The following is a 574,119-nucleotide window of genomic DNA, read 5'->3' as shown; positions in this document are numbered from 1 at the left end:
GGACTTGTGACTTCAAGGGAAGGTGTGAAAGGTAGGCTGCAGTTAATTTCAGTCAGTTTCAGTTCTTAGGTAGGTAGTGGCTATCCCCAAACATCCTGGGTCCCATACAAGGAAGCTGTGCACACATTTCTGGAGCAGCCTGCCTCAACTTGTGGGAACCAGAATGGGCAATGAAAACTTTGTGCTCCAAATAATGGGTATTCTGTGTTCTAATCACTAACTGCTGCTTCTGATCATGAGGTGCAGGAGGTGGGAAGCCATTGTTCCAGCTCCCACTGCAATCGTCACAAACCTCCTCCTCCAAATGACAGCACCTACAGGGGATTTGAAAGGACCGGCACCTATTTCTCTCTCTCTCTCTCTGGCCAAGTTGCATGGCTTGCAGGATCTTAGTTCCCAGTCCAGATATGGAACCTGTGCCCCTTGCCGTGGAAGCACAGAGTCTTAGCCAGTGGAGCGCCAGGGAAGTCCCTGGCATCTGTGTTTTTCTCCCTTCATTTTTCCCTTTTTCACCTTTTGTGAACTAGTATAGTTAAAAGCTTCCCAGATGGTTCAGTGGGTAAAGCATCTGCCTGCAGTGCAGGAGACACAGGAGAAGAGGGTTCAATCCCTGGATCAGGAAGATACCCTAGAGGAGGAAATGGCAACCTGCTCCAGTATTCTTGCCTGGAGAATCCCACGGACAGAGGAGCCTGGTCTGCTACAGTCCTCTGCGCGCGCGCGTGCGCGCACGCGCACACACACACACACACACACACACACACACATACACACACACACTCACATACTCCAGAGCAACCATATATATGGAAAATTTAGAAAGTCACCACACATACCTAAGAAAAGATCCAGACTCGTAAAATATCTGGGAAACCTTAAGCTTACCTCTCAGGCTGATGCTGTCACAGAGACAACATACACCAATTTAAATAAACTATAAACAAAATCAGTAAACCCCGAGGAAGAGGAAGAATTTTATTTCCAGAGTTCCTACATCATAAGATTCAAATGTCCTGTTTTCAACAACAAAAAAATCATGAGTCATAAAATGACAGGGATGTTATGACCCATTCAAAGGGGGAAAAAAAATAAACATAAATGTCTAAGAAAGACGAGATGATGAATTTCCTACACAAAGAATTTAAAACAACTATCTGTCTTAAAGATGCTCAAAGAGCTAAAAGAAGATGTTGACAAAGTCACAAAACTGATGTTTGAACAACATGGTAATTTTGATAAAGACAGAAAACCTAAAACTAAACTAAAAAATTCTGGAGCTTAAAAATATAATAACTAAAATAAAACTGACTAGAGGGATTCAAAAGCAGATTTGAGTAGGCAGAAGAATCAGCTAATTTGAAGACAGGACAATTGAAATTGTCAAATTGAGGAACAAGAAGAAAAAAAGATTGAAGAAAACTGAAATGAACACTGAAAGGACCTGTGGGACAATATCAAGCAGATCGACATATGCATTGTGGGAGAGAGAAAGGAGCAGAGAGACTGCTTGAAAAAATAATGGGTGAAAACATCTCAAATGTGGTGAAAGGCATGCATATAGCCCTCCAAAGAGCTCAGTGGACTTCAAGTAGGATAAAATCAATCAAGGAAATCCTCACTGAGACACATTATAATCAAACTGTCTAAAGACAAAGAGAATCTTGAGAGCAGTAAGAAAGTAACGTATCACATATCAGGGATCACAGATAAGACTATGAACAGATTTCTCATTAGAAAACTTGGATGCCAAAAGACAAAGGTTGATATATTCAAAATGCTGAAAAAACTGTCTAACCAAAAATCTTATAACTGGCAAAACTGTCCTTCAAATATGAAGGAGATATTAAGTTATTCCCAGATAAATGCTGGAAGAGTTTATTACCATTAGAGCATCTTTTGTTCTAATGAGGTGACTCTTGGTGACCTTCTGGATAGGGGCTGGTCACCAGAAAGACCAAGCCATCACTAGAGGCTTGGAATTTTGGGCCGTATCCCTCATTCTCCAGAGACAAGAGAGGGCCTAGAAAGTGAATTAATAATTGGTGATGTCTACATGATCAAGTCTCCATAAAAGTCCCCAAAGTACAGAGCTCTGGGAGCTTTTGGGTTGTTGAACATATGGAGGTGCTCGGAGGGTGGTGTACCTAAGAGAGGGAAGGGAAGCTCTGTGCCCCTTTCCCATACCTCACCCTCTATGTAGCTCTTGACCTGGCTGTTCAATTATATTCTTTAAGATATCATTTTGTAATAAATCGCAATAATAAATAAACTTTTCCTGGGTTCTGTGAGCTGCTCTAGAAAATTATCAGATCTCAGGAGGAGGTCATAGAAACGGGTCCCAATTTACAGACAGTTGGTCAGAAGCCAAGGTGACAACCTGGACTTGCAAATCTGTTGGTGTCTGAATCCTGGGCCAAGGACTTCCCTGGCTGTCCCTTGGCTAAGATTCAGTGCTTCCAAAGCAGATGGCCTGGGCTCCATCCCGGGTGAGGAAACGAGATGCCACATGCCTCAAGAGTTCCCATGCCACAACTCAGGTCCCACATGCTGCGACTAGAGGATCTTGTATGCCTCAGCTAAAAATCCTGCATGCCACAACTAAGACCCAGCACAGCCAAATAAATAAAAATTATTCCCTGGTGGCTCAGTGGTAAAAAAAATCCGGCTGCCAATGCAGGAGACGTGGGATCTATCTGCGGGCTGAGAAGATCCCACATGCCATGGCGTAACTCAGCCTGTACACCACAGCTACCGAGCCTGTGTCCTAGAGTCCAGGAGCTGCAACTGCTGAGCCCATGTGTCACAACTACTGAAGCCTGAGCTCCATAGAGCCTGTGCTCCACAACAAGAGAGTCCACTGCAATGAGAAGCCTTCAAACTGCAACTAGAGAAAAATCCACACAGCAACAAAGACCCAGCACAGCCAAAAATAACATAAATAATTTTTTTAATTTAAAAATAAATATTAAAAAAAAGAGGAAATAAAGGGTAGGGGACTGTCTGTGGGATTAAGCCCTTAACCTGCAAGACTGGGCACTAATTCCAGGCAGTTAGTTTCTTGTTGCAGAAAACCCACATATCTGATGTCATAAGTGTTGTGAGAGTGAGAATGAAGGAAAACAGTTTTCTTAGGTACCAATGCATAAAAAATGTACTAGTTTGTATTTTTGTACTCAAAACATAAAGATGTAACTTTGTGACATTAAGAACTGAACTGAAATGGGGACAGGACTGGATGGAGCTTTTATTTTAATCACATTAAAGTAGTATCAATTCAAATTAGTATAATTAAGGGATGTCAAATTTAATCCATATAGTGGACACAAAGAAAATAGTTGTATGATATATACAAAAGGAAATGAGAAGGGAATTAACGTTTCACTACAAAAAAAATTCAACTAAACACAAAAGATATAATACAGGAAGCAAGGGGCAAGAAAGCTAACTGCATACTGAAAACAAAGCAAAATGACAGAAGTCCCTCCCTATCATTAATTACTTTAAATATAAACAGTTTAAACTCTCCAATCAAGACAGAGGTTGGAAGAATGGATTCAAATAAACATGGTCTAATTATATGTTGTTTACAAGAGACTACTTTAGATCCAGAGACAAAAATAGGCTGAAAGTGAAAAGATGGGAAAAGATATTCCATGGAAATAGTAAACAAAAGAGTTGGCATGGCTACACGAGTGGCTACAAACACAATAGACTTTAAAACAAAAACAGTTTCAAGAGACAAAGGATATTATATACCAGTATATTAATAAAGGTTCAACATAGCAAAAAGATGCATAATTATAAAGATTTACACCTAATAATAGGTCAAAATATCTGAAACCAAAACTGACAGAGTTGAAAGGACAAATAAACAGTTCTAAGTAACAGTCGGAGATGTCAATATCTCACTCTAAATAATAAATAGAACAACCAGACAGAAGATGAGCAGGGAAACAGAAGTTGAACAAAACATGAACCAACTAGATACGACAAACATACACAGAACACTCTACTCAACAAGATACACATTCTTCTCAAATGCACATGGTACATTCGTCTTCAGAATAGATCATATGTCAGGTCACAAATTAAGGCTCAAGAGATTTTAAAAGACAGGAATCAACAGTAACAAGAATGCTGGAAAATATCCAAATTTATGGAATTAAACAACATACTCTTAAAAAACCAATAGGTCAAAAGAGAAATCAGAAGGGAAATTAGAAAATACTCGGACAAACAAAAATGAAAACAACACTAAAAAACTTGCAAGGTACAGCAAAAGCAGTGCTAAGAGGGAATTTATAACCATAAATGCTTATAATTTAAAAAGATCTCAAACCAACAACCTAGCTAGAAAAAGGACAAATTAACTCAAAGTTAGCAGGAAAGAAATATTAGAGAAATATTACTGAAACCAAAAGTTGGCTTTTGGGAAAGATTAACAAAATCCCAAACCCTTAGCTAGACTGATCAAGAAAAAGAGAAGACTCAAATTACTGATGGCAGAAATGAAAGTGAAGACATTACTACGACTTATATAGAAATGAAAATATTAAGAATAGAGTACTATGAACAGCTGCATGCCAACGAATTGGATAATCTAAATGAAATGGATAAAATCATAGAAAAACCATACCAACACCAAATTATGAAAAAATAGAAAATCTGAATACCCCCACACCTAGTAAATCAGTAACCAAAAGCTTCCAGGACGAAGAAAGATCCTGAACCTGACGGCTTCATGCTGAATCCTACACTAAACATTTAAAGAAAAATGTCAATGCTTCTCAAATTCTAACAAAAAATTGCAAAGGGGACTTCCCTGGTGGTCCAGTGGCTAGGAATCCACCATACAATGCAGGGGATCCGGGTTCAGTCCCTGGTTGGGGAATTAAGATTCTACACTCTGCAGGGCAACTAAGCCTACGTGCTGCCAACTATGAGCCCACGCTCCACAACTAGAGATCCTGCATGATGCAACGAAGATCCCAAGTGCCACTAAGACACTTAGTGCAGCTAAACACTTTTTTTTTTTAACTGAAAAAAAGGGAGACTACTTCTTAATCCAATCTATGAGCTAAGCATTACCCTGATACCAAAGCTAGACAAAGATATTACAAGTAAGAAAAAACTATAAACCAGCATTTTTATGAATATAGGTACACAAATCAAAAAAAAACACAAAAAAGGCAAAACCTATTTTTGGCATTAAGGATAGACCAACAGAAAGGAAGAAAGCCAAGAAATAAATCTTTACATATATAGTCAAATGATTGTCAAAAGATGACAAGACCATTCAATAGGGGAAAGGACAATCTTTTCAATAAATAGTGCTGGTATAATTGGATATCCACATGCAAAAAAATGAAGTTACACCCTTACCTAACACCATACACATGGGTTTCCCTGGTGGTGAATGCAGTGGATGAGAATCTGCCTGCCAAGGCAGGGGACGCAGTTTTGGTCCCTGGTCTGGGAAGAGTCCACATACCTCAGAACAACTAAGCCCATGCACCTCAACTACTGAAGCCCCAGTGTGGAGCCCACAGGCCACAACTACTGAAGCTTGTATGCTCCAGGGTCCACAAGCCACAGCTAATGAGCCCCCGTACTGCAGCTACTGACGTCAGAAGGCCTAGAGCCTGTGCTCCACCACCAGAGAAGCGATCAAAGCTGGAGAGGAGCCCCTGCTCTCTGCACCCAGAGAAAGCCTACATGCAGCAGTGAAGACCCCACACAGCCAAAAAGAAATAAATCATATAAATTAATAAATATAGCAGTGTGTACATGCTGATCTCAGGCAAGGGTTTAAAAAAAAAAACATACAACATTAACTCAAAATGGATTAAAAAAAATCTAAATGTAAGAGCCAAACTATAAAACTCTTGGGGAAAAAACAGAAAAATTTCATGATATAGGATTGGCAATAATTTCTAAGAGATGATACTGAAGGCACTGGTAACAAAAGAAAATATGGACAAAATGGACTTCATCAAAGTTTAAAACCTCTGTGCATCATAAGACACTATCAAAAGAGCCTAAAGGCAACCCGTTCGAAAGCAAGGACTGGAATAGATATGTAACACACATTCAGAGCAGCATCATTCACAATAGACAAAATGTGGAGGCAAGCCAAGTGTCCATCAACAGATAAATAAAATACGATATATATATATACAGTAGAAGAGCATTCAGTCTTAAAATGGAAGGAAATTCTGACACAGGCTTCAACATTAAGACATTAAGCCAAGTGAAATAAGCCAGTCAAAAAACAATGTATGATTCCATTCATGAGATACTTAAGGAAGTCAAATTCAAGGAGACAGAAAGCAGTAATGTGAATGTGTTTGATCCCACTGAACTATATAAACATAACTGCATATAATGATATTTTTATGTTATACAGATTTTACCATAATTTTTTAAACGTTTAAGAAGGGGCACAGAAGGGGTTCCCACTGGCCACATTCGTAACAATTTGAGATGCAAAAAGAACAATCGTTAATGTTAATAGATTAAATCTATGAAAATTCATGAACCAAAAGTGACAATGGGTCAGCTATTACCCCAGCTCTGAACATTGTGAATTGAAGTGAAAAATTAAGCATTTATTCTGTCTGATAGGAAACTATTACTTCAAATTCACCAAATGATTCCAGTTGTTTAAGAAAAATCCTACTTTACAGAAGAGTACAAACTAATACAGAAGGAACGGAGGCATTGGAAAATCAATTTATAACCTCTAAGGGAACTTTTGGTTAAGGAAAAATTAGTATTTGTCTAAATGAAAGGGAATGATAAGTTGGGAGGGGGACATTTGGATGGATCGAAGGTAAAATTACAGATTACTTTCTGACAATAAAGCTGAAATATAAGTTCAAATAGATCAATGAGGCTTTTCTCTCCCCCAAATTCAAGGGCCACACCTAATGTTACCAAAGGTGGGAGCCAGATGTATCTCCAGATACTACCTTGGAGACATCCTTACCCCAAATCAGGAATCCAATGAGCTTTAAGATCTTTAGAAGGAATACAATATATAAGCATTTAGACCAAGCTAAATCATAATGATGAAAGTGAAAGAGGAGAGTGAAAAAGCTGGCTTCAAGCTCAAAATTCAGAAAACGAAGATCATGGCATCTGGTCCCATCACTTCATGGGAAATAGATGGGGAAATAGTAGAAACAGTGTCAGACTTTATTTTGGGGGGCTCCAAAATCACTGCAGATGCTGACTGCAGCCATGAAATTAAAAGACGCTTACTCCTTGGAAGGAAAGTTATGACCAACCTAGATAGCATATTCAAAAGCAGAGACATTACTTTGCCAACAAAGGTCCATCTAGTCAAGGCTATGGGTTTTCCAGTGGTCATGTATGGATGTGAGAGTTGGACTATAAAGAAAGCTGAGCATCGAAGAATTGATGCTTTTGAACTGTGGTGTTGGAGAAGACTCTTGAGGGTCCCTTGGACTGCAAGGAGATCCAACCAGTCCATTCTAAAGGAAATCAGTCCTGAATATTCAGGACTAATATTGGAAGGACTGATGTCAAAGCTGAAACTCCAGTACTTTGGTCACCTGATGCGAAGAACCGACTCATTTGAAAAGACCCTGATGCTGGGAAAGATTGAAGGTGGGAGGAGATGGGGACGACAGAGGATGAGATGGTTGGATGACTCAATGGACATGAGTTTGAGTAAACTCCGGGAGTTGGTGATGGACAGGGAGGCCTGGTGTGCTGTAGTCCATGGGGTCGCAAAGAGTCAGACACAACTGAATGACTGAACTGAACTGAAATCATACCACAAGAAAGCAATCTGATAAGTCTACAAGGAGGAATAGCCTACAAGGCAAAAGTTCATATAATGAAAAATGAAAGGTCAGTAAAGGAAAAAGAAAACTCTTCTAATTTCAAAGAGACTTAAAGTGGATTTTGGTTTGGACACACTAACTGGAAAGGACATTTTAGGAGCAACTAGGGAATTTGAGTAAGAATTACATCTATGTAAACAAGTTGCTACTATATAGCACAGGGAACTATATATAATATCCTTTGATAAACCATAAGGGAAAAGAATATATAAGTGTGTATGATTGAATCACTTTGCTGAACAGCAGAAATTAACATGACATTGTAGATCAACTGTATTTCAAAACAATTTTTTCTTAATTTTGAAAGAACTACATCTAAGATGATATTTAGAAATTATCATTCATTAACTCTGAAGATGTGATAATGTGTTCTGACTATGGAAGAAAAGAAATCGCCATCCTATCGTTTTATCAAAACTCCATCCATTTAATTCACCCCTTACACTCAGTAACTAACATAAAGTAGGCACATAATAGGCGTGTGCCTATTAAATACCCATCCAGAGATCTACTGGATGGGTATTTCTGGAGTACACAGCCACTTTTCCCTCCCTTTTCCTTTCCTGATTCTTCACAGGCAAACTTCTTTGGGGATGTCTACAACACTTTACCACTATCTTAATTTACTATTCCTCCAAGTTCAGTCTGGCTCCCATTTCTCCACAGAAACAGCTTTCATAAAGGTCGCTGATGATCTCCATGTTATCAAGTCCAGACACGTGTCAGAGTCCTCCCCTGCTTGACCTTTCACGAGTTTCTGAGACTACTGGCCATTGTTCTCTTTCTTTTTAAAAATTTTTATTGGAGTATAGTTGATTTACAATGTTGTATTATTTTCTGCTGTATAGCAAAGTGAATCTGTTATACCTATATATATACATATACCTGGAGAAGGAAATGGCAACCCACTCCAGTGTTCTTGCCTGGAGAATCCCAGGGACAGAGGAGCCTGGTGGGCTGCTGTCTATGGGGTCGCACAGAGTCAGACACGACTGAAGCGACTTAGAAGCAGCAGCAGCACACATATACCCACTCTTTTTTCGATTCTTCTCCCATAAAAAGGATAATGGCCATTGTTTCCTTAAATGGCCCCTTCCCCCTGGCCTCTGGAACACAGGGACACACTGGCCAGGCTTTTCTTCTTCCCTTCACTGGGGCCTTCCTCCTCAGTCCCCTTTTGCATTATGCTACTCTCTGGGCAACCTTTCTCATGTTAATACATCCACTTCTGTTTATAGTCAATTATTCTTAAATCAATAGCTCCAGGGCAGACCTGTTCAGAATCTTCCAGATGCTTAACGCTCAGTCAATTTGGATAGCCCAAAGGCACTTAGTTTTTGGACTAAATCCAAAACCCAGATCAGCTTTATCCACTCACCCACCCCGCAACCTACCCCCAGGAGAAAAAAACTATTATTCCTGTTCGTTATCATCTTTTGCTCCCAGAAAATGTCGCCAATCCAAGTTAATTACCAATTCTTGTGATTTCTACCTCCAAAATGACTCCAAGATCGACTCCATTTTCTCCACTCTCACCTTTCTTGTTCAGCCACAACTTTGATTGGATTATCATGATAGCTTCTAAATATTGCCTTGAATTCTGCCCACACCCACCAGGACATAAATCACGTGTCATTTATTCAGTTAATAGTCTCAGCATTGGGTGCTGGGATTAAAGAGATTCCAGGTAACTTCTGATAGAGACTTTTGAGTACTCAGGGAAGAAGACAAAGTTGTAAAGTCATGTAAAGTCAACAGGAAGCAGATAGGGAGGAAAAAATTACTAATTGGCAGGCCTTTGAAAGATACTCGGAGTACAATGTAGGTTTACCGTCATATATTTTACCATTTACTAATCAGTATTTTTTTAAAAAGATAAATCTAATTGTGATTGATCATACTTAAACTCTTCAATGGCTTTCCCCTGCTCTTGGAACAACCAACTCAAGCCCAGCAGGACTTAGGTGGTTCCAGAGTCCCTGCCTCCCCTCCCCTTGACCACTCTCCCGTCACTCTCTCAGCCTCGGTCTCTTCCTGCATCTTCACTACCTCCAAGGTGGAGGCATTCTGTCTCCGGGCTCGGGATCCGCCAACCCTTCACCTAACCATTTCTCTCCCGTTCCAGAATGAATACTCAGCTGTCTCCTCCACATCCTAAATCAGATCACACACCTCTGCTCTGTTACTGTGGCCCCTATATTTCTTCTTTACAGTTATTTCTACACTTCCAATCATCCGGCTACTTATTAACAAAACGATCGATGAAATATCTGATGGTAAACTCACCATCCTATTCCCAGTGTCTGTCAAAGGCCTGCCAATTAGTAATGTTTTCCTGTCTGTCTGCTTCCGCCAACTTTCTTTGTCTTCTTTTCAGAGTACTCAGAAAAGTCTCTATCAGAAGTTACCTGAAATCTTTACTCCCAGCGCCCAACCCTAAGACTACTAACTGAACAAACGACACATGACTAAGGTTCTCTTCCTCGCATCCCTTCCCTTCCCAACCTATTCCTCGGACCCCTAATCCTCCAGATTTCTGCTTCCCTCGACTACCCCAACCTCCATGCCCTCAGCCCCACGCGGTGTCCTGGGGTGACGCCCTGACTCACCTCTGTGAACTGGTGGGAAGCCACATGCCACTGGTTCAGGCCCTCGGCCCCCTGCTCCATCTGAACTTGGGACGGGTTGCACATTGACACTGCGCTCCGGTCCAGACCCACACCCGAGCAGAGCTGAGGCTCGCGGCGCGTCGCAGGTACTGCCACGCCACAATCACCGCGCTCAGCTTCTACTTCTCTCCGCGCGGGGGGGCGGAGCCAAGGGCCGCACCCACCGACCCACCCGGCAGCCGCTGCCCCACCCTGGCGCGCTTCAGCCTCGCGCTGCCTGCCCCAAGGCAGCAGGGTCACTAACAGGGGACCTCAGGCCTTTCATTACTTGTGGCTCACGACTCCACCACCCTACCTACCCCACCCGCCTTTCTGAGCATTTTCCTTTGGCCTAAGTGAGGGTGGGGACCCCGAGGTTTCAGACTTCGGCCAGGCCATGTGGACATTATGGAGGGACGAGAGAAGGAGGCTGGAGGGATCAGCAGGCCGGGGTGTAGGGCGCCTGCAGACAGGAGAACTTCCAGCACCACCCCACCAGCTCGGGGTTCTTGCCGTAGCCTCCGCTATAGGCCAGGTACCGATGTCCTTGAGTGTACCAGCTGAAGACTGGGAGCTCTGGGAAACAAAGCCTTTTCTTCCTATGGTACTTCGGGACTACCCACTGTGTGTTGGGCGCTATCTTTGGAACTAGGGATACAATGACAAACGAGACAGAACCAAGTCCTTGCGCTCAGGGACTTTTCATCCTAAATGGGCAGACAGGAAAAAAATATAATAAACATAATTTTAGATGGGGGTGAGCACTGTGGAGAAAACAAAGCAGGACAAGTGAGCTGTTCTCAGATGAGCTGAGAACCAAGTGCCCGAAAGGAACCAGACACAGGAAGATTGGAGGAAGGTGGAAGAAGCAAGAACTTGGTGAGCCAGTGGGGCAGGGGGTGCCAGGCGACCTCAGTGATGTGAATAAAGGGGGAGGATGGGGTGACATGAGAGCAGGGATAAGCAGGGCCTTGGAGACTGTGGAAAGTAGTTTGGGTTTTATTCTAGGGGTGAAAAATCCACTGAAGTGTTTTTAAGCAAGAAATTGGTATGATCTAAGTTTTTAAAATAATTATTTTAAAATTAATTTTAAAATAACAGGGGCCTACTGTATAACACGGGGAACTATATTTAGTATCTTGCCATAACCTATCATGGGAAAGAATCTGAGTCACTTTGCGGTACACTTGAAACTAACACAACATTGTAAATTAACTATACCTTGATAAAAAGAAAATAATCCTTCCATTCCTTTGAGGCTTATGGACAAGAGAGAAGCAGGGATACCAGTTAAAAAGCTAAAGGAGGTCTCCAAGAAAGAGAAGTCACTGTTCAGTGGTCGGCAGGGGTGGGGGCGCTGGTGATGGTCATTAAAGAATATTTTAGAATTTTTAAACGTGGGACTTGGGAGTGGGTTTGAATGGTAAAGGACTGGGAGGAAAAGAAGAATTAAAGGTGACCCTTAGATTACTGGGGAAGCAACCAAGTGCTGACTGCACCATTTGGTAATACTGAAAGATAGGAATTTGGGAAGATATAGAGGCTGCTGAGACAAGAATCCCACTTTAAACATGTTGACTTTGAGATGACTTTCCTGGTGACCCAGAGGTAAACAACCCACCTGCCAGTGCAGGAGACACAGATTCGATCCCTGGGTCGGGAAGATTCCCTGAAGAAAAATATGGCAACCCACTCCAGTATTCTTGCCTGGGAAATCCCCTGGACTGAGGAGCCAGGTGGGCTACATACAGCCCATGGGGCTGAAAAGAGTCAGACATGACTTAGCAACTAAAACAAACAACAAACAAATATGTTCAGAGAGAGATCAGGGGTGTAAATGTAAATTTAGGTGTTGTCAGCATAGAGATGGTGGTTTTAAGGTCATAAGAATGGATGATATCAACTAGGAAGGTAACAGGACAGAACCCAAGTTCCCCCTACATTTAAGATCAGGTATAACAGTGAGGTCATCCAAAGACATTGGGAAATAACCACCAGACAGAGGAAAAGTCAGGAAATTATATTTCAAGGAGCCCAAGAGAGGGAATTCCCTGGCAGTCCATTGATTAGGACTCTGGGCTTCCATGGTAGGGGGCCCAGATTCCACAAGCCATGTGGCAGGAGAAAAAAAAAAAATCCAGGAAAACATGTATGTAAAAGAGGAAATGTTAAACTACATCAAATGTTGCTCAGAACCAGGTAAGAGCCTATGAGATCTGACAAGGTGGGAGCCTTGGTGACTTTGACTGTGACTTTGGCAGTTACAGAGGAGATGAAAGCCAGACTGGAGTGTGTAAGGAGGGAACAGGTGCTGATAAGGTAGACACACTCCTTTTCCAAGGAGTCTGAAACTGACATTTAAGCAGAGAGAGGGTTCAATTATAGGGGTGACAATAATAAGGGAAGAATAGACAGGACCCAAGGTACAAATAGACAGGAGAGCTTTTGGTGAGAGCAGGGACTTCTGCTCTGTTGTAACAGGTGAGATAATAAGTCTTAAGAATCAGTGTCTTCACTAAGCAGGGTGTGACTGAGAGCAGGCCTTTGAGAAGTAGTGCTCCAGTGCTTCCGTAACTAACACCTGCTCAGGTATCAGCTCTGATATCACCTCTTTATGGGCCTTCTCGAACTCCCATTTGATGCCTCTTCCAGTTACCTTACACCTAGTGTTTCTTCTAACATGGCACTTAGAAAATATTTGTGGAATGAAGCATATTTGACAGAGTCGGTCATTTTTTAACACCACAGTCCTCTATGAGTGAGTGAAGTCGCTCAGTCGTGTCCGACTCTTTGTGACCCCGTGGACTGTAGCCCACCAGACTCCTCCGCCCATGGGATTCTTCAGGCAAGAATACTGGAGTGGGTTGCCATTTCCTTCTCCGGGGATCTTCCCGACCCAGGGATCGAACCCAGGTCTCCTGCATTGCAGGCAAACGCTTTAACCTCTGAGCCATCAGGGAAAATTATTTTCATAAATCAAATGTATTAATTAATTTCATGTCAATTTCACATCACTCTGGCTTTGAGATTTGGGATCTCTGACTTAATCTTCCTGATTCTCACTATTAGCAACCAGTACTTGAGAGGATTAGCTCTGTGATTCATGAACAATCCGTTCATGTCTTTATTTCATCAGCCCCCCTTCCCCCAGGGCAAGGCATAACAGGACAGAGACAACCCACCCTTCAGTCTTTTAATATAGAACATATTTTTGTTGTGGACATCTGGAAAACCAGGACTGGAGAGGAAGAGATTATCCTGGGGTCCTGCTTCCTGCCCCCACCTAAAACTACACTCATGGTCTGCTGACTGTCCTAGAGAAATATGCCTCAGGCCAGGGAATGACTCAGGGGCAGGCATGCCGCCCTATTACCCCTCAGCCTGGGTCATTCTGGACTCCGGTCTTAGGTCAGTGACCTATCGCTTCACCCTCTCTACCCCACCATCCAAGGTAGCTCTGATTCCTGTAAGTATTCCAAACACACAGAAAAGCATGGTACCAAGCACTGGGCATTGTTATATCATTACACTTTCATCCTTATCTCTCTCAGGGCTTCTGTGGTGGCTTAGCCCACCTGCAGTTCAGGAGACCCAGGTTCGATCCCTTGTTCAGGAAGATCCCCTAGAGAAGGAAGTGGCAACCCACTACAGTATTCTTGCCTGGGAAATCCCATGGACAGAGGAGCCTGGTGGGCTACAGTCCATGAGGTTGCAAGACACGACTGAGCAACTGGACCACACCACCACTTCTTTCATCATTCAGAGAGGATTATCACATCCATTTATACATACTGAGGCTCAGAGAAGAGCAGTCCTTCAAATCATAGGAAGGTAATTCCAAAAGCCATATGCTACTTAATGTCTCCAGAGAAACACGCTCTGGTCTGCTGACTGTCCTAGAGAAATATGCCTCAGGCCAGGGAATGACTCAGGGGCAGGCATGCCGCCCTATTACCCCTCAGCCTGGGTCATTCTGGACTCCGGTCTTAGGTCAGTGACCTATCGCTTCACCCTCTCTACCCCACCATCCAAGGTAGCTCTGATTCCTGTAAGTATTCCAAACACACAGAAAAGCATGGTACCAAGCATGTTTGGTACCAGTGTCCAGAGCGTGTTTCTCTGGCAAGAGTATCCTTCCTGCGCGTCATTAGAGCATCTGCAATCTGACTAACTCCTATCTGTCTTGCACCTCCTATAAGGTAGTCTTCCCTGATACCTAGACTGGGTTACCTGCCTTCTCTGGGCTCCCATTGCCTTGGGTTAGCCACATCTTGGTGCAAATAACTAATTGCTTTTTTGTTGATGATGTGGTTATTATTTATTTGCTTAAGAGTCTTTCTTTTCTGCCTTCCCCCCTCTCACTGTGAGGCCCACATATACATCCTCCATTCTGTTTGCTCTCTCTCTCCTCTGTTCTACTCAGAGTGTGGTCCATGGATGACACCAGTTTGCAAACTTAACCAGTCTGCAATGAGATAGGTACAGGAATCGAGAGAAACATCTATGAACTTTTATAGTAATTTGGCAAGTAATTTCTGTTGATTGAATCTAGTAATGAAAAACTGGGACTTGTATGTTTTATGTCCTTTCATTTTTCTAGTAATTGACTTTCATTGTATTCTATAAAAGAATCCATTCTTTTAAAAAATATTCATTTATTTATTTGGCTGTATCAGGTCTTAGTGGGGGCACACGGGATCTTTGTTGCATCATCACGGGGATCTTTCGCTGTGGCTCAGGGACTCTCTAGTTGTGGCATGTGGGTTAGTTGCTCTGAGGCATGTGACATCTTAGTTCTCCAGGGATCAAACCTGAGTCTGCTACATTGCAAGGTGGATTCTTAACCACAGGACCACCAAGGAAGTCCCAAAAGAATCCATTCTTGACTGGTTGGAAAAAGAAAGAAGAAAAGAAATGGTCCTTCACTAGGATAGTTTGAGAAGCACTGGCTTTTGTTTCCCAGAAGCCAGGACAGATTCTAGTATAAAAAGACACTGAATAAATGCAAAAGTGAATAAAAAGTGAATTCAGTTGGCAAATGTGTCTATCCTAAGGTAATAAAATAGACAGAACTCAGTGCTGTGTTAGGTTAATGCTGGGGAAGAGAAGCGAGCCCAAGGAAACTCCCAGGTGTTTACCTTGAGTTCTGGGAGCTTGCTTATGCCATTCCCTAAGGTATAGGGAACATTGGAAGGGGAACAGATTCAGGGCATGCTACAGATGATGAGTTCATTTTTGAACAGGTTCACTTTGAGGTTACCTATCAGATTGCGAGGTTTCCCTTGTAGCTCAGCTGATAAAGGATCTGCCTGTAATGCAGGAGACCCTGGTTTGATTCCTGGGTTGGGAAAGATCCCCTGGAGAAAGAATAGGCTACCCATTCCAGTATTCATGGGCTTCCTTGTGGCTCAGACAATAAGGAATCTGCCTGCAATGCGGGAGACCTGGGTTCAATCCCTGGGTTGGGAAGATCCCCTGGAGGAGGGCATAGCAACTCACTCAGTATTCTTGCCTGGAGAATCTCCATGGACAGAGGAGCCTGGCGGGCTACAGTCCATGGCGTTGCAAAGAATTGGAGCAACTAAGCAACTAAGCACAGCACAGCACATGAGATAGCAAAATAGGGATATTCCAGAGGCAGATAGATATATGGGTTAGATGCTTGGGAAGTAAAGTCTAGACTGGAGGTGTAGATGAGAGTTGAAACCATTTAGGATGTATGAGACCACCTGGGACAGACTAGCTATCATACTTTCCTGCTGCCTCAATAGCCCCACAGTCTGTGAGCCACCTGCCCGGGAGAAAAGGTGCATGATATGAGGAGGCTGGTCCCTGCCACAAGTTCCCCTTCTTGTCCTATCCTGACTGTGACCTAGTGGCATCAAGCACACCAGTGAAATCCCTTCATTCCTTTTGCTGTGTACATAACCCTGATCCTCAGGGAGGAACTTGCCCACCGTCTTCAGTCTCTCCCAGCTTGGTTGAGCAGGCTCCCTTAGTGATCCTCCCACATAAGCCCCCTGTATGGCATGCCTGCCTCTCTCTTCTACAGCTTGTGAGTATGGTAAATCTCTTTCACTTTCATATGCCTCGATATGGTGTTATTCCATATCCATACTGATCATTAAAAAAAAATTAAGAACATAGTTATTTCTTAAACATACTTATGAATCCCATTCTGCTCTCTTTTTTTCATGAATGGGACTAGTGCCCTTATGAAAGGGACCCCAAAGAGCTCTGTCCCTCTCTTTCTGGCATGTAAGGATATAATGAGAAGACGGCAGTCTGCAGCACAGAAGAGGGCCCTCAGGAGAACCTGACCATGCTGGCACCCTGATGTTGGACTTCCGCCCTTCAGAACTGTGGAAAACAAATCCCCATTATTTATAATCCACCCAGTCTATGGTACTGTGTTATAGCAGAACAATGAACTGCGCTACATTTGGAGTTATCTTCTCTACTGGCCAAATATCATTTACACCTTTATGAGGCAAAATCTACAAGTCAACTTGTAACTTCAGTGAATCTAGGCTGTAATTAGTAGTAATAGCAAGTCAAAGGTACATCCCCTAGAGAATTAACTAATAAATCCTATTGGACTATAGTATAACATTGAAAGAACTCAAAAGAGTTACGCTATCATCATGGCAGAATAAGAGCTTTCTACCATCTTCCTCCCAAAGAGCAACAATTTAGGCAATTTGAGATTGAACAAAGATGATAAGAGGACCAGTTTTGCTTTACTTCCCCCAGAGAGGCACAGCTCAGTGCTAAGAGGGACCATTTTGGCCCATGATTCCTCCCATGGAGGAAAGTGAGCTTGTGAGTGAATGCCCAGCATCCGCAGTTGTGCAGGTCACTGCCTAAGACTCCCACTTCTTTGTTGCTCCATCCCAAAACCTGAGGTGTGCTGCACAACAGAAAGGTAGGGAGCAGCAGATAGAGCCCACACAGGGCTTCCAAGGGACACAGATCCTAGTAACTGTGCCACAAACTCCATCAGGAGATCTGTGCATGGGCCACTGGAGATGCTTCACCTTCAAATCCCCCCAGCTGCCCTGCATCACCCCCAGAACTCCATATGCCACACACCCCCACCTCAAGACTGGCTCCCTATCAGTGCTCCCAGCAGCGGTGAGAATGAACTTTTGCAGTTGGTTAGCAAGCACACCAACTTCTGCTTCATTGACTAAGCTAAAGCCTTTGATTGTGGATCACAACAAACCATGGAAAATTCTTAAAGAGATGGGAATACCAGAACACCTTACCTGCCTCCTGTGAAATCTGTATGCAGGTCAAGAAGCAACAGTTAGAACCAGACATGAAACAATGAACTGGTTCCAAACTGGGAAAGGAGTATGTCAAGCCTGCATATTGTCACCTTGCTTTTTTAACTTATATGCAGAGTACATCATGCAAAATGCAGGGCTGGATGAAGCACAAGCTGGAATCAAGATTGCTAGGAGAAGTATCAATAACCTCAGATATGCAGATGACACCACCCTTATGGCAATGAAGAGGAACTATCCTAAAGGAAATCAGTCCTGAATATTCATTGGAAGGACTGATGCTGAAGCTGAAACTCCAGTACTTTGGCCACCTGATGCAAAGAACAGACTCATTGGAAAAGACTCTGATGCTGGGAAAGATTGAAGGCAGGAGGAGAAGGGGCCAACAGAGGATAAGATTGTTGAATGGCATCATTAACTCGATGGACATGAGTTTGAGCAAGCTCTGGGAGTTGGTGATGGACAAGGAAGCCTGGCATGCTGCAGTCCATGGGGTCACAGAGTCGGACACAACTGAGCGACAGAACTGAACTGAAGAGGAACTACAGAGCCTCTTGATGAGAGTGAAAGACGAGAGTGAAAAAGTTGGCTTAAAACTCACCATTCAGAAAACCAAGATCATAGCATCGGTCCCATCACTTCATGGCAAATAGATGGGGAAACAATGGAAACAGCAACAGACTTTATTTTCTTGTGCTCCAAAATCACTGCAGATGGTGACTGCAGCCATGAAATTAAAAGATGCTTGTTCCTTGGAAGAAAAGCTGTGGCAAACCTGACAGCATATTAAAAAATAGAGACATTACTTTGCCAACAAAGGTCCGTATAGCCAAAGCTCTGGTTTTTCCAATAGTCATGTATGAATGTGAGAATTGAACCATAATGAAGGCTGAGCACCAAAGAATTGATGCTTTTGAGCTGTGGTGCTGGAGAAGAACTTTGAGAGTCCCTTGGACAGCAAGGAGATCAAACCAATCAGTCCTAAAGGAAATCAGTTCTGAATATTGGAAAGACTGATGCCAAAGCTGAAGCTCCAACACTTTGGCTACCTGATGGGAAGAGCTGACTCTTCCCATTGGAAAAGATCCTGATGCTGGGAAAGATTAAAGGCAGGAGGAGAGCGGGACAAGAAAGGATGAGATGGTTGGAGGGTATCACCGACTCGATGGACATGAGTTTGAGCAAGCTCCGGGAAACGGTGAAGGACAGGAAAGCCTGGTGTGCTGCAGTCCATAGGGTCTCAAAGAGTCAGACATGACTGAACAACTTAGCAACAACAAAGCAAGCGCACCGGGAAAGCCAGTCCAATTCTGTAGGCCTGAGGAAAATCACAAACTTAAGCATTCAGTACCATTACTGAGAAAGTATGCAAGCTTAAGGATTCTACCACAAGAGGGGACAAGTATGGACCAGTGTACCCTTAGAAAAGGTCCGAGAAAGCCCCAGAATGCCTAGCAGGGGTGACAGAAAATATTTCCACCCCAAAGCCAGTCATTAAGAATGAAATCGGTGATTGCCACTTCAAGTGGGAAGAGAGCAATGCACAGCTTCAAGTTATGCAAACAATCAAGGAAACATGACACCACAAAAAATAATAATAATTTTTTAGTAACCAACCTCAGAGAAATTAATATCTACAATTTGTCCAATAAGGAATTCAAAATAGCTGTTTTAAGGAAACTTGGTGAGCTATAAGTAAATATCAAAAAAGACAATTCAATGGAACCAGGAAACCAATACATGAACAAAATAATTCAGTAGAATCATTGCATATTGAAATATTGAAAAATAGTTCAATAGAGAGATAAGAACTTAAAAAAAAGTACCAAACAAATTCTGGAGGTAAAGAATACAATAAATGAAATGGAAAATGCAATAAATAGAGAGCATAAACAGCAGACAGGATACAGCAAAAGAACCTGTAAAGTAGAGGACAAGATATTTGAAATTATCCAGCTAGAGGAGAACAAAGAACATTCTTGAACATTCTTACCGAATAAGAACAGAGTGAAGAAAGCCTACATGAATTATATGACACAATATGTCATCTGTGCAAACAATGCAGCAAGACTCGTGCACACGAACCTTCAAGCTGAGAGCTTTCGAAGATGCACATGTGCGTTCTATCACCATCAGGCTTGAGTGAAATTGCAACCTGCCCTCTTTCTCCTATTGCTGACAGTCCGTTAGCTCTACCATCTCCTACCTCTTCTCCTCCAATCACTCAAAGCCAGCCCCTGGTGCCAGCTGTTGTACTGTACTACTGTACTTTTCAAGGTACTATACTGTAAGATTTAATATATTTTCTTTATTTTTGTGTTTATTTTTATATATTACTTGTTTACTTTTATATATTACTATGTTGTTTTTATATATTATTTTGTATATTATTATTATCATATGCTCTATATATAATATTCTGAAGAGTATTATACATCTATTAAAGTGCAGTACTATATGTCAGTTGTGTTAGCTGGATACCTAGGCTAACTTTGTTGGACTTATAAGCAAACTGAACTTATGAACATGCTCTCAGAGAGGAACTCATTCATATGTAGGGGACCTACTATATTTGCATTATGAGAGTCCCAGAAAGAGAAAAGAATGAGAAAAGGGCTGAATGCTTATTTAAAGGAGCTGAGAAATTCCCAAATCTGGAAGGAGATATGGACATCTAGATACATGAAGCTCATAGATCCCCATATAGATTCAACTCAGAGAAGACCTCACTGAGGCACGTTATAATAAAACTGTCAAAAAACAAAAACAAAGAGAGAATTCTGAAAGCAGAAAAAAAAATTATTTAACTCATCTCATGCAAGTGAACCCCCATAAGGCTATCAGTAAAGTTCTCAGCAGAAAACTTGCAAAAAAGATCATAGAATGATATGTACAAAGTGCTAAAAGAAAAAAAAAAAACTTTCCACCTAAGAACAATAATAAAAAAAAACTGCTCAGCTAAGAATACTTTAGCGGGCAAACTTGTCTTATAGAAATGAAAGTGAGATAAAGACTTTCCCAGACAAACAAAAGCTAGTTCACACCAGTAGACCTACTTGTTCTAAGAACGGGGAGTTCTTCAATGGAATGAAAGGACAGTAATTAGTAACATGAAAACATTGAAAAGTACAAAGCTCACTGATGGAGGTAAGTATATAGTCAAATTCAGAATACTCTACTACTGTGATACGGTAAAGTGTTTTCCATTTAACTCTAGTGTAAAGGTTAAAGAACAAAAGTGTTAAATATAACTATAGTTATAATAGTTTAACAAATATACAATATAAAAAGATGTAAATTGTGACATTAAAATCATAAAATTGGGGAGCAATAAAAAAGTAGAGGTTTTGTATGTGATCAGTTATAAGCTTAAATAAAATTGCTATATTAATAACTATATGTTGTTTTATGTAAGCCTCATGGTAGTCACAAAATAAAAACCCATAATAGATAAAAAGAAAGGAATTGAGGCATGCCACTATGGAAAATCATCAAACGCAAAGGAAAACAACAGGAAAAAAAGAAAGATGGAACTGTAAAACATCCAGAAAGCAATGAACAAGACGGCACTGGTGAGTCTTTATCAATAATTACCTTGAACGTAAGTGTATTCAGTTCTCCAAGCAAAAGACAGAGGGGCTGGATGGATGAAAAAACAAGACCCAACTATAAGCTGCCTAAAAGAGACTCACTTCAGCTTTACAGACACACATAGGCTGAAAGTAAAAAGATGAAAAAATATATCCCATGCAAATGGAAACCAGAAGGAGAGCAGGTGAGCTAAACTCTATCAGAAAAATAGGCAAAGTAAAAAACGTTATGAGACAAAGAGGACACTATCTAATGATAAAAGGATCAATGAAGCAAGAGGGTAAATGATTGTAAATAAATGCACCCAATAAGAGCACCTAAATATATTAGGCAAATTAACAGATATTTAATTTAATAAAGGTAATAATATGCAACAATACAATAATAGTAGGAGGCAGTTCCCCATTCTCAACAATGGATAAATCACCAGGCTGAAAATCAACAGGGAAACATTGGACTTGAACCACACTTTTGAACAAAAAGAACTGATATATTACATTCTATGCAACAAAACAGAATACACATTCTTCTCAAGCACACACTGAACCTCCTCCAGAATAGATCATATATCAAGTCACAAACAGGTCTTAGCAAAGTTAAATAGACTGAGGTCATACCAAGTATCTTTTCCAACCATAATAGTATGAAACTAGGAGTCAGTCACAGGAGGAAGACTGAAGATTTCACAAATATATGGAAATTAACACACTTCTGAACGATCAATGAGTCAAGGAAGAAATCAAAAGCAATGCCACCAAAAATCTGTTAGTATAAAATAATTCAGTAATGTTGCAGAATACAAACTTGACATATAAAAATCAGGTGAGTTTCCATACACTAACAGCAAATTATCAGACAGAGAAATTAAGAAAACAACCCCATTTAAAATAGCACCAAAAACAATAAAATAATAAATTTAATTAAGGGGGAAAAAGACTTGGATAATGAAAATTATAAGACATTGATGGAAGAAATTGAAGACACAAATAAAGAGAACAATATTTTGTGTTCATAGATTGGAAAAATTAATAGTGTTAGAATGTTTATACTACCTAAAGCCATCTATAAAGTCAATGCAATCCCTACTAAAATTCCAATGGCATTTTTCACAGAATAAAAAAAACAATCCTGAAATTCATACAGAACCACAAAAGACCCCCAAATAAACAGGCAATCCTGAGATTCTCTATGACCCACCTCCCAGAATACTGGAAATAAAAGCAAAAATAAACAAATGGGACCTAATTAAAATTAAAAGCTTCTGCACAACAAAGGAAACTATAAGCAAAGTGAAAAGGCAGCCTTCAGAATGGGAGAAAATCATAGCAAATGAAGCAACTGACAAACAACTAATCTCAAAAATATACAAGCAACTCCTGCAGCTCAATTCCAGAAAAATAAATGACCCAATCAAAACATGGGCCAAAGAACTAAATAGACATTTCTCCAAAGACATACGGATGGCTAACAAACACATGAAAAGATGCTCAACATCATTCATTATCAGAGAAATACAAATCAAAACCACAATGAGGTATCATTTCACGCCAGTCAGAATGGCTGCGATCCAAAAGTCTACAAGCAATAAATGCTGGAGAGGGTGTGGAGAAAAGGGAACCCTCTTACACTTTTGGTGGGAATGCAAACTAGTCCAGCCACTATGGAAAACAGTGTGGAGATTCCTTAAAAAACTGGAAATAGAACTGCCTTATGACCCAGCAATCCCACTGCTGGGCATACACACCGAGGAAACCAGAACTGAAAGAGACACGTGTACCCCAATGTTCATCGCAGCACTGTTTATAATAGCCAGGACATGGAAGCAACCTAGATGTCCATCAGCAGACTAATGGATAAGAAAACTGTGGTACATATATACCATGGAGTATTACTCAGCCATTAAAAAGAATACATTTGAATCAGTTCTAATGAGGTGGATGAAACTGGAGCCTATTATTCAGAGTGAAGTAAGCCAGAAAGAAAAACACCAATACAGTATACTAACACATATATATGGAATTTAGAAAGATGGTAATGATAACCCTACATGCAAGACAGCAAAAGAGACACAGATGTATAGAACAGTCTTTTGGACTCTGTGGGAGAGGGAGAGGGTGGGACGATTTGGGAGAATGGCTTTGAAACATGTATAATATCATATAAGAAATGAATCGCCAGTCTAGGTTCGATGCAGGGTGCAGGATGCTTGGGGCTGGTGCATGGGGATGACCCGGAGGGATGATGTTGGGCGAGGTGGGGGAGGTGGGAGGGGGGTTCGGGATTGGGAACACGTGTACACCTGTGGCAGATTCATGTTGATGTGTGGCAAAACCAATACAATATTGTAAAGTAAAACATAATAATAATAAAAGAAAAAAAAAACAAGCAATCCTGAGAAAGAAGAACAAAGTTGGAGGCAAAATACTTTCCAATTTCAAACTTTATTACAAAGCTATATTATCAAGATAGTATGGCACTAGCATAAAAATAGACACATAGACAAATAGAACTGAATCAAGAGCCCAGAAATAAACCTACATGTATAGGTCAATTGATCTTTGACAAGGGCAACAAGAACACACAATAGGCAAGGGGAAGTCTCTTTAATAGAGTGTTAAGAAAACTGGATATCTACATGTAAAAGAGTGAAACTGGACCCCTCTCTTATACCGCTCACAAAAATTAACTTAAAGTGAATTCAAGACTTAAATGTAAGGAATTCCCTGGTGGTCCAGTGGTTAAGAATCTGCTTGTCATTGCAGGAGACACAGGTTCGATCCCTGGTCCGGGAAGATTGCACGTGCCTCAGGGCAACTAAGCCAGTGCTCCACTACCAGGCTTGCACTCAAGAGGCCATGCTCTATAAGAAGAGAAGCCACTGCAAGGTGAACCCCACACTCAGCTAGAGAGTAGCCCCCTCTTATCACAGCTAGAGAAATGCAAACACAGCAATGAAGATCCAGTGCAGCCGAAAATAAATAAATAAAATTTAAAAATTTATTGAAAAAGAAAAACAGACTTAAAGTAAGACCTGAAATTGTCAATCACCTAGAAGAATACGTAGGGGAAAACTCCTTGCCATTGGTCTACATAACATTTTAAAATATGACAACAAAACCAAAAATAAGCAGTTGAGACTTTTTTTTTAACTGAAAAGCTTCTACGAAATGAAAAGGCAACCTATGAATCAGGAGGAAATACTTGTAAACCATCTATGATCGATAAAGGATTAATATCCAAACATAAAGAATTCATACAACTCAACAGCAAAAATGAGTGGAAGACTCAAATAGACAGTTTTCCAAAGAACACATACAAAAGGGCAACAGGTATATGAAAAGATGCTTCACGTCACTAATCATCAGGGAAATGAAAATCAGAACCCCAATGAGACATCACTTCACACCTGTCAGAATGGCTACCACCATCAAGACAAAAGATAGCAGGTGTTGATGAGAATGTGGAGACAAGGGAATCCTTGTGCACTGTTGGAGAGACTGTAAATTGGTACAGCCTACTATGGAAAACAGTATGGAGCTACCATATTACTAAAAGGTCCTTTCCTGGGTATATATCTGAAGGAAACGAAGTCAGTTTCTTAAAGAGATACCTGCTTCCCATGTTCATCGCAACATTATTCACAATAACCAAGACAAGGAAGCCACTTTATGGAAACCATAAAAACGAAGGCAATCCTGCCACTTGCAACAACATGGAAGGGCCTTGAGGGTATTTCTACTAAGTGAAACAAATCAGACAAAGACAAATACTCTAAGATCTCACTTATGTGTGAAATCTAAAAAAGCTGAATTCATAGAAACAAATAGAATGGCAGTTGAAGGCAAAAGGAGGAGGCAGCAGAGGATAAGATGGCTAGATAGCATCACTGTCTCAATGGACAAGAATTTGAGTAAACTCTGGGAGATAGTGGAGGACAGAAGAACCTGGAGGGCTACAGTCCATGAGGTCGCAGAGTCAGACACAACTTGGCAATTCAACAGTAACAGGTTTCCAAGAGCTAGTGTGGGGAGAAATGGAGAGAAGTTGGTCAAAAGTACGAAGTTTCAATTATAAGATGAAAAAGTTCTAGGGATCCAATGTACAGTGTGGTAAATATACTTAACAGTACAACATTAATACTTGGAAGTTTCTAAGAGATTAAATCTTATTGTTTTCCCTGTATACAAACACACACAGAGGCAAATATGTGAGGTGATGGAGATGTTAACATATCTTATTGTGGTAATCATTTCGTAATATTCCACAATGTGCACCAAGTCACTGGGCTGTGCATACCTAAAACTTAAGCAATGTTATATGTCAATTACATCTTAACTTGGGGTAAATGAAAAAAGAAAAGAAATAATGATAAAGGCATAAATAATAATTAAGGCAGAAATAATGAAACAGAAAACAAGCATAAAATAAAGAAAAGCAACAAGGTCAAATTGATGTTTTGCAGTGATTAATAACACTGACAAACCCTTAGAAAAAAACCAATCAAGGAAAGATAACTGAAAGTGTTATTTTATACACACAACAAAAATTTAAGGAAATGTGAAAGAACTGTAGAAGAATTGTAAAAGTTACCTTTAAATGATTAACAATACTTTCTGGATATAAAAATAGAATAATATGAAATATTAGAATTGTATGAATTTGTACGAAAATTTGTATTAAATTTTTGGTCTCAGGCCAAACTCCAGGGAGAGAGCACAGCCCCACCCATCAGCAGAAAATTGGATTAAAGATTTACTGAGCATGGCCTGGCCCACCTGAGCAAGACCTAGTTTTACCCACAGCCAGTCCTTCTCATCAGGAAGCTTCCACAAGCCTCTTATCCTCATCCATCAAAGGGCAGACAGAATGAAAAGCACAGTCACAGAAGACTACCCAAACTGATCACATGGATCACAACTGTGTCCAACTCAGTGAAACTGTGAGCCATGCTGTGTCAGGTCACCCAATACAGATGGATCACGGTGGAGAGTTCTGACAAAACCTAGTCCAACGGAGAAGGAAGTGGCAAACCACTGCAGCATTCTTACCCTGAGAACCCCATCAACAGTATGAACAGGCAAAAAGATAGGACACTGAAAGATGAACTCCCCAGGTCAGTAGGTGTGAATGGAGAAATAGCTCCAGAAGGAAAGAAGAGGCTGAACCAAAGTGGAAACAGCGCCCAGTTGTGGATGTATCTGGTGGTGAGAGTAAAGTCCGATGCTCCATTCCACTGGAACCTGGAATGTTAGGTCCATGAATGAAGGTGAATTGGAAGTGATCAAATAGGAGATGGCAAGAGTGAACATCAACATTTTAGGAATCAGCAAACTAAAATGGACTGGAATGGGCAAAGTTAACTCAGATGACCATTTACTACTGTGGGTGAGACTCCCTTAGAAGAAATGGAGTAGCCCTCATAATCAACAAGAGTCTGAAATGCAGTACTTGGGTGCAATCTCAAAAACGACAGAATGGTCTCAGTTCATTTCCAAGGCAAACCATTCAATATCACAGTAATCCAAGTCCATGCCCCAGTCACTAATGCTGGAGAAGCCGAATGGTTCTATGAAGACCTACAAGATGTAGAACTAACACCAAAAAGAGATGTCCTTTTCATCATAGGGGACTGGAATGCAAAAGAGGGAAGTCAAGAGATACCTGGAGTAACAGGCAGGTTTGGCCTTGGGGTATAAAATGAAGCAGGGCAATGACTAAGAGAGTTTTGCCAAGAGAATGCACTGGTCATAGCAAATATTCTCTTCCAACAACAGAAGAGACAACTCTGCACATGGACATCACCAGATGATCAATACAGGAATCAGATTGATTATATTCTTTGCAGCTAAAGATGGAGAAGCTCCATACAGTCACCAAAAATAAGACCAGAAGCTGACTGTGGCTCAGATCATCAGCTCCTTATTGCAAAATTCAGACTTAAATTGAAGAAAGTAGGGAAAACCACTAGACCATTCAGCTATGACCTAAATCAAATCCCTTATGATTATACAGTAAAATGACAAATAGATTCAAGGGATTAGGTCCTACAGACGGAGAGCCTGAAGAACTATGGACAAAGGTTCATGACATCGTACAGGAAGTGGTGATCAAAACCATCCCCAAGCAAAAGAAATGCAAAAAGGCAAAATGACTGTCTGAGGAGGTCTTACAAATAGCTGAGAAAAGAGGAGAAGTGAAAGACAAAGGAGAAAAGGAAAGATATACCCATCTGAATGCAGAGTTCCAAAGAATAGCAAGGAGAGATAAGAAAGCCTTCCTCTGTGATCAATGCAAAGAAATAGAGGAAAACAATAGAATGGGAAAGACTGGAGATCTCTTCAAGAAAACTAGAGATATCAAGGGAACATTTCATGCAAACATGGGCACAATAAAGGACAGAAACGGTATGGACCTAACAGAAACAGAAGATATTAAGAAGAGGTGGCAAGAATACTAGAACTACACAAAAAAGATCTTAATGACCGAGATTACCATGATGGCATGATCACTCACCTAGAGCCAGACATCTTGGAGAGTGAAGTCAAGTGGGCCTTAGGAAGCATCACTACGAACAAAGCTAATGGAGGTGATGGAATTCCAGCTGAGTTATTTCAAATCCTAAAAGATGATGCTGTTAAAGTGCTGGACTCAATATGCCAGCAAATTTGGAAAACTCAGCAGTGGCCACAGGACTGGAAAAGGGCAATTTTTATTTAAATCCCAAGAAGGGCAATGCCAAAGAATGCTCAAACTACTGCACACTGCGCTCATCTCACACGCCAGCAAAGAAATGCTCAAAATTCTCCAAGCTAAGCTTCAGCAGTGCATGAACCGAGAACTTCCAGATATTCAAACTGGATTTAGAAAAGGCAGAGGAACAAGAGATCAAATTTCCAGCATCTGTTGGATCATCAAAAAAGCAAGACAATTCCAGGAAAACATCTACTTCTGCTTCATTGACTATGCCGAAGCTTTGACTGTGTGAAGTGAAGTGAAGTAGCTCAGTCGTGTCTGACTCTTTGCGACCCCATGGACTGTAGCCTACCAGGCTCTTCCCTCCATGGGATTCTCAATTGTGGAAAATTCAGGAGATGGGAATACCAGACCACCTTATCTGCCTCCTGTGAAACCATATGCAGGTCAAGAAGCAACAGTTAGAACCAGACATGGAACAACGGACTGGTTCCAAATTGGGAAAGAAGTGCATCAAGGCTGTATATTGTCACCCTGTTTATTTAACTTATATACAGAGTGCATCATGCAAAATGCTGGGCTGGATAAAGCACCAGATTGCTGGGAGAAACAGCAATAACCTCAGATATGCAGATAACACCACCCTTATCGCAGAAAACCAAGAACTAAAGAGCCTCTTGGTGAAGGTAAAAGAAGAGAGTGAAAAAGCTGACTAAAGCTCAACATTCAAAAAATCAAGATCATGGCATGTGGTCCCATCACTTCATGGCAAATAGATGGGAAAACAATGGAAACAGTGACAGAGATTATTTTCTTGGGGTCCAAAATCACTGCAGATGGTGATTGCAGCCATGAAATTAAAAAGACGCTTGCTCCTTGGAAGAAAAACTATGACAAACCTAGACAGTGTATTAAAAAGCAGAGACATCAGTTTGCCAACAAAGGTCTGTCTAGTCAAGGCTATGGTTTTTCCAGTAGTTATGCATGGATGTGAGAGTTGGACCATAAAGAAGCTGAACTCTGAAGAACTGATGCTTTTGAACTGTGGTGTTGGAGAAGACTCTTGAGAGTCCTTTGGACTGCAAGGAGATCAAATCAGTCAATCCTAAAGGAAATCAGTCCTGAATATTCACTGTAAGGACTGATGCTGAAGCTTAAGCTCCAAAACTTTGGCTACCTGATACGAAGAGCCGACTCATTAGAAAAGAGTTGAACACAACCGAATATAAACATGATGGACATATGTTGAACATATGAATATAAACTAATAGAAATTATTTCTTTGAAGAATCAAATAATCAGCGTATGAAATAAAAGTTTAAGGAAGAACTGGGCTTTTTGACATTATATCTTTAATGAATATAGTATTAACTTTCAAAAACTGAAAAAAGTAAAGTGCATGGTTACATAAGATGTGAGATTCTGAGTGACAGGTATATATGGGAACACTCTGTACTATCATTGAAACTGTTCTGAAAATTGAAAGTTATTTCAAAATAAGTTTTTTTAAAACTTCAAAAGAAGGAACATGTAGCGATCTTTTTGCCTTATTACAAGTTTTATACAATTTTTCTTAATAGTCCCCTGTTATGATCATAAGTATTCTACCAAAGATTATTCTTGATCACAAAGTAAGCCTGGCCTCACGTTGTTTGGACTGATTCATGTACATCAAGCAGTAAGTCTTCTCACAGCCTGGTCAGCAGAGCTCGAGCAACATGGTGCTGAGCAGGCACTAAAGCCAGAGATGTAAGCTTTGTCCAGAGATTTCATGAGGAATCTAGGATTAAACTTTTAAAGACTTTCATTATTTGCCCTTCAATCTTATGACTAGGAATACACGCCGCCCCCCCCAAATTATTTCCACCATATTTTACCTGTAGTACTATAAAGACAGTGAGTCCTTTCTCCTTAAGATGCCCCAAATCAGCTGAGGTTTGGCTTACCAAACCATAGGAAGGGCCTTCCTTCCTTCCTATCTGAAGGGCTGCAATGCTATAAACAATAGAACATATAAGATGCCATTTCAGGTTCCTGGGAAAGCTTTGTGGGATTTGATTCCACATGTGAATTGAAACCTTTGCTCGTTAATCAGGTTTGTAGGATTGAATGAGATATATTCTTGAAGATGATGTTGCAGGAATGGGTGTGAGTGCACAACAGATTTTTCCAATTTTATACTGGTATAAAGAAGGACGGATACTCATTATTGAACTCATGCTGGTATCACTGTCATACAATGTTTAAGATGAAAAACTGGATTTGTACCCCAATGTTCACAGCAGCAATATTCACAATATCCCAAAGATGAAACAACCCAAGTGTCCATCAACAGATAAATGGATATCCAGTGAGATCTATCAAACAATGGAATATTATTCAGCCATAAAAAGTGAAATCCTGACACGTGCTACAACATGACTAAACCTTGGAAACATAAACAGAAGAACCAGGGCACAAAAGGACAAGTATTGAATGATGCTACTTATATGAACTATCTAGAATAGGCAAATTCAAACAGACAGAGAGTAGACTAGAGGTTACCTGAGCTGGAGCATGGGTTGGATGGGGGAGTTACTGTTAAGTGATTACAAAGATTCTGTTTGGGGTCATGAAAAATTTTGGAAATAATTAATGCTGATAATCAAACAACATTGTGAAGGCAATTAATGCCACTGAATTATACATTTTAAAATGTCTAAAGTGGCAATTTTCATGTTACATATATTTTATAATTTTTTTCAGGTAAATCAAGGAAATTTTTAAAATATTTTTTATTGAGTAACTGGTTTATAACATACAAGCTTCATGTGTACAATATTATACTTCTACTTCTATATACACTGCATTATACTCACCACCAAAAATTTAGTTCTCATCAGTCACCGTAGAGCTGATCCCCTTTACCCATTGCTCCCTCCCTCCTGTCCCTACCCCTACTCTCTGTTGAAATCACTCTTCTGTTCTCTGTATCAGCATGTTTGTTTTTGCTTGGTTTGGTCTATTCATTTATTTGGAGCATGTTTGCTTTTTATATTTCACAAATGAGTGCAGTCTAATGGTATTTGTTATTCTCTGTCTGGCTTATTTTGTTTAGAATAATACCTTAAGATATATCCATGTTGTCACAAATGGCAAAATTTCCTATTTTTATGACTGAGTAATATTCTATTGTATATAGTTACTGTATCTTTTTATACATTCATCTGTTGATGGACACTTAAATTGTTTTCAGGTCTTGGTTTTTGTGAAAAATGTTGCAATGAACACAGGAGTGCATATATCTTTTCAAATTAGCATTTTTGTATTCTTTTACTGGAATTAAAAAAATTAATATTGCAATATACCCAAACCATAAACCATTAAATCATACACATTAAGTGTGTTAGTTGTATGGTATCAACAAAGCTGTTTTGAAAAAAGAAAGATTAAGACAAACATAAAATTTAATGGGTTTAATTAAACTGAAGTATAATTCTGACAAATTTTTTGATAGCAACAGTAATTAGGTTCTGTAATGTTGTTGTTTAGTCACTAAGTTGTATCTGACTCTTTGTGACCCTGTGGAATGCAGCATGCCAGGCTCCTCTGTCCTCCACTATCTCCCAGTTTGCTCAAATTCATGTTCATTGAGTTGGTGATGCTCCCTTGGAATTTCTAAGTGACTGAGAGTAATAAATATGTTTTTCCTTATGTCAATGAAGTGACTTTTGGACTGTTTTTGATCACCTAAAGATGGGAGCTGGTCACCAGAGGAACCAACTGTATGACTGGAGGGTTGGGAATTTTCAATCCCAATCTGATTTCTGGGAAAGGGTGAGGAGCTGGAGGCTGAACTGATTGGCAATGACCAATGATGTAATCAATCACACATGCTGAGTTGTTTCAGTCATGTCCGATCCTTTGTGACCACGTGGACTGTAGCTCACCAGGCTCCTCTGTCCATGGGATTCTCCAGGCCAGAATACAAGAGTGGGTTGCCATTTCCTCCTCCAAGGGATCTTCCCGACCCAGAGATGGAACTCGAGTCTCTTATGTCTCCTGCATTGGCAAGCGAGTTCTTTCCCACTAGTGCCACCTGGGAATGGTGGCACTATGTAATGCCTATGTAATAAAGTGTCCATAAAAACCCAACAGGATTTTGGGTTCAAAGAGCTTCTAGGCCCCATGGAGTTTCTGGGAAAGCAGAGCACCCAGAGAGGAAATGGCAGCTCCAAGCCCTTACCCCATGCGTTACCCTATGTGTCTGTTCCATCTGGCTGTCCCTGAGTTATAGCCTTTTGTAATAAACCAGACTAATAGAGTTTTGCCAAGAAAATGCACTGGTCATAGCAAACACCCTCTTCCAACAACACAAGAGAAGACTCTACACATGGACATCACCAGATGGTCAACACCGAAATCAGATTGATTATATTCTTTGCAGCCAAAGATGGAGAAGCTCTATACAGTCAACAAAAACAACACCAGGAGTTGACTGTGGCTCCGATCATGAACTCCTTATTACCAAATTCAGACTCAAATTGAAGAAAGCAGGGAAAACCGCTAGACCATTCAGGTATGACCTAAATCAAATCCCTTATGATTATACAGTGGAAGTGAGAAATAGATTTAAGGGACTAGATCTGATAGATAGAGTGCCTGATGAACTATCAAATGAGGTTCGTGACATTGTACAGGAGACAGGGATCAAGACCATCCCCATGGAAAAGAAATGCAAAAAAGCAAAATGGCTGTCTGGGGAGGCCTTACAAATACCTGTGAAAAGGAGAGAGGTGAAGAGCAAAGGAGAAAAGAGAAGATATAAGCATCTGAATGCAGAGTTCCAAAGAATAGCAAGAAGAGATAAGAAAGCCTTCTTCAGCGATCAATGTAAAGAAATAGAGGAAAACAACAGAATGGGAAAGACTAGAGATCTCTTCAAGAAAATTAGAGATACCAAGGGAACATTTCATGCAAAGATGGGCTCAATAAAGGACAGAAATGGTATGGACCTAACAGAAGCAGAAGATATTAAGAAGAGGAGGCAAGAATACATGGAAGAACTGTACAAAAAAGATCTTCACGACTCAGATAATCATGATGATGTGATCACTAATCTAGAGCCAGACATCTTGGAATGTGAAGTCAAGAGGGCCTTAGAAAGCATCGCTATGAACAAAGCTAGTAGAGGTGATGGAATTCCAGTTGAGCTGTTTCAAATCCTAAAAGATGATGCTGTGAAAGTGCTGCACTCAATATGCCAGCAAATTTGGAAAATGCAGCAGTGGCCACGGACTGGAAAAGGTCAGTTTTCATTCCAATCCCAAAGAAAGGCAATGCCAAAGAATGCTCAAACTACCACACAATTGCACTCATCTCACATGCTAGTAAAGTAATGCTCAAAATTCTCCAAGCCAGGCTTCAGCAATACATGAACCGTGAACTTCCAGATGTTCAAGCTGGTTTTAGAAAAGGCAGAGGAACCAGAGATCAAATTGCCAACATCTGCTGGATCATGGAAAAAGCAAGAGAGTTCCAGAAAAACATCTATTTCTGCCTTATTGACTATGCCAAAGCTTTTGACTGTGTGGATCACAATAAACTGTGGAAAATTCTGAGAGAGATGGGAATCCCAGACCACCTGACCTGCCTCTTGAGAAATCTGTATGCAGGTCAGGAAGCAACAGTTAGAACTGGACATGGAACAACAGACTGGTTCCAAATAGGAAAAGGAATCCATCAAGGCTGTATATTGTCACCCTGCTTATTTAACTTCTATGCAGAGTACATCATGAGAAATGCTGGACTGAAAGAAACACAAGCTGGAATACAGATTGCGGGGAGAAATATCAATAACCTCAGATATGCAGATGACACCACCCTTATGGCAGAAAGTGAAGAGGAGCTAAAAAGCTTCTTGATGAAAGTGAAAGAGGAGAGTGAAAAAGTTGGCTTAAAGCTCCACATTCAGAAAACGAAGATCATGGCATCCGGTCCCATCACTTCATGGCAAATAGATGGGGAAACAGTAGAAACAGTGTCAGACTTTATTCTTGGGGGCTCCAAAATCACTGCAGATGGTGACTGCAGCCATGAAATTAAAAGACACTTACTTCTTGGAAAAAAAGTTATGACCAACCTAGATGATAGTATATTCAAAAGCAGAGACATTACTTTGCCGACTAAGGTCCGTCTAGTCAAGGCTATGGTTTTTCCGGTGGTCACATATGGATGTGAGAGTTGGACTGTGAAGAAAGCTGAGCACCGAAGAATTGATGCTTTTGAACTGTGGTGTTGGAGAAGACTCTTGAGAGTCCCTTGGACAGCAAGGAGATCCAACCAGTCCTTTCTGAAGGAGATCAACCCTCGGATTTCCTTGGAAGGAATGATGCTAAAGCTGAAGTTCCAATACTGTGGCCACCTCATGTGAAGAGTTGACTCATTGGAAAAGACTCTGATGCTGGGAGAGATTGGGGGCAGGAGGAGAAGGGGGTGACCGAGGATGAGATGGCTGGATGGCATCACGGACTCGATGGACATGAGTCTGAGTGAACTCCGGGAGTTGGTGATGGACAGGGAGGCCTGGCGTTCAGCGATTAATGGGGTCGCAAAGAGTCGGACACGACTGAGCGACTGAACTGAACTGAACTGAACTGAATAAGCCAGTAATCCAGTGAATAAAATGTCTCTCTCAATTCTGTGAGCCTCTATAGCAAACTAATCAAACTCAAGGAAAGAGTGGATTGTAAGAATCTCCAAAATGTAGCCAGTTAGTCAGAAGCACAGATACCAGCCTTTAGAGAAGGGCGTGGTGGGGGAGGTTGTAGGTCTGAACCTTTACTCTGTGGGATCCCATGCTGTCTCCGAGTACATAGTGTCAGAATTGAGCTGAATTATGGGACACCCAGCATTACTCATTATTGTGGGAAATACACACACACACACATACACACACACACACACACACACACACAGTCGGGTCCAACCTATAAGTTTTGATAAAATATTTGTCCGTGATAGACAGTTCTCAATGATCTTGCTCTCTGAAGCAGAACCTAGTCACTTCCGTAAAAGTTATAATAAAGGTGATTGAAACTATACCAGGAGCAATAGTGTTAGAGTACTATATTGAGTATTAGAATGTTTGTGTCAACCTTTCTCTTCATAAGAAAACAAAAGTAAACTGAAAATATCAAATAAAATATGTGTTTGTATTTGGAAAATCTGGAAAACAACATGCTTGTATTTTAGACAAAATTTTCAGGTCAGTCTGACTTGTCCAAGGATGAAAGCTTACTCGATTACATGAACTTGGGTTTTGTATAAAATTGCCTCTGAGTCAGTCATTTCTATGAGGAAGTGTTTTTGTTTTGTTTTCTTTAACCCTTTTAAAGTATTAGAAGCTCAGTTTCTTTGTGTTTTGGGAATTTGGGCAATATTGGATTTATGTAAGCTCTTGTTAGTCCCTATAAACCAATCAGAACAAATCTCCTTTAATTTGAAAGTTTTTATAATCTAATTTGTTAACACCCTTAGGGGGTAGGAAAATATTCCAAGCTGGAATAATGAGATTTCAGGCTTTTCTCAAAGAAGTAAAAAAAAAAAATAGTAAAGAGAAAAAAAACCTCTAAAAACAAAACAAAAAGTCTTTTCTCGTGTATAGGCCTACAGGCAGTCTTTCATTTTACACTTTGCAGCTTCAGTTTTACAACTTCAGCAGAATAGTAGTACAACTAGTCATTCACAAAACTCAGTCCAGATCTCAAAGGGCTCTTCTCCTTTCCATTAGGCACAAAATATTTTAAAGTGACTTATCTCACAAATAAACAATCAGACAAACAAAAGGCACTAACAAACCAAACAATCTCTATCATATCTCACCCAACAGAGAGACTTCATCATCCCCTGGCAGAGATTACCAAATGTCAATCATAAAACTAGACTCCTGACCTTTGCTGCTAACCCTGGGAGAAATTCATCACCCCGGCACAATTAAATTTTGTTGTTGTTGTTGGTGGTGGTGGTTTTTTGTTTTTATTTTGCTGCTCCATGGCTTGTAGGATCTCGGTTCCCCCACCAGGGATTGAACCTGGGCCCTCGGTAGTGACAGAACAGACTCCTAACCACTGGATAGCCGGGGAATTTCCTGATTAACTTCTAGTATTAACAGATTGTCAGGAATGCAATTCAGCCTGGCCTAGCGGTCTGGTGCCCTCCCTTCATGGACCAGCTATGGAAAGGGGCACAGCTCAAAAGACAAGGTAGACAAATCACAGACAGGCTTGACCAGAAACCAAAGCAAAGAATCAAAAGGAAAAACGAAGAAGCATTGCCAGCAAAAGTAATGTTCTAGGCTTCCCCCATAGTTCAGTTGGTAAAGAATCTGCCTGCAATGCAGGAGACCTGGGTCGAGAAGATCCCCTGAAGAAGGAAATGGCAACCCACTCCAGTTTTCTTGCCTGGAGAATCCCATGGACAGAGGAGCCTGGCGGGCTACAGTCCAAGGTGTCGAAAAGTCTGACATGACTGAGCAACTAACACTTTCACTTTTCTACTTCGAATTCCTTGTATCACAGCATGACCTGTGGGAGAGAGGGGAAGGGAATGGGAAAGAGGTTCAGATTAAATTGCACTTGAGATCTCTTACTCCATACACATCTTTCTCTTTTGCCTCTTTTGTTCTCTGACATGTCTCTTTGCATCTTCACAGCTCTTTGAGGATGCCTTGCCTCTCCTCTACTCCCTCCAACTTCCTATTCTGGTCCCTGCTGCTGCTAAGTCACTTCAGTCGTGTCCAACTCTGTGCGACCCTATAGACGGCAGCCCACCAGGCTACCCGTCCCTGGGATTGTCCAGGCAAGAACACTGGAGTGAGCTGCCATTTCCCTCTCCAATGCATGAAAGTAAAAAGTGAAAGTGAAGTCGCTCAGTCATGTCTGACTCTTCGCGACCCCATGAACTGCAGCCTACCAGGCTCCTCCGTCCATGGGATTTTCCAGGCAAGAGTACCCTGCCCTAAATACACCATGAACAGTGGAGTTCTATCTGAAATCTAACTTGAGTGATTACTTTTGAAGTTTCTCACCTGGAAACTGAGGAGGAAATTTTATATGGATGGATCATCAATTCTCATAATCCCCCAACATTCCATCAAACTTTTAGATTTCTTCAAGAATCTTCCTCTATTTGCATCTTGGAGGAAGAGATGATGGAAAGGAAATATAAAAGAATAGGGACAATGGACTTCCCTGGTGATACAGTGGAAAAGAATCTGCCTGCCAATGCAGGGGACACAGATTTGATCCCCGGCTGGGGAATACTACTCATGCCGTGGAACTAAACCTATGGGCCACGACTGCTGAGCCCATGCACCTAGAGCCTGGGCTCCACAACAAAAGAAGCCACCACAATGTATTGCAATGACGAGTTGCCCCTGCTCGCTGCAACTAAAGAAAGCCCGTAAGCAGCAACAAAGACCCAGCACAATCAAAAATAAGTAAATAAATTTATAAATTATTTTTTAAAAAAGAATATAGGGATGGGGTGCATTGGAGATAAAATGGAGATGGCAATGAAGACAGATTCACCATCACCAAGGATGGGTAGTGGAAGAGGGTAGAAATGAACCCTGGAAGAAGCAGGAACTGATGATAAAGTTGAATGAAACTGAAGAAAAAATTAAGATGGAGATGGAATGGAGACCAGATAGAGACAGGGATGGGATAGAATCTGAGGATTTGATCATGGATTGGAATGAGAATAAAGATGGAAAGAAGGATCTGCAGGGATTGGGAATGGAGCTGAGGAGAGGAGTACAGAGATGGGGATGAGTGGAGGTAGAATGGGAGTGGAGACAGGAATAGGATGGAATCATGAAACTTCACTTGGCATCTCCAGCGCCTTCAGCTTTCTGCGCCTTGTCTGTTTTGGCAGCTCCATTTTTTGCAGGGTTATTCCCATCCTTGCTAGCATCACTCCTTTTCCCTTTGGGTGCCTTCCCTCTCTTCTTTGCAAGTGCCTTTTTAGGCTTGGGCTCTGACTTTGGAGGAGCAGGTTTAGCGACAACCTCGCAGATCTTCTCTGTGGTTTGTCCTTCACCTCTGCTTTATTTCCTCCAGCATCCCCTTCAGTCTTTCTCTTGGGCATAATGGCAGAGGGACTTAGGTGCTGGACACACAGGGATGCTGTTGTGCACAGGTTTGGTTTAGTCCACGGATCACTCTTCCCTCTTCTTCATTGTTCCAGTCATTGATAATTCTTATCCAATGACATTCCCACAAGTATTTTACAATATGCTTGTCATGTTGGCATTTTCTTTGGGATTTCATTGAATCTATAAATCTATTTGAAGAGACTAAATACACTCTTCCAATCCATAAACATGTCTTTCTGTCTCTCTAGATCTTCTGTAATGCTCACTTCGGCAGCACATAAACTATTTTTATCTTCTGTAATGTCTATCACTAGAGTTTTACCATTTTCCCTGAAGAGGTCTTATTTATACATATTTTGGTAGACATATTCCTAGGACTTGATTTTTTTAATACCGTTGTGAGTTTTTTATTTCAATTTTTGTTTTCTTACAGGAATATATAAATAAAATTGATTTTGTTAATGCTGGTTTTATATCTAGCAACTGTGCTGTTTTATTTATTTAATCTTTACATTATTTAAGGTTTTTAAATACCTAAAATCATAGAGTCTTCAAATAATGTCAATTTTATTTCTTCCTTTCCAGTCCTTTATCTTTCATTTTTCCCTTTTCATACATCACGGACTATGACCTCAAGGGCAGTGCTGAATAGAAGCGATGATTGCAGGCATTCATGTCTTGTTCCAATCTCAAAAGGAAAGCTTTGTTGCTTGCTACAGGGTTTTTGTAAACAGCTTTTATCAGGCTAAGGAAATGTCATTCTATTCTTAGTTTGTTAGGAGTGTTCATGGATAGATATTAAATGTTATCAAGTGCTTTTTCTATGTCTATTGAAACTGTCATATGATTTTTCTTATAATTTGTGAATGTGGTGAATAAACTTATTGATATTTTGAATGTTCAAACTAAAGGTATTTATTAGCTGGATTTACATATCTGAAATTCTGTCTTGGTTACTTCCACACATTTCAGATTAATTTTCTTTTTTTTTAATGTTCATGTTAGAAGAGGGACTCTCTTACATTCAACACCAAAATCTGTTTTCTGAAACCTCTGGCCAATCTTCTGCTGCTGCTGCTGCCAAGTCGCTTCAGTTGTGTCCGACTCTGTGCGACCCATAGACGGCAGCCTGCCAGGCTCCCCCATCCCTGGGATTCTCCAGGCAAGAACACTGGAGTGGGTTGCGATTTCCTTCTCCAATGCATGAAAGTGAAAAGTGAAGGTGAAGTCACTCAGTTGTGTCCGACTGTTCGCGACCTCATGGACTGCAGCCTACCAGGTTCCTCTGCCCATGGGGTTTTCCAGGCAAGAGTACTGGAGTGGGTTGCCATTTCCTTCTCCTCCAGTTACCTAAACAAAAGGGTATGGGTCAACACTCTAGTACTTTGACAATTAAATTCACTTAAGCTGTTCCCTTTAAAAGTATGCAATAAAATTGCAAATCAAAAGAGAAAACTGGAACCGTTTACAGTTTGGATGGATATAGAGCTTATTTCACCCTGATTCAATACCTTTTAAAACATACTTGGCAGAATTTCTGTAAATCTCAGCAACTTAATTCCACTTAACTAAAATTTCACAGGAAAATCCAATCTTTGTGCATAAATGGTAATCTTACCTTTTCTTTATTGGTTAGCACTTTTAAATTTTCTAAAAGAATAATTATTCATAATTTCTAGCAAGTACCATAGCTTTTCCCTCTCTCATTAAAAATAAATCTCAATTGCTCATTGTTTGTTCAGTTTAAGTAAACAGAATTTTTGAAAGCAGAGATGAAACCTTCTGGCTGTTTAGGTGAGTTGGCAGAGATCCTGACCCCTCATTCTTATCCAGAAACCACACCCAGCAGCTGTTACATAGCCACTGAAACAGCCGGTATCTCTTGAGCCTTGGAAAGACTTTGTATATCTCAAAAGCTTTGACTCTGTGAAGGGATAAAGAAAATGTGGTATATAGCTGAACTATTGCTCAGCTTTAAAAAGGAAGGAAAAGGGTGGGGGAATTCGATGAAGGTGGTCAAAATGTACAAATCCTAGTCATAAGATGAATGAGTACTGGGCGTGTAGGGGAGAGCACGGTGACTGTAGTTAACACTGCTGTATGGCGTATTTGAAGGTTGCTAAGAGACAAGAACTTCTCAAGGGGAAAAAAATATTTTCTTAAACTATCTGAGGCAGTGAAACTTACTAAACTTACTGTGGTAATCATTTCACAGTACATGTATGTGAACTTACTATGCTGTATACCTTTAACTTATTCAGTGCTATACATCCATTATATCTCAATAAAGGGGGGAAATTAAACTAAATTTTAAAATTAAATTAAATTTTGGGCTTCCTTCATAGCTCAGTTGGTAAAGAATCCACTTGCTATGCAGGAGACTCTGGTTCGATTCCTGGGTTGGGAAGATCCACTGGAGAATGGATAGGCGACCCACTCCAGTATTCTTGGGTTTCCCTTGTGGCTCAGCTTAATGTTAAAGAATCCACCTGCAATGAGAGACACTTGGGTAGATCCCTGGGTTGGGAAGATCCCCTGAAGAAGGGAAATGCTACCCACTCCAGTATTCTGGCCTGGAAAATTCCATGGACTATACAGTCCATGGGGTCTCGAAGAGTTGGACACAACTGAACAACTTTCACTTCACTTCACAGAGTAGTCAAAACCATAGAAACAAAAAATAGAATGGTGGTTCTGTTCAGGGGCTGGGTGGGAAGAGGAAACCGGGAGTTGCTTTATGAGTATAGAGTTTCCGTTTTGCAAGTTTTGAGATTGGTTGCACAACAATATGAATATACTTAACACTACTTGAACTGTACACTTAAAAATAATGAGACGGGACTGTGAGGAAAGCTGAGTGCCGAAGAATTGATGCCTCTGAATTGTGGTGTTGGAGAAGACTCCTGAGAGTCCCTTAGACTGCAAGGCGATCCAACCAGTCCATTCTGAAGGAGATCAGCCCTGGGATTTCTTTAGAAGGACTGATGCTAAAGCTGAAACTCCAGTACTTTGGCCACCTCATGCGAAGAGTTGACTCACTGGGAAAGACTCTGATGCTGGGAGGGACTGGGGGCAGGAGGAGAAGGGGACGACAGAGGATGAGATGGCTGGATGGCACCACGGACTCGATGGACATGAGTCTGAGTGAACTCCGGGAGATGGTGATGGACAGGGAGGCCTGGCGTGCTGCGATTCATGGGGTCACAAAGAGTCGGACACAACTGAGCGACTGAACTGAACTGAACTGAAACTTTATGTTATGCTTTATCCTAATTAAAAATTTTAAAAAGTGTAGAGTCTATATCTGTATCAATGTATCTGGCTGTTAGTTAACAAAACAGATTTCTTTTTTCCTTTGAGGCATCATCAGTATTTTGTTTTTAAAAGATGCTCATTAATTTTTAAATAATGCCTGCTACGCTTACAGCTTAGTGCTGTAACAGCACAGGAAATCCATTAGGGGTAGAAGTTTCACTACTGAAGAGGAGGATATGAGCTCTTTGCCGGGAGTAAGCTTGAAAAGATTTTTTGGAGCAGTTGGAGCTGTTTCTTTAAGAGCTGAATTGGGAGGTCATGATCCATATTCAAAGTCTTTTCCTGCCTGTATCCACATCTCAGCTACCTCAGCCCAGACAGCCCCTTTAATTATATTTGGGGTGAAATCCTTATGGCCTGGAGTGTTCACAATGTAATAATTTGGTTTCCTACTTTGTAAAATGTGTGTCTATCATGACCTTCTTTTCCTTATCTTTGCTGGTGCCGTCAGAGACTGTATGTTTGTGAATATGGATTTGCCAGTCTTTTTAGAGTGCTATCTATACCTATGTATAGGTCTTTTGTCTATATTACCCAAATGGCTCATCAATGACATCACCAAACCAATGACCACCAGGCTGAGCTGCTGACCCTCTACATTTTCTCCCTGTTCTGCAGTAACAAACAACACACAGATCTCAGTGGTTTGAGTATGATTGTTGTGTTGTCCTTATGACTAACTAGGGCTTCTTAGGTGGTTCAAGTGGTAAAGAATTTACCTCCCAATGCAGGAAACACAGGTTCGATCCCTAGGTAAGGAAGATCCCCAGAAGGAGAAAATTGGCAATCCACTCCAGTATTCTTACCCGGAAAATCCCATGGACAGAGGAGCCCAGGGGCTACGGTCTATGAGGTTGCAAAGAGTCAGACACTTTGCAACTGAGTACATGTGCAGGAATTAGCTAATCAAGGTTATGCACTTTGGGGCGGGAAAATCAAGTAAACGATGTGCTCGGCTCAGTGCATCATGGGTGTTAGTTGCTCAGTCGTGTCCGACTCGTTACAATCCCACAGACTGTAGCCCCTATGTTCCTCTGTTCGTGAAATTTTCCAGGCAAGAATACTGGAGTGGGTTGCTATTTCCTTCTCTAGGTCAGTGCATATATCAGAAGACATATGACATCTGTTGTCCTTTTTTTTGTTGTTGATGATAGTAACTTTCACAACAAACCTCTTCACTGTAAAGATAAAAAAATAAAAAATGTAATTTTGTTGGTATGCTAAAAATATTTTTATTGATATACTAAGAAAGGAGAGAAAATGAAATCATATTAAACACTCAAAAAAACAGAAAAGGCAGAGAAAGAGTGGAAGTCAAAAACAGGAACTAAGAACAAGGACAGCAAATAGAAAATAGTCACAAGTATGGTAGAAATTAATCTAACTATATCAATAATCATTTTAAATTTCAGTGGTCTAAATACACCAATTAAGAGACAGAGATTGTCAACACCAATAAAAGAATGCAAATATATATTTCTGCAAGAGACTCAGTTTAGTTTTTCTCGGTATATAATACTTTCATTTTTGCAAGAGAGGAGTATGAAGACACTTGAAAGAGATTAGAAGTTATGCTCTATACTCCCACTTGATGCTCCCACTGAATGGGATTAAGAAAGCTACTCTAGGTTAAAAGGTGTAGAGCAAGATATACCATGCTAACACTAATCAAAAGAAAGTTGGAGTAGGGATTCCTCTGGTGGTCCAGTGGTTAAGACTGCATTCTCCCAATGCAGAGAACTCAGGTTAGATCCCTGGTCAGGGAACTAAGTTCCCCCAGGCCTTGTGGCACAACCAAACAAACAAACAAAAAAAAGTTAAAACAAAAAAAAGCTGAAGTAGCTGCATTAATTTACAACATAGCAGACTTTGGAGCAAGAAAATTATCAGGCATAAAGAAAGGCATTACATAATGATCAAAGGGTCAGTTCCTCATGAAGTCGTAACAATCCTTCATGTGTATATACCTACCAACAGAGCATCAAAATACATGAGTCAAAAACTGATAGAACTACAATGCTTGAAATAAATGAATCTACTTTTCTCATTGGAGACTTCAATACTTCTCTATTAGAAATGGATACATTCAGCAGACATGAATAAGGACACAGGTAAACTCTACAGCACCGTCAATCAACTGCATATAATTGACATCTACAGGCTATTTCATCCAACAATAACACAAAACACAATTTTCTTAAGTTCACATGGAACAAGACAGACCACACTCCGGACCATAAAACATACCTTAACAAATGCAAGTGATGAGAAATCATACAATATCTGCTCTCAGACAATAATGGATTTAAATTAGAAATCAATACAGAAGGATAGCTGGAAAATTCCAAAATACCTGAAGGCTAAAGTTACTATTTTTCCTTTCACAATCTACCAGTACTTTGTGGGGAGAATATTTAAGACTATGCTAATTTCCCTTGTTAATTTTAGTGTTTTTTGAGGATTCTTCCCTGAATCAATTATTATTATTATGGTTGCCAGATAGTAATTCCTAACTACCTCATCCTTCTACATTTATTAATTGGCGTTCTACTGTAAGAAATAGTTTTTTCTTCTTCCTTGTTTATTTATTTATGTATAACAGTATCAACTCTTGGATTCTTATTTTACTCAATGCATTCTAATCCATACTCTCACTTATTCTGATGCTTGAATTGTCCCATTTTTGGCCAGATGGAGCCACTTTAATCTACGTCCTGTGTCCTTTTGACATACACCAACATTCTTTAAGTACTTTCTTAATTCCTGCTGCAACAAGATTGTCTAAGCTCATGTGTATTTTCCCAAGTTCAGCCTACAAGCATTTTTCGTGGTTTTTTTTTTTTTTTTTTAGTGTGGATTTAAAAACCAAGATCTAGGCACCAGAAGAGCTCACTGTTACAAAAGTGTTACCCTTAGTGGACCAAGCTAGGAAATGTGTATATACATACACAAACTAAATTTATTTCAACACTTCCAACTTTAATTCAATAGCACAGGGTTCATTCTAACCTTTCCTCTTTTCACAGTTGTAACTTCCTTCTTCAACAGCAAGAAACTTGGCATATGTATTCAATCCTGGAATACACAGAAAAAGACGTTTCAAAATTTCTAGCCCATACCATTGCAAAAAACAAACCAGGTCTCAGTATTAAACAGAACTTCATATTTCTGTTTTCCTTTGACTGAAGAATGTGTACACAAAATTCTGTGTTCAAAAGCTATCTGAATTAGCTCTTTTTTCCTTCTTCCGTGTTTTTTTTTTTTTCATTTTAAACATATTTGGTTTCATTTATTTCTTTGTATTCCATTGTAGGCTTCACCTCTCTTTTCGGTTTTTTTATTTGTTTTTGTTTTTAGTATGTAAAACAGTAGCATGATTCCAAAACTCAGAGCTGTAAGAACATATGTACTCAGCAAAGCATCCCTCCCCTTTCCCATTCTCTGTACCTTAATTCCATCCCCACATTCTTTCCACCCCATTCCTCCCACCCAGTGTGGGTCACCAGTCTCATTAATTTCTGCTCTCACCATTCTACGCTTCTTTGCACAAATAAACAGAAACATGCATATTTTCTTATTTTCATTCTTTCTTACACAAAAGGTAGTATTACTGTAGACACTCTTTTACATGTTTCTTTTTTCATTTAACAATACATTCTGGAAATTATTCTGTATATGTTCATCTAGATTCTTGCTTACAGTTGCCTAGGATTTGTGTGTGTCAGTCACTGTCCTATGCATTCAGGTTGCTTCCAATATTTTGCAGTGTCAAGCACTGCGGCATGAAAAAACTTGTCCATATTTTCATATTGTTAGACACATATCTTCTATAAGTGAGACAGATGAATCAGGAGATAAACACATATGCAGTTTTGATAGATATCACTAAATTCTCTTCCATAAGGTTGTGCCAATTTGCATTCCCATCAGCAGTGTATAAGACTATCTGTTTCCCCACAGTCTCACCAATGGAAATGTTTCATGATTTTTAGTTTTTAACCAGTTTGATGAGTGAGAAATGGTATCTCAGAGAAGATTTACTTTGCATTTTCTGTTATTATGAGTAAAGTTGAACATCTTTTCATATGTTTAAGGGCATTTTAATATTTCTGTGAATTGTCTTTTAGGTCTTTTGCTCATATTTCTAACAGGCTTTGGTCTTATTTCCTTCAATTCTTTTTCAGAAAAAAATGTATATATTTATTTAAAGGATGTTAATAATAACTATCATTTAAAGCAATAATACTTCTATAATTCATTTTCATTTAATTTTAGATGAAAGTATATATAATTTCAAATTTAGTTAATTGTTCTTATAAAATTAAAACAGCAATTTCTAAATTAAATCTATCAAACATTTCATTCTCTTTTTACTTTTATTTTTTTTAACTTTTGGCCATGCCCTGCAGTTTGAAGGGTCTTATTTCCCCAACCAGGGATCAAACCTGCACCCCTGGCAGTGAAAGTGAAGAGTCTTAACCATTGGACAACCAGAGAATTCCCTCAAATATTTCATTATTAAAAAACAATTTTAGGATGGTTGGTGGAAAATGGTTGGAAGGAGCGACCGCTGAAAAACTCATTCAGTGCCGTGACAGTTCTTGAGCACAAACTAGTCATTCCTTCAAATAACAGCATATATATACATGTATATGTCTATATATTAGAGAGAAAGAAATGCCAAAAAGCAAAAGAAAAAAGAAAACACAAACATGCACACACACTGCCTTAAGAGCAATTTTCTGTTCTTCATTTAGATTATAAAAGGCATCAAAAGAAAACATAAATTTAACCAATTTTGTTGGTTAACATCTTTTATGTTTTCTTTAAAACTTGACTGGCTAAATTATCCCAATAATGTGAATGCCCTACTGTCAATCTTGGGCAGGCTATGGTTTTTAAGCATTTTGATACTTCAGCAAAGAATAGTACAAATGATTTAATACAAGGACTTGCACATGGCTGCTAAAGCAACTGGAAATTTTTTTTTAATTTATTTACTTTTTAATTGAAAGATAATTGCTTTATGTGATAACATGATTTTTGCTTATTTTTTTAAAGAATTATGTTTGGCACCCACAGGTAAAACTATGAGTACCTCAATAATGTACTAGAGTTGCTTGGTATTAATTTCATTTACATGTGGTACTTCAATACCACTAGATGCTCTGACATTTAATTTAAAATTCTGATTTATCTATCACAAGTAAAATTCAGAGATGGTTTGCTCAAGCTACTCATTTATGCCCATATATTTTTTTAAGACAGCAAATAATTTCATTTTTCCTCAATAAGTTTAACTTCCTTCACTTTGAGATTGTTACAGGGAAGACTATTTTGAGATTTCTGAAAACAACTGCAGATTTATTAAGGAGTGGCAGCAAACATGTCAAGTATATGCCATCTTGCTGGAGACTAAAAAGGCTAATGTTTCAGTTTCATTCTTACCATCTCTACACTGATTTCTTATATCTGCCTGCTAATTGTGTATCCTGCTATCTTATTTAATTCTTTTACTAAATGAGTTGGTTTTATTTATTATCCAGGGGTTTTCAGGAATACTATCATATCATCTAAAAATAAAATTAGTTCTACATTTTTTCTCAATTTTTATACCTTTAATTGATTTCTCTTGTCTTATTGCAAAGGTTTATGCCTTTGGTATTAGCCAATGTTAATAGTAATGAGGAAAATAATCTTCTTTGCCTGTTCCTGAACTTAGTGGAAGTGTCTTTGGTGTTTCTGCCTTAAGTAAGATGCTGATTTTAGAATTAAGGTACATACAATTTATCATGTTAAGAAAGCATTAGAATCAGATCAAGATGGTAGAGTAGGAAGACATGGAGCTCACCTTCCCTCACAAACACATCAAAAATACATCTTCACATGAAGCAAGTCTCTTAGAGAACTAACCAGAAACTGGCAGAAGAACTCCTATACAACCAAAGCTGCAAGAAAGATTTCCATGTAACCAGGTAGGACAGGAAAAAGGCATACGGTTGGGACCTCCAACTTTGAGAGAAATCAAAAGAAGGTCCGCACAGGTGGACCCTCACCCTGGAATCAGGGCACGCCAGTCCTGGTGTCCTATACAAAGGAGGCAAGCCCCCTTGGTTGTTGGGAGAACCACTGGGACAGATGAAAGGGTGGAGAATCCTATACTCTACCCACAAAGAGCGCGCAGGTGCTGGCTTGCTAACAAACAGGGCAGAGAGAGTTTTACACTGGCAGCTGCCTTGCCACACTCCCCAATCTGAGTAGGGCAAAAACCCAGGTCCTACTCACTCCACACCACAGTTAGGTGCAAGATCTGGGCAGACTTGGCCCTGGGGAAATATTTGGTCTAGTACACAGAGACCACCCCCAATGGCCCTGGGATGTGGCCCAGGCAGGAAAGCAGTAGCCATTGTCAGGGCTTACTCAAGCAGTGCTAGGAACAAGCACACTAGGTCCCTGTTCCTAACCCTGTTCCCAGCTAAACAAACAGCCTGCCATGCCATGCCACAGTTTGGCACTGGACCTGGGGCAGACAGATCCTGGAAGAAGACTGCCACAGAGGCAGCCCAGATCTCTTGTAGCAAGACAACAATGCAAATTCCTACAGACACAATGCCCCAACCTAGCCTCAGCCCCAGCCTAGCGAGTACTCTGACCCCTCCCTCTCCATGCCACAGCCTTCCACTAGATCTGGGACGATACAACAGCTGAAGAGACTCAAACTTGAGCTGTGTCTGAGCAGAGCTTCAGACACCTACACAAGTAACACGTCAGTTCTCTGTGAGCACACGAGCCTCATGTCTTTAATACTCCTCTCTTTGGGGGCAGAGCATGCCCTCAAGGAGAATGGAACCTTATTGAGTCCAATCCTCAGGGCTTCTACTTCAACAGCTGGGGAGTAGACTACACCCTTTTCAGTATGGCAGCAGCCATGGAGCAGAGAAGTCCTGCCTCACACTCCTTACAGGCTTTAGACCCTCCAACACCAACCACAGCCCCTATCAAGGTGATGGTGGCCAGCCACCCTGAGAAAAGATGTGGCTAGTGTCCATATCAAAACCAGCCCTGGCACCAAAGACACTGGAAGCACGCAGCCTACATAGGGATGCTCCCGCATAAAAATAGTCTTCAAGACCACAATAGATGATCCAGCAAGATTATCATTTAGAATGGGCAAGAGAAAGAATTTCTCAGACAAGCAAAAAATAATTTAGCAATACTAAACCTACCCTAAAAGAAATACTGCAGGATCTTCTCTAAATGAAAATGATGCGAGACTCTGTATGAAAGGGAAGGCAAATATATAAAAGAATTGAAGATCACTTAAACAAGTCAGTACACAGTTCAAAAAATAATCCAAAAATTGTAAAAATGATTATAACTATAATAAACAGTAAAAATATAAACTTGAAGATATAAAATAGGACATCAAAATTAAAAAATGTGGGGAGGGGAATAAACAGGTAGATCTTTTAGAATGTGTTTGAACTTGAACAACTATCAGCTTAAAGCAAGTAGATAGTTACGGGTCAACATATTTGAAGTCCATGGTAGCCACAAATAAAAAACATACGAAAGATTCACAAGAACCAAAAAGAAAAGAACTCAAGCATATTACAGAAGAAAATCATCAAACTACAAAAGGAAAAGCGAAATGAAGAAATTAACAAAGAACTACAAAACAATGGAAAATAAGGATTAAAATGGCAAGAAGTACATACCTATCAATAATTACTTTTAAGTGTCAATTATCTAAACGCTCTGATCAAAAGACAGAGTGACTGACCGAATTAAAAAAAAAATTAGATCAAGAACTTACAATATTCTGCTTACTTGAGACTCACTTCATAGCAAAATACACACACAGACTGAAAGTTAAAGGATGGAAAAGGTATTTCATGCAAATGGAAATGATAAGAAAGTAAGGATAGCATTACCCATATGAGACAAAATAATCGTTAAAGCAAAGGCCACAAAGAAAGGATCATGTATATAAGGATAAAGGGGTCAATACAAGAGGATATTACAAACCCTTTGACTGTGTGGATCACAATAAACTGTGGAAAATTCTGAAAGAGATGGGAATACCAGACTACCTGACCTGCCGCTTGAGAAATCTGTATGCAGGTCAGGAAGCAACAGTTAGAACTGGACATGGAACAACAGACTGGTTCCAAATAGGGAAAGAAGTACGTCAAAGCTGTATATTGTCACCCTGCTTATTTAACTTCTATGCAGAGTACATCATGAGAAACCCTGGACAGGAAGAAACACAAGCTGGAATCAAGATTGCCAGAAGAAATATCAATAACCTCAGATAGGCAGATGACACCACCCTCATGCCAGAAAGTGAAGAGGAACTAAAAAGCCTCTTGATGAAAGTGAAAGAGGAGAGTGAAAAAGTTGGCTTAAAGCTCAACATTCAGAAAACAAAGATCATGGCATCCGGTCCCATCACTCCATGGGAAATAGATGGGGAAACAGTGGAAACAGTGTCAGACTTTATTTTTGGGGGTTCGAAAATCACTGCAGATGGTGACTGCAGCCATGAAATTAAAAGATGCTTACTCCTTGGAAGAAAAGTTATGACCAACCTACATAGCATATTCAAAAGCAGAGACATTACTTTGCCAACTAAGGTCCATCTAGTCAAGGCTATGGTTTTTCCTGTGGTCATGTGTGGATGTGAGAGTTGGACTGTGAAGAAGGCTGAGCGCTGAAGAATTGATGGTTTTGAACTGCAGTGTTGGAGAAGACTCTTGAGAGTCCCTTGGACTGCAAGGAGATCCAATCAGTCCATTCTGAAGGAGATCAGCCCTGGGATTTCTTTGGAAGGAATGATGCTAAAGCTGAAACTCCAGTACTTTGGCCACCTCATGAGAAGAGTTGACTCATTGGAGAAGACTTTGATGCTGGGAGGGATTGGGGGCAGGATGATAAGGGGACGACCGAGGATGAGATGGCTGGATGGCATCACGAACTCGATGGACGCGACTCTAAGTGAACTCTGGGAGTTGGTGATGGAACAGAGAGGCCTGGTGTGCTGCAATTTATGGGATCGCAAAGAGTCGGACACAACTGAGCGACTGAACTGAACTGAACATATACACACCCGACATATGAGCACCTAAATATATAAAACATCACTAACAGACATAAATGGAGAAACTGATACTAAATCAATAATAGTACGAGACTTTAACAAGCCACTGACATCAATGGATAGATCATCAAAACAGAATATCGATAAGACAACAAAGGTCCTAAATGATGCGATGGACTAGCTGGACTTAATTGTTATGTACAGGACACTATAACCAAAACGAAAAACATAGGGCACATTCTATTCAAGTGCACATCAAACATTCTGTAGGATAGATCATCCCATACTAAGTCACAAAACAAGTATCAATAAATTTAAGAGGCTAGAAATCATTTCAAGCATATTTTCTGACCACAGTGGTTTGAAACTGGAAACCAACCACAGGGGGAAAAATGGGGAAAGAATGAATACATGGAGACTAAATAACATGCTACTAAAAAACCAGTGGGTCAATGATAAAATCAAAGAAGAAATAAAACTACCTCAAAGACAAAAATGAAAACACAAACTTACAAACACAAACCCCATTTACAACAAATGCAGTTTGCAATGCAATTTTGCTGCAGCTAAAGCAGTTCTAAGAGGTAAGGTCGTAGCAATACAGGCCTTTCTCAAGAAACGAGAAAAATCTCAAACAAACAACCTAAGTTACCACATAAAGAATTAGAAAAAAAAGAAGCAAAAAGTCCAAAGCCAGAGAAAGAAGGAAATTAGCAAGTAATGGCAACCCACTCCAGTGTTTTTGCCTGGAGAGTCCCAGGGACGGGGAAGCCTGGTGGGCTGCCGTCTATGGGGTCGCACAGAGTCGGACACCACTGAAATGACTTAGCAGAGAGGAAATGATTAAAATAGAGATTAAAAAACAATAGAAAAGATCAATAAAACCAACAGTTGATTTTTTAAAAAGATAAAATTGACAAACCTCTAATCAGACTCACCAAGAAGAAAAGAGAGGACTCATATAAACAAATTAAGAAATGAGAGACTTCCCTGGCAGTCCAGTGGTTACGATTCCCCATTCTCAATGCAGGGGACATGAGTTTGATCCTTGGTCAGGGAACTAAGATCCCATATGCCTCATTATGCAACCAAAACAGAAATTAAAGAAGAGAGATAAAAACTGATATCAGAGAATTAAAAAAATAAACAGACAAAAGAATACAACGAATAGCTGCTGCTGCTAAGTCGCGTCAGTCGTGTCCGACTCTGTGTGACCCCATAGACGGCAGCACACCAGGCTCCCCCATCCCTCGGATTCTCCAGGCAAGAACACTGGAGTGGGTTGCCATTTCCTTCTCCAAGGCATGAAAGTGAAAAGTGAAAGTGAAGTCGCTCAATCGTGTCCGACTCTTAGCGACCCCATGGACTGCAGCCCACCAGGCTCCTCCACCCATGGGATTTTCCAGCAGCTACTTGTCAACAAATTGGACAACCTAGAAGAAATAGACAAGTTTCTAGAAACATATAACCTGCTAAAAGTGAGTTAAGAAGAGACGGATAATTTGAACAGACCAACTACTAGAAGTGAAATAGAATCTGTAATTAAAAAAAAAGAAGAAGAAGAAAGAAAGAAAAGTAAACAAACAAAAACAGCAAACAGAATTCCAGGACCAGAAAGTTTCACTGGGGAAATTCTACCAAACATATAAAGAAAAACTGACAGCTATCCTTCTCAAACTATTCTAAGAAATTGAAGTGAAGACACTCTCAAATTCATTTTATGGAAGTCACCATTACCCTGATACTAAACTCAGACAAAGACATTACCCTAAAAAAGAAATCACAGGTCAATATCTTTGATCAACATAGATACAAAAATCTCCAACATAATATTAGCAAACCAAATCCAATAGTGAAAAAAAGGACCATTTACCATGATCCGGTTGAATTCAGTACAAAGCCACAAAGATGGCTCAGTATACACAAATCACTGTGATATGCCATATTAACCAAAGGAAAGACAAAAACCACATGATCATTCAGTAGATACAGAAAAAGCATTTGACAAAATTCCATATACGTTCATGATAAAAACTCTCACCAAAGAGGGTTTGGGGGAATATATCTCAACATAACAGAGTTCATTTAAAACAAACCCACAGCCACCATAATAGTGAAAAGCTGAAAGACTTCCTGCTAAACTCAGGAACAAGACAATAATTTCTCTCTCCCCACTCCATTTTAACACAGAATTAGAAATCCTAGCCACAGCAATCAGACAAGAAAAGGGAATAAAATATACTCAGATTGGACAGAAAGAGATAAAAACTGTCACTATTTGCAGATAACATAATATACTATACAGAGAATCCTAAAGTCTCTACACAAAAACCATTAGAACTAATAAATGATTTCAGCAGGGTAACAGGATAGTTGATTAATATACAGACATCTATTTCATTTTTATTCACTAATAACAAAATACCAGAAAAAAGTAAAAAAGCAATCCCATTTAAAACTGCATCTAAAAAAATACCTAGGAATAAGCTTATCCAAGGAGATGAAAGATCTATGTGTTTAAAACTATAAAACATTGATAAAGAAAACTGAAGATGATTCAAAGAAAAGGAAATATATTCCATGCTCTTGGATTAGAGGAATTAATATTGTTAAAATGGCCATACTGCCCAAAGCAATCTACAGATTTAATACAATCCTTATCAAAATACCCATGACATTTTCCAAAGAACTAGAACAAATAATCTTAAAATTTATCTGGAACTACAAAAGAAAAAAATGGCCAAAGAAATCCTGAGAAAAAAAGAACAAAACTGGAGGTATAACACTTCCAGACTTCAAACTATACTACAAATACACAATAATCAAAACAGCATGTGTTGGTGCAAAAGCAGACACATAAATCAATGGATCAGAATAGAGAGCTCATGAATAAACCCATATGCCCATGGTCAAGCAATCTACATATAAAACAGTGAAAATAGAACATTTCTGATCACTATATAAAAAATTAAACTGAAAATGATTTAAAGACCTAAATGTAAGATATACCATAAAACTTCTTGAAGAGAACATAGGCAAAAACACTCTCTGACATAACTTGTTTCTTAGATCAACCATTCTTAGCAATGGGTTCTTAGATCAGTCTCCCAAGGAAAAAGAAATAAAAGCAAAAATAAACAAATGGTACTAATCAAATTTAAAAGCTTTCGCACAGCAAAAGAAACCATCAACAAAACAAAAAGACAGGGACTTCCTGGCAGTCCAGTGATTAAGATTTCACCTTCAGGGCAGGGGGTGCAGGTTCAATCTCTGGTTGAGGAGCTAAGATCCCACATGCCTTGTGGCCAAAAAAACCAAAGCATAAAACAGAAGCAATATTGCAACAAATTCAATAAAGACCTTAAAAATAGTCCACAATAAAAAAACCACAGATTAAAAATATAAGAAAAAATGAAAAGACAAACTACAGAATGGGAGAAAATATTTGCAAACAACACAACCAGCAAAGCGTTAATATAAAAAATATAGAAACAGCTCACACAACTCAATATTGAGAAAACAAACAACTCAATCAAAAACACGGGCAGAAGACCTAAACAAACACTTTTCCAAAGAAGACAAACAGATGGCTAACAGGCAGATGAAAAGATACTCAAAATATCTAATAACTAGAGAAATGAAAATTAAAATCACAATAAGGTATCACCTCACACTGGTCAAAATTGTTAGTATCAAAGTTTAGTTCAGTTGCTCAGTCGTGTCTGACTCTGCGACCCTATGAATTGCAGCACGCCAGGCCTCCCTGTCCATCACCAACTCCCAGAGTTCACTCAGGCTCACGTCCCTCGAGTCAGTGATGCCATCCAGCCATCTCATCCTCGGTCGTCCCCTTATCATCCTGCCCCCAATCCCTCCCAGCATCAGAGTCTTTTCCAATGAGTCAACTCTTCGCATGAGGTGGCCAAAGTACTGGAGTTTCAGCTTCAGCATCATTCCTTCCAAAGAAAGCCCAGGGCTGATCTCCTTCAGAATGGATTGGTTGGATCTCCTTGCAGTCCAAGGGGCTCTCAAGAGTCTTCTCCAACACCACAGTTCAAAAGCATCAATTCTTCGGCGCTCAGCCTTCTTCACAGTCCAACTCTCACATCCATAGGTGACCACAGGAAAAACCATAGCCTTGACTAGACGGACCTTAGTCGGCAAAGTAATGTCTCTGCTTTTGAATATGCTATCTAGGTTGGTCATAACTTTTCTTCCAAGGAGTAGGCGTCTTTTAATTTCATGGCTGCAATCACCATCTGCAGTGATTTTGGAGCCCCCCAAAATAAAGTCTGACACTGTTTCCATTGTTTCCCATCTATTTCCCATGGAGTGATGGGACCGGATGCCATGATCTTCGTTTTCTGAATGCTGAGCTTTAAGCCAACTTTTTCACTCTCCTCTTTCACTTTCATCAAGAGGCTTTTTAGTTCCTCTTCACTTTCTGGCATGAGGGTGGTGTCATCTGCCTATCTGAGGTTATTGATATTTCTTCTGGCAATCTTGATTCCAGCTTGTGTTCCTTCCAGTCCAGCGTTTCTCATGATGTACTCTGCATAGAAGTTAAATAAGCAGGGTGGCAATACACAGCCTTGACGGACTCCTTTCCCTATTTGGAACCAGTCTGTTGTTCCATGTCCTGTTCTAACTGTTGCTTCCTGACCTGCATACAGATTTCTCCAGAGGCAGGTCAGGTGGTCTGGTATTCCCATCTCTCTCAGAAATTTCCAGTTTGAGATCCACACAGTCAAAGGCTTTGGCATAGTCAATAAAGCAGAAATAGATGTTTTTCTGGAACTCTCTTGCTTTTTCCATGATCCAGTGGATGTTGGCAATTTGATCTCTGGTTCCTCTGCCTTTTCTAAATCCAGCTTGAACATCAGGAAGTTCATGGTTCACATATTGCTGAAGCCTGGCTTGGAGAATTTTGAGCATTACTCTACTAGCATGTGAGATGACTGCAATTGTGTGGTAGTTTGAGCATTCTTTGGCATTGCCCTTCTTTGGAATTGGAATGAAAAGTAACCTTTTCCAGCCCTGTGGCCACTGCTGCGTTTTCCAAATTTGCTGGCATATTGAGTGCAGCACTTTCACAGCATCATCTTTCAGGATTTGAAATAGCTCAACTGGAATGCTATTACCTCCTCGAGCTTTGTTCGTAGTGATGATTTCTAAGGCCCACTTGACTTCACATTCCAGGATGTCTGGCTCTAGATGAGTGATCACACCATCGTGATTATCTGGGTTGTGAAGATCTTTTTTGTACAGTTCTTCCGTGTATTCTGGCCACCTCTTCTTAATATCTTCTGCTTCTGTTAGGTCCAGACCATTTCTGTCCTTTATCGAGCCCATCGTTGCATGAAATGTTCCCTTGGTATCTCTCATTTTCTTGAAGAGATCTCTAGTCTTTCCCATTCTGTTGTTTTCCTCTATTTCTTTACATTGATCGCTGAAGAAGGCTTTCTTATCTCTTCTTGCTATTCTTTGGAACTCTGCATTCAGATGCTTATATCTTTACTTTCCTCCGTTGCTTTTCACTTCTCTTCTTTTCACAGCTATTTGTAAGGTCTCCCCAGACAGCCATTTTGCTTTTTTGCATTTCTTTTCCATGGGGATGGTCTTGATCCCTGTCTCCTGTACAATATCACGAACCTCATTCCATAGTTCATCAGGCACTCTATCTATCAGACCTAGTCCCTTAAATCTATTTCTCACCTCCACTGTATAATCATAAGGGATTTGATTTAGATCATACCTGAATGGTCTAGTGGCTTTCCCTACTTTCTTCAATTTGAGACTGAGTTTGGCAATAAGGAGTTCATGATCTGAGCCACAGTCAGCTCCTGGTGTTGTTTTTGTTGACTGTATAGAGCTTCTCCATCTTTGGCTGCAAAGAATATAATCAATTTGATTTCGGTGTTGACCATCTGGTGATGTCCATGTGTAGAGTCTTCTCTTGTGTTGTTGGAAGAGGGTGTTTGCTATGACCAGTGCATTTTCTTGGCAAAACTCTATTAGTCTTTGCCCTGCTTCATTCCTCATTCCAAGGCCAAATTTGCCCGTTACTCCAGGTGTTTCTTGACTTCCTACTTTTGCATTCCAGTCCCCTATAATGAAAAGGACATCTTTTTTGGGTGTTAGTTCTAAAAGGTCTTGTAGGTCTTCATAAAACCATTCAACTTCAGCTTCTTCAGTGTTACTGGTTGGGGCATAGACTTGGATTACTGTGATATTGAGTGGTTTGCCTTGGAGACGAACAGAGGTCATTCTGTCGTTTTTGAGATTGCATCCAAGTACTGCATTTTGGACTCTTTAGTTGACCATGATCGCTATTCCATTTCTTCTGAGGGATTCCTGCCTGCAGTAGTAGATATAATGATCATCTGAGTGAAATTCACCCATTCTAGTCCATTTTAGTTCGCTGATTCATAGAATGTCAACGTTCACTCTTGGCATCTCTTGTTTGACCACTTCCAATTTGCCTTGATTCATGGACCTGACATTCCAGGTTCCTAAGCAATACTGCTCTTTAAAGCATTGGACCTTGCTTCTATCACCAGTCCCATCCACAACTGGGTATTGTTTTTGCTTTGGCTCCATCCCTTCATTCTTTCTGGAGTTATTTCTCCACTGATCTCCAGTAGCATATTGGGCACCTACTGACCTGAGGAGTTCTTCTTTTAGTATCCTATCATTTTGCCTTTTCATACTGTTAATGGGGTTCTCAAGGCAAGAATACTGAAGTGGTTTGCCATTGCCTTCTCCAGTGGACCACATTCAGTTAGACCTCTCCACCATGACCCGCCTGTCTTGGGTTGCCCCGCGGGCATGGCTTAGTTTCATTGAGTTAGCCAAGGCTGTGGTTCTAGTGTGATTAGATTGACTAGTTTTCTGTGAGTATGGTTTCAGTATCCAAAAGTATCAAAAAGTCTACAAATAATAAATGCTTGAGAAGGTGCAGAGAAAAGGGAACTCTTCTACACCACAGAGGGAACGTAAAGTGGCACAGTCACAATGGAAAACAGTATGAAGTTTTCTTTAAAAAACCAAAATAGGCTTCCCTGGTGGTCCAGGTCCTCAAAATCTTTCAGGTAGCTACAAAGTCAAAACTAGTTCCATAACACTACAAATATGTTATTTGCCTCTTTCACTCTGATTATCTTACTAGTGTGTGGAGTTTTCTAGATGCTACAGGATGTGCTATTGCAACAAATTGAATGCAGATATACATATAAGAGAATCAGTTGTCTTTTCTTAAGCCAGACATTAAAGAGAATTTTTTAATGTAAAAATAATGTCGCTCTTCTCATGAACTTTTTGTTTCAAGAAATATAGTTGTTTTTCATAAAAATATTAAATTGTTGCTTTTAAATAAATTTCTAAAATATTTTTTATTCTCAGTTTTAATATCAAATATAGTAAACAGTGGTAGATATAACCTACAAGTACAAAAGGTCTTCAAGGCACTCAAATGTTAAAAGTGTAACAAAGTCCTGAGACCAAAAAATCTGAGAACAGATACTTGAATGTGGGTGGGTGTGTTTGATGGTAGTTTTTATTCTGCAATTTTTTTGGTTCTGTTTTGCGTTGCATGGCTCAACATTTTTCTCTTTTGATTATTTTCCTCTTTACCATCTAAACTCCAAAGGGTGCCTTCTCCCTTCCTTTTTTGCATTCTATTCCCCTGGAAGAATTGCTTTTCTGAGATTGCCTCCCTAGTCCTGAAATGCCCTTTTATATCCCTTCTCATGGTTGGTGCTCTGATCCACCAGGATTCTTTTTCAGTATTTTTCCCCATAGTAGCAATTTTAGATCAATCTTTGACCTGCTGTTAGCTGTTCCGTCTTCTCTTCTGCAGTTTTTCCTGGGCTGCCCTTGCTCTCCCCAAAGATTTGCAATAGAATCATGAAAGACCTCACTGGGACTTAGTTTTGCTTTTCTACTTACAGGTAATTTGAAGTTTGGGCATTCTCTGTCATCTAGCTATGCTAAAAGTGTAGATTTTGTCTGTTTTATTTTTTTTCTATATCAGGAGTCAAGAAACTTTTTCTTAAAGTTCCAGATACTAAATATTTCAAGCTTGCAAGCTATACTATCTCTATAACAACTGCAACCCTGCCATTGTAGCATGATGGCAGCCATAAAGACAATGCCTAAATGAAAGGGTGTAACTGTGTTCCAATAAATATTTATTTACAAAGACAGTTGTCCATCCCTTAGGACATCATGTGCTGACTCTTCTATACTGCTATTTGGAATGTAAAGAGATTCATACTTAGGCAGCAACTAATCCTTTGCAGGGCTTCCTCAGTGGCTCAGCAGTAAAGAATCTGCCTGCAATGTAGGAGACACAGGAGAGGAGGGTTCAATCCCTGGGTCAGATAGATCCCCTGAAAGAGGGCATGGCTATCCACTCCAGTATTCTTACCTGGATAATCTCATGGAGAAAGGAGTCTAGCGGGCTACAGTCCATAGAGGGGCAAAGAGTTGGGCACGACTGAAGTTACTGAGCATGTGTGTGTGTATGCCTTATCCTTTGCAACCCAGGTGCTCACCCTGATTCGCGGGGGTTCTTCATATATGCAACATAAAATATGAGTCTCTTTGTGGTGGACACAGAGATGCACTACCTAGATGCCCCTTCAGACAGAACTTGTTTTGCAGCTACAGGGAGTGTATTAAGCAGACAACTTCCAGCTGTCAGCTGTTTCAAGGTCTGCCACATCTGCAAGTGACTGCCTGCCCAAGGTCGGTCACATAACAGTGCAATCCGTCTCTGGTGACTGAGGCAGGCTGTGGGGTCTAAAGACCCAACTATCTTGACATAATACTGAACACTTTGACATGCAGTATTTGCTCCAGAGCTCCCTGACAGCTTTGTAGGACCTGTATCATAGTTTAAGTTCTTCCTTTGCCCAATCCTGCCTCCTCCCACTTCCTTTCAACAAGTGTTGATCTCTAAAAAATTTCTTGACCTCAAATTCTATTTCAACATCTGCTCCTGGAAAACTCAATCTGTGACATCCTTGTTGGTTATATGGATTGCAAATATCTTCCTCTGTGACTTATGATTGGTTATGCTACATCTTCCCCCAATAAAGTCCCACTTTACTTCTATCATCTATTTACCTTGAGCTGTTCTCTCTCCTACCTTAAAGGTTTAACACCTGGCTTGCTGTCTCTCTCTGCAATGCTGCTGCTGTGATAATCCTAATTTCAGTATGAACAAGATGGTCCTTCTAATGCCTTAGCCTCTCAGTTCCTTTGCATCCTTTCTACCTGTGGTCTTTTTACTCATCTGCCTCTACCTCAACCATTCATTCCCACTGTCACACCCTAGATCTTGTCATCACAAATGACTGCAACTCCTCTATAATCCCTGTTTCTTAGTCCCCTCTCATACTTTCTAATGCTTCAATTCCAGTTATCCTTCGTCTTACCATTATTTATAATCCATTAATCTTAGCACCTTTTCACTGTCCTAGATCCTCTCAAATCATTCCTTCTGTTATGGAGTAATTGCATTTCTCCAAAATCATAAGTTTGTGATTCCCTGGTGGTCCAGTGATTAAGATAGAATGCTTTCCCTGATGTAAGCCAAGGTGTGATCCCCAGCTGGGAAACTGAGATCCCACAAGCCACCTGGTGTGGCAAATAAAACAAACAAACAAGCAAACAAAATTAAAATGTTTAAGCCCCAACCTCCAATGTGACTGAATTTGTTGATAGGGCCTTTAAGGAGATAATAAAGATTAAATGAGATCATAAGTCAATAAGGGCTTCCTTTCCAAAGTATACAAATAGCCCTTATAGCTCAACAACAACAACAACAAAAAAAAACAAACAACCCAACCAAAAAATGGGCAGAAGACCTAAATAAATATTTCTCCAAAGAAGACACACAGATGGTTAATATGCACATGAAAAGATACTAAACATCACTAATTATTAGAGAAACATAAATCAAAACTACCATGATGTACCACCTCACACTGGTCAGAATGGCCATCAGTAATGAGTCTACAAATAACAAATGCAGAAGAGAGTGTGAAGAAAAAGGAACCCTCCTACACTGTTGGTAGGAATGTAAGTAGGTGCTGCTACTGTGGAGAATAGTATGGAGGTTCCTCAAAAAACTAGAGTTGTCATATGATCCAGCAATCCCACTCCTGGGCATATATCTGGACTATAATTAAAAAAATATTTTTGCACATCTGTGTTCATAGCAGCGTTATTTACAATAACAAAGACATGGAAGAGCTTCCCTTATGGCTCAGCTGGTAATCTCTCACACTCTAGTAAAGTAATGCTTAATATTCTCCAAGCCATGCTTCAACAGAACCATGAACTTCCAGATGTTCAAGCTGGATTTAGAAAAGGCAGAGGAACCAGAGATCAAATTGCCAACATCTGCTGGATCATCGAAAAAGCAAGAGAGTTTCAGAAAAATATCACTTCTGTTTTATTGACTATGCCAAAGCCTTTGACTGTGTGGACCACAACAAATTATGGAAAATTCTGAAAGAGATGGGAATCCCAGACCACCTGACCTGCCTCTTGAGAAATCTGTATGCAGGTCAGGAAGCAACAGTTAGAACTGGACATGGGACAACAGACTGGTTCCAAATAGGAAAAGGAGTACGTCAAGGCTGTATATTGTCACCCTGCTTATTTAACTTCTATGCAGAGTACAGCATGAGAAATGCTGAGCTGGATGAAGCACAAACTGGAATCAAGATTGCCAGGAGAAATGTCAATAACCTCAGATATGCAGGTGACACCACCTTTATGGCAGAAAGTGAAGAACTAAAGAGCTTCTTGATGAAAGTGAAAGAGGAGAGTGAAAAAGTTGGCTTAAAGCTCAACATTCAGAAAACGAAGATCATGGCATCCGGTCCCATCACTTCATGGGAAATAGATGGGGAAACAATGGAAACAGTGACAGACTTTATTTTGGGGGCTCCAAAATCACTGCAGATGGTGACTGCAGCCACGAAGTTAAAAGACGCTTGCTCCTTGAAAGAAAAGAAGTTATGACCAATGTAGACAGCATATTAAAAAGCAGAGACATTACTTTGCCAACAAAGGTCAACCATAGTCAAGGCTATGGTTTTTCCAGTAGTCATGTATGGATGTGACAGTTGGACTGTAAAGAAAATAGTGCCAAAAAATTGATGCTTTTGAACTGTGATGTTGGAGAAGACTCTTGAGAGTCCTTTGGACTGCAAGGAGATCCAACCAGTCCATCCTAAAGGAAATCAGTCCTGAATATTCATTGGAAGGACTGATGCTGAAGTTGAAACTCCAGTACTTTGGCCACCTGATGCGAAGAACCGACTCATTTGAAAAGACCCTGATGCTGGGAAAGATTGAAGTTAGGAGGAGAAAAGGATGACAGAGGCTGAGATGGTTGGATGGCATCACTGATGCAACGGACTTGAGTTTGAGTAAACTCCAGGAATTGGTGAGGGACAGGGAGGACTGGTGTGCTGCAGTCCATGGGGTCACAAAGAGTTGGACACAATTGAGTGACTGAACTGAACTGAACTGAAGACATGGAAACAAACTGATGTCCATAAACAAATGAATGGATAAAGAAGATATCATACATATATACAATGGAATATTACTCAGCCATAAAAAGGAATGAAATTATGCCATTTGGAGCTGTATCATTGGACCTAGAGATTGTTATACTAAGTGAAATAAGTCAGAAAAACAAAGGCAAATACCATATGATATTGCTTATATATGGAATCTAAAATATGGCACAAATCAACTTATTTACGAAACAGAAACAGACAGACATAGAACAGATTTGTGGTTGCCAGGTGGGGGACAGTGGAGGCTGGATTAGGAGTTTGGGACTAGCAGATGAAAACTATGGTATATAGAATGGATAAGCAACAAAGTCCTTCTGTAGAGCACGGGGAACTATATTCAACATCCTGTAATAAATCACGGTGGAAAGGGACACGAAAATATATAAAACTGAATCGCTTTGCCATATGCCGAAAACTAACACAATATTGTGAAGCAACTATACTTCAGTTTTTAAACATGAAATCATGAGGTTGGTGTCTTTATCAGAAAAGGAAGAGAAACCAGACATCTCTTTCTCTGTCCACAAGCATAAGGAAGAGCCATGTGAGGACACAAGAAAGACAGCAACCGCCTAAAAGCCAAGAGGAGAGGCTTCACCGGAAACCAAACTCACCCACACCTTGATCCTGATGGTTTAGCCTCCAGAACTGAGAGAAAATAAAAGTCTGTTGTGTAAGCCACTCAGTCTGCGGTATCTTGTTATGGCAACTTGAGCTAAGACACTTCATTGTGCTGCGTGTTCAGTCACTTAGTTGTGTCCAACTCTTTGTGACCCCATGGACTGTAGTCCACCCGGCTCCTCTGTCCATGGGATTTCCCAGGCAAGAACTCTGTAGTGGGTTGCCATTTCCTTCTCCAGGGAATCTTCCCTACCCAGGGATTGAACCCGCATTCCCTGCATTGGCAGGTGGATTCTTTACCACTGAGCCACCAGGGCCAAGACACTTCCTTACCTGGTTTAAATTCCATGACCAATCAAAATCAACCATTGCAAACACCCTTAACTCCCTTGATCAGATCTCAATTTGTGTTCTTTTCTTCTTGTTGTTGTTCAGACTCCCAATGGAGTCCAACTCTTTGCAACCCCATGGACTGCAGCACACCAGGCCTCCCTGTCCCTCACCATCTCCCAGAGTTTGCCCAAGTTCATGTTCATTGCATCAGTGATGCCATCCAGCCATCTCATCCTCTGACACCCTCTTCTCCTTCTGCCCTCAATCTTTCCCAGCATCAGGGACTTTTCCAATGAGTCAATGTTTGCATCAGATGACCAAAATAGTGGAGCTTCAGCTTCAGCATCAGTCCTTCCAGTGAATATTCAGGATTGATCACCCTTAAAATTGACTGATTTGATCTCCTTGCTGTCCAAGGGACTTTTAGGAGTCTCCTTCAGCATCATAATTTGAAGGCCTCAATTCTTCGGCACTCCATCTTCTTTATGGTCCAGCTCTCACAACCGTACATGACCACTGGAAAGACCATAGCCTTGACTACATACACCTTTGTTGGCAGAGTAATGTCCCTGCCAACATTACTGTCTAGGTTTGTCATCTCTTTCCTGCCAAGAAGCAATTGTCTTCTGATTTCATGGCTGCAGTCACCATCCTCGGTGATTTTGGAGCCTAATAAGAGGAAACATGTCACTGCTTCAACCTTTTCCCCTTATTTGCCAAGCAGTAACGGTGCAAAGAGTCGGACACGACTGAGCAACTGAACTGAACTGAACTGAATGGGGCTGAACGCCATGATCTTAGTTTTTTTTAATATTTAGTCTTAAGACAGCTTTTTCACTCTCTTTCTTCACTCTAATCAACAGGCTCTTTAGTTCCTCTTTGCTTTCTTCCATTAGAGTGGTATCATCCACGTATCTGCATTCTTTGCTTAGCAAAACCCAAATATTGATGAAATCCAATTCTCCCAGCTACTCCATGTCTGCACCAGTGCTGCCAAATATGGCTGAATAAAAGCAGTTATGTTGACTAGACTATTTTAAATTCATGACCACTTCCCTCCAGTGGGCACTTAACTTCCTAGCAATTATTCTACATTTTTCTAGTCCATTAACTCTCTCAGTTAATTATTTCACATCCTTTCCTCCCTCTTCATAGAGGTTCCTTCTCACTCCCTGCTGATAACCTTGCTTCTTATTTCACTAATAGCGGCCAGCTAGAGAGAATTTCAATAGCTCCCGCTACCAAATCCACCAATCACAGCATCTCTCCACAGGCCTCGGCTTCTCTCCTAGGCTGTCCGCCCCCTCATTTTGCTCCCGCAATTTCCTTAGTTCTCTTACAGCAGCATAGGTAGTTTCTGTCCAGTGGATAATCATCACCAGCATAGATCTATTAATATATGATCTCCCAACCCCCCAAAACCAGAAAACAAAAAGGCAAAGACTTTCTTTACCTGTGTCCCCTCCCAGCTATTGTACTGTTTCTCTGCTCCCTCTTAAAACAAAATCCCTCACAATAAGAATCTGCACTTGCCATCTCCAGTTTCTCTCCATCTGAAGTCATTTTCATGAGGTTCTCGACCCTGTTGCTCCTTGAGAGCTGGCCCACTCTCTGCCTTCATCTTACCCAACTGCCAGCAGCACTTGACAGACTTGGTCACCCTCTCATCCTTGAAAGCATTTTTTTTTCCAGAGGGCTTCCAGAGCAACATAAATCTCCTGTTAATCCTTCTACCTCAGTGAAATTTTTACCGGTTCCTCCTCATTTCCCAGATCTCCAATAGCAGGCATGCACCCGACCATTTCTCTCTTTTCAAGTGGAACTTAGGTATATAGTACTTACTACTCATAATCTTGGAGTGTTCCATCCCTCGGACAGTCACATGGCTTGCTTTTACTTCCTTCTGGCTTTATTCAAAGGTCCCCTTCCAGGGAAGCCTTACCCTGGCCACCGTATCTAAGACTGCAGTCCTCTTATCATTGACCACATAGGTATTCTCTATCCCCTTTCCTTGCTGTTTTTTTCTCAGTAGCACTAAATACTGTCTAACATAATATACATTTTACTTCTGTATCTTGTTTCTGTCTTCTCATTAGAATGTGATCTCTGTAAGGGAAGGAATCTTTGCCTTTTTTGATGACCAGTTTATCCCCAGCACATAGTACAGTATCCGGGATATAGCAGGTACCCAGTACACATTCATTGACTGAACAAATAGTAACATCACTATGGCTTCACACAGTGGAATATTCAGTTCAATTCAGTTGCTCAGTCATGTCCAACTCTTTGCGACCCCATGAATTGTATCACTCCAGGCCTCCCAGTCCATCACCAGCTCCCGGAGTCTACCCAAACTCATGTCCATCGAGTCGATGATGCCATCCAACCATCTCATCCTCTGTCATCCCCATCTCCTCCTACCCTCAATCTTTCCCAGCATCAGGGTCTTTTTAAATGAGTCAGCTTTCCCATGGGATGTCCAAAGTATTGGAGATTCAGCTTCAGGATCAGTCCTCCCAGTGAACACCCAGGACTGGTCTCCTTTAGGATGGACTGTTGGATCACCTTGCAGTCCAAGACCTCTCAAGAGTCTTCTCCAACATCACAGTTCAAAAGCATCAATTCTTCTGCACTCAGCTTTCTTTATAGTCCAACATGACTACTGGAAAAACCAAAGCCTTGGCTAGGTGGACCTTTGTTGCCAAAGTAATGTCTCTGCTTTTTAATATGCTGTCTAGGTTGGTCATAACTTTCCTTCCAAGGAGCAAGTGTCTTTTAATTTCATGGCTGCAATCACCATCTGTAGTGATTTGGGAGCCCCGAAAAATGAAGTTTTTCACTGTTTCCACTGTTTCCTTATCTATTTGCCATGAAGTGATGGGACCGGATGCCATGATCTTCGTTTTCTAAATGTTGAGCTTTAAGCCAACTTTTTACTCTCCTCTTTCACTTTCATCAGAGGCTCTTTAGTTCTTCTTCACTTTCTGCCATTATTCAGCCATAAAGAAGAATGAAATAATGCGATTTGCAGCAACATGGAGAGACCTAGAGATTATTGTACTCAGTGAAGTAAGTCAGAAAGATAAATATCATATTGCTTATATGTGGAATCCAAAATACGACACAAATCAACTTGTCTGTGAAACAGAAACAGACTCACAGACATAGAGAAGAGACTTGTGGTTGCCTAGTGAGGGATGGGGAAGGGATGGATTGGGAATTTGAGATTCGAAGATGCAAACTATTATACAGAATGGATAGATAATAAAGTCCTACTATGTAGCATAGGGAACTATATTCACTACCATTATTATTCAACAATGGGAAAGAATATGAAAAAGAATATATATATACATAAATATATATCAAAGAAATTAGCACATTGTAAATCAAGGATAATTCAATAAAATAAAATAAAAAATTGTAGCTGCACTGGGTCTTCACTGGAGATCATGACCTTCTCTTGTTGCAGTGCAAGGGCTTAGTTGCCCTGTGGCATGCAAAATCCTAGTTCCCTGATGAGGGATCAAACCCAGGTCCCCTGCATTGGAAGGCAGACTCTTAGCCACTGGACCACCAAGGAAGCCCCTAAAATAAAATTTAAAAATACAAACAGTAACATCAACTTCCCATAAACATGAGTGACTCATCCTCTACCACAAAGACGTGTAAATATTTAGGGTTTTTTTTGCCCAGGCAGAGAAATGACGTTTATTCGATTATGAGCTTGGTAATTCATGTGTGTTTAGAACAAAGAGAAATTAGCAATGAGCGAAGGCTAACACAGTCACCATTCATCAAAGGCTCCTAAAGAACTTCACTCTCAGGTTTAGGGAACATTCTCTCTCAATAGTGCTCAGGGTCCTCAGATTGCAGGTCAAATAGTAAAGGAAATGTGTGAAGCCTACAAACACTAGTGCTCTCACTGTTTATATCACCCACAATTAGTTCAGAATGGTAGGAAGCCAAAAGGGGATTTTAGAAAGTAAATTGGCCAAGAAGTACAGACCCAAATCATTAGCTGTCCTGCCCATAATTTCCAAGACAATGAGATCTATAGCCAACAGAAGGACTGGGTAGACTCCGGAAATTCCTGGCCATTCTCTGGGAAAATATTCAAGTGTTAAATGGTAGTTAGCTACTTAATCACAAAACATTATTGAAGTGTTTTGAAGCTTTCTAACCACAGCAACAAGAAGCCTAAACAACCACTCTGCTAAAACTGAGCTACTAACTGAAGATTGCACATATGTTGAGATTAATCAGAAGAAAGAAGCATCACTTGAGCTTCCGTGGAGGGGCACATGCCAGCTTGTACTTACTACCTGTGTTCCCTGGTCTTTTTTAGCTTTCCACCTCAAGAAAATGTGTGCCCCGAGGGCATGGTAGCTTCTGTACCAATTTCATTGACTTTTAACCTTAAGAATAATTTGGTGGATGTTTTATATTGGCTCATTAGCTGCCCTCTGGATGCTTAGCGATACTTAATCAATCACAAGAGGCTGGAAGTGGGCCAGTCTGTGAACAACATAAGAGGGTGCAACTTTAAAGAGAAGAACTCTGTCACTAACCTCTCTTCTAGAAGGAAAAAACTTAGGAAAATTACCTAGCTTCTTCTATTAAACCAAAAAAAAAAAAAAAAAAAAAGCCTTACTCTTACTTCAAAATTCAAAGACACAGTGAGTGTGCCAAATCCCTCTCCTCTGGCAAACAGACCGAATGGTGAGGTGGGCTCCACCATGCAGTCACCAAGGTAGTCACCAAGCAATTAAAAAGGAAGTCTGCCACATGAGGAAGTAAACCACTGTGAGCTAGAATCAATAACAACAAGATTTAGTTCAACATTTAAAAAGCAATCGATGTGATTCACTATAGATGAAAGAAGAGAATGTAAGATCTATAAGATCATCTCATAAAAAGTAGCAAAAAGCTTTTGATTAAAATGAGATCTTTTTGAAGAAAATGAAAACGGTGAAGGGAGGCATGCTTTACTAGATAATAAAATTTATTATGAAATATGATAATTGAGACATGGAGGTATATGTTGTAAGAGTTCTATAGTTTAGTTTTTACATTTAAGAATATAGTCCATTTTGAGTTAATTTTGTGTATGAGGTGTGAAAAAGGGCTTCCCTGGTGGTTCAGCTGGTAAGGAATCCACCTGCAATGTGGGAGACCTGGGTTTGATCCCTGGGGAAAAAAAAGTTCAAATTCATTCTCTCGCTTATATTCAGTTTTCCTAGTACCATTTGTTAGGGAGATCTTTTCTGCACAGAATTGTCTTGACATTTTATCAAAATTCAATTGCATGTAAATGCAAGAGATTTCTCCTGAGATCGCAGCTCTTCCAATGATCTGTATGTCTATCCTTACTCCTGCATCATACTATCTTGATTATTGTCATTTTCCACTAACTTTTGAAATTGCAACATATGAATCTTCTTTCAAGATTGTTTTTGTTAGTCTGGAGTCCTTAAATTTCCACATGTAGATTAAGATCAGCTTGTCAGTTTCTGCAAAGAAGCTAGCTGAGATTTTGGCAGGAATTACATTGAATATATAGATCAGTTTGGGTAGTCTTGCTATCTTAACAGTATTAAGTTTATTGAACCACAACTATTGAGCATGTACTCTGGAGGTCAGGAGACACGATACTGAGCACATGCATCCTACAACCCATGCCTCCCGACAGGAGGGGCCACCGCAATGAGCCACCTATGCACGGCAACTAGAGAGTAGCTCCTACTCACTGCAACTAGATAAAAGCCCTTGCAACAAACAAGACCCAGCACAGCCAAAAATAAATATATAAAATTATTTTTAAAGTTGTTCAACTTCATTAGTAATCAGTAAGATGTAAACTAAAAGCACAACGAGGGGCTTCCCCGGTGGCTCAGAGGTGAAGAATCTGCCTGCTATGCAGGAGACACGGATCGATCCCTGGTTGGGGAAGACACCACGTGCTGTAGAGTGGCTAAGCCCATGTGCCACAACTACTGAGCCTGTGCTCTAGAGCAGGAGGAACTGTAAGTACTGAGTCCACATGCTGCAACTATTGAAGCCCAGCTCTGCATCAAGAGAAGCCACTGCAATGAGAAGCCACACACAGCAACTGGAGAACAGCCTCCACTCTGCAACTAGAGAAAAGTCATGTGCAAGAGATTTTATTGGGAAAGGGCACCCGGGAGGAGAGCAGTAGGGTAAGGGAACTCAGGAGGACTGCTCTGAGTATGGTTTTATGGTGATGGGATTAGTTTCCGGATGGTCTTTGGCCAATCATTCTAATTCAGAGTCTTTCCTGGTGGTGCACGCATCACTCAACCAAGATGAATGCTAGCGAGAGGGATTCTGGGAAGTGGACGGACACGCGGTGTCTCATTTCAACCTTTCCCTAACTCTTCCGGTGGTGGTGGTTTATTAGTTCCACATTCCTTATCAGGATCTCCTGTCATAAAACAACTCATGCAAATGGTTACTATGGTGCCTGGCCAGGGCGGGCGGTTTCAATCAGTGTGCTTCCCCTAACACATGCAGCAATGAAGACCCACCACAGCCGCACCCCCCCAAAAAAGTTGTTTTTTAATTAATAATAAAATAGTGTAAAATGTGTCAATTTCAAGGATCTTCGTTAATATGGACCTTGAACAAGACATAATTCTTGGAGGTGATTGTTAAATCAGTGATGCTCACCCGAATGTTGCATAGAAGACAAAGTGACTTGGGCCAAGGTCTCTACATCTCTGGTCTCAGTGATAATATATCCCCACTTGAGAAATCTTTATTAGAGCCTGATTTAAATAAACATTTTTACAAGTCAAATTTATATACAACATGAACAGTAGCAAATTCAACCATGGTTTTTTTGTTTTGTTTTGTTTTGTTTTGTTTTTTACAAAATCACATGTCTCTTAGCTTTATTCTAACCAAAAAAAAAAAAAAAAAGGAGATTGTGCCCTCATTGGTAAAGAATACTATTATACATTCAGAAAATTCCAAAGAAAAGTTATCAAACACCAGATTGAGCACTAAGCCCTATGATCTTTAGTTAGCATCTTACATTACTTTGCCAACTAAGGTCCATCTAGTCAAGGCTATGGTTTTTCCAGTAGTCATGTATGGATGTGAGAGTTGGACTGTGAAGAAGGCTGAGCACCGAACAATTGATGCTTTTGAACTGTGGTATTGGAGAAGACTCTTGAGAGTCCCTTGGACTGCAAGGAGATCCAACCAGTCCATTCTGAAGGAGATCAACCCTGGGATTTCTTTGGAAGGAATGATGCTAAAGCTGAAGCTCCAGTACTTTGGCCACCTCATGCGAAGAGTTGACTCATTGGAAAAGACTCTGATGCTGGGAGGGATTGGGGGCAGGAGAAAGGGACGACAGAGGATGAGAATGCTGGATGGCATCACTGACTCGATGGACGTGAGTCTGAGTGAACTCCGGGAGATGGTGATGGACAGGGAGGCCTGGCTTGCTGCGATTCACGGGGTCGCAAAGAGTCGGACATGACTGAGCGACTGAACTGAACTGAAGATAGCTAAGAATAAAATAAAATTACATAAGAATTCATAGTTACATTAGAAATAGTAGTTTCATTAATATGTATCAATAACTAATTATATATTAAGTATATGAAGATATAATAAATAGTATAATATCTATAAATTGTATAATTATTCCATTGATTAGAACGTATATACATTTTTGTCTAGCCTTGACTAGATGGGAATTCTAGGTCACAGATCGGTATAGGAGGAAAAATTTATAAAGAGAAGATAAAAATCTCAAGGGCATGAGAAATGTTTTACTTATTCAGGTCCTGGGCTGATAATTTCTCTTGAAGATAAGATAAAGAAAGATACAGAGTACTTATAACTCCCAAATCCTTGTTAGTTGACCAGTCAATCTGGAACAAAAACTGGAGTTCCAAGTGAGATTCAATTTGACTTGTTTCATCTTTTTTTAATCATAGCTTATAGATACATTTCCAGGGTTTCCTGACACTGGAAATTAAGAAAAAGAGCTCTCTGAGAAGGCAGATTATTTCACCACAGAGACTGTCTTCATCTACAGGATTGGAACCCTCAGGCCCAAGGCCTATGATAATGCCATCATATGCAAAATATATTTTAGAAATCCTCAGGAAGTCATTTATTATGTCTATTGTAGGGAACAGTGCTAGTTCATAAAACAGGCTTTTTAATATTTACTTAAGTCACTGAAAAAAAGCACTTCCATCTCTTTCTTCCCATAGCTGCTTGTATTAACCGTGGCTCTGGCAATGTCTAACCAATGCACAGTACAAAGCTATGTTTCTTCCCCATGATGCTGAGGCAGATTAGGTACGGCAAGAGGGAATAGGAAAGCAATGGTGATGGAGATGGAGACTGCATGTAGATGGCAAGAGAACAGAATGGGGGAGGAGCAGAGCAGAGACCATGCTGGCAATGACTGCAGGAGACTGTGATGACGCAATCAGGATGCACAGACAGGAAGTGGGTGGGGATAGCGCTGAGACTGGGTTATCAGAATTAAGCTGGGGGATGGAGGAGACAGACATAGATAAGGGTGGCTACTCTCAGGATAAGGGTAGTACGGGGGAGGGGGAGGGTGGTATGGGAATGATGGGGATGGCAGTGGAGATAGGTTAGAATGTTTTCTTGGGTGAATGGGGATGGAAAATGGGAGGAGATGTGGGTCACAGGAGAATGAAATAAAAATCAGAATGGAATGAGAACTGAGCATGTTGCCATGGGCATGAGGGAAAGATTCACTTCTTCATTCTCAAATATTTATTGGGCAACTTCTATGTGAGACACTGATACTGAGTGTTGGCAATATAGGGTGAATAAGACCAAGTCTCTCCGTTCATGGAATTTATATTTCAATGACAAAGACAGACAATAAACATATTTATTCTGTAATATTATTATGACAAATGCTACAACTAGGGTTCCCCAGGTGACTTAGCGATAAAGACTCTGCCTGCCAATGCAGGAGACACAGATTTGATCCCTGAGTCTCGAAGAGCCCCTGGAGGAGGAAATAGCAACCCACTCCAGTATTCTTGCCTGGAGAATCCTGTGGACAGAGGAGCCTGGTGGGCTATAATCCACGGGGTCACAAAGTGTTGGGCATGACTGAACGACTGAGCACGTGCTGACAAATGAAAGTAAAGCAGGGGTCTTCCCTGGTAGTCCAGTGACCAAGAGACCAAGCTCCTTACGCAGGGGGTCCGGGTTCAATCCCTGGTCAGGAAACTAAATCCCACCTGCTGCAACTAAAACTTTCTCATGCCACAGTGGTGCAACTAAGAAACAGCACAGCCAAATAAATTTTTAAAAAAATCATAATAAAGCAGGATAAAAGTATAGACAGTGATGGGTACCACCATTCTAGAAGACTGGACAGGAAAGATTTCTCAAAGAGCAGACACTGGAGCAGAGTAAAGGGAAAGAGGAAGCCGTGAAAATAGCTCAGAAGAGTTTCTGTCTAAAGCCAACCTCCCTGTTCAGGGAGTAGGTCCTTTCGTCTCTCAATCTCTCAAGAGTTTTGCTCTTCTAAGATTTCTTCCCTCTTGTTTCATCAGTCTTTCCTCTCTGCTGGATCAGTCCCATAAATATACAGAAATAATCTATCTGCTGTTATTTATCCCATATTTAAAAACAAACAAAAACACTCTCATGATCTTAATTAACCCTCTAGCAGGCATCCACTTTACTGTACCCTTTCTACAGCAAAAAAGTTTTTAACAACTTGTCTAACTCCAACCCCTCTCTCTCCTTTTAGATGTAATCCCACAAGCTTTTGCCACACCAATTCCTGAACTGTTCTTGTCTGCATCAGCAATGATCTTCCTGTTATCAAATCTCATGGTCAATTCTCAGCCTTCAGCTTACTTAACCTTTGACACAGTTGACCACTTCCTCCTCCAGCAAACCCCCTTGCCACTAGGCTTTTGGGGTGCTATATTTTCCTGTTTTTCCTCCTGATTTTTCTCTCCTGAGGCTCATCTCTGCAACCTTTTAATGCTGAAAGCTCCTGGGCCTCTTCGACTTTTTATGAAACTTACACCCTCAGTGCTCTCATTCAGTCTTGTGGCTTTAAATTTCGCCTCTCCACTGATGACTCATAAATTTACAGCTCCGACTCAGATCAGTCCCCTGAACCAGATTCATATACCTAACTGGATTTCTAATAGCCATTTCCAGTGACATATCCAAAACTGAACTCCTCTTCCCATCCAAACCCATTATTCCCAGTCTCCCCCCATTCAGTTAGTGGAATTCAGTTTCTCTAGCTACTCAGGCAAAAATAAATAAACAAATAACAAAACTGGAAAGTTATCCTTGAATCCTTTATCTTCCCACATTTCCAAATTCAACAAGTCCTATTGTATTTCCCCTCAAAGTATGCCCAGAATCTCATCAATTCCTTTTATTTTTTTAATATATCCGCTTGTTTTAAAAAAAGATTGTTTTCCCATATAGGCCATTACAGAGTGTTGGGTAGGGTTCCCTGTGCAGTACAGAAAGTTCTTATTAGTTATCTATTTTATGGTGCTAGTGATAAAGAACCTGCCTGCCAATGCAGGAGACATAAGAGATTCGGGTTCCATCCCTGGGCCAGGAAGATCCCTTGAAGAAGGAAATGGCAACCCACTCCAGTATTCTTGCCTGGAAAATCCCATGAACAGAGGAGCCTGGTGGGATACAGTCACAAAGAGTCTGACATGACTGAAGCAACTTAGCACAATGTGTATATTCAGTACTAATCTCCCTATTTACCCTCCTCCCATTCCCTAGTAACCATAAGTTTGTTTTGTACATCTGTGACTCTATTTCTGTTTTGTAAATAAGCTCATGTGTAACCCCCTACCCTTTTCTCCAGAATCTCAATTCTTACCACATCCATGTCACCACCCTAGTTCACGTCTCCAATGTCTTTCGCCTGGCTATTTTTGTCCCAAAAAATAATACAGGAGAGGAGAAAAGACTGCCTAAGCAGGAGAGGGGAAGCTCCAGGCAGCTACACATTGTTGGAGCAGAGAATGAGAGCTAAGGCTCTCCTGGGCACGTGCACACCTGACGCTGGGAACCAGAAGATGGAAAGTCTGAAAGGCCAGCCTGAGCCAATGAGAAATCACTAAAACCTCATCAGACTGACTTCGGTATGAAAAGTGGACTGAACAAGTAGAGACTGGGGAGACCAGTGCAGAGGCTGTTGCAAGCCAGAGATAATGGCAACTTGGATGAGGGTGGTAGCCAGGAAACAAAGAGAAATGAATAAGTCAAGATAGTCAAGAAACAGAGTCAACAGGACCTGGTAGATTGCAGAGGATGTTAGGTGGGGGATGTGAGAGAGAAGGTTTTGAGCTTGGGGACTGAATGGATGATGGCACCTCTCCCTGAGACAGAAGATGCTGGAGAAGGAATGTTTTGTCAGACAGCTGAGAACTCTAGTTCAGATTTAGCGAATTTAGGCGCCTCAAAGACTACACAATGGGATGCACAGATCTCCAAGTCAGAAGCTGTGGCTGAGCTAAGGAAAGCTGTTCATTTAATTAATTTATTTAGCCACAGCGCGTGGCCTGTGGGGACCAGGGATTGAACTTTGCCTTGGCAGTGAGCCGCAGAGTCTTAACCACTGGATCACGCAGGAATTCCCAGGAAAGCTGTTTAGAAGTAATCTGAGTGCAGATAGTAACTAAAGCCACACAAGTGCAGGAACTGTCCCAGGAGAGGTACGTAGAGAGACAGAGGAGACCAGCTCAGGACTCGGGAACACAAACGCTCCGAGAGGGAGAACCATGAGGATGTCCGAAAGGCACAGGTTTAGGAAGCAGAAGGGAACCCCGGAGAGCAGCTGTCACTGAAGCCACAGGAGAGATTTTCAAGGCTAGAGGTGACGTCTGCTGAGAGGGTCACAGCTGAGAGGAAAAGATATCCATCAGATTTCTCAATGTGAAGGTCACTGGAGGCCTTGGCAGGAGCACTGGATGGTATCTGAAGACACACAGGGTTAAAGAGCTAGAGGTGAGAAAGAGAGAATTAACACATTTAAAAGGTGAGGGTTAACCACTGAACTGCCAGTGGTTAAGACTCTGAGCTTCCACTGCAAGGGGCAAGCTGGGGGGTCAGAAAAAGAGAGAAGGGTTCCCATCCCTCCTACCTATACGTGACACAAACTAATTTTTGATTTTCAAAATAATGTAAAATTTGCATGTGTGATAAAATTCAAGTAAGCCTTTTCTAAATTATCTTAAGCATGACAACATTAATTTATTGCCACTTTTCACTGAAATGACCTTTCCTATTCTTATTGCACTTGTTCCTCGTGGCTGGCTCTTGACATGCGTCCCTGGTTTGTCTGTTAGGTAACCCATCAGGGTCTGGAGACACACAAGAGGGGAGAACCCGGGGCAGGATGCATGAAGAAGGGAGATTTGGGCTTTTTTACTTATTTATTTACTTTTAATGAGGAAGGTTTTTGCAAGTTTATAAGCTACAGATAGACACTCTAAGACTTGGAGGGTAAAAATGCAAGTAATAAGGACTAATCAATAAAACAACAGGGTGGAAGATGGAGGTGTCCAGAGCACAGGGAGGACAGCTGAGGGTGTGGAGTAACCTCCCGTGTGCTACAGAGACAGAGGTGCCCCCTCTGAATGCAGTGGCCGCAGCTGTGTGGGACAGTGGGGCACAAGGTCTGAAGGAAGAGACAGGCGTTGACTGTAGGCGAGGCAGGCGCTAAGGATGGACAAGAGGGAAAAGAGAAAGGGGGAAGCTGGCGCCTTTGGATTGAAGCTGAGGCCCCTGATTCAAGCAGCCGGAGGTGAAATTAGATACAGCCTTTCTTTTAGCACCTTCAAAACAAGACTAAGTAGAGGAGGGACCACCAACTTGGGGGGATCCTGCTGAGCCTCATCTGGCCAAGTTCCCTCCCAGAAAGTTCCCACCCCTGCTCAGGCCCTCACCCCACGCTGCTAAGATGCCCCCATCCACCAGTCACCCGGAAGGATGGGAGAACTAGAATGTTGAAACAACTCCTACCCAGGCCTGTCTCAGCCGCTGAACTTCCGGCACCAGCCTGTGGTGGCTCTGGCTTCCTGTTCGAGTATTTGGAAAGGTGTAAATCTCTGCTGAAGGTGGGGGCTGACCCCTGGGAGCAGGTGGCAGGGGAAGGCACAGGGCAGAGGGTATGCGGGTGTGCAGAAGGCGCAGGGCAGACATAAGGGCCGAGGTGGCAACCGTGTTGGAAAGAGGGATGGGCCAGGGGACACTCCTTTTGTTCAGATTAAGTGTTTCCTGGATGGCCTGGGTGAGAATGAAGAAGTATATGGAGTGCCCAAAGCCCTCCACAAGGCTCCCTTTGGTGCCACCCTGAAGAGAACAATTTCCAGAATCCTGGGTTCTGGCCCTAGAGAAACACACTGGCAGAGCGGGGGTTAATGCCTCCTGGTCTGCCCTCCTGGGAGGCCAGAATGTTCCACTCCAGACTGAGGCAGGCAGCTTGGGGGAAAACTGCCTATCACCCAATGAATCAGCCATCACATTGAATCCAGCACCTTCAAAGCCTGAGATCAAGGCCAAGGCTGGGGCTGCAGAGAGTAGAGAGGAGGGAGGGGGAAGCAGGTTGCTAAGAGAGAAGCCTAGTTCTCTCTGCCTGAGTAACAGGAAGGATGACACTGATGACTGGGGTGGATTGGTGATGTGCTTGGCACTCGCTAGAATGAGAAGCTAAGGGGAGGGCTTGGCCTGTCCTTCTGTGTCCCCATGGGGATGAGATATCACTGCTTCGCAAGGCCAAGCCCCCAGGGTCTCAGGCTGCACTTCCAGGGTGCACAGACAGCCCCCTCTTCTGCTCTCCCCACCTCACTGCCCTCCTCCACCCATGACCTCGTCCCAGATCTCTGGGCCCACTTCCCAGTGAGGTCAGGTTGGTGCTGAGTCACTTCCAGGGCTCTGCCCTGCTCAGTGCACCCAACTCCAATCTCTGTCAGAGCTGGTGGCCCCTTCCCAGTCATGTGGAAATCAACTCCCCTGGAGGCTAGGCAGCCTCCCTCAGGTACAAAGGGCTAGCCTATCCCACTTGCCTGAAATGAGAGCCAGTTCTGTGGTACCGGCATGCTCCGATGCTCCCCTGAGAACCAGGCTGAGGACAGTCTCCAGATAACACTCCCGAATTCTTGTTTAACTTTATTCCTCTTGTCCTGTCTGGTTCCCCTCACTCATCTTCTCCCAAGAGCACTCCTTAAATGAATATAATAAACAAATAAGTAATCTCTTAATCAAGATTAATTCATTAATCTTAATTAAATTAATTAATGTCTTAATTAATTTAAATTAAGATTTAAAATAAATCTCTGAAACAAGAATCTTAAGTAAGAACCTCTAGAGCTTCCCTGGTGGAACCAGTAGTTAAGAATCTGCCTTGCAAAGCAAGGAACACCTCTTCAATCCCCGGTCCCAGAAGATCCCATAGGCCTCGGGGCCGCAACTATTGAGCCTATGCTCGGAAACCTGCAAGCCTCGCCAACTACTGAAGCCACGTGCAGCAACAACTGAGGCCCACGAACCCAGGGGCTGTTCTCCACCGCAAGAGAAGCCAGTGCAATGATAAGCCTACAGCCCGCAACTAGGGAGTAGCCCCCTCCCTCTGCGACTACAGAAAGTGAACAGTGAAAGTGAAGTCGCTCAGTCGTGTCCGACTCTGTGCGACCCCGTGGACTGTAGCCCACCAGGCTCCTCCGCCCATGGGATTCTCCAGGCAAGAATACTGGAGTGGGTTGCGATTTCCTTCTCCAGGGGACCTTCCCAACCCAGGGACCGAACCCAGGTCTCCTACATTGCAGGCAGACACTTTAACCTCTGAGCCACCAGGGAAGCCCATGGTTCTGAGCGACTACAGAAAGCCCACGCATAGCAACAAAGACCCAGCAAAAAATAGTAATAAAAAATATTTTTTAAAAATCTCCACTGCAGACTCTGTTCTAGGGACCCCACCCTATGAAAGCCTCATTATTCATAATTAGCACTAGCCACAATTAAAGCCTCATTATTCATAATTAGCATCAGCCACAATTTATTGCCTCTAAAAATTCAGCTTTACCCAGTACCTCAGTGAGTGAAAGTCGCTCAGTTGGGTCCAACTCTTTTGTGACCCCATGGACTGTAGGCCAGAATACTGGAGTGGGTAGCCTTTCCCTTCTCCAGGGAATCTTCCCCAACCCAAGGATCCAACCCAGGTCTCCCACATTGCAAGCAGATTCTTTAACAGCTGAGCCACAGGGAAGCCCAAGAATACTGGAGTGGGTAGTCTATCGCTTCTCCAGCGGATCTTCCCAACCCAGGAATTGAACTAGGGTCTCCTGCGTTGCAGATGGATTGTTTACCAACTGAGCTATCAGGGAAGCCCACCCAGTACCTAGTACCTTGTAATGCATTCCTTTCTTTTTAAACTGAGTATTAGATTCTGTGGTTTGCACAAAGCACTTTGACCAATACAATGATTCACACCAAAAATAGATGTGGCAATAAACACTCAGGGGAGTGGGAGTCTGGCATCCTTGGGGGTGAGAATATGGTGAGGACTATTCATTTCTTGACTTTATTTTTTAAATAATATAATGAGAACCCATGAGTTTGGTACTCATCCCAAGAGCTAAACTATTATCAGTAACTTAGGTTACCATGTACTCCTCTCCCATCCAATACTCATGCCTTCCCCAAGAGGTCACAATTATCTGATGGTTTTATCACATATGTTAAATGTCTAAATAAGATATTGTTTTGTTTTATTTACTTTTGATCTTAGTGAAAAGAGTAGTCTTTTGACACTTGCTTTTCCACTCAAAATTACAATTATGAAGATTAGCAATGTTGTGGCACGAAAAGGAATATCATTTTCATTTTTACTGCTGTGTAGTATTCCGTGTGTGAATACACCGAAACTATACATTCTGTGGTCAGTGAGCGTATGAATTGTTCCCTTTTCCCTTCTCTCTTACAGACAGTGTTACTGGCAACTAGTTTGTTCTCTGGGTCTGTGAGTCTGCTTCTTTCCTGTTATATTCACTAGATTGTTGTGTTTTTTAGATCCCACCTATAAGTGGTATCATACAACATTTGCCCTTCTCTGTCTGACTTATTTCACTTGGCATAATGCCTTCCAAGTCCATCCATGTTGCTTCAAAAGGCAAAATTTCATTCTTTATGGCACCACATCTATAAAGTTCTATTTTCTTTACCCATTTATGTGTTGACAGATACTTATGTTGCTTCCACATCTTTGCAATAAATAATGCTGCTATGAATATTGGGATGTATGTATCTTTTTAAATTAGTGTTGTTTGGGGGGGGGGATATATACCAAGGAGAGGAATTCCTGGTTCATGTGGTAGTCCCATTTTTAGTTGTTTGAGAAGCCTTCATCTTCATACTGTGTTCCACAGGGACTGTACCAATTGACATTCTCATTAACAGTGTACAAGGATTCTCTTTTCTCCACATCTTTGCCAACATTTTTTATTTATGTTCTTTTTTGATGATAGACATTCTGATAGATTTGAGATGATATCTCATTGTGGTTTTGATTTGCATTTCCCTGATTGATTAGCGATATTGAGCATCTTTTCATGGGCTTGTTGGCCATCTGCATTTCCTCTTTCCAAAAATGTCTGTTCAGGTCTTCTGCCCACTTTTAAATTGGGTTGTTTGATTTTTGGTTTTGATGTCAGATTGTATGAGCTGTTTACATATGTTGAATATTAATCCCTTGTCGATCAAATCATTTGCAAATATTTTCTCCTATTCAGTAGGTCGTCTTCATTTTGTCAGTAGTTTCTTTTGCTATGCAAAAGCTTTTGCTTCATTAGGTCGCATTTGTTTATTTTTGCTTTTATTTCCTTTACTCTAGGAGGTGAATCAAAAAAAAATATTGCTGCAATTTACATCAGAGAGTGCTCTGCCTATGTTTTCCTCTAGGAGTTTTATAGTATGCTGTCTTACATTTAGATGTTTAATCTATTTTGAGTGTATTTTGGTATATGGTGTTAGAGAATGTTCTGATTTCATTGTTTTACATGTAGCTGTCCAGTTTTCCTAGCACCACTTATTGAATAGACTGTCTTTTCTCCATTGTATATTCTTGCCTCCTTTGTTGTAGATTACTTGACCATTAGAGCGTGAGTTTATTTCTGGGCTATCTATCCTGTTCTGCTTATCTATAGTGTCTGTTTTTGTGCCAGTACCATAACAATTCTTGACTTGTAAACAATATAAAATTCTTTCTAAAGATACCTAGTTAACATACTTTCTCTTAAAAATTGCAGTAACTATCAACCTATTTTCATATTAAATTATTTGAGAGTTCTTTGTCAGTGTTTTTGTATACAATCAACAGCTTTCAAATCATCATCAATTACTATAGCATTTTACTCATGAAAAATTACATATATATTTATACTTCAACTGACTGGTGGAATTTCAACATATAAAGCAAGAGAAGTACATTTTCACTGAATTGCATCTTAAATAACGCATTTGAAATTGAATATTCAGACATTAATAATCAATCCAAGTAATTGTGGCTACTATAGTTATGTTGACAAGATGTGATAGAAATATACACTGTGGGTCATACACAAGTTCAAGGATGTCAGAAATGATATTGAAGTAGGTTGAAGATGACTGTTTTGGGGTAGTGGCATTTGGGGCAATTAAAAAAACTTTTTTAGTACTTTCTGCATTAATTTTTATGACGAACGTATGCCTTTTAATGATTGTTTATTTAAGAATCTTTCCACAATCATGATATCACGAATTATTCACTCTTAACCACAAAGACTATTTTCATGTTACACTGCAATGTCAACAAAATATAGCATAAGACTAAAGCTGCACTTGGCATAAAGATCTGACTCAGTAACATCTCTCTTAAGAGCAGGCAGTTACATGACTTTTTTCATCTTATTGGCATATGATTTAGACACAGTGATGAGTACAATATCAATTTAAAATACATATATCCCATATAATCTTCACTCAGATCAAGAATAGAATAAGTTCAGCCTTGCAGAAGACTCTCTCATGGCTTCTGAAAGTCAGTACCACTTCCGTGGGTGACCTCTACCTGGCCTCTCCCACTGTGCTGGTTAGTTGTGCCAGTTTTTAACTTCCTATAATTGGGATAATACAGGATAGCCTGTTGCATCTGATTTCTTTTGGCCAACGTTATGTGATCTTCCCTGGTGGCTCAGAGGTTAAAGCGTCTGCCTGCAATGCGGGAGGCCTGGGTTCGATCCCTGGGTCAGGAAGATCCCCTGGAGAAGGATATGGCAACCCACTGTAGTACTCTTGCCTAGAGAACCCTATGGACGGAGGAGCCTGGTGGGCTGCAGCCCACAGGGTTGCAAAGAGTCGGACACGACTGAGCGACTCCACTCCACTTCACTTCACGTGTGAGGCTCACCACTGTGCTTATACTGCCCATGCATCGTTCCTCCTTTGTTGCTGTGTAATATTTCATTGTATGGACACGTCGCAATGTATTCCCTCCTTCTGCTGCTGCTGGACTTCCGAGTTGTTTCCAGAGTGGGTTATCATGAAGACAGCTGCTGTGAACACATTCATCCGTGCCTTCTGGTGGACAGAAGCACTCGTTTCCATTGGGCACATATTCAGGAGGAGAATTGCTGGTCAGGGGTATATGTATGCTTAGTTTTAGGAAACGTTGAGGGAGATTTCCGAAGTCGTTGTACCAGTTAACACTTGCAGCAATGATGTAAGATTGTCCTGGCTTTTCCTCATCCTTGACATTACGATATATGGTTTTGGGACTTCCCTGGCAGTCCAGTGGTTACAAATCTGCATTCCCAATGCAGGGGGCATGGCGTTCAACCCCTGGCTGGGGAATGAAAATCCCGAATGCTGCAGAGCAAAAAATAGCCTCGCTGAGTCAATAAAAGTTAAATTTTTCATAAAAGTATATATGATTTTGAAAAGACTGAAAAATAAGTTTATCATTTTTAAATTTGAGGGATATATGTGTATAAAAAGTAAAAGATATCTGATTGCTTGTATATTTGATCTTTTTAAAAAATTTATTAGAGAATAGTTGATTTACAATATTATATTAGTTTTTATCTTAAAATAAAAATAATACCTCTAAATTCTGTCTTATGGTAATGATAACCTTATATGTGAGACAGCAAAAGAGACATAGATGTATAGAACAGTCTTTTGGACTCTGTGGGAGAGGGTGAGGGTGGGATGATTTGGGAGAATGGCATTGAAATATGTATGTTATCATATGTGAAACGAATCACCAGTCCAGGTTCGATGCATGACACAGGGTGCTCGAGGCTGGTGCACTGGGATGACCCTGAGGGATGGGATGGGGTGAGAGGTGGGAGGGGGATTCAGGAGGGGGAACACATGTACACCCGTGGAGGATGCATGTCAATGTATGGCAAAACCACTATAATATTATAAAGTAATTAGCCTCCAATTAAAATGAATAAATTTATATTAAAAAAATAAAGAGTTAAAATACATTCAATTAAAATTTTGAACTAAATTTTTTTTATTATTTCTTTTGAGGGGAAAAAAAGAGTGATAATACCAAGAATTGAAAAACACACCAAGTTTTTGTGACAGTAGGTGTTGGCAGTTGTTGCTGCTGCTGCTGCTAAGTCACTTCAGTGGTATCTGACTCTGTGCAACCCCAGAGACGGCAGCCCACCAGGCTCCCCCATCCCTGGGATTCTCCAGGCAAGAACACTGGAGTGGGTTGCCATTTCCTTCTCCAACGCATGAAAGTGAAAAGTGAAAGTGAAGTCGCTCAGTCGTGTCCGACCCTCAGCGACCTCGTGGACTGCAGCCTTCCAGGCTCCTCCGTCCATGGGATTTTCCAGACAAGAGTACTGGAGTGGGGTGCTATCGCCTGCTCCGTGGCAGTGGTATACTGGTAACTGTTCAACAACTGGCTCACTAGGAAAGAAAGCGTGATTTGTAGAAGTTGCCAGTTTCTGTGGGATAAATACTTTTACCATGGCTGACTCTCACACATTGTTGGTAGGAGTGTAAATTGCTACAACCGCTTTATAAAACCATTTGATGATATCTGTTAAAGTTGAATGTATGCAAATGCTGGGAAACAGCAATCCCCAACCCTAGGTATGTGTACCAAAATATTTATATTTTCAGGTCATCAAAAACTGAAAAACTAGAATGAATAAATAGTTGTGTATTCATGCAATGGAATACTCTACAGTGATAGGAACGAATAAGCTGCTATTACACATGGCAACATGAATGAATCTCACACATACAAAAGCATATATACTGTCTAACTCTATAAAAAGTTCAGAAACAAGCAAGACTGCTGTGGGGGGTCAGAAGTCAGGGTAGCGGCTGCTTTGGGAAGGACAGAGAAGGTAGTGATCAGGAGCATCTTTCCTGGATGGTTACTGTATGGACTGAACGTTTGTGTTCCCCCAATTTATGCTCAAGTTCAGTTCAGTGTTTATGTGTTAACATTTATGCGTTGAAACCCTAACCCCTAATATAATGATATTGTTACCGAGTCCAAGCTCATACTGCTCACCACATGACAGGTGTCCCAAAGACCCATTTACCCGAGTTAGAATTCAGGCTTCTTTTATACTGAAAGGATAGGGGATGTGGCTGGTTGTTGCAAACTTCTTTGTGCTGACCAGATCCCAGGGGGAATGTGATATCCTTTGGTCTTGTAGCTGTCTACTCTAGGTCTTGTCACCATATTCCTATAAATCTCCAAAAGAGAAAAATTATCTCTATATGAGTGAAAATTGTGATATCTTTGCTAGTCAAGCCTGGGAGTCAGAGCCCTGGAAAGGAGCTAGGATGTGTGTTTCAGGCTGTAGGCGGCATTCCTTTCCAGGGTGCAGAGCCAGTAGGAGTGAGCAAGGAAATAGAACACAAAGGTTAGAGCTAAAGCAATAGCTCCAATATGGAGTCAGGTTTGCTCTCTGTCACATTATGAGCTGGGGCTTGGGGGAGGTACGTGCGTGGGTTTAGAAGAGATCATGAGGCGAGGCCCCCATAATGGGATTAGTGTTTTATGAGAAGAAACCAAAAACTTTCTCTCTCCATCGTTCTCTCCCTCTCCCTTTGCCCCTCCCCACCATGTGTACACATAGCAAAAAGGTGACTTTCTGCAAGCCAGGAAGCCAGGAAGAAGGCTCTCACCAAGAACTGAATCTGCCAGCACCGTGATCTTAGACATCCCAGCCTTCAGAGATGTGAGAAATAAATGCCTGCAGTTTGAACCTCCCCATGTATGGTATTTTGTTACGACCAGAACAGACTAAAAAAGTTATGTTTGCACAGATGTGTTCAAGTTATAATGGTGTATTAATGAGAAATTTCAATTAAATTTTATTAAACTAATGGATTATTTGCACACACAAAACCAAAATATCGTCACATCATTATCAGAATAAATCAGCTTTTTCAATGTCTCTTAATTCATAGATAAATCTTACTGTGTTCATAAATGAAACAAATTATACCTTGGCCAGTTAAACACATAAAGACAATTTTGCCAAGAGCAATTTAGGCTCATAATAGAGCAATTCATTTACATACTTAAGAGAAGCCATTCAAGCGAACAGAATATTTTCTAAATCCCCAGATACTAATTTTTAACCAACTAGCTCTAAATCCAGTTGGATCAAAGACAGTTTCTCACTGGAAACAAAGAGTGTGCTACCCTCTCAGAAGGAGAAAAAGTTAAACATATATTTAAAGACAAAAATATTCACCATTAAGATGAAATCTCTAACTCATCTCCTCTTACACGCCCTTCCCCCCAAACCCTTCTATTTTCCCACCCTGACAAAAATGTCCTTTTATTTACTGTGGGTATACTATCTCTTGGTCCTTCTCTTGTTTTGCTTTGTTTTGTTTTATTAAATAATGGCACAGCACTTTTTATTTCTTGTTTCGGGTGAATCAAGGGAATCAGTGGATTTGGAGTATTTCTCAGTTTAACTGACATCTAGAATCACCCAGGCAGACATCCAGTTCTGCTTGGAAAGTTACTGGCTGTGCCTTCTTATTTAAATCATCTTACTTAGTCCACATCAAGCCGGTGGCGGGGTGGAGGGTGGGGGTGGGGGGGAAGTTCCTATCTCCGCAGGCTTTGGTTTTCTCACATTTTAAATAAGATCCTTGGGTTATTGCCATCCACTACTCCCACATCTTTCTTCTCTAACCATTTCCTGATTTCTGCATGGTGAAGTAGGCGAAGCTGCATAGCTCCCAACACACACACACACACACACACACACACACACACACACACACACACAGTGTTTCTTATGGGCCAGCTTCCCAAACACTCTGGAAATGAACCCCTTGGTTTAAAAAAAAAAAAACCAACAAAAAAACCCAACTTGCCACATCCAGTCTGATATTGTGTAAATTCACAAAGTGTCCACTAGAGAGCAATATAACCCCACCTCTGATGCCGAATTCCCCAAGGGAAATTTCCTCTTCCTATTCAACCCACTCACATGCTTTCATCTGATTATTCCTTATACCAAGCACCTAAGAAGGATTAAGTGATATGAATAAGAATGTAAGTAGCACACCTATCCATCTATGCCCCTCGTCTGGCACCCTTGGCTCTAGGGCAAGACAACTCTCATAATGCAGGCATTCTTTCCCTCAAGATGTGTGCAACAGACAGCAGATGTATTATTAGCAAATTATTGATTTGACTGTGCTGTAACCCTATCAGTGCTTCAGGAAAAGTTGAAAGGTTGGGTCATCATCCAAAGAATTTGTCAACCATGGCAGTCCTATCTCAGGACCAGGCCAGATTCTATCTAGGCTTAGTTCTGCTCATCACCAAGGGCCCTTCCTCCCTTCTACCCCACCCTTCACCCCAGGACCAGCTCTTATTGTTTTCTCTCACCAAGAAAATCACAACCATTCTCTCATTAGCCCACTCACAAAAACAGATGACTAATGACTAATGCAATTGCTTTATCTTAGAAAAAGAAAAATGAGCAACTGTTTGTAATGAAAATGCTTCTGTGATTGCATCTTATGAACAAATGCAATGTTGCTTCTTATTGCACATTTTAAAATAAAACCTGATATATCTAAATATAAACATTCAAGATGGTGACTGTGACGGAAAGGTGCATCTTTTTAAACCAGACTGCCTTGATCCAATCTTGGGTTTGCAAGTTACTGAACCTCTGGGCATCAGTTTCCTTAGCTGTTAAAAGACGAAAGTAAGAGTTCTATCCCAGAGAGTTGTCATGAAAAATTTGTTCTTGTTGTTGTTTAGTTGCTAAGTTATGTCTGAATGTTTGCGACCCTATGGACCATAGCCCTCTAGGCACCTCTGTCCACGGGATTTCACAGGCAACAGTACTGGAGTCGGTTGCCATTTCCTTCTCCAGGCAATCTTCCTGACTCAAGGATCAAACCTTGGTCTCCTGAATTGCAGGCAGATACTTTACTGCTAAGCTACCAGGGAAGTCCTCCTGGTGAACAGAAGAGTTAATCTATTTACATGGTGTTCCGCAAAACGTGGGTGGTCAGGTGACCCAGACTTAGCCTATCAGAGCCATTTCTTTGGGATTTATAGGTATTTGTCTCTTTTCCTCAGAAATAACTATGCCTGCATGACATGAAGAGACTGACTGAGACCTGGGACCTGGGACCCTTTGCTGCAATGCTTGCATCTGGACAAACGTTCCTGGAGCAACAAAAATACAAAGAAACTGTTAGGCATGAGAAATACCCATGCACATGCAGTTAGGGCAAATCATGGACAACAAGATATAAAAAGGCCAGAAACCCAACTGCCACTTCTAAAGAGCTGGGAACGAAAGCCGGGGTCAGGAGCAAAAGCAGGGTACTCCACATGCCGCCTGCACTCAACAGCACCTAGGGGTGGGCAAACCACCCAAGCCACCCCTCTGGCCCAGCCCCTGACACACCCCTAACTTCACCCCATGTACGGAACCACCTTGCCCTCCCTGCTCAGGGAGCCAGCAAGGGAAACTTATTTGTTTTCGTTTCCCCTTGCTGCAGTAGAAGCCCCAGTAAAGCCCTTGCCTGAATTTCTTGTCTGGTCTCTTATTTTTTACTGAGTAAGGAAGGCCAGTACTTTGGCCGACTGATGCAAAGGGCCGACTCACTGGATAAGACTCTGATGAGGGCAGGAGATTGAGAGCAGGATCAGGGGACACCAGAGGATGAGATGGTTGGATGGTGTCACCAACTCAATGGATGTGAGTTTGAGCAAACTGCAGCAGATAGTGAAGGACAGGGAAGCCTGGCGTGCTGCAATCCATGGGGTTGCAGAGGCGGACACGATTTAGGGACTGACCCATTAGGAAGGCCAAGAACCTGGTCGGTAACTGTAAGACAGGAGCGCTTTCGGCCATGTGCTTTCCTGATGGAAGAAGCCTTTCTGAAGTAGACACTGTAACGAGGAAGGGAGAGAACATTTGAGTCACAGAATTTAAACCTACCCTTGTTCTCTCCAGGCCTGAGTCAAAAAACACCACCTACTCTGTGCCAGGCCCAATTCTAAACACTTGACAAGAGTCAGCTCAGCAATCCCAACACTCCAGAAGGGTACTGCCTGGGTACTCCACATTAGACATAAAAAGATTCACCCAGAGTCGCAGAGGACAGGGGCTAGGATTTCAGCTTGGCAGTCGGGTTTCAGAGTTGGCCCCCACATTTAGGTCCGCGTGTGGGACCAGCCTGTGCACATGGCCTGGGGAGCAATATCCTGGCTCTGCACGCTACGGGCTAAGAGCACACCTTCCCCTCAGATGAGACGACTGAACGTGTCTCCACACACAGCCAAAGGTCCCTGGAGGGGAGGGACCAATTGCCCTAGTTAAGAACCAGTGCTGTCCCTTGGCTGCCCAAGAACTCATTTTGAATCGCTGTCTCTGAGTTACCAGATCCTGTGTTAGCCACAACTCAGAGTCACCCAATCTGTGCCTACAAACAACCCAACGTCCCTCAAACCTGGGCCACCAGCCACGCGTTACCCCCAAGACCCTGTGCTGTCTAAGACCTCACGTCACCAACCAGTCTGTGTCTCCAAAGACTTGCTGTCACCCACGGCCTTGTCACTGAGGTCTCTGTAGCCCACTTCCTAGTGGTATTCGTGCCCTTCTGTCAACCCACCAGAGTTTCAGGGAATCAGGGCCACACGGCTCTTCACAAAGACAAGGCACAAAAGACACGTGGAGTCGGGGAGACCAAAACACAAAGGCACCACACAAGGCAAGGCGGGCAGAGGAGTCCCAGAAGCAGAGAGATTCACAGAGACAGGGCCAGAGAGAGGCCTGACCCCCAGGGCCACAGCTGGTTACGCTAAATGGGTCACTGGAGACCTGTCAAGGCCTTCCCCCCGCCCTCACCTCTGCATTAGACTTGGGGGTGCAGAGGCGAGAGTTCCGAGGGTAAGGAGCTTAGGCCCAGCGTGACAGCTAATCGCCTGCACAAGGCCTCTGGCTGGGTCACCGAGCCCTGAGCAGCCCCCGCCTCTCAGTCACTCCCCTGCTCCTCCCGTCAGGTACTCGGTTGACAAGGTCGCATCCCTAATGCGTCTCAGCCCAGAGGGGCAGAGGCAAGGGGTCAGCCCCTCCCCCTGCCTCCCCTCCAGCTCTGCCACCAGAACACCCGCAGGAGACTGTTCACCAGCATCCAGAGTGCTGGGGAGGGGCGGGCCTGGAGAGAGAGCCTGAATTTCCTCTTGGATTGTGTTGGCAAGGACCTGGCTGAGACCACAGAAACTTCCTTTCCTGAGTTGAGAGACACAGTGGGGAGCGGAAGGTCCCTGCTGGTCTGGATCTCCCAGTCCTCAGGGCCCCTGAACATGACCACGCTGAGAGGAACAGGCCTATGTTTTGAAGCAATAAAAGACTTTAAAGCAGCCCCACCCGACTCCCATCCTGTCTGGCCTGGTTGCTATGGTGATGCCCCAGTTGCTCCAGAGGCGGCTGCTGGTCCTTGAAGTGGGGTTGGTGGGGGCTGTGGATCCTGAGCTGAAGTGGGCTGGGGTGAGAGGTCAGCACTGTCTGGGAACATTCCTGGCTGTGGCTGGGGGCCGACAGCCCCAAGGTTCCTCTCCATGCCTGCTTCTCTTGGCTCACACACCATCTCTACCCATTGCCCTCACCCTCCAGCCCCCACTTCTTCTGCTGCTCCCTAAAAAGAGTCTGAACCCACCCAGAATCCTGGAGTCTGAACCCACCCAGATCTCAGCTCCAGGAGTGAGGTTCTGGTGTGATGGCGGATCACAGGGCCCAGGTATATAAGATGCAGTGAGGAGCTCAAGCCTGTTGCCCCAGGTAAGGGCTGAGAGAGACCATTGGAGAGAATGTGGGGGTGAAGGCTCGGCATAAAACTTCTGGAAACAGTCCAGGCAAGACATCATCAGCAGGGCTCAGACATGCTCTCAGCATGGGGGCGTCTCACGGGGCCAGGACCCAAACATCCTCAGGGCTCGGGTACAGATCTGTGCTCCTGTCTCCCTTCAGTGGTAATTTATTACTAAGAACAATTGTTCAAGTACCAAAATTCAGCTGGGCAACTTTTTGAATGTGTGAATTAAAAGGGCTTTAAAGTCATTTCCATTCCTAGAGGCTTCTCCTAACCCCTCTGAGGTTGAGTTTTCTTACCTATAAAATGACATAGTTTCTAGCCTGTAGAATCATTGTGAGGATTAAATGAGACAAAAATATAAAGCTAACACAGTACTCAACAAATAATCACTTTTTAAAAGGGTGTTTAGAAACAGAAGAGATGGGATGAGAAAGAGCTCCAGTAATTATACACAGTCCAGCCAGACAACCTGCCAATGTTATCACTCCTGGAGGCAGGAGCTACTGAGGGATCAATTTTTCTTCTCATGAAGGAAGACCAGGTTGTACAGGGAGAAGGTGACAAGGTGAACATTCCACAAGGGAAAGAAAATGCCACCAGGCACACCGTGAAAATGCGGAAAATCTGTGACTTTTTTGCATTGTGATGGAAGCAGTCAAAGAAGCGTATTCTTTAATAGTACATTAATAATGCCGAATAAAAAATAAAGTCTCTTTTTTAAAGAAAAGTGACATAAAATTAACATATAACCCTGTGTACATTTTAAGGGACCACATATTAATTTGATACGACTATATATTGCAGTGTGATAGCCATTGTAGCATTGGCTAACACCTCTATCATTTTATATAATCATTATTATTATAGGGACAAATAAGATCTAGTTTCTTAGCAAGTTTTAAAATACAGTTTTGTCCTTTTTTAAGTAAAACTCTAATTCAGTGGTTCTCAAAGTTTTTCATCTTAGGACCCTTTACACTTAAAAGTAATTGAGGACCTTACTGTATAATCTTAAAGGTCCATGGCTCAGATGGTAAAGAATCTGCCTGCAATGGAAGAAACCCAGGTTTAGTCCCTGGGTCTGGAAGATCCACTGGAGGAGGGCATGGCAATCCACTTCAGTATTATTGCCTAGAGAATCCCATGGACAGAGAAGCCTGGAGGGCTACAGTCCGCGGGTTGCAGAGTCAGACACGACTGAATGATTAACACTTTCTTTCACTGTCTAGCACAGGGAAATCTGCTTAATGTTATGTGGCAGCCTGGATGGGAGGCGAGTTTGGGGGAGAATGGATACATGTATATCTATGGTTGAGTCCCTTTGCTGTCCACCTGAAACTATCACAACATTGTTAATTGGCTATACTTCAATATAAAATAAAAAGGGTTTTTTTTTAAATTGAGGTCACAAAAATTTTTATTTGAGTTTTATCTATTGATATTCATACTGATTCATACTGATTCTCATACCTGCTTTTGTATTCAATCTATTGCAGTAAATGGTTTTGGTTGCAAGATGTGAAGGAAACTCAGCTTCACAATATATGTAGTTGGAAAAGAGAGAAATTAATAGTCTTTTCAGGCTTCGCAGGTGGCTCAGCAGTGTAGAACCCACCTGCTGACGCAGGAGACACTGGTTTGATCCCTGGAATGCGAAGATCCCCTGGAGAAGGAAATGGCAACCCACTCCAGTATTCTTGCCTGGAGAATCCCACGGACAAAGGAGCCTGGAGGGCTGCAGTCGAAAAAGTTTGAGAAAGAGTCGGGCGCGGGTGAGCCACTTCACAACTACAGTCTTTTAGTTTGCTGTGGCTGAAGCAACAGTTAGAACTGGAATGGAACAACAGACTGGTTCCAAATAGGGAAAGGAGTACATCAAGGCTGTATATTGTCACCCTGCTTATTTAACTTCTATGCAGAGTACATCATGAGAAACGCTGGACTGGAAGAAGCACAAGCTGGAATCAAGATTGCCAGAAGAAATATCGATAACCTCAGATATGCAGATGACACCACCCTTATGGCAGAAAGTGGAGAGGAACTAAAAAGCCTCTTGATGAAAGTGAAAGAGGAGAGTGAAAAAGTTGGCTTAAAGCTCAACATTCAGAAAACGAAGATCATGGCATCTGGTCCCATTACTTCATGGGAAATAGATGGGGAAACAGTGGAAACAGTGTCAGACTTTATTTTGGGGGGCTCCAAAATCACTGCAGATGGTGACTGCAGCCATGAAATTAAAAGACACCTACTCCTTGGAAGAAAAGTTATGACCAACATAGATAGCATATTCAAAAGCAGAGACATTACTTTGCCAAATAAGGTCCGTCTAGTCAAGGCTATGGTTTTTCCTGTGGTCATGTATGGATGTGAGAGTTGGACTGTGAAGAAGGCTGAGCGCTGAAGAATTGATGCTTTTGAACTGTGGTGTTGGAGAAGACTCTTGAGAGTCCCTTGGACTGCAAGGAGATCCAACCAGTCCATTCTGAAGGAGATCAACCCTGGGATTTCTTTGGAAGGAATGATGCTAAAGCTGAAACTCCAGTACTATGGCCACATCATGCGAAGAGTTGACTCATTGGAAAAGACTCTGATGCTGGGAGGGATTAGAGGCAGGAGAAGAAGGGGACAACAGAGGATGAGATGGCTGGATGGCATCACTGACTCGATGGAGGTGAGTCTGAGTGAACTCCGGGAGATGGTGATAGACAGGGAAGCCTGGCGTGCTGCGATTCATGGGGTCGCAAAGAGTAGGACACGACTGAGCGACTGAACTGAACTGAACTGATTCCTCTCTGATACTACACCAAAATTCAACAGGTGTCATTTCTTAAACATTAGTGACAGTGTGGAATCTGAAACTATATCAACGAACCGATTATATTCTATTAAAATCCACTGGTCCATCTTGCATTTTGAATGGTTCTTTTATCTGTGCATGTTTCTGTAACTTGTACCCTGGTTATTCGGAAAATACTGGCTCACTGAGTTAGTTATCAGATCTTCCAAATGTTGACACATCTCATTATACACAATAACCAACAACCAACCAACCAACAAAACAAAAATCCAAACAAACAAAAAATCCTGTATGTTCATTAATGTCACTACCAATCTCATCAAACTTGGGAAGCTTTCAAACTCATGGTAGCAGATGGAAGTTTTCCAAACTCTAATTTTCACTTGAAAGCTCTAATTGTATCACTGACCAAAACACTAATAGTTTTCTTCCCTTGAAGTGACAGGCTCATTCCATTCACTTTTGAGAAAATCATGCCCAAAACTCAAGTCTGAATAACTATTTTTGTCATATGCTCTTTTAAGTGAAAGTAGCCAGTCAGTGAGAAAAGTGACTTTCCGCTCACAACTCAATCGTTTTGAGTGCTTTTCCTGGAGATAACTATCAGACTTCTATATGCACACTTCCCCTTTGTCAGATGTAGTCAAGAGTTGAGATTTAATAAAATTTATAATTTTGTTGCTTTATCAACAGCAAAATCAGCCTTTCCTTCTTTTTTTTTGTACTGAGCTCGCACGGTGGCTGGAAAAAAAAAGAGAGAGAGACTGCTGGTACAGTTGGGAGCCACGCCTTGATTCCTATTTGGGTGCCAGCAGTCCTACCTGCTGCTGCTCTGTGTCATCAGTGCAAATATCAACCAAGTGAAAATGGCAAAGAACAATTTAGTAGTATTATGAACATCATTTTTGCCTTGTAGATCCCCTGGAAGGATCTTGGAGACCCCCAGGGATCTGTGAACAAGACCTGGAGAATGGATAAGAACTGACACGTGAATTTAAATGAAAGAATTAGAATAACTATATCTACTTTTCTTTTTCTTAAATGATTTTTTAAAGGAGTGATCACTCAAAGGTTTATAAAACGCTCTCACAAATATCCTATGGAAAAACTGAAAGCCACTTCCATTGGCGGCACTATTTGCTTTACTTCCTCCAAAAAAAGTGGGGGAGAGGGGAGGATTAAGAACTGGGAGGCCCAAGGGAGTGTATCAGGCATGTTGAGCCATCCATCAAGTGTGTCATGGTGAGCACACACAGTTCTGGGACCACAAAGGCAAGCGGTGCTGGGAACTCAGGGCCCTCGGTCAGCTTCCCCCACACAATCTCGCTAGCTAGCCACACACCCCTCCCCTCAACATTCACACACACACACACACACAGCTGCACTTTGCCATGGCTAATTTCACACAACATAAACGCCCAGCCTAACTATGGTTACACTCACACAATACAATCATACAGCCACGCAAAACACCTCCATGGTCAAACACCCAACCTCCCTGTGCTCAAAACCAAGTCACACGATTTTGTATTCACAGTTGAAGACTTTCAATGAGCGCACACCCAGGCATCGCTGCAATCCGGTTATCAGTATGGCACATGGAACTCTGGGTCGCCACATGACCGTGTGTGTATGTTGTTCGCAAGGTAAGAGCATAGGTTTTGGAGACTGGCCAACCTGGGTTCAAGCTCAGGTTCTGCCACTTAGATTAGTTCTTTCACCTTGGGCAAATTATGTAACCTGCCTGAGCCTCAGTTCTAGAAAATGAGGATAATTCCTACCTTGGAAACATGATGTGAGGAAGGCATAAAGACAGCACTTTGTCTGGACAGATGTATCCTAGGGATAAGCTGTAACTGCCATGGATGGATTTTGTCACCAGAGGGCACCAGGGCTCCAAGATGTCAGTGCGGGCACTGGAAAGAAATCCTGCCAGGAAGCCCAGGATTCCTGGGGAGTCTGGAGTCAAGCGCAGACTGGGATGGCATGGGGATGGGGCTGCACAGACTCTGGAAACCCCAGCAAGGCTCAGGCCAGCCGAGGGCTGCTCCTGGGCCAGGTGGGCCCCTGATAGGATCCTGGCCTTCCCTAAGAAGGAGGATGAGCACTCACTATGTACCAGGCCCTCTTCCGTGCCTACTTCACCCTGTTTAATCCCCACAACAGTACTGTGATTGGTAGCCACTACTGATAGTCTTCTGTTGAGGGATATTGAGGAAAGCGAGGTTCCGGTTTACCTGGCTATCAAGTGGAAGTTCTGGGATAAGAAAGCAGGCAGCCATGGCTGTCTTGGGGACCCCTCCCATCCCCTTTCTGGGGCTCTGCCATGGCTCCCTGACCCTGGCTGTCTGCCCTGGAGCTCAGCCAGCCCCAGCTGACCCTTTCCCCTCTTCCAGCCTGCTCCCGGCCTGCTCCCTGAGCTAGTCCATGGGTAAGCGGCTTATCAGGCATGTGGGGAAGACTGATAAGGCAGGGCCCCCCAGTAAACCTTATCCAGCCTCGCCATCCTCAGCTGCTGGGAGTTGTGGGGTGCTGCCAGCAGATGGAGACCCACCCACTCGGGCCGCCAGACACCACCCACTTGGGGCCCAGTGTCACTCCCCATCATGTCACAGCTCCCTGTGATGTCATCATTGGTAGGCACATCATGGCTTAGTTCCTCCTCCCAGTCTGAAAGGGTTACTCAGACAGGACCCAGGGAAGCAGAGTCAGACAGGAGCCTTACCCAGGCTCCAGGTCAGCAAGCTGGGTTGGGCTGGACTGGGAGGAGGGGGTGGTGTCTCAGGATTCTCCCCAGGGTGGATGGCTATTTTTGGTGTTGGCTGCTCCACTTATAGCCACTCCTCCCAATCCAAGGAGGCTCTGGGTTCAGCAGGGGCAGGGGCAGTGGGAGGAATCTCTCATCCGTCAACAGGACGGCTCTGGGTGTCAGGCTCTAGCCCAGAACTAGCCTCCTGCTCCTCACAGGGAGGCCTGATCCGGCGGAATAGAGACCTTACCTCCACCCCTTAAAAAAGCAGTGAGGCAGAGACGGCCTGATGGAGAGACATAGTCAGACTCACTTTGACCGTCAGACACATCAACTTGTTGACGGTCTGTGCTCACAGCCTGACATCCACATTCTCGCAGGCCAGCAGCCATTCATTCTCACAGCCAAGCCCTTGACTACACGTGGGCCTCAGAGACATGCTGTCTCACACCGGCACGTGACATACACATGGTCACGTTCCCATATGCAGGAGTTCCTTTCCTCTCAGGGCTGAGTTCCTAGAAATCAGCACAGTTCCCAGCACAGAGTAGATGTACATTCATACGTGGTGAGTAAGTGGACATTCACTTACACAGGTCATGTGACATGGGGTGGGGAGGGACCGGAGGAAAAGTCACCAGTCTCCATCCCACTTCAGGACAGGATGAGAGCATCAGGGAAGCATCGCTGCCGCTTCCAGCACCACCCCTGGCCCAGCTTCCGTGAGAGCCTCTCCTCAGACAGTGCCAGTCACTGGAGGGACCTGGGTCAACAGGGCCACCACTCCCCCAACTCCAGATTCCTTCCCAGTGAATTGGCACTCAGAGCGCTGGATGTTAGGAACCCCAGAGGCCTAGACATGAGGTGCCCTGGGCATTTAGGGCCTCTGGGTGCTGGGAACTCTAGGTTTCGGGTTCGCTGTGGTGTTCAGAGCTCTGGCACCCTTGGCGTTGGGAATCATGGATTTCGAGAGCTCTAAGGTATTTAGACATCTGAACACTGAATGCTCTGGACATCAGAGCTGTACCCCAGACAGGCCAAAGTCAACGTTTCCAATCTCTCTTTCTAATTTTACCTGCAGTTGCTGAGATCCAGCCTGGGCCCCTGCTCTGATTCCTGTAATTGGCTCATGCTGCCCACCTGGACCAGGGCCAGAGAAAACACAGCAGGATGGGCTAAAGGGTACATGGAGCCCCAGAGGCAGCTCTTGGATCTGGAACCAACCTAGATCCCTCCCTTGCATTGGGACAGGGTAGGGAAGGTGCTAGGCACTGACCAGTAGGCATTCAAGGGAGGAAGAAACTGAAAGCAAAGTCCAGGGGGTTTCTGCAGCTCCTGAGGCTGAGTCTTCAAGTCTGGTCAGGCCAGGCTGTAACTCAAAGCAATATCCACCCTCCCCCAACTTCTCTGCAGGGTCTCCTGGCACCCCTCCACCAAATGCCCTGTGCCGCCAGCTCCTACAATACGTTCCAGAAGTGGCCCATGTCTGGCCTGATCCCTCATCCCACCAGAAACACACCTAAGCACACTCTGTGCCACCCAACAGAGGCCTTGCTTCTTCGGGCTGATGATGACAAGTGAAACCAGTCAGCACCAGGGGATCTGACGTGGACCCAGCCCTCCCAGGAAATAGCACTGCAACGGGAGGCTCCTGAGACACGCCTTAGACCACAGTGGGTGGGGCCCGACCGCTGCCTGTCCTCTTGCTGCCCTGCCCAGGAAGAAGCCAGCCAGAGAGATGTCTGACCCATTGGTCCTCCCCTCTGTCCTCTGGCCTGATCCCCCTCCTCTCCCCACGGTGGCTCAGGCTAGCCATGCCCTTCCCATCCTGTGGGCCAGCGGTCTAGGGTGGGGAGCTCAAGGTGGGGGTGAAGCCATCTTGGCTCTGACCTGGGCTAGGCCCAAACCTGCCTCCCTTGGGGCCTTATTCTGGAAGAAAACAGCTGCTTTAGTCTCCGACTCGTGGAGACAGACGACTTTTCAAACCAGAATCTTTCTCCTAAGCTTTTCCTCAGGACTCACCTCATTGTGCATCTGCTTGAAGCCCTTTCTAGATAAAAATGGGTAAAATGCACAGATCTATAAGTCTCTGTATGTATGCAAATGTACTTTGTGTGATGTCATCAGTCTAGCAAAACCCATGTGGGCAACATTGCCAACTTTCCCAATTCCCCAGGGAAAATCTATTTCCCCCCACCCCATGGGCTAAAGTGTGAGACTGTCTCTCTGCCCCAGGATTCATCCCAAATGCACCTTCTCCCTGACTCAGGACTGAGCCCTGAAGCTCTCCTCCCTTTCGCTTCTCCCAATCCCAGCCCACTCCCCCTCACCGCCCCCCCCACCCCTGCTTTGTGTGGAGTCCTTAGAGTGGGGTGGCCACGTTGGTCCCAGAAGCTTCACTGACACTCAGTGCTCTCTTCTCAGGGGCCCCCAGCCCCAGTCTACTCCTTCAAGGGAAATGGAAGCCACTGTCCCACCCTCTTATTCTTCCTTGTCCCCACTCCACTCCATGGAGGATCTTCCAGCAGCCTCCATCCTGTCTTCCCTGTGTCCTGGCCCTTTATGACAAGCCCCAGCGGGAGGGAGGGAGAGACCAGTAAGAGAATTTACATCCCAGCAGGACAGGCAGAGGGAGGGAGGCTTGGATCACAGGGGCCCAGTCCCCAGAGTTGGGCACACATGCACACTGAGACCCCACTGCCCCACAAACACAGATCCATCTACACAAATCCACAAGGGCAGGGGGCATGGGGGCCACAGACTGCTCAGGAAGAGGATACACACACTAAAGACACATGCAGTTCATTCATAGAAAACAAATCACAAACAAGCTATAAAATACAAATCACAAACCTGCAAGGCTGGGGACAAAGTAAAAATGAAAATACTCTTGCTGATGAGAGTAATGTCTCCAAATCGTCCCGGTTCTAACCAAGCCTCTAATGTGAATAGGTTATAAGTTCTGAGTGGTTGGGGCCTGGAGAAGCCTGGTGGAACGGATTGGCGTTCCTTGGCAGGAAGTGTCAGTGCCTGATACCTGCTATCTTGCTCAGAGCCTCTGTAAATAAAGTGGAATCTCACTTGTCAACTGATCTTATTGGAGTTTGGCATGTGAGAATCAGCTTTTTGGAGGCTGACTATCCCCAGGGAACAAAGAAACTGGTTTCCTGGGCAGACAAGAGTGAGGACAGACTCAGGGTGCAGAGAAGAGACTGGTCCCTTCCTGAGCAGATGCTGGGGCAACAACAGTCCCCTGACGGCCGGTACTAACTGGCCCTTCTCGAAAGCTGGCGGCCTCAAGACAAGCAAATGTGGGAGCCCCTTTCCACCAACTGCCAAGCTCTGCTGCTCAGAGGCAGCCTGGAGCAAGGTGTTTCATTTATTTTGCAGGACAGGAAACTGAGGCACAGCAAAGCTCCCTTTGGCAAAGTCTCCTTTAGCTAGGATTGGAACCTCCAAAGTCTCCCCAGGGCGAGAACAGAGGGCCCAGGTTGGTGTCAGCAGCCCTTATAATACAACCACCCCTGTGCGTGCTAAGTCCTTTCAGTAGTGTCCAACTCTTTGCAACCCTATAGACTGTAGCCCACCAGGCTCCTCTGTCCATGGGATTCTCTAGGCAAGACTACTACAGTTGATTGCCATGCCCTCTTCCAGGGGATCTTCCCAACACAAGGATAGAACCCGAGCCAGTGTAGGTTTGACCAAACCAGTGAGAGGGTCCCTGGAGAAAGGACCCCCAAGCCCTCCAGTCCCAAGGAGGAGGACCCAGGCCTTACCCAGCTGTGCCCACAGTCCCCAGCGGCACCGCTCTAAAGGGGATGGAATTTGCTCAGACTTCTCTCTAGGGGGAACGCAGGCGCAGAAGGCCGGGGGCCTGGCAGGCTAACTCCAGCCCCAGTCCCCCAAGTGCCCCAGGCCTTTCTGGCTTCTTTCCAGCCTAGCCGAAGGGGACGACATCTACTTCCTCCAAGGGCCCCAGCTGGAGGGCAGCGAGGATGGGGCGGAGCAGGGGGCTCCTTTGCGGAGCCCACTCCCAGGGGTTCGTGGGGTTCAATCGTCGGAAAGCTTGGAGCAACTTGTAATTTTATTCCCTGGGAGGAGGAGCCTGAGAAGTTGGCCGGGGGGTGGGGATGAGAATGGGGTGGGGGGGTGGCGTGGGTGGGCAGGGCGGCCAGGGGAGCTGCTCCGAGAGGGGAGGGACTTGGCTAGGTCTCCCAAGCCTTCTTCACTCTCCAAACTTTCACCAAACTCTTGGCCCCCGCCTCCCCGAAACCAAAACACAACAAGCTCAGGAGGAGCGACGAGCAGCTCCGCGGGGCGGGCAGACTTGCGGCGGCACATAGCCTCAAGAGGCTGATGCAACTTTCCCTTTAAGAAAGCCACCTGGGCGCACCGCGGCTCGGACCCAGCTCGCCTGGGCCGGGGGCTGCAGTATGGTAAGGGGGCTATGGGAAGGGGGCGCTGCGGCCCGAGCCTCTCTCTATCCTGCCGTCGGTCTGGGTGTTTGGTTGGCTCCACGGGGCTGAGCCCCAGGAAGAGCGAGCGAGAGAGCGAGCGAGCGAGCGAGCGAGCGAGCGAGTGTGTGTGTGTGATCGCGCATGCATGAGGGCATCTGTGGATGAGAGTGGGTGCACGCGTGGGGATGTCTGTCTCGCCGGAAAGGTCGGGTAGGTGCGTGCGTCTGGGTGTCACCGCTGTCACCAAGGAGCTGCAGCGGGCAGAACGGCGGCGCCGGGCGGCGGCGGGGTGGGGGGGGTGGTGGCTGCTCCTGGAGGAGGGGGAGATGCGTGCCGATGCCGGTTTGGTCCCGGGCGGCGGGCGCGTGAAAGTACCGGCAGCTCCGGAACCAGAGCGTCTGTACGAGGCGCCAGTGGGTCTGCGCGCTGGGGCCTGCCGACGCCGGGCACAGGCGATCCGGGTCTGCGCCCCGCATGCGGGCTCCTGCTCTCCATCTTCTCGCCGGCCGCCGGCCGGCCTGGCTGCCTATCTGGCCCCTCCAGCCGCCCTGCCTCCCTATCTGCTCGCCCACTCGCCGGCCGGGTGCGGGTTCCCGCGCGCCCAAAGGTCCTGGGAAGCCGTGCCAGGGAGTCTCGGTGCCCTCGGACCCTTGTCTGCGGCTCCCGGCTTTGGGAAGGGGTTACGGCCACGGTATTCTCGGGCGGTTGCTCTCCCGGGAAGAATCCGCGCCCTCCCCACCCCAACCTTCATTCCGGGTGTGAGTAAGGTGGGCCTGGGCGGCCGCAGGTAAGGGTAGGGGCCTAGCAGCCCGGGGCGCCCACCCCCAACCGGTGCCCCGCACCCCGCAGACAACGGCCGACGGGAGCAGACCGCGAGGCTGGGGCCGGGAGGGAGGGGGGCTTTCCCGGAGGGCCGGGAGGGGCCCGAGCCGGCCCGGGGGCGGGGCAAGGGGGCGGGGACCTGGGCGCCCCGGTACTTTTCCACCGCAGGGGCCGGGGGGCGGGATCACCGCCCCCACACCAGCTGAGAGGCCCACACGTGGCGGCTGATGTAACGCCCGCTCCCGACACCTCGCACTGGGATTAAGGCGAGCGCGCCGGCTTCGAGGAATCCGGGCTCTCCAGGCGGTGCTACAGCTTTGAAAGCAACCTCGCCTTTTCCTGCCGCTCAGGGGCCTCTTTTTAGCGGACCCGCGGCTTCTTAAAGGAGCCGCGCCCCCTTTTCTCCGCAGGCCACGCCCCCTCGCTGGCCACTCTTAAAGGAGCCGCGTCCCCGTCTCTCTGACAGCTCTCTCATAGAAGATAAAGGCGGGGCGGGGGGGGGGGGGGGGCTAAGAGTGGAGAAGGAGAGAAGGGCCTGAGAGGTTAAAGAACCCCAAAGTGAGGGAGTGTGAGAAGATTGGAGGGTAGTGGGTGAGGGGGGACTGGTTCTAGGAAGGGACTAATGGGCGACACTGAGCATGCCCAAGTGTTCAAGCACCGCAGAGAAAACGCCCCCTTAACTCGGCCTACACTGCGACTGCGGCTCAGTGCCCAGCTCTGAGGATGCAGAAGAATCACACCTCTGCCCTGGGATTTCTCCAGCTGGTGGGGAAGGCAGATTTGGACACAAGTAACCATGCTACAACGGCTGCGTGTGAGGAACGTGTTGATCAGATGTACACTGCGTGCATTGGGGGTAACCGGGGGCACAGTGGGAAGACTGCAAGCGGAAGAGAAAGGAAGGCTTCTTGGTGGTAATGGCTTTGGAATGGCTTTGAAGATGGGTGGGGTATATACAGATGGAAATGGGAACAAGGGTGCTCAAAGAAGAGGGAATTGCCTAAGCAAAGGCATGAAGGCAAGAACCCTCTGGGGATGCTGGATAGTCCCACATGGCCCGCAGGTGGCCATAAGAGGCTGTAGATAGCTGATTTGGGCTCTAGGCAGAACTAAGGGCCCTTCCCCACTCCCACAGCCCCTCCCCTCCCTCCATCACAGTGAATGGGAAATTACGCTTCCTCTTCTTTCTCCTAAACTGTGAGGTTCTTGAAGGCAGGAAAAGAACATGTCACCTTTCCATCCCCAGCAATGACTTCAAGGCTTGGCCCAGATGGACCCTTAACATTGACTGACCTGACAGTCCTGTCTGGAGGAGAAGATGACTGAGCAGTGAGACAGTAAAGATGGACCAGGTCCTATGACTATCCTCTCCCTGTCCTTCCTTGGGTGGCTCATAGGCAACTTGAACCCAGCTCACCCAACCTAGCTCATTCTCTCCCCACTCCAGATCTGCAGCATTCCCAGCATTTCTGTCCCTGGAATGGGTACTGGCTTCTTCCTATAATACCCATAGAAACCAGAGACCCCTACTTATCCCTCACCCCCAAGTCCAATACATCACCAAGTCCTACCAAAGTTACCTTCTATATTTTTCTCAGATCTGTGCACCTCTCTTCACCCCGTCATCACCTTCCTGAACCAAGCCCCCTCATTCCTGGCCTGGCCTATTGCTAGTCAGTTTCCTTTCTTCCTCTCTCCCCTCCCTCCAGTCCTTTCACCATGCTAATCTAGGTTGGCGTTTTCAAAATGCACACGCCACCAATTGCTTCTCCTCGCAGTTACAGTTCGGGTTTAAAGACTTCAGTGGCTGTCATTGCCCTCAGGATAAAGATCAAAACAAGGCCCCATAGACCCTGACCCTGCTTATGCATTTACCTTCATCTTTGGCCACTTTCTCCCTCACTCTCTGAGCCCCAGGCTCCTGGTCTTTCTCTATATTATTTGATTTGCTTGAATCTCTCTTCCTCTTCTGTTGCTCACTGTTGCCTAATCATGCCCCTCTGACTCTTAAACATCACTTCCTCAGGAAAGTCCTCTGTAACTCTCAGACAAGGCCAGGCCTCACTGGTACACACTCTGGTAAAGAGGATCTTTCACTTTCACACCCTTTATCATAGGCTCTAATTATACGCATTTGAGTCACCGGTTTCACTTGTTTCCACCCAACCTGTAAGCTTCAGGAGGCCAGAGACTCAAGAGTTCTTGGTGCCCAGCACAGGTGCCCAGAGCAAGCCCGAAATAAATATTTGTGGAATAAATGAACTGAACTGTGGCCAGCCCTAACTGCCTGCTGAACAATTTAGGCCATATCCTGTTGGCTGTGGAAGACTATTGGAAGGAATCAGGGTTTTAGGACTTTGGGAAGATTAATGGATTGGAGGGAAGGAGAAAGTGGAGGACCTGTAGAATCGAATATTAAGCAGAAACTTCAGAAGGTACAAAGGAAGTATAATTAGCCCCATCTTCCAGATTGAGAAAACCAAGGGTCAGAGAGGTTAAGTAACTTGCTTGAAGTCACATACCTAGTGAGTTGGCAGAGTCAGTTCCTCCTCCCAGGTCCCAGAGTCCAAGCACTTCATCACAAGCTAACCTGACTCTGACCCACATGGCACAGATAGAGAGCTTGTCAATAGTTGCCCATATATGGTGAGGGGCAGGCCTGGTGCCAGGGTAATGTGGATGCCCAACCCCTATCAGAGGACCTGACCTATCATAGGCTTTCAGGTGGTACTTTTTGAATGGATGGATGGGGCCATTTAACAGGAATAGCAGAGACAGGAGAAGTAGCCAAGCTTTGCACCCACCCAACTCATTGTCCTGGGAGCCACGGCCAAGGAGTCTTTTTCCCACCGAGGAGAAGCGCCTTGAGCACAAGGGCCATATTTGCATTGCTCAGGTTCCAGGACAGAGTGTCCTCAGTTTACCCATCTGACCAGAAGGCACGATGTCCAACCCGTGAGATGGCTCCACTTCATTACCATCCTCATTGTCATTATTATTTGTTAGCCAAAGAGTGACAGCTTTGAAGACAATAAGTCTAGAGTTTATAGCTTGGAGGGAGGGATGTGGTGAGTGAGAACAAGAGTATGATCACATTCCCTCTTCTTCTGACCGACCCCAGAAGACCAAAGCCTTGAGCAGGGACTTCTTGAGAGAGGCGAGAAGCCTGGCCTGGATGACTAAGGGGAATGGTCACAAGTCACACCCTTGCCTGGCCCTGAGGAGGTTATGCAGGACATCCTGCGACCAGGGGAAAGGCCGAAGGGAACCTAGGGAAGATTTGCATAGGCAAAGAAAAGCTGGTTCCTCCTCTCTTCTAGCTTTCCAATGACTTCCTCAGTCTGTGGGTGAACTCTTAAGGTGGCTGTGGGTGGGGCCAAGTGACACGGAATAGCCTTTGCACTACAGTCCACAACTGAAGTGACTTAGCAGCAGTAGCAGCCACTTCCTAAAGAGTACCCAGAGAAGACCCCTGTCCTTCCTGTGACCCATAGAAACCTCCTATGAAGGGTGAACGTTCCTGTCCATCTGACCATGGGTTTTCCTCCCGTGAGAGCATTCCTTGAGGCTCTCGAAGTTTGATTCCATTCCTGTAGCGTGATTTCATTCCTGTGGCACGTCAAAAACTACTTTGTCTTGCATCTGTATCCATCCTTTGACATCAAACATTCAGACACCAGCAGCCGCATGGCCGTGCCTCCTGTCAGTCTGTCTGCTCCCCACCCCGCACTGCCAGCCCCACTTGACTCTGAAAGATCTCTTGAGCTGACCTGGCTCCTGATTCCAAGGCCTCAGTGTTATTCATTTCCCTTCAACTCAATTCCACCAACACTTTCTGCAAGCTGAGCTGGGCACAGAAGAGTCAATAAAACATATCCGACCCTTCAGGGAACTGGCCAACCCACAGTTGACAGACATAAGCAAATCTAGAGTGAGTTTATAAGGACACTGGTAACACAAAACACAAAAGAGGAAGCAATTTGTTCATTCTGGAGTGGAGTGGGGGCCATGTCAGGAAAAGCTACAGAGGAGAAGTGACACTGAAGCAGGGTCCCAAAGGGTTTGTAGAATTTCACCTGGGGAGCAGAAGGCAAGGTGTTCAGCAGGGGCCCGCCTGAGCAAGGGCACGGAGGCATGCCTGCACATGCTGTGCTTGCTGTGCCCAGAGCTTCTGTCTGGTCCAAGTTACTAATGTAACAACAAGCCCAGATGCCTGGAGCCCAGGCTGAGCAGCACCAGGATAAGGAAGGCCCATCCTGGCCGCTTGGCCGGAGCGAGGTGGGGGAGCATGTGCTGATCCAAGCTGACTCCCCTTCAGGGGAAAGGTTGAGGCCATTCACACAGACAATGAAGGAATTGGACCCTGTCCCAGTTCTGTGTTCATTTTTTATCTTTTATAGAATTGGGCATCTGGAGAGTCAAAAATAGACCTTTGCCCACTGGGACAGGAAGCCTGGAGACCAAGGGATCCAGGGGAAGGGTTGGGAGAAGAGTGAGGTAGGAACTGGATTGAGGGTCATCCAGAAAGAAATAGGACGGGAGGGAAGAGCAGCAGGTGATCTGGCCTCTGCACTACCTGTTCTGGAGGGCCACACACGTCCTACCCTGCCTTCCCTGGGCCAGATCCTCACCTCATTCTCTGCTCTCTCCACAGCTCTGGAGGCCTGTACTCTGAAAGGTGCTAGAAGCAGAGCCTGTGAGTGTGGTCTGGGAGTCCAGAGCCCCTAACCCCCCACCACCATGGTAGGAAAAGGTGCCAAAGGGATGCTGGTGAGTACAGGGGTCAGACTGCAGGGAGAGGGTGGGGGTCATGAGCGCCGTCCCTCTCTTCTGGGGCCTGCTGTCAGCTGCTGGCCTCGACAGAAGGGCCTAGGAGGCTCCATGGGGCCCCAAGTCTGGCACTGCCAGGACTCCTGAGTGGTAGGGCTGTCTCAGGCCCAGGCAGGCAGCCCCTCACCCAGCAGGTTAGATACTGCCACGGTTCGGAGCCCACAGCAGGCAGATTCTGCTACAGAGCCTGAAAGTCATGCTGGGAAGCAGGAAGCACCCTCCCCACACTCATCACAAGATAGCCTGGAAAGCAGGCTGCAGTCGATCTCGCCGGCAGGGCTGTCCTATGGCTGACACCCCGACACCCCCGTTCTGTGCTCTGCCTGCTGTGGGGAGCATTCAGTGTGTGCTGATCAGGGAGTACTCGGAGACGGGTGTTTCTCGTCTTCCACTCGAAAAATAGCATAGAGCGTTTCATGTTAAATCCATGTGAGGTCTTTCAGGAAACATCCCTCTCCCCTTTCCCCAAGTCACAGCTCTTCACTGCCTGCTGCCTCAGAGCACAGGAGAGGTGGTATGAAGTAGTGGGCAAGAGCAGGGCCAGCTCATGGGTGGATGGCTCATGGATGGGTGGAGCTGGCCAGCTCTGGAATCAGAAGCCAGGAAAATACCCCAACGGCAGTCGTATTTCTTCTCTGGGGATATTGCCTCAAGATCCAGTGAGACTGCAGCTGCCCTGGAGGAAGCCAGTGGCTAAACATGGCCCTTCCCTTGGCTCCTCCCTTCCCCACAAGGATTCTCCCGTTGCTGTTCTCATTCACTGAAAAACTGACCCAGGGTCTCTTGCTGAGCCCTCCCCAAACAAGCCCTGTCTCTCACCAGGGATTCTGGGACTCTTAAGTCCAGGGTGCAGAGAAATGCTGTTGGGAGGGAGCCAAACAGTTGTGCTCCAGGCTCAGGACCCTCTCTCCTGCCTGGTCTTGAACTTCCAGCATCCAGCCCCTCAGGCCTACTCTGGTCTGGCCCACTCCTGATTGGAACAAGTCTGAATGAACTAGGCTTCTCAAAGTATTCCTGACCCAGCCTGAACTCTTGAGTGCTCAGACGTAGGCAGAGACGGAGGGCTCAAGACCCTCATACTTGCTAAGGGGGAGTAGATGCCGTGATAGGATCAAGACTGGCTTCCTTCTTGCCAGAAGTGTTGGAATTGCCATGGGCCCGTAGCAGAAACTGGAGTGCAGCTCTGCCCCTCCCTCCATGGAGATTCTGAGTCCCGTGAAACTTAAGAAACCCTCTGAGTACTCCCTGGCTGCTCTGCTTTCTCTGGAGTGACCCTGAAAGGACTGGCGCGGGCAGGCAGGGGTGATGGGGGACCCACGTGGGCAGCACAGAGAGCCTGAATCCCAAGGTCCCAGAACCCCTGGCGGGGCTGAGCTTCCCAGACCCCAGGCTCTGCCGGCCAGCCTGTCTGTAGAAGGGAATGCTGCCTTGGGACGCCTGTTCCCAGCACCAGGATGTGCCTAAAGATAGCCAGAGCTTAGTTTCCTTCATGCCCTTTGACCTTTGACATCTGCCCGCCGCTGCTGTGTCTGAGGCTCCATAGCAGGTCCCCTGGGCACCCCCAGTGGTTGCTCGAGATTCTATTCCTGCTTCTTTTTCAGTTCTGTTTATGACCCTGGGCTACACTATTCTCAGGACCCAGTTGGAACCAGTGCTGCCTCCGTGTAGCGCTTGTCTCTGAGGAGCGCCATCCCTCTTAGCTAACCTGGTCAGCTGAACCCGGACTTCATTAGCTGCCCGTGGTCCCCTAAGGGCAGATCATGAAGGATGCTCCTTCTCTAGAGGCCACGGTGGGGCAGAACAGAGGGAGCTGAGGGCCAGGCGTGTAAACCAGGGGCACTTGGACCCTCCCAGGTCTGTGACTTCTGTCGCCATTTGTGCCCTGGTATGCGGGAGTAGGCAGCTAGCCCTGGCCATGAGGTCCTCACTTCCATCGCCCTTTGCCCCAGGATTGGGTGTGAAGACATGGGCCCCCTGGGTCTCCTCAGGGTCTACCCTATGTCATCCTTGGAGCCTCTGCTGGGATCTCCATACAGCAGGTGCCCCATGGAAGGCAAGCCACTTCCCAGCACGTGCCCAGGCCCACATGCCTGCCGCACGTGTGCCTCCCCCCTACTCCCAGCCCAGATGGTCTCTGCCAGGCCAGCTCAGCTGCCTCCCTCACGCCTCAGCAGCTCCTAGGACAGGGCCATGCAGGAACCCAGCTGGCCGGGGTGCCTCCAAGCCTGGAAGCAGCTGGGATGCTTGGGGGCACCAGGGGTGGGGGTGGGGTTGGTTCCTTTCATGGAGACCTAGTGCCTCTATTTATACACATGTAGGGCCAGGTTTCCTGGGGCTTGGAGGACAGGGAGCTGGTAGCAAGGAGCCTGGGACAGCAGAGCCCCACTGGCTCAGCTTTCATCCCACGGTCTCACACAAAGTCCACCTCAGTCCCTTCCCCTGTGCCTGCTCCCCACTCGTACAGCATTGGGTAGATAGGCCTTGGTGAGCCTCACTGGTCTCTCCCCACATCTCTGCTGCATTGGGTGGCTCTGCTACTGGGAAGCCTCTAGATGAATAAGAGCAGAGTCACCCAGGCTATTGCTCCAGGTGCCGGAGCAATCGTCCTAGAAGGCTTTGAAAGCACCACAGGCCGCCTGGGGCTGCCCCACCCTGACCTGTTCTGTTCTGCTTTGACAAGAGTGTTTAGATACTTATTGTCTGCAGCAGCCATCTCAGAGCCTGGTGCACAGTGGGTGCTCACCCAGCCCGGGTCCTGGCATGTGGCAAGTGCAGAACCAGTGTGGGCTTGACATATCCTGGGAGCTCAGCAAGCACAGGGTTTGACATACACCGGGCCCTCCCTTGGTAGAAGGCTTGTCACTTACCAGGCATTCTCCTAGCATGAGTCCCAGCATGTGACAAGTGCTCAACCAGTATGACATGGCACACATTGGGCACTCACCTAGCACAGTGCCAAGCGCACAGTACATGCTCACCCTACTCAGGGCTGACCATGTCCTGGGTCCTCACCTGGCCCAGAATTTGGCATACATGGGGCACTCATCTAGTGCAGGACCCAGCAAACCACCAGAGCTCCCTGGCATGGGGCTGGCACACACTGGGTGCCTTCCTAGTGCAGTTTGACATACAGTAGGTCTTCTTCTATCTCAGGCACCAACACGCAGTGCGCACTCTCCTTATATGATAAGGACTAGCACAGAGGAGGTGCTCTCCTAGCCAGACCAGCCTGCACAATGACTGGATAATCCTAGACTCACAACTGCTGCCTCCCCAGTGAAATGGACAATATCTAGATCCAGAGGGAAAGGCTCAACCTCCTCAGGCTTCCTCTCTGGATTAGGACCTCCCCTCCATTCCGCTTGTCCTCCTTCCCCACCCTGGACCCCTGGAGCCCACCAACTCAGCTCTGTGGCCTCCCCTCCCCTCACACAGCTTCCCGGCAGCCCCGGCACCCCAGCACCCCAGCACTTTGCAGTCCTGCCTCAGCAGGACCTTCCCTCAGAGTCACAGGTCACAAACAAAGCCCCTCAACTCCTTGACCCTCTGGAGGAATGCCCACTCTTATTAAGAAAAGTCAGAGGCGGGCTTGGGGGAGCCAGCCTCCCTGAGTGGGGCTAGAGCAGCTGGATCCCACTAATGAGCCCTCATTACGGCCAGGACCCAGCTGGGCTGCTGCCGCCTGCTGTCCCAATGGCCAGAGCCAGAGAAAGCTGTCCAGCCAGGGCTGCCTGTTCTGGGCACCCGGCCCAGGCCAGGGCAGCCAAAGCCCAGAGCCCACCCTGGGTGGAAATGAGCATTTGGGCATCATGGATGACTGGGCCTTCCTGGAACCAGTGGCCTAGCCAGGGGCTTGGCCCTCAGTCTGGACTCGCAGGAAGTCAGCGGAAGTCAGCAGAGCGTGTCTGGGGACCCGGCTGCGTGAGGCTGGCCTGGAAGCAGCTCAGTCACTAGGATCTGAGGCCATTCTCTTGGGAGACTCGCTTAAGCCAAGATCATTCCCCATCTTCTCTCCCAAAATGGGCATAGTAGCATACCCACCTCGAGGGGCTGTTGGGAGGATTAAATGAGTTAATATATATTCATATGAAGTGTTTAGGACAGCGTCTGGCTCACAGTAAGCACTTAATATATATCATCTATTGCTATTATTAATAATGTCCACTAGCTTCAAAGATAGGTAGCTATGATCCCCATTTTAGAGATAAAGAAACTAAGACCAGACAAGTAAAGTAACTTGCCTAAGGAAATACACAGAGGGAGATCCACCAGAGCTGGGGTTTGAACCCAGGCCTGTCTGACTGAAGACTTTGCCTTTTAAAAAATAATGATGTTTGGACTTCCCTGGTAGTCGAGGGGCTAGGAATCCACCTTACAGTGCAGGGGACATGGGTTCGATGCCACTGGTCAGAGAACTAAGGTCCCACATGCCGTGGAGTAACTCAGCTGTCACACCACAACTGCCGACCCCGCATGCCACAACTAGAGAGCGCGTGCGCTGCAACTTAGACCCAACGCAGCCCAATAAATATTTTTAAAATAATAATAACAAAAAATTTTAAAATAGTGTCATCCTGCCATGTTCCCACTGGGGTCAGCACACTTACCAAACTCACAGGGAAGGTCCTTTACCTCAGAATTCATGCCTGATATTAGGTGACTAAGATCCTACTTTGTACCAGACCCTTTGCCCACCCATCAGTTTCCAAAAACCGGAAGCTATGTCTCCCCAGCACCAGAACACTCGAGCCCACCTTCCTGGTCACTGGTTTGTGGTGGCCCAGCACCCACTGGAGACTGACCAGTGAGTGCAGCCTCAGAGAGGAGGGATGGAGGGTCTGAGTGACATTCTGCCCAGACCACTCAGCACCCTCTTCCAGAGGGACCGCCTCAGGTTCTAGGTGACACAGTGCTAATCCTCAAGGATCTGTGATCTGCAGCCACCCTCTTGGCTAATGCCATCTTTCTTCAGACAGGTGACAGTGCAGTTCACCAGGCCACAACTCTTTTGCAGAGTCAGTCACATTCTTCTGTGAGGCCACACTCTACCATCTTGGCTGGCTGGGGATCCCCAAGTCTTGGGGGGATTGTGCCAGGGCCCATCACCCCTCAGGCCACAGCACTCTATGAAGTCGGAGATGCTCTGGTAGTGCCCTGTGGCTATGTCCTCTTCTCCCTGCCCCTTCACCATCTCTAGTGCCCAGTGGTACCCAACCTCGTTACCAGGAGCCCACCAAGTGCCAGGCCTGTGTGCTCAGAACCATCTGGGCCCCAGACCCTACTCTAGGATGCGACGAGCCGCCTTCTCTCTCTCTTCTGCGCCCTCTCTGCCTCACCCTGTGGTTGTGAGTGTGTGTATGTGTTTTTTGTTCCAATAACTTGCTGGGAACAAGGGAGAAACACAACACGCCCCACGTCTCACTCTAGCTGTGGAGCATCCGCGCTGGGCTGCATGGGGACTGGCTGGAGGGGGAGGGCCAGGGGAGGGGGTAGGCAGAGCTTCGGGAGGAGATGAGGTGAAAGTAATTGATGCTGCCCAGCCGGCAGTGGAAGAGGCAGGGGATGCGTCAGTGTCGCCCGGAGCTGGCAGAGGTGTGAATGAGCGGAGGAGACACGCGCTCTCCGCTCCAAGTGCTCACCCCGGGATGGCGGCGGCTCAGGGACCTGTGGCCCCCTCCTCCCCAGAACAGGTCAGTCACCTTCCAGGAGGTTGAGCCCCCTCTCTGGTGCCAGGCAGACTGGGAGGCAGAACTGGGGGTGGGGAGAGGGGCTGAGTGGTCTGTGCCAGGGAAGGGCAGGCGCAGCCAGCCAGAGAGACAGACACCAGCAAAAGTGACCCAAAAAGTTGCAACTGTGCAAAGGAGCAGGAAGAGTTAGCTGTGTGGTAGGGGCGCGGGGGAGGAGAATGGGGGTGTGAGGGCTCCCCCAGCCCAAGGACCTGCTGAGAATCTGCTCTGTGTATCAAAGCTGCATTGTCCTAGCTCCCGGGGAGACGGGCCGGAGGTGCCCAGGAATTGTACTAATCAATACAGCCCCATTGTCTGTGCCACGGCAGTTACTCCTATGGGGAGAGTGGGTGAGGGGGCAGGGGGACTTGGTACAGGGGCTTCGTGGTGAGGATGGGGGAAGGGGGTGGGCAAGCCTCTCAGTTGGGAGGCGACAGACCCTGCGGAATGTTCGCCAGTGTCCAGGACAAGGGCCCGGGTGGGGTGGGCACCACCGGTGTGCCCTCATCCCTGGAAGCCGGGGATGGGCAGGGATGGCAGGCACAGTGTGGCTGATGGCAGTGAGGGAGAGGGGACTGGGACAGCCACCTCTTTCTCGGCAGCGGATCCTGACTTGACCTCCAGCAGGCAAGAGAAGGAATGTCCTCTGGGGAGGCCTGAGTTGGGTTTGGGAGTAGCATTATGCAGGGCTGCCCTTCACCCTCAGGACTGCCAGGGTCAGCAACCAAAGTCACTTCCAAAATGCCAGCACGATGCCAGCCGATTGGGGCAGAGGCTGCTCACGGCTGCCACAGTGTGGGGCAGGACTGTTGGGCTCCAGGGCAGAGGCAGAGCCCACCCAGTGGTCCTGTCACTATCCCCAGGGTCTGGAGTGGAGCCCGACATGCCCAGGCTGCATCTCCTGTCTGCTGTCCACAATATTGGCGGGTCAATATTGGCAGAGCCCTCTGCCAGTCAGGGCTCTGGGATGAAACAGCACCGGGCACATCCTTGCCTCTCTCACCTCCCATATGAGGGCCTGATCCCCTGAGAGGCGCCATGAGGTCTTCCTTGAGGCAGGAGACACTAATAGCCCCTGCATACGCTCGAGTCTAGGGTAGATTTTCCCATGGTCCTGCTCCTCCAGCCCGGCGCTTAACTCTTTCCCGTGTCTGGATCAGCAAAGCCAGCTGAAAGATGGAAAGCTCTGTCATTGCAGGGCAGGTGCTGCCTCAGGAAGACAAGTCGGGGAACCAAGAACCAAGGGGTGTGAGGTCCCAGGGTCTCCCGAGGCAGCCACGGTCTACTGTCACGGCTGTGCTGCCTGAATTCCCCGACTGGAGCTCAGAGAAGGCTGCCAGGGATCTGGATTTGGCTCAGGGTCAGTCTGGGATGTAGGGTCTTGCCCGTTCTCCTCTGCAAAGTTTGTCTTGGAGAGCACTTCACCCTTGAGCAAACCCTGGGGCTTCAGAGTCCTGGACAAGAAGCCTGCCGGCTCCCAGCGGGGCCTGCCCCGCCCAGCCTGCTCCAGGAGTCCTCAGTGTCCACCGAGAGCAGAAGAGAGAGCTCTCGATTCACAGAAGTAGCCAGTGGACGCTGCTCTCGGAGGGTGGGAGTTGGCACCCTGAACACAGCCATCGCCCAGAGTAGAAACCTGGGCTGCCTCGGAGTCTGGACAGAAGAAGGGAGGGGCGCCTCTGCGGTGGGGGCAGGGGGTGGCCTCGGGAGCGGGCTCTGCAGCGTTGTTTCTTTACACTTTGCTGGAGTTTCCAATTTTTTTTTTTTTAATGATAAGCTCATAATCGGAAAGAAAGCAAATAACTTTTTTTTTTTTTTAAGTTGTTCAGAAAGCCAGTGGGAACTAATGGAAAATACAGGAGAGAGTCAGAAATAACAAATTCCAGGCAAGGCAGAGCTACAGAATCTAAGGAGATCTGTTGAGGTTGTCTGTCTGTCCCCTGATTTTATAGCTAAGGTCTCTCAATGCTAAGAGTGGAAGAGGTTCGGGATCCTAAGGGTGCAGATTCTAGAAAGCTAGGATGCTAACCCCCAGTGCGGGATCCCCGCCCTGCCAAGCCCAAGGTGTTGGGGGGAGCTCTGCTTTCTGCCCTCGGAGCTGAACTGCCTGAATTCCAGGAGTTCACCCAGAACAGTGAATAAACAGAGGGCAGAGGGCTAGGGAGAGGACTTACATAAGCAACTGCTCAGTGCGGCTCACCCTCCTGGGCAGGGATGGGGTGGGAGGTTGTGAACCCAAGACAGGTCACAAATCCTTGTGCAGGCATGGACACTGCTGCCTCAGTGACTGCTTCTATGGACAGGGGCGCTGAGGTCTTATGTGTGTATGTCTCTGCACAGCGGACATCATGGAGGATGATCAGCCAGCCCACCCACACAGCCGTGGAAGGCGCGCCCCATAGCCTGCATCCTGCCAGGCCTGGGGAAGCTTGGGCACAGGGCAGGGCAATCCCCACCCTGGAGATCACCCATGAGGCCCATGAGGGCAAGTCAGAGGTGAGGGTGGGGGCTATCCAGGGAGCCAGAGGAGGAGGGACCAACCCAGAAGGGCACCAGGCTGCTCTGGTTTAACTCACCACCCAGATGTGAACAAAGGAGGGAGGTTGGGAGGGCAGCTTCTGAAGTGGGAGATGGGCAGCAGGAGCCTGGAGCCTGGCCAGTCGATGGGGCTGAGCTGGGTTAGGCAGATGGGCCACCAGTCTGGGTCAAACCCATGAGCACAAAGAGATTCTTTTGTGGGCACCTCAGAGCGAACAACCTCTGCAGGGACCGTTAATATCAGCGACAGGCCTTCCACCCAGCAGGTAAAAAAGAATGGAGGGCTTAGAATAAGGAAAATTAAGCAAGGAGAAAAAAAGTTGTGCAGCATTGGAAAAGTCTCGCCTGCCTTGGCATTGCTGTCCAGGAAGGAAGTGAAGGAGAGTCCCCAGAAGAGGGCTGGAAGGGAACTAGAGCCCCCGGGAAGCCCCACAGAGGGACCGTTCCCTCCAGTGTCCTTGGAGCAAGGTGGGCTTCCTCTGTCCTTTGCTGAGCGCCATGCCCTCACCAGCCAGACTGCCTGCACAGAGCTTGCACTGGAATGAAAAGTCAGAGGCCTAGCTGTGGAGCAGGCCCCCACGGCAGCATTCCCTGCACAGCTCCTGAATGGGGCACTGAAGGGCTGGGTACAGGGTCAGGGAGCAGCGGCAGATGCTGCTTCTGCTGGAGCTCCTCCCACCACTTGCAGGGCATCAGTGCACCTCCTCCTGCGTAGCGGACCCCTCCTGTTTGTTACTTCCCACCACGGTCCCATCCCCGTCTCCAGTTCCAGGCCCCAGGCCCCCAGGCTCAGGCCTCCAAGGGGCACAGCCAGCCGGGCTGAACTGCTGAGCGCAAGGCTCAGTAGCGTGCTGCTCGTGAATGCGACTGCTGACTCCTGAGGGCTCAGTCAGCCTGCGACTCGCTGCTGGCCACCCTCCCGGGCCCCTCCGCGCCAGGGGAGGAGCAGAGACCTCAGAGGCCCAAGTCTGGTCCTGCTGCACTTGCTCAGGCCTTGAATATCAAACCTTAGGACCTCGGTCTCTGCAAGAGGCCTTGCCCTGGCTCCACCCGTGAGGCCACCCTGGACCCTCAGTTGCCTCTCTTACAGCTGTAACTGCTGCTTCGTGACCCCACCCATGTACTCTGCAGCTGCCACAATCCTCCATTGTGCCCCTAAGTAAACAAGCCTCGGACAGAATAAAACTGTTATTGTAGGATCAACATATAGGCGGCCTATTTGGCTGGGCTTTGTTTGGGAATGGATAAACTACCCCAGGCAGGCCTCACGCCCTCTGAAAAAATGCCCCCCGAAGCCCCATGCTATTGCTAGGCCTGTCCCCAAAAAAGGCTCTAGGAGGTGGTGACAGGCTTAGCTGGGATTCTGTAGGGACCTGTCACACCAGGTCTGGGAGTTGGCCCCACCACACCCCTCTTCCGCCCAGAGCCGAGGTGGCCTTCAAGCCTCTTCATCAGGGCAGCCTTCTGTGACCTCACGCTGCTCCCACCCCCACCCTAGTCATCCTTTCATGCTCTTGTGACTTGAGAAATTCCCCTTTGTGGTCACGTTGAAGTTGCATGTAAAAATTATGTGTTTATCTCATTAATGGCTTACTTCCCCCTGGACTTCTAGCTCTGAGTGGGTCGGGGTGTGTTTTGTTCACTTCTGAATTCCCTGAGCCTGAGGTAGGGCCTGGCACATAGTAGGTGCTTGTGAACCTCCGAGGCTGCAAATGAATGCACACAGGCTCTCCTGTGGGCAGTGCTGGGTCGGGGGTGACACCTTTGTGCGGAACAAGGGTGTCTGTGCAGTAGTGCCCACGTGCTGTGCAAGCCCGGAGCGGCCCCCCAGATGCGCCCACTGAGACCAAAGGGTGCGTGGCTAGGAGGGCCACCATCAGGTGCTGGGGCCTCTGGGCCTGCCTTCCCAAATAGGCCTTCCTGGAAGGCGCAGGCCCGGTGAGACCATTGCCCCACTCTGCGCCTGTCGGTCAGTGTCAGAGTCCAGCAGCATGGCAAGGCACCAGGCCCATTTGTTTCTTTGCCTGCGTGCCTTGAGTCTGTCTCTTTCAAACTGAGGGTCCGTGTCAGTAGAGTGCTGTCCCTCAGAGGTCGTGCAGCTGTGTCTCTGATCCTGGGTGTCCTCAGGGACCCTGGCCATTTCTCTCAGGAGAACAGCCCACCTCTGGGAGACTGTCTCTGTCACTCAGGGACTCTCTGGGCCTTTCTGTTGGTGACTCTCAGGGTCCTCCCTTGCCTCTGAGACTCCTCTGACCCTCAGGCTCCAGTTCAGGGTAGCTGACTCAGTGTCAGGGGTGGAAGGGACATGACATGGGGGATGGGTCTGCTCACACTTATAAAGGGACTTACTGGGTTAGTCCCAACTGTGGGGTTGGGGTCCTCAGTGGGGCTTCAGGCCACCCAGTCCAGCCCCACAGCTCCCCAGGCAAGCCTGCAACCTTCCTTTGGGGCAACCCCCTCATCAGCCCTTCCTGACCAGCCCCCTGTTCTGCAGCCCATGCTCTCTTAGCTCAGACACCCTTTTCCGGAGTCACTCCCTCTAGTTCCCCTGGCAGAGTCTGTCCTCCAAGTCTGGCATGGTGCCTACAACTCTGGTCTCCTCCCCCAACTTATGGCCAGCAGACCTCCGCCCCAGCCCAGGTCAGCTTCCCCAGGGCTCCCCTTCCCAGTTGTGGGCAATAATTAGAGATGGCTTCCCTGGCCTTCCCATCCTGAGTCCCAGAATGCCTTCCTCAGGCCTGGCCCAGCTCAGTTGCTTGCCCCTTCTTGTACCCTACGGCCCTGACCACCATGTGCCCCCTAGAAAAAGCCTTCAGCCGGGGGAGGGGTCCAGCGTCGCCTCCCCCACAGCCGCCTGCCATGGGCAGCGTGCTCAGCCTGGTGATGTGGTGGTGGCGGGTGGGGGGGCTGTCTGGACACTGGCCCCTTTGTGCCCAGCCCAGCTTGGCTGCTTGGTATGAGGCTCAGCTGCTCCCAGATCCTCACCCAGAGGGGAGAGGGGAGGCTTTGGAGGGGCTGGGGCTGGGGGGCTCTCAACTTGAGCTCCCTCTCAGTGTCCCACCTCTCAGATGCTGGCAGCAGCTCCTCAGGTGGGCTGGTGCCCCCGGCACAGGGTGCTGGGGGCTGGTGAGGGAGGCCCCGCTTGGCACCCTCTGGCAGCCACTCTTCCCTCTGTGCTCCTCTGCCAGGCCTGCCTGCAAGCTCATGCCAACAGAGGGGAAGCCCAGCGTGGGGGTGGGGGCCTGGAGGGTCCACGGTGTCCCTACTGGGGGAGGCCTGAAGGGTCAGGCACCTCATGCCAATGCCTTGCTGATGATAGCTTTTCTCCTGTCCCCACAGAATGGTGCTGTGCCCAGTGAGGCCACCAAGAAGGACCAGAACCTCAAACGGGGCAACTGGGGCAACCAGATCGAGTTTGTACTGACGAGCGTGGGCTATGCCGTGGGCCTGGGCAATGTCTGGCGCTTTCCATACCTCTGCTATCGCAACGGGGGAGGTACCCAGCGGGCACAGGGCAGGGACCACCCGCATGGGTAGAGCCCAGCCACCAGGGCCCGGCCACCCCCTTCCGGCACAGACCCCACTCTAGACAGGCTGGCCTCTGGCTCTAACCTCCTTTGCCCCAGCCCCTGGCTTAGGTACCCTTTACCCCCTGACAGCAGCCTGATCCCTTGAGGAGAGAAAAGGTAGAGAGGAAAGCAACCCAGCCTCCCAAGTCTCAGTTTTATACCCCCTGCATTTCAACAGCCCCACCCCACCAAATGATTCGGGAATATTTGAGGACCCCATCAGTTAACGTGTGTGAAATTGCTTGCTTAAGTCATCAATTCCCACCCAAACATGGCAGCTCTGAGACCTGGGTTCCACTTAGAGCAGACTTCCTGGGAACCCCTGTCAAGTTAAAAAACAGGCCATGAGCAGTGTGCCTCAGACTGAGGCTCCAGTCCAGGGCATGGCACACCCTCCTGGAAGCCCAGCCAATTGCAAAGGTTCTGCTGTCGGGTTCTGAGCAGGAAGAGGGTGGGATCCCCCGAAGCCGGCCCTGAGCCAGCCCTCTCCCTGCCCACAGGAGCCTTCATGTTCCCCTACTTCATCATGCTCATCTTCTGCGGGATCCCACTCTTCTTCATGGAACTCTCCTTCGGCCAGTTTGCAAGTCAGGGCTGCCTGGGGGTCTGGAGGATCAGCCCCATGTTCAAAGGTGAGGCCCGGATGTGGTACACACACACACACACACACACACACACACACACACACACACACACACACACACACACACACACACACACACACACACACACACACACACACACGGGCCTCTGGGGGCCATGCTGACTCACCCATCTGTATAAACACTGCCAGCCGTTATGGAACCTGGGTGTTGACCGGAGGCCCACATCACCAGCCAAGGCCAGGGACACATGCTGGGATCCATTGTTTACTTGGCCTCCACCCTCTCCTCCTACCCCGTGCATACACAAAAGCCCTTCGCCGCCCCCCACCCCCAGCCCCCAGCTCACTCCTGCCAAGGCCTGACCAGCCCCTTCTGTGGCCCTCTACGAAAGCCTGCCCCTTAGGCCCTTCAGAATTAGCTTCGTGTCCTTCAGCTAGGTGTGTGAGGCTGCTCCTGCCCCTCCCCTCCCCCAGGTGTGGGCTACGGCATGATGGTGGTGTCCACATACATCGGCATCTACTACAACGTGGTCATCTGCATTGCCTTCTACTACTTCTTCTCATCCATGACGCCTGTGTTGCCCTGGACCTACTGCAATAACCCTTGGAACACGCCCGACTGCATGAGCGTGCTGGATAACCCCAACATCACCAACGGCTCGCAGCCTCCTGCCCTGCCTGGCAACGTCTCTCAGGCGCTCAACCAGACCCTCAAGAGGACAAGCCCCAGCGAGGAGTACTGGAGGTGAGGCCCCCGTGGGACCTGGGCTTCTAGGGGTTACCCACGGGGCCTGTCTTCAGTCCTCCCTCTTCGCTGTCGGGCAGTGGTCTGCAGTCTAGGGAGGGTGCCCGGAATGGACCATGGCAGGGGTGTGGGCAGCCTGTCCAGGAGAGGCTGACGCACAGGCTTTGTGAGTTTGTGAGAGTCCTTAGACAGTGGCATCGAGAGAGGGAGGGCTCCAGCAGTCAGGCAGGTCAGCCGAGGAGAGTCGGGGGAAAGAAGGGGTGGCTTCCTGGAGAGCAGAAGAGCACGAACACAGGGCCTTAGTCCCAGATGAGCCTGAGGGAAACCTGTTGTGATGAAGGGTGATAGGTATGTGGGGAACTCACCAGCCATGTGGTAGCCTACAGGGAGTATGTGCCTTCTTGGAGGACTTACAAGAATGAAGCATAGACCTAACCCTGCAGAACCAAAGAAGAGCTGTGGAAGCTTCCTGAGCCCAGAGCTGTCCTTATCAAGCTGTGTTTGGGAAGGGCAGACTGGCACCCCTGAGCTCTGTGCTGACAGAGAATGGAGTCCCAGGGCTGGCTTGAAGGGAAGCTGTTGCTGGGGGTGTTTGGAACATCTTGTCCCAGCTGGGTGGGTGTGAGGGCCCAGCAGGACATCCTGGAGGAAATTCCCCACGTCCTGCTGGGGAGCTCATGGGAAGAGGGCTTTGTGGGCTGGTGGGCAGGCCTCGTTCATTCATTCCACAAACATTTATGGCGTCCACTCTGCCGGGCTCTGTGTGTCCATGGGGTATGAACGGCCCTGAGACCGTGCCATGAGGAGGTCACAGTCCAGAAGGGAGCTGGGTCGTTAATGCTATTAGGGGCAGGGGCCTCAGTGCAGGTATACACAGGGGTATGGTGAGGGCAAGAGCAGGTGATCAAGGAGGCGTCCCATGGACTTCCCTCAAGGTCCAATGACTAAGACTCCGAGCTTCCTGTGCCGCCGCTGCAGGGGGCACAGGTTCAGTCCCTCCTCGGGGAACTAAGATCCCACAGGCCAAGCATGACACGCTCAAAAAACAAACCATAAAAAAACCAAGACTTCCCAGAGGAGGGAGAAAGGAAGTATAGAAGGATTGGGAGACATGGGCAGATGAGCCGCAGCCAGGAGGTGGCAGACTGGAGCTGGGGTTGGGGGCAGGTAGGACAGAGTATTGGGACAGAAGAGGCCAGGACATCAAAAGGCACAGGGCTTCCCCTGCCGGTCAGAGGGTTCGAGGCCTTCTCCATGCTGTGATGGAGAATCAGGGCTGGGCAGCTGAGGTCCCAGTGACACTCGAAGTCCTAGCAGGTTCACCTCCTCTAAGCTGAGGGCCAGCACTCAGAGCCTCAGAGCCCAGTGTCCCTGGGCTGCAGCTGCTGCATACGTGCTCAGTCGTGTCTGACTCTTGGCAACCCCATGGACTGTAGCCTGCCAGGTGCCTCTGTCCATGGAATTTTCCAGGCAAGAATACTGGCATGGGTTGCCATTTCCTACTCCAGGGGATCTCCCTGACCCAGGGATTAAGCCAGTGTTTCCTGCACCTCCTGCTTTGGCAAGCAGATTCTCTACCACTGAGCCTCTTGGGAAGGCCCTGTGCTATAGATGTTCAAAGACGGTTAAGATGTGGTCACTGTCCTCAAGACTCATGGTGGAGACCATAGAGCCGTTGCCTCCCAGTGAGGTTTGGGCAAAATTGCCTCTGGGCATATTTGGTCATTTGTCACTGGACGGGTCATTTCCGGAGCACCAAGTAGATACCGAGAAGTGCACTCAGAGCCGGGACAGAGTGGGGAGTAGGAGGCTCCTCCCACTCAGGTATTCTGCTACGTTTGAGGCATGGTGTGGACTGGGCAACTTGATCTAGATGAGGGAGAGCCTTCTGGAAGCTTCCAGAAGTGCGAAGCCAAGAGATGCTCCAGAAATTCTCACCCCAGGGGCTGTCTTCCAGGGTGGGGCTACTGCTTGGCAAAGCTCAGGAGAGTTTATCCAGTGCAATTAGAGGGGAATTTCCCTCCAAGAAAACTAGCCATGGGTCAGGAGGTCCACAGGATGGCCTGCTGAACTCCACTCCTTGGCGGGGGCTGGAGCCAGGCCTCCCTAAGGAGCCCCAGTTCCAGGCAGGACTCCTTCCCTTCAGGATGGCTCCCTGCTGCCCCCTCCTGGAAAGCCTAGGGAAGTGACCTTTGAGAGGGCTGCCCAAGCTGGCTTCAGCAAGATGAGGTGAGCAAGCACCCCCATTTCTCAGCACCTGCTATGTGCTTATTGTTGCTGTTTAGTCGCTCAGTCATGTCCGACTCTTTTGCAACCCCATGGGCTGTAGCTCTCCAGGCTCGTCTGTCCACTGGATTCTCTAGGCAAGAGTACTAGGGTGGGTTGCCATTTCCTTCTCCAGGGGATCTTCCCAACCCAGAAATCAAACCCAAGTCTCTTGCATTGCCAGGTGAGTTCTTTACCCCTGAACCACCGGGGAACTATGTTTTAAGCATATTACATGATATCACCCCCATTTTCAGATTCAGAGACTGATTCCCAGATGTTAAGGAACTAGGCCTCAGTGCTGTCAGGATATACGTGCCCTGCTGTGCCTGGTGCCTCATGTGAATCAGGCCGATGATTCTCTGCAGGCATTCTGGGTCCACAGTTTCCAGCAACCCTTTGGAGAGCTGCACCATCTCATTTGAGCCCCACGGCAACCCTACTAGTTTGTGCCGGTTTTATAAAATATTCCCATTCTACTACTGAACGAAACAAATCAAGAGAAAGATGGACTCCTCTAAAGGGAGAAGAGCTCCCAGGGCAGATTTCTGAGCCCACGTCTGCCTTTTGCCCACCCTTTGGCTTCCAGTCTTCCCTGCCCTCACCACCTCTTTACAGCATTTTACACCTCTTTACAGTCATCTGAGAGCTGATCTGATGCCTGCTCAGGACCATGCCTTCATCTCCCCAGCAGACACCTGGCACCCAATGGGACTTGGATCCCAGCACCCCTCTCCCGGTGTCTTCATGCCAGCTCTAGAGCCACACAGACCTCACTCAAATCCTGGCTGTGCTACATACCAGCTTGGCCTTCTGAGGTCACCAAACCTCATTTAGTCTCAACTGTTCATCCATTAAGTGGGAGTGGTTACAACATCATTCTTGTTATTATAAAGATGTAGCAGAAATCACTAAGAAAGTGACAGGTACTCAGTAAGCACAGTGATAGCCACTGCTGGAGATGCAGTGAAATAGATGAGAGTGTCCTGTTCTCAAGGCGTTTACCATCTGGTTGGGGAAATTAAAAAATAATGCAGAATAAGTCCAGAGATGTTATGTGAAAGCCAACTTGTAAATATGTGGGGTTCCAAAAGTTTTTCAGTTAGTTGTTTGGTCTCAAAAGCACATGGTCCAAACCCAAAATAAAACATTAAATATGGTACGATAAAAAGAAAGTTAGAGTTCAGAAGTCTCGCCTTCCAAACTCTTTAAGCCCTTGTATTGCATGCTGAACTCTTGCAATAAAAAAATAATACAAAGCACTACCAGTTCCACATATGTAACTAGATAAAGTTTTTAGAGAGTCCTTTGAGCAAGGAATGGGTTGTTTACTTTGAATACTGGTGCTTAAAGTAAATCACCTCTCAGCTGTAGCAGTAAGACCCGGTGGCTATTCTGGAAGGCAAAGCCCCCCAACACGATGTGCCCCAAATAGTGTGCCAGTCCAGTCGGGCTTGGGCAGCGCAGAATCTCCAGCCCTGCTGCCTTCAGCCTTCAGCTTTGAGTGACCTGTTTGTCCCATAGGCCCAAACTATTTTTTTCTGCATGTCCCAAAGGGAAAAAGATTGGAAAGCACAGCCACAAAGGTCCAGGAGCCTCTCCGGGGAGCAGGGGGTGGGTCTTATTCATCCCTTTGTCTTTGGTTCCCCCATGGACTGAGAGCCTGGAAAGTTTCTCATCCTGATGCCTGTTGAGTGAACCAACACAGAGGCAGGAGTTTGACAAGAGTGGGATGTGTTGGACAGCGCCCTCTGCAGGTCACAATGTGAAGGGCAGCCTAGGCGAGGATTTAAGGCAGAGGAGGCCTAACAAGGTGCTTGCAAGTCTGACAGTCCAGTGGGCTGACCAAACAAACAAATCCAAGACCTGGCCACATTGTCCCATGAGGGACCAGGGTGACCACCCATCACAAAGTATTAAACATGTTGTCATGAGGTTTGAGAACTGAGTTGGAAAAAAAAAAAGTAAAAATAGCTAAGATTAGAGGACAGCCTATGAGCTATGCTGAGAAGTCCTCATTGAAAGAGGGGAACGAAAGGAGCCTGTATTTTTCTACATTTATCTACAGATTATCCTAGGTTGATGTTATGATGCCCATTTTAAAGATGAGGAGACTGAGGCTCAATAATTTGTCTCTTGCTCATCAGTTCTAGCCTGGACAACTCCAGCAGCCAAGCCAGTCCCCCTCCAGATACTCCCCCTTATACTTCCCAGTCCATTTTCCATGATGTTAATTCATTCATCCATTCAGCAAGTGCTTACTTGGCATGGCTCTGTGCCAGGCACTTTGCGAACCACTGGAAGGATACGAGGGTGAACAAAACAAAAACCCTTGCCTTCATAGAGGGCAGATAACAAAGTGAACAGAAAAATGTGCAGTACGATAGGAGACATACTCTGGAGGAAAATACAGCCAGGAATGGGGTAAGGGGTGCCAGGCTGGGGCGGGGGTCGCGGTTTTAGTCCGGGTATCCAACATAGGCCCCTTTGCAAAGAGGACACCCAAGTGAAGATCTGAAGGAAGCAAGGAGGGAGGGAGCCACGTTGACAAGCCCAGCTGAATAATTTGTGGGGCCCAGAGCAAAATGAAAAGATGGGGCCTCTTGTGCAAATGTGTTCAGAATTTCAAGATGACAATGGCAGGACATTAAAGCAAGCACAAGGCCCTTCTAAGCATGGGGCCCTGTGTGCCTGCAGAAATCTCACACCCATGTGGACATGTGAAGGTCTAGGGAAAAAAACATGCCAGACAGGGAAGAGTACGTCTAAAGGCCCTGAGGTGGGGGTGGGCCTGGCACATTTAAGGAACAACAAGGGACCAAGCGCAGCTGGAGCGGTGAGGAAGGGGGGAGGGAGCCAGAGGAGAGGAGACCTGAGAGACGGCAGTTAGGAGACAGTGGGTCATGGAGGGCTTTGTAGCCACTGTATGGACTGGTTTTTCCATGGCCAGAGATGGGAGCTGCTATAAGGTTTTGAGCCAAGGAGTGGCCCTGAGAGACCTAAAAACCCTCCAGAAGCTTCTCATTGCTCTCAGAATAAAATCCAAACTTCTCTGCCCTGACTTCACAACTTCTCTGGATCTTGTTCCTTCCTGTCTTCATCCGTCTCTGTTCCCCTCCCCTTCTCCCCCAGCCTTCCTGAGCTACTGACATGTCCAGGCGGTTCCTGACCCTGTCCTGCTGGGTCATGCCCTGACCCTGACCCATGCCCTCTGCCTGGCGTGTGCTTTCATTTCTCTTCACCCACTTTCTCCCCATCCTTGAAACTGTGGCTCAAGCCTCCCCTTTTCCAGGAATACTTCCAGTGTGCTCTTCTCCATGGGGTTAAGACACTGCTGGCAGTGCCCACAATACCTGATTTAGGTCAATATGCCCAGCATCTAGCAAGGGCTTGGCACATCAATGTCCAGTCAGTGGAAGAAACACAGCTGGCATGGCATAGGGCTCCAGAGAGAGTCATGCACACTCAGGAGAGGAATTCAGGTTCAAGTCTAGGCCTGCATGCTCCAGTGTGGATGCTAAGTTGCTTTAGTCATGTCCAACTCTTTGTGACTCCATGGACTATAGCCCTGCATGCTCCTCTGTTCATGGGATTCTCCAGACAAGAATATTGGAATGAGTTGCCATTTCCTCCTCTAGGAGATCTTCCCAATGCAGAAATCAAACCCATCTCTCTTAAGTCTCCTGCATTGACAGCCAGGTCCTTTACAAGTAGCGCCACCTGGGAAGCCTCCATCTTTACTCAGTACTCCACTGCCTCCCTCTGTTCATCAGAGTTGGAGGACTAGTGTGGGTGAAAAGGTCACAGAAGGCTCCCTGGAGGAGGTGACACCAGATAGGGGGTGTTCAGTCTGGAGGAGAGCGCCTTCCTAAAGGAAAGACCTGGGCCAGGTCTGAGCAGGGACAGGGAGACCTCCACACCCCAGGGGCTGAGGAAGCTAGCCCAGGCCTGGGGTGTGGCCTGCAGGTACCCTCGAGGATCCTGGGAGAGGCAGCAGGCAGAGAGGGCTGAGCAGGCTGCGGCTGGGGCCTTGCCAAGGTTCCCATCTCAGACGAGCCAGCTGCTGGGACTCTGTGAGAAAGGAGGGAGCTGCCAGGCTGGGCCCTGGGCCTTGGGAATGTGTTGCTGGATGGCGGGGCTGGCCCTCAGTGACAGAGTATCCCCTTCCAGGCTGTATGTGCTGAAGCTGTCGGATGACATCGGAAACTTCGGGGAGGTGCGGTTGCCCCTCCTCGGCTGCCTCGGTGTCTCCTGGGTGGTCGTCTTCCTCTGCCTCATCCGAGGGGTCAAGTCTTCAGGAAAAGTAAGTCCCCCTCCTTCCAGGATCTGTGCCCACCCAGAAATATCCTGCCTCCCCTGCCTGGGTTTTGTGTGTGGACGGGTTGTGGGGGGAGTGATGAAAGCATGTAGGATGGAAAGAGGGACCAGAGGACCTGTGGTGGTTGAGGGGGGTGGGAAGAGCCCAAAGGAGTCCAGTGGGGCCCCTCTCACCCCCAGGTGGTGTACTTTACGGCCACATTCCCCTACGTGGTGCTGACCATCCTGTTCATCCGTGGCGTGACCCTGGAAGGAGCCTTCACGGGCATCATGTACTACTTGACCCCACAGTGGGACAAGATCCTGGAGGCCAAGGTGGGCTGTGGGTGGAAGGTGACCTGGAGGGACGGGGAGGGGCAGAGAGGCGCCAGCCTCTGAGCGCAGCTCCTCCTGCAGGTCTGGGGGGACGCCGCCTCCCAGATCTTCTACTCGCTGGGCTGCGCGTGGGGCGGCCTTGTCACCATGGCTTCCTACAACAAGTTCCACAACAACTGTTACCGGTGAGAGTCTCCCTGCCGGCGCTGGGGCTGCCCCCTGTTCCTGCCCTCTCTGCAGCCTGACCCTGCTTCCCCCAGACCCACCAGATCCAGTGCAGCCTCCTGGCCCGCCAGGACCCTCCCTTCCGCTCACAGCCTGGAGATGCTGGCAGTGCCAAGTCTGGGTCCAGTCACTGCAGAACAGAGAACACTTAGGCAGAAGAGAGAAGGGCTGACGACAGTGATGCCCCAGGGTCTGTAAGGACTCAGAGCCTCAAGCCCACTTAAGGAGGCCCAGAACAGACCAGAGATGAGAGTAGGGGTGCTTTTGTTCCTAGAACTTTCCCCGTCTCCAAGTCTCCCGGCCTGGCCCAAATTGGGCAGGAGGAACTAAGCTGCGTGTCCTGACCACGTGCTTCCCTCCCCATTAGAGACAGTGTCATCATCAGCATCACTAACTGTGCCACCAGTGTCTATGCTGGCTTCGTCATCTTCTCCATCCTGGGCTTCATGGCCAACCACCTGGGTGTGGACGTGTCCCGCGTGGCAGACCACGGCCCGGGCCTGGCCTTCGTGGCATACCCAGAGGCCCTCACACTGCTGCCCATTGCCCCACTCTGGTCCCTGCTCTTCTTCTTCATGCTCATCTTGCTGGGGCTGGGCACTCAGGTAGGAGGTGCGGGACTCGGGCCTGTGGCTGGGGGCGGGAGGAGGCGGGGCCAAGGGTAGGCCCTGCTCTGATGGCCGTGTCCTGCAGTTTTGCCTCCTAGAGACGCTGGTCACAGCCATCGTGGATGAGGTAGGGAACGAGTGGATCCTGCAGAAAAAGACTTACGTGACCTTGGGCGTGGCTGTAGCTGGCTTCCTTCTGGGGATCCCTCTTACCAGCCAAGTAAGAACCAAGGGAAAGGCTGGGTGGGAGTTGCCAGGGTATGAGGGGAAGACGGGAGAGAAGGGGCCTGTAGCCTCAGGCACCCCCGACTCAGCTGCCCACTGGCCCGTAGGCAGGCATCTACTGGCTGCTGCTGATGGACAACTACGCGGCCAGCTTCTCCTTGGTCATCATCTCCTGTATTATGTGTGTGTCCATCATGTACATTTACGGTAAGTGCCCAGGCTCCCACGGCCTCCCGTGTCCCAGCCCCTGGCCTGCTCACGCTGTCCTGTGGGCTGCTGACCTCCCTCTCTCCAGGGCACCAGAACTACTTCCAGGACATCCGGATGATGCTGGGGTTCCCACCGCCTCTCTTCTTCCAGATCTGCTGGCGCTTCGTCTCACCAGCTATCATCTTTGTAAGTCCCTCGCTGGTCCCTCCCCTGCTGCCCCCGTGGCGAGCGTCCTTCTGTTGGGAACCAGCCAAGGCAGAGCACGAGCTCTTCAGGCCGGAGCTTCCCCCTGGGGCTCCACACCCACAGCTCTGGTCACTGGAAGTCCGAGCAAAGCTGTATAGAGGCAGACAGGTGTGGAGACTCAGAACGACCCAAGCCCTGGCCTTGGGTTAGGAAGGGAGCACAGGGCCCTGTATTTGACAGAAGACAGTGCCCAGCTTCAGAAGGGGAAAATAGGCTGGCAGCAGCTGAGAGCCAGCCCTCTCTCCCTGGTATTTCCACCTGGCATCCCCCCAGAGGAGTCTCAGGAACCATGACCGACATTGGCATTGGGCCTCTGACAGCCTCGCTGAGCTTGTGTCTCTAGTCCCTTATAGCTGAGGTGCTTAGAGTGCTCAGGATATGTGGTGTGAATGCATGTTCCAGAAGCAGGCTGTGCGAGTCAGGTATCAGCTCAGGATCCGGGACACCCCCCTAAGCCACCCTGGAATGGGCTGGCTTGGGAGAGGGAGTTCTGGGTTTCCACCAGTATTCAACACCTGGAAGACAGACCCCCCAGAAGGGAGTGGAAGTGGTGGAGGGAAAGCCCCCCATGACCAGGAACAATATACTAAGTCTCATGATACAACTCTCCATGGTTTCGTTATCCCCACTTTACAGATGAGGAAACTGAGGCCCTGAGATGTTAAGTAGTTGACCCAAGGTTATTCAGCTTCTAAGAGTCAGAGTCCTCATGCAAAGCAGGTGGTCCGATCTGGAGCCTGTGTGCTGGGCCCATGCTGCACTAGAAACAAGTTTAGGAGGAGGAGTGGTCTGTGGACTATAAACCTTCTGATTTTGTTCCTTTATGATCAGGGTGAGAAGTCGGGGGCTGGGGGGAGGGATTTGCTAGTATAATGGTCCCTCCACAGAAAAGAGGTAGGGCCATCTCTGAGTGACAGAGGGGTCAGCCTGATGGTCAGGGCAGTGTCTGGAGTCGTGCCCCTCATCGTGCCAGCTCCTCTGTGCCGCAGAGAGGTCAGCACCAGATTTCCACTTTGGCTCATGTTTCTGGAAAAAAAAAAAAGGCCCCTGAGGGCTGAGGCCTCCATCACATGGGGTGTGGGATCTTCCTGAGCCTGGCACAGGCACCAGCTCTGGCCACTGGCCCAGCTTTGAAACAGGAGGAGCGGAAGTGTCCTGTAAGCGGTGGGAGGCGGGAGAGGGCAGACGCCACGGCCAAGCGCTGTGCCCTCGGGGGCTGTGGCTTTGGCCCAGGACCTGCCCTGGGAGAGCTCATCCTCCAGGGCTCCCAGGAAGCTGCTGCCCTGTGGGGAGACCCAGGGCACTGCCCAGGCAGGGCAGGAGGCAGGAGGCAGCCTGGGTCCAGTGTCTCCAGGAAACTGAGGCAAAGCCCGCAGCCTCCTCTCTGTGCTCAGACAGCCAGGCTGGAATCACCTTCGGGTGAGGATGCCAGGCTCTGTGGAAGCGTGCTTCTGGGCTGTTAGTTTTCTTTGGAGGCTTTACTTCTTCATAATGCTGAAAAGATCTTAAAAAAAAATTTTTTTTTTACAAACTCCATCCTTCTATCAGCTTAAATTTTTTTACAAACGCCATCCTTCTAAGCTCCTCTAAGTGCAGCATTCCCCGGGTGGATACAGGTCTTGACTTCTAGAATTTAGTCACTAAAAAGGCTGGAGGGGCCTGAGCTCCAAGATGCAGCTGAAGGCTTGGGAGGTGTATGCTGAGGCCTCCTGGCAAGCAGCACCCACTGCCCCAGGCCCTCCAGGCGGCCCATGAGCCACCTGCCCATCTTTCCGCTTCCTGTAGTATTTTTGTTGCTACAACCCTAGGCTTTATCTCTGGTGTCCCTCGGCTCTCTCCACAGTGGTTCCTGAGAGCGCCCCCAACCTGACACTGTTTCTAGGCTTCAGAGCCTCCCCTGGCTGTCCATTGCTGTCTCTGCAGCCATAGACTGGCAGGACTCCTCCCTTTCCTTTCCCCCATTGCTCCCACCTCCCTGCATTACTCAGTTCAGATCAGCACATAAGATTGTGCCAGGCGCTGTGCTGGGCACTGAAGACCTAGAGCTGATGCAATCCCAGGAGCTCCCAGGTCTGGAGCAAACATTCAAAAAATGCTCAGTAGATGGAAAATGCCATTGAAGCCTTAAAGGCCACAGATTCGGCCTTACTTCAGCAGGCAGTGGGGGGCCACTGCAAGTCTTTCAGTAGAACTGACTTCCACGGGCCATGGCAGCTGAACAGTTTCTTGCTGCTTCAGGGTTATCCAGAAGCCAGACCCCTCCCCTTCCACAGTGCCCGCCTGCGCATCATACCCTGGACCCCTGATGCCATCAGCTTCTTCCACTACCCAAACGTTGACGTCAACTCTGCCCTTCCTGAGATGCCTCTTTCTAGTCTGGGAAACTGGAGAGGGAGGGGAGCAGCGCTGATAGGAGGCCTAAGGCCGGGGTGGGGCTGGGCAGGACTCACGCCCACTCCCAACCCTGACTCTTTGCAGTTCATTCTCATCTTCTCGGTGATCCAGTACCAGCCAATCACCTACAACCAATACCAGTATCCAAGCTGGGCCGTGGCCATTGGCTTCCTCATGGCCCTGTCCTCTGTCATTTGCATTCCACTCTACGCCCTGTTCCAGTTCTGCAGAACAGATGGGGACACCCTCCTCCAGGTGAGGGGTGGGGGCAGGGGCAGCCAGGTGAATCAGAAGGGGGTGGATGGATGGGTGGCGCTCCAGGGCTCCCTTCTGATGCGCTCTGCCCGCCCGTCCGTCCCCCATGCCTACCTCTCCTGCAGCGTTTGAAAAATGCAACAAAGCCAAGCAGAGACTGGGGTCCCGCCCTCCTGGAGCACCGAACAGGGCGCTACGCCCCCACCATTGCACCCTCCCCTGAAGACGGGCTTGAGGTCCAGCCGCTGCACCCGGACAAGGCCCAGATTCCCATGGTGGGCAGTAACGGCTCCAGCCGTCTGCAGGACTCCCGGATATGAGCACAGCTGCTGGGGGGAGTGCCCCACCCCCACCCTGTGCTCCCAACACAGAGACTGGGGAGACAGTGGAGAGGTATCACTGCCTGCCCCGACCATGCCCTGGCCGGGGGTGGCGCCTGTCACCTTGGCCACCACTGCTAGCGCGGTCATTCGTGCTCATGTCCCTAGTGTTTACAGGTCCTTTGGATGCCAAGATGGCAGCTGGGGGGTGTGGGTGATGGGAGGGTTGCTGGGGGGCCCAATAGCACTTTGGAGGGGTCTCAGGCCAGGTCCCCAGAGGCCTGCTGGGCTTCACATGGCCTCTGATGCCCCCACACTTTGCCCTGAGCTGAGGTTCTGGGTGGGTCTCCTACCTGTCCCTTGCCCTGAGCCTTCGGCTCCTGACCAGTGTTCCTGCCCTTGGGGTGGACCCCAGCCTCCACCCAGGCTAATTCGGATCCTCCTACCTGGAGGCAGGGTGAGGAGCCGGGGGGCTGTGCAGTGTTACGGGTTAGGCTGTGTGGCTCGGCCCTTTTGTCTGTGTGATTATTTTTGTAAAAATTGTATTATCTGTGGTTGCCACCCCCTCGCCCTTGGCCTCGGGCCCAATCTGTCTTCCAGGCCCACCTGCACCTCACTCGGCGGCTCTGAGGTCTCTGCACTTCCTTCCAGCACTGGCTGTCAGGGCCAGCCCAGCAGAGGCCCATGACCCAACAGCCTGCCCAAAGAACTCGTTTCTGGGGGGTAGGGGTGGGGTGATGCTCAGCAGGAGGTTTGAGCCCAGAGCCCCGGGGAAGGGGACCCTACAGGACACCCCCTTTCCTACCACCACCAGGCTAAAGCCCAGTCTTCCCAAACTGGACTACCTTTGTTCACGTGCCAAATCGCCCCAGCCCATGTGCCCCAACCCCTCTCTGGAGCCAGAACTCCTTCCCCCAAGCCCTGCAGTGTCCGTGTGTCCGTCCTCCATGCCCCTCTGTGCAGTGACAGCCCCGGAAGAGCCGCCTCTAATCCTCTGTAGCAATAACGGTGCGCCTCCCACCCCCAACCATCCGCGCACCACTAGGATTTTAAAGTCCATAGATTTTAATGAAATTTCTATTCCTGTCTCTGAGCTGCTGCTGTGCTTTGTCTGTGTCCTCCAGGGGGACATGAGTCAGGGCTGGGACAAGACCTTCTGCCAGGCCTTTGGGGGGAGGGGGTACCTGGGAGGAGAAATGCCAGAGGCTGTGACAGTCAGGACTGGACACCCAGGACCTGGCGAGAAGGTAGAGAGAGGGCCAGACAGACAGACAGCAGTGGAATCCTGGGGAGGGCTCATCCTAGACTAGATCTGAAGTGGGCTGGGCCCTGGCAGCTGAAAGGGGGCAGTAGCAGACAGGGCAAGTGCCAACCGAAGCTGAAGCCTCCTTCCTGAGCAGCCTTTCAGGTTGGAGCCTGGGGCGCTGCACTGGACACTGGAGTAGAAGCTGGCCTTTTCCTGGGGCTGCACTGAATCTTCCGTCCCCAGCGGCAGGTGGAGGCCAGGCCGCGAGGTTTGGGGCAGTGCTCCAGAGGAGGAGCAGGCCGGCAGCACTGGAGAGGGCTGGCCCAAACTCCAGCAGCCCCGTGGAGGCAAGACAGGGGTCCAGGGCCCTGGCTGGAGGACCCAAAGGGCTGTGGCCTGAATGGGAGGGAGCAGCTGTGAGGGGGCCGTGGCCTGCCTCTCAGCCTGCCCCACCCAGCTGTCGGTCTGCTCTGGGTTACCCGTGGCTGGGGAAGACACAGGAAGGCCTCAGGGGTGACTGCAGCTCCTGTTGCATGGCTGCCTTCTGTTCCTTTAGCTCTGGAAGAGAAGTTTCTACCTGAGACACAGAGCCCAGTCTTCGAGGGTGTGTTACAAGAGGGGGGCCGGGCGGGGGAGATGGGGGGTGGGGGTGGCACAGAGCGCTGGGTGCTCTGGGGCCTGCTAAGGTCCTCACCTGCCAGGGTGGGCTCTAGGCTTGCCTCAGAAGACCGAGGGGACCCTGTATATTCGTCTTCCAGGCAGCGCTGCAGGGAGAGCTGGCTCAGTGCCTGGCCTTTACGGCAGGGGTGGGGCAGGTCTGGGCAGGGTGCCCAGGCCAGGATCCCCATGGTGGGGCACAGGAACCAGCCCATGCAGTCTCTTCATCCCAACCACATGGGGGCACTCCTGAGAGAGGAACACCAGCCTCTCCCTGAAAAGCTGAGTTTGGCAAGGGGGTGGCAGACCTGAATCCAGACTTGGGGAAGAGAAGGAGACAAAAGACCTGGGCAGACCCAGCAGTTGATCTAAAAGTGCTGACCTTGGACTTAGGGACTCAACTGGAATATGGGTTCACGTACTTAGGGATCACACACATAAGAAGTGTGCACACAGGACAAATGGACCCAGGGTTCACACAACCTCTGCAGGCACAGACACACACAGACCCATGTGTGTGGATCTCATGCCCTGGGTGAGAGACCGGGGTGTCTACGCTCAGCAGAAGGGCTGGGGGCGGGGCGGTCCAGGACTGCAGCTCACCTGCAGGATGGGAATCTCCCTCTCCAGCGCGCGGCACTCTTCCTCCAGGAGGGCCCTGGGACATGGGCAGTGCAGCACCAGAAGCAGCATTGCAGACCCGGGTCTCAGCAGAGTCCTGCAGGTGGTCCCCACCCCCGGCCTCCCCAGGAGCCTCCTCTAGGCCCTCCTATCACAGCCCACCTCTGCCTCTGCTGCCCTCATGCTGTTCCGGCACAGTCTTGCAGCCCCGCCAGCCTCTTCCTGGGCAGGGCGTGTCCTCTCTCCTCGCCCGCTTCCCAGTGCCCCCCTGAGGAGCAGCATTCTCTCTTCTACATCACAGGACTAGACTTGCAGGTCCTCTTGCCTCCATTCTCTCCCGCATCACAGCCCCGCCCCTTCTTTAAAAAACTCTCTGTGTGTCATCTCTCTCCCACCTCCCAGGATAAAAGTCCTCAGGCCAAGGCCCATGTAGGCATCTGTACTTGACTGATTTCCTGGCAGCAACCTCATCAGCATCCTGCCCTTTACACCTCTCAGTCCCACTCTCCTGGGTCTCCCAGCCAGGTGTGTTCCCTCCCTTCTCCTCCCAGTAGTCCCAATACATCAGGGTCCATCCACAGTCCCATCCTCCCTGTCTCCAGCCCCACTGCACACACTTGGGGGCCTCACCGCAGGTGTCCAGCAACCTGGTCGATGTGGGACATGTTCAGCTGGTCCTTGATGACACTGAGGTCCTGGTGACAGCTGCTGGCAGATGAAGTCAACCTCACTCTCCCATGCTGCTTCACCCCAGGACTTCAGGACACAAATGCCATTTCTCCTAGACAATTTTGTGCTTTTTCACAAAGGCAATACAAGATGGTGCTAAAAGGAGGAGATCTGGAGCCTGGGATTGCACATGGGTTCTGCCACCCTTTACTGTGTATGAGCCTGGGAAAGTCAATCATCCTTTCTGAGCTTGAGTATCCTCATCTGCAAAATGGAGACATCACCCCCTTCATAAGGATGTGTGAGAAATAAGTTGCTACCATTCACTGATGAACATGCTGCTGCTCATTTGTCTCATTCAGTCCCCAGTCCTCGCAGCCTGGTTGTCCCAGCCTGAGGGACAACTGGCCACTGGATGAAGTCTTTCCTTCCACTCATATCTGCGTGTAGTGCACCCTCTTCCTGCAAGGTGCTTCTCTTTGTATCTGTCTGGAAGTCTGTTCCTAGTATTCTAAAACCCAGATCGAACCAAGCTCCCAGGGTTGGCATGTGTCTCCTGAGCCTCTGCAGCCCTCATGGGCTGACTCCTACCACGGGTGGCTGTAGAAGTGTCAGTCTCAGACCAGGAGCTCCTCCATGCCTGCAGGTGGGACCTACCAGCTGGCCGGGGTCCTTTGCCCAGCAAGAACAGATCCCTCCTCTCCTACTACTATACCTGGGTTCACCAGCTCTCATCTGGAACATCTCCTGTTCTGGCAAATCATGCCTGGGCTCCTCCAAGGCAAAGCGCAGGACCCTAGGGCTATACTGGACCCAAGCCTGGGTCTGGTCCCTGCAGAAGATGCGTAAAGGCAATTCAGGGGCTCCTTCCAGGGAACCACAGGAAAGGCAACCCTGGCCCCTTGTCAGTTGCCAGGCTAGCCCATCTGAGTTCTGGAGACAGGCCCCAGGCCCAGGTCTGGAGCTCCAACCTGCCCTCACAGATGGCCTTCTGGCGGAGACCTTGGAGCAGCTGCCGCAGTTCCTGGCGAACAAGATCTCTTACGAGGGGCGGTGGTGCCAGAAGGGAGGAGAGGTCAGAGGTGGGGCGCGATCCTGGGGCTTGGATAGATCGAGCCTCTTGGAGCAATGATCGTAACATCACCACCTGCAAGGAGAGCTGGGGCACCTCGGCGACTGCGCAGGGAAGTGAAGGGAGGCAGGGGACCTGGGGGAATGAGGGGCAGGGCAGTTAAACTGGAGAGGGCTGGGCGGACAGTGAGTTCCGACAAGAGCTCGAGAGTTACTGGGCAGGGTTAGGGACCCGTAGAAGGTGAGCAAATCATCCAAGTCGTGGGACAGGTCTGCCGTGGGGCCCACCTTCTTACGCCCCACCTCTGCCCGAAGTTCCAGGCTCAGATCCACCGTCGTCTCCCCTAGAATCCTCTTCACTTCGGGCCGCTCCGGGAGCGGAACGTGCTCTTCCACCAGTTCCCACAGCGACAGGGAGTCCCCAGGCATGGCCCGCCCGCGCCGCCGCCCCCGAGACGCGGGGCCGCACGCTTGGACCTGCGGGACCATGGGTCCGAGCGCTGGGTTACTGGGATACCGCTAGTCGCCCAGGGCCGGGCACGCCCACTCAGGCCTTGCCCGCTTCCGGGTCTCACAGGCCACGCCCCCAGCCTGTCACTCGGACCGGCCTCTCCCAAGCCCCATTCCGTTCTGCCTCCCGTTCCCACGACTAGAGTTGCTCGGTCCAGAGCCGCTGGCCTCTGGCGCTCTTCTGCCCTACTACTGATCGACTCTCGGAGGCCACGGTTTCAGGTCGCGGCCCCGGGAGCCAGGCTGTGGGACTGGGCCCTAGCTCCGCCTCTTCCGCGCGGCTGTCACCCGGGAAACGGGGCCCCGCCCCCAGAGAGCCCCGGCCCCGCCCACTCCAGGCGGTGCCGGCTAACAAAGCCCAACCCACAGCCGTGGTAGGTGGTTTCGCAGTCTCAACCAAGCACATCAATCTGACCCCAAGCACCTTTCATCCCTGGGCACCTTTAGACTCCAGGGCAGGTGAAAGAACCGAGACTCTGAGCCCGGTGGGTTTATTACTTCCTTGCCTTTTCCGGTCAGGAGGCAGCAGCAGGGTAAAATTTGTCCTTCCAGCCCGCGTAAGTCTAGTGAATCCGCTTCTAGGGATTTGGGGAACCAGGACAGTCCAGACAAGACAGATTGGGCCAGGCGCCCTTCCCAAAACACACCAGGTTCCGGCATTAGGGATCCAGATCCCCATCCCCAAACAGACAAAGGGCTTCTCCATTCACGTTTTTTACTAAAGCACCCACACAAGTTTCTGTGCAATGTACAAACACGAGCCGGCCCTGGGGCTACTGCCTTCCCTCTGAGAGGCGGGGTGGGGCTGGAACCCAACTGATCCAAGCCCCATCCGCCCCCATGCAAAGCCCAACCCCAAGATCCCAGGCAGCAACACAGCACCCCCTCTGGTCCCCTCCTGGGGCTGCTCCTCAGCAGGGGGTGCCCCAGAGTTTGCCCCCTACAATGTTGAGTGAAAAAGGTTTCCCCTCCCCTGGGAGTGTGGGGGATCCTCAGGTCTGAGAATTCCCCCTGGAAGCAACATTGCCCCCTAGCCATACCTCCCACTCTTCTAGGCCCTAGGGGACTCAAGGGGGGGGAAACTGAGGCACAGAGAGGTGGAGTGACCTGGCCCAGGCCACTCGGCGAGGCAGTGCAGGGGCTGACCCAACCCTGACAGTGAGGGGGGCTGAACTGGGGAGGGAGGAGCAGGAGGGGTTGACCCCAGAGATGGCCACCCTTGAGGGGCCTGCCCAGGATGGAAGCTCCCCCAAAGTAGGTTCTGAAACTTCCAAGTGCAGCTGGGGGGTGCCTACTGAAGACCCTCAGAAAACAGAGCCCACAGTCTCAGTCCTGGGGGATCCACCACAGAGCAGCTGCCAGCCAGGCTGTAGGTCAGTCCTCTGACAGGCAATCCTTGGCACTGGGAGCCTTTGTCCACTGGTGTCATCCCCGAGGAGGCCACGAAGGGGGCCGCCCAATGTCCACTGTGATATTGGTGAAGAGTGGTTGCCGAGACACCTCTAAGACCTGGTACCGCACTGACCCGATGCCGTCCCGCTTCATGGTCAGCTTCGTGTTTTGAATCTTGGTAAACCTAGACAGGGGAGAAGTGGGTCTAGATCAGGGCTCACCACCAAACCCAGTAAGGATCACTGGGGCCAAGGCTCACGCCCTCCTGGCTTCTTTCTGGGGTGACTCAGTTCTCCTTGCTACCCCCTCCACCTGCCTGGTGCTCTTTGGCTCTTGCAACAACCCTCAAAACAGAGATCTCACCCCCTTCAGTCCAGAATCATGACACGCTCACCAATGCTTCTCACTGCAGACCTAGACACAGGGTACCCCACAGACACCTCAAATACAATGTGTCCTGTACTATATGCATCATCGTTACCCCCCACACCCACCATCTCTGTGCCCCCTTCTCTGCTCCTCATCCTTTAATCACGCCTTCACCATCTATTTATGGAGCAGTCGCCATGTGCCAGGCCCTCTCTAAGCACCAAGGTCACAGCCATGAACAGAACTGCAAAGTCTTTCCTCTCATGGCAAGTCTATACCACTAGGGCAGACAAGTAATGGACAAGGAAGACACCAGAATACTGAGGGAAGACAGCAGAGGGAAATGGCAGACAGGATGACTGCCCTGGAAGGGGTGGGTGTGGGCCATCAAGCTGAGAGCAGAGGAAGAGCTTTCCAGGCAGAGGTAAAAGCACAGGCTGACCCTAAACTGAAAATGAGAATTTGCACAGCAGAGTGGCTAGAGCTTAATGGGCCAAGGAGAAAACCCAGAGTAAGATTAGCTGGGAGGTTACAGCATGTATGGGCAAGCCTCTGTAAGTCAGAGGGAACAGCTTTTTATTCTGAGTTAAAAAACACTGAGGGATTTTTGGCCCAGTCTGGGAAAGGGAGGGCCAGGGAACATGAGCTCCAAAGAGGCAGCACTAGTGCCAAGGTAAAGGGAGAGGTGGCCGGCTCAGATACCTTTCAAGGGGTGGCACTGATAAGACCTGCTGATGGCCCAGATACGCAGGGTGAGAGCAAGAAGAATCCAGAACTCCTAGATCTGAGGCAAAAGCAACCAGCTGGATGAAACCAGCATCCACAGAGTTCCTTAAGCCAGAAACATCTCGCTACCTTGGCCATGCAGATATCACTAACCAAGGATGGCGCCTAGGCATGGCCCCTGGCCTGTGCTTCCAGAGCCCCACTGCCACCCTCATCCCAACTGTTTTGATCCTCTCCATCCTTCCTGGCTCAGTTCAGATCCCTCTCTGGAGCCAGTCCAACACTGAGTGCTCCTCCTCAGATACCCCAAAGCCCCTCTTCTCCCAGCCGGTCGTCCCTTCCCTACTCACCATAGTTTTCAACTTAACTGCTTTTACATCAGCTCCCTGGATGCCCAGTACTTCATGCTTCTGCCAAATATCAACCCTACATCAGTATGGCCACCTCCCTCCCCACTCTGACACCCTGGCTTCAGAGAACATCCTACTGGTCCGGTGGGCGCATGCCAGTTTCACATGCAGCATGCCCCCTGGGCTCCACTGATTCCTCTGAGCCTGGTCTACATTCCTCCTGCTCCACTCAGCAGCTCTGCCAGTCCTTCACCTTCTTCAAACTCAAAGGGTGATCCTTCCAAACCCAAATGTGGTCCCATCCCTTCCCCACATGAAAGCCCTTCCATGACTCCCCAGCACCCCTGGGACAAAACTGAAACTCCCAACCTGGGATCAGCAGTGATCCCCCTCCTATCACTCCCAGCCTTCAGAATGTAATAATGAAGAGTTTCAAGCTCTCAGCGTATACAATGGACATACACATTCCAGACTCCTACACATCTGATTCCTTTTATCCAGACTAGCCTCCTCCATCAGCCTGGTGAATACAGTACTGTACCCAAGGTAGGTGTGTGACAAATATTTGTAGAATGAATAACTCTTTTCAAACTCCAGTTTACCATCACCTCCTCCAGGAATACTCCACGCTCCAGTACTTTGGCCACCTGATGTGAACAGCTGACTCATTGGGAAAAGACCCTGATGCTGGGAAAGATTGAAGGCAGAAGTAGAAGAGGGTGACAGAGGATGAGATGGTTGGATGGCATCACCGATTCAATGGAATGAACTTGGGTAAACTCCAGAAGACGGTGAAGGACGGGGAAGCCTGGCGTGCTGCAGCCTATGGGGTCATGAAGAGTCGGACACAACTTGGCAACTGAACAACAACCTCCTCCAGGAAGCCTCCCACCATCACTCCCTCTTCTGCCAGGACAGCACCTTGCCCTGATCACCTTGTGCTCTATCTTCTGGTCTCCCTCCCTAGACTGAACTTCACACAAGCTGCCCAGCAGGGATTAGGTCTGAGTGCTCTGGATCCCCGCACACGCCTCCTGCCCTCCACCACCCATCTCACATGCTCTCAGGCATTTCTCCCAGCCACCATTAAGACACCGATGTGGCTTCCTCCTCAGAGACCAGCCACCTATTCAATCTCAGAGGGCTCAGCAGTGTCTTTCCACTCCCGCCACCCCACACTGCTCGGGGCAATCTCTGTTGGGTCCCTAGGCCCTGGAGCTGTGCCCTGGGCCTGCTGTCTCTTGTCCTATCTGTTCAGGCTGGAGTGAGGTCTGTGAGGGCCCAAGAGGAATGCAAGTTACTCAGTGACAATTTGAGCCCCACCTTTAAATTTCAGTCACTTGCAGAATCAGGCCAGGGGTGAGAGTTGAGCTGGGGACTAAGGGCCAGGGGTGGGGGTGCCGGGAGTCATCTCAGGAGTCAAGGGTCAGGGGCCCTGGGATCACCTCCGGGGATCAGCAGCACCGGGACATCACCTCTAAGGGGTAAGGGGCCAGGACGGCTGGGGTTGAGGTCACTGGGGGTCACCTTTGAGGGTTGGGCTCATTATGCTTGTCCCGGTCGTGCTTGATCATTCGGTAGCGGCCTATGCGGATGTCTGGACGCGAGATCTTCATCCCAGCCAGGGAGATCCTGGGGTCAGGGACAGCCAGGCTGGAGTGGGCACCAGGATGGGCGAAGAGCCCCACCTAGTCTGTGCCCACCATCCACACCCCATCGACTCCCCACCCCATCCCCGCTCACCGGTTGAAGATGTCGTCATCCTCACCACCCCAACCCCAGTACTCGTTGGGGAAGCCATTGATTCTCAGGAACTGGGATTTATTCAGGCCTGACACACCTCCGAAGTAACCAGCATAGGGCAGCCTGGGGCACGGAAGACATGCGTCAATCAGGGGCCTGAGGGGATTCCAGACAGAGGTTTGGCAACAAGCGGGGGAACGGGGCTGGGAGTGACGGCCAGGGCAGGACGGGGAGGCCTGGGTCCAGCCGAGAAGGGAGCCCTCACCGGAAGCCAAATTTGTCCATGGCAATGGCAAAGTGGCGGGGCTGGTCACCACAGCGGTACAGGTTGCGGTCATCCATGGGGACCAGGTCCACGTCACTGAAGATGAAGCAGTTGTAGGTGGAGTCCTCCTTGAGTGCCTCTAGGAAACCCACGTTGAGCAGCTTGGCCCTGTTGAAGGTGTCCTCACCGTGCTGGGGTTGGTAGAGGAGACAGGTCAGCTCTGGGCCTGAGACTTGGAAACATCTGCCACTTTACAACTGTCCAGAGTGGTCCCTGCAGACCTAGCACTACCCGTCAACTCATCCTCCACTGGGGCCTCCAGACTCTAGGGATCAAATCCAGCTCTATCCTAGACCTAGCTTTGCAAAGCCTTTTAGAATTTGGCTCCATCTCCTCTCTGGCCAATGACCTCAGATCCCCCAAGCCCAGCTATCCTATATTTCTCCACAACCCCAGAACATGCCAGACTCTTTCCTGCCTCCAGGCCTCAGTGTTAGCAGTTGCCCCTGTCTGGAATGCTCTCCTTCTCCACTTCTCAAATTCATGTCTGGAAAGGCCTCTGTTAGCAAACCTCCCCGCCCCAGTATAATTACTCATTCCCTCCCCTGTGCTTCATATATGCCAGGCCCATTCAAACGGTTATAATTTAGGGCTCTCGTTTCATTCATTCCTTCAATCATGCCCCTCAGCCCTGTCCTTGGTGCCAGGCATCTTCTCTGAGCCAGTGAGGATCTTAAAGATGAGCAGCCCTGAGCACACTGCTTCCCTACTGAGCCTGTCGTGGAGTGAAATGAACGAAGAATGTCCCCAAATGGCCAGCATCTAAGATGCAGAGACCATGGGGACTAAATCACCTGTCCCCTCTGGCTCTTGTAGATCCACACCCAATCCCTTGGGCAGCCTCTGGGACCAGGCTCAATTCACTTGTCTCCCCAACAAAATGAGAGGCATAGTGAGCCTGGAGTCCCCCAAGAAATGGGGCTGTGGGACCAGGTCTCCTTGAGGTTGGCCTCCTGGCCACGCAGCCCCAGACTCTGAATTCTGGCCAGAGGAAGGAGGGTTTCATGGAAGGAGCTGGCTGGCCCCTAAAGTCCCTGCACCAACTCATGATCTCCAGGCTGGAGCCAGAGAGGCTCCTGGTCTTCAAGAAGACTCTCCTGGAAGGAGAGGAGGAGTAGCACCTCCTCCCTACCAGCCAACCTGGGCTCAAGAGGGCAAGAGCTGCTCCCCTGGACCCTGAACGGCCCGGCCCCACCTGCTCTCTTTCCTCCTTGCCCTGAACCTTCTCTCCCACCAGCCCTTGGAGCAATGGTCCATTTTCTCCATCTGCACTCCTTCTTAACCTCTCTCACCACCCAGGAGCCCTAGGTTTCTCTCACAAGGCTCATAAATGTGCCCATTTCTCTCCCACCCAAAGAAAGCCCTTCCTTTAGACCCCACCCTACCTTTTGCCTTCCCTTCTCAGCAGAATTTTTTTTAATAAAGAGCTGTCTCCAATTGGCTACTTGCGTTTTGTCAGATCTGATTCCTTCTGCAACCCACTGCAATCTGCTTCCGCCCCCACCATGCCCCTGAAATGGCTCTTGCTGGGCCCACCTTGTTGCTAAATCCACTGGACGCTTCTCGGTCTACATCCTTCCTTACTCCCCCAGCAGCGCTCAAGCAGCTGCCACGCTGCCTTCTTGACGCTTATTCCTGGGTGCTGGGACACCAAGTTCTCTTGGGTCTCCTCGAACCTTTCTGGCCAACCCTTGCAGCCTCTGTGGTCTCTCTTTTTCCACCCATTCCTTACATGCTGGCTTTCTCCTCTCAGCTCCCAGGCCCCACCCCAGGCAGGCTGGACATGGCTGGTTTTAGGGACCATCTATATACTGGTGGCTTCCAGATCCCTCTCCACCTCAGACTTCACTCCTAGGTCAGTTCGTTTGTCCAAATGCCTGCTGACCATTCCTCTTATACTTCCCTCAGGCACTCAAACTCGTCACATGCAAAAAAGACACATTCTCCCCCAGACCCGGCCCAGATCCTGTGTTCCCATCTCACAGGTGCAACCATACCCAGGGCCAGCAGTCAAGACAGAGAGCCTCAAGGTGTCCTGGCACCTCCCTTTCCTCTCAGCTACTTGTATCATATCTCCCCTCTCATCTGCACGACTCCTGCCCAACTCGCAGGCACATTCACCATCTCCACCCTGAACACAGCAGCCTCTTCCCAACCAGGCGCCCTACCTCCAGGCTCCCCTTCCATCCCACTGTCCACATGCAATCAGAGCAATCTTTCTAAACAGCACACATACACATCACCCTCTCCCTAAAACCTCACTGTGGGAACTCCCCTGGTGGTCCAGGGGTTAAGGCTCTGCCTTCCAGTGTAGGGGGCATGGGTGTGATCCCTGGTTGGGGAACTAAGATGTCACATGCCATGGGGATCCCAACTAAGCCTGCGCACCCAGCTCCTGAGCCCACACCAAAACCAGAGAGCCTGTGTTGCCCCCACAGAAGACCCGGCATGGCCACAAAAAGACACAACGGTGCCCCACCACTTTCACGCTGGAATCCAGCTGCTTGAGATGCCTCCTGGGACCCCTGTGGCTGTGGCCTCCACTAGCCCTCCCAACCTCACCTCTGCTACCCACCCTGCATGAGGCACCTCTCACCTCAGCTGACAGTTCCCGAACACAGGAGACCAGTTCTCTCACTGGGGCCTGGGGCCTCCCCTGTCCCTCTGCCTAGAATGCTTGCCTTCCCCAGTCTCTCCACCGGCTGATGCCTATTTATCCCTCAAGACCCATCTCAATGGTCGCTTCCCCACCCTGGGGTTAAACTGGGCCGCTTGGTGGCTTCACAGCTCCCTGCTCCTACTCCAGTGACACACCACCATCCTGGAGTCTAAAGGGATCCAAGTTCAAGTCTGGGGATTCTCTGCGGGGAGGAGGGCCTGTATCAGACATACATGGACCCCCACACGTACATTGCACGTCCACACAACTCTTCAGGCATCCATGAATGCCCCCAACCGCACAGATCCAACAACAGGCACATGGGCCCCTCACCCACAGGTGCTCATGGGTTCCCTGGTGGCCGGTGGCCAGCCTGGAGGCTGCGGCTGCACACCTGGTTGATGACGTAGATGCCATAGCGTAGTCGCTGTCGCCTGAGGATGGGATGCAGGTAGTGGAGCCAGTAGCGTAGGTGGTGTTCCCGGTGTCGGAAGGGGATGATGACTGCCACCGTCTGGGCTGGGGTGCAGTCAGGCGGCGTATAGCGGCCACCGAGGAGGACACCTGGGTTCTCCCTCTGCACCCGCTCCAGGGGCATGGGTGAGGTGAACTCAATCAGCAGTCGGCCCACTGCAGGCAGGACAGGGGCGGGAATTAGGTCTCCACCGGAACCCAAGGACGCCAGCCCCCTCCCTCTACCTGGGGTGGGCCAGGGAATCCCAGAATAGCCCTCTGCTAACACACAACACCTGTGGCACCCCCGGGGGTCAAGACTTCACTTCCCCAGACCTTGGCCCACCCCTAGAGGCAAGCCCCACCCGGCAGGCTCACCAAGGCCAGGCGGCGAGTCAGGACAGGGTGGCAGGACAGGAGCCGTGGGGCCGGGCCGGGCGCTGGGAGCCTCGGGGAGCCCGGAGCTGGGGACAGTGGCGTTTGGCCGAGAGCAGTTGGTGCTGCTGCTGGCAGCTGGGTGGAGGGCACGGGAGGGGCCGCGTGCACTGAAGCGGCTGAAGAAGGCCAAGTGCTGGGCGTAGACGTCAAAGTAGAGGATGACGGCCACAAGAAAGTGCAGCAGGCAGAGAAGGAGCACGGCCTTGCACACGCGCTCCAGCGTCCCCCCCAGCAGTCTGCTCATCCCGCAGGCGGCCGCCGGCCCACCCAATGGGCCCGGGCATCCGGCTGCCGGCCTGGGCAGGGGTGGGAGAGACACACCCAGCAAGTCAGGGCCAGAGGGGCAAGGCCACCCACCCACCTTCTGTGCACTGCTCACATTCTTAGACGTGTATCCTCACACTTACCTGCTCACACCCCTTGACTTAAATTCTACCTGTAAATACACACACACGGTCCCTGGCAACTCACTGCTCATGCATCTTCACACACTTGAGTACTAACCCACACGGGCTTTCCTTCCTCATCCTCACTGACACATACACACAAGGAGAGCCTCACCTACCCTCACACTTGGGTAAGTGTCCTTCTTACCCAACTTCACACCCTCCCTCGCACCATGGATCATGGGCACATGACCTCTGATCACACCAGCTCATATCTGAACACAGAAACACACTTATGTACAGACCCACATGGGTTCTCTGTGCCCCAGAGAACAAACGCCCACAGGCCAGCATCCTCAACCCAGGAGTCCTGGCCTGAGGGCAGGAGAGCATTTACTGAGTATTTACCATGCCAGAGCACTTGGTACTCAAGACTTCATTTAGTCCTCCTGGATCATGGGGGTGGGCAGTGATTTCTTTGGTCAGGTCCCAGTGGCGAGTAGGCCAGGCCATCTGGGAGCAGGCTGGGAAGTGGCCCTCAGCATGCAGGTGGCCCAAATTTGAACAAGATGTTTACGAGATCACTTCCCTCTGGAGCAAGAGGTGAAAAGACAGGATGGGGCCCAGGACATCCCTCCCATAAGACCTCAAGGATTGGTTCTGATTCCCAGAAAGGGAAATGCTTGGGCCCTGGAGACAGCATGTCAGGAGAGGGTTTTGCCTAGGCCGTGGCTCTAACTGGGGGGTTCCCACAGCAGTAACACTTCTGGGGGCACTTCTGGCAGTGCTTCCCAGAGCAGGCTGAGTCTCCCTCAGATACACAGTATCTATCACACAACCATACAAACACCCTGGGTCCCTGCTACAGTCAGATGCGCTGTAGCTGCACTCAGAGACACAGAGAAGTACATAAAGAGTCACAGACACGCCTGGGTGACAGTGACAATAATGCACCGAGCCACCCACTCACAAACAAAGCCGCGCTCCTGGGCTTACACAGTCACACAGACCCCACGTGCGAACACTCCCACCGCTCCCTCCGGGTCAGGGGTTTTGGGTCAGGCTGCCGGTCAGGCTGCGAGGTGAGCCTGGGCGGGGCTGGAAGGCTGAGTGGCCTGAACACGTGGCACCCCTGGACCGGGAAGCAGCGAAGACCGGGTGGGTGTGGAGCCTAGGGGGGAGGGGGCTTGGAGAAGAAGATGTGGGTTGGGGGCCGAGGCAAAGGGGCGACGTAAGTGGAGCGCCTCCCCACGCCACGAGGCCGGGGTGGAGCGAGGACAATAAGGGAGGCTGGCTGGGGGCGGGCAGAGGAGCCCGAGGGGGACGCGGGGAGCCGAGGGGTGGGGGTAGGGTGGGGTGACGGCCGGCCGGGGTCTGGCCGCCAGCGCCTCTCACCGGGTCCTGGGCGGGGATCTCGGGGCCGCGCTCGGGGCGCCCCTCGCGGGGCCGGGTCTGGAATCTCGGGGCCCCGAGCTGGGGGCCGCGAGCGCCCCCCTCTCACCCAGCGCTCGGGGCTCAGCAGGGGGCGCCGCTCCGGCTCCGGCTGGATTCCGGGCTCCGGCGGCTGCAGTCGGTTCCGTTCCCCATGGCCCGGCCCCGCCGCCTTCCTCCTCCCGGTCAGCGGCCCCCGCGGCCCCCAGGCCGCCTCCCGCCGCCGCCGCCGAGGGCCATGGAGCCGAGCCGCCCCGGGGGGCAGGGCGGGGCCGGGCGGCCGGGCAGACCCACGGACCCGCCGACCGACGGACCACAGCGCCGCCGCCTCCCTCCCGCGCTACGGCGCCTCGGAGGGGCAGGCCCGGCCGGCGCGCCCGCGCGCGCGTCCCGCGGCCCCCGCCTCCAGCGCGCCCGTACCCGCCGCGCGCCTCCGACGCCCGCCCCTGCTGGCCGCCGAGCGCGGCCGCGGAGCGAGGGTACCGAGGACAAGGGAGGGGCGGGAGAAATTGATCAGACTCATCCAAGGGCTCCGAACCGGAGGTTGTGGATGGGTCCAACCCGTTTTGGAAGAATGGGGTCTGGTCTGGGTTGGAGAGGGAACTCAGCCAAACAAGGGCACCTGGAAGTTCGGCAGGGAGGTCAGGAATTTGTTGGCTCATCAATGGGAGCAGAATCAAAAGGTCCACCGGTGGAGAGGGCTGCTAGTTGGCCAGGACGCTTAAAGGTGTGAACCGAAGTGTGTGTGGCAGGGGCTTCTAGGGGAACAGGAGGTTGGGTAAGAGGTTGGACAGCTGTGGGAGGAGCTGGGCACAGCCCTGGGAATGTAAAATAGTTTCTGGCATGGGGTGCTGCAGGGATGAACACAGATGAATGAATGGGTTCCAAGGCCCCAGAGGAAGAGATGGTGGATGCCCCAGGGGAGAACCAGGTAATAAATGCAGTCAACTGGGGCTGAGCTGACCAGAGCCCTGAGGGCATGGGGTTGGTCACCTCCTCCCACAATCAAGCAAGGGGCCCACATCCCCAGACTCGCTCCTTCAATAGAGGGTTAGAGCTACAGAGGCCTCAGCCCAGCACCACTCCCTTCCCACCCAGGAGGCAGTGCTGTCCAGAGCAGAGACAGCGTATATGAACTGGAATGCTAGAGAGGCTGGCATGAAGTTGAGGCCTACAAGTCTCTTTACCCTTCTTCTGTGAAAGGTGGTGGCGAAGGAACACAAAAGCAGCAGCACTGACCCAGACTGATACCACGTTTATTTCACAAGCACTGGGAAGACGAGGTGGGGGAGGGACACAGGTGTGAAGCCACACAGCCATCTGCAGCCCCCTCCCCACACTGAGGGTCCAGCCAGGCAGAGCCTCCAAGCCGACAGGCGGCACGAAGTGAGTGTAGGGAGGCCCCGAACACCGAGCCCCCTGGAAGCCTAAGGGGCACAGCTCCAGCTGTCCCGGGGAAAATCACAAATAAATACGAGTGAGGCACGGCCCCACCCACACAGACCATCTAATCACCCATCTTCACTCTGGAGGTCTGCAAAAGAAGAAAAGGAGAAATCAGGCAGGGGCAAAAAAATTGATTAGACAATGATATACAACAGAAGATGAGACCCCTGGCAGGATGGCCAGACCACAGCCAGCGGATGACTGGACCACGATGGACATGCTGTGACAAACACAGTGAACGGGGACAGAGACACAACTACAAGGTTCGATGCAGAGAAGTGGCATATGGACATGCCAGTTTCTTAAGAGTCAACTCAGTCAGATGCCCACAGTCACCCTCAAGATCCTCAGGCTGATCCTTAGCCACACTCACACACTGTCAGACAAACAAGATACACACATCTCAGACATGCTGTCCAACTGAAAATACAGTCAAACACACCAAGACAGACCACAACAGACAAGATCCCAACCTGGTCTAGACTACAAAGACACAGAGGAACAGAAGAAACAACAGAACAGGAAAAGAGACCACATCTTTCATACATAGAAACAATGTAACAGACAAAAAAAGATGTTATCAGTGATGCCATGTTAAAGACAGAAATAAATGGAAAGCTTCAAAAGCAGAAAACCAGAAGATGAGGAGGCAGCAAAAGCTGTGCAGGGGTCTTATGGTTACAGATGTAGAAGGGAGCACTGTGGCTCCTCCAGAAGGGTGAGACTGGGTTGGGGACAAGGAAAGAGGCTCCCCAGGGGGATTCAGCACCTGAAGGATTGCAACGATGACCCCAAAAAGGCCGATGGCACTGCCAAAGATCTCCACGATGAGAATCTTTACGAAGAGGCTGGGGTTCTGTGCATCAGCCAAGGCGGCTCCACTGCCCACGATGCCCACGCAGACTCCACAGAAGAGGTTAGACAGGCCCACTGTGAGGCCAGCCCCAAACATGGAGTAACCTGGAGGGATGGAAAGGGAGCACTGATATCGAATCAGACACAGGGGAAAATGAAGCCAAGGATCCAACATGGACTAATGGGACCAACCACCAACCCAACTCTGCAAAGCAGGCCAAAGAAAATCAAAATGAAGACTCTAAGCTGGGATGTGCGCTGGAGGGGGAATCATCTGTGAAGCCCCAGTTTTCTGCCTTCACACACCCACCTACCTGCATGGTAATTTCGATGGCCAATAGCCTTGGGGTCAGTAGCACTGAAAGGCTGAGGGAGGCAGAGAAATAATCAGAAACCATTCCCTACTCCACTCCCCCTCCCCAACCAAGCAATATAAAACACACTGGAACTGATACCCATACCACCTAGTCTTCCATACCTCAGCCATGTTGCTAATGACAATTGCCATGATGATGCCGTAGATGGCCACAGCCTCACAGAAGATGATGCTGGCAGTGGTAATGGGGGGTTAGGGGGTGAAGAGAAAGAGATGAGAAAGAAGCCAACTTTCCTCCCTGGAAAATCTCCAACCACCTTCCCCCACGGACATCCGACCCCATCAGGAGGCCGGTCAGGAGCAACATGTAATGTAGGTCAAATACACAGGCAGCTCCCACTTGATTCTGACAACCTTACAAGGGTCCTACACTTACCTGACCAGGTTCTTGGTCTTGATCCTGGGGGCCTTCACCCCTCCTCCAATGATGGAAGAGCCAGTGATATAAATGCCCCTGAAGGACAAATAAGAAACTAATGAGCGAAGCCCAAACTTGTCATTGCCCCCAAGATGACTAAGAACCCAATGACACCCCCTGCTATGATTCAGCCCCTCCCCTGTCCCATGACCCCAACACTCACCATGCTGCCCCAACCACAGACAAGGAGATAGCTAGGCCAATGCCCAGGTTTGACCACATGAAGGGGGAAGTCTCCGTCAGGAACCTGGTGTGCAGACAGGGGGAAAGACAATTCAGTCCTTACGGAGGAGTGGGCACAAAATCCACCCAGACCCTACTCCAACCCCTCCAGTCCTGGATGCTGAAACAAAACACTTCATATTTCCCAATGGTCCACACCCCAGACAGCTGGGGGGTGGGGGCAGGTGGGGAGGGAAGGAGTTCAGATCAGAGATGGCAGGTGTCAAAGAAGCTCCTAGAGGAAACCTCTCCCTTACCATGCCACATCGAAGCGGAAGCCCAAGTCAAAAATAGTGTAGCAGATTCCTACAGCAATGAGAAAAACGGGGTTAGGGGCCTGCTCTCTAGACAGAAGCTCCACAACTTAGGCAAGACGCTGCTGCCCAGGAGATGGGCCAGCTCCCCAAAGGACTGCATACACCTAAGTCAAGACAGAGTCCTTTGGCTCTCCCCAAAATGAAACCACAGCTGCCTATACAGATTCCTCTGCTCAGGCCTCCATTTTCTGCCATTCTCTCAAGAACCTATCTCCCTCTGTGACACCATATCCCAGACGGAGACCCGTCAAGGGGAGCCAGTAGGAGGCCTGAATACCCTGGAGGAGGGGAGGGAGCAATAGCTCGGGCCAGGCCACACCAGATGCAGCCAGCCCAGTCTGAGCCGCTGTTTACCCAACACGCTGTTGGTGTGGGGGGAGGGCAAAACGACCGGGAAAAGAGGAACTGGAGCAGCTGGCTCGCGACCCAGGCAGGCCCGTCAGGAGCAAGACAGGGAGGGCGCGGGAAGCCGGGGAACGGAGCCCAGTGACAGAAGGGGACCAGGGCTGCGATCGCTCGCGGTCCCCACCGAGCCCCGCCGGCGCCCCTCCCCTCCAGTAGCTGCAGATACGAGCCTCCTCTGTCCGGGTTAGGGGCCCAGACAGACGCGAGGCAAGTCCAGGAGCCTGAGGTATTGGAACCCGCGTCAGGACCTAATATTCCCAACACTCCAACCTCCCCGCTGGGCTCCAGTCGGGTCAGCTCGGCCCGAAGCCGTCCCCGCCCTCCAGGGCCCGGCCTCACCCACGACGAGCAGGCAGGCCCAGAAGGCCACGAAGACCCCGGAGTAGAGCAGCACTAGCCCCGTCATGGCGGCAAAGACGGCGGGACGCGGGTTGAGGGGGGCCTGAGCTCAAACCGCGTCCCTGCGTCCGCCGTCCTTCCCGTAGCCCGTCGGCCCGCCCCACGGTGTCACCTGACTGATCCACGTGACCCGCGGGCATCACGTGACCTCACGTCGGGCCCGGCGCTTCGTCGCCGGCGGTCTAGGAATTTGGCGACGCCAGAATTGCAGGCGCAGAGGATTGTGGTGATTGTAGTCTCGCGGCCCGAAACCTTTCTTGCTAAATACCTCGATCGTTGTCTGGCCGGTCCATCAAGGGTCGGGCCGCGCCCGCTTGTTGTACTCCCGGACACTCCACCCAGCTCCGGCCCACCAGCCCTGCTTTCCACCCGAGCCTGCTCACCGCCGCCCTAGCTTAGCCTCCAAGCCAGTGCTGATCCCGCGGGCCTCCTCCCTGACCGTCCCACCCAGCTCGCGAGGGTGTCTGCTCCGTCCCTCGCTGAGCTCATGCTGTTTCCTCTGCCTAAAGCACGTTTCTTTGTGCTCACCCCAAGGTCGGCCAACACCTAATGATCTTAAGATACGTTCTTCCAGAAAGCTTTCCCTAGCCAGAAGCAGGGGAGTGCGCCCGCTCTAGGGTCTCCCGCCACCCTGGCGATTCTTACATAACTTCAATAAGATCATGTCACTCTCTTTAAATAACTCGGTGGCTCCCCTTTCCCTCGCAATAAAAACCGTGGTCCTTACAATGGTCTACCAGGCCTCTTACCCTGATTGCGTTGCCGAATAGTTTCTTGCTAACTCCCTCCCCTGGCCGCCCTGTTGTTCAGTCGCTAAGTCGTGACTCTTTGTAACCCCATGGACTACAGCACACCAGGCTTCCTTGTCCTTCACTATCTCCCAGAATTTGCTCCAACTCATATCCACTGAGTCGATGATGCCATCCAACCAGCTCATCCTCTGTCCTACCCTTCTCCTTCTGCCCTCAATCTTTCCCAGCTTCAGGGTCTTTTCCAATGGCTGTACTGGCCTCCTGGCTATTTCTTGAACACAATCGTACCCTCAATGCATTGCACTTGTTCCCTCAGCTTCTTCTGATTATTCACATGGTTCACTCAAAACTTCTTTCAATCTTTGCTCACCTTCAAAGTCTTCTCTGATCATCCTGTTTAATACTGTAGCCCCTTCTCTTACACTCCTTCTCAGTGTTATATTGCTCCATAGCCCTTATCACCATTCTGCATACTGTTCTGTCTTCTCCACCACAAACATGTAAGCAACCATGAAAGGATTCCTAAACTCACTGCTGATTTCCAGTGCTTGGCACACCCTGGGTGTTCAATCCATATTGGTAGAATATACGACTGGTGCCCACCTTGTCCTGATTACCACAATCAATTTACAGAACTGCCTCTACCAGTAGACTGTACAATCCTTGAGGGCAGAAATTACAACACCCTAACAGTGTTAGTCAGTCAGCTGTTTTTGATTCTTTGCAATCCCTGGACTGTAGCCCGCAAGGCTCCCCTGTCCATGGAATTCTCCAGGCAAGAATACTGGTATGAGTAGCCATTCCCTTCAGGGGAATCTTCTCGACCGAGGGATCGAACCCAGGTTTCCTGAATTGAAGGCAGATTCTTTACCATCTGAGCCACCAGGGGGACAATGCCAATATGTCCAGATTTTCAGCAAATGCAGGGAACTAGTTAGTCATTTTCACTTCATCCCTCTAAACCCTTAAGACCTAGCAACTCCACTTTGCTTTAAGTACCCACAATGATGGTCTATGCCTGTGTGTTTGAGCGTGGTGTACCCTTTGTCCAAATATCCTTTTCACTCCATTACTTCTGATTTTTTTTTTTTCCTTCAAGAGATCCAGCTGAGGTAACACCCTCTAAGAAGCCTCTTCTGGGCTCCAGCTGCCCCTGGGGACTTCCTTCCTCATAAAGAATACTGCTTCACCCTGTGGTAATTGCCTTTTTAGCTGCCTCTCTTCCCAGCTACACTGTGAGGACAGGACTCCTATCAAATATAATTCAGATCTCAACTAACAGGACCTGTGCAGGACTTGCAGTATTTGATAAATAAAAAGAAAACAAGGAGAAAAATTATCTGGTTTATTCAAGTTTCTGTGACCTCCCTGAGAAACGAACTGGAGTCAGTGTAGACCAGCAGTGCCCAACAGAACTTTCTGCAGTGACAGAAATGTCTTGGATCTGTGCTGTCCCCTCATGTGGCTATCTGAGTACTGAAATATGATTAGTGTGACTGAGAAACTGAGCTTTTAATCTTATTTCAAATTTATGTTTGAAAACCACATGTATTGTGTAGCTAAGTGTAGAACAGTGATTCTCAACTGGTGATGCTTTTGCCCCCATAGGGGACATTTGTACACATGTGGAGACATTTCTGTTTATTATAATTGGAGGGGGTATGCTACTGGCATCTATTGGGCAGAAACCAGAGATGTTGCGAAGCATCCTATAATGCACAAGACAGCCCATCACAAACAATCATCTGGCCCAAAACATGAACAGTGCCAAGGTTGAAAAACCGTGGTCTAAAACATCTAGCACCTGCCTTTGAAAAAGGCAGACCCTCAACTGCACAGCAGGAACTTGGATTGGCCAGAGGTCTTGGGTTGCTCCCAGGAGAACAGACGGCCCAGAGGCTTCAGGGAAGACCTAAAACTGTTCCCTCGTCAAACAACAGACCTTTACCAAGCCAGTATGGGCTAAGCCTTGTGCCAGTGACAGGACAGGACAAGACAAGACAGAGCTGGAGCCTGTCCTCAGTGAGGGGCTGCCTGGCAGAAGAGTGAGGTTGGTGCAGGGAGCACTAAAGGTCTTAAGTCCACCTGTGGCTCTGGTCCCACGTGGTATCAGCTATTTCCCTCATCCTCGTAGGCGATGGCAATTCCTCGTCTTCCACTTACAGCTCCTGTCACCGGTGTCTGACCCAGGCGGGGTTGCAGTCCTTTCCAGCTCCGGGAACTAAGGAATGAGGCTGCAGAGAGAGGGGGTTGAGGCTGAATGACCTGAACAGGGGGCAAGGGTTCAGATGGGAGTGGAGATCTGCCACACTCACCTGCAGGGCTGCTCTCAGCCAGCTCCAGCTGGGGCTTCGGGGTCAGGGCTGAGCACTCAGGGTCATCTGATGGCTTCCAGGCAGGTGGGGGTCGGAGGTCCCCAGTAATGAGTGATACATCTGGGGCATCCCACAGCTCTGAGTCAGGTGGAGGGAGGGGCACGTGGAAGGGAGAGCCTGGAAGGGAGGGGGAAAAAAAGATTCATATCGGCCCCCCAGCTTCATGCCCCAAGTGTTTCTAGCTTAGGCAGTGCCCCCACCACTCACCAGGCAATAAGTCCACATAATGTGTGAGGTGGGGAGCCAGGCCTGGAGGTGGCCATGCAGGGTTGCAGGCAGCTTCCAGCTCACATGGTGCTAATACAGGCCTGAAGAAGCCGCCAGAAGGCTGCGGGGCAAGGGTACCCAGAGGACAGGCCAACAGCACAAAGACGTCCACCTCAGGGAAGTTGGCAAGCTTGGCAGGCGTGGGTCGCCCAAGGGCCAACACATAGCTACGCTTGCCAGCAGCCTGTGTCAAATTCCGCAAGTGTGCCAGGGCCTCCCGGTGTCGGGCCACACCCAGTGTGCCCGCCAGCAGCCCCACCACACGGGCATCTCTGGCCCTCTCTACCAGATAGCGTCTGCGTGCTCTTAGACGCCCAGCCCGGACACCTTCATCCTGAGTCTGACCTGTGTCTGGGCAGCAGGAGGAGAAGGGTCGCCCTGGTGCCCAGCCCAAAAGCAGCCGGCTTAGGTCTGGGTCAAGATCAGGGTCAGAGATGGCCTCAGAACCCCCCACATAGAAGGCACCATACTCTTCCAGACACCTCCCTGGAGCCAAAGGGAAGCGGCGCCCAAAACGCTCCAGGGGCTCAGGATTTGGATTGAGGGAGCCTGCTGGCAGGGGAAGAGCTGGGCTGGAGACAAGCAGGTCCAGGTACCGTGGGCGCAGAAGGGTGGCCAAGGCCTCTGGAAGAAGAAGGTGGTGTCAGGGTTGGGGCCTGGTAAAACGGGATCCCCCTCATCCCCAGGAGACTAACTGGGGCCCAAAAGGAGAGGCTGGGGCCCAGCCCATGTTGAGAACTCCACAGGAGTGTACTGAAATGGAGGAATTAAGGCACAAACTGGTCAGCCCACCCTACCCGCATGCACAAGCAAAACCCTCACCCAGGGCGTGGGCACAGGATGGCTCACTGAGCAGCGCCACAGGCGCTGTGGGGTCTGGGTTCTGGGCCTCAAAGGCCTTAGCGCAGAGCTCCAAGGCTACAGATCGCTGACCAAGGACGAAGGCCACGGGCAGTGGGCGGGCAGGAGGGCTTAAGCAGGCAGGGCCAAAGTGTACAAGGGCCTGAGCTCCAGCTTGCTCAGCACCCAGTACATCCACACAGCAGCTGCAGGGAAGATACCATCATGAGAGAGCTTCTCATTAAGAAAAGTATTGCTGTCATCAATGGAAAATGTGGTCAGTGAAGAAAACCATGTTATGAAAAGATGGGGTGGGAGCTGAGCAGGGCATTCAAGAGGAAGGGGATGTATGTAAACTATGGCTGATACGTGTTGATGTATGGCAGAAATGAACACAATATTGTTAAGAAATTCAGTCAGTTCAGTCGCTCAGTCATGTCCGACTCTTTGCGACCCCATGAACCGCAGCACGCCAAGCCTCCCTGTCCATCACCAACTCCCGGAGTTTACCCAAACTCACGTCCATTGAGTCAGCGATGCTATCTAACCATCTCATCCTCCAATTAAAAATGAAAAGACAGTGTCACTAAGAAGAGCTAGTATCAGGAAAGGAATCATCATGAAGAAGAAACAAAGCTATTGAGGGCAGACACTGTCATAAAGGAGAAACACCATCAGCCCTGGATCCCTACCTCACCCTCGACACTCAAGCTCAAGTTCACACCTGCCATAGGCTGTGTCTCCCAGAATGAACATCTTCGACCCGGTAGCCTCCTCCAGTCGTGCTGCCACGGCCCCAGCATCTCCCAATAGCTGGTCAGGGAACTGCAAGGCCACCTGTAAGCATGTACCATGGAGTCAGGAACAGCCTCTCCTGCACCGAAGGTGTCTTCAAGGGAAACCTTTCCAGGAGTCCCTACCTAACCTTCCAAGCCCCTCCACCCAGCGAAGCATCTCCCCCATTCCCAGCCTCACAAAATTACCCCAAGATCCCAATCCTCTGGCAGACCCATCCGCTCCCCAACATGCCCTCACCCGCTGACATCCCAGGTCGCGGACAAATCCAGCGACTCGCTCCAGCTCGTACACTCGGTCCAGGTCTCCAAGAGGAGTGCGCAGCCCGGCAGAGCCTGCCTCTCGCTGCAGCGCCGCCTCTGCAGGGCTGCTGAAGGTAGACTCCATGAGGCACAGTTTGGGTGGCAGCAGGCAATCGGAACCTCCCTCCGTCAGCTTCAGGCCCCGCGTGCTCAAAAACAGCCCTCAAGGGGTCAGGATCGATCGGTGGGTATGGTGGGCGGGGAGGCACTGGGGAGTCAATCTGCCCTAAGCCCTTTAGCCAGCTCCTCTCCCATGGCAACTCCTGTTTCTCCGCTTTACCACTACACATGGGCCTCCCCCGGAGACTACTTCCGGGTGTTTGAGGCGGGACTGCGGGCAATTATAACCGTCTAAACCTGCACGGCCAATCCCCGCCAAGCCATCCCGAGAACCAATGGTCAGTCTCGGAGCCTGAAACCAATCGGAAGTGCCTCAGAGGAAGAGCGGAGCCTTGTGGGTGTTGTAGTTCTCCTGGCCCTCGTCTCCTGGCGCTGGTCTTCCCGTTCAGCCTCCATGCCCCCTCAGACACACCGATTGCCTGAAAATAACTACGCCGGTTTGAGCAGTTCCTATCCGCCTACACTGTTAAGGACTTCGTGTGCACTCTATCACCTTGGGAGGTGGCATTGCATAATTTTTAAGTTAAATACCAAACTGCCTGGGTTTGAATATTGGGCTATGCCATGTAACTACTTACTCAAGTTATTCAACGTCTTTATGACTTGTTTCCTCAGTAGTACTTTTAATAGGATTGCGAGGGCAAATTAATTTCGATATAAAACTTCATAAAGCGGTCCTCTGCATAACACATGTACTGAAATCATCCGCTATTATCCTCATAACAGTCTGTCGATTAGGCAAATATTGAGCACTAGGGGACGACAGAGGATGAGATGGCTGGATGGCATCACTGACTCGATGGACATGAGTCTGAGTGAATTCCGGGAGTTGGTGATGGACAGGGAGGCCTGGCGTGCTGCGATTCGTGGGGTCGCAAAGAGTCGGACACGACTGAACGACTGAACTGAACTGAACTGAGCACTTTTTGTTCACCAGGGACTCACATTTTGAGTTTAGTTTTTGGAGTGAGTTGTCCTATATTACAGATGATGAAACTGTGGTTCAAAGAGGCTAACTGCCTTATAAGACACAGCAAGTCAGTGACACAATCAGTACCAAACCCAGGTCTGATTTCAGAAACCGTTCTTTCCAACCCTAATTCTTCCAGGTTATATATATATATATATAAAACATTTGGTCATGACCGGGAGGAAGAAGACACCTGGGTGTCATGTTACAGAAGAAAAGGACAAAATGTGAAACATCTCCACATACCCCAGGAGAAATGAAAAAGCCAAAAGGTATGAATGGGGTGGAGGAGGGGTAAGGGAAAGAGCACAGAGTTACTTCAGGGAATGACATGAAAGGGAGGCTGATGCTGGCTGGTGTGGGAAGAGACTGAATGAGGATGAAGAATATAGGACACAGAACTTGCACAGAGACTGGGAAAAGAACAGAAAGACTGAGACAAACATGGGAGTAACCAGTTCTCCTATCACCTCCAGGGAGACTCATGGCTCAAGCCTGGGAGAGGAAAACCCAGTCCTGCTCTTGCAATTTTACTGAGAAGGCTGGGGTGCCTGAGAGGCAGCAGGGGTGGAACTATGGCTGAGACAGAAAGGGAGAGAACCCTGTTAGGGGACCAGAGCAACAGCAGGCCAGGAGCTGTCCTTGGTCCTGACCAAGCCCTGCCCGTCATGTCAGGTACCACAGAAGTGGGGAGCTATGGGTTTGCAGACAACACTAGGGCTTGCCTTCCTCTTCCTCTGGGGGTCACCATGCCTCCTTCCCCACATACTCAGCCCTGCTTTCTATACCTCTCCTGAACCAAGTGTAAGTTTGGGTGCCTCCATAACCCCACACAAGAAACCCACCTTGGAATTCAAAGCCATTCTCCATTTCTTCCCTCCCAAATGAGCCCAGCCTCACCTCACTTCCAGCCCAAGGCCCCAAGTCCTTTACCTAGGAAACCTCCCATTGCCCTCAGAAATGAAACTTCCTCCAGGAAGCCTTCCTCACTGGTTCCATTCTCCCAGTTTAGTGAGAATTATGGTTGCTATGGACTACATCAGCCTTTGTTCAGACAGAAAAAGGCACGGCATGATTAGTGGCCTAGTATTCAGCACCGTTGGTTATATAAGTGTATGCATGCATAAACACTGGGACTAATTTAATTTAGGGGCAGGATGCTGACACTCGGCAGTCACCACCTACCCCAAGGGCAAGGGCAGTATTTGGATGGCTCCAGTCTAGGCAGCTTGGCTGTAGTAAAGCTCCTTTCACTCTAAAAGCTGGAGGTTTTAGATGGAGGTTGGCTCCATCATGCCCTACCAAGGCCTGGGTCCAAGCATCCTCCCATCCTTCCCCCAGGTCATCTGAGGTCACCCAGTCAGGTGGTGGTGGCAGTGGAAAGGAAGCAGAGACAGCAGTGCCGTGAGGGTTCAAGTTTACTCTTTGGGGATAAGGAGGGGTGAGGAGGTGTGGGTGGGACGGGGCGCCCCTCAGTAGTCAGCTGTGTAATCTGTGCCATGTAGCCCCCGGCACAGCAGTGTGAATTCCTTCACCATCTCCTTCACCCGCCTCTTGTTTACTCGCTCGCTGAAGGAGAGAAGGGAGAGCAAGTTATCACCACCACCCACCATGGCCTCCGCCTCCCCGTGACCCGAGCCCAGGCCCTGCCAGCTCTGCTCACCGAAGGATCTGTTGGCTGAAGGTGTCCTTCTGTTCGGGGCTGAGTCGGGCAGAGGGAAAGCCAGGTGCCTGAAGCGCCTCCTTGATCCACACGCTCAGGAGGCTGAAGCAGTGTTTGTTCAGAGCAAACAGGATGTCGGCAAAGCAGTCCATGAGGCTGCGGGAGGCCTGGCCCCCAATGGCCTGAGGGAGATGGGTTCTCAGCACACCAGGGCCTTGCCCCGTCTGCAGCAAGAGAGCCTAGCCACACCACCCACTCCCGGGCAGTTCCTCAGCCACAGTGCACATGATGAGTGAGTGTTACTTGACACACGATAGCTGATCCTCACAGCGACCTAACAACTTCCAGCCATTTACGTGATGAAGAAACAGAGCTTAGGGAACCAAGATGCAAGCTTCCCAGGAGGACAGCTGCCTCAGCAGTGAGGGCCGCCCCATCCCCAAACCCTGCTGCCCCACCCGCTCCGTCTCACCTCCAGCACTGCTATGAGCAGCATACGGCCATCTTCCTGTACCACCTTTCCCACAGGTTCTACTTCCCCACACCGAGGCAGCAGCTCTGTCTACAGAGGATGGAGAGGCCCGTCAGCCCCCCTCTCCCCCATCTCCCTGGAGACAAGGCCTGCACACCACACCCCTACCCCACAGAGTCCTGGGCAGGGTGGGCGGGGTGTAAGGACGGTGCAGGGTTTGGGAGTCAGCACGGGACTCACAAAGAAGCCACAGGAGGCCTTGACAGTAGGTGCTTCGGGGAACTTGAGCGCCAGCACAGCTGTGAGAGAGGCAGAGGCAGATCAGGTGGGGCTCAGGGATCCTCCCGAGGGGGCCCCAGGCCCACCTGTCCACCTGGCACCCCACTTACCACATTGGAACACAGCTTTGACATCCAGTCGTTCACATAGGAACAAATCTGGCTTCCGCTTCAGAGCCTGTAGGAGGTGGAGCTGGTAAGCCCAGCCCTAGTCGACTCTAAGAATCATCCTCCCACTCACCTGCCACCCAGGCCCCAACCTCACACACCACAAGTGAAGGTTGCCAAAACCAGCCACCCAGCCATCTCGGGAACGAGACCACTCCAGAGTTCAGTGTGTCAGGAGGGGAGCAGCCAAGGGATGCCATGTACGTGTATGTGTACATGAACGCACATGTGCATGAGAGAGGTTGGGAGTCATAATGCCGCAGCCTGGGCCCCAGTCACCCCCGAGCACACACATCACCCCACCCCACCCCCCACCACAGGGCCAGACCTCCTGCAGGCTCCAGGTTGCCAGCAGTGACTTCACTTTGATTCACAGAGGCAGTTGAGGCCCCCTTGATTTGTTATCAGGGCAGAGATGGCAGCTGGACCGGGAGCCCAGTTCACAGCCCCCCTCTTATGTCCTGCCTGCATTCCTCAGACACTCTCCAGTTTAGGAAGAGGAAAGGCAGGGCAGGAGCCCGGGAGCCGCGGCCCCACCTCACCCAGGACAGCCTGTGTCCGGGCCCTTCTCATTCATACCCAGCCCAGGAGCCAGGGCTGCCATGTCAGGGGAAGTGGATGGAGTATAGGGGCTGAGAGCTCACCCCAAGTGGTACCAAGGCGCGAATGGCACATCCTCAGGTCATAGGAGATGCTCTGCACAGCTCCCACAGTCATCAAGCATTGCTGTCCCCCAGCAGCCCCCCAATGCATTCCACATCAACCCCCAACCCTCCAGCCTTCATATACCTTCCACTCCCTCATTTTCACTCAAGCGCAAACAGCCCCACAGGCCCCTCACTTAAAACGCCCTACTTACCCTCTATCACACCTCAATCACATCCCTTGGATACACCACTCTCCCCATTTGCAACACACCCTCGCTACACATTCATCCCAAGCCCAACCCTGTATCCCCAAACCATATCCACACACCCAGGCCCTCACCCTCCCCAGTTCTCTAGCACGCACACTCTCCCCATGCACACCCACGCTCAAAGGTCCTCGCCCCAAAGATACACCCTCACACACATGTCCACCCAGGCCCAGAGCACACTGTCCATTCCCACCCCTCCTATACCCCTCTACTAGGTTGTAAGTTCCAAGAGGGCAAGAACCGTGTCTGCTTTTGCTCACCATTATATTCTCAGCACCTACCACATGATCAAGCACGTATAACACACTCAAAAAATATTTGTGGAGTGATTAAACAAAGAAACACATCACAGACCCCAACCCATAGGAGCCCCCAACTCACAGGATCTCCCTGACACACATACTAACCCCACATTCCCACAGCCCGACACATGTATCTTCCCAAACATACAACCCTCATACAGACACACCACTACCATATATACTCCTACCCTCCATTACATGCACTCCCACAGCCCAACACACACACCTCCAACAAACATCGACACTCAAACTCCATCCATGTCTAACGCACATCAGCACACAACACGCATCAGTGCACAGGCTCACTACAGCTACACATTTATTCTGACACTCAGAACAATACACATACTGCTCACAGCAGCCACGTGATTTCTGTTCCCTGCCCAAACCGGACTCAAAACACACGAGTCAGATCCGAGACACTTAAACACACACCAGACACATCTCGCAATGGAGCCAGCACCCCACCTCCCAGCAGCAGCAGGACCTGTCCAGCAGCCCAGCGACAGCCCAGCTCTGGGCTCCACTGCAGCACATTCAGCTTGGCCCCTCCCTCGGAGCTCCTCCCAGCCTACCTCTCAAGAGCAGGCTGGGGGCACTGAGGCAGGCAGTTCCCCGCAGGAGCACAGGGACAGTGAACCCCAGGCCCTTCAACTCCGGGCCTGCCCCTGAGCTCTTCGGTCACTTCGGGCCCACAGGAGCTGCTGGGCACGGATGGTTACCACCCCCTCCCATGCCCACCCCTCAGGCCAGCCCAGCTCCCTCCCTTTGGGATCAGCCTCTCCCTGGTCTCTGTGGAGGACTGAGCTAGTTGAGGCAAAGGGGCACTAAAGGAGGATGTTGGGTTGTCAACTTCCACGGAAACAGATGAAGAAACTCTATTCAACTGAACAGAAAAAAAAATTTGTCAACAGAAAGCTAAAAATAGGCTTAAATTGAATTTCAACATAAGAGAAAGAGAAAGAGAGAGAACAGAACGTGAATGAATAAAACTAAAACACACCTGTGCCAGGAGTTGCATAAATGAATCAACAATATCAGGATGATCCCTGGGCCCTAAAATATAATAAAGATGGAACTTAAGAAAAAATTATACAAACAGCAACTCAACCTCATATAGTTATGTGGGACTGAGAGCCTGCAGGGAGACAGCGGGGGGCACATGAGCAGCAGGAAGCAAGATAAAGAAACAAAACATACAAAAACCATGAACTGGGAGAAGCCCAACAGAAAGAGACGGCGAAGTGAAGGACGGTCTGCCCCAGCTCCCTCCCAAGGGGCCTTCCACCTACTCTTCACTCCTCCTCAGGCCAGTCCCCAAGGGACCCTGCAGTGCTTGAGCAGTGCTGGCCACCATGCAGCTGGACAAACAGCCCCCACACTCTTGTTGTGGCCTCTGGCAGACTGCAGTGGCCCTACACTGCTTCCGATCACATACCACCCCATCACTCATCAACAAGAGGAGGGCAGAGCTGGTGGGAGATTGGTCCTTGGTACTGCCCTGGGAGGCCTGGCTGAAAGCCCTTCCCGGGCATCATGGTCTGAGCAGGTGTCCGCTCCCTTCCTTGCCCTTAAGGCTCTTGGGCTAGCCAAAGAAAGGGATCTACAGGGTTCTCTTAATCCAGAAGACTCCTTCTTGGGTTCGGCAGTGCCTGATATGCTGTGGGGCTGGCCAGTCAAGGCCCAGGGGAAGGAGCTGCACAATGAGGCAAAAATGAGAGCCCCGCCCACAACGCCCCTCCGCATGGACACAGACTCAGCAGAGAGCCAGGCTCAGGGCTGATAACCCCCTCCCGCCACTGGGACGCACGAAGAAAGAGGGAGACCAGTCAGTGTGTCACCCACGGTGCAGTGGGAGGGCAGAGCCCGAGGAAGGTATGGCAAGACTGGGACAGCGAAGCAGGTGAGTGGGGGCATCCTGTCTTGTAAGACAACCCACAAGCCCAACACAGGTAGGATGTTGGACACTATCCTGCCTCCAGTTCTGATGACACCTTCAGCAAGGACGAGGCATGGCCTGGAGCTCCTGCCTGGCTGCTCCACTCTCAGGAGGAGACGCTGTGGAAACCCCTGCCTGAGATACCACTAAACAGCTGTGTGATCTTGTGCAAGCCATCCACATTCAGTTTCCCCGACTGTCAAGTCGATAATCATCTCTTCCCTACTTCCTTCAGGCTGTGAGAAGCCCTTGATAAAGCCTGTCCCTTCCACACCGGCCCCCTAAGTTACTCAAGTCCTGTAATCAATTCCTGTAAAGTGAGGCCCAACGTACCCAAGCCTGGGGTCCCTGTAGATGGCAGGTTTGAGGTTCAGCAGCCGCCCTGCTAGAGGTGGGCTGGACAGTGAGGAAGAAAGGCTCCAAGAGCAAGGAGACCTTGCCTCCTTTCTTCAACAGTGTCTGGTGTCTGCTCTCTGCTGGCCTTGTTCTGAGGGATGCAGAAGGAAGAGACCCCAGCCTGCCCTTGAGGGGCTTAGTCCAAGGAGGGAGACAGTCATGGAGGCTGCTTACTGAGTGTGATCAACGCTGTATCAGCGGTGCGTGCCCATGCAGTTCTGGTGCAAGGTCAGAAGCACCCAGCTCTGCCTTAGAGAAGCTTCCGAGGACTGATGCAGGGGTAAGGTGTGGAGGAGAGAGCGCTCACCCAGTGAAGGGCACAGGGCAATCCAGGCAGAGAAGCAGGGCACAGAGGTCAAAGGGGACATGATGGGGGAAGTATCAGGGAGGCTGAACTGCTGGAGCCATTCAGGAATGACTGCTGAGAAGTATGCAGGTCTGTGTCACGTGGTGGCGGGCAGTGGGAACATGACCTGAGGATGACGGGGAGCAATGGAAGGGCTTTAAGCCAGGGAGGGAAGAGTGCTCAGATTTGTGTCTTATAAAAAAGATTACAGCTGCTGGGTGCAGAACGGGTTGGAGAAGGGCAGATGCCAGGGAAACCAGTCAGAAGATTGCTGAGGCGATCCAGATGGAGCAGTGGCCATGGAGGGTGGGGAGAGGTGAGGCTGAGGAGGACCACATCCGGTTTCTGGCTCAGATTTCTCCCCACTCTGGAAACAACCCACGGTCCACCAGAGCAGAGGTCAGCATCAGGGGACCAAATACTGAGGACAGAAGCAGAGAGCACTCTGGCTCCAGCTAAGACTCCTGGTGAGCCTCAAGCCTGTGAGCGTGACTCTAGGCAAAACTCAGGAGGCTGACGGAACAGCGTTGTTTCTTCTCCGAGTGAGAAGCCTGGGTTAGGCAGCAGGGGAAGCCTGGAGCCCCCCACTCCCAACTTCTCTCAGGCAGAGGGCCGTAGTGACTGGGGGGCTGGGATCCCAGCCAAAGGCTTCTGGCCTGGAAAGGAATGAGTCTCAGTGCAGGGAAAGGAACCAGCACTCTGCGAGAACATCATGTGCAAAACCCCCAAGCCAGGGGCCCCGAAGATGCTGCTTTAATGCCTGTTAACAGTCCTAGCAAGTATCTGACATCTCTATTTCATAGACATGGAAACAAAGGCTCTGAAAAGGTATGTGACTTGCCCAAGGTCACACAACTAGTCGGTGGTGATGAGCTTGGACTCTAGGTCTAGCTGACTTCAAAGCCCATGTTCTTGCCACCTTTCATTCTGTGCCAAAGGAAATGGAGCCAAGCTGGTGCTCCGAGCCCCTCAGAGCTTCCAGCCCCCCCTTCCCCCACACCCAGCCTGGTCCTGAGCCCGGGAGAAGACATCAGTCACTCTCTTGTCCACTTCCACCTAAGGTGTCAACTATCTGTAAGGTGACAGCTGTGCTGCGCTTGATCCCGTTACTTTCCCATCAAAACCCATGTGCAACTCAGGGGCGAGAGGAGAACAGAGTGGGCAGCTGTGGCTCCCCAGTCAGGGAGGCAGAGGCGGTGGCAGTGGCGGCAGCAGCGGAGACCCTGGTTGGGACCTACCTTGCTGGAAGAGGGTGAGTGTGACGGAGGTGACGAGCAGGAAGAGGGCCTCGATGGGGGGAAAGTGGGCAGGCTCATGAGCAAAGATGTGGACCAGCTGCAACAAAGCAGGGGATGCTGGTCAACGGAGGCCCTGGCCCACCAGGACAAGCCAGCATCCCTGGAATGCAGGCGAGGACTCCTGCCAGAGCAACCATCCACCCTACTCCACCTACCCGCCCAATCCCTGGGTCAGATCTCTGCCTGGGATGAAGGCCCACCTGTCGAGTGAGGTCAAGAGCGGAGGCCTGGGGGATGGTGCTGTACATCCGCCCCAGCATCTCACACAGCTGTGGCACCATGGGGGCAAAGTCATCCAGCAGCGTCTTAACAGACTTCTCAAAGATAGCGCACACCGCCTGGGAAGAAAGCAAAGAAGGCCTGGTCAGCAGGTCACCACTGGCTGCAACAGAACGGAGGCCCTGCACAGAGGCCTAAAAAGCAGCCTTTACCCACCAGCCGTGCCTGGCTCTGTGAACCCTCCTGGAAGGTAGGCTAGTCTGACCCTCACCCTGGAAGGCAAGAGACTGAAAGGCCCTTCTCAGAGGGGCTGAGGATGGAACTCTGTAACTTAACTCCAGCTCCTTACATCTCCACCACGGCCTCTCAGGGAGCAACAGCAGTGAGAAATGCCCGCACTGGATGGAACCAAGGCAGGTGTCTGGATGCTAAAATGGATCCCTGACTGGCACTCAGCCCCAGCATCACAGCCTTGGGTGGAGCACTTCTTGTGACATCAGGAAGTTTCTTCCCCAGATATTCTGAGCATCTATGGGGTAGGATTCGTCTCCTTCACTTCCTCCAGATCACAGCAAGCTAAGGTGGTGGAAGCTCCATCTCTGAGCAGAGTCACCATGGGGGCTGATGGCAAGGGTCAGCACTCACCTCTACCACCTGGGCATCATTCAGCCATTTGCTCAGCACCTTCTGGATAAGCTGGAAGACTTGCTGCAGTACCACCACCACCTGAAGACACAGGAAGAAGTGAGGTGCCCCCACTACCACTCTCGGCCACCCGAGAAGGACTACTTGGTAGTTGGAAGTAGGCCAGGAGTTTCAAACCTACTACCCCAGACTGCACGCTGAAGACTTGGTACACAGGACCCTGGGGAAGGAGTACTTTGCTGAATCCCCATGAATCAAAGATACCCTGAATTCTAGGGATCATCTTAGAGGAAGCTTCAAATTGCAAGCTTCAGAAGACTATTAAAACTTTGAAGTCTTTTAAAAAAGTCACTCCCTATCTACTTCTGCTCAGTAAAAGCATTTTAGTGCCAAAGGCCTATGGACCAGCCCCTGAAGAAGCAGAGATACTGTCTCACCCAGATAGGCTTAGGGTAGAGAGCCCCAAGGGATGCGTAGATACGGGCAGCTTATGGTGGAGCAGAGCAGCCTGAGGTCCTGGGAGGTGAGGGAAGGAGGGATGATGACTACCATAGAAGAAGGAGGGGTTCTTTGGGAGGACAGTGGCTTTGGTTTGGTCTGGAGCCAAAAGGATGACCAATACTGGGGTGGGGAGTTAAACAGAGGGACCAGGATACTGTGGCTAACCTTTTCTCCAGGAGAAAACACTGGAGGGGTACTTGGAATAATGACTAAAGCAGTCCCTCGCATCCATGCAGAGTTTTACAGTACCCAAAGTACTTCTAATCAAGACTGTACCTGCTATTCAGCACAGTTCTATAAGATGAGCATCAGATATCCCGATGTTCATAGTGTTGAATGGGCAGCTGAGGCTTGTCCCAGACTAAACAGCTCCTAAGTAGTCACCCCAATGTCCTGGGCCAAGCTTACCACAGCACTTATCACAGTGCTTTGTGACAACCTGTTTACGTGTATTTCCTCTAGACCAAAAGCCACTCAAAGGCAAGAACTATTACATGTGGAGTATGTAAGCACCTTAGTGCCTGTAGAGGATGGTGAATGCTGAAGCAGAAGGCCCCATAGAGTTGGGGGTTAAACAGGGTACCATAGTTACATCACTTAGGATGTATAATGTCAGTATCCCCCATGGGGAGAAGGAAACACTATAACACCACCCCAGTTAGGCTAGGAACAAAGACAACATCACCCACAGGACTGAGTGAGACAAGGACATCACTCCCTACAGAGCAGGGGGCAGTGGGAGGGTCATTCACAGGGTCAAAGGACCAAATGCATCATGCCCCACGGGGCCAGGGAAACAATGACAATATTACCCACAGAGTTCAGGGGTGACTATGACATTCCCACAGGGTTGGGGGTGGGGGGTGGGGCGGTGGCAATGACAACATCACCCACGGGGTTGGGTCCCTGTGGCACTGGCAGCTTCCGGAGCTCAGGGCCTTCATGATCATCCTCATGATGGCTGACGTCCAGTGTGGTGAAGAGGTTGGAGAGAAGCCCCAAGATGTGGACAATGGCCAGCTTGTTGGAAGGATTAGGCTACGGGGAGAAGGGAACCAAGCTCTGGATCTCCCAGCCCTGACTGCCAGCTCCAGCCCACCCCTCAGCAGCTAAGCCACAGCCCACACAAAGGGCAGCCCCAGAGACCCACTGCTGCTTGCGGCCACATACAACACGAACACACACAAGCACGCGCTCAGTTCACTCACTATCTCTTCTGCCAGCTTCTCCAGCTGCTGGATATATGGTGAGATAAGCGAGTGCAGGTTTTTAAGGATCTCCTCCACTTGCAAGGCCGACAGCAGGAAGCCCAGTGCCTGCATCAGCCACATGCACTGGCTCGTCTGCGGGGCAGAACAGAGGGTCAGTCCCAGACACGCCTGGCTGTGGGTGGGGAGAATGAGCCTCTTGGGGAAGGCTCCAAGAACGAGAATAAGGCTCAAAGGCAGAAGACGGGATTTCTTCGGATCCCCCCAATACCTCAAAGAGCCGAGCGCCCTAGAAACCTATGAACTCACCTTATGGATCTGTTTCATCAGCACATCCTAGGGATAAAGAAAAGGAATATGGTGTCAGTGCAGGGCAGACTGTGCCCTGAGGCCCGGCTGCACCCAGGGCCCTGGGATACCTGGGAGACAGCCACGATGTTGGCAGCATAGGGCGGCAGGTCATACTTGCACTCTCGGCAGATCTTCTTGAGGGTGGACACAGAAGAGATAGAGAGCTCGGGATTGCCTAAGGCATGCAGCACAAGGGGTAGAACGCTGTTGATCATGACGGGGTGGTCAGCCAGCCACTCAGACAGAGCTCCTGGAGGAAGAAGGGAAGACATCTGAGGCAGGCCAGGCTGGCTGCGTGCCAGGTCCCTGCAAAGCAGGCAGATATGGCAGGGTGGAGCTGGAGCCCCTGAACAGAGAGTGCTGCGTGTTCAGAGCACGGGATGGGCAAATATGCACGCACGGGCCCAAACATGACCTTACTGCTGCTAAGTGGGAAGAAGTTACTCGGTAGAGGCCCAGCGGCACTGTTTCAGTGGCAGTGAACTAGCCTCACTGAACTGCAGCTCAGCGCACTGTAGCAAGGACCCCTCGACATGCCAGGACAGTCCACGGGTTGCAGTTTCTGACTATGTGCACGCGCTTGTATCTCCCACTTTGCACAGGACCCAGAAGGTCGGCTTAGGGCTGCGCACGGTGGCTCTGGGGGTATGCTCACGGGTGTGGGCCAGGGCTCACCGATGGTGAACATGACAGTGTCTGCCAGCTGCACGTTGCTGATGCTGATCCGTGGGATGAGCCCAATGAGCCCAGGCACCACGTCGGAGTAGTTGACATCGATGGTCTCTGCAATGGACTGGAAGCCGTAGAGCAGGGCCTCTGTGTGCTGGGGAAAGAGGATGCCACAGGCTTGGCTGAGGAGGAGGATGTGACAGACCTGGGAGGGCTGAGGGAATCAGGCTGGGGAGGTACCTGCCAGGAGTAGGGCTCCTCTGAGCTGGTGAGCAAACGACCCAGCTTGTCATAGAGGTTGCTGAGGAGCTCGGCCCCCAGCATCTCATAGACATACATGAGCGTGTCTGAGATGTCCACCCTAAGAAGCAGATGAAGGCCTTATACACTGCCTAGATGCCTCCCCCAAGCACAGGAGCCCACCCCGATTCCCTCACAGCCCTGCCAAAGTGCCTAGAGAACAGAGAAGGGTGGCCCAGGATTCAGGGAACCTGGCCTTGGACCCCTCCCCTCATTGCCTTCATTATCTCAGGACTCCCTTTAGAGCTAGGATTGGCCTGCTACTGTCACCTGTAAATCCGGAACTGCTCCTTCTCATCGGAGGACCAGAATCCATATTCTTCATCAGAAGGGAACTGGGCCTTGTGCAGAAGCACATCCACCAGCTGGAAGTAGACTGGCCGGTACACCTGCTGGTACACAGCCTGTTTCTCTGCCTCAAAGGACAGAATGTCATCCTGAGAGAACCAAGGAGGAGAGTTAGCCACAGATGCTGTGATGCCCCTTCTTCCATCACGGCCCAGGTCCACTGAAGGTCACGTGACACACCTGCAGTGTGTACCAGAAGGTGAGGGTCAGGGAGCTGGTGGTCTCGTTGACAGGGAAGTGGCCAGGGATGCCCGTGCAGAACATGATCATGTTGACGAGGGCCAGGAAGCTCTGCCAGTGCTCCACTTGGTCCAGCAAGGCCCTGGGAGGGAGAAGGCAGGGGGAGGTCCTTCCACCTCCCTTACTTCTTCGAGGGCCCTGCTATCCCACCTGCAGTTGCCCCTGTCCTCACCGGGAGTGGTTCTCGCCCAGAGCCACAGCAATGCGACAGATGCCGTGGGAGGTCTCCATGTCCCCATTCTGTACTGCCTGTCGCAGTTGGTCCTGCAGTCCCAGCACCAGTGGGATGAGTTTCAGGAGCGTGTTCACGTACCTGGAGGCAGAGGGTGAGGAGATGCATCAGAACTGTCTGCCCATCTCCCGCCAGCTTTGGGAGAAAGGCACAATCTCTCTGTTGTCCATCAAAGCCCCCCTTTCCACATCAAACCCAAAGCAAGAAAGAGATCAGGGGCTAGGCCTGTGTGGCAGGTTAGACATTGCCCAATTTGGGAATACGTGTAGGTCAGAGACCTCCAGGAGAACTCTGGAAAGGATATACAAAAAGGTACGTGTAGCTGAACCTGTGTCCTCCAGTTGGACTTAGAGTTGATGCTTGAATGGCTTAAGACTTTTAGGGAGGTTAGGATGAGGTGAACGTGTTTTGCATGTGGAGAGGACAAATAAATTTGGGGGGGGGGGCCAGAGAATAAGACAGCTATTGATTGAATTATGTTTCCCCAAAAAAGGTGTGTTGAAGCCCTAACCTTAGTAGCTCAGAATGTGACCTGATTTGGAAACAGGGTCACTGCAGATTAGATCAGAGAGTAGGGGGTGGCCCTAATACAATATGACTGATGTTCTTAAAAGAAGACATCCATGTAAAGACAGAGACCTACAGGGAGGGTGACATGTGACAACAAAGGGAGCGGCTGGAACTATGCAGCCAGCCAACAGAGCACCAAAGACTGCCAGCAAAGCACCCGAAGCTGGGAGGCAGCAAGGAAGGGTGCACCTACAGGTTTCAGAGGGAGCTGAGACCGTGATTTCAGACCTCCAGGCTCCACAACTGTGAGACAATGAATCTCTGTCGCGTGTGCCAGGGTGTGGTACCTTAGCATGGCAGCTGTAGGAAACTAATACATACCATCAGTATCAGGGGAGACTGAATGAGGACAGGAGACAGAACAGGCAACGCACGCTGAAGAGTCTTGTTAAAGACTTCAGGAGCCAGCAACAGCTTCCGAGAGCATCCACCTCCACCCTCCACCCCACCCCCTGCCACCAAATCCTAACTCCTAAGGAGTCTGGTGACAGGTAGGGAGGGAATGAACTCAGAGGGAACTCAGAGACAAAACAGGGACAGAAGGATGGCGAAGAGTCAAGAACAACTCTCCCTGGTGGAAATACTTACTGAGACCTGAAGGAAAGGATGGATGGGGACAGTAATAAATTTAACGGCAGGCCACAAGGTGTTAAGTTCAACGTTAGGCATATTGAATCAGAGGTACCCAGGGAAAGAGGCACGTAGAAGTGTCCAGAGAGAACTGGATATGGAAACCTGAAGTCCCATGGAGAGGTTAGAGCAAGAGACGTAGATTTTGGAATCATCAGCAAACAGCTATGGGAATAGCTGGAAAGTGCCCAAGAATTAAGTGTCGAATGGGAGGAGGGCAGCGCGACCCACTCCAATATTCTTGCCTGGAGAATCCCATGGACACAGGAGCCTGGTGGGCTATGGTCCGTGGGGTCGCAAAGAGTCAGACATGACTGAAGCGACTTAGCATGCGTGCATGCGTAAGTGCTGAATGAGAAAAGAGGGTCTGAGCCAGAGCATTGAAGCACAGTGACCCCTAAGGAAGGAGCAGAGGAAGCAGAGTACACAAAGGAGACTGAGAGAAGGCTAGCTCCATCCCCAGCTGCCTGCTCTGTGGAGACTAGACTAAGCAGAGGAAGTGATGCTCTCAGGGGGGATCCCTCTACTGCCAATCATGGTGTCACCATAGCAATCTATAGAGGGGAGGTGGTACTGAAGATCCAGCAGGAGTTCTATCTGGACTTGCCCCAAGCAGCTTGCTAGGAGGTAGCCCTGGCAAGATAACCTTAGGCAAAGGATGAGAAGGACAAGAGGCAACCAGTTCGGGATGCTGGCTTCCACATCCCGGTTCTGGTGGGACAAGGCGTTCATACCAGATTACCCACAGCCCAGAGACAGCTCCAGAGGGTGTGGCCTGGAGACAGTGGGGATGGCTTGTCTCATGGCCCTGACACAGGCTGCACCACAAGACAATGGGCACCTTCAGGCCAGACTCTGGCACAATGAGTAGGGGCAGGGCCAAGGCTGTGGCCGTGAGCTGCCCAGTAGCTGAGATGGCAGCAGAAGGTAGTGCCCTACCCCCACAGCATCCTCACTGAATTCCAGGGCTCCCTCACATCTTCAAAATTCATGTACACAGTAGGTAATCAAAGTTCTTAATTTGTCTCATCTCTGCCTCATAACAGGATAAATCAAGGACAATATAGCCCAGTAGAGCTCAGAGCATTACTCAAGGTCACAGAGCAAACAGTGACAGATTCCAGGTTAAGGCAGCCCCGTACACTGCTATAGACCTGCTTCTGTCTCAGGGCCCAACCTGAATTTCCTCAAAGGATCTATGCACATCTCAACACATACCTCAAATTCTAACTGATGGGAGCTCCCATGAGCCTGTCTAATTCATCTTTTTTCCCTTCTCCAGCCCCCCAGCAAAAAGCTTTCCCAGGATTAAAAACAAATCTCAAGAAAAAATCTTTTTCAAAGGAGAGCCAGGCAAACAGCAGCAGCTGTGGATAGGGTGGGAAAATGGTGACTTGAGTGCAAGCTCAGCCAAGGAGAGCCAACGTCAGGACACCTGGGGAATGGCTAGACGACCCAAAATTCAAAGCCACTGAAGGTGACTTTCTCAAGCCAAAGTTAGGAAATGGACTAGACAGAGCAAAGCCCAAACACTGACTCCAGGCTGGATGTAGTCCACCCATAGGGGCAACTCTTGCATTGATTTCCTACCACCCAGACACCTGAGCCTGAGACCTGTGAGCAAACAGGATGCACCTGAGGCCTCAAGGCTTCTAGGTCTGGGGGAGGGAGATAGAGAGGATGTCTTTAAAATACCACAGCTGAGCCTGGGTTCCAAAGGCCTGGCTCCTGTTGGTCAGCTTGAGCTGCCGGGGCAGAGCTGCTGGGACTCCTTGGCTGCCACTCACACTGAGCCCAGCCCAGACCTGCAATTAGAGCTCTGGGAGCAGAGCTGAGAAAATGGGGAGAGTTGCTAAGCAACCGAGGGGGCTGCAGCCAATGGGCGCTCAGGAGGCTATAGGTTCCCTCTCTGGCTTCTTGCTTGCTCATTCGTTCAGAGGAGCAGAGGCATCAATTACCTGCCAAAGCCCTCGAGACTGGCTAGGCGGGTAAACCTGGGTGTATCCAAGGACACCTCACATCACCCACGCATTGGCCCTGCAAATTCCCCTTAACCACCAATTGTCTGAGCCCAGCCAGCCAAGAAAGGCCTTGACCTAGGACTTGGTACCACCTTAAGCTGGAAAAGCTGAGAAGTCATGGGAAAGGGCTCATACTAACTGCCAAAGCAATCGTGATACCAAATACTAGTAACCGCCATTAATGCGATGTCAAGGAACCATGCTAAAGCTCTCAGAAACATTCTCTTACTGAATCTTCATACCAAAATATTCCCAGAATACCAGGGTCAGGCCCTGGGAACATTATCCTATTTAAACTCTGTATAATGATCCATTTTACTGATAACAGAAACTGAGGCTTAAATGTGGTTTATCCAAGGTCTCAGATCTAGGAAGTGAATTATTTGGGATTCAAACTCAAACATGACTAATGCCAAAGCTAGAGCCATCAACCACTTCCCCAGGCCATCCCTTTCAATGGTATTTCCCCCTCTGGCTCTGTTGAGCATTCTCAAAGCCTTTTCTCTGAAATGTGAAGTATCAGGCTTCCAGGCTTGCGACAGCCAATCCATCTTATACCAAAAATCTCATCACACCATTTTCTCTTATTATATCCTCTTCAGCACAAAGACCAAAATCTTAAGCCTGGTCAACAAGGCCTTGATGATGAGTCTAGATCTCCTACCACTGGTCCTTACACTTTGCTCTTTAATCATACCCACTCACCAGGCTCTCTCACACCCTTTCCTTGCTTGGGCTCTTCCTTCGGTCTGAAATGTCCTCCCCATATCCATCACCTCCATCTGGCTAACTCTTACACAGCCTTCAAAGCACAGGTCCATTGGCACCTCCTCTGGGAAGCCCTTCATACCCTCACACTGGGTTAAATGCCTCCTCTCAGTTCTGCGCCCTCCATTAGAGCACTCATCACGTAGGCTGTACTTGCCCATCCATGTGTCTCCTGGATTCTGAGCTCTTGACTTGCAGAAACGAACCTATCCATCTTTAGGCTCCCTGTGGTCAGCCTAGACCCCCACACATAAACAGACGCTCAAGCAACATTTCCTGAGGAAACATCTCATTACACTCACCTTGTTTTGGGTCCTTGAGTGTATGGTGGTGCTGCCCACTACATGCCTTTGCCCCTGCTATTATCTCCCGAAGCCTGGAACACTCCCTCCCCTTCCACCCTCTCCCACCCCTGACCCTCACCAAGTAGGCAACTCCTACTTTTCCTCTGTTTAAAAAATAATGAATGCTACCAAGTGCTGCCAGGCACAATGTGACAAAATAAAAGGACAGAGAGCCTGTCCTCACATTGCTGAGAGACTAATGGGGAGACATACATTAATTTATAATGAAACTGCGTTACAGGCTAAGAAGGAAAAACACTGGGAGCGCTGAGAAAAAACAGAGAAGACCAAACAGTCTTAAAAATCATGAGGACTTTCCCAAGGAAGTGAAGTTTCAGATCAGGCAACAGTGATATGACAAGTACATGTGATGGCTTGGAGGCTGGAAGGAGCCCGGGACACCCAAGAAACTGAAAAGTTCGTGTGAGAGTGAAGAAAGGAAGCAGCACGGCTCGAGACGGGGCTGGGGACGCCATGCTGTGCTTCGCCCTCGCGAGTCACGTTGAGAATTCTGAACTTTATCCTAAGAGCAGTGTGGGGCCACTGGGGATTTCTGAGCAGAGAGGAAAGATGAGACTCTCATTTTTAACAAGATTTCTCTGGGTGCTGGGTTGGCAATGAAAGGTACAAGTGTGAAAACCAGGGGACTGGTGAGGAATCCCCTCGGTAATCTGGGCAGAGAGATGAGGACGCCTTACACTAGGGTGGGGGCAGTGGAAATGGAAAAGATATGGAGCAGAGCAGCCAGGACTTGGTGGCTGAGGGAACGAGAAGGGAGAGTCAAATATTTTCATTGACTAATTCGTTGGATGGTTTGTTGTCTAACGCCTTGTCTCCCTCTCTGAACCACAAGGATAAGGACTGTGTCTTGTTTGGTTCCTTGCTGTATATTCAGCATAGGGCCAGGCATGTAGTAGGTTCTCAATTAGTGTTTACTGAACAGATGGATGGATGGATGTGTGGCTGGCCAAGCAGGCTGTCCATCTCCGGGAAGGTTGGGACCGGCTCACCTCTGGGCATCAGGCTGTGAGATGGCATTGACAATGGCCTCCACACTGCTGTCAAAGAGCTCTGAGTCCTGCAGAGCCGCGAAGGCAGCCTGAATGAGCGCCTCGCAGTCTTGCAGCGGTACCTCCAGCTGCACCCAGCTGGAAAAGCACTTGAGCACCTTCTGACGCACACAGCTGGGTGAGCTGGGCTGCTGCAGCAGCTGCTCCAGCAGCGGGAAGACAGCCCCACACTCCACTGCCAGGCTGGTCCGCACCAGGCTTTTGCGATACTGGGGCAGGCGGCTGGTCTGGAACTCCTCGGGCAGCACTGTCAACAGCTCCAACAGGGCCAGGCAGCGGCCCTGGCTATCCACCGGTGAGTCCTCGGCCTGGAACAGCCGTACCATATCTGCCACAGCACATGGCCAAGCGTCGGGCATCATGCTGAGAGCTAGCGAGGCCAGCGCCACGCACAGCCGAGTCAGCACAATCTTGGAGCCACTGGCAAAGCGGGTGATCTGGGTGAAGAGCTGTGCCTTTAGGCTCTCATACTGGTCAGTAGGGATGTCACTCCAGTAGCGAGAGATCTTGATGTGTAGGGCGCTGGCCCCAAAGTACTGGATCTCAGGCACCTTGTCCGGCTGCAGGAGCTGCCAGCTGAAGTGCCAGGCCTGAGGGGACGCCTGGGCCTGCATCAGCCACTTTTGAGCCAGGTTCTTGTTCTCAATGTTGGGGTCATAGTAGAGCTGGTGCAGCGCCTGCAGGACAGCACAAGACTGAGCAGGTGCTGGCCACTCTGGTCATGCCAGAGCCCACAACACAGGCCATGACTCGGTCCTGCAAAACTGTCCTCTCTTTCTGACCAGGGGGCTGAGCGGGAAGGGAGAGCTCAGGCTCAGCAGTGCTTCATGGACCTGGGGTCCGGCCGGGATCTTGAGAGCCCGTACTTGCCCACACTCCACCATAGCCTCTTCTCTTTATAGCAAAACCTTAGGGGTTGGGAGCGTGAACTTCTGCAGGGAAGCAGCAAAAGAAGAGGCCAAGTTCCCCAAAGGAAAAGCACCTGAGGTAAAGGGCAAGGCCCAGGTGGAAGGAGTGGCTCCATAAGGAAGAAGCTAAGCCTGAGAAGAGCATGGAACAGCCTGAGCCACCCCCCGCCTCCAACCCTCCCAGGCACAGCTGCTCTCATCTACTCCAACAGCTCCATTTAGCTCCCCCAGGATCATCCCTAGGTCACTCCAGATGCTGGCACCAAAGCCATTGTGAAATCTGAGCAGGACTAAGACTTTGCCAGGCAGCCCTAGGGCAAAGACAAACTGGAAGGGAGGGTGAGAACACTCCTCAGAGAGCATACAAGAGGGTCCAAAAGCTGGTCCAGAGAAGTCTTGGCCTGCAGCCCTGGCAAATGCCTAGCCTGGAGCTCTCAACTAGCTAAATCCCCAGGGTCCCAATTCCATTAGAACTTCACACAGTAGGAAAACAGTGGTTTATTTCCCTGGAGGCACATGGAACAGTGTGCCACCATGCCAACACTGCCCAGCCCCAAGGGGTGGATGAGTGAGGCCAGGACTCTCACCCCCTAAGCAGGCTCCATCCAAGTAGGTTGAGCCCTGTCTGTACCCCGGACAGCCAGTTATGGCCACTGACCCTTGGGATGCTGAGGCAGGCAGAGAACAGAAGCAGAAAGATGCATCCTTACCACTGAGTATGGTAAACGGGGCTCAAGAATAACAAATAAGTATCTGCAACCATTCCCTGTTTTCCACCACGATAGCCCCGTCTCCCCCATCCACCCCAGGGTGGAAAGTATTTCTACATTCCCAGCCTCTGGGGGCAGAACCCAGCAAAGACATAGAGAAGCAGTTTGAAAAAGACAGACTGAGCAGTGGGGGAGCCTGAGAGTGCCATGGCAGGAAGCCATGTGGGCAGGTGAGTAGGGAAGGACCCTGAAGCTGCCAGCAGGACCAGGCTCCTTGGATCCAGCACAAAACCAAGGGGCCAGCCCTACTTCCGCCTGCCCGGGAGTGGTCTGGCCTCCATCCAATAACCGAAGGACCCTTCTCCAAGGAAAAGTGAAAACGCAACCCAGATTGTTTTAGTTTCAGATTATTTTCTGAGCCCCTGCTCAACCAAACAGGGCCAGGATGGCTCAGCATCACTCTGGTTTCTGGAGACTGAGCTGCAAGTCTCCCTCATTCCTGGTTTCTTACTGCACTGCTCATGCCATTTCCCATGGAGCTGGAGAGTAGCCAGTCTGGCTGGAGGGTCTAAGCCATCAGCACCCTGGAGGGACCATCCCAAGACCCTAGCGTGTCCACAGAGGACCGGTGTCTACGGAAGGCCAAAAATAGCCTAAGACACCATTGCATTGCTGTCGGCTGGCCCAGAGGGACAGCAAATGCCAGGTGCTCTGGAGGCACCATCCCAACGGGCACCCAGCCCAAGCCTGGGCCCTGGCATTAGTGTCAGTCCCCAGAACTTCTGCTCTGTCACTGAAGTGCCCCTCCCCAGGGCCCTCATACCTTCTCCACGTTCTCCACCGTGAAGTCCAAGGCTGGCGCTGCTCCAGCCCCTGCAGCCCCCGGCTGCTCCTCCCGCCGCTCCATCTTTGCTCCCTCCCCAGCAGGGAGGTGGACCGTGGCCTGTCTCCTGCCCCAGCCTCTTGGCTGCTGGCCCCCTGCTAGACTCCGGCTTGGGTGCCCAGGAAGTGGTGGGGTGACAGGGGTCCCAGGGCGAGCATGGCTGCCGAGGCCGCCCCACCTCGGTTGAGGGTGGGGGGCTAGCCAGAGGCCAAAAGGGGTGCTCTTAGAAGGAGACCCACTGAGGGGAACTCCTAGGAGAAAGCCGTCAGTGAGGAGTTTGCAGGCGGGGGTCCTGATGGTAGATCAGGGTTCTGTCCCCAGAATCTATGAAGAGGGAGTCATAGGGAATCAAGGCCTGGGGAAAACCAAGGGGTCACAGGGTCGATGGCCTGTACCACAACACCCTAGTGAGATCTCGGGTTCTAGGAGGAGGTCACGGGGGTGGGAGGTTACGGGGGAGAGAGCCCTTCGCGGGTTACGGAGGCGTCCAACGAAGCGCAGGGGTACAGCTTCGCAAATCTCGGGCGAAGAGTCCGTGGAGTTAAGGGGCTGTGGCAGGTCCCCTCGGCTCCGCCAGGCCCGCGCTCTTCTCACCCTCCGTCTCCGGCCCTGCTACCGCCGCTGCCTCCGCCCCAGTGACTGACAGGCGAGCCGGCCCGGCCGGGACGGGGCGGGGACCTCAGCAAGGCACGGGCTGCCCCGAGCGCCTGTCCGCGGCACCGCCGACTCAGAAGCCGTCCCTCTCGGACCCGCGCCTGCCCTGGCCCCACCCGGCCGGCACAGCCCGGCACGGCACGGCGGAACTGCGCGGAAACTCATTCCGGGTCCCCTCTCGTATCCTCGCGCCTGCCCGCGCGCCCTTGAGCAGGCCGCGGAACGGCGCGCCGCTTGAGGAGGCCCCCCTCCCCACCACCCGAGCTAAGGCCCCGCCGCTGCGCACCCTGGGAAATGTAGTCCGCATGGCGCCCAGCGGGAAGGCGGTGCCTTGCGGCGGAGGCCGGGAGCACGTGGGTTGGGGATCAGCCGAGCCCAGGAAGCCTTAGGCCTATTGCGGCCAAGTTCGACCGGCGAGAGGCGCTGCGGACAGCTTCCTAAGAGGACGTGAGTCTAGAGGCCGGTGGGATAGAGCTGGGAAGCCAGGCTGGAGGTTAAGGTGTGTGTTTGGGAGGGGACCGAGGGGCTGGGGGGACACAGGTTAATTTGGTGCTCCCCTGGCGGCAAGACCTCGGTCCCAGGAAGGGTACTGTCGTGAGAACACCGAGGAGGAAAGGGGCTTAGCGCGCCTCAGGAATAAAAAAGGATGGCTCTCAGGGCCACCCAGCGAGCAACCGGGAAACTACTTACCATGGACAGTGCTTGGAGAATTTCATTAGGTTCTCGGAAGCAACTTGTCTTCGTGAGTCATTAAAAAAGCTGATATTTAAGTGCAAGGAACAGCACATTGCATACCTTAAGGCCAATTCTCGGAGCAACTCTGTGGTGGGCATTTTCATTCACTATTTTCAGATGAGGAAGCCGAAGTTGAGGAAAGTTGAACTTATCTTTTCGCTGGACACACAGCGAAGGTAGCAGAGATCAGCCACAGATCTGGTTGGCCCAAGTCGCCAGCAGTCTCTACCTCAAGTGGAAAAATAAAATAAAATAAAAAAGGAAAGGACCTCTGTTCTTGTGTTCAGTGGAGGAAGCCACTGAGGCCTGAGGTGGATGAAGGCTTCCCTGTGGAGGAGAAACTTGATCTTAGCTTGAATAGCAACAGCAAGAGGCTGGGGAGGAGGAGGCTTGATTAGCTGGTAAGTAGAGTCCAGTGGGAATCTAGTCATTCAACAAATCTTTATCAAGAAAATGTTTGAAGTACAGTTAGTTAGCTGTGTTCACTTTAAGGGGGTTGTCTGTGAGGGGGTGGAAGGGGGAGGGGATGAGGAAGGCGATGAGCTTGGAAAGAAAAATTGAGACATTATCCTAAGTGCGATGTGAAACCACGATGAGGTTGCAAGTGGGCATTGATGATTGAATTTACATTTTAGAAAAATATGTCTATAGTATTGTTAGGGGAAACACTGACTGAAACTGCCCACCCTGGCCAGGCACCATAGTAACTATTTGCATGACTTATTATACCGAACAACCTGTGGTAAGGGATGAGAAACTAACAAGCTGCTACCACCAACCAGAAAAATTCGGAAAAAGTCAAAAGGAGATCCCACAGGTCCTACCACCTCCCTGAATCCTTCTTGCTGCCATCCTTCTTGGCTGAGTAATGTGTGTGCCACCAGGAAGGACCCTGAGTCAGAGTGATTGGCCAGAGATAACCCAGAAAGTTAATCCAATCACCGTAAAACCGAGACTGCCATTCCTGAGGCAGAGCAGTTCTCCTGGGTTCCCTTATTCTACCGCTCTCCGCCCAGGTGCCCCTTCCTGATAAAAGTCTCTTGCTTTGTCAGCACATGTGTCTCCAAGGACCATTCATCTCCTAGGGTTAGACAAGATCCCTCTTTTGGGCCCTGGGTGGGGGGTCCCCTTTCCTGCAACAGTATAATACATTGAAGGAGGAAAGGGGGATTTGGAAGGAGGAAACAGGAAGCCACAATAAAGTACTGATTCCAGGTCTGTGCATAGGGGTGTGAAAGGTCTTGGTCCTGATACTAAAATATCCTTGTGGAAGGTGGAGGAATGGAGGGAGAGTTAAGACCACAAATTCTGTGTTCAAAATCTGTCCACCTCTTTCTAAAAAAAATGAGGGGGCTTCCCTGGTAGTCCAGTGGCTAAGAATCCACCTCCAATGCAGAGGACATAGGTTTGATCCATGATCTGAAAGATCCCACATGGCATGGAGCAACTGCTAAGCGTGTGTACCACAACTGCTGAGCCTGAGCTCTGAAGTCCACGAACTGCAAAACTGAAAGCTCTGCACCTAGCACCCGTGCTCGGCGACAAGAGAAACCATTGCAGTGTGAAGCCCGAGCACTGCAACAGAGTGGCCCCCGCTTGCTGCGTCTAGAGAAAAGTCTTCCCAAAGGCAACAAGGACCCAGCACAGCCACAAATAAATAAAAATTTTAAGTAATTAAAACTGTTTTTTTTTTTTTTTTAAAGAATAGAACATATGGGGCCAGAACCTGTGACAACCCTGGGTTGTTTTTGTTGTTTAGTCACTGAGTTATGCCAGACTCTTTTGTAACCCCATGGACTGTAGCCCACCTGCTCCCCTGTCCGTGGGATTTCTCAGGCAAGAATACTAGAGTGGGCAGCCATTTCCTTCTCCAGGGGATCGTCCCGACTCAGGGATTGAACCTGGGTCTCCTGCTTTGCAGGCAGATTCTTTGCCACCTGAACCATACCACTGAGTCACTGGGAAGCCCCGACAACCCCGGAAGGGGTTCCCAAATTCAGGAGAGCATTCCAGAGCCCAGGAGAGGAGGAGAAAGAGCTTCTGTTGGTCGCCTGGAACCACTAGCAATCCATGTCCATGACAGATTAACCAGTTTGAAGTTTTTCAGCCTTCTAAAACAGTGTGAATTTCAGTCTCCAAAACCAAATGAGGGCCCCGCCTGTAGTTAAGAATTCTCAGGGGAGGTTTCTCCCCTTCCACTTAAGCACTAAGGTTAATTGCACTAAGGAAGTTTATTTTCTTTGTAGTCCCCTGGTTTGAGGGAAAGAGGTTAGGGAAAGGAGGGGAAGGTTTATTTCTAATTCACCTCTAGGTGTGGGCATAGTCCTTTGGGGTTCTGGCCTTATTGAGAATGTTCCAGGTAAACTCCCTCTGCCCCCCTAAGTTCTTTGCAAGGGAGCCCTTGCAAACCAACACCCAGGTTCCCCAGGTAAAGAAACTGCCCTCAAGGTGAATACCAGCTACTGAACTTTGTTTGCCTTCGTAGTTCCCTGTGTTTATTTTGGCCTGAATATTTCTTCTGTGTATACCGGCTCACAGACGCATTTATTTTTAAGAGTATGTTTTGTCCAAGTGTTTTTAGTTGTTTTCAGCAAGAAGCTTAGCCTGAGTCCCTAGGCCACCTTGTAGCCAGAGAACCCAATGGACAGTTTCAGTCCTTATGTAACTTGATGGTTTCGCTGCATCTGGCCCCTTTGACTGCCCCTTCCCTTTGTTCTTTGTGTTTTCCCACTGCTCTGGTCACGCCCTTTTGGTCTCCCTCACAGCCTTGTCCCTTCTCCTCTCCCTGTTTCCAAACTGCTGGGTCTCCAAGCCTTAGCCTCTGCTGCTCACCACCTGCTTGTCTTTGATTTATGACTCTTAGATCTCTCTGGCCCAGACTGTCCTGACTGCCAGACCCAGCCGCTGCCAGCCTCCTTGCCTTCTGAAACTGTCACGGGCACGTCAAGTTGAACAGGTACAAAATCAAACATGGCTTCCCCCACACCTTACTCCCATCATGGGCTAAAAATACTATATCCCCTAAATTTCTTACTGGTCGCCCAAGCCAGACTCCTGAAAACTCTCCCTTCCATCAGGTCCTCACAATCAGCCCATCACCAAGTCCCACGGATTGTCCCTCCTGTCTCGCTATCCTCCCACACTGTTCTGCCCCAGGTCAAGGTGCCAGCATTTGTTGTCTGAGCAGCCCTAACTGCAGCATCTCTAACTGGTGTCCCCTGCCTTGCCCCTTCCAGTCCAAACTAGACACAGTGGCCAGTCATCTGTCTACATGTCTCTAGACTGTCCCACCTAAAACCCTCAGTGGCTCCACTCAGCACAAAGTCCAGGCTCCTTGGTATAGCACTCAAGGATTGCTATGATCTCTCTAGACTTGTGTCTTGATGAGGACCCTCCCTCAATTCTACATGAAAACCCTGGCTCTTCAGGCTGTTCCATGCTTCCTGCCTTTGTTCGCGCAATCGCCTCTGCTGAGAAGGCTGTGTGTCACGCTGGGGCCAGTCAGGAGAAACCATGCAGTTAGCAGACAGAAACAGTTTAATATAAAAATTTTATATTTTATAGCCCTCATTTTGAAGGAATGAGGGACTGGCCAGTAAGAAGAGAAGATAACTCTGAAAAATATAGCCCAAGGAAGAGGCCCTCACCCATCCCACCCCCTCCAATTCCTGCCCAAGGCTGAGCCCCAGACCTTGCTGGAGAGGGCATGGCTGGTGAAAAGGGGGGATTTAGAGCTGAGAGGCAATGAAGGCAAATATTTCATTTTTCAAGGCCCAGTCCAAGAGCCACCTCCTTCACAAAGATTTCCCCGGCTCTTCCCTGTCCATCTAGGTAGAAATGATTCCTCTTCCTTTGTGAGTATAGAATCCTCCCCAACCCTGACATACATCACTGTACCCTAGTCATACTTCTGTTGGGGGACTTAGGATGGTTGATTGCGTTTCCTGTTCATTTGTTTACCCCCATCTAGGGTTGCTGGAAAAAAAGGAGGCACCCACTTCAATAGCAGATAAACAACATTTGAAAATATATTTATGTGTGTATTCGGCTGTGCTGGGTCTTAGTTGCAGCGCACAGGATCTTCAATCTTCCTTGCAGCATGGGGGAGCTGCAGTTGCAGCATTCAAACTCTATTACAGCATGTGAGATCTAGTGCCCTGACTAGGGATTGAACCTTGGCCCTCTGCAATGGGAGTGTGGATTCTTAGCCACTGGACCACCAGGGAAGTACCTAAACAACTTTATTTTTGTATAAGTATGTCCTAATTATTGCATGAGACATACTTACTTTAAAAAAAAAGAAAAGTATTGCTTATCTGAAATTCCAGTTTAACTGGATGTCCTGTTTTTATTTGCCAAACTGGTTAGCCCTTCCCTCAATTCTACCTCCAACTATGGTCTCCCTGATGGCAGAATATGTTTCTAGCTGATCTTGGATTCCCCATAACTGGCCCAACGCACTACTGTTAGTGCTTAATTAATGTTAAAAGGTCAGAGAGCTGAGAATGGCTGGAGGGAGTTAAGACTGAAGACAGAGACCATTTAGAAGGATGAACAATAAACCATTCCACAAATTAGGAAGCCTCCACAGAATAGCATTGGAAAGAGGGAAAAGAAGATGGATTTACAAGATCTAAGGATCTGAGAACTTATGCAAAAGGGAAGTGGCAAAGCTCAGGGCATCTAGGCTGTTGCCCAAGTTTCTGGCTTGTATCCCTGGATGGAGATTGGTGCCATTCACCTGGGAGGAACCCTGGAGGAGGCTTGGAGGCTGGAGAGCAAGGAAACTCACTGACGTGGGGCTTAGAGCACAAGAATGGTGGAGAGAGCATCTGAAGGAGTGAACAGAAGACATCCAGGACAGATAAGTTCAGTTCGAGGTTTCTGAGGCTATGCAGACGAAAGAATTGGAAATACAGGCTGAGCTTAGGAGAAAGATTAAACTGGAGATACAGTGAGAGCATGATCAGCATGGAGGTGGTAACTGAAATCATGGAAGTTGGTCGTATTGGCTCAGGGAGAGTAAAATGGGGAGAGAAGGCCTGTATCAGAGCCCTGATGTTCTTAAGGGGCTGAGAGAGGAAAAGGAACCCCAAAAGAGTCTAAGAATGAGCAGGAGTGGGAGAAAATCCAGGTGAGTATGGGATGGAGAGTCAAGAGTAGACAGGTGTTCCAAGAGAGTGACAAAGTTGGGTGCCTCCGAGAATCCAAAGGACTAAAGGCTGAGAAGCAGCCTTTGGGTTTAGCAATGATGAGGCCACTAGGGACCACAGCAAGAGCTCTTTTAGTGAAGGAGGAGGAGTGTAAGCAGATTATATATTGATATTTATATATTTCTAATCACAGTGTCTTTGTGTGTGTGCCGTGATATATTCAAGCAAGTTTAAATGCAGAGGGAAAGAAGACATTCAATAGAAAAAGGCTGATGAATAGGGAGGCTTGTAAATAATGCATACAGAGAACCCTGTAAAGGAGGGCCTGAGCACAGATAGAGGAATTACTCTAGCTACTATTAATAATAATCTGGAACAGGGCAGGATACCTCGAGGGCCATGGACTCCTACGAAATCTCTGAATGAGCTTCAGAAAGTCTGTGGGCTCCCTCAAACTCTTCACCAGATTTCCACATCAGTGTTTTTTCCAGCATTGAAGTGGGAGGTGGGGTGGGGAGGATCCTTGGCTTTCATCAGTTTCTGTAAGGACACTCCAGCTGCGAAACAGGTGAGACACCATCCCTGTGAACAAGAGACGGGATCTCACATGGCACAAATTCTCCTAGATCTTTTCTCTGATTTCTCAGATTTCTACCCTACCTTCCTTTTCAAAATAGGTAGCCAGTCCACACGCACTCAGGCACAGGGCTCTCTAGCCAGGGGAATGTGGTAGTCCTTGGACAAGAGGAGGAACACCACTGGCTGGGGCAGGGGGAGCACACGGGTTTGCCCAAACCTTGATTCCTGGTGGAAACTAATCTAAAGGGATGTTTGGGTGCCCCCTGAAGTGGGGAAACTGTCAAGTCAAAGCCGTCTGTAGGGCTTCCCTGGTGAGTCAGTGGTAGAGAATCCGCCTGCCAATGCAGGAGACACGGGTTTGATCCCTGATCTGGGAAGATCTCGCATGCCGCAGAGCGACTAAGCCCGTGCACCACGCTGTTGAGCCCACACGCCTCACCTGCTGAAGCCTGAGCACTCAAGAGCCCGTGCTCCAGAAAAAGAGCTTGATGAGAAGCCTGCACACAGCAGCTTGAGAGTAGTTCCTCTCTCCACAACTAGAGAAAAGCCCGCACCGCAGCCAAGACCCAGCACAGTCATTAATAAATACAATCATATTTTTAAAAAAGCCATCTGTAGTTTTCTGTCTTGCAAGAGGTGATGACTTGATACCCCTTAGAAGGAGATCATACCTTAGTGCTGGGAAGATCACTCAAGTGGGCAGTATCATTTTGCATTTATGAAAGAGATGACAGTCAAAAATGGAGATTCTAGAGTCATCTGTGTGGAGGCCATGTGTCAGGTGACCTCTGCTAAATTGTAGGCAGAGAGGTGGAGCTCTGCAACTTGTTCCCTTTGGGAAAAATGCTTCATTTATTTTATTATTTCTGAAGAGGGATTTGGTTCATAGGGGAGTCCCAGGTGGCGCTAGTGGTAAAGAACCTGCCTGCTAATGCACGAGGTGTAAGAGATGCGGGTTCCATCCCTGGGTCGGGAAGATCCCCTGGAGAAGGAAATGGCAACCCACTCCAGTATTCATAATCCCGTGGACAAAGGAGCCTGGCAGGCGACAATCTGTGGGGTCACAAAGAGTCGGACACAACTGAAGCAACTTAGCACAACACAATTGGTTCATTGTGAGCTGCAAACTGAGACTAGTTCTTGTGGGAATGTGTTCCTTATGGAGAACTTGTGGCTTGATCCACAGTTTTGTACAGTGTTGGGCAGTCTTTCCAGGGCCCAGAATTCAGCCTTGAGTTGGCCGGGGGGAGAGGGGGGAGCCTGCTCTCCCAGGGACTGACAATTTTTCGAGTGTTGAGAGCCAGCGCCTTTGGCTCAGGTTCTGACCTGGCTGTCTCTCTATGGGACTTGCCAGACATGGCTTCAACCCATCTCCTGTAAGTGGCTCTGAGAGCACAGATGTCCACTGAGGGCCAGAGCCTGGCCTTCAAACCCTCAACTGGGCCTTCAAGTCTTTTCATCAGGGGCTCCTTGGTTCCAGTGACCCTGAAATTGTCAGGACCTTCTTCTTCACCCCCAGAGAAGGGAATGGCAACCCACTCCAGAGTTCTTGCCTGAAGAATTCCATGGACAGAGGAGCCTGGTGGGCCACAGTCCACAGGCTTGCAAACAGTCAGACAGTTGAGCGACTAACACTTCCACTTCTTCCTCTTCATCCCCAGCCAGGGCCAGGGCACGGCCTTCGTGAGATGTCTCCAAGCTGCCATTTTCTTTGGTTGGAGGTAGGGGTTGGTGACTGAAGGTTCTGAATCAGTTTGGAAGCAGGGAGAGGGGCCAAGGGGGTGTTTGAGGGCAGCATGAGCGCACCAAAGTTTTGGGGGCACCTAGAACTGAGGCAGCGAAAGCAGAAGAATGCAAACACGACTCTTTTTGCCTCTTTGACTCGACGCATACAGCCTTCAAAGCACCCTTGCCAGCTCCTCACTCTAGCCTGGGAGAAGGGGGCATCTGTGCCAAAGTAGGCAGGCATTCAGGCAGTTGGGAAGGGATTTTGGTTAATGGTAGCAAATGCCTGAGGGATCCCAGCCTCAACCTGCCTTGCTCTTACAGAGTCTCTTGCACCCCTGGCTGCAGCTCCTGCCTCTGTGCTAACAGCTGCCCAGTCACCCTCCAGTACAGACCTGCCTCCTCAGCTCCAGATCAGCAACCCCACTGCCTCCTGACCACCCCTTGTGTGTCCCACGGCTCCACAGACCCGTCATGCATCCAAATACATGTCCTGATCTTAATTTCAAAGAAAAAAAAATCATATAGGACAAATTCATAGGGCCCAGGAAACAAGGTTTCACCGGACATACACAGAAGCTCAGAGGCATTGTGCTGACTTTTGTGTTATGACTTGGGGACAGTGTGGAGGGATAGGGTCAGCATTTAACCTCTCCTTCTTTCCTTCCAGATGAGGGTGTGTACCTCTCAGCTTCTGGTCCTTTTTCATACTGTTGGCCAAATTGAATTTAAATAATTATTTATGTAAATTATTTATTTATTGTCTGTCTCTCCTGGTTTAAGCTTAGTAGCAGGGATCATGGGGTCACTTCTGTAGCCCTGCTCTCTGCACAGCATCTGACATAAAATAGGTACTTCATAAATCTTTGTTGAATGAATGAATGAATATCCTTGTTCATCACCCAAGATGCAGGTCCCTCTAGATACCCAGAGTCTTTTCCTGCTTTCTTATCTCCATGATGATCTGTGCTTCATCCCCCCCAAACCAGCCTCCCACTGCACCCTCTTCCCCATCCGCAGCCTTTTCAGCTGCTCTCTTGACGTGGGCTGCTTCACAGAATGTGGGTAGTGAGCTCCCCGTGCTGGGCTATCTGCAAGCACAGGCAGTATATGCACCTGAGGGTGTTCGGAAGGGTAGGACTCGGATCAGTGACAGTGGGGTGGTGCAATCTTTACCATCGAACAAGCCCCCAGCATGCCTGAGGTCTCAAGGCAATGGCTTTCTCCACCAGTAACCCCAGGTTCCAACTGCTGGGGACTGTGAAGGGGGTTGTGAATTGGCCTTCTGGGACTAGCGAACACATCTTTGCCACCTCCTCTGCCTGCGTTCCATGCCCCTCAGGTCCCAGAGCTGCTGGGTGAGGGCAAGCAGTCCCAGGCCAGGCCTATGATTGCTGAGTGAGCAAGCATAGTTGTGAGCAGGACGGTCAGGGTAGGATCTCCATCCAACTGCTTCTACCCATCTCCCATCCAGCCACCATAGCCCAGGAAAGGATCTGACAAACCACAGAAGTAAATAAATAACTTAGAAGTAATAAATAGGGGTCCAGCTCCCACCAGAGAGTCCAAGGCCCGCTCCATCACAGGCACTTCGGCGGCGAATTACATGTCTCCAAATCTGTCCCCCCCAGGCCCGGGCTTAGGTTGAGACCTCACACTGCTGGGTTCTCTAGAGGAGTCCTGGGTTCCTGGCCCGGGCAGTGACAGAGTCTGTGAGCAGTGGGTCCTCGGCTCTCCACAGCTGAGGTCTCTGGTGTCTGCGGGGTTGAGGCCGGCAGGGTGGGAGCCCTGGGGCTGCCGGTCAATCGTGCTTCCATCTCCGCAGGGCTGATGTCCATCACTCAAACGGCCGAAGCCTCCATCTCCGGCCGAGCCCCCAGTGATCCCAGGCAGTTAGATCCACGGGTCAGGGTCTGTCCGCACGCCCTCGGAGCGAGCCCTCAGCCCAGACAGCCGCAGGCAGTGGCCGAGAGGCGGTCCACGGTCCTCCAGGTGCTGTTGACGTCCATGAACGAGACGGCCTCGTAGCTCGTAGGTCGGCAGCAGGGCTGGCTGACGGGCCGCGAGCCCGGGGGCGGCCGCAGGGCCCCGGCGTGCAGCAGGTTGGCCAGGCTGAGGTCGTGCGGCGAGCGCGCGCGGCGGCAGGAGCCGCTGCAGAAGCGGAAGCGCACCAGCTCGTCGGAGCGGTGGCCCAGGCCGAGCGCGCGCACCGGCACGAGCTGCGAGCGCAGGCGGCAACCCCGCGCCCCCGCGGCCCGCGCGCGGCTCCCCCGGCTCTCTCGGCCGGCCCGGCCCCCCGCCCGCGCCGCGCGGGCCCCGCGAGGGGGTGCGGGCGAGGGCGAGGGCGCTGGCGGCGGGGGCTCGGGCCGGGGCGGCGGGGGCGCCGGGCGCCGGGCTCTTCCGCTGCATAGACGGGCCGCGCGGCCCCCTAGAACGAGACGCAGTTAGGCTCGGGTCCCCCGCCAGCCCGCCCCGCCACGCGCCCTCGCCCTCTTGCCCTCTCACCTACCGGCCAGGGGGCCCGCGGGGGACGCCGGGGCGGGCGTGGGGCCTTCGCGGGGGACCGGGCTGCGGGGCGCGGGGCCCAGGGAGGCCTCACCTTCGGCGACGCTGCTCAGCAGGGCCAGAGCGGCCAGGGTGGGCCATAGCGCAGGCTGCTAGAAGAGACGATGGGGAGCCTCAGTGGGGAAGAGGACAGCTTGGTAGGGTTTGGAAGGGGCCGGGGCCCGACAGAGGGATTGGAGGATAATGGGCCAGCAGCCCCAGGAAGCCAGGAGAAAGGATCTCTGGAGGGCACTGACCTTGCTTCCTCCTTCTGTTCCCTCCCTGACCATTTCCCCACCCACTTCTGATACCTGCCCCTCGGAGCCATGCTCTCCCTCCCAGGTCAAGCCACTTTTCCTCAATACCCGGTAGAAGTCTCTGGGAGAACCACTCACCTGCCGCCTAGGCCCGGCCCGGAGGGGCAGCACAGAAGGGCCTCCACGTCCAGGCTCCATCTCTGTCAACACCAGGAGCTCCCATCAGCTGTAGCCGACCTGTTCCCCCACCCTCCTCTTGAGGCAGCTTGGAACATGGAGAGATGAGTTATCCTCAGAGCAGGTCATCCCTCCACTTCAGCTTCTCCAGGTGAGGGACAAGGGGCTTGGGCAGCTGGGCTCAACCCAAGAGGAGAAGTGGCTGCATCGGGAACCTAACTATGTGGTGGCGCTTTGCACCTGTTTCCTTTCAGACCCCATAACTCCATGAGGTAAATGGTATATATCATCCCCACTTTCCAGACCAGGAAACAAGGCTCAGAGAGAAGCTCAGCAATTATCAAAAATCACAAGGGTAGACCCACAAGCTGTGCGGGGAAGGGAACTTCCTGCTCTGTGCTGCAGGGCTGGAGAAGGGAGCAGCTGGACACCCTGACCTCACAGAGAGCCTGCGGTCCATACTGCAGAGGAGGAAGTTGTTTCCTAGAGAAGAATTAGGGTGCTTGTGGGTTGCCCTGAGTTATTGGATGATAGTGAGGTCCAGGCTTCAGCCTGTGCTGCCCACCCAAGTGCTGCTGCACCTTGCTCCTCCGTGATCTCTGTCTGGATGCAGAGCCGCCTGACCACAGAAGTTTCTTCTGACCACAGACATCCTTCAAGAGCCAGCAGGTGGTAGAGGCTGAGGAGCCCTCTAGGAACAGGGGGTCTGGGCCATGGCTCTCTGTGGCCACCAGGGGGCAGCATCTGTCAAGCCTGTGGACTCAAAGGAGGGTGGGCTTTCCCCCTACCCACAGCCAGACTCAGGCCCCAGCAACTCCCAGGAGTTGCTTCCTACACCAGCCTGGTCTCTCAGAGCTGAGCCACCCTGAGAGCTGGTCCAGGACTGTCCGCCTGCAAGCTCCCTCTGGATCTGGCAGCCTGGAAGTTTCCCCCATGAACCATCCTTCCTGAGCCCAGTTGGCCTTTCAGAGTCCCATCAATTTTTATGAGCCCACACTGCCTGGCACTCCCAAACACCTCTCTGGAGCCCTGGAGCCTTCATGAGCCCTCACTGGCTGGCCTGCTCTTGGGTCCCAGCTATCACCTCCAACCTCATGCCCAGCGCACAGAATGCTGCTGTGCCTGAGGGCCAGGTCTCCCTGGTGAGGCCCTCCCGCGCCACATGTGCTCGCCTAGCAGGATTTGGGCCTGAGGAGCCAGGGTAGTGACTTGTTCTCACTGACGGAAGGAAAGCCTAGTAAGGTAGGGTTGAAGGCCCCTGCAGTAGGGGGAGCCCAGGAGCAGGTCTCTTGTGGGCAGCTCAGGCCCTCCGACTCCCTCACTGCCATCTGGGGCCACCTGGTCCTCCAGCCCTTGCCTGGCCGCCCCATCTACCAGCCCGATACTCACCAGAGGGGTTCTGTGTCCTGTTCTTCTAGGCACCTTTCCTGGAACCAGAGCCGGGCTTTCCCCTGCAGCCCAGAAGCTTCATGCCCAGGGCTGTGCACCTGGCCGCGGCTCTCTCAGCCAAAAGCGAGGTCTTGGCAGCCAGTCTGAGCCCTGTAGCGGCAGCAGGAGCCTCGCATTACGGCCGGCGGGCAGGGCTAGCATAGTCCGACAAGCAACTAGAGGGACTGAGGGGGGCTGGGAGGGGCGGAGAGCTGCACAGCGGGCCCAGGAGAGGGAGAATGTGAGAAAGGAGTGGAAGGGGACAACCCTGGCCGCTCCCCCCAGCCCCTGGGCTGTCGGCTTACCGGGAGTGCAGGGCTCTGGGTCCGGGACACAGCGAGGGCTGGGACCCGAGGGACCTGCTGCTGGCGGAGCCCGTGGGCCGTGTCTGGGGGCAGAGCCCAACTCCATCCCTCAGCAGCCTCATGCCCGCCGCCGTCCGGTGTCAAATTCCAGCCCTGGCGTCACCGGATCCTGGGGTGGGGCCCGAGTGCTCCCCCACCCGCCCTACCTTTCAGGGCTCACCTGGCCGCTCCACCCTCTGGAATCCGGGCCCCCTCGCTCCACTAAGGTCCCCCGAGGTAGAGGGGAGGAGAAACTGGGGAGGGCCCCCAGGTCGGTGCAGAGGCGCAGACACCGGGTGTTCAGAGTTTGGAGACACTTGGAGAAGGGAGTTGGGAGGCCGGGCAGAGGGCGGGAGAGGGAGGGGATGGGCCGGTCCCTGCCTTGGGCCACTGGCGTTTGGCTCCTGTCGTCCTGGCTGGCCACTCTGTGCTAGCTGCTCTCTCTGATCCACCACTAGTTTCTTCTCTCAACAGACTCATCGCACTCCTTAAGTTTGCAAGGCACCGAGCTGAGGCTTTCAAGGTCCGACCCGGCTCTAGCGGCCCCAGCCCCTCCGCTAGACCCACCGCTTCCCCTCCGCTGCCGCCTGGGGCTTGGAGGACAGACACACCTGCAAACACCGCTGCTCAGCCCGGCACAGCGAGGGCAGCGTGGTAGGAGGGGGTGCCAGAGGCTGAAGAAGAGGAGGGTCCCGGAGGAGGAAGGTTTGCACGGAGGTTTGAGGTAGGAGCTGGAGGGTCATATTTAAGATGCCTAATTATGGCAGTTTGGCTGGTGGGATGGAGGTTGGGTGAGTAACATGGGTAGAAGTAAAGGCCAGATGCTGTGTGTCCTCATAGGTAGGCTGGACTTTATTCTGGGGACCACCGAACTTGTTTCAGGCTGGAGAATGGTGTGATCAAATGTGCATTTCTGTGGCTAACTCTGGCTGAAGTGAGGATGGTTTGGAGGTATGTCAGGAGGCTTCTGGGGGAGAGAGGAATATGAAGCTGAATTGTGGGCAGACTGTGGGGCTTTGGGGGCTCTTTCAGGGCTGCACCTTTTTGAAAACTCAGTTGGTGCCAGATTGGATGGGGTGGGGCAGTGGGACAGTCTGCCTTTGGTCTGGGTGACCAGGTGGAGGGGATTCATTCTGGCTGGGGCTCCTAGAGCAGAGGCAGGCTATGGACAGGAGCTCGTGAGTTCAGTGTCAATTGTGCTGAGCTGTAGGGACCTGTGGATTATCCTAGTGGAAATGTTCAGGAAGTGACTGAATTTGTAGCCTGGAGAAAGTGAAGAGAGCTGGGCTGGAAATAGCAGTTTGGGAACTGTTGACCAACTGACCATTGGAAACCGTTGGTGGGGATGAAAGTGCTCAGGGGACGCGTTTGGACCAGCTGTATTCTGGCTGTGTGTCAGAACCATCTGTGGATCTTTTAAAACTACCCAGATCTGGGCCCACCCCCAGACCTGAATCAGACTGGGCATGCACTGTTTCTGCATCTGCACAGGTGATTCTGGTGTATGCAGGCAGAGAGCCACGCCTTTGGGGAGAGCAGTTCATGTGCAGCGGTGGGGACTAGAAGCCTGACTATCCCCAGGCAGGGAGCAGCTCTGCTTGCCCACAGCCAGCTGCCCAGTTGTGCGGGGGTGTCTTCCCCAGGGCTTTATCAGCCACGGCTGCAGCTTGCCGGAATGAAGCCTATACCCTGTACAACTACAGGGGGCACCATTCACGTAGCACACAGTTCGCATTGGAGTTTGCATCAGAGTGGCCTTGTCTCCAGCAGAATGGAAGGAAGTTTCTGGGTTTCCCTGTCCCTCACTCAGGGCTTTGCTTTCTCCTCTGCCCAGGAGGTTTTTGAGGACAAAGTGCCACAGTATAGGGACATGTGGGAGTCCGGAAGGGGATGGCACTCAGATTGGGATGTCAGGTGAGGGGCCAGCCTGCCCCACCTGCTGCCACGTGGCAGCTCTGGCAGGAAACTCACACCCAGGCCTATGGCCTCAGGGGCAGGCATGTGCTGGCCTTTCTCGGGCTGGCCTGCCAAGCAAGGGAAGGGACAGAGCAGATTCCAGGGCTCTGGGGTTATAGTTGGGATGTCCTTTCCACTGCTTGCTGGGGGGTCCTGGAGCTGGGCTCTGCCTTCCTGCTCTGTGCAGGAAGAGGGTGCCGAGAGGAGACTGTGTGCCAAGGGGGAGGGTGGGGCTGCCAGGAGTGGGTGAGGTCTGTGGGCTGCTCTGTGTTGGGTACTTGGCAGTGCCACTTTCTTTGCTTGCAGGAGTCTCTGTCCCTGCAGAGCTCGGGCTGTGATGACCCAGCGGTGCTCTCCTAAGTGCTGTGGCCTTCAGTCCCTTGCCCTCTAGCTCCTGTAGGGGGGCACCAGGGTAGATTCCAGGGCATGTCCTGATGCCCCTGGTTTGCCTCTCAAGGCAAAGAGGGTGCGGGACTGCTGTGAGACAGGGGAGGCTCCAGAAGGCCCCTAGGTGACCACACAGGTCTGCAGCTGGGAGAGGTGGAAAGAAGGCTGGAGAGATGGCCCTTGGGTTTAGGGCAGCTGCTGAAGCCCTGGGTTCCTGAGTCTTCCAGGAAAGTCAGAGAAAGCGAGAAGAGGCAGGCTCAGGGAAGAGCTTTATTGCTTCCGTGATGGCTGCCCAGCAGGGCTGCCGCAGCCTGGGTGAAGTCCTGGTGCCTCACTTCCCTCTGGTCCAGGCTAAAGGCAGAACCCGAGGGCCTAGCAGTCTCGTTGCTGAAACCTAAAATAGTTGCTGGGTAGGCTGCTCCAGGCCTGCAGCACTGTCCTGGGGGTTGGTTGCAGCTGGGGTGGGGGTGGCGGCCGTTCCTATCAGGCTGGGCCAGGCCATGCCTCCGGAACTCTTAAGTTCTTTCCTCTCAAGCCCAGGGGCATCTTGTTGGCTTAAAGGATGGCTCCGGGTTTTCCCTGTGGGGCAGCTGGGTGGGACTATCACCTCTGCTCCCCAAGAAAGGCCAAACAATGTCATGAGCTGGAGCGGGCTGGCCTGAGATCCTGCCCACCTCCCGTTGGGCCTGGAGCAGGGCACAGGCTAGTCCTGGCACTCCCACTCTATGGGGAGCCCGTTGGGACCATTGCCTGAGGGGCCCTTTAGTGGGTCTCTTTCTGCATGGCCAGTGGACCAAACATGACATCTCCAACCTGATTAAAAAATAAATTATCCCTACCCTCCCCCCACCCCAAATTCACAAAGTGATAATACATCGAACACTGATTGGAGAAATGATTCTGGCAGCAGCTTTGCTGCCTAGCGTCCGCCTCCTGCATGCTGGGCCTGCTGGGCACAACCAGTGGCCTCCTGGCCTTCTGGCTTCAAGGGCCCAGGCTGAGCTGAAGGCCGAGTGGTGGGCTCTGAGGCTGGCATCTGAGCAGATGTAGCTCTGGCTGCCCTGCCAAGGCCTCGCCACCCCTGGGGCCACGTGGCATGGTCCTTCTCCTGGTCTGAAGGCTCCCGTGCCTCTCAGGCCAGAGCCAGGCCTAGGCCAGTGAAGTGGGCGGGTGGTGGTGGCTGGACCTCTGTGGCCGTGTGCTGGGTGCACCTCAGATACCACTGGTTAGGTCAGTGATGACACGCGCTTTCACCAGTTTCCGCAGAAACTCTTTCTCTCGCTGAATGTTGTGTGTCCAGGACTGAAAGGGAAGACGGAGTGGCAGTCAGTTGGACAGCCCAAGTGGCTGCAGGGACAGAGCCCTACTAGAATGCTGCAGGCTCCTAGGGCTCCATGCCCTCTTCTGAGACCACCACCCTCCACCACTCCAGAGTGCTGCGGCTCACCCTCCTCCTTTCCCAGGACATGGAGAAAATAACCTTCTAACCCCTTTCCCTCATTCAGGAAGACTGTGCCTCTTAACTTCTTCCAAGCCTTAGAGATGGAGGCTTTCCAACCACAGTCCCATTCCTTCAACCCCTCCTTGCCCAGCGGCTTCTCCGGGCCCTTAGGCCCTTGGCACCCCAAGGTCAAGCGATGTGAGTCATTAGGTCTGGCCCAAGCCTGGGGGATGGGCCCTGCTGGAAAGGGAACCACGTGGGGTGGCTTAGTCATTCTCTGCCCTGACGCAATCCACTTTCCAGGCCTAGGGGCAGCTGATGAAATCCTGCCTCTCAGATTAGAGGAGCCGGAGGAGGGAGGTGGGGGCAGAGGCTCATTTTATTGTTACTGTGGAAATTGGAGGGAAGATGCTACCTTCCAGGGCTTTCCTGGGGAAGACTGCACCCAGGCTCAGGTTCTTTCCTTTCCCCAGTGCCAGGAAGCTGTGATGACTAAGTCTCTCAAAGAATGAAACAGGACTGAATGAATAAAGGAATGATGAAAGCCAGCAGCTTCATCACAGTCTGGACACAGCTGACTGCTCTGTTGCATCCGACGGCATCCGGCTCATCCTAGGATGTTCACGGCCACTGTTTACTGGCGTGAAGAACTTACAGCTTTTGTCTGGTCCTTGTCTGATCCAAGCAGCCTCCTCCAACCTGCCAGGTCTTTTCAGTTTGAAACTTGGGCAAGATCCCCTATATTCCTCTTCTCTGAACACCCCCTTCAACTTTCTGTGCTAACCACGAACCTGGCTGCCCCTAAGGACAGCGTCCCCTAGACACGCTTTTCTCCCCCCGCATCCACACCCCACGGTGCTTGGAGGTGGCGGAGTCTTCCCCATTCGTTGCTGCATCTGCTCAACTGTCCCTGTGACTTCCCTCGAACCTCTGGCCCCTTTGGCTCCTGGAATTATTCTCAACTGTCAGCAAGCTGCCCCTCTTTGGTGCAGACCCCTGGGTGATTCACCCTTATTCCTTACAGATCTATTTTTTTAAATTTACTTATTTAATTTATTTATCTGACTGCACCAGGTCTTAATTTTTTGGATCTTTGCTTCGGCATGCGAGATGTTTAACTGCAGCATGTGAACGCTTAGTGGCAGCATGTGGGATCTAGCTCCCTCACCAGGGATGGAACCTGACCCCCTGCACTGGGGGCACGGAGTCTTAGCCACTGGACCACCAGGAAAGTCCCTTTCTTGAAGATTCAAACTTCTGGCTCACCCCATCTGCCTTTGAAGGCAGGGAGTGTTTGGCACAGAGTAGGTGCGCTACATATATGTGCTGAATGAGATGAGATTTTCCAGGTAAGAAAATGAAGGCATGGAGGAATGGCAGGGCCAGGATCCAAGCAAGCATAGAGACCCGCACAGCTCTTTACTTCCCCCACGCCTGCATCACGCCCCAAGAAGAAGCAACCAGTCTGATGGGTCAGTTTCAAGAATATCTATTGGGAGTCTCTGAGGGTTGAAAGGTCAGCAGAGGACTGGATATCTGATGATACTCAGGAATTATTGTTGAGACTTCCCTGGTGGTCTAGTGGCTAAGACTCTCTGCTCCCAATGCAGGAACTGGATCCCACATGCCACAGCTAGGAGTTCACATGCAGCATATAAAACCCAGCACAACCAACCAAACAAACCAATACTACAAGGCAATAGGACTTTTTTTAAAAAAGGAGTTATTGTTAAAATTCCAGGTGTGATAATGGTGTAATATTTATTTTAAAATGTCATCCTTATCTTTTAGAGAAGGTTGCTGAAATGTTCATGGCTGGAATGATATGATGCCTGAGATCTGTGTCCCAGTAACCAGCGGGGAGGGGAGGCTTGAGAGGAAGAGCAGATTGGACAACCCTGGCGTGTGTTGGTACCTGGGGGCGGGAGGCGACACCGCGTGGGAGTTCATTAGCTTCTCCTCCACTGTGAATATGTTTGACAAGTTCATAATAAAAGCGTCAACAGGAAAGTCTGCCAGGGTGCCTCTCTCTTGGGCCAGGCAATGCCCTTTCTCTGGGGGTCTTTTCTCAACCCCTGCCCCGTGCACACAGCACAGGGGCTCCCAGCACCCTCCACTCCACAGCACCTGCACTGTCCATGGGCCGGGGCAGGGCTCTGGCACCCTCACCAGGACCCCTGACTCTGGATGCAGGAGAGCCGTCCTTCTCCCAGCTCCCGTCTTTATCTCTGTGCTCCCACGGTTCTGCCCTGACCTTCGCACTTTCTCCTCTGACGTCTCCCTGAGACATCTCATCCATGCCTCCCTTGTGCTCACTGCTCGCAAATCTCCATTTCCAGCCCAGGTTTCCCTGCTGTGGGAGACTGCTGTGCGAGCCCACTTCACCCTCTGGCCACTGCTCAGTCCCTTTCCTCTTCCCTCCTCCCAGCCTCCCCAGAGAGCGCTCGGTGGGAGCCACAGTCACTGTTCAGCCGCTGCGCTCTGCTCCTTTGAAACAGCTCACCACGGCCCTCGGGCCCCTAACTGGTACCTCCGGCAGCCACGTCTCAGCACCTCCCCTAGGACTTCCGTGCCACACTGGCGCCTTGCGCTGGTGACCGTAGGCACGCCTTCCTGGGGTCTCCAGGATCCCGCATCTTCTGACCCTTCTCTACTCTCTCTCTTCCTTTATGAATGCCTCTGACATCCCTCAGTATCCCCCCACCCCCGCCCCGCATTCAGCCCTTGCTTCACTATCTTCACATCTCACACGCTCCCACTGGGCTGGGAAAATGGGCTGTGAAGCAGTGGTGGGGCCAGGGTGCTGAATGGGTTCCCTTGCCCACTGAAGACACCCTGAGGGACAGCAGGGATCCTACACCCAGGCACCAGCATTTCAGGGACTCCTCAAGGATGCTGAGAGGCAACAGTAATAAGTAGGTGTAAAAACATTACGATTAATAATAATGGCAAACACGTGTGGGCACTTACTATGGCCAGGCCTTCTTTACACATTATCACACTGACTCTTTCCCAGACCTCTCATTACCCCATGTATTGGTAAGGAAAGGAAGGTATACAGACAGGCTGTGAACCCAGGCCATCTGATTTCTTTGCCAGCACTGCTCAGCATTCCACATGGAGGTGGTGCAGCAGATGCCGCGAGTTGGAGCCAGATGGTTCTGCAGGATGATGAAGGGGGTGGGGGTAAGACAACTGAGAGACACAGCAGGTGGAAGAGGGAACAGCCTCCACCAGCGCTTCAGGGAAGGTGTGTCCTTCCACCTCATTCCGCATGGAGGCCCTCTACAGGCCTTGCTGATTTAAAATCCTAACCAGTTCTTGCCTCTGTCTCCCTGTCATCACTGAACAGTTCCGGTGAACTTTCATCTCTGGCCTAGACTGCTGAGACAGCATCCCAACTAGCTTCTGCTCCTGCCTGGACCCTCTGTCATGTCGGAGCCACAGTGACCCTACCACACACTCATCCACAGCTGAAAACTGGTCCACAGCTCCCTCCTGCCTTCAGAGCAAAGTCCACTCTTCTCCCTATGGCAGAGAAAGCCCTTCCTGATCCAGCTACTGCCTGTCACCCTCTCCCTAAAGCCGTTTCATAAGGTTTACATAAAAGGAATATGTAAGAGACCCAGTAAAGGAGTAAACGGAAGCCAGGAGGCAGGTGAAAGCAGTGAGAGCAATTTGGGGCGGGTGCTGGCAGGGGACAAGGCAGCAAGAAGGTGCGTGAAGAGAGGTAGAGATGGAGAGACAGGGTGTCTCCACAGGGTCCTGGTGAACAGGAGGCAGGGCTGGAGCCACTGCTGAGGCGTAAGACAGGTCGGGGGCTCTCCTGGACCCAGGAGGAGCTTACTACTCCTGAACCCCATTCCAGTAAATAGGAGGCCCAGCTGAAAGGTTGTTTCCCAAGAGATCCTCAAGTCTCTCTTATATCCTTGAAATAACTCGCAGTCACTCAAGGCCGCCTGAATGAAGCCCCAAAGCCTGTAACAATACAGATGGGAACAGAGCCCTGGATGGGTGTGAATCTCCTGGGGAATGTGCGGGGTGAGAAAAAGGTTGTCTAGGATGGAGCCTAGTTAATGCTGACTCTTTGGGGTGGACTGAAGTCCAGGACATGGAGGAAGAGAATGGGAGAGCGTGGCGAGGGAACAGGAGGGTACTGAGAGCCAGACTCAGAGTCTGAGCAGGAGAGCATTTCAGAGGAAGCACCAATCAACACAGAAGGCGCTGCCAAGCGATCAGGAAAGACAAGGCTGACACGTGTCCTTTGGACTTGGCAGCCTTGAGTCACTGGTGACCTTGGTGGGAGTCCTCTTAGGTGAAGGGGGAAGCTGGGCTGCGAGGGGCGAAGGCCTGAGTGGGAATGAGAGGGGCAGAGCCTGCCCGGCAACAGCAGTTTTTCTCCTCTCTCTGCAGGGAGGAGGAGAGGGAGGGAGCTTTGGGGAGCATAAGATCTGAACAGTTCAGTGGGTTGGAGGCGGCCTGTAAGAGACTGCTGAGCAGGAACGAGGGCTGCTGAGCTGTGAGTCTGCATGGACAAGAGGTTTCCTCTAACAACCCTCGCCACCCAGAGGCCGGAGTAGAGAAGCCGCAGATGCCCAGGGTCCAGGCAGGGAGCAGCGGAAGGCGAGGGGAAGAAGCAGAGGGTGTTCAGCTTTTCCACAGGGGCTCTTGCTATGAAGGGAGAGGGGCCAGGAGAGGCTGGCTGTCTGGGAGAACTTAACATACTCATCACCTGGGAAGCAACTCTGGATGCTAAAGAGCTTCAGTGCCTGGCCACGGGGATGGGTGGAGAAGGTACTGGGGGCATCCTGAGAGGCAATGTCTGCAGGTTGTTTGAGGGGGCGAGGCAGTTCTCTGGGGGGATAGAGGAATTGAAGTAGGGAGGATGGCCCTGAGCTTGCACCCCGAAGGGCACGTGATGACCAGGGAGCAGCAAGGAGGAGGCAGGGGCTGCACCAGGACAAGGGGCAGGCGGAGGGGGCGGCGGGCAGAGGGGAAGCTCAAGGAGGAGACTGGGAGAGGGACATGCAGGATGCTGTGGTCAGAGACGCGGTGGTCCAGGACCCCCGGTGGCCCAGCTTAGCTGAGGGTGGGGCAGGGCCTCCCAGGGGTCTCCGAGCAGCCAGCCCCGCCACTGGCTCATCCTTTGACCATTCGTTTGTGCACACTCGGTCAGAGTCTCTCCTTCGTGCTGGCACTGCCCCCTCCCTCGACCAGCCCAGGGACGACCCCACGCCCGGCCCCGCACCTCTCGGATGGCTGCCATGCGCACGGTCTCATAGTAGTGCAGGGGGGCATTGGGTGTGCTCATGTCGTAGCCGAAGCCTGCAACTGCCACCTCGTCACAGCCGTGCAGTGCCATGGTGACTGCCACACTGCCGAGGGTCGGGATGTTCTGGAAAGCGAGGGAAGGTGGGCGGAGTGAGGCTGAGACCCTCAGCGAAGCTCCCCTGAGCTGAGCTCTGCTCGTGAGGGCTGAGCCCTCTGTTCCCACCCTGGCCCCCGTCCTTCCTTGCCAAGGCACCTCTGGCCCAAGTCCCCTCCTCCCCCTCCCAGGGTCCAGATGTCTCACCCCGCGGCCCATGAGACCGTTGTTGAAAGGCAATCCGATGAGGGTGAAGGCGGCTTCCTGGATGAAATACGGGTTGAGGATGCGAATCTCGGGGGGTTCCTTGGGCACCCGAGTGGCCACAGATTTCCAGAAGCCATCCGAGGCACTCTGTAGACACAGCACAAGTGGGCCTGAGTAGGCACATAGATTATGACGGGCCCGGGGGAGTGGTGGGGACCCAAAGTGTGTGCAGGCAAGTGAGAAAACAGGAGGGGGGCATGAGGTGCGTACAGGGAGCCTGGGGCATGGAGAACAAACAGGCTGGAGGGCCGAGGACTCGGCGCCCGCTGGGGCACAGGATGTGGGGTGGAGAGGAGACCACGTGAGCTGCAGGGAGGGCCTGCGGCTGTGCTGCTCTGGCCTGGGGGCTTCTCAGGCCAAGAAGAAGAGCCAGCAGCCCAGCAGTGCCCCTCCCCTTTGCCGCTACGGAGGGGCCCAGGAGGAGCCTGCCCTCTCTCTCCTATCTGCTCTGCTGGGCTCGCCTCCTTTCCCTTCCGCTGAATTTCCTCGCTCTCAGTCAACTGTTCTAATGTGAACCTGGAAAATAAAGACAGAGCGTGAGCTAGTACGGCACAGCAGAACACTCCAGCCCCCGTTCTGCCACCAATGGAGCTGGGTCACTCTAGGCAAGTGACGCGCTCTCTCAGCTTCAGTTTCTTTATCTGCCAAATGGGAAGATTCTTCCCTCGGGGGTCGCAGAACCCGACTGGAAAGGCGGCAGCTCTGGACCCCGACACCCTGGGGTCCACTCCGGGGCGACACATTCCTCTCCTTCCTCCCTCCCTTCCTCTAGTGCCCAGCCCTGCCTTTCCGTTCAGTATACAAGCCCTCCCTGGTCTAGTCCCTCGAGTAGATTGCTTCAGCCATTCTTTCGCGATTGCCTTCAACTCCCTGCCTTTTGTATTCTATTGTCCTAGCCCAGGGCAACCATGAACTTGGATCAACCCATTCACCCATCTTTCCCGCCCTTGTAGCCAGGCTCCCGAGAACTGCTAGAGAAGGTCACAAACCAACCCTACAGGATGGAGGCATGTCCCCTAGGCGATGTAAGCAACCCTCTGTTGTTGGCCAGCTCAGCTATTTCTGGTCCCGCTAGATCTGCTCCTCCCCTGTGTTCCCCAAGCTCTGTTGTCCATCCAATCACCCACATCAGAAACCTGGGAATCGACTTTATACATCCCTCTTCATCTCTCCAGCCTGTTCTGTCCTGATGGTCATCTGGTTCTTTTGACCGTATTTTCTATAGGATCCCACAGATCCATCCTTTCCTCCCATGCCCACTGCTACCACCTAAAGTCCAGGTCTCGTCGTCTTTCAAATGGATTATCATAATGAGGCCGTTTAGAGTGTCTGTTTTATCGACCACTAACTCTCCAGAGCCCAGTAGGACTAGGACGTAAATGGGACACAGTAATTGTTGAGTTACATTCATTTCCTCAACAAACATGTAATGAGTGCCCAGAATGGGCCATCTCTGCCTCCCAAACCACTTTCCACTCTCTGCTAGAATGATCTTTCTGTATACACACTGGATCACATCACCACTGCCCCACGAGAGATCTGAGGTTTTTAGCCAGTAACCCCGCCTGCTGCTCCAGTTTCCATTTCTGCCCATCGGAAGTCCCCACCTGCTGATTCACACCTTCACGCTTCCACTGCTGCTGCTGCTTCCGTCTATAACGGCCTCCCCACCTCCGTCCACCTGATCCACCTCACTTGTTTCTTAAAGACTCGCATCTCCTCCCTCCTCATGCCTTTTCTGAACGCCTTCATCTCAAGGTAGAAATGGTCTCTCTCCTTTGGGAGGTGAAAAAACATGGAGTTAAGATCTGCTATGGTTTGAAAGTTTGTTCCCCGCTCCTCATTCGTTTGCCTAATACCTAAGGTGATGGTTAGCAGGTGGGCCTCTATTAGGTCAAGGGTAGAGGCCTCAAGAATGGGATCAGTAGTGCCCTTACAAAAGCGGTCCAAGAGAGATCTCCTGCTCCTTATGAGGGCACCACGATCTATGCACCAGGAGCCATCTCTGAACCAGGAAGCCCTGACCAAACACCAGGTCTGCCCGCACCATGATCCTGGGCTTCCAGCCTCCTGAACTGTGAGAAACAAATGTCTGTTGTTTATAAGCCACCCAGTTTGTGGTATTTTGTTATAGCAACACGAGCTGACTAAGACAGAAGAATCTTGGGCCTGGATCCAAACTCGGCTCTGGTCCCTCAGCTGCGTGGAGGCCTTGGGCAAGAAACTTACCGTTTCTTTATGGATAAACAAGGGATTCTAAGGGTATTTATCTTATGTTGCGTGAATTCAAGGAGATAATTCAGGCTGAGTGCCCAGATCACAGTTGCTGCTCAGCTGCTATCGACACCAACATCAGCCCCAGGGCAGGGGCTCAGGGTCTGATTCATTTCTGTGGCCCAGCAGTGACCTCACGTGTGACGGGGATGTGAACTCCATCCCCGCTCCTCCACCGCCCTCTGTACCTCTTCAGGCTCGTGGCCTTCAATGGACTGTCTGCTCCAGCCACCCCCTCCTGTGTCCCCCACCTCTGTGGCAATGCCACTATCTTGGGCAAATTCTATCTGTCCTCCAAGTGTCAGCTCAATGGATCAGCCCTGGGGGCAAACTTCTCTGGGTCTCAGCCCTAGACAGATGAGAGAGCAGACCCCAGACCGAGTTCCTCCTGTGTCTACTACCTCTGTGTCCAGGAGAAGTATATGTGTGTAAGCAGGTGAAGGTCAGGACGAGACCCAGCAAGAAAGGGGAAGGTGGAGAAGTGGCCAAGTTCTTGTGCAAAACTGGGGAGAAGCCCCTCCGTGTACCGAAGGAATGGTGGGTACCAGCCTGTGCCAAGCCAAGCACAGCCCCCACCCCTTCCCCAGAGCCAGGCAGGCCCCAGCATCGTCCCCCACCCCCACAGCCCCGGGTTCCTGCCCACACCTGCCCACACACACCCAAAGAGGAAGCCCAAGGGCTGCTCAGGAGGGGTGGGGAGGGCAGGGACGGCCCAGCTGGGGGCTGGAGGCTGCAGGCCGGTGTTCAGATACTATTTATGTCTGCAACTTTCACCCACTTCACAGGTGCGGACCCAAGATGAAGTGATGTGCTCAAAGTCACGTAAGTGGCTGGGGCTGGATGCAAACCCGAGTGTCGTGATGCCAGGATGAGCGTCCCTCCTGCCACCCCATTCCTTAGCATCACTGCTGTGCCCACTTCAGGAGGGAGGGGGCCTAGAGTCAGGATGAACAGGGCCTCTCTTCGACCCACCCCGCTGGGAGCTCTGAGGGGAGTCAAGGGTCGCTGCGGTTGGTGTCTTGCATTCCATCTCACAGAGGGGACTGAGGCTCAGAGAGGCGAGGGGAGGCGCCCGGGGGCACACAGCTGGGGAGAATCTGAGTTGGATTCAGCTCAAGAGCCTGGGTCTTTCCATGACACGAGACTCCCTCTTGGAGACATCTCTTGGCTTTTCCCATGTGCTAAAGGGTTCTGTATGGAACCACTGTGTGAAGTGGCAGGTAATCAACTCAGGATCTCAAGCCCCCTTTGAGAATCAGACAAGAGCTCCAGGGTGGAGAGGGAAGAGAGGCTTCTGTGTCTCTTCCCATCTTTACTGTTTTCCAGGAGGAGCAACGACTGCTGGGACTGCTTGGATTCGAGGACACGTGTATCTCACTTGTCACACACAACTTAGACTGCACAACAACCAGAGTCACCTTTAGTGGCAGGAGATGCAAAGTCACAGACACACCTGCAGCTCCTTGGGATGTGGCGGGGTGGGGGTGGGGGTGGAGGCAGGAACAAGCCCTGTGCTTGGGTCTCAAGTCCCAGAGAGCCTGCATTAGGGCGCTGGGATCCGGCACTGCTGTTTTATTTTCCCCACCTGTTACTGTCCTGGTGCAGCGCCTCCTCAGGAATTCCAGGAAAAGGAGAAACCACCATGACCAGGATCTGGCTGGGGCATTGCCACGGTGTCCCCCAGGCAGACACATACCAAGTAAACACAACTTCAGCCCATCTCCTCAAATAAAAGCTGCGGCTTCCCTCCTCAGAACAGTCATACATAGGCACACACAACACGCTTACACCGCTGCCGAAGGGCATGGGGTCCCTGAAGGCAAGGGGTTTGATGACTTGAGATTTAGAATCTCTGTGTGGGGTGGGAAGAGAGAAAAGCCCTGTAGACACCAAGACTGAAGGGGTCGGTGGAGCAGAGGAGCCTGCCGAGACTGAGAACCAAGGATAAGACGAGGAGGCAGGGAGAGTGGGATGCCCTGGGGGACCTCGGGCCCTGGAGCTGGGAAAACCCACGTCCACATCCAGACTCCACATGCGTGCGACCGGGGTGTGTCATGGGATCCTGCAGGTCTCCAGGTCCTCGTGGATAATGGGGATGTCAGGAGCACGTCCTTGACAGTCATGAAGATGAAATGAGGCGCTGTGTGTTTTACAGCGTCTGGCACCACGTCTGGCACGTGATAAGAACTCAATAAATCTTGTTTGTTATGGTTCTGAGTGAGTGTCACAGAAGCCGAGAGTGAGGCAGAGGGTGTGGCTGGCAATGTTAGAGGCCACAAACAGGCCGGTTCATGGACACACATCAAACGGGGACCAGCTTCGCCCTTGGGCTCCTTGCAGGAGGGCAGGGTGCTGGAGGCCTTCCTACCGCTGGGTAACCCTGCCAGGCCTGCCCCCAGCACACAGCCCTGCCCTGTTCCAGAAGGCCTGTCCAAACAGCCTGAGGCTTCTCACACCTCATTTCCCTGACCCACAGGACACAACACAGTGGCCTATAAAGCTGGCCTGGAAAGGTCAAAGCTCGCTTGCAAGGCCACCTGTGAGCTGAATGCTGGGTCAAATCCCTCTTCCAGGAGTGTCCCTGCCTGACTCAGAGTCTGGACTTGGCTCACGTGTGTGGAGCCGCCGTCCTCCTGTTGACGCAACTTGCTCTGCTCTTGCCAGAGCAGCCGGGAGCAACAGGGGAGAGCATCTGGGAAGAAGTTCTGGTCCAGCTGGGCTCTGCCGTCTTTGCTGGCGCCCCTGCCTGCTGCTTCTCCTGCAGCCTCTTCCTGCTCCTCCGTTGGGAGGCGAGCAGTCTGCCTGCCAAGATGAGAGGTCTTGGATGGAGGGCCTGATCACGGGCTGGCTTTCTGCAGCCAGGAGCAGGGCAGGTGTGTTCACTCCTGCCTCTGGCTGCCACCCCCTGAGGATAGGTCACCAGCTCACTGGGGTCACTCCAAGGAGCCACCAGGCCTCCCTGCCTCCATTGTGCCTGCCTTCAGTTCCACACAAATCTGATCTTGACCCTCTCAGGGCTAAAATCTTCAGAGGGTTTCCACTGCCCCACTAAGGGAGTTTGTCAGGATAATTAAGAGAACAGATCTAATCTTTTTTTTTTTTCCTTACTTAAAAGGAGTTTATAACCCAGGACTATCTACAAATATCTCAGTACACAGTATGATTATTACGATATGCACGCTTAGTCTCTCAGTCGTGTCCAACTCTTTGAGACCCTTTCCACTGTAGCCCAGCAGGCTCCTCTGTCCACGGAATTCTCCAGGCAAGAATACAGGAGTAGGTTGCCATTTCCTCTTCCAAGGGCCTACCCAGGGATCAGACCCATGTCTCCTGCAGCTCCTGCACTGCGGACGGATTGTTTACCACTGAACCATTAGGGCTTCCACCCGCTATGACATGAGAACGAGACAAAAAGAGGTTGAAAACATTCGCCCTATATATATTTATATACATACATACACACACATCTCTGGTGGCTCAGATGGGAAAGCGTCTGCCTACAATGCGGGAGACCTGGGTTCCATCCCTGTTGGGAAGATCTCCTGGAGAAGGAAATGGCAACCCACTCCAGTATTCTTGCCTGGAGAATCCCAAGGACGGAGGAGCCTGGTGGGCTACAGTCCATGGGGTTGCAAAGAGTCGGACATGACTGAGCGAGCTTCACAGCTTCACATACATACGTCTAGTCAAGGCTATGTTTTTTCCAGTGATCGTGTATGGATGTGAGAGTTGGACTGTGAAGGAAGCTGAGCGCCGAAGAATTGATGCTTTTGAACTGTGGTGTTGGAGAAGACTCTTGAGAATCCCTTGGACTGCAAGGAGATCCAACTAGTCCATCCTAAAGGAGATCAGTCCTGGGTATTCATGGGAAGGACTGATGTTGAAGCTGAAAATCCAATACTTTGGTCACCTGATGCGAAGAGCTGACTCATTGGAAAAGACACTGATACTGGGAGGGATTGGGGGTAGGAGGAGAAGGGGATGACAGAGGACAGAGGATGAGATGGCTGGATGGCATCACCGACTCGATGGACATGAGTTTGAGAGAACTCCGGGAGCTGGTGATGGACAGGGAGGCCTGGCGTGCTGCGATTCATGGGGTTGAAAAGAGTCGGACATGACTGAGCGACTGAACTGAACTGAACTGATACATACAAGACATATCCCCCAGATATTCACATGCATACAACTTAAGATGGGAGGAAGACCAAGAATACTCTAGAAACTACAAGTAAAATGAAGTAGAGCTTGAAAGAGGGCTATTCACAGGCTTACAAACTCTTTCAGGACTAACAATTAACCTGGATTAACTAACAATCAACCAATCAACAAATACACAAGTCTCTGTTACGTATAAACCATTTAATTTTTTGTACAAATATATTCTATAATATTTCAGGAGACAACCCTCAAAATATTGATTATCATCCTACAAAAAGAGACTTTTAAGAACATCTGGTCTGGTCCCCTCCTATAGAAATCAAACCATTTCCCCTGAGGGTTCCAGCCACCACCATTTCCTCCCCAACAACTCAAACTTGAATCCTCACTCGCCCTTGACCTCACACTCTCCCCAACCAAGCAGCACCGGGTCTGTGGCTCCTGCACAGATCCACCCACAACTGCCTCCTTCTTTCCCTTGTCAGTCCACTCGGCCTGCAAAATGCCCTAATAATTTGGTAGGTCTGTTTTTGAATCCTAAGCATTAACACTGTACTCCCTCGGAAAGTTCTTTACCCCTTCAAATTCTCATTACCATCATCTCCAAAATATGGGAAATAGGACTCAGTCCTTCTTCATCATGTTTCTGTGACTTGACAATGAAAAGTCTCACACACAATACGCTTGGCACAAAGGCAGCTTGTTAGTTTCTGCTATTACTAGTCCGCAGGATGAAGTTCCAGCTCTTTGATGTGACTTTGGCTTACAAGACCTTTCACCGTCTGGTCCCCTCTCTACCCAGGGCACCTCCAGCCACTGCCACCACATCCATGAAGGCTTATCTCTAAGATTTGTGGGGCCAGGGACAAAATTACACATGGATGTCCACACACCACATCTAAATTTTAGATTCTAAATATGTTACTAGTCAAGGTACCAAGCTGTTAAATAAAATATATTCTATTCTCCCTTGAAAAACAACCTAGAAGGCCAGGTTTGAGTTGAGAATTCTGACTCCTAGAGACTGGTGCTGGCCCAGCATGCAGGGAGAGCCTGAGCCCACCTGCTCTCCCCTTCCCCTCACCCCAGTCCCATCTCACACCATGGGAAGTACCGTGCACACGTGTGGGGACTGCCCAGTCTGCACACCCAAGCTCTACTCACAGCCTCTGCAAACATCCTCCTTGGACTTAGGAGTCTGCACAGCGAGGGGTATTCTACCCTCAAGGGCCCAGAAGCGGACTTGGCACTGCTATGGTAAGAAACTCTGGGGCCTCAGGCACCTGGGGAGGATGGGCCTGGGATGGGCATTTCCCTCTGGCCCTCAAGAGAGGCTCTGTGAGGCAAGGCCTGACCTTCTCAGAAGGTGATGCCACCTGCAGTGAGTACAGTGTGCCAGGGAGCCCGTGGCTCCTTACAGCAGTGTAACCGGAGCCACACTGGGAAGCTTTCACCATCCCCATGTGCAGAAGAGGAAAATGCAACTCAGAGGTGTGGGCGGAGGCAGAGGAAGAAGCTGGCTTCTGTTCCTCATGCGGAATCCAGTGCTGTTTCCACGACCCCCACACCCAAGGAGTGAGGGCAGGAGCAGCTGTGCGGGCTGGTCTAGGTGCCCGCAGCCTGTGCAGGGTCTCGGGCTACTCCGTTACCTGCCATCTGCTAGCTGAACCAACTTTTCATAATAAACGCCTTAGGTTATATCTGGGTTTGGCCATTATCAAAACACTATAATAAAAACCTTTGCAGGCAGATTTTTCCTTCCCTTGGGTGATGGCTCCTGGTGCCAAGTGTCGCTTCCTTTCCAAAAAGCTTGTCCCCATTTGCACTCTGACTAGTAGACTTTGAGAGCACCTGTCACTGCACTCTTGCCAGAATTATGTATTATAATTCAAACACATTCTCTGAAGATGTGATAGGTGATAAGTGGCGTCCTGATGCCTTTACATGAAGTTTCTGACTGCCAGGAAGGTTAACCAGATTGCTGCTGTTCACTAGTTACATCTCCTTCCGTGTGATCAGTTCAGTCGCCTGCCCCTTAACTGCTGGCGTCCTAATGGTTTTCTTGTCTACTTTCATGATAATAACCATTTGTCATATTTCCTAAATAAACTTTTCAAAGTTTTGTGGTATCCAGTGTTTTTTGGTTGTTGTTTAAATTTAAAGGCTGCTGCTGCTGCTAAGCCGCTTCAGTCGTGTCCGACTCTGTGGGACCCCATAGACGGCAGCCCACCAGGCTCCCGCGTCCCTGGGATTCTCCAGACAAGAACACTGGAGTGGGTTGCCATTTCCTTCTCCAGTGCATGAAAGTGAAAAGTGAAAGTGAAGTCACTCAGTTGTGTCTGACTCTTAGAGACCTCATGAACTGCAGCCTACCAGGCTCCTCCATCCATGGGATTTTCCAGGCAAGAGTACTGGAGTGGGGTGCCATTGCCTTCTCTGAATTTAAAGGCTAGTGTATTATCATATATGATTTTTCCTAGCACTTCTATCATTCGAAAATTTTTTTCCCTCTAGAGATGTGATTTCTATTTTACCTTCTTCAAAATTTCCCTTGGTTTTATTTTTATATTTTACTTTTTAGCCCATTTAGGATTTATTTTGATGCATGCTATGAGGAGAGGGTCAGAAACCTTTTTGAAGGCTATATTTGGAAAAAGCAATGAACAAAAAGAAGCCGGCTTGGGGCTGGCTGTGTGATGCCCACAGACAACTGAACGGGGCAGAGGCCAGGGACTGTTTAGTTTTCTTTTTTTTTTTTTATCAAGGAGAATGATCTTGGAACTGCGGAAAGAAGATCAAACATGGCTAAGAGGAAAGAGATGCCCAGAAGGGGTGAGAGGAGAACGCAAGGGTCCGAATCTAACAGAATGTTCTCTGGGGCCACGGAGGAGGGAGGCAGCCCCACCAAGTCAGAAGAATCCTGCCTCTGAGGCACATTCTTGCCTCCCTCTGGGTCTCAGTTTCCACGTTGATTTATTTGTTTGATGCACGCCAGCTCCGTCTCAAACGCCGCTGGAGGTGATGGGCTTAGAGATAAATAGGACAATCCTTGCTCCCCAGGAGCTTATACAAGTCGACAGATAAGAAAGCCCTTATGTATAGTAGGGTGTTGTGGGGGCTCAGAAGAGGAGTGTCTAATATCGCCTCAGGAAGACGCGGAGGTGTGAAACTGGGCATACACTTTGGTATACACAAGGAATGCTCGGTGCAAGAAGTAGCGGCCAGGACAAGGAAGGGGTTGGAAGGCCCAGACCATGGAGGGTTATGCTGTGGGTTAATTTTGGGCCACACCACAGGGCATGCAGGATCTTAGTTCCCCAGCCAGGGACTGAACCCTCTCCCCCTACAGTGGAAGCGTGGAGTCTTAACCACCAGACTGCCAGGGAAGTTCCTGGGGCTTCCATTTTTGAGGTGAGAAATGAAAGAAAAAAAACAAAAAGTCTGAACAAATTTATAAATGTGAGAGGAAGATCCATTATAGAGGCAGGAAAGAAAATCAGTGAAAAAGGAAGGTAGAAGGGGAGAAGGTAGGGGGAGATGAGTCCAGAGGCGACAGTCAGAGCTGGGTCTGTGTTCACCTCGACCGCTTAACTAGATGTGTGATCTTAGCAAGTAACTCATCCTCGCTGTGCCTCAGTTTCCTAAACCCCGAGATGGGGGTCATAATAGCACCCATTTAACAGGGTCACAGTGAGAACTGAATGGAGGAATTCAAAGAAAGCTGGCAAACGGAAGAGCTTAGTGATGGCCGTGATGAGGATGATGGAAGGAGGGGGAGGAGGGAAACAACGATAACAATGATTGTGAGATGAGTAGCCGAGAGGCCATGGGTGACAGTGATGAAGAGGAGCAGAGCGGGGCATGACACGAGCCCCAGCCCCTGAGCATCTCTCCTGGGGGTCGAGGGGCAAGGGGCAGGAGGCGGGATGGGGCAAGTGCAGGGAATCTTCCTGGTATAACAGGGGATAACGGATCTGTGAGAAAGAGCTGTGTCCACTGGAGATGGCTTCAGAGGAAATGGTTCCCAGAAGAGCTTGTCTAGAGGTCCGGAAAGGAGACTGAGGGGGTGAGGACCACCAAGGTGGGTCAGCAGAGGACTTGTTGAGTAGTAGGAGGCCACAGTGTCTACCTGCCTCACCACGCTTTCCAGGTGCCTTGCACTGAGTCTCCCCAGAGGCAAGGTGGTGTCCACACGGAGCTCCTGCTAGGCAGGGCCTGCCCAGAGGCTCTGTGTTCCTCTCAGGCCTGGAATAGGGCACCGGGGTAGGTGCAGATGGTTTAGGTTTGGGTGCCTGGTCCAACAAGGCCTCACACATGCGGGGACCTGGGGGCCATTTGCCTTGTGGATTCCTGCATTGCCAGCCCACCCTGCGGCCTTTCACCAGGAGCCCCATGTCTCTCCCTCTTCTAGGCCTGGCCTCTGACCCCTGCTTTTAGATCATTTCCTAGGTCAGGCCCTACAATCTAGACCAAGATTCCACTCCCTAGTGCAACCGGGCTCCTCCAATAGTACCACCACCAGTAATAATAAATATCCATAATTGCCACAGACAGAACATAATTGTCACACACTATGCCAGGTGCTTCTGTATTTTATCTTGTTTAACTTTTAAGCCCACTCTGAAGGACGGGTAGTACTATTCTTGTTTTATAGATGAGAGGAGTCTCAGGGGCTTAGGTGATTTGCCTAAGGGAACCCAGCTCACAAGTGACAGGGTCTCAATTTAAACCCAAGTCTGTATGACTTCAAGGCCTAAGCTGCTTTCTCCTCTTCAGCCACACTGTCTCTCAAATTCCTCTCCCCCATGCTGGGTGGGAACCACACCCACCAACTCAGCGCAGGTCTCAGAGCGTCTTGAATGGATGACCAGTCAGAGCTGCTCAGCAGTGGGGCCAGCTTTCTGGGCTGCCCAAGAAAGAAGAGGAGGAGGCCGCCAAGGGGACTGGGAAGCGGCTCCCGGGGCCTTGGGAGTGCTGGGTGACCATATCCTGGGCCGTGGTGAGGAGGCTGGCAGAGGCAGGGGACATAGCGTGGGAAGCTCACATGTCCCGCCCAGTCCAGGTCCCAGGGCTCCATCCTCAGGACAATGGACAGGGCATGTCCAGCCTTCATCAAACACCAGGAGGGGGAAGCTCAGGGCACAGCACGTGCCACAGTGCTAGGACTCTAGTTTGGGGACAGTCCGTCCCATTAGACCGAGCGACTTAGCATTTCTAGCTCAGTGACAGCACCAAGAACACCCAACGATGCCTGACCAATGAGTGGCTGCGTGGAGGGACGGAGCCAGATGTGCCTCTGAGAAGAATTCCACGAGAGCTGCTGGCTGCCCCTCCCTCCATGGACCTACATACACCTGCGCCTCTGTGTCCCCAGTTCCTCCCTCCCTCCTGACCTCAGCTTCCCCACTCAGCAGCCCACGGGTGATCCTCTGAGCTGCACTCAGCACAAATGACCTGCTGGGAGCTCCTCTACCTGCTTGATGGCCTGGTCTCCCGAGATCTGAGAGATAAAGGACCTCAAAAGGTAACTTGTTTTGAGTTACCTAGGCTACCACCCAGTGAATCAGGAAACCAAGTAGCCCCAAAGAGGCGCACTCCCGTGTGGATGGAGAAAGCATGGCTAGCTCCAGCACAGGCTAGGCTTTGGGTTGTACAGTCTTCCTTTCTTACATCTTCCCCCCTCTCATACCCCGTCAGGACTCCTGGGAATTAGGAGGTTACAAAGGCACTAAGCCACAGCTGAAGCCTAAGACCTGTTCCAGCCTTGCCGAGCCAGGCCTTGGCTCCAGAACACAGAGCTGCCTCCTGCCAGAATTCTGCATGTGAGGCTCCAGACAGGTGCAGCGAGCACTCCAGTAGCCCAGGGGCTGCACGGTTAGAAACATCACTGCAGGAGCAGGTCAAGCCTGCAGCCAGACACCAGACAGGGCGGCCTGAGAAGCCACCTCCCCACATTTACCAGGTCTCAGCTGCCAGGGGAAGGAAGTCCAAGTGGCGCAGGCATAAAGAATCTGACTGCCAGTTCAGGAGACTCAAGAGATGGGGGTTCAATCCCTGGGTCGGGAAGACCTTGGGGTAGGAAATGGCAATCCACTCTGGTATTCTTGCCTAGAAAATTCCATGGACAGAGGGGCCCGGTGGGCTACAGTGCATAGGGTCACAAAGAGTCAGACATGACTGAGCACCATCCACACACACAATTGCCAGAAGAGTCTGAAACAGCGCATGGGAGAGGTCCTGCGAAGGCGTGAGCCCTGGACCTGGGGTGGAGAAGGTGCCAAAGAAGCTTCCAAGGTAACCGGCAGGGCCTGGGCGGGCCCACTCTGGGTGCTAGGAGAGGCGAGGCCTTGGGTATCACTGGCTTTCCTCTGGCCGCTCACTCTAAAGGCCCCATCTATCTCTGACTTTGGTGCCAGGAGCCTCATGAACTTCAGACGACTCTCTCCCAGCTCCCCTCTCCCCTTTCCACTCACATTCCCCAACTCTGGGAAGGAGTCCTCAACAAGGACCACAGGGCTGGTCCTGAAGCCCTGGCCAAGCCAGGGGCAGGACACAGACATCAGCGCAGTGAGTGTGTGCTTGAGCACAGCCCACATCTCTTCACCGCAGCTGCTCCAGTTAGGTCCCCGCACAGGCCTGCCACCAAGGTCAGGCCAGGCAGGGAGCTCTCGAGTCTTTGGGGAACAGTGTGGCCCTGCTGTCTGCTTCCCGAGTGGCCTGAGTGTACTGAGCCTTCCAAGTCTAGTTGGCTTCCTTTCTTTTCTTCTCTCTTTCCTTACCTCTTCTGGGGACTTGTAAGAGTCCTGAATTAATTGAACCTGGGAGGATCATGTGACAACACCCACCCGGCTAGACCGGCCCACCTGGGTCTGGCTTCCTGATTTTGGCTGCCTGTCCTATCTAGTCTGCCCAGCAAGAAGCAGGATCTGGTGTATGAGCCAAGACCAGGACATTTGTGGTGGCTGGGCCTGGAGGGGTAAGACAAGCAAACGGGATCAGGGCCCTGCCCTCCAGGAGCAGGTGAGCAGATAGGCTGAAGGCAGGGTGAGAAAGCAGCCCCCAAGCTCTCTGGGGCTCACCAGGGCAGACCCAATTTCCTCCCATTTCTCCCAGTGCCTACCTATGATTCCAGTTCTCTTGCCTTCAAGGTAAAGAGCAGGGCTCTGAGAACTAGGGTCTTAAAAACAGCAGGCTGCTCACTCAGCCCCCACACTCTGCCTGCTATGCGTGGGCAGTGGGCCTGCTTGCCGCTCAGACCGGCTGAAGCCAAGCCCCTTTCTCCCCTCTGGGGAGCCAGACCTGCCCTGGAGGACCGGGCTGCCACATCCAGCCTGGCTCTAGATGGGCCTCCCTTCCCCTCTGTCCCACCTACCTGAATTTTTGGACCTGACTTCTGTCTTCGCTCTCGCTTGCTACCTACTTGACTCTGCCTGCCCTTGGCCTTGCTTGGGAAAAGGCTGTGGAGTTAAACCAAATTGCACTGAGACCTCCATAGGCAGGAGAAGCTGTTCCAGCCGCCCCCCCCAGCTCTCCTTTGAACCTCCAGAAAGAACAGCTAGCTTCTTATTGTAGGCAGAGGGCTTCTGTCATCATTCTCCTATGCTAACAGGCTTGGGTATTGGAAGATGAATGGCCTGAACTCTGCAGTGCCCTTCTCCTGGGTTAGCTGGTGACAGCTGGTTGAGGGGAGAGGTGGAAATGAGCCTGGACAAGTTGGCCCAGAGCTGAGAGACAGAGGGCTCATGAGGGGACTCAGTGGGTGGTCCACAGAGGAGCAGTCTGACCCTACTTGGCTATAGAAGCTCTCTAAAGAAAGGGGCCCAGATCCTTGTCTGCCAAGAATAGTGAGTACAGAACCTGACCATTCCCAGAGTGGAGACAGACTCAGTGGCAGGTCGGGACCCAGCCACAAGTCAGTGGTAAAAGCACAACATGGAGAGAGGCCGGGATTTAGAGTTTGGGAACTGGCGCCCTCAAGGTGAGGGGTCTGCTGTCGCTGTGCAACGACCACAGGGTCCTGAGGCTGGGAATGGGGTGGTGGTGGGGGAGCCCCACATGACCACAGTGAGAGAGACCTCACAGAGTAGGGGAGGAACTCGGGGGAGGGAGGTGGGACAAGTACAAAGTTAAGGCAGGGAGTTGTGGAGATCAGCAGTAAAGCTGGGGCTAGCCAGGTGAGAGCTCTCAGTAAACGCCAGGGGAGGGCCCACAGGGACTGCTGAGGCGGCGCCTGGGGTCTGGCTTAGAGAAGGCCAAGGAAGGACCAGAGCCTGAGTCTCCGCAGGCAGGCAGCCGGCCGATGGCAGGCACATCAGCTCCAGGAGTCTGGGCCGCGACCCTGGCATCTCCCGGCCTCTCTGCTCGTTGACTGCCTCTGGTCCTTACCGCTTCTCTTGGAAGGTTCCTATTGTTCTTTGCCCGGGTCAGGGGAAGGGGCTGACGTGGACGCTGGGCAGAGCCAGAGCAAGGAGGGGAGGAGCCGGGGCGCAGGGAGCTCACCACTCTCTCCTTGTAGACGATGTATTTCAACCACTTGAAGTCCTGCCACTTGAAGCCCGCGAGGACAAAGAGGGAGTCGCGTTCATACTGCTCCGGCCGCTGCATGGCGCCCTCGGGGTAGGTGATGCGCAGTGTGGTTTTGTGGCCCACGTCCTTCTCGAAGCCTTTCACTGGCGCTGAGTTCAGTCTATAGAGAGCAGGCCCGGTCAGACAGAGCCTGTCCTGGGCTCACTGCGTGCGCTCTGCAGGCCTGTGTCTGGGGAGACACCATGACCCCAGAAGACCCCAGGGGCAGAGGATGGGGAGCCCAGGCCACATGGAGCCTCCTAGCTTTCTGCTCCAAAGCCCTCCAACCTGGGTTCTCCTTGAGGCTTCTACTGACCTCCAGTCCAATGGCCCAGATGGACAGACAGTCTTTAATGGGCTCAGGGATCAGGGGGTTGGGCCAGGACACGAAGGTACCTGAGGCACTGCTTTGAGGAGCTCACCTGACCACAATGTCATAGTCATCAATTCGTGACCCCAGAGACTTGTTGGCCAGGACACCTCCGTTGCCCACGATGATGCAGCGACGGCAGCTGAGGCTGAGGGGACAGAGGTGGAGACTTCTGGAGAGCTGGCCATCAGGTCTCCTCTCCCCCTGCTGCTTTGGCCCCTGAGCCCATGCCCTTGGCTAGACACAGGCTGGGATGGACAAGGAAGACCAGTGAGCCTCTAGCAGCATTTCTGAGAGGCTGGAACCACACTGCGGAGAGCTGGGCGACTGGGACTCTCAGATCCCTGACTCTTCTCCAGGGAAATGTGGGCGTGAAAGGTGCTTGGGCACTGACTCTGGGGTGGTGAGGAGGAGGCTCTGGTAAGATGGCATTCTGGGTTAAAGACTCCCCAAGGGTTAGTGGGTTTGGGGGCAGCTTTCCAGGGAGAGGGAAAAGTGGGCTGAGCCTGAGGGCTATGCTAGGGAAGCAAGGACAGAGGAATGAGCCTGGGGGCGCCAGGACTTAAGGCGGAACTCCTTTCTAACTCAGAAGACCCCATGCACCCAACAGCCACCTGAGAGCCCTACTTATGTTGCTTCTCCCACCTCTGACCCTGGGGCTTCATCCATCCAGGGTCTACTGGCTTCTGAGCTGTCACTACCTCCTGGGTTTAAACCCTCTCAGCTGCCCCACCACCCAGCCCCTCAGTCCCAGTGCTAAGTTGATCGCAACCTAGTACATTCCGTTCTGACTCTCAGACCTCTGCTGCCTGAGGACTGACATGTCTTGCCAAGTGCATATAGCTCAACAGGGTGGCTAGCTCAGTGCAGTGGCCCTGCTTACCTGCTTATCCGCCCCAGTGTATGTGTGGATGTGTGGGTGTGCTACAGAATCTGCCCAGGACTAGGGAAAGGCCAGCTGGGCCTCGGTACCTCTGCACGTGTCAGGCAGCTGAGCGGCAGGAAGCTGGGGAATGGCTTACCTGTCCAAGGCGGGGGTCAGGCGGTACTCTTTGGTGACGGACAAGATGGCTTTGATCAGATTGTCTGTGGAAGGGGAGGGAGGTAACTGTTAGAGGTCACATAAGGGTTCCCAGAAGATGTTTGCTGATGAGCTGAAGGTACATGGTCCTGGGGCTAAGATCAGGGAAGGAGCTCTGCACACAAGGCTGGGCCACTGGCCTAACTTTCTCCTTGAGAAAGGAGATGCAGGCGGGAGAACAGGCCTGGGCACACGCCTCTGTCTGAAGCCTGACAGCACCCGCACGCAGCTCCTTCCTCAGGCTTCCCTGGCCCTTCCTTAGCAGTCTCAGCTGGCTTTTGGAAACTCTGCAGTCAGGCCCCAGGGACATGTACCCTCAGGTGTGGGCCTTGCCTGGGAGCTGGGGCATCAGTCTCCCCAGGAATGGGAGTGCCGGTTAAAGACAGAGACCACACAATGACTCTGTGTCCCCACCAAGCAGACACCAGGAAGCAAAGGAGGGGACACCACTGGTGAAGAGCTCAAGTGGTCCCAGCCAGGTCCCCAGCTCAGGCCACTTGGCCTCATTTTCTGAGGCCACCTTCCCCTCACTTCCTCCAACACTGCCAATCCCTAATCCTGTCCTTGCCAGGCTGTCTCTACCACCTTACATCTTCAAGCCCCGTGACCTGGCACCTGCCCACCTGCTCTCCACTCAGGCTACCCGTAGCAAGGGCTCTGTGACATCTCTGCTCTCAGATCATATGACCATATTCAGGCCTCATTCTTCTTGGCCTCTCTCTGGCTCCGGCAATGATGACTGCTCTTTCAAACTTTGGTATAACAAGAGCATTACAGTATAACAGATGATGCTATCAGCCTTGGACTCAAATCCTGGCTCTGTTGCTTATGAGTTCTGTGACCTTAGGTAAATCACTTAGCTGTCTTTGGGCTCTATTTCCTCATCTTTCAAATGAAGATGAGAATTCCTGCGGTGCAGAATTGTTAGGAAGATAAAAAGATAACGTACATAAAGACCTGAAGATAAGTAAGCTGGTACAACCACAGTGGGAAACATCTTCATATCAAATGAAGACGTAGCTGTGCACAGACTAACACCTTGCAACTCTACTCCTAGGTGGACAGCATCAGAAAAGTCACACACTTGTTTAAGGAAACATGTACAAGAACATTCATTGCAGAACTGTTTGTAATAGCAAAATGTTGGAGGCAACCTAAAAGTTCACCAAAGGAAAATAGATTAAATGTGGTATATGGAATACTCTATAGTAGTTACAAAATCAATGACCTAGAGTAACCTGTACCAATACAGATAAATCTGAAGAGTATAAGCAAAAAAAATCAGTTTGAAAGACACATACACATATGCAATACTGTTGATAAAGTTCAAAAACATGCAAAGACCATGCCATATTTTTAATAGATATATAAACAGGCTGTACAAATACATAAACAGGCATGGAGCCGTAACACCAAAACCAGGATACTGGTCTCCTGGGGAGGGTGGGGGATGGAGTAGGAAAGGCTACATGGAACTTGAACTGTATCTCATGTGTTATTTCTGAACTGAGTAGAGAGTATGTGGATGCTCATTATATCAGTCTTTATGCTTCCTTATAAGCCTGAAATACTTCATGTAAAGAAAGGATGCCTCCAAAATTAAACAAAACAATCTTTTAATTTTTTTTTTCCTTTTTTAAAAAAAATTTATTTATTTTTAATTGGAGGATAATTGCTTCACAATATTGTGCTGGTTTCTGCCATACGTCACCATGAATCAGCCAGAGGCATACATATGTCCATTTCCTGTTGAACCTCCCTCCTACCTCCCACTTCATCCCACCCTTCTAGGTTGTCACAGAGCATCAGATTGAGCTCCCTGCTGACATATAGCGAATTCCCACTGACTGTCTATTTTACATATGGTAATGTATATGTTTCCACACTACTCTCTCAATTTGTCTAACCTTATAATTTTTTTTAAAAGATGGAGTGGAAAATACTGTCAGATGCAGCCAAGAGGTCAAGTTAAGGCCTGAAAAGTATCCTTGGGCTCTCACAGGGGGTACTGGGAAGTTTCACTGAAGTGGTGGTGGGAGGGAGACATTCTTCAGGAGTGAACGGTGAGGAAGAGGAGACAATTGGCATGGGCAATCTTTCCAGGAGTCAAATGAGAGAGGGTCAGGGTGACATTCCTTTAAGGAACGTTCTATACCAAGTGACTTCAGACACACTTTACAGTGGGCTTTGGGGAAGGTCACAGACCCCTCCTTTTCCTACCTGTAAGGAAAAGCATACTGCTGCTAACTGACCAAGGCCAAGGCTATGGCCTGGGTTTTTGTTTTCTAGGAGGGGAAGCTTAGCAGAATGGTCATAGACTATGGGGTACTTTTCTTGCTGGATGATGGGCTCTGTATTGGCCTTCCCTGCCCTTCATTGCTTAGTAGGATCAGAATCTCGAGTGAGGGTTTAAGAGAAAAGTTAGGCTGCTTGGCTCCCTGCACCCATGAAAAAAAAAGGAGTTCATAGGGTTCAACCCAACCTTGGAGGTTTTGAAGGTCAAGGCTCCAGCTCAAGACTATCCTTTTGCTGGCCACTGTCTTCTTTTCAGGAAGGGGTGGGCTGGCTGAGTAGAGGGTTTGGGCATTCTGGAGTCTGCTAGCTAAATGATATCACCCTTTAACACTCATCTCATTTAATTCTGACCACAACCTACTATGGTGGTCTTATTCTCTCCATGTCACTGATGAAAAAACTAAAGCAAAAACATGTGGGCAACTTGTCCATGGTCACAGCTAGTAGAGAGGCAGAACTGGGATCTGATCCTTCCATGTATGATGTAAAGCCAAAAATCTACCATGCCCTGAAACAGGGAATCTGTCACGGAAACAGAACTGTTAAACCCTCAGTGACGCAGAAGTCTTTTGGCAGGAGCTGCATGGTGAGGTCCCTGAGGCAATGGAAGGGGACAGTTCTGAGAGTATCGGACGGAAAGGTTAGCCTTGGACAGGATAAGGATGGACTGGAGGGGAGGCTACATAAGGTGAAGAACATCAGGAGGGGTTGACGGAGGGGTCTGGGGGCAGTCATGGGGCACGGCCTCTATTTCCCCTGGGATGTCCCCCCTCATACCTAGTCCTCTCGTGCGGATGTCTCAGGCACCCCTTTTGGGTGGTCTCACAGCACTGTGTTCTCTCATCAGAGGCCTTACTGTCCTGCCCCCCAAGTACCAGTGTCTGCGTCAGACTGGAGCTTTGTGAGGGGAAGGATCACATCTATCTACTCCACTACTGTGTACCTAGTCCCAGCAAAGTGGAAAGCTCTGAGCAAACATTCCACTAAAGAAGCAGGAAACAAGCAAGGACAGGAAAAAGAGAGGGGAGGCAGGGCATTGTTTTTCTTTGGGGGGGGGGTCCCCAGCAGGGAGACTGCTGAGGGTACAGCCCTGCCCTGAGGCCCAGGAAGGTAACCTGGGAGACAAGATGTTACTATAGAGTGGGGCAGGGTCCCCAACATACCTTGACCTTTGATCCCAAAAGGCGGCACAAATTCCCGGATCCTAGCCCACTTGCGGAAGGAGTCATCCAGGAACATGGGTGCTGGCTTCGAGAACCTGGAATACAACAGGGCTGTTGAGGGTCCCAGAGTGCATGAGGCTGCAGTGCTGGCTGGCATCCGTCTCGACTGTGGATTTGCTGGAAGCCAGCCTCTAAGTTCCAGCACTCCCTGGCGACCCCAGCCTACTCATTGGGTAGTTTCTACGTGGGGTCTGATAGGCCTTGTTCAGTGGAGCCTGGGTTTGGAGGAGTGGGCCTGGCCAGGCCATATGTGGCCAGCTGCCAGAGTGGAGAGACAGGATGCACTCAGCAGGAATCAACATCCCCAAGCTGGATGCTCTCTAGCAGGTTATCCATGCCTGCATCCATCCCACAAGCCCGGCTGTCCTTGCTGTTCCTGCAAGCTGGGAACTCAGAGATGAGATGCTGTCCAGTGAACAGAAAAATCCCCTCGAATACAGGCAGTGCAAAGAGACAGAATTTGGGAGAGAATTCTGGGAGGTGGACCACACAGGGTGAGGAGGAAGGAGACTCCACAGTGAGAGGGCAAAGCAGGTGAACAGCCATAGGAGCTGGAGGTTTGACAGAAGGGAGGAACTGCAGTATCCTGCAGCCGAGAGGCAGGCAGGGCTGAGGGGAAGCTTCAGAGGAGCAGACGCCTGAGCACTCTGCTGGCGGAGAGGACAAAGGGAACGCTAAGCTCCCGGAAGGTGGGGGAGGGACATCGAGCTTACAGGGAGGACAAATTTTGGTCTGGAGGAAAGATGGGAGGGAAAAGGGGAAGAAAGGGAAGCATGAAGTGATGGTGAGCTTGGGAGAGAAACTTGGGAACTCCTTGGGAAGCCAGGGAGTGGGCAGGGTAGGGGGAAGGCTGGGAGGTAGGGAAGGCTGCATTAGAGGCATGCAGAAGGAAGTGAGGAAAGGCAGAGGAACAAGAGGAACCAGGCTTTTCAGAGATGCTTGGACAACACAGCCCCACTAGAACCTAGCACCCTGGTTTTGAGACCTTGAAAAGGCAGCCCTGGAGATGACCAGCACCGGGTCACTTCCTAGGGGTGGACCTCTGCTCAGGGCCTTCCTGGCTGAGAATGAAGGTGTACAGGCCTAAGCCTTGGTGGCGGTCTCTGTTTGTAACAGCCTGAGTCACCCTACTGAAAAACAAGATTGGAGGAAGGGGCTCTCCTGGCCCAGAAGTTAGAACTCACCCCTCCCAGCAAACTCTAACCTCAGCATCCATTTCTCATTCCCATCATCACTAACATCGTTACAATCACCAGGCCCAGGGGGAATCACAGCAGTAATCACTTGGAGGTCTAAGGTTATTGGAGATTTTGAAGCAAACTTGAAAGAGGCAGAAAAGTTTCACTGCTGCTCCCTCCCCATCCTTTGCTGCCAGGAAGAAGCTGTCAACACTGACAGCGCAGGAGGGCCATTCTTGCACACTGGCTTTCTTCTCAGCTCACTCCCCTTCTGAGTGCAAGAGTCAGTCATGTTTCTCATACCTGGTACACACAGTCTAAGTGAATCAATACATTTGATGTTTTACCAGAGGCCCCGAGGATCCTGGCCAGAGACCACAAGGTCCCTGGATAAGCCTGGGGCAAGCACCTCTGTGTCAGGCTTGAGCTTATAAAAGTTTTGCAGTTTCTCAGTCAGGCATGGACAGGATTTTATCTGCTTCCTAGGATATCGGATGTTATATGCTAGCAAAATCTCCTAAGATCTAGCCGAATGATCTCAATACATTATTTTCTTTGTCTTCTCCCTTCCCCCCATCTTTCCAGCAGATTAGGAAGTTCATTATGTTCAGTTCAGTTCAGTCGCTCAGTTGTGTCTGACTCTTTGCGACCCCATGAATCGCAGCACACCAGGCCTCCCTGTCCATCACCAACTCCCGGAGTTCACTCAGACTCACGTCCATCAAGTCAGTGATGCCATCCAGCCATCTCATCCTCGGTCATCCCCTTCTCCTCCTGCCCCCAATCCCTCCCAGCATCAAAGTCTTTTCCAATGAGTCAACTCTTCGCATGAGGTGGCCAAAGTACTGGAGCTTCAGCTTCAGCATCATTCCCTCCAAAGAAATCCCAGGACTGATCTCCTTCAGAATGGACTGGTTGGATTTCCTTGCAGTCCAAGGAACTCTCAAGAGTCTTCTCCAACACCACAGTTCAAAAGCATCAGTTTTTCGGTGCTCAGCTTTCTTCACAGTCCAACTCTCACATCCATACATGACCACTGGAAAAACCATAGCCTTGACTAGACGGACCTTTGTTGGCAAAGTAATGTCTCTGCTTTTGAATATGCTATCTAGGTTGGTCATAACTTTTCTTCCAAGGAGTAAGCGTCTTTTAATTTCATGGCTGCAGTCACCATCTGCAGTGATTCTGGAGCCCCCAAAATAGTCTGACACTGTTTCCACTGTTTCCCCATCTATTTCCCATGAAGTGATGGGACCAGATGCCATGATCTTCATTTTCTGAGTGTTGAGCTTAAAGCCAACTTTTTCACTCTCCTCTTTCACTTTCATCAAGAGGCTTTTGAGTTCCTCTTCACTTTCTGCCATAAGGGTGGTGTCATATGCATATCTGAGGTTATTGTTATTTCTCCCGGCAATCTTGATTTCAGCTTATGCTTCTTCCAGCCCAGCGTTTCTCATGATGTACTCTGCATGTAAGTTAAATAAGCAGGGTGACAATATACAGCTTTGGCGGATTCCTTTTCCTATTTGGAACCAGTCTGTTGTTCCATGTCCAGTTCTAACTGTTGCTTCCTGACCCGCATACAGGTTTCTCAAGAGGCAGGTCAGGTGGTCTGGTATTCCCATCTCTTTCAGAATTTTCCACAGTTTATTGTGATCCACACAGTCAAAGGCTTTGGCATAGTCAATAAAGCAGAAATAGATGTTTTTCTGGAACTCTCTTCCTTTTCCCATGATCCAACGGATGTTAGCAGTTTGATCTCTGGTTCCTCTGCCTTTTCTAAAACCAGCTTGAACATCTGGAAGTTCACGGTTCACATATTGCTGAAGCCTGGCTTGGAGAATTTTGAGCATTACTTTAGTAGTATGTGAGATGAGTGCAATTGTGTTCATTATGTTAATTGTTACTAAAAAAAAAAACCCTGTATTTTTGGTGTTGCTTGTAATAAGTGTTAATTTTGGGGAAAAGATACAAATAGGCATGCACACACACACACACACACGCACACACACACGCGCGTAAAAATACTCATAATCTTACAACCCAGAGACAATTAACCTTGGGTATATTTCTGTATTGATTTTCCTTTTCCCATATTATTTTTTTGATTGTTCTGTAGACTAATTTTCTCACCTTATAATATTATGAAAATATTCATCTGTAAATAGAACAAAAACCATTCTGCTGGTAACCTGAATAAAAAATGATCCCCCTAATAGAATGTACAGGGATACACAAATGAAAAGATATGTTGAAACCATTAGATTTTATATCTCTTTTCTCTTAAGCTGATTTCGTTGTTTATAGTAATATTAACATAATTATGTTAATATCTACACATATAGATACATACATAAAATGCAGAGGGAAGATTCAGGATAATACCACCAGTATTATTACTAACACTATCATTACTAAAAGTGATTTAAAGTTTCTTTATATTTCTCTTTGCTTAGGGTATATCCTACTAGAGAAGTACAGATAAATTATTTTGCTTTTGCAAAATTATTTTGAAATAATCCTGCTGAGTTCACTTCATCAACAATACATAGTTAGGTTCATATGTTTTTTTGTGTGTCTTAGAACTTGCTTATCCCTCATTTTAATTTTGTTTTATGATGACATAAAACTATAGAATTCCAGAATTAAATTCACCAAGCAAGATATATTCAGAGAAATCAAACTTTTATTTGTGTCTGACTCCTGTTACTTTATTCCCATTTAGTATTCATTTTTATTAGTTTTTTATTTTTCCTCCATTTTTTTTTGAGATAAGCAAATACATATGTGTGTGTATTCCTATGCCCTTCTATATTCAGTAAACTGTAATATATACACTGTTTTACTTTTTTATTTTTTTCACTGATGTTCAATATACTCTGGTGATCAATGCACAGCAGTAGATAGAATTATATACTTGATGCTACTTCATTGTGGTCATGTATATATATTATTCAGTCGGCTCCCTGGGTTGTTTCTCATCTTGCTTAGAGTAGATACCATTAACAGTCGTAACAATGAACAACCATGCATCCATCTTTTTTTATTTGCCAGTGTATCTTTGGAATAGATTCCTAGAGTTGGGTTTGCTGGATCAAAGGGAAAATGCATATATACAGTTTTGATCCATAGCCAAATTCCCCTTCACCAGGACGTATGACAGTATCATTTCCCCCACAGCCTCTCTAACAGAGTATACTATTGAACATTTCAATTTTGCCAGTCTGACAAGTAGTATCTCAGTGTGGTTTTAATTTGTATTCCTTTTACTATGCTTTGAATTAAACATCATCATATATGGAAGGGCCATTTGCGGTTCCTTTTCTGTGAATTTTGTTCGTATCTCTAGCCCATTTTCCCAAAAGGTTACTGGTCTTTTTCTTCTATTTGTCCCGGCTTTATTAAGATATAATTGACTATAAATGATATATAACACTGTGTAAGTTTAAGGTGTACAATGTTGATTTCATACACGTACATGGCAATATGATGACCACCACGCATTAGCTAATACTCTTCTCTCTCTCTCTTTGGAAGCTCTTGATATATTATATATATAAACCATTTGAGATGCAGTTGCAAATAAATTTGAGTTTATTTATTTATTCACTTGGCTTGTGGTGTTTTCTTGCTTATCCCCTCCTTTTTATAATAGATTCTTTTAATGAAGTCAATTTATTAATCTTTTCCCTTATTACTTCTGGGTTTTGAGTTTTAGTTTAAACGGCTTTCTTCATTCCCAGGTTATATTTCCCTTTTTATTAGAATTCCATTGATCTCATCAGTCTCTCTTGCCAGGATGCTGTACCCTCTTGTTCCATTGTCTTTTGTCTCATCCATAAGGCAAAATCCAATCAAAGATTAATCAAATCTGACACTCTTACACTTTATAAACTCAAAGTGCTGCTAGAACACACACACACACACACAGACTGGTTCCCCTACAAATTCATGGACTGGAGCCTAGGTGAGCCCTCACACTTGCTCAGTGGCTATTGCGAATCTTCTTCACTCTCCATGAACTCTATCGTTTTTCAGCCTTATCAAAGCAGACATCTCTTCTTTTCTCTCACTTCACAGACAACATCAAGCTTATCAGACAGGAACTCCTTGCACTTCTTACTTTCTTACCTTCCTTCAGATCCATTAAAGCTGGTCTCTCCATCACGCCATGCAGCCCACTCCTGTCTGTTTCCCGCTAAGCATACAGTAAGCTCGGGTCTCTCCTATGTGAAAACTAACTCTAATGGCAGAAAGCGAAGGGAGCTAAAGAGCCTCTTGATGAGGGTGAAGGAGGAGAGGGAAAAGCTGGCTTAAAACTCAACATTCAAAAAACTAAGATCATGGCAGCTGGTCCCATCACTTCATGGCAAATGAGCGGGTGGAGGGGAGTAGAGGCAATGACCTATCTTCTGTTGGGCTCCAAAATCATTGCAGATGGTGACTGTAGCCACGAGATTAGAAGTTCTTGCTTCCTCAAAGGAAGGCTATGAAAAACCTAGTGTATTAAAAAGCAAAGACGCCACTTTGCTGACAAAGGTCTGTATAGTCAAAGCTATGGTCTTTCCAGTAGTCATGTACAGATGTGAGAGTTGGACTATAAAGAAAGCTGAACACTGAAGAATTGTTGCTTTCAAATTGTGGTGCTAGAGGAGACTCTTGAGAGTCCCTTGGACAGCAAGGAGAGCAAACCAGTCAATCCTAAGGGAACTCTACCCTGAATATTCACTGGAAGGACTGATGCTGAAGCTGAAGCTCCAGTACTTTGGTCATCAGATGAGAAGAGCCAACTCATTGGAAAAGACCCTGATGCTGGGAAAGACTGAAGGCAGAAGGAGAAGAGGGCAACAGAGGACAAGATGGTTGGATGGCATCACAGATTCAATGGACATGAACTTGGGCAAACTTCAGGAGATGGTGAGGGACGGGGGGCCTGGCGTGCTGCAGTCCAAGGGGATCACAAAGAGTCAGACACGACTTAGTGACTGAACAACGACAACAAACTAACTGACTCAAACTCTCCTGACCATGTTCCCAGGCTCCCAATCTCTCTCCATCCTCTCCTGGCAAAACCTCGAGAAAGAGAGGTCGATACTCTGTCTCAGCTTCCTCATCTCCTATTCACTCCTTGGTCTACTGCTATCTGGATTTTATTCCTCTGAGACTAGTTATGTTCTATCAACCTTGTGCTCTTTGTAGTTCCCTGAACATGCTGGTCTTCATGGATTTACACATGCAGCCTCTGCCTGAAATGTAGCCGCCTCACCATTCTCTGTATTACCCCATCCCCTTCCCTCTCTATTTGCCTGGAAAGTCCCTTCTCAGTTTTAAGGTTCGAGGCTGCTTTCCCTGCACAGCCTCCCTCACTCCCCCAGGCAGACCTGTACTCTTCCACTAGGATTTCCACTGAGCTTTGTTCAGCCCCCAGGAGGTGGCTCAATGCCTGCAGAGGCCTTGGAAACTGAGCCTGGGGCCATACACAACAGGAAATGGGGTGGGGTGATGGTAAAGGTGGTGTGTGTGTGTGTGTGTGTGTGCGCGCGCGTGCGTGCGTGTGTGCGTGCATGCGTGTGTGCGTGCGTGTGTGTGCGTGCGTGTGTGTGTGTGTGTGTGTTAATTGTGCAGGCGGTCTGGGCAGAGCCCCATGCTACACCTGGAGAATTCCGGGGCTTCTGTCCAGAGACCAGTGCCAGTCTGGGGGCCCAGCCAGGGTGGAGGCGGCCCTTGAGGTGCAGAATAACTGGCCAGACTAGCAGGGTTGTGGGACGCCTGACCTGCTTGCCCTGGCCTAGCGGGTAGTGGGGCAGGGTGGGGCAGGCTCCAGCAGACAGGCCCCAGCCCGCCAGCTCTGCCAGCTCTGCTGAGAACCCCAGCACGAGAAGCAGCCTTGAGATCAGGTTTCAGGAGGGTGTGTGTGAGTGCGTGAGAAGGAACAGGGGAATGAGGAGGCGGAAGCTGCACTGGGATCTGTGCGTCTTTTCTTCTTGGACAGTAGAGCATAGTAGAGTGGAGACTTGGGACTGGGAGGGCACATGCTAAGGGTGGGTCTGACCCCCCTGTGCCTCTCATAGCGAGGCTGGAACCCCAGGACCCATGTGACTGCCCTGCCCACCTACCTATAAACTGAGAGAGGACGATGAACTCGGCACATTGGTCACTCAGCCAGCCAGGATGGGCAACCCAGGAGCCCCCTACCCCCAACACACACAAAGGACTCTCCCAGCTCATTGATGCCCAGCAGTCTGGCAGAGGTGCAATGTAGAAAGTGAATGTCCCCAATCCTGGTTCACCCACCTAAACCATTTCCTAAGGCCTGGAACATCAAGCCTGTGCCCAGAGACCAGCAGAGAAGTTAACTGGGTCTCACTAACAAGGAGGGGAGTGGTTCTTTATGGGCACCAGCAGACCCAGAGCAGGGTCTTCCTCCTAGTTCCTACCAACCCAGCAGAGAAAGCTGCCTCCAGATGTGAGCTTGCTGGATTAAGGCAACACACAGCTTCGGCCCTCCATCTGTGCCTATGGGGTTGGGTGACCAGCCTTCTGGCCATTTCTCACAGTAAGGATGAAAAGCCCAAGCAGCCTGGGAGACAAAAGGAAGGCAGAGCCCAGGAGTGGGTCCTGACACCAGGGGCCACAGCACAGCAGTCTGCCAGACTCAGCCATAGGCCAAAAGAGTGAGATGGTCATCCAACGAGGTAAAAGCTAAACCCTAGAGATCCTCCTTTCTAGAACCTGCTCTGGGGAACGAAGGGGTGGGCAAAGCAGGGGGACACACATTCTCTAGAATCTACCTGATCTCATTTGGGATCTCGCTGTGGCAGCCCCACCATAAATGGCCCTGCACTGTCAGACTCTGGTATATGTCCAAGCGGGCCAGATGAGCGCTTTGCCAATGATTTGTCCAGCTTCCATTCTGCTGTCACTCCTCCTGCTAACCTACCTGAATGGGTCCTGCAGAAGAGTAGGAGTTAGAGGAGAAAGGGTCATGAATCTGCAAGACAGGTGGATATATGTCCTGAGAGAAGAGGCAGGGAAGACAAACAGCAGGTACCAACCAACCAAACATGAGCACGAAGCGGCAGCCTCCAACCCTACGCAGGATGAGCTGGAGCTGCAGCAGGCAGCCCCATCCAACAACTGCTTGCCTGCTTGGTTTCCCTGGTGGCTCAGACGGTAAAGAATCCACCTGCAGTGCAAAGAGACTTGGGTTCCATCCCTGGTTCAGGAAAATCCCCTGGAGAAGGGAATGACTACCCACTCCATTATTCTTGCCTAAAGAATTCCATGGACAGAGCAGCCTGGCAGACTATAGTACATGGGGTCACAAAAAAGTCAGACATGAGTGAGTTACTGAGCAACAACAACAACATGAAGGTCTCAGACCAACGTAGGGTTTAGAAACATCTTGAAGGAGATGCTGAGCCTTGAAAGACAAGTATATTTGAGCTCGTAGAGCATGGTGGGAAAAGTGTTGATTCGAGAAGAAGGGGAGTGCAGACAAAGGCTCAGGAGGGAAGAGAACCAGAATGGAGGGAAGAGAACCAGAATCGACCCTCCCTTCAAGGCAAAGAGAGACTGCTGAGGCCGCCAGAGCGGAGCAGCACCCAACAAGGGCAGGGGAGCTTCAGCCTGGCTCCGACCTAGTGATCTGCCCTTTAGTCCCACTCAGGCAGGCGCAGCATGAAGAAGGAATGAGTGGGCAAGTGTGTTCTGACTGGGTGCAAACTGGGTACAAGGCAGCTGAGGAGCAGGCTGTGCACAGAGGGAAAAGGCCAGGACAGGGCGTGCGTCAGCACTGCAGGGGTTGGCCTGATGCCCCGAGGTGGTGTCAGGACCAATTTCAAGCTGGATCATCACTGGTAACTTGGGGCACTCAGTTCATGCTCTTTCTTGTTGGCACCTTGCAGTGGATATCTGTGTTCCTTCCTCCTCCTTCTGTAAAGTACCCACTTCTTATTCCATATGGTCCTAGTTGAGCTGACTCCCCACTGCTGCTTCGGTGGTCACGTGGAATGGACTGACCACTCAAGATACTTCACCTCTTGGAACCACAGTAATTGATTTGACAATGGGCACTTGACCCAAGTAGGATGAGTCAAATTCTTCTCTGGGCTTTAATATTTGGACACTAAGAGATATAAGAGTCTCTCTTTTCTCTCTTTCCCTCTGAGATAGTGAGCTGTAAAGGCTGCATTAGCCTAGAACAGGGCTTGTGCAAATCATGGCCCAAAGGCCAGCTGCCTGTTTGTATAAATAAAGTTTTATTAAAACACATATAAATAAAGATCTATTAAAACACAGCCACAGGGCTTCCCTGGTGGCTCAGTGGTAAAGAATCTGCGTGCTAATTCAACAGACCGGGGTTTGATCCCTGTGTTGGGAAGAGCCCCTGGAGAAGGGAAGGGCAATCCACTCCAGTGTTCTTGCCTGGAGAATTCTGTGGGCAGAGGAGCCTGGCGGGCTACAGTGCATGGGGTTGCAGAGTAGGACACGACTGAGCGACTAACATTTTCACTTTCACAAGGCTTCTCTGCTGGCTCAGCTGTAGAGAATCTGCCTGCCAGTGTGGGAGACCCGGGTTCCATCCGTGGTCAGGGAAGATAATACACATGCTCAGAGCAACTAAGCCCATGAGCCACAGCTACTGAGTCTGTGCTCTAGAGACCATGAGCCAAAATTCTAAAATCCATGTGCCTAGAGCCCGCACTCCACCACATGAGAAGACAAAGCCACAGCAATGAGAAGCCCGCCCGCCACAAATAGAGAGGAGCTCCTGTTTGAGAAAAGCTCCTGCAGCAACAAAGACCCAGCACAACCACACACACACACAAAAAACCCAACATGGCCACACTCATTCATTTGCCTAATGATGTCTATGGTTGCTTTAATGCTGTGTCAGCAGAGGTGAGTAGCTGTGGCAGAGAGTACATAGCCTGCAAAGCTGAAAATATTTACTATCCAGACCTTTAAGAAAGAAAAAATTTGTCCCCTGTGGGCCTAGAACTGCTAGAGCCATCTTTTGTGGTTACACAGAGGAACTGTCTGCAGAACAGTGAAGCCCAGGGAAAGCGGAGCCAAGATATGAGAGAAAAACAGTGAGTGCTAGTCCAGGTGGGCCTGAAGATACTTCAGCTTGGAACATAAGTTATATAAATGAATCCATTTCCTTTTTGCTTGAATTAGTTTGATATAGGTTTCTACCAACTACAACAGCTACTTGAAGATAAAGTTTAAGCTTTTTAGTCTGGTTTACAAAGCCCCAGACTGTGATCTGATTTCCTTATGCTAAGCTCCCTGCTTCAGACACTGCCTCTCCTTTCCTCCCCCTCCCTAAGCTTTAGCCATGTCCAACAACTTACAGATTCTAGGCCCTGCCAGACTCTTAAACACCTCCATGCCTTTCCACCTGCTGTGCCCTTTGCCTGGAATGCTCTTCCTCTTCAATCGGATCTCTGCTCCTTCTTCAGCCTGACTCCAGTGTCTTTGCCTCTGCACAGGCCGGGTCTTCCCTGAGCCACATGGGGCTGAAGGAGCCTCTCCAGGTCCCCGCTGTTCTCTGTGCACCCTCCTGGCACTGACTGCATATTAATATGCCTGTTTCCTCCCCAGCACATGGCCAGGATGCTGTAGGTGCTCAGTAAATGACCACTGGCTGGAAGAGGAAAAAGAATTTGGGGTGACCGGCTCCACAGTGTGGGCCCCCATGGGCCAGTGCAGGCCGAGTTTGCTCACCTGTGGAGCTCTGAGGGCGGCTTTTTGTGCAGCTCCTCATGGGCACTTTGATCCCCCTGCTCCAAAGTGATGTCCAGGCTTCCAGTGACATCTCTACTGTTTCCTAGCAAACCCCTCCTGTTTGGAAATGTTGCCAGCTGCTGCCCCTCCTTCTGTTTAGGGACTCTGGCTACATCTGTGTCCAGACAGGCTGGAGCCACATGCATGACGTGTGTGACAGGCAGGGAGCCCTGTGCTGAAGGAGGCCCTCAACGGGGCAGTGCCTGGACTGCTGCTGACAGGGGTCCCCGACTCTGCTGACAGACTGTACCCAGCACGGACCAAGGAGGAAGGGAAGGGGCCCGACATCCTGGTAAGGAGAGGGAAGTGTGGGGAGGTGAGGAGAGGACCATGAGCTGGGAAGCACAAGAGGCAAGAGCACCTCCCCCAGTCAGAGTTTGGATGATGGCCAGACTGTCTACAGAGGCCGCATAACCCAGAGCCCAAGGACACAGTCCCAGGCCCAGTGACCGCCCTCCAGCTCTCCAATTCTTGCTAAGCCCCAGCTTATCCCAGGTACTGTGCTAGTCCTTGGGAATATGACAGTACAGCTCAGAGTCCTGGCTTCATGGATGATGGATGAGGCAGCAAATACACACACAGAGGCAACGGTGAAACGCGTGACAGATGACAACAGTAATAACAGCAGTTTACAGTCACTGAGCTCTTGCAATATTCTAGACACTATCTGAAGTGTATGCTTGTCATCTTATTTTCTCCTTCCTCCTCACAAGAGCCTCATGGATGGACACAATGTCATCCTTACTTTATCATACGGCCTTTGGGATACAGGAAAGTCACTGGACCCCTGGGGAAGCGCACTGTCAGGGATGGAGAGAGGACGGAAGCAGACCACAGGGGGTGGTGCAGGGAGAGAAGTGAGGGCGTTTCAGAGAGAGAAGGCCATTTCCACAGAAACATGGTACTGGAGGAGAGCACAGAAACGGACTGGGAGCTGGCGAGTGAAACAGGAGGGAGAAGAACTGAGCCTGCTTGTACTGGGGGAAGGAGCTAGCAGAGGAGACGGGGATGGGGCATGGGAGACAGAGGGGCAGCAGCGGAGAGGCCCCGGGAGGCGAGGAGACCAGATCAGAGTAGGGGGGAAGGGACCCAGAGCACCAACTGACTCTTCCCTGGGAAATGGGGGAGCAGGTGAGGGTGGCTTCTCTGCAAGGAGTGCTGGGAGCTGGGGGAGCCTCGTTTCTCTGGGGAATCTCTGAGGTTAAGGGTTATGGATGTGAAGGTGTGAGCTGTGGTAACTGAAGAGGTTTGGAGCTGACACTGTAAGTCAACCAGGGATTACTGAGCAGTGCTGAATACTGGGAGAGTCTGGAGACCTCTCTCTCCACCAGGATGCTGCAGTGGGACCGATACATTCGATTCATGTGTCTCTATTAACAGTTCACCAACCCAGAAGCAGAAGCAGAAAAAGTGGCTGGATCAGTTTCATCAGGTTTGGACCCTGCTGTATGAGGTGAGCTAGAGGCACACAGGAGTGTGACAGACGTGGTGGGGATGTCAGTGATGGAGAAGACCGTGGTGGAAGGGTACAGAACTCAAAGACATGGTGGGGATATCAGTGACGGATAGGACCGTGGTGGAAGCGTGGGATTTCTGGCTTTGATGCGGAGAAAGAGAGGCCAGGCAGAGGCAGTTGATCAAGCAAAACTTAGGAGTCATTCTTTGCTTTTTTAGTCCCATTTGCCCAGATCATCACATTCTCCCAAGAGAAATATCTAGTTTATAGACAGTCCTCTACCTTGCCAATTGGATGGAGTCATTCTTGACTCATTTATTTTTCCTGTCTATCTCTTAAATGTTCATCAGTAAATCCTGTTCTCCCATTAAGCTCTCTGTCCACTTCAGTTCAGTTCAGTTACTCAGTTGTGTCTGACTCTGCGACCCCATGAATCACAGCATGCCAGGCCTCCCTGTCCATCACCAACTCCCAGAGTTCACTCAGACTCGCGTCCATCGAGTCAGTGATGCCATCCAGCTATCTCATCCTCTGTCATCCCCTTCTCCTCCTGCCCCCAATCCTCCCAGCATCAGAGTCTTTTCCAATGAGTCAACTCTTCGCTTGAGGTGGCCAAGGTACTGGAGCTTCAGCTTCAGCATCATTCCTTCCAAAGAAATCCCAGGGTTGATCTCCTTTAGAATGGACTGGTTGGATCTCCTTGCAGTCCAAGGGACTCTCAAGAGTCTTCTCCAACACCACAGTTCAAAAACATCAATTCTTCGGTGCTCAGCTTTCTTCACAGTCCAACTCTCATATCCATACAGGACCACTGGAAAAACCATAGCCTTGACTAGATGGACCTTTGTTGGCAAAGTAATGTCTCTGCTTTTGAATATGCTATCTAGGTTGGTCATAACTTTCCTTCCAAGGAGTAAGCGTCTTTTAATTTCATGGCTGCAGTCACCATCTGCAGTGATTTTGGAGCCCCAAAAAATAAAGTCTGACACTGTTTCCACTGTTTCCCCATCTGTTTCCCATGAAGTGATGGGACCGGATGCCATGATCTTCATTTTCTGAATGTTGAGCTTTAAGCCAACTTTTTCACTCTCCACTTTCACTTTCATCAAGAGGCTTTTTAGTTCCTCTTCACTTTCTGCCATAAGGCTGCTACCACCCAAATCACCCAAATCATCACCCTGTGACCAGTGGTCAGTGAACAGCTTCCATCCTGGACCCTCCATTCCATTCCTAGACTAGCCAGATGGATACTCCTAAATCATCAGCCACATAAGGACATTCCTCTGCCTAAAACCTTCCCACTGCCTCTGATCAAAACCAAACCACAGACAATGACCAATCTCCCTCATCCTCTTCTCATTTCATTTCAGGTCCTCCTCCTGACTGACCCCGAAACAGTACCTATTGGCCTACCATCCAGTCCTTGAATACAACAAATGTCTTCCTGCCTTTGGACCTTTCTGGAACCCCTGTGGACCTTCCCAAGGCTGGCTCTTCATTTTTATTCAGATCTCTGTTCAAATGTCACCTCTTCAGAGAGGTCTTCTCCAACCCCTCTGTTGAGGGTGGGTTTCCTCCTCCTGTCTCTATCACTCACCTTTGTTTTACTTTCCTCATAAACATTCAGCACTGTTTAAAATTATCTTGTTCATTTGCTTATTTTCTCATGTGTGTGTGCGTGTGCTTGCTCAGTTGTGTCAGACTCTGAGACTCCATGGACTGTAGCCTGACAGGCTCCTAGGTCCATGGGATTTTCCAGGGCAGAATACTGGAGTTGGTTTTCCATTTCCTTCTCCAGGGGATCTTCCCAGCCCGGGGATCAAACCCGCATTTTCTGCATTGGCAGGAGGAGTCTTTACCACTGAGTGACCAAGGAAGTCCCATTTAGTAAATTAGAACAAGATAAATACTGTGGGGGAAAAGGTATGGCAAGGTTTTCAGGAGCAGCTGAGTGTTGAACAGGATGGTCAGGGTTCACTTCATGGAAAGGTGAAATGTGAATACAGACTGGGAGGAGGTAAGGGAGCAAGACAGATGAATACCTGGAGGGGAATATTCCAAGAGGGGCAACAGCTCCAGTAAAAGCCCCAAGGCAGCAAGGAGTGTGGCTGTTGTACAGTGAGCAGAGGGAGGGTAGTGAGCGGTGAAAACAGAGAGGAAATGGCAGGGGGCGGGGGGCGGATCATGATGGCCTTGGAGGCCGTTGTAAGGACCTCACCTGATTGAGACAGGAAGACACTGCACATGAGGGGAGGGTGATCTTCAAAGCTGAGTGGACGCTGCTTCCGTGTTATCACGGGGAAAAGAGAAAGAAGTGGAGCAGATGCCTGTGGTTTTATAGATTTGGTGGGAGGCAGATCTCTGATCTCACTTCATAAATACTTATTCAGCATCTACCTGCTATGCTAGGCGCAGTTATAGGTACTGGGGGATATGGTACTGAACAAAATAGGCAGATCCCTAGTCACACAGCGCTTGCATTCTCCAGTTATAATGAACTGGTACACATAGGAGAGGTCTCCCCAGGGGGTGCAGTGGTAAAGAATCTGCCTGTCAATCCAGGAGACACGAGTTTGAGCCCTGGGTCAGGAAGATCTCCTGGAGGAGGAAACGGCAACCCACCCCAATATTCTTGCCTGGAGAATGTCATGGACAGAGGAGCCTGGTGGGCTACAGTCCATGGGGTCGCAATGAGTTGGACATGACTGAAGCGACTAAACAACAAGTTACTCAATAATTTACTTAGAAGTTGTTTATTGTTGGTGTTTCCCTGTAAGACTCTGAGCTGCATCAAGGGAAGCTCTTGAGATGAGGAGATTACCTTGCGTCCTGCAGGAGGGCCCTTAATCCATTCACAAGTGTCCTTAGAAGAGAAAGGCACACGGAGATATCCCACAAGCAGGAAAAAAGGCGAAATGACCTCAGGGACAGAGTCTGAAGTGATGTGGCCACAAGCCAAGGAACACCAGCAGCTGCTAGAAGAGGGAAGAGGCGAGGCAGGGACAGCCTCCCGGAGCATCCGGGGGGAGTGCAGCCCTGCTCACACCTTGACCTCAGCCCAAAGACGCTGATGCCGGGCTTCTGGCTTCCAGAGCCACGAGAGAATCTGTCACACCACCAACAGGAAACAAACACAGGTATGCTATTTCCTGAGCCCCAAAGGAAGATGGAACAGAAGAAGGGTTCAGCCGTTTGTTTTTCCCCTCCTTCTGCTCAGAAATGAGGCAACAAACAGAGAATGAGCAGCAGCTGTGTTCTCAGATGAGCCCCTCGACTTTCAGAGAAGGGGGCTGAGGAAGGCAGCCTGGGTGAGGGCACAAGGGCGTCACTGTCGGCCACCACCTGCTCTGCCTCCCACCACTGCGGACAGTCCCTGGAAGCACTGCGAGGCAAAGTCTGGAAAATGTGACTGTTTCAGGAGGGTCCCAGTTCCAAACATCTGGATGCCTATGTCCAGCTGGTGGCTGCTGAGTCTCCATGTTACTCTCAGAATCTCTACCCTGAGTTCGAGTCATATCCAACTGCTTCGGGAACATCTTGTCCAAGATGCTCCACCGACACCTACGTTCCATGTATTTTTTAAAAAGGGGTCTATTATCTTCCCCTAACCCTAGTTCTCTCTCTTTTTCTCTCTTTTTTCAATGAATAGCACCCAAATCCCAGGCCAAGGGGCAACCTCTCCAGCTGTTTACTGCCTCTAAAGCCTGAGCGCAATCTAACTGCTTCTCTCTGTAGGGAAGTGTGAGGGACATGCCAACCTCAGCCAGGGAAGCCTGAAGCCCTTGAACCCATGTGGCTGGATTTCATCACACTCTCTTCACTGCTCCAGGGTGGGCAATACATTGATGCACACTGCTCTTGGGATTCCCATGCCTAGCTTGGGGCTCTGGTCCTACATGGAATACTCTCACTATCTCTGGTCCAGGGGGTCCAGCATTATTCTTGACTTTGGAGACCTTTGGAGGCTTCAGGGGCAGAATTGCCAAACAGAATGGGTCAAGCTGATAGATGGGAACCCCGCATGTCACAGTCCCATTGTCAAGATACACAGGGAGACTGTCCTATAGTAAGAATTTCAGGCCCTGTGCAAACACTGATGCTGCTACTCTTGTTACTTCTGCCATTTCCCACCTCTGCGTGGGTGTCCTGGCCCCTGCAAACCCAAGAGGTCCTACATCTGCACTCATGACAACCTAAGAAGCACTGAGAAAGACTGTCTTATCATTGTACATTATCTTCTCCCTCACCTGCCCAAAACTTAGAACAGCACATAACATGTTGTAGGTGATCAGCGGACAAATGAATAAACAGCATGTGAGGCAGGGATTTGTCACAGACAAAAATCACTGACCTGCAGCCTTCAGTTTCCTCTTTCACCCCCATCCATTCTGAGCTCCCCTGCTCTTTGCGGCACTCAGCACCCCATCACCCTTCAGACAACCACCAGGAAGAGAACCACTTTCTATAGGTCGTTCTAGGGACCTTCCCAAGACACAACACTACTAGTGCCTGGTAGAGTAAAGGGTCCTGGAGACAAGCAAGCCCCAACCCATCTTGTCCCCTCCCTGGAATATCTTTAGATGTTCCATATTATTGATACCACTGACTTAGGCTCAAATCCCTAGACTTTCCTGCCCTCAATCCCTTATGAGGGCCTCTGTGACTTACTCCCTTACACATGACAACCAAGAGCCTCAATTCTGATACTGGCCTGGGTCTCTGCCCCCAGGCTCTTTATGACCTTAGCTGCCTTTCTGATCTCTGGCGTCTATGCCATCTATGGCCATGGACCACTAATGACCCTTGGGTTTGCTAATGTCAAACACCACCTTCCCTAGCAGGTCCCTACCCCCTAATTGCAGGTTCGGTCAAAGATAAATTGAAGAAGAGAAACTTTGAAACAGTTAGCATCACTCTCCATATTTATAGTGTATTCCTTCCTCAAAAAGCAGGAAATAGGAAAGATGAGCTTCCTTCTAAATCTAAACTGGTAAATTTCAAGGCAAACCTACTTTGCCTTCTCCTCCTTCAGTGATCTTACTCTCTACCCTACCTCAGCTACTTATTCCTATATACCCTATATCCTAGACCAAGCCAATTCTAAAGCCCTGTCTAATCTCAGTCTCAAACTCTCAGTCTCCAACTGTCTCCACCTATCTGCATAACTATAGCTCACCTGCTCTTCTAGCAAAACTCTAACAATCCTTCAACACACTAGGATCTACAAGCCACTAGCTCTCCCACCTTTTCACTGTCCTTCACCTCCTTATGTTCTTACTGCTGTTTTCACCCAGCTTAAATTCCAAATCAACCACCACCGTGTATTTATCCTCAACTTCTTTGCTCCTCCTTCATTCAGCTAAAACACAACTCCTGTTGAATCCCACATCCTACCTACTCTGGACGTGGACCTGTGCAGATGAAAGTAGCTGGTCAGAGGAAAATGCATGCTGGCTCACCACCCTAAATTTGAGTGATAGACACGGAAACAATCTAAGTGTCCATCAATGGATGAGTGGGTAAAGAAAATGCCTCACACACACACACAATCTAAGTGTCCATCCATGGATGAATGGGTAAAGAAAACGTCTCACACACACAGAGAGGAATATTATTCAGCCATTAAAAAATTAAGTCTTGCCATTTGTGACAATATAAATAGATCTTGAGGGCACTATGCTAAGTAAGATAAGTCAGAGAAAGACAAATACCATATGATCTCACTTATGTGGGGAATATAAAACAAACAAAAAGTTCAAGTATACAGAAAAGTTGAAAGAACAGTACAATGGCCACCTGGATTTAGTCATCACACATTTCTTTACCAAAACTCACTTTGAGAAGGAACTATCTATACTCCTCCTTCCTTGCTTTTTTTTTTAAGAAAACTTTACTGAAGCATAGTTGATTTACAACGTTGTGCCAATCTCTGCTGTACAGCAAAGTGATTCAAAGTTATGCACATATGTACATTTTAAAATATTCTTTTCCATTATGGTTTATCACAGGATAAGTGTTTTGCAAAAAAGCAGGGAAAAGAGATGTGATACCATTATGTAGCAGCATTTATGCCATTGCATCAGGAGAAAAAGGAGTCAGAGGACCATGGCCTCTTGGCAGTAGGAGGAGGTCTGAGAGAAGACCCAGTGGGGTGCCTAGACAAAAGACACGAACGAAATTCAGAAGATGAAAATCAACTGAGGATCCACCAGAGTTTCTAGACAGGATTTATCAAGTTTGTAAGTGCTACACAGAAATAGACCCTGAGGCCCCTGAGAATGTAAGGATGATAAATATGACCTTCATCAGGCAAAGCCACTCCAGAGATTAAGAAATTAGATGGTATATTTGGAATGAATCCTTCTCCACTAGTAGATGCTGTTTTTAAAGTATTCAACGGCAAGGAACAGCAACAGAGCAAGGAGATGAGAAATAGAATGCAGCTTTTCTGGTAACAGCATTGAAAGTGAGTAACCTAAAGAAGAACTTAGACTCAGTGGTAAAAAAAATCCGCCTGCCAATGCAGGAGATGCAGGTTCGATCCCTAGGTCGGGAAGATCCCCTGGAGAAGAAAATGGCAACTCACTCCAGTATTCTTGTCTGGAAAATCCCATGGAGAGAGGAGCCTAGTGGGCTACCGTCCATGGGGTCGCAAAGAGTCTGACACTACGTGACACACACACAAATTTTCCGCTGTGCTATACAGTAGAACCTTGCTGTTTATCCACTCTAAATGTAACAGTTTACATCTGCTAATCCCAAACACCCAGTCCTTCCTTCCTCCACCCACCTCCCCCTTGGAAACCACATGTCTGCTCTGTCTGTCTGTGAGTCTGTTTCTGTTTTGGATATAAGTTCATTTGTGCCATATTTTAGAGTCCACATGTAAGTGATATTATATGATACTTGTCTTTCTCTTTCTGACTGAACTTTACACTCACCATTTCTGATCTCTCTCCTCTCACTTCTCTTGAATCCATTCTCCAAACTGAATCATTCAAGGCCACCAATTACTTTCATGATGCTAAACCTAATGGTCAGTTCTCATATAATGACCATACGATATTCTGATTTGCCTGGAGCCATCTTGGTTAGCTATGTTATCCTGGAGTAACTATTAATAATACCCATTTTCATTCTCTAAAGTGTCCTAGTCTGGACAACAATTTATACAATCGCCCTACCGCCCAGCAATATATTATATAGTTTATTACTCTTCTTGAAATACTTGCCTAATTTGGCTTCCAGAACACCGCACTGTCCAGGCTCTCCTGCTGCTATTCCACGCATGCCTCCTCTGCGGTTTCTTCCTCGTCTCTATCACCGTTGCAGGTTGCTGCGCCCAAGGGCTCAGTCCTCGCTTCTCCTTCCACATTCACTTTTGTGACCGATCGCCTCTTCCATTTTCACAGCCTGCCTCCCTCCCTCCCATGAACGCCAGACTTTTCGATATCTCCATCTGGATGTTTAAGAGGCATCTCGTGCTTTGCATGTTTAAACTTGAGTTCCTGATCCTCCCCCTGAAATCTGCTCTTCTTGCAATCATTTCCCCATCTTGCTAAGTGGCACCTTCATTCTTCAAGTTGCTCAGGCAAAATGCCTGAAGTCAGCTTAGATTCTTCTCTCTCTTTCATACCCACATCTGCACTGTCAGAAAACCTGTCAGTTCTCCTTTCAGAACACATCCTGAACATGACAATTCTTACCACCAGCACTGTTTCCACCATGACTGAGTCACCAGCGTCTCTCTCATCAGTCATTACAACAGCCTCCTAATTCGCCTCTCTGCCTCACGACAGTCTTATCTCATCAAGGCAGCCCAAGTGTTCCTCTAAAAACCTAAGTTACTCCCTTCTCAGGAGCCTCCATCCTTAGAACGACCTCCAGTGTCCCCATGTTGCAGCCTTTTCTTAAAGTTCTGACTTCATCTCCTATTATTTCCCACTCCAGCAACATAGGCCTCTTTGCTGGTTTTGGATCCCACCTCGGTGCTTTTGCACTGTCTGTTTCCTCTTCCTGGAAGGCTCTTCCCTCAGATAACCAGCATAGCCCCTCCCGAACTTCTTTGAGGTTGTCACTTAAATGTCACCATTCTCAATCACCCTGTCTGCTCTCGCCCTATTTCTCACTATCTAATATACTCAGTTCAGTTGCTCCGTCGTGTCAGACTCTGCGACCCCATGAACCGCAGCATGCCAGGCCTCCCTGTCCAGCACCAACTCCTGGAGTTTACCCAAACTCATGTCCATTGAGTCGGTGATGCCATCCACCCATCTCATCCTCTGTCATCCCCTTCTCCTCCTGCCCTCAGTCTCTCCCAGCATCAGGGTCTTTTCAAATGAGTCAGCTCTTCGTGGCCAAAGTATTGGAGTTTCAGCTTCAACATCAGTACTTTCAATGAACACCCAGGACTGATCTCCTTTAGGATGGACTGGTTGAATCTCCTTACAGTCCAAGGGACTCTCAAGAGTCTTCTCCAACACCACAGTTCAAAAGCATCAATTCTTCGGTGCTCAGCTTTCTTCACAGTCCAACTCTATGTGCGTGCTAAGTGACTTTAGTCGTGTCTGACCCTTTGTGACCCCCATGGACTGTAGCCTGCTAGGCTTCTCTGTCCATGAGATTCTCCAGGCAAGAATACTGGAGTGGGTTGCCATACCCTCCTCCAGGGGATCTTCCCCATCCTGGGATTCAACCCACGTCTCTTGTGCCTCCTGCGTTGGCAGTTAGGTCCTTTACCACTAGCGCCACCTGGGAAGCCCAGTCTAACATACTATACATTTTTCTTATACATCTGGCATTGTTGACCTGCTTCCCCATCAGAATATGAGAGTCGGGCACGACTGAGCGACTTCACTTTCTGTGAAGGCCGGAAGGTTTCCCTGTTTTGCTCACTACTGTATCTCCTCCACTGACAGCAGCAGCCAACACTTAGCAGGTCAATAAACATTTGTTGAATGAATGAATGTAAAACGGGACTGAAAAGATTCAGCATCACAGATGAAGTGACATAGGCATGCCAAGTTCCCAGCACACCAGTTACTCAATAACTGTGTTTCCTTCACCCCCTCCTTCCCTCCCAGTTTTGGTATCAGCCAAAACTGATACCCCAGGGAGTGCCAGGTCAGAGGCAGGGTTGATGGCAGTAGCAGCCCTACCAGTAGCCACCAACAGCCCCCCAGGACTCCCTCAGCCCTTCTCCTGATGCTGGTTTCCGTGGTTAGATGTGAGACACCCTGCTTTAAGTCAGGAAGCTGAAGCCTGCAGAATGGCTGAGGAAAGCATTCAGAAGTCCTGTCCTCAGATCACATCTTTGTATCAGGGGCAGCTTTCTCACCTCATCCTAGCCGCTCATACTTACCCCAAACACAGCCTGACAGCCCTTGTCCCCGGGCTAACAGTCCAGTCTCATGGGTTTATTCAGTACCATGGTTGGGCTGTCTTCCTAGCCTCCTTCTCCAGACTTACTATCTGGCTCCCCCAGGCCCCTCCACGCTCAAGTGTTTGACCTACCAGGACTCTGGCAACCACATCCCAGGAGGACTAGAGCACTTCGTCCACCAGCAACTACTGCTGTGTCCACACACGGGGTGGGTCCTGGGAACCAACCATGCTCGGTCAGGTGCTCGCCTGGCACAGTCCATTCTGGCGTGGCTGCTCTCTTTAGGGATGGCCTGAGCCCTGTTCCTACCCCAGCTCCAAGCACCTTTCTCCTCACTTTAGGAACAGGAGCTATTTCCTACAGATGAGTCCCCTAGGAAGCACAGTCAAATGGGGTCAAGATTTCTGGGCTGGGTTGCTCCTTCTAGAATCCTAGCCCCATATTTGGACAACTCAGCCTGCTGGTGCCACTACAGGGTCACAGCCACCCACCTGGCCTGCTCTGCTGCTGGATGGCTTCTGGCTGCCCTAGTAAGCAGTCTCTTCCGTTCTCCACAGAGGCCTTCCGAATGTTCTCCACTCTTCTCAACCTTCTCTCCCAGCACCCTGCCTTCCTGTCCAGTGCACGGTCCCATCTCCTGCTGCTATTCTGTTTGGGTCCATAAATTCCATTATACGTGCTGAGTAGGAAGGGGAGGGGACTTGGAAGAAGCACACCTCGAACAGACATATGATCAAGATGACAAGACCACTAAGGCAGAGTCTCTGGGGTGTCACTGTGAGAAGCACTGGAAATGGGGAGTGCTTATCCTGCATCCTTTCTGCCTGGCAGGTCACCCCTGAGCAAGTGTGAGCTCCATCCTGGGTGCCTTCTACAGGAGAAAATAAAAACCACTGGAAGGGGGAATTCCTTCACCTTTATACTGCAATTACAAGCCCATCTATGTTCCTACCACTCTGCCCTGCTATAGAGTAGGAGTCTCCCTCTGAGAGCAGAGGCCCGCCCCTCCCCTCAGTGTCCTCAGGGGCTTTGTAGTATCACTTATCCCATCCTTCTCCCGCAGGTTTCTACTTTCCTCTCTGTGTACAGGATCCTTCCGTTGGTGGTCCACACACCCACTTCACCCTCACAACCACACCCGCCCCAACCTCAAGCCCATCTTCCTTCTCCCGTTACAGGCACGCTCTCCTGGGTGCGGCCTCCGTGCAGTGACCACATATCCTCGCCTCATGATTCAGCTTGATGTCAGCTGGCTGTCACCCCAACCCCTGCGGAGACACAGCTCTTGCCGGGGACTTCTCCGGTGCCAGTTCCAGTCTCTGAGCTCCCATTCCTGACTTGCCTCCGCAAGTTTCAAGCCTCTTCTTCTCAACATGTGTCCTGACACCAGACTGGGCTAGCAAAGGCCAACTGTGCCCAGCTTGATTTCAGACCCTCCTGGGAAGCCCAGACTCTACCTCATCCCTGAGCCATGACATCCCTTGCCCCCAAGGTTCTAGCTCCCTTGCCCCTAGCAGGGCCTGGAATTGCCATGTGCTATGGCGTATCCTAACCTCCTGCCGGATCAAAATCAGCAGGGCTCGTGTGATCCCTATTTGTGTCACTCACAGGGAAGTGACATACTGGAAGCTTTTCCTTAAATGCTTATGAAATAATTATCCTACCTTCTGTTTCTCACTAGGCTGTAATCCTTTCATCCTAACAAAAGTAATTTGAAATAAGCAAGGGCTACATTTCCCCTAGTTTACAGATGAAGAAACTGAGATTCAAAGAATTTAATTTGTCCAAGGCGAGAAAGTGCTGAGCCAGGTCTAAAACCTGAGGTTTCTGATTTCAAAGTCTGTGCTCCTTCTAGGATTCTATGTGAGTCCTGTGCATGGAGATCTCAGATACCACAAATGGACTGGGACAGGTCCCAGAAGGACACCTGGAAAGGGCCCTCTCAGGTGGATACAGCAAACTGTGAGAAATGGATGGCAACGTGGGCTCGATGGCAGGAAAACTCAAGAGTTTGGTAGCCGGTAGATACTTCCACTCATACCTACCAGGTCTGTGGAAGAATCTGTTCTAGGATAGAATGGCTTAGTCATCAAGTCTACGGAAAACAAAGGAAAGGAAAGAAACAGCTTATGTTGAAGGTCCAAGGAAGATCCCACAAGTTCCAGATAGCTCCATGACCAGACCTGGTTTGGGTCCATAAATTCCATCACACATGCTGAGTAGGAAGGGGAGGGGTACTCGGCAGAAGCACATGGAGAACAGACTTATGGTCAAGGTGACAAGACCACTAAGGCAGTGTCTCTGGGGTGTCACTGTGAGAAGCACTGTAAATGAGGAGGTGCTTATCCTGCATCCTTTCTGCCTGGCAGGTCACTGCAGAGGACGTGTAAGCTCCATCCTGGATGCCTTCTACAGGGAACAGTAATAAGATGGGAATGACCCCGAGAAGAAACCCACCCTGGTAGGGAGGGGCTTTATCATACCTCGAGAGAGCAGAGATGTCTGACTAGAGGGAACTTGAAGGTAAACAATCATCAGCTTCAAATCCAACCATCTGACAGAGAAGAGGGATTAGTCTTGTTCTGCGTGACTCTGGTGGGTGGAACCAGAATCACAAGTTGAAGTTGCAGAAAGGTATATTAGTGCTTTTTTTTTTTTTTTTAAGTTAAAACCCTCTAGTCATTGATCTTCTTGAAGTGGATGGGCGGCTTCTGGAATATAAGAGCCTCTGGCTACTGGGGATGGTGGGCGGACTAGGACATCTTCATTATTCTGAGACAGGGGCTCTCGACCCACCAAGTTCAGAAAAGCGGCAGGAACCATCTCTCCCGGCACGTCCTGGTCCCCTGCCCTCTCCTTGGGCTGCTCTGGGCTGAAGTTAGGCTCACAGTGGCAGCAGGTCCAGCCTTCAGCGTAACCTCAGGACTGTAAGTTCAGTCGCTCCAAGCTAGTGTCCTGGGACTTTCTTGGTAGAACTGTCTACAGTTTGGATAACTTATTTTCTCTCTTTAAAAGGAAAAACTTTAGAAAGGGGGGGAGGTTGTGGGAGACTATTTCCATCTCAGTATTTGTCCCAAAGTTCTGGTGTTTTTCCAGGATTGAAGCATGGTATACACAACACTGTTAAAAATAACCCCTTGATTGAACAGAAGGCGTGGGAGAGAGGGGATAACCAGGCGATTTTGCTAGTGGGTGGGGGTGGGTAAGGAGAGGAAACTTAGACCCAGAGACCCTGGGAAGGGTTGTGTTCGAGAAGGGTTTTGTAGATGCAAGAACCAGGGAAATACTGTCCTCAATGGCTCCTTTCCAGAGAACTGCCCAGTACGTGCTCTGTTTTGGGTGTGCTCTAGTATGTAAACTGGCTGCCAGTTTCAAAGGGTTCTCCCAGGATCGAGTCTGCCATTTTTCGTCCTGATTGCCAGCCTATGGGACAAAGGTCAGGGAATGACGACAAGGAGCAGAAACCAAGAAAGGTTAACAATGTCAAAACCCACAAAGGTCACCGACAGAGAAAGGTCTATTGGATTTAGCTGTTGGGAGATTCTTGTGATTTGTGTGTGAAGGCTTCCAGACATTTCCTTCTATAACTAGACACTTAATGTAAATGGAATGTTCTAATATGGACTGTTCCATAACTTGCTTTTGAAAAATTCAACGGTTAAGTTGTGGGGTACTGTCAGGAAATAAAATCTGACATCATTTTTTATGACTATATATTATTTCATCACATGGACATACTATATTTACTTAATTATCACAGCTAAGAGGCATTTATGTTGTCTCTAATTTTCTGCTACAATGAACATGCTGCAACAAGCATCACATTACACAAACTTGTGTGCACAGATATGATTATTTCCTTATGTTAAACACTGAGAAGAAAAACTGCTGGATCAAATGAAATCCACATTTTAGATTCTATTGCACTTTGTGTGTGTATGTGTGTGTGTGCACGCACTCTGACTCTTGGAGACTTCTGGACTGTAGCCCGCCAGGCTCCTCCGTCCATGGGGATTCTCCAGGCAAGAATACTGGAGTGGGTTGCCATTTCCTCCTCCAGAAGGTCTTCCCGACCCAGGGATCGAACCCATGTCTCTTGCATCTCCTGCATTGGCAGGCGGGTTCTTTCCCACTAGCACCACCTGGGAAGCCCTTATTACACTTTGCTTCCCATAATTTTCGAGAGAAGAAAATATTATTCTCAAGATTTCCTCCAATTTCTCTGGCCATTCTTTCCCATTCTCCTTCATTATGTCTCCTTCCTATTCATCCCTTATAAGTTGATACTGCCCAGAGTGGTATCCTTGGGTTCTCTTCTTCCTCCGAAAATTGTAAGCTCAAATGTCTTCCAGAGCCAAGAAGGTACTGCAAATATGTTAATTGGGCCAGATGTAAGACAAGAAGGGCTAGGTCATGGCAAGTAGAGAGGACAGATTGCCAGTATTCACACTATCTGCAAACACTGTGCTGGCCACATGGCTCCCAGGCGGCACCAGTGGTAAAGAACCCACCTGCCAATGCAGGAGGCATAAGAGATACAGGTTTGAATCTGGGTCAGGAAGAGTCCCTGGAGGTGGGCATGGCAACTCACTTCAGTATTCTTGAATGGAGAATGCCATGGACAGAGGAACCTGGCAGGCTACAGTCCATGGGGTTGCAAAGAATCAGACACGACTGAAGCAACTTAGCACGCATGCACGTGCCAGCCACACAAAGCATGTCAACTTTATCTTGTAAGCTGCAGGTTTGGGACCCAGTCTACACACTTGCCCTGTACAACCTCATCTACAGCCCAAACTCCATCTACATGCTGAGATTCCCATTGCATCATCTCTGGCTCTGACCTCTCCTCCTGGACTCCAGACTCATACATGTAACTGATTACTCGACATCTCTCCTTAAGTGTCCTGGAGGCATCTCATTATGTCCACAATGAGACTTGTGATCTCTGCCCTTTCCTCTTCTCTTAACAAAAGCCAGAATTGTAAAATCAGAAACAACCGCCCGTCTGCTCAGGTTCCCTATCTCAATGAATAGCATTCCAACTTTTCCTGTTTTTGAAGCCAGAACCTTGGGAGTCAGTCCAGATACTTCCCCCTCCCCAACCAGCCACACTCAATTAATCATCAAGTCAATTCAGTAGGCACAATAAGCACTTACTGAGCACCTGATCAGTGCCAGGTGCTAGTTAGGTGCTTGGGTTGGCCACAAAGAGGAATGCTATGCTCCTGTCCTGGAGGGAGAGACTAATTACAATGCCATGATCAGAAGTGGTGGTGTTGGGGGAAAAGTCACACAAGATGTTCTGGGAGAAGAGGAGGGATAGTTTGATCTTATTTCCTAAGTGTTCCTCAAATAGCCACTAATCTCCATCCACATAGCATTGCCTTCAGCATGTACTGCAGCAGTCTCCTAACTCATCTTTACGTTCCCTCCTCCAATCCATCTTCCATATTAGGTTAGAGAAACCTTTCCAAGTAGCAAATTGGATCAAGACATACTCTTATCTCTTGTCTAAAACATGTCAATGATATCCCCACATCATCTCACAGGACAGCATCACAATCCTTTTAGAATGACTTGTAAGGTCTCCCTGGACCCCGCCCTGGATGACATCTTGTCTTTCAGTATTCTAGGACATAACCAAAAGTGAGTGAGTGAAGTCGCTCAGTGGTGTCCGAATCTTTGCGATGCGTGGACGGCAGCCCACCAGGCTGTCCATGGGATTCTCCAGGCAAGAATACTGGAGTGGGTTGCCATTTCCTCCTCCAGGGGATCTTCCTGACCCAGGGATCGAACCCAGGTTTCCCGCATTGCAGGCAGACGCAGGCAGACGCTTTAGCCTCTGAGCCACCAGGAAGCCCAATGCCCCAAACATGTCACATTACTTGCAGTTCTCTGAATATCCTTGGGTAGCTCATGCTCTGAGTTTATGCTGCCCCTCTGTCTAGAACACTTGACCTATTGTTTTTCAATTGCCTAATTCCTAAACAATCTTTAAGACTTGGGTAAAATATCACTTCCTGCAAAAATTCTTCTCAGATCACTTCACCCAAAAAGGATGGCTTCTCCAGGCATTCTGTTACACTCCCTCCCAATGCTGCGGGCTTACACGAGGGGAGGGAAAGAAACTTCCGAGGCATTTTGCCCAGGCTGCTGAAGGGGGGACCGTAACATGTCCTTACCTGGATGTCTCTGAGAACAGGCAGTGCTGAGAAAATAGGGAGGGCTAGTGAGAAAACAGTGAATGATTCCAGAAGAGACCAGGAGACAGGAAAAGGCACAGCTCTTTGGTTCTGGTTGGACATAGCCTTGAGGGGTCCATGAACCTTTTAGGTCCACAGGCCACTTATTTTGAGAAACTACCGACATGATCCATTTCAACTACTGACACTTACAGTACCTACTCTGCCAAATACCAAACAAAAACAAAAAAAGGAAAGAAAATTCTTCAGTGGAATGATGGTGAGTCACCACTCGCCAATGAGAGGATTTTCTATGGCTTTTAAATGCTAGAAGTAAATTATCAGAATGAAGGTCAAGAGGTACCGTGAATAATAGCGGTGAAGAGGAGTGAACCCAGAAGTTAGGGGCAAAAAAGGGCCTCTGACATCTCTAATTTGGTGTCTCTTTTCTGCATATTCACAGCATCCTATATTTTCATCTACCACGGCATCAATGCTATGTTACATTTTGTGCTCATGTCTGACTCTCCCTCGAGACTGCAGCTCTAGGGTAGGGATTATGCATGACTCCGCATTCTTAGGACCCAGTAGGGCATCCAAGATATGAAAATGCTTATAAGATAAGTAACGAGGGAAGGAGTGGGAAGGAAGTTTAGGCAAACAATGAATCAGTGCAATATATATAGATATATAAAATTCTTTCGTTGTATCCGAAACATACTGAAATTGTCAAGGAACGGTCTAAAAACTTATTTGTAAGAATACTGTTCACAGCAATGGTGTTTATAATAGAAAGAAATGGGGGGAGGGGAGAAAAACTAGAAGGACCCTGGTGTTTCACATTTGTATCTGATGATTTGTAGAAGCCTCAAGGTCAGTATTTCCCCAAATGGGCTCAACAGCTGCTCCCAAACCTGCCCTTCCCTTGTGGTCTCTAGTTTAGACAGTAGGGCCACCATCTCCCTCGCTGCCCAAATCAGAATGCGGGGGTCATCTCTATTCTTTCCTGTCACCCTGACTGCAGCCACCTAAGGTCACTTCTCTTCCCGGCATCTCACCAACCCATCCTGTGCTCATCACTGCCTCCCAAGGGGCTCCCTCCTCAGTCCCACCTCCTCTAATCCTTTCCGCCATTCGACATACCGATCTTTCTAGAGCATAGACTTGATACTGTCCCTCCCTCAAAACCTTTGCCGACCTCATAATAAAGGGCAGATTCCTTGGCATGGCATTCAAGGCCTCTTCCCACCAGGACCTGTACCCTGGACAGCCCAGATTACCTGACAATGCATCTCCTTCCTTAGTGTGAGTGCCTTTCCCAGACTCTTTGCCTGGTCAGTTTCTAATTGTCCTCCAACTGTCAGCACAGGGGGCATCTCCTCTAGGAAGCCCTTCCTGCTTGCTTAGTCAGTATAGATGCCCCTCACCTGGGTGTGCACAGCTCCATGGTTCGCTCTGTCCCTGTGGTCACCACAATGTCCTGTCTCTCTCATGCACTGTTTCTTACTGACCACTGTCTCCCAAAGCTCTGCACAAGTCTTGGCAGGGAGAGGGTGCTTAGGGGCTAGGGAAGGGGCAGAATCTGCCTTGGGTCCCCAGGCAGTGAGGCGCTGGGCAAGCAGTCACCAAGGGGAAGGAAGTGTCCAGATGGGGATCTGTAGGGTCTGGTCCTGGCCCCTCAGAAGTGGAAGATGTGGGAGCCTTGCTCCCTGGCCCTGAGGTCGTTCTCTGCCACACTGGAGCCTCTGCACGGGGCTGGGGGATTAAGACCACATGCTGCACAGACAAGTGCAATCCTAGGGGGCAACTTCTCCCGGCCAGTCTTCATTCTTTATCGTCTCTGGATTGCAAAAACAGAAATGGCTCACTCTCGGTCTGAAGCTTTTCGTGACTTGTGTGGAAGACACAGCATCAACAGCCTTTTGTTTGGGCTTGACTTGGGTGAACATGCCAAGAAGACTGGCTCAGAAGTCTTTTCAGATGTCATTTCTATCTCGTTACAACTCTGCTCCATGAGAGCCATTCACAAGCCTGTTTTTCTGAGGCTACAAAGCTGTCAGTCTCTCGGCCCTGCCACAGCCCACAAAGCTATGTGGGATGCTCACCCAAGACAGCCAGTGTTGTAGCCAGAGCTGGGCCAGCACAGGAGGTGGTGGAGAGGGCTCTCCACTGTCTCTTGCCTTTCAACCTGGCTTGAATGTCACCGGAGCCCCGAGGTACAGCTCCACTGTAGGTCCCCCAGATGGTGATCTGGCACCATGCCTGTATTTTCAAACCCAGTTCCCCGGTGTCCAACACAGACACTGAACAAAAAATGCATTAAATAAGTGAACCAACAGACATGAAATTCCCAGTTATTTGCGCTTATTCAGGGAGCCCATCAAGTTCAGTGCTTAGAGGGGATAATTATCTAGAATTTAATATGTCCTTGAATAAATTTATTAGAACTTTCTCACTGCTGATGCTGGTAGTGTGGCTGCTGGAAGGAAGCAAAGAGCACTGGGTTGGGGTGGGGGGCGCGGTGCGCGCGCACATGGCGAAAGAAGGTCAGCAGGACCCCCTCTTCCATCTCGCACTCCAAGCCAAAGCCCGCTGTGACAACCGCGCTCACAGGACAGACAAAGGCGAGGGCATGGGAGCTGTCCCGGTTTGCTCTCAGTTAAGAGCCACACAGGGTACATTAAAGGTGAAAGCTAGAGGACCTAGGAGGGAACTACGTGCAATGTGTGAAGGGTGACAGAGAGACACACAAGGAGGTGTGGGAGCCCCGAGTCGACCTCTGCCCATGTAGGGGATGTAGGGGAAGCCTCGCAGAGGAGGCGCCATCTGTGCTGAAGTTTGACAGGTGGAGAATGTGAGGAGGGACCCCTAGTCGTACACAAGAGACGCCGTGCTCTGTGGCAGGTGAAGTTTGAGCTGCCTGTTGTCATCAAGGTAGTGGTCCTCAAGGCAGAGAATCAGGGGGAGAGCATGCCAGTCTGGGGGGAACCGGGCATGCACAGGCAAAGGTATAAAAGACTATGGTTTGTAGGGCAGGGCTCCCCAGGCGTTAGGGCGCCAGCCAGCATCAGTTCCCGGGTGTTCTGATAACTCCGTCAGGGGTTCAGAAGACTTTTTCTTTTTTCCCCTTTCTTTCCTTTCCTTTTTTTTTTTTTTCTTCACTAAATTACAGGTTATCAGTTGCATCCTGTGTGGCTGAGATTGCCAAAAACCACACTTCCTGATATGCGGAGGCATTTCTGTATCAACAGATGCCAATCACCTGCATTTGTATGCACAGTCTGGACAAGTCCAGACAGCTCCCAGCCAAGACACGCCACCAGAAGGTCCTGATAGGAGTGGTGGGGCAGTCAAGTGTGAGGACAGAACGCAACAGTCTTTGCCACTGCTGCCCACTCACCGATGGCCAGCACCAGGCCACACATCGCGTGGCCTTCTCCTGACTGCCCACAAGGTAGGGGATGTTATTCCCACTTGACAGGTGAGGAAGTTGAAGCTGGGCAGGCCTAGAGGACCTTGTCCAAGGTCCCACGGCTAGGTAAGTGGCAAAGCTGGGACTCAAACCTGAGTTCGTTTGCCTCCAAGACCCAGGCTCTTTTCATTTGCCCCAACTGAGGAAGGCGAGCCCTGGCCTCATTTGGTCTTTGCTAAGAGAGTGGGAATGAGATGCTGTGGTCCCAGCATGGGTACTACTGGCAAGGCCCCAAACTCAAGGCATCACTGACCTGGGGGGAAGTCAGGCGGCAAACGTGCCCTTCTCTACTTTGGCAGCACAGTGTGGTTGGACTACTTCTGCCACAGCTACAAATTTCTCTACTTCTTGAAATTCAGGAAAACCCTCAGAAAAGGACTGGAAGGTAGCCAGTAATTAGGCCTAATCACAGTCTGGGAAGGAAATGAGCAAGCTCCAGTTTTAGAGGGAACATGGTGGCTTTAGCCCTGTAGCCCATGTCCCTGCCCCGCCCCCTCTGCATCCAGCTACCAAGCCCTGCCTGCAAGGGGCTCATAACTGACAAGGACAAGACCTGCAGCTCACGGCAGAGGTCGCCCTGGGGATCCAGAGGCGGGGCCGAGGATGCCTGGTCCTTACTTTCTCTCCCTTCGGCAAATGCTCCTCCAGGTCACCCCTGCACCCCTACCCTCTATGAAGCTGTGTCTGTGTGGACAGACACCTCACCCGCCTGTAGCCCCTGAACCCTTTGTTTCCTCCCTATAATCTCCTTGAGGGTCAGTGGCTTTGTTGAGCCTGCTGGAGACCGGGCTGGGTCAAGGGCCCAGGTCTCCTAGCTGAACTGTCTTTCCCCACAGCCTTGAGAGCTGGGGCGTGGTCTGCTGAGCACTGCCTGCTGCCCCGGGCACTGCTCTCCATCCTGCCTCAGGAAGAATGGGCTACACCAGAGTCAGCTGCTGACCACATCTTTATAAAAGGTCACTGCCCCCAAGGCCTTCCTTCCCTACATGGGCTCACCAAGCCTAATCAAACCAGCGATCACTCTCACTGCATTCTCCCTGGGGGTGGGGGCGGTGGAGTGGAGACAAGCCCGCTGTTGGGGAGGGGACCTGTGCAGGCAGCAGCCTCTAAGAAAGAAAAGAAAGGCATGGTTGTCCAGGCGGCCACTTAACAGAAGGTTCAAAAGGTCCTAGGGGCAAGCTGAATCAAGTCCTGCCTGAATCCCTGTTGCTGGTCCTGGGGGCTTGCAGGAGGGTGGTGGGGGAGATGGGGAATGAAGCAGAGACAGCCTTTTACCTGGCCAGAACCCCACAGATGACACTGTCCCTGGACACATGGGACCACGGGTAGTGGGGATGATAGGCAGAGAACCATCCCTCATCCGGCCCCAGAGAGCTGGTTTCTGAGCCCAGGCCTCCTGCACCTGCCTCACCCCATTTGGGGGTCTCACTCCATTTGGCGGTGTGCTTCCTGGGGCAAGCTCTGCAGCTGGCCCCTGGCCCAGACACTCTCGAGGGGCTGAGCAACAGAGTCCAAGGTGTTCTTTTGTGTTTTGCAACCATCTGTTTTCAAGTTGTGTTGCTGCAGGAAACTTCCCTGTACCAAGCTCTGGGAACGTGGAGAGGGAGGATGGGACTGTCCCATGAGAGGCACAGAGATGTCAGGAGGTCAGCTGTCAACAGGCCGGCTGGGTGCGATGCTGTCAGCAAACAGGCTTGTGTTTCCCCCACGAGGGTCTCCCATGAGTAGAGACCAGGTTATCCAGGCCTCTCTGTGTAGCCCTGGACAGTCTCGTCCACCTTCCCTCTGAGCTGTGTATATGGATTATCTCCTTCTTTCTCTCCCAGCCCAGCCCTGAGTGGTTCACAGAACCCAGGCTTCTGGGTGGGGTCCTGGCTTCCCTCTGGCTACTTCAGGGGCCTCCGCCTGGGTTCCATGCAAGGCACAGGGGCAGAAAGCTCACATGACAGGAGGCAGGCATCAACTGGAGTCTTCCTTCTACCTGGGAGAGGGGAGGCTTCAGTCCTGCTTCTCCTCTCCAGCACTAGCTATGAGGGGAGGCCAGTCACCGTGGGGGTGCAGATGGAGTCAGGAGAGCCACAAGATGCTGAAACCACTGGCCTGCAGGGCAGTGCGTCTCCGCAGGGCAGAGCGTCTCTGTCCGCCCCGCCCAGGACTTGTGTGGGTGGAGCTCAGACTCGGGCCCTCCTCCCGCTGAGTAGCCAGTGTCTGTTCGGGCTGCTCCAGTCCTGGAGCCTAGCACAGTGAGCGCGCCTCTGGGGTGAAGGGCCAGGATCACGTTCTCCGCTTTCACCCGCTTTTGCTCCTCACAGGCAGCAGAGCTCCCCACGTGGGGATCTTGTACCTGAACCAAGAAAAGCAAAGCTTCTAATCCTGACAAGATCAATCTCCAAATACCACAGGAATGCAGCTTGCTCTCACCAGGCGCTGCACTTCTAAGCACTTCTAGGCTTCCTGCTCTCGGGCAGAGCCTGCAGCTGGGGTTGCAAGGGGAGAAGCTGCTCCCACCAGTGTGTCTGACTTGCTCCTGAAGCCCTATCTTCCCGGGGATAGCCCAGGCATCCCCTGCCCCAGGAATCCTCTGGGTCAAACTCTCATCGCCCCTCCCTGCTTAGGGGCCTCCTCAGTGCCTTCACTCAGGACTCGCTGTCCTCACCTCTCTCAGAGCACATATACCTGGATGTGTGCGTCCAGGTGCTGCTTCCCTTAATCCCGAGGTCAGAGGAAGAAAGGGAGGTCTGGAGAGATTATGCCAACCAGTCCTATTCACTTTCAAAGCCTGTGCTCTTATCACTATAGTCCATGCTTCTCAAACTACCTGGGAAGAAGGACCAGTTTTTTGTTTGTTTTTTAAATTTTTATTGGAGTACAGTTGTGGGTATTTGCATATGTATAGCTGATTCACTTTGTTGTGCTGCATTTCAAATTTCAATTCTGTCACAGAGAGTAATCCTTTTATAAAATATAATAAAAATGAATCACTATAAAAATTAAAACACATATAAAATATAAGAAGCCCCATTTTTAAATTGCTAGATGACAAATGACAAAAACTTACTCTAATTGCTACAGACCTTTCTAACACTGTATTTTCAATTTCTCAAAAGTCTTGTTGTAGACCAGTTCACACACTTCTTATTTCACAGCACTTAATAGGCTCCCTACTGACAGATGCCTGCTGGGGCATTCTGCCAAGGACTCTTGGTTTGAGAGAGGATGAGACCTAGCTCCTCAGGTCCTGAACTAGGGCAGGAGAAAAGACACATTCTGATAACATCAGGAGGGGTGAGCAGACAGAGGCCTAGCGCTTCATCTGTGACGTATGAGTTTATTACCAGAAAAAAATCTTACCGGGTGAGCCTGCAGCATTTACCTGTACAAGAAGTATATAGGTCCTTAGTCATCTAGAGAAAGAGACTTCTCCAAAGAAAACAACTCTGGCCATGTACTACAGATCCACCTATAAAGATTGGAAGATAGAGCAAAGAGGAAGGAGATGAGGGTGTAGCTACAGGGCATGAGTTCCTGGAAAGGTCGGGAAGCAGGGGTAGGTTTGAGACCAGAAGTGGAGCTACTTTAGTTTATTTTTTAATTAAAAAAATTTTTTTCCCCTTTTTAGCCATGTGGCTTATGGGATCTTGGTTCCCCAACCAGGGATTGAACCCCTGACCTCAGCGGTGGAAGCATGGAGTCCTCACCACTGGACCCGCAGGCAATTCCTAGAAGTGGAGTTACTTTAAAAGCAGATCATGGATTGGTTCCCAGAGGAGATCAGAACAAATGTCACTTAGGAACACATGGGAAAAAAAAATGACGGCAGAGAAACCAACAGGACACAGATGGTAGTTCCTTCAGCTACAAGCTGGAGTCCAGGTCAAGGACAGGCATGTAGTCTGTCCAGCTTAGGCGGGACTGTCAGCCCTTGAATACACCACAGAGAAGCTTTAGTTACTAAGCACTCTGCTCATTCCAGAAAGGCCCAGCATCCAAGGATTTCACTGCAGAAGTACCTACTGAAGATACTTACATTCTGCAATCGAAAGGCATCTGTAATCCCCTATAGGTTCATGGTTCAGAGCTGTAACTCAGGACACAAGGTGGAACTGATGGGTTTGGTTCCTGGCTCTGTGTTGTTGTGACCTTGGGGAGATTATAGTTTTTTCATCTGTAAAGTGGGCATAGCAACATTTACTCCACAGGGCTACCGAAAAGATTAAATAGGCAATGAACATACAATATTTAGTACAGTGGCTGGAGAAAGCTGTGGATGCCATAAACCTGTGATAGTTTACACACACGGGCTGTCTGTGGCTGCCAATGGAGTGTAAGCCATCAAGAGGAGAGATTTTAAGTGTCTTACATAATGCTGAAGCTTCTGGCACCTAGGAGAGTACCTGGTGCTTAGGAGCTGCTCGATAAAGATTTGTTGAATGAATGATGTGGTAGTTATTATCATTAGGTTTACTATAGGACGGGCTTCCCTAGTCGCTCAGCTATAATGAATCTGCCTGCCAATGCAGGAGACATGGGTTCAATCCCTGGGTCGGGAAGATCCCCTGGAGAAGAAATGGCAACCCACTCCAGTATTCTTGCCTGGGAAATCCCATGGACAGAGGAGTCTAATGGACTACAGTCCATGGAGGTCACAAAAGAGTCAGACACTACTTAGCAATTAAACAACAACTACTTAGGATAATGGAGTTAACATGGCAGCTTCTTAAGGGATGAGAAAAATGTAAGTATGATTAAATAGTGATATGAACGAGTCAGGAAAGAGAATGAAGATCCAGGTTTCCAAAGAGAGGTTGGGGAATCAGTGCTCAGGGGAAGGGCCTGACTTCTCTACAGAGTAGACCTGTCAGGACTCGATGACTAACCGGATATCTGATTTAGAACGGAAGGAGAAAGAATCACACCCAGATTTCTCATTCAGGTGACAGAGCGAAATAGGCAACATTGGCTGATTAGAATGATTGAAAATTCGGTGAGTTGGATACATTGACTTTGAGATGCTCAAGAGTCATCCAAGTGGAGCTGTTCAGTAGGAAGCTGGATATTTGGGTCTAGAGATCAGAAGAGATCTGAGGTCCTAACAGATTTGAGAGTCACCAGCACATATCTGTAGCTGAAGCTAACATATAGTGAGAAGAGAAGAAAAAGGACCATGGTTGAAGCCTAGCAGACATCAACGTTCTTTTTTTTTTAACATCAACATTTCAGGGTGGGTACAGGAAAAAGAGACTGCTTGTAAAAGAGACTGAGAAGGAATAATAGAGAAATAGGAGAATGAGAAGGGAGTTTGGACAAGCATTAATGAAAAGAGGGTTACAAAATGTTCAAAATAGAGAAAGAGATCAATACTGCCAAATGTTTCAGAGAGGTCAAAAAACAGAGGTCCGCCCGTTGGCTGTGTCAGTTAGTCCTTCTGGGCGATCTGGACAAGAGCATTTCAGGGAGGGGTGGTGGGAATGGAAGTGAGAGTACAGAAATTAAGAAGAAGGGGGCATGAGGAAGCAGAGAGAGCAAGAGTAACAAGTCTCTTTGCACACTCCTGGGCAGGGGAGTGGGGGAACACTCAACTTGCTCTCAGGCTAGGACAATGAATCTGTGGAAGCGGATGGTGCTCTATTCTCCTCTGTAATTTATGGCACAGGACAGAGCTTTACAAGGGTGCCTTTCCCATCTTTCCACACCTCCCTGGTGTTTAAGTGATAAAAGTCCCAGAAACCATGAAGGACAGAGAGGGAGGGGCTTTGGAATGTGGGGATACAAGATACCCAGTCACCCTGGCCAGAAGACTATAAAGTTTCAAATCCCCCAGGGCAGTGCAGTGGGCCTCCTGCACCTTCTCATGCACGATTCCCCAAATAGACAGCTGGGACTCTGTCATTCCTCCCGATTTCCTGACTCAGAGATCTCAGCAAGGTTTCACAGGCGGCTTTGCACTCTGGGGAACTTGGTCAGCTTGGATGACAGCAATGATTCCTTAGTAGTATGAGGATCACAGACACACACAGTTACAGACACACACTATGTACCCTGGCCTTCCCAAGGCAACAAACATCTCAAGAGAAGTGAGGTTTTCCTCTGTAGAGCTGGGCAAGAGGGCAGTTCCCACACCAATGCCTCTAGAGCCCCCACGGGGCATCTGGTAGACCTCTGTGATCTGGCCCCCAGCCACCCTGTCCATAAGACAGCAGCAGCAAGGGGCAGTAGAAGGTGGCAGTTGAGCATGTAAGCTCTGAGGTCAGAGTTCTCAGATTCAAAACATCCTATCCATGTGACCTCAGGCCAATTGCTTGACTTCTTTATGCCTCCATTTCCTCAGGGCTAAAAGTGTATCAATAACTGTTCTATTTCAGAGGACTGTTGGGAAGACTGTGCTTGTCTGCCTCTTTGCAACCCTATGGACTGTAGCCCACCAAGCTCCTCTGTCCATGGGACCTTCCAGGCAGAAATACTGGAGTGGGTGGCCATTTCCTACTCTAGGGGATCTTCCCAACCCAGGGATCGAACCCACGTCTATTGCACCTCCTGCACTGGCAGGCAGATTCTTAAACAGAACGAATAGGAGAAGGTCTCAGCAGAGGATCTGGGAAGTCAATATTGATACACCAGTAGGTGTTGGCTGTCAGCGTCGCTGCTGTGCTTGGGCACAGCCTGGGTCTGGATTCTGCTCTCTCCTCGCCTATGGCTGCATGCTTGCACCTGATGCTGAGTGGATCTGCTGGTGACCATCAGAAAGACATGATACTCACTCTTTCACCAAAGCACTTTTAAAAAGCCTCTTGTACGTTTATAGCAAAGCACTGCTAGGAAAATGGGGCGCGTCCATTAAGATTTTATGAATTAGGGACTCCCTTGGCGGTCCAGCGGCTAAGACTCGTGCTCCCAATGCAAGGGGCCTGGGTTCGATCCTGGTCGGGGAACTAGAGCCCACATGCCGCAACTAAGATTTCGCATGCCACAGCTAAGGACCCCGCATGCTGCAACGGAGGCACCTGCCCAGCCAGACAAATAAAGAAGTAAAAATATTTGTAAAACGGTTTTATGAGTTATACATATTTTTTAAACCTACATTTTAAATGTATACCATGACCTATTCTGGGATCTTTATTTCTTACTGAAAAAAACTAACCTGATTTAACGAAAGTCACTGAAAAAACAGAATTCAATTAATGTCTAATATTAAATTTTGTTGGAAGGATCTAACATTCATAGCCCCAAGATACATCATCTCATTTCATCCTCTTGACTAATGAGTTATGTGATGCTCTGACTTTTCCAAGATCATGCACAGCCTATTAAGTGAGAAGGCTGTGGGAACTCTGGGTCTCCACATCTCATCTCTTTCTAATCTAGCACACATTGGTGTGTGTGTTACTCACTCAGTTGTGTCAGACTCTTTGTGACAGACTCATGGACTGCAGCCCACCAGGTTCCTCTGTCCATGGAATTCTTTAGGCAAGAATACTGGAGTGGGTTGCCATTCCCTTTTTCAGGGGATCTTCCTGACCCAGGGATCGAACTTGGATCTCCTGCATTGCATGCAAATTTGTTACCATCTGAGCCACCAAGGAATCATCAGTGGTAAAGCTACTATTTAAAAGCCAATGAGCCATTCTAAATAAAGTAACTTGAATAAAGCAAGTGTGTTTTCTGGGTATATTTTGAGTGGGAACATCAGAAGACCTGGACTATTTTCAAGATTATTAATAAGATTAGGATTATACGGTGCTCTCCAATAGGAACTCCTCTTATAAGTGTTCTTGGATACCTAGTATGGCACTAGGCACATGGGCTTTCAGCAAGTATATAACAACTGATATCCAAAGACATGTCAAAATAGTTATTTTTCTTTGGTAACTCTCTCCACTGAAACAGTGTTTTATCCACATTTCTCACACCCTCAGACTCTTAGTCTCCCAAGGGCAGAGATCCATATCCATTCATGTAACAAGCATTAAGCACCTACTAAGTGCTAACGGGTCTGCTAAGTACTAGCAGCCATGACGGAGAAGGAAATGGCAACCCACTCCAGTGATCTTGCCTGGAGAATCCCAGGGATGGGGAGCCTGGTGGGTGGCCGTCTATGGGGACACACGGAGTTGAACACGACTGAAGCGACTTAGCAGTAGCAGCAGCAGCCATGAACAAGACCATATTTCTGTGCTAAGGGGCGCACAGCCTATGACGGGAGAAGAAAGAGCAATACACGGTTATAAGTGCAGTGACAGAGCAATGTGTGCATCAGTGCAGTGGGATGGGTCGAGGAAAGACTAACAGTGTGTTCATGGGCGGAGGTCAGGGAAGACTTTCCCTTCCATGAGACCAATAGATGAAAAGCCCTAATCCACTGTACAGAGTTGAGTAGGTGCTCAATAAATTTGAGTTCCTTTGGATCGCATGGCCTCTCCTCCCCATCTCTCTCACCAGAGGACAATGTATCCAGGCAGGCAAGTTTTGAGGAGGAAAGGAGGCAGGTGCAAGAGTGAGCGGGCTGGCTTCCCAGAGAAGCAGGATTCTGCATCCTGGACAGGCCAGAGAATCAGCATCCCCTCCATTACCACTGCCTGCTCCCCAGTCTTTGCTCAGGTGTAAGAGGCAGTGACTGGCTGGGCTCAAGGAGGCCTGAGGCTTAGGAACAGAGTGAGAATACGCTTCATATAGCACTTGGTAACAAAACAGAGAGAGAGAGAGATTTAAGTTGGTTTTTATTAGGTGGAGTCAAAACTAACATGTCAAAAGAGCTGTATCAAAACCTCTTGTGTCAAAATATTGTTGCTACAAATTTCAAATTCCTGAATTTACTTAGAACTTTTTAGTCAAAATATCAAAAAACACTAGTTACCCAAAAGGAAAATAATTAAACAAACCCAGACCCTGACACCAAGAATCACGCCTAACACCAAAACAAAACAACAAAAATCTCAAATGGATTATTAATTCAAATACAAATAATAAAGCTATACAAGTATTGGATGAAGACAAAGACAACTCTATAAAATACTACGTGTAGATATAAATTCAAGAACTGCTACAGAGGACAGCTTGTCAATAACTTTCAAAATTATAAATTCATTGTTTGTATTGACAAAAGCACTGTGGAAATAAATCAGGCAGGTGGAAATGCCTTGCAACGCACAAGGCACTGGGTCAGGTCTTCAGACAGGTACTGCATTAGTAATGGGGATAAATTAGCCCTAGACAAAGGGTTACTCAACACCTGCAGCAACAACATTAAAAGCAAGTCTCAAAGGGATACAACTGATTCCAAGTAATTTAACAACACACCCAAGCAAAACTAGAACTATTTAAGAGAATACAAAAAAATCTTGCACATAAAAACATAAATTTCACATTGTTTTAAATCTAATAAAAAAAAAAACTACCAGTCAGGCATATGAAGAATTAGAAAAATATAGGTTATTATCAGGAGAAAAATCAAACAAGAGAAACCACCCCAGAAATGATAGAGATGATGAAATTACCAACAGAAGACCGCATGAACATAATAAAGAATGAAGTGCAAGATATAAAAAGACCTTAATAGAACCACAGGGATTAAAAACACAGTATCTGACATGAAAACACACCAGATGGGATTAACAGCTGATTAGACACCACAAAACAAATATCAGTGGATGTGAAAACACAGAAATATCAACTATCCAAAATGAAGCACAAAGAGAAGTAAGAAAAAATTGGGGGGGGGGAAACCCCACCAATGCAATAGCATCAAACAAACCAGTTGGACCAATGGCTTAACATACATGTAATTGGAATTCTGGGAAGGGTGATGAACAGAAAACATATTTGAAAAAATAAGGGAAAAAAGCATCCAAATTTGATTAAAAGTAAATACAAACCCACAGATTCACTGAGCTAGATAAATGCAAGTCAAGAATAATGTAAAGAAAACTACAACAAAGTACATCATATCAAATTGCTGAGAACAAGTGATAAGGAATAAAATCTCAAAAAAGTAGCCAGAGGAAAAGAGAAACATTATATACAAAGCAAAAAAAAGGTAACAATGACAGAAGACAAAGAAACTATACAAATCAAAAGAAAATGAAGTTATATCTTTAAGGTAATATGTGTGTGTGTTTGTGAAATTGTCAACCTAGAATTGTTATACACAGTCAAAAACAGCTTTTTGAAGCTGAAGGTAAAATAAAGACTTGATCAGAGAAACCAAAGTTGATCGATTTCACTGCCATTAGATTTTGCTCCTAAGTAATGTTAAAAGACATTCTTCAAGCAAAAGAAAAAGAATAAATAGAAATATGCATCTACCCAAAGGAAAAAGTAAATTCAATTCAGTTGTTCAGTCGTGTCTGACTCTTTGCGACCCCATGGACGGCAGCATGCCAGGCTTCCCTGTCCATTACCAATTCCTGGAGCTTGCTCAAACTCATGTCCATGGAGTCGGTGATACCATCCAACCATCTCATCCTCTGACATCCCCTTCTCCTCCTGCCTTCAACCTTACCCATCAGGGTCTTTTCCAATGAGTCAGTTTTTTGCATCAGATGGCCGAAGTACTGGAGCTTAAGCTTCAGCATCAATCCTTCCAATGACTATTCAGGACTGATTTCCTTAAGAATTGACTGGTTTGATCTCCTTGCTAACCAAGGGACTCTCAAGAGCCTTCTCCAACACCACAGTTCAAAAACATCAATTCTTTGTCACTCAGCTTTCCTCACAGTCCAACTCTCACATCCATATATGACTACTGGAAAAACCATAGCTTTGACTAGACGGACCTTTGTTGGCAAAGTGATGTCTGTGCCTTTTAATATGCTCTCTAGTTTTGTCATAGCTTTTCTTCTAAGGAGCAAGCATCTTTTAATTTCATGGCTGCAGTCACTCTCTGCGGTAATTTTGGACCCCAAGAAAATAGTCTCTCACTGTTTCCACTGTTACCCCATTTATTTGCCATGAAGTGATGGTACCAAACGTCATGATCTTCCTTTTTTGAATGCTGCGTTTTAATCCAGCGTTTTCACTCTCCTCTTTTACTTTCATCAAGAGGCTTTTTAGTTCTTCACTTTCTGCCATAAGGGTGGTGTCATCTGCATATCTGAGGTTATTGATATTTCTCCTGGCAATCTTGATTCCAGCTTGTGCTTCATCCAGCCCAGCATTTCACATGATGTTCTCTGAATATAAGTTACATATGCAGGGTGACAATATACAGCCTTGATATACTCTTCTCCCAATTTGGAACCAGTCCGTCGTTCCATGTGGGTTCTAACTGTTGCTTCCTGACCTGCATACAGATTTCTCAGGAGGCAAGTCAGGTGGTCTGATATTCCCATCTCTTTCAGAATTTTCCACAGTTTATTGTGATCCACACAGTGCAAAGGCTTTGGCATAGTCAATAAAGCAGAAATAGACCTTTTTCTGGAACTCTCTTGCTTTTTTGATGATCCAATAGATCTTGGCAACTTGATCTCTAGCTCCTCTGCCTTTCCTAAATCCGGCTTGAACATCTGGAAGTTCATGGTTCACGTACTACTGAAGCCTCACTTGGAGAAATTTGAGCTCTACTTTACTAGTGTGTGAGATGAGTGCCATTGTGGAGTAGTTTGAACATTCTTTGGCATTGCCTTTCTTTGGGATTGGAATGAAAACTGACCTTTTCCAGTCCTCTGGCCACTGCTGAGGTTTCAAAATTTGCTGGCATATTGAGTGCAGCACTTTCACAGCATCATCTTTCAGGATTTGAAATAGCTCAACTGGAATTCCATCACCTCCACTAACTTTGTTTGTAGTGATGCTTCCTAAGGCCCATTTGACTTTGCATTCCAGAAGGTCTGGCTCTAGGTGAGTGATCACACCATCATGATTTTCTGGGTTGTGAAGATCTTTTCTGTACATTTCTTCTGTGTATTCTTGCCACCTCTTCTTAATATCTTCTGCTTCTGTTAGGTCATACCATTTCTTTCCTTTTTGGTGCCCATCTTTGCATGAAATGTTCCCTTGGTATCTCTAATTTTCTTGAAGAGATCTCTAGTCTTTCCCATTCTGTTCTTTTCCTCTTATTTCTTTGCATTGATCGCTGAAGAAGGCTTTCTTATCTCTTCTTGCTATTCTTTGGAACTCTGCATTCAGATGCTTATATCTTTCCTTTTCTCCAGAGTTCTTTAGGCACTCTGTCTATCAGATCTAATCTATTCATCACTTCCACTGTATAATCATAGGGGATTTGATTTAGGTCATACCTGAATGGTCTAGTGGTTTCCCCTACTTTCTTCAACTCAAGTCTGAATTTGCAATAAGGAGTTCATGATCTGAGCCACAGTCAGCTCCGGGTCTTGTTTTTTCCTGACTGTATAGAACTTCTCCATCTTTGGCTGCAAAGAATATAATCACTCTGATTTCAGTATTGACCATCTGGTGATGTCCATGTGTAGAGTCTTCTCTTGTGTTGTTGGAAGAGGGTGTTTGCTATGACCAGTGTGTTCTCTTGGCAAAGCTCTGTTAGCCTTTGCCCTGCTTCATTCTATACTCCAAGGCCAAACTTGCCCATTAATCCACGTATCTCTTGACTTCCTACTTTTGCATTCTAATCCCCTATGATGAAAAGGAATCTTTTTTGGGTGTTAGTTTTAGAAGGTCTTGTAGGTCTTCATAGAACAGTTCAATTTCAGCTTCTTCAGCATTTGCGCTTGGGGCATAGACTTGGTTTACTGTGATATTGAATGGTTTGCCTTGGAAACAAACAGAGATCATACTGTCATTTTTGAGACTGCACCCAAGTACTGCATTTTGGACTCTTTTGTTGACTATGAGGGCTACTCCATTTCTTCTAAGGGATTCTTGCCCACAGTAGTAGATACAATGGTCATCTGAATTAAATTCACCCATTCCAGTCCAGTTTAGTTCACTGATTCCTAAAATGTTGATGTTCACTCTTGCCATCTCCTGCTTGACTATGTTCAATTTACCTTGACTCATGGACCTAACATTTTATGTTTCTATGCAATATTGTTCTTTACAGCATCAGACTTGGAGATACTTTTCCACTCTTCTTGAGTAGCATATTGGGCACCTACCAACCTGGGAAATTCATCTTTCAGTGTCATATCTTTGTGCCTTTTCATACTGTTTATGGAGTTCTCCAGGTAAGAACACTGAAGTGGTTTGCCATTCCCTTCTCCAATGGACTACACTTTGTCAGAACTCTCCACCATGACCCATCCATCTTGAGTGGCCCTACATGGCATGGCTCATAGTTTCATTGAATAGGACAAGGCTCAGTAGATCCATGTGCTCAGTTTGGTTAGTTTCCCGTGATTGTGGTTTTCGTTCTGTCTGCCCTCTGAAATGGGTGAGGATAAGAGGCTTGTGGAAGCTTCCTGATGCAAGGGACTGGCTGCGGGGGAATCTGGGTCTTGCTCTGATGTGCTAAGTCACTTCAGGCATGTCCGACTCTTTGCGATCCTATGGACTGTAGCCCGCCAGACTCCTCTGTCCATGGGATTCTCCAGGCAAGAATAATGGAGTGGGTTGCCATGCCCTCTTCCAGGGGATCTTCCCGACTCAGGGATTGAACCCTTGTCTCTTATATCTCCTGCATTGACAGGTGGGTTCTTTACCACTAGCACCACCTGGGAAGCCCAGCTCTGGTAGGCAGGGCCATACTCAATAAATCTTTAATCCAATTTTCTGTTGATGGATGGAGCTGTGTTCCCTCCCTGTAGTTCCTTCCCTGAGGCCAAATTATGGTAGGGGTAATGGCTACCTCCTTCAAAAGGACTTATGCCAGCACACCCCGAGGCTCTCAGGCCTGTTGTATTCAGTGCCCCTAGCCCCATGGCAGGCCACTGTCAACCCATGCCCTTCGCCAGAGACTCCTGGACGCTCACAGGAAGTCTGACTCAATATCATTAGTCATTAGTAAAATACAAATTAAAATCATAGTGAGATACTGCTCTCAACCTACTAGGACAGCTAAAATAAAAAAGATTGATATTAGGGATGTAAAGCAATTAAAATCCTCATACTTTGCTGGCAGGAAAGCAAAAGAATATAGTCACTTCAGAAAACAGTTTGACAAATTCTTACAAAGTGAAGCATACATCCTCTATACAAATGTTTATACTGGCTTTATTTATAATAGCTAAAAACTGGAATTAACCCAAATACCTTTTGACTGCTGAATAGATAAACAACATAAAACGTTATGCCCGTATAATGAAATACTATTCAGCAACAAAAAGGAACAAACAATTGCTACACATATGCTTGAATCTCAAATGCATTATACCAAACAAAAGAGGCAGACTCAAAAGGCTACTTTATGATCCATTTATATGACATTCTGCAAATACTACAGCGACAGTTGTTGTTGAGGCCTGAGAGTCAAGGAGGGGGTTAACTGCAAAGAAGCATGAAGGAATATTCGGAGGTGATGATGGAAATATTCTATTGATTGTTATGGTAGTTGCACAAAGGTGTTCTCAAAACCCATACAACTGTACTAGTAAGCAATTTTCACTGTATATAAATTAAACTTCAGTGAATTTTTAATAAAATTGTGATACCTCCAAACAATTATATATTATGCAATCATTTAAAATATAAGATGAATCCATATATGCTGATAATAGGATAATTTCTAAGATATACTGTTAGGCATAAAAAGCAAGACATAGGACAATAAATACAGTCTGTTCCTTTTTATGGTATATTGGCTGTCTCCAGGGTCTGGAGTGGAAGTATATACCCTTTTGTACTGTTGAGTTCTTAGCCCCATGTGCTTGTATTACTTTCAGTTAATAAAATCCACATACATTTCAAGGAAAACTCACAGGTGTCTGGCCCAGGGGCCTGAGCCATGTAGGTCCAAGAAAACCCATGTAAGAATATAAAATATACTGCCAGACCCTGAAAAAGTGCTCAGTAAATAGCTGGGAGAAGCAAAATACTGGAAGGCAGAGCCTGGACAAAGATCTCTATCTGAACACCAGATATTCAGTCAGCAGAGCCCCCATTTTATACAAGGAGCTAAGCTTGAATGGCTTACGTTAGGAGAGAAAGGGACCATAATATCCAAGTATCTTGGATCTGCTGTTGGGCAAGCTGTTCGCCAGCATTCCTGTGCAAGGACTCTGTGCCCCAACCTCAGCCTCTAAGGGATGGAGTGCATCCCCTTCCCCCAGTGAGCAGAGCCCACTCCAAGAGGCCACCCCAAGGGCTCCTCTGGTGGTCTAGGTGCTATATCTTGACTCCCAGAGGTCCTGAGCAGCCCCTCCTACAACCCCTTGAGTCAGATACTCCTATAGCTCTCCGAAGGAGTGAAACAACCCCAGGATCTCACTGCACTCAGACTGCAGACTAGATGATCACAGCACATTAGGCTCTTTTCCACACTGAGGCTTCAGAAAAGAAAACCCGAAAGGAAAAGGCAGATAAAGCAAGTAAGGTCTCTTAGGGGAATTTGGTGAAAGGATCTCCCAGGGTTTGGCAGGGCTTCTTTCAGCAGCCTGCAATTAAGGAAATCAGGAACTCCAGGACGCCAAAGGGACAGAGAGGGAAGGTGCCCAAACAGCCAGCCTCAGAAACTCTGCTTTATTTGGACATGCCTCCCCGAAGCCAGGTCCTAGCTTCTAGAAAGGACTATGAGCTTCTGTGCTGCGGATCACTGTCTGGCTACCTCTGGATACCTGGCTTCCTAGGGGGAGCACATAGGTCCTACCTCCTCTTTCTGCTCTGCAAAAACAAGCTGTGCTGGCAGGTACAAGCTCAGAGAGGATGAGGTAAGTTGTAACCAGGGCCGAGAGTAGGACTGGGGTAGGAGCCAACCAAAGCAAAGTCCTTTCAGGCATTCAGGCACCCACAGACTCAAGGATGCAGGAGAGAAGGCACCACAGAATCTCACTTTCTCAGGAGCACACCACTTGCCACCAGGGGCAGGTGTGTCTGAGCCCTGGGCCATGGACCGGGCTAGCCAGGTGATGGGAAGAAACCAGAGCACTTACCGGGGGAAGATGGCAGTCATCAAGGCCGAAGCATAGCCAGGCTTGCAGGTTCCCTCTGAAAAGTTTGCGTACTTGGTGGCTAACTCTGCAGGCCTGTGGGGAGAGACGGAGAGTCATAGCTTGCCGGGCAGTGGTTACTGTTTCATGAAGAGCTGTTGGTGTTTAAACCTTGAATCAAGCTTCATTTGCTACAATCAGCACTTCAGTCCCTTTTCCACACCAAGTTTCCAGAGGCGGGTGGAGGGGAGGAGCCAGGACATTCTAAAGGAATAAGTAGATAAACAACAAGGCCCTTCTGTGGAATTTGGTAAAAGGAACTCACTAGATTTCAAATAGATTCTTTGCAGTAAGCCTGGTTGCAAGGAAATCAGGAACTCCATCCAGGCTCCCAGACTAGGAGATTGGTGCCCTGGAGACCTAAGGAGAGAGCTCCCAGGCTTTAATAAAATCACAGGCACAGCCTTTTTAACCTTCTTGAATGTTTCTACATGTCCAGCCTCATCTGCCTTTATTCTCTCACACATACTATGGTCCAGCCAGTGGGAAGTGCTCAGTGCCCTGAATATACGTCAAATATATGATGGGGGGTCTCATTGAGTATGTTCTCCTGCTGTCCTATTCCCTCTGCCTGGAATGTTCTTCCTTGTTCTCCTTCTGCCTCCTGGTCCTTCACAACTCAGCTCAGATGTCAGTTTCACTGGGAGTAACTCCCAGACCCCCAGATTGGGCCAAGTGCCTCCTCTGTGCTCATTGTCCATCTGCCATCACCCACATTACGTGCTTGCCCCCATCGGCACTTGCCATACTGAACTACAGCTGTTGGTAGTATGTCTCGCTCATGGCGCTGTGAATTCCCAAAGTCAGGGTCTGATTTAACCCTGTACCCCCAGTTCCTTGCACAGAGAATGGGCACACAGAAGACCTCGATGATTTTCTGAAGGAACTCTCACTGACAATCTCACTGCACTTGGACTGGAAATAAGGCAATCTCAGGAGTCCACAAGTCAGACAGCGCTGACTATTTTTCAGAAGACTTGTGAGTTCTAGCCCTGGATCTGTTGCTGTGTGACTGTAGTCAAGTCATCTCACCTCTCTCATCTTCAACATCTGTATGGGGTCAACATGGGGCTGGAGTCACTGCCCTGCCTCCCCAAACCCTGCTCAGTGCAGTCTAGAGAAAACCAAAGCGGAAGAATAGGACCCATCCCGTGACTGCTGGGCTGGAGGCCCCGTGTGCTGGGGCACCTGAGGGAGCTCTGGCTGCTGGCCAGTTCCCAGCCCCAACCTCCCCCGCCTCCACCCTTGGGCCAGCTGCCAGCACACTGATGCCCAGCTGCTCTGCTGTGCCAGGGCCCTGCAGCAAGTCTTCCCTTGGGGCTGCCTTCTGCAGGGACAAGGGTGCAGTGGGTATGGGGTGGGGGAGGTTGGTGCCTGTACAGGACAGCCAGAAACCATGATGCCACTGCCCAGCATGTATCATGTGTGATTTACTTAGCCCTGTGATCCTGGCCCAGGGCCTTATACAGAGCCACTGCTCATGGAATTTAGACAAACTCATCTGTATCTACATGCATTTTCTTCTAGAAATCTACATTTTCTTAGTCTTCCCTAACAATGAAATGTAAAGCCTGAAATGCAAATACAAACGCTGAGCGACAAGTCAGAGTTGGGCCTTTATTTGGCAGGCAAAAAAAGGTCAAGGGTTTAACAAGAGAATTTACATAACAGTATTTTCTTATGGAAACAACTGTATTTCAGAAATGAAGTGCAATTACTGAACCTACTGGAAACTTCTGGACTAGGCACAGTGACAGGAACATTACAGGTGTCTTCAATTATTCCTCTCAATAGCCATGTGAGTAGGGTGCTGTTGATTATTAATTCACACAGAAGCTCAGAAAGATGAAGAGGCTTATTCAAGGTCACACAACTAGCAAGTGGTGGATACTATTTGAACCTATCTTTCTCTGACATGAGTGCAGAAGCTCTCAACAGGACACCGCCCTGGTGTGGATCCCAGTCAGTGCCATCACAGAGAGTCGCACAGAGGCCGGTGCAGCATGAGCGGTCAGTGCAGCTGGAGATGGGGTAGGGGAGCTCTCTGGCAGTGTGTAACAGTCATTGAGCCACTAAGAGTCCCTCATAGCCCCCTATCCCCTTGCCTGCCTCTTACTGTGGGTTCCTATGGTCTTTGTGAATTCCAGAAAGTTCCACAAAGCAAAGGAAAGATGGATGGCCACTGCCTCTTTAACACAGTGCATTGCAGAAATGCATGTAGAAATGCCTGTACAACAGCAAACCTTCAGCCACATCTTTCCTCGCTAATAAACACCATCTTTTGGCGAAGCTCCTCAAGGATCAGGGCTGTGGATGCACAGCAACATAGGCGGGCTTGGAGGGCATGAGGCTAAGTCAAATGTCAGACAGAGGAGCACAAACTCTGTATGATATCATGTTTATGTGGAATCTAGGAAATACAACAAACTAGGGAATATAACGAAGAACAAGCAGACTCACAGATATAGAGAACAAACCAGTGGTTACCAGAGGGAAGGGTGCAGGTGGGCAAAACAGGGGTGGGAGAGTGGGAGATGCAAACTATAGGCTCTAAGACTGGTTCAAGGATGTATTGTATGACACAGGGAACATAGCCAATATTTTGTAATAAGCATAAGTGGGAAGTAATCTCTAAAAATTGTGTAACAATTTTTAAAAATTAAAAAAAAAGAACTGGGCTATGGAATAGTCCAGGGTCTGTGCACTCAGGTAACCCACAATGGAGAAGAAAAAGCCCAGACAAGCAGGAGCATGGGAAACCAGGAGCCAATAGGAAAGGCTCTTCCCATGGCTATGCAGGGCAGTCAGATATCCCGGATGGAGCAGCGCAAAACCAATTCCCCCACGGAGAAAGCAACAGTAACTTCTAAAACACACAGCCCTGGGCATAGCGGGCCACGTCAAGCTATTACCAAATTAAAATGCCTTAGAAATGGCTTCCCGACTATCCCAGTGAGAGAAGAATAGGGGGAGTGTTGGGGACTCTGAGTCATGCAGCAGGCTGGGACCTCTGGGGCAGTGAGCGGTCAGAACCACCAAGATTAACTGTCTCCAACTCCCTCGGGCCAGAATGGTTAGTTTCTCTAAGGCGCTCACACTCCAAATGCCAGGAGGCCCCCACAGATGTCTGATCAAATCATTCAACCCTTGTTCTTCTCGTGCTCTGCAGCTGGCCTTTCATTTGGGGAGATTTAGCATTTGGACCAGTAAGAGCACCCATTGTCCTGCAAACGTGACTACCAAGCGCCTGGGGTGAAGAGTGTAAACCACTGCGCTCTTCAGAGGAGATCCAGATGGAGAGGCTGGCACCTAAAAGAAGGAACCAGACTTCCATGCCTCTGCTTCACTGAGAAGCACCGAGTGTAAGGAATTGGGTCAAACAACAAACGGGTTGTAAGTGGGAAGAACACAGGACCTGGAATTAGAATCTTTCACAAAGGAGGACATTGCAAGCCGTGTGACCTTGGGCAAAGGAAGGACAATCTGATTCGCAGCTTCTTCATCTGCCAATGGGAACCACTCAGTTCCCAGGGATCTTGGAGGATGTGGTGAGAAAGGGCATCTGGAGGGGCTGGCTGGTCTCCAGAGCACCACACAAATACTTCATGAAAGGTGAGGTGGCAGGGGCAGGCAGCAAGATGGTGCAGGCTTCGAACACTGGGCTCAAGTGTGGATTCTGTCCTGGAGAGAGTGCTAAATGATTTCCAGTGGGAGAGTGCCCTGGATCACCACGTGTATTTTCACGATCAACATTCGGGAGGTGAGGAGGAGCATGGCCAAAGGCTGAAAGAAGCAGCGCCTGAGACGGAAAAATACCCAGGAGAGACCGTGATGTCTCAGTTGTTAAAGGAAGGAAGGGTCTCAAGGAGGATGCAGGGACCAACTGCATCGAACACTGTGTGGGGCCTGGGAGGAGGTGGCCATAGGATTGATGGCTGGATCTGCCAACATGGGGGCTACTCTTGACCTTGAGAAGAGCTGTTTCACCGGAGTGGGAGTGAAATGGTGATTTCATTGGGCTTAAGAGAAAACAGAATTGGAGCCAGGGAATAACAGACTTCTATTTTTAGAAGTTTTGTTATAAAGGGGGACAATGAAATGGGGCAATAGCTGGAGGGAAAGCGCAGGGCAAGATGTTTTTTTGAGGTTAGGAAAATATTTGGCATGCACATAAGCTGGTTAGAATAAGAGGAAAACTCATGCATGGGGCAGTAGAGGTGGGTCCGTTGGAGCAGTCTTGGAGAAGGTGAGAGGGGGAAAGTAGAAGCGCTGGCTTAGCTCTGTCTACCCCACCCTGCCCTAGCCAGTGACCACCTATTTATCTTGAACATTCAGTTAAGCACTACTTCCTTCATGAAACCTTTCGTGATGGCTTCCCCTGCCAAGCAGAACCAGCCTCCCATGCCTGTGGACCTCATTTTACCTAGCGCTGACATTCACCTGACCTTGCTCACTGGTTCCCACGTTCTCTCTCTCTCTCCCACCTCCTGGCCTTCTGTCCTCTCACTCACTAGTCACTCAGCAGACACTCAGAGGCAGACACTCTGCTTGGGCTTATATCCTGGCTCCACCACTTAGTAACTGGGCATGTTATTTAATTGCTCTGTGACTTAATTTCCACATCTTTGAAACTGGAATTACACTAACTCTTCACAAAATTGTGGTGCGGATTACACTGAGAATAAAGTGCTTCGTGCAATGCCTGGCACATAGCTCTCCCTCTCTCTCGGTACATGCTAACTCTAATAGTCTTGCTCTTGTTATGTGCTAGATGCTGGCCTGGGATTAGAGATACAATGATGTCTAGGATGGGAATACGGCCTAGCGCTTGTTACCCTGACGAGTAACTATCCATTTAGACATCTTTCTCTCCCAGACCATGAAATCTGAGCATAGTGCCCATCACAAAGTACCATGCATGGCACTGAGAGTATGAGCGCCTAGCAAAATGTTTGTTGGACTGAACTCAGCTGGTTACCTTGGCTTGGAAGGTGAACTGAGAGGAAGGGTTGGGGTGGGGTGGGGTGGTGTGGGGATGCGGAAAATGAAGAGTGGACTTTGAGGGTTAGGACTCTACAGATCAGGCATCTCATGACCAATGGCCTAATGTCTAGAACGTCTCAGAGAAGACTGAACTTAGAGCAGCCCCTTGTTGTGCCCCCTTACTCCTTCCCTGAGCTAGTTTACTAGAAGCAGTTCAAAGAACTGGTTGTGAGAATGAAATAGGACCATAAATGTAACGCACCCAGCACACAGCCTGACAAACCATAGTTAACAAGTATTAGCTTCTTATCAAGCAAACGTAGCAACTTAATTAAGGTAGCCAGTCAACGTATGACTGTGCTGAGAGGGCTGGCATGGTGAACACACAGGAGAGTGCTCAGCACAGAGCTCATCCCGCCACTGCTTCTTCAGCTCTGTCCTCCCTTGCCTTCTGGACGAAGACGCACTTCTCCAATGACTAGAGAGACGCCTCTGGAACAATGGCATGATTTGGGAAATGGCAGAAGCAGCTTAGTTTAGCTATAGCAATCCTACCCTGTCACTAAACATTTTCATTTTCTTTTCCTTGAAATAACTTTTCTGTAAGAAAGGTTATTGAATACTGCCAAAGACCCTTTCAAGATCCAAGATATACAGCTTTCTCCCTCAGGATAATTTCTATCTCCTCTGACTGCCTCTCCCTCCGTGACTACAGGTCTGCTGGCTCTTTTTGAATTATCATCAGTCTTTCCACTCACCCACATTTGAGGTGTGCTGATTTGTCCTGCCCTGGGCATCACTGACCCTTTGCTCTTTGTGAACTCCACTGCAGCGTTGGGCTTCTACACAGTGTTGCCCACTTAAGAGTGATCTGGTGGCTCAGATGGTAAAGTGTCTGCCTGTAATGCGGGAGACCAAGGTTTGATTCCTGGGTCGGGAAGATCCCCTGGAGAAGGAAATGGCAATCCACTCCAGCACTCTTGCCTGGAAAATTCCATGGACAGAGGAGCCTGACTGATAGGCTACAGTCCATGGGGTCGCAAAGAGTCGGACACGACTGAGCAACTCTGTCCTGTCCATGATCAACTTGGTGGCACTGTCTTATGCCTCTTTAAGAGAACAGGGACTGCTTGATCTGTGTCATCTGGAATTTAGGGTATTTCTCGGCTCTGGAGGCCCTGCCTCTCAGCTCCTGTTATTGAACACTGCAATACCTTCTCAGCAAATCAGCCATTCTCTCTGATCAGTGATTCTGGAGCTGACATTACTGCAGTTTCTCTTTGTCTCCAAGGCCCTGTACTTTACTTCATTTTGGCTGGGAGGATGCTTTCCAGGAAGCTCTTGCAAATGCTTTTAGCCTGAGCTATACAGGTAGTTCTCACCAAGACTCTCCACCAGGAATCTCTTTTGATTACTCCAATTTTGTTTCTACGTGTGTGTGTGTGTGTTGTGTGTGTGTGTGCTTAGTCACTCAGTCATGTCTGACTCTTTGCAACCCCATGGACTGTAGCCCGCCAGGCTCCTCTGTCCATGGGATTTTCCAAGCAAGAATACTGGAGTGGGTTGCTATTTCCAGCTCCAGGGGATCTTCCTGACCGGGGGATCCAATCTGCATCTCATAGTCTCCTGAATTGGCAGCGGATTCTTTACCACTGTGCCACCTGGGAAGCCCGTTTTTTTTCTCCATTTCGCTTAAAAATGCACACTCTTTCTGGGTGGTAGTGAAAAGAACAGAGGAATTAGCATTTACTGAACATAAACTATGCTCGAGACAGTTGACCTAATTACCTAATATAGCTTTACAGTAATCCTCTGAGGCAGAATAGCCCTTAGATCCAGGCACGTGGGCTAAGAGAAATCAAGAGAAGCATGGTTGGAAGATGTGCTGTTCTATAAAATTTCAAATGATAACTTCGGTAGGGATTACATCAAATCTGTAGGTTGTTTTGGATACTATGGGCACTTTAACAGTATTCATTCTTCCAATCCATCAGTATGAAATATTGTTCCATTTATTTGCATCTTCAGTTTCTTTCATCAGTGTCTTATAGTTTTCAGTGTAAAATCTTTCATCTCCTCAACTAAATTTATTCTGAGGTATTTTATTCTTTTTGATGCAATTGTATATGGGGTTGTTTTCTTAATTTCTCTTTCTGATAGTTCATTATTAGTGTATAGAAACACAGTTGATTTTAATATACTGATTTTGTATCCTGCAACTTTACTGAATTTTTAAAAATACTTCTGACAGGTTTGTTTTTATTTTTGGTGGAATCTTTAGGAATGTTATCTGCAAATATAGACAGTTTTACTTTTTCCTTTTCAATTTGGATGCCCTTTATCTCTTTTTCTTGCCTAACTGTTCTGGCTAGGACTTCTGGTACTATGATGGAAAAAAAGTGGCAAGAGTGACATCTTTGTTTCGTTCCTGATCTTAGAGGAAAGACTCAGCTCTTTTTACCATGGAGTATGATGTTATCTGTGGGCTTATCCAAAAGAAAGAAAGAAAGTGAAGTCGCTCAGTCGTGCCTGACTCTTTGCGACCCCATGGACTGTAGGAGAAGCCTACCAGACTCCTCCGTCCATGGGATTCTCCAGGCAAGAATACTGGAGTGGGTTATCATTTCCTTCTCCAGGGGATCTTCCCGACCCAGGGATCGAACCCGGGTCTCCTGCATTGGAGGCAGATGCTTTAACCTCTGGGCCACCAGGGAAGCAGTCTTTATTATGTTGAGTTACACTACTTTTTATACTCACTTTGTTGAGAGCTTTTATTATGAATGGATGTTAAATTTTGTCAAATGCTTCTTTTGCATCTACTGAGATGATCATATGTTTCCCTTAATTTTATTAATGTGGTGTATCACATCAATTGATTTATGAATGTTGCACCATCCTTGGTTCCCTGGAATAATCACAGTGTATGATTCTTCTAATGTACTGTTGAATTCAGTTTGCTAAAATTTTGTTGAGGATTTTTATATCTGTGTTCGTCAAAGATATTGGCCTGTAATTTTCTTTTCTTGTAGAGTCTTTGTCTGATTTTGGTATCAGGATTAGTCCTGACTTCATAAAATGAGTTTGAAAGTGTTCCCTCCTCTTCCATTTTTTGGGAAAAGTTAGAGAAGGATTGGTATTAGATCTTCTTTAAATGTTTGGTAGAATTCACCAGTGAAGTCATCTGGTTCTGGACTTTTGTTTGTTGGGAGGCTTCTGAATACTGTTTCAATCTCCTTACTCCTTCTTCGTGATTCATATGGTGAGTTTCAAATGGCCACAGAACTAATCACAATTCACATTTCCCCTGCATACTCTGGTTAAGACTTACATTCATGGTCACTGTCAACAAAGTGCAGCCACAACTTTCAGAGTTGCTGGAACCCAGTATTTGTGGGCAGCTTGCAGGATAACGTAGTGTGGCATCAAGAGTAATGATGTAACCAGCATGAAATAAAGGGAACTAGAGAACTGAAGAGACAAGAAGATCTATACTGATTCTATAAAACAGGTTCCAGAAAGTCCTGGCACTGTCAATAATAAGAGTACTGCTACCTATTTTAGTGATAGACGATGTGAAATTAGTCAGGAATGATATACCTGACAATTAAAAAAAAAAATGATGAGATGGTCCCTGAACCAGAAAGAGAGAGTATCTGGATACTCTAAAGATACTTCAGGTGCACTGACTCAATAATAAACACATATCTAAGTATCTCTTCTTTCCTGTGCTCTTCTAAATCCTCATCAATAAATCATTACATCTCAAGTGGATGGACTTGTTTATACAGCAGAGACCTCACAAAAATATTTAGCTGGGGCTCCACGCATCCTAGGGCTTCCCTCGCATCTCAGCTGGTAAAGAATCCGCCTGCAATGCCAGAGACCCTTGTTCAATTCCTGGGTCAGGAAGATCCTCTGGAGAAGGAATAGGCTATCCAGTCCAGAATTCTTGGGCTTCCCTGGTGGCTCAGCTGGTAAAGAATCAGCCTGCAATGCAGGAGACCTGGGTTCGATCCCTGGGTTGGGAAGATCCCCAGGAGAAGGAAATGTCTACCCACTCTAGTTTTCTGGCCTGACCATGGGGTCACAAAGAGTCAGACACAACTGAGCAAATTTCAGTTTCACTTTCTGCATATCCTTGGAGCAGCTCCACTCTAGAATAACTATTATTATCATTCTTGACAAGGGAAACTGATTTTAAAATCCATCCTTTTTTCCCATCAAAGCCTTTGCTTTCTTTGGGCTTAAAGGTAAAAAGACTGGAGTTTAAGAAACTAACTCTTATACCTACTAGTTGTGTAACCTCAGGCATGAGATAATCAGTTCCCTTAACTCTTAAAATAGCTAAAATAAATAGGACTGATGGGAAGATCAAATGGTTTCTTGCAACAATGGAGGTTAGAACATTCTTTAAAGATTATACAAATGTCAATAACTGTTATTACTCTTTTAATGTTTGACTTCTGACTGTGTGGATCACAATAAACTGTGGAAAATTCTTAAAGAGATGGGAATATCAGACCACCTGACCTGCCTCTTGAGAAACCTGTATGCAGGTCAGGAAGCAACAGTTAGAACTGGACATGTAACAACTGACTGGTTCCAAATAGGAAAAGGAGTACGTCAAGGCTGTATATTGTCACCCTGTTTATTTAACTTCTATGCAGAGTACATCATGAGAAACACTGGACTGGAAGAAACACAGGCTGGAATCAAGATTGCCGGGAGAAATATCAATAACCTCAGATATGCAGATGACACCACCCTTATGGCAGAAAGTGAAGAGGAACTAAAAAGCCTCTTGATGAAAGTGAAAGAGGAGAGTGAAAAAGTTGGCTTAAAGTTCAAGATTCAGAAACGAAGATCATGGCATCTGGTCCCATCACTTCATGGGAAATAGATGGGGAAACAGTGGAAACAGTGTCAGACTTTATTTTTTGGGGCACCAAAATCGCTGCAGATGGTGACTGCAGCCATGAAATTAAAAGACGCTTACTCCTTGGAAGAAAAGTTATGACCAACCTAGATAGCATATTCAAAAGCAGAGACATTACTTTCCTGACTAAGGTCCGTCTAGTCAAGGCTATAGCTTTTCCTGTGGTCCTGTATGGATGTGAGAGTTAGACTGTGAAGAAGGCTGAGCGCCGAAGCCGAAGAATTGATGCTTTTGAACTGTGGTGTTGGAGAAGACTCTTGAGGGTCCCTTGGACTGCAAGGAGATCCAACCAATTCATTCTGAAGGAGACCAGCCCTGGGATTTCTTTGGAAGGAATGATGCTGAAGCTGAAACTCCAGTACTTTGGCCACCTCATGCGAAGAGTTGACTCATTGGAGAAGACTCTGATGCTGGGAGGATTGAGGGCAGGAGGAGAAGGAGACGACAGAGGATGAGATGGCTGGATGGCATCACTGACTCGATGGACGTGAATCTGAGTGAACTCCGGGAGTTGGTGATAGACAGGGAGGCCTGGTGTGTTGCGATTCATGGGGTCGCAAAGACTCGGACACGATTGAGCGACTGAACTGAACCGAACTGAACTGAATGTTTGACTTCTACTTTTACGGCTTCTAGATCACCTGAATTATCATCATAATTTCACTAATTTAATGAGAAAAAAACGGTTTCTTTTATGTTTCTTACTTGAATTAGTCTCTCCAACTCACTTGGCTGTCTCCAAACTTCTGCTCTATAGGTAGGGAGATCAGGAGGCTCCTGGGAACAGAGAAGGAGGGCCACTGAAATAAGGCAAATATCTCTTACACAAGGTCTTGTCTTCAACTGGCCAGTCCATATCTGAGCTCAATGGGAAGGCTAAATCTCATAAGATCTGTAGCATAGTATTTACTGATCTCTTTAATTTTTCCTTTTCCAGAATGTCATACAGTTGAAACCATGCAGTACATAGATTTCTCAGACTGGCTTCTTTCATTTAGCAATACACATTTAAGGCTCCTCCATACCTGCTCATGGCTGGATAGCGCATTTCTTTTTAGTGCCAAATAATAGTCCACTGTCTGGATGTACTACAGTTTGTTTATCCATTTATCTAATGAAGGCCATCTCAGTTCCTCCCAGTTGTTGGCAATTAAGAATGTTTTAAAGGTAATTAAACAAAAAGGCCTTTATTACTGTACAAACCAGAATACTGTGCAACATTTGTGCCATACTGCTATATTTCTGTGCAGTTTTTGTATAGAGGTAAGTTTTCACCTCAGTTGGGTAAATACCTACAAGAGTAATTGCTATGCAGACTACGTTTAGCTTTTATAACACCTTGCCAAAATGGCTGAACCGTTCTGCATTCCTGCCAGCAACGAATGAGACTGCCTGTCGTTCCTCACCCTGGCCAGCATTTGGTGTGTCAGTGTCTTGGATTTTAGCCATTCTAATAGGTGTGTGGTGATATTTTATTCTTGTTTTAATTTGCATTTCCCTAATGACACATGCAGTTTCCCTGGTGGCTCAGTGGTAAAGAATCTGCCTGCCAATGCAAGAGAAATGGGTTAAATTCCTGGGTTGGGAAGATCCCCTGAAGGAGGGCATGGCAATCCATTCCAGTATTCTTGCCTGGGAAATCCCACGGACAGAGGAGACTGGTGGGCTACAGTCCCTGGGGTCACAAAAGAGTCAGACACAACTTACTACTAAACAACAAAAACAATGACACATGATGTGAGCATCTTTTTATCTGTTTATTTGCCTTCTGTGTATCTTGTCAGATGAGGTCTCTATTAAGGTCTCTGGCCCACTTCTAACCGGGTTTGTTGTCTTCTTCTTGTTGAGTTTTAAGAGTTCTTCGTATATTTTGAATAAGTTTTTCATTAAACATGTGTTTTGCAAGTATTTTTTCTAATTAGTGGCTTGCTTTTTTATTCTTTTAGCAGTTTCTTTCACAGAACAAAAGTTTTCAATTTTGGTAAGCCAGCTTACTGGTTTTTTTTCTTTCATGAATTGTACTTTTGGTTTTATATCTAAAAACTCATTGTCAAATCCAAGGTCACATAGATTTTCTCTCGTTACCTTCTAGATGTTCTGTGATTTACATTGAAGTCTATTAGATTCCATTTTGGCTTTAATTTTTATGAAAAGTATAAAGTGAAAGATTCATTTTCTACACATGGATGACCAATCGGGCTAGCACCAATGGTTGAAAAGAAAATCCTTTTTTTCCATTGACTTGCCTATGCTCCTCTGTCAAAGATCAATGGACTGTATTTGTGAATTTCTATTTCTGGACTCTACTCTATTCCATTGGTCTGTTTGTCTATTCTTTTGCCAATACCATGTTGTCCTAATTATTGTAGCTTTATTGTAACTCTAGTGTAGGATCAGTCTTTCAACTTTACTCTTCTTTATCAGTTATTATGTGGACTATTCTCAGTTGCTTGCCTTTCCATATACACTTTAACACATTATTGACTGGAGACGGCATTAACACTTCAGGCATTAGTTTCTGCAAAAATCCTCTGGTTAATAATATTTTAAAATAAGTTTGTTGCTATCCATAAAATAACTCACCAGGATTTTAATTGAGATTATGTTGAACTTATAGATCAAGTTAAGAGGAACTTACATCTAAACAATGTTGGCTCTTTCTATATATATTTCTTTGCGTGTGTGACAATATAAATGATATTGTGTTTTAATTTCAAATTCCAATTGTTTATTTCTGGTATATAGGAAAGCAACCGACTTTTGTAGGTTAACCTTGTATCCTGCTTCTTTCCAACTAACTGCTAGTTAGTTCCAGGAGGTTTTTTGCCAATTCTTTGGAATTTTCTACATAGTCAATCATCATTTGTGAACAAAGACAATTTTATTTCTTCCTTCCTAATGTCTATGCCTTTTATTTCCTGTACTATTAGCTAGACCTTTCAGCATGATGCTGAATAGGAATAGTACAGAGGGACACTGTCTTTTCCCAGACTTGGGTTTCTCAGGGCTCCCCCGGCGGCGCAGCAATAAAGACTTCACCTGCAACGCAGGAGACGCATGTCAAGCCCAGGGTCGGGAAGATCCCCTGGAGACGGAAATGGCAACCCACTCCAGTATTCCTGCCTGGAAAATTCCATGGACAGAGGAGCCTGGCAGGCTACAAGCCCTTGGGGTCGCAAAGACGTCGAACACAATTTAGCGACTAAACTGCCAACACCACATCTAGTTTCTCATTATCAAGCAAGATGTTAGGTATAGACTTTTTGGTAGATGTTCTTTGTCTAAACTGAGCAAGTTTCTTTCTATTCCTATTTTGCTGAGAGTTTTTCCTAAAATCATGATTGGATGTTGAATTGTATCAAGTGCTTTTTTGCATCTTACAGATATGATCATATGGCTTTTCTTCTGTAGCCTGATGTGATGCAACACAGTAACTGACATTCTAATGTTGAATGAACCTTGTATATCTGGAATAAATCCCACTTCATTAAGATGTATGGTTCTTCTTATACTTTGTTAGATTCAACATGCTAATATATGTTGAGAATTTTTGCATTATGCTCATGAAAGATATTGGTCTGTAGTTTTCTTATAATGTCTTTATCTGGTTTTGGTTTCAGAGTAACGCTGGCTTCACAAAACAAATTAGGAAGTGTTCCTTCTGGTTCTATTTTTCTGGAAGAGATTGTAGAGAATTGGTATCATCTTTTCCTTAAATGTTGGATAGAAGTCACCAGTGAAACCATCTGAACCTATATTTTATGTGTTTTTGTTTTGGAAGGTTATTGATTATTGATTCAATTTCCTTGGTAGATACAGGCCTTTTCAGATGACCTATTTCTTTTGCATGAGTTTTGGTAGTTTGTGTCTTCCAAGTAATTGGTCTATTGCAGGCAGAGTTGTTCACAATAGTCTTTTATGAGCCTTTTAAAGTCCATAGGATCAGTAGTGGTGACCCCTCTTTCATTTCTGATATTAGTTAATTTGTGTCTTCTCTCTTTTTTTCTTGGTTAACCTGGTTAGAGGTTTACTGATTTTTATTAATATTGTCAAAGAATCAGCTTTTGATTTTATTGATTTTTCTCTACTGATCTCTACACTTTGTTCCTATGATGGCCTCCTAAGTCTTATTTTCCTTTCCATTTCTGCTCCTCTCCAACCCATATACCTTCCTGCAGCCAAAATCATCTTCCTACAAGTCAAAACTAATTATATTTTTCAGCTCCTTAAAATACTTCAATGGCATCTTTTGTCTTCAAGAAACCCAAACTTCTTACTGTCTCCTCCAAAGCCCTGTATGATTTGGTCTGCCCATTCCTCCAGACTTATCACGTCTCATCCTTAGACATCATGGAGTTTTGACGCACAGAGAAGACAGATATTAAGTTTTTACACAAATATTTATTTCAGTTATACATAATGAAGAACTATTTAAGTAGGCCAACAGAATGTACAGGAAACTCTTCAATTGATTCAGGTTTTAAAAGACCCTGAAGAAAAAACTAGAGAAAGGGTTGATAACAAAAAAACTTAATATAAAATGGATTTTTGAAAATAGTATTTAGAGACCTAGAGAGCATAATGAAAGTTTTTTTTTAATTACAGAAATGAAGGCATATCCCAATATACTTTTTCATTAAAAAGGTATATAAGGACAATACAGAAAATGTAAGCTCAAAAGAAATAATGTACTCACAATCTGACTGCCCTAGCACAACTAATACTACATTCTGCAGTAGTTATTATGCTATATTCAGATATGGTTATAGTGATAGGCTTGAAGATGATACCCTGGTTCTCAACCCTGACAAGTTAGAATCACCTGGTGGAACTTTCAAACATAAAGATAACTGAGTCTGATTCCTAATCAACTAAACCAGGACTCTGGGTGGCAAGGTCCTGGGTTGAGAAATACTGTATATAGACGTGTCCTATGTACAAGCAGGGGCCTCCCCTTAAAGGTGAGTTTATTTTTGGTATCACTCATCTGAGAAAGTGAAGAGTTCCTCAGACAGGAAATGTACTCTTTTAGAGCAGTATTAGACGCACATGGGGAGCTTTCAAAATCCCAATGCCTAGGCCACATCTCAAGTCCATGACTTCAGAATATTTAAGGGGTGGGAGGCAGGCATCGGTAATTTTTTAAGCTCCCCCGGTGATCCTAATATTCAGTCAAGGTTAAGAACCACTGTGCTGAGACTCTGGGTGAGCTACAAAGTGGGAATTTGACTTTTAAGATCTTGACCACATAGGTATCAAGATATCTAGGAAGAAGTGTGAACGGTGAGTCGTTAAACAGGCTAGAAGTCACCAAGCCAAGAACCCAGTCAAGTCCTGCAATGCTGTGCTCTCCTATTGTGAACTAAGTATGGCCCCGGTTTCAGCTGTCTACAGGAGAGTCAGAACTCTGAATTTTGCAATCCGGACTACTTTGAGTTTCTTTCACTCTCAAGGTTTATTTACCTGTTGTCCTCGTTTAGTCTGTAGTGAAATATTTTTAGCTTTGCTAAGAGAAACCAAGAGAAAATTATTGTTGTTTCTGTTATTCTCTCTCTTTTTAAAGTATTAAAGAGGACCTGTGCTCTCTGGAGTCAACGCGATGGTGAAAGCAGGCTCTTAAGTGAGAGACCCTCCAGGAGATGTTGAAACTCAGGACTAAAGGCAGGGGAGTCCCCAGATCTTCCAATACTGGGGGGAATCTGGGTTTTGTTATTAAAGATGGCACTATTCTTTCTCATAGCTTCTTCCTCTGTCTTTAATTGATTTAATAAACATTTATTGAATATTTACTATTCACCACAAACATTATACTAGTATTGGGGATGGATCTGTGAGCAGGACATTCATAGTTCCTTGATAAAGTTTACAATATAGTGGTTCAAATTTAGGACAGTGCAAATTTGGGGAGAAAAAAATAGAAAGCGATATTGAATAGTGAGACAAGTAGGATGTTTGGCGCCAGGCAGAGAACATTTTGAATGCTGGCTTCATCACCTGTACTTCTGTGAACACAAGGAAATTACTTCCATGGTTACTTTCTCATTTAATACCGCCTACTTCAGAGAGTGATCTGCCAACTCACGCATTCAACCAGCAAATATTTATTAAGCAATCAGTAAGCACTAGGCAATGTTTTAGGTGGTAGGAAACAGTAGTGAACAAATTAACTCCCCCCCCACACACACACACCTTAAGTGAGAGGAGACAGACAATAAGTAAGCAGATTTCCAATAGTGATAAACACTGGAGTAAAATGACAAAGTCAAGGGAACAGGAACGCCAGTGGGGGATGGGTTATAATTTTAAATGGCACAGTCAGGGGAGACTTCACTAAGAAAGGGACATTTGAGCTAAGGTCTGAAGAGGTGAGGGAGAATGCAATCTCTGTAGGTATCTGGAAAAGAGTGTCCCAAACAAAAGAAAGAGTAAACGCCAAGAATGACCTGCGAGTATTTTAGGAACAGCAAGGAGTCCAGTATGGGCTTCCTAGGTAGCACAGTAGTAAAGAATCCACCTGCCAACACAGGAGATATAGATTTGATCCCTGGGTTGGAGGAGCAGGATCCCTGGGGGAGGAAATGGCAACCCACTCCAGTATTCTTGCTGGTAAAATCCCATGGACAGAGAAGCCTGGCGAGCTATTGTTCATGGGGTTGCAAAGAATCAGACATGACTGAGCACAAGGTATAGCCAAGGAGCCCAGTAGGGAATAATAAACAAGGAGAGTAGTAAGAAAACAGGGGTCGAGACTGTGTAGGGTCTTGGTGGAGGATGGTAGAAACTCTGACTTTGAGACTTCCCTCATGGTCCAGTGGCTAAGAATCCACGCTCCCAATGCAGGGGGCCCAGGTTCTAACCCTGGTCAGGGAACTAGATCCTGCTCGCCACAACTAATCGAATTCGAAAGCTGCAACTAAAGAGTCCTCATGCCGCAATGAAAACTGAAGACCTTGTGTACTGCAGCTAAGACCCAGCACAGTCAAACAAACAACTCTGACTTTTATTCCAAGAGAAATGAAGAGCCACGAGAGAGTTCCAGTCACTGAAGTAACCAGATCTATCTTGCACTGTAACATCACTGGGCTTCAGCAAGCAGGTAGACCTTAGGGCGGTAAGTACAAAAGCAAGGAGAGCAGCTAGAGTGCAACAATGAGGTATGAGGAGGTGACGGCTGCTGCACAGAGTTAACAGTGCTGGATGTAGTGAAAAGCGGTTGGATCTAGAGGTATGTAAGGTAAAGCCAATAGCGTTTGTTGATGACTAATTTGGTGTTACGGAGAAGGCAATGGCAACCCACTCCAGTACTCTTGCCTGGAAAATCCCATGGATGGAGGAGCCTGGTAGGCTGCAGTCCATGGGGTCGCTAGTCGGACACGACTGAGCGACATCACTTTCAATTTTCACTTTCATGCATTGGAGAAGGAAATGGCAACCCACTCCAATGTTCTTGCCTGGAGAATCCCAGGGACGGGGGAGCCTGGTGGGCTGCCATCTCTGGGGTCGCACAGAGTCGGACATGACTGACACAACTTAGCAGCAGCAGCAGTTTAGTGTTAAAGATATGATGCTACAATCTTTGACCTGAACAAGTGGAAGGATGAGGTTGCCATTTACTTGGGTAGGCAAGATCTTGGAGGTAGGGGGTGTGAATCAGGAGGTTTTTTTTCTGGACTTGTTAAATGTAAGATGCCTAATATACATTCAAGGAAAGGAGGCAACTGGATAAACGAGTATGGAGTATGGGGAAAGAAGAGATTGAACTATAAATTTGGGAGTCATCAGCATATAGATGCTATGTAGACCATGAGCTCTTCAGGCACTCTGTCTACCAGATCTAATCCCTTGACTCTATTCATCACCTCCATGGTATAATCATAAGGGATTTGATTTTAGTCATACCTAAATGGCCTAGCAGTATTCCCCACTATCTTCAATTTAAGCCTGAATTTTGCAATAAGGAGCTCACAATTTGAGTCACAGTCAGTTCCAGGTCTTGTTTTTGCTGACTGAATAGAGCTTCTGCATCTTTGGCTGCAAAAAATATAGTCAATCTGATTTTGGTGTTGACCATCTGGTGATGTCCATGTGTAGAGTCGTCTCTTGTGTTGTTGGATACCTCTTTAATGGCAGAAAGTGAAGAGGAACGAAAGAACTTCTTGATGAGGGTGAAAGAGGAGAGTGAAAAAGCTGACTTAAAACTCAACATTCAAAAAACTAAGATCATGGCATCTGGTCCTATCACTTCATGACAAACAGAAGCAGAAAAAGTGGAAGCAGTGACAGATTTTATTTTCTTGGGCTCCGAAATCACTGCAGACAGTGACCGCAGCATGAAATTAAACGATGCTTGCTCCTTGGAAGGAAAGTGATGACAAATCTAGACAGTGTATTAAAAAGCAGAGACATCACTTTGCCAACAAAGGTCCATACAGTCAAAACTATGGTATTTCCAGTAGTCATGTATGGACGTGAGAGTTGGACCATAAAGAAGGCTGAGCACAGAAGAACTGATGTTTTCAAACTGTGGTGCTAGAGAAGACTCTTAAGAGTCCTTTGCACTGCAAGAACAAACCAGTCAATCCTAAAGAAAATCAACCCTAAATATTCATTGGAAGGACTGTTGCTGAAGCTGAAGCTCCAATACTTTGGCCAACTGATGCAAAGCTGACTCACTGAAAAAGACCCTGATGCTAGGGAAGGCTGAAGGCAAAAAGAGAAGGGGTGGCAGATGATAGGATGGTTAGATAGCATCACTGCCTCCATGGATATGAATCTGAGCAAATTCCAGGAGACAGTGGAGGACAGACGAGCCTGGCAGGCTGCAGCCCACGGGGGTCACAAAGAGTCAGACACGACTTAGGACTGAATAACAACAATAAGACATGAGACTGGATAAGGTCGTCTGAGTGGCTGTTTTGAGGAACAGGCAACACAGAAAGTACCTAGTATGGCCCTGGGTATATAGTAGGTGCTCAATAAACACTTCATCCTTGCAGCCATAGGGAATTTGGCAGTCTGTTCTGGAAACAGTAAGCTATGCCTCAACATGTGTTTTAGACTACCCCATGTTTATAGGTCTTTCTTGATTGGTTTGGTTTTCACAAGCCTTTGGGAGTTAAAAGTTGTTGGTCTTGGCTTCCATATCCTTGTATCTTCACACAGAATTCCTTATGAAATGAGGCTGAACATTAAAGCCTCCATGCTCTTGCCCACATGGCAACCATAAAACCCCACACTGTGGCAGCAGACAGGAGCTTTTCCAGAGCACACACCCACACCCAGCTGAAACAGACGACACTTCCATTTAATTAAATCAGCGTTCAGAAGGCTGACATCAGCTTAGGAAAAACACACCTGGACACCAGGCTCTGGCGCCTTCACGGCTCCAGATGGCTCTTGTCTCTGCTGGACTGATGGGCACATTCCCGGCTCCTGGTGTCATGTTCCTCATAACTGAGACTGAGATTTCCTCAGGGTTCTGTCCGAGGGCTCTGCTTCCAGATACTGGCAGGCCTCACTCCCTCTCTTTTGTTGAGTCTTTGCTAAAATCTACCTTTCAAGGAGGCTTGCCCTGACTATCCCATTTAAATGTGCAGTCTCTTCTCCAGCATTGCCTTGTCCTGCTTTATCTTCTTCCACAGCAGTCATCACCTTCCAAGATACTGGAAAGCTTGTTGATCACACTTTCCATTTACTGACCACCTGTTCACTGGTATATCCACAGAGCACAGAAGACTGCTGACACATAGTAGCTACTTAAGAAGCTGTGAATGAATGAGAAAGCGCTTCTCTATTCTCTCGATGTCTGGGCACAGCCTGTAACCCTGAACCCTGTCCTAGGACCCTCCACTTGGCACAGTAGATTCCTTTTGGAGAACCCAGTGTCTCTCCAGGGACCAGACTTGAAACTTCTGGAGGTATCATCCAATTGGGCTGCAGCTGAGTCCATGGAGCATCCTGAGTGCCCAACCTCCAGGGAACACACGTTCTTGGACAATTCTTGGACAAATCTGAGGTCAACAAAACCCAACTTGCTACCCTCACATCCTGTTATTTACTCCCTCAATGCCACCCTCATCAGTTTTTTTGTGCTCAAGTCACTGCTCTCTGCTTCTTCTCCTTGGTCCAACCTCTCACTTATCTCCCCCATCACCACACTATAACTCACCATTGTCTCCCATAAAGCCTTGTTTCCTTACAGCCTCAATTTCCTCAGTGAATGTTTCTTCCATCTTCTAATTTCATAGAAACCTGGGTCTCCCCTGAAAACACCATTTCCTCTACAGCCTTGTGATGGAGGCAGCTCTTTCTTCTATACCCTATGCATCTGAAGATCCCTCATATCCTCTTTGTACTCCATTTATGCTTCTGAGTCACCAGTATGTCATCTTTCTTTTAAAAAAACTAAAAACAAAGGGACTTCCCTGGTGGTCCAGTGGCTAAGACTCTATGCTCCCAAGGCAAGGGGCCCAGGTTTGATCCCTGGTCAGGAACTAGATCCCACATGTCACAACAAAGACCCGGCACAGCCAAATAAATAAATAAATAAAAATCAAAATGAAAACCTGTTTATTGCTCATACTATCCAGAAGTACTACTTTCTTCCCTCCTCTGCTGTTCTCATTTACTCTCTCCTGCTTCACTTAAACTTCAGCTCACAACACATCCTTTCCAACCAAGCCTGTAAGGTGGTTCATGTGGCTTAGTATTTTCAGTTTTATCCCAATAACAAACCATATAGTACTCAAGAAATATTTGCTAAGTGAACAAGTGAAGAAATGAAGTCTGGGGTGTAAAGCAGGAGGCAAGCTGAGGTTCAGGTCTCATTTTGGGGTTATATCCTTCCCAGGTTACCAGACACTGATAAGGGTACAGCATAGGTTGCATCTCAACTTTGGGTGATTACTTTTATCCCCACTTTATAGCAGGAAACAGGCTAGCGCTTAAATAACTTGCTCAAGATTAGTAAGATGTGGAATGGGGCTTTAAAAATCCACATCTGATTCCACAGTCCACATTTTTAACCTCCAAAAAATACTGCCCTCCTGAAGAATACAGCTTGCTGTTAAAGGGAAAGATCTTGTACAGCTCTATAAGTATTCTGAATAATTTTCATAGTCCTAACAAGTGATTTTGTCATAAAGACACAAGCAGCAGGGAGTTCTCAAAGGAAACAGAAACCAATTATTACACAAAGATATAATTAAAAGAATATAATAAAGACAAAAAAAAAATCCAAGATACTTCTTTCCAGGTTTTTGAAGTATCATTTGATAGAGAGGTATTTTAAATGTATTTGTAATAAACAGCTTACCCTTGAACAACAAGGTGGTTAGCGGTGCTGACCCTCTACACAGTCAAAATCTGCACATATAAATCTGCATATAACCACATATGTGGTTCCTCCATCCACGATTCTGTGTGCTCCAATTCATACAATCACAGATTGTATAGTACTGAACTGTGTACTGTTGAATAAAATCCACATATAAGTGGATGCACTTCAGTTCAAGGGTCAACTGCAATAGAATTTCAAGAATAAAAAACACCTGGGGTGGAGAGGCAATTCCCATGCAGATATATCTACGCTGCCTTCTCAGTGAAGGGCCAGCATGTATGATTTGTGAGCCAAATCTGACCCACTATCTGTTTCTGTGAGATGAGAATGTCTTTTACATTTTCAATGGTTGGTTTAAAAATTAGAAGATAATACTTAATGACAAAAAATAACATTAAATTAAAATTTCAATGTCCATTAATAAAAAGTTTTGTTAGAATACAGCTAAGCCATACTCATCTGTATGTGCTATCTATGGTTGCTTCCACAACATATCAGCAGAGACAGGTGTGATAGAGACAGCAAAACTCCCAAAACTCAGAGATATTGACCATCTGACTCTACAAAAAGAGCTGGCCAATCTTGTTATAGGTCACTTCCTCTGACTTAGCTTCCAGCTCACTAATCCTGTCTTTAGTTGTATCTAATCTGCTGCTAGTTGTATCTAATCCAATGCAGTACTTGGATGTAATCTCAAAAACAACAGAATGATTTCTGTTCGTTTCCAAGGCAAACCATTCAATATCACGGTAATCCAAGCCTATGCCCCAACCAGTAATGCTGAGGAAGCTGAAGTTGAATGGTTCTATGAAGACCTACAAGACCTTTTAGAACTAACACCCAAAAAAGATGTCCTTTTCATTATAGGGGACTGGAATGCAAAAGTAGAAAGTCAAGAAACACCTGGGCTAACAGGCAAATTTGGCCTTGGAATATGGAATGAAGCAGGGCAAAGGCTAATAGAGTTTTGCCAAAAGAACACACTAGTCAAGTAAACACCCTCTTCCAACAACACAAGAGAAGACTCTACACATGGACATCACCAGATGGTCAATACCGAAATCAGATTGACTATATTCTTTGCAGCCAAAGATGGAGAAGCTCTACAAAGTCAGCAAAAACAACACCAGGAGCTGACTGTGGCTCAGATCATGAACTCCTTATTGCCAAATTCAGACTTAAATTGAAGAAAGTAGGGAAAACTGCTAGACCATTCAGGTATGACCTAAATCAAATCCCTTATGATTATACAGTGGAAGTGAGAAATAGATTTAAGGGCCTAGATCTGATAGATAAGAGTGCTTGATGAACTGTGGATGGAGGTTCGTGACATTGTACAGGAGACAGGGATCAAGACCATCCCCATGGAAAAGAAACGCAAAAAAGCAAAATGGTTGTCTGGAAACGGTTGTCTTTTCACAGCTTACAAACAGCTGTGAAAAGAAGAGAAGCGAAAAGCAAAGGAGAAAAGGAAAGATATAACCATATGAATGTAGAGTTCCAAAGAATAACAAGGAGAGATAAGAAAGCCTTCCTCAGCGATCAATGGAAAGAAACAGGAAAACAACAGAATGGGAAAGACTAGAGAACTCTTCAAGAAAATTAGAGATACCAAGGGAACATTTCATGCAAAGATAGACTCGATAAAGGACAGAAATGGTATGGACCTAACAGAAGCAGAAGATATTAAGAAGAGGTGGAAAGAATACACGGAAGAACTGTACAAAAAAGATCTTCATGACCCAGATAATCATGATGGTGTGACCACTCATCTAGAGCCAGACATCCTGGAATGTGAAGTCAAGTGGACCTTAGAAAGCATTACTACGAACAAAGCTAGGGGAGGTGATGGCATTCCAGTGGAGCTGTTTCAAATCCTGAAAGATGATGCTGTGAAAGTGCTGCACTCAATATGCCAGCAAATTTGGAAAACTCAGCAGTGGCCACAGGACTGGAAAAGGTCATTTTTCATTCCAATCCCAAAGAAAGGCAATGCTAAAGAATGCTCAAACTACCCCACAATTGCACTCATCTCACATGCTAATAAAGTAATGCTCAAAATTCTCCAACCCAGGCTTCAGCAATACGTAAACTGTGAACTCCCTGATGTTCAAGCTGGTTTTAGAAAAGGCAGAAGAATCAGAGATCAAAATGCCAACATCCGCTGGATCATGGAAAAAGCAAGAGAGTTCCAGAAAAACATCTATTTCTGCTTTATTGACTATGCCAAAGCCTTTGACTGTGTGGATCACAATAAACTGTGGAAAATTCTGAAAGAGACGGGAATCCCAGACCACCTGACCTGCCTCTTGAGAAATCTGTATGCAGGTCAGGAAGCAACAGTTAGAACTGGACATGGAACAACAGACTGGTTCCAAATAGGAAAAGGAGTACGTCAAGGCTGTATATTGTCACCCTGCTTATTTAACTTCTATGCAGAGTACATCATGAGAAACGCTGGACTGGAAGAAACACAAGCTGGAATCAAGATTGCCAGAAGAAATATCAATAATCTCAGATATGCAGATGACACCACCCTTATGGCAGAAAGTGAAGAGGAACTCAAAAGCCTCTTGATGAAAGTGAAAGAGGAGAGTGAAAAACTTGGCTTAAAGCTCAACATTCAGAAAACAAAGATCATGGCATCCAGTCCCATCACTTCATGGGAAATAGATGGGGAAACAGTGGAAACAGTGGCTGCCTTTATTTTCTGGGGCTCCAAAATCACTGCAGATGGTGATTGCAGCCATGAAATTAAAAGACAATTTCTCCTTGGAAGGAAAGTTATGACCAACCTAGATAGCATATTGAAAAGCAGAGACATTACCCTGCCGACAAAGGTCCATCTAGTCAAGGTTATGGTTTTTCCAGTGGTCATGTATGGATGTGAGAGTTGGACTGTGAAGAAAGCTGAGTGCCAAAGAATTGATGCTTTTGAACTGTGGTGCTGGAGGAGACACTTGAGAGTCCCTTGGACTGCAAGGAGATCCAACCAGTCCCTTCTAAAGGAAATCAGTCCTGGGTGTTCATTGGAAGGACTGATGCTGAAGCTGAAACTCCAATACTTTGGCCACCTCACGAGGAGAGTTGACTCATTGGAAAAGACTCTGATGCTGGGAGGGATTGGGGGCAGTAGGAGAAGGGGACAACAGAGGATGAGATGGCTGGACGGCATCACCGACTCGATGGGACATGAGTTTGAATGAACTCTGGGTGTTGGTGATGGACAGAGAAGCCTGGTGTGCTGCAATTCATGGGGTTGCAGAGTCGGACATGACTGAGCAACTGAACTGAACTGAATCTGATGCTAAATACATCTACTGAGGTTTTAATTTTGGTCACTGTATTTTTCAATTCTGTCTTTCTAATCTAATCCTTTGCTTTTTATAGTTCCCTATTACATGTATGAATGCTTGTGCTCAATTGCTCAGTCATGTCCAGATCTTTCCAACCCCATGGACTGTAGCCTGCCAGGCTCCTCTGTCCATGGAATTTTTTAGGTAAGAATGTTGGAGCAGGTTGCCATTTCCTTCTCCAAGGGATTGTCCCAACCCAGGGATCGAACCTGCTGTCTTGTGTCTCTGGCATTGGCAGGCAGATTCTTTACCATTGCACCACGTGGGAAGCCCCTATTACATGTATAGTTCAATCTTATCTTTATTTCCTTAAATACAGAGTATCTAATTACTGTATAAACTATGTCTGGTAGCTCCAATTTCAGAAGTCCTTGTGGGTCCCCCTCTGTCGTCTGCTGCTGTTCATGGTCGTCTCTAAAGAAGTCTTATTTCCTTGTGTGCTTAGTTATTTTTTCCTGTGAGCCGTTCATTTCCTTGAAAAGTTATCCATGAGCAATTCCTGTCTTCCTCCAGAGAGGATTGCATTTGCTTCTGCCAGAAGCTTGGAGGCTTGGCCAGTCTGGAGTGCCTTAGACCGAGTTCACAGCTTGAGGTTTTGTGGACCAGCTGAGTGATGAGAGCCCAGGCTGTGAATATCAACTGTTTCCTCTTTATCGACTTATTGCCCTAATCCACTTAGAGCTCTGGCAGCCTCTCCTGCAGTCCTGGCTTAGGGGCACAGTTTTAGTTCTAGTTTATCCTTATGTTGAATGCTTTGGGGTTCCAGTTCAATGCAGAAAGGATCAAAAGATGGAAAATGTTGAAGTTAGTAGACTTGGGGGTGAGAATGAGAAAGTCTACCACTTAATCGGAGTTTAAGAAGAACAGTAGAGAGAGAGAGAGAGAATGGGGCAGAGGCAATATTTAAAGAAGATAATGGCTGAAAAATTTCCAGAACACACGAATTCTTATAGGGTAGAAGCTAAATGAATCCAATCAAGATAAATAAGAAATTTCTATATTTGCATATTTACTCATAGAACTCTTTTTTTTTAATTCTTCATAAAAACCTGAGGAGATAGGTATTATTATTCATGCTTTTGATAAGGGAAAATTGTGATTCATAGAGCTAAAATGAATTATCTAAGGTTATATAATCCTAAGCAGAAGGGGTGGAATTCAAATCCAGTTCTGATCCAAGCTCAGGTCCTTTCCTATGCATCAGAAATGGAACACAACACAGCAGAGAAAGACTTCGTAAGGGGAGGTCTGGATATTTCTAAGCAATTACCTCTGAAAACCAGAATCCTTAACTTGGAAATTTCTCCCTGGAACAGATAAAATCCTTTCCCATGTGTCTGTGTTTTGTTCTGAAGATAACATTGGATTAGAAAAGCCTTTTCAGTAAGAGGCAGGAAAGCTGGAGCTTGTACCTTAAACTCTGAGGTAAATCTAATAAACCCAAGCCAATTCCCCAGGCTAAAGACCAAGCTGACTCTAATGGTTTATAGAACCGGCCAGCTACACAAAAGAAAGCTGTACAAGAGCCTACCACGCACCACCCAACTGTCACAACAGCAGGGCAAGTGTCCTCCGATTCCCCCTTCTCACACTGCTGAAGGCAGCTTAGATGCTATAGCTAGCACACCCTGGGTACCACGCCTTTTGTTCGTCAGTGTGGTTTGACTTGGTAAATTACTACATCTCTTCCATTCTGATGGCATTTCACTTGCTTATAGCTTATGCTTGATGTGCTTTTTGCCCAGAGCACTAAATGAAGGATTTTCTAAGGGTGAAGCCTGTGGATTCCTAGCATTATCAAGCCCCATTCCCTGGATGGTAACATGCAGCTGACAACTCTACACTAGCTTGATAGACAGAACAGACCATTCTTCCCTTGCGGCTGCCTCCATGATGTGTAAAAGCTGGGAGAACTGCAGCACCTGAACTCATGGTGTGAGGCACCAGAACCAAGAGGCCAGATGCCAGGAACAGGGGCCACATGCCAGGCCATTCAGTGGGGAAGCCAAATAACCCTGGGCTGGTGTCTTGCATGAGGGTGCAGCCATCACCATCAGAAGCAGCTGTGGTCAAGGCCTCAAGCAGGAGAGGAAAGAAAGGAGACACAATTCTGATCTTTCTCATCTGTCTGGTACAGGACAGGGGCAAGGGTGTACGAAGATGACTAACCACAGCAAGGAGCCACAGACAGTTCTGCAACACCGGCCATGTGAGGGGGCCTCGACAGGGCATGAACAGAGGGGCAGAGCCCAGTTTCCAGGCAGCCAGTCTAATGAGGGAGGTACATAGGCACCTGTTATCATGCAGTCACGCAGCCATCCATGCAGCCATGTGTTCAGTGTGGACTTAGCGCCTAACAAACATATGCCGGCACTGCCCAGGTGCTCAGGAGGCCAAGAGGGCCAGAACAGGGAAGGATTCTGAAAGAATGAGATACTTATTTGAAAATCCCTGTAAATTCACCATTTCTGTACAGTTCTTACAACCCTGTCAAGTCCTCACGTTACAGGTGAAACTGAGGCTCGGAGTGGTTAAGTGGTCTGCCCTAAATCACAAAGAAAGTAAATGGCAATCTGGGATTTGAAGCAAGCATGGCCTGGCTCTGAGCCTGCACTCTTGATAAATGAATAACTATTACACTTAATTATAGTATAATGAAATAATGGGTGTCAGAGGTAGAAAATTCACAGGAAGCGGAAAAAGAGATAATAAATTCTGTATAGGAAGGAGGTAGTTCTTAAGTTTTCCTACTGGACAAACAAGGAAAGGGGATTTGAGACATGGATAACAAATATATACAAGGATAGAGGGAAAGCCAGGATCTACCTGTTGGAGAGAGACAGGAGCTAAAGCCAGGAGGAAACCTGAGCACGGAAGGCTTTGCACGCCTGGCTGCGAAGCGTCTTGAAAGCTTTGCACTGTCTCCTGCCATGGTTCAGTCAGCCTCCACTCTGTAGCTGAAGCCTTTCCGCCTTGTCCTTCAAACTCCAGTGGGGTGTGGTGGGGGGAGGTGCACGCTCCTTCTGTAATCAGCTCCCTGTGCCAGCCAAATCTAAGGCCTTATATTTGCACCCACAGACTGCAACATGCTCTAAGCTTCAGCTGACAGACAGAGGACAGAGGCCCCAGGAGTGATGAGAGCTGGCCCCTTGAGGCCGGCCTCCAGCTCTCACAGATCTCTATCACAAAGTCAAGGAACTGGGTCGTTCTACTCACAGTTTAGAATCCAACTTCAGGAGGAAGCCCAATCGATCATATTCTGAAAGAGAAAAATGAAGCAGAAAGTGTCACTGATGTCAAGTCATTGCAGACAGTAGCGGATGCATTCCCCAACAGAGTCCCAGACCACCGGGGCAGACAAATGCTTCTAGATCTAAAGACAAAAACTGCAAGCAAATTTAAGTCACCAAAGTCTTGCTGAACGCCTGTCTTATGAAGGACCAGGTTTAGTGCTAGGCATTTCCCAGGCCTTATGGGCCAACCACTGTTATGCTGACATATAACTGCCTTCCTGTTTAAATGTGGTACTTGAAACTGAACTTTAGTAAGCCAAAAAAAATGGGCCCCTTGAAGAATTAAGAGGGTCAGTAAGCAACCTCTGCTTCCTCTAAGCTCTTAAGATTTATGCTGCATATACAATAGAATATTAAACAGCCATAAAAAGGAACAAAATAGTGCCATATGCAGAGAGGGGGATGGACCTAGAGATGGTCATACAGAGTGAAGGAAGTCAGAAAGAGAAATATCATATGTTAACACATGGATGTAGAATCTAGAAAAATGGTGTGGATGTTCTTCTTTGCAAAGCAGAAACAGAGACACAGACGTAGAGAACAAAAGTATGGATACCAAAGTGGGAGGTGGTGGGGTGGTGGGATGGTGGGATGGATTGGGAGATTGGGATTCACATACATATACTACTATGTGTAAATACACAACTAATGAGAACCTACTGGGTAGCACAGGGAATTCTACCCAGTGCTTAGGGAAGAAAATCCAAAAAAGAGAGGATATATGTATATATTTGGCCGAAATTCACTTTGCTGTATAGCAAAAACTGACATATTTTTAAAGCAACTATACTCCAATTTTTTTAAAAAAAGATTTATACTGAATCAGTTACGTTAACTATGGGGTGAAAATATGGCAGCCAAGGGATCTTCAAATTCACAGCAATGATTCACTCCATGACAATCACAAAGCAGTAAAAGATGTGATTTCATAAAGGATAGGAAATTTAAAATGAAATCTAAAATCAAATTGCCAATATGTTTGCAACAAATGGTAAATCATGAATATTGTACTTAATTTCTCTATATTTTGCCTCATTCTAAAACAAAGTTAAAGCAGTTTTACAAAGCACAAGATTTTAAAAAGGAAAAAAATCTTTTAAAAAATCTTGTAGGCCAAAGGAGAAATAAGCAAAGGAAAAAACAATAAAAAGCAGCCAGGATGGAAATACTAAAGAGTGCATGTCCTAAGGTTTTATGTGCTTGCTGGGAGAGGATTACAGATATATCCCCAAGATTTCTCACAGATAAAACTAAACACAAAGCACTGTTATAATGGTTTATAGTGTCCATAAAATAAACCAGGAGAATCCCAGATCTTCTTAATACTAAGATTTTAGGGAAGTTTCCTCTGGGTCCTCAAAGATATTTGTATAAAAAGATGATAAGGAGTGTCATATAATTGCTTGTTTTATATAGCTTTGTCGATGAGTGCTAAGTGTGTGTGTGTGTGTGTGTGTGTGTGTGTGTGTAGAGCGGCTAAATTAAAATAAGGTGGTCTAGGAATGTATTGGGTTGACCAAAAAGTTCATTTGGGACTTCCCATAACATCTTACGGAAAACCCGAATGACCTTTTTGGCCAACTCAATAGCTCGAAGTTGGCCTAGCTTAATCTGAGGATAAAACAGAATACCAAGCCTAAACAACTGTTTGGAAAAGGCTAAGCAACACATAGCTTTCAAAGAACTTCATCTTTAATAAGCAGTTCAGTTCAGTCGCTCAGTCGTATTCAACTCTTCGTGACCCCATGGACTGCAGCATGCCAGGCTTCCCTGTCCATCACCAATTCCTGGAGCTTGCTCAAGTTCATGCCCATTGAGTTGGTGAAGCCATCCAATCATCTCATCCTTTGTCATCCCCTTCTCCTCCTGCCTTCAATCTTTCCCAGCATTAGGGTCTTTTCCAATGAGTTAGTTCTTCGCATCAGTTGGCCAAAGTATTGGAGCTTCAGCTTCAGGATCAGTCCTTCCAATGAATATTCAGGATTGATTTGCTTTAGGATTGATTGGTTTGATCTCCTTACAGTCCAAGGGACTCTCAAGAGTCTTCTCTAACACCACAGTTCAAAAGTATCAATTCTTTGGCACTCAGCTTTCTTTATGGTCCAACTCTCACATCCATACATGAGCAAGGAGTGGCCAAAAGAGGGAAATTACACACACTGATAACCTCACAAGAGCCACTCTGCAAGGCCAATTAAGGCCAGACTGTACACTTTCATGCGCAGCTGAGCTACAGAGAGAGTCATTCATCTTCTTAAAACTGAAGATGTACCAACTAGGACACACAACTATACAGGAGACTTGCCTCCCAAGAGAATTTTGCTGTTCTTGTTCAGTGGCTAAATCATGTCCAACTCTTTCTGATCCCATGGACTGCAAAATGCTAGGCTTCCCTGTCCTCATTCTCTTGCAGAGTTTGCTCAAATTCGTGTCCATTGAATTGGTGATGCTGTCTAACCAACTCATCCTCTGTCGCCCCCTTCTGCTTTGCCTTCAGTCTTTCCCAGCATTAGGGTCTTTTCCAATGAGTCAGCTCTTCGCATCAGGTGGCCAAAGTATTGGAGCTTCAGCTTCAGCAACAGTCCTTCTAATGAATATTTAGGGTTGATTTTCTTTAGGATTGATTGGTTTGATCTTGCAGTCCAAGGGACTCTCAAGAGTCCTCTCCAGTATCACAGTTTGAAAGTATCAATTCATCTGTGTTCAGCCTTCTTTATGGTCCAACTCTCACATTTGTACAGGACTACTGGAAAAACCACAGCATTGATTATATGGACCTTTGTCAGCAAAGTAATGTCTCTGCTTTTTAATACGCTGTCTAGGTTTATCATAGCTTTCCTTTCAAAGAGAAAGCAGATTGTTTAATTTCACGCTAGTCATCATCTGCAGTGATTTTGGAGTTCAAGAAAATAAAATCTGTCACTGCTTCCACTTTTCCCCCTCCTATCTGCCATGAAGTGATGGGACCAGATACCATGATCTTAGCTTTTTGAATGTTAAGTTTCAAGCCAGCCTTTTCACTCTCCTCTTTCACCTTCATCAAGAGGCTGTTTAGTTCCTCTTTGCTTTCTTCCATTAGAGTGGTATCATCCGCATATCTGAGGTTGCTGATATTTCTCCCTGCAATCTTTTTTTTTTAATTCTAAAAACACCCAGTGTGATTATGGTACTCTGTACTGTGCTTAGGCTCGAGTTCATATTCCTTAACTCATATTCCTTGGCAGGTAAGGCTTTTTCATACCTTGGTCTTTTTTTTTAAATTTTTAAAATTAATTTATTTTTTAATTGAAGGATAATTGCTTTACAGAATTTTGTTGTTTTCTGTCAAACATCAACATGAATCAGTCATAGGTATACATTATGTCCCGTCCCTCCCTGCAATCTTGATTCTAGCTTATGATTCATCCAGCCTAGCATTTCGCATATAAGTTAAATAAGGGTGACAATATACAATCTTGTTGTATTCTTTTCCTGGTTTTGAACTAGTCAGTTATTCCATTTCCAGTTCTGTTGCTTCTTGAGCTGTATACAGGTCTCTCAAGAGACAAGTAAAGTGGTCTGGTAATCCCTACTCTTTAAGAATTTTCCAGTTTGCTGTGATCCACACAGTCAAAGACTTTCATGTAGTTAATGAAGCAGAAATAGATGTTTTTCTGGAATCCCCTTGCTTTCTCTATGATCCAGTGAACACTGGCAATTTGATCTCTAGTTAGTTCCTCTGCCTTTTATTTTTTTTAATTGATTAATTTATTTTAATTGGAGGCTAATTACAATATTGTAGTGGTTTTCGACACACATTGACATGAAGCAGCCGCTGGTATACATGTGTTCCCCATCCTGAACCCCTCTCCCACCTCCCTCCCCATTCCATCCCTCAGGGTCATCCCAGTGCACCAGCCCTGAGCACCCTGTCTCATGCATCGAACCTGGACTGGCAATCTGTTTCACATATGATAATATACATGTTTCAGTGCTATTCTCTCAAATCATCCCCCATCCCTCTGCTTTTTCTAAACTCAGATTGTACATCTGAAGTTCTTGGTTTACGCACTGCTGAAGTCTAGCTTGAAGGAATTTGAGCATAACCTTAACTAGCATGGGGGCTTCCCTGGGGGCTCAGTTGGTAAAGAATCTGCCTGCAATGCAGGAGACCTGGGTTTGACTCCTGGGTCAGAAAGATCTGCTGGAGAAGGGATAGGATACCCACTCCAGTATTCTGGCCTGGAGAATTCTTGGGTCTTTTCCTGGGTTGAAGAGTCAGACAGACTGAGCAACTTTCACTTTTTCGCTTTAAATAGCATATGAAATGAGTGCATTGTATGGTAATTTGAACGTTCTTTATCATTGCCTTTCTTTGGGATTGGAATGAAAACAGACCTTTTCCATGCCTGTGGCCACTGCTGAGTTTTCCAAATTTGTTGACATATTAAGTGCAGCACTTTAACAGCATCATTTTAAGGATTTTTAAATAGTTCAGCTAGAATTCCATCACCTCCACTAGTTTTGTTTGTCATAATGCTTCCTAAGGCCCACTTGACTTCACATTCCAGGATGTCTGGCTCTAGGTGAGTGACCATACCATTATGGTTACCTGGGTCCTTAAGACCTTTTTGTATAGTTCTTCTGTGTATTCTTACCATTTCTTCTTAACCTCTTCCTGTTAGGTCCTTACTGTTTCTGTTCTTCATCGCACCCATCCTTGCATGAACTGTTCCACTGGTATCTCCAATTTTCTTGAAGGGATCTCTAGTCTTTCCCATTCTGTTGTTTCCCCCTATTTCTTTGCATTGTTCATTGAAGAAGGCCTTCTTATCTCTTCTTGCTATTCTCTGGAACTCTGCATTCAGTTGGATATATCTTTCCCCTTCTCCCTTGCTTTTCACTTCTCTTTTTTCCTCAGCTATTTGTAAGGCCTCCTCCAACAATCACTTTGCCTTCTGGCTGTTTTTTCTTTCTTCACACTTCTATTTCTTTGGGATGATTTTGGTCACTGCCTCCTATACAATGTTATGAACCCATGTCCATAGTTCTTCAGGCACTCTACCAGATCTAATTCCTTGAATCTATTCATCACCTCCGCTATATAATCGTAAGGGATTTGATTTAAGTCCTACCTGAATGGCCTAGTGGTCATTTTCCCTAATTCTTTCAATTTAAGCCTGAATTTTGCAATAAGGAGTTGATGATCTGAGGTCTTGTCTTGTTGACTGTATAGAGCTTCTCCATCTTTGGCTGCAAAGACTATAATCAATTTGATTTCAGTATTGACCATTTGGTGATATCCATGTGTAGAGTCGTCTTTTGTGTTGTTGGAAGAGGGTGTTTGCTATGACTGATGCGTTCTCTTGACAATACTGTTAGCCTTTGCCCTGCTTCATTCTGTACTCCAAGGCCAAATTTGCCTGTTATTCCAGGTATATCTTGACTTCATTCTTTTGTATTCCAATCCCCTATGATGAAAAGGACGTCTGTTTTTTTGGTGTTAGTTCTAGAAGGTCTTGTAGGTCTTCACAGATAGAACTGGTCAACTTCAGCTTCTTCAGCATCAGTGTTTGGGGCATAAACTTGGACTGCTTTTCACTTTCTGCCATTAGATGTTGATGTTGAGTGGTTTGCCTTGGAAATGAACTGAGATCATTCTGTCATTTTTGAGACTGCATCCAAGTACTGCATTTCAGACTCTCTGGTTGACTGTGAGAGCTACTTCTAAAGGATTCTTACCTACAGTAATAGATACAATGATCACCTGAATTAAATTCACCTGTTTCTGTCCATTTTTGTTCACTGATTCCTAAGATGTCTATCTTCACTCTTGCCATCCCCTGCTTGATCATGTCCAATTTACCTTGATTCATGGCCCTAACATTCCAGGATCCTATGCAATATTGTTCTCTACAGCAGCAGACTTTACTTTCACCACCAGACACGTCCACAACGGAGCATCGCTTCTGCTCTGACCCAGCCGCTTCATGCTTTCTGGATCTATTAGTAATTGCCCTCCGTCCTTCCCTAGTAGAACGCTGGACATCTTACGACCTGAGGGGCTCATCCTCCAGTGTCACGTATGTTGCCTTCTCATACTGTTCACGGGGTTCTCACGACAAGAATATGGGAGTTGTTTGCCATTCCCTCCTCCAGTGGACCACGTTTTGTCAGAACTTTTCACTATGACCCATCTGTCTTGGATGGCCTTGCACAGCACAGCTCATAGTTTCACTGAATTATGCAAGCCCCTTCACCACAACAAGGCTAGGATCCATGAAGGGGATCCCAAGAGAAGACCCCTGGGCAAGTGACAGCCTTTCCTCAAGATAATTCTGGTTTTGCTCTAATTCAGATAAATGGAAAAAAGATTTTGCTTAATATATCAGGTACTTATAAAAATCAATAAGGTTTCAACTTTAAAAATAAACTGAAAACAAAATTTCCCCAAAGAGTTAGTTTCAAAGTTGAATACTGTTTCAAAAATCTGGTGTTACCCTGCCATCAAAAAGAAGACCTCATTAATTTGCCAATACCTGTTGCTTTTTCTCCATGTGGCCATAACCTTGGGAACTATCCTGCTACTACTCCTTACCAGATATGTGCTAAGACACCTTCGGACATACAATGAATCCATGTTTTGGCTGATTCTTCCTCCAGAGAGGCCAGAGGATGTTTTCCCCTTGTTGCAAACTGAAAAGTCAGGGCCAAGTAGGAACAAAACATAAACCAGGGAAGAGGATGAGAGTAATGCCCTTCTGCAGCAAGCCACATAACTTACTCGCTGAGAGCTGAAATGTCTTCTTCACCACATAGTTTTGTATAGTAACCATGATTCTATTTATGGGTTATTTTCGAATGGCATCTTAAGTTGTGTTTTCTACACTCATACAGACTAATTGCACATTAAACATCTAAGAACACACTGTGCTTCTAAATAAATTATATCCCTCCTTTCCATGGTTCTTTTGGACTATCTCTTGTTTTCTCTCTTTGTTAAGAAACATAAGCACCAGAAATATTTCACATTCAGTCTGTAGTTTAAGAAAATGTAACTGCATGAGTCCAGTGATGACAAATGGCAACTGACACTGGGGTTCAGGTTGCAGAGCCAAGAGGGAGTGGAGTCCCTCTGGTGATTCCATGCCCTGTCAAACGGGATAGCCTCTCCCATCTCCAGCTGTCTATGCCAGGCAGTAAGGCAGACCTGGCGTTGTCACATCTCCTCAAGAATTTGGATCTTTTATGGTAAAATTCCTCGGTTTGTAAATACTGGCAATAGACTCAAGATTATGAGGATCAACTGAAGTATGTCCATGGCCGGGATGCAGGCAGCAGTGTAAACTCTGTCTTACACTGGCAGATACGTTGGCTACAGAGGACATGGCCTGTATTCCCAGAATTTGTTGCAGAAAAGGATGTATGAATATGCTGGTGTGGGGTGGCTTTAGGTCCTTTCCTAAAGAGCTGCCCAGCAGGCTGTTGGGTCCTCAACAGACAGAAATAAATGCAGATTCTGAGAGTCCCAGGAGCTACACCAGGAGTGAGTGACAAGGCTCTGGCGAATGCACTGCTCACATCAGGGGACCTCCAAGGGAGAGGTCCCCAGCTGGAGGGGTCTGCAAAACATCTACAAGAGACCCCACAAGAGTCAGCTTTACACACTGGCCAGTCCAGGGAGTGCCCACACGATCTTATGTCTTCTCTGCTCAGCCTCTCTCTCCCTTCCTTTCCAGTCCCACAGAGGTTCAAAATCACAGCTGGCAACTGGGGTACAAGTGGAAAGAGGAGGACAAACAGGGTGCAGACCCGTCCTGGGTCAGCATCACTGCTTCTAAACCCTTCGCTGGGAGGGGAGTCGCTGCGGCTCTGAATGAGCTGAAAGCTATGCTATTACGTAAGGCGGGACACTAATTTTGGAACTGGTGACTCAATACGACCATGGGATTTCTATTACCTCAGAGGTACCAAAAAATTCTCTGGACCTCCCACGCTGAAAACATCTTAAGGGGACACAGAGAGACCAATGAAAGTGGCTGTGATTAACCCCTGATGTTTCCCGCATGTTCAACATACTGGTTGCACTAACTGAAGTAAATACAGCTCTTCAGAGGTTCACATAACCAAAGTGTGGGAAGGGCCCGGGTGCAGGGTTTCAGAGATGACCAAAAGTGACTGGAATGCCAGCATACCTCCCTCGGTCAGCTTCACTCTCCCCACTAGCTTAGTCAGGATACAAATTCTCAACTCTGTTTCCTCTTAGGAAGACTCTTGGGTTCTGTTTGGGTTCTCCTTTCCTGTGCTGTGGTCTGGAAATCTTGTCTAGGCCATTGGCTTGGGCAGTTACAGGGTTTCTCTCATTTATTTCCCTTCTTTCAAATCCAGGGTCCTGTGCCATCTATAGTTCAGTGTCTGAAAGAACTCTTCTTTCCCATATAGTTTGTCTACTTTTCAGTTGTTTCTCCTTTTTTTCACTTTTTCTTATCTGGTCTAGACTTCACCATGCTTAACTGTTCAGTTTAGCCTGCCCCAATGATCTTCCCGTTATACCCATACCAAATCTCTCTGCCCACCCCTTTCTCCTGAGCTCCAGACTTGGGCATCCAGCTGACATCTCTACTTTGATACCTATAGTGACCTGAAACTCAGGCTGCCTCACAGAGTTCATTTTCACCACCTGCACACATGCAAAGCCTCCTCCTGTATGCCCTGCCTTAATGAGCGGTACCACTTTTCACCCAGAATATCTCACTGTATACAAACGTGTTCCTGAAGTAGCATATGAGTTCAGCTTATACAATGGAAATGCTATTTTGAGTGCACCAACTCTTCAGGGAAAATTCACCTCTGGGGAAGCTGGCAGTAAAGCCCAGCTCTCACTGGCAGTCAACTGATACCAAATCTGCAGTAAGAATGGAAGATCCTGGGACTCTCAAGTCACCAGACACAGCACATGCTGATGTACATACGCAGCTGAAGGTCCTCTCTCGCAGGTGTCAGAGCAGCAATACCACAGCTGCACAGTGAAGGAGAGGTGTTTAGTCTGGAACTTTAGGCTGCCTGGCATTATAAAAACCCCTAACCAAGGAGTGCATGTGTGTCCCTTGCCTGGCTCCAGGTGTGTAGTGGCACAAACGATGCACGTCTCTGTTCTTCTCTTCCTGCACCTGTACCAAGTCAGACTTGTGAATGCATAAAGTGCCTGTTCAAATGCTTCAAGCCTTGAAATTAACCATTAACTCTTCCATTGCCATTTCAAAGCAGTAAGTTGATGTTCTGAACTCATATAAACTCCTAGAAAGTTCAGAAATTGGACATAGACAAAAGGAGGCCATGCACAAAAGTGTGTATGTACCTAATAAGGTCTATCAGGCAAAATTAAAAGAATTACATGGAGAACGACACAACGGGTCTCCTGTCTTCATAATGGGAAACTCACAGACCACTGAAAAACCAGGCTCACACAGTCAGTGAGAAAGCAGATGATGTGAACAGAACAATGAATAAATAGATCTGAACTAGCTGAAAAACAGAGTACCTTACCCCTGACAAATGGAGAACGCAATTCTCTTCAAGCATATTTGGAAACTATGAAAACTGACCACCTGAGAGGCATAAATGCCAAGATAAAAATTAATAAATGCTGAAACAAGCTCAAGTTTTTAACTTTAAAACTTAAAAATATTTTTGTTTTATAGCAATTTGAAATTTTAATACATTCCATACCACTTCGTATTTTATTTTATCATAATTGTGTAATGTAAAGGAAATTAAAAATGTTTTCATAATTCCCTGTCTAAATAAGCCTGAGTCCCCTCCTGCTTATCTTAGCAGGGGGTCCAGATAGTATCACCTTCTGCTTATGCTCTCATGTACAAGTGGCTGGGGTATTGACTACATAGTAACATCCTCTTCAAAGATGAAGGGGGAGCTCCCTGAAACAAAGTGTCCTGTTCTAGCCCCATTCTCAAGCCACTGAGCCCCAAAATGGACTTTCAAGGTATACAGGTGCACAATTGTGAGCCAATTGTGTGAATGACCCTTTCAGTTCCTAGTGGCCCACCTCCTCTGATCACTGTAAAAAGCCACCACAAATTCCCATGCATAGTCACTGTGCTTTGAAAACAAAGCAGATGCTTAGGCTGATGACAACAGTGAATATTCCCCAGGAAGGCCAGCTTAAGGAATATTACTGAAGTAGACGAAGTTTAGTATAAAGGATAAAAACATGGCCTTGATTCTATCAGAAAACTACAGCACTTCATATTAGAATGCACAAAAGTTAGAAAAGCAGGATAGGCCATTGGGCAAGAAAAGTCCAAGTACATAAGAGAAGAACTCTGCTGCCAGATCTTTTTTCAAGGGGGTCTTTGGCTCCAGTCTCTGAGCTATGATGAATTGCTAAGTGCAAAGAGTATAGGGGTAAATGGAATGAGGACCTATCCTAACCAAAATAGATCCCTCTTTTCTGAAGAAAAAGCACTGTACAGCCTCCAATAAAAGTCACAGGCTATATTAAACATAAGTAATGTATGTCCTGGCTTGGGTGGAGGAGGAAGCTGGCAACAGTTGCAAATGGACTGTGGGACATGCCAGACAAAGGGAAGAACTGAGGGAATCTGTATTTATTGAGCATCTACTGTGAATTCACACTGCTTTCAGAACTTTCACCTGCACCCTCAGTTTACCTCTTACAACTCCTACGAGGTGGGTATTTTCTGCATTTTACAGAGGAGGGAACAGAGTCTTGGAGACGAGAAATAACGTATTCAGGATCCCCAGCCAGTACATGGACCAGCTGGGGTGTTGTTGAACCAACCCAGGTTTGACTTTGCAGCTTCTTGTCTTTACATTATGCTACACTGACTCTCTGAGGAAATAAGAAAAGCAGACCCTCATATTAGGAGAGCTGCCATGAGAGCAATTATCTACTCCTACCTCCCACTCCTGGCTCCAGGGTGGTGTCAGAAGGCCTAGCCACGCCCACACATGAACCCTCGGAGTCCCACAGAGGCCCAAGAGGGGCTGGCCAAAGTGCAAACAGCTCCCACATCAAGTCAGGAAAATAAATCATAATGCAGGATCAATTAATCAAAGACAAACTAAAATAGGAAAAGCAGTTATATAAAATAAACACAGAAAGAATTCACTGACCTGGACTAAATTAACTGACCCAGTAAAGTAAGGTTCACCAACTGAAGCCCAATCTCAAATGGGTGTACACTGGCGTGGGGGAGGGCAGAGGCCTAGCGAGCAGGTCCTGATAGGACGAAGCCCTCAGTGCCTGTGCGCCCTCCACCCAAGCAGCCTGGGGCCTCCACTGGCAGGTAGAAGCCCCATCGCAACACAGGCTGAGAGGCCATGCACCAACTCTCCTCTGTCCTGGGAAGGAAAGCAGATGTCTAGAGCTGAGCAGACAGTAAATTCAATTCTACTCATGATATCAAGTATGCCCAGACCACGCCAGGGCATGTTGTGCTAAGCGGCAAGATTATGAGTGACAGCATGTCAAAAGGGCAGCTGGGACAGGAAATAGAAAAAAATGGCTCACTCTGCGGTTTGTATCTGAAGCTTCAGGGAGCTTACTATCTAGTGTATGTGTGGGTGTGTGTGTGTTAGTTGCTCAGTTATGTCTAACTCTTTACCACCCCATGGACTATAGCCCTCCAGGCTCCTCTGTCCATGGAATTCTCCAGGCAAGAATACTAGAATGGGTTGCCATTCCCTTGTCCAGAGGATCTTCCCAACCCAAGAATCAAACCAGGGGCCTCCTGCATTGGAGGCAGATTCTTTACCATCTAAGCCACCAGGGAAGCCCTATCCATTGGTGAATATTTACAAATAATCACTAAGCACAGATACAGTCCTTCTCTCCAAACAAAAATAATTTTATCTTTCCCAGTTTTAGGAATAACACAGTTCAGTTCAGTTCAGTCGCTCAGTCATGTCTGACTCTTTGGGACCCCACAAACCGCAGCACGCCAGGCCTCCCTGTCCATCACCAACTCCCGGAGTTCACTCAGACTCACAAGCTAACTATAAAAATCCAAATGAAAAAAAACTTAAAAATAATGAAGTAAGAATCACTCAAAACTCCCATTATCTAAAGCTATTTGCTGCAAACATTTTGGTATCTTCCCAGAAATCTCTTCTCACAAATATACATGTAAATATGCATATATAATTTTACTTTCATGTACCTTTGATATACATGCTGTTTGTCCCTATTTTGTTCACTCAACAATACCCTCAACATCTTCTACATCAATAAAAATAAAATTGCACCATCATTTCTAATGGCTACACAGTATTCCACTGTACGGACCTGCCACTGGACACTGGACAATGTCCTGTTATGTCATAAATAATGTTTCTATGTTTCTACTCTTCCTTCCTTCAGTAAATATTTCCTGAGCACCTATTATGTGCTGGGTACTGTTCCAAGTTCCAGGGATACAGTCATGAACAAGAAAGGCAAGGTCACATGAAGCCTACATGTTAGTTGGGGGGCGTGGATAACTAAATAAGGTAAATAAGTAAATAATTTGAAGGAAGGTAAATAAGCAGGTAATTTGAAGGAAGGATGACAGCTAAGAAGAAGTAAAGGCATATCTGCTTAGAGAAAGGTTGGAGATCAAGAGAGTAGATTAGATAAAGTGTTCTGGGAGAGCCTTCTTGCAGAGGTGATATTTCAACAGAGATTTGAGACAATTATACAAAGTGAAAGATAAAAGCAATTCTAAGCAGAAGAAAGGGCTTCTCTTGTAGCTCAGTAAGTAAAGAATCTGCCTCCAGGGCAGGAGACCCGGGTTCGATCCCTGGGGTGGGAAGATCCCCTGGGAGAAGGAAATGGCAACCTACTCCAGTATCCTTGCCTGGAAAATCTCATGGACAGGGGAGCCTGGTGGGCTGCAGTCCATGGAGTCGCAAAGAGTCGGTCACGACTGAGCAACTAACACTTACTTACTTGCTTAAGCAGAAGAAAAGTGAGTACAAAGACCCTGGGTCAGGAAGGAATCTGGCATATTCATGGAATGGCAGGAATGCCAGTGTGGCTTGAGGGCAGTGAGGGGACAAATGAACAAAACTGAAAGTGTTGAGATAATTAGAAATTGGAGTAGGACACTGTAGTTAATGGCGTTTGGACCTGGAGAGATTTCAGGTGGAACAAGACATGATCTGATTCACATTTATAAAAGATGACTCTGACTACAACATAGAGAATGGACCACTGGGAAGCCCAGTGAGCACAGAGAGGCCAGTTAAGAGAATGGATAAGCAAGCTGTGGTACATATACACAGTGGAATATTACTCAGCCATTAAAAAGAATACGTTTGAATCCGTTTTAACGAGGTGGATGAAACTGGAGCCGATTATACAGAGTGAAGTAAGCCAGAAAGAAAAACACCAACACAATGTACCAACACATATATATGGAATTTAGAAAGATGGTAATGATAACCCTGTATGCGAGACAGCAAAAGAGACACAGATGTATAGAACAGACTTTCAGACTCTGTGGGAGAGGGAGAGGGTGGGATGTTTTGGGAGAATGGCATTGAAACACGTATACTATCATGTAAGAAACGAATCGCCAGTCTAGGTTCGATACAGGATACAGGATGCTTGGGGCTGGTGCACTGGGATGACCCAGAAAGATGATATGGGAAGGCAGGTGGAAGGGGGGTTCAGGATTGGGAACTCATGTACACCCGTGGCGGATTCATGTCAATGTATGGTAAAACCAATACAGTATTGTAAAGTAAAATAAAAAATAAATTTAAAAAAAAGAGAGATGTTTACTTGTCTAAGGGGGGAGAAGATGGTACCTTGGACAGTGATGCTCGAAAGAAGGACATACCATGAAGACAGAAGAGGTAGGAAAGGGTGAGAAGAGGAAAAATCAAGGTGATCACGAGGTTTGTAGCTTGAACAGTTTGGTAGGTGAGGAAGAAAATATGGGGGACAAACAGGTTTTGGCATACAGACCCTGCACATTTCATCATATGTATACATAAGCATTTTATTTCGGGGGGGGTTGGTACCATAATTTGTTTTCCATTTTTAAAAAATGTTTGACTTTCAATTATTCATTGCTGCTGCTGCTAAGTCACGTCAGTCGTATCCGACTCTGTGCGACCCCATAGATGGCAGCCCACTAGGCTCCTCTGTCTCTGGGATTCTCCAGGCAAGAATACTGGAGTGAGTTGCCATTGCCTTCTCCAATGCATGAAAGTGAAAAGTGAAAGTGAAGACGCTCAGTTGTGTCTGACTCTTAGCGACCCCATGGACTGCAGCCTACCAGGCTCCTCCATCCATGGAATTTTCCTAGTATACAGAAATATAATTAATTTTTCGCATTCTGATTTTGCATCCTGTTACCTTACTAAACTCAGTTATTAGTTCTAGCAGTTTTTAAAAACAGATTCCTTGGGATTTTCTATGTAGGAAACCATGAAGAGGGTCGCTTTTATTTCTTCTTTTCCCATCTGCATTCTTTTTCATTCTTTTCCTTCTCAGTGTACTGGCTAGGACTTTCAGGAGTGGTTCTTGATCTCAGGCTGAGAGCAGTTTTACCATAAAGTATGAGGTTTGCTGTAGGCTTTTTGTAGATGCCCTATATCAGAGTGAAAAAGTTCCCTTCCAAGTTTTCTGAGGATTTTTATCGTGAGTAGGTGTGGAATTTTATCAGATGCTTTTTCTTTGTCAATTGACATGACTATGTATTTTTCTTCTTTAGACAGTTAATATGGTAGATTACACTGATTGACTTTTGAATGTTGAACCAGCCTTCCATTCCCAGGATAAACCCTACCTGGGCACCTATTTTGGGAAGAGTAAGCCATTACTTCTTCAAATATTTCTTCTCTACTGCGCTCTTTCTCTCCTTCTGGGGCTCCAGGGACACAGACTGTAAACCTTCCAGCACTGTCCCATAAGTTGCTGAAACACCGTTCAACTTCTTTGACATTTTTTCTTCTATTGTTCAGATTGGATAGTTTCTACTGCTTTATTTTCAAATTTACTGATTCTTTGCTTATCATCTCCATTTTGTGACTGAGCCTATTCAGCAGAGTTTTTAAATTTTAAATTGTTGTATTTTTTCTTTAATCTCCATTTGGTTATATATACAAGTGTTTTTCTTTTTCCGCTAACACTTTCTATCTAAATTCATGTCAACAGTGTTTATCCTTACTTTTGAAAGCATTTTTTTTTAAAAACAGTTTACTTACAAGATTACCAGTTTATTATGAAAGGATTCAACTCAGGAACAGCCAGATGGAAGAGATGGAGAAAGGCAGCCAGGAGCATTTGTATAAATGCCACTTTAAATCTGTCAGATTATTCCAACATCTGTGTCATCCTAGCATCAGCATCCATTGATTGTCTCTCCCAGGCAAGTTGAGATTTTCCTGGTTCTTCATATGATAATTAATTTTAGATTGTGTCTTACATATTTTGAATATTATGTTGTGAAGCGTCTTTAAATCTTCTTTAAATTCAGGTCTGATTTAAATGCAGTGGAGAATGCTGATATTTTTGTTTCACCAGACAATCAACCAAGTTGGATTTCAGTGGCAAGTTCTGACCAGCCTTCTGTGAGCTGTGGTTTCAATGCCAGTTCTATTTTCAAAGCCTGTTCAGGTATGTCCTCTGTGTGCACTACCCAGTGTCCAGCCTGGTCCATCCCCTAGTTCTGTTCTCTGAGTCTTTGGTGTGTTGGCTGGAATCAGATGAGCACATGCACAGCTCAGGGTTAGCCCAGAAGTTCGCATACAACATTATGGAGTTGCTTTCCTGAACTCCCTTTCTGCCATCTCCTCGTACTTTCCAGTTTATTGGGCCTCCCCTTCTTGGTCCTCTGGCCCCAAAGCTGGGGTTTTATTTACCACTTTCTGCTACTGCCAGAAACTGTACCCAAATCTGGAACCAAGCAGCAAGAAGGCTGAGAGAGAAAAGACAACTGGATTTTCTCCCACCCTCTTGGGATTACATAAAGGAAGTATTGATCAAAGAAGAATATTTCCTTTCTTCGGTTTTAGGTGCTTGAAGGCCCCACTGCTATTACTGGGCACTGCCATCATCACCACTCAGGGGACTGCCTGGGGATTAAGGCAGAGAAAACAGAAAAAATGACCTTTGGGATGTCCCCCTCTGTCTGAGCCTTAGAGCCCCTTTCCCAACCAGAGCCATAACTAGAGGTCTTCTGGAATTCTCTCCAGTTGTGCCCTGATGTCTACTCTGTGCTTAGGTTTGGGGATGCCTTGAGTCCATGACATAGGATACCAGAGGAAAAATGAGAAACCCACTGCCAGTGTGGTAGTACTTCTAATTCTAGTTTTTTCCTCCCATCTGTCTACTACTGTTTATATTCCAGAGTCTTTCAAATAGCTGCTAAGTGTCCAGGCCTTTAGCTGCTTTCAGTGACAGAGATAGATTCTTACACATGTATTTTATACACATATTCTGGTGTATATATATGTAACTATCTATTTATGCAGGGAATATATTTCCTAGGGGAGGAAATGCCAGGTCATGGGTATGTATATATTCAGATTTAGCTAGACACTACCACAGTTTTTTCCAAAGTGATTGTGATCAACTTACCCACTGACAGCAGAGACTCAGAGTTTCCACTGCATCAAATCCTTACCAACCTTTTATCAGGCTTTTCAAGTGTCCCTATTTTGGTAGATGTGCGGTGGTATCTCAGTTCAGTTCAGTTCAGTCGCTCAGTCGTGTTCGACTCTTTGCGACCCCATGGACTGCAGCACGCCAGGCCTCCCTGTCCATCACCAACTCCCAGAGTTTACTCAAACTCATGCCCATTGAGTCGGTGATGCCATCCAACCATATCCTCTGTTGTCCCCTTCTCCTCCCACCTTCAATCTTTCCCAGCATCAGGGTCTTTTCAAATGAGTCAGTTCTTCACATCAGGTGGCCAAAGTATTAGAGTTTCAGCTTCAACATTGGAAGGACTGAATATTCAGGACTGATCTCCTTTAGGATATACTGGCTGGATCTCCTTGCAGTCCAAGGGACTCTCAAGAGGCTTCTCCAACACCACAGTTCAAAAACATCAATTTTTCAGTGCTTGGCTTTCTTTATAGTCCAACTCTCACATCCATACATGAGCACTGGAAAAACCATAGGCTTGATTAGATGGACCTTTGTTGGCAAAGTAATGTCTCTGATTTTTTAATATGCTGTCTAGGTTGGTCATAACTTTCTTTCCAAGGAGGAAGCGTCTTTTAATTTCATGGCTGCAGTCACCATCTGCAGTGATTTTGGAGCCCCCAAAAATATAGTCTGCCACTGTTCCCACTGTTTCCCCATCTATTTGCCATGAAGTGATGGGACTGGATGCCGTGATCTTAGTTTTCTGAATGTTGAGCTTTAAGCCAACTTTTTCACTCTCCTCTTTCACTTTCATCAAGAGGCTCTTTAGTTCTTCTTCACTTTCTGCCATAAGGGTGGTGTCATCTGCTTATCTGAGGTTACTGATATTTCTCCCAGCAATCTTGATTCCAGCTTGTGCTTGAAATGCTAATTTGCATTTCCCTAGGTACTAATACAATTGAAGACCTTTTCATTGGGTTATTAACCATCTGGATTCCTCTTTTGTGAAGGGTCTATTTGGGTGTTTTGCTTGTTTCTACACAGGGTTGCTTGTTTATTCATATTGATCTTTTTTAGCTCTTTATTCTGGAAACAAGCCCTTTGTTGGCTATTTATGTTATAGACATATTTTTTTTCACTCTGCCTTTTCACTCTCTTAATGCTATCTTTTCATTAACAGAAGTTTTACTTTGTAATAAAGTTATAATGTAGTAAATTGTAATAAATGTAATAAAATTGATTCATCAATCAATAAAATTGATTCACAACTTTATGCCTATTTCAAAACTCTTTCTATCTGTCCATTCTGTCTTAAAGCATTTCAGTGGAGTATCAAGTATCAAGGTATGAGACAGCAAGATGGCAAGGCAGAGAGTACAGGATCTAGGGTTAGACAGATATGAGTGGTCTTGGACAGGGTACTTTGACTCTTGAGTATTAGGTTTATCTATAATTAAAGATGTACTTACTATCTACCTTGCAAGAAGTGTGTAAAGCACTTGGCTTTAGTGTTTTTAGTGCTGGCACACAGTAGGCCCTCAGTAAACAGTGGTAGCTGAGATTATATTCTCTGATCGTCTTCCCCCTCATCCACATTGCTACAGTGGCCTGAACCTCATGGATGCATTGTGAAACATCAAACTATTGCAGTCAACCACAGCAAAATGGGTTAATTGCCTTTAACAGGCCGGTAAAGCCTCCCTGTTACTCACAGGCAGCACCTATGGTACAAGGACCACCATCTTCAAGTAAAAACTAAGACCGATGCATGGAGATGCTCTCCTCATGAGGTAAAGTCATTCTGGGGCTCCCATATGGATGCAATGGCAGCAAGTTGAAGAATCAGTATCTTCCCTTTCTGTTCACCGCCAGCAGCAGAGTGCTGTGGGGCAGGCAGACAGCCTGAGATAGGAGAGAGCTGGGCTCCACTAAGACTGGGTGATCTGAGTCAAAGTGGTGGGTGTGCCGATGTCTGCGCCCTGCACTGTCGACACAGGGAAGCATGCGAGTGCTTCAGCATGTGTGCACGGTGCCGTGCCCCGACACACAGGAGGTGTACACCCAGGAGGTGTGTATTTGAGTTATATGGGGTGTGCCTGTGAACCTGCAACAGGGTGTGTGTCCTCAGGAAGCTGTGATGCCCTCACCAGCCCAGCATGTTCCTGGAGACCCTGATGGTCCACTGCTCCTGCGTGTCCAGAGCTTGGTGTCTTTCAGTGGCCTCTGCCCATCTCTCTCTGCAATAGGATGTGTGCACAGGAAACAGACATCTGTTCTATGACCCTGGACCACCCTGAATGAGGCAGGAGCATCTACTGCAGACTCTTCGCTGCACACGTTTAAAGCAACTGGCAAAGTCCTCTGGATGCTGCATCCCACTGCTGTTTCCCAGACCACAGGTCCCTAGAAAAGCTCCTTGAGACCTTCCCACAATATTGAGATATTCCAGTGCCCTCCCCGACATCCCCTCCCCGACCTCATTAGGCTCCACTTCAACTGCGGCCTATGCTGAGAGCAGAAAGGATGACAGAGGGGGAGGGATTGGTACCTGAGCCTAGCGTTTGTCCCGCGGAGTCAAAGGAAAGAACCACTGAATCTGCAACACAAGAGGACAAGTTCATTTCTTTCTCCTTCTTACAGTAAAAACAAAACAAAAACAAACAAAAAAAGCAAGCTCTCACTGGCATTGCCCAAACCCTCTCCCAAGGAAAGGTCAACAGGACTGGAATCAGCTGCACAGACAGCCTCCACAGGTCCGTCCCACCCATCCGCTGGGCCAGGAGGCCCTGCCAAGCCCAGCCCCAGCCTCCTGCCACTGGGAGGAATATCTCAGGGCAGAGACATGCCCCAAATTCTTCAGAAGCATTTCCTGCCAAATTAGGGGACAAATTTACTTATTTTTCCTTTGCACAGTGAAAATAAAATTAAAGCAAAAGAAAATGTCTCTCCTGCATCTGGTTAAAGGCACCAACATTTTCCTTTGATTTACTTTCTTTTCCTATTATTATATCCAATTGTTTATTATTTCCTCCCCCAAAAGGCATCAAGTGACTTATAGGAATTTACAGTATACACTGGAATTTTAAAAATGAAGAAATCAAAGGAAGGAAAAATACTATATAGTCAGGGGAATGTTAGTGCATAAAATGCATGCCATGAGGACCTAACCAAACACTACAGGTTGACTCAAAGAAGTCTGAGCTCCCAAACAGCTAAATAAAGGAGAACATGAACAAGATTGAGGGCTCACAGTATATTCATTCACTCATTTATTCAACTATTCAGTAAATATTTATTGAGCATCTACTACATGCAAGATACTATACTATGCCTTTGCAATCCAGACACACACAAAAATGCATGATCTCTACCCTCATGGATCTGCCATCAGTCTAAGAGAAAAAAAGTTACCCAACAACAACTTATTCAACTGAAAACTGATGAAGTAAAAACAATAACAACAAAGAATATGGGAAAAGCACTAAAAGTTTGGAAGGGGAGTGTATATTGGTTAGGGAAGGCTTCCCTAAAGAAGTGACACCTGAACTGCAAGCTGTTGGATATGCAGGATACGTAGAGGTTAAACCTGACAAGAAGGGAAGGGGCGTTCCAGGCAGAGGGTGTCCTGTGTGGAGACCCAAAGCAGGATTGGACAGGGTGCCTCAGAGCAACCGGAAGTAGAAAAGCAAATACTATATAGTGATCAGAAAGAAATTCCTCTTATAGGTCTTAACAAATGGAGATGCTGCACCATGTTGAAGACTGTTAACTTCTACAACATTTCTATTATAAGATAAATAACTGTGAATCTTTTATGGCTGTTTCCTACAACAGGAGCCAATACAAATGATGGCATGAAGCCAACACACAGCTCAGTAAATGCAAATTATTAATACCAGGGACATCAAGACAATTTAAGGTCCAACATAACCCCAGAGACCCCAGACTCAAAAGGGATCATATTCAAAAGGCTCACTCACTACAAAGGAATGCTAGCTGGCTGCCTATAGGAACAGCATCTGCGCCCCAGGGAGCACCCCGCCCCAGCAGGATCCTCCAGATCTCCAGGTATACATCATTTTCTTTGTACTGTACATGGAAATCTGACACACGAGTTATCAAAACTGGAAGTTACATCTGTCCCACTGCTAGACTATAAGCGCCATAAAGACAGACACTATGGATGCTCTGTTCACGGATATGTTACCAGAATAAGACCTGGTGCGTGCTCAGTCACTTAGTCATGTCCAACTCTTTGCCATCCTATGGACTGTAGCCTACTAGGCTCCTCTGTCCATAGGAATTCTCCAGGCAAGAATACTGCAGTTTCCCTGCTCTCCTCCAGGGGATCTTCCCTGACCCAGGGACTGAACCTCCATCTCCTATGTCTCCTGCGTTGGCAGGCAGGTTCTTTACCACTAGCGCCGCCTTTGCCTTTTGTGGATATCTGCCTATCCTTCTTTTGCTGGGAGTGTTCTGATAGCCCCCTTATCCACACTTAACCTCCAACTGAGCCTACTTCCATCATCTTTTATACTGCTGCATGACTTTTCTAAAAAGTATACCTGACTACCACTTCGCTCTTGGTTAAAATGCTTCAGTGGCTTTCTCTAGTCTGAAAGATAAAGTTCAAGCTCTGACCTTCAAGGTCTTTACCATTCTGGCTCATTTATGACCTGTAATATACCCCATGTTCCAGACATGCTAAACTGTTTCTATTTTTCCAAAGAGATCTTCACCTTCATGTTTTCAGACGTCTGACATACTGTTTTCTCTGCCCGCCTGCATAGAAAATCTCCCACTTTTCTATTAAGACCCAGAGAGATCATCTCCCCCTCTTAAAGCCTTCTCTGGTCAGTTCTGCCCCTGCTCTTCAGGCCATCGCTGCACTGCTATTATGACGTTTGTCACAGTACACTATAAGCCTGTTCTCACTCTTGCTCTTCTCTCATTAAACTGCACGTCCCCTGAGGACAAGGACTGTCTATTCATTTTGAGGCTTTGATGTCAAGTGCACTGACTGACACACAGAAAGTGGTCAACATGCTCATTAAACAAAGGAATAAACCAGTAAACGTCTTCGCTTCCTTTCAAAGGTGATGTTATGAGTGACATTTCACAAACTGGTGTGGGGAGAGATCTATTCTGCACAGAGATTCGCATTCAATTCAAGTCAACCTTGAAATGTCCTTGTAGCAGAAAGATTCAGAGGTTCAAACCCAGCCTCATCCTTGGAAGATGAAAGCATTCCCACGAAGCAGTGCAGGGGGAATAAGAAAAGGGCCCCAGGCGCTTTCTAGGTGAGGGATCACAGTCACCTGGAGGAGATTAGCAAAGCCTTTCTGAGAAGCTGACTGCACAGATGAGCAACAGTAACACCATCTCAAATTTTTATTGCAGTTGACAAGTATTTTTCCAATTGCAATTTACCGTCTTTGTACACACAAGCAGTTCTGAAATAATCTCTTTCAAAGTTTTCAATCTTTTTCTAAAAGAAAAAAGGCTACACGTTAACTAAAAGACTAAAACTTCAAGAGTAAAAGGAAAAAAAAAAGAAACCTAAATGTGAACAATGGTTGTCTCTGGGTGAAAGAATTATAGATGACATTTATTCCTGCAGTTGTGAAAAATTTCTATAGTGAACATGTAACTTGTATTATCAGAGGGAAAAAAAGTTAGGAAAAAACTTTCTAATCCAGCTCTAGGATTTTAACCCCTAACTCACTGGTACCAAATGCAAAAGGATGGCAGGTTCTTGATCGCCTTCCTGATTCACTATATGTGCTGACAAGCTATTTGGCTTTTCCCTTTTCTTACAATGCATAACACTTAACTATATCTCAGTAACCTCAATTCCTAAATAGACCAGCTTTGAAAAAATTCTTTTCTTCTTCCTTCCTTCTCACAAATATTATCAGTGGCCTATTATGTGCCAGGCCTGGTGATACTAGAGATATGAGCTGGTCTATCTAATCTATCCTATCTGATCTATCCTATCCAGCAGATAGGAGCTGGTCTTTCCCTTCTAGCCAAGGAAGCAGAGATGTTAATTGGCACTTAGAAGTAAAGCATGATAAGGATGTACAAGAAGCAAGCACCAAACAGATAACAGTCTTACTAGAAAGAAAGAGTCAGAGTTTTTGTAAATATTATTTCCAGTGGTGGTGGAATGCTCCCAAGAGCGTGTGTCTTTAAACGGCAGAAGATGCAAGTGAGAGGGCAGAGATAGATCATGTTTTGTGTAATTTGGATGGATACTGCTTTGAGCATTTAAGGCAGAGATTTGAGAATCAGTTTGGCCATTCATTTTTTTGTGTTTATTCTGAAGGATATAAGACCATTTGAGCTATAAACCACTTTGACAGCTAAAGGGAAAATTCAGTATTCAACAAATTGAAAAGTTTGTTTTGCAAGAAGCAGAGCAAGAATAGCCAGACTTCTCCCTCTCAGGCTAACAAATATGTCATTTTTATTTCAAGCAGCCCGGGCTCCAGCTGTTCCTGGCTCTGAGGCCAGAGGCAGCCATGTGGTGTGCTACACAAGTGACCAAACAGAATTCCAGACCAAAGCACAACAGAACATCGCTACACATGACTTTGTTCAGTGAGGAAACCTAGAATTGACTAGAAACCTTTTATTATGGTCAGATGTTTCCTGTGTCTGGTTTCTGAAGTGGATAAAAAGAATATAAAGAGAGGACAGAGAACAGGGCCCAGTCTTTCCAGTCACTGGAGAGGCTTCCAAAAACCATATTATGGGGTGAATAAGCTATGTTTTGGGTACTACCTGTCATGGCACACACTCAACACATATATTCTGCTAGCCACCATAGGTATGCCCCAGAGATGGAAGAATGAATGGGGAAAAAACTGTTCTGTCAGGTAGCTTACAACCTAACAGGTAAAATAAAAACATATATAAAGCTAAGCATTATATAGTTAACAATACCATACTGTATACCTGAAGTTTGTTGAGACAGTAGATATTAAATGTTATCATCACGCACAAACATGCAAAAAGGTAACTATGTGAGGTGATGGATGTGCTAACCAGCCTTACTGTAGTAACCGTTTCACATTATATACATCTTTCAAACAATCACATTGTACACCTTAAACTTACACAACGCTATTTGTCAATAATAACTCAATAAAGCTGAGACATTATTTTGCTGACAAAGATCCATCTAGTCAAAGCTATGGATGTAGTCATGTATGGGTGTGAGAGTTGGACTATAAAGAAGGCTGAGTGCTGAAGAATTGATGCTTTTGAACTGTGGTGTTGGAGAAGACTCTTGAGAGTCCCTTGGACTGAAAGGAGATCAAACCTGTCCACCCTAAAGGAAATCAACCCTGAATATTCATTGGAAGGACAGATACTGAAGCTGAAGCTCCAATACGTTGGACGCCCCTAATACTGGGAAAGATTGAAGGCAGGAGGAGAAAGGGATGACAGAGGATGAGATGGCTGGATGGCATCACTGACTCAATGGACATGAGTCTGAACAAGCTCCAGGAGATGGTCTGGGAGGAGGCCTGGTGTGCTGCAGTCCATGGGGTCGCAAAGAGTCAGACACAACTGAGTGACTGAACTGAAACTGAAAGCTGAAGGGGGGAAGCTAAGTATAATGTATAGGTATGGAAATTAAGGGGGATATTTCATTGTTCATTAATTCAACATATTAATTAAGCAACTACTATATACCAGACTTAGGGATACAATGGTAAAGAAGAACAAAAATGCTCCTATTCTCAAGGAATTTATATTTGAATCAGGGAGACTGAAAAAAAAAACAGTAAATAAAAATAATTTCTGACAGTGATAAGTGGCATGAAGAATATCCAATGATGTAACAGTGATCACAGGTGGAAGTACAGGCAATGCTAGATTGGGTATTTTGGGAAGACTTCTCTGAGGAGGCGACATATGACTGAGGCTGGAAGGAAGGAATCCACCAAGAAAAAACCAAAGGAAAAAGAGTTCCAGGTGGAAGGAAAGCAAGTACAGCAATCTTGGTGCATTTAAGAAACAGAGAGAAGGCCAGTGTTGCTGGAACACAGAGCACGAAGAACACAAGGAGGGTGCGACATGGGGTCAGAGAGGAAGACAGGAGGCAAATCTGTAGGAACCCTTATGTAAGAGGCCATAGTGAGACATCTGTACTGTATTTCAATAGCAGGGAGAAGGCCCCGCTTAAAACTAGGGGAGAAACTGATCTGACTTATATTCTTAAACATAAATGTTCACTGCTATGCAGGAACTAAACTGACCATTCTGGCCACACAGTAAAAGGTAGACTGGAGAGAGAGAAAGAGAGACTGAAGGCCAGAAGATGGGTAGAAAAGAACGCAACATTCCAGACGAGAAATGGGGGTGGCCTGAACCAAGGCAGTGGCAACAAGATTAAAAAGCAAAAGCCAATGGACGCTAATAATGTTTAAAAGGGAACATTCATAAGGCTAGTGACTTGTGGGACATGAGGAAGAGATTAGGAAGAAGGAGGATTACATAGATCTATATTCTGGGCTTGGGCATAGAGATGCTGCTCTTTGCTTAAATGGGAGTGGCCTGCATCTAAGCCACATGACCCTGCCTCTCCTCTAGTCAGACAACTGGACCACAGGTGAGCACCTGATCCACAAGAAGGCAATCCATAGACTGATCATCCGCCTAAAATGCAGACAGGCTCTACCTTTTACAGACTTGAGTTGGGATGCACAGAGCAGGGGCTGTTGGCAGGAAATAAAAGCAAACAAGCAAATAAGAACAGAGGCTGGGAGGCTATGGACTGGACTTGATGCTGGGCCTTAGGGGCCCATGTTAGTGGCAGAGCATCAATTCTTCAACAGTGAAGAGCCACAACCCTGTTGTTGAGGACAAGACACCAGAGCTGCCTTGGATCCAGAATATTCTTTCGGTGCAGTCAGCTATCCCATGCATCATCTTTCCATGAGACCTTGAGATTTAGCTTTTAGTTCCTAGGGACTTGGCCTATAATTGAGATTCTCATTTTCAAGTCTCTTGCTATCTTGGAGCTGTCTATAGTTTGAGTGCACTCACTTCCTTTACCTTCCAGCCTGCATGCTTTAATATCCTGGAGCACTTTCTGCCTTCCCAATAACCTGCTACAAGCACAACTCATCCTAACAGTCTAAATCTCAGGAGAAGTAGAAGGCCCCACTTGGACACTGGGTCTTGTCTGTGTTTTCCAATCTAACATCATGAAAGAGCTCTCAATTTTGGGTATTTACTGTTCCATCAGCAAAACTGATACTTCAACCTGTGTCGTATTCTACTCTCTCCACTGCTTAGATTCTGAGGAAATCTAACTCCTAGTCTGAGCCCCTCGATTTACTCCCTTTCAATCCTAACCCCAAACAAACATAACATGAGTTTTGAAGATTCCTGAGATACGTAGAGAAATGAGGTTCCTGAAGACACATAGAGGGAAAAAAAGCCTACGGACAGAAAGCGAAACACAAGCATTGATTTAGAAGAGTGTGGTATATGGAAGAGACATGAGTAAAATAATTAGAGATAGGAGAAGCAGGACAGAGGAAGCCAGAGGAGGTAAGAATTGTTGGTAAAAAGGAGTATCTAAATGTGGCAAAGAGGAGGAGGAAGCTGATGAATGAAAAGACACTGAAGAATCACTCACTGGGAAGGCATTTGTAACTTTAGTGGGACTGAACTATGAGTGGGTTAAGTGGAGGCTGTTGACTTAGTAGACTTATTTCAAGAAGTCTCTCCCTAGGTTTATGTCATTAATTTATCAAACATATACAGAGTTCTTCCAAACTCAAGAGACTGTATGGAAAGATCAGACAAGGTCCCTGACAGGAAAGAATTTATGAACCATCAGAAGGAGAATACAAAGATATAAATAACTATATTACAAGCCTCTAGAGAAGTTGCCCTAGGAGTTAAGAGGCGAGAGGGAGAATTTTTTCTGGGAGAAACTGGGAAGACTTGAAGGAGAGGGTATTTGAGCTGGTGTGAAATAAACTCATGGGACAGGCTGTGCTGGTCATGTGAGAACACTGAAGGGGAGGCACTGAAGCATGGAAAGTAAGGGGTGTGTAGTTTCAGGAAGGTAAAATTGTACCTAAATAATATATTAGGGTTTCTTTTAGAAGGTAAAAATGCATGTAACTAAAAGAGAACTAGTCAATACAACCTGTTTAGACTTTCAAAAAAGGCTTTGACACATCAAAGACTATTTTTAAAAAGTGAGTCACCATGAAATTGCAGAAGAAATTGCTATGTCATCCAGGAGACAAAAGGCACTTGGCTGAGGCTCAGGGGCAGGACACCCCCTGGGGCATCAGCACCCACAGGGAGACCAGGAAGTCTGAGAGTAGCTAGATTTATACTACCGACTGCTCTCTAAGAGGGTGGGGAAAGGGGGAAAGGGCGGCACCGCTTACAAACACCTGTTGGTGCAATAAAAGGTGGGTTGAAAATGGTATTAGGGTGTGTGTTAAGACTGAGAGTGAGATGCTAGGATGAAGTTTGGAACTTCAGGGACCTGGGAAAAGTGTTAGTCGTGGTGCCCTAGAAATAGGAAAGAGCTGGGTTTAGTGCACAAACCATAGTTTGCTGAACCTTGATTTAGATTACAAATACTACTTGCTCCCTTCCAAACCCCTCCAAATGACAGAAAAGGTCATCTGTTTGTTATAAATCAGAAATACGCAGGAACAGAGAATGGAGAGGAGACATCAGCAACAGAATTTTGGAAAGCAGATAAATAAGAGGAACTTACTTAGCAAAACCAGGAAAGGCAAATCCTACAGTGGTAGTGGGAAAAGCGGAAATATATCCTAAAATATACCACAGAACTCCCCAAAGGCTCAATCAATGGCAGCACCAGGTACCACTAGAAGCAGGAGAGAAGATGATATTAAAAAGAAGGAACCTCCCTCTTGAGTGTAGGCTGACAGCCAAGACCACAGGCATCAGAAGAAAGTATCTAATATGATGGTAGAGACCAAAACAATGAAAAATGAATGCAATGTGGAAAAAGAGAAAACACATATGACAGTGAAACCACTTTTTAAATCATTAAAATCCTCAGAGAGAAAATATTTTATTCAGGAAATAGAAGCCATTTCTAAAAGAAAGGTCAGTTCAGTTCAGCTCAGTCGCTCAGGCGTGTCCGACTCTTTGCGACCCTATGAATCGCAGCACACCAGGCCTCCCTGTCCATCACCAACTCCCAGAGTTCACTCAGACTCACGTCCATCGAGTCAGTGATGCCATCCAGCCATCTCCTCTGTCGTCCCCTTCTCCTCCTGCCCCCATTCGCTCCCAGCATCAGAGTCTTTTCCAATGAGTCAACTCTTCACATGAGGTGGCCAAAATACTGGAGTTTCAGCTTTAGCATCATTCCTTCCAAAGAAATCCCAGGGCTGATCTCCTTCAGAATGGACTGGTTGGATCTCCTTGCAGTCCAAGGGACTCTCAAGAGTCTTCTCCAACACCACAGTTCAAAAGCATCAATTCTTGTGCGCTCAGCTTTCTTTACAGTCCAGCTCTCACATCTATACATGACCATTGGAAAAACCACAGCCTTGACTAGATGGACCTTTGTTGGCAAAGTAATGTCTCTGCTTTTCAATATGCTATCTAGGTTGGTCATAACTTTCCTTCCAAGGAGTAAGTGTCTTTTAATTTCATGGCTGCAGTCACCATCTACAGTGATTTTGGAGCCCCCCAAAATAAAGTCTGACACTGTTTCCCCACCTATTTCCCATGAAGTGATGGGACCAGATGCCATGATCTTTGTTTTCTGAATGTTGAGCTTTAAGCCAACTTTTTCACTCTTCTCTTTCACTTTCATCAAGAGGCTTTTGAGTTCCTCTTCACTTTCTGCCATAAGGGTGGTGTCATCTGCATATCTGAGGTTATTGATATTTCTCCCGGCAATGTTGATTCCAGCTTGTGCTTCTTCCAGCCCAGCGTTTCTCATGATGTACTCTGCATAGAAGTTAAATAAGCAGGGTGACAATATACAGCCTTGATGTACTCCTTTTCCTATTTGGAACCAGTCTGTTGTTCCATGTCCAGTTCTAACTGTTGCCCCCTGACCTGCATACAGGTTTCTCAAGAGGCAGGTCAGGTGGTCTGGTATTCCCATCTCTCAGAATTTTCCACAGTTTATTGTGATCCATACAGTCAAAGGCTTTGGCATAGTCAATAAAACAGAAATAGATGTTTTTCTGGAACTCTCTTGCTTTTGACGGCGCACAGAGCATGGCTGAGAGGAGCTATGCCATGTCCGAGGTCAGGGGCAGAAGCCGGGAGGACCCCATGCTGGAGAGGCGGCGGCCAAGAGGAGTTACCCCACGTCTGAGGTGAGGGGCAGCGACCCAGAGTGCCAGGCTGTGACAGTGCAGGAGCAGCCGAGAGGAGCCACCCCACCCCTGAGGCCAGGGGCGGCGGCCAGGAGAAGCTATCCCCGGCTCTAGGCCAGGGGCGGCGGCCGGGAGGAGCTACCCACGCCCGAGGCCAGGGGCGGCGGCCAGGAGGAGCAACCCCACATCCAAGGAGCGGGGCTGCACCGGCACAGGAGGGCCTAGAGGAGCTATTCCACATTCAAGGTCGGGAGGGGCGGCGGTGAGGAGATACCCCTCGTCCAAGGTAAAAGAAAGGTACATTCAGTGAATTAAAACAAAAAATAACTCATGGAAATTAAAACTATAATAGCAGAAATAGAAAGGATTAAAAAATAAGTCAAGGAAATGTAGTAAAAAAGACAAAGAATGTGGGAGCAAAAAGTTTTTGTTTTTTCTTGCTTGCTTAATTAGAGCACCAGTTTACGAAACACAACAATTGAATTATGGAAGTTATAACAAAAGGAGATATTTAATAGAAGGGAGAAGATAGTCAAAGAAATAAATAACATTTCCCCATAACCAAAGAACTTGAGTTTTTTAACCTAAAGGAGCCCTCTGAGTGTACAGCACAAAATAAAAACAGCCCTCCAACAAGTATGTCATAATGAAATTTCAGAACACTCAAATTTCCAGAGAGAATAACAGCAAAGAGATTTTATAAAAGTAATTTAAAAATCAGAGTGGCTTCAGATCTCTCAAGGAAAGCATGAAATACAGAATACTGGAGTGGATTGCCATTTCCTCCTCACCAGATCTTCCTAATGAAGGGATCGAACCCATGTCTCCTGTGTCTCCTGCATTAGCAGGCAAATTCTTTACCACTGTGCCACTTTGGTCTAACTCAATGAAACTAAGACATGCCCATGGGGCCACCCAAGATGGGCGGGTCTTGGTGGAGAGGTCTGACAGAATGTGGTCCACTGGAGAAGGGAATGGCAAACCACTTCAGTATTCTTGCCTTGAGAACCCCATGAACAGTATGAAAAGGCAAAATGATAGGATACTGAAAGAGGAACTCCCCAGGTCAGTAGATACCCAATATGCTACTGGAGATCAGTGGAGAAATAACTTCAGAAAGAATGAAGGGATGGAGCAAAAGCAAAAACAATACCCTTATGATTATACAGTGGAAGTGAGAAATAGATTTAAGGGCCTAGATCTGATAGATAGAGTGCCTGATAAACTATGGATGGAGGTTCGTGACATTGTATAGGAGACAGGGATCAAGACCATCCCCATGGAAAAGAAATGCAAAAAAGCAAAATGGCTGTCTGGGGAGGCCTTACAAATAGCTGTGAAAAGAAGAGAAGCAAAAAGCAAAAGAGAAAAGGAAAGATATAAGCATCTCAATGCAGAGTTCCAAAGAATAGCAAGAAGAGATAAGAAAGCCTTCTTCAGAGATCAATGCAAAGAAACAGAAGAAAAGAACAGAATGGGAAAGACTAGAGATCTCTTCAAGAACATTAGAGATACCAAGGGAACATTTCATGCAAAGATGGGCTCGATAAAGGACAGAAATGGTATGGACCTAACAGAAGGAGAAGATATTAAGAAGAGGTAGCAGGAATACACAGAACTGTACAAAAAAGATCTTCACGACCCAGATAATCACAATGGTGTGATCACTCACCTAGAGCCAGACATTCTGGAATGTGAAGTCAAGTGGGCCTTAGAAAGCATCACTACGAACAAAGCTAGTGGAGGTGATGGAATTCCAGTGGAGCTATTTCAAATCCTGAAAGATGATGCTGTGAAAGTGCTGCACCCAATATGCCAGCAAATTTGGAAAACTCAGCAGTGGCCACAGGACTGGAAAAGGTAAGTTTTCATTCCAATCCCAAAGAAAGGAAATGCTAAAGAATGCTCAAACTACCGCACAATTGCACTCATCTCACACGCTAGTAAAGAAATGCTCAAAATTCTCCAAGCCAGGCTTCAGCAATACGTGAACCACGAACTTCCAGATGTTCAAGCTGGTTTTAGAAAAGGCAGAGGAACCAGAGATCAAATTGCCAACATCTACTGGATCATGGAAAAAGCAAGAGAGTTCCAGAAAAACATCTATTTCTGCTTTAATGACTATGCCAAAGACTTTGACTAGATCACAATTAACTGTGGAAAATTCTGAGAGAGATGGGAATACCAGACCACCTGACCTGCCTCTTGAGAAACCTGTATGCAGGTCAGGGGGCAACAGTTAGAACTGGACATGGAACAACAGACTGGTTCCAAATAGGAAAAGGAGTACATCAAGGCTGTATATTGTCACCCTGCTTATTTAACTTCTATGCAGAGTACATCATGAGAAACGCTGGGCTGGAAGAAACACAAGCTGAAATCAAGATTGCCGGGAGAAATATCAATAACCTCAGATATGCAGATGACACCACCCTTATGGCAGAAAGTGAAAAGGAACTCAAAAGCCTCTTGATGAAAGTGAAAGAGGAGAGTGAAAAAGTTGGCTTAAAGCTCAACATTCAGAAAACAAAGATCATGGCATCCGGTCCCATCACTTCATGGGAAATGGATGGGGAAACAGTGTCAGACTTTACTTTGGGGGGCTCCAAAATCACTGTAGATGGTGACTGCAGCCATGAAATTAAAAGACACTTACTCCTTGGAAGGAAAGTTATGACCAACCTAGACAGCATATTCAAAAGCAGAGACATTACTTTGCCAACAAAGGTCCGTCTAGTCAAGGCTATGGTTTTTCCAATGGTCATGTATAGATGTGAGAGCTGGACTGTAAAGAAAGCTGAGCGCACAAGAATTGATGCTTTTGAACTGTGGTGTTGGAGAAGACTCTTGAGAGTCCCTTGGACTGCAAGGAGATCCAACCAGTCCATTCTGAAGGAGATCAGCCCTGGGATTTCTTTGGAAGGAATGATGCTAAAGCTGAAACTCCAGTACTTTGGCCACCTCATGTGAAGAGTTGACTCATTGGAAAAGACTCTGATGCTGGGAGCGATTGGGGGCAGGAGGAGAAGGGGACGACAGAGGATGAGATGGCTAGATGGCATCACTGACTCAATGGACGTGAGTCTGAGTGAACTCTGGGAGATGGTGATGGACAGGGAGGCCTGGTGTGCTGCGATTCGTGGGGTCACAAAGAGTCAGACACGATTGAGCGACTGAACTGTACTGAACTGTGTGGCTTTGGAAGACTGCAGTGAGTGTGATAGAGTACTAAACCTTCATCTTCCATTACGGAAATGGATGTGTGCCAAGTTGCTTCAGTCATGTCCAATCCTTTGCGGTCCTATGGACTGCAGCCCACCAGGCTCCTCTGTCTGGGATTTTCTAAGCAAGAATACTGGAGTGGGTTGCCATGTCCTCCTCCAGAGGATCTTCCCGACCCAGGAATTGAACATTCATCTCTTTACATCTCCTGCATTGGCAGGTGGATTCTTTACTGTTAGCTCCACCTGGGAGCCCACAGAAATAGTTGATACTCAAAACAGAAATATAAAAAATGAATCAACTACACTTCAGTAAAATAAATTTTTAATTAAATTAAAATTTTAAAGGAAATATCAAGAATGGCAATATAACCAGGTTACCTTGAGATCTGGAGGCAAACAAACAAATTAGGTTAAAAGAGTTGGAAACAAATGCTTCTTGGAGGTAGGAAATTAAGTACTGGTGGTAGTGAGGAAGTGATTTTCTTGTTCATTTTTGTTGGTAACAAGTCTTGTAGAATTGTCTTTTTGAACTATGCACATGTATAACTTTAATAAAAACAAATACTAAATTCACTTGCAAAAGATTACAAAGCCTGTGGTGGTAGGTCCGGAGCTCCAAATTTAGTCAGTCTGGTTCTCTAACCCGTATATCATATATCTACCAACAGGGTCAATGAAGAGTATATTAGAAACCTCTCTCTGTCTTTAGTCGCTAAGTAATGTCCGACTCTTGCGACCCCATGGTTTGTAGTCTCTCAGGCTCCTCTGTCCATGGGATTCTCCAGGCAAGAATACTGGAGTGGGTTGCCATTTCCTTCTCTGAGGATCTTCCAAACCCAGGGATCAAACCCAGGTCTCCTGCACTGCAGGCAGATTCTTTACCAACTGAGCTATGAGGGAAGTCCTTACTAGAAACCTAGATGCCTCATATTTGATCATATCCTACTCAGTGCTTTACCTAATACTGTTTTACATTATTTTGTGATTATCTTACTTATCTCAATATGATCTATAAAAAATAATTAGTCTAGAATAAAAAGTAATTAAAAGATAAAACAACCAAATCTGTGAACCTTGTTTGGACCCAGATTTAAAAAAAAGAAAACTGTGGAAATGCAAATTTAAAATAATTAGGGATATGTAAATATGAATTGGGTATTAGAAAAAATTAAGGAATTATAGTTAATGTGCTGACAAAGGTCTGTATAGTCAAAGCTATAGTTTTTCCAGTAGTCATGTATGGATGTGAGAGTTGGACCGTAAAGAAGGCTGAGCATTGAAGAATTGATGCTTTTGAACTGTGGTGTTGGAGAAGACTCTTGAGAGTCCCTTGAACTACAAGGAGATCAAATCAGTCAATCCTAAACAAAATCAACTCTGAAAGTTCATTGCAAGGACTGATGCTGAAGCTGAAGCTCCAATACTTTGACCACCTGATGAGAAGAGCTGACTCATTAGAAAAGACCCTGATGCTGGGAAAGACTGAAGGTAGGAAGAGAGGGGATGACAGAGGATGAGATGGTTAGATGGCATCACTGACTCAATGGACATGAACTTGAGCAAGTTCCGGCAGGTGGTGAAGGACAGGGAAGCCTGGCTTGCTGCAGTCCATGGGGTCACAAAGAGTCAGACGTGACTGAGCAACTGGACAACAAATAGCTAATGTGAGATAATAACATACTGGCTATCTTTTGTTAAAGTCCTTTACTGTTCGAGATGATACTGAAATACTTATTGCTTTATGATCCAATATAATTTCTGGAGTCCAAATAATAAAAAAAAGACATGATTCTCTATGAAAGTGGGCTTACAATATTCACACGTGCCACAGACCTTTGGACAAGATAAGACTATTAAGTCATTTGCTGTATGACATTCTTTCCTTCATATGGAAAAAAAGACATACTTGATAGGCTGTCATTATGAGTATGGTGCCATTCCATTCCCAAGAGATCACTTAGTTAAGACAAAGGAAAGAAATAAAGTGAAAGGTTGCTCAGTAAAGTTTTTATATTTTGTCATGAAAAAAATTATATACCTAATATTTTGTATTATTTCTCAATACCATAATTGAGAAATGAAAAGCAAGTGGTTGATATCACTGTCATTCATCTTAAATACTAAGAGTGGAAGGCATGGGGAGAAATGGAATACATTACTAATGGAATGTAAAATGGTAAAGCAAGTTTGGAAAACAGCCTGGGAATGTCTCAAATATAGGAATAAATATAGGACAAATATAGAGTTACCATATGGCTCAACAATTCTACTGCTAGGTATACATAAAGCAAAGAGAAATAAAAGTTTTATGTCCACACAAAAACTTGAATATGAATGTTTAAAGCAGTGTTATTCACAATAGCCAAAAAGTGAAAGCAATCTAAATGTCTCTTCAACTGATGAATGAATTGTGGAATTAAAGAATCCTGCTCAAATTGCAGGGCTTCCCTGGTAGCTTAGTGGTAAAGAACCCACCTGCAAATGCAGGAGACAAGAGACTGTGGGTTCCATTCCTGGGCCAGGAAGATCTCCTGAAGGAGAAAATGGCAACCCACTCCGATATTCTTGCCTGGAGAATCCCATGGATAGAGGAGCCTGGCAGACTACAGTCCATGGGGTCACAAATCTGCCACGCAGCCTCAATTATTCCAAATGGGAAGAGATTACACCAGATCTCCAACAGAAAGGTGCCTCTACTACCCAGAAGGAAGAAGAAAACTCTCACCCCATGATAGCCCAGCCAATCAGAGACTGTAGCAGTAAAACCAATGAAAACCCTCTATACTCTGGACTCCCAGCTTCCTCCAATGGACTTTCTGGTTATCACAGCAACAACTCCCAAATTTCCACCCCAGCTTCCCCAATAAAAGTAAGTTCCCCTTCCTCTAAAAAAGCAGGTTACTCTTTCTTGTTCTCTGGTTTGCCATAGATTGCATTTCCCAAACAGCAATTCCCCTGGTTGTTGTTCAGCTGCTAAGTTATGTCCAGCTCTTTGCAACACCACAATCTGCAGCACGCCAGGCTTTCTTGTCCTTCCCTATCTCCCAGCTGCTGCTGCTGCTAAGTCGCTTCAATCGTGTCCGACTCTGTGCGACCCCATAGATGGCAGCCCACCAGGCTCCCCCGTCCCTGGTATTCTCCAGGCAAGAATACTGGAGTGGGTTGCCATTTCCTTCTTCAATGCATGAAAGTAAAAAGTGAAAGTGAAGGCGCTCAGTCGTGTCCCACTCTTTGTGATCCCATGGACTGTAGCCTACCAGGCTCCTCCGTCCATGGGATTTTCCAGGCACGAGTATTGGAGTGGGTTGCCATTGCCTTCTCCATCGCTATCTCCCAGAGTCTCCTCAAATTCATGTCCATTGAGTTGGTGATGCTACCCAATCATCTCATCCTCTGTCGCCTCCTTCTCTTCCTGCGCTCAATCTATCCCAGCTTCAATGCCTTTTCCAATGAGTCAGCTCTTTGCATCAGTTGGCCAAAATACTGAAGCTGCAGTTTCAGTAACAGTCCTTCCAATGAATATTTAGGGTTGATTTCCTTTAGATTGACTGGTTTGATCTTCTTGCTGTCCAAGGGACTCCCAAGAATCTTGTCCAGCATCACAATTCAAAAACATCAATTCTTCAGTGCTCAGCCTTCTTTATAGCCCAACTCTCACATCTATACATGACTACTGGAAAAACCATAGCTTTGACTATATGGACCTTTGCTGGCAAAGAGATGTTTTTCCTTTTTAATACATTGTCTAGGTTTGTCATAGCAAGGAGCAAGCATCTTTTAATTCCATGTCTGCTGTCACCATCTGCAGTGATTTTGGAGCTTAAGAATACAAAATCTGTCACTGCTTCTACTTTTTCCCCTTCTATTTGCCATGAAATGATGGGAGCAGATGTCATGATCTTAGTTTTTTGAATGTTGAGTTTTAAGTCAGCTTTTTCACTCTCCTCTTCCACCTTCATCAAGAGGCTCTTTAGTTCCTCTTTGCTTTCACCTATTAGTAATATCATCTGCACATCTGAGGTTGTTGATATTTCTTCTGGCAATCTTGATTCCAACTTGTGATTCAACCAGCCCAGCAGTTCACATGATGTACTCTGCATATAAGTTAAACAAACAGGGTGACAATATGCAGCCTTGTCATACTCCCTTCCCAATTTAGAACCAGTTGTTCCACGTCTGGTTCTGATTGTTGCTTCTTGACCCACATACAGGTTTCTCAGGAGACAATAAAATGGTCTGGTATTCCCATCTCTTTAAGAATTTTCCAGTTTGTTGTGTGATACACAGTCAAAGGCTTTCATATATTCAATGTGAAACAGAAGTAGATGTTTTTCTGGAATTCCATTGTTTTCTCTATGATCCAGTGAATGTAGGCCATTTGATCTCTGGTTCCTCTGCTTTTCTAAATCTAGTTTGTACATCTGCAAGTTCTCAGTTCACATTCTGCTTAAGCCTAGCTTGAAGGATTTTGAGCATAACCTTAAGCATGCAAAATGAGTACAATTGTATGGTAGTTGAATATTCTTTGGCACTGCCCTTCTTTGGGGTTGGAATGAAAACTGACATTTTCCAGGCCTGTGGCCACTGGTGAATTTTCCAAATTTGCTGGCATATTGAGTACAGCACTTTAACAGCATCATCTTTTAGGATTTTAAATAGCTCAGCTGGAATTCTGTCACCTCCACTAGCTTTTTTTTGTAGTAAAACTTCCTAAGGCCCACTTGATTTCACACTCCAGGATGTCAGGCTCTAGGGGAGTGATGACACCATTGTGGCTATCTGGGTCATTAAGACCTTTTTGGTTTTGTGTATTCTTGCCACCTTTTAAAAATTGCTTCTGCTTCTATTAGGTCCTTACCATTTCATCCTTTATCGTGCCCATCCTTGCATGAAATGTTCCCTTGATGTCTCCAATTATCTTGAAGAGATCTCTAGTTTCTATTGTTTTCCTCTACTTCTTTGCATTGTTCATTGAAGAAGGCCTTCTTACCTCTCCTTGCTATTCTCTGGAACTCTGCATTCAGCTCGGTATATCTTTCCCTTTCTCCCTTGCTTTTCACTTCTCTTCTTTCCTTAGACAACCACTTTGCCTTCTTGCGTTTCTTTTTCTTGGGGATGGTTTTGGTCACTGCCTCCTGCACAACATTATGAATCTCTCTCCATAGTTCCTTAGGCACTCTGTCTATGAGATCTAATTCTCTGAATCTATTCATCATCTCCACTGTATAATCATAATTGATTTGACTTAGGTCTTACCTGAACGACCTAGTGTTTTTCCTTACTTTCTTTAATTTAAGCCTGAATTTTGCAATAAGGAGTTGCAAATGCCACAGTTAGCTCCAGATCTTGTTTTTGCTGACTGTATATAGCTTCTTCCTCTTCAGCTGCAAAAAACATAATCAATCTGATTTCAGTATTGATGATTTGGTGATGTCCATGTGTAGAGTCGTCCCTTGTATTGTTGGAAAAGGGTATTTGCTCTGACCACTGTGTTCCCTTGACAGAACTCCATTAGCCTTTGCCCCACTTCATTTTGTACTCCAAAGCCAAACTTGCCTGTTACTCCATGTATCTCTTGACCTCCTACTTTCGCATTCCAATCCCCTATGATGAAAAGGACATGCTTTTTCAGTGTTATTTCTAGAAGGTCTTGTAGGTCTTCATAGAACTGGTCAACTTCAGCTTCTATGACATCAGTGGTTGGGCCACAGTCTTGGGTTACTGTCTTGTTGAGTGGTTTTTGCCTTGGAAACTAATCAAGATCATTCTGTCATTTTTGAGATTGCACCCAAGTAGTGCAGTTCAGACTCTTCTATTGACTATGAGAGCTTTCCTCTAAGAGATTTTTGTCCTTAGAGGACATCCTCTAAGGACATTTCCTCTAAGGGATTCTCGCCCACAGTAGTAGATATAATGGTCATCTGAATTAAAAATTCACCCATTCCTGTCCATTTTAGTTCACTGATTCCTAAGATGCTGATATCCACTCTTGCCATATCCTGATTGACTATGTTCAATTTACCTTGATTCATGGACCTAATAATCCAGGTTGCTATGCAATACTGTTCTTTACAGCATCAGACTTTACTTTCACCACCAGACACATCCACAACTGAGCATCATTACCACTTTGGTGCAGCTGCTTCTTTCTGGAGCTATAAGTATTTGCCTTTTGCTCTTCCCAAGTAGCATATTGGACACCTTCCAAACTGGGGGGGCTCATCTTCCAGCGTCATATCCTTTTGCCTTTTCATACCATTCATGGGGTTCTCATGGCAAGAAGACCAGAATGGTTTACCATTCCCTCTTCCAGTGGACCACGTTTTGTCAGAACTCTCCACTATGACACATCCATCTTGGGAGGCCCTTCAAGGTGCAGCTCATAGCTTCACTGGGTTACACAGCCCCTTTGCCACAGCAAGATGTGATCCATAAAGGGGAATTCCTATGATACTGTAGAATAAATTCACTTTTGCTGGTAAAATAACTGGCTATTGTATGATTAAAGTTGACATATTTGGTGGCAAAGCGGGGTCCAAAGGAGGCAAACGCTGAGAGACTATGGCTCCTAGAATCAAGCGAGGTAACCTGCACTAAGTCACGTGTGCTTATCACTCTGCTGAGTCGCTGACTGCTTTCAATTTGGAGACTGTTCTCTTGGATTCCAAGCCCCATTCTTTTGTGTTTTGAGCCCTCTAACTTTATTCAGGCTCTGGGAAGGCTTTGTCCTCTAAGGGGAAAGATTTCATCTGTCTGGCGCAAGGCTTTATCCTTAGTACTCAAGTTGTTTTCTGGAGCATGTGGTAGCTAGGTTCTCTGTTGGAGACTGAGCTAACGGGGAACTGTTCCTTTTGGAATCTGGGCAAAGGCTCTATCAACTTTCTTGGGTTTCTGGGAGAACTTAGGGAAATGGGAACCCACACATCTAACTGCTCTGAAGGCAGTCCTCCTTTGGAGACTCAGGCTAGTTCATGTTTAAAAACTGTGGACACCCTTTACTGCATTTTTAACTAAGTGGGCTAGACAAACTAAAAGTAATTAGGAATTACAGCTGCCATTATGGGGAACTTTCAAGCTCCCCAAATTCAAATAAGATTAAATTGGAGGACTACATTCTAAAATTAAAACAAACATTTCACTGGTAACTGGAAACATGTACCAAACTCTAAAACTGCCTCTTTGCAAGATTCTGTTTCTAAATTTGCCAAAATAACCAGAAAAGAAAAAAATCTACCAGAGCCTCAAACTGTTGTCTTCCCCTCCCCAACTTCTGGTTTTGGGCCATCTGTGTGTCTTCTCCACACACTTTGTCTCAGATGCCGCCCTGGCGGCCATCGTGTGCTCCTGCTCCGACCCCAATGTCATCTTCCTCTCTCCTCTGCAAAAACCTGCCCCTTCAAAACATCAGACCCTCTGAGAATCCAAATGCTAAACCCCTAATTACTATTTCTAAGACAAATGGAGCAAATAAACAACTAAAATGAAGGATTTAAACAGCAATTGTCCTATATTCTTGAAAATAGACAAATAGGTTCCAAAACTCTTAGGGGAAATTTTGTTTTCTATTTCCATCTGGTTGGTGAAGTTTTTGGTAGGTCAACTATGCTATTCAAAAGGTTCGACCTTTGTTTCAAGTAAGGCCATCTTAAGGGGAAATCTTAACAGAGAGAACTCCAAACCACGCAGGAGACAACAGACTGTTTTCTTTGATTGATATGCAGAAGTTTCTAAAAGACAACTTGACTCCAAAAACAGTTCTAAAAGGATCTTTATAGTATGCCAGAAAAACAATTTGGGTCAAACTATTCTTCTGAGTTTTGTATTTTTGTACCTGAGACATGGCTAACATTTTAAATAAAACCATCAATTCCCTGTTTGCATCTGTCTGTGCACTCATGTGTATCTATATGTGTGTTAGTTGCTCAGTCATGTCTGACTCTTTGCAACCCATGGACTGTAACCTACCAGACGCCTGTGTCCGTGGAATTCTCCAGGCAAGAATACTGGAGTGAGTAGCCATTCTCTTCTCCAGGGGATCTTCCTGACCCAAGGGTTGAACATGGGTCTCCTGCATTGCAAGCAGATTCTTTACCCTCTGAGCTACATATATCTATATATGTATCTGTATATGTGCGGTATTTTTTTTTTCTTTTCTACCTCTGGATAGTATTGCTAAAATTAATTCAAAAGAGCTTTATTTAATTGGCTTAAAAACAAAAAAAGCAAAACAAACAAATGAGCACTTAAATGAAATAAAATATTACAGAGACCTTCTGGGTTTACATGATACAGTTTGAAAGCAAGTTTGGGGATACTGGTTTAATTAAAACAGGCATATCCTTGGAGTTACCAGTGTTTGAAACTAATGCAGGCATACAATTTTTATTCTACCTGGGTTAATTGGTCAGATAAATTCATGTTATCTTCATTACAAAATTTGTGAGCAATACATGGTATGATAAAGTTTTTCATGAATGTTGAAAGCAAGTGAATTGTAAGTATGTGAATGAGATATAGACTTCTGGGTAAATCTCTCAAACAGTTTCCCCAAATCTTTTTGGCATCCTGAAACTTTATAGTTTTGTTGCTGCTGCTACTGCTGTTAAGTCACTTCAGTCGTGTCCAACTCTGTGCGACCCCATAGATGGCAGCCCACCAGGCTCTGCTGTACCTGGGATTCTCCAGGCAAGAACACTGGAGTGGGTTGCCATTTCCTTCACCAATGCATGAAAGTGAAGTCACTCAGTCATGTCCAACTAGTAGCGACCCTATGGGCTGCAGCCTACCAAGCTCCTCCATCCATGAGATTTTCTAGGCAAGAGTACTGGAGTGGCTTGCCATTGCCTTCTCTGTACAGTCATTAAATATCTAGATCACTCCCAAATAAGATAAAAATACTAGAACATTACTTAAAATAGGTTCATCTACTTTTGACTTCCTTTACAAAGGACTAAAGATATTTGAGCATTCTTTGGCATTGCCTTTCTTTGGAATTGGAATGAAAACTGACCTTTTCCAGTCCTGTGGCCACTGCTGAGTTTTCCAAATTTGCTGGCATAATGAGTGCAGCACTTTCACAGCATCATCTTTCAGGATTTGAAATAGCTCCACTGGAATTCCATCACCTCCACTAGCTTTGTTCGTAGTGATGCTTTCTAAGGCCCACTTGACTTCACATTCCAAGATGTCTGGCTCTAGATTAGTGATCACATCATCATGATTGTCTGGGTCGTGAAGATCTTTTTTGTACAGTTCTTCTGTGTATTCTTGCCACCTCTTCTTAATATCTTCTGCTTGGGTTAGGTCCAGACCATTTCTGTCCTTTATTGAGCCCATCTTTGCATGAAATGTTCCCTTGGTATCTCTCATTTTCTTGAAGAGATCTCTAGTCTTTCCCATTCTGTTCTTTTCCTCTATTTCTTTGCATTGATCGCTGAAGAAGGCTTTCTTATCTCTTCTTGCTATTCTCTGGAACTCTGCATTCAGATGCTTATATCTTTCCTTTTCTCCTTTGCTTTTTGCCTCTCTTCTTTTCACAGCTATTTGTAAGGCCTCTCCAGACAGCCATTTTGCTTTTTTGCATTTCTTTTCCATGGGGATGGTCTTGATCCCTGTCTCCTGTACAATGTCACGAACCTCATTCTATAGTTCATCAGGCACTCTATCTATCAGATCTAGACCCCTAAATCTATTACTCACTTCCACTGTATAATCATAAGGGATTTGATTAGGTCATACCTGAATGGTCTAGCGGTTTTCCCTACTTTCTTCAATTTAAGTCTGAATATGGCAATAAGGAATTCATGATCTGAGCCACAGTCAGCTCCTGGTCTTGTTTTTGTTGACTGTATAGAGCTTCTCCATCTTTGGCGGCAAAGAATATAATCAATCTGAATTCAGTGTTGACCATCTGGTGATGTCCATGTGTAGAGTCTTCTCTTGTGCTGATGGAAGAGGGTGTTTGCTATGACCAGTGCATTTTCTTAGCAAAACTCTATTAGTCTTTGCCCTGCTTCATTCCGCTCCAAGGCCAAATTTGCCTATTACTCCAGGTGTTTCTTGACTTCCTACTTTTGCATTCCAGTCCCCTATAATGAAAAGGACATCTTTTTTGGGTGTTAGTTCTAAGAGATCTTGTAGGTCTTCATAGAACCATTCAACTTCAGTTTCTTCAGCATTACTGGTTGGGGCATAGACTTGGATAACTGTGATATTCAATGGTTTGCCTTGGAGACGAACAGAAATCATTCTGTCGTTTTTGAGACTGCATCCAAGTACTGCATTTCGGACTCTTGTTGACCATGATGGCTACTCCATTTCTTCTGAGGGATTCCTGCCTGCAGTAGTAGAAGTAATGGTCATCTGAGTTAAATTCACCCATTCCAGTCCATTTTAGTTTGCTGATTCCTAGAATGTCGACGTTCACTCTTGCCATCTCTTGTTTGACCACTTCCAATTTGCCTTGATTCATGGACCTGACATTCCAGGTTCCTATGCAATATTGCTCTTTACAGCATCGGATCTTGCTTCCAATTCCAAAGAAAGGCAATGCCAAAAAAAAAAAAAAAAAAAAAAAGAAAGGCAATGCCAAAGAATGCTCAAACTACCACACAATTGCACTCATCTCACATGCTAGTAAAGCAATGCTCAAAATTCTCCAAGCCAGACTTCAGCAATACGTGAACTGTGAACTCCCTGATGTTCAAGCTGGTTTTAGAAAAGGCAGAGGAACCAGAGATCAAATTGCCAACATCCGCTGGATCATGGAAAAAGCAAGAGACTTCCAGAAAAACATCTATTTCTGCTTTATTGACTATGCCAAAGCCTTTGACTATGTGGATCACAATAAACTGTGGAAAATTCTGAAAGAGATGGGAATACCAGACCATCTGACCTGCCTCTTGAGAAACCTGTATGCAGGTCAAGAAGCAACAGTTAGAACTGGACATGGAACAACAGACTGGTTCCAAATAGGAAAAGGAGTACATCAAGGCTGTATATTGTCACCATGCTTAATTAACTTCTATGCAGAGTACATCGTGAGAAATGCTGGGCTGGAAGAAACACAAGGTGGAATCAAGATTGCCGGGAGAAATATCAATAACCTCAGATATGCAGATGACACCACCCTTATGGCAGAAAGTGAAAAGGAACTCAAAAGCCTCTTGATGAAAGTGAAAGGGGAGAATGAAAAAGTTGGCTTAAAGCTCAACATTCAGAAAATGAAGATCATGGCATCTGGTCCCATCACTTCATGGGAAATAGATGGGGAAATAGTGGAAACAATGTCAGACTTTATTTTGGGGGGCTCCAAAATCACTGCAGATGGTGATTGCAGCCATGAAATTAAAAGACGCTTACTCCTTGGAAGAAAAGTTATGACCAACCTAGATAGTATATTCAAAAGCAGAGACATTACTTTGCTGACTAAGGTCCGTCTAGTCAAGGCTATGATTTTTCCTGTGGTCATGTATGGATGTGAGAGTTGGACTGTGAAGAAGGCTGAGTGCCGAAGAATCGATGCTTTTGAACTGTGGTGTTGGAGAAGACTCTTGAGAGTCCCTTGGACTGCAAGGAGATCCAACCAGTCCATTCTGAAGGAGATCAACCCTGGGATTTCTTTGGAAGGAATGATGCTAAAGCTGAAGCTCCAGTACTTTGGCCACCTCATGCGAAGAGTTGACTCATTGGAAAAGACTCTGATGCTGGGAGCGATTGGGGGCAGGAGGAGAAGGGGACGACCCAGGATGAGATGTCTGGATGGCATCACTGACTTGATGGACGTGAGTCTGAGTGAACTCCGGGAGATGGTGATGGACAGGGAGGCCTGGCGTGCTGCGATTCATGGGGTCACAAAGAGTCGGACACGACTGAGCGACTGAACTGAACTGAAAGGTATTTGGGTCTATTGGTAAACATACCACATTGGAAAATGTCCTTGAGGAAAATACGTTTTTAGGAATTATTAAATACGTTCATTAGTTTGTACAGACTTGTCCCAATTGTTTAAAGCTACCAGAAATAATTAGGGGAAACAACTATATATGCAACACAAGTAAGACAGGTGCTTTTGGTAAACCCCAGTTCGATTCCTGGGTCAGGAAGATTCGCTGGAAAGGGATAGCTACCCAAACCAGCACCCTTGGGCTTCCCTTGTGGCTCAGCTGGTAAAGAATCTGACTGCAATGTGGGAGACCTGGGTCTGATCCCTCGGTTGGAAAGATTCTCTGGAAAAGGGAAAGCCTACTCACTCCAGTATTCTGGCTCGGAGAATTCCAAGGACTATATTATCCATGGAGTTGCAAAGAGTCAGAGTCTTTGAAAGTGACTTTCACTTTCACTTTTGGTAAGAAAAGGTAGAAGAATGGAAACGCATTTTATTGAGGGAAAGAGTGTTATTTTGTCCTAAAGTGAAGCTAATTCAGAATAGGAAAGACAAAAAATAGGACAAAAGCTAAATGATATTGTAAGCTGTAGAAGATTTATGGGGAAATTTTTTGAAAAATAATTAATCTCTTAAAAGGGCAAAGTTTTCTTGGACTAAGTAGTTCTTTTTTTCCTAGGCTTCATATTGTCTTAATCTGGTCTCTGGTTACTTAAGAAAATGGAATCTTCTCAACATTAAAAGAACCAAGTTTTGCCTACAACTATGTAACTTTTTGTATTTGCCTTTGAAATTTGTTACTTATCGTTACTTTGATCCAACAGATAATTGTCATTTCATAATAATATATGATCCTGTTTGATCAAATGTCTAAAACCTTTTGATGTTTTTAATAAACTTCCCCAAAAGCAAGTTCTAAATGAAGTCTTTCTGACCTTGAGCTAACTCTGAGATCTTTCTCAGGGTCCCCAGAAAATCTCAAGTCTTTTTGTCAGTTATAGGCAGTTACTGCTTTACTTTAATGCTTTTGCAAATATGTTTTTTCTTTAAAGAGATTCATGTATAAAGCTCTGATAGGTACTCTGAAATATGGGTTTTTGACAACTTTAAGATCATATGACTGAACTGGGTAAGGATTTCTAAAACTAATGGAAAGCAAACTGCTTTAATGTTTTGTTTTCCAGCTGTAAAGAGACCATTTTTCTCCTCTGCTTTAAGTTATCTATAACTCACAGCAATTTGGTAAAGTGTATGCTGGCCACAAAGATTGAAGCACTTATCTTTTTATCCCTGTCGGATCCCCCCAATTCTGAAATTCTTATTAAATATTCTTTTTTTCATAACAAAGTATATATCTGTATAACTTCAATGGGAGTTTATTTCAGGAACAGCATGTCAGCAGCAATTGGCCCCTGCTCCTTTCAATCCACAACTGATAAAGACAAACATACTTCTGTATTGTAAAGGTCTAATTACATCTATTAAAAATAACCATGCTCTAGTAGAGCCCCCTTTCTGCAGCACATTACCAGGAGTCAAAGACCCCACCTATCACTCTATAACCTTGACATTTTGTGTACCCGAAGAGGCACCTTTAAAAGAACTCTCTCCAGCCTCACTGGAAGGGCCCCTATCAGGTATTGTTAACTAAAGTTTGTACTGCTAAACTCCAAGAAGTAGACCCCTGCATCTACACATCACATTTAAAGCAGGTATTGAATCCCAACTGGACCATCTGGCGACATGAAGATAAAGCGCACTAGGATTTGAAGCAGACAGTATCTGAGGCTGACAGCTTTCCCAGGATGTCTGGACCAAGCCAGTGTACCTTTCTTTCAGTACTGTCTCTCACCTTGTTTTCTCCCTCCCTTCCATGGAAGGACAATGCCCTTATTTTTATTTCCCAACCCCTTGTGAAAGGGAGAACCTCTCTGATTGCTGGATTTGCCATTGAAAACATCAGTCCATCCAAGGGAGCAAAGACCCTTTGGTTCACTCTATAAGAAATTTTACTGGGGTTCCAAATGCCGTGGTTTGTCCAAATTGTTTCCAGAGCCCATTTCATAAAGTCAGTGTGCTAAACCTGCCTAAACTTACTCCCTGCTTCAATCTGACTCAACCCTGGGATGGAAAAACAAGATCTTCTAAATATTTGTATGAAAGGTTCTGTGGAGCTGTCAGTGTAAGTCACATCATTTGTAAACTTGCTGACACATCTCTATGTCTAAGTATCCTCTTGGTGTGTAACAACCTTATGTGTGAGCCTTGGTTCAGTTCAGTTAAGTTCAGTCGCTCAGTTGGGTCCGACTCTTTGCAACCCCATGAATCGCAGCACGCCAGGCCTCCCTGTCCATCACCAACACCCACAGTTCACTCAAACTCACGTCCATCGAGTCGGTGATGCCATCCAGCTATCTCATCCTCTGTTATCCCCTTTTCCTCCTGCCCCCAATCCCTCCCAGAATCAGAGTCTTTTCCAATGAGTCAACTCTTTGCATGAGGTGGCCAAAGTACTGGAGTTTCAGCTTTAGAACACCCAGGGCTGATCTCCTTCAGAATGGACTGGTTGGATCTCCTTGCAGTCCAAAGGACTCTCAAGAGTCTTCTCCAACACCACAATTCAAAAGCATCAATTCTTCAGCGCTCAGCTTTCTTCACAGTCCAACTCTCACATCCATACATGACCACTGGAAAAACCATAGCCTTGACTAAACGGACCTTTGTTGGCAAAATAATGTCTCTGCTTTTCAATATGCTATCTAGGTTGGTCATAACTTTCCTTCCAAGGAGTAAGCGTCTTTTAATTTTATGGCTGCAGTCACCATCTGCAGTGATTTTGGAGCCCAAAAAGATAAAGTCTGACACTGTTTCCACGGTTTCCCCATTTATTTCCCATGAAGTGATGGGACCAGATGCCATGATCTTTGTTTACTGAATGCTGAGCTTTAAGCCAACTTTTTCACTCTCCTCTTTCACTTTCATCAAGAGGCTTTTTAGTTCCTCTTCACTTTCTGCCATAAGGGTAGTGTCATCTGCATATCTGAGGTTATTGATATTTCTCCCTGCAATCTTGATTCCATCTTGTGCTTCTTCCAGCCCAGTGTTTCTCATGATGTACTCTGCATAGAAGTTAAATAAGCAGGATGACAATATACAGCCTTGACGTACTCCTTTTCCTATTTGGAACCAGTCTGTTGTTCCATGTCCAGTTCTAACTGTTGCTTCCTGAACTGCAACAGGTTTCTCAAGAGGCAGGTCAGATGGTCTGGTATTCCCATCTCTTTCAGAATTTTCCACAGTTTATTGTGATCTACACAGTCAAAAGCTTTGGCATAGTTAAGCAATGCTAATACCCCTATTCCAATGAATAACCCCATAGATGCTATTGTTTATGTGGGAGTCTTATCGTTTCTCCTGGTAATACCTTCATATATAGAAGTTTGTGGAATACCTTTATGTTTAAGCAAGTCATTGTCTTGATAGCTGGAGAATATGACGACAGTGTACCCTTGCTGTGTTCACTACCTTGTTCTCCCTACATAACCAAACAGAAGCCTCTCATTGGTCCGCTCCATTAAGCCTTTACAACAACCTTAAGGAATAACTTCCAGGAAGCATGCAAGAGTCTGTTTTTTTCTCCGTAGGGAGAGTTTTCTTCCTATGATTAGAGTGCCAATGAACAAATAATCAGGAATCTCTCCCTGATATTAGGAGTTGCTGCTGCTAAGTCGCTTCAGTCGTGTCTGACCCTGTGCGACCCCATAGACGGCAGCCCACCAGGCTCCCCCGTCCCTGGGATTCTCCAGGCAAGAATACTGGAGTGGGTTGCCATGTCCTTTTCCAGTGCATGAACGTGAAAAGTGGAAGTGAAGTTGCTCAGTCGTGTCCGACTCTTCGCAACCCCACGGACTGCACCCTACCAGGCTCCTCCATCCATGGGATTTTCCAGGCAAGAGTACTGGAGTGGGGTGTCATTGCCTTCTCCGGATATTAGGAGTTAGCTGACTCCATAACCAACACAATTTCAACTCAGAAATGTTCACCTAACTCATTGGCCAAGGTGATTTTGGATCACCACATAGCCTTTGATTACTTACTTGCTGAACAAGGCAGTGTCTATGCAAAATAGACAAATAGCAAACACCTCTTGTTAAATGTGGGGACATGCCTCTGGGGAAGCAGAGGCCCAACTACACAAAATTAAAAAGCAAACATATTAGTTACAGCACATTTCACCCAACAACCTACTGTCTTCTGATTTATTCAACTGGCTACCTTTGGGTCTGAGCTCCTGGTTTAGAACCATCTTGAAAACTGGATTTATAATGCTGTTTTTAATTCTGTTCTGTATATTTGCTAAGTTTTACATCTATTACTTATCAAACCTTTATAAAAAATGACATGCTTAATATGATGATGCTAGCCCAGTGTCTCAAGATAATTTATAACACTTACAACCTTGACTAAATATGGACTTTTAACAAGAAATTCCTGAGAGTTACTCAAATGTGGCCTCCTCAGGTTTCTAGTTTGTGTACCTTCTCTCTGACATGAAATATGACAACCAGGGAAGGTCTGAGGAATAAATTACTGCATGTGGAAATCCTGACTCTTGACCAGCAATGCTTTTAAGGAAAGAGCTTAAGCAAAAGGTGGAAATGTGAAATTAAAGAAATCTCAGCTAAAAGTGGAGTCAGGACAGGCCTGTAGGAGGCACTCTCACACCCTACCGTGTACCCTCAATTACTTCAAGCAGTAAGAGGTGTGCCAGATCTCCAACAGAAAGCTGGCTTCACTTTACTATCCAGAAACAGCAGAAAACTTCACTCCAGGACAGCCCAGCCAATCAGTGACTGTAAGCAGTCCAACCAATCAGAAGCCTCTATACTCTGGATTCCCAGCTCCCCCCAATGGACTCTCTGTTCATCACAGCCCCTCCCAAATCCCCTTCTTTTCCCTATAAAAACAAGCCCCCCTTCCTCATTCTCTGGATTTGCCTATGGTTTACCATAGCTTACATTTCCCAAGTTGCAAAGTCCCCCACTATTCCCATGTAAACTCACTTTGCTAGCAAAATAACTGGCTATTATATTGTTAAAGTTGACAGGATAAATAAAAAGTGGTATATCCACAATGGAATATTATTTCATCATGAAAAAGAATGAAGTATCGATACAATGCTTCAACACAGATGAACCTTGAATATAAAGTGAAAGAAGCCGGTTACAAAAGGTAACACTATGTATGATTCCGTTTATATAAAATGTCCAGGACAGGCAAATCTACATTGATGAGAAGATTTGTGGCTGCCTAGGCCTAGAAGTGGTTAGGGGGAAATGGAGCCTAATTGCAAATGGGTACAGGCTTTCTGGTGTAATGAAAATGTTCTAAAATTAATTGTGATGTTTTCACATTCTGTGAATATACTTAAAACCACTGAATTTTGTACTTTCAGTGGGAGAATTATATGGTATGTAAATTATATTTTAAGAAAGCTGTTACCTTAAAAAATAAAAGTGGAAGGCAGAACACCTCATCTCTAGTGAAACAGACCCCTGTGATCATGGAGGCTGACTGGACAAATATCCTTTGCTGGCCACTTATAGAAGAGAGGGAACTTTACTGTTTAGATTTTTTTTTAATGAAAGCAAGGGTGGGGGGAGAAACTTCACCATTAGAGGGCTACGAAATCAGTGAAAGTAATAATTATTTAAAGGAGAAAATGAAAAGGAATTGGTTTAAAAAAAGCTTGGGGGACTTCTCTGGTGGTCCAGCAGTTGAGACTCTGCCTTCAGATGCAGAAGACACAGCTTCCATCCCTGGCTTCCATCCCTGGTCAGGGAGCTAAGATCCCACATGCCATGGGGCAACCAAGCCCCCATGATACAACTACTGAACCTGTGAGCTCTACAGCCTGTGAGCTGCAGCTAGAGAAGCCTATGGCCCACAACTGGAGAAATCCCATGCATTGCAACGAAGAGCCCCATGCCACAGTGAACACCCAGTGCAGCCAAATGTGTATACAGCCATATATACATACGCACCTCTTCTGGTTTCTGCCCTTAGTATTCTGCATCTTTTACTCAGTAACTTTAGTTTTTTTATTTTTTAACTTTAGGGCTGCACAAGAAGGGAGTTTTGCCTAATTATGGGCTTAGAATTCTCCTCTACCTATACTTCCGGGTTCCCTCAAGCGGATGTTGCAAACTGGAGGTTCGTATTTGTGTTACATTTAGTCCACAAAGTGCATGAAAAGTTTTGAATTTGTTAACATTCATAAGACAGGAGATTTCACATAAAAATTAGTTGCAGCTTCTCTTGCTGCTGCTGCTGCTAAGCTGCTTCAGTCGTGTCCAACTTTGTGCGACCCCATAGACAGCAGCCCACCAGGCTCCCCCGTTCCTGGGATTCTCCAGGCAAGAATACTGGAGTGGGTTGCCATGTCCTTCTCCAATGCACGAAAGTGAAAAGCGAAAGTGAAGTTGCGCAGTCGTGTCCGACTCTTAGCGACCCCATGGACCGCAGCCTACCAGGCTCCTCCATCCATGGGATTTTCCAGGCAAGGGTACTGGAGCGGGGTGCCATTGCAGCTTCTCTTGAGTAACAGGCAAGTTCTGGCAATATAGAAGGGTGCTTCTTCATTCAGCAAGGGAAACAAATTATCTTTATAAAGCGGTATCCAAAGTACTCAAGGAATAAGTTAGCCGGTTCTTGAGGGAAGAAAATGTAAAAGGATCAGGCAGACAGGGACTGAACATAATCAAAAGCAGAGGATGGAGATACAGGAGAAAACATCTTTAGAGCTACACTGTGAGGTAACGTCTCAAAGCGGGATAGTCTTCCTACCATTCCCTCTCACAGAATCTCTAGCTACAGATTCTTAGAAGTCTGTATCTTTGAATATCCACAGGATGCTAGGTTCCTCCTCTCTCAGAGAGATGAGTTCTTTATTGCTTCTCACAGAGCTTATCCCATACTTATCCTTCATTGCCCTTGTCCTTTCTCTGCTCCTATCCTATGAAATCCAGTTTTTGATCAGTAATGCAAAGGTCCTAAATCTGCCAGAGAGAGAAGCCCATGTATGAGTGTTTACTTATATCTGACTCTTCATGACCCCATGGACTGTAGCCCACCAGGCTCCTCTGTCTATGGGATTTTCCAGGCAAGAATACTGGAGTGGGTTACCATTGCCTTCTCCAGGGGATCCTCCCAACCCAGGGACCTAAACTGCATCTCTTGCATTTCCTGCATTGGCACATTGGCAGTCAGATTCTTTACCACTTTGCCCCCTGGGAAGCCAGCTGATACAACACCTACACACACCTACACACACACACACACACACACACACACACACACACACACACACACACACACACATATAGCAGGTGAAGCCCTCTGGAAATGTTCACTGCAAAACTCTCCACAAGGGAATGTGACAGAAAACAGCTTTGGTTTTTATCAAAATATGTTGTAGGTTATACAGTCCTATTTGATCAGAGAAATAAGAATAAAAATAACAACAAAAATAACTTCGAATCACCACCACTATTAACCCTGTTTTATAAGAATTATAAGAATAACAAGAATTCAATATTACCATATATATAGATATTAAAATCGACCTAATTGTCCCCCAAATGTGCTTTATGACTTTTCTCCCTTCTATCTGGGTTCCAGTCAAAGTCTGCCCTTGGCATTGGCTATTTCATCTCTTTAGCTTCTTAACCCACCTCCTCCATCTTTGTTCGCTTTTTTTTTGTAAATGTAATGGACTCTTTTTAAAGAGCCCAGGTCAGCTGGCCTACAGCGTGTCCTTCGTGTTCTTTTTGTCTGATCATTTCCTCACAATTAGACTGCTTAGGCACTTCTGGCACAAACGCTCTGCGTGTGCTGTGTGCTTCTTACTGCGTCACATCAGAAGGCACCTAAGTCAGACCATCACATCGGCGGTTCAGTCGCTCAGTCGTGTCCGGCTCTTGCGACCCCGTGGACTGTAGCCTGCCAGGCTCCTCTGCGCATGGGATTCTCCAGGCAAGAGTACTGGAGTGGATTGCCATTTCCTTCTCCAGGGGATCTTCCCGACCCAGGAATTGAACCCGGGTCTCCTGCGTCACACGCAGATTCTTTACCAGCTGAACTCTGAGGGAAGACCGACTATAACATTGATGTGTTAAATTTGATCATTTGGTAAAGTGTTGACCTCAGAATATTTCCTTCCCTTGCGATTACTAAGTTAATTATTAAGTGATTAATACGAGAATAAATAAGTCAACTTTCTTATGTGTGTAATGGTACTATGACTATGTAATAGAATATCCTTATTTTTAGCAGGTGGAAGCTGAGGTATTTAAGAGAAAGTATCAAAAACTCTGCAACTTACTTTTGAATAAAGGAGTGCTATGAATAACTCTATGCCCATAAATTTGATAATCTGGATGAGATGGACTAATTCCTTGAAGACACAAACTACCAAAATTCAGACAGAAAGAAATTGACAATTGGAATAGGCCTGTATCAACTAAATAAAATGAATCAATAATCAATACCTTTCAAAACAGAAATCACCAGGCCCAGATGGGTTCAGGGGTGAATTTTACCAAATTTTAAGAAAGAAATTAAATCAACCCCCCTTCATCTCTTTCAGAAGACAGAAGCAGAAGAAAGACTTCTTAACTCGTTCTTTGAGGCCAGCATTACCGTAATACCAAAACCAGATGAAAACATTACAAGACAAGGAAACTACAGGCCGGTCTTGCTCGAGAATGTAGATGCAGAAATCCTCAGTAAAATATTAGCAAGTCAAATCCAGCAATCTATAAAAAGAATTATACACCATGATTGTGGGGTTAATCTCAAGTATGCAAGGCTGATTCAACGTTCAAAATCAATTAATGTAATATATCAACAGGCTAAAGAAGAAAAATCACATGATCATATCAGTAGATTCAGAAAAGGTATTTCACAAAATCCAACACCAAGTGATGATAAAAGCTTTCCGTAAACTAGGATTAGAAGGAAATTAGCTCAACTGGATAAAGTGTATCTATAAAAACTCATAGCTAACAACATACTTAATGGTAAGAAAATAGAAGCTTTTCCACTAAGATCAGGAATGATGCCAGGATAACCCATCTGACCACTCCTTTTCAACATTGTACTGGAAGTCTTAGCTAGTACAATAAAACAAGAAAAGGAAATAAAAGCTATACAGATAGCAAAGGAAGAAATAAAACTGTCTTTGTTCACACATGACACAGTTTTCTATGTCGAAAACCCAAAAAAAGTATTAAAAAACTAACTGGAAGAGTAAAGATCTGATTAAGACAGATAAGGATATAAGCAATTATAGGAAGGTTATAAGATACAAGGTGAATATACAAAAGTCAATCACTTTCCTATAAGCCAGCAATGAACAACTGGACATTGAAATTAAAAACACAATACCATTTACAGCAGCATCCCCAAAATAAAATACTTCGGTATGAGTCTAACAAAATGTATAAGATCTATATAAGGAAACAAACAAAACCCTGATAAATGAACTCAAAGAAGAACTAAATAAATGGAAATATATTCCATGTTCCCAGACCTTTAAAATTGGGATTATGTGATGGATAAATCATTTTTTACTCTACTTGCCTATTGAAGGTGTTTAAATGAGCATGTATTCATATTTAACATGTATGAATAACTGAATTACATAATGCCTTGTGATCTTACGTGCACGCTTGCGTGCCAAGTGCTTCAGTCATGTCCAACTCTGCGACCCCATGGACTGTAGCCCTCCAGGCTAATTTCAGACTATTAATGCTATAACTTTTAAATTACACAATTAGAAGCTTTAAAAAGTATATGGTATCTATACACCAATGTGATTAGGTGTGTACAACAAAGAAAAAAAGCTAGGGAAAAGTTCAGGGGACGATAAAACAAAAATTACCTCAGATTGCCTCTGAATGACAGAATTGTAAATATTTATTCCATAATGAGCCTTATTTTATAATGATGCAAACACACAAAATTTTATTAAAAACTATAATTTCTGAGTTCTGGTTTAATTTTTAGATCACTGAATGAGAAGTGTTTTCCCCAAAAGATATCACCCAACAGTCTCATTTATTTAAATATAAATACTTTCGAACTGTAGTGCTGGAGAAGACTCTTGAGAGTCCCTTGGACTGCAAGGAGATCAAACCAGTCCATCCTAAAGGAAATCAACCCTGAATATTCATTGGAAGGATTGATGCTGAAGCTGAAGCTCCAATACTTTGGTCACCTGATGTGAAGAGCCAACTCATTGGAAAAGATCCTGATGCTGGGAAAAACAGAGGGCAGAAAGAGAAGGGGGTGACAGAGGATGAGATGGTTGGATAGCATCACTAATTTAATGGACATGATTTTGAGCAAACTTTGGGAGATAGTGAAGAATAGGGAAGTTTGGCATGTTGCAATTCATGGGGTCGCAAAGAGTCGGACACATCTTAGCAACTGAACAACAACAATAATCTCTAAGAATCACTTTTATAGTAGATGGGAAAGAGATCCCTAATTCATGTTAATTCTAAGCCAATCTGTTTACTGCAGACAGATTCAAGCACTTATTATATGCACTGAAATACATTCACAATTTTTGAAGTGAAGTGAAATGAAGTCGCTCAGTTGTGTCCAACTCTTTGCGACCCCATAGACTGTATCAGGCTCCTCCATCCATGGGATTTTCCAGGCAAGAGTGCTGGAGTGGATTGCCATTTCCTTCTCCAAGGGATCTTCCCAACCCAGGAATCGAACCCAGGTCTCCCGCATTGCAGGCAGATGCTTTACCGTCTGAGCCACCAGGGAAGCCCTCACAATTTTTATGTATATGTAAATAAGTGAACACGTTATTGTCCAAAGGAAAAAAGACAGGAAAAAGTAGAAAGTGGAAATGTCAGAGAGAGGAATATAACTGAAGGTGAGAAACAGCTGATCAGGGACAAAAGAATTCTACTGGACTTGGCAACTGGAAATAACTGGAAGAGTGAAGATCTGATTAAGGTAGATAAGAATGTAGAGCGCTGAACCACTATAGATGATAATGCTTTCACGCTGGCAGATGAGGCTGCAAAGATGGCTGGAGATCAAAACAGAAGGCCTTTGTATACCAAGCAAGGACACTTTCTGCTAGAGTTCTGGGCTTAGAGAGTCCTTCCAGCTTAGAGATCGAACTTGTTTAAGCATCCCAGGGACTCGGCAAATTGTCTGGCATGCGGCAGGAATTCAGAAGTGTCTGCTAAATTGAAATAATTTCTTCTTGTTCTAAGCAATGAGAAGCCAGGCAACATTTTATCAGATGCTGCGTTTTTCGTATTAACAGTCAATCAATAAACTGTCCCAGTAATTTTCCTCTCTTGTGTCACTTCCAGGATGGCTTCTTTTTCTCCAGTAAATGTGGTCTTTGAACAGGATATTCCCTTTCACTATGTTTTGTCACCAGTTCTATCTCAGCAAGTCATAATAGGGTTGTACCTCCCTCCTTGTGCCAATACTTTTTAAATTCTGCTGTTTGTGTTGGTTAGTCTTTGCATACAGCTGCACACTTGAGGCAGAGATCTCTCTCTTCCCTTCCAGCTCTCCTCCGTCTACCCCACCCTGCCCCCTCTCTCTCATATCTTACATAGACTCTGATTAGAGATATTCTGTGTGATTACCCAAACCACGCTTCTAGGACCCCAACATATTCCCATGTCAAAAATCTTTTTATTATGTGCTTTCAAGTCATAGTACGTGCCCTCTGGAGTGAAAGATTAAAATCTTGGTCCCATATTGACACTGAGCTAGTCAGTATAATTTTACATTCACTTTTCACTAGTTCACTTAGCTTGAACTAGTATTTAACAATGAGGATAAATTTATGCAAATATATGTCCTTTTTCTCATGTAACTTTCCTAATCATCAATTGCATGAGTTTTCAAGACAGTGAAGAGAAGTTATGAATTAAATAATTAAATATGTGCAAAGCATCTAGTCCAGAACTTTCAGCGAATAATAACTGAATAAATATTAGGCCCCTTTCCTTTGCTTCAACTTCTTCCTATTTCCCCATTACTGTAACAGAGAACAAACTGACTCCATATTGGATCTATTCCTTTAGCACTAACCCTGTGCTTAGTCATGCTGGCTCTGCACCTTTTCCAAAATAATGCTGCCTACAGCCTGAAAACCATAGGAGCGATGGCCCATTCTCAGGGCTCTGACTTGAAAAGTATACCACTTTCCCATTCATATAGAGATAAAAAGTTGCAGAACAGAGAATAACATTTGTCATGTTGGAGGTTTATAGGAACATTGTGACCAGACCTGCCTGTACAGCTGCAGAAAAAAAGGATTCCTACACCAAGAAATCTGCAATAACTAGCCATACCCCCTTCCCTTTTAGTATAAAAGAAACCCAAATTCTAACTCAGGTAAGATGGCTCCTTGAGACACCAGTCTGCCATCTTCTCTGTTTACTGGCTTTTCAAGTAAAGTCACTATTCCTTGCCCCACAACTAGTCTCTTGACTTATTGGCCTATCCTGTGGTAAGCAGCATGAGCTTGGACTTGGTAGCATAAACAGGTTATATATATATATATATATTCATATATATGTATGTATGTATACATATATACATCTTTTAAAAGATGTTTAAAAATTAGTTTTATTGTGGTATGATTATGTAACATTAATCGCACCTATTTTAAAACATTCAGTTTGAAGAGTTTTGACCAATCAATTGTTGTTCAGTTGCTAAGTCATGTCTGACTTTGCGACCCCGTGAACTGTAGCACACCAGGCTCCTCTATCCAACACTATCTACCAGGTAATATATTTAATCAACAAAATGAATAAATAGATGCATCTAAGTCAGACAAGGCTTCCTAAATTTCTTTCAAACCCGTGCCCTCACCTCCAATCATATTACTTCCTCCAATTAGATTTTCATAATTTTTTTTCCTTGCCTCACTGCATTGGCATCCAGCTCAATATTGATAGAGTCATGTTTGGGCCTTGTCTTGTTTCTGATCTTGAAAAGAAAACCTTCAAAATTTCACTATTAAATAATACATTTTATGTGGAGCTTTTATGGATAGATACCCTTTTTCAGGTCCTCTACTAGTCCTAATCTGCCAAGCAGTCTTAGCATTAGTGAATGTTGGATTTTATTGATTTTTTTTCTATATCTACTGAAATAATACAATTTTTCTTTTTAATCTATTTAAATCTATTTAAGTTATTAATGTGGTTAATCACATTGATGAATTTCTGTAATGTTAAATCAGCCATGTATATTATTAAGATAAGCCCAATTCAATCATGATATATTTTCTTTTTTATATATTGTGGGATTTGCTAACCACCACAATATTGTAAAGTAATTATCCTTCAATTAAAATAAATTAATTAAAATTTTTTTCTTCAGGATTTTTACATTCTTATTTTTAAGTAGCTTGACCTGTAATTTTCCCGTCTTGTCTTTGTTGGGTTTTGGTATTAAGGGTGTGCCAGTCTCAAAAAATGAGAAAGTGTATCTCTCTTCTGTTCTCTGGAAGAGTTTGTGTAAGGCTAGAATTTTTTTCTATTCATTTCAGTCTTTTAAATAAATTTCCTCTGAGCTTGGAGTTTTCTTCATGGAAAGATTTTTTATTATTATTAAATAATTAACAATAAACCAATTATTTTTTATTTCATTGGTTTATGGTTATAGGATTTTAAGGTTTTCATTACTTCTTGAGTTAGTTTTGGTCAGCTATATTACTTTAGAAATTGATTTTCACAAAATTCTCAAAACTTTTGATATAAAATTGCTCACAATGTCCTTTTTTTGTCTTTTGAACGTCTGTAGCTTCTCCATCGTTGTCCCAGCCATTCCTATTCCTGATGTTGCTCATCTGGCACTGGTGCTTACACACACAAACACACACACACACACACACACACACTCACACAATCCCCCACTCCTCCATGATCAGTCTTGCCAGAGGTTTGCCAATTTTATTAATCTTTTGAAAGAACAAAGTTTGGGCTTTGTTAATCCTTTATGCTGTAAAATTTTTCTACATCAAACTCTTATTATTTTGTTTTCCTACTTTGGGTCTAATTTGCTATATGGTATGTTTTCTAACTTCTTAAAATAAATGTTGAGATTTTTCAGCCCTTCATGCTTTTTTTCCTAATATATGCCTTTAGGTCTACAAATTTCTCTCAAAGCTTGATTTTAATAGCATTATACGAGTTATGACATGTCGTGTTCTCCATACCATTCAGTTCAAACTGTTTTCCAATTTTCATTATGACTGTTTTTCTTTGATCCAATGATTATAAGTGCTTTTTAAATTTCCAAACACAAAAGGATCTTCTAGTTATATTTCTGTTATTGATTTCTAATTTAATTTCCTATGGCCTGAGAATTTGTTCTGTATGTTATCAACCCTTGCTGACTTGTTGGAACTTGTTTCGTGTGTGGTCTGTGGCTTCTTCATTTACCTGATAAAGTCTAACTGCTTTAATGTGACCTGAATCGCTATCTGCCCACTGAGTATAATCCCAATTATATCCTAAAAACTAGCCACATGAGCCTTCCCAGAGTCTTCCAAACATGCCATGCTCTTTGATACTTTGCGCCTTTGCCTGTAACCTTCCCACTGCTGTGAGTCTCTACTGCTATACTCTAGGCTTCCTATTCTATTCAGCTCAGGCTTCCCCTCCACGGGGCAGCCTCTCCCGGCCTCCCCCTCAACCCTGAACCTCTCCACGTGGTGACGGGCTGTGGTAGCTGGTATTCCTACCTCCCATCTTTCTGTCTCCATCTATCCTCCATACTGCTGCCGAGTTATCTTCCTAAAATACAAACCCCACCACATTTCTCTCCTGCTTAAAATCCTTGCATCAGCAGCTTCCCTGAAACAGAATCCAAACTCAGTATGCCTTACAAGACTCTCCCTCAGCCCTTCTTCAGCCCTTCCTCAGGCTAGTCTCGCTGCCTAAAATGCACTTCTCACCTTATTCATCTTTCAAGTCCAGGCTTGAGAGACTTCCCTATGAAAGCGTTCCTGCACCCATCCCCCAACACTGTACTTCTGTGTCCAATTAACCACTCCCTGTCTAACGGTAATAATCAAGGGGACCAGCAGGGGCAGGAGAATTTCCCTGAACTTTTCATTATGGTATTGATTTTATTTTTAAATATCAATTAAAAGAGACTGAGATCTGAGGGACTTCCCTCATGGTCCAGCGGTGAAGAATTTGCCTTGCAATGCAGGGGATGTGGGTTTAATCCCTGGTTGGGGAACTAAGATCCCACAGACTGTGTTGTGCTGCAACTAAAGCCTGACGCAGCCAAATAAATCAATAAATAGTTTTTTTAAAAGAGAGAGAGAGACTGAGATTTCAACATTTTCACAGGAGGATGAGGGCTTTTTCAAAGGTTGGCAAGCACCATAAGCAGAACTGTACACCCCTCTATCTTCACATATGTAAGACCTCATGAACTAAGTATATCTCACCAAACCAGACAATAATTTCCTCAAAAGTAGGGACCAGAGCTAAATTTTGATCTTTGGAGACTGGTACAGTAACTAGCTTGATAAGTATGATTAAATGGCTGTGGAATGCACTTTACTAAAGGAATAAAGGAAGACAAAAATTCTAGGTACCCAAATAGAAATCCCAGAAGAAACTTTTGGGTTCTGTTAATCCTCCTTCATGCAGAAGTCCAGAACACCACATTTCCAGGTGTTTCTATTAAGTGTAAGAACCTTTGATGGCCTTGCTGCATCAGATCTAAACTCACACACCTGACATGAAGGCCCTCTGTGATACAACTCTGCCCTCTCTCTCCAGCCTTTTGTCCCATGACTCCTCACCACCTGCCCACCCCGCCATTCTTCACAGCACTCTCAGCAGTCTCTCCTGCTTCAGAAATACTGTGAGTGTTCTACTAATTTGGAGTCTTTCCCCAGGCCCCCAGATGCCCTACGTCACGTGTCAAGAGTCCCTGCTTCAGAGCCCACCTCTCTCTCAAGCCTTCCATGATTGCACGGGTTCCTTCTCATCTTTGAAACAACTAACCTTGCCCTGTCTTATCCTTGGTTCCTTTCCACTGTCTCAGCTTTCAGTCTGCAAACCTCTTAGGCCCTGGTGCCTCTCGTCCTATGTACCACACACTGCATCAAACAAAGCTGAGTAACCAGCTGTCTCTCAGTGGTAACCCTTCTTGTTGACTGACAGAAAAAGTCACTGATATCTCTACCTTGGCTTCGCTCTCTCCAACTCAAGGGCTGCTTGAGTGGTACTGACGTGAAACCCACAAACAGCTATCAGTGGCACTTGCCTGATTATTTCCCTGTAATCCTATCTCTCCCAACTACCTCCATGCTACCTTGAGGACCACGTGCCTGCTTTAGCTCAGGGAGACAGAAGAGCTTGTTTTCATAGCTATATGACAGGATTAAAGGCTTCTCAGCTTTCTTCTGTATCACTAAACACACACACACACACACACCTGAAGTTATTTTGCCTCTTTCTGCCTTTTCAGAGCAAGGAATCCTTAAATTTGCAGCTCTGTTCTATCCTTTCTCTGGTAAAATTTTGTTTTCTTGAGTTTTTTTAAACACTCTCAGGTAAACAAAGCCTAAAATCACTGCAGATGGTGACTGCAGCCATGAAATTAAAAGACACTTACTCCTTGGAAGGAAAGTTATGACCAATCGAGATAGCATATTCAAAAGCAGAGACATTACTTTGCCAACAAAGGTCCGTCTAGTCAAGGCTATGGCTTTTCCAGTGGTCATGTATGGATGTGAGAGTTGGACTGTGAAGGAAGCTGAGTGCCGAAGAATTGATGCTTTTGAACTGTGGTGTTGGAGAAGACTCTTGAAGTCCCTTGGACTGCAAGGAGATCCAACCAGTCCATTCTAAAGGAGATCAGCCGTGGGTGTTCTTTGGAAGGAATGATGCTAAAGCTGAAGCTCCAGTACTTTGGCCACCTCATGTGAAGAGTTGACTCACTGGAAAAGACTCTGATGCTGGGAGGGATTGGAGGCAGGAGGAAAAGGGGACGACAGAGGATGAGATGGCTGGATGGCATCACCAACTCTATTGAGTCTGAGTGAACTCCGGGAGATGGTGATGGACAGGGAGGCCTGGTGTGCTGCAATTCATGGGGTCGCAAAGAGTCGGACACGACTGAGCGACTGAACTGAACTGAAACAAAGCCACAAAATAATGATGATGGTGATTTAATTATGTAACTCTGGGAAACTGAAAACATAACAGTTTTAAAGTGTCTTTGATTCACCAATAGTAACTAAATCCAGCCACCACAAGGATGTGAGCAAGAGATTACTGTACAGTGAGGGTCTACATCCATCCTATTCCTCTTGGGCACCCCACTACTTTAGTTTCCCTACCAGGGGAGATGGGACCACGTGCCTGGGAACTGGCCAGTGGAATGTGGGTTGCAGAAACACATCACCTCCAGGCCTGGTCCACTGAGACCTTTTGTACATTTTCCATGTTCCTGTTTCTGCCCTGTGAGCTGGACCAGAGGACCCAGTGGGTGACCCCACAGCTCGAGGAGCTGGCAGTCACTATACTGAAGCAGTCTGTGTCCCTGAATGAATGAGATAGGACAGAACCTTTGCCTCTGTCCTCACAGATCCGCACTAGACTGCGCCAGGAGAGAAATGAAGATTCCTTATGCTAAGCCACTGAAACTCTGGAGAAGAAAATAGCAACCCATTCCAGTATTCTTGCCTGGAGAATTCCATGGACAGAATTCCACAGATAGAGGAGCCTGGTGGGTTATGGTTCATGGGGTCGCAAAAGAGTTGGACACGACTGAGCGACTAACACACTGAAACTTGGGAATCATCTATAGTATTAAAGGCTCTACCTTAACTAAAATGATACTATCTTGAACTCAAAGTTAAAAGCAACAATTATTCCTGGGCTCCCCTGGTGGCTCAGTGGTAAAGTATCTGCCTGCCAGTGCATGGGAAATCCATTCGATCCCTGATGTGGGGAAGATCCCACATGCCACAGAGCAACTAAGCTCACGCACCACAACTTCTGAGCCTGCGCTCTAGACCCCAGGAGCCTCAACTATGGAGCCTGTGGGCCGCAGCTACTGAGCCTGAGCTCTAGACCCCAGGAGCCGCAGCTACTGAGCCTGCGCTCTAGACCAGGAACCGCAGGTACTGAGCCTGCGCTCTAGACCAGGAACCGCAGGTACTGAGCCTGCGCTCTAGACCCCAGGAGCCGCAGCTACTGAGCCTGCGCTCTAGACCCCAGGAGCCGCAGCTACTGAGCCTGCGCTCTAGACCCCAGGAGCGGCAGCTACTGACCCTGCGCTCTAGACCCCAGGAGCCTCAACTATGGAGTCTGTGGGCCGCAGCTACTGAGCCTGAGCTCTAGACCCCAGGAGCCGCAGCTACTGAGCCTGAGCTCTAGACCCCAGGAGCCGCAGCTACTGAGCCTGAGCTCTAGACCCCAGGAGCCGCAGCTACTGAGCCTGAGCTCTAGACCAAGAGCCGCAGGTACTGAGCCTGAGCTCTAGACCAGGGGCCACAGGTACGAGAGCCTGAGCTCTAGAACGGGAGCCGCAGGTACTGAGCCTGAGCTCTAGACCAGGAGCCGCAGGTACTGAGCCTGAACGTCCTAGAGCCTCTGCTCTGCAACAGGGGAAGCCACTGCAATGAGAAGCCCAAGCCCTGCAACAGAGTAGCCCTCACTCACTGCAGCTGGAGAAAAGCCTGCACAGCAAGCCCAAATAGTCAAAATAAACTTTTTAAAAAGTAACAGTTATTCCTAACTACTCCTTACAAGCAATTCTGTGTGAAGCTATCTTTTGTTGGATTTCACTAGCCATGTAGCTATTTTTCCTTTTGCGTGACTTGGGCACTGGTGCCCCTCAGATCCCCCCTGAGTAATGACAGACGAGTCCAGCTGCTGGGATCATGGTGGGCAGAAAGCCCCTAGCTCTCAGCCCTCTTCAGGGAAGGCCATGGCAGAAGAGAGCTGTCTTTCAGGGTCATGCTCTTCCTGGGGTGGCCTGATTCAGGACTAGTGGCATCCAACCACTAGTCAAGGAGAAACTCATAAAGGCACAGCCCCCTCTCCTAACTCAAAAGGACCGATCCCAACTTCACTGCCCTCATGGTATAGCCTGAGGCCTTTCTTGGGACTCATCATGGCCCAGCTTCTCCCTCTGGATAATCCTGCTTCCTCTTCCTCCTTTTCACATTCTTTCCTTTCAGGAATGTCAATCCCCAAAGCACTCCACAGTAAGCTTTTCACACACTAATCTTTATCTCAGAGCCACTTCCCTGTGATCCTAACCTGAGACGGGCACTACATCCTTGACGCAATACCATGTCATCAGGGAAGCCCTTAACCAGTTATGCAGGTGATAAAACTCAGGTTCACAGAGCAGATAAATTACCCAGGGTTGCAGAGCTGGGGCTCAAAGTCAGGCTGCACTTACTGTGAAGCTTCAGCTTTCGGATGTCTTGCATATACTTGCATACTACATATATATCCTGCATATTCAGCTCTAAGAAAGGCTAAGAACTGCAACTAGTTCTCTAAGTAATTTGCAGGGGGGACGGCAGGAAAGCAAAAGGCAGGTATCTATGATTCCAAAACCCATGGTCTCTCTTCTCATCCCTCCACTCCCTCCACTGATGACAGGCATAAGTCCTGCCTTCTGGGTGCACATGGCCTAGTGAATGAGTTAGTGAAAAGAATAGTTCAAGCACAATTTGCCAAAAATCAGCGCAAGCCTGTCCTGAGGCAATCAAATGGTTCTTCTGCCCTCTTGTGGCTCAAGGGGACTGCAACATTTCAAAGTTTCATTAAACTACCATATAAAGGCACTTGGCAGGCAAGAAACAAAACAGCAGGCGGCAACTGTGATTGGCTCAAAATGGAAGATTTAATAACGCAAAACTCTGATTATGCCAACAACTGCTTGCAATAAGAGAGTTAATAATAAGAATAACAATACACTAGAGTTCAGGGAACAACAATAATAAAGTATTTTGGGGAATTCCCAGGCAGTCCAGTGGTTAGGATTCCGCGCTTTCACTGCTGAGGACCTAGGTTCAATCCCTAGTCAGGGAACTAGTAAGATCCTGTAAGCCACACATGGGTGCAGCCAAAAATAAAGAAGTATTCTGCCATGAGGATAAAGAATACAATAATCAGCTACATCCTTTCAGAACAATGACAAAAGCTTAAAGCATTCTGAGGATCCCAATTCTTGCTTTTCATACTTAATATATTTTAGAACTCTTTTCATACCAACACATTCAGAGCCTCCTCATTCAGGGGTGGAGCACCCCCACTGAATGGGAGAACTTAGCTCCTACTGGTGAATGCTCTAGTTCCTTCCACTCGCCTGCTAGTAGAAACATGATGCAAAAAGCAAACGCTGCTGTGGATATTCTTGTACACAGACCATTTTGCAAATGTGCGCCTAAACCTACAGATGGATTCCTGGAAGAGGAAATGCTGGGTCAAAGTGCAGATGTAAGTCTTTCTTTTTGAAACTCCTTCCTCTGACTTTCCCTCCTATCTTTCTGGCTGCTCCTTCTTGGTTTCTTCCCATGCCTTCTTAGAAGTGTAAGAAACACTGGTTATTTAGGGTGACTTTGTAAGAGGTCACCACCTGCCGCTCACCCCTTAGATACTGGTACCCCAGGATTCCATCCTGTCTCTTTTATCCCACATCCTCTCCTACCTATCAGCTTTCTTCCCTGGGTCTCATGCTTCCACACAAATCTGTATGTAATATATATGCCTGTATATGTATAAATATGAATATACACGCACAAGATTTCCCGCCTTGATATATATATTCTGTATACTGTATACTTGCATATAAATGGTAGGATTTGTAACCCAAATTGAAGCAATTTAAGGGGGTGCCGCCAAGCAGCAACTTTCACAGGAGAAAACTATAGCCCCAAACGTTTTTCAACCTATACTTACCTGCCAGACACCTGGAGTGAATCCACAGAAGTTACAGTTAGAAGTACACAGTAAAGAATCTGTCCACAATGCAGGAAACCCAGGTCAATCCCTGGGTCAGCAAGATCCCCTGGAGAAGGGCATGGCTACCCACTTCAGTATTCTTGCCTGGAGAATCCCATGGACAGAGGAGCCTGGTGGGCTACAGGCCATGGGGTCGCAAAGAGGTGGACACGACTGAGCGTCTAAGTACATCTCCCGCCCTAGCATACTGTTTCAAAAGGTCTCTCAAAGTAGCCACAAATTAATTCAAGGACTGGAAAAGGACAGAGCACAGAGGCCAGTAAACAAAAGATCAGAGTCTTTGGTAGCTGTGGTTACTAACCTATGAAAGGTTTTTTCTTTTTTTTTAATGAAAATTTTCTAACCACATAAAAGTGGAGAGAATATAACGAGCCCCGCCCTACAGATCAAACAATTAAACATTTTGCTACTGGCTTCCTGGTTTCATTCTCTTCTTTACCAGCCCGCCCTCACCCCTCTTTATTTTCCCTTCTTTTTCGGTTGCATTATTTTAAAACAAGTCCCTGACATCATGCTTTCATCCCTAAATACTTTGTCTAGACATAACTATAAAACCCAAAGACATCTCCTTACATGATCACAGTGTCATCACGTCTAACAAAGTTAATTTGTCAGTATCATCACATGCTCAGTCCACATTCATATCCCCACAATTATCTCAAAAAGCCCTTTTACACTCGACTACTTAGGTTCCGAGGAAACTGTAGAGCTAAAGAAATTCCAAGCCCAGCCTGCTTAAAAGCCTGTGGTTATTAAATCTTAAAAGAATTCCCAGGCTCCCAAACCCCCACCAACAGAAAATGAACTGCTAAAGCTGTGCAGCTCCCAGGAAGGGCATTTCTCCCACGGCCCACCCAGCCTTGACAGATGACAATGAAGGAACAGTCACTCTGTTCCCTTCAGCTATCATCCTCCTATCCCTGGGGTCCTAAGCAACAACTAATCTATTTTCCATCTCTACAGATTTGCGTATTTTGGACATTTCACACAATATGTGACCCTGTGTGACTGGTTTCTTTCACTTAGCATGTTTCAAGGTTCACTCATGCCGTAGGATGTATCAGTAACTCATTCCTTTTATTGGTGAATGAAAAGGAGTACGTCAAGGCTGTATATTGTCACCCTGCTTATTTAACTTATATGCGGAGTACATCATGAGAAACGCTGGGCTGGAGGAAGCACAAGCTGGAATCAAGATTGCCGGGAGAAATATCAATAACCTCAGATATGCAGATGACACCACCCTTATGGCAGGAAGTGAAGAACTAAAGAGCCTCTTGATGAAAGTGAAAGAGGAGTGAAAAAGTTGGCTTAAAGCTCAACATTCAGAAAACTAAGATCATGGCATCTGGTCCTATCACTTCATGGCAAATAGATGGGGAAACAGTGACAGACTTTATTTTGGGGGGCTCCAAAATCACTGCAGATGGTGATTGCAGCCATGAAATTAAAAGACACTTACTCCTTGGAAGGAAAGTTATGACCTAGACAGCATATTAAAAAGCAGAGACATTACTTTGCCAACAAAGGTCTGTCTAGTCAAGGCTATGGTTTTTCCGGTGGTCATGTATAGATGTGAGAGTTGGACTGTGAAGAAAGCTGAGCGCTGAAGAATTGATGCTTTTGAACTGTGGTGTTGGAGAAGACTCTTGAGAGTCCCTTGGACTGCAAGGAGATCCAACCAGTCCATCCTAAAGGACATCAGTCCTGGGTGTTCATTGGAAGGACTGATGTTGAAGCTGAAACTCCAATACTTGGCCACCTGATGAGAAGAGCTGACTCATCTGAAAAGACCCTGATGCTGGGAAAGATTGAGGGCAGGAGGAGAAGGGGACGACAGAGGATGAGATGGTTGAATGGCATCACCGACTCAATGGACACGAGTTTGGGTAAACTCCAGGAGTTGGTGTTGGACAGGGAGGCCTGGCGTGCTGCAGTTCATGGGGTCGCAAAGAGTCGGACATGACTGAGTGACTGAACTGAACTGGATATTCTATTGTACAGATAAAACACATTTTATTTATCTGTTCACTAGTTGATAGATATTTGGGGTTTTGCTACTCTTTCGCTGTTATGAATAATGCTGCTATGAATGTTGTGTACAAGTTTTAATGTGGACATATGTTTTCATTTCTCTTGAGTTTATGCCACTCAACAGAGTGGATCAAATGGTAACTCTATGTTTAACTTTTTAAGAAAACTGCAAGACTGTTTTCCAAAGTGGCCACAACATTTTGTATTCCCACCAGCAGCGCACGAGGGTTCCAATTTCTCCACATCATCACCAATACTATGAGCTGTCATTTTGACTATAGCCCTGATGTAAAGAGCTGACTCATTAGAAAAGACCCTGATGCTGGGAAAGATTAAAGGCAAGAGAAGGGGATGACAGAGGACAAGATGGTTGGATGGCATCACTGACACAATGGACATGAGTTTGAGCAAGCTCCGGGAGACTGTGATGGACAGGGAGCCCTGGTGTGCTGCAGTCCATGGGGTCACAAAGAGTTCGACATGACTGAGTGACTGAACAACAATCCTCATGGGTATTAAGCAGTATGTTGTGATTTTGACTTACATTTCCCTAGTGACTATTGATGATGTTGTACATCTTTCCATGTGCTTACTGACCATTTATATATCATCTCTGGAGAAGTGCCTAATCAGATCTTTTGCTCATTTTAAAAACTGAATTATCTTTTTATTATTGAGTTATAAGTGTTATGTTTTTTATTTTCCCCCGTCTTTTCCACTGAAAATAAAAGGTTCCTAACCACCTAGGAAAGTACTGATTACTCTTTTATAGCAAGAAGTAACCACCAGAACTAGTTTCAAACCCATCCAAATCAATCAATAATAGTTTCACACCACAATACAAGCTTTTGAAAGCCAGACAACAACAGTAGCTTCGCTTCTACGACTATGCTTCTGAAAATCATCCAATCAGTGTGTCTTACTCAGATAACTGTGAAGCCCCAGACAATGGGCAACCAATCCCTAAATACTCTTCCTTCTGAAAGTCCACCAATCCCCGAGCTCCTCTCTTCTGAGGGAGCCAGAACAAACAGTAGTTCTTAAACTTTCGGTATCAGGCCCTTTTTAACAGTCCTAAAACTCACTGAGGGCTCCAAAGAGTATTTGTGTATATAGGTTAATAAGTACATTAGTATTTAATATATTGGAAACTAAGAAATTTCAAAATAGTAATTTATTTAAAATTAATAATAAACCCACTATATATTATCATACATATCATAATTCTATGAAGAAATAGCTTTTCAAAACAAATGTAGGAACAGAGTGGCATCATTTTAGATTTTTTGCAAATGTCTTTAATTTACAACGTAATATGAGAAATTCAGATTCTCATCAGTTTCTGAAACAGCTTTTTGCTTGTTTTTACTCTGCATGGCAATGAAAAATACAGCTGATAGTACAGTTGGTGCCACTGCTTTCATCTGTGCAAAGGTGTGAACAGTCTTACCTACCATCAATTTACAGTATTTGTGCAAATGTCAACACACTGCAATGGGCAATCAGTATCGTGTTAATAAGGAGATATTAGTACTCTTGACCAAACTCTGAAAACCACACTGCTACAAAAGATAGCTCTCTGCTTCATTTAGAGAGATGACGTCTTATAAGCACACTCTTCTTGCTTAACCTTTCAACTATTCAACCTTTCATTTCAGATATTGAGGGGGAGTCTCTTTCTTAAAAATTATTTCTTTGTTTGACTTTCCTACATTTTTTCTTATTACATTTTTCTGTTAGTTTTTATTTATTTATTTATGTTTTTAATTTTTATTACTTTATTTTACTTTACAGTACTGTATTGGTTTTGCCATACATTGACCTGAATCTTGTTAGTTTTTAAATTATGCACTCTATTTGCATAGTAGTTATACCAGAAACCTTACCTGCATATTTACTTAAACTCATCAAATATACGTAACCCTCTTACCAAACAATACAAGAAACTCTTGTGTAACTCTTAACATCTTCTCTCAACTTATATGCTATTATTGACTAGTAATATGGTTCCAACTTTTTGCTTTGATAACGCCAAATATTTGGACAATACTGCTGTTCAATATTTACTTAAAGTGACGCTCATGTTTACTATTTTCTTTGCTTACCATTCCTTCCTGCATCTTCTTCTGGAATCACTCTCTTTGTTCTGAAGTTTATATTTTGCAAGTGCTTTTAACTATTGGTAGTGAACTTTCTTCAGTGTTTGTCTCATTCTTGAAAAATGGTTTCACTGCATGTGCAGGTTCTAGGTTGACACATTTATTCAAACACAGCAAAATGCTTCACTGTCTCCCAGTTTGTATTGCTACTCTTGAGAAATCAATTATCAGTTTGTTATTCCTTTGAAGGTAATCAACCGTTTCTTCTCTATTTTTTAAAAGTTATTACTGAGGTCTAATTAACATACAAGGACTACACATATATTAATATAAAGTATACAACTTGATGAATTTTGACATATATTTACAAAATCATCACAATTAAGATAATGAACATATCTATCAAGCCCAAAAGTACCTCATGCCCCTTTAAATCCACCCGATAACCTACCCCATTTCATACTACCCTTGATCTGCTTTTCACCCCTATAATTAAGTTTGTCTTTTATAAATAGAATCATATTTTATGTACTCATTTGTGTCTGGCTTCTTTCACTCAGCACACTTATTTTGAGATTCATCCATGTTGTGTATCCATAGTTAATTCCATTTTTATAACTATGGGAGGTGATGAATATTAACTAAACTTATTATAATCGTTTTGAAATATATACCTATATCAGATAGTCATGCTGTACACTTGAAACCAATATAATGCTATATGTCAATTATATCTCAATAAAACTAGAAAAAATAATGTTTCATTCTGTTCATTGTTTTAATATTGAGTAGCCTTCCATTGTATAGGCATATCACAATTTACCCATTTACCTATCTTTGAGTTATTTCTAGTTTTTTGGTTATTATAAGTAAAGCTGCCATGAACATTCATGTACAAGTCTTTGTATGAACATATGGTTGCACCTCGCTTGGCCTGGAATGGCTGGAGGTATGATAAGGTGGATGTTTAATTTTTTTAAAAACTGCCAAACTGTTTTTCAAAGTGGTTTACATTTGTACCAGTAGTGTTTAAGTGTTACAATTCCACATCCAGGACAACAGCTGATACAGTCCATCTTTTTAATTTTAGCCATTCTAAAGGCTTGAGAGTAATATCTTATTGTGGTTTTATTTCCCATTTTCTCACAGTGACTAATGATTTTGAGTATCTTTTCATGTGCTTACTTGACATCTACATACCTGTTCTGGTAAAGTATCAATTCATATAGTCTTCTCCCAGTCTATGGCTTGCCTTTACATTTTCGTGATTTTTTTCAAAGAGCAAAATTTTTAGCTTTGATGAAGTCCAATCTATTAACTTTCTAGTGCTTTTTTCTTGCCCTAGTTCAGAAATCATTACCAAACTCAAGATTCTCTCCTATATTTTGTTCTATGAGTTTGATAGTCTTCGCACTTCCATTTAGGTGTATGGCACATTTCAATTGAGATTTGTTTGTTTGCTACCATTTACAGAAAAAAAATTATTCTTTTTTTATTGAATTGCCTTAGCACCTTTATCATACATCAGTTTGTCATATACGTGTGGGTCTATTTCTGGGCTATTTCTTGTTTCACTGATCTATTGTCCATCTTAATACTAGTACCACTCTTATCTTGACTTGACTATTGTAACTTTACAGTAAGTTTTGAAAGCAGGTAGCATAAACCCTCCAACTTTGTTATTTTTTAAAATTGTTTTTGATTATTCTAAATTCTCTGATCAGCACGGGAGTTTTGACCTGCTCTGTTTCTGACCTGGGCCGGTTCACCACGCCTTAGGCAACCTGGTGGGCCCCGCTCCTGGAAGGTCACCATATTGATGCCGAACTTTGGACACTGGATCCACAGAGCGCACTACAGCCCAGAACTCCTGAGCTCAAGCGATCTTCCAGCCTCAGCCTTCCGAGTAGCTGGGATTACAGGCACAGGTCATTTTAATTTTAGAGTCAGCTGTCAATTTCTTCCCACCCCCACACCCTTCGCCTTGCCAGAAAAAAAATATACCAAGCCTTCTGAGAAGGCTTTGATTGGGAATCCACTGACTTTTTTTTTTTTTTGGCCATGCTGCGCAGCCTGTGGGAGCTTAGTTTCCAGACCAGGGACTGAACCACACAGTGAGAGCGCCTACCCACTGGACCACCAGGGAACTCCCAGGAATACACTGACTCTTAAAGCTGTTATGGGGGAATGTTACAACCTCACCAGAGCCATGACAGGCTCAGAGAGGTGCACTAGGCCAAAAATAATCCCTGAGTCATGCTTTCAGGGCTTCCAGGGATGGTAACTCTGGCCAATCAGAGAGATGGTAACTCTGGCCAATCAGAGAGATGGTAACTCTGGCCAATCAAGAGAGATGGTAACGCTGGCCAATCAGAGGGATGATGACTGGCCAATCAGTAAATACCAGGAAACCCCTGCAGCCAATCAACCCTTGCCAACTCCCTGTCTTTGTTCTAAACTTACAAATACTGCTATAAATCTGGGCTCCGGGCTCTTGTTCTACTCCACTGTGCTGGGTGTGACAGGAGCCCTGGCTTGAGCTAGCAATAAACCCCTTTATGCCTTTGTATTGCTGTGGATGTCTTATTCTCTCAGTTCTGGGGACTCGGACGGTGGGTATAACAAAAGCAAATTGAAAATAATCTTGTCTTCTAATCCATGAACATAGTGTATCTCCATTTCAGTATTCCTTCATTTCTCACAGCAATATTTTGTGGTTTTCAAGGTACATAATGGCCATTCTGCTCCCTAGAGGGCCTTCTTCCTTATGCCCAATAGACCATTCTCCTATCATGAAATGTGCAGATATACAGAAAGTAAATCCACCCACACCAAAACTGCATGGAACCCTATGCAAAATAACACAAATCAAATCATAATTTTTGTTCTCCCTTTTCCCCATTTCCTTTCACTTACAAAGACAACTATTCTCTTGTGTTTTATACATATATGTGCTTATCTTTTTTAAGCATATGTTTTATGTGCATTTACTTTTTTCATACCAACTTTATCTAGGAATAAGTTACATAAATTGCTTCACTTTAAAGAGTTTTAAATTGCTTCAAATACAATTTGAAGAGTTCTGACAGTTATATACATTCATGAAATCACCACTACAATCAAGACACAGAACATTTCTGTCAAGAAACTCCCAGTGTTCTTCTGCAATCCATCACTCCCTTCATCTTTTATCCAGTTAAGGACTGATCTGCTTTTAGTTACTGATGTTTAGTTTGCATTTTATATAAATGGAAATATACAGTATGTACTCTTTTGTGTCCAGTTTCTTTTGTGGTGCACCGCCTGCGCACTTTAGCGCAGGTGGCTGTGACTGGCCGGCGCACTGACCCCACGTCCGAGGTCAGGGGCGGAAGCCGAGTGTGCCAGGCTGCAATGGCACAGGAATGGCTGAGAGGAGCTACCAGGGGCGACATCCGAGAGGAGCTACCCTGCACCCGAGGCCAGAGACGGCGACCGAGAGGAGCCACCCCACGCCCGAGGCCAGGGGCAGCGGACGGGAGGAGCAACCCCACGGCCGAGGCCAGGGGCGGCAGCCGGGAGGATCAGCCCCACGTCCAAGGAGCGGTGGCTGCCTGGGCGCAGGAGGGCCTAGAGGAGCCATCCCACGTTGAAGGTCAGGAAGGGCGGCAGTGAGGAGACACCCCTCATCCAAGGTAAGGAGCAGTGGCTGCGACTTGCTGGAGCAGCCGTGAAGAGATACCCCACGCCCAAGGTAAGAGAAACCCAAGTAAGATGGTAGGTATTGCAAGAGGGCATCAGAGGGCAGACACCCTGAAACCATACTCACAGAAAACTAGTCAATCTAATCACACTAGATTGTGATTGTCTAACTCAATGATACTAAGCCATGCCCGTGGGGTAACCCAAGACGGGCGGATCATGGTGGAGAGGTCTGACAGAATGTGGTCCACTGGAGAAGGGAATGGCAAACCACTTCAGTATTCTTGCCTTGAGAACCCCATGAACAGTATGAAAAGGCAAAATGATAGGATACTGAAAGAGAAACTCCCCAAGTCAGTAGGTACGCAATAAGCTACTGGAGATCAGTGGAGAAATAACTCTAGAAAGAATGAAGGGATGGAGCCAAGCAAAAACAATACCTAGCTGTGGATGTGACTGGTGATAGAAGCAAGGTCCAATGCTGAAAAGAACAATATTGCATAGGAACCTGGAATGTCAGGTCCATGAATCAAGGCAAATTGGAAGTGGTCAAACAAGAGATGCCAAGAGTGAACGTCGACATTCTAGGAATCAGCAAACTAAAATGGACTGGAATGGGTGAATTTAGCTCAGATGACCATTATGTCTACTACTGTGGGCAGGAATCCCTCAGAAGAAATGGAGTAGCCATCATGGTCAACAAAAGAGTCCGAAATGCAGTACTTGGATGCAATCTCAAAAACGACAGAATGATCTCTGTTCGTCTCCAAGGCAAACCATTGAATATCACAGTTATCCAAGTCTATGCCCCAACCAGTAATGCTGAAGAAGCTAAAGTTGAACGGCTCTTTGAAGACCTACAAGACCTTTTAGAACTCACACCCAAAAAAGATGTCCTTTTCATTATAGGGGACTGGAATGCAAAAGTAGGAAGTCAAGAAACATCTGGAGTAACAGGCAAACTTGGCCTTGGAATGCGGAATGAAGCAGGGCAAAGACTAATAGAGTTTTGCCAAGAAAATGCACTGGTCATAGGAAATACCCTCTTCCAACAACACAAGAGAAGACTCTACACACGGACATCACCAGATGGTCAACACCAAAATCAGATTGATTATATTCTTTGCCGCCAAAGATGGAGAAGCTCTATACAGTCAACAAAAACAAGACCAGGAGGTGACTGTGGCTCACATCATGAACTCCTTATTAACAAATTCAGATTCAAATTGAAGAAAGTAGGGAAAACTGCTAGACCATTCAGGTATGACCTTAATCAAATCCCTTATGATTATACAGTGGAAGTGAGTAATAGATTTAAGTGCCTAGATCTGACAGATAAGAGTGCCTGATGAACTATGGAATGAGGTTCATGACATTGTACAGGAGATAAGGATGCAGACCATCCCCATGGAAAAGAAATGCAAAAAAGTAAAATGGCTGTCTGGGGAGCCCTTACAAATAGCTGTGAAAAGAAGAGAAGTGAAAAGCAAAGGAGAAAAGGAAAGATATAAACATCTGAATGCAGAGTTCCAAAGAATAGCAAGAAGAGATAAGAAAGCCTTCTTTAGCCATCAATGCAAAGAAACAGAGGAAAAGAACAGAATGGGAAAGACTAGAGATCTCTTCAAGAAAATGAGAGATACCAAGGGAACATTTCATGCAAAAATGCGCTCGATAAAGGACAGAAATGGTATGGACCTAACAGAAGCAGAAGATATTAAGAAGAGATGGCAAGAATACACAGAGGAACTGTACAAAAAAGATCTTCACGACCCGGAAAATCATGGTGTGATCACTAATCTAGAGCCAGACATCCTGGAATGTGAAGTCAAGTGGGCCTTAGAAAGCATCACTATGAACAAAGCTAGTGGAGGTGATGGAATTCCAGTTGAGCTGTTTCAAATCCTGTAAGATGATGCTGTGAAAGTGCTGCACTCAATATGCCAGCAAATTTGGAAAACTCAGCAGTGGCCACAGGACTGGAAAAGGTCAGTTTTCATTCCAATCCCAAAGAAAGGCAATGCCAAAGAATGCTCAAACTACCACACAATTGCACTCATCTCACATGCTAGTAAAGTAATGCTCAAAATTCTCCAAGCCAGGCTTTAGCAATACGTGAACCGCGAACTCCCTGATGTTCAAGGTGGTTTTAGAAAAGGCAGAGGAACCAGAGATCAAATTGCCAACATCCGCTGGATCATGGAAAAAGCAAGAGAGTTCCAGAAAAATATCTATTTCTGCTTTATTGACTATGCCAAAGCCTTTGACTGTGTGGATCACAATAAACTGTGGAAAATTCTGAAAGAGATGGGAATCCCAGACCACCTGACCTGCCTCTTGAGAAACCTGTATGCAGGCCATGAAGCAACAGTTAGAACTGGACATGGAACAACAGACTGGTTCCAAATAGGAAAAGGAGTACATCAAGGCTGTATATTGTCACCCTGCTTATTTAACTTCTATGCAGAGTACATCATGAGAAACGCTGGGCTGGAGGAAGCACAAGCTGAAATCAAGATTGCGGGGAGAAATATCAATAACCTCAGATATGCAGATGGCAGAAAGTGAAGAGGAGCTAAAAAGCCTCTTGATGAAAGTGAAAGAGGGGAGTGAAAAAGTTGGCTTAAAGCTCAACATTCAGAAAACAAAGATCATGGCATCCGATCCCATCACTTCATGGGAAACAGATGGGTAAACAGTGGAAACAGTGTCAGACTTTATTTTGGGGGGCTCCAAAATCACTGCAGATGGTGACTGCAGCCATGAAATTAAAAGACACTTACTCCTTGGAAGAAAAGTTATGACCAACCTAGACAGCATATTCAAAAGCAGAGACATTACTTTGCCGACTAAGGTCCATCAAGTCAAGGCTATGGTTTTTCCTGTGGTCATGTATGGATGTGAGAGTTGGACTGTGAAGAAGGCTGAGCGCCAAAGAATTGATGCTTTTGAACTGTGGTGTTGGAGAAGACTCTAGAGAGTCCCTTGGACTGCAAGGAGATCCAACCAGTCCATTCTGAAGGAGATCAACCCTGGGATTTCTTCGGAAGGAATGATGCTAAAGCTGAAACTCCAGTACTTTGGCCACGTCATGTGAAGAGTTGACTCACTGGAAAAGACTCTGATGCTGGGAGTGGTTGGGGGCAGGAGGAGAAGGGGACAGAAGATGAGATGGCTGGATGGCATCACTGACTCGATGGACGTGAATCTGAGTGAACTCCGGGAGTTGGTGATGGACAGGGAAGCCTGGCGTGCTGCGATTCATGGGGTCGCAAAGAGTCGGACACGACTGAGCGACTGAACTGAACTGTTCTGTGTGTGTCTAGTTTCTTTTGCTCATATGTGAGTTTGACATTCATTCATGTTGGGCAAATCAACTTTGTTCTTTTCCATTGCTGAACAGTACATCATGGTGTGGATATACCACATTTTGTCTGCCGGTAAACATTTGAGTTATTTCCAGGTTGGGAATCCTGGGAATAAAGCTGCTATGAAGATTTATGTACAAGTCTTTAAGTGGTCATACATTTTTATTTTTCTTAGGTAAAGACTCAAGAGTGAAAAAGTGTCATTTGGCAGGTGTGTGGAAACTTTTTAAGAGGCTGCCAAAGTGGTTGCACTATTTTACATTCACAACAGCAACATATGAGAATTCTAATTGTTTCATTATTATTACCAATGCTTTGTTACCATTTCTTTAAAAATCGAAGTGATTCTCACAGGTATATAGTGTTATCTCATTGTAGCTATAATTTGCATTTCCATGATGAATAACAATGTTGAGAATCTTTTCATGTGTTTATTGGCCATTCATATCTCTTCTTTTGTGAAGTGTCTCTTCAAATCTTTTGCCCTTTTTTGTTAACTTATCATTAATTTATAAGAACTGTTTATACACTTCAGATATAAATACATACAACTATTGAGTATTTTATAATTGAATACTGTATTAAATATTAGACAAATATTACATATTCTTTTCCATTCTGTGACTTGCTTTTTATTGTATCAGTGTTTTTTAAAGAACAAACATTTTTAATTTTGGTCAAGTTTATCACATTTTAATTTTTTGTAGCTCATGCTTTTTGTTTCTTTTTTATGCTTTTTGTATCCTAAGAAATCTTTGTATACCTGCCTTTTTAATTTATATAAGTGGTACTATTATTCTGTTTCATTTTTGACTCAAACTATATTTTAAAATTCTACCCATGTTGTTTTATGTATATATGAACTGTTACTTCTAACAGATGCATTACCATTTCATGTATAAATACCCTGTATTTTATCTATTCACCTCACCCATAGAATAGAAATGCATTTGTCCTTCAATCCGCTGGGTCTACAAATAATGAGTATCTCTGATAAGTTTCATGGCATCTATATAAAGGAGCAGACTTGCTGAGCTAAATGATGTACATATACTTCAGTTGATTAATTACTGCTAAATTGAGTTCCAGAATGGCTTTATCAGTCTACTTTCCCACCAGCCAAGGATACTATATTCTCACATTTCTGTCAATATTTGACATTATCCGACTTCTAAGGGGTATAAAGTGATACCTTATTTTAATTTTAATGTTTCTCAAAGCCCATGAGTTTGAAGATCTATTTATATGCTTAGCCTTATGAGTTTCTTATTCTATAAATTCCTTGTTCCAATTCTTTGACCACTTTCTACTGCGGTTGCTGCCTTTTTCTCCTTGATTTTCAGGAGTCCCTTGTGTATTTTAGATATCAAGTCTGGCAAATTTTAAATAGTGAAAATTCCTTCTTCCAGTATAGTATCTATATGCTAACTTTGTCTGAAATGTCGTTAATGGCACAAAAATCTTTAAATTTTATTTGGACAAATTCATCATTTTTTTGTTTTATGAGTTGTGCTTTTAAAGGTTTTGTTAGTCCTTCCCCTTGACATCTAAGTCACAAAGATAATCTTTCATTTTCTCCTATTAACATTTTAATTTTCCTATTCTCATGTAAATCTTTAGCTCATCTAAAGTCTACATTTTTACATGGAGTTAGGTATGGATGCAGCTTTCTTTAACTCAGTATTTCCTTTCTCCTTTGATTTATGTTGTCACTTTTATGCTCTGCTGCTGCTGCTGAGTTGCTTCAGTCGTGTCCGGCTCTGCTTGACCGCATAGACAGCAGCCCACCAGGCCCCCCTCCCGTCCCTGGGATTCTCCAGGCAAGAACACTGGAGTGGGTTGCCATTTCCTTCTCCAGTGCATGAAAGTGAAAAGTGAAAGTGAAGTTGCTCAGTCTTTAATAGTGTGGCTTTAAGAAGGTCTTAATATCTGGGACAGCAAGTCCCTCCTCCTCTTTACAGAGATAAACAGAGGTAGCCCATAACTTGGGTGTAAGTAGGTATAGATTTCTGTAATGAACTGGGATTCTCTGAAGGTAAGTGGACTAGACACACACACATACATTAAGAATCTGGTGTGAGGCTGTGCCTGAGCATCCTCCAATCTGCTGCAGCCCTCCTAACCCAGTGAAAGTGAAAGAGAAGTTGCTCAGTTGTGTCCCACTCTTTGCGACTCCATGGACTGTAGCCTACCAGGCTTCTCTGTCCCTGGGATTCTCCAGGCAAGGGTACTGGAGTGGGTTGCCATTTCCTTCTCCAGGGGATCTTCCTGACCCAGGTATTGAACCTGGGTCTCCAGCATTGCAGGCAGATGCTTTACCCTCTGAGCCACCAGGGAAGCCCTTAAATTCTGAGACAACTGTGTGTAGGAAAGAATTGGGTTACAAGAGGCCCAGCTTGGGGAATCCCCTCAGAAACTGCCTCTATTAGAAGCAGGAAGAGCTTTCATCAAACCAAAGAGGCAGAAAAAACCCTGCCAACAGTCTGCAATCTAGAAGAGGGTGGGTGTAATGTGTTTAGAACATGAGATCAGCAAGGGTGGCAGAAGAGCAATAAGACGGCAGTGGAGACCTTGCATCCTTCCCATCATCGCATACACTTTCACAGCAAGTAGTGATTCTCAAAGTATGATCTGTGGTCTACTGATAGGTTCTTTTGATGTCTACAGATTGATCCAAATATGCAGTCCTTTCACGGAATTTCACAGACTTTCATTTTTTTATTTATAACTAGGCATTACCTAGTTATTAGAAGGAGAAGGCGATGGCACCCCACTCCAGTACTCTTGCCTGGAAAATCCCATGGACAGAGGAGCCTGGTAGGCTGCAGTTCATGGGGTCGTGAAGAGTTGGACACGACTGAGCGACTTCCCTTTCACTTTTCACTTTCATGCATTGGAGAAGGAAATGGCAACCCACTCCAGTGTTCTTGCCTGGAGACTCCAGGGACGGGGGAGCCTGGTGGGCTGCCGTCTATGGGGTCGCAGAGTCGGACATGACTAAAGTGACTCAGCAGCAGCAGCAGTTATTAGAAACTCAGAAAGTAAATAACTGAGTAGTTATAAAAACACGGTATAAATAAAATCAAAGCTAACATTTTACTGGAGTTTGCTGTGGAACTCTAAATCAGTATTCTGTTAGGGAACATGGACACCATGCAATATTCAATTGCACTACATAGCTATCACCACTCACGCCCACATGCAGACAAAATTCCTATAATTACCTGAAACACAACCTATTATAGGCATACCTCATTTCATTGCTGTATTTTGCAGCATTGAGCTTTTTTACAAATTATAGACTAGTGGCAAACTGCATCATCAAGCAAGTCTATGGACACCATTTTTCCACCAGTATTTGCTTACTTCTTGGGGCCATGTCATATTTTGGCAATTCCTGCAATATTTCAAACGTTTTTTTCCCATTTTTATTATATTTGTTATGGTGACCTGCGATGAGTGATCTTTGATGTTATCATTGTAATTGTTTGGGGTGTCACAGTGGTCATATAAGATGGTGAACTTAATGGATAAATGTTGCCTGTATTCTGATTGCTCCACCAACGGGCCGGTTCTCCACCTCTCTCCCTCACCTCGGGTTTCCCTGAAAGACAACAGCACTGAAATTAGGCCAAGTATAATAATAATATACAATGGCCTCTAAGGGTTCAAGCAAAAAGAAGAGTTGCACGTCTCTCCATTTAAATCAAAAGCCAGAAATGATTAAGCTTAGTAAGGAAGGCATATCAAAAGCCAAGACAGGCCAAAAGCTTGGCCTCTTTCACTAAACAGCCAAGTTATGGATGCAAAGAAAAAGTTCTTGAAGGAAATTTAAAATGCTAATCCACTGAACACACAGAATAATAAGAACACAAAACAGTCTGACTACTGACACAGAGAAGGTTTTTTAGTGGTCCGGATAGACAATCAAACCAGTCGTGTTATCTTTAGCAAAAACCTAATCCAGAGCAAAGCACTAAATCTCTTCAAAAGTTCCATCTCCAGAACTTTTTCATCTTTCCCAGGTGAAGCTCTGTACCCATTAAACACTGAATCTCCATCCCCCTCCTTTCTCCAGGTCCTGGCAACTGCCATTCTATCTCCTATCTCTATGAGTTTGACTACCCTAGGAACGTCAAGTAATAGAATCATACAACAGTGGTCTTTTAGTGACTGCGATATTAAATTTAGCACCATGAATATAAAGTTCATCCATATAGCGTGTGTCAAAATGCCTTTCTAAGGTGAAATAATATTCTGTTGTATGTATATACCACATTTTGTTCATCTGTTCATCCACTGATGAACACTTGGGTTGCTTCTATCTTTTGAAAACTGTGAATAATTTTGCTATGAACACATATGAACAAATATCTGTTCAAGTCTCTGCTTTCACTTCTTTTTGGTATATACCCAGAAGTAAAAATGCAGGACCATACAGTAATTTAAAATTTTTTCATAAATCATACCATTTTCCACAACAGGTGCACTTAGGAATGCACCTAAGAATGCACTTTACATTCCCACCAGCAATGCCACAAGGGTTCCAATTTCTCCACATCACTGCCAATACGTGTTGTTTTATTTCTTGATAACCATCCTAATGAGTGTGAAACGATATTGCACTGTAGTTTTGGTGTGCATGTCCCTCAACATTCAGAAAACTAAGATCATGGCATCTGGTCCCATCAACTTCATGGGAAATAGATGGGGAAACAGTGGAAACAGTGTCAGACTTTATTTTTTAGGGCTCCAAAATCACTGCAGCCATGAAATTAAAAGACGCTTACTCCTTGGAAGAAAAGTTATGACCAACCTAGACAGTATATTCAGAAGCAGAGACATTCCTTTGCCAATAAAGGTCTGTCTAGTCAAGGCTGTGGTTTTTCCAGTAGTCATGTATGGATGTGAGAGTTGGACTGTGAAGAAAGCTGAGTGCCGAAGAATTGATGCTTTTGAACTGTGGTGCTGGAGAAGACTCTTGAGAGTCCCGTGGACTGCAAGGAGATCCAACCAGTCCATCCTAAATGAGATCAGTCCTGGGTATTCTTTGGAAGGAATGATGCTGAAGCTGAAGCTCCAGTACTTTGGCCACCTCATGTGAAGAGCTGGCTCACTGGAAAAGACTCTGACGCTGGGAGGGATTGGGGGCAGGAGGAGAAGGGGACGACAGAGGATGAGATGGCTGGATGGCATCACCGACTCGATGGACGTGAATCTGAGTGAACTCCAGGAGTTGGTGATGGACAGGGAGGCCTGGCGTGCTGTGATTCATGGGGTTGCAAAGAGTCGGACACGATTGAGCAACTGAACTGAACTGAACTGAATGATTAATGATGCTGAGTATGTTTCATATGTTTATTGGTCATTTAGGTGTATCTGCTTTGGAGAAGTGTCTATGCAAGTCCTTTGCCAATTTCTGAATCAGGTTATTTTTTAATTAATTTATTAATGTGTCTCTGCTGGGTCTTAGTTGTGGCAATGTGAACTCTTAATAGAGTCATGAAGGATCTAGTTCCCTGACCAGTGATCAAACCCAGGCCCTCTGCACTGGGAGCAGAGAGTCTTAACCAATGGGCCACCAGGGAAGCCCCTGAATCATGAGTTGCAGGCATTTTCTACATATTCTGGATATCAATCTGTTATCAGATATATGATTTGCAAATATTCTCTCCCTTTCCACTGGTTGCCTTTTCATGCTGTTGACACTGTCCCTTAAAGCAAAAAAGCTTCAATTTGAAATGCAGTTTGTTTTTCTTTTGTTGCCTGTGCCTTTGGTGTCATCCATGACTATTCTTGTTAGGAATTAATCAATTTTCTTAATTTTATCAAATAAAAAATATTGGTTTTCTTAATTTTCCCAATTATTTGTTCTGTTTCACTGATTTCTGTTCATATCTGTATCATTTATTTTCTTCTGCTTGCTCTGGATTAAATTTACCCTTTTTCTTTTAGTCTTTTAAGATAGAAATGGAGATGACTGTTTCATTTAAAGTTAAAAGTTTTCCTCTAAACATTGTTCTTGCTACACCCAACAAATTTTAATATATAGAATTTCATAATCAGTCAGTTTAAAATATTTTCTGTTTTCCCTTTTGGTTTCATCTTTAATCTACGAATTACCTAAGAGCTTGTTTAATATGCAAATATTTGAGGAATCAAGAACCTTTTTCTGTAAAGGCCAGAAAATAAATATTCTGACTTTGTAAGCCAGATAGTCTCTGTCACAACTATTCAATGTATGGAGAAAAGGGAACCCATCTAGACTGTTGGTGGGATTGTAAACTGGTACATCCACTGTGGAATACAGTATGAAGTTTCCTTAGAAGACCAAAAATAGAGTTATCATATGATTTTTAAATTCCACTCTTGGGCATATATCCAGATACAACCATAAATTGAAAACACACATGCACCCCAATGTTCATAGCAACACTATTTACAATGGCTAAGACATGGAAGCAACCTAAATGTCCATCAACATATGAATGGATAAAGATGATGTGGTATATTTATACAGTAGAATATTACTTAGCCATGAAAATGAATGAAATGGTGCCATTTGCAGCAACATGGATGGACCTAGAGATTACTGTACTAAATGAAGAAAGCCAAAGACAAATATATATTGCTTATATGTGGAAACTGTAAAAAAAATGACAACATGAACTTATATGCAAAATAGAAACAGACTCACAGACACAGAAAACAAACTTAATAGTTACCAAAGGAGAAAGGGTAAGGGATAAACTAGGAGTTTGGGATTAACATATGTACACTACAGTATACAGCACAGATAAACAACAAGGCCTACTGTATAGCATAGGGAACTATATTTAACATTTTGTAATAACCTATAAGAAAAAAAATCTGAAACTATCTATGTATGTATGCATAACTGAATTACTTTGCTGTTTAACACCTGAAACAAACACAACATTGTAAATCCACTATACTTCAATAAAAATGAATTTTAAAATGTTGCCATTATAGCACAAAAGTAGCAACTGACAATATGTAAATGAATTTATATACATACAGTTGTGTTCTGATAAAATTTTACAGAAACAGGCAGCCAGCTGGATTTGGCCTGCAAGTTTTAATTTGCCTGTACCTGTAATTACTGTCTTACTGATTTCTAATTTGCTTCCATCACAACCACAGAATATCCTAAGATTTCAATCTTTTAAAATGTATTGAGACTTATTTTATGGCCTAGTATCAGCCTCAATGAACATGCTGCTTACACTTGAAAAGAATGCATATTCTGCCATTATTGGGTAAAGTGTTCTATAAATCTCAATTAGGAAGAAGTAGTTGATAGTGCTGCTGAGATCTTCTATAGCCTCACAGATTTTCTGACTTGTCTTACTAATTACTGAGTGGGTATTAACATATCTGAACATGAGTGTGGATTCGTCCTTTTCTCCCTTTAATCTGTTGCTTGTTGTGCAGTCACTCAGTGTGATCCACTCTTTGCAACCCTGTAGACCGCAGCACGTCAGGCTTCCCTGCCCCTCACCATCTCCCAGGGTTTTACCCAAACTCATGTCCGTTCAGTTGGTGATGCCATCCAACCATCTCATCCTCTGTGACCCCCTTCTCCTCCTGCCTTCAATCTTTCCCAGGATCAGAGGCTTCCAGTGAGTCTGCTCTTCGCACCAGGTGGCCAAAGTATTGGAGCTTCACCTTCAGCATCAGTCCTTCCAATGAACATTCAGAGTTGGTTTCCTTTAGGATTGACTGGTTCGATCTCCTTTCTGCCCAAGGGACTCTCGAGTCTTCTCCAGCACCACAGTCTGAGGGCCTCATTCTTCCGTGCTCAGTGTTCTTACAGTCCACCTCTCACATCCATACATGACTACTGGGAAAATCATAGCTTTCACTGTACGGACCTTTGTCAGCAAAGTAATGTCTCTGCTTTTTAATATGCTGTCTAGGTCTGTCACTGCCTTTCTTACTTGTTTCTTTTTAGTTATTTAGTCTTATTAGTTTCTGCTTAACGAGCTGTGACACTTTGTTATTAGGTACACATACACATTTATATATGTCTTCCTGGTGAATTTCTCCTTTTATCATTAAGTAATGAACCTCTCTCATCTGTCTTGAAGTATAATTTGCTGAAATTAATATAGCTGTACCAAATGCTTATTGTTTATATATTTTCCATCCTTTTACTTTGAACCCATCTGTGTCTTTAAATTTAATACATATGTTTCATATTAGGACACAGTTAGATTCTGCTTCATTAACCATTCTGATGGTTTCTGCCTTTAACTGGAGTTTTAATCTGTTCATATTTAAATGTAATTATTTATATAGTAAGGATGAAGTCAACTGTCTTACAATTTGTTTTCCATTTCTCCCTTCTGTTTTTTTCTTCTTATATTTCTCTTTTCTGGGATTAACTGAAATTTTATAGTGTTCTATTTTATTTCTTCTATTGATTCCTTAGATAAAAACTTCTTTTTGTTATTTTTTTTTACTAGTTATTCTACTAGGCAATAAGTAGAACATTGATAGGAACCATACCTTTCACTTATCAAAGTCATTATAATACCTTTCTACATATGACATTTTATATTTACTCTACTCCTTATTGCCAAATTCAGACTTAAATTGAAGAAAGTAGGGAAAACCGCTAGACCATTCAGGTATGACCTAAATCAAATCCCTTATGATTATACAGTGGAAGTGAGAAATAGATTTAAGGGTCTAGATCTGATAGATAGAGTGCCTGATGAACTATGGATGGAGGTTCGTGACACTGTACAGGACACAGGGATCAAGACCATCCCCATGGAAAAGAAATGCAAAAAAGCAAAATGGCTGTCTGGGGAGGCCTTATAAATAGCTGTGAGAAGAAGAGAGGTGAAAAGCAAAGGAGAAAAGGAAAGATATAAGCATCTGAATGCAGAGTTCCAAAGAATAGCAAGAAGAGATAAAAAAGCCTTCTTCAGCGATCAATGCAAAGAAATAAAGGAAAACAACAGAATGGGAAAGACTAGAGATCTCCTCAAGAAAATGAGAGATACCAAGGGAACATTTCATGCAAAGATGGGCTCAATAAAGGATAGAAATGGTCTGGACCTAACAGAAGCAGAAGATATTAAGAAGAGGTGGCAAGAATACACAAAAGAACTGTACAAAAAAGATCTTCACAACCCAGATAATCATGATGATGTGATCACTAATCTAGAGCCAGACATCTTGGAATGTGAAGTCAAGTGGGCCTTAGAAAGCATCACTACGAACAAAGCTAGTGGAGGTGATGGAATTCCAGTGGAGCTGTTTCAAGTCCTGAAAGATGATGCTGTGAAAGTGCTGCACTCAATATCCCAGCAAATATGGGAAACTCAGCAGTGGCCACAGGACTGGAAAACGTCAGTTTTCATTCCAATTCCAAAGAAAGGCAATGCCAAAGAATGCTCAAACTACCGCACAATTGCACTCATCTCACATGCTAGTAAAGTAATGCTCAAAATTCTCCAAGCCAGGCTTCAGCAATACGTGAACCGCAAACTCCCTGATGTTCAAGCTGGTTTTAGAAAAGGCAGAGGAACCAAATATCAAATTGCCAACATCCGCTGGATCATGGAAAAAGCAAGAGAGTTCCAAAAAAACATCTATTTCTGCTTTATTGACTATGCCAAAGTCTTTGACTGTGTGGATCACAATAAACTGTGGAAAATTCTGAAAGAGATGGGAATCCCAGACCACCTGACCTGCTTCTTGAGAAATCTGTATGCAGGCCAGGAAGCAACAGATAGAACTGGACATGGAACAACAGACTGGTTCCAAACAGGAAAAGGAGTACATCAAGGCTGTATATTGTCACCCTGCTTATTTAACTTCTATGCAGAGTACATCATGAGAAACGCTGGGCTGGAAGAAACACAAGCTGGAATCAAGATTGCCAGAAGAAATATCAATAACCTCAGATATGCAGATGATACCACCCTTATGGCAGAAAGTGGAGAGGAACTAAAAAGCCTCTTGATGAAAGTGAAAGAGAAGAGTGAAAAAGTTGGCTTAAAGCTCAACATTCAGAAAACGAAGATCATGGCATCTGGTCCCATCACTTCATGGGAAATAGATGAGAAACAGTGGAAACTGTGTCAGACTTTATTTTTTTGGGCTCCAAGATCACTGCAGATGGTGACTGCAGCCATGAAATTAAAAGACGCTGACTCCTTGGAAGAAAAGTTATGACCAACCTAGATGGCATATTCAAAAGCAGAGACATTCCTTTGCCAACAAAGGTCCGTCTAGTCAAGGCTATGGTTTTTCCAGTGGTCATGTATGGATGTGAGAGTTGGACTGTGAAGAAGGCTGAGCGCCAAAGAATTGATGGTTTTGAACTGTGGTGTTGGAGAAGACTCTAGAGTCCCTTGGACTGCAAGGAGATCCAACCAGTCCATTCTGAAGGAGATCGACCCTGGGATTTCTTTGGAAGGAATGATGCTAAAGCTGAAACTGCAGTACTTTGGCCACCTCATGCGAAGAGTTGACTCACTGGAAAAGACTCTGATGCTGGGAGGGATTGGGGGCAGGAGGAGAAGGGGACGACCGAGGATGAGATGGCTGGATGGCATCACCGACTCGATGGACGTGAATCTGAGTGAACTCCGGGAGCTGGTGATGGACAGGGAGGCCTGGCGTGCTGTGATTCATGGGGTCGCAAAGAGTCGGGACACGACTGAGCGACTGAACTGAACTGAACTGAACTACCCTTTACTTACTTGATACACAACATTCCTATTTCCCATTTCCTGTTTTGCACAAATGTAATAATCTTACAACAGCAAAATTCCATTCACTCCCCCCCACTCTTTATGCAAGTGTTGTCCTATCTTTTTATTTCTACACATGTTCTCAGCCTCACTTTACAGGCTCTTTATCTTTGCTTTAAGGAATTAGTTGTCTTTAAAGCAAGTTATGAGAAGAGGAAAAAAAGTCTCTCATATTTCCCATTGTTTATCATTTCCAGCGATCTTCATTTTTTCCTGTGGATCCAAGTTTCCATCTGGTATCACTTCCCACTGGCCTGAAGGATATCCTTTAGGATTCTTTTGTTATACAGTTCTGCTAGCAACAAATTCTCTTAACTAGTCTCCATTTGAAAATGTCTTTATTTCATCCTCAGTTTTGCAGGATATTTTCCATAGATAAAGAATTCTGGGATGACAAGTTCTTGGTATTTTCTTTCAACATTTAAGGATCTTTCATTGTGTTCTTTTTGTTTATGGTGAAAAGTCAGTGGAATTTCCTACCCTCATACAGAATGTTTCCTTTTCTCTTTCAGTTTTCATTTTTAAATTTCACAAGTTTGTGATGTACCTAGGTTTCTTCTCTCCCCCGATATTTATCCTTATTACAGTTTGCTGAGCTTCCTAGATCTATCAGTTAATTTGTTTCCACCAAATTCAGAAAGTTTTCAGCCATTATTTCTTCAAACTATTTTTCTGCCCAATTCTCATATATATTAAAAAATTTTTATATTGTCCCACAGGTCCCTGGGGTTCTGTTCATTTTTCTTCAATATATTTTTTTTTCTTTCTATGGCTCAGATTGGATAATTTCTATTACACCCTCTTCAAGTTCATTGACTTCCTCTGTTTTATCCAGTCTAGTATTAAATGAAAAATTCATTTCTGTTCCTATACTGTTCAGGTATTGACTATGCATTTGGTTCTTTTTTATAGCATCTATTTATCTGCTAGGACTACTTACTGTCCACTGTACTTCTTTTCATTCTTCAGATTATTAATAATAGCTACTTTATCACCAAGTCCAAAATCTGAGCCAACTTACCCATAGACTTGGAGTTTTTCCTTGAATGTGTATTGCATTTTCCTGTTTATATGTCTAATAACTTACTGAACACTGGACACTATAGATATTACATGTAGAAACTATTATTATCTTTCTCTGAAGAGCACTGATTTGTGCTTTAAGAGGCAGTCCAGGGGGCTTCCCTGGTGCTCCAGTGGTTAAGAATCTGCCTGTCAGTGCAGGGGACACAGGTTCAATCCCTGGTCGGTTGGATCCCATATGCTGCAGGGCAACTAAGCCCATGTGCCACAACTACTGAGCCCGTACTCTGGAGTCTCTGAGCCACAACTACCGAAGCCCAACTACCTAGAGTCTGTGCTCCACAACGAGAGGCCACCACAGTGAGAAGCTCGCACAACACAACGAAGAGCAGCCCCCACTCACCAAAGAGAAAGCCCTCACACAGCAACAGCCAAAAACAAATGCATGAATAAAGCTTAAAGAAAAACAAGAACGGAGGCAGTTCAGGGACTTCCCTGACGGTCCAGAGGTTAAGACTCTGCACTGCCATTGCTGGGAGCACAAGTTCAATCCCTAGCTGGGGAAATAAGATCCCACATGCCATGCAGTACAGCACCCCCACCTCAAAAAAAGTAGTAGTTCAATTACTGCCTGATCACCTTGAACTTATGTAGCCACGATTTAATGCCAAGTTTAGCGTGGATCTGAGGGAAGCCCATGGTGTTTCACACTTCTCTAACTTAATGGGACTCGTCCACTCAAGACTTAGCAATATGCATTTAAGGTTCCTCCATATCATCTCACGCCTTTGGTAGTTCATTTCTTGTTAGCACTTAATCATATTCCATTGTCTGGATGTACTACAGTTTAGTTATCCATTCAACTATTGAAGGACATCTAGGTTGCTTCCAAGTTTGCTTATGAATAAAACATCATAAACATACAGCTATAGGTTCTGGATACAATATTCATTTGGATAAATACCAAGGAATGTGATTGCTGGAGCATGGAGTATGTTTTGTTTCATAAGAAACTGTTAAACTATTTTCGAAAGTAGCTGTACCATTTTAACTTTCCACCTGCAATGAATGAGTTCTCATTGTTCCACAACCTTGCCAGCATTTGGTATTATTAGTGTTCCAGATTTTGGCCATTCTAATAGGTATGTAGTGGTATCTCATTGTTAATTTGCATTTCCCTGATGAGACATGATGCAGAACATTTTTTCATGTTTATTTTCCATCTGTATACATTTTTTTCTTGAGGTCTTTGGCTAATTTTTAAACAGGGTTACCTGTACCTATGTTCTCACTGTTGAGTTTTAAGAGTTCATATATTTTGAATAAAATCCTTTATCAGATGTGTCCTTTACAAATATTTTATTCCAAACTGTAAATTATTTTTTCATTCTCTTTACAGAGCAGAAGCTTTTAGTTTTAATGAAATCCAGTTTTTTACTGCTTTCTTTCATGAATTGTGCCTTTCGTGTTGTATCTAAAAGTGAAGTGAAAGTGAAGTCGCTCAGTAGTGTCCAATTCTTTGCAACCCCATGACTATAGCCTACCAGGCTCCTCCCTCTGTGGGATTCTCCAGGCAAGAGTACTGGAGTGGGTTGCATTTTCCTTCTCCAGGGGATCTTCCCCACCCAGGGATCGAACCCTGGTCTCCCACATTCCAGGCGGATGCTTTAACCTCTAAGCCATCAGGGTATCTTAAAAAGTCATCACCAATCCAAGGTCATGTAGGTTTTCTCCTCTATCTTCCAAAAATTTTAAAGTTTTACGTTTTACATTTAGATCTGTGATCCATTTTGAGTTAATTTTTGTGAAAGATATAATGTCTATCTAGATTTTTTTTTCTTGGTATATGGATGTCCAGTTGTTCCACACCACTTTGTTAAAACAACTATCTTTTCTCCATTATATTGCTTTTGCTCCTTTATCAATTGACTACATGTGGGTCTATTTCTGGGCTCCCTATCAATGTTCCACTGCTCTATTTGTCTAGTCTTCTGCCAATACTACACTGTCTTGATCACTGTAACTTTATAATAAGTCTTAAAGTCAGGTCACATGCTAGTAAAGTAATGCTTAAAATTCTCCAAGCCAGGCTTCAGTAATACATGAACCGTGAACTTCCAGATGTTCAAGCTGGTTTTAGAAAAGAGAGAGGAACCAGAGATCAAACTGCCAACACCCACTGGATCATCAAAAAAGCAAGAGTTCCAGAAAAACATCTCTTTATTGACTATGCCAAAGCCTTTGACTATGTGGATCACAATAAACTCTGGAAAATTCTTAAAGAGATGGGAATACCAGACCACCTGGCCTGCCTCCTGAGAAATCTGTACGCAGGTCAAGAAGCAACAGTTAGAACTGGACATGGAACAACAGACTGGTTCCAAATAGGAAAAGGAATATGTCAAGGCTGTATATTGTCACCCTACTTATTTAACTTCTATGCAGAGTACATCATGAGAAACGCTGGGCTGGAGGAAGCACAAGCTGGAATCAAGATTGCTGGGAGAAATATCAATAACCTCAGATATGCAGATGACACCACCCTTATGGCAAACAGTGAAGAAGAAATAAGGAGCCTCTTGATGAAAGTGAAAGAGGAGAGTGAAAAAGTTGGCTTAAAGGTCAACATTCAGAGAACGAAGATCATGGCATCTGGTCCCATCACTTCATGGGAAATAGATGGGGAAACAGAAACAGTGGCTGACTTTATTCTCCTGGGCTCCAAAATCACTGCAGATGGTGATTGCAACCATGAAATTAAAAGACGCTTGCTTACTCCTTGGAAGGAAAGTTATGACCAACCTAGACAGCATATTAAAAAGCAGAGACATTACTTTGCCAACAAAGGTCCATCTGGTTAAGGCTATGGTTTTTCCAGTGGTCATGTATGGATGTGAGAGTTGGACTATAAAGAAAGCTGAGCACTGAAGAACTGATGCTTTTCAAGTCTGGTGTTGGAGACTCTTGAGACTCCCTTGGACTGCAAGGAGATCCAACTAGTCCATCCTAAAGGAGATCAGTCCTGGGTGTTCATTGGAAGGACTGATGGTGAAGCTGAAACTCCAATACTTTGGCCACCTGATGCGAAGAGCTGACTCATTTGAAAAGATGCTGGGAAAAATTGAGGAGGAGAAGGGGATGAGAGAGGATAAGATGGTTGGATGGCATCACTGACTCAACGGACATGAGTTTGAGTAAACTCTGGGAGTTGGTGATGGACAGGGAGGCCTGGCATGCTTCAGTTCATGGGGTCACAAAGAGTCAGACACAACTGAGTGACTGAACTGAACTGAACTGAAGGTGGAAACTTAGATAATTGATTTTAGATCTTTCTTCTTTTCTAATATATGTTTCAACACTATAAATTTCCCTCTGATCTTGCTACATCCCATATTTTTTTTTATCAGTTTGGCTATCATTTCATTCAGTTAAAAATATTTTTTAAATCTCATATATTTCTTTTTTGACCCATGTTGTACTTAGAAGTATACAGTTTAATCTTCGTGTATTTGGGGATTTTCTAGTTATCTTTCTTTCATTGATTTCTAGTTTAATTCTTTTGTGGTCTGAAATAACACATTGTATGATTTCTATTCTTATAAATTTGTTAAGATGTTTATGGAAAAAGAATGAGATACTGTCATTTGTAATAAAATGATGGACCTAGGATTATCACACTAAGTGAAGTAAGTCAGAGAAAGACAAATAGCATATGATATCACTTATTTGTAGAATCTAAAATATCCTACACATGAACTTATTGACAAAACAGAAACAGGCTCACAGATGTAGAAAACACTTTTGGTTACCAAAGTTAAAAGATGAGGGGATAAATTAAGAGACTGGGATTAACATATATACACTACCATACATAAAACAGATAAATAGTAAGGCCCTGCTGTGAGCACAGGGGACTCTACTCAATGATCTGCAATAACCTAAATGGAAAAAGACTCTAAAAAAGAATATATACATGTATAACTGATTCACTTTGCTCTATACCTGAAACTAACATAACATTGTTAATCCACTATATCCAAGAATAAACAAAAAAAATATATGATACAAATGAACTTACCAACAAAACAGAAACAGACCCACAGACATGGAAAACAAACTTATGGTTACCAAAAGGGAAAAGGGGGAGAGGGGTTAAATTAGGAGCTTGACATTAGCAGATACAAACTATTATACATAAAATAAACAACAAGGTCCTCCCTATATAGCATAGGGAACTATATTCAATATTATGGAATAAAATATAATGGAATATATATGTATATGTGTGTTTGTGTACATATATATGTATATAAACTGAATCATTTTGCTACATGCTAGAAATGAACATAACATTGCCAAATTAGCTATACTTGAAGGGAAAAAAAAAGATGTGTTTTATGGCCCAGAACATGGTCTATCTTGAATGTTGCATGTGCACTTGAGAAGAAATGCATATCCTGTTGTTGCCAGGTGAAGTAGTCTATAGGCATCAATTATAGCCAATTGATTGATGGCGTGATTGGATTCAATTAGGTTCTTACAGATTTCCTGCCTGCTGGATCTGTTCATTTCTGACAAAGTGGTGTTGGAGTCTCCAACTATGATAGTATTCAGCTACTTCTCTTTGCAATTTTACTAATTTTTGCCTCACGGTTTGAGACTCTATTGTTAGGCGCATACACATTGAGAATTTTTATGCCTTCTTAGAGAACCAACCCCTTTATCATTATGCAGTGCCTTCTTTAGCAGTGATAACTTTCCTTGCTTTGAAGCCTGCTTTGTCTGAAATTAACACATCTACTCCTACTTGTTTTGACTAGTGTTAGCACCGTATATTTTTCTCCATTTACTTTTAATTTATATGTGTCTTTATAATTAAAATGGGTTTCTTGTAGAAAACAGACAGTTGAGTCTTGTTTGTTTGGTCCAATCCCTGTCTTGTAATTGGTGCATTTAGACCACTGATATTCAAAGTGACTACCAATATATTTGGAGTAATACCATATTCATTACAGTGTTCTAGCTGTTGCCCTCATTTTTTGTTCTTATTTTTATCTTCTACTCTTTTTATGCTTTTTATGGTTTTAATCGAGCAATTTATGATTCTATTTTCTTTCCTTTTTTAGCATATAGGTTCTACTTTTTAAACTTTTTTTCAGTGGTTCTCTCCAGACATGGTGGCAATGGTCTGCCCTGCATGCTCTTCTCTCTTACAGAGCCAAGAAGAGTTGAATTTTCAGTCCGTCAGTGTTTCACTTGTTGTTAGTCAGACTGGCAACTTCCAAGCCCCTTAACATGCAGAACAGGAAACCTCAAGATACAGAACTTTTAAAAACACTTTGATAACTAGGACCAATCTCACACAGGAAACCTTTAGATTAAGCACTTGACCCAAGCCCTGGCAATCTGACTAAGCACTGGCCACATGCAGCTCTAAACTGCTCAAGAAAGAACAGTGTGCATCTTCCTATTAATACAACATGCCTCAGGATTAATTCTTAAAATTTCCTAGCGGGAAGGAATTCCATGCTCTAACATGGCATTTCACACAGAGCGCTCTTTCAGAATATGACACATTATAGTAGTTGATTTATTTCTTTCTCATGTTATAGGCTGAGAGCATAAAGTCTACCTTCATCTTATATGCAGTTTACATAGAACAGTTTGGACCATAATAAGAACATACTGCTTACTGAATAAATCAGTTGATAATAAAAATACTCTTGACTCCCCTTCTTTCCCCCAACGTGATGGAATCCTAATATATAATCTTGATTAAGTCATAAATGAATAAAAATTAAGGAAAATAATGCCAAAGACATTTATTTTTCAAGCTTGGTTGTGCCCTCTAAGCTCCACAGATGAGCGACATATAAACTCTTGATCACTGAGCCTCTTTGAAGCCTCAGTTTCTACATCTGTAAAAGAGGATAATAATAATCAATGTAAACTATGAGGTTATGAATATAAAGCTCTTCATTACAATACATACAGTAGACACCCAACAAATTATTACTTTCATTTCATTATTATTAGCAGCAGCATCAATACTGTCAAACCATCACTTACAATTCAGTACACAGAGGCCATTTGCTTTAGAAACTCCTTCAGCGTGACCTTGTTGACCGAGTAAAGGTTACAAGGTAAAAGATAATCCCTGAGTTGGTGAGACATTAGGGTTGATCACATTACTCCATCCTCTGATATTACAGCACAGAAACAACATGCTATAGTAAGGAGGTCTAAAAAACCCATTCGAAGTCAAACATCTGAAAGGCGTGAGAGTCAGAGCAACAGAAAAGATGTGGATAGTGGGTAGTCAGCTAATAACTAACTCAAAGCAGAAAACTGTTAGCAAACTATGGAACCTACAGTGCAAGAACAGCAACTGTCACCTCCAACCTAATAAACCCCTTTGTCGCCTGGAGGACTTTCTTTCTCTTCTTCTTTTCCTCCCCCTTTCTTTCTTCACCTCTATCCTGACACTCTATGATTTCTTCTCTGAGTCTCTCTGTTCTTTCTTTTTACCAACTGAAATACAGAATTAATTCATACTCTTAGTATTTATTATACTTTTCAGTAAAATAATGAAAATACATTTTAAAGAAAGAAAATCAGGACTCAATTCCAGTTCTAATAATTAGCTATGTAACTTGGGTAAATTAAACCAAACACTTTAGTTTGCTCAAATGGAAAACAGAGATAATAATAGCCTCTTCACTTGGTTATAGTAAGAAGTAAATTAAATTTGTAAATTATCTAGCCTAAAACCTGACACACAATAGGTCTTCCATAAAGTTAATGTCCTTCTCAATTTTCTCTAGAAAAAAATCATCTAATCCTTGGTTATGTCTTCCACAGTACCCCTTAACAGAGAAGGAAAGCCTCCCATTCCTCGTACATATTCCCATCATTTTTATGAATACAAATGAACCCAACCATTAACAGACATGGACAATGCCGCTAACAACAGAATTTTACACTGCACTGATATAAACTCTCCTTACTCTGGGTCCTCTCCTTGATCTTAAAGATAAGTTGGAACAGAAAAATTTAAATAGAAACACAAAGTAAGTAATGATAATTATAAACTATGCATTTAAGAGGCACTTAAACATTACTCATAAAACAGTAATATGAAAAGTATAACACCATGCTTTTAAAACTGGCTTAAAGCTGCTTCAGTACCTTGGACTATGTGAGAAAATTATGAACAACCTCACAGGAATAGTTCCCACGTTAAGGAGTCAATACAATAGCAGGCCCATTGCCAGCTGCCTCTTCCAACTCATTCTAACTCAGTTAACCTCCTAGCTAGAGACTGACTCTACTCTCAAGTGAATTCCACACTGGTATCCAATAAGCGTTTGTAAAAGTAAAACTATTCTAGAGAAAAGACATTAGGAATCAGAGCAGACTACCGAAACTTTACTGCAGCCAGTTCAGACAGCCATCAGACAAAAGAACCAAAAGGAAAACCATGTGTGGCCACCATGTGGCACTTGAAAGGCAGCCAAGAAGACACTGTTCAGAGGCTGGTGCAGCTCAGTGCAGCTCTGCAGCTGCAAACCCCAAACCAAATGCAGGCAACACTCAGTGAACCAGAAGCAAGTCAGTGTTGGGGGAGGGGGTGGTCAGAAAGCCATACAGAAAGAAGTCTAACACATGAAATGACTGCAACTGGGAGAAAGGGATTAGGAGTTACTGGGTAGGAGAAAAAAGCCATTATTCTATCCAGGTACAAGTTCAGTACCAACAAGGGCTAAAAAGATGAAGTAGACAAAAGTTCTTTAGGTAAAATAAAACAAAGAGAGTGTTAAATTAAAAACTGAAAATCCAAGGAAAGGGTAAAGATGCGTGCTTTAAGGGCATTAGAAAACCAACTTCAACAGCAAGCCCCAAGATAATAATAACTGGCAAATGGGAGAGGTGGTACAGTATAATAATTTGAAAAGAACAACATTGGAGGACCAGAAGTACTGGTATGGTTTGGAATTTTATTGAAGATAAAACAGCACATTTTCCTTAAGTTCATAAAAAGATCTGCCATGGCATGCAGTTTTTATAAAACATCAAGGTTCTCACCCCAGAGCAACAAAAGTGGTAGATGATTTCTGAGCCTAAGTTCCAGGAACGCTCAGTTTATTCTCAGTGCTCATCTCTGAAGACTCTGAGCGCACTGCAGCCACGGGAAAGCCCCATAACTGATCCTCAGCAGGCTTTTTCTGAGGGTAGGCTAGAGTGTGGCATACTTACTGGAGTCCTCCCACTGGAGTAAATGTAGCTTCCATGCAGAATAATACAAAAATCCCAGTACCAGAAAAAGGCAGAGGGCTAGCAGCAGATTGCGTACAAATATCAAGAGTCCCATCTTCACATGATCTACAATTTTCTACATGACCTAGGAAAAAAAACAACAACAACAAATTTAGGTCTTAACTGATCAAGCAATCATCTTACTGATATACTCTACCTTAAAATAAGTATTTATAGGACAATTTCCAAATGAAGAACAACCTGGAATTATCACTGATTGATGACGTGGCATCCTCTGACCTGCTCAAGCCTGGCTCAAAGGACAGCTTCACCATCACTCAGCATCCAAGCCAGCTGTCACCCTCGTGTCTCTCCTCTCGCTCACTCCTGACACCAAATCAGTGACCAAACTGGCAATTCCAACCTTGCAAGTAAATCTCAAATCATACCTGCTTCCCACCATCACTCCCCTAGGCCCTGACACCACCATATTCCCACAACACAAGTTTCCCTGCCTCCAAATCTGCGTCTCCCAAATCCATTTTCCACACAGCACAAAGAGCAGTCTATGAATAACACAAAATCTAACACTACTTCCTGGCATAAACCCCTTTGCGTTAGTATTCTACTGCTGCTCTAGCAAATTACCACAAGCTCAGCAGCCTGAAACCACTCAAATTTATTATCTCAGAGCTCTGAAGGCAGCAAGTCCAGGTGGAGCATGGCTCAGCAGGGCCCTCTGCATAGGCTATCCCAAGACCAAACCCAGAGGCTTGGGAGGGCTGCATTCCTTTCTGCAGACTCCGGGGATGAGCACCTTCCAAGCTGCTCCAGGCTAAATTCAGTTCCTTACAGCTGCAGGGCCCGAGTCCCCATTAACTTGCTGGTTATCAGACAGTCTTTGCTTTTGTGTTCCTCTTCAGATTTTCCATGCGATACCCTTCAGTCACGGTGGGTTAGTTTCCTCTTACACTGATCTCTCCAACTTCCCCTTTAACCACATCTTGCTTCTGTTTCCAGGCAGAAGAACCTCCTTGCTTTTCAGGTTCATGTGATTAGACAGGGCCCACTAGAATAATCTAGGGCAACCTCCCTATTTTAAAGCCTGAAGCTTTAATTTCATGTGCAAAGTCCCGTTTGCCATGTAAAGTAACATATTTACAGATTTCAGGGATTAGTGTGTGGACATCTTTGGTTGGTTTTCCTCGTTGTTGTTGTTTTGGGTTTTGATTGTTTTTTTTCTTACAGTGCTACGTGGCTTGTGGTATCTTAGTTCCCCAACCAGGAATCAAACCTGGGCCCCTTGCAGTGGAAGGGAGGAGTCCTAACCACTGGACTGCCAGTAAATTCCCACGTGTGGGCATCTTGGAGGGACCATTCTCCTTAACACACCCTTCATTAAATTCTCAGTTCCTGTAAGACAAAGTAATTGCTCCTCAGGAGTCTAGCAGTTTCTGACTACAACCCTATTTACTCTCCAACCACCTCTTGCTCCTCCCAACCTCACTTGTGCCCTATGCTCTAGCCCCTCTTCTTTCTATTTATTGAACAGTTCTTGTTGTTACTCTCCTCAAGGTCTGTCTGGAATTTATTCTCTATCACCCTGCTATTTCACCTGACGCACATTCTTTGATACTTATCTTAAATGTAACCTCAGCCAAGATGACTTCCTAGGATCACTCTTTCCTACCCCTACTAAGATATCTAAGACATGAAATAGTCTATGAGAAATATTAAAAATATTATATCCTGTGTACAAACATTGTACATGAAGTGATAAAAAGTTAGCATCTTCAGACTATATAATCATCCACCTAAAAAAGCCAAGAGACTCAATTGAAAAACTGTTAGAACTAATAGAAAATTGAATGAAGTAGGTGATTATATGATTTACTTACAAAATCCAACAGCTTCTTAAAAACTATACCAGCAATAATCAATTTTTAAAAATGTAAGGGGAGAAAATTCCACCCATGATGGCAACAAAATCTACAAAATACCTAAAAATAAACTTCAGAAGAAATGAACAAGATTTTCACCAAAGGACATAAAAGATCCAAATAAATAAACAGACAGGTTTCCAAGTGAGAAAATTCAATAATGGAAACAGGTCAGTTCTCCTGAAATGTCAGTTCTCTATAACTTTAGTCTAAACCCAGTCGAAATCCATGTTTTTGTTTGTGTCTTTTTAACTTAGATCTAAACAATCTCAGGGCTTCCCAGGTGGCACAGTGGTAAAAGAATCCACTTGCCAATGCAGGAGATGCAAGAGACTCGGGTCCAATCCCTGGGTCAGGAACATCCCCTGGAGGAGGAAATGGTAACCCACTCCAGTACTCTTGCCTGGAGAATCCCACGGATGGAGGAGCCTGGCAGGCTGTAGTCCATGGGGTTGCCAAGAGTCGGACACGACTGAGCAACTGAGCATGCACTCACACAAAGTTAATCTGAAGAGTTCATACCCAAGAAGAGTGAAGAAACTTTTTGATGAAATGAGGATTTGCCTTACCATATTAAAACCAACTCGAAGCTATAATTATTAAGCTGGATGGCTACTGGCACAAGAAAAGACAAATAGATCAATGGAAGAGAACAAAGTCTAGAAATGAGCTGTCTCAATAAAGAGACACATGCAGACATGGATACACACACACATATATAACTGAATTTATCCATATATTTGAATTTACAATAAGCATGTAAGTTTTTTAAAAAGATACAAAGGATACATAGCTAACTGTTGATGTAGTTACCTCTAAGAAACAGTATAGGACGATGAAAAGTACTTTTCCCTTCATACACTTTGAAATAAATTTGTTATAGGTCACAAGTATTGCCTCTATAATTTTGAAAATTTAAAAAATCAGACATATGGGACTTCCCTGGTGATCCAGTGGTTAAGACTTCGCCCTCCAGTGCAGGCCGGAGCAGGGTCAATCCCTGGTAGGTGAGCTAAGATCCCACATGCCTTTCAGCCAAAAAAGAAAACTTAAAAAAACAGAAGTAATACTGTAACAAATTCTATAAAGACTTTAAAAAAATTAAAAAATAAAAGTCAAACATAAACAAATGGGACCTAATCAAACTTTTAAGCTTTGGCATAGCAAAGGAAACCATAAACAAAACATAACGACAACCTAAGACTAGGAGAAAAGATTTGCAATTTGACTGACAAAGGCTTAATTTCCAAAATACACAAACAGCTCATATAACTCAGTAACAACAACAACAAAAAAGTAAACAAACCAATTAAAAATTGGCAGAAGACTTAAATAGACAGTTCTCCAAAGAATACATACCGATAGTCAACAGGCACATGAAAAGATGACCAACACTGCTGACTATCACAGGCACACAAATCGAAATGTCATTGAGGTAGCAACTCACATTGGCCAGGATGGCCATCATTAAAAAAATTTACAAATAACAAATGCTGGAGAGGGTGTGGAGAAAAGGGAACCCTCCAACACTGGTAGTAGGAAACGTAAGTTCGTACAGCCGCTACGGAAAACAGTCGGAAGGTTCCTCAAAAAAATAAAAATCGAGTTGTGATATTTCCTAGTAATAGCACTCCTGGGCATATATCTGGAGAAAAGTCTTAATTCAAAGATACATGCACCCTGATGTTCATAACAGCACTTTTTACAATGGCCAAGACATGAAAACAAGCTAAATGTCCACTGACAGATGAATGGATAAAGAGGACGTGGTGTATATATACACAATGGAGGACTACTGAGCCATAAAAAGAATGAAATAATGCCATCTGCAACCAGATGGATGGACCTAGAGATTACCGCACTGAGTAAGAGAAAGACAAATACCATGATGGCACCTACATGTGGAATCTGAAATCCATGACACAAAGGAACTCATGTGCAAAACAGAAACAGGTTCTCAGACTCAGAATACAAACTCAAGGTTACATAAGGCGAAAAGGGGTGGGGAAGTACAAATTAGGGGTTTGGGATTAGCAAGTACAAGCTACTATACGTAAAATAGATAAATGTCCTACTATATATAGCCCAGGGAACTATACTCAGTATCCTAATAAACCATAATGGAAAAGAATATGAAAAATAATATACGTTATCAGTTCAGTTCAGTTAGTAGCTCAGTCGTGTCTGACTCTTTGCAACCCCATGAAACGCCAGCACACCAGGCCTCCCTGTCCATCACCAACTCCCGGAGTTCACACAGACTCACATCCATCAAGTCAGTGATGCCACCCAGCCATCACATCCTCTGTCGTCCCCTTCTCCTCCTGCCCCCAATCCTCCCAGCATCAGAGTCTTTTCCAATGAGTCCACTCTTCGTATGAGGTGGCCAAAGTACTGCAGTTTCAGCTTTAGCATCATTCCTTCCAAAGAAATCCCAGGGCTGATCTCCTTTAGTATGGACTGGTTGGATCTCCTTGCAGTCCAAGGGACTCTCAAGAGTCTTCTCCAACACCATAGTTCAAAACCATCAATTCTTCAGCACTCAGCTTTCCTCACAGTCCAACTCTCACATCCATACATGACCACTGGAAAAACCACAGCCTTGACTAGATGGACCTTTGTTGGCAAAGTAATGTCTCTGCTTTTCAATATGCTATCTAGGTTGGTCATAACTTTTCTTCCAAGGACTAAACGTCTTTTAATTTCATGGCTGCAGTCCCCATCTGCAGTGATTTTGGAACCCCCCAAAATAAAGTCTGACACTGTTTCCACTGTTTCCCCATCTATTTCCCATGAAGTGATGGGACCAGATGCCATGATCTTCGTTTTCTGAATGTTGGGCTTTAAGCCAACTTTTTCACTCTCCACTTTCACTTTCATCAAGAGGCTTTTTAGTTCCTCTTCACTTTCTGCCATAAGGGTGGTATCATCTGCATATCTGAGGTTATTGCTATTTCTCCCAGCAATCTTGATTCCAGCTTGTGCTTCCTCCAGCCCAGCATTTCTCATGATGTACTCTGCATATAAGTTAAATAAGCAGGGTGACAATATACAGCCTTGATGTACTCCTTTTCCTATTTGGAACAAGTCCACATATTACTTTACTGTACATCAGAAACTAATATTATAAATCAATTACACTTCAACTAAAAAAAAAATTCAGTTCAGTTCAGTTGCTCAGTTATGTCCGACTCTTTGCAACCCCATGGACTGCAGCACACCAGGCCTCCCTATCCATCACCAACTCCCGGAGTTTACTCAAACTTATGTCCATTGACTCAGTGATGCCATCCAGCCATCTCATCCTCTGTCATCCCCTTCTCCTCCTGCCTTCAATCTTTCCCAGCATCAGGGTCTTTTCAAATGAGTCAGTTCTTTGCATCAGGTGGACAAAGTATTCGACTTTCAGCTTCAACATCAGTCCTTCCAATGAATATTCAGGACTGATTTCCTTTAAGATGGACTGGCTGAATCTCCTTGCTGTCCAAGGGACTCTCAAGAGTCTTCTCCAACACCACAGTTCAAAAACATCAATTCTTCAGTGCTCAGCTTTCTTTATAGTCCAACTCTCACATCCATACATGAGCACTGGAAAAACCAAAGCTTTGACTAGAGGGACCTTTGTTGGCAATGTTTCTGCTTTTCAATATGCTGTCTAGGTTGGTAATGTCTTCCTTGGTGGCTTAGATAGTAAAGCATCTGCCTGCAATGCAGGAGACCAGGGTTCAATCCCTGGGTTGGGAAGATCCCCTGGAGAAGGAAATGGCAACCCATGCCAGTACTCTTGCCTGGAAAATCCCATGGACGAAGGGGCCTGGAAAGGCTACAGTCCATGGGGTTGCAAAGACTTGGACACAACTGAGCAACTTCACACAAGGTTGGTCATAACTTTTCTTCCAAGAAGCAAGCGTCTTTTAATCTCATGGCTGCAGTCACCATCTGCAATGATTTTGGAGCTCCCCAAAAATAAAGTCTGTCACTGTTTCCATTGTTTCCCCATCTATCTGCCATGAAGTGATGGGACCAGATGCCATGATCTTAGTTTTCTGTATGTTGAGTTTTAAGCCAACTTTTTCACTCTCCTCTTTCACTTTCATTAAGAGACTCTTTAGTTCCTCTTCACTTCTGCCATAAGGGTGTTGTCATCTGTATATCTGAGGTTATTGATATTTCTCCTGGCAATCTTGATTCCAGCTTGTGCTTCCTCCAGCCCAGCGTTTCTCATGATGTACTCTGCATATAATAAGTTAAATAAGCAGGGTGACAATATACAGCCTTGATGTACTCCTTTTCCTATTTGGAACCAATCTGTTGTTCCATGTCCAGTTCTAACTGTTGCTTCTTGACCTGTGTACAGATTTCTCAGGAGGCAGGTCAGGTAGTCTAGTATTCCCATCTCTTTCAGAATTTTCTACAGTTTATTTTGATCCACATAGTCAAAGGCTTTGGCATAGTCAATAAAGCAGAAATAGATGTTTTTCTGGAACTCTCTTGCCTTTTCGGTGATCCAACGGATGTTGGCAATTTGACCTCTGGTTCCTCTGCCTTTTCTAAATCCAACTTGAACATGTGGAAGTTCACGGTTCATGTACTGTTGAAGCCTGGCTTGGAGAATTTTGAGCATTACTTTACTAGCATGTGAGATGAGTGCAATTGTGCAGTAGTTTGAACATTCTTTGGCATTGCCTTTCTTTGGGACTGGAATGAAAACGGACCTTTTCCAGTCCTGTGGCCACTGCTGAGTTTTCCAAATTTGCTGGCATACTGAGTGCAGCTCTTTCACAGCATCATTTTTCAGGATCTGAAATAGCTCAACTGGAATTCCATCACCTCCACTAGCTTTGTTTGTAGTGACGCTTCCTAAGGCCCACTTGACTTCACATTCCAGGATGTCTGGCTCTAGGTGAGTGATCACACCATCATGATTACAATACATTATAAAAATATAAATTGGTATACTCTTTTAGGAGCAATGTGGAAGTACAGGTATCCCCTGTTTTTTTTTTTTAAATTTATTTACTTTAATTGGAGGCTAATTACTCTACAATATTGTATTGGTTTTGCCATACATCAACACGAATCCACCACAGGTGTACACGTGGCCACCATCCTGAACCCCTCTTCCACCTCCCTCCCCATCCCATCCCTCTGGGTCATCCCAGTGCACCAGCCCCAAGCATCCTCCCCTGTTTTTTGAAAGTTTGATTTGCACCACTTTGCTTCCATGAAACCTGTGCCATTATCTGTTTTTACTAAATGAAAGAAATTCAAAGATTTTCACTTTTATGAAAAGAGATGAAAATAGCTTTCAGTATGTTTTGCATCCAGCAGTTACAGAGGCAGCAAGCACTCAGGGCAGTGTCAGTGGCACCACCAACTTCCTTTCCCAGTAACTATACTCAGCATCTCCTCAACAAGCCAACATGGCTTTGAAGTCTTTTTATGAGCGTCTGGACTTCATCTTGATTTATTTGTGCAACTCTTAGCAAGATGTATCCTAGGGTTTCAGAAAGGCCTAAGAGAACTTGTAAGAGTGTCATGCTCGGCATAAAAATGAACATAATTAAGCATTTAAACTGTAGTGAACCAAATAAAGATGCATTTGCACTGAACTTGCCTGTGTCCACCATTCAAGCTGTTTATACTCAGAAAGAACACTGAATGCTGAAAAAGTTACTATTGGTTCTGCTAGTAGAGAAAGTGTTCTCTTTTAATTGGCATCCAGTAGTGTTATGACAAATTGGAAAGTCTACCGCTTGAGTGGATTGATGCGTGTACAAAGCATGTTGCTTCATTAAGTTAACTTACACTTAAGGCGGTATCAGTCTTTTCAGAAAGATGAAACAGAAAGCTCTGGATGGGGAATTCCCTGGTCATCCAGACGTTAAATCTCTCATGACCAATAGCCTGGGTTCAATCCCTGGTCAGAGAACTTTAGTTTTAACACCACAAGCCACACAGTGCAGCCAAAAAAAAAAAGAATTAGAAAGAAAGAAAGGAAGCACTAGACAATGGTGATGATAGTGTTACAAGAGTAAAATTTAAAGGTACTATGGATGGTTGGATTGGTTTCTGAGGTGAGGGCAGCTTCATAGCTTAAAGGTTACTTATAAGAGTGCTTTGGCTGATACTGGAGCTGCTGAAAACCTCCCAGAAGAACAGAAAAAAATAATTACAGAAAGTGGCTATTCACATAAGCGTTTGATTACAGCAAAATTGTAATTTATTGGAAAAAAAATACTGAGCAAGACATTTATTTCAAGAGAAGAAAAGCAAGCTGAGGGACACAAGGCGTCAAAGGAGAGGTTTACCCTAGTGCCTACTGTTGACACGACTGGTGATAGCTGACCTAAGGCCTCAGCTAATGCACTCGGAAAATCTGAGGGCATTTAAAGGTATCGGTCAGAATACACTTCCTATTATGTTTCATTCACATCCAAGTAGTTGCAATATCCAAGTGAATTTTTTTCTGAGTACATGACTGGGTATGTTAGTCCTGATGAAAAATACTGTTGAGAAAATAACCTCGATAATAGGTGTCTTGTGATTATCGATAATTGTGCTGCTCTCCACCTGGTATTACCAGGTATAGCAGTAACATTCATGGTGTGTTCTTACCACCAAATATGACACTGTTGCTGCAACTGTGTGACCAAGGCCTTGGAGTCACAATTGAGGCTTACTATATGCAAGAAGTGTGGTGCATCTTATTATGTGCCACTGAAAGAGAAGAAAACTCCAAAGCATCTTTATGAGAGACTGAAAAGACTAAAATATAAAGTGGGCAATTGCTAGATTCACAGATACAGAGAATAAGCAAGTGGTTACCAGTGGGGAAAGGGAAGCAGGCAGGGGCCATATAGGGATAGGGAAAACAAAAGGTTATTATGGGATTATATGAAACCTTGTGTGTGAAACTTTTGAAAACTGAAAAGCACTACAGAATTTAAAGAATATTTCATTCAATAAAAAATACAAATAAACAAAACACAAATTTATTAATTAAACTGGCAACTGCTAACCTTGGAGATACTTTCAACAGGCTGAAAGTCTTACTGAGAAATGGCATTTGGAAGAAACTGTGTCCTGAAGTAATAAGAATTTTAGGGTTTCAAATCAACAATAAGTGTGGCAGCAGTGACTACAGCTAAGGAGGCTGGGTTTGCGGAAGCTGATGAAGGTGTTGAAGTGTTCTGGCATTCTATGACCAAGAACTGACAAACAGCTGCTGCAACTGCAAAAGTAAAGGATATTGACTGAAACAGCCCCAAAGTGAAGTCATCCACAAACTGAAATGTAGAGCACTTACAGAGAGTTTTCACTATGACTGAGTGCTGCCACGACTGCAGAAAAGTATGACTCTAATTTTGAAAGGACATGCAAATTTAGGGCAGGTTTGCAGGATGCTTTGAATGGGGTAAAGAATGGGGTGATAGAAAAATATGTTAGGCTAAGCAATCAAGTACACTGTCCTATTCAAGCCTGTCACAACAGCCAGAGCAGACAACGAAACTCAACCTTTGACATCAAGGCAGACAGCCATAGAAGATGTACATACAAATGACCTGCTTGATCTGATGGATCCAAATGATAATGAGAAGCTGATAAATGACCTGCTTCCCCTTTCTCCTACACTACAGTCTGTACCTCTGAACCTCGCACCACCCCAACCTCTGACAATTCAGCCTAACACACCATCACCACCACCTCTTAACCTTGCTCTCTTCCTGATTCTGGTGAGTGAAACAATACCATAAATACATTATTTCTATCTTATACAGGCTGTGTATTTATCAAGTCATTTCTGCTTTCACTATATATCAGTGTTATTTTAGGTTTTAAGTGTTATTGGGTACGTTTTGGTAAGTTATTTCTGGGGTCTGGGAACACTCAAAAAGTTCTCCATACAAATTAACTGAAATTGTTTCTTCGCTTTCTAGCACTTCAGCTTATGAAAGGTTTCATAGGAATGCTGTACTTTCAGATGACAAGGGAAACCTATAGCTATTGAAATTTACAATATTCATACATCTTGACTCACCATTTCTATTTCTATGACTTTTTTCTAAAGCAACACTTCAACAAATATTTTAAAAGACACGTGCATGGATATTTATCAGCAACAATGATTATAAGAGCAAAATACTTGAAACAACTCAAATGTCGATCAACAGGGAACCAGAAAAACACATTATGATACAGCTACACAATGCTATCAATATCACTGCTACCATGAGGTCATGACAGGAAGTAGACAGCAAAGGAGTTAACAAAAGGAAGTTAGTGACAAGATTTTCTGCAGCTGTCAACACCTTCTATGGCTGTCTGCCTTGATGTCAAAGGTGGAGGTTCAATGTCTGCTCTGGCTGATGTGACAGGCTTGAGCAGGACAGTGTATTTGATTGCTTAGCCTCACACATTTTTCTGAGGCATGTCCTGACATAGAAAAATAGCTAGAGTATACGGCTTAAGTGAAAAACAAATCTTGTAGAATAGTAGGTACGTGAATGTACATATGGCCCCATACTGGTGGTAATAAGTAAGGACAACAATAATATTTAAAATTAAGGTTAACAACAACAAAAAAATTAAAGTTAAGAAGGAAGCACACAGATATAGGAATACACACTAAGCTGTTGACAATAATTATCTCCAAAAAGTGGGTATGGAGAGGGTATTTTTCATAATATATTCATATATTTAATTTCTGTACCCATGCAAGTAATAAATGTACAAAGTTTCCACAGTGAAATAGAAATTGGAGACTCGTATTTTCAGTAGCACAAAGGATATGTACTGTGTCCAATCCTTCCAGAAAGACAATGAAAACTTTAAGATATAAGCAGCCTGCCTACAAAAAGCAGGTGGTTCTTGGAAAGATTGTTCTTTCCTATTAAAAGGGGACTGAAGTGCCTGATCCCAGCCCTGCCGCACTCCTTCTGTCCTGAATGCAGATGTCACAAGTGAACTGCCACAGCCAGTGACTTCAACCGAAGGCTCTGGCAGACATACGACCAATGGATTTACCATCTGTTCAGCAGCTATGACAGTGAGAGTGGTGAACTCACCACCTATTTAATTTCTGACTTTTCCATTAAGGAAAAAGATCTACAAATAAAGAGGCAGAACAGTCTAAGGAGGAAACAGATCTCCAGAAGTGGATGACATTCAAAGCAGCAAGTAAGAGCTTAAAATAAGCCAAAACAAGGAGGAGCACAATATCCTGATATTCTGAAAGAGATGACATTTCAAACTCACTGCCAGGACAAAAGTTTGACAACATATTCTAGTGGTGAGGCTGTGGGGAGAATGCTCATCCATTACTGGTGGTGGGAGGGATTTGGCAATATCTAACAAAATCACACAGGCTTCAACACTTTAACCAAATACTCTCACTTCTAAGAAACTATCCCAAAGATACACTGACAAAAACACAAAAAGACTTATGCACTGGCTGATCGCAGCACTCTGTAATATCGGAGAAAAAGTTCTCCAGTACACCTTCAGAAACTACGGTGCACTGACAAAACGTAGGATCATACAGCCATAAACAGGAATGTGCCCTCTCTGTCTCTTTCTTTTTGAATAGCTTCATCTAAATGCCATTAGGCTTTAGGGGCCAGGCAAGGCAGGCACGTATATCTGAAGTGCAGACAGAAGGGGCATCAGGCCATCATGAGGTCTGGGGGTGACAGAAGGTGATAGAAGGTGACCGAAGACAGGAAGTGATGTGGGACTGACCAAACAGATGAAACAGAGAGACTAAGAGGAGCCAAATTCCTCAATGATGGGAGACGTGGGCTGCAAATGTGGAAAAAGGCTGTTGTTGTTCACTTGCTCAGTCGTGTCCGACTCTTTGCGACCCCGTGGATTGCAGCACGCCAGGCTTCCCTGTCCTTTACCATCTCCCAGAGCTTGCTCAGACTCGTGTCAGTCGAGTCGGCGATGCCATCCAACCATCTCATCCTCTGTTGTCCCCTTCTCCTCCTGCCTTCAATCTTTCCCAGCAAAAGGGTTTTTCCTAATGAGTCAGTTCTTCGCATCAGATGGCCAAAGTATTGGAGTTTCAGCTTCAGCATCAATCCTTCCAATGAATATTCAGGATTGATTGCCTTTAGGATTGACTGGTTTGATCTTCTTGCAGTCCAATGGACTCTCAAGAGTCTTCTCCAACAGCACAGTTCAAAAGCATCAATTCTTAGGTGCTCAGCCTTTTTTATGGTCCAACTCTCACATCCATACATGACTAGTGGGAAAACTATAGCTTTGACTATACGGACCTTTGTCAGCAAAGCAATGTCTCTGCTTTTTAATATGCCATGTAGGTTTGTCAAAACTTTTCTCCCAAGGAGCATGTGGGAAAAGATAAACTAGAATGTATCTTTTGGGATGTACTGGAATTCAAGGTATCCGTGTGAAGTAAAGGTTTTCAATATATACACATACAAAAATAAAAAAATAACTACAGATGTGGACTGTGTGTGCGCTTTTGTGTGTGTACATGCATGGAAGTCCTAGCTCTGATCACTGAAAGGGCCCAGCAGCAGTCATATTCCAGTGGCAATGAGCACACCTAGCACCTAGATCTTGGTTTTTAACTACCATTCTCCACTATGTGATAGGAATTAGGGATCCTTAGAAGAGTGGCTGAACTCAGGGCTGAGGCAGAGAGGTCACAAGATAAACCTGACAGTAGGAAAGTACTCAAAGAGTGACATGTCAAAAGGATAAAGCAGTCGGTTTGAGGGGCTCCTAATGGCCAGATCTGTGCCAATTTAGACTGATAATAACAGATCATGACCCATTAAACAAGAATTTAGTAAGTGAGGAGAGGAGAAACCTCTTCCTTAGAGTGGAAAGAATGTAGAATAATGTAATTAGAAAATTATTTAGCCATCATTTTCGGAATAATTCAGCTAAGAAACATCAAAGGATGCTAAAATTAATAAGTAATACTTTGAGAAATGGAACATTTTAAAGTATCTCCCCAAAAGAAACTTATTAATTACAGAGAGAAAAAGAGTAATTTTAAAATGCAGAAATTTGACAGGCACCACCATAAACTAGTTGAAGGATATATGGGGGTTCCTTGGTATATGCTTGCAAGTTATTTTTAAGTCTTAGATGATTTCAAAATTAAAAGTCAAAAAAGAAAAAAAAATTAAACCAAGGTACATATAAATGTTCAAGTAAATATCAACAGATTGTGCAACCAATTAAAATGCTGTTTATGAAAAAAATTTTAATGACGGAGAAATGCTTCTGAAATCGTCTTGAAGAAAAAAAGATACAAATATCATATCCTCAACTATTAAAAAAGAAAAAATTGGAATAAAAAGAAAACTAACAGACCCATGCAGAGAATCTGTTTTTTTCTGGCTGTGGGAGCACACCTGGCCTCCCTGCACAGCCACAGAAAGCTGCAGGTTAAGAGCCGCAAATGCTCACAGCCAGCTCTCTTCAGCAGGCAGAGGGCCTGCAGCAGTTGGGCTCATCCCCTCCTCAGGCGTTCAGCCTAGCTCCAAGAAGGAAACGTCTCTCTTCTGTTCAAAGCTCAATGCAACAAGCACCAAGTGCCAGGGATTATTACGAGCCACGGAGGATACTAGACAATCAAATTTGGACCCTGCCCTGGAGGAGTTTGACTTCTCACTCCCCATTTGCTCTTTCACCCACCACAATCTGATCTAGCTTCTGCTCCTGCCTGTTGCTCAATAAGTTTACCACCGACCACTTAACTGCCAAAGCCACTGGACACCACAGCTCTCCCATCACTTGGCCTTTCTAAAGCATCTGAGACTGAGAGAGAGTACAGGGTGGTGTAAGAGCTCTTTCTCGCCTTCTTTACTTTAGCAACACCAACTCTTCTTTTAAGACTGTTCAAGTCTCATTTCCTTCAAAAAGTTTCCCTTAAACACTGCCCGACACTATGGCAATCTGTGCTCTCTGCTAACACCCCATGCTTATCTCTGTCCTACCACTTGTAAAATATCTTGTCTAAGGAATTAGCATATAATTTGAAAGCAGATCTATAACTTGGGTCTATGAATCACCTACAGTTAACAACACAGCACCTAGTACACAGCCCATTCAAGAAATGTTTGTCTAAAGACCAAATAAATGAATAAATTTTAATTATATTCCAACTCCAGATACAATATAATTTGCTCACATTACAAAAATATATACTAAAGACACAATGTGTGTGTGTGTGTGTGTGTGTGTGTGTGTGTGTGTGTGTGTGTGTGTGTGTGTGTGTAGAGATGGGGGTGGGGAGAGGGAGGAAGAGAGAGAGCATGAACAATTTTAAATGTAGAGAGAAGCTTGACGTGCTGTATGTCTGAGTTTTTCTTATATTCTCATTCCACAGAGAAGGAAATGGCAGCCCACTCCAGTATTCCTGCCTGGAAAATCCCAAGGACAGAGGAGCCTGCCAGGCTACAGTCCATGGGGTCACAAGAGTCGGATACAACTGAGCAACTAACACACAGATACACCCAAGACAATCTCCTTCCCCTTCATTTACCATCCTTATGCTGACTATCCCAAACTTGATATATTCCACCCAGAGAGAAGACAGTTCCATTTCCATTTATTGAACTTTTGTTTTGCGGGGTTTTCAGCCACACTGTCCAGCTTGTGGGATCTTAGTTCCCCAACCAGGGACTGAACCTTGGCCCCGGCAGTGAAAGCCCAGAATCCTAACCACTAAGCCACCAGGGTATTTCCTCTATTTAACTTCTATATCATCATCTAGATGTTTCACAGATGTCTGACTTCTCCAGTAAACCCCCTTTCTCCAGTGTGCTCACTCTTTCAATAAAAGGCAACACCTTCACAGGTGCTTCTGTCAAAAACCTGGAAATCAACCTTGACACTACCCTCCTTCTCACTCTCACCCTCCACATATAATCAATCATCAAGCCCCACAAATTTTACCTCTTAAATACTTCTTGAATCCATCCATCCCTCTATCTTCACTGCCACCACTATATTTCAAGTCACTATAATCTTTTGCTTGGATGATTACCACAGTCTCCTAATAAACCTCCCATCTCCATTATTTCATATGTGATAAATGTGATATATTACACTTTATAAATTTAAGGTATATAGCATGTTACTTTGATACATTTATATATTGTAATATGATTACCATTTAAACAATACATACCATATAACATTATAGCACAATATTATTGTCTGTATTCATTACACTGTACATTAGCTCTCTATGGGTTTACTACTTGCTAAGCCTGTACCCTAAACCATCATCAGTCTTATCCCCCAATCCTTCATCCTCCGGTAACCTCCATTTATGCTCTAATTTTTCACGTTTGCTTTTTAGATTCCGCATTTAAGTGATACCGTGTAGTACTTGTCCTTCTGACTTATCTCATTTAGGGTAACATGCTCAAGGTCCATCCATGTTGTCACAAACAGCAGGACAGCCTCCTTTCTCGTGGCCAAATAATATTCCATTGAGTGTATGTATCACATCTTTTTTTAATCCATTTATCTATAGATGGGCATTTGGGTTATTTCAATATTATGGCTATTGAGAATAATGCTGTGATAAACAGGTGTGTACATATAATGCATCAATATCCTGTTTTCATTTCCTTTGGGTACTCCCATATCCATTCTTGATCCTCTTCAATTCATTTTCCACATAGCAGCCAATGTGAATATTATTTCATTCCCAGGTTTAAACTTCTTAACTTTCCCACTGCCCTTAACAGGGCCTGTAAGATTGGTGACTCTGGCCCCTGCCCACCTCTCCTCCCACCTCTCCTGTCATCTCTTACCGCCTCTCCTCCAGGAACCTGCCACAGTGAACAACTCCCAGTGTTCTGAACTTGCTGTGCTGCCTCCTAATGGCAGGCTGAAGCCTCCTGGACCCTACCACTTCATCTAGCCAACTCCCACTCAGTCTTTAAGTCTCAGATTAGAGGTTAATTCCACAGGGAAGCCTTACCACACTTTAGGTTGGGTCTCCCTGTTAAGAAATTCCCACAGCACATATATATCCCTATCCATTACATAGTGAGCTTATAATCACGAGTATTTACTTATCATGAGTAATGTGCTTAAAGTATATACTCTGGCTAATCCAGAAAGTGAACATGTCTATTTTATTTACCATTGCATTCCTGGTAGATATTCAAAACCTATATGCTCACTGACCAAATGTTCAATCACTTATAGTCTGCTCAAGAAAAGGTACAAAAGGCACAGAAATCTAGTTTATTTTAATTAACCATAAAATTATATAAAAATTTGAACTCAATGAAACAAAATACACCAAACTCTTGTCATTTGTAAAAACATCCTACAATGTGCTTATTTTCTAATCTATACCTGGAACAATTTTTACTTGGAAATGTTAGAATTTTGCTGACCTTCAAGTATCAGGCATAATGAATATGAACGCAGTTATTACAAAATTACATAGAGCAAAAACTACAAAGTATTTCCTGAACATATTTCCTGTGAATAATTTTGAGGCAAGCTAATTAGACGTTATTACATACTATTTATTATCTGGGCTTCCCTGGTGACTCAGACGGTAAAGAATCCACCTGTACTACAGGAGACCTGGGTTCGATCCCTGGGTTGGGTAGATCCTCTGGAGAAGGGGATGGCAACACACTCCAGTATTCTTGGAGAATACCTGAAGAATCCCTGTGAACAGAGGAGGCTGGTGGGCTGCAATCCATGGGGTCACAGAGTCAGACATGACTGAGTGATTAAGCACATTTACTACCTAGCTTCCTGAACAAGTTACTAAAAAAGTCATCAGTTTTTTAAACGGTTTTGCTGAATGCATACCTCCTTTTCAGACTATGCATGGCTAAACAGATTTAAGTAGTTAATTAATGTGCAATACATTACAGAAGAATATTGCAGAATTGTGCATTTTCTAATTGCAAGTCAATGCAAGGGATAAACTAATATTGCTAATATTCATACAGTACCTACTGTGGACTAGCCAAAGTTCTAAAAGTTTTATATGATTTAACTCACTGAATCTTAACAATCCTACTAGATTATCATTCTTATTATATAGAGAACAAACAGGCACAGAGAGAGAAAATTCTCTAAGATCACAGAGCCAGTAAGCGGTGGAGTAAGGATTCAAATTCAAATGATCTGCCTTTAATCATGTAACTCTTCACTTGAAGAGGCTATATGGGGGCAACAGAACAAAAATGAAATAGAACCAGTACAGAATCTAAATGAGAGTGGAAGAAAGGAAGGGGGAGGGTCAAGGGGAAGTGTAGTAAATGAAGACCACACAACAGAATAAAACTATGTCACAGGATGGTTACAGATTCAGATAATTAACAAAAGTTCTCCAAGCGCTGCCCACTCCCAGAAGGTTCTGTAAAACAAGACCTAAGAGCCAAGATTAAAGGGAGAGCCTTACGGAAAAAACAGTAAAACACCATTTTTTAAATAAAATTAGCACTCAAGTGCCAAAAGTGAAGAAAGAAAAATAACACCAGCACAAAAGCCTCAATGAAAGAGAACAATTAAGAACTGCTAAAAACACAGTAAGAGTCGTGAAGAGCAAAAGAAAATGAAAAATAAAATTTTAAAAATATTACCAAAACGAACCCAAACCCAAAAACACAAGAGCTGCCACAGGAGATCCAGTATAGATATAACTGTTATCTGAAAAGAGAACCCAGCATATAGAACAACAATAAAAAAAGATACACAAACATGGATAATTAGAGAGAGCTGGGCTGACACAAAGACAGAGTCCTAGCTTCTCCAAGCCACAACAGCCAAGGTGGCAAGGAAAACCTGAAGATCTCCAAAGGGAATTAGAATGCTAAGAGAATGCTGAGGTTCCGATTAGCCACTGTGTGAATTACAGACTTATTGCCTCTTAGCTCCAAATTGTATCTTTCTGCTTGCTCTGTGAAAATGGATCTGGGTCCTTAAAGTATTTTCCTCTTGCCAGCTGACAGGATGTCAAGCGTTGTGGCGGGCACAGGAAAGCCGTGGCTTCTGGGTTCCAGTGTGTTCCTCTTGGGAGGCTCCAGAAACATATAGGCTTTTTCCAGTGGACAGCAGTCGACCGGGAGCAACAGCGGCCAATAGCTTCTCTCAGCACTTCTCTTGGGCAGTGTAAGACATGTAACAGAGTGCACCATAGACACTCATCTGTAATCCAGTGATCCATGGGGGTGTCCACTACACCAAAGTCTGAATCTCAGCCTGCAGTGAGTGTGCAGCAGGTTGGAGAGCTCTTTGTTGGGCATGCTAGCTCAGCCCGGTGGTGGTGGCTGCTCCTTAGACCTGTTTATTATATTCTTTAGCGTTCTCTTTACTTTGTATGACAGTTATTTGGACATCATTCACATACTATACAATTCAACCATTCAAAGTATACCTTCTAGTGCTTTTTAGTATTTTCAGAGTTGTGCAAACATGACCACAATCAATTTTAGAACGTTTCTATTACCCCCAATTGATACCCTGTACCCGTTAGCTATCATTCCCTACAAATCTCTAGCCCCAGGCAACCACTAAACTATTTTCTATTCTATAGAACTGGCAAATGTTTATAGATATTTCATATAAATGGAATCAAACAATATGTGGTCCTCGGTGACAGGCTTCTTTCATTTAGCGTAATGTTTTCAAAGTTTTTGCATGTCAGTACTTTGCTTCTTTTTACTGCCAAGTAACATTCTATCATATGGACATACCAACATTTATTTAACCATTTGTCAGATGACAAACATTTGGGTTGTTTCCACCTTTTGGCTGAACAATGATGCAATGTGTATTTATGTAGAAATTCTTATGCGGACATAGGTTCTCATTCCTCTTGTGTACATTACATGTAGGAGAAAATATACCCAAGTTATATAACTCTATGTTTAACTGTTTAAGGAAATGACAGGCTGTTTTTCAAAGCCACTGTACCATTTTACATTCCTACCAGTGTATGAGAGCTCCGATTTCTCCACACCTGTGCCAACACTCCTTATCATCTGTCTTTTTGATGACAGCCATCCTAGCGGGTGTCAAGTGGCATCTCAGTGTGGTTTTGATTTGAATTTCCCTAATGACTGATGGTGTTGAGCATCTTTCCATGTGTTTATTTCTTTACTTTTGCTAGCTAATCTCATGTTACTCTAATTCACTGTTAAAGTTAATAATTCTTACAGTAAACTTTACCTACTCAAAGTACATGGATTCTCTCTCTTGACTGGACCCAGATTCATATCACATGTGCAGTAAGTGACTTTCTGAATAGAAATCAGAGGTCAACATCAAGGGGTCAGGGCTTCCTTGGTGGCTCTGATGGAAAGCAATCCACCTGCAGTGCAGGAAACCCAGGTTTGATCCCTGGGTCGGGAATATCCCCTGGAGAAGGGAATGGCTACCCACTCCAATATTCTTGGTGGAAAATTCCACAGACAGAGGAGCCTGGTGGGCGTCAGTCCATGGGGTTGCAAAGAGTTGGACATGACTGATCTACTAACACATCACTTTCACCGAGGTTTTAAAACAGGAGAGAGAAAAGTAAAGCTGAAAAATAATCTGTCCTTGGTCAGCTGTTCCCTTGAGAAGTAGCTGAGAAAATGGGTAAATATCCAAGGAAACAGAACTTTCAGTTTTGAATGTTTTATTTTTTGTTACAAAAAAAGTCTTTTCTGAATAGGAGCTGTTTGGTTTAATTGAGTTTTTGCTTATTTGTTTTAATGGTGTTCAGAGGACAAGTTTCTAGACATAATTTTTTATTTGGAAAAGTTGACTTGAATAAGTCTTGAGGAAACTCAACTGGAATATTTGAAAAGATGACCGTGCTTTGAGCCAGCTGAGATAAAAGGGTGGGCCCTGGTGTTGGAGGGGGTTAGAAGATGGCATTATGTCCAGGAAACCGGAAACAGAAGGGTGCAGCGTGAGAGCAGTCAAGGGCAGTACTGAAACATGGGCGAGGCTGTGCTGCAGTGAAGCCTGCAGGCCTGTCTGCTGACCCCTGCTGCACACGGTAGACGGCACACAGGATGCAGCGAAAACACAGAGGCACAGAAACGTGCATGTGGACTTGAAACCTTTAAATTTAAGATAGTGCTTTCTCTGGTTAAGGAGAGAGGATACCAGGGGAAAACATATAAAGGGTTTTTATTGGAACTGCCAAGTTTTGTTTAAAAAAAGAAAAACAAACTGAAGCAATGTGGTATATTAAGATTTGGTATAATGGTATTATTTGGTAAATAATGGATATCAATATATTGTTCTGTTCCTGTGGGTGTAAAGTACATCATGAGAAAATATGAGATAAATGTCCCCTTTCATTGCTATTATGTCTCTGAGACTTCAGGTGTTTTAGGTCTATGTAGTTCCATATTGTTCATCAGCTCATATCTTTTTTTAAAAAGGGTAAGAAAACAAATATAATACTACGGAATAACTATGCTGGAACCATGCTGGAAGCTATGCCATCTTAGCAGCCCAAGCAGAAGCCATTATTACACATCTGAGCACAGCAGAAGGAACATAGTGGCGCCTGCCCTTGAGAACAGTGTGATGCACGCAGTTAAACTGGCACAGACATTATGAGGTGGTGCGAATTAGTAACTGTCCAAGCGGTTTCAGAAAGGCTGCAGTGACGAAGCTGAGACAGGCCTCAGATGCTGTGCTAAAGGGGCAGAAATGAATCCCACTGGCAACGGAGAGCCAGTGATGGCATTAAGAAGAGAAATGACAAGATCATATCTGCATTTTAGAAAGATCGTTTGAGTAGGACAGCCTGAGGAAGGCCAAGCAAGGGTGAGAGGCATGTGTAACAGCCCAGACCATCTGCTGTCTAGAGAAGGAGCATCTCAATGGCACTCAAAATAATTCACAGCCACCAAAGAAAATACCAGAACTCCTGTCAGGAAACTTATCTGATATTTAACTTCAGTGGACACTGGCCTCCTCAATCCCTCTGTCAGACATTTTGGGGCACATGAGGTTCAGGAAGAATCCTCAAAAAGTGTGAAAGTTCCACATAATGGGAGGCAGTGGTACCATCACTTACCACCTGCTTCGTGGCATGGTGCAGTTTATGCAATACAAAATGGCATCAATGAGGTTAATTTCATAAAAACTGGATCCTATTTTAAACAAATAGGACCATAACTAAACTTGGCAATGAGATGGTTAGTAACCATGAAACTTTTGTACCTCAAAGAAGTTCTCTGCTTACCATCTGGCCAAGCAAGTATGCATAAGATTTCCAGGACTTAAAGGGCAGTTGTTTATTTTTCTTTTACAAATATTGGTGTTCCAAATCTTTTCAACTTTTCTGGGATGGCAAATGTCTGTTAATTGTATGGCACCCAGAAGATTTTCCCCAAATACACACATTTGTCCTTTCAAGGTGAAGAACATGTCTTAACAAAATCTGGAAACTAGTTTGGTTTTTCTTTTTTTGAGGGGTGGGGAGTGGTTTGTTTTGTTCCTTAAGAAACTGTTGAGTGCATTTTGAAAACAGACATCTGGTAATGTTTCCATCCTTACATTATTGTGTTGCCAAAAAGATGCAGAAACATCCATTATAAAAACTCTCATGTTTCCATGTCAGCAGTTCTCAAATTGTGGTCTAAGGACCCTAGAGAGTTTCTAAGGCCTTTTCAGTGGATCCATGAGTTTAAAACTATTTTCGCAGTAATTCTCAGACATTATTTGCCTTGTTCACTCTCATTCTCTCACAAGGGTCCAGCACAGTTTTCCAGAGGCTATAAATATGATGACATGTAACCATATCATTGTCCTCACAGCTAATGAGATGTGTGCTAGTGACTTAAAATCTCAGTAATTTTTAATATATTAAGTATCAAAAGACAAACCCACGAAATAAAAAGTTCTTTAGGGTTTCAATAATTTTCAAACTTATAAAGTGGTCTTGATATCAAAGACTCTGAAAAATCACTGCTATATACTTAAAATTTAGGAATAGAATACTGAAATCCTGTATATTAACGTATTTCAAACACAAGGTTCCCATGGATTTTTAAGTCATGTCAAAAACATATAAACATGCCTTCTTTCTATCACTTTGTAAAGAAAACCACAAAAGAGAAATTTACTGACATAGACGAATTCTGTAAGACAAGGTGATAGATAATATTTAATTAGAATAACATAAATTGTGTAGAAGTTCATAGCGGAGGAACTCCTGTCAGCCCGGATAACCAGGGAGAAGCTGAAAGGAGAACAATTAGAATTAAACCTGTATTATCATCTTTACAAATATATTCAGAAGAAGACTGAGAAGGAGCAAAATTTCAGGCGGACAGAGTCACAATGATGACGACAGGCTGAAGGAGAAGCACATGTATCTTAACACCCCAGGCAGTGAGCACATTATAACATCAGTGACAAGAGAGTACGCAGATGCGTCTATCACTTCTGGGTGAGGGCTGGGAACAGCTGAATAAACACAGACAGTTTGTTGGCATTTAAAGAATGTTTAAATTGGTATGGTATTCATATCGACCAACTCTTCTCTTCCTGATCTTAGGATAATTCCCTCATGCCCAACCCACAAAATTCAGCATTTCAATCATTTAAGATGTATTAAAAAAACAACCAAAAAAACATAATGTTGGCAGTGGTTATGTCCAGGTGGTGGGAATTTAGGCTAACAATCACTTACCATGAACCAGGGAATATACTAAGCATTAAGAATCTTGAAACTATTATTTTTATTATAAGAAGTCCCTTAAGTGTCTAACAGTACAGGAGCAGGCTTTTTACATCTATTTGCTCAAATACTCAGAACCACCTTGCAAGGTAGGGATTTTTTAATCCCATTTTACCAGTTTGAAAAACCAAGATGACACAAGAGGTTCTGAAGACTGTCCAAGGTCACATCGTCGACACTGGTGAAGCCGTGATGGAAACCCTGGTCAGCTGACTCTCCCCAGGGCAGGACATGTACACACCCCTCCAACTACTGCAACAGCCTGACTGGGAACCTTCCCTCCAGCCGCAACTTATTCCAAGCTCTCCTCCTCCAGAGGTGTATTATGATTCTGTGTGGCAGACATGGTACTCTGATTGCAAATCTCACAATTTTCCATGGCAGGGAAACAGGACATTCACTCCTCTGGTGTCTCCACACACACTGACCTTCCTAAAAGGCAAAGCCGATAAAGTCATCTCCCACCTTCAAGTACTTCAGTGGCTCCTCCTCAGTCAGGATCAACTCCTGACCTGACAAGCCTTCACAGCCTGACTTCTGCAGCCTCCACACACTCCCCAGACAGACTGTTCTCCTGCCATTCAAGCGTCTTCAGAATGCAGCCACATTCTCTGGTATTTCTAGGTCATTACACACATTGTTTCCTAACTGAAAAGTCTTTTAAACCTGCCTCTACTCAGCTAATAATTAGTTATCTGAGACTTAGGTAGGTGTGAGCTTCTCCAGGAAAATCATTAATTATACTCCCTGTGTGACATCAGGTTCCCTTTCAGGAGATCCCACAGGACCCCCAAACACAGCACATTGCAATGTATTCTAACTGCTAGTTCACTGGCTTCTGGTCCTCCCAGACTACAGGCTCTTTCAGGCCTGGGATATGCCTTTTGTATCTGCAATGCCGTGACTGATCACTGAGGCTAGTAGAGAGCTCACGTTCTATAAGTACTTGTGGGATGACTAGAGGACCTAGTGCAGCAGAACAGACAGACACATGCAAAACCAAGTAAAAAATAAAACAGGATGCGTGAAGATAAGAAAGGTGAGAAAGGAAGAGTGCGGCAGGATGCCAAGGAAGTAGAAAAGGGTAGGAAAATCTGGGGGAACCCTGGAATTTCCTTACCTGATTTCTCAAAGTTTCTTCAAATCCTGCAGCTGCTGCCAATGAATACCATGACCATGAGTGCCTAATCTGAACGAGGTACTGGGCAAAGCACTTTATAGAAAATGATTTCTCTCTAGTAGTGCATCTGATTTCGCTACCTCTAATCTTCCACAGGCTGGGCCGCGGTGCTCATAGAAGATGTAGCAGTCATTAGTGCTGTCCAGCACTCACTTCAGGCTCTTTGCTTTCCAGGCACACGCTTAAGACTGCAATTCCCTGCCATTCCTTAAAATTAGGCATGGCCATGTGATTTGCTTTAGCCAGTGATATGGAAATGAAAGTGACATGTGCCACTTAAGGTCAGATATTTTAAAATCCAGTGTCTTGATCACCATCTTCCACTTGATCAAAATGGTCATGGAAAACCATATTAAGAAGAGTTTCCACCAGCAAGGATCTCTGAGTAACTGAGAGGAGCAGAATCACCCGTGTAGTCCTGCTGGACACATGGCACGAATGAGAAGTCAACTTTCGTTCTGTTAAGCCACTGAAGTCTTAAGGGTTTTTGTTAATGAAGCCTAATCCAAGCGATCCAGACCAATACATCAACTTTCTCAGTAAGGAATTCTCTCACATAAGTAGCTTTCGTTACAGATTTTATGATAAACATTTTGCTTGCCCAAAGAATTTTCTTTGCATCTATCTTGGTTCAAAGCCATGTTCAACTTAAAATATATTTACCAAGTACCTACTGTGCACAAAATACTATGCTAGAAGATGAAGACAATTCATGTCTTAAAAAAGTTTCAGTTTTATGTTGGCAATTGGGGCAAAAAGGCAGATTCTAGTGTTTTAACTGTTTAAAGGAGGAACTAGTCCCATGCCTTTTCATACTGTTCATTCTGTTCATGGGGTTCTCAAGGCAAGAATACTGAAGTGGTTTGCCAGCCATGAAATCAAAAGATGCTTACTTCTTGGAAAAGAAGTTATGACCAACCTAGATAGCATATTAAAAAGCAGAGACATTACTTTGCCAACAAAGGTCCATCTAGTCAAGGTTATGGTTTTTCTAGTAGTCATGTATGGATGTGAGAGTTGAATTATAAAGAAAGCTGAGCACCGAAGAATTGATGCTTTTGAATTATGGTGTTGGAGAAGACTCTTGAGAGTCCCTTGGGCAGCAAAGAGATCCAACCAGTCCATCCTAAAGGAAATCAGCCCTGAATATTCATAGGAAGTACTGATGTTGGAGCTGAAACTCCAATACTTTGGCCACCTGATGTGAAGAACTGACTCATCTGAAAAGACCTTGATGCTGGGAAAGATTAAAGGTGGGAGGAAACGGGGACGACAGAGGAGAGATGGTTGGATGGCATCACTGAGTCAATGGACAGGAGTCTGAGTAAACTCCGGGAGTTGGTGATGGACAGGGAGGCCTGGTGTGCTGCAGTCCATGAGGTCGCAAAGAGTCGGATATGACTGAAAGACTGGACTGAACTGAACTGAGTTCCATGCCGACAGGGAGAAAAGTACAGAAGAGTTTCACAAAGAGTTCCCATCAAATGGCCCTGACAAATGTGTAAGAACCAACAATTAGAGATTCCAAGGAGTCATTTAGGACAGAAAAAGCAACAAGAGCAAAGACAGTGAGCACAGACAACAAAGAGCAAACAGTTCCAGACTTGGAAAATATTGTAAAATCAAAGGGAATAGCAAGAAATCAGTTTACCCATACTGCCCAGACCAGGCTGGCCTGTGCTTAATTCAACAGAAGATAGGAAGCCATTAAAAGCCTAGGCTAGGGGTGGGTAGAAGGAAGGTTCAAGGAGGAGGGGATATATGTATACATATAGCTGATTCACTTTGGTTTATAGCAAAAACTAACACAACATTGTAAGGCAATTATACTCTAAAAAAGAAAGAAAATAGATAAGAAAGAAAACGTATAAGAAGGTATAATTCAATGATCTTACCACAAAAAAGTAATTATATAATGTTAACTAATTTTATTGTAGTAATTTTACAATACATATCTGTATCAAATCAAAATGCTGTGTGTTTTAAAGTTACAGGGTTATATGCGTCATTTAAATCTTGATAAAGATGGGGAAAAATAAAAAGTACAAGTCTAAGCTGGGGAAATGAATTACCTAGAAATGACGATAGTACATAGGATAGATGAAAGGAGGCAGGGGGGAAGTTAGAGGGTTTCTGCAGTAATAAGAGGGAAAGGTATCAATGGCCCCAAATCAGTATAATGATGGTAGGAACCAAAAGAAGCAAATACTAGAAACAGTGTGGAAGTTGTAGCAATAAAAACTGGCAACCAACTTAACACACTGGGGAGATGAAAGGAAGGCAAGAATCAGTCCTCAGGTGCAGACCCTAGGTAGCTGAGAGGACCAATGCTAACTAGCTGAGGCTACTCAGAAAAGCAACAAGGGCAAACAAAGGGCTGCCATGTGCTTTTCTAATAGCAAGCTCCAGTTTCATCTGAAGAACTACTTCTTGTTTACCCCGAGCTTCACCCAGGACAAAAGTACTCCCTGATTTGATACCATCAACCTTATCTCCCACTTTTTCCAGTAAGACCCTCCTGGAACCACCCCCCGAGTGTTTTGGGTTCTCCTCTGCTGCCTTCCCCATCCTCACTTTCTCATTTCCTCAAGTCTCCTTTCTCATCATCATGCATGTATACCTAGTTGAGTTCACGGCTCAACTCAAGCCTCAGTTCTCATGTAAAACCTTCCTCAAACATACGGATTTCTCCTTTTCCAGAATTTTCATAGTACCTACTGTCCTAGAATTCTAGAGACCATATTATTAATGATCATTTTCCTGTGTGCCCTTCTATCCACAAACCATCTCATCAGAACAAGTCTCATACAATACAGGTTGTGAGGTCCCCACAGTTACATTGCCTTACATGCCTTACATGTACACAACAGATACTTTATTGATAATCCAAAGTAACTTAGTCTCTAAGAATATGCACCTTTTTCATTAATAATTTACTTTTATTAAATCATGATTAGACATGTGAAACAGGGAGATTTCATCACTTAATGTTTCAAAGTATCCCTGAGTTAAGAATCTTTACTCTTAGGAACTGCTATTGCCTTAAGAGATTGTTTGAATACACCATTTCGATCATAAATTTTTGTGCCAGCTTCCTTTGAATTTTTTTGACTTGAAGATATACCTAACACTTCAATGATCAGCACTCCAAGGTGATTCTGACTTGGAAATAACCCTAATCTTCCATGGGGTTTATTTACTTTCAGGAACTCAGTAAGTGCTTTTTTACCTACCTTCCTGTTCAACTAGCCATAGTATAGACCATTCAAAGTGTATCGACAGAAAAGTTTGTAAGTTGCTTGTTTGTTACAAAATAGCAGGTGCCTTCATTGGTTTCTCTCCCAATTAATTACAATGATTCAGTTCAGTTTCCTTCCTCCTCTGTGCCGGCAACACCAACAAGCGAAGTCCTTACGGAATTATAAAACGAGCACGCTTCCAAAAAGGAATTTAAAAATATTCGTGGGACACTATCCTAATCAAACCTGCTCTCATCACTAATATATTACCTCCTGCAAACAAAATCAGAGAGTAAACAATGGGGAGAAGTGCCAGGTGAAACGAACCAAGAGGCGTACTTTGTCAGTCAAGTTGACCCGGGTTCCCGGAACATTTGGCAGCTGGCAGAGCAATAAGCAATGACAACCGCTACCCGTACGCTGCTGATCCCACTCAGGCTTTCCACTTTTCCTTGCTCTTCCCACAGCGAAGGCCCGCCTGACCATGTCCCTCCTCTGCACCAAGGTGCGCAGCGCTGCGGGGTCTCGCGCGCAGGTGACCTAGACCGCTCGGCCCGAGTCCAGCCGTCCTCTTCCCCGAGGCCTGGCAGCCCCTACCGAGGCGAGGTCTCCGTGGGACCGAACTCCCTCCCCGAGCCCCCAGTTTGAGCCGGACTTCATTATCTGGAGACCGCTGGGCCGCGCGCGACCCTTCCTTCCCCAGCACCAGCGCACTCGGGCTCTGCGCCCCGGCGACCTGGAACCGCGGGTAGCGGGGGAGGGGAGGGGAAGGGTGGCGGCGACCGTTACTCCGGAGACTACCCGCCCCGGCGCGCGCAGGACCGGTCCTTACCGCAGCGGGAAGGGAGGCAGGGGGGAGGCGGCGCCAGGGACGACGCGGGCGGAAAGGCGGGGGCGACGGCTCAGGCGGGGGCGGCAGCCGCGGGGGACCCCGGCGGGCGCCCACGACGCGGTGGGCCGCCTGGGCGCCGCCATAGTGGGGACGCAGCCGCGGGCGGAGCGCGCGGCCGCGACCCTGGGACGGCGGGACCACCAATCCGGCTCTCCGCCTCAGCGCCCTCGCCGGGGGTCGGGCATTCATGGCCAATCGGCGCGCGGGAGCCGGGCGGGGCACCGGGCTGACCAATGCGGGGCTGCGCTGCGAGCAGTGGGCGGGCGCACCCCAGAGGGGCCCGCTATCACGGGAGCCCCGAGTTCTGCAACCCGCCCATCCCGCGCGCCCCTCTCCCCTCGGCCCCGCCCCGCGCGGACCCGGGCTGCTGGCTGGGCGGGGAGTCGGTCCTGCCGGTCAGGCCCGCTGGACCGACGCCCGGCCCTGCTGCCTCCGCGCCGACGCTCCCTCCCTGCTCCCCGGAGCCCGACCGCCGACTGGAGGAATCCTCCACCCGCAGCTTCACACCCTGGAGGGTGCGCGTTCGGGATGTGGGTTTCTGACGGCCGCAGGGCTCACGGTCCGCCGAGATAATCCCTCGAGAGCCTGTTCCCGGTCGTGAGGGGGACAGGGGTCCACGGTCACTCCACGCCGAGGAACGCAGGCATCTGCCCCAGACTCAGGCTGAGACCCGAGGCTGTGGACCTCCACAGGTTGGGCAACCCTGCCCAATCCTGTGGAGTGAAGGGGTACAGGGGTCGCTGGCTGCCCTTCTTACTACTTTAGACTCACACGTTAATAGCCTTTAGAGTTTCTATTCCAGGACCTATCCGCCCCATTTCGTCTACCCTTCGCAGCTCCGGAGAGCCCAGCTTTCTCCCACACTACTAGGGCACAATTTAAAACACAATTACCCCTCCCGGGAATTTACGGGATAGGAAGAACTGTCCGGTTGCGGTCTTTGGTTGCCAACCCTAAGACTTTACCTCACCAAAGGTGGGCAGTTTGTCCTGACAAAAAGTCTTCTTAGGGGAGCCCGGTGAGTTGGTTGAGGCCTAGGCCTGACTGCAGGCACAAGGGTCTGTTCTGTGGGACTTGAGTTTCATCACCTCTTTAAACTTTAAGTTTCCCAAGGGATTATTACATTCGACCAAAACAAAAATTTCTAGAAAAATAATCAGCTGTTGAGAAAGAACTGCTGGGGTTACACCAGGGACTTCCCTGCCTGTCCTGCAGCACCCTGGGGATGGTAGGTCAGCGAGAGAGAGGTAGGTCCTAGACCCTGCCAAGTCTGGGGAAAGTTTCCTTCCCTCCAAAGATGTGTGTTCCCAGGGCTTGCCAATCCATTAATTCCTGGCTCTGTCCACTCTCCCCTGGGAATCCTTGGGTGCTGGACAAAAGAGAACCTCCCTTTTCTTGGCCCTAGGAGACTGGCAGAACAGAAAAGAATCATTGAAACCTGCTGCTCCTCCTTTCCCCACAGACACCAGAGATGTCAGCCACCTCCCAAGGCCAGGACACAAAGCAGCACTGAGTTGCTGAGCTGACCCAAGACTCTCCCACATCTGGCCAGAGCCAAGAACTAGACCAGCTGGAACAGCTCTGCTGTGCCCAATTCACCAGTCCCTCCCTGCTCTGCTGCTGCTCTATCCTTGTCCACCTGGACCTTAGGAACCCACCGCTGGTCAAAGGAACTGGGTCATCCTCCAGGAAGTGTCTCACCAACTACAGGCAGATCAGAAAGGTTTCAGGACCCAAGGGAAGGGGGACAGGGGGCAATCTCTTGCTCTTCAAGTACCTAAAATGTCCTGCCTTCTTTCAAGCTGATTCTACAGTTTTTATGGAACAGACACTAGTATAAACTCACATCTGCTCAATGAAGTTAGCAAGTGGGGTTGAGATGAGAAGAGATCAAACTCAGTTCTTTCTACAGGTTGTGGAAGTGGTCTGGTTCTCCCTCTATTAGCTTTTCCATCCCATCTCTAAGGCAAGAGAAACAAAAGGACGTGTTCTTGGCCAAAGGGCCTCTTCTCCCCAGGTCCCCATCACACAGAGCCAAAGGACCAGAACTTGACAAAGAGTCCATCTCTTTAGGAGGGGCTTCAAGAGCCTTCTTAAAATGCATGGCCCTGCTCCAGAGCCTGTGGACTCTAGGTACACTCCCGGCCTGACCCTGAGCCATCAGGCTCCTTGGGGCAGACACAGCCAATCCTCTGCTCAACACATTTTATTGCTAAGGACAAGGTGATGCACCAGTTTTCAAAATAGTTTGGTTTATAGCGTTCATACGTAACAAAAAAACGGGGAGTATTATAAATCTGATTCTTGTATACACAGGGTATAAGTGTGAAGCCCTCCAATCCTGGGCCCAGGCAAACAAATTCATGAGGAGCAAAAACCTGTTTAACCCCTTCAGTGTTGCCCTCCAGTCCCACCCCCACCCCCAAAATCAGCTCCCTCCCACTCCTAGACCAAGGGGCATATCTAAACCTGCCCCTGGCCTCCAGTGGCCCCAATTCATCTTAACCCTCCCAGCCCCTGCATGATTGCAATTTTCTGTTGACAGAATCACTCACCAGGCTCTGCCTGCTTCCATCATTAGATCTCCCTTCAGATTATTCCCCACCCACACCCTCTAATACTGTCCACAGGCGCTCTGTGCCTGGAGTGATAATGGGCAAACACACCCATGTTATCCTATCTTCTTCTTCAAGAGAGGGCAAACAGCTGGCTTAACTCCTCAGCATCTCCATCTCATCACTGCAGCTTTGCCACCACTCCCTTGAGGCAGTTCTAGGGACAGACAGATGCCACAGCCATCTCCAGCCAACCCCCAAGGGCCCTTACTCAGCTCAGCTGAGGGCAGAATTTCACATTTTTGTTGCCCTGGATAGGCAAGGAAGAAAGTAAAGGCCAGGGGCTGGCAGAAGCTGGTCCAGACCAAACATACATACCGACACACACGCACACCCCCCACACACACATAAATACAAAAGGGGTTAGGGGGGCAAGCACCAGCACCTCTGCCTAGCTGGTGCAGGTGATCGTTAGGAAGCTAAGTCCGAGGCAGGAACAGGGTAACCAGCCCAGCCGGCACAGTCGACCCATTGCAGACTGGGGCCAGTGCAGCCATAGCATTCCAGTGCTTAGCCCATCAGCTGGGAGCTCGTCGTCCGCTGCCACATGTCCAAGAAGGGCTCGTCCTTGCACTACAGCGGAATGCGATGAGGGCAGAGTGAGAAGATGATGGGGTTGGTTAGTTCATTCCTTTTCATTTTACAATTCACTTTAGAGACTTCAGAGTTCCAAGTGTCTGCTGTGCTGTGGAACCCCAGAGTGCTTTCGCCTTGTTGACTGGGACTCTCTCAGCTGCTGGAAGCACCTACTCCATGATGGCCCGGTATAGTGCAGGCTCGATGTAATCTTCCCGGTACCTTGAGTTGATAACTCGTTGCCGTTTCTTCTCCTGCTTAACCTCTTTCTCCGTGAAAATCTCATTGAAGCGCATGTCTGAGGCTACTGACTGTAGAAGAATAGGCAAGCCAAATAAATGAGCACTTTGTGGCCAATGCCTGCACCTCCCGAAGAAAAAACAAAGCGTCATGTCCTTGCTTTGTTCCCTCCCTCCCAGAGGGGAACCAAGGGCACACAGAAAACACACTCACTAGTCTAGACTTGACTCTCTTGGGAAGCTCTTCATCCAGCGTGTACACGTCATCCCTCTTAACCACAAGCTGTGAGCCATCCTCAAACTCCACCTACCAAGGAAACAAAGGCCTTACGCTAAGATATCCTGTCGCTCCCTGGTCCACCATGCACAGTGGCCATTTCCTGCAGACACAGGAAGCGTTTAGAACACTGAAGCAAGGCCTGCCATGTCTGAAGCCATACCCGGCAGACTGGACACAGGGCAGCCCCAGCTCTGAAAAGGGTTGTGACCGATACCTTAAGCTCTCCTCTCCCAAGAGCAAAGACTTGCCCCGCCTCTGGCTCAAGATTAAACACTGAACTAACCAAGCACCAGCCTCCCCCCATCCCCAGCAAAGCCTTTGGTTACCTGGTACATCTGGATGGGGTGAGAGGCCACAAACTTGGCTCCATAGACTTGGCCGTCTGTCCATCTCACCTGGACTACTTCGCCTTCAGCAGGAGGACCCAGCTGGAGACAGTCCTGACTCTGAGGGAATGGTAAGAAGAAGGGTGAAAGGGAGGTCCATTTGAGAGACCTGCTTAGTCTACCTGCTGTCTCTGCTGGCTGCTGCTGTTCCAGGTGACAAAAAAAGCAGCTCTACTAACCTTAATAAATGTAGAAGACAACGACCATCATCAAGAACCTTTCTCATGCTCCTTCAACTGTCTAAGGGACAGTTCTAAGGGTTCTGCCAGGAAGAAATCCTCAAACTGTACTCAACTATTTTAAGAGAGGAGTTCTTAACAGAAAAGTAATAAAAGACCACCTGCCATGGGACTTGGCAAAAAACTTTACCACTTTGACTCCCTGCAGAAGGGGGCACCCTAAGGCTGGGTGGAACCCTGGCTGCATTCCCAGTAGAGGGCTTGTTATATAATTTGGTCAGTGTGTGAGCATGCTCATGGCAGCTGAATCAAAGGTCTGATGGGTAGAAATGGGAGAAGGTGCTTGGGGACATGGCCCGAAAAATACACCTTGGAGCAGGAATGGGACAGAGTCTAAAATACCAAATATCTAAAATTCTAACTGCTGTTTCCCATTTCCACTCATGACAAGAGGAAGGTTCTACTGCCAATTCATTTATTGAATAGAAATGGCTTTATACTGTATTGCCAACTCATTATTGACTAGTTACACAATAACTATATTGTGTTATGAATTCAACAATTAAATAGAAAGCACTGCCCCACAAAAGAATCTGAGGTGGAAGTTTTAACTAGTCAAATATCGATCTTTGATAAATCACTTAAGTTCTCAGATACTCAGTTTTCCCTCCAATAACAGCAGTTCTTAAAGTATGGTCTGCACACTTTAGGGAGATTCCTGAGCCACCAGCAGGGAGCAAGCCAGGGCATGATAGTTTTCACAAGAATATAAAACATGAGCCTCTTTCACTGTGCTGACATCTGCAGTGATGGTGTTAACGCCCAGAAAGTGTGCGGTCCTGGCACCACAGCACATATTGAGGCAGCAACCCTGAGGTCTACTACTTGTGACTCCATTCTTAGCCACTGTGTACTCATGATGTAGGAACAAAAGAGAAAAACCTGTAACGACATAACAATGTCCCTTTGATAAAGCAGAAAAAGTTATTTTGTTAAACCACAATCTTTAAGTACATGTGTTAAGTACTCAGAAGACATTTTCTTTTGCATACTGAAGCATGATGGCTGTCCTGAGGAAAAGCACCGGGTAACTGAGTTTTGTAAGAAGTAACTGCTTTTTTTCATGAAACACCGGTTTTATTTGGGGAAAAAAAAAAAAAGACAAACAGGCTATTCAGACTTGGGTACTGGCAGAGATATTGAAAATGAATGAAGTGAGCCTTTCATTTCGAGGAAAACGGACTGACGGTACTACCAGTAATAAAACCTAAGTTTTCAAGCACAAGTTATAATTTCAGAAAAGTCGTATCACCACCGTGAGCTTGACGCTCCCTAAAATTTAAAGACTTTTCTGAGATTCGTGCTACAAATTAAAGTGGTCTCTTGGTACTGTATAATAAAATTTAACAATCCCTGAATGATCTGCATAGCCCATTACACCAACATGGATGAGGATTCAAATTCACCATGGGTGAAAGATCCATTCTCAGTGTAAGACAGACCAACAGAATTTAAGAGAGTATGTTCACCAAGCTGCTTTCAGAGTCCACACTGCAGCTAACTGTTGAGGAACTACTATTCACTGAGGTTTGGTGTAGTATCAAAGTAGAATGAACACAATCATCTGGAATGCTATTTAAATACTCACTTTTTCATTATCTATGTGAAACTGAGTTTTCTTCATACACTGGAACCAAAACAATATATTCCAACAAACTGAAGCTGTGACATTAAAGGAGTTTGCAAAATTATAATCCCATGAACGGAGGCGCCTGGTAGGCTGCAGTCCATGGGGTCGCTAAGAGTCCGACACGACTGAGCGACTTCACTTTCACTTTTCACTTTCACACATTGGAGAAGGAAATGGCAACCCACTCCAGTGTTCTTGCCTGGAGGATCCCAGGGACGGGGGAGCCTGGTGGGCTGCCGTCTATGGGGTCCCACACAATCGGACACGACTGAAGCGACTTAGCAGCAGCAGCAGCAAAGTGGCAAATCCCATGGATACTAATACTTTTTGTTTTACTTCAAGTTGTTAAAAACAATGGACTATTTCAAATCAATCTGTTTTAATTTCTACTAATAATGAGCAAATAGCAAATCACGAGCAAATAATGAGCCTTGTTGATAACACAGGCAGGTGAGGGGTAATAGACATAGTCCACATAAAGCTCTTTAGGGTCCTCAGTAATGTCTGAAAGAGTCCTGAGAGTTCTTTAAGTTACAGATACCTCCAGCTTCTGAGCTGGTATTACCCGAGTCTGACAGAGACCCGGGTCAGGAACCTAGCCCAGTGCCTGCCAGACTGGGAGAGCATCACAAAGCATAGCTAGCCTACTGCCACAGACATACCTGACGCCATCTTTACTGTTAATGCATAGAATTCTGCCTTACAACTAATGAGTGGATTTTTAGCAGCTAAGTTGCTCATGTGTGTGGACGTGTTAAAGGAAGAAGTGGCTTCATCCCACTATGCCAGTGCTCAGGCTAACGGGAAAAGGTTAGGGGCTGGATGGGGGAATGGGGACAGAGAGACGAGCAACAGGGGCAACCTGAACCGGGTGCTGAGTCCTGAGCCAGAAAACCTAGGACCACGTCCAGGCGGGGCTCGTGTCTCAGGTGTTGGTAACACAGCCAGGCCAGGGTCATCTCCCAGCAACTTCTATTCCACCTCCAAAGCCTTCAGCTGTAAAGAACCAAAAGCACACTCCACACATCTACCCAGAGGGCATGGTAGCAGAGAGGTAACTGGATAATTCTCCCGAAATCACACAGCTACTGAGCAGGTATTGGCACACTGATCTGATTCCAAAGCTTGGGCTCTTCATCCAACGCATCCAAACACCTTCACGGGTTGTTGCTGTTGTTGTCCAGTCACTAAGCTGTGTCTGACTCTTTGCGACACCATGGACTGTGGCCCACCAGGCTCCTCTGACCTCCACTATCTCCCAGAGTGTGCTCAAATTCATGTCCATTGAGTTGGTGATGCTATCCAACCATCTCATGCTCTGCCGCTCCCTTCTTTTGCCTTCAATCTTTTCCAGCATCAGGTCTTTTCCAATGAGTTAAGGGTAAGCAAAGCAAAGTTGCTCAGTCATGTCTGACTCTTTGCAACCCCATGGACTGTAGCCTACCAGGATCCTCCATCCATGGGATTTTCCAGGCAAGAGCACTGGAGTGGGTTGCCATTTCCTTCTCCAGGGGATCTTCCCGACCCAGGGATTGAACCCGGGTCTCCCACATTGTAGGCAGATGCTTTACTGACTGAGCAATACAAGCATGTTTCAAATTACTGCAGAAAGCACTGCTTCCTACAAGCTTCTAGAGAAACCAGGGTACCCTAGTGGCATACAATTTTCTTTGTATAGAAAGACCAGTACAAACACTTCTTTCTGTTTGGGGGCCAGATGATGGCACCATGGGCCAGGCTAGAAAAGGCAGGTGGGCCCATGGTTAGTCAGACCTAGAAGTACCCCCATCCCAAAATGCCCAAGAAGCTCCATGCAGACATTACCACTATGTCCTCAGGATAGAGATTGTCGCTGAAGGAGCCGTCATCAAAATTGACTTCGTAGAAGGTCTCAGTGGTGAGCCTTACCACCTCACACTGGTAGAAGCGCCCGTTCTTATGCTTGCTAATGACCTTCTGGCCCGCGGTGATGCTCTGCAAGGCCCCCTTGGCACGCTGGAAAAAATAGAGGCTTGGGTTACGCCCATGTTGAGCTGTCAGGCCTAGCAAATGGGGACCAAGATGAGCTGGCTCCTGTTCACCAGGGAAAGAAGCATGAGAATGGAAAGGTAAACGGCATAGGTTTTTCCAGATGGCCACACCCCGGCCAGGACATGGGAAAACCTAGTGTCACGTTTCCCCCATAACGTAGCTCCTCCCTCATTCACAGTACACAACTGGTCCCTATGCCAACCAACCATCCTGTCTCACCCCAAATTCCCCAAACAGACTCTTGTGACTTCCCTATTGTGAAGAACTGGCCAGACAGCACCTACTAATCCACATAGTTCAGACACACATCAAAGTGGGCAGGCAGCAGGCCCGGGGCCCCCACATGATACTGCACACAGACCTTACCACCAGCTGTACCCTCAGGGTCAGAGCACAAAGACTGAGCCTCCCTGGATATCCTCAGCTGTCTGTGACACACAGCTCCTCATTACAAGGACTCTGCCACCTCTGGGGCCCTCATATCACCCTTCTTCCCATTCTGAACTTGCCCCTGATGCAAATGAGATCACAGAGTATCTGGTAGCCTCGTGTCCAACCGCACCTCCCTAAGCGGCCTGAGCTCTGCGCTCCAGCCACGCTGGCCTCCCTGCTGTCCTGAGCACTCGTGCCAAGCACGTTCCCACCTCAAGGTCTCTGCACCTCTGTTCCCTTCCTGAAAGGTTCTTCCCCAGTTCTCTGCACACTGGCTCCCTCACATCCAAGAGTCAACTCAGGGACAACACTGCTTACTACCTCCTCTTCCATTCCTGTATCCAGCTTTACTCTTACGTCGCATCCGTGAACACTGTATGTTCACTTGTTTCCACACGTCTTTCAACCACAGGAAATGCAGCAGGAAGGCAGGCACTGTTATCTCACTCACTAGTATGTTCCCAGCATCTAAAACTGCGCCTGGGGAATTCCCCGCTGTCCAGTGGTTAGGGCTGCCTAGGTTCAATCCCTGGTCAGGAAACTAAGATCCCACAAGCTGCCCGACCAAAATAAATAAAGTTAAAACAAAACACAAATAACTGTGTCAGACGTGCCCAGTACATGGGTGAAGAGTGAATTAGTAAAAGAAATACTCAACAGTACCCACCTTTCCTTATAGCACCAGCCATCTACAGCTGCCAATGTGAGGGTGTGTGGATGGCCGGGGGGATAATGATCACCACCACATCACAATCCTGTTCCAACAAAAAACTCCTACCCCCTCACCAAAATGTACCTCAGGCTTTTATTCCTCATTCTCGGATTGACTATTTTCCCTTCTTCCTAAGTTCCCAACCCACCCCCAACCACCTCTTGCGCTCAGTAGAACATCTTTATGAAAACGGAGGACCCAGGGACTTCCCTGGTGGCCCAGTGGTTAAGAATCTACGTTGCAGTGCAGGGGATGTGGGTTCGATCCCTGCTCAGGGAACTAAGCATGCCACATGCCGCAGAGCAACTAAGCCTGCGAGGCACAACTACTGAGCCTGCATGTGCCACCACTCCTGAGTCTGGGCCGGAACAAACAATGAAAATCACGTCCTGCAACTAAGACCCAAGGCAGCCAAATAAGTGACTAAAGGAGAGGAAGAGCGAGCCAGCCAGCCAAGGCCCTTCCCAGAGCCAAATGGTGAGGGGGCAGGGTGTCCTCTGGGCTGGCGCGCTATCGTGTCCCTCCTTTTAGGACTGTTCCTTACCACTGCTGACAAGTCTTCATGGGCGTCCCCTCCACTAGACTGCAGCTCACGGGAGGCACTCTGGCTCCTGACCTGACTGCCCCTGGAGCCCCCAGGTGGGGTGCACACAGCGCCGCCACCCCGACAGCACGAGGCCCTCCTGAGCCCCCTGCTGCTCTGCTTCTCTCCAGGTCTCTCTCTCTTCTCAGCTGCTTTCCCTGCTTCCTGCTCTACCATCTGCTCCTTCTATTAGGAATCTCCAGAGCCCAGTTTCTAATAGGAATTAGCTCTAACTATCCTGTTAAATGCTGATAATATCCAAATTTTCATCCAGTGAATCCAACTGCCTCCTGGTACCTCAGCCAGAATGTTCCAGCAATATCAAAGTCTACAGGTCCTTCCCTCATTTTCTATCTCCCCCGCTTTCCCCTACAAAACAGCCCTGGCCCATCTCAGCTCCTGAACGCAATTAATACCGTATGAGCATCCCTTCTATCTTTAAGGAAGTAGCCCAAGTCATCTTAAATCCACACTCGCTCACTTCCCCCTTCCTCGCCCCATGGCAGTCAAAAGACCCCATCAGTTCCAGCCACTGTGGGATCCAGCGCTGGCTGTGATCCTAAAGCTCTGCCTCTGTGTTCCCACTTCAGACCTCAACTTCTCACCTAGGCTAACTGGTCTCCTGGCCTCAAATTCTTATTCCTTCAAACTTTTCTTCAAACCAGAACAGTTTTAAAAAATATAGCTCGAAGTCACAACACTGGAGAAGTTCCCCTCTCCTAATGGAAGAAAGGTCAGATTCCTAACTGAGCGTGGCAGCCCAGGGCCTTCCTCCTCTGGCACTGCCTGCCTTTCCAGTACCACCCCCCACCAGGTTCCCAGAACCAGTCTTACACGTTCCTCCTTCTGAGGCTCGCTCATTCTGTTTCTGAAGACTTGAACCGCATCCTGCTCACAATTCCCCTTTATTATTTAAGACCCACATCAATGCCACCTTTAATCCAAACCTTTTCATGCAGCTTTCATTAAGCTTCACTATTTAAAGAAAATCAGTGCCATGTAGGGCTCATGGTGTACTACTCTTCCCGTAAGTTCATGATATTTACAGAGCTTCTGCAATGTCCCTGACACTCAGATTAACAAGACACCGACCCTCAAGGAGTTTATCCAGGAGGAGAGGCAAACAAGGAATCAACCACAAGGCAGTTGATACCCCAGGACAGGACATACAGGGCAGGAAGCAGAGAGGGGCAGGGGCCACCTCCTAATCCCATACTCATTAGCATTTCTGAGAAGCACAGTGTTTGAGGAAATAACTTGCTGACACAACAAATGAACAGCCTGCAGAGAAAATGACTCAGGAAAAAACGGTCAAGCGGATTCCAGAATGGCAGCCCCCTCACCTCCAAATTAGGGATCTTGTGCCGGAAGCAGGTGATGAAGACAACGAAAGGCCAGTCGTCTGGCTGCATCATCACGCCTGCAGCCTGAGCGCAGCTCACGTGGAAGGCAGTTGGGCAACGGCCGTGAGAACACTGCACACAGCAGCCGGCGGTTCTTTTCCTCCGTTTCTTACAGAAGACACATTTCTACAACACAGGGGAAGTAGGCCAATGAGTAAAGGAACTGGGACGGCCTCCTCTGCTGCTCCCCAAATGTACAGAACCATACATGCAAGAGCCCACCTGCTTCCCAAAACACAAGGGTGCATACACCCTCTGTTAATCTCGTATCTGATCACAGACATCCTCACTAAGTAGTTTTAACCAGAAGGTGAGAACTGTTAAGTCACGACCAAAACCAAGGGGCAGAAGGCCAGCCAGGGGATGCCCTCCCAAGTGCTATGTTCCCCTCTACCCAGAGCCTTGGAAACAGAAAGGATGTACAGTCACATGCCCCTCTCTCTCTCCTTACCAGTTTGAAGCGGGGCAGGGGAATTTTGCTCACATCCACTGGACTTCTTTCTGCAATGTTGACAAATCTTGCTTCCAGAATCGCCACCGCACATGAGACATGGACCCATCTGCCAAAAGGCAAAGGCCACTTCAGTCCCCCCAGGCCCTGTGGCTTTCTCTTCTTTGTTTTTGGTTTTTTCCCCCAGGCAAGGCTTATCAGGGCCCTGCTGTAGCAAGGGGGAGCAAGAACAAAAAACAAGTTCCCTTGCTTGCCTGCTCCCTGCAGGGTGCGGAGGCAAGCATGTGACTTACAGGATGAGAGTAACGTGTGTCTCAGGGTCAGGCCAGAAGGGTAGACGGTGTGCCCACCCCTCTGGTGGTGCTGACTGCAGGGTGCCTGTCAGCACCCGCTTTTGTTCCCAACACCCTGGTTTGGCTCCGGGCTCTTCAAATGGCTAAATGGCTATCGTGGTTCTCCTTTTTAGCCCTGTTTGTTTAACCTTTTGGTTAAGTTTGTGTCTTCTAGGTTCCAACAGTTCGAAGTAATGCTTCAGGATGGCTCAAAGAGTTCAACCCATTCTGGGAGAGAGTGGCCCAGGTCCCTACAGGTCCTTGGAACAGTCAGCGAGATGTAGGCAATGGTCTGTAGCCCCTGTCCAACATAAGCTTCAGAAGAAAAGATCTTTGACCCCTCAGAATAAGAGAATAGAGGTGGGGGTGGAGGGCAAAGGGAACGAGACAGACTGGAACCTGGGACCCTCTGCCACAATGCTGCAATGCTCCCACCTGGACAAATTTCTCCTCAAGCAACAAAATACAAAGGAACTGTACGGGACTAAAAATAAATGTGCACATGCAGGGCTGGGGCAAATTCTGGACAAAAAGATACAGAGAACAAAAACTCAACGGCCGCTTTTGAAGAGCCTGGCCTCTTCTGATGCGGGCCTGTCTGTGGTGCTTCCTCCCTCCCCCACTGTGACCCCTGAACTTCCCAGCAAGGTCCTGAGACCCAGAGAGTTACGACCAGAAGTGTCTCCCACACTAAGTGGGAAAAGGTCCCCACCACACAGTCCCAGGTCAGCACCGCGTCACACTGCTTACACCACTCACTCACAGCCTGTTGCTAAACAAACAGAGCCACAGTGAACTGGGGGTACGGCATGGTTTAGGAAGTGAGCATAAATTAGAGAACTCCCGACAGATCTCTTTAATTGGAGAACCTGGGCGCTTCCTCAAAATATCTCCAAATGGGCCCCAATCTGCCAGTAAGCCCAGCCCTCCCCTCCACGCCTTTGCCCAAACCTTTCCCAGGGCCAAAATGACCTCTCCCTTCTGCTCCCTTCGTCCACCTCAGAATCACTCTTTCGTTTCTGTCCAGCCCCATTTACTGAGAGCTGTGTTCAATGACATCCTTAGAGAATTAAAGTTCGGGACCTCTAGAGAAACTAACACGCACCTAGATGGGCTCCACTAAGGTGCTGAGTGGTCTCAGGATCAGGCCAGGTGAAAACCTACATACAAGACGGTGCAGGGGCCACGTGGGGCCACCTGCAGTGTGTGAGTGGGGACAGGGCTGTCTCCGCACGGCTCCGCAGGGCAGACCAAGGATTATATGGTGAAGGTGGGAGGTGCAAGCAGAGCCATTTCCACTCCAAGAAAAGGACTTAAACAGCACTCTCTGGCAACTGTGAGGAACACAGTGACCTCCAGTCAGGGCAGCAAGTGCTCTAGAGCAGTGGAAGCAGCGAGCAGAGCAGCATGAAGGGGATGCCTGTGAGGCAAGAGGCTTGGTGGTGTGTGCGCCAAGTTCCTTATGTGCCAAGGACTTCATTCAGCTGGAAGCAGGGTCCTCCCTGCTGTTTCCCCATCGACCTCTGAGTACTCTCCCCTAGGCAGCCAGGCCTCACAGCAAAAACCTCATTCATCTGACATTTCTACCCCAGAACCACTAAGCCGAGACCAAGCACAAAAGCTCGGCTCACGGAACTTCCCCAGTGGTCCTAGGGTTAAGACTTCGCTTTCCAATGCAAGGGGGTGTGGGTCTGATCCCTGGATGGGGAGCTAAGACCCCACTAAGATCCCACATGACCAGCAGTCAAAAGAACCAAAACAAAAAGACAGAAGCAACATTGCAACAAATTCAATAAAGACTTAAAATATTCAGCTCAGTGAAAGTGACCTGCTGGCAGGGGAGAAGCCCAGCTCCAGACTGAGGAACAGAACCCTCTGTGAGTTTGGCTGACGAGTGGGTAGGCGTAGCTGGGCTTCCTCAACGTCCCAACGCCCTCCTGAAAGACATGCGCCCTCATTCCCAACAGCCAGGGAGTCTGCTTTGGGAAGGGCTCACAGCCCACAGCCACGGCCACCTCTGCACCAGCCCCACATCTAACCCGTCAGGTCCCCCGTCCACCATGAAGCCCCGGCATCATCTTCACAGGGTCTTCACTCCCTCGTGAGTCCATCTTAGCTTCTCCAGAAGGATGTCACTTACAAGGCTGACTCCGAGGGGAAGCTCTGGACTACCTGGCTTCCCATCTTTAAAATTAGTCTTGGAGATGCTATTTCAGCCCCAAACAGCGTGCTTCCCAAGTCATCATCAGTCATGTGGATGACAGCCCCTACCCTGGCAGCGCGCCTGCACGCGGCTTCAGGGCTCAGCAAACTCACCTGTCGTCGTTGGCTCTCTGCAGGGCTCCTCCTCGTAACGAGCACAAACAGCAGTCCTGCCAAGGAGAGGGGGGAGGAGGAGTGGTCACCACCGAATTATTAACATCCAATCTGTTCTCCTCGTGACTTCCTTCGGGCAACTGTAGCCTTCACATGAGAAAGCATGGGAGGCCTCGCCTGCACAGCCCCTGGAACCAGGACTCCCCTGCAGGAAGACAAGGAGGCCACTCGGGGCTCAAGTGCACCAATTATTCGCCTGACTTAACCTAACTGTCTTCCCAGTTAATAGTAACAGCCGAAAGTAAAGTCATGAATGATACCCTGCTCAAGCTGCGGGCATTACAGGGCTCTGCCTGCCTCCTATGCGGGTATTGCCAGGTTCCAGAGAGCAGTGAAGAATAAAGAGAAAGCCATAAAATGAACATCTGAGCCCTGTTCTGATGCTCTGACCTGATGGCTCAATTCTTTACAGGGGGCAGTGGTCTGTTCACCAGAGGACCTCTACTTGGTCCTGACACAATGGAGCAAACAGCTTCCAGACGCCATCGGGCCCTGCTGCAGATAGGCGGCAAATGCTCTCACAGCGGGGGGGTTTATTCTGACAACACTCGCACATCACAGTGTACCGGGTCTTGCTCAGACCGCTGGGGCAGAGTCCACGTGAAGCAGAGTGGCCCTGGGCAAGCGCGTCTCACGGGGAGGTAGCGACAGCATGGATGCACTCACCTCTTCCAGGGCATTCGCTGAACACCGAGAACACATCCAGTCTTCAGAAGCCTTTGCAGGGGGTACCCCGTAGCAACCTAACGGGGATACCGAGGTGAGCAAATTAAACCCAGAGTCAGAAGGCAGACCTGCTGCTCCTCTCCAAACACCTTTCCCAAGGCAACAAGCAAATCTTACAGAGACCCCTGAATTCTAGCGCCACGGCCCCCACAAATCAGCCATACAGTATGGACCAAAGTCTCAAAAAATCAGAAACCAGATTCACTGGTACCAACACCCAGTGAGCGGCAGGGACTAGTCCCCTCCACGTATCTGCAACCAGGGGGACAGCCCAGGGTGGACAGTACGAGCACAGACCCAAGTCACAGACCCGACCTGACCACTCCAACAACACATAAGCAATCTTTGCACTGGGGGGGCAGCGGGAGGGGGAGGTGGGAGGCTGTGGGGAGACTGAGAGGTGGGAGGACTTGGTCAGATGCCCTTGCCCTGGGACCGGATGCAGAGAAGAGGGGAGGCACTCACTGGCGTGGACCCGGACACTGCACTTCTTGCAGGACACCAGGAGGCTGGTGCCGTCCTCCTCCAGGTAAGGGGTGGACAGGTTGATGTCCGTCGAGGTGCAGCCAGTCGAGGTGAAGCACATTTCTGGAATCAATGGCTTGGTCCTTTGTATCTGGGGGGCCAAATCTGGAGCGCTGCCGCAGCTCTGACCAAAACCTCCAAACTCCACCTAAGGGGGAAGTAAGCGCACACGTCAGGGACCCGGCCTGTGTCCTGCACTCCCCACCTGCTCTGTCAGCAGAAAGCTGGTCTCTTCCTGATGGGCCGCCTATGGCTCCCAGGTGCACAGCCATTATCCCAGAGCTGCTAATTGAAGTTACCTCTAATGACTCAAATTCAATTTCTCACAGCAGCATCAAACAAAGGCCCCGGGGGACAACCGGGAAGAGGAAGAGAGGTAAGAGGCAACTGGGACTTCAATCTTTCCCAACCAGACGGTAATACAACGCACTGAGAGGCGGGTAAGGCTGTTCCTGGGGGCCTCCCTCTGTGCTGCATGGCACGGTACCCACCCCAGGGAGAGGCCCCAGGACAGGTGCTCCCGCGGGCCAGCACGGATTCTTCTCGAGGCCGTGTCAGCAGTCACCTGAGCTGCAGCTCTGTCACATGGCTGGAGCCCCACGTGCTGTTCCTGGCCTGGGGCCCTTTGGGGAAGAACACTGTGTCCATGTCCTTCCCTTGGCAAAGAGCCTGACTGCGAGGATCTGTGGGCTCTGCCGCTGGATGGCACATTCACCCCCTGTTCCAAAGACGGGGCCCAGAAACATGTCAACCCCAAGCCTGTGCCATTCATGGAACGCTGAGCCCCGCTCGACAGATAAACAGCCAGGCCATCTGCCTGCTTCCTGCCCAGTCAGGGACACGTAGTGACCTTTTGGGCTCACTTTTTGGTCACTAGAAAGAAAAACTGAGTTACTAACTCAAAGTACACTGGTTTGAAGTTTTATCCTTTGGCAAACATGAACCTGGGGCCGCTGCCAGGCTCAGGGACAGCCACGCCACTCTAACTAGCACAGGGGACTGGTTCCCTATGTGCTGCCCTGTGTCGGTCCCAGCTGAGACTGAGCTGGTCCTCTGGCACAGGCTGCTGTGGGTGCCCTCTTGGCCTCCAAGAGATAGACTCAAAAAGACCCATGACGGTGGAGGCATCAAATGCCCCACGAGTGGGAGGGGCATGGCTAGGCTCAGCCAGGGTGCTTTCCCATCCCTCTTCCTCCTGCAAAGCCCCTGCTCCTGCCCCTCCCAAGTGCCTTTCCACTGCTGCCAACATCCACAGCGGCGATGGGCAAGGAAGAAAAGAGCCAACGCTGGAGGATCTGATTTAAAGAATCCCCAGCTCTCCAGACTGGCCAGGACGACAAACCACCTACAAGGAATCATCACTTACTAGAAAGAACAGATTCCTCAGCAAACAGTGTGAGTGCCAAAGGGAGCTGGGAATCCCCCCGAGCCCAAGCCACACCTTCTGCTCTTCCCCAGAGCATTCTCAAGTGAAACCCACACGCTTACCTGCCTGGTGAAGCCTTTCCATCCAGCAGGCGGATGGGGCAAAAACACACCCTTCCCAAAGTATGCACCCACCATTAAAGCTAGCTTTCCTGAGTGCTGGCACTGGGTAAACAGAGGGGATACGAGGGCTTACCTGATGGTAAGTCTGAAAGATCATGCAGACGGCGCAATGAGGGGCCTGCTGGGCCATGGCCTCGTTGAACTCTTTCTCAGCCTCAAAATTTGGAGGTCGGTTCTGCCAGAGCTGGCTCAGGGGCTTGGCCCAGGCCTCTGTCTCCTCAGCCTCCTCCTCGGGGGTCAGCTGTTCTGGTAGCTCTAGAGGAGGAAGCAGAGGTGTGAGTCAGGCAGGCAGCACCAGCCTTGCTCTGTGGCTCTGCCTGGAGAGCCGAGGAGCTCAGCTCAAGCTGGGACCTTCTGGTTCCGGGTCAGGGCCTGAGAACCTATGGATGACAAAGGCAAAGGGCAAGGGTGATTTTCAAAGGACTCTGAGTATTTGGATGGTGGTGTGAGGAGCCCTGCAATCTGTGGCTACAACTCCTCCAATGACCTCCTCACTTCCTTCCAGCCAGGACTGCCTTCCAAGAGACCCTGGAGACCTATGTTGAGCAGCCCAAGGAAAGCTCTGGAACATATGAGACAAGCTACCCAGTTATCTGTTTATTCCTTGCAACTCAAGCTCAGTGCAAACAGACACTTATTTCCTCCACCTTCAATCAAGTTTAATCCAAAGGGATCTGGCAGCTGCCATGCGTGTGATCTCAGTGAAGGGGACCATAATGGACTGCAATTAAAATCAACCCCTACAAGCTCCATCAATCAGGCCTAAACAGGAGACATGGTGCCCAAATCCAAGCACATGTGTTTTCCATATCCTAGTCAGAACAAGAGTGATGAAGACAGGAACAGAGAAACAAACAGACCACTCACAATCACCAGAGAAAAATGACCACACACATACTTGCTATGCTCACACAACCGAAAGTGGCCAAGAGTCAACTCTACTTGTGAATACTTAACAAGCGATGAAAAAGTTTAGTGAAAACTACAGGAACCAAAATGTCACAGCTTACATAGATAAAACCTCATTAGGCTGTACAGTTTAGGCACTCACTACGTGCTTCCCTAAATGCCTCCATTAAAAAAAAAAAGTTTCAAGAAGAGAGAAGGGTGTGCGAGACCAAGGGACCGAAGAAGCTTCTAAATGCAATGTATGACCCTAGTTTGGTTCATCCTGCTTTAGAGGAAATAACACATTTTTAGGATGAGCAGGGAAAGATGGCTATGGACTGAGAATCAGAGGATATTATGAAGTTACTCCTGACTTTCGGAGGTCAAGTGTTTACAGAGGAGACGATCCTATGTAGAAGATGCCGGTTGGTTCACTTTAAATGAAAAGACTAGATAATTACATCTCACTTTCAAATGACACAGCAGGTATGTATGCTCATAGGTAAACAATGCATGCGTGTGTGGGAAGTCGCTTCAGCTGTGTCTGACTCTTTGGGAGTCTGTGGACTATAGCCCACCTGGCTCCTCTGTCCAAGGAATTCTCTCCAGGCAAGAATACTGGAGTGGGTTGCCATGCCCTCCTCCAGGGGATCTTCCTGACCCAGGGATCAAACCCACGTCTCTTGCGGCTCCTGCACCGGCAGACGGGTTCTTTACTACTAGCGCCGCCCGGGGAGCCCAAACAACGTATAAGGAGGAACAAAGCAATTATCGCAACACACAATGTTCTTACTCCTTCAACTTATCTACATTTAAAGTTTTTCAAACATAAAAAGTTAGAGAGGCGTATATTATGATCTCATTCACATTATCAGAAAAAGACATATGTGGACATAATTTAACATCTGACTAGGACAGTCAGGACACACTGAAGTGTTCAGAGTGGTCCTCTTTGTGGAGTTATCTTTACAGCTTTTCCAGCTTTCCTAGCTTTCTTTAGTCTGCACTGCTTTAGCGCACTGGGGAAAAATCAGAAGGGAGGCTGTTGCTGACCTGGAGGTCCTGAAGCCCCCACCAGGGCTGGAGGAAGACCACAGAGGACTTCTGAGACTCTGAATTGTGGTCTCAAGAGGCTTTCCCCACCCAGCTCATCATGGTCCTCTATCAAAGGAGAACAGCAGAGGTGGGCATCAACAGCACATCAGAGAGGGAACGTGAGGCTTGTGGAGCACAGGGAAGGGCTGACTAGGGAGCCTCTGGGCCTTCCCACCCAGCCCTGGGCGTGGGCAAGGACAGGACCAGGAAGGATGGGGTGCCAGGCAACAGTAACAAGGGGCCTAGTCACTGCGGACCTCGGAGGGTCTGCCAGCTCCGGGCAGGAGGCCACGCTGTACTGATGGCTATCAGGCTCTGAGCTGCAAGTCTCCACATGCATCCCTGCCTACGCCCCTGTCTCCTTCACAGCCTCTTCTTCCTCAGTCCTCCCAACCCCAGCCTCTGCGCCCCCTCCCTGAGTGGCCCCCTTTAATAAAGATTTAAATACTCCCTCCACCCCCCAGGGTCTACATATTCTGCAGACACTGAACACAGTGTCCAAACCCAGCCAACACTAGAACCTAGGGAGGCACTCAGCTCAGGCTTCCCGGTCCCACCAACCTCACAGCGCCACGTCCAACCCGCAGGCTCTATCCTCCCCACGGGGTCACCATGTCCCCTCCATATTCCTACTTCAGACCCCTGGACCTCACAGAGGCTGTGACAAAAGCCCTCTGCTCCTTCTAAGACACAATCATTAGGAACAATCTTTCTAATGCAAATCAGACCAAGCCCCTCCTCTGGGGAAACACTTCCAGGGCTCAGGCAAATTCCTCACTCTGGCTCACAACCTCTTCATTCCTCCTCCTCCTCCACGCCCTGGCCTGGCTCTGGAAACCCAGTCACAGTGGGCTGGCTCCTCCGAATATACCTCCCTGCCTGATTTCACGCCAAGGTTACTCGGTGACTCACACTGTCCCCTCCACCTGGACCACCACCTCTTCCCTTTAGATCAGTCAGCTACCCCGTGGGCTTCCTGAGGGCACGGACATGTCTTAGCTTAATCTTTATCGCCACACATCCAGCACAGGGCCCTTGGCATCAGTGACAGAACCTGCTCCCCTGAACAGTCAGCCACACCCTCCTTAGAGAAGCAAAGGAAGAATCTGCGTGTTATAATCCCACAATAGGCAAATTCCAAGACACTCGAACCTATAACGAAATCTGAGAATAAGTCTGATACCCTGAAATCCAGCCCTCTGCACGGAATACTTGGGGGGAACTGCTAAGCCACAGGTCCACCCCAGCCCTCCGCGTGGCTTCCCGAGGTCTTGGAGGAGGTCCTGATGTGCTGAGAGCCTTTCCTCTGGAGATAAGCGAAACCACTGCTTACCATCATCGCTGACGCAGTCCTGCAGCACGAGCGGGTGGTGGCGCGGAAGCTTGCTTAAGGGCTGACGGCGGCCCTTGGACTTCTTACTCTCTTCCAGGGAAAACATATATTCATCCGCAACCTGGGCAAACCACAAGAAGAAATCAAGTTGGCCTTCCCGCCACTTGGGGACACAGCAGAAGTCAGTCTTACAGTGGAAACCAAGGGAAAGAGCAGGGCAGAGAGACTCAAAGAAACAAATATAAAACCAAACATGGAAAACACCTGTCTTAGAAAAAGCTAAAGTGACAAGCGTCATGCAAATCAGCCTAAACTAGGATTGTGTAAACCATTTTTGGATTTAGTAAGTGTGGGTCTCAGAAACAGGCTGAAACAAATGTACCTAAAACAAACCTGCTCCAGAGCTAAAGAAGAACCACGCCCCTCCTTTAAGCTCACTGACATGATGCTGTGTCTAAGAGCCCAGACAAGCACTGGAGGCCCTGTTCCTTGGACAAGAAGGCCAGCAGCAGCTGTTATAAAGTGCTGGGCACCTGGGCCGTCTAGGTTTGAAAGGCCCCAGCACATGCAAAGCAGAGAGGAGGAGTTGACCCATTCAAAAGAAAAACAGGCCACTTCCCCTGCACCTTCAAGACCTCAGCTCTAGCTGACACTATCTGTTCCTCTTCTCCAGAGAACACCAGCCAGGACAAAGCGCGCCTCTGAAACCCTGGCCTGGCTGCAGAGAGAAAGGCTGGCTTAATGTTGCATTTACACAATGTCAGAGCAAATGTGAGTAGGTTTAAGGTATAAGGACTGAATCAGTAATACCACATCAGAGTTTCCTTCTAATCGACATGTTTAAAACTTGGTTGTACTGACTTTAGGAGACATGGGTTATGGCAACACCTATTGAACGAGGAACTGAGGCCTGGAAGAGGCCCACTCTGTAACTGACAGAAACCAGTGCTTTAGAGTGCTGCAGAGGAAGGGCAGCATCGCAGTGGCCCCTCAGAGAAGGGACACTGGACCCGCAGACTCCATGTGCCACTACCCAGAGCCCCAGGACGTAGGGGTGACACTTGAAAAGGTCAAGAAAAAGACAAATGCTGAGCAGGTCACAGCAGAGAGCCCACTCTTTCAAACATAAATTGAGTGTCTATTTGCCCACAGATTTAACAATCATTTACCAAGACCTACTGAGTCCGAAGGCCTGCCGGGGGAAGGTAGGTGTGAAAAAACATGACTCCTAGGGTGCCCTCCCTAGCTCAACATAAGCAATGATGCTCACAGCAGCATGCGATGATGTGGAGAAGTGGGATGAAGACTATCACAGACTTCATCAGATCAGAACTACACCAGCAGTCTAAAGCAGTGCCTTCCATCTAAAGCAGCACCCTCCAAAATGTACATCAAGAAGGTGCCGTGAAAGCCGCCACTAGAGGGAACAGGTTGGGGCTCCAGGCCCGCCTCCATTCTGACCACAGGAGCCCTGCTTCTGGTTCACATTTTTCAAGTGAGTAAAGAGGCCACGTAAGGGGGGGATTCGTTGGCTCAACAGACTGGAAATACCCACCAAATTTATTTGATAGTGTAATCACAAAAATAAAAAATGTAGGGATATGCACCCAATGGGTGTATACTTACTGATGAGTTATACATACTAATGTACTTATACACACCTTAAAACAGACTGTGAAAGGATTAAGATTAAAAATAAAGTACCATTTATTTGATTCCTGCTCCTCCGTAATCTTCTTGCACCCCCTACTACGTAGACTACTTAGATAACAGCCTAAAAAGTGTGGCAAAGACCAGGAAGCACAGGTGTGAGAATAAAGGGAGCAGAGGTGGTGGGGATTTCCGGCCTGGGTTTCCTGGGTGTCCAAGGTGAGAGACTAAGAAGGCTCCTGTGGATGAGGGGGGAGTGGTAACAAGCCAAGTTAAACGCGCTCCGTAGGGTACACACAACCCCCCTCTGTGGGTCCTTCATTTGGAAATACCCAGGGGGCAAGAAGGAAAAAGCAATGGCAACCCCCTCCAGTACTCTTGCCTGGAAAATCCCAAGGACAGAGGAGCCTGATAGGCTGCAGTCCGTGTGGTCGCAAAGAGTCAGACACAACTGAGCGACTTCACTTTCACTTTTCACTTTCATGCACTGGAGAAGGAAATGGCAACCCACTCCAGTGTTCTTGCCTGGAGAATCCCAGGGACGGGGGATTCTGGTGGGCTGCCGTCTATGGGGTCGCACAGAGTCGGACACGACTGAAGCAACTTAGCAGCAGCAGCAGGGGGCAAAAAAAAATTGAGCCTGGGAGTTCAGAAAGGAAGTCAGAGCAAGAGCTGTGGATCTGGGAATCCTGGACATCAAGCTCAGAATTTAAATGATGAAGTGAATGAGATGATCAGTGGAAGATAAACTGACTGGAGACCATGCCTTCCAGGACAGGAGAAAGAAGAGGAAGAAAAGAGATGCTGGGGAGAGGGGGGTTTCCTCAAGGGGGAAATCCACAGTCCAGACTACAGAAGAGCAGTGGCCAAGGGACTCAGCAACCGGGAGGTGCCAGGACTACTTTAGAGATAAACTCCAATAGATACACAATAAGGAACTAGGGAGCGAATGCCATCACACAATCTTTAAGAAGATAAAGGGAAGGAATGAGATGACAGCTGAGAAGGAAATTTCCTTCAATTGTATTTTAAGAAAGGGGCTTTGAGTCTCGTTTTACTAGTGAAGAAGCTTGTTCCCCAAAGATGCACAGTCCAAATCCCTGTGAATACATTAGATTAACAGGACAAAGAACTGTGAGATTGCTAATCAGATGACCACCATCCTGGATCGTCTGGGTGGGCCCCATGTATTCAAATGCTGCTTAACAATGGAAGAAGGTAGCAGAGGTCACGGTCAAAGTGATGTGACTTGGCCAGATGTTGCTGCCTTCAAAGGTGGAAGGAAAGGGTCAGGGACAAGCAATAAGGATGCCCTGTGGAAGCTGGAAAGGGCAAGAAAATGGGACTCCCCCCCAGGAAGGAAGGCGGACAATTTGCCTTTAGCACCATGAGGCCCATTTCAGACTTCTAAAGAACCGGAAGAAGGTAAATTTAAGATGCTAAATTTGTGTCCCTTGTTAAAGCAGCAACAGAAAATGCATATGGGGGTAGGAGGTGGAGATAAATCATTTTACAGGCAAGCAAAACGCCTCTCATTCACTCCTGGAGGAGGCAGAGGGGTCAGGACCAAGAACACCAGAAGGCGGCTTGGGGAAAGGAGGCTGCCTCTGTCCACACCTCTTTAACCAAAGTGCCTACTGCACACTCAGGAGATGCCCCCAGAGGACCATACCTGTTGCTGGGCGATGCAGAGATGGTGAGACGTGACCTCTAACCTCAAGGGGCTTACGACCCAGCCAGAGTCTAAAACTGCCCTTCCTGCTACATCACTCTGCCTCTGACCAAAGCAGTCGCATCTATCCATATTGAACATCCTTCCACAATTTCATCTCCTCTGGCTAAATACCCTTCCCGGTCCTGCCTTTCCCTGCAATGTACTCCAATTTCTAAACACCCGTAAGATTTAATAGAAAAGAACTGGGCTCAAACCCTGTTTCAACCAATTAATCACATGAGCCAGGGCTGGCGGCAACCCAGTAACAAGAGCGGGTGAAGAGCACTGTGCCCGGAGCCCTTGGTGAGGACAGGGCCGGAGAGCATGCCGGGTCTCCCAGGCCCTGCCGGCAAGAGGGCTGGAGCTCCAGGCTCCCAGAGTTCCTTTACCCCTTCCTGTGAGCAACCAGGTCAAGGTCAATGTTCCTGATGGGGCTGGTTCTGTACGGAGAAGAACCAAGTGTTCTCTCTCCTTCTTCGGGGAACTCACTTTTTCAAAGCAGCCTGAACTGACAAGAACTTCTGCAGCAGGCTTGTCACTGTGCAAAGACTCAGGTGGTGGGGACTCAGCAGTCAGTCACCTAGGGCCCTTTCCCCAAGGCCCCTGATACAAGAGGCGGCACATAAACTGAACAACAAGCGGTCCAGATAACACCTTGAGGGATACTTAGAGCATGGGGAAGGAACCCACCAGGGTGTTCTTCACAACCCAGCTGTTTCCAAATATAGACAGAATGCTCTTGGACCTCTCCAGAGAGGGGAGAAATGTCTCAGCTTCTGCCCAAACCTTGACTGCCAGTCCGCCATTCTGCCCAGTGAATCAGCCCTCATGTCAGTTTCTGACTGGAGCTACACCTCCCTTCATTCCACCCGTTTACAGAGGCTCCGGGGCTAAGCCCTGGGGACCACGTCGATGCCTCAAGAGGCAAGGCTGAAGGCGGCTCCTAGCGGTGCACCTTCACCAGCCTGGGACAACCGCACTGAGGCCAAGACAGCATCACAGACAAGGAGCAAAGTGCTAGAGGGGCTGAAGGAGGCAGGGAAGCAGCTGGGAAGCAACGGAAGGCTCCCAGGACTAGCGGCTTGTGAAAAGGGCTGCGTCCCCATAAGCAGGCGACTGTTCCAAGACAAATGGCCTCTTCCCCCCTCCAAAGCCTGGTGCCAGCAGGACAGCAGTGTGAGGCACTAAAAAACAGCAGAATGGCATTTTATGTCATGCATATATTCCAATAAAAAACCCTCTTGCAGCCATCCCCTCGTCTCCTGCCTCTGCTGGAAACCACACCTCTCAGAGCACCCCCATTATCTTCCATCACCCCCTCGTCAACACAGGCCCACTCGGTGGGCTGCCACTGTCTTCCAAGCTCTCCTCCCTGGCTCTGCACACATGACCCTCTCCTAGTTCTCCAAACCTCTGGCTCTCTCTTCTCATTCTCCTTCTTCCCGGGCCTTCCACCTCTACCCACAATGCGAAAACTGCTCTACAAGCCCCGCCAGGGAGCTCTTCCACACCCACCGACACCCTCCAGGTGGAGAGGATTCCCCAGTCTACCCATCTCGGGTGTGTGTGCACATCTCCACAGCCTGCTGCACAGGCAGGTGGCACTTAGCACGCCCAAGGCTGAACTCACGTCCGAGCCACACTCAGATTCCCCTTCACTTTTCCTGTGACTTTCCCCCGCCACCGACTCACCCCCATCCATCTAGTAAGTAACACAAGCCGGAATTCCAGGTCGCCGCATGGTGCCCTCCCACTCCTACCTTTCCAAGCAGCAGCCCCAGACCCCCAACCCCCACCACACAGCTCAGGTCCTTACCGTCTCTCAGATTAAGAAGCAGGTTCCAAACTGATTTCCATATTGCAAACCTTTTTTTCCCTCCTGTCCTCAAGTATTTAACTATAAAAATAACACGGTATTCATAAAAAGTATTCAAACAATTCATAAACGCAGGAAGTGAAAATCATCCGTAATCCCACCTTCAAGAGAATCTCTCCTGTTTCTAATTATGCCTCCTTCTTCCCCAAAAAACCTTTATATCGCTTCCAAGGTGATCTTCTGAAACATCAATGCAAAGCTCAAAAAACACTTCACCAGACAGTCCAAAGAACAACTGACAGAGTTTCTTGAGTCAGTGATAGGGGGTCAGAAGGGCACAGCCCTAGATCAAGGCAAAATTAAGACACATAATTAACAAATGTCAGGTGTAAGACTAATTAAATGTCAATTCAAACAAACCTACTGTCAAATACATTTTGTTTAGACTACTAGGAAAACTGATTGAGAACTGAGTATTAGATGATGCTAATAAATCTAGATGATGCTAGAAAATTTTTGTAATTTTGTTAGGTACAGTAACAGCATGGTGATTAAAACACACCCATATTTTTCAGAGATACACATTGAAGCAGGAAGGAAATTACATGACATCCATGTCATGATTTGCTATATAACACTTCAGGAAATTAAAAGGACAGATGAAGCATACAGGGCTTCCAAAATATTAACTGTTAGATCTCGGTGATGGTGCTGAGTGTTTGTGGTTTGCTGTATCACTCCATATGTATCTTTGTGCATCAAAAAAAAAAGAGAAAAAGACATGTTACAGAAGTTTTCACTCTCCAGAAACACATGTCAGGTAAACTTCCACTGCCCCTTCACCCTGTCTCTGAAGTCAGTCTCAGAGAACAGGCAGAGGTCTAGGACGGGCCTCCTGACACCCTCCACCCACAACTCCCAAGGCCCTCTCATCCTACTGAGACCAGCAAAACCACTGTGGACCCCAACCTGCCCTGATACTGGCATGAGCCCCAGCTCCAAAGAGAACCCTCTCCCCCGCCAGACTCATGCTCCTGCTAACCACCTACTGCTGCTGTCCCTGACCCCTTACCCCAACCCCGGGCCGAGCTGCTAACACTTCCACCACGTGTGCTGCAATGCAGATCACCAGGGGCTAGAACTCCCTGCTCGCATCTGTCTGCTGGCCTTGACGACGAGCTCCTTGGAAGGTACCGTCCTAGCCCAGGGCAGGCACACAGACCACTACAGAGTAAAGCGAAGAGGTCAAGCAGCCGAGACATATCAGTGACTCTGCAGTAGTTCAAAGACACCAGCACATCAAGGGGGGAGGTGGTAGAGATGGCAGGTGACTAGCGGAGAAAAGGTGTTCAGGCTGCAGCGGAGAGACCTACACACAAGCAAAAAGGAACCAGAAAGACACATAGTGGTTTGGGAGCAGGGGTCACACAGAGAGCCTTGTTAAGAGAGAAGCCTCCTCTCCCAGCATGTTTCCATGGGAGGAGTCCTGGCTTTGGCTTCACTGGGATCTGCCTCTTACAGAGGGAACGCACTGCTGCCTCTGTGTACAACACGCAGAAAGACACAAGACTGGGAGACACTCTGTTCCCGTGAGGGGACCCTGAGCGGTCCAGGGCTGCCTGTGACCAGACGGGTCATCTCTCTAACTGAGGGTAAACAAGGAGCAGGGCTACGTGGCCACAGGTCAGAAACCACTCTCCTCAACCATTTTAACTGGTGACAAAGTGACATTCTGAGCTCCATATGCCCATGTCCTGTATCCACAATTTTACGGGTTCCTAATTTGGGAGAGAAAAAAAAAAGGCTGTTATTTATTTACTGCCCTGCTACCACCTAAGAAAAAAAACCAACCTTAGAAAAAACTTGACACCATGGTAAGATTAATAATATATAATAACTATATATATTAATATATGGCCTCAATACTGTAGAGTATTTACTCTCTAGTACGTCCTTGCTATTGTTAGCAGCTTCTGTGGTTGCACACATCAGGAGGACAGTGCCCAAGGACGGTGTGGCCGGCACAGACAGCAAGATGCACAGAGCGCACAGAGCTTTGTGAATTGATGACTGGGACGCTGCCACGAGGAACAGAAGGGGCTCTGCTTTCCAAGTGGAAGAGCCCTCGCTTGTAGAAGTGACCCCAGCAGGGCAGGGAATGGGGGTCAGAGGCGACGGGAAAGCAGGGAAGGAGACACTGGGGTCACTGGCTCACCAGACTGCACCACGCATGAGAGGGAAGGAGGGACTCCACATGGAGAAACAGCATCTACAGAAACTGAGCCTGAGATGCAGAAAAAACAGAAAGAAAGATCATACGGGTGTTAAAGACAAGCAGCAAACTAACCACAGAAAGGCACTGCTGAGAAACTAGGAGAATCTGAATAAGGACAAAGCATGAGCACTTCAGGCAAAGAAAAGATAAAGCCAGCACGTCAAATGTTAATACACAGAGATAACGCACGCACACCGGGATAATGCGTGCACACCGGGATAACGCGTGCACACAGCGGTCTCGTGACAGTATTCTGTTTGTGTATACTTTAACAATGCTTTGGCTGAGTTGCTCTGCTGTCCAGCTGAAACTATCACAAGACTGTTATTCGGCTATACTCCAAAACAAAATGAAAAGTTTTTTAAAAAAGCAAATAAAAACTTCTAAAAGACAAATTTTCCAAAGGTGAAGGGAACAGGGAATCAAGGAGAGCCTCTCTGTGCTCACTCCTACAATCTGCCAGTGGCCCCACCTCAACCCTCAGCCCAGCTGCAACTTCACCACAGGCTGTGAGGCTGGAGAGAGAGGTCACCTGGGCAGGCCTGAGTTGGGCTGTACCCAATGCGGCCCTGCTGGACCCCACGTAGACTCACCAAGCGCCTTTCTACACAGAACAAACAGAAAACATAGCTTCTGGCAACAGCGTGTTCTGGGAGGAAGCCTGAGCAAACAATTCCTTGTTGACGGCTCTGGGATTCATCCTGGTCTCCAAAAGGATGCTGTCAGCAGTGTCGTACCCGGAGGGGGAGGATGAACACGGGGCATGGCCGGAAAACTCCCAGGGCAGCCCAGGGGAAGAGAGGCCACGTCATTCCAACCCTCAAACGCCAGGCTGCAAACACTGCTGCTCTAACCCTGTGCCCCAAAGGCCAGGAGGGTCAGAGCATGTGCCCCGCTCAACTGAAGATCCACTGAGGGTGGCCAGGGAAGCCACAAAGCCATTCTTTGGAGCAATAGTCACATAGAGATAACAGGGAAAAAAAAAACCCTCCCAGTAAAAAGCAAGCTAAAGCGACCCAATGCCACCTGGCTTTTGCTTGATACAACTGCAGGCTGGAGGTCCATCCTGAGGGTCTCCTCCTGCCATTGGGGACCCTGCAGGAGCCCACCCCCATCGGCCCACTCCAGCACCCATACCTCGGCCAGTTCCCTCTCACTGATGCTCCGGGTGGCGCCCCCTTTCTTTCTGGCACACGGCTCTCCCGAGGGGACCCTGCCATCCCCTTTGGCATAGCTGTGCACAGTGAGGACTCCTGTCTGCCCTTGGGCTCGGCAGGACAGAGGCTCGCTGGTTTCAGAATCGGAAGAAACAGAATCCTGTGAAGAACCGGAGCCCAGGCTGGAAGATGATTTCTTTTTGGAGCCTGAGAAGACGAGGCGTCCCCCAAGAGAAGCTGGGTTCACAGAAAGGTCCAAGGCAGCCGACTCATGCTCCTCTTCCTCGTCCTCGTCCTCCTCTTCCAGCTTGACGTTTTTAAGCTCTTCAAATTTGACTTCGGTGGAGTCAGAATAATCTGAAACACACAAGACACGCTGGACGGAGCCCACTCCCTCCTGCACGTCTCAACCCCGAGAGAGGGACACAGACCGAAGAACGTGGGCGCCGAGGAAGGCCTGGTTTCCAACTCTTTGGCTCCACCATAACGGGGGTCCCTGTGCGATCTGGGGCGAGCTGCTTGGCCTCTCTGGGCCTCCGGTTTCCTCTTCTGTGATGTGAAGATGCTACCACCTCCCACCAGGGTTCTTAAATAAGACTGCGACATATGAGGTGGGAGCACAGCCTGGCACACAGCACACGGCAGCTGTCCCTTCCCCAGAAGTCCCCTCAGGTCAGCGGAGACCCAGCGAGCCAGGCCAGAAGTCTGCTTCACAGAAGAAGCTGGGCCCGCAGTGCCAATGGCTCCCAGCACACACCCAGAGGAATCCTGTCCACGCAGAGGTCCCCCAAGCGGGGCCTGACCCGAGGCTGAAACCAGCTCCTTCCAGATAAATCTACCCATGGGAAGGCTTTCAAACATGGTGCTAGACCACGCCGTCCCTTCCTGAAATACCAACAGCCCCTCGGGCCCCCAGTGAGCAAGCTCTCAGAAGGCAGGCAGGCGGTCCCCACGCTGTCTCATCCAACATCTCAAGGCGCAGCTCCTGTGGCACACCTGTCTCCTACCCTTCCCGCCCCCTGCTCAAATCTCAGGATACCACGGCCAGCTCCCTGAACAGCTGTGGGCCTTCCCCACGTCCCTCCGTGACCCTGAGTGTCCCCGCCCAAAGTGCTTCCCACACTCCGGTCACCACCTGCTCACAGGCCCACCTCCCTCACGTCATGCCTGCGACCCTGCAGTGACCTGGCGTCCAACAGTTAGGGCTGTGGAGGAAAAAAATACCACGACCAACTCACCTGGGAAGGTGAGGCTGTCCTCGACTTGGCGCACGGAGCTGTGGGTGGGCCTCACGGGAGCGAGGGCAGCCTGGCACTCCGCCATGTCGTACTGTCCGGAGCCCAGCTCCTCCTTGGGGAAGAGCTCGCTCTGACTCACCTCCTGCGGGATTTCAAGACAAACGCGGTGCCTCTTTGTCCCGATCCGGTGCTTGGCCAGGCTGCAAGGAGGAGTGCACACTTTTTAAGAGCCGGTGTGTATATCCGCTTACATAAGCACATCCCCACGCAACCTGACAGGAACCGCCAGAGCCTGCTTCACACTTGAGAGCCGCCCAAGACCAGGGACCTCACGGCCCCGAGCCTGTTCGATCAAGTGCAATCAGGGATGTCACTGCCCCACCTCACAGAGCTGACGTGAGCCTCGGGAAAAGCTGTGCTGAGCACGCGCAGAATGCCTGCGTACAGCAGGTACCCCGTGAACGTTCCTCCTGTCTTCCCCACACAGCCCCGGCGGGAGAGCTGCTGAGGACAGGCCCTCTGGCTGAGACGCTGACGACACTGCCCCTTGCCCTCACCAGCCTCATTCCCTGCACCACACTCTCCTTTACAAAAAGCCCTCAGGCGGCAGCAAGAAGGGGGGCTTCTCTGGCTCTGAGGGAGCCACGCCCCCACAGACATGTGAGCCTCCCTTCAGGTGACTATGGCCCAAGGAGAAGTGCCATCACCTCTGCGTGCAGTGGTGAGGAAGGGTCTGAATACCTGAGGATTCTGGAGCCTGCACCACGAAGAACCTTCCCTCAGCTGTGCTCAAACACCCCGCTCAGAAGCAGCCCCTCAGCAGGTGACGGGACCTACCAGACGGTCCCCTACTCCACCCCACCCCACCCAGGCAGCTGGGCCCAAGGGCTACAGGGTTACCTCCTCCTCAGGTCGCCCTCCTCTCCATCCTCCAGCCCCTCTGTCTCCTCCTCTGGGCAATCCTCCTCCTTCTGGGCTCTCGGGACCAGTTCACTCTCCTTAAGAAACTCAGCCGCTTCTGGTGTGGGCAGAGTGTGGTCGATGACGGTGCTGTCCTTCCCAGCTTTCCAGAGCTTGTACCTTTCTGGCTGGAACTTCCTCACAAACACGTCCATGGAGATCTTCACCATGTCCTTCCTGCAGGAGCACTGTTGCAAGGCGCCAGAGGGGTGCCAGGTGAGACCCTTCCCCAGCTCCCTCCACCCCTCTCTCCCACCCTTTCCCACCAAAGGGAAAAAGAGAACAGTTTCAGGCTGAACTGTTTGAGTTCACAGGCTGAGGGCATCGCGTCCAGACAGAGCCTTCACACATGAAAGGAAGCAGGGAGAAAAGGGCAGAGGACACATGGCACTGGGGTGAATCAACTGGGACGCTAGCCAGGGTACATGGAGAAGAGTTAAGAGACAAGGCTCAGCATTAGACCCGGGACGGTCAACGACCTTCCCTCTGCCGTCTATTGAGGCCAGGACCTCAGGAACAAGTCTACTCCTGGCCAAAAGTCCAGCCTTGCTGCTTCCTTAAAGTAAAAGGGAAGCCCATCAGGTTTCTCCTCGGCGGTGAACACCCAGAGCAGCTAGAGCAAGAAACAGCGCTGTGTGTGTGGGTGCAGGGTTAACACCCAGTGAACTCAAGCACGGAAACCTCCTTTTATACAGCTCAAACCTAAACCAGTTTTTAAACATTCTTTGTGAACACAAGATGCTGGTACTTTTGCATGTTCCCTGCCACTCTGTTTCTCAATTCCAGCAGCCCAAAGAAACACCAGCCAGTGTACCTAAGAAGGCTGGCTGGCTCAATCAGTTGTTTTTAGACACAGTTTTTATGATGGAAAACAGTGGACTTACCAGCACAGCTTGTTTGCCATACTCGATCCACCGCCGGGTAGCAAAGTTGGTGGACTCGGCACAGTTGAAGCCGTGGTTAAAGCCAGCATGGTAGCCGTAAGGGAAAGTGATCATAAATTCTCCAGCTTCCTGAGTCACCTGAACAAGAGCAAACAGGAAGCAGTTGAAGTAAAGGGCAGGAATGCTGGGCTCCAGCTCAGCCACCACTCAGTGACCAGGGACAGGTCACAAAGCTACTGGGGTCTTAGTGTCTTCTGCGACATGCAAAGTCCCCGCACATCAGACACCATGACTGTAATTAATGACTCCTCTGGATTAACGCTGTTCAAGAGGGCTTGACCCTCCTCTGGCAGCAGGAGGGTGGCGCCCACCTTTAATGCATTGAGATCCAAAGGTGACACAGATTAGTCCTGACCCACACCTGGCACAGAGGAGCAAGTAGAATAAAGCTCCCTGTGAAACACACGCCAGAAAGAGCGGTTTCCGCATAGGCCAAGGACTGCTGTGTGCGCAGTCCGCTCACCTTGTCAAAGGGAATTCCGTATTTCTTCAGCATTAAAGGAGAAATCAAGGTCATCTTATGGCGGAGAAAAGCCTCACAGCTTTGAGCACTGCCTGGGAAGAAGCCTGTTTAATTGAAAATGAGTACAGTTAATACACGGCTCCACACTGGCTCTGTAACCCTGGAGTCACTTCACACAGCGCATCTCATCTAAATGTAAGGAGGATGAATCACCAAGGTGATCACCACAGATTATTCTAGCTCCAGGCCAGTCCTAGCATTCTGTGATGAGCCTCTGGGCTGTCCCCGGTGTAGTGGTCATCAAATCCTGCTTGGGGGATTGCCCTGGCAGCCTCTCTTCTCATACAGAGTTTTAAAACTACTTAAGAGCCTTTCTCCATTCACCAGGACCCTCAATCTTTTGTTAGTAACACATCTATAGCACACATGACAAGTGCTTGTGAAATAGCCTCTCTAGAGGTACAAATCTACGAGAGTCCACTTACAAGAACCAAAGCGTGAGATTCAACTTTGACGTGACCAACTGGGGTTTTGGCGAAAGAACCAGACCCAAGGTGACCAGTACACTATCCCTGGTCAAACAAACCCATGCATGATGAAACCGAGGCAAAGGCAGTCTAACACTTACTAAGCCCCTTCCCAGGACAAAGTGGGGAAAGGCTGTGATTTCACCTGCTCTGAGATGTACCCAAACTGGCAGTCTGGCTCACCCCCAACATGTGGGCTTAAGAAAGGACCACTGAAAGTGGACATCCGAGAGCCACGAGCGCAGCTCCCTGGCAGGTCTGACCCCACCCAAGGAGCGAACACCATACCTTTGGCCAGGCGCTCCAACCGCTTTCCGTGCTCGGGCGGGACAGAGTACCTGCAAGCACACAGAAGCAGCGGCCACTGAGCAGAGAGCTGGCCCGGGAAGGGGCCCAAGGGCTCGTGCCCACTCTCAGAACAGCTCGAAATATCAGACTTTTCAACTTCCCGACCACAAGAACTAGAAAGGGATCTGGAGAAATGACGTATTAGACTGTCTGGGCACTGGAGTGGGGAACCCACACTGAAGGGCAAGCCATTTTTATCTTTTATATTCATTAACAAGAGGTTTATTCAATAGTTACCATGAACCAGGATTTATGGCACACACTCAACGTTGCTCTCCTTTATAATGTTATTCATGCAATAAAACTTAAACAAAGAAAAAAAAAAAGAGAGAGAGAGGAGGAGGATGGCATTAAAGTGCTCCTGGCAGAGCCTGAAAGGCTTAACTGGGATGGGATAGAGAGAGAAAAATGGGCAACAAGGTGACGATGGATTAGGTACCAGAGACCTGGCCCCCATCTGCTGAAGAGCCCATTTCCCTTCGTCTCCTCAACAGTGCACTGATTATCCAGTAGCCACTCACGCCTCCAACACTGTGGGTATCCAGACACCATAGGATTGCCCTTCATTAAGAAACAAAAGGAAAAACTAAAAAACACATAGAAGACTATTTAAAACTTTTGCAAAACTGTTAAAACTTCATATTCAGAAACTCACAGTAAGTCTATTTTACCTTTATAATGCGTTCTAAAGATGATTCCACAACAACAAAACCTTCCCATCCCAAACAGTTTTGTTATGAAACAAAACAGATGAGGAAACTATCACCTAAAGGGCTCTGGGATCCATCAGGCAACCCTGCATAGACGTCTCTGGAGGAACCACTTCAGGTGACCTAAAGAGTGTATGTAGTAACAAAGTCTAGTTTCAGGAACTTCAGAGTAAACATGGATAAGACACAAACGTTACTGACTCTTGATAGAAGTCTAGCTTCTAAGGAACTGGGTCAGTAGTCAGGGGGTAATCACTGGCTCAAAAGGGTGCCCCACCCCAAGACTGGAAACTGGAAAGGCATCTGACAGAACAGAAGAAAACCCCTGGGACAGGACGTGGCTGAAGAGGCTGGGAAAGGAATGGAGACAGACACAGCTTCCATGACTCCGCAAGACCTGGTCAGTGTCCCCTCTGGCCTCCTCGCGCCTCCATCCTCATAATCGGCACCCAGAGCACAGAGGAAGTCTTCCTTCCTCTGGTTACTCAACACACTGCGTTCACTCCCAAGTCTTTGCATATGTTGCTACAAACACCCAGACACGCTTTCCTGTCCCCCCTCCTAACCTACCACCACCCCACCCAGCCACATCCTCATGTGCGAGGCCTCAGCTCGGCCATTACCTCTTCCAGGGGAGCCTTCTCTAGGCCCAGCGTTCACGTGCCTTCCTGCGTGGACCTACTGCACCCACTGTTCCCCGTCACAGCTCTTCTCCCTCTTTCTCTCTCTTGATCAGTCTCCTATCTGTGTGAGGGTGAGCGCCTCATCGGTCCTATGCTCTGTTGAAAGCACCACCTTCGCTGACATGCTGAGATGGATGGGTGGGAGCAGGCGGACAAGAGGGCGAATCTGCCTCCCCAGCCAGACTGCGGCTGCAGGATGCTGAGTGACCACGCGCCCCCTCGTGGGTTAGGCACACACTGCTGCTCACCAAATATTTTTTCCATGAGGAAAAGAAAGCTTTCTATCATCTGAAGGAGCGACTCCAGTCTTGGAAATCTGCCTCTAAGAAATGCCTCAGGCCTGTTCAGGAAAAGAAATCAGACAGCAGTGGGAGAGCTTGGGAGAGCCCCCGCGGCTCTCGGTGACTCAGCCACCTTCCGTTTCCACATGATGGGACTAGGTGCCCTGCCCTCTAAAACCTGCTGCTCCAAGGGCAGGGAGAGCCAAGGACAGGGAGAGCCCCAGCGCTCTAACAGCACCTCGCTGCTTCAAAGTCGGAAGAAAACGTAACACGCCAGTCCCACCCCGACCCTGCTGAACCAGTATCTGTACTTTATCTCCATCCCAAGGTGGTCCATGTGCACACAGAGCTGACCAGCCCCGGTGCCAAATGCAGGCCGACTTTACCAGGACTTGGGCTCTCCGAAGTGCAGGTAATTGATGCTGTACAAGTCCATGTCTTCGGTGTGCCAGGCGAAGGACGTCTTCCACATGCCGAAGTACAGGTACGGGGTATTCACACCCTCAATGGTGATCCCACTCTCCTTCTCCACCAAGTCCAGGATGGTTCTCAGCCGGCCAATATTCCACTCATCTACGTGCTGCAGAGGATGTCAGATTGAATAAAAACTGAGGCTCTGAACCCACCAACTGCAGAGCAGGTCACAGGTGAGCTGTCACTTAACAAAGATTTGGCATACTGTTGAAACTGTGTGGACATGAAGACCACAGCACCCCTCACTCGCTGTTCAGAGCTGCCACTGGAATTGATGCCATTATACCCCCAAAGAGCAAAATGACACTGAACACTAGTAAGTCAAAGAGGAGAAAGGGAGGTGACAGCCACCTGTTCTAAACTCAAGATGAACAGTTTAAACAGAACCCAAATAAACTTAGGTCACAAGAGGAAAAGACCTCTCCAATTACAACAAATACAAAGCGTGGAATTTACTAATTTGTGACTTGCCTAGCCCTTATTTCCACCAGGCAGTGTCTTCAGTAAAAAGTCTACAGTGTTACCCTGAGTTAAAAAGGTCATCGAGAAGCCCACCTCCTGTGAAGGATTTATGCCTACAAGCTTCACTTCCCACCACCCAAAAAAGCGATCGTCAACAGCAAAATCGGAATCCACTTTTTAAACGCCTTCCCTCGAATAATTTACAAAAACAATAATCTGAGTAATAATCCCTGAAACACTCTACAGATTTTTCAAATCATCCTAAAACGGTCCCAAATAGCCCTTTTTTGCACCACATGTAAGGCTGTCCAAAACCACTATATCCTAAGCCAATGCAATTCGTTAAAAAACAGCTTTTTCTATAGAATCTTGTTGGAAGATTCTCAAAATCTAAATGTTTCTTTTCTTAAATATATATCCCTTTCATTATATTAGTGATCTTTTTTTCCACAGAAACCACACTGCCCTCCCCAACATTTCATTTCCTGTGATCCCACTCTCTCTAGAACTCATAAGAGCTACCACCCACAGACTATTCTAATGGCCCTTGCAAAGAACACCATATCATCCAATTCACATGTAGAGTGGGAGAAATAAAATTCAGTCACATGCAAAACTACCCCATTAAGCGAGCACAACCCATCAGCTGGCGGTGGACCACTCTTTTGTGCAAACACCCATTCAGCAAAACAGCTTTTAGGGGAACTTCTCTTGCAATCCAGTGGTCAAGAGTCAGTTCTCCTAATGCAGGGACCCAGGTTCAAGGAACTAGACCCCACATGCTGCAACTAAAGATCCTGCGTGCCACCATCAAGAATGAAGATCTTGTGAGACGCAACTAAGACCTATGCAGCCAAATGGAGAAAATAGTAAAAAAAAAAAAAAAGGGAAAAAAAACAAAACAGACAAACAGCTTTTAGGTGTCTACTGCATGCTGGGCAGATGAAAATGGTATCAAATCACAAAACTGCAAAAACGCTGCATAGAGATTCCAGTGACTTTCACCTTTTCATAGAGAGTGCCATTCACATCTGCACCATAGATTGGGGGATTGAACGTGAGATTTTTCCAGTATTTCCGTTCAAGCTCTTCAAATTCACTATAGCGTGGGGTACAGTACCTTTCAAAAGTGGAAAAAAAAAAAAAGGGTTAGCCACTCATAAGAGACTAAATTCATCAGGCATCATGGATAGCACAAGACACAATCCTCTGTTCCAGGGAGAGCAAGACATTTCAAAGGAACAAGATACAACCTTGGGCTTCAAGGTTCCGCTAACTCCCTCAACCTCCCTTCTATGGGTACCAGGCCCAAGGAAGGTAACATACACCAAGATGTAAGCCCATCTTCCTTAAGAATGCTATCCTCCACTCTTTTAAAAGACCCTACTAAAACTACTCCCTGCTCCACTCGGGAGTGGCCTGGCCACCCAGGGGGAAAACAGGCTTACAAACTTGTGAGAATCAACAACTGCAAATCCCTGTGTATCCACAGACAACCAAAAACCCGCCCACACATGGAGAGGTGAGGCCCTGGAATAGCAGTCACTTCCCTGCACTCTAAGGAAGTGTCTCCAAGAGGGCTCACTTGAATTGTCTCTGCTGCATTCCCACCATCCTATGCAGTGTGGCTAACATCCAACAAATAAGCATGCCTGAAAACAAAATAGTTTAATAAAAATATAATAGTCTTAAAAACATAAAAACAGATTTTTGCATATCAAATGTTCCACTGAGCGAAATACAAGTATATACATATGCTCAAACACACACACACACACCTATCCATACATATCTCCACATAATACTGTTAAAAATATCTATATTCTTTAGCTCAATAAAATCACATACTGAGAACTTATTCCAAAGTAAACTTTTTAAAAATTCAAACCACTTAAAAAGTATTACACAATTTAAAGAGTAATGTGTAAACCTAGTATTTGAAAATACATAGTATATAACTCAGCAAAAATATATATATATATGATAAGGAATGGAAGACCAAACTGAAATTGTGTGGAGATAATGAGGTTAACTGGGAGGTAAAAAAAAAAAAATCTTACTTTAAATGCTGCCTTACATTTTGATGTCAACCTAATGAATAATGAAGTTTAGAACTCTCAAGTTCCCTTTAAATACAAATAACTACTTCCAACTGATCTGCTTTATAAATTTAGGTTGTTACCTACTGGGTTTTCTTAAAGCTGGCTGATCATGCAGACAGAAATCAAGGGTAAGAACTGGTTGTATTTCAGATGTAGAGAAAAGACACAAGACTGACTGATTTAAAAACAGATTTCCTGAAAGGCAAGGCCTACTATATGTTAATGAGATGAGATTAAAAGACCTGAGGCGTGGGCAGGCGGGGACTGAATGAGACCAACCCCAGGAGAAACAAAGCCAGTGTGCCTGGCCCAGTGCAGAGCTAGGAAGCAGACATGAAGGACGCCACAGGCTCACAGCTGCGGAGCACAGCACAAGCTTCAACAGGCTTTTACACAGATTCTCTAATTAGACAGCAGGCTGGCCAGCAAAGGAGATGCTTTAAGAGTTAGGCTGCCAAGAAAACTGGGAGCCCACATTCAGAACTGTGATAAGTCCAAGGAAAAGAGGCAGAGCACAGATGGAGCGAGAGTGAGACCTGATGTGAGATAACAAAGCACTCTAAGTGTGAAGCCTGGCGAGCTGAGGCTCTCCCCGGGGCTCCTCCACGGCCAAGCCGGAGCCGGAGGCACACAGCATCTGACCGGCTGAAACCAAGCCGTGTGTGGACCAAAAAGGACTCAGGAGAAAAAGCGAGGAGTGGGGGGAGGGAAGAATCCCTTATGGAGCCGCAAAATGAAGAGACACAAGGGAAAGGAGAAGATTCAAGCAAGAGGGTAAGAATGACTAGTCAGAGTCCAACAAGGGGAATGCACAATTCATTCTCTGTAAATCTGAGGTCAAATGAGAGCAAAATTATTAAAAATAGCACAGGAAAACGATGGAAAACAGTGGACCTAAACAAGGATGCTTCCAACAGAGACAAGAATGTCGCAATGATCATGGAGTGACAGAAAACAGCGGACAGCTTGTTAGTTTACTCACCTTCGGTTAATGTCATAGAAAAAATGAGATAGGTAGTGATGAGTTTGACATAATTAAAGACAGAAGGACCCAGAAGGAAGAGATTAACTTACTGAGGCCACTTTTTGATAAGTGGGTGTTATCGATACATCTGGCCAAAGCGCCTCTGAACCAACTCCAAGTTTCCCCTTTGCAACTGCAAATTATTAAGTCCTACTTTTGAAGGAAAAGCAATGGGATTACTCTACGTAAAAACATAGACGAGTTTAGACTGTGACTGTGTACTGAGAAGAGAAATGTTTCCGTGCAAAGAACAGCAAAGGAGACAGAGAAAAGTGGAAGCTGAGCAAAGGGGACTTCAGTATGATGGCAGCAGTTTTGAAGACCACTCTGCCCACGAAATGTAAGGTCCAGATGCTAAAAGGAACCTGCTTCACTCACTTATCACTGTTGGCTATCTTGCGGAACTCTCGCACAGTCATGGCTTTCTTCTGTATGTTGTACTGAGTAAAGAGGCCAGACTGCCCCGTCACCAGCTGCTGAATGGGGGCGGGAATAACCAGGTCATCAATATCATCATAGGAGGCTCGTGGCTTCCACTCCTTTGGAGGAACAACCTGTAGGGAACACAAGGAACAAAGAGATCAGAAACCTGGCAAGCTGATCAGAGTCCACCAAGTGTGCAGGCCAACAGCTGATTTTACTAGAAAGTCACGTGGATTTAACCATGCTCACTCAAACACAGCAAAAGTCACACTGTCAAGCTAGCCCTGATCCAGTTCTGCCACCAACTAGCTGCCTAGATGCAATGACCTAAAGTAAGGAATATTCATTCATTTTCAGCCTCAGAATATTCTCTGGGCACCAAGAGAGGAGGTTGAAGAGTTGATTTTCTTTCAATCTAACAGAAAGCTCGTATGGGAAGCCAAATTACTATGAGAGTGCGGAATGCGGGAAACCGAGAGAGAAGTTGGATTGATGAAAACACCCTCTCCACCAAGAGATGGAAGCACCGAAGCAGCTGGCCCTGGGACACTGGCTCTTTCCCTCCCTTTTAAAGATTCCCAACAGCTCTCCTCTAACCTAAAAAAGTGATGTTTCAGATGTCAACGAAAGGAATTAACTTTTAAATAGGACAGCAAATATTCAACTACCACCCCATCTGCCTTTCAGTAAAACTGTTCTTCAAGGCTTCATTTAGGAAAAATCTTACTGTCGCCCTTGGTCCCAAAGGCCTCCACCCCTCACCTTAGCCAGCCCAGCCCGATGAGCTCCTTGGGATTCAATGTAAGCAATGTAACGACTGAAGTTTCGGAACTCCTCCATAGTCGGGTAGAAGGTCATTATCCGAGCACTGGGATTCAAGGTTTCAGATTCAGAAGCCATCTTCTCTCCTTTTTGAGGTCACTTTGGTCAGGCAGGAATCTGAAGACATACATTAAGAGCAAAAAATTATACAAAATGTAATTAAGACTGAATGCTGGGAATGTCAGTGCAGAAAAAGTTAAAGAGGAAGAAAGTCTGCAGCACCGAGAAGACCTCACACCTGGAATCTGCCTGGGGCAGGTTATTTAAATAAGATAAATGGATAGAAAAGCTTCTGCTTAAATGATTCTGATGTATCAAAACTGCATGTATTCAAACCTCATTTAATGGAGACATTGGCTCAACTAAAAAAGGGAAACTAATTATTTGGTTGTTGGTCCCATCTGACAAAGCAGCTGCCCCACCCATCTTTACAGCTGCTCCCTTGTTCATACTTGGCTAATCAATTCTAAGTATTAAGCTTAACATACTACAATCTGATTTTTTTTTTTATAAAAATCTATCTATGGGCTTCCTTCTAAGGCACAGATTTCAAACAGGATTCTAGATTCTTAAGAAAAGTTACTTAGCTACAAGATTACAAAGTTAAAGGGCTAAAAAGCATCCTGGTATTAGTAGCCAGAGCTATGATTTTTAAAACCCTTAAATGAAATTGTTCTCATAGCTACACCTAAATGCAGTTTCAGCAGTTACATGAAATCGAGGTAGAGACTAGTTCAATTGCACTGTACCCAGAACTCAACAAAATTAAAACAGGCAATAAACTGGCAGTACAGGGCAAACTTCATAACTGACTAGAGGTGAAATAAATACTACTTTGTTTTTAGATGAGGCCTTCCGCTAAGTGGGTGCATCCCCACTGCCTGGTAACACAATAGACTATTTCAACTGAATAAGAACCAAGCATACCAGCTAAAAACAGTCAGTTTAGAAGCAAAAAACTTACGTCCTTTTCTTTACTCAATTCCCCCAAATCTCGGCCCCAAGATCATGGCAGTTCAGCTCCAAGAGTTCCCCTTGAGAGCTGGAGAGATCAGAAGGGGGAAAACTCTTCCAACATACCAACAATCTAGTGAAAGACTAGAAGACAGCATGGAGCAGAGCTGTCTAAAGTAGGAGAGAAGACAAGTCCCAGTACCTGCATCTCTCCAGCTTCCATTTTACCAATTATAGTGAGTTCCTGGCCTGGTGCTTTTATGCACCTCGACAAACTGCAGGGCAGGTATACTGTAATCCCTGTTTTACATACCAGGAAATTTACCCAAAGTCCCGCAATGCATTCCCAGTGCTCCATTTCTCTGTGCTGCCTACATCATAATCTCCACTTAATCTAAGCCCTTTGCAACGGCAGATCCAAGTGTAAAGGAACCTCAAGTTTTATGCAATCTTTAAGACCCCTTTTCTAGGAAAAGAATACAAAGTATCTTACATTTGCAAATTTTACAAAAACATATAAATCGTGTAAACATAGTGTTAGGCCCCATCCCAAAGCCTCCAAAGCCCCACAAGAGGCTTCATTTGCCTCTGGCCTTATTCATCTTTGTATGCCCAAAACCTAGAACAATGCACGACACAAGAGTACACACTCGGTAACTGCTGAACAACTGAGTGCCTTGCTCTTACATCATCTGCTCATTCCCTTTCTTCTACTCTAGGATCCCCTTCCCTCAATCTATTCCCTCGGGAAAGCTCCTGTTCCTTGACACCTTCCTTCCCCCACTCAGCAACAAAGCCTTGTGGTTTAAAAGAGCACAGCCTCAGAATTAAAACTCTGAACACAGATCTAGTCTCTGCCATTTACTAGCTGTGTGACCCTGGCTGTGTAAATTGCCCGAGTCTCAGTTACTCCTCCTGTAAAATGGGGATCCCAACCTCCTTGCCCCGCAGGGTTGCTGTGATTAACTCAGATGATGCAAGCGAAACGCTAAGCACTAGGCCTGGTACTTATCAACTCAGTAAAGGCAGCTATTACTAACTATCTCAAACTCCCGCTCCCTCCCCTCGCATCGGATCCCGCAGGGATCGCTCCCAAGGTAGCCCCCGCGCTCCCACGGTTTCCGAGGCTCACCGCGTAGACGTCCGGGCCCTCCCGGCCCCGCCGCCTAGGCGAGTGAGGCCGGGCCGCAGGAAGAGAAAATAAGGCCCAGCAGACCCGCCCACCCTTCCCGACGCCCATTGGCCAAAAGAGATTGGAAAGGGCGAATCTCAGGGCTCATTTTAGAAGCTCCTGCTTCCATTGGTCGAAAGCTATGCCTATCACTCACCGCAGAAGGCCGCTTTCCGCCCCTCCCCCACCGGCGATCACGGTCAAGGCTACAGAAGCAACAAATCTAAAGGAGTCAAAAACCCTGTAGTTCTTACTTAAAGCCCACTGCCCCGAAAGGGCTAAGGCTCGACTTCTACTGTCGCCACTAGCCGATCACCCTGCTTTTCCAGCCGGCGAAGGACGAGACTCCGCCTCCTCTAAAGTCGGCCTCTGCGCAGCCGCACAGCTCTCCACAAAGTCAACCAATCCGGGGGCCGCCATCAGCTTCAACCCGCCAATGAAGCGCTGTGAGGCCGCCCCGAAGTCCAGGCGTATCAATCTGCTCAGCCTATGAGCGTCGACTCGGGCTGTTGCCAGGAGGAAAAGTAGTACCACCCGGGACTGCGGCCACTGAGCACATCGGCTGAATCGCAGAGCCGGCCAATCGAAGGCGGGCTTCTGGCTGCCCGTGGCTAGTCTGGACTTAAGACAGTTAGTTGAGTGCCTAGAAATGGGATCGTTGGCCAGAGCAAAGGCGCTAATGAGGCCGTTGTAGGATGTTTCTAAAGGGTGGGTACAGTCTTTTGAGGGGTGAGTAGAACCCTTACCTAAAGTGAAAGTGCGCTCCGGACCCTTAGGGGTAGCTTCTGAGGTCAAAGAATGCCCGATTCGGTGACCAACCTGTCCCAGTTTGCGCAGCGCTGTCTCGGTTTTTAAAACGCGAATCAGGGGTCTTTGGAACTCCCTCACTTGCCGGCAAACCGGGACATTTCTTGAAAGGAGCAATTCCTAAGGGGAAGGGAGCTCTGAGGGTCATTAGGACAAGTTTTGAGGGCAAATGTCCTTAGGGTCATTAAAAAGCTGTTCCTCAGTGAACAGAGATTTGGGGGTCATTAAGAGTAGCTCTTGGGGAGGAGGGAGAAGATGCTGGAAGTCATTAGACACAATTGTGGAGGATGAGGAGGATTCCTGGAAATCATTAGGAACTGTCCCTGAGGGGTCGTGAGTCGCCCTAAAGAGACCCACATTGTCAGGGGTGATGGACGAGGAAGCAGCTAGGACACTCTGATAAGTCACATAGGAAAAGAATACTCTCAACCTGAGTTATTAAGATGTTCAAAATTGCTCCAGATGAGTAGGTCTGTGATGCGCTGAAAAGAGCTGTGAAGTCAGATCAGTGTTCAAACTACTCGCTCCTCTGAGATTGGGTTTTCGCATCACTAAAAAGGAAAAGGTAATATCTGCCTTGCAGGATTATTGTAAAGATGAGAGTTAATATTTGTTGGCAAAAAGGACGGTATTTGGTAGAATGGAATGGACGTGGAGCAATTGTGATTTATACCCTGGGGCTGTGGAGAAGGAGATGGCAACCCACTCCAGTACTCTTGCCTGGAAAATGGGCTGCGGTCCACCGGGTCGCAAAGACTGAGAGGCGACTGAACGACTTCACTTTCTTTCTTTCTATAGTTCCTTTTGGAGAAGGAAATGGCAACCCACTCCAGTGATCTCGCCTGGAGGATCCTGTGGACGGAGGAGGTCTATGGGGTTGCAAAGAGCCGGACACGACTAAGCAACTAACACACGCGCACACACACCCTGGGGCTGGTTATGTCCTCCCCCCAACCCCACCCTCTCCCTAAAAAAGCAGAGTTATTTGTCAAAAAAAAGACAAGGAAATGACTTTTGAGTAAGCAGCCAATAGCCTTTCACAACAGTTATAAAGGTTTTCTCTCTTGACCTACTGTGTTAGGTAACAGATTACATTGGTTAGCTCAGAAAATTGCTAATAGTCTGAAGAATCCAACCTGGAGTATACATAACAAGGAAAATCACCCACCACTCTCCTCAGTGTTGCCTTCAAACAGGTGCTTGCTTCACTGACTGGCTGTCTTGGGCATGGATACAGTTACTAGCACCACTTTACTACCAACTACTCCAGGAATTTAATCTTGTAACATTTCCCACTGAGGCCAAAAAGGATTTTCCAGGATTGCTGTTACTTTGTATCACTAGCTTTCCCTTGGTCTGCAAGCATGATAGGTGGAACTTCCAATCCCTTTCTCTTTCATCTTCCTGTATCTCTGACCAGTTTATCTTAGTCGCCCTTTTACACTCATCTTTCCTTTCTCGCCCCTTAAATGTGCACATCTGAAGCAAACTAATCTATAGTGAAAGAAGACCAAGTTGGGTTTAACTTTGGGTGGGAACAGGGAATGATGGCGGTTAGCATAAGGAATGCTTCTGTGGTGTTAGTAATATTCTGTTTTCTCCATCTGCAAGGTGGTTATTACAGTGGTGTGTTCACATTGCTTTGAGCTATATACACTTATAAGTTATGCATAACATTCCATGTATACGATATGTTAATTTTTAAAATTAAATTACAAAATTAATTTTTTAAAGCAAATTATTTTTTAAAAGAAAAAAAATGTTGAAGTCTTCATGGCTCTCTGACCTTTGTCCTCTTCTCTCATTCTACACCAGAGGACTTCCCTGGTGATTCTGATGGTAAAGTGTCTACCTAAAATGCGGGAGACCCGGGTTCAATCCCTGGGTTGGGAAGATCCTCTGGAGAAGGAAATGGCAACCCACTCCAATATTCTTGCTTCCCTGGTGGCTCAGAGGTTAAAGCGTCTGCCTGCAACGCAGGAGACCTCGATTTGATCCCTGGGTTGGGAAGATCCCCTGGAGGAGGAAATGGCAACCCACTCCAGTATTCTTGCCTGGAGAATCCCATGGATGGAGGAGCCTGGTGGGGTACAGTCCACAGGGTCACGAAGAGTCGGATACGACTGAGCAACTTCACTTTCACTTTCTGGAGAAGGAAATGGCAACCCACTCCAGTACTCTTGCCTGGAAAATCCCATGGATAGAGGAGTTCGGTAGGCTGCAGTCCATGGAGTCACAAAGAGTGGGACACGACTAAGCAACTTCACTTTCTTTTCTTTCTTTCTTTTCTTATTCTACAAACCCACTTAGGTGTTTTACAGCTCTAGCATTATGACCTAGAGCAAGTTACTTAATTTCTCTAATCCTTAGTTATAGCCAAAATTGGAATAGCACTTCCCTTTCTTGGTTGTGAGAACTGGATGAGATATTGCAGGCAGAGCACTTAGAAGTCAAGCTGTAGGTATTCAGTGCTCAGTAAATGTTGTGATGGTGGAAGATGATGGTGGTGGTGATGATACAAAGCACTTAGCATAAAGCCTGAAACAAGAGCTTGATGCACTTTCACTCTCAGGCTTCACTCATATGTGCACACTGAGTGCACACTGATATACATTCTATATTCCAATAAAGTCTCCCCTGAGTTCAGATCCATATATCCTCCTATTTCCAGACACCACCCCCTCCACCACCTGGGTAGCTACAGGTGTATAAAACCCATATGCCCAATAAAGAACTAATCTATTCACTCCACAAATGAGCTCCACCTCCTAGGACTCCTATCTCAGTGAGGCAGCCATCCATGCAATCACTTCCCCCCCCCCCAAAAAAAAAAAAAAAAAAAAGCCAGAAACCAGTCTGCAACTAGGGATTCCTTGATGCAGTCCATCACTTTACCCACACAGAGTTCACAAAGCAAGTGCTTTACAAGTGCCTAGATTTGTTTACATGCCCATTGTCTTCCATGAGACAGAAATCTCAAGAGGATCACTTGGGTCTTATCGGTGGTATCATTTAGGAATGTGTTCTGTTGCCAGAAATACAAAACCCTAGCGACAGTAACTTAAACCAAATTATTTCTCCCAAATGTAATAAAAAGTTTGAAGGGAAGAGGGGCATTTATTGGCGTTGGTTCAGTGTTCCAGAGAGTCAGCAAAGACACTGTCTCCTTTCATCTTTCTCCATCATACTTCACAACTTGGCTTTGACCTTCATGTATGCACTTCATAGCTGTGAAGTGATTACTGAAGCTCCAGACATCCTGCCCCTATTCATAGGGATATGGAGGAAAGAGAGAGTATCAGCAGCACCTGTTACTCCTATCAGATCCAGCAAAAAGTCTCTCAGAATCTTTCCACCTACCAGTAACAAGGGGGACAAACCTTTAGCTGCTTTTGTGGTGTTTACAATCTAGCAAAGGGGAGAAAAGAAAGCCTTCTGAAGTGATCAATGCAAAGAAATAGAGGGAAACAGTAGAATCAGAAAGACTAGAGATCTCGTCAAGAATATTGGAGATACTAAGGGACTATTTCACCCCAAAATGGGCACAATAAAAGACAGAAATGGTAAGGACCTACCAGAAGCAGGAGAGAATAAGAAGAGATGGCAAGAATACAGAGAACTATACAAAAAGGGTCTTAATGACCCAAATAACCAAGATGGTGTGATCACTCACCTAGAGCCAGACATCCTGGAGTGCAAAGTCAAGTGGGCCTTAGGAAGCATTACTATGAACAAAACAAGTGGAGGTGATAGAATTCCAGCTGGGCTGTTTCAAATTCTAAAAGATGATGCTGTGAAAGTGCTGCACTCAACATGCCAGCAAATTTGGAAAACTCAGCATTGTCCACAGGACCGGAAAAGGTCAGTTTTCATTCCAATCCCAAAGAATGGCAATGACAAAGAATGATCAAACTACCATACAATTGTACTCATCTCACATACTAGCAAGGTAATGCTCAAAATTGGATCATAGAAAAAGCAGGGCATTCCAGAAAAACATCTGCTTCATTGACTGCAGTAACTCATAGTTGTAGTAGTTGATAGTAACTGCATAACTATCAACCAATTCCATTTCAGAATATTTCCATCACCTCAGTAAAATCTGCCACCTCAATAAGATCCCTCATGTCCAGTTATAATCACTCTCAATCCCCACTCCCAACCCCAGGCAACTCTCCTGGGGAACTCCAACTTCCTATCTATATAGAACTGCTTTTTCTGGACATTTCAAGCAAATAGAACCATACAGTGAATGGTCTTTTGTGTCTGACTTTTAGCATTAATTTTTTTGAGAGTCATCCATGCCATAGCATCTATCAGTATTGCATTTCTTTTTAGTATTGAATAGTATCCTTTGGTATTGATTGACATTTGGGTTGTTTCCCACTTTTTGGCAACTATGAATAGGGATTCTGTCAACATTTATGTATGAGTTTTCATGTGAATGGATGTTTTCACTTGGATAGATAATTCAGCTCAGTTTAGTCACTCAGTCGTGTCCAACTCTTTGCCACCCCATAGACTGCAGCATGCCAGGCCTCCCTATCCAACTCCCGGAGTTTACTCAAACTCATGTCCATTGACTCAGTGATGCCATCCAACCATCTCATCCTCTGTTGTTCCCTTACCCTCCTGCCTTCAATCTTTCCCAGCATCAGGGTCTTTTCAAATGAGTCAGTTCTTCGAATCAGGTGGCCAAAGTATTGGAGTTTCAGCTTCAACATCAGTCCTTCCAGTGAATATTCAGGATTGATTTCCTTTAGGACTGACTGGTTGGATCTCCTTGCTGTCCAAGAGACTCTGAAGAGTCTCCTCCAACATCACAGTTCAAAAGCATCGATTCTTCGGTGCTCAGCTTTCTTTATAGTCCAGCTCTCACATCCATACATGACTACTGGGAAAACAATAGCTTTGACTAGATGGACATTTGTTGGCAAAGTAATGTCTCTCCTTTTTAATACGCTATCTAGGTTGGTCATAGCTTTTCTTCCAAGGAGTAAGCATCTTTTAATTTCATAACTGCAGTCACCATGTGTAGTGATTTTGGAGCCCCCCAAAATAAAGTCTCTCACTGTTTCCATTGTTTCCCCATCTATCTGCCATGAAGTGATGGGACCAGATGCCATGATCTTAGCTTTCTGTATGTTGAGTTTTAAGCCAACTTTTTCACTCTCCTCTTTCACTTTCATTAAGAGGCTCTTTAGTTCCTCTTCACTTTCTGCCATGAGGGTGGTGTCATCTGTATATCTGAGGTTATTGATATTTCTCCTGGCAATCTTGGTTCCAGCTTGTGCTTCATTCAGCCCAGCATTTCTCATGATGCATTCTGCATATACGTTAAATAAGCAGGGTCACAATATATAGCCTCAACATACTTATTTCCTGATTTGAAGCCAGAGATAGATAATTAGGAGTGGGATCTCTGTGTCTTATGGTAAGTTTATTCCAGTTTGTGCTTCATCCAGTCCAGCATTTCTCATGATGTACTCTGCATATAAGTTAAATAAGCAGGGTGACGATATACAGCCTTGATATACTCCTTTTCTGATTTGGAACTAGAGATAGATAACTAGGAGTGGGATTTCTGTGTCTTATGGTAAATTTATGGTTATCTTTTTAAGAAATTCCCAAACTGTTTTCCAAAGCGACTGTACCATTTCACATTCTCATTACTCTCTTCACATTTCTCCACATCCTTGCCAATGTTTGTTACTGTTTTTTTTATTATAGCCACTCTAGTGGATATAACGGAGAAGGCAATGGCACCCCACTCCAGTACTCTTGCCTGGAAACTCCCATGGACAGAGGAGCCTGGTGGGCTGCAGTCCATGGGATCACTAGGAGTCAGACACGGCTGAGCGACCTCACTTTCACTTTTCACTTTCACACATTGGAGAAGGAAATAGCAACCCACTCCTGTGTTCTTGCCTAGAGAATCCCAGGGACGGGGGAGCCTGATGGGCTGCTGTCTATGGGGTCGCACAGAGTTGGACACGACTGAAGCAACTTAGCAGCAGCAGTAGCAGTGGATATAAAGTGGTATCTCACTGAGGCTTTTTTTTTTTAATTTAATTTTAAAATTTACTTCTAGGCCACGCAGCTCTCCTTGCAAGATCTTAGTTCCCTGACTAGGATTGAATCTGGGCCCCTGGCAGTGGAAGTGCTGAGTTCTAATCACTTGACCACCAGGAAATTCCCTCATTGAGATTTTAATTTGTGTTTTCTTGATGACAAATAATTTTGAGTATCTTTTTATTTGCTTATTGGCCATTAACATATCTTCTTTGGTGAAATGTCTATTCAAATATTTTGCTCATTTTTAAACTGGGTTGTTTGTCTTAATACTGAGTTGTAAGAGTTCTTTATATATTTTAGATACAAGTCTTTTTATCAGATATATGCTTTATAAGTATTTTGTTTCACTCTGTGACTTTTTTTCTTTCTTCCATTTTTTGGCTGTGCTGCAGAGCATGTGGGACCTTAGTTCCCCAAACAGGGATTTGAACCTGTGCCCTCAGCAGTGAGAGTGTGGATCCTAACCACTGGACTGCCAGGGAGTTTCCCTGTCTTCATTTTAATAGTGTCTTTTGAAGCAAAAGAGTTATTAATTTTGGTGAAGTCTCATTTATCAATTTTTTCTTGTATGAATTGTGCTTTTGGTGCATTGACACTAACATTTATTTAGTTCTGTTCTGCCTCCAAAATTTATCCATAACCCAGCACTTTCCTCCACCTCCATTGTGACCAGCTGATCCAAGCCACCATCATCTGTAGCCTGATCAGCATAATTCTTGCTTCTACCAGGCCCCTTGCAGTCTGCTCAACACAGCAGGCAGAGTGGTTCTTTAATACTAGATGCCAGATCAAGTTACTCCTCTTAAAACCATCAAATGACTTCTCATCTAATTCTGGAGGGAATGATGACTTCTCATCTAATTCTGGAGGGAAGCCAAGTCCTCATAATGGCCTACAGGCTCCCCCCACCCTCAGCTCTGTGTCATCCCCTCCCTGCTTCACTGTTCCAGTTCCGTATCCCCTCAAATCCGAATGGCTTGTTCCCTCACCTTCTTTCGGGCCTTGCTGACATATCACCTCCTCAGTGAAGCCTTCTGGGACCACCACTACATGCTTTATTTATCTTTCTGTTGCTCAACTCTCCCCATTAGAATACCTGCCACCATGGGGGCAGGGATCTGTGTTTTGTTTACCAAGATCCTCAGCACTTAGGACATGCCCTGGCTCTTCGCGTGTGCTCACTAAATATGATATTGGGTCAAATGATATTTCTGAATTTTTCACTTTCTAAAAACATTTTTGGTTGCACTGGGCCTTTGTCGCTGCACACAGGCCTTCTCTAGTTGTGGCAAGCAGTGGCTACTCTTCGTTGCAGTGCACGGGATTTTCACCGTGGTGGCTTCTCTTGTTGCAGGGCACAGGCCGTAGGATGCAGGGGCTTCAGGAGTTGTGGCGCTCAGGCTCTAAGGCACAAGCTCAATAGCTGTGGCCTACAGGCTTCCCAGGTGTACAGTGGTAAAGAATCCACCTGCCAAAGCAGGGGATGAGAGAGACTCACATTCGATCCCTGAGTCAGGAAGATTCCCTGGAGTAGGAAATGGCAACCCACTCCAGCATTCTTGCTTGGGAAATCCGACGGAGAGAGGAGCCTGGCAGTCCATGGGGCCACTCAGAATCAGACATGACTGAGCACACAGCATGCACACACAGCACGTGGGTTTAGCTGCTCTGCCGCACGTGGAATCTTCCCTGACACCTGCATTGGCAGGTGGATTCTTCGTCACTGGATCACCAAAGGAAGTCTGGGATTTTATCCTCAGAATGAATTTTTGAATAAGTCATTATTACCATCCCCATTTTATTTTTTTAGACTTCTTTGTGCGGACCGTTTTAAAAATGTTCATTTATTTTTAATTGGAGGATAATTGCTTTACAATATTGTGTTGGTTTCTGCCATATACTAACATGAATCAGCCATAGGTATACATACGTCCCCTCCCTCTGGAGCCTCCCTCCCACGCCAACCCACCCCTCAAGGTTGTCACAGATCACAAGGTTTGAGCTCCCTGTGAAAGTGTTAGTCACTCAGCCCCATCCGACTCTTTGTGACCCCATGGACTGTGCCTGCCAGGCTCCTCTGTCTGTGGAATTCTCCAGGCAAGAATGCTGAGTGGGTAACCATTCCCTTCTTCAAGGTCTTCCTGACTCAGGGATTGAACCTGGGCCTCCTGAATTGCAGGCAGGTTCTTAAGCCTGTGTCATGCAGCAAATTCCCACTGGCCATCTATTTTACATAAGATAATGTGTATGTTTCGGTGCTACTCTCCCAGTTCATCCCGTCCTGTCCTTCCCCCACTGCCTTTTAGGTGGGCTCTTTTTAAAGTCTATTGAATGTGTTACAATATTGTTTCTGTTGTTTACCTTCTAGTTTTTTGGTCCTGAGGCACTTGAGATCTTAGCACCCTGACCTGCACACCTTGCATTGGAAGGTGAAGCTTTAAGGACTGGGGAAGTCTCACCATCCCCATGTTATAGCTGAGGAAGCTGGAAGGCAGGGAGGTTGCTGTTCAGTCACTTCGTCATGTCCGACTCTTTGTAACCCCATATACTGCATTCCCTGTCCTCCACTATCTCCCAGAGCTTTCTCAAAGTCACGTCCATTGAGTCGATGATGCCATCCAACCATCTCATCCTCTGTCGTTCCCTTCTCCTCCTGCCTTCAGTCTTTCTCAGCATCAAGCTCTTTACCAGTGAATTGGCTCTTCACATCAAGTAGCCAAATTACTGGGGCTTCAGCTTCAGCATCAGTCCTTCCAGTGAATATTCAGGATTGATTTCCTTTAGGATTGACTGGTTTGATCTCCTTGCAGTCCAAGGGACTCTCAAGAGTCTTCTCCAGCACTACAGTTCAAAAACATCAATTCTTCGGTGCTCAGCTTTCTTTATAGTCCAACTCTCATATCCGTACATGACTACTGGAAAAACCATAGCTTTTTATGGGGAGGGAGGTGGGAGAGGGGTTCATGTTTGGGAATGCATGTAAGAATTAAAGATTTTAAGATTTAAAAAATAAAAAACTAAAAAAAAAAAAAACAAACCATAGCTTTGACTAGACAGACCTTTGTTGGCAAAGTGATGTCTCTACTTTTTAATATGCTGTCTAGTTTTGTCATAGCTTTTCTTCCAAGGAGCATCTTTTCATTTCATGGCTTCAGTCACTGTCAGCAGTGATTTTGGAGCCCAAGAAAATAAAGTCTGTCACTGTTTCCATTGTTTCCCCATCTATCTGCCATAAAGTGATGGGACCATATGCCATGATCTTTGTGTTTTTGATACTGAGTTTTAAGCTAGCTTTTTCACTCTCCTCTTTCACTTTCATCAAGAGGCTGTTTAGTTCCTCTTGTTTCCTGTCATGAGAGTGGTGTCATCTGCATATCTGAGGTTATTGATATTTCTCCTGGCAATCTTGGTTCCAGCTTGTGCTTCATCCAGCCCTGCATTACACATGATGTAAATAAGCAGGGTGACAATATACAGCCTTGACGTACTCCTTTCCCCGTTTGGGACCAGTCCATTGTTTCATGTCTGGTTCTAACTGTTGCTTCTTGACCTGTATACAGATTTCTCAGGGGGCAGGTAAAGTGGTCCGGTATTCCTATTTAAGAATTTTCTACAGTTTGTTGTGATCCACATAGTCAAAGGCTTTAGCATAGTCAATGAAGCAGAAATAGATGCTTTTCTGGAATTCCCATGCAGCAGATGTCGGCAGCTTGATCTGCTTCCTCTGTCTTTTCTAAACCCAGCTTGTACATCTGGCAGTTCTTGGTTCACATACAGTTGAAGCCTAGCTTGAAGGATTTTGAACATTACCTTGCTAGCATGTGAGATGAGGACAATTGTGTGGTAGTCTGAACATTCTTTGTCATTGCCCTTCTTTGGGATTGGAATGGAAATTGACCTCTTCCAGTCCTGCGGCCACTGCTGAGTTTTTCAGATTTGCTGGCATATTCAGTGTAGCACTTGAACAGCATCGCCTTTTATGATTTGAAATAGCTCAGCTTGAAGTTAAGTGGCCTGAAACAAACACTGAGCCTGAGGATATTTGTGAAAAAGAAGAGTGAATGATGAACTGAATGAGTAAAGGACCAGGAAGGACTACGTTTGTATGTTAATGATGCCTTTGACTTTCACCTCTGAGTCAGTAGCATTCCAATCTTTGCCTATGGACTAAGCTGATGAATGTAAACATCTTTCTCAGGAGCTTTGGGCAAAGGGCCTGACAACTAGATGCCCAGGAAAGAAGCCATGATCTATAAGCAACAGAAACACATTGACACAACCTGACCTATTCAGCTTGGATAACTGAGGGGAGCTTCTGCAGCCAGGTCAGTCTAGGTACAGAGAAGGAGAATTCAGGCTCAATTCAGCCTTGCAGACAAAGTCAGTTGGAAAGACCAGTGCCTCCCAGCCTACAAAATATAAAAATACAAATATAAAAGTGCTCTGAGGCAGACACACATACCTGCAAATACACCCTGGATCTCTACATTTAACAGAAACAGATAGTTTCTTTCTGGCTCTGATTCACCTTCCTGCCCAGCAGAGGGTGGCTCAGCATTCCAGCAAAGGCACAGAAGCACAATAGGAGGCGCCCTGTGGGGCCCCTCTACATCACATTCACTCCTTTCTCCCTTGCTTCCACCAGCTCTTCTACTTGGCTTGTTTTCTGTTTATTTTGTACCATCTTTATCTCAGGCACCAAAATATCTTCATCTCAAATCCAAATCCCCTCCATTCTTCAAGACTTGACTCAAATTCAACCCATTTACATTCCCTGTTGTTGTTGTTTTTTGGCCAAGCAGCTTGTGGGGTCTCAGTGCCCCAGCCAGGGATTCAACCCCAGGCCCTTGGCAAGTGGAAGCTTGGAGTCCTGACCACTGGACTACCAGGGAATTCTAGTGCATTCTTTTATTTAAAGATATTTTAAATAGGACCTATGTTGTGCTTGGAGAAGGAAATGGCAACCCACTCCAGTATTCTTGCCTAGAAAATCTGAAGGACGGAAGAGCCTGACGGGCTAGAGTCCATGGGGTCACAAAGAATTAGACAGAACTGAGCAACTAACACTTATTTGTGCTGACTCTGGGGATATAAAGATAGACTGACTCTATCCCACTACTTGGACATTTGCAGGCACCTCAAACTCGGCAAAAGCAAACTCTTGATTCTCCTCTAAACCTACTCCTCCCTCATTCTTGAGCATTTCAGTAAAAGCACCAGTCTCTATCCAGGTGTACAGAGTCTGTGTTGATTCTTCCCTCTTGCAGCCCACATCCAATCCTATTGATCTTACTTTCGAAACTCTGTCCTGAACCCTATTCCTCTTGCCTCCCTGGCACTACCGTCCCATTTGAAGCCATATCACATCTCTCCTGGACCCCTGCAACCATTGCCCCTTTCAGTCTGTTCTCCACACAACAGTCAGGGTGATCTTTCTAAAAAGCAAATCTGAATGCACAACTCTATTGAGAACCTTTTAAAAGCTCGCTGTGCCTTCACCATGAACTCCAAGCCCCTTGCCATGGCCTACCAGGCCCTAAGTGATTTGGCAGCTGGCCACTCTCCAGCCCATCCTGCCACACTGTCCCTTGCTGTCTGGGCTCCAGCCATACAGGCCTTTGTTCTGCTTTTCTAAAACACTCTTTAAAGGAGCTGTCCTCCCTGCTGCCTCAGGACATCTGCTGTTCTTATTCAGTCACTAAGTCTTGTCTGACTCTTTGCAACTTCATGGACTACAGCATGCCAGGCCTCCTTGTCCCTCACTATCTCACAGAGTTTGCCCAAGTTCATGTCCATTGAATAGGTGATGCTATGCAACCATCTCATCCTCTGCCACCCTCTTCTCCTTTTGCCTTTAATCTTTCCCAGCATCAGGGTCTTTTCCACTGAGTCAGTTCTTCCTGTCAGATGACCAAAGTACTGGACCTTCAGCTTCAGCATCAGTACTTGTATTGAATTTTCAATGTTGATTTCCTTTATGATTGACTGATTTGATCTCCTTGCTGTCCAAGGGACTCTCAAGAGTCTTCAACACCACAGTTCAAAAGCATCAATTCTTCAGCGCTCAGCCTTCTTCATGGTTCAGCTCTTGCATCTGTACATGACCACTGGAAAGACCATAACTTTGACTATATGGACTTTTGTCAGTAAAGTGAGATCTTTGCTCTTAATACGCTGTTTAGGTTTCAGTTCAGTTCAGTTCAGTCGCTCATTCATGTCCAACTCTTTGCGACCCCATGAATTGCAGCGCACCAGGCTTCCCTGTCCATCACCAACTCCCAGAGTTCACCCAAACCCATGTCCATCAAGTTGGTGATGCCATCCAGCCATCTCATCCTCTGACGTCCCCTTCTCCTCCTGCCCCCAATCCCTCCCAGCATCAGAGTCTTTTCCAGTGAGTCAACTCTTCACATGAGGTGGCCAAAGCATTGGAGTTTCAGCTTTAGCATCAGTACTTCCAATGAACATCCAGGGCTGATCTCCTTTAGAATGGACTGGTTGGATCTTCTTGCAGTCCAAGGGACTCTCAAGAGTCTTCTCCAACACCACAGTTCAAAAGCATCAATTCTTCAGTGCTCAGCCTTCTTCACAGTCCAACTCTCACATCCATACATGACCACTGGAAAAACCATAGCCTTGACTAGACGGACCTTTGTTGGCAAAGTAATGTCTCTGCTTTTGAATATGCTATCCAGGTTGGTCATAACTTTTCTTCCAAGAAGTAAGTGTCTTTTAATTTCATGGCTGCAGTCACCATCTGCAGTGATTTTGGAGCCCAAAAAGATAAAGTCTGACACTGTTTCCCCTGTTTCCCCATCTATTTCCCATGAAGTTATGGGACCAGATGCCATGATCTTCATTTTCTGAATGTTGAGCTTTAAGCCAACTTTTTCACTCTCCTCTTTCACTTTCATCAAGAGGCTTTTTAGTTCCTCTTCACTTTCTGTCATAAGGGTGGTGTCATCTGCATATCTGCTGCTGCTGCTGCTGAGTTGCTTCAGTCATGTCCAACTCTGTGCGACCCCATAGATGGCAGCCCACCAGGCTCCCCCGTCCTTGGGATTCTCCAGGCAAGAACATGGGAGTGGGTTGCCATTTCCATCTCCAATGCATGAAAGTGAAAAGTGAAAGCGAAGCTACTCAGTCATGTCCGACTCGCAGCAACCCCAGGGACTGCAGCCTACGGGGCTCCTCTGTCCATGGGATTTTCCAGGCAAGAGTACTGGAGTGGGTTGCCATTGCTGAGGTTATTGATATTTCTCCCGGTAATCTTGATTCCAGCTTGTGCTCCTTCCAGCCCAGCATTTCTCATGATGTACTCTGCACATAAGTTAAATAAGCAGGGTGACAATATACAGCCTTGATGTAGTCCTTTTCCTATTTAGAATCAGTCTGTTTTTCCATGTCCAGTTCCAACTGTTGCTTCCTGACCTGCATACAGATTTCTCAAGAAGCAGGTCAGGTGGTCTGGTATTTCCATCTCTTTCAGAATTTTCCACAGTTTATTGTGATCCATATAGTCAAAGGCTTTGGCGTAGTCAATAAAGCAGAAACAGATGTTTTTCTGGAACTCTCTTGCTTTTTCCATGATCCAGTGGATGTTGGCAATTTGATCTCTGGTTCCTCTGCCTTTTCTAAAACCAGCTTGAACATCAGGGAGTTTGCGGTTCACGTATTGCTGAAGCCTGGCTTGGACAATTTTGAGCATTACTTTACTAGCATGTGAGATGAGTGCAATTGTGCGGTAGTTTGAGCATTCTTTGGCATTGCCTTTCTTTGGAATTGGAATGAAAACTGACCTTTTCCAGTCTTGTGGCCACTGCTGAGTTTTCCAAATTCGCTGGCATATTGAGTGTAGCACTTTCACAGCATCATCTTCCAGGATTTGAAACAGCTCAACTGGAATTCCATCACCTCTACTAGGTTTGTTCGTAGTGATGCTTCCTAAGGCCCACTTGACTTCACATTTCAGGATGTCTTGATCTAGATGAGCGATCACACCATCGTGAATATCTTGGTTGTGAAGATCTTTTTTGTACAGTTCTTCTGTGTATTCTTGCCATCTCTTCTTAATATCTTCTGCTTCTGTTAGGTCCATACCATTTCTGTGTTTAGGTTTACTAAAGACCATCTCGTCACAGAAGCCTCTCTGACTCCCAGGCCGGTTCTGTGTTGTTCTCCTTGCTTTAGGCACTTTTCCTGGAGAGTATCTAGGAGAGTCTGTAATTACCTAAGTGCGTTAAGATCTCTGTGACTAACGTCTGTTTCCCAACATACAGCTAAGCCTCTAAGGGAACGGACTTTTGTACACTTCAGGAATATGAAACCACACAGGTTGCGCTTTGTATAACGCTTAAGCATTCAGGCTCTGGAGTCACACAGATCCGGGTTCAAATTTAGATTCAAATTCTCTTGTAGCTGTGTGGCTTAAGGGTGAGTTGCTTGACCTCTCTGAATCTTAGTCTCCAGCTGCAAAAGGAGATACTGATCTGAGCTACTCTACAAGACTGTTGGAGGAATTAAATCTCAACAATGTAGGTAAAGTGGTTGGCACATTTAAGTGGTTCGTGATGCTAGCAGGCATTATTATAGCACAGCATAGATGTATACCATGTGTTTGTTGGATTTAAATCTTTGGGACCACGTAGGAGCTCAGATGGGAGGAACTGCAGAGGCTGCCCTGAAAATGTGCCCGAGGGGAAGCTAGAAGGGGCCATCCCTGGAAAGAGGCCTGGGACATAAGGTCTTTCCGTGGGCTGATTGAAGAGTCTGCTTCTGAGGCCAAAAACCTCATCACAGGTCAAAGTGCAGTCCAGGTCCTGGTTGATCCTTCTTTCTTTCTTTGTTTTAGAAACTTTATTCATCTGTGGCTGCACTGGGTCTCTGTTGCTCTGTACAGGCTCTCCCGCGTTGCGGTGAGCGGGGGCCACTCTTCACTGTGGTGCTCACGCTTCTCACTGTGGTGGCGTCTCTCGTTGCAGAGCAGGCTCTAGGGTGCATGGCCTCTGCTGCTCCGTGGCATGTGGAATCTTCCAAGGCCAGGGATCAGACCTGTGTCCCCTGCACTAGCAGGTGGGTTCTTAACCACTGACCATGAGCAAAGTCCTATTTTTTCTTTCCTTAAGAGCTACTGTTCCTTGGTATGTCTCCATATGAGCCATTCCTTCCATTGGGGTGGGGCATGGGGAGACAAGCAGTTCATCAGGGAGAGAGTAGAGTTTGGCGTGGTGGATGCTGACCCCCACCCTAGATGAGGAGGTTGAGGGTGGGAAGACCCTCTAGGGTCTGACTAGGGAAGGGAAGGGCCCCAGAAGAGCTGGGGGTAGAGATTCTAAAGGTTGGTATTCTCGCAGCCCAGCCATGTTGTTGTTTAGTCGCCCAGTCGTGTCCAACTCTTTGCAACCCCATGACTGCAGCATGCCAGGCCTCCCTGTCCCTCACCATCTCCCGAAGTTTGCCCAAGTTCATGTTCATCGCATGGGTGATGCCATCCAGCCATCTCATCTTCTGACCCTCTCTTCTCCTGCCTTCAATCTTTCCCAGCATCAGGGACTTTTCCAATGAGTCGTCTGTTCACATCAGATGACCAAAATACTGCAGCTTCAGCTTCAGCATCAGTCCTTCCAGTGAATGTTTAGGGTTGATCTCCCTTAAGATTGACTGGTTTGATCTCCTTGCTGTCCAAGGGACTTTCAGGAGTCGTCTCCAGCACCACAGTTCAAAGGCATCAATTATTTGGTGCTCTACCTTCTTTATGGTCCAGCTTTCACTATCGTACATGACCACTGGGAAGACCATAACCTTGACTATACGGACCTTTGTCAGCAGAGTAACGTCTACGCTTTTCAACACACTGTCTCAGCTTGTCATTGCTTTCCTGCCAAGAAGCAACTGTCTTCTGATTTCATGGCTGCAGTCACCATCTGCAGTGATTTTGGAGCCCAAGAAGAAAAAATCTGTCACTATTTCCACCTTTTCCCCTTCTACTTTTCATGCAGTAATGGGGACGGATGCCATGATCTTAGTTTTTTTAATATTTAGTCTTAAGTCGGCTCTTCTCCTCCTTCACCCTCATCAAGAGGCTCTTTAGTTCTTCCTCACTTTCTGCCATTAGAGTGGTATCATCTGCATATCTGAGGTTGTTGATGTTTCTCCCGCCTATCTTGATTCCAGCTTGTAACTCATCCAGCCCGGCATTTCTCATGATGTGCTCAGCATATAGGTTAAACAAACAGGGTGACAGTAGAAAGCCCTGTCATACTTCTTTCTTGATCTTGAACCAATCAGTTGTTCCATACAGGGTTCTAACTATTGCTTGTTGACCCACATAAAGGTTTCTCATGAGACAGGTAAGATGGTCTGGTATTCCCATCTGTTTAAGAGCTTTCTACAGTTTATTATGATCCACACAAAGGCTTCAGCATAGTCGATGAAACAGATAGATGTTTTTCTGAAATTCCCTTGCTTTCTCTGAATCCAGCGAATGTTGGCAATTTGATCTCTAGTTCCTCTTCCTTTTCTAAAGCCAGCTTGGACATCTGGAATTTCTTGGTTCACCTAATGCTGAAGCCTAGCATGCAAGATTTTAAGCATGACCTTACTAGCATGAGAGGTGATTGCAATCATCCGATGGTTAGCACGTTCTTTGGTACTACCCTTCTTGGGGATTGGGATGAGGACTGACCTTTTCCAGTCCTGTGGCCACTGCTGGGTCTTCCAGATTTGCCGACATAATGAATGCCAAATCTTGATGGCATTATCCTTTAGGGATTTGAATAGTTCTGCCTGAATTTCATCCAGTGGCTTTATTAACATAATCCTCCCAACAATCAGATTTTCGTCCTGCCTCAGGGCCAGGTCAAACTCCTCCCTCTTTATCCTTTTTTTCAGTCTGTCAGCCAGGTCTAACTCTTTGCAACCTGTGGACTGCAGCACACCAGGCTTCCCTGTCCTTTACTATCTCTTGGAGTTTGCTCAAAGTCATGTTCATTGAGTCGATGATGCCATCCAAGCATCTCATCCTCTGTCACCTCCCTCTCCTCCTGCCTTCAATCTTTCCTAGAGTCAGGGTCTTTTCCAATGAGTTGGCTCTTCACATCAAGTGGCCAAAGTATTGGAGCTTCAGCCTCAGCATCAGATCTTCCAGTGAATATTCAGGGTTGACTTCCTTTAGGATTGATTGGTTTGATCTCCTTGCTGTCCAAGGAACTCTCAACAGTCTTCTCCAGCACCACAGTTCAAAAGCATCAGCTCTTCAGTGCTCAGCCTTCTTTATGGTCCAACTCTCACATCTGTACATGACCACTGGGAAGGCCATAGCTTTGATTGGATGGACCTTTGTCGGCAAACTGATGTCTCTGCTTTTTAATACACTGTCTAGATTTGTCATAGCTTTTCTTCCAAGGAGTAAGCGTCTTTTAATTTCATGGCTGTAGTCACCATCCACAGTGATTTTGGAGCCCAAGAAAATAAAATATGCCACTGTTTCCATTTTCCTCCCATCAATTTGCCATGAAGTTATGAGACTGGATGCTATGATCTTAGTTTTTTGAATGTTGAATTTCAAGCCAACTTTTTCACTCTCCTCTTTCACCTTCATCAAGGGAGTCTTTAGTTTCTCTTCACTTTCTACCATTATAGTGGTATCTTCTGCATATCTGACATCATTGATATTTCTCCTGGCAAACTTGATTTCAGCTTGTGATTCATCCAGCCTGGTATTTCGCGTGATGTGCTCTGCATATAAGTTAAATGAGCAGAGTGACAATATCCACCCTTGATATATTCCTTTCCCAATCTTGAACCAGTCTGTTGTTATCCTTTTGTGTGCTAAGTCACTTCGGTGATATCTGACTCTTTGCAACCCTATAGACTGTAACCTTCCAGGTTTCTCTGTACATGGGATTCTCCAGGCAAGAATACTGGAGTGGGTAGCCATTTCCTTCTCCAGGGGATCTTCTCGACCCAGGGATTGAACCCACATCTCTTATGCCTCCTGCATTGGTGGTCAGCTTCTTTACCACTAACGCAACCTAATAAGCCCTGTTATCCTTTTAACAAACATTTATTGAGTTCCGCCTTTAGGCTGGGAGGCAAGGGTCCTTATCTTCAAAAAGTTCACAGTCCAGTGGAGGAGACAGATGAATCACACAATAATTATACTGCCAATTTGTATTTAATTTCTCCACTGCTGCCTACATAATTTCTTCCCCCCCCCCCCCCATCTTAGTATGGGAATAGCTGAAGAAGCAAGAATAATATCAGCACAGTGATATGGTTACTAGACCCACAGCATAGCTGGATGTGAGGCTGTCTGGTCGAGGGTGGGGAAGATAGGGGCCAAAAGAGGATTCTGTGAGGATTTGTCCTGGCTCAGGTGTGCCAGGTAGGGCGTCTAGGCACCTCCCACCACAGCCTCTGCATTTGTCTACCACGGACACATTCTCATAAAGAAAGTGCCCATCAGAGGGAGAGGAACTAGAAAATGGATTTGCAACAGGGACCATCGAGGGGCAGGCCCTGGGGCAGGCCGAAGGGCTTCACCCATGTTTGTGAGGGGCATCCTCCCTAGAGTAGGGGTGTCTTCTGCTTTAAAGAAATGTGTACTCCTTTCATCATCCTCCCAAGGGCTGGGCTGCACTCTCAAAAATAGCCAGTCCCAGGCAGCTGCCATGTTCTACACCAGAACTGCCCCCAAGAGGACCGAATGGGATGTCACTGAATCTGGGCCTCAAAACGTCCCCACTCAATGCAGAGACCAAAGGCCATGGGGATGCGGCCTCAGCCTCATGAATCTGACAACCCGATTGTGGAGCAATAGACCAGGTGCCTATGCCATTGGGACCCCTAACCATTCCTGGGAAGGCTTCCTGGAAGAGATGACGTTCTGGCCTCAGGAGGCCTGGGGCTAGAAGGCAGTCAGCGAAGTGGTGGGCTGAGTTTCCAGGCAAAGGTAGGAAACGATGTGTGAAAAGATGGGAGAGAACTAGGCACCCGAGGGAAATACACTTCATTGCCCTGGAGTGACAGGGCAGATCCAACAGAACCTTGTAGCCTTTAAGGAATTGGGTTACACTCAGGGCTTTCCTGGTGGTCCAGTGGTTAAGACTATGCTGCCAATGCAGGGGTCATTGGGAAATTGGATTACAGGGCTTTCCTGATGGCACGAACAGTAAAGAATCTGCCTACAGTGTGGGAGACCCGGGTTTGATCCTGGAAGATCACCTGGAGAGGGGGATGGTTATCCACCCCAGTATTCTTGCCTGGAGAATTCCATGGACAGAGGAACCTGGCGGGCTACAGTTCATAGGTTTGCAGAGTTAGACAAGCCTGAGCGAGTAACATTTTCACTTTCAAAATAGTTCTAAGGAGGGTTGACAAGATCAGATTTGCTCTTTGGGAGATGTGCTGTTTGGAGAATGAATGGGAGAACCACCTAGGGAGGGGGCAGTAATCTAATCTGTCCTGCCAGTGGGTGGAGGACCCTCATTTGTCCTGGAGGTTCCAGAACCTTTTCTATGTTCTTCTTGGCCCCAACTACTAGCATGGGAAAAATAGTATGGAGATTCCTTTTTTACAGTTGAAGTCCATAGAGGTGTGTGTGTATGAGAGAGAGGGAGTGTGTGTGTGTGTGCGTGTGCACACTGGCGTGGGGATGGGGAGTTGCTGCAAACCACAACAATAATAAAAACAAACAGAAAACCAGAGAGCATCACCACTTGGAAAAATCACTGCTAACATTTTAAAATGTGTATATCCTTGCCTGTGCTTCTTTCTTTTACACATGCCGTAAGAAACTGTCAAAATGGAAATTCTGATTCAGTAGGTCTAGAGTGGGGGCCTGAGATTCATTTTTTTAAATGCTCCCAAGGGATGCAGATACTGATGGTCTCCAAATTCACTTGAGCCAGGCTGTAGGCTATGTTTGTGTGTGTCTATTTTGGGTTGTTTCTAACTTTTCAGTATTATAAACAATGCTGCCATGAGCCTTTGCCTATAGATTTTTTAGATGTTTGTACGGGATCGTTTCCTTTATATACATTCCTAAAATTGTATCACTGAGTCAAAGGCAAAGCATATTTTACAGCCTTTGATAGACAAGGCAAATATTCCCCCTAAAAAGATAGAAGCTGACTCTATCCCTACTAACAATATGCATGTGTGTGCTAAGTTGCTTCAGTCATGTCTGACTCTTTGTGACCCTATGGACCATAGCCCAGCAGGCTCCTCTGTCCATGGGAGTCTCAGGCAAGAATACTGGAGTGGGTTGCCATGCCCTCCTCCAGATCTCCTGGGCCCCAGGGAGTCTCGAACCAGAGCCTCTTAGGTGTCCTGCACTGGCAGGTGGGTTCTGTACCACCAGCGCCACCTGGGTGTTCAAATCCCCACAGCATATTAGTGTGTTTTCGTCCATTGATTGTCGCACGCTAGTACCTCCCTGTTCCTTCGATTGTACTTCTTTGATTAATAGTGAGGCTGAGTATCTTCCCCTATTTAATTGGAATTTGTGTATCTTCTTTTGTAAATTGCCTATTTGTGTCCATGACCGTTTTTCTATTAGGGTGTTTACTTTTGTTCTTATTGATTTGAAAGATTTAGATTTAACCCCTTGATTGTTACAAAGGTTTTTGCAAAGTGTGCCTGAGAAGCCCTGGTATTTAGATAAAGCTGGGGTGAAAGGTTCAAGGAGAGATGAGCCAAGGACTGAAGAAGAGCATAATGTCTAAAGCGCTGGGCTGTGGACCCTGGGGACGCTAACAGCCTGCACTGCCTGACGTACAGCCTCCATTCTAGAAGCTGGGATGGCGGCACACATCAGATAGTGTTTCCTCCCTCTCAGCAGGGCTGGATGGGCAAGCTTACTTTTGATCTTAAATTTTAGGCTTCGTTTAGAGTCCAATCAGCTTTTCTTTCTTTTACATTAACAGATATTCTTCAGATACATTGTTGTCAATTTTATCAATAAAATCTGCAATCAGAATTGAGGATGGGGTTTTCAAAAAATAATTTAAAATCTACTGGAGGAAAAACAGGGACTGGCACTAATTATTACTATTTTTTTGCACTAATTAGTTTTAAGAAAAAATATAATGATGGGGGACTAGCTAGCTGTGTCAGATAATGAAACAAAGCCATGCAAGTTAAATGAGTAGTTCTGGCTTAGACTAGATGAACAGACAAGTGAAACAAACTCCAGGCCCAGAGTACAGAGTAGACGCTGTACTTATAATAACTTCAAATGTGATAAAAAGGAGGCCTTACCAATCAGGACAGGGAGAAAGGTGACCTAAACAAATAAGTATTTTTGGGGAAAACCCCAATTTAGATGCTCATATTAGCTATACTCCAAAGGATTTTCAAACAGAAAAATTCTGAAAGATAGTAAGTAGATGAACTCAGATTGACGGATAAACCAGGGCTGAGAAAAGCACAAGCCCAAGATCCCCGAATCAAGGGTCTTTCTTTCCAAGTGAAGCCTGAACTGGATTTAAGTTCAGAATTTACAATTAAAAAAATCAAGTTGGTGATCAAGCAAATATCAAGGTTAACTTGATAAAGAAACCTGTTAGCAAATCATCGATAACAGTGCCATATAACCTTCCTCCTTCAACAACTGCTTCATACAGTACTAGAAACAATAGCTTTAAAAGTTTCTGGAAACTTTTTTTTTTTTGCCTCATTGCAAAGCATGCGGGATCTTAGGTCCCAGACTAGGGACTGAACTAGCAACTCGCACTCCCCTGCTCTGGAAGTGCAGAGTCTTAACCAGTGGACCGCCAGGGATATTCCCCATTTTTTTTTTTCAATAAAGAAGCCCATGCCAGACAAAGTTAAAACTGAGAGTGAATGTAAGAAAAATATATTTTCAGGAATACAATAACCAGAAAGTTTATAATCCTATGAGAAAAAATTTGTGAGAGGTATTCTACCAAAGTAAAGAAAAAGGCTCAAAATGCTGTATAAGAAACTGTGGGAGTGGAGTGTGCTCCAGAAGGGAAGGAAATAAAGAAAAAAGTAGAGACTTATTTGAAATTGATGCTGGAAAGATTTTTCATAAACATCCAGTTAAAAGGCTGTTTATAGGTTTTTGATATTTAGAATCAGACAACTATACTAACAGATCAGAAAATATTATAAGCCTTGACAATGAGAAATAAAAAATGGTAATTGGAGGAGGGAGAATCAAGGAGAATAAGCTAATTTTCTCATTCTTCATAGAGGGTAATCAGAAGGATACTGCTCAGAGTGATAAATCAGGAAATAAATGTTTAAATATATTGTTTAAAGTCATGAGACAGCTCATAAAGAATGAAAAGAGATACACAACAAAATCAAGAGGAACAGGTGGGAGTTCACCTAAACTGACCAAATTCCACAGGTTTTATTGTGAGGACTCACCAGGTGTACTACTATGCCGCTTACTGTGGAAGATGTACTGCTTAGACCCAAACGACTACAATCAGAAGCTCTAGGAAACGAAACCGTTGTGGGGAGGAGGGAGGAAAACCCCACTTTACCTTTTCACTTTACCTTTGGTTTTGTATCTTTTAGACTGTTGGCATTATTTAAATTATTTTTATTAAAGAAAAGGTGCGCACCCACTTTTCGATTTTGGCTGTGTTGGGTCTTCACTGCTGTGCGCGGGCTCTCTCTAGCTGTGGTGAGCGAGGGCTACTCCTTGGTTCCTTGAGCGGGCTTCGCATTGAGGTGGCTGCTCTTGTTGTGGAGCACAGGCTCTAGGGCGCCTGGGCTCAGTACTTGCGGCTCACGGGCTTAGCCGCTCCGTAATCCTCCCGGACTGGGGATCCAACCCGTGACCCCTGCATCGGCAGGCAGGTTCTTATCCACTACAGCACCTGGAAAGTCTGTATCTACTTTTTCCTTTAATAAAAAAGCTACAATAATAACCATTAAAACAATTTATGGCGTATCTGTAACAGAAGAGTATGTAGCAGTTTCAGTTCAGTCGCTCAGGTAAAAACTAACGTGGAAAGAAGTTCCCACTAATATGGAAAGAGCAATTTGCAGAAAGCTATGAACAACAGGGTGGCAGTTGTATAAAAATAAAGTTTATACATGTTTCAAGATTCATATAAAATGCCCAGAAGAATAAAGAATAAATTGGAATTCCCCCCAGGGAGTTGGGGGGGGGGCAAGGACACAGTGGAAACTTTAATGTTTTACACTTCTATATGGAAGATTTTTGTTCTAAAAAATGAAGTGTTGAGAGTTCCCTGGCAGGCCAGTGGTTAGGACTTGGCGCTTTCATTTCAGGGGCATGGGTTTGATCCCCTGGGTCAGGGAACTAAGATTCCCCCAAGAGGCACAGCATGGTGAAATAAAATGAAGTATTAGTTATACTATTTTAAAAGTTTGTCCTTTTTAAAATAGTCTTTACAGAAAATTTAGAAAATTATGAAGAAAAAAGCCACCCACACTCACAGCTTTTGGTGTATTTCCTTCTAAATATATATATTTTTTCCTCTATGCATCTGATTCTGTCTCTAACTATGGGCAGGGAGCAGTGGGGAAAGAGCTCTGAAGAGTCAAGCAGACCCTCCTGAAGTTTCCAAATTCCTCAGCTCCTATGTGCAGCTTCCCCATCTCAACAAATGGCAACTTCATCCAGTTGCTTAGGCCAAAACTGTGGGGTCAACCTTGACTGCTTTCTCTCATCCAGTCCATAAACAAATCCTCTTAGTTCTGCTTCCAAGACAGAACTGGTCTCTAGCCACTGCTCACTACACCTGGATTTCTGCCAAAGTCCTCCCATTGGCCTGGAAGCTACCCCATTTCCTCTCCAACCTCATCTTCCACTGCTCTCCCATCCCCTGCTCACGGTGTCACGGCCACATGTGCCTCAACCCATGAGGCACATTCCCGCCCAGGGCCTCTGCTCCAGCTGCTCCCTCAGCCTGGATGCTCATTTCAAAGACGTTCAGGCCAATCTATCACCAGCTTTGTCTTTCCTCAAATCCCATCTTTTCAATGCTGCTTCCTTCGACCACCCTGATTATTAACCAAACCTTCCCCGTGTATCTAATCTCCTCCCCCTTTTATGGAACCTATCACTTTCTAACAAACTATATACATGTATGATTTTTCACGCGCATGTTATCCTCCTCCTAAGAGGATAAACACCACCCGGGCAGAAGTCTGTGCCCCGATGTGAGTAGCCCACGGCAAGTGCTCAAGTTATCTGTTGAATGAGGCCTGATTTTCTCATCGACAAAATGGCCTAATAGGACCCACCCCACACATTGCTGTGAGGATCACATGAAAAATACCTATTTCAAATTGCTTGCACAGCAGGATCCTGCAGCCTCAGAAACCCATGGAGTTTGGGCTGACTGTGAAGGCCTGGCCGGGTCTTGTCAGAACAGTGTCGTGGGCACGTCTGCCAACAGAATCACTCTGGTGGCAATGCCAAGGATGGGTTGGCTGGGGCAGGGCAGGGGGCAGGCAGACCATGGCAGCAGGGAGAGGGCGGGTCCCAGAAATGCAGAGAATCAAACAGGTGCAGAAGAGGCCAAAAGGGCAGAGTTTGGTGACTAGTTGTGAGGGTGAGGAAGGAAGAGAAGAGATGCCTGATCGGGGAACCTGTAGATGGGGAGCCCTGGAGCCTCGAGGAGTGGATTGGGAGGGGGTGACAGCCAAGAGGGAGCCTGGCACCAGGCAATGGAAAGGGCAGGGGCTCTGAACAGCCATAACCAGCTGTGGGTCCCAGCTCTGGCATCAACTTGCCCAGTGTGGTCTGCCTGCTGAGTTGTTCTGAGGCCAAGTGATCATGTCCGTAAAACAGTGCATGCAGAGCCTGCCTGGTGCAGTTCATATACTGTTGCTCTTCAAGTGACAATCTGATACCTACCCTCTCTTGAAAATGTTTAATGGCTCATTATTAGGCAATTTAAATTTAATATCAAGAATCATGCAATGATGGCACTGTTTTTCTGAATGAAAAGAAATATGCCAGGCACTGAGCTAGGAGCTAGAGAAACCACGGCCACCAAAGAGACTGCTGGCAACACTGGGGGGCAGCGAAGGCTTCAAAGGCATGGTTCAGAGCCTCTGTTCAGCATGGTACAGAGGCTCGTCACCCAGCAGGGAGTCCACAACCAGCTCAAGCCCCTCAGCTGCCTGCAGTCTCCTTATGTCTGTCTACCCCAGTCATGGGTGTTCTCTGTAGTCTACCATATTTGTTAGTTTCTTGCTTCCAAGCCTTTGTACAAGTTACTCTCTCCATTGGAAATGCTGTTCTCATCTTTTGAAAGCAAGCCTTACTTAGCCTATGTAACACTTGGGTGGCTTACATCACCTCCTCCAGGAAGCCCTCCCTGAGCCCACTGCAGGGTGAGGTGCTGCCTTAGCACCTGTGTGTTGGGCTCACCACGATACTCTCTCTAGTCTGGTCACTGCTGATCACACGTATTTCTCTTCTCCACTTGTTCTGGACCTTGTCTGTCTTCCTTGTCCCCAGAAGTTCCAAGGTTCCACCCTGGTAGGACTTATCTGATTACCAGTGGAGAGACCACTACAAATGGTGCTGTGTCCAGGAGCCGGAGGGCCACACCGGGTCTCACACCCACACTGCGGGAATTACTAGTATCCTCTAACCAATTTCCACATGGTCTTGGCCGCCACTCCACAGTGCCATTCTTTTCCGCACAGCAGGGGAAAAGGAGAGCGAGGAGGTGGAGAAGGGGATGTGGCGACCCAGAATCTGGCAGGGGGTGTGCTGCCAGCCCCGGGAGCCGGGGCTCACGCTAGTGGCTCCCTCCACACACCTGGTGGCTCAGTCTTCAGGCTCCCATCTGAAACTGGTCACCATCCCGCGAGCCCGTCTCGTCACCAGATCCTCAGGACAGTCACACTGTCTCCTGAGGAGCAGGAAACTGGCAGAACCCACCCCGAGGGACGGACAGCCCAGACTGGCATTCCAGAGAGCGGAGACAAGAGACCCGATTTGTAAGAAATCTGATTATTCAAATTTAATACCATCAAGAATTATGCAATGATGCTGTAGTTTCCTTAACAAATAGAAAACAGACTTGTGTACAACAGTGAGCTCTACAGCACTAGCGTCCACAAGGTAAAAACGAATGTCTCACTCAACATCACCAACCCTGGACTGTTGGTCTTGACAGCCTAGCTAGACCTGGGGACGTCCGTCTCGCGTCCCTCGGCTAAAACAGCTATGCACCCTTCCCGCCCCCACTTACCTACCTAGATAGTGCTGCCCAGAGGAAGAGGCCCTCTCCCTGCCCCTCAGCAAGCCGAGATAATAAGGGTTGAGGATAGTACCATTGAGAGAAGTCCAGTAGTCTTGCCACATTGGTTTAGGAGGGCATCTTGAAGGAGTGGAAAAGAGAGCTCCTTGGGGGCTTTGAAGACAGCTGCAAACCAGGGAAGGAAGTCATCTGGCCCCCGCTCGGAGGACAGACATGTGCTACCAGGCCCACTGGCCTGGACCTGAACGGCCAGCCGCACCCCTGCTTGTGTGGGGCATGGCACACACCCTGACCAGTGCCCACCGTCTCGGCCATGTGGGCAGACCCACAGCCTACCAATACCGTGCCATCCTGCAATGCCAGACAAAAGGCAGGGCTCCCAGAGGGAACCCCCAGGCACCCAGAGTCACCTACCCTCTCAGGGGTTTGAAGCAGAGGCCAGGGGGTACCTCTCTTTTTTTTCTTGGGTTTTCTCTCTTTTTTTGGATTTTTTTGTTTGTTTTTCATCTTTGCTTTATCTTTAACCTTTGCAAAACACGATGGTGATGAGGAACGCCTGCTCCCCCAGACATATCTGTGGGTCTGGGCTGCGAATGTTACGCACGCACTGGAATAGACGACTGGGGCGAGGGCTTCCCGTTTCCTCTCCCCCACCACTGTCTGTGGGGCCTCAAATAAGGCTCTTACGGAAAAATGGAACAGAAATTAAACCCCCCGAATGTGTTTCCCTGCCCTTGGCTGAAACAGGGTCTTGTCAGCAGGACTGGAAGGGCAGCCAGATCAGCGGTGCCTCCGCTCAGGCTGGCGGCCCCGGCTCCACACACATGGGGAAGGCACGCTCCGTCCTGCAGCAGCGAAAGGCGTACCAAAGGAAAGGATCCAAAGTGAACTCAAGGAGAAAACAAACTACTCCCCCGTCCCCCACAGCAGCCCAGTCTGCAGTTAAGAATTTGCAAAAAGAAAAGTCAGAGGGAAGAGGCTATAATCCCTGTCTATAATCCCACTTAATGTATAAAAAGGGAGGCTTTGCTCCCATCCCCCCACCCCATGAGAAGCATGAGAACCGCGTCAGCAGAACAGAGAGTTCGCAGTGGCTCCGGGGCAGGCCTAGCGGTGGACAGAGACTGCGCCGTGGCGCCTGCCTGCGGGCCCACCCCCTCGCCCAGGGTAGTTCTGGGCTCTCTGTGCGGTGTGGCAATGTTCCTGAAATGCTGTGGTCCCAACAGCATCCGTGCAGGAGGGCTGGACGATGGTCGGTATGGCTCAGAGGAGCTGAGTCCCCTCCGGAGCCCCCAGGCGGGGGTGGCGGAGGAGAGGGGGCGGTAGTTACGTTGCATAGTGGTCAAAGCTGCCGAGGTACTCCAGGGCCGCGCGGTAGCACAGCTGGTACTGGTCCTACGGGACAGGGGGCTGGTCAGGATGGGCGGATTACCCCCCCACCTGGCCAAGGGCACATGTGCTGCAGCCAGCGGGTCATGGACTTAGCCTCTGCTGGCCAGGAGCAGGGGCTGGACCCAGACATCTGCTCGGGCTTCCCCCCTGCCACCCCAGTTTGCCCCTAGATCGTGTACCCCTGCAAGGACTGCCACGTGTGACCCTAGCTGGGAGCCAGGCATACCACCGGCACCCAGTGCAACAGCTGCTGAGCGGGGAGTGTGTCCGGCTCACCCCTCCCCTGCACCTCGGGCAACGCCAGCGGCATGGCTGGGAGGAGCCAGCCTCAGCCTGGCCAGCAGCCTGCATACCTCCGTCTGCACCATGGCCGGGCGCTGTGTGCGCAGGGTCTTCACGGTCTGGAACATGTCAACCACGCCTTCGTAGCGCATCCGCTCCAGGACGATGCTCAGTGTGATGAACACCCCGGTGCGGCCCACACCAGCACTGCCCAGGGAGAGCACTGGGTCAGGGCTCCTGCCCCCAGGCCCCCGACCCGCCCAGCCCTCCGTGGGGTCGGCCCCACCTGCAGTGCACCGTGATGGGCCCGTCCTGCCCGAACTGCTCCTTGGTCTTGTGCACCTGCCCGATGAAGTCGATGAAGCCCTCGCCCGTCTTAGGCACGCCCTGCTCTGGCCAGTCTGTGAACTGGAACTGCCGGATCGTCCTCGACTGCCCATCCTGGGAGAGGCGGCAGGGCCAAGGGTCAGGGCTGGAGTGGCAGCACCCCCTGGCCAGGCGGGCAGTGCAGCAGCACAGATCAGCACCCTGAAGCCATCCTGGGAGATGAGCTCACCACCCCTACACCTTACCTTCGATTCCTATGGTTGGAGCTGGGGTACCATGCAGGCAGCCCCCACCCCAGAGGGGCTCCGGCAGTGTTACAAACATGCCTTCATGCAAATATACACACTCCCCTGTCCACTCACCCGGGCGTCCGTGACCTTGAACTCTCGGAGAATATACTGGGGCATGTTGTACTCGGCCATCGGGTCGACAACAAAGTACTGGTAGCGAGCAGAGCGCTCTGCAGGCCAGTACTGGTGGCATTTCTCCTGTGGACAGAGGGCCCGGCCCTGGGGTCAGAAGGGGCGGAGGTGGGGAGGAGAGGAGCAGGGGAGGGGAGCACCAGGCTCCAGAGGATTTGGGAGCCGCAGGCGGCAGTAAGGGTCTGCAGCTGTGCTTACGGGGCTGGAAGGGAACGGATGCGATTGTGGAAGGCTGCTGGCGTGCTCACCCTGCCCATCTCCCGAAGCCTGGTCAGCATGACGATGATGGTGGAGTTGTGCTCCCACAACATGCGCCAGAAGTCCTCGGTGCTCTCCGCCAGAGGCCCCTGTGTGGCTATGTAGGCCTTCTGCTGTCTGGGGCAGACACGAGACGGGACATGCTGGAGGTGCCACTGCCCCTCGAGTCTCCCTATGGCTGCCTAGTCCCTTGGGGTCCCACTCAGATCACCCCTCCTCTAGGAAGCCCACCCAGGTCTCCCGGGCCAGCCCGACTCTGTCGTGCCTCCCATTGGCCAGGCGTGCGCCCAGCTACTCATAGGCATGGTGGGCAGTCCCGAGCATGCTGACCTATAGCCATCCAGGAAGCTGGCATTGATGTAATCAGAGCCCTCCACGCCGCGGATGGGCTGCAGACACACACGGGTCAGTTCGTAGGGCATGATGTTCACCAGGCGGTTCTTGAACTTGTTGCAGGGCAGGTTGGCGCTGATGAAGCGGGATGTGTGGGCCTTGGAGTTGGCCAGCAGCTAACGAGAGGGAAGGGGTGGTCAGGCCAGGCTTCCTGGGGGGCCGGCCCCACGGCCCAGTCCAGGCGCCGGAGCCGGGCAGGCCCAGCCCCGAGCCCACCTTGAACTCCAGCTCCATGGCAGTCACGCTCTCCCCGGGCGGCACTTGGCCCAGCTTCTGGATGTGGGCATGGAGGCTGCGGGCAGGCACCTCCGTGTGCCCGCACGCGGCGGCCTCCAGCAGCGCCTCGTGGATGAACACGTACTGGTCCTCGGTCTGCACCATGTAGTTGCGCTGCGCCCGCATGCACGTCACGTGGCCATAGACGTCCACTGTCTTCTCGTGCTTCATCCGCTCCAGCATGGCGTCAATGACGATGAAGCAGCCCGTGCGGCCCACGCCCGCGCTGCGGGAACAGGGCTCAGCCTGGGCAGAGGCCTCCCTCCCCTCTGGCCCACCCCGGGGGGCAGCACCCCCTCACCTGCAGTGCACCACCATGGGCCCTGCGTCTAGGGGGTTGCAAGCCTTAACCCGCCGCAGGAAGGCCAGGATCGGGGTCGGGTACTCGGGGACTCCGTGGTCTGGCCAGGCCATGAACTGGAACTGACGCAGCTCCCGCTTCTCACTGGAGCCACTCTGCGGAGGACGGCAGCAGAGATGGAGTGAGTGGCCAAGGCGCATGCCTGCTACCACCTGCCCCAACACCAAGGCCAGACCCCAGCTCTCCAACGGGACTCAGAAGTCACACGGGGCAGCCTGAAGGAACTCAGGTGCTGCCTCCATCCACCCCGCCCACAGCACCGGCCGGCATGGTCTGCTCACACCTCCAACACTGGACGCCCACCCGCCCCCGCTCCCCCAGCACACCACGCTCAGACCATGGTGCTCACAGGCTCCAGGCTGAGCCCAGGCACTGGGGCAGGGCTGTACCTTGTAGAGCGCAAAGGTGCGCACAGTATAGGTGGCCAGCTCCACTGTGTCCAGCAGGGTCACCTGGATGAGGCCGTAGGTCTCGGTGCCACGAGCCGGCCAGTACTGATCACATTTCACCTGCAGAGGGACAGCAGGGGGTGCGGGCAAGGGTGTTAGAGGGACCCAAAGGCTTAGACAGGCAGGGCCCGGGGCAGGAGCTGGTGGAAGGTCCGGCTGTGCTAGCTGCCAGGCCCCTGGTCCCGAGATCTCACATTCATCATGCCACCCCCTCACCAGACCAAATCAGGGCCTCACACTAGGCCGCCACCCCTGGCCTTGTGAAGCGAACACAGGACGTAATTGAAAATCGTTTATTCGTGACCAGATCGCACCAGGTGTGTTTTCTGCCAAATTTACCCATAACGTTTATACACCATTTTCAAGCTCTGTAAATTTTATGTTCCAGTCAATGCTTTGCTGTGCAAAAGCAGATAACAGCAGCTCTATTCCACTGATTAACTTAGGAGATGTGTTAAGGCCCCAGCAACACTCTAGCATCTAGGGAACACGTGAACATCCCAGATACATGCCGTAACTGGGGGACATGTTAACATTCTTGGAAAATGACAGCATCTGGGACAACATATTAACACAGTAGGAACCCACTGGCGTCTGGGGAACACACCACATCCCAGGAGCGCTCAGCAGCTGGGATACGAGGACAACCCAGGAGAACACTAGCACTTGGCAAGTCCCCTGAAGGGCGTCTTCCCACAGGGACAGGAAGAGGTGCCCGAGTATCTATACCTGACCCCCCTCCAACCCCAGCAGGGACCTGAACAGCCTTACCCGGGACTTCTCCTCCAGCCGCGTCATCATGACCACAGTGGCTGTGCGCTGTTCCCACACCATCCGCCAGAAATCGCCCATGGTCTCAGGCAGCGGGCCCTGCGTGGCAATGTAGGCGTTCTGCTTGCGGTAGCCGTCGATGTAGTTGGCGTTGATGTAGTCGCTCCCGGGGACACCTACGGGCAGGAAGGGACATGGGAGAGCATTATCTTGGGGCCTCCAACCTAGTCTGTGGGCCTCTTCTGGAAGAGGAGATGTCACCCAGTAAGGAGGAGGAGGAAGAGAGCCAGGGGATGGGAGGGGCTCCCGCCCTAGGCTCACCGTCGATGGAGGTAAGGATGACTCGAGAGTGGTCGTAAGCAATGACGTTGGCGTAGCGGTTCTTCGGCTTGTTCACCTCCAGGTTTGAATTCTCCCACGTGAACTGCTGTCCCGGGTCAATTGACTGCAGGGAAGGAAGGAGGCAGGTGGAGAGGGGTAATAGCCGATCTCTACCTAGTGCCCCCAGGAGACCCGGCCTTCCAGGTGGTGCCCACATCTGCCTTTGCTCCCAGGCCACAGTCACTGGCTCTGTCCCGTGGCACTGGGGAAGGCTGAGCCCCAGCTCCCCAGCGAAGGAGCACAGAGGCTACCATGGAACTGGTCAGCAAGGTGACAGACTGAAGACTCCTCTCACCAAGGTACCAAATCCCCCTGCCTAGGAGAGGGGCAGAGGTGGGGAGTGGGCAGGGGAAGTCCCTCAAGCCCTGCACCCAGCTAGCCAACGAGGGCAGAAGCGAGAGGCGGCCAGCTGTGCATGACCCAATGCTGCTGGGCTCCAGACACCGCTGCATGGCCTCGCCCAGCTCTCCTCCTCCCTCTCCAGCTGTTCCTTTTCGGAGGCAGGACACAGAGCTTCTCCGGGGTTCATTCCTAGGCCCTCTTTGCACTCTCCAACCTTTCCTGGATGACCTCACAGCCGTATGCTGGAGCTGATGTAACTCAGGTGTAGCCCAGAGTCTCCCCTGAGGCCCTGGTCTGCAGAGCCCACTGGCCCCTGACATCCCACCAGGATGCCCCACACTTCTTCAATCTCAGCCCTTGCCAAGCTGAGCTCATCAGCTCCCCTGTGCAAACCTGGCTCTGCTGCTGGGGTTCTGTCTCGGTGAATGGCTCTGTCCTCATTTACCCCAAAGCTGCGGCCACAACCTGCCAGTCGTCCTCCAAACTCCTCTGTGCCCCCCGTCTCATCCATTACCACGGCCCAGTGCTCCCCCAGCTCCTTGGCTCTCACCAGCCTGCTGCCAGGGCTTCAGCTGGGCCACCCCTGCTCAGACTGGGCATCTCCCTTACTCTTTCCTTTGCCCTTTCCCTGCCTCTTTCTGTCTTGCAGCCAGAACTATCCTTATAAAATGCCAATCTGATGATCAACTCTCTGCTTAATGCCTTCCATGGTTCCTCGTCGCTTCGGATGACAACAACAGCTGACTCTCAGCAAAAACTTACTGTGTGTCTGGCGCTATTCTCTGCGCTCTGTATTCCCTCTCCCAATCCTCCCATGAAACCAGTTCTATTATTACCCTCCTTTCACAGATGAATACGACCCCAAGTTCTCAGCACAGCACACCACTTGCTTGTTGGCTTCTGCACCAGCCAGTTACTCTCCCCAGGTCAGTGAACACTTCTGTGAGACCCCAGCACACCCCACCGCTAGCCTGCCTGCTTCGTGCTGCTGTCGGAGGACCTTCTCTGCATATCTGCATATTTACCAACATGGCACGAGGTCACATTTACGTATCCGTCTGCACTCATCTCCCTACCGACTGAGTTCCCTGTGGGCACTTGTCTCCACACTCCCAGTGGCAAGCACAGGCTAAGTGCTTGATGACGCTCATCATTAAAGGTAACAGAGCTATCGGAACCTGGCTGCAGAAAAGCTCTCGGCTGGCCAGGGTGGCCAGAGGCGGCTCCCTGAAGGAGGAAGATCTGTAAGGGGAGCACAGACGCGAGCAGAAAAGCGGCAGAAGGTGAGAGGAGGACACCGCGGGCCTGGACAGTGGGGTGCAGGGCCCCACAGGAGGAAGGGTTAGTGGGACGTGGAACTGGATGAGTGGAGGCCTCATGGGAACTGGAGGCAGGGAGCCTGACTCAGTGGCTCCATCCCCGCTGTGGTGGGGCCCTGTGCAGGGCAGGCCCCCCAGTGGGAGCTCCACAGGAAGAGGCAGCACCCTGTCCTCTAGGCAGATGTGATCATCAATCCACCTGCCAAGCTCAATTTCCTCTGCAGAAACCTGACCCACAGCCCTTGGAAGTGGAGCCCTGGTGCCCAGGACAGCAAGCACAGTGGAGAGTGGACGTGCAACTGGAGGGAAGTAGATGCACAGGCAGGGCAGAGCTGGCCCTTCAATCACCCACCCACCCATCCATCATCCACCGAGGCGAATCCCCTGCCAGGCCTGTGTCGGAAGCGGGGACTGAGTGGGGTTGAGGCAGAAGATGCTTTAACAACACCTTCACCAGTACTCCTCAGGAGTCTGGGCTCTCCCTATCTCCTCCTCCACTAGCAAAGCACCTCTCCAGCAGGGAGCGAGAAGCCTTGACTCCAGGTCATGGAGCAGTGCTCTGAAGTCTGAGCCCCCAGCGTGCATGCATGCTCAGTCGATTTAGTCGTGACTTTCTGCATGACCCTTTGTGACTCCGTGGACAGCAGCCCACCAGGCTCCTCTGTCCATGGGACCCTCCAGGCAAGAATACTGGAGTGGGTTGCCACTTTCTTCTCAGGGGATCTTCCCATCCCAGGGATCGAACCCCCGTCTCTTATGTCTCCTGCACTGGCAGGCGGGTTCTTTACCGCTAGTGCCTCCTGGAAGCAGGCAGGGTAGAAACCGCAGTGAAGGAAGCACCTGGAGCAGGAGGGTTTATGCAGCCCAGGCGCCAGGCGCCAGGCTCCCAGACTCCCCATCTCTGTGACAGACACTCTGAGCACACGCATGTGCAGGCACAGGCTGCCAGACGGCTTCCACTACTCATCAGTGACGTGACCTTAGACAAGCCATTCCCTTCTCAGAGCCTCAGCCTCCTTATCTGTAAGATGGGCTAACACCAGTTCCCATTTCATAGGGTTGTAGGGAGGACATAAATAGATGGTGCATGCAGAGTGCCTAGCCTGGAGCTGGCTGGCAGGGAGCTCTCTACAAATGCCAGCTGTTATTACTGATTGTGTTTATCACCTTCTATCTGCCTCCGTTAGCACAGGGGCATGTGACTTTGTGTCCTAATCTTGGCGTTCCTGAAAGGTCTTGACCAGGCCCGGTACCTAAGAAGCTGATTTCCCCACTGGCTACTGCTGACCCCTTCAGTCTGTGCTCTTGGGCAGCCTGGAGCCCACCACCCGCTCCCCAAACACACAGCAGGGGCCTGAGGCAGGACAGGAGCCGGCCTGGGGCCAGGCATATGGTGGTGGGGGCGGTGGCGGTGAAGGGACGTCTCACCTCGTACTCCTGGGAGAACTTGAGGCCGTCATTGGCTTTGAGGCGCTCGATGTTGTCAGCTAGGTCGGTGATGGGGATGGGCGGGTGGTCTCGCATACCTGGGAGCAGGGCGGGCACATGAGCAGAGTTAGCGTGGGGCCTGAGCGGGGGGCGGAGACAGCCCGATGCATGGATGTGCGCATGTGAACACGTGTGACTGGCATGGAGACAGCAGCACATGCGGCGACAGGGGTGGTAGGGCACACGGCGGCCGGGGGGCGGGAAGGGTCAGGGCGGGGGGATGTATGCCGTGGGCACGAGTGGGCATGGCCTCGCGACGCGGTGCTGAGTGGCTGGCCCTCCTCCCAGGTCAGGGCTGGACGCCCAGGTGGAGGGCAGCGGACGGGATGGGGCTGGGCTGCTTCAGCCTGTGCCCCGCCCGCGGGCCCTCCTCTGGACAGCGCTCCTGCCCTCAAGGCGCCAGTCACCATGGGAGGCTCTGTGACCTCATCGTCCCAGCACCCAGCATGTGGATGGAGTGATCATGACGTACGGAGATACGGCAGAGTGATGAGGAAGAGCTCAGAGGGAGAGGTAGAGGAGAGGAGGGAGGCACTGGGGCGAGGAGGTGGGAGAGGCACCGGAAAGGAGTCGGACTGAGTCGGGAGGTGGGAGGGGCAGAGACAAGAGGGGGCGGCCGGGGAACGGGGAGAGGCGAGGAGAGAGTGGGATGGGGCGGTGAGAAGGTGGAGCAAAGACAGGAAAAGGGAAGAGAAGAGCTCAAGGGAGGAGAGAGGCGATGGGTGAGAGATAGAGGAGACACACAGAAGCCAGAGTGGGCCCCAGGCGGGGAGCGTGAAAAACTAACTTGAGATATTCGGGCAACTGGGGACACTGGAACCTGCAGAGAAAAAGAACAAAAACAGCGGGGCCAGAGAAGGACACCCGTTAACCTCTGGTTACATCGCCCTTGGATCGCAGCCAGTGGGGGTCTGGGGAGCTCGGAGGGCTGGCCCACCGCACGCAGCCCCTTCTGCTCCACCCCGCCCAAGTGACAGACGCCCGTCTCCCACCCCCTAGAGCCTGCACGGCCTTGGGGGCCTCTTCCTGTGATGAAATTCTAGGTTCAAGCCAACCTCGTGGCCTCTGGTAACCAAGTTTGACCCTGGCTATTTCCAGATCATTTGGCAAAAGAAAAGTGTGCTTTTAGAGAGAGGGAGGGAAGGCACGTGTGGCGAGAAACAGAAGGGTGAGTCCCCGGTAAGGATGGGCAGATGGGGACTGTGTCGCTTTCTCAGTTTTGCTGTGCATTTCAAGCATCTTCAGAAGGAAAGTTAGATTACGAGAGAAAATAATAAACATTTGCTGAACTAAAAACATGGGAAGGGGGACCCTCAGTGGTGCCACCATTCCAGCCAACCCTTCTTTCTGGTCACTGGTTCCCCTCCCTGGTTAACCCTGTGCATAGAGACCCCTCTCCCAGCCAGCAGCCTCGTCCCCTGACCTCAGCACCTCTGATGACCCTCACCATGCCCTGCCCCAAGGCCCGCCCCAGGCCACGGCCTCCTGACCTTCTGGTCCCCCATCCCTTATAACACCACCTCGGATCCCCTGTGCTCCACCCTGCCTTCCCTTCTCAGATCCCCACAGCCACAGGGATCCAGATCCCGGTAGGGCCTGCATATCCACTGGCTCATCCCCCACTGACAGTGCCTCAACCCGCTGAAAGGCTCCTTGCCCGGGACTCGGACCTCTCCAAGGTTCCAACCGCCAAAGCCACGGGCTCTCGCACAGCCCCCTCAGCCTGGCCTCAGAGGAACTCCTCTCTCTGTCTGGCTCCCCATCCTTGGCCATCCTTGCATCTATCCTTCCTCAACATTCCAGCTCCCTCCCTGGCTGCTCCTGGGCCACGTTCTCCCTTCTCTGCGCCCTTCTCCGGGGAGAGCTCATCTATTTGCAGGCTTTGACCACTGCATGCTCCTCAGCACCTCCCCATCCTGTGGTTCCCGCCAAGATGTCGGTGTGGAGGTCCCCATGGACCTGCCATCCCACTGCTCAACCAGCAACCAGAGAGCCATCCTGGGACCCCTGCCCCTATTTCCTCACCCCACGGAGAATCAAGCCCAAGCTCTGCTGCTCAGCCAGGCCCCTATGACCAGCACCACGGCCAGGTCCTCAGCACCTTCACAACGGTCTGCAGCCCCGGGTTCTTCCCCTCCAATCTGCCTTCCACACCATAGCCAGGGTGACGCTTCTAGAGCTCAATTCTGACCCCATTGCTCCCCTGCCAAAAACCCTTCATGCCTCCCTGGCACCCTCAAGATGAAGTCCAAACCCCTTAGCCTGGCATGAGGCACCCTCTGTGACTCACCCTCCAGACTCAGCTCTGGGCTCCAATGCTACAGGACACAGTGCCCCCCAGCTGCTTATGCACCTGCCTCTGTCACCGAAAGGAGCTCTCTCCCAGCCCCTCTGCCTGACTAAAGCCCCTAGGGCTTCGCATCCCTCTCAGGGGCAGCTTCTCTGCCCTCCAGACCCGAGTACCCCAGAGTTCCGATTCCTCGCAGATCTGACCACACCTGGTTGCAACAGTCTGGCTCTCTCCCTCTCAGGACACGTGCACTCGGAGTGTTGTCAGGAAGCCCAGGGTGCAGGAAGAGAGCCGAAAACCCCAGGTGGACCCATAGCCGACTCCAGGGTCAAGCACCAGACACAAGAATGAACGAGTCTCCAGAATTCTGTGGTCAGGAAACTTTCCCATAAAAGGCCAGAGAGTAAATATTTTTGGCTTTAAGGACATATGGTATGTATCATATCTACTAAACTGCTCTAGAGTGAAAACAGCCGCAGACAGTACATGTATGAAAGGGCATGGCTGTGTTCCAATAAAACTTTATTTTCAGAAACAGGTGGTGGGCCACATTTGGCCACAGGCCACAGTTTGCTGATCTCTCATGTAAATGATTCTAGCCTTTGAGTCTTCCTGCCGAGGGCCCAGATATTCTGGAACAGAAACAAGCTGCTCCTGCTATGCTCCTGTTTGAATCTCTGACTCATAAAAGCTGTGAGACTAACATCATTGCTGTTGTTTCCAGCCATGAAATGGTGGGGTCATTCAGCATTCAGGGCTAAGTAGTTCGTGCACACACAAACCCTGTGTGTGCTATAGCTCACTCATTCACAGGCTCTCAACAAGACCCACCATGTGCACAACCCAAGAGATGGCGGTGGGGGGAGACAATTCCTGGCTTCATAGAGCTCAGACTGTCACTGAGGCAACCCCAGCCCAGGGTGAGAGGTGTCATGATGGAAAGAGCACCTGGGAGCCGAGGAATGACCCTGCCTCCCTCGGGAAGAAGTCTGAGCTGTGTCTGCTGGGGTGCAGACAGGGAATGATATCCAGAGAGCCCACGACAGTGGTGGGGAAGGAGGGGCAGGCACCAGGTCCTGTGCTGGGTCCTAGGGCTCACACGGAAAATCTGGGCCCAGCCATCAGGAAGGGTGAGGTGCAGACATCCCCATCCTGCCACAAGATCTGATGAGCCATCCCCCCGAAAAAACCCCTCTTCTGGGTGCAGGGGTCAGAATGTAGGTACAGGGGCTGCCACCCCGGGGCTGGGATGTGGGTTCTGTGAAGGTCCCGGACCTATATTTGGAGGGCTTGACTGAAGACAGGTCAGGGTCTAAGGAGCTTCACCCCACCCACTGAGGCTTCCAGGCCTTGTAGCGCCTGTCCGGCCACTGGATACGGGGTTCCTTGGTCACTTCATCACAGTCGATGGGTTCAGGGAGAAGGGGGGAAGGCAGGAACAGGAAACGGGGGCCAGGGTGAGGCCAGGGCCCCTGGGCGGAGACCGGCACACCCAGGCGGGGCAGGCAGGCTGGGGGAGCCACCCTACCTGGGGTCTGGTAGTTGAGCCGCCGCATCTCCACAGGGTCGGAGGAGTGGGCCAGCAAGGAGTCCTTCAGCCCAATTGACTGCTCGTCCTTGGACGATGGGGAGTGGGTCCTTTTCCTGGAGAGGCAGAAGGGTGGTTGGTGAGAACCGAGGTCCAGGCAGAGGACAGAGACACGTGGCATGGCCGGCTGCCCCAGAGCTCTGTGTCCACAGCTCTGCCCCTCCCATCCCGGCCTGGGGTCTCTGAGCGCAGGGGAGCCAGGGCCAGAGCAGCCTCACAGGGTGGGATGGGGAGAGAGCAGGGGTAGGAGTGGACAGTGGGCCAGCACAGCAAGAAAGGAAGGGGTCGCAGAGGCTGGTGGCTCCTTCCCACGGGGACAGGTCACAGCTGGGCAGTGGCTGCTGTCCGCAAGACCCCCACGCTGAGGCAGCAGGAGTCACCAGGAGTAGACATGCAAACAACACATCAGATATGCAAACATCACAGAGCTGGGCCCCCGCTGTCTGGCCCTTGGGATCAGGGTGAAGGCGCAGAGCAGCAGGGAGAGGCGTTCCCCTGGCTGGGCAGAGTCTTCCCTTGCTGGCCTCGGGTCCCCAGTCTACAGGGACAGGATCAAAGACAGACTGTGGGGTCCATCTGCTGACAAGTATCCACGGCTTCTGCACAGTGGACACAGCTGTGTCGGGGAGGAAACTTATGCGAGTGTGCGTCAGTGTGCACCACACACTTCCCCACTGCCCTGCAGCCGGCGCTCCTTGCACACAGGCCAGGCTCTGTCTCCTGCAGCACTGCGGTGACCTCAGATACCTGGGAGCCTGGGGGCAGGCTCTGGGGAGTTCCGAGTCGGCCTATGCATGCACGGGCAGCATCAGAGTTTTGAGCTAAGCCTTCATCCTGAGAAGGGGCACCCCCTGTGCAGGGCAGAGGTGGAGAGGGTGACAGCCAGCCCCGGCGTCTGCTGAGCTGACCAGACAGCCGCAGGCCAGGTGGCTTCTGGTCCGAGCAGCGCCCCTCCCCGATGGGCCCGCAGTGCGCACGGGGACAAGAAGTGCAGGGGGAGGCGTGTGAAGAGAAGGAAGGACTCCTACCTTTCTTGTTTACTAGGTCCCGAGAGACAGGCAAGGACAGAAGAAAGGAACCGTCACTGTTTCCGCCACACACACTCAGACCCTCTCATGACACAGGGGGGCACTGCGGGCCGATCTACGGCACCCACATGGCGTTCACAGGGAGGGGGTCACCTCTTCTGGCATACGCCAGGACCCAGATGGCAGTGGAGGGGGCTTGAGTGGGCGTGGGAGTTGCTCCTCAGGCTCCCCACCCAGGGATCTTCCAGCCCTGAACCAGGCGAGCTTGTCCCTATTCAGCCTGGGAGGAAGGAGCTAACTTCAGGTAGCAGGCACTGGGTCTAGGTCAAGGGTCAGGGTCAAGGGCAGGGAGAGACGGGGCACTGGGCACAGGCCCCCTTGGGTGTGTACCTGTGTGCAGACACAAGGACCAACAAGCGGGCGCTGACAGCCTTGTGCTGGGTGCTGGAAACAGGCCCAGCGATGTTCCCATGGCAGCACCACCAGACAGTGGGGGACAGAGTGAGCAGGGAGTGGGAGGGGCCTGGCAGAGCCTCGTGGCCCCAGAGCCTGGAGAGGCGTCTCCAAGGATGGGACAAGAGTGCAGTGGAGGGGCGCAGGCCAGGCCGGTGATGATGTAGGAGTGGTGGCAGGGGCCAGAGCAGCCAGGCATTTGATGGACCGTCAGACTGCAGACAGACTATAAAACTCTCCAGTTAGAGCCGAGTTTTATATTGAGGGTGACAAAGTAAATCTTTGCAAATACCCTTCAGGCTGCGAGGAGGACAGAGAGGAACGGGCACGGTAAGAAGAGGAGGAGGCCGCAGCTACGCAAGAGGCAGGACTGAGGCGTGCCATGTGCGTGTGCATCACCTCGTGGGGAGCTCATGGTGGGGTGGGGGGGGCAGGTCAAGTGATATTCACGAGAGACTGGGGGGCAAGTGGGAGGGAGGAGGGTCCAGGGTGACACCTGGACTTCCGGTTGGTAACTGGGTGGGGGCCCATCCCCTGTGACAGGGACCCTGGGGGGAGGGCTGTGAGGAGGGTCAACACACCCTCTGTCTGGGAAAGCTGTGGATGGTGTGGTCACAGCGGGCACTGAATAAACGTCTGTCAAGTGAGTGTCCGTGGGCACGTGGACCTGGAGCTGGGTCTGGACCTCTCAAGGCCTCGGCAGGGGAGACAGGCTGGGAGTCATCTAGGGCTGGTGGCAGCGGGGATGCTGAAGGTAGGAGGCCAGGAGGAGGTGGTGTTTTGAAGCTGAGAGACAGACAGGCTCATATCCACCAAAACACAGAGATGGACAGACGGACATGGCCCAGGGATGCACCTGAACAAATCCTTTGTGAAGATGCGCGGCTGCTCATCACACCCAGGCTCACACCAGTGGGCGTGCACACACACTGCTTTGCTCTCCTGGCTCCCCTCCGAGCCCAGGAGCGTGCACCCCGGGCTGCAGGCCGGCATGGCTGCCCCGGCCTGCATGTGCCTGGCTGGGGCGGGCCTGGGGGTCAACTGGCCGTCCACCAGAGTGCTCACCTCTTGAACAGAAGAATGGCGATGACAATGAGGACGATGAGGATGACTGCCAGGACAGGGCCCGTCACCCACAGCAGCTCGGGTTCCTCCTGCTGCTGGGCTGGTGTCACCTGGACCACGATCTCGTCGGAGTAGGGGCTGCAGGCATAGCGCTTCTGTGACCCAGTGGAGGAACAGCAGAGCGGGTGAGCCCCGGGGTGAGACTGCCCATTCTCCAACCCCCAATCCTGGAGAAAGGGCTCTGGGCCGGGTCTCCCGGAACTAAGAGGTTGACCTGGGCCTGGTCAGCTCACTGGGCCCCTAGGGCCAGGTCAGGTTGGCCTTCTGGATCCTAGGGGTTAGTGCCCTGAGACCGCAGTGCAGGTCTGGGGCCTCTGGGGTGTCTGAGATGGTCTGGGGGTGTCTGGTCAGGCCCGGGGTCTCGGGTAGACCTGGTCCACGGGTTCCTTCAGGGAGGCGAGCACAAAGCACTGGTAGCTCAGGTCTGGAGACAGCGGCCGGTTGTAGAAGCCCTGGTAGTTCTTCTTGTCCCCTAGGGTGAAGGTCTCCGGGAGAACGTCCACCTGAGCGGCCACATATGGCTTCAGCCGCTCCGTCTGCCGCCGGCGCCGCTCCCTGCCGCCCTGCTCGATGGCCTCCAGCAGCTGGCAGCAGAGCAGAGGAGTCACACAGGGGCCTTGGAGCATACGCTCCTGGGCTGAGGCTAGGCTCACCATGCATGTCAAGGGCCTGAGCCTGGCCTGACGCTGAGGCTAGGCTCACCATGCATGTCAAGGGCCTGAGCCTGGCCTGACGCTGAGGCTAGGCTCACCATGCATGTCAAGGGCCTGAGCCTGGCCTGACGCTGAGGCTAGGCTCACCATGCATGTCAAGGGCCTGAGCCTGGCCTGACGCTGAGGCTAGGCTCACCATGCATGTCAAGGGCCTGAGCCTGGCCTGACGCTGAGGCTAGGCTCACCATGCATGTCAAGGGCCTGAGCCTGGCCTGACGCTGAGGCTAGGCTCACCATGCATGTCAAGGGCCTGAGCCTGGCCTGACGCTGAGGCTAGGCTCACCATGCATGTCAAGGCCGGCCTGCCTGACCTGGCCTCACCATGCATGTCAAGGGCCTGAGCCTGGCCTGACGCTGAGGCTAGGCTCACCATGCATGTCAAGGGCCTGAGCCTGGCCTGACGCTGAGGCTAGGCTCACCATGCATGTCAAGGGCCTGAGCCTGGCCTGCTCACTGTCCGCGTAGAATCACGCCAGGCACCAGCAGGCAGTGCCGTTCCTCCCAGCCAACCTGCTAAGAAGGGGCCCTCTGGGTAACCTGCCCCTCACCCTCACCAGAGAGGGCTGGCTGCCCACCACTGCTGGGTTCCACTCGAGCCCATCTGTGGCCTCTAGACCCCTGGAGACTGCAAGGATCACAGGGCCCGAGATTCTCTAGATCTGAGAGATGTCTCTGTCACCTCACACCCCAGGGGATCTTCCACAAACCCCTCTGGGGAGGTCTCGGTAAGCCCTCCAGGAGTTCTCTGAAAGCTCCCAGGAGCCAGCTCAGAGTGCGTCTCCTTAGAGACGCGGGCAGGCTGCCAATCAGAGAATAATTCCAGTTTGGGGGGAGTCCCTGGGGCACAGCCAACCAGTGCAATGGGACTGCCATCAGGGCTGCCCTGGCCGGGTCCCCGGGCACCTCGTCCAGCTCCAGCTCCTCGGGCGTGCTCCACTGTGGCGCCAGCATGCTCCCTGCCATGCGGTCGATGGGCACCACCATGATGTAGAACCACCTGGGTGGGCAGAGGCGAATCAGGACTGTCCTCCCCTCGTTCCTGCATGGCCAGCCCCACCCTCCTCCCCCCACCCCCTTGAGACATGTCTGCACACCTGACGAGTGAGGGGTCCTGCACGTGGGGCATGGTGAGGGTGAAGCGGCCGTCCTCGACGTAGGCTGAGGCCGGCAGTGGCTTGTGCGGCAGGAGGTCGGGGGCCGTGCGGATGGACACGAGGTGTTGCAGGCCCCCCGCGCTGCTGCCGCGGTTCATCAGCACAAATGAGTATTCAGTGTTGGGCTGCAGGTCTGCGATCAGCTTCCGCATGGAGTGCCCGTCCACCTCCACGCTCTGCCCATTGTACAGGATCTGCACGGGAGGGGAAAGGGGGCGCAGGCAGCGCATTCAGGTGAGGGGCCCCCTCCCAGGCCTGCGGGACAGGGCTTTGTGAATGCAGACACGTGGGCGGGCACTGCGACGTGGGCCCCGCAGCGGGACTGCGTGTGTCGGGCTGGCCGGCCCCACCTACCCTGAAGGGCACTGCTGACTTGTAGGAGTCGGGCACCTCCCAGCTGAGCAGCACGGATGTCTTCATTGCAGCCTCCACACGGAAGTTCTTGGCAAACACTGTAGGGATGTAAGGAGGGAGGAGTCACCTCTGGCTGCCTAAGGGGGATAAATGGGCCTGGAGGGCTCCCCGCTGGGAAGAGATTGGCGGGGGGGCAAGGTGTGGGGGATTAGGGATGGCTGCAGAGGGCCAGGAGCCCCACTCCCGCCAGCTTCCATTGCACACAGTTCAGCTCCCAGCCCTGCCTCTTCCTCATGGTGAGAACCAAGCAGGGCAGAAGCCACAGGACCCGTGGTCAGGATCTCCAGAAGGGCACGGGTGAAGCTGGAGCTTACAGACAGCAGGTTAGAGTGATCAGAGGTCAGTGGGACTCGGTCACAAGAAGCCATGTGGCCGCGCACCAGAGCACAGTGGACCGTGTTCACTAGAGGTCAGGGGGTTGTGGCCCCAAGAGGTTAGTGTTGCATACCCAAGAGCGGTGATGCAGTCATGAGAGATCAGTGGGTCAAGGTCACGAGAGATTGGAGTTGCCCAGCAGAGGTCAGTAGGCCAAGGACAGCAGAGGTCAGAGGCCACACACACAGAATGTGGCGCCTGTTCACTAGAGGTTAGTGATCATGGTCATGAGAGATTGGAGTGTCACACACCAGAGGCTGGTGGCTCACAGTCGCCAGAGGTCAGTGAGTCAAGGAGAGCAGAGGTCCCCAGGCGTAGCCACGTGCCCGCAGCACACACCTTGCTCCACGGGCATGGTCCGGGACTGGATGCTGGGGCTGAGCGGGCCGGCGCCTTTGCTGGTGCGTGCGCGGACCTTGATGTCGTATGTGGTATCTGGCTTGAGGCCGGAGAGCGTCAGATGGGTGTCGGCAGTGACGTTCTGAAGCTCCTGCTGGCTATTGATGTCACGGTACACCACGGTGTAGTTGGTGATGCGCCCGTTCCTCTCCGCCAACACTGGGGGGTCCCAGATCAGTTCCGTGGTAGATGTGGTCAGCCCTATCACGCGCAGGTTTTGGGGGAAACCGCTGGGCACGTCCTCGGGGGTCGTGATTTCCTTCTCAAACTCCTCGCCCAGGCCGGCCCGGTTCTTGGCAGCGAGCCGGAAGATGTAGGTGGCCCCTTTGTGCAGGCCAGTGACCGTAAAGTGCTGGTCATCCTTGCCAAAATCGATGGTGTTGGGCCGCGCCTCGTCAGCTCGGCGGTACTGCAGCCGGTAGCCCAGGAGCTCCCCGGGCAGCTCCTTGGGCGGGTGCCACTGGAGCAGCGCCGTGTTCATGGCCGTGGTGCTGACCATCATGGTGGGCCGTCCTGGGACTGAACAGCCACACACTGGGCTCCGGCCCTGCCCTCCTCTCGGCCCCACCCTCAGCTCCCGACCCCAAACCCTCACTCACCTGCCCCCGTGGTCGTGACAATTTTGGGCTTGCTGCGGGCACCGTCCCCCTTGGTGGTGTAGGCGGCCACGGTGATGGAGTAGGTGGTCTCCGGGGTCAGGCCGCTGATGGTGGTTTCCTAAAGGAGGAGGAGGGGCCCATTCCCATCACAGGAGAGCAAGGAGGGACCAGACCGGGCCAGCCACCCCAGGCACACGGGGCCAGAGGTCTTGGGAGGGGGGCTGTGCGGTACTGGACCCTGCGGGAGGCAGTACAGGCAGGTGGATGTGTGCCCAGGAGGACCCAGCCTTTCCGGGGAGCCACAAGCCTAGGGCAGACAAGCTGCTCATTCTTCCTTTCAGACAAGAACAAAGGGCCACACTGTTCCTTCACTGCATTGTACTGTGAATGACACCTCGTGAGGTCCGGGTACACGTGACACACAGGGCAGACAGCCTCGCACGCACATAGCACCTCGCTCGGCCCTTGTCACACACACCCATGCAGCCTGCGGCTCCTCCTGCACCCGCAGGCGGAGGGCCACCTATAGACACTAAGGCCTGCACACGCACGCCACAGAGGGAGGTGGAGGGGTGGGCCGAGGTGCCACCCTGCAGGACAGAGTAGGACCCCTGTCCCCACCCAGGCCCTGGCTCTGTGAGCACCGTATGCCTTGCAAAGCTTGCTGGGGCAGGGAGGAGAGATGAAGAGGACAGGGAACCCCCCACCCTGGGGAGCATACTGTCCCCAGTGACGCCTGAAAAGTCAGCCAGGGCAGTGTCCCCCTGCCTTGGCAGGCCCTACCCATATGCCCATTTCCAGCCAAGGCATTTCCAGAGACATGCGGAAAAACACCATGGGAGGCCAAGCCACACCACACAGAGGGAACAGTGGGAGGAGGGAGGGGACCACCGCGCAGTGGGAACAGAGCTGTCACCACCAGCCCTGGCGCCCCTCCAGCTCTGAGCCTCAAGTGGGGCTGCTGCAGCCGCCACCAAACCCTCGCAGGCTCCTTCTGCCCTGGCTGGAGGGTCTCCCAGGGCTGGGGCTCCAGAACACACCGATGCCGGAACCCAGCCCCCAGACCCGCCTCCCAGCCTGGGCCTCGAGCAGGTGATTTTTCACTCCAGGGATCAATAAGGCCTAACGATCAGGATCGGATTTAACTCCATCCCCATCTGGCCAGAGCAAGGGCCAGGGCCCGGTCGATCTCGAACACTGGCCTGAAATTGCTGCTTGACAGGCGAGAAGTAAGGATTAGAGAAAATGCCAATCGCTGCTCAGCTCCGGGCTCGGCGTAAATGCCAATTTTCTCCAGATGTGGCTGGTGCCCTGTGGATCTTGCCGGCTCAGGCTGGGAGGAGAGGCGGGGGAGGGGGAGTGTCCCATGAGCCCAGCCTAACCCAGGTCTTGCCCGCGCTCGCACACCTCTTACTTACATAGTCCTCCGACTCCTCTGGCTGCCACTGACCGCGGGAGAGGGAGAGAAAGGGAGACAGGATGTGAAGGACTCTGGCCCTGAGGGGCCTGGCTGGGGGAAGGCTGGTGGCAGGCACAGGCCAGAGGGGTGGCACCCCAGGACCACTCGCCATCCAAAGATCCCAGCCCCTGCCTCACAAGCCCAGCTGGGGGCACCAGGGCTGAGGAGGGGAGACCTGGGGGGCAGAGGGCCAGAGCAACAGGGCACCCTGACATTGAGGGCTTGGAGGGCGCCGCCTGGAGGTGCTTAGAGGGAAAGGCTGCCAGACTTGAGGGGGTGGGTCCTACAGCTCAGGCAGAGGGGTGGGGAGACACCGAAGTGTCTGTATTGTACATGGAAATGGCTGTACGGGTTTGCTGGGAACAGTCCTGGTCTAAGCTTGCTGTCCTGGTATGATCATTCACAACATCTCCTTTCACTCTCAGAAGCATACCACTCGGGAAGACAGATTATGCAGTGTGCTCTAGGCAAGTGATGATGTCCCAGGAAGGGACAGAAAACTGAACCCAGCCGGACACGAAAGCCCTGCCTCTGTGGGTGAGTCCAACCATACGTGCAGCCTGAAGAACACCGGTCTGATCCCGGCCTGCGGGACGGAGGTGGTGTGAAGAGCCAGATGGGGGGGGCAGTTTTGCATTCTAGGGGGGAAATCAGGCTCCACCCCCTCACAGCCCTGATTCTGGACAGAAAGCCCTTCAGCACAGACATGACGCTGGAAGGGGCAGGGCAGACTGGTCAGCAAGATGACAGAAGCTGTGAGTGCCAAGTTCAGAGTCTGGACCCTGCCCTACAGGCACTGGGAAAGACCCAGTTCCTTCCCAGGATGCCTGAACATCAAGATAGGAAGGCACAGATCTGGGCTGGCACTACTGCTGCTGCTGATTCTCAATATGTTCTTCTCCAGGCTGTGGTGCACAGAGGGTGGAGAGAGGAAGGTCCTGGGGCACCGCAGAGCTGGGGGGTGAGAGCTGTCCAGCACAGCACAGGAAGCGGGGCCATGACATCGCCAGACCATGGGGTCCTCTGGTCCAGCCACCTCACAGTGCTGGCCTGGTATCTGTCCAACAATCCCAGTTGCTCCTGTTCTGGGAAGCTGTCTTAGAAAGTCCTTGCAAGGAGTGTGCGACAAGATATGGGAGGAGGCCCTCGGCCGTCCCTCCTGGCCTCGGCCACTTTCTAAGGTGTGGCTGGGCCCAGCCCTGCTCTAGGTTCCTTGCCTAGGGGGATGGGGGATGCCCTTGCTATCCAAGCCAGGCGTAGGTGTGGAGGGCCTTGCAAGGGGGAGGCTGAGAGACAAGAAGGGAAAGAGAAACAGGTTGAGGCAAAACACAGGGCCAGAGGACGGAAGGGATCACAGGAGAGAAGAGAACAGATAGATGAAAATGCAGTCAGCGAGAGAGACAGAAACAGAGAGGAAGGAAAAACAGACCACAGGGATGAAAAGAGACGGGGAGGTGGAGTCAGCGACCATGAGAAACACACTTGAGATGGAGACACATACATGAAAGAGACAAGTCTGCCCAAACAGTCGTGGGGGGCATGCATGCCACTGATGAGGCCTGGGCTGAGCAGATGGTGCTGTGGGGAAGGACAGGCTGTGATGTCCTTGACCAGGCGCTGAGGGGACAGCTGGGCCCTGTGGCCAGGCTGGGGACCAGGCCCCATCTGCTCACCTCCTGGCCTGGAGCACAATGACCCAGTCCGTGTGTCAGGGGCTACAAAGGCGGGTCCTCCACCTTCACTCAGCTTCCCTAGAGCTTGGGCGCATGTTTACCTCCTGTCACAGGAGACTGAGACCAAGAGGACAGTGCCCTGCATCCTATGGCCCAGCTCCCTCCTAACCACTCGGGACCAGAAGGGGGCACCCAAAGAGAAGCAGCTTCTCTGGAGCCGCAGTGGCTGCAGCTGTGCTGCTGGCCCCCCTGGGGCGGCAGGGCCGGAGGGAGCCCATTCCCGGGATGCTTCTGGGTGGGTGTGTCCACTCGCGGAGGCTCCAGGAAGAGCCCTCAACCTGCCCCAGGAATGCAGTCACAGGCCCGCCTTCTCCCCCTGCTCCCTTATCGTTGGGCAGAGTGCGCCCTCTGGGCAGAAAACTGAACCCAGCCAGACACGAAAGCCTGCCTGCCTGTGGGTGAGTCCAACCCTAAGTGCAGCCTGAAGAACACCGGTCTGATCCCAGTCTGCGGGACGGGGGTGGTGTGAAGAGCCAGACGGGGCGGGGAGTGGGGGGAGAGGTTTTGCATTCTTGGGGGGATATCAGGCTCCACCCCCTCACGGCCCTGATTCTGGACAGAAAGCCCTTCAGCACAGACACGCCGCCAGGTGTCGTGAATCTTCAACAGAATGTGTGGGGAGGGAAGTCGTGGTAGCAATTACAGGCCTTTCCCAGGAATCCTGAGACCTGGTCTCTTATCTGAGCTCAGCCACCCCTTCCTGGGAAGTTCTGGCCCGCTCGCACAGTCTCCCAGTGCCCCAGGCTCTCCTTCTGGATAGCCAACCAGTGCTGAGAATATCCTAGGAATCTCACCCCAAGCTCCTGGGCAGAAGCACCATCCCCTGAAGACGGAAGGCTGTAGAGGTGTGAGTGAGACGGGCTGTGAGCCCAGCCCTTGAGAGCAAACATCAGCCCGGCCCGATTCACGGAACTCTGCCGGGACAACAGCCGAAGGGGGGAGGTCACCGCCCCGGCTGTGAGAGGAGGAAGGCACAGCTCGAAAACCCAGCCTAACAGACAGTGGGGGCATTTCCTGCAAGCCACCAAGGAGGGCTTAGGGGTGGGGGGATGAGGCCTGGGGGCGTGCTGACAGAGCTCCACACTGCTGGCACCGGTGGCTGAGCCAGAGGTGACTGCCAGGCTGGGACTGCCACCAGGGCAGGTGGGGCTGGCCGAGCCCTGGGTTGGGACAGCTCGGGCAGACCCAAGACAGAGAAGGGAGTGATCCTGGCAGCTGGCCCTAACCTCCTGGTCTCAGCGCTTCCCCAAATGCCACGGCTTGTCTTGGTGTCACCAGCCCTCTGAGAGCAGGCAGGGGAGGGGAGCGAACCTAGGTTCCAAAGAGGAAGTGAAATGCAACGGTCTCCCCGCCTGCCCGCCGACCCCACCACCTCCCGACCCCACCACCTCCCGGGGGCACACCTGGGCCTCGGCCAGCATGACGTCCTGGATGATGGGGGCGCCACGGGGCTCGCCGTTCTCCAGCCGCACGTAGGTGACCTGGTAGCCGCGGATCTGGCCATGCTGCTTGCTGGGGACAGGCAGCTTCCAGGAGACGCGCACGGCAGTGGAGTTGAGTGGCTCCACCTCCACCTTCCGCGGTGGCCCACTGGGCACTGGGGACCAGGAGAAGGAGGAAGTCAGGTGTGTGGAGAAGGAAGTCAGGCAGGCACAGCGCAGCTCCAGGGCCATGCCTCCACACCCCACTACCCCTGATGCGGTTGCCTTAGACTGTCTGCCCTGCAGACGAACGTGGAGGGCTCCCTCCACTTGCATGGGGAAGAGCCTGGGACTCTGTGACCCTCGGGCCCAGGACTGCCTCACTTGGTGGGGAGGAGGGCCAAGGTGGGAGGTGGGGTCCCAGGCCTTCGACCTGCCCGAGTCAGCACAATCTGTGCTGTCTCCTCTGGGCCCCATGTCACCCCGACGTCTAGTGAGATGAGCCTCACTAGTGTCTCCAGCACCAGTCTCCCTGGTTCTCGCCCTCTTTGGCCTCAGCCTTTTGAGGCTCCCTTGCTTGGGGAGCCCCAGGGCTGGGATTCAGGCACAGGCTGTCCTACTTGCTCCACTTCCCCAGGCGGGGCCATTAAGCCTGTACCGGGAAGATGGGGAGTCCCCCAGAGGCGCTCGGGAGGCTGAGCCCTGGGTGTCCGGTGGGGACATCTCTTGCCTAGCCCAAGGCACAAGCCTCCCCTGCCTGCAGTGTCCTGTCGGGCTGTCCCGTGCATCCTCACCCGTAGCAGGCAGCTCTCCTGTCCCCCGCCCCCTCCCCTCGCCTGTCCCCCGGCGCTGCCTACCGTCCTCGTCGGTGCGGACCAGCACCGGGCTGCTCTCGGGGCCGGGGCCCACGTCCGTGTGCGCCCGCACCCATACCCGGTACTCCGTCCACTTCTCCAGGCCCACCAGGTCCCAGCTGGAGTGCTCGCGGCCGATGCCGTCCACCACGTGCCGCCCGCGGTCCTCGCCGTCCACCGCCTCATAGGCCACTGAGTACTGGGTGATGACGCCGTTGCGGCTGTCGGCCGGTGGCGGGACCCAACTTACCCGGACGGTGGTGGAGCCCACGCTCACACACGTCACCTTCTGGGGGGGTGCGGAGGGGGCTGGGGGAGACAAATGGGGGGGGGAAGCAGGCAGATGGAGGGTGGGGGGCCACAGGCATGGCGAGCGGAAACTCACCCAGGCGGGCTACTCCCGGGGGGGTGGCGTGGTTATTCCCGGGGCCCCTCCAGGCAAGCTGCCATCACTGGCCACTGGACAGCCCAGCTCTCCTGCTAGACCACAGGCTCTCCACACACGCACACAGACATACACGCAGGCCTCTAACGCAGCGCCTCACACATCCACCATCTCATATGAAACACACACGGCATCAGACACACACAAGCCACGGAGACCATGCCACCTTCATCCCTGCTCACGCCTACAACCGCTCACGGCTGTGCCCACAGCTCTCCCCCTCCTCAGGACAAGTGACTCAGTGGCTCATCTGGCGTGAGGCGGCCTAAGCCTGTGTCTGCCTGGACAGGGCGCAAGACCCCTGGGGCAGTCTATGGGAAAGGGCCCATTGGAGGGACCCTCACCCATCATTCCCAGACCCCAGACCCACTGAGGACTCCGCTGTCATCGCGGGGGTGTTCTCATCGTGAGTTCTGCCACCACCCTGCCCGGGATGCCAGCAGCCCCTCACCTTCAGAGCCTTCTCCTCCCTGCACTGCGGGGGTCCTGCCCCAGATGCTGCCACTCTCTACAACTGGCCTCCAACACCCTCCGACAGGCCCTCATCTCATGGCCCAGCTCAGCTGCTCAGGGTGCCCAGCCCACCTCCTGCCCTGCAGCCCCAGGGTCCCCATCTGCTGACCTACTGTCCTCACTGCCCTTGCTATTCAGCTTAGACCCTCACCACTCATACCAACACGCCAAACCCTGAGCTCCTGCCTTGCCTGCAGCAGGCTCTGAATGACCCCATCCCCCACCTTCTCCAAGGCAGCACACGGGGCAGGCAGAAAAACCTGCCAACGCTGGCGAGAGCGCTATGCGTGCCCACGGCTCCCGGGACCATCCACGCTTGTCGGCTGGCCTCTGCTCTCTGCCCGCCAGCCCCCACCACGCCGCCTGACGCAAAACACCTTCCACCACCTCCACACTCCTCAAAACTCCCTTCCTCTCGGCAGATAACCCCATCTCCTACTCTGCAGAGAAAACCAAGGCCTCCGGACAGCAGCTCCTGCATCTGTTACCAAACCCACCACCCGGCCAGCTTTGGCTGCGGGTTTCTTCTTCCTCCACCCCCGGGAAGGAAGGGAGCACCTTCCTGCCCAAGGCCAGCCTCTCCCCTCGCCCGTGCTCTGCCCTCTTCCCCGCTTCCCAAGGTGCCAACTATCCTCTTTTCCACACTGTCTACTCCTTGTGGACACACTTCCAATGACGCTTATGTGTGCTCAAGATTGCCCCATGTTAGTCTTCCTACATCCCATCCTTGGCCCCACAGCCTCCCCTACTGCACCAGCTGCGGTGTCCCCTTTCTCAGCTAAGCCTCTGTCTCTACCTCCGTGTCTCCCACGCACGCCTCCTGGGGCTCCAGTTGGCTTCAGCCCCTCACGCCAGGTCCACCCCTGCATGTTACTACAGCCAGTGGTCACGCTCTGGCCCTGACCGCTCAGCAGCAACATCTGGTCTCCTTTTTGAAACCCTCTTCATCTGACCTCCAAGACACCCCCATCTCCTAGAGTCCCTCCCATCCCTGGTCCTCCTTCTCAGTTGACCTCCAGGCCCAGCTCTGGATCCTGGCCACCCGCCAAGCATCAGCGCCCGGATGGCACACAGCTTCCTGAGCCTGGGGGCCTCGGCACCAGGTGTGCCCCTTGTGCCTGCTTCTGTCTCACTCTCCATCCCAGGGAGTAAGCGGCACCACTCTCCTCCCAGGTCTGCACACCACGTACAAGGCTGCCTCCGAGGCACCCCTCTCCCTTAGCCCACCCTCACACCTAATCTGTCACGAAGTCTGGCCAGCGGGATCCCAGACAGCTCTCAAAACCACCACGACCCCCACCACCAGCTCCCCTAAGCCGCCACCACTTGCCTAGACCGACACACACAGCCTCTCCTGTCTCCAGCGTGCTGTCGGGCTGTCCCTCGATTTTCACCCTCAGCTAGGCTCCTGTTTCTTTAAGCCCTGATGCTGTCATCCGGGGGCTGCTCTGGCCATACCAGCTGGCTGCTCGCCCTGACCACAACCAAGCGCCTTCCTGCTTCAGGGTCTTTGGCACCTGCTGACCCCTGCCTAGGGCTTCCATGTCACCCAAGGAAGCCCCCTCGACCTCTCAGATCACACAAGCTTCCCGTCTCATCTTCTCTCCACTGTTTGTTTCCTCCACGGCACTTTACACAAATATAATTAAAAGCTCATTTGGGTAATTGTGGGTTTAATGTCTGTCTTCCCCACTAGACGAGGACCCCCGCGGGCAGAGGCCACGTCATGGTTGTGGTACTCCCAGCAGGGCGCATGGGCCCCGGCAGGAGTGTGGCAGGTGCTTGTAGAATGAATCCAGGAACACCAAGTCACACACAGAGCATTCACACAATCCCATGTGACATCAGGGGCCTCACAGGACCATCACATGTCATCACACGTGCTGTCTCAATGCCACGACCCCAACCGGCCACACATACTTGGCCCCATTATCACAGGCAGCCTCACAGATGATAGCTCACTGTGGCCATGTGACTAGAGAGGCCATGGGCTCGCGATCTGTCACTGAGAGGGAGAGGTGCAGAGACCCAGACACCCTGAGACACACTGGTTGAGTCCCGATTCTAAGAACAGCCAATGGGCACACCCAGACCCAGCCACAGCGACAGACATCCTCAGGGGCTGCACAGGTGGGTGCTCAGATGTGGACACTCACAGCATCAGTCTCACGCAGGGACACAGTAGCACACAGCACCCCTAAGTGCGTGCACACACAGCCGCATGCACAGTCCAACACACGAGTGCCACATGGTCCCAATGCGGTCTTCTCTCTCCCCCGTGCAGCTGGCTCAGTGCGACTGCCTGGCTCATATGGACTCTGGTGGAGGGGGCAGGAGGCAGGAATATGGGTAACAGGGAGATGAGATGTGGGGATACAGGAGGGAAGATGCCGCTGGAGCAGGTGTGAGACACAGCGAGCACGGTGGTCCCTCCATGGAGGGTGGCCGTGGGCTAATGCGACCAGCACAGAGCGGGTGGGGGAGGAGACACAGAACTTACCTGGGCGGGGGCGGGGCTGAGGGAAGGCAGAAAGTGGGCAGGGAGCAGCAAGGGCAGCAGCCGCCTGGATGTAGACTAGAGGGCACTTACCTGTCCCTCACTTGGGATCCAGACTGAGCCCAGGGCCCAGCGGAACTGACCACCCACCTGGGCGAGGGGAAAGGGTGTGTGTGTGTGTGAGTCCGTGACCCGCTCAGCTGTAGCAGCCATGGCTCTGGGAGACACTTACTGGACTGCGCCGTGCGAGCCTCAACAGTCGGGGTGAAGACCCCCACCCCCAGCTCAGAGCGGGCGGCCAGCTGGAAGCGGTACAGTGTGTCGGGCTTCAGGTCCTCTACGGTGTAGGAGGATGTGGGGTCGAAGGTCACCTTGTGCTGGAAGAGCAAAGAGCGCTCACTGACCACCCTGACCTCAAAGGTCACTCAGAGGTCACCCCCAACACGGGCTGTGGCTGACCCCTGGGGACCCACTGTAGCTGCAGGGCTGGCTCTCTGCCATGTGGCCCACTCAAGAGCACCTCACTGACCACACGGGCATGGGAACACGGACACAGCGGCCTGGGGAACTTGCGGGCTCTGCTGGTGCCACGCGAGCCACAGAGCCGAGGAGACCCAGGACGGACTTAGGAGCTCTGCCCCCAGCACAGGGGTGACGAAGACTACAGAACCACAGAGGCCAGCACGGGTCCCAGAGCCTCAGGGGCTGCGTCCCCATGACTCCAGAATCCGGGAGAGCCTGCCTGGGGGAGCCCAGCACAGACCCCCAGGGGCCGGGAGCAGCCCCCCTCCCTCCACACCGCCGGGTGCGCACCTGCTGGCCCTCATCCTCTGCTGCCCAGTACACCAGCTCATACTTGACGATCCGCTCCTGAGGGGGCAGCAGCCACGAGAGCTGGATCCTGGTGTCTGAGTCCGCCTCGGCCTGGAAGTCCGCGGGCTGGGCAGGCACTGCAACACCCCAGCCAGGCGCTGTCAGCCTGGCCAATCCCCCAAGGGCAGGGGCCCCCAGAGGACGGAGCCAGAGCCTCACCCCACCCCCGCCCCACCTCCCTAGTGGCCGTGTGTGCAGATATGGGCTTTCATCGTCCCAAAGACTGGCCCTCCAACCCCTGGCTCACGGCCTGAGGGACGGGGCGTACCACCCAGCCTGGCCTGCACCTACCTCCCTGCTGCGTCTTGACCTGGATGGTGGGGCTGGGGGGGCCGTCGCCCACGGCGGTGAAGGCCAGCACGCGCAGGCTGTAGGTGATGCCGGGCAGCAGGCTGCCCACGGTGGTGAGGAGCCCGGCGTCCGTGTTGTGCTTGTGCCAGGCGCTCAGCGGGCGGCGGGAGTCGGGGGTGTAGTAGACGCGGTAGCCCCGCACCAGGCCGTTGGGCTCCTCGGGTGGCTCCCACTGCACCAGCATGGTGCTGGCGCTCAGCATGCGCGCCTGCACGCGGCGCGGGGGGCTGGAGGGCGCCTGCTCCCCCGTGCGCGCCCGCACTGCCTCGCTGGGTGGCCCGCGCCCGATGCTGTTCACCGCCAGCACGCGGAAGGCATACTCTGAGAAAGGGCTCAGGCCGCCGATGCTGTAGCGGGTGGTGGCCACGCCGTCCACCTCCTGGAAGGGGCCCTCCGCGCCCGCTGGGCGGTACTGGATGCCGTAGTAGGATACGGGCTCCGAGTTCCCGGAGTCCCACGTCAGCGTGACGCTGGTGGCAGTGGTCTCTGTCACCACCAGGTCAACTGGAGGCTTCGGCAGGGCTGGGGACAAAGCGGAAGGCTCAGGGCTGCCTGAGGCCACGCTCCCAGGAGCCGACCCTGCTCTGGGGTTCATCCAGCCGGAGTGTGGTTGGTGACCCTCCCACAGCCCTCCCCCGCAGAGAATCACCCGAAAAGCCCTCGGTGACCACTGAGGTCACCTGGCGGGGGCTGGTGGCCAGGCCCGTCAGTGCCTGCAGGCGCCTTGGGTCATTCGGTGTCCACCTAAGTCACTTCTAGGACTGCTTGAACCTCACACCAGCCCTGGTGGCTCATGGAGCAAATGGACCCAGAGGTGGCCTGCCTGGGCCCGTGCAGATGGGAGACACACAGGCCTCTGCGGTGCATCTGGGCTAACCCATTGGCAAGTGTGTGTAACGGGCGGGGAGAGGGAAGGGATTTCCTCAGGGAATGGTCCTGGATTTGAGAGAGACGGATGGGGCTGCTGGCCCCACAGACACCACGGCTTGGCTCAAAAGGAGGGGAGAAGTCCCAGGTCCACAGCCAATCCCCGAACAACAGGCACTCACAAACTGAGTGCTGATGGTGCGCCAGGCACTGCACTAGGGTTGAGGACACGCTGTCACACGGTCACATCACTGCGCTCATGGGGTTTATACACCGGTGTGAGAGAGAAGCGATCAGCGAGTGATAATCGTGGCTCTGGTATGTGTAATGGCAGCAGAAAGCAGGCTGCTGAGATGGAGAAAAGTCCAGGGCGTCCTTGAATGGGGTGATTGGGGAAAGCATCCCAGGACTGAGACCTGGAGAGCAAGGTGGAGCCAGTGACGGCAAGGGTGCGGTGAGGGCAGGGTGATGCTTGGGACTGTCAGCCTGCTCAGGTCACAGCAGTGAGGATGCTAGTCTTTATCTTAAAAGCAGTCGGAAGCCACTGCAGGGTGTTTCTCCCTTCTATAACATGATGCTGCTCTGCTGAAAAGAGGACTCACGCTGTAGAATGGGGGGTATTACCAGAGGGGAGAGTGGCAGCAGAGCACCCCAAGGAGTCTGGTTTACATGCGGCTGTTCCATTGGCTCCGGGCAGAGAGAACCCACCCGCCGTGGCTACTGTTCCCCATCCTTCTTTCTGGTAGGCTGGGAAAGCTGAGGGTCCAGTTCTATGGTTAGAGGGGTGTGTGGTGGATTCAGACCCCCAGGGTTCAAGTCCCTGCTCCATCATTTACTTCCTTGTGACTCTGTGCCTCACTTTCCTAACTTATAAAATGGGAACAACAAGAGAATCTATTTCCCAGGCACCACCTGAACAATATAACCTGTGCTTTCTAACCAGCACGGCATCTGCCCCGCAGGGTCCCAGCACCTGTTAGCTCAAATGATTAAGCCAGTTTCTGACAGAAAACCCTCTGTCCACCACTGAGGGCCAGGAGGACTCCCGGGGCTGGACACCAGCAGGGTAACAACCCTCAGCCCTGCCCGTCTCCCAGCAGTCATGCCCCCCTCCCCACCCAGTCCAGGGAAGGCCACAGGCCACGGCCAGCACACCAATGAGGCTCACCTTTCACGGTGACCTGGGCCGTGGCCTCGATCATGCCCAGGGAGGAGATGGCCACGCAGGTGTAATTGGCGGAGCGCACCACGTTGCTGAGCTCCAGCACGTTGCGGCCGACTGGCATCTCGTCCTCCTTGGTGAGCTCTTCCGCCCCCATCATCCACTTCACGTAGGGCATGGGTGCGCCAACAGCGACGCATGTCAGGTTCACACTGCCGCCTGGCATCACCTCCTGGCTGCTGGGAGGGATGGAGAAACGCGGAGCCACGCGGCGCACTGCGGGAGGAGGGAGAGAGGCGCTCACAGGCCGGGCAGGGCATGTGTGCGGGTGAAAGGGCAGGGGCCCCTCATCCAGGAAGCCCCTCTCGTCAGACCCAAGGTGTGGGGTCCCTGGGCCCCTGCTGAACCCCACCCATCCTGCTTTGGGGCCAGAATAGCCCCCACTCTCAGGGACTGTCTGGAACACGAGAGATTCTGCAACCAAGCTCCTGTTTTACAGCCTAGGAAACTGAGGCCCAGGATCACAGGGGAATCTGCGCAAGGCCTGTAGGGGCCACATCCCAGGTTGCGCTCCAGTGCCCGCCTCTAGCTGCTCCCACCCCCGCCCCCACCGAGGAGGGTCTCCAGTGGGGCTAGCTGGGGCACTAGTGCGAGAGATCCAGGCACCCTAGGGTGGAGGGTCCTCAGAGCAGGACTGGGGCAGGGCACAGGGTCAGCCCGGAAGTGACATGGCCACCTTCTCCGAGGCCACTGCCTCCACCTCCAGACCGTGATCCCCGGGGAAGAGACGAGGGCAGCAGCAGGACCACTGCCCAGGACCTCAGCCATGCTCAAGGCAGAGCCTGAGAACCCAAGAGGAGGGGCTGCCTCCAGGAGGGACTGAACAGGGGCCAGAGTTCTGAGCAGGCCAGGGACGTGGTCCGTGGGCAGGATGGGCATGACGATGGCAGTAACATGATGAGGGTGCCAAGCAGACGGCTTCCGGCACCAATGGACAGGGTCTCAAGGGGGAGGGTGGCTGTGCCTGGCCACAACCTCCAACCTTGGGCTCCCCGGGAAAGAAGCTGTTCTGCGCTTCTCAGTTCAAGGTGCAGCCTGGAGCCCCCACCCCGCCTGCCAAAGTCTTGAGCTTGGTAAAGACATTCGGAACATGCAGAAGGAGGGAAGGCAAGCAAAACCTAGCCATGGGCAGACATGCTTGGCATGCAGACAGGGCATGCAATTGGTGGGCAGAGGCTGGGGTGTGTCCTTCCTGGGCACTCCTACACGCAGGGCTGAAGAAGGCAGGCAGCGAGGCTAAGATTAGACCCAGAGGGGATCACTCAGGGTGCAGGTCTCTGAGGGTCCTTGCTGGGGAGCCCAGGCATGCAAAGGATCCATGGTGCTACATCGGGAACACCTCCACCACAGATGCCAGACTGCTGCTTGCTCAGCCCAAAAGCATGGAATCAGAGCTGGAAGTAACTGCAGACACCACCTGGTCCAACCTGTGACCTCACTACACAGAGGTCAAAGCTGCAACCCCCAGACCAGACATCCAGCGAATCACCAGGTCCTGCTAACACACCAACTAAAATAGCTTTCCAACACTCTCACTTCTTGCCAAGTCCACAGGTGAATGCCACCTCCAAAGTCCAAGCCACGGTCCTTCCCTGGATTGCTGTGCTGTGTTCTCCGTGGCCCCTCCTGCCCTGGCCATTCCCAGACCTGGTCACTGGCCCTTCACAAACAGCCGGCACAATTCCCGTATCTGTTCACATTACCTGCCCTGTTAAAAACTCACGCACGGAGCTTTGAATGACTCCTCAGCCCTCGCTTTACTCAGCCTCCACTGTACCCACGCTGCCTCCCTCCGAAGCCTCCAGGCAGAGCCAAAGTACTGCCAGAGCTATGGCCAGCGCCAGGGGCCGAGTCTACCTCCCCTGGTGCCCCACGCTCGCTGGGGTGTCAGTGTGCCTCCTCCCCATCTTCTTAGAAGAACCACCTCAGCCCCCAGTTTTGGTTCATGGGCTATGCGACCCAGATGTGGCTCAAGAGATAGAACCTTTGGCCTTTTGTGAAAACTATTAAGACACATGGCTTTTCTTCTCCGCTTCTGGTCTCTAACCTGGGGGGGTGGGAGGCTGGGGACCACCTTTCACAGCACTTGAAAGGACCTGCTTGAGAATAAAGGAGCTACTGAGGAGAGTAGAGGTGGAGACAGAGACATACGAATGCCTGGCCAAACTGTTTAGACACCTGGATCCAGCCCTGCCTGACGCCAATCTACCTCCATACTTTCAGTTTTGGAAGACACGGGGTTCCGTGTTTGGCGTTAAGCTGATAGAAGCCGGGCGTCTGCACTGGGTGCACCAGCACCGTTCAGGCAGAGCAGTGCAGTGTGGCAGGGGCACAGGTGGGCCCCGGGGGGCACGGCTGGCAGGAGAAAGCCACAACAAAGAGCTTCCTTTGAGTACTCCCCACAAACAGCAAAAGGTGAGGCTGGGAGGCTGGGACATGGTGCAGGCATTCCCCAGGCTTTGGTGATGAACCTGGGCACAGGTCATGAGGAGCGGCATGCCCACTGGTGGAGATGTAGCCTGGCTAAAGCAAAAAGGATCACTAACTGACCAACTCTCTCCGTGCCTCTCCTCTCTGCCAGTGGCTGCCCCATCTCCTCCTTGTTCATGGGCATCCAAATGGGTCTGGGGGGGAAGAGAACCAAGAGAACCACTCTCGGGCACCTCCTCTGGGCTGCAGGTTTCCACGCTGTGGATGCGGGCACCTCCCAGTTAAAGAGGTGGGAACCGACAGCTGATACTCAGGGACATGTTTATAACACATACTGGGAGCAGGTCTGTGGGATGAGAAGCTAAGGCCCCTTTGAGCCCTGGCTCACAAGGTGAAAAGAGAGACCCAGGCGGCTCCATGAAGAAGCTTCTGGGTCTGTTGAGGCTGCCGGGAGAACACTCTCCAGTTGGCATGAGGATGGGCCGCAAGCCTGTCAGGGACACACCTGCCAGCTTGACGGTGGTCAGTGGCAGAATCTTGGGACCCAATTGGGTCCCTGGACATGAGAACAAAGAGCCCCAGGGGAAGGAAGTAGGTTGTTGGTGGATAAACCTTAGGTCTCAACCTAAGCTGTGAAAAAAACTGACAAGGCTTTACCTCAAACAGTCCCGGAAGACAAGGTCTTCTCGCCACTGCCAGGAAATAAGGGCCCTTGGGGAACTAACATTGAGAAGGTTTTGTTTTTATTTTTAATTTCCCCCCTTCCAGATGCAAGTGGAAGGGAGAACCCCAGGGGCTAAGGATGAGTGAGAGGTCAGAGGTGAGCTTTAGGATCACTCCTAGCACCAGGGCAGGGCCTCAAGCCCAGCACGCTCCAGCAGGGCACCTCCCTTCATAGGCCTGCTGGGCTTCAGCCAACACAAACAGCCTGGACAGGTTTCCCGCAGAGCAGACTCATCCTCCCCACGGTGTAGGAGCTAGGACCACAGAGAGAAGGTGGGGGTCACAGAGGCAAGTGACCACTTCCTGGGATCCTGAGTATCTGTGGAGTCCTGAATTCTGGATGGTCACCCCCCTGTCCCAAGCGCCAGGAGGGGTTGCTGCCTCCCTGCAGCAGTCTCACCGCCACTCGCCCTGCTGTCACTGTCACGAGACCTCCAGAAGGGGCAGGACTCGCCCTGGACTCGGGTCTATTGACAGCAGCAGCAGCAGGGAAGGAAAAACCAGGGCCGGGGAAAAATGCACTTAGGGTCTAATCTTGAGCTCCAACAATGACGGTCTATTACTGTTCCCCGAGCATCCTTACTGCTGACATTTTATAGACAATTTCCAAAACAGGGCCTTGCCATTTCTGGATTATATTTCAGCTGTAACTTTTAAGTCTAATTATTTGAGCTGACAACCCCCTATAACAGGGCGGTGTGGCGCCTGGAGGCATCGGCATTCAGTGGAGTGACAGCCTAATCGCTGGGGGGAGGCAGCCCCGCGATCGGCATTCACGCGCGGAAATTTCTCTGATGAAAATAACACAACATTAAGGAGGGGATAAGGGGCAGGATCCACCGTATCAAGATAAAATAACTCTTTAATAAATAACCTTGTGGCTGCCGCAGAGCAGTAATTAAATGCCGGCGCACTCGGCACACAGTTTTAAGTAAAGCTGGAAAAATGTAAGATGTAATTATCAGCACCAAACAAATTACCAGCACGGCAAATCCCCCCTGGAATATTTAGAAACTCATTTCTGCCTTCCCATTAAATATTTGTGTACATGCCTATTTTTGGTGGAACCATGGAATGGTAAAAGGAGAAGGGACCAGGGACCAGGAGGGTGGGGGAGGGAGGACAGGGAGAGGCAGTGGCAGGCTGGGCTCTCTCTGCTGATGACCGTTTTCTGAACTCGCCCCAGTCAGATTTGCCCGGTCAGCGAAACGGTGTAACTGAAATGCCCCAGAGCTCAGGAGCGCATATGATCATGCTCAGGGCTGGTATCTGAGCCAAGGCTGCAGTCCTCCTCCCGACAGGCTCCTTCTCCTCGTGGAGGAAACCCAAGCCACAAAGAGAACGCACAGGACACCAGGTGGCCCAGGTCTGCTCCCTGGGGCTTCGCCCAGTGGACAGGAACGCCTCCTCTAACGGCTCAGACCAAGGGACACAGGAAGGACCGCTGCCTGTGTCCTTGCCCCTCGGCCCCTGCCGCTGGACCGAGGGCGGGGAGTAGGGGCCTGGCCCTGAGGGTGTGAGACTGCTCTGGAATGGGCTGCTGCGAGGTCTCCAGGAAGCCCTCCCCGACCCACGGCCGCGTTAGAGCTGCTGCGAGGCTCACACATGGCTCTAAGCAGCAGTTGACTGCTCGGTCAGATGTGAGCTCCTGGTCCAATGCCCAGCACCCAGTGTGGGGCCGAGGAAATGCCAGCTGTCTGGGAGAAGGTGGGAAGCTTGGACTGGGTGGGAAGGCCCTCATCTGGATCTAGCTGGAGAGGGAAGAGACCAGTCAATAGGACGCTTCCTCAGTGAGCCAAGGTGATGCCACCCACCCTGTGCCCCAGACACTAAGCTCGGTGGGCGCAGCATGGCTGCTGTCCATCCAGCTTCCGGGAGGTGCTCAAGGATAGTACAGACCCTGGAGGACGTTCACCCTGGGCTGCAGGATCTTGAGGGGTGAGCTCATTCTAGATTAGCCTTCCCCTTCATCTTCCCAAAGGTTTCAGCTGAGCTCTAGCAAATGTGGATTTTAAGCAGGGGTGGTGGGGGGAACTGTGGAGGGCCCCACAGGTGCACATAAAGCTCTACAGCTCTTACAGAGCCCACAACCACTTCTGAGCTCCACCTGGAGCAGACAGCTGGCCTGGCCTGGGCACAAAGGCAGGGCCCAGTCTTGTGCCATGCACCGTGCCCACCCAACCTCCCCAGCAGGGGAGCCCAGCTAAGGGGACATGCAGACACGTGGGGTGGTCAGGGACCCAAGCAGCAGAAACATGCAGGGCAGGGGGGCCTGCCCACCCACCCCTGGTCCTGCCCGCCTGCCAGCTCAAACAATGGGAGTGCAGAGCCTGACGGGCGGGCAGGCCTGACTGGGGCGAGCCTGAAGAGCTGACCGAGCCCGCTGGTCCCTATTGACGGGGGCATCCCGTCGATGGGCGAACTGTAGATGGATAAGAAGTGAAAAGGACCAACCTTCTCGCTGATCTGAGAGATGAGAGTTTGGGTTGATGGCAGAGTGCGATGAGGATGAGGAGGGAATAAAAAAAAGACAAGGAGAAACACAGAGAGAGTAAAAACAGGCCAACCTTCATCTGCCCACACAGCACGGAAACGAGACAAGACTCTTGTGCCCCACGCACACGCACGTGCCCACAGGTGCGCGCGGACCACACCGCTCACAAAAGACTCAGGACTCATGGAGGACACGGGTGGACAGGGCTGGGTCCTGCCAGCAGGTGCCAGGCGCCAAAGGGCAGGACAGGGACAGGTGGGAGTGTGGCACAGGCAGGCCCCCATGCCTCACGCACACCCCAAGGCTCAGACAGACCCACTGAGCTCAGGGCCCACCCAGCCCACAAATCCACCGAGGCACATGGGCCACTAGAAACCCGCCACCTTGAGGAAGCCCCACGCTGCATGGCCCCAGAGTGTGAGGAAGCTGGTCTAGAGCCTGTGGGGAGAAGCCACGGAGCTGTTGCCCCGTTTAGAGACAGCTGCGGCCCAGCGGCCAGGTCCCTGCAGAGAAGTGGGGAAGGGCGGGGGCAAGCAGGCCAGGCTCGGTGGAAAGGGTGGCCCCTCCCTGGTCCCTGGCAGCTGTGCGTCCTAAGAGCTAGACAGGAGAGACGCTGTGGATGGAAGGAGCGAGTGAGTCACTGGGGGAGGTAGTAGGATGGAGAGGTTGGTCCACCAGGCATGCCTGGGCCTGCTAGACCGTGGGTGGAGCTGCAGGCAACTGAGCAAAGTCAGACGAAACTGGGTGGTGCAGCCCCCATGGTGCTTTCCCAGCGGCGGCAGCAGCTACTGACTACCCAGCACTTCCTGCGTGCCCAGCACCGGGCTGGGAGCTCTGCACGCACAGCCCTATGAAATGCAGCCACTGTAGGTCTGAAAGAGGCGGTGGGAGCCCCGAGTCTACGGGACAGAGGAGGGGTATGAGGCGGACACTGGAGCCAAATCCGAGGAGGAGACGACCTCGGGCCCCGTGGACGTGGCAGAAGAGAGTTAGAGATGGATGGAGACAAGAGCCAGAGTGAGGCTGTCCATCTGCAGTGTTTTGTAATGGAGGGGAGGAGGATTCCCCCAAGCGACACCGGGCAAGGTCTGGAGACCCTGTGAGCCGTGACCAGGGGGTGCTATTGTATCCAGTGGGTCGGTAAACACCCCAAAATGCACAGGACAGCCCCACACAGCGAAAGGTTACTTGGCTACAAATGTCAATGGTGCTGAGGTTGAGAAACCCTGAGCTGGTGTCCACACTGACCTTGATGCTAAGGCTGAGCCTAGGGGGGCCTCCCACTGGCCTGGAGGGTGACAGGTGCCCTGTCGACGGAAGGTTTACCGCCGCTCTGCTGGGAAGCAGGTGGGCACAAGCCAGCAGTGGGAGCTTTCTTCATGCGTGCCCACCTCCAAGAGGGGTTCAGGATACAGAGCTGGTGGCCAGCACCACAGAGGCCATCCCAGAAGAGTAAGGGTCTGATGGGGCTCTCAGCACTGCTGGGGCAGAAAGCAGGGGCTCTGCCAGGACCGTGATGAGGAGCGGGGGGGGGACCCCAGATCCCAGGGTCCTAGCAGCACAGCTTAGGGTTCTGTCCTAGGACTACAGGGCAAATCTCTCTCTGCAAAGCAGGGTGGGTATGGATTCAGGTGGGGCCTGGCTATCAGACACGTCCTAGGGACGGACTGAGGGCTGGCCCCACAAGAATGTGTGTGTGCCAGTAAGAGGGAGGGACAACCAAAGTGAGGCTGTCCCTATTTTAGGATTCCTAGCAAGTGGGGCTAGAACTAAAAGAACACCCAGATTCCCGGCCTGAAAGGCCTGTGGAAATGGGCCCGGGAAGGCAGCTCAGGAAGACCTGTGGAAGTGGAGGATGGGCCATGGCAGGAACCAGTTAAGAGTGCTGCCTGAGCCCATCACGTGCGACAGTGAAGTTCCCACAGACAAGGAGGTAAGAGCCCCTGGTCAGCGCTCGAGCCACCAGCTACAGCAGCTGAGCTCAGCACATCCAGAGACCCACTGTCCCGCCTCGGGCTGAGGCCAGCGTGATAGTGACTTCAGAGAGCGCTGCACAGCCAAGACGGTGACGAGGAGCGCAGCCACCCCAGCTCTGGGCCTCCTGCCTCAGTACGGTGCCTGCAGCTCTGCCCGCCCCTCCTCTCCCTGGTGCAGCCATATGCAGTGAAAGACTTCACTGCTGAGGCCTCGAAACTCGACATTCTCGACACGATGGTCTTCTGCAAGAAGTGCTGGGTCAGGCCCACACAGCCGTTGGAACAGTCTGGGTGGAGGAGGGAGGTCTCTGAGGAGGGTCGTGTAGTTGCTCTTCTCAGAGGGGACTCATTAGGACCTTGCGCATTGGTCAGAAGCTCTGCTGGGGGCAGTGATGGGGGGAGTGAAGTGAAGTGAAGTCACTCAGTCGTGTCCGACTCTTTGCGACCCCATGGACTGTAGCCTACCAGGCTCCTAGGTCTGTGGGATTCTCCAGGCAAGAGTACTAGAGTGGGTTGCCATTTCCTTCTCCAGGAGATCTTCCCAACCCAGGGATCGAACCCAGGTTTCCCGCATTGCAGGCAGACGGAAGGCTGTGCAATTTATGACATACTCATCTTGGCTATCTGGGTGACCTGCACGCTCCTGGCCTCCATGCCCTGACGCTGCTCCTTAAGACAGGCCCTGGGGCAGCTCCAGGTGAGCCCTGAAGAGCAGAACACCTGAGAAGGGGACCAATGGGGACCTCCATCCCATGCCCCCAATTCTGTTGAGGCATCAGCCCCTCTCTGAAGCCCCATTTGCCCATCACCTGTGGCCTCTTGGGATCTTGTGCCCTGACAGCACAGCCCCTTAATAAGCTCACGGTTGATGGCCTAATTCTCTCTGGTCTGCCTGACCACGTGGCCCTGAAAGGTGGGACAGGCCACTGCGTCTGCCCTGCCCTACGCTTGACCTGCGTGGACAGGCAGACGACACCCGCTGTGAAGCTGTACTAAGCACTTAGTGTGATGAAATCATCACTGCGAAGAAGCGGCATCCACTTTCCTTTAGAAATCCCCCGAGGGGAGACGGTTTCACTTTTCATGACGCCCATCTGTGAAGGAGGATTAAATGGGGGATGGTAGGGGTAGGAGGGGTGCCAAGGGCCCCTCCTGGACACTGTGCACACAAAACCCAAAGTGTTCTCAGGAAGGGGCAGGTGGCCAGCTTTGGTTCCCCTTGGGCTGTGAGCATAACAAGAGACTGGACAGGCCAAAACAGCCCCAGACCCTCTCTGCTGGGCAGCTGGACTTGTGAACACGTGACCCACACAGTCCCAGCGAGAAACACCTCAAATGCACGAGGTGCCCACCTGCAGCGGCTCAAAGATGCCTGGGCCTGACCCCCCCTACACAAGGGTCTGAGGAGGGCATCGCACTCCTGATGGGTCCTGATGACAAAGCACAGCTGGCTCCTCCCCCAGGAAGGCCCAAGGCAAACTTGGTCAGAAGGCAGGTACACCTGGCCTGAAGCCCACCCTGCTGGGCTGGGCAGGACAGACTCAAGGAAGACCAGGCAGGTGTGAATATGTTCACACACACAGTCTGCTCGGAAGGCTCTAGACTCTCGTGGGGCTCCAAGCCCATGAGGCAGGACCTATAAGAGATACAAATGCTCCCAAGAGCGGCTGTTCCCAGAGGGCCTGCGGGAGGAAGGCAAAGTCGGGCGGATGTTAGAAGCTTGCCCAGTGGGAGCTGCTGCTGCTACGGCTGCTGCAGAGAGAGGCGAAAAGGAGGAGAGACAAGGCCCATGGCAGCCCGGTGGTCCACACCAAGGTTCTGGGCAGCAAGCCCGGCAGCTGCGGCTTGCTCCATAGAGTCAGGCAGGGCTGGGCACCACCTGAGTCCTTACCTCGCACGTATAGGTTGGCAGGGGCCGAGTAACGAGTGCCTGCAGAGTTGGTCGCCACACACTCGTACTTGCCTTGGTCCGACTCCTCGCTGCTCTCAATCTGCAAGGCACCTGTGGGGACACAGAGACGGCGGTCTGGCCTGGAGCCTGAGGAGGGGTCTCGACAGCACCCGAGGCTCAGGTCGACCAGATGTGGCAGGCATCAGGGCCACACCTGGCGCAGGTGCTGCTTCTGGGAAGCTCTCCCTGACAAGCCCAGAGGCCTCCTGGACGGAACCGAAGGTCATGCTCCAGATAGCAAGCCCACCCCACTCGCGGTCTAGCCGGGCCTGTGGGCTCAGTCAGGGGCTCCACCCCATCCCCCAACTCCACCAAGCATCTGCCACACTCTGGCCAATACACAGTACTGGAGCCTGTTTGCTAATGAGCATCCCCAATCAGAGCATCACAGAACCAGGCGTGGGTGGGAGCAGCTTGGAACCCACGAGTGTGCGATGCCCTTCTCGGGCAAGACCTGAGACTCTACCGCCCACCAGAACCCAGAGGAAGGAAGGGCTGGCCCTGCGGGCCTGGTGCCCAACAGCCTCTGTTCACAGCACCCCTCCTCCCCCCTCTACCTCCAGCCCCGCCAGCCCCACCCATTCCGGCTCCTCTCCTCAGCCTGGTCCCTGCTAAAGTGCTTCGACCCACCGCGGCTCCTGCATAATTCAGGAGGCTAATGGAGGCTGCAGCTCCCACTCGGGCCAGCGCCCTGAGGGGCTGCTCTGGCCGCAGACGGACAGATAGGAGCCAGGACCTGGGGGTGGGGGTGGGGGATGGGTGCTGAAAATGACCCTCACAGAGGGCGGAGGAAAGGGCTGGCACCAGTCCTGGCAGGTCCAGGTGCCAGGTAGGGGAGGCCAAGGCAAGGGCGAGGTGGGAGACGGGGGCAAAACCAGGCCTTGGCCACCCCCAGCCCGGGCAGTAAGTGCCCGAGAACACTGCTGCTGGAGGGGGTGCACTGGGCGAACCGTCGTGACAGGAACACCCCGAGACACAAGCAACACCCGCTCCCTGGAACAAGCTGACAGACAATCACACCCACGCAGGACGCTCCAACGGACAGTTAACAACCCCACAGGACACAGCCTGACAGAAACCCCTGCCTACACAGACCTACCCCTCCCAGAGCCCAGGCCAGCTGACGGTCACACCCACACAGGACGCAGACAGAACTGCCTGATCCCGCCTGACCCAATGGGACAGGAGCCACGAGGAGGAGCTCTCGTGGCCCAGGCTCCGGGGGGCAGGGTCCCTCTGCAGGTCTGAGCTGTAACATGTAACAGCCTCTTCACCCTGATACCTCTCTTTCATCACCCAAATGCTGGGCAGCAGGAGCGGCTATAAACACTGGAGGTGCGGAGAGCGATGCTCAGGCTCGACCCCAACGCAGAGGGAGAAAGGGCTGGCCTGCTCTGTGGTCCTGGTCAGCCCCCCCCACCAGCGTCAGGGAGCATGAGGACCCAGGACACACGCCAAACACCCAGCTCCTACGAGAGCAGCCCTGACAGGCACCCAACAGGTCATGTTTATGGGATGGATGGACGCTGTCACAGAAAACGCTCATTCAAGCAGATGGGGGTCAGGCCCCTGGCCAAGGGGAGAGGGGGCTGCATGAAGGTCAGTTCAGCTGAGGGTAGGGGGGGGCGTCCTGGCAGCTGGTGCCACAGGAAGAGAGCAGGAAGTGGTACCTGGGTGGGATCCTGGGTGGAGGAGGAGGCTCCCCTGCATTAAGAACCAGGACTGCTCAGGGGACCCCATGCAGACCCTGAGACTACTGCACACAGAAACCCCCAAATCTGGAACCAACACCATGAGCCGGCAGTGGGGGCCTGGCCCCATCTTCTGTTCTGGAAACAGCCTGGCCCTGAACTCTGAGGGTCTAGAGGTGCCTAAGGATACTGAGAGGCGGGGAGAAAACGATGTGAATACCAACACTACAGAAGCCACCGTTTTACAGGATGTCTGCTCTGGGCCAGACCATTCCCAGTCCTCCCCCTCTGCTCTAGCCATCATGCCCCCTGAGGCGCACCCCTGGCCTCAGCCTGAACAGGAGGAAACAGACTTTCGAGAGAGAAACGGAGTTTTCAAAGGACATGAAGTTGAGTCAAACTTGAACATGGCTCTTCATGGATCTTTGAGTCCAGTCTGGGCTTGGAATCCCAGAACGTAGGGTCCTGCAGCATGCGAGCAGCGGGGTTCACAGGTCAGGGGGTCACGCTACCCAGGACCCTGCTGATTTCTGTTGGCATTCCAGCTTCTGTGTTAGTCTTAACTGCCTGTCATTCTTGGTGTTTGCTGGACTAAGAGGTTTACAGGGGGAGCCTCATTCTACCACAGGGCTGGGTGTTGAAGGGGGAGCTAGTAATGACTGAAGGCCCCAAGACCAAGGAGGTTCTTGAGATGGAAGGCAAGGCTTGGTCATGCTCCCCCACCTCATGGGAAGATTCTCCATCTCTGGCCAGCCTTGAAGACCAGGGCCTGGCTTCCCTGCAGGAGCCAGCAGAGGCCCTTCTGTCTGCGGGGCTGGCCTAGAAGGCCTGGTCAGTGGGCTTGCAGCCCCAAGGCGGGGATGAGCCGAGTTATGTCCACAATCCAGACTTGGAATGGATGAGTCACAGGAAGGGATGGCTGAGAGTGGATGTGTGTGGTGGCCGGTGGTGCTGAGGGGCCGGAGCTGGAGATGAGGAGGCTGGAGAGGTGGGGATGGGGGAGGTGACAACGGGACGGGACGGGATGGAGTGGTGGTGACGGCGTGGCGAGGCGTGGCGTGGCAGATGCACGGACAGCATTCTTACCTCTGATTGGTGAACCACCTGGCGAGGTAATTTGAATGCAAATAAGATCAGAAAGAAGCATTAGTACAAAAGGAAGGAAAGCCACAAAAAGCCAAATCAGATAAAATAAAACGCGAGAGAGGGCCTTAATAAATACATGGAGAAATTGAGGTCTGGCTAAGGCCGCTGCAGGTGGTATGTGAGCAAGCGCCAGCTGCGTGGAGGCGAAGCTGTGTTCCCCAGGTCACTGGCATGGCTCTGAGGAGGGGGGCAACTGAGGCTAGGTCAGCAGGGCTGGGGGGGGGTGACAGGAATCAGGACGGTGAGGCAGGGCTCCTGAAGACCCCACTGGCTGAGGTCAATGGAGGGGGAAGGTGAAGAGAAGAGGCGATAACCCCACCCTGCAGGGACCCCTAAGTGCACAAGATTGAGTAGGATTTCAAAACAGAGGACTTACCCAAAGCAAAGCATTTAAGCAGACAGAAGAAAGGGCTAAAGGGAGGGCTCACTTCAGGCCACTACCAGACCAGCCCCTACAAACACACACACCAGCCCCCTCCTCACCGTCGGGTGGCAGATCCCTGTGAGGTCACTCAACCCTGCTAAACAGAGTGACTGCAGAGTACCCCAACCTGGCTGGTGAGAGGCAGAGGCCATTCCTCGCATCCCTTTGCCTGCTCATTGCCTTGTAACCTTGGGAATCAGCAGCCTAGAGGCCCAGACGCTCACCCTGCAAACGCCCGGTACGGGGCTATTATCAGGTCTGGACTGGCTCCCTCCCCAACAGCAGCCCCTCTCTCCGGCTGCCCCATCCAGAGGAGTGGGGGCCTATGGGCAGGTCCAGGTCAGCGCTGTCCACCCTGCCCCTCTCTGCCCACTCCTGGGGAGGGCAGTGTGCTGGAGACAAACACTGATTACAGCTCATTGACCCCGACAACACCCACTGAGGAGGAATTATCCATCTTGGCAAGAATGAGGAAATAGAGGCGGAGGAACATCAAGTGCTCGAAGCCCCAGGTCACACAGCTTATGAGGTGGCAGGAACCAACCAGGGCTGGCTCACAGCCTTCCCACTGGACCAGGCTGCCTCCTGCAGACACAGAGGCTAGAGAGAAGGCACAGGCGGCGCTGGGACCTGGGCAGTGAGTGAGGCGCACAGAGACGGTCCAGGGAGAATCATCGTCCTGGTGATCCTCCAGGCGTGGTCCACGGACCCGCAGGGTCCCTGAGGCCCTTTCAGGGGTCTGCAAGGTCAAAGCCGTTTTCACACTACTGAGAAGCTTTTGGTCTTTTTCACTCCTGTTCTCTCATAAACATACAACGGAGTCTCCTGGAGGCATCAGGATGTGATATCACAACAGACCAAAGACAGAAGCAGACAGGAGGATCCAGCTGCCTTCTATTAAGCCCTAAATTAAAGAGATTTGTAAAACTGTAAAACAGGGCTGCTCTTCTCCCTGAATGCTTTTGTTTCACAAAATATAATTATTTTCCATTAAAAAATGTTGTTTATGTTAACACGTAATGGGTTTTAAAATTATTTTAAAGTGGATTAATAAATATTTAAAATCTTCTTGGTCTTAACATCTAATATGGCAAATACTGATAAATAATCCACACAAACAAAAGCTCTTGGAGATCATCTGATATTTACAACCAGGGGTCCTGAGACCACAATGTCCACAGGCTGGTCTACTCCTACAGTGCAGGTCTGCAATGAGAGGGGGAGGGGTGGCCACCTAAATGCTCCAGGCCTGGGACCCCTAGCTCTGGCCTCAGTAATTCCAAAACCTAACCTGCTGTGTGACAAGACTCTGGGCCTCTCTGGAAAGTCGTTTCCCCACCAAACTGAAAGAATTTGTCTTTTCCATTTTCCGTGATGGGTGTGGGAGACTGAAGGGTCCCTCAGATCCACACTGCCCCTGAGGGGTGCCAGAGTGTGCAGATAAAAGGGACCGTTGCTGACAGCGGGCCCTCCTGGCAGACCAGCTGGTGCTAGGATGGAATTGGGGCTGCAGCCCTCAGGCCCACCAGAGCTCCATCTGTCTGGGCCAGTGGGCCTCTTTCTGCAGCCAGATGCTGGCATCCAGGCTCAGGTGTCTGGGTGAGCAGCAGACAGTGTGGGCAAGTGGTCCTCCATGGTGATGGGGATGGTGGCATATACACTCAGGCCGTGGGATGAGCAGAGCCCAGGAGATGTCCCACAGTGGTCCTTCCGGGCTTGGCAGAGTGTAGGGCCCACAGCAGTGGTTTGGGCCTGGCGGTCAGCCCCGTCTTGGCTCCAGTGATGCTGCCCACTCCTGACAGACTTCCACTATCCCTGAGTTTGTGCCCGTTCCTCTGGGGCCCACATTGGGTCTCAAATTCAAATCCTTCAAGAGGCACCGGCTGTGGCAGCAGGTGACGTCACTTTGGAGAAGAAAGCGCCTGTTGAGCAGGGGTCGAGCCTGGGCCGCGCACACACACTTGTCTCGTGCTTTTGCCCCCGGGGGCCACGCCCTGGTGCCACGTGCTGTGGCTCAGTCTGCAGACACCTGAGGAGTGCTGGGTACGGTCGGGGAGGGCCTGAGGTTCGGAGAAGACAAGGCTGTGGTGCTCTGGGGCCCTAGCAGGGCCTAGCCTCTCCCCAGGCCCCAGGTTAGTCGGATGCAATAGTAGAAAGCCCTAGATGCAGTCCCAGGGGAGGTCCCCAGCCTCGGATCTCCACATGACCCTGGGTGGGTGACTCCCTAACTCGCCTGTAAAGCAGGCCTGATAATCACTAACTGCCCTGCTTCTCATGGTTGCAAGAGAATCAAGCGCAACCAAAGGCAGGAAAGCACTTTGTAAACGGTTGGTGATGCATAAACTGTGAGGTCCCTGTAAAAGCTGAGCACTCAGGGCTATTCCACTCCGTCAGGGACGCCCCTGTCAGATGTGCCTGGCACAGTTCCACACCCTTCTCAACGGTACAGGCCAGGGGCAGCAGCTACTGGGTCAAGGGTCAGGACCAGGGTCAGGCAGTGATGGAAAGAGTCTGGTTACTGAGCAAGTGGAATGACTGAGGCCCCTCAGATGCAATCCCAGAAGCTGGATCCTGGGCCATTACCCTTAGGTCACCGCTTTCAGGTGGCAGGAAAGGTCAAACAAGAAAGGTTTCCCTGGACCTGAGAAGCAGGTCTGCAAGGACAGGGCCCAAAGGTCATCAGTAAATCGTTTATCCTCAGAGCTCAGAGATATCTGTCCTATAGCTGGGCTTGTGCTGGTCACCTGCCAGGCTCTTGCAGGCAGGAGCCAACCCCAGGCCCTCCCTGCAGAACACCCAGCCTAAGTGACCAGAGCTGGAGCCAGATGGTGACGAGACACAGCAAGGGAAGTCCTGAAGGAGTGGGCCTCAGGCAGAGAAGGGGGGCTTCATGTTCTAGCGAATGTGAGTAGAGGGTCAGGATGTGCCTGGGGGGCTCGGTACTTGGGGAGTGACTGGAGCTACAAAGAGCCCCATTCACAGAACCCTCATCACAGGCCAGTTAACTACAGCTCTCACCGCCAGTGCCTCACTTAATCCTCACTGTAACTCCTTTTTAAAGATGAGAAACTGAAGCTCAAAGTTTATAACTTCAGTCAGGCCAAGAAGCTAGTGGGTGAAGCCAGGACCCGGTGAGAAGAAGCTAGAGACATGAGCTGGGGAAGAGTGAGAAGGGCTGTGTGTGCCTGCTCAGGAGTGTGCACGTGACCATGGAGGCAACGAGATGCCACTGAGGTCGTCAGAGCACACGGGGCACAAACAGGAAACTCTGCCAGTCCTGCAGGACGGATTCAAGGGGAGAGCTGGGAGAGCAGTGTTCAGTGACCGGGGATACAGGAGGAGAAAAGAGGACCAACGTGAAAGCCATGTGGGTGACCAATCAAGAGGGTTAGGGAGCCCCTTATATGGAGCAGGAGTTGGGGTGTGTCCTAAGTTCCGGGTTAGAGGGGCTGCCACCCACAGAGACAGGGTCAGTGGAAGCAGGGCACCACTGTTCGGAAAGGAGTTACCACCCTTCACGGTCAGGGTAACACCCAGAAGCCAGAGGGCTTTCTTAGTCTAGGACTCCAGCAGGATGTTTGGGTTAGAACGACAGAACAGGGACTCGCAGGCGTGGAGACAGATGGAAACTGAAGCTGCAGGAGTGGGCGAGCTGGCCGGGGGAAAAGCTCTGTCTATGGGGCAAAAGCAGGGCCACACGCTCCCTGCCTGGAGGAATGAGCAGACCGGGCTGCCGAGCAGAGAAGGGTCGCTCGGAAAAGAGGGAAGCCGGGGCAACCGGGGAGCGAGTGGGTTGAGAGGGAGGCAAGGTGGCTGCTGAGAGGCCGAGGAGGCCAGTGAGCTGCATACCACACGCGAGCTGACTCACGGCGCTGTGAATGGGTGGCACCAGGCCCGGCACACAGCAGGCGCCACATAAATACTCAACAAACGGAACACGCGAGATGGCGTGCCTTCCCAGAACTGCTGCCACAGACAGTGCCGTGCCGGGTGGAGGCCAGGCCTGCAGGGGGGACCATCTGGCTGCTTGGGGAGCCTCCCTGGGGGCTGCGGGGACAGCAGAGGAGCCGAACCGTGGCGGCCGCTGTGCCACACTGGGCAGCGGCCGCGAACGCTGGAGGCCTGTTTCCTGCCTTGATTATGGCTGTTTTAATTAACTGCGCTACAGCTGCCTCCATCTTGTTGAGTTTTAATTAAATTAAATGAGCTAACACTTCGTAGGCTGTCTCAGGCGGCCGCGGCTGGGACCAGAATCCTGCCCCTGCTGGGTGGTTCATCCCTTCCTCCTCCCCTGGGCACCATGGGGGCATCCACCCGGTGGGAGCTAGTGCGGAGGGGCTGGCACCCCAGAGAGCGACAGGACACTTCTGTAGCCGGCAAGGCCCTGAGAGGGGTTAGGGTTATGACCTCCTTTGTGGTGCTGACACCACGGCTGATGGGTACGGTTGGTGCTGGCCATCCGGCCCGAGCCTAGCACCCCACTGGCAGGAGGGCTCCTGGACTGAGGTTGGCCAGCCCAGCCCGCACTGGCCTCAGATGCAGAGCTGCAGCCAAGCTGATTCCAAGGCTCCCTTCCCGCAAAAACGGAATCAATTATCCTGGCGGGAGCCTCGCAGGCAGATCGATCGACGGGGTGACACCGCCCGCCCAGCTTCAAGGCAGCATCCTTGCTCACAGGGCTCCAAGCTGGCTCGACTGGGACATCCAGCGGAGACAGGTGGCCCTGGTGGCCGAAGGATGGCTGAACATCCCCCTGGCTGCAAGCCTCTGAGGTCCAGCCTTTGGAAGCCTGATGAATCAGACATCTTTGGCCTCTTTCCCTGCTGTCTGGAGAAGCACAGAGAAGCACTGTCCGGGCCCCTCTCTCAGGCCGGGCTCCAGGGAAGGCGGAGGATGAATGCTCACAGAGCACCTTCGCAGAGCCCAACACAGGCTGGGAAAGACACTCATGCCTCCAGGCGCAGAGGTGGACTGTAGTCTGGAGTCGGACAGTCCCGGGAAGGTGAAAGAATCGCTGATGAGCAGCTCTCGCTGCCAAGCTCTCTTCCTGGGCAGGTCAGGTGGGCCTACAGCAGTATCTGGCCCACCCACCAGGTGCCCTCTGCTCAGCACTGGAAGGTCAACCCAGGCCAAGGCCCCCCGTAGCTCCCAGGCCCAAGAGGGAAGCGCTGGGGTCTGGCCCAGCACCTTTCCTGAAGTCTGCACGGCCCCTCAACCCTTGTCCTCTGCTCACCTGAACGCAGTTGCTTGATGCGGCCGTTGCTCGCGGCTGGGTCCACAGGGAGAAAGTCCTTGAACCAAGAGATCTCAGGGTCTGGATCCCCGCCTGCTGCGCACAGCATGGTGGCCGTGCGGGCCTTCTCCACCACCTTCAGCTGAGGCCCCATGTCGATGGAGGGGAACCCATCGGGCAGCTGTTCCGCTGCAGACAGAGAGCAGACGTTTATGTTAGGGCTGGCACTGCCTGCCTGATGGGACCGTCATGATTCCCAGGGTAGCTGTGACCCTTGGCTCCTCCCGTCTCTGCATTCTAAGTATGAAGCCTGCCCTGACGTGAGGAACTGGAGTCTGGAGCCCCACTACCCAGCTGTGCCCTTCACAGGGTCAGCGAGCTGCCAGGGAACCCACCCTGTCCTGTCTTGGAGTTTACAGGTCTGAGAAGTAGGCTTCTGACTGCAGACATGAGTCCTTACCTCTCCAGGCCCTGGGAAAATGAGTTTTGAGCCTCTCCTGGCCACAGAAGAAAGTGCTTTGTGGACAGTGGGCTGTAGGGGGCCCGTGGCTCCCACAGTGGCATCACCAGCCACAGTTCAGCCCAGAGGCTCCCTGTGCCATCCAGTCCCCACCCTCCTGTGTGCATGGGTAGTGTCCTTTCTGCTGCCTGCATCCAGCCTTCAGCTCCACCACGGGGCAGAGCCCCATGTCACTGCCTGGGTTCTGGCCCTGATTCTGGGCACCCCTTGCCTTACCAATGACCCATCTTCGATCCCTGGTCCCCACCCTGAACCTCCTTCCTTACTCAGTCCTGACCCTGGAGGCCATGGTCAGGCCTGGGGACCCAGGTCTGAGCATGTGGAGGTTGAAGAGATTAAAAAGAGGAAAAAAAAAAAAAAAGTGCTGTGAGGACATCAAAAGTTGATGAGGGAGACAAAACTCTTTGGCTGCTTTCTCCCAGCTTGCCGGTGGCTGGGGGCTCACAGAGGAGGCATGTCCACAGGAGCCACAGGCATGGACCGCAGCAGTACACCCCTCCTCTCACTGCACAGGGACCCCTGCAACAGCCCTGAGGGGCCCAGACAGGGGCAAGGCTGCCCGCTCCCCACCCTCGGGAGCACATGGGGCTGAACACAGACTTTGGACAAGTGCAGACCAGGTGGAGCTCCCGCCTCCATCACTAACTGGCTCTGCAACCTGGGAGTGTTACTAATCCTCTCCGTTTATCCATTTTTATCTATTAACAAGGTTCAAGTGCCCTCCTTATAAAGTCGTCGTGAAAACTACACCTAATGATGCACATAAGGTGCTGGAAAGTATCGGACAAAGAATCTGAACCCAAGGACTGCTGACATTATTAGAATAGCAAGGGCTGGGCCACCAGGGCAGGCAAGTACCAAGACTTGGGCCTGGGGCCCCCTTCCTGTCCTGGTCTGGTGAGAAGCTCCCCCTGCCAGGAGCAAACCACACAGTGAGTGTGGCGGTTTGGCAGAGCCTCTCCACCAGCGTGGATGCCAGGCTGCATACCCAGTGGGGGAATGGGAACCCTGTCCTTTGTCAGTTTCTTGACAGAGGAGTGGGGCCCCATGGTCGGGGAGGCCAGCACCACACCCATCTCCCTCCCGCAGGCCCAGCTCGAGGGTGTGGGGATATTTGCTGAGGTCAGCTCCCATACCAGGGAAAAGGCAAGTGGCATCCTCAGAAAGGAGGAAGGTAGAGGCTGGCAGGGCTGGTCCCCCCAGAGACCCAGAAGAAGTGACTGGTGGGCAGGCAGGAGAGAAAGCTGGAGGAGCCCCAGCAGGCAAGGGCAAGACATTTCTCAGCTGCCACACCCCAGGGGGCACTCTGCCAAGGCTCCAGCTGCCTAAGCATCCCTAAGGGACTGTGGCCCTGTCAGAAGAAGGGGCGGGGATCAGTAGGAGTCACCTCCCCAGCTTCTCTAGGTAGCTGGCAGAACACCTCCCCACCTGCAGCCCTATAAATTCCAGACGTGAACCCAGCGTCTGTTTGGCTGTAAATATGATCCCACAGCATCCTGACTTTTAGCTCTGATTTTTAAAAGGAAAATGTTAACCGCGGCAAGAAAAGGGAGGACGGAAATGAAAGCAGAACTTGGGATGTGCCAAGCAGGGAAACAGCTTCCTTTGGTCCTGCCGCCACTAGCTTTTCCAGGAAGGCCCAGGCAGGGCTCCGTCCATTTCCACCCTTCCTGGACTCCCAACAGCCAGGGGCCACTCAGGGCTGCTGGAGCCATCCCAGCCCACTGGGGCATCAGTCTAGCTATTTCCAGGCCTCAATTCTACCTGCTCAGCCCTCCTGAGCAGTGGAGGGAGAAGCGGGGGCACGGCCTGCCAGAGTTAGGGCCCAGGAGTCAGCGGGCCTCCATCTCTACCCACAAGGTGCTGATCAAGGAGAAGGGAAGTACATACATCTGCAGCCCTGTGTCCTGGGAATGTATTCTGAATTCCTAACACAGGGAAAGTCTTTGGGATTGTGCCAAATTAAGGACAATTAATTTTCCTCCCTCAATTATCGTGCCCTCAATGGCTCCGTCCTTGGCTCAGATCATCCCTCAGGCATCGCCGCCAGAACCTAAAACTGGCATGTGTGAAGAGTCCATAAAACAGCGGGACCCAAAAGCCAGTCCCTTGTGCCAACTAGGCTTCCAGACACAAGTCGGAAAAGGCTGCAGTTCTGCACCTTGGTGGGGGGAGCGTGTCTCACAGGAGGACTCCAGCCCTTCAGGAATGACCTGCTGTTGGCTCTTCCTTCCACGCTCACTTGCTGCAGCACCCCCACCCCCAGGCACATTCAAATATAGCCAAGGACAGCAGCCGCTTACTGATGCCTGTGCCCATCTGGCTAAGCCGAGTCCTGGGCAGGCTGGTGTAAACCGACCCACCATCAGACTGTCACGTTTATCCTCTTCACATAACCCCTGTACCCTGAACTGCAGGAGCTTGGGGTCACTGTACCCTGAACCACTCACGCTAAGGACCAGGGCAAATTCCTCAGGCTGGCATCATATGATCACTCCAAACTCATCAACAACGGGGAAAACAGAGGCCCAGGTAGAGCGATAAAGGTCAGGTTTATGGAGCACTTCCTAGTTCCAGGTAATGTGTTAAAATGCCTTACAAACTGATCTAATCTTTACTGAAACTATGTAGAGTATATGAGCAAATGGAGGCGCAGAGAGATCCAGGAACCTGCCAAGGTCACAGAGTTAAGTCGAGGTGGGGCTGGGATGAGACAAGGTGGTGTGACCCCACACTGGGCAGGGTGGGGGCGCTGGGCTCGATACAGCCCTGCGGGAGCCAGCCACCAACCTGCTGCCATACCACGCCCTCTGCCGGCTGGGCTTCTGGCTGACCGCTCCATCGCAGACACCTGTACACACGCTGCCGCGTTTTTATTTCCGCAAAACGAACAAGACTGCTCCACACACGGCCACCCGCCGGCACGCACCACGTTCCAACACCGGCACGTACTGGTCACGCAGAGTCCGCTCAAAACCCATCCTGAGGGCGGCGGGGCTGCGCAGCGCCGCGGGAGGAAGGGTCCCTCCCCACTCCAGACCGCCTGGTAACTATGGCAACGGCGGAGAGCCTGCGCCGCGGCAGAAAGGCGGTGCTTGTGCTTGCGAGTCCAAGCGGGGCGGGCATCAGCGGTCCGAGCCGCTGCGGCCCCTCCCGTCCCCTCCTGGGTTGGGTCACCGCACCCCTTCTCAAGCCCCTACTCCCCATCTCTCCAAGATTCCTTCCCACTCAATCGACGCCTAGTTGGGGGCTGCCCCCTGAGTGCGCACAGAACCGGGAGGTCCCCACATCTGCCTCCGGCCAGGTTTTTGCAGTGTGTCCCTCTGGGGCAAAGGTCGGTCCATCCTCTGATAAAAGGGTCCCCGCTAAGAAAAGAAAAACCAGTGGGGACTTTAGTGGACCTCAGAGGTACTGGGAAGCCTCTACAGCTCTTTGTGGATTCTGCCTGCATACACAGTTAGGGCGCACACATTCCCAAGGTCTGCCCACACAGATCTGTGTACCTGGGTTGGGGACACACGTGTGCATATACACTGGTCTTTAGATACTGCAGTGGGAACCCTGACTTCTCTGCCATCCTCACTGGGCAGAGAAAGGGTGCGGGGGCTGCGGGGTGGGTGCTGGGAGCCTAAGGCTCAGATAGGGATAAGAGCTTGGCCCAGGTCCCCACAGCAGGAATGCAGTTGGATCAGTGCTATCGTGGTGGCTTCCTGAAGGAGAAGGGAAAATGCAGGAGTAGGGAACACTTGAGCATGAGCAGCTGGGGAGAGCTTTCAGGGGGAGGGCTGCCTGAGTAAGGGCTGGGGCAGGGCAGTGGGAAGGCGAGGCTGGCTGGAGCTAAGGCCTGATGGATGAGACTAGGGTAGGGGGGACAGGGGATCAGCCTAGGCCAGCGGGGGAGGGAGGCTGCTGCCGCCCCCTACAAAGCACACACAGGTCTCTTTGTCCAGCTCAGCTCCGGATGCCTGAGGCGGAGTCTGGGCCAGAGGGAGGGGGCTGCACCAGGGAGGCGGACAGATGGAGATGCCTCGCGGGGTCCCGGAGCGGGCGGCACCGTCTGTCAGCAGGAACTCCTCATTTGTGTTTACCCAGCTTCCTGGCGTCTCTGTGTGCATGCAGCCACGCGCGCGCGCACACACGCGCGCACACACACACACACACACACACACACACTTACACCGGCTGCCTGGGGTGGCACCGTCTGTAGGCCTGACCCCCTTCCCGGTGCCTGAGTGTTGGACCTGGCCTCACCTCTTCACTGAACGCAGACACCTAGATCCGTGCACAACCAGGGCCCCACAGAGAGATACATAGAGAAAGAGACAGGTGCAAAAATAGAAACCTCCATGTGCGTGCGGAGGGGCACCTGCAGCGACAGGCACCTGTGGAAACAGACGCACGCAAGCAGAGCCAGTGGGAGTGCACGCAGAGACGCGGAAACACACATGTGCAGACATGCAGAGCAACACGGATGCTGACGGGGCGAGTCCCCTGGAGACGCCTGTGGGGCCAGGGCTGGGAGCCGCAGACGTGCGGAGATGCACGCGGGGACCTGGTGGGCAGCGAGGCTGCTGGCTCCCCCGGCACACCGGCTCTCTAAGGGAGCCAAGGCCGCCTCAGGCCCTGTCCCTGAGGCAGCCCCATCCTTAGCAAGGTCAGGGTCAGGACACCCCTGGGGAAGCGGGAAGGGCCCCTCGGACCTGCGGGCTCCCACCCTTTCCAGAGCCGCCCCCCTCCAGGCTGCCAGGCAGTCAGGGAGGCCTGGGGAGCCTTGGGCTCCCTTCGCAGCTTTCAGTCTTCATTTTCAGCTTTTTCTAAGAGAAAACTCCCACCTCTTCCAGCACTCAGATTTCATCAAACTTGGCATCTTAAAAGCCTGTTTTGTTTTTGAATCTGAGCTGTTTGGGGCCTGTCGCCGAGAACAGCCAAGCAGGCGAGGCCTCCCCCTCCCAATCCCCTCCTCCCCAGGACTTCCCTGGCGCCTCCCAGGGCTCTGCTCAACCTGGCTGGTGAGGCCTCCCAGTCTCAGGCCACCAGGTGACCCCGGGGGCTGGCCCCAGGCCTGCACCCTCCACATTCCAGCGTCTGGGGTCTGACCCACGCTGAACCCTCCTCCCAGGGTCCCCACCTCAGTCCTACTCCAGGACCATTCTCTTGGTTCCTTTACCCCAGCTAGGTTCCGGCCCGGGCCCTCCAGAACCCTGAGAACCTCCCTCTTGCTCTTCAGGTCCCTGCAGCCCAGCTGCCACCCCCATGGCTTGACGCCAGCGTGCTCACCAAGGTCAACCACGACTCCATGGAGCTAAGTCCAGAGGCCACGTCTCAGCGGTCATCTTGCCCGACCTCTCGACAGTACCCCTCCCTGTTGCTTCAGATTCTTTTCTCTTGACTTCCAGGGACTCATCCCTATAGGAAGACCTAGAGTCTGCGGCTCCATCCAGGCCCTCTTCCTGTCCTCTGGCTCCCTAAGACTTGCCATTTCTCTCCCCTCTATCTCCAGCTGTCCCTCAGAGTGCCAGGCAAAATCTGAACAAGGCCTCCTTGACACCCCTCCCCAGGATGCCTACATACACCTACTACAACAGATTTCTAAGTGGACTCATCAACTTACCCCTCAAACGGGTCCTCCTCTAATACCTGAACCTTAGCAAATAGCACTGCCAGCTACCTGGCCCGGAGCCAGCAACCCCGAGTCACCCGCCTCCCCAGTCCCACAGGCAAGCTTTCTAAACTGCATGGAATCCAGTCTCCCTTCCTCCTCTACCCACTGCCTGGGTCTGGGCCACTGCCACCTCTTGCCTGGGCCGCTGCCCTGACTTCTCACTGGTCTTCTGGTACCCGCCTCTGCACCCTCAGGGACCTTTCTGAAACACACATTTTATCAGGCGTTCCCCTGATAAAAATCCTCTCTCCCCTGGCAACCAGAGGCAGGGGACACCTCATCAGGGGCGGAGGATGTGCACACAGAAGGGCATTTAAAACCTCCAAGCTGGCTAGCTGTTCCCAGAGCTGCTGGTTCCACTGCGGTCCTGAGGCTGGGGCAAGGGGGCCACAAACACAGCAGGGCCCTGTAAGTACCTGCGACTGCAAGGGTGGGAGGGGCAGGCTGGGCACAGGGAAGGCATCCAGTGTCTGTGGCTAACAGAAGACGCAGGCTTACTGCCCACCCCACAGCAGGAACCATTCAGAAAGGGATCCACTTGGGCCCCAAGATAGATCAGAAGTTAGATCAGAGCTAGAAAAAAGTGGGGGACCCCAGGTTTCTTCTTCCCTAGATCTTCAAGACGTTCCTGGCAATGCCCACCTATCGACACCTCTCCCACTCCTACGTCTGGGGCTCAGATCTCTCCAGGGAATGGCTGCAGAGCCTCGTATCTGTGTGGTCCTGAATGTGACTACAGTCACAGCAGGGCTGGAGGGACAGGTCACAGATCCCACGGTCACGGGGCCAGAAGCACTTAGGTCACGCCTCAGCTGCGAGGGAAGGGGCAGAAGCTGGCCTGGGTTCTAGGTGCTAGGTTCTAGGGGCCCTTTCTATGTCTTCTGTGGATGCAAATCAGGGAGGAGATGGGCAGGCAACAGGAAAGGGGCACGGCCGTCCTCTGCCTGTGACAGCCCTTTACCCAAATGCCCCACCCCCTCATCAGCCCTGGGCCAGGGACAGGGAGGAGGGTGGGCGCTGACATCCTGGGGAAACATCCACCCACCCTGAAAACACCAGCTTCTGTACTGGCTGTGCTCCATGTGCAGCCAGCCCGGGATGGCAGGACAGGGTTGTATGCTGTTCATCAGTCATCTTCAAAGGGGCTTGGCATGGGGCTCAAGAGGGCCTCATCATCCCACAGTCCCCAGACCAGGGTCAAAACCACTGCCGAGCCTGGGGTCCAGGCCCAGCACTGACTGCCCGCCTCCTGCCACCAGCCACTACCCCACAGGCCTGACAGCAGGCCTCCCCCAGAGCCTGTCCTCAACGAAGAGGGCAAGACCAGGCGTGCCATGCGGGCACCTGGATTCCTGGGCCTCTGTGGCCTGAGTGGTGTGGTCCTGGTCAGTCACCAGCAGACAGCAAGGCCAGGTGGGAACAGGTGAGAGGGAGCCGGGGCTCAGTGTGGGGAGGAGACGAAGAGGAGAGAGTCCCAAGGCCTGGGTGGGATCCCTCCCTGGTTCCCCTCCCCCTGGCCTGCCGAAGGATAGTTTCTCAGGCACTGGCAACAGCTCAGGCTGACCACTCTGCCCCACATCCATCTCTGTCTAGCTGCCCTGGCTGGCCACCAGCCTTGAGCAGGGATCCTGCGGGGTCCTGGAGGCAATGAGTCCCTCACCTCTGGCCTCCTGCAGCACCAGACTGACTGCATACACTCGGCCCAGGCTGCTTGCTGCACACCCCTTGCCCCGCTGTACACAACAGCCCATAAGGGGCACACCACCTACTGTTCAGCCCGCACCCCATACAAACACTGTCTGATGCACACACGGCATGACGCACACCACCTGCTGTATACACCACACCACATACACACTGCCTGATGCACGTATGCACAAGCACACGCACACAGTTGGATGCACAGCCCCTGTTTTCTATACAACCCGTAAGGCACACACAGCCCATAAGAGTGTAACACCACATCACACACCTCATGCACACAGCCTTCCAGACAGCACACGGGGCACACACGCCACAACACGGGTGTGTGTTGTCTGCTGTATCCATGACCACAAGCAAATGCTGCCTCTTGCACTCTGCGTCCGCCGAGCCAAGCCCTCCAAGGCAAATCAGAAATGGCTCATCTCTGCTCCTTGGCCTTTCTCCTCCTCCTTCCCCCTCTTCCCCTTCCCCTTCTCCTAGACCCTTCCAGAACCTGCCCAAGTCACCAGGGCCCAGCCCACACCTCTGTTGTCTGGCATCCTCCGGGGCTTTCCTGATCACGGTACCTCCTGGCCGGAACCCACTGGCCCAGGCAGATCCTGAACCTCCAGACTGAGCTCCAAGACCCTCCTGGCTCTCCCACCTCCTGGAAGGAAAGGCCGGGAAGCAAGGCCTGCCTCCCCTCCCCCTCAACTCCCCCACCCTCGCGAGGGAAAATGTCAGATTCCCTGTCTCAGTGGCGGCAGCAGGCGGGTTGGAGGGGGAGTGATTCAGCCTCAAGAGTGCGGAGTGAGAAGAGCTTTTCCTGCCATTACCCGGCGAGGGAGAGGCTGGCGCGCTAATGGCTTCAATTACCACTCAGACAGGAACGCTGGGCAGCTCACCCCCAGCCAGCTTGTGCCGGGCACCCCCACCCTGTAACCAACCCGGGCCGAGGAGGTGGGGAGGCAGCCGGCTGGGCATCGCAGGGCAGTCGGGACTCCCTGGGAGTGGCAGTCTTGCCCAGGGAGCTAGCTGGGTGCAAAGGCCACGGAGTGGGAGTGGTGTGGGGTGCTTCCAATGTGAGAGGAGCTGGGCCTGGCACAGAGCAAGGCAGGGCAGGGAGCCCGGCATGGACATGCAGGCCTGGGATGCAGCAACCTCTCAGCGGAGCCGCGTCACCCAGGGAGCCCCAGGCCACTCCCCTGAAGTGCCCAGCGTGTGCTGAGCTGCACGTAAGGAACTCAACCTGGAGTCCTGGTCCCCAAGCTGGCTTTCTCCTCTCCCCAGCCCTCCTCCCAGGAATGGCCCTGGCTCTCTTCTGACCCAAGCCCACAGCTGTAGTCAAACCACCCTTTCACCCCACTCCTACATACCCAGCCTCTCTGGCCAGCAGGGGAGGCCTGGCACGGTTTGAAGGAGCTGCTTTCCTCAGGCCCCGCCCTCTGGCACCTTTGCGACCTCCTACTCCACTCCTTTCTGCCAAGCCCAGAGCCAGTCAAGGTTACGCAGACCAACATGGCAAGTCAGCATTTCACCTTCCGGGTGCTGTGTTTCAGGAGCAGGAGGGGGCTCACTCGGGCCCACAGCTCCATCCCAACTGGGCCAGGAGCAGGCTTGGTGTCTCCCCAATCTCACCAGACACCTCGCACACCCAGAAGCATGAACACACCCCAGTCCCCTGCTAGAGAAACCCTCCTCTAAGAAGGCCCCTCCAGAACTAGCGTGTAGGGACTTTGTGGGGACTTTTCCTCCAAAACTAAGAAGAAGCCTCTCTTCCCTTTAATGTGAGGACCTGAGAGATGCCCTCTGGCATCTGGCCACAGTCTGGCCCTTCGGCTACCTCCCAAATGCCAGGGCAGGGCAGATGGCTCCTGCTGGGGCAGCGAGCAACAGGAGGGAGGGCAGTGCTGAAATACCTGTCCTGAGGTCATGAGTGGGGAAACTGAGGTCAGGGGTGGCAGGGAGGAGCTCGAGAGCACCCAACCGTCAGGGATCCTGGTGCAGGGCCTGTCCTCTGGGCCACCACCCTTAGGGGAGTGGACAGTGTGGGCTGCGTCACCCAGAGGCCAGGCAGCACAGACACCAGGTACAGGGAGCTGACGTGTGGGCCTTAGGATGTGCAGCTCTCAGCTCTACAGCAGCTACCATTCATGCTGGAATCCAGCAAAGTGCTTGACTGCATCCTATTTAATCCTCCCAACCAGCTTGAGGGGCAGGCATCATGTCCCGATTTACAGACGGAGCAAAATGAGGCTCAGAGGCACGTTACTCACCCAAGGTCACAAGGAAAGAGAATAAGCGGTCCAGAGCCCTGATCCTAACCACTGCCCTCTTAAGCTGGAGGGCCCTGCCCTGCCTCGCAGGAGACACACAGGCACAAAGGAGTTACTGAATGGATATGAATGTGAACGCATAAAGCCACAGTGTAAAAACGGCTAACACAAAAAGATGTTCAACTGTTCTTGTAATCAAAAAAAAGCAAATTAAATTGAGATGCCATTTTTCGCCTATTAACTTGGCAAAGATTTTTTCAATGGTAATTCCCACTGCTGGTGAGGATGTGCAGAAAAGAGGCCTTCTCATGCCCTGTTTGATGGGTGTGTAAACTGACACAGTCTTCTGAAAATATCGAAAAGGCTAAACATCGCATGTGGCCCTTTGACCAAGCAATTCCACTTCTGTGCATCTAGGAAATAATCAGGAAAGTGAACACATCTGTAAGGAAGCGCGCAGTCCCTTATTTATACAACCAAGATACGGGAAACAACATGTGTGTCCAACAATAAGGGAATGGCTGAATAGCTTAGGGTACTTGCACGTGACACTCCCCCACAGCCATTAAAAACAATGATGCAGAAAAATACTTGATGGTGAAGAAGATGTTCATATTTTTTTTAAAAAGCAGTCTACAAATCATTGGGCAGAATGTAATCTTGTTTTTGTTATATATATAATGCATGCACAGAAAATGGACTATAAGGAAATAACCAAATGTTAACAGTAGTGGTAAGGTAAACAGGTGATTTTTAATTTTTCTTATGTGCTATTTTATACTTACCAAAATTTCAACAGTGAACAGATATTGGTATTGCAATTTTTTTTTTAAAGCAACAGTCCAAGCCATGTTTTGAAAATACATGTAGACATAGTCAGACTGAAGCCTTCATCGTGGCAGGTGGGGGTGGGCAGCGATGATGTCACTCCCTGCCTGGGGCTTCCTATGTCCCCAGGAAAGTGTTTCGCAGCCTGGTTGGTCCTGTGTGATCTGCCCTCCAATCTCTCCAGGCTTATGTTGAACCACCTACTCTTCCCCACTTTACTGTGTGTCTTCCAGCCACCCTCTACCCCAAAGCCAAATGGAACCACTCAAGAGTTCTCTGAAAGCTCCACGGTCTCCTGCCTCTGGGCCTTGGTGTCAGCTGATGCTATTTCCCCACCAAGGCCCCTATCCCAACTCCCACTAGTCTTCAGGACTCAGACAACAGCTCCCTCCTCCCCTGAACTCCTGCGCATCCCCCACCCCCCGCAGTCCCCTGGGCCTCTCCTGCAGAACGCAGAATATACTGGAGACTGAAGTTGCAAGGGCAGGACCAGGTCAGATAACTCTCAGGACACAAGGCGTCATTAGGGCATGTTTGTGAATGAATGGAGGAGCCACCAATTGAGAGAGGTAGTGAAAGTCCACATCCAGAGCCCCAGCCTCCAGCCCAGGGCCCTTGCTCATAACAGCGACTGGGAACACACTTCTCTGAAGCCCCTCCCTCACCAGGTTCCACAAGAAAATCACATTCACTCCCACGAATCATGTACCCCAAGTGATACATAGCTACCACCTCACACCTCAGGTCAGGCCCCAGACCCCAGCCAAGCAACACCCCGGCTCAGCACAACACAAAGACACCACGCATATGCCAAAAACCCAGCGATCATCGCTGTCCACCGCTGACCTTCTCCGACCCCAGGATGGCCAGTGCTCTCCTCCAAACACGCCGCAGTCCACGGCGGGGCTGGGGCCGGCTGGCTGGCTCATCCCCTACATGAGTCTCCCCACCCTCCGATGCCGCATCCCTTTCCAGCACGTACCTTCGAGCACTGAGAGCTTGGCACTGGTGTTGATCTCCCCCAGACTGTTGGTGGCCGTGCACTCATAGATGGCTTCGTCTCGCTGCACCCGCAACGGCTGGATCCGCAGCACAGACCCTGCCCCGTCATCAAACTCAATGACCTGCCGGAGGAGAGACACTCGGTCACAGCCTGCTCGGCCAGACACCGGGGCCGGCTCAGGCTCAGCCTTTCTCTTGCCGAGAAAAAGCCCCCAGGGAGGGAGATCAAGAGGAGGTGATATAGGACCAGACCTCAAAACAGGCAGACCCAGAGCCCTGTCTGCCCCTTCCCACACGAGGCTGTACCTCAAAGCGCTGGGAGCTGACTTTCTTCCCCTTCTTCATCCATGTGATGCGCGGCTTGGGTTCCCCCGTGGCTTGGCACACGAAGGAGGCCACCCCTCCTGACAATCCAGTCTGGTCCTCGGGGACCTTGACGAAGACAGGTTTGCCTGGAGAGAGAGGAACGTCAAGTCACCATGGGATGGTCACTGCAGACATGGCCTGTGTTACAGCGGGCAGGCGTGGGGGAGGGGAAGAAAGGTCTATAAAGGAAACCATGGTAGTGATGCCCAGCCCTTACGCAGTGCTTCTTATGTGTCAGGCGCTCTTCAAAGAGCTGGGAGCAACTCAGGTGGGTTTCATTTTTGCTTACAGAGAACTCAAGGTACACGGAGGTGATGGGATCTGCCCAACACGACAGCCGCTTAGTGGCAGAGCCAAGGTTTGAGCCCAGGCAACTGAGCCTGTACTTTAACTGCTACACTCGTCTGTCTCCCATCCCCCCAACAATTCCAAGCTCCAGGACAAAGGCATGCCGAGAGCTGCTGGGAGCGGCCCAGCCTCTCTCGAAGACATGACTGCTCTCCACCCAGGGGATGGTACCACCACCTACCCCAAGGCTCAAGCCAGAAACCATGACTCCTCCTCTCCCCGGCCCCCACGCACCATCAGTCCCGGAGGCCTAGACATTCCACCTCCTAATCCAGAGACACCCTATCTCTGGATGTCTTCCCAGGTGAATGCTTTCCTGTAAATCTACCCTCCCCACCCAGCTCCCACTGACTGGGTGATTGCCTTCTGACAGCCTGGACGTCTCCCCAGAGTTCCACTGAGAAGCAGCCGGAGGGGGAGAAGGGAATGGGCTTGGACACTGTATGGTCACGCCCACCCATGCTCCTCTGATATACAACAGGGTCAACCTGGAATCCCACCACTCAGGGTCATGAGATGCGGGAAACCCAGCCTTCATTAAGATGTAGCAACGCCTCGTTAATCCCGACAGCAGATCCATTTCCTATTAATCAGGCCAATGAACAGCTCTAGGAAGGCTGATACCGTGAGAAGTGACCTTTCAGACCACCTGCTCGGTGCTGATGAGGCCAGGCCTGGCCTGGTCTCTGGCACAAAAACATGTTTGTGCGATGATGATAATCCCACTCTGTACCCGGTACTTTATCTCATTTAGTCCTCCACTGCTTGTTGTCCCCAGTTTAGAGGCACAGAGAGGTCAAGTCACTAGCTCAAGGTCACACAGCCAATGAGCAGCACATCTGAGATTTGAGTTCAAGCCTGTTTGACTCCAAAACACTTGGCAGAAACAGTTCACCTTGGTGTAGTTGGAAGCTTTGTCACGAGCAGAGTCAGGGGGGTGGCAGGGGCCAAAGCCAGACCAAAGAACTGAGGAGTAAGTTGGGGGTGAAGAAGTGGAGAGCAGAGAACAGTGACTGTTTAAAGGAGACTGGCTGTGATGGGGAAGAGAAAGAAAAGATGGCACTTGGAGGCGATGAAAACTGGAGAGAGGTTTTTACATTCTCGTTTCTTTCTTTCCTAAGGTGTGACAGTACTTTCAAAAAATAGTTTTATTTATTGGCGGTGCTGGGTCTTCACTGCCGCTCAGGCTTTTCCCTAGCTGCAGAGAGCAGGGCCTACTCTCCAGCGGTGGCGTGTGGGCTTCTCCTGTGGCGGCTTCCCTCGCTGCAGGGCACGGGCTCTAGGGCGAGCGGACTTCAGCAGTCGAGGCTCGCGGGCTCGGCAGGTGCAGGTCTCGGGCTCTAGAGCGCAGGCTCAACAGCTGTCGTGCACGGGCTCGGTTGCTCTGCGGCATGTGGGATCTTCTCGGATCAGAGATTGAACCTGGGTCTCCTTCATGGGCAGGCAGATTCTTTACCACTGAGCCACCAGGGAAGCCCAAAAGATGGTATTTAAATGCTGATGGGAAGGAGCCAGCAGGGAGAGAAGGTGCTGATCCAGTACAGAGAAGAGGGACAACAGATGGAGCAGTGTCTCTGAGGACAGAAGGGTCTGGGGACCAACCACTAGGCTCAGGAGTGACAGCTGCAGTGCAGAGCTGGGAGGGCTCAGCCTTGCAGGGAGCAGGGAGGGGTCCATCTTACCCGGTGCCCCAGGGTCCAGCGGGCTCTAGAGGTTTTGTGTAATGGGTTGTGTAATTATTAAGAAAGGTCACTAACTATCTCTAAGCCTCATCTGCTAGAAAGTGCTAGAGGCAGGGGTCTGTGCAGACAAAACGTGATGTCTGTAGGCTGCTCCCACAGCTGGACTTCGCCTGTGGGCAGCTATCACCCTCTTTAGCACCAGTAGTATTATCATCCCCATTTTAGAGATGGGGACATGGAGGCTCAGAAGGTCAAACAACATCCAGATCAACACTGATCTGGTGTAAAGCCAGGATTTGAGCCAGAATTCCAAACCCTAAGCACAGCTCAGGGCTTCCCTGGAGGAGGGAGACTTGGGGACCTAGCTGACTTGCACTTGGGAGTACCCAGAGGGGGTCGAGGCAGCGCTATTGGGGTAACACGCAAACCTGCTGGGGGCCAGAGTGGCACGGGACACCAAAAAGGTTCAGAGAGCCTCAGGTTGCCTCATTCTTGCCCCGACTGCCCTCAGGAGGCTCCGAACACTCCCGGTCTGCAGAGCCTATCTTTGTACGCTGGTCCTTTCAGTCAGGTCTTCTCAAATAGGACCCCTCCTCCCACATTCGGGGGTGGGGAAGAGTCTCCTACCCACCCCTCTGCATACTGAACACCCCTCCCCACACCTCCAGACTGCAGCTCCCCTCTCCTGCTCTGCCACCACCTTAGTCCAGACAACACCTTTCCTCGACTGGACACTGCGCCAACCTAACCAGCTGCGTCCCTGCCTCCAGCCTTGTCCTCTCCAGCCTAGTGTCTATTCAGGAGCGAAGTGGCAGCCTCTTTCCTGATCAAAACCCTCTAGAAGCCTCCCATGGCTTCTGAAACAAGACTTAAACTCCTGTCGTGGTGGATAGAGCCCTGCCAGGTCTGACCCCAGCCCTTCACACCCCCCCGAGCCCTGGCTTCCCATCCTCTGGATGAGCAATGCTCATCCTGCACCTCAGGGCCTTTGCATAAGCTGTTCCTCCTGCCACAAACCTCTTAGACCACCTCTTTACCCACTGTCTCCTATCCACCTTTCTGATCTCAGTTTGGACATCATTTCCTCAGAAAGCCTTCCTTGCCCCTCTGCTGTCGCCCCCAGCTTGACTGGCGTGGTCTGTGTTTGGGGCCCTCTGGTGACCCCCCTCTGCCTCACAGCCGTGCTCATGGTTTGTTATGTCCCGTGTGAGGTTACTGCTTTTGCTCATGGTTTGTTATGTACACGTGTGAGGTTATTACTTTTTCCACATTGTGGAGGAGTATTTGATTCATGGCTGCTTCCCAACAGAGAACAATAACCCTGGGCAGGGCAGAAACCTGCCTGCCTTGATTCCCTCCCTGTCCCAGCGCCAACCCCATTCCTGGCACAGGGCAGTGGGGGGCACAAGGGAGGTGACCTGACGACCATGAGGGAAGGCCTGCGGAGGAGGATGGAGGCCTCGGGCCCCTCACACACCACACTGGGGAGCCCTCAACACCTGCTGGGGAGAGCAGCCCGGGGTGGAACCCCCCTGGTTCCTGCCTCAACCTGCCAGCTGCAGAAACCAGAGGCTGGAACCTGCTGAACCAGACGGCTGGGTGAGTGTGCCTGGGGGTGGGGCCTCTTTGCCAAACAAAGAACCGGGAGCTGGGGAGGCAGCCAGGTACAGGTCACGAGAGAAAGGGGAAGGCCTGAGTACAGTGGAGGCTGGAAGGTGCCCAAGGCCTGGGGCTGTCGAGGAGGCGGAACCTCCCGGGGAGGCTGGAGAGGGGCCAGGACCCTGCCCAGCCCACCCACCCACCAGGCCCTGGCAAAGACTGGCAGTGTGCAAACCCGGGGCAGTCCAGGGGGCAGGTCTCTCCCCTTCATCAGACCAGACCCTCACTTCTCTCAGCCCACTCACCCCCACAGGAGGGCACCTCCCATCCCACAGCTCTGCCAAGCCCTCGCCTCTTTCACCAGCTGACTTCTGGGGGCACAAATTCTGTCTCCCCGCTGCCTTTCCCACACTCACTCCTGCTACCCTCTCCAGGCTCACCTTTCTCGACTCTTTCAAAACAAAAACAAAAACAAAAAGTCCCTGCCACGGGCCAAGCACTGTGCGGGACACAGCTCAGGTCCTGTGGCGATGCCATCCCACCCAAGTCCATGGGCACCCCCCTTGCCTGTGCATGTGCCCAGCCCCTCTCATGCACCCTACTCTAAAGCCTATGAGAGCCTGCTCTGCGCCCCTCAGCCTTTGGGCTACAGTCACTGGTCAGGTCTCCAGGCAGGCAGGTACCCTCACTGACTCAACCACTCTGCCCAGTACTGACCAGAGCTGGCGTCCAGGGAGGGTCTGAACAGAACTTCCAAGGACACATGCCTGGAGGCCACCTCCCCTCCATACCCACCCCTCCCTGACCACATGGAAGTCACGGCTGCACAGGCCTTTGGGCAGCAACTCCCAGGGGCATATGCCCCGGACACTCTCAGGTAGCTGAGCCCATGCCAAGTGGGAGGGAGTAGCCTAGGAGAAGAAACAAGTGGGCTGCCCTGGGGGGCCATGGGTCCCAGGGCCCAGCCAAACTGAGCTGCCTACGGCTACTCCCCAGGGAGATGACTGCTATTTTGTACCTTCCCTGTAGCCCCTTGTACACAGGCACACAGACACGCAGCAGCCAGGGGCTGTAAGGGAGGGCAGGGAGGCGGGTTTCCCCGGCCCTGAACAGCCTAATGAGCTGGGGACTCATTAACGCTGGCTCCTGTGACCACTTCTGGCATCCCCAGGAGGGAGGTTCGCTCAGAGACAACCCTGGGCTCCCAGGGGACACACAGCAAGCTCCAGGTCATGGCCTGGGATGGAGGGAGCACGTATGAAATGTCAGATGCCTTGAACATGTGACCTCAGTTAACCTTTCCAGGTAGAAGTGACTATCCTCATTGTGCAATAGGAAAACAGTCCCTGAGAGGGAAAGCAACCTGCCGGAAGTTCCACCGAGGGCAGAGTCTAGACGGGCCACCAGGTCTGGCTGCCCCAAGGATGGGGTGGTGGGGTGGGGAAGGCACCGCTGAACCACGTGCAGCAAGCACACTACCTGGCCCATTCCAGCTCCACGGGCCAGGTCGGGGCTGCGATGACAGATACATCCCCAGTTACTTAGGACTTTACCTACCCACCTATTCTTCTAGCCTTTAGGCATTCTGCTCTGCTGCTGCTTAGTCGCTTCAGTTGTGTCGACTCTGGGCGACCCCATAGATGGCAGCCCACCAGGCTCCCCCATCCCTGGGATTCTCCAGGCAACAACACCGGAGTGGGTTGCCATTTCCTTCTCCAATGCATGAAAGTGAAGTCGCTCAGTTGTGTCCGACTCTTCATGACTCCATGGACTGCAGCCCACCAGGCTCCTCCGTCCATGGGATTTTCCAGGCAAGAGTACTGGAGTAGGTGGCCATTGCCTTCTCCACATCCTACTCTGGGCTCCTATGATTTCAAGTAACTGGTCTGCCCTACACTGTCTGGGAACAAAAGGGAGATGGTCCTCACGGCGGTCCTCTCATGGGCTCCAGGGAGAAGCCCGTTCCTGCGTCTTCCCCTGTCTCATCTCAGGCAACACTCCCCCCCCCCCAACCTTTAGCAAATGCCCACTCACCCTTCAGGGCCCCGGTTTTCCAGGAAGCCTCCTACCCCCTCCCACAACGCTTAGGTCACTACCTCTGGGGGTGCCAACACCGCCCCCAGCACAGCGCACGCTGTAGTAACCCCACCGCAGGTTCCAGATGCAGGCCTGTGTGGATTCTTCCCACTGAGCACCTGACAAGCACACAGCAGATCAGCAGAAACCTCTTCCTGCTCAGGACCACCTCTGCCCCCACAAGCTGCCCTCTTCAGAAACACAAGCCCCAGCTGGGGGAGTCCCCGAGCCCCATGCCCAGGTCCCCGCCGGAGCTGACTCGGCATTGACTCGAGGCCTCTGGGCTAACTCTTGGCAGCTGCCTCTCCGCCCCTCTTCCCTGCACTTCCCTCAGAGGCCAGGGCCCCCATTCATTTGTCTCGTTAAGAGGCCTATAGAAACACATTTGTCCGCTCCGCGCTCCACTGCTCCGGTCGTCAATTCTCTGGGGCGCCTGCCCTACCTTTTGCAGCAGCTCTGGCCACGTTGCCTGCTTGCCCTGGCTAGAAGTCTCCCAGGCCCAGCCTAAGGCTGGCCAAGGTGTGGGGGCAGGGACAAATCCAAACGTCTGGGCCTCCTGGGGTCAGGTCATCACAGCCCCAGCCCAGGCCCCTCTTCCGCTCTCCGCCTGTGAGCAGAACCCAACTCACCTGTTTTGGCATCTCCAGCTGGTTCCTACCTTCAAGACCATGGTCTTTGGGCTCTGGTCCTTAAGAGACCAGCATGGAGGTTCTTAGACTCTGCTCTGTTCCACTCTGCTCCTACTAGGGGTTCAGGCCTGACCCCACCCTTCCAATTCAATGACTCATCTACCAAACTCCAGGCCCTGAGCTGGACAATGGTCTGACCCCCTGGGACTTGCAGACCTGACACAGAGTCACATGTGCCCAGGGGAACAGCACATGACCAAGGCTCCTGGAGGAGGTGATGGCTCCAGGTGAGTGGAAATCGTCAGGGGAAGGGGACGGGGAAGAGGGTTTCTATCAGAGGAAACAGGAGAGCACGGGAGCAACTGAGAAGTCAGCACGGGGGGTGGGATGGTGAAGGATGGGGCAGGTGAAGGATGAGGCTGGCAGAGGCTCAAAGACGCAGGGCCTGGACCCCAAGGCTCCAACTGAAAGGCAACAGAGAGCGAGGGATTTTCAACTGAGAGACAACGTGGTCAGGTTTTCATTTTGCACCATGACTCCCACCATGGAACAGAGACAGGAAGCCACCAGGAGGTTGTGGCCTGCAAAAGCCCCAGAGAGCACTGAGCCTGGCTTGGATGAGGCCGTGGAGGGAGAGGTGGATGCATTCCAAAGACATTCAGGAGGGAGAAACAGCAGAACCTGGTGATGGATTAGATGTGGGTATGAGAGTGGGAGGAGGCCCAGGTTTCTCACTTGGGTGGCTGGGTGGGTGGGAAAGCCATTCACAGGAGAGAGAACACAGAAAGATGGGCAGGTCTGGGGGGATGAGGGTGTGGGCACAGGTTCCAGCATGTTGGGTCTGAGCAGGAGAGGAGGCAGTTTCGCTCCCAGGTGTATTGTCTCTGACAGCCAGCAGCGTGGTCCTCCCTCTCCTCTCAAGCTCCCATTTGCAGGCCCTAAGAGTGTCCAGAGTGAGGGTCGGGGAGCGAGGCCAGCAAGTCAGTGTCCAGAGGCTGACTCTGATGAGCCTTGGCCTCCTTGCCATCTCAGAGTCACACCCAGTGACTTCTGCCCCGGGCTGTCCCTGCAGGCTCCAGCTCTCTCCAGCACCCCCCACCCTGCCCTGCTCCGGCTAGCCTGGTCCTCTAATCACCAGCACCTTAAGGCTCTCATTACCCCACGCCCCGCACCCCAAGAGGAATACCCTGTCTCCCCCTTGCCCTAGGAGCCCCACCCAGCTCAGCCTGGAGGACAAAGGGCGGAGCTCTCCAGTTCCACCCCCTCCAGGGTCTGGTCCTGAATAATTAATGAGCCCTTAGGAGAAAGGGCTTGGGTGGGGCAAGGAGAGAGCTCTGCACCCAGATACTTGGGAGAGGGGGCGGGGGGAACCTATGGCCTGCTGACCCCCGGGCTGACCCCCAGGTTGGCCCTGGGCCAGCTCTGGGCTCTGGACAGGATGGGAACAGCCTCGTTCCCCGGGGACCTTGGCTCCGACCTCGCCCCTCCTCCTCCGTGTGCAGATTGGCTAAATCTGCCCTGTGCCCCGCCTCCCACCAGTAACCAAGCAGTGGTAACCATGGTGATGGGGCGGGCTGCGGCCAGTCTTGTAGTGCCAGGCAGGGGGAAGGGCGGCAGGAAAGGGACCAAAGTTCCGAGTTGGATCTGGGCAGGGGACAATCCCACCTCCCCCAGCACACAAGGAGGGGCGCTGGAGCCCAGCTTCCTGTGGCCAAGTGCAATCTTCCCCCACTCTAAGGGCTGAGGGGCTGGGGGAGGGGAGGCCCCTCTGCCTTGATGCAGGGAAGGGAAGGAAGGGCTCAGTGTCTACAAGGGCCTAGACCACGGGAAGGGCTACGGAGGCTGCCTTCTCACCCTTCCCTGGACCTGTGCACACACCTGGTGTCCCATTCACACATCCACACACGTTCCTTGTATGAGGCCCCCCGATTCCCACACCATCCCCTGATGCAACCCACACTGTGCCTTCTGCACAGGTCCACAGCAGTGGACACAGTACCCGCCTGAGCACATCGTCCGTGACCACACAAATCCTGGGCACGTCTCACCTTCAGCCCATAAACAGGGTCACACTCACACATGCCCCACCCTGCAGCACCGTAAGAGACAGGTGGGTATTCCACAGGGTGCTCCTTGGAGGCGGGTGCTCCAAGCGGGAGGCCTCTCTGGGACAGAAGGTCTGGAGGTGTATTAGCCATCGGTCTCTCCTGGTGACTGATCCCATTCCCCCTCCCAGAGTCCTACTAGGAAGAATGCATCCTTTCCATCTGGGAGGCCCCACACCTTGAGGGGCCAGACTTACTGTCACCATGGGCACCTGCCACCAAACCAAGCATCACAAGTGCAGGGACGAGGGGCACCATCGTCCTCCCTGGGGCTGGCTCAGGGGTCATCCGGGGCTCTAGCACCTCGGCCAACCACAGCCTGGGACAATCAACCTGTGATGGAGAGAAGGGCAGAGTTAACTGGCTGGTATCCATCCATGTCCCACTGTCCACCCGCCACCTCCTGGCCCCCACTTACCACCAAGACCACCTAGTTCAACAGACACCCCCACTCTGGAGTGTGCAATGACCATCTAGACCTTCCAAATCTTGTGCAAACCCAGACTCCTCACCGATTCCCTGGAGACCCCAAGGATAACCCACCAGTTATTTGCAGGGAGAGTACAAGACGCCCTCAGCTCATCCTCTAAACCTGAGTAGGGGGCAGGGGCTTCTGAGAGCAGAGAATGTACAGGGATGTTCCATTCCGGACCTAGAGTTTCCAACATGCCTCCATAAGGGGACTGGGACAGGGAAACGGAGTCCAAGAGACACAGACACACAAAGGGAGATGGAGACCGAGACAGAGCAGTTAGCAGACCCACAGAGGCCAGGAACTCCAGAGTTCTGAGGCCTCCTGTTGCCCCTCCTCTGCCCAGCAGAGCCTATATGCTGGGCACAGGCCTCAGAGCACAGCCCTGGCGGCTACAGACAGGATCCAGGTATCAGAGGCTGGGAGCCAAAGCCGCAACCCGTCTGGGCTCGCCAGGACGCGCTCTGGATGAGTTGCAGCTGCCCTGCCTGGCCACCCTCATCCTACCCAATTCCCATGGCACCAGCCTTCTCTACAGGAAAATCACAGGGAGGCCTTAGTGGCCAGGACTGGAGGTGCTGGACCCTGAGAGTCAACCCCACACCTCCTCTGCCCTACCCCAATGGCCCAGAGCAGATCAACTAACGGGGTGCAAGCTCCAGATGGCGACTCGCTCACAACTGCCCTCCAGGCTGAGCCAGGAACCCAGGCAGGGGAAGACCATACGGGATGGTCTGAATGCCTCCAGACCTTTGCTTACAGGGCTCCTCGGTTGAGTGCGCTCTTTCCCTCTCCACACACACCCTATCTGGCCCCTACGCAGAGTGCTCAGCATGGTCACACTAGACAGTACAGACACACTGCTATCACTCCCCGGCCCTGATGGCGAGCTCCTGAGGGTCTCTCTCCCACGGCACCCATTCAGGGGGCTTCAGGAGATCTGCTCCAGTGCCCACCAGCTCGACTCACACCTTGCTCTGGGACAGGGGCTGGTGTACAAAGTCCCTCATTAATGCCCTGGGGACACAACAGGGCACAGAGTGATGGTGGACACACCTCAGGGCTCCACGGCGGCTCCTACAGACTCGGGTGGGAGAGGGGACCAGACCCAGCTGACCCACAGGGTGAGAGACTCTGCAAGGAGGTGACAGGGCTGGGAACAGGGAGAGACCAGACTCAAAGATGGCTCTGCTCTGCCCTGGAACTTGGACCCCAGTCTCAACCGGGACAAAGTTCCGAAGAGCAGAGGGCAGAAAGTGAGCAAAGGTGCTGGGACAAAGCAGGAGGACTGCGCAATGAGGTAGGGGCTGACCACAAAGGGGAAGCGGGGGACTGTCTCTTGTCCCAAGATCGTACCGAAAGTCTGAGATGGACTGAGCAGGAAAAGCAAGAGCACTGAAGCAGCCTCGTGGGCATCCAGCCCCATTCACCCCGAACCTGGGGTTCTGCTCAATGATCAGAGTTCAGGTAGCTGAGACCAGGAGAGAGGGCGTCCCCACCACGATGCCTTGTATGGCCAAGTTGGGATGGAGGTCACGCATCACTAGGGCCCTGCCTGTCCGGGCGTGGTCCCCACAGCACTGTCGTGCCGCACGGTGACCAGTGATAGAGTTCAACCTCCCAGCAGACACCAGGTGGTGAACTGCCGGGCCGGGCTGTCATGGGGTGTGGGCCCTTGATAACACCATCCTGCATCCTTGGTGCCTGCATCAGTGGCGTGCTGCACCACAGGACAGAGGCAGAGGGGACCAGTGCAGACACCATGGGGTGCAACAACACGACATTCACAGAGGTTTCCCTCCCAGGTACTGTACAAGCCGTCCAGGTGTGAACCTGTCCCCCTCCAGCACCCGTGCAGACACACAGATCTCTCTGGCATGGATGCAGGGGTGACACTGTGGAGGTTCAGCACAGCACAGCCGTCATGGAGTGTAACTCCCCGGTATAACGGCCACTGAGCCATAGTCCCCTGTAGCTGCCTTGGCATAGTAAGCACAGCAGTGCATCTCCCAGGCAGAGATATGGAGGTGTAGCCATCCCGGCCAGATGCCACGTGAGTGTGGACAGACATCACGGGTGCGCAGCTGCCCGATGGACATTACCGAGGTACATTATCTCAGAGAAATAACACCAGTTATCAGTATCAGGGGGTGTCAGTCCCCAGCACAGCCACAGCGTCACTTGGTCATGTCTGCTTCTTCTCTGACCCCATGGGCCGCAGCCTACCAGGTTCTTCTGTCTGCGGGACTTCCCAGGCTAGAATACTGGAGTGGGTTGCCGTTTCCTTCTCCAGGGGATCTTCCTGATGCAGGGATTGAACCTGAGTCTCCAGCACTGCAGGCAGATTCTTTACTGCTGAGTCACCAGAAAAGCCCAGTACAGCCATTGTGGGGCTGCTACTCCAGAGCAGATATCGTGTGGTACCCTCTTGGATGAGATTCTGCCCATAGGTGTCAGAGAAACTGGGCCTCTGGTAGGCCCACTGCCACTGTAACAAAGACAACTGGCTCTGATGTGGGGACTCCTGGCTTGCCCTGTGTATCTGGGTCTGGAGTGCCAAGGACACTGCTCCGATGCAGAAAGAGGACAGACAGAGGTGAAGACGTTGAAAAGATGACAGTCCCTCCTAGACAGCTTCTCCCAGCAGTTCCACGGACATGGGGACACCCAGAGTGAAGGGGAAACATGGGGACACAAAATACAGACACGTTCTCAGGGAATTACTCTGGCCAGCACATAGCTGTCCCGGCTAGGGCTTCTCCCTCACCAGCTCCCGGTATGAGCAAGCTGCCTCCGCCCCGACTCTGGGCACAGAGCCCACCCCAGTGTCAGGCGGTGCAGGCCGCTCCCAGCTCCAGGGCCCCGCGCTGAAGTCCCATCAGAGTCCCAGGCCCCGGGTCTAGACACTGGCCCTGCCCCCAGCCCCAGGGTGCTCAGGGTCACCTGGGAGGAGACGGCACGAGGGGAGTAGGGAGGCGGACTGACGCCCGCCTGGCTGGGGTGGCTGAGAACCTTCTGAATTCAGTGCAGTGGCGCTAAGAGCAGAGTGCCCACTTCTGCCCATGGCTGGGCAAGTCTGGACTCTCAACAGCCGAGATGGAAACACAGCCTGAGCGCTTGCACACTCGGCTCGTCTCTGGATTGCACTGCGGACCATCGGTTCTACCAACTGACACACTTGGGCAGGAAAACAATTCCGTACTGAATGCTATTGTACAGTATCACTGGATGCCATTTTTCTACACTCAGAATGGTTTTCATATATCCTTTTCCTTCACTACATCAACGTAAAGCTGCCAACTGCCCTTTCTTGGGAAGAACTGTCCTTTATTCTGAAATTTTGTCCTTGGTGTTAAAATGTCCTTTCTTACAGGAAGTGATGGGGGATAGCAGATACCAGTTATTTTTTAATAATGTCCTTACTTTGGCAAAATAAAAATGGCTAACCCCAGGTCTGGCCTCCAAGTCCTTCTGGAAATTGTACTGGTTAGTGAAACTGAAGAGCCTGGGGATCTCTGCTGTGAGGAAAAAGAAAGGAGCAGGAACCACACCAAGCCATAGGATTCGAACACAAACATCTCGGACAGGCCTGTAAACAGGCCAGGCCACCTCCATGCAGCCAGCCACCCGTGCCGGCCTCAATGGGGGCTGCCCCCGGGAGACCATGTGACGCTGGCCATGGCGGCGGAGCGTGGGGGGGTTCCCTGGCTGGAGAACAGCTGGGATCATTCCGAGGCCTCCTCATGAATATGGAAACACAGATTGATTTGTTTCCCTTGGGCACGTGTTATTATTCACAAATATTAATTAGTCTCCAAATACCACCTGTTCCTACAGCTTCCTCCACACTTCCTCCCTGGGCCAGGACCCTGGCTCCCAGGGGGGCCTGGGGCCCCAGAATGGACGTTAGTAGAAAGAGGGGTATGCAGGGCCCCAGGGAGCAGCCGGCCAAGGGGAGAGGCCAGCGCCTGGGCAGGAGGAATGTGAGGGCGGGCAGCGCCGCGAGCTGTTCATCTTCTCACCGGCGGGCAGCTAACCGAGCCCTTTTGTCACGTCCCGGACACTTCACCGCGTGGCACTGCAGCAGCGGCCGCGGAGGCGGAAACAGGCCTTGTTACTCTTGGGAAGGGAAAACCAACGTGTTTCCAACTCTCACCAAACCAACCACCAGATTAAGACGGGAATAAATCAGTCTCAGCCGTGCTGTGACCTCGGCCCCGAGAAAGGAGGCGGCCAGCAGCAGGCCGCCTTTGCTCCTCCAGCTAGTTGGTCAGGGTCTAGGAGCACAGCCAGAATCAGCCCCCCTTCCCCAGGCAGCTGGGACCCTGAGCCCCTGGCTGCTGCTGCTAAGTCACTTCAGTCTTGTCCGACTCTGTGCGACCCCATAGATGGCAGCCCACCAGGCTCCCCCGTCCCTGGGATTCTCCAAGCAAGAACACTGGAGTGGGTTGCCATTTCCTCCTCCAATGCATGAAAGCGAAAAGTGAAAGTGAAGTCGCTTAGTCCTGTCCGACTCTTCTCGACCCCATGAACTGTAGCCCACCAGGCTCCTCCGTCCATGGGATTTTCCAGGCAAGAGTACTGGAGTGGGGTACCCTTGCCTTCTCCGGGCAGCCCTCAGCAATTCAGGCTCCTCTGTGAGCAGACGGCGAGCCTACGAAGACTGTCCCAGAGTCACTGGGGGAGGCACGAGCTCCAGCAGAGGCTTAGCTCTGGGGGCAGGAGACCAAGGGGCCAGCAGAGGCACCTTCCTAGCTATAACTCCTAGGCCACCAGCCCTCTGGCCTCCTTCCTCTGGGGAGTGGAGCCTCCCCTCGGTTAAAGTTCACCAACGTGGTGCCTCCAGGCCTCTGCACTCATTGTTCTCTCTACTGGAAGAAAGGCCTTCCCCTGGCCCAGCCACCTACTCACCCACCAGAACTCAGTTCCAGTGGCCGAACAGTACGGATCTTCCCTGAGTGGCCCTCCTCAGTTTTCCAGATTTGTACACACAGAGAAAGCAGCAAAAAGTGGCACAGACATGTGCTTCTCAATCCAGGGCAATCTTGCCCCACGATGGGACATCAGGCAACGTCTAGAGACAGTTCTGATCGTCTGATGGGGGAGGGGGTAAGTGCTACTGGCATAGTAGGAAGAAAGGAGGGATGCTGTTGGACATCCTACAGTTAACGGGTCAGCCCCCCAAAATTAAGGATTATCTGGTCCAAAATGCAGTCCTGAGGCTGAGAAACCCCATTGTGGACAGCAAGATCGTTCCCGGATGTCCCCTAGGTCCTGCCCTGGCCCCTGCCCCAGAACCCAGTCCCTATGACCCAGCCCCAAGACCCCAGGTATGCTTGACTCTTACATTAGCTGAACCTAGGTCTCTGGATCTCAAGGCATCTTGCCCACCCCCTCCCAGTCAGTCTTGCCTCCAGAAGCCCAGCCACATAGCACACCTTAGTCCTAGCCCTTCACATATGCCATCAGCAAGTGCCCTCCCCAGAGGACAGAGGGGCTCCATGTTCAGGCCCCCTTTCTGGTGAGACTGGGCTCCCAGGAAGGTCAGACCCACAACAGGTGGATGGACAGGTGATGGGTATCCCCATACCCACCCTCCCAATCTGACCTTTCCCAATCTGGCCTTTCCAAGGCCAGTGACACGGCCTTGCCCCTGCATCTTCTACAGACGCCCAAAGCCCACCTCACCACACACAGGGCCTGGCCCCCAGCAGATGCCCGATACATGCTCATTTCCTCCCCTCCCTAGGCCAAACCCATTTCTTCCACAGACCTCTTCACTGGCTATCATGCAGAACTGTCCAGGGGGGCCTACTGGGCCCTGAGCCAGAAGGCAGGGTGATGAACAGGACAGTCATGGGCTCTGCCTTCAGGGCACTTGCAGAGGACTCAGACTCAACCGGAGCCCATCCTCCCCAACCCCTCCTCCAGGTCCCCAGCTCAGTGACGAGCACCACCGTGACCAGTCACCCAAGCCAGCCAGGCCTCTCAAATTCTCCCTTTCCCTCATCCCACCTATGCAGCTGGTCAATACGTTTGAATGTGTCTTGCCTCCATCCCAAAAACCACCACGTTAGGAAGATCTCATCAGCACCCATGTCTTCAGTGGGTTTCCTGCCTCTGGTCATTCCCTTCCAGCCCCTCCTGCACACAAACCAACGCTCCCTTCAGTTTACAGACATGCATATCCGATCAAGGCCCTCAGCTTTGCCTGCTGCTTTTAGCCCACAGTAGCCATGCAGATAATGTTTCATGAATGGGAAAATGGGCGGATGAATATGCGGATGCAGGTTCTCTGATTAAGAATGTTCAGTGCCTTCATATCGCGCTCAGGAGAGTCTTTAGTCTGACATCCAAGGCCCAACACACTTCAACTGCAACCAAACCCTCCAACTTCATTCCTTGCAACTCTGCTCTGGGCTTCTAGCAGATAGAGAGAAGTCGATTTCAAAGAGACATGGAAGGATGGGCCCCAGATCTTGTGAGGATCCTGCTCTTTCTTCCATAACCTACAGTCAACAGGAACACTCTTTTCTATAGAAACATGGGGAATGGGAAGCACAGAGATCCTGGTGGAAGTCCTGCAATGTTACCCTGAAGTCTATTTCACACCTACAGCAGCTGACAAGCTGTATATCATTCCCCAGCCACCTCCACCACCCACTCCAGCCAGAGACTCGAGAGCCATCCGCGACACCTCCCCCGGCCCCCGCCTCCTGCCCCACATTCAACCCTGCACCATGTCCTGTCTACTCGGCCTCCCTAAATAGCACTCGGATCCCTCCTCTCCACTGCCGCTGCTGCGTTCCTTGTCCGGGCCTCCATTACCTCTCTGCCACAGGCACCCTGCATCACCGTGTCCCCTAGCGACAATCCTTTCGTGGCTCTCCACCAGTCTGTGTCTAAGTCTGAACTGCCCAGCCTGGCCCTCCGTGCCCCTACCTGGCTGGACACTCACCAGGTTTCCGCTCACTCACGCCAGTCACTCTTGGACAAGCAGCACTGAGGGCAGGGCACCGGGGCCTCCGCTCCTTCCTGGAAAGAGGGAAAAGGACGAGGAAACATTGAGAACAGCACCACAGCAGAGCATGTATGGACACAGAAAGACACTCAAAATGTGCTGCTTACGCAAGGGCGGAAAAAGCAGGTTATGGGACTGTTCAAGCAGGACGATCTCCATTTAGTGAAAATGCCCATCTCTTCGCTTCATTCACTCACTCCTTCCAGGCTCCTGAGCACCTACTATGCGCCAGCCTTTTTGCCAGGCATCCTGTATAGAGCTGTGAACAACACAGACCAAGCCCCTGACCTCAGGAGAAAAACTTGGGTCCAAACTCCTTAGCGTGACCTTCCAGCACAGCAGTTCTGCCCGCCCACCTCTGCAGCCCCACCTGGCCGTGCTCCCTTGCCAGCCAGCCGGCCTGACAATTTCCTCTTCTGGTTCTCCACGTGCCATATTCTTACAGTCTCTCTGCCTTGCCTGACTGCACTCTCCACCTGTTCTAGCCAGTGATCCTTCGGCTCTCAGAGCCAAGGGCACTTTCTCAGGGAGGCCTTCCAGGATGTCCCAGGCTACACACTTGGACCTTGCCTCAGAGCAGTGACCACAGATGTGATGATTCATTTATTTACACAATTGCTGAGTGGCCGCTGAGTCATAACCATAATAAGCTTGGTGCATGCCAGCTCAGCTCCAGGTCCCCAGCTCCCAGCAGAAGGCCAGCGCATAGTAGGTGCTCTGTCAATATACGCTGACTGGGCAGATGGACGTGTGAATGAGTTCACAGAAAACAGCCCAACCTGGGGAGAACTGCACCAGCATCCATGGAGCCTTCAAAGAAGCTTCAGAAGCAATGTTTATTTTTGACTCTGTGCTGCTCTATAATTTCTAAAATGAAGGTGTGCCCCTGGATGCCTCTTCCACTGGCACACACACAGTGACAGGGCCCGGTCCCGTCCTTCTGGCATGGGTCCCCTCCTGGGTGGGGGAAGGGTCTGACCTGCCCACAGCTCTCAGCCCCCTCCCCACTGCTCAGCAGCCATCTCCCTGCTGCCCGCGCCACTTGGGCCGCACCTTGCACGCGTTTCTCCTCGGTCTCACACTGCCACACACACAGGGATCCTGCCCCACACGGCAGTTCCACCCTGGCTCCTTCCCAAACGAACCCATGGGACTGGGTCAGGGAGCCCCCAAGGCCAACCTCCAACACCTGGCACCTGGGAATCAGCCTCACTTGAGACTGACCACCTCTGCAACACAGGGGATGTCCTCAGGCCGGAGGCCCATCCTGACTGTCCAAGACAGGCCTGGCCAGCCCAGGACCATTCATGCTGACCCTGAAGCTCACATCCTTTCCTACCTCCATTGCCTCCTCCCCCAAGAGCCCAAAGCCCTGGGCCTTGGGATGGTCACACACTTCCTGCCCTCAGCCCACCGGCTTCTCCACAAAGCTCCCTGTGGCCCCTGCTCCCAGCACACAGGCTGCCAGGTGGGTCTGGCCAGACAAACCAGCTTCCATGTCCCAAACTCAAAGGCCCGTTTGTCTGGGGATGCCCACTGGGGCCAGGCGTGAAGCTGTCAGCTCCACTGTTGCTCAGAGACCCTGGGGCAGAGCCCGAAGCAGAGAATGGGGAGGGTCCCCCAAGCCAGCTGCACTATGACCACACCCAAGGCCACACCAGGAGCCCTGGGCCTGGTGCTTGGACCTAAGCTGAGCAGGAGCCACACCTGGGTAGAGGGGGATATGCCCCGAATGGCCTGGAGATGGGTCAGAGGACAGACAAAGCAGGCAGAGAACCTTGCACGTGGAAAGACCATGAAGCACAAACAGGATTCCAGAAGAGCTAGAACAGCACCTGGAACCACCAGTGCCCAAAACAACCTAAGAGAGTGATCAGAATCAGGGTCACCTGCAGAGCTCCCAGAACCACCGGAGACACAGCATCAACCAGGGCTGCCGGGCACACCCAGAAGACCAACGGGAGAGCTACTCAGAAAGGGCCTGGCTGGTACCAGACCCAAGTTAGGAATCACCAGCTGGCACCCACAAAGGCCTCAGGAGCGAGATTGGCATTTGTGACCAGGATCAGGTGAGCAGGCCTTGGCACCAAGCCAGGGCTGGCCCCTGGCAGGGCTCTCTGTCATTTGCCAAGTCTGGAAGCCGGCCTGGCAGCAGGACCAGAAGCAAGCTGAAGTCTGGAGGAGCACAGACACTTCTCTCAAGCGGCTCCCAGGCAGCCCCCATGGCTGCACCAGAACAGTCCCCGGAAGCAGCTGCAACACTGCCAAGAAACCAAAACCACTGTTCACAGATCTGAACACTGAGGACAGAGTCTGGGTGCATCTGGACCTCAGAGGCAGACACCTCACCCGAGGCCCAGGGCCAGGGCAGGTGGGGAGACAGGGGACCCAACACGCTGAGGCTGCCCCTTCTCAGATTCCCCTTCCCCCTGTTCCCAACGTCTCTTCCCCAGGGCTTCTTCCTCAAGTCTTCTCACACTAGCCCACCTGAACGTCAGATACACCTGAGCAACACACATGATCCCAGGGATGGCATGAGGGCTGAGGGCTGAGGGCCAGGCACTCTCCAGCCTTCGAACCAAAGCTCAGAATTGCAGCTACTTTAGATGAGCAAATGCCCAAAGAGTTTTAAAAGCCCTTCCCACTGTGATTCTGATCAGGTGGGTTTGCACCGCTCCCTTTGATGATTATTACAATAAGAACTGCTAACACTGAGACAGCAATACTTACTAGATGCCAGGCCCTATTCTAAGCCCTTTCTGCATATTAACTTCAATCTTCTAACCACCGCACAAGATATGGACTTCTGCTATATCCATTTTGACAAAAGGGAAAACAAATTCAGAGATGTTAAGCAACTTGCTCAAGGTCACACTGCTATTAAGTGGTTCTGAACCCAGCAGTTTGAAACTAGTGTCTGCACTTTTTACCAGTGAGGCTGTCTTCTCTTGGGCACAGCTCTACACGCTCTCATATAACTCTCCATCCTTCCTCAGACTTCTCCCACGAGCTCCAGATTCTCACACACATCTCCCTCCTAAAAGACCCCCTCATCCCACCCTCAAATGCTCCAAGCATCTCAAAGGCCAACAGGTCGAACCATGAGCTTATTATCTGCCTCTCCCCAAATCCACCTTTCATCCCCAAGTCCCTGGCTCAGTGAAAGCCCTATCTAGTCACTCCCAGGAACCTAGACCCCTTTCTCTCCCTCACTCCCATATCCAATAAATCATCCTGCCCTAATAAATGTGTGCCTTCTAAATGGCTCCATGCTACCAAACCACCATTCTCTCTCATCTGACTTACCTTCACCTTTCTCCTCACTGGGTACCCTATTTCTATTTATTTCCCGCAGCCATAGAATCCTCTTCTGGAAACATGAATCTGATCACAGCACATTCCACATACCCCTCCCTCTCATTCAAGCTTTAATTATTTGGTGTTTCCCTTTTGTGTTCTCAAAGTAAAGTCATAGTTACTTAACAGGGCATTAGATTTGCTCTATTTCCGAACATGCCACAAGTGATAAGACCTCTGGGTGTTTAGACATACGTTTTTTTCCCCTGCTCGGAGTGCCTTTTCTTCAGTTGGAAAACTCCTATTCATCCCTCAAAACCCAATTGAGATAGCCCATTTTCTTGGTCTTCTTTGGGACTCATCTCATCTTGATCTCTGAAATTGTGGTGAACTCCTCCAATCTTCCAACCTCAGTTCTGAATGGCGGCTGCTTTAGGTGATGTTAATGCTGGACTTAACCTTAGCAGTTTCTAAGAAGGGGGCTGCCTCCTCTACACAGCAGGTAGTCCCATAGGAAGCATGGCAGCCCAGCTGAAAGTGCCTGGCCCAGAGTCTGGCCCAGAGTCAGCAATCAATAAGAGGTTACTGAATTGCTCTGCATTCTCATGATGCAGCCTATTCCCCCAGGGACCATGAACTTCTCAACAGCAGGGCCCTGGCTGCAAGCTTGATCCAAGCACACAGCAGTATCAGTCACACTGGAAGCAATTGCCACTGCTGCTGATACACTGCCACACAGGGGATTCCCACGACAGCCTTCGCAACCAGCTACGGTTGGACAACCTCTTCCATTTTATAGGGAGTGAAACTGAGACTCAGGGAGAGCGGGATCCCCAAGGTCTCAAACTGGAAAGTGGAGGGGCTGTAGCGTGTGTCACAGCCTCTGTAGGAAGCAGTCGGGGTCCTATCTCCTGCTGAGTGTACTGGACTTCCACAGTCAGGACTGACGAGAACAAGACTGGAGGGAGCACAGAGAGCAAAGGCCGGCATTTTGCTGCACATAAATACAATTCCCAAGGAAAGCAGCCAGGCTGCTCTTATTGCAACGATCCCCCTCTCCCCGAAATCCCCTCCCCAAGTGCTTCACTAGCCTAAACCTAGCCTCCTCCCCTAGAAGCCGGGACACCACACACACGCTCACTATGTGCACAAGGCTGACCAGAGGGGAGGCCAGGAGCTGCAGAAGGAGGGAGAGAAGAAGAAATTATATGAAAACTATTTTCTTCGTAAAGGGAGAAAAGAGGGAAGAGGAAGAGCAAGGAGAAAACAGAACTACAGAGATGTCTCCAATGACAAGGGGAAACTGAGCAAGCAAAAACGTATGAGAAAATGTGTGCAGAAGAAAGCATGAGGCTGCACGTATACACACACCCTTCCTCGGCTGTGCACAGGGGAGCAGTGAGAGTATAAGCAAGAACACAGGCTGGGACATGGGCGTGCAAACACAGCAGATTTTGGAGCTCTGGCTGCTGCGCAGGCCCAAGTGTGCAAATGAGAGGGCACTGGGGAGACAAGTGGATATGGAGTGGAGGTGGGGGTGGGAGGGTGAGCTGAGTGTAGAAACAGGGGGGTGTGAGTGTGTGGCCTGGGCTGGGGCTGCGGATGTTGGGGGGCTATGCTTGGGGAGGCTCACCTACTCCTTCCTGAAGCCCTAGGCTCATTCACACCATCAGTGAAAAACGGATTTTCTTGCTCCCTGAAGCGAGAGTTAATAAGGAGCCAAATACAGAATTTCCTGAGATTTTTCTGACAGAACCTTGCTCCGGATCCCACTGGATGCCATATGCCTCTCAAAGGATCCCTCAGCAGATCTCCTGCCTTCTCGGTGGATCCTTCACCACTGAGGATCCCCCTGGAAGCACCAGCCCTGGATCCTTTTCCAGGCCTCTCACCCCAATGCACTTCTCTGGATTCTCTGCTCAGATCCCACACCAGGTCACTCTGGGAGCCTGAGGGGAGTCTTCATCACCAACACTTCCGCAGTCCAGACTCCCAGGCCTGCCACCCCCCCCCGCCCCGGGGGGGCCCCTAGGGGAATCCAGAGGACCCTACCCCCCACTCCTGCCAGCAGCCTCCTTTCCATTTCACAGCTCAGACAGGTACCCGGCACCCACCCATCAACCTGTTCCAACTTGGGGGCCCTGCACTGGGGGGCGGGGGGGTGTTGAAAAGAGGAGAAAAACTAGCCCCTCCCCCACCCTGGGGTGGAAGAACCAGAGGGGCAGCATTCCAGAGGAATGAGGAGGAGGTCTGGGTCTCTGCAAAGGGGCAGCAGAGATTCCAGTCCGTGGGAGACAGAGACACCAAGAGACCCGACAGAGACCCAGGAAGGGAGACCCAGAGATGGGGGAGGGAGCAGAGAGACCTGGGAAGAGAGAGCAGAAAGCCAGGAAGAGCACAGAGAGACCCAAGAGAAGGAGCACAGAGAGCCGGGAGAAAGAGCACAGAGAGCCAGCGAGAGAGCAGGGAGACCCGGAGGGAGTCGCAGACAGCAGAGAGACCCCGGGATTGCTTGGGGGGTGGAGTGGGTTGAAAGTGGGAGGCCGCGACACGGGAAGACAGAGATACAGAGGCTTTGAAGGGCGTAGAGAGACGGAAACACGGAGGGAAAAGGAGAAATAAGCCGAGACAGGATCGTGGGCACAGCGATGAGGACCGGGGCACACCAACACGGGACGGGACGCCGGGCGGCGACTGAGTGAACTTTCCGGAGCGGGTCCGAGTGGACACGTCCTCACGGGACAGATCGTCCCAGGGCCTTTGGGTCACTGCACCCGGGGAGGGGCGGGTACAGCCCGGCCCAGCGCCTTCCCAGCCGGCGCCGGCGACCTGGGTGCGGGGGCTGGGGAGGTGGGGGTTTCCAAACTCGCGCCCCGCGCACCCCGGGACGGCACGTGCGCCCGGGCCGCGAGCAAGACGGGGGCGCGGCGGCTGCGGATCCCCCGCCGGCTGGGAGGGGGCGCCTGTGCGGCGGGGGCGGGGGCGCGGCCTGGACCCGCCCGGAGCTGGGGAGGCGGTGGGAGGCTGAGGGCCGCCCCCGGAGCGTGTCCGCGCCGGTGGTGGGGGTAGACGAGGTGGGACCCAGGAGGGGGAGCCCCAACGCAAAAGGGAAACTTTGCGCTGGGCGGGGGGAGGGGGGGCGGCGCGGGCTGCGGCTCAGGTGCGGCGGGAGGGAGGGGGCGAGGCGGAGAAAGGGGAAGGCGGCGAGGGGCGGCAGGGAGCTAGCCAGCCGGCGGCAGGGCGATGGTGGGGGGGTCCGTCTGCCGCGGGGTAACGCGGGGAGGAGCCGCCGGGCTTGGTCGGGGCGCTTAGCCGAGGCGGCGGGCGCGGCAGGTGGGGGCGCGGCCCGGCCTAAGCGGCGCCTCCAGCCCCCCGGGACCGCCCCCAGCTCCGCTCTGCGAACGCGGGGAGAGGGCGGGGGAGTGGAGAAGGGACCGATGCGGAGGGAACTGGAAGGGGGCCCGGGGGTCACTCACCGCCTATCCAGGGGCCGTCGGTCCGCATGTCCCCCCAAGCCTCTGGGGCCGCTGCTCCCGCTCCTCTTCTGCCGCCGCCGCCGCCACCGGATCCCACTCCCGCCACCGCCACCCGAGCTGGAGCCGGAGCCGGAGCTGGAGCCGCCGCCTCTGCCGCCGCCGCCACCGATTCCGCCGCTCCCGCGCCAGCTCCAGCCGCGTGCCCGCGCCCACGCCCGCGCCCCTGCCCCTGCCGTGCGCGTCCCCGGCGCCGCCCCTCCCCTCGTGCACTCTCGCTCGTAGAGCTGCTGAGCCGCGTAGGCCCGAGGCCGCAACCCAACCCCGCGTCTAAACCGACCCGGACCCCAGTACAGAACCGGAACCCCAATAATAAGCATGGGCAGACCCAAACTTCCATGCGAAGTCCGGATCCTACTAGAGGCTTCCAATCCAAATGTGAACCTGATATTACTCTAGGACCCCATTTTCTCTCCGTAGAGATCTGAACCTGCTATTGAGCCCAGACCCACCCCAACTCAACAGTAAGTCCAAACCCCCAAATCTGCCGTGAAATTGGCTCGAGTAGTAATTTTAATCTGAACCCCTTTATTAAACTGAAATTCCAATTCTTAGGCTAAAGCCCCTTTATCACCTCTACTTTGATCGTGACGCCAGCATCAACCCTGGTCCTTAAATGGACCCCAGTACCAATGCTGAGCCCCAATCCCTGTGTGAACCTTAAAGTACGATAGCTACTTTGCTATGGTAGCTACCCAGCACTTTTTTCTGAACCCCAAGCCTTTCCATAAAACTCTAATACTGCAGTCCCAGCCCCAGGTCAATACCAACACACTTTGTGAACTAGGATTGAGTCCCTGGAAAAGGACCCTAATACAAATACTGACCTCAGACCTTGTCCATTTGAGGGCCCATTTAAGACCCTAACTTGACTCACCTCTAGTGGTAATCTTGGAACGTAAGATTTATGAGACTGGCCTTGTAGAAGCTCCACACAAATCCACTGCAGCCCCATACTCACTCTCTACTCTTCTGACCCTGTGTCAACCCCAGCCTGAGGCTGGCCAGCACCCCAAAATCAGCAATGCCAACTGTGGACCTGAGTCAGGTCCTGAAGTGGCCCTTAGTTCAGCACTTGATAGTGTCCTCCAAGCCTGATATAAACCTCAGTATTGAATTTCTGACTCCTCATATCAAACTTAAATGCTGACCCTATAAATCTCTGGCTAAACCAATAACTTACCAACAGATTTACTAGAGGTTCTAACTCATAGGAACTTGGTGAGCTCCAAACCAAGAGCCACACCTTGGCACCAAAGCCTCTGATCTCAGACCTACCGTGCAATCCATATCACATCAGCCCTCTCCTGACTGCCACCCTCATGAAACATGGGGAGCCTACCCCGACTGCCTATGTCAGATGAGGACCCCTATGGGTTCTCTGATCTGTGGGGTCTCTGTGATATCTCTGTGAGTCTGGGGGTCAGGTGAGAGATAAAGTCTGGAGATTGTTGAAGCACCTGGATTCCAGGAGCACAGTGTAATGTGCAGGGCAGAGGTAGAGGTGAGGGGT

The 574,119-nt window shown here is 48.3% G+C and overlaps 11 protein-coding genes, 1 long non-coding RNA gene and 1 pseudogene across 41 annotated transcripts in view; 2 read left to right on the top strand and 11 right to left on the bottom strand.

Moving 5' to 3' along the window:
- Positions 1-14,789, bottom strand: part of KLF17 (Kruppel like factor 17) — an 18,596-nt gene extending 3,807 nt beyond the window's left edge. Inside the window, exons 1-3 of the mRNA XM_013962854.2 lie at positions 14,750-14,789; positions 11,008-11,167; positions 10,481-10,757 (exon numbers count right to left, since the gene is read on the bottom strand). Of these exons, the coding sequence (XP_013818308.2) occupies positions 10,481-10,757; positions 11,008-11,167; positions 14,750-14,789 (477 nt within the window). The remainder of the gene's footprint in view (positions 1-10,480; positions 10,758-11,007; positions 11,168-14,749) is intronic.
- Positions 37,955-38,220, bottom strand: LOC102190092 (annotated as a pseudogene).
- SLC6A9 (solute carrier family 6 member 9) lies at positions 99,306-130,921 on the top strand. Of its 7 annotated transcripts, none has more exons than XM_018043169.1 (14): positions 99,306-99,596; positions 105,094-105,209; positions 116,870-117,026; positions 117,600-117,731; positions 118,178-118,448; positions 124,884-125,016; positions 125,211-125,345; positions 125,427-125,530; positions 125,938-126,175; positions 126,264-126,398; positions 126,511-126,610; positions 126,699-126,799; positions 129,338-129,508; positions 129,634-130,920. In XM_018043169.1, the coding sequence occupies exons 2-14, from the start codon at positions 105,180-105,182 to the stop codon at positions 129,826-129,828; spliced, it is 1,902 nt and encodes a 633-aa protein (XP_017898658.1). In that variant the 5' UTR covers positions 99,306-99,596; positions 105,094-105,179; the 3' UTR covers positions 129,829-130,920. The 7 variants fall into 7 exon arrangements, with proteins under 7 accessions (XP_017898658.1, XP_017898688.1, XP_017898661.1 ...); XM_018043199.1 differs by having other exon boundaries at positions 99,365-99,596; positions 116,870-116,943; positions 129,634-130,921; XM_018043172.1 differs by lacking the exon at positions 99,306-99,596 and adding an exon at positions 99,657-99,827 and having other exon boundaries at positions 129,634-130,921.
- On the bottom strand, positions 130,876-134,858 carry CCDC24 (coiled-coil domain containing 24). Of its 2 annotated transcripts, none has more exons than XM_005678558.3 (8): positions 134,396-134,858; positions 133,993-134,168; positions 133,737-133,853; positions 132,983-133,060; positions 132,335-132,389; positions 131,769-131,838; positions 131,554-131,632; positions 130,876-131,470 (listed from the first exon to the last, which is right to left on the bottom strand). In XM_005678558.3, exons 1-8 carry the CDS (start codon positions 134,579-134,581, stop codon positions 131,233-131,235), a joined length of 999 nt encoding a protein of 332 aa, XP_005678615.1. In that variant the 5' UTR covers positions 134,582-134,858; the 3' UTR covers positions 130,876-131,232. The 2 variants fall into 2 exon arrangements, with proteins under 2 accessions (XP_005678615.1, XP_017898708.1); XM_018043219.1 differs by having other exon boundaries at positions 132,983-133,057.
- Positions 135,301-145,260, bottom strand: B4GALT2 (beta-1,4-galactosyltransferase 2). Of its 3 annotated transcripts, XM_018043143.1 has the most exons (8): positions 144,945-145,017; positions 143,852-144,034; positions 142,998-143,353; positions 142,561-142,796; positions 139,448-139,638; positions 139,183-139,305; positions 138,967-139,071; positions 135,301-136,178 (listed from the first exon to the last, which is right to left on the bottom strand). In XM_018043143.1, the coding sequence occupies exons 3-8, from the start codon at positions 143,299-143,301 to the stop codon at positions 136,028-136,030; spliced, it is 1,110 nt and encodes a 369-aa protein (XP_017898632.1). In that variant the 5' UTR covers positions 143,302-143,353; positions 143,852-144,034; positions 144,945-145,017; the 3' UTR covers positions 135,301-136,027. The 3 variants fall into 3 exon arrangements, with proteins under 3 accessions (XP_017898632.1, XP_017898639.1, XP_017898621.1); XM_018043150.1 differs by lacking the exon at positions 143,852-144,034 and having other exon boundaries at positions 144,839-145,260; XM_018043132.1 differs by lacking the exon at positions 143,852-144,034 and having other exon boundaries at positions 144,945-145,242.
- On the bottom strand, positions 146,110-149,434 carry ATP6V0B (ATPase H+ transporting V0 subunit b). Its single transcript, XM_018043116.1, has 8 exons — positions 149,253-149,434; positions 148,449-148,497; positions 148,133-148,216; positions 147,928-148,005; positions 147,654-147,723; positions 147,490-147,541; positions 147,090-147,280; positions 146,110-146,408 (listed from the first exon to the last, which is right to left on the bottom strand). The coding sequence occupies exons 1-8, from the start codon at positions 149,317-149,319 to the stop codon at positions 146,382-146,384; spliced, it is 618 nt and encodes a 205-aa protein (XP_017898605.1). The 5' UTR covers positions 149,320-149,434; the 3' UTR covers positions 146,110-146,381.
- On the bottom strand, positions 151,395-155,301 carry DPH2 (DPH2 homolog). Of its 2 annotated transcripts, XM_005678562.3 has the most exons (6): positions 154,582-155,301; positions 154,271-154,383; positions 153,529-153,752; positions 152,647-153,330; positions 152,380-152,556; positions 151,395-152,298 (listed from the first exon to the last, which is right to left on the bottom strand). In XM_005678562.3, exons 1-6 carry the CDS (start codon positions 154,726-154,728, stop codon positions 152,174-152,176), a joined length of 1,470 nt encoding a protein of 489 aa, XP_005678619.2. In that variant the 5' UTR covers positions 154,729-155,301; the 3' UTR covers positions 151,395-152,173. The 2 variants fall into 2 exon arrangements, with proteins under 2 accessions (XP_005678619.2, XP_017898589.1); XM_018043100.1 differs by lacking the exon at positions 153,529-153,752.
- On the bottom strand, positions 157,134-176,942 carry IPO13 (importin 13). Its single transcript, XM_018043018.1, has 20 exons — positions 176,069-176,942; positions 173,568-174,304; positions 168,165-168,305; positions 167,933-168,074; positions 167,675-167,841; positions 167,345-167,465; positions 167,111-167,258; positions 166,504-166,685; positions 166,394-166,420; positions 166,085-166,219; positions 165,771-165,914; positions 164,376-164,456; positions 163,712-163,849; positions 163,452-163,548; positions 160,536-160,588; positions 158,258-158,324; positions 158,109-158,167; positions 157,869-157,958; positions 157,397-157,578; positions 157,134-157,302 (listed from the first exon to the last, which is right to left on the bottom strand). The coding sequence occupies exons 1-20, from the start codon at positions 176,150-176,152 to the stop codon at positions 157,206-157,208; spliced, it is 2,892 nt and encodes a 963-aa protein (XP_017898507.1). The 5' UTR covers positions 176,153-176,942; the 3' UTR covers positions 157,134-157,205.
- Positions 177,074-194,558, top strand: LOC102168597. 3 transcript variants are annotated; one of them, XR_001917481.1, is made up of 5 exons: positions 177,074-177,229; positions 180,381-180,473; positions 190,199-190,675; positions 193,573-193,706; positions 193,982-194,083. It is a non-coding gene; the product is annotated as an uncharacterized LOC102168597 (long non-coding RNA). The 3 variants fall into 3 exon arrangements; XR_001917483.1 differs by having other exon boundaries at positions 177,074-177,281; XR_001917486.1 differs by having other exon boundaries at positions 177,076-177,229; positions 190,199-190,448; positions 193,982-194,558.
- ARTN (artemin) lies at positions 186,488-190,203 on the bottom strand. The gene is made up of 3 exons (XM_018043070.1): positions 187,914-190,203; positions 187,484-187,631; positions 186,488-187,402 (listed from the first exon to the last, which is right to left on the bottom strand). Exons 1-3 carry the CDS (start codon positions 187,971-187,973, stop codon positions 186,915-186,917), a joined length of 696 nt encoding a protein of 231 aa, XP_017898559.1. The 5' UTR covers positions 187,974-190,203; the 3' UTR covers positions 186,488-186,914.
- ST3GAL3 (ST3 beta-galactoside alpha-2,3-sialyltransferase 3) lies at positions 192,322-419,060 on the bottom strand. 5 transcript variants are annotated; one of them, XM_018043044.1, is made up of 12 exons: positions 418,838-419,060; positions 390,928-391,072; positions 313,681-313,728; positions 294,453-294,495; positions 266,567-266,659; positions 219,050-219,144; positions 215,533-215,596; positions 214,563-214,658; positions 214,075-214,261; positions 199,081-199,227; positions 198,757-198,903; positions 192,324-193,369 (listed from the first exon to the last, which is right to left on the bottom strand). In XM_018043044.1, the coding sequence occupies exons 2-12, from the start codon at positions 391,040-391,042 to the stop codon at positions 193,280-193,282; spliced, it is 1,125 nt and encodes a 374-aa protein (XP_017898533.1). In that variant the 5' UTR covers positions 391,043-391,072; positions 418,838-419,060; the 3' UTR covers positions 192,324-193,279. The 5 variants fall into 5 exon arrangements, with proteins under 5 accessions (XP_017898548.1, XP_017898533.1, XP_017898540.1 ...); XM_013962917.2 differs by lacking the exons at positions 192,324-193,369; positions 418,838-419,060 and adding exons at positions 195,112-195,423; positions 409,592-409,611; XM_018043033.1 differs by lacking the exon at positions 192,324-193,369 and adding an exon at positions 195,114-195,423.
- KDM4A (lysine demethylase 4A) lies at positions 421,086-461,861 on the bottom strand. Of its 5 annotated transcripts, none has more exons than XM_005678566.3 (22): positions 461,750-461,861; positions 459,311-459,487; positions 458,504-458,679; positions 456,005-456,119; positions 454,450-454,643; positions 452,330-452,379; positions 451,515-451,618; positions 450,992-451,129; positions 450,048-450,295; positions 449,148-449,347; positions 447,890-448,266; positions 439,298-439,418; positions 436,055-436,236; positions 434,374-434,581; positions 433,849-433,925; positions 433,123-433,178; positions 430,475-430,583; positions 429,964-430,149; positions 426,687-426,857; positions 422,934-423,053; positions 422,542-422,634; positions 421,086-422,399 (listed from the first exon to the last, which is right to left on the bottom strand). In XM_005678566.3, the coding sequence occupies exons 2-22, from the start codon at positions 459,446-459,448 to the stop codon at positions 422,259-422,261; spliced, it is 3,204 nt and encodes a 1,067-aa protein (XP_005678623.1). In that variant the 5' UTR covers positions 459,449-459,487; positions 461,750-461,861; the 3' UTR covers positions 421,086-422,258. The 5 variants fall into 5 exon arrangements, with proteins under 5 accessions (XP_005678623.1, XP_005678622.1, XP_005678624.1 ...); XM_005678565.3 differs by having other exon boundaries at positions 461,653-461,859; XM_005678567.3 differs by lacking the exon at positions 461,750-461,861 and adding an exon at positions 461,457-461,528.
- PTPRF (protein tyrosine phosphatase, receptor type F) lies at positions 488,336-572,708 on the bottom strand. 10 transcript variants are annotated; one of them, XM_018042909.1, is made up of 35 exons: positions 572,550-572,708; positions 565,714-565,790; positions 558,481-558,616; positions 549,785-549,930; positions 549,459-549,600; positions 537,508-537,696; positions 528,954-529,064; positions 519,386-519,655; positions 517,291-517,872; positions 516,940-517,076; positions 516,359-516,503; positions 512,675-512,980; positions 511,800-511,993; positions 508,623-508,649; positions 507,205-507,322; positions 506,546-507,124; positions 505,772-505,869; positions 505,358-505,611; positions 505,167-505,260; positions 503,922-504,134; positions 503,491-503,645; positions 500,885-501,000; positions 497,854-497,886; positions 497,007-497,104; positions 493,858-493,981; positions 493,537-493,712; positions 492,706-492,825; positions 492,257-492,411; positions 491,896-492,181; positions 491,617-491,795; positions 491,277-491,403; positions 490,969-491,094; positions 490,566-490,720; positions 490,351-490,486; positions 488,336-490,000 (listed from the first exon to the last, which is right to left on the bottom strand). In XM_018042909.1, exons 3-35 carry the CDS (start codon positions 558,569-558,571, stop codon positions 489,932-489,934), a joined length of 5,751 nt encoding a protein of 1,916 aa, XP_017898398.1. In that variant the 5' UTR covers positions 558,572-558,616; positions 565,714-565,790; positions 572,550-572,708; the 3' UTR covers positions 488,336-489,931. The 10 variants fall into 10 exon arrangements, with proteins under 10 accessions (XP_017898398.1, XP_017898412.1, XP_017898449.1 ...); XM_018042923.1 differs by lacking the exon at positions 497,854-497,886; XM_018042960.1 differs by lacking the exon at positions 506,546-507,124.

Source organism: Capra hircus, chromosome 3 (genome assembly GCF_001704415.2).
Source record: "Capra hircus breed San Clemente chromosome 3, ASM170441v1, whole genome shotgun sequence".
NCBI classification, from domain to species: Eukaryota; Metazoa; Chordata; class Mammalia; order Artiodactyla; family Bovidae; genus Capra; species Capra hircus.
This window is presented reverse-complemented; position numbering and strand designations above follow the sequence as displayed.

Excerpts from the sequence above, each read along its gene's own strand:
- KDM4A (XM_005678566.3), bottom strand. The coding sequence starts at position 459,448 with ATGGCTTCTGAATCTGAAACCTTGAATCCCAGTGCTCGGATAATGACC. Across the intron at positions 454,644-456,004 it reads ATGGCACTCTCTATGAAAAG|CACGTAGATGAGTGGAATAT; the intron begins GTGAAAGTCACT and ends CATCCTCTGCAG. Across the intron at positions 436,237-439,297 it reads GGACTGCGTCAGCGATGATG|AGCTACCAGAACAGCTGACC; the intron begins GTAAGCAGTGGT and ends TTCCTCCTCTAG.
- DPH2 (XM_005678562.3), bottom strand. The coding sequence starts at position 154,728 with ATGGAGTCTACCTTCAGCAGCCCTGCAGAGGCGGCGCTGCAGCGAGAG. Across the intron at positions 154,384-154,581 it reads GCGACCTGGGATGTCAGCGG|GTGGCCTTGCAGTTCCCTGA; the intron begins GTGAGGGCATGT and ends ACATGCTTACAG. Across the intron at positions 153,753-154,270 it reads GGAGACACAGCCTATGGCAG|CTGCTGTGTGGATGTACTGG; the intron begins GTGTGAACTTGA and ends TCTTCCCTGCAG.
- PTPRF (XM_018042909.1), bottom strand. The coding sequence starts at position 558,571 with ATGACCCCTGAGCCAGCCCCAGGGAGGACGATGGTGCCCCTCGTCCCT. Across the intron at positions 511,994-512,674 it reads GGTCCGCACCGACGAGGACG|TGCCCAGTGGGCCACCGCGG; the intron begins GTAGGCAGCGCC and ends CCTGGTCCCCAG. Across the intron at positions 501,001-503,490 it reads GCCATTCTTCTGTTCAAGAG|GAAAAGGACCCACTCCCCAT; the intron begins GTGAGCACTCTG and ends CTGCCTCTCCAG.
- ARTN (XM_018043070.1), bottom strand. The coding sequence starts at position 187,973 with ATGGAGCCTGGACGTGGAGGCCCTTCTGTGCTGCCCCTCCGGGCCGGG. Across the intron at positions 187,632-187,913 it reads GGGCCGGGCCTAGGCGGCAG|CAGCCTGCGCTATGGCCCAC; the intron begins GTGAGTGGTTCT and ends CGTCTCTTCTAG. Across the intron at positions 187,403-187,483 it reads CCCCGCGGGCCCCCTGGCCG|GGGGCCGCGCGGCCCGTCTA; the intron begins GTAGGTGAGAGG and ends GTCTCGTTCTAG.
- B4GALT2 (XM_018043150.1), bottom strand. The coding sequence starts at position 143,301 with ATGAGCAGACTGCTGGGGGGGACGCTGGAGCGCGTGTGCAAGGCCGTG. Across the intron at positions 139,639-142,560 it reads GCATCTACGTCATCAACCAG|CACGGTGAGGACACCTTCAA; the intron begins GTGTGCAGCCGC and ends TACCAACCCCAG. Across the intron at positions 136,179-138,966 it reads AATGAGCCCAACCCTCAAAG|GTTTACCAAGATTCAAAACA; the intron begins GTGACCCCCAGT and ends TCCCCTGTCTAG.
- SLC6A9 (XM_018043161.1), top strand. The coding sequence starts at position 110,915 with ATGGCGGCGGCTCAGGGACCTGTGGCCCCCTCCTCCCCAGAACAG. Across the intron at positions 117,732-118,177 it reads GATCAGCCCCATGTTCAAAG|GTGTGGGCTACGGCATGATG; the intron begins GTGAGGCCCGGA and ends CCCCTCCCCCAG. Across the intron at positions 126,611-126,698 it reads GTCCATCATGTACATTTACG|GGCACCAGAACTACTTCCAG; the intron begins GTAAGTGCCCAG and ends CCCTCTCTCCAG.
- IPO13 (XM_018043018.1), bottom strand. The coding sequence starts at position 176,152 with ATGGAGCGGCGGGAGGAGCAGCCGGGGGCTGCAGGGGCTGGAGCAGCG. Across the intron at positions 163,549-163,711 it reads CTCTTGACCTCACTCGACAG|CTGGTCCACATCTTTGCTCA; the intron begins GTGGGCCTTCAT and ends GCTTTGTTGCAG. Across the intron at positions 157,959-158,108 it reads AGGCCTCCTGTGGCTTCTTT|ACAGAGCTGCTGCCTCGGTG; the intron begins GTGAGTCCCGTG and ends CATCCTCTGTAG.
- CCDC24 (XM_005678558.3), bottom strand. The coding sequence starts at position 134,581 with ATGGTCCCGCAGGTCCAAGCGTGCGGCCCCGCGTCTCGGGGGCGGCGG. Across the intron at positions 134,169-134,395 it reads GCCTGGAACTTCGGGCAGAG|GTGGTGATGTTACGATCATT; the intron begins GTGGGGCGTAAG and ends CTCTCCTTGCAG. Across the intron at positions 132,390-132,982 it reads CAGGTTGCTGGACACCTGCG|GGCCCTCCTGGAGGAAGAGT; the intron begins GTGAGGCCCCCA and ends CCCATGTCCCAG.
- ST3GAL3 (XM_018043033.1), bottom strand. The coding sequence starts at position 391,042 with ATGGGACTCTTGATATTTGTACGCAATCTGCTGCTAGCCCTCTGCCTT. Across the intron at positions 219,145-266,566 it reads ATGACTGCCATCTTCCCCCG|GTTCTCGAAGCCAGCACCCA; the intron begins GTAAGTGCTCTG and ends GTTGTATTCCAG. Across the intron at positions 199,228-214,074 it reads TCGTCTACAAGGAGAGAGTG|AGTGCCTCGGATGGCTTCTG; the intron begins GTGAGCTCCCTG and ends CTGTGTCTACAG.
- ATP6V0B (XM_018043116.1), bottom strand. The coding sequence starts at position 149,319 with ATGACGGGGCTAGTGCTGCTCTACTCCGGGGTCTTCGTGGCCTTCTGG. Across the intron at positions 148,006-148,132 it reads TCTGTGGTTGGGGCAGCATG|GGGCATTTATATCACTGGCT; the intron begins GTGAGTGTTGGG and ends TTTGTCCTTCAG. Across the intron at positions 147,281-147,489 it reads CCATCGAAATTACCATGCAG|GTTACTCCATGTTTGGGGCT; the intron begins GTAGGTGGGTGT and ends CCATCCCTCCAG.